The 463,358-nt window shown below is 48.2% G+C and overlaps 1 protein-coding gene and 3 long non-coding RNA genes across 4 annotated transcripts; all 4 read left to right on the top strand.

Annotated features, from left to right (window-relative positions):
* The first annotated feature begins 3,822 nt into the window (after positions 1-3,822).
* CRYBA4 (crystallin beta A4) lies at positions 3,823-10,357 on the top strand. Its single transcript, XM_010992320.1, has 6 exons — positions 3,823-3,844; positions 4,442-4,492; positions 5,148-5,266; positions 6,661-6,802; positions 8,463-8,605; positions 10,028-10,357. The coding sequence occupies exons 1-6, from the start codon at positions 3,824-3,826 to the stop codon at positions 10,173-10,175; spliced, it is 624 nt and encodes a 207-aa protein (XP_010990622.1). The 5' UTR covers position 3,823; the 3' UTR covers positions 10,176-10,357.
* Positions 10,358-14,122: 3,765 nt separating this feature from the next.
* On the top strand, positions 14,123-16,815 carry LOC135319767 (uncharacterized). The gene is made up of 3 exons (XR_010378634.1): positions 14,123-14,325; positions 16,154-16,257; positions 16,665-16,815. It is a non-coding gene; the product is annotated as an uncharacterized LOC135319767 (long non-coding RNA).
* Positions 16,816-25,232: 8,417 nt separating this feature from the next.
* On the top strand, positions 25,233-41,740 carry LOC105099482 (uncharacterized). The gene is made up of 7 exons (XR_004133685.2): positions 25,233-25,260; positions 25,378-25,550; positions 30,053-30,137; positions 30,941-31,066; positions 31,602-32,976; positions 33,211-33,300; positions 33,713-41,740. It is a non-coding gene; the product is annotated as an uncharacterized LOC105099482 (long non-coding RNA).
* Positions 41,741-143,747: 102,007 nt separating this feature from the next.
* On the top strand, positions 143,748-401,238 carry LOC116150026 (uncharacterized). The gene is made up of 5 exons (XR_004133686.2): positions 143,748-144,015; positions 176,303-176,422; positions 311,135-311,232; positions 329,348-329,525; positions 401,158-401,238. It is a non-coding gene; the product is annotated as an uncharacterized LOC116150026 (long non-coding RNA).
* Positions 401,239-463,358: the final 62,120 nt, after the last annotated feature.

The raw sequence follows: 463,358 nt of genomic DNA, 5'->3' as shown, positions 1-463,358 counted from the left end.
CCTGGTGACTGCGGAGAGCAGCATTTTCCATTGTGAACCCAGCACGCACAGCAGAAACGCTGGCCAGCAGCCACCTCGCCTTGCCTCTGCCTGGCCCTACCCCAGCCTGGGGATGGGCCCACGGGGTCCCCGCTGGGTGCCAGTCCTGGGGCAGGGAACAGGGAAACCCCCAGAAGGTAGGAGATCTGGGTTTGAATCCAGACTCAGCCACTCTGTGCTGTGTGACTTTCGCCAAGTCTCTGCACCAAGGGGCCTCTGTGTCTGCAGTTACAGGCGGCGTAAGTGTCCCTGTTGGGTGCTGCAGAGGGAAAAAAGGTGACCAAGGGGGGCACCAAATGCATTACCTGTGCTACCTGGGTGAATTCCGGGACAACCCACTTTACCGATACTTTCATTACACCCATTTAGCAGATGAGCAAAACTAGGGCACAGAGAGGCCAGGGCAAGGACCGGCCCAGGCAGGCTGGCTCAGGGCCCGTATGTTTCACTCTCGGGCTGTCGGACCTTGGGCCTGGCCTGACTTCCTGCTTCTAGGTCTAGGGGAGGGATGGCAGGGTCCCCCTGTGCCCAGGTGAGTTGAACATTCAAGGCCTGGGTCCTGTTCCTGTGCCCACACTGGGCCCCCATCCCTCCTCCCCTCCCGATACATACACTCCTTCCTGACCAGCCTGGAGACTGTCCCCCACCCCCCCACAATCTGACCCAGGGATGGAGCTGTGGCCAGGAACATGACTGCCCGCCTCGGGGCTGCTTCTGAGAAGCCCCCAGCCCCAGCCCTCCTCATTACCACTGGGCTCCAGCACCCTGCATGGAGCCTGACACAGGATGCGCTCTTAACCAATTTTGGGGAAAATGGTCACACCAAGGGGATCATAATGGAAAACAGGGTGTGGGAGAGCCGGGGAAACCAGATAGAGAGAGAGAAATAGGGAGGCTGATTGGGAGAAGCGGAGAGCCGCAGAGAAACAGATGATGGAGACAGAATTACAGAGGGGTGGAGGGGGAGATGGACCATGACAGGGAGACAGATGGACAGACAGAGACAGACGTCAAACAGAGCAATAGAATCAGAACAGTGGAGCCCATGTCAAAAATCACATCATCCAATCCCTTCATTTCACAAGTGGAAAAGCCGAGGCCCACTGACTTCAACAAGGCCACACAGTGTGAACTCACAGTAGAGCCAGGGCTCGGGGGACCCAGGGGCGCTGCTGAGCCAGGCCAGCCTGCAGGTTGCAGGTCAGGGGAGAGGGGGATTCTGCATAGGAAATTCTTACTTCTTCTATGGGTTCAGGGACCCAGACTCCACATGGGGACCAGCTCCGCCTTGAGATCGCTGTGGCCTGGGGCCAGTTCTGCCCTTGCACCCCCACCTCGCACCTCCCCCTTCCCAGGCCCCCTCTCCAGACTTTCATCCTGGGCCAAGGCCCGGGAGGGGGCCAGAACCCACAGGGCCAGGCAACTGCTGGAGCGAGGGCCAAGATGCCTGTGGTGCCAGGCCACCCACAGGTCTGGGATTCAAGGCCAAGATGTCTGGGGCAGTTCCATGTCCCCAGGGCAATGGGCCATCAGCCAAATGGTGGGGGCAGAGGTAAAGGGTGTTGTCCCCCCACCCCATGCTGGGTGGCTCCACTCTGAGCATTTGACTGACTTGGCTCCTGTAATCCTCACTAGGAGGGTGAGGGCTCGAGGATTAGTCCTATTTGCAGATGAGGAAGCCGAGGCAAATCCCTTCCCCCCCCCTTAGTCTGTTTCCTCATCTGTAAAATGGAATTGGGAGTCACATCTTTTTAACTCCTGAAACCAAGCTCTTGGAAAACTACGCACTCCTGCTGTTACACAAATAATTATTTAATAGTAATCATTTTTCCCAGCTTTATTGAAATGTAACGGACACACCACTGTGTAAGTGTAAGGTGGGGTGCATGTTGATTTGCTACATTTATAAATTGCAAAATGATTGTCACCTCCATCTGGTCGCATAGTTAACGTTGGTTTTTGGGATTTTGTGTGTGTGTGGTGAGAACACGTAAGACGTACTCTCTTAGCAACGTACAAGTGGACAGTATTATCAGCTACAATCCCCATGCTGTGTACATTAGATCCCCAAGCTCGCTCATCTTATAACTAGGAGTTATTGCCCTTTGAGCAAGATCTCCCTGTGCACCTCGGCCCCTGACTCCTGGCAGCCACACCACTGTACTCTCCACTTCTCTGAGTGTGTCTTTTAAAGATTCAATAAGTAAGTGAGATCATCTGGTATTTGTCTTTCTCTGTTTGACATCTTTCACTTAGCATAATGCCCTCGAGGTCCATCCTCGTTGTCGAAAATGGCAGGATTTCCCCCTTTTCTCGTGGCTGAATAGTATTCCATTGTGCACATATACCACATCTTCTTTATCCTTTCAGCCACTGACGGACAAGTAGGTTATTTTTATACCTTGGCTATTGTGAATAATGCTGCAATAAACGTGAGGATGCAGATACATCAATGGTAATTTTTTTTTTTTTATTAGTAATGGTGATGACAATGATGATGGAGACACATTATGTATCTTATCTTCCAGGAGCAGTTCCGGGACAGCAAATGCTATTCATGTGTAATTCACACTTACCATCACACCACTTCTGTCTCTTAGGCTAAACCCAGTTTACCATGTTATACCCATTGTACAGATGAGGAAACTGAGGCTCAGAGAGATTAACATGCTCAAGGTGACCCAGCCAGCAGGAGTGGAATGCAAACCCAGGCGGTCTGGCTACAGAGACTGCATTCTTAGCCTTCAATTTCCAAGGCAAACTTTTATCAAAGTTAAGATTTGATAGGGCTGCATTTAACCTTCCCAGGAGGGAACAAATATTGCTCTTTCACAGGTCATGAACTGGCATCGGACACTCCCCAGGTCACCCAAAGCGATCTGGTTTCCAGCATTGCTCTTTCCTACGCTGTGAGAGGCCCCTCTTAGGCCAACTCAGAGGGTGGGAGTGTAAGGGAGAGGGCTCACAAAGCACATTCTACAAACCCTGCATATCCGGCAGGTGCACTACAGTTTGCAAAGCATGTTCACACCCGCCAGCTCCTTTACTCTGCCCATAGAGCCATCTGGACTCCTCTCTGAGCTTTGTGGGCCCCGGAGGCTCTGATTCAGCCACCTTTCCCACCTGTCTCCGTCTGCTCTCCATTAGGGTCTCCTATCAGGCCACCAGCTCTTTCTCATCCCTCAGTCCCAAGTTCTCACCTCCGCACTTTTGTCTAGCCAGAGCATGTCCTCCCACCTCACTTTGTACAAATCCGCCTCACTCTTCAGAGCCTAGTTGAAATGCCACCTCCACCACGAAGTCTACCCAGATTGCCCCCACTGGTAGAGGAAAGGACCTGGGAGAGAGAAATGTAGAGGCATTGGTTGAATGTTTACTCTCTGCCAGGCATGTCACTTCACCTCACAACAGGCCTGTGATGTACTTCATTCTTGTCCCATTTTACAGACAGAAATAGGGGAAATGACCTGCCCCAAGTCATACAAGCAGGAGGGATGAGGTTTTGAACTCTGCTGCTTGTTCTCCTGCCCTAGTCAGGAGTTCCACGGAGCTGGTGAAGGTGGACCTTCCTCCTATTGCCTTCTTCGTGGATGGTTCCTGACGGGGGCAAGCTGACCTCTGCCTCCCAGCCAAAGCCAATGCTGCTGACACCTCTCCATTGGCGCTCCGGCCAGGGCTGGCTTTTGTTCCTGTCGCTCACTTGCTGAGTCAGGGCTCTGTCCCCCAGGGGCCCTCTCTCTGCCCTGCCTATAAGAGCCTGACCTCGGCTGGTCCCAGGTCTGGCATGTTCTCTGGGTCCGTCTCGGTAAGTCCCAGGCTTGGAGAAGGGGTGGGATCCGAGCTCTGGGTGAGCGTCCTGGGAGGCGGGGGAGCCCAGGTACCCCCCAATCCTGGGGACATCACTGTGTCCTCCAGAATGTCACCCTATCCTAACCAAGGCAGGCTCCAGGCATCCAGAGTGGTACCTGCTACCCTAGTTTCAAACCAGAATTATTCCTGCATTCCTATTGCCTCAGCTTCCACTATCGGAGTCATCTTTTTGGGTCAGGTGGTGTCTTTGGGAGGCTCTTAAGCTGAGCACCTTGGTGTTTCCCAGGGGGTGACGCATCCACCCACCGGCAGCCACAGAAAACTCCCCATAATGAGCAGATGAACGAATACAGAGCAGGGCTTAGAGGAGTGGGACACAGCCTGGGTACGCTTTGAGGTGGGGACAAGATGGAAGAACAGGAGATGGTCACAGATGGAAAGGGTAGGAGAGGGACAGGCCAAAACTGCACTTTGCCCCCAACCCGGGCACATCTGGACCCCATCTGGATCTAGACACTGCCCAAATTGGACTTCAGGATCAAGGACGGGGCAGAGTCAGGGCGGAAGCTTATCACCTTCTTCTCTGGTGTAGGAAGCAAGCAACATGAGTCTGCAATGCACCAAGTCAGCGGGACACTGGAAGGTAGGAAGAGGCATGGGGGGAGGTCTGGGAAGTGGGGGCAGTGCGGGTCAAACCCAGGTCCAGAGGACCCCCATCCCCGCCTTCACTGAATCTCCACCTCACCCCTGGGGGGTGGTGATAATGAAGTCCCATTTCACAGAGGATGCAGTCAAGACTCAGAGAGGGAAAGGGTCTTGCCCAAGGTCACACACAGGGATCTTGATTTGAACTTGGGTTTTTTGGTCCCCAAATGAAACTGTTACACTATCTGGCAGAGATAGTCAACTGGTAATTGCACATGGCTTTGGTCATGATTTCTTTGACTTCCTCTGTGTTTAAAAAACAAAACAAAATAACAACCTTTGAATTTGTCATCAGCCTTTGAAAACACAGAAAAGCCCAGATACAGGGATTGTCTTGGGAAATCGGACAGGTGGCCGCATTACCACGCGGCAACAGTAGGTGTCGCTACCCAGAGGCCAGCAGCTTCCACAGGGTCTGTGCCCTTCAGTTCTCAGCCCTCACCCTCCTTACCTGCCTGGCCCCTGAAGGCATCAGTTTGCAATCCCTGCTTTACCTGGTCTGCCCCACCTTGAGTCCTGGGGTGAGCCCCTAGCCCCTCACGCCACCCCCACGGGACTCTAATGCGGGTCTCTATCTTCTCTCTCCGGTATAGATCGTGGTGTGGGACGAGGATAACTTCCAAGGCCGGCGGCATGAGTTCACAGCTGAGTGCCCCAGTGTGCTGGAGCTTGGTTTTGAGACTGTGCGATCTTTGAAAGTGCTGAGTGGAGCGTGAGTCCAGGGGGATTGTAGCCACGGTGGAAGAGACAGGAAGGGATGTAGAAAGGGGTGCTGGGACTTTTTGATGTCCTAGGTCCTATCTTCCTAGGCTCTGATTGTACCGATGTGCCTTCCTTGGGTCTGAGATGCTGGGGCGTGTGCAGGATGGCAGCGTAAGGTTATGCTGGTTGTGCACTGCTCAAATGTAGGGGGTGCCATTCCCACAGAGCCCGCTCACTGCCTTTCTGTAGAACTTTCTGCAACAGTGGAAATCTTCTCCAGGTGTACTGTCTGATTTGGAACCAGTGGCCACATATGACCATTGAGGACTTGAAATGAAGCTAGTGTGGCTAAAGAACATTAATTTTAAATTAAACTAAATTAAATTAAAATTTATTTAAGTTTAAATTTATTAGCTACATTGGCCAGTGACAACTGTGTTGGAGAGAAGTTTTTAGAAGGTTGGAAAGTACTTGAAAGAATGCTCTCTCTTTGTGATTCAGAGTCACTTCCTGCCTGTGAGTGCATCAGGTTATCTTGGTGGCATTTATGTATCTCACAACAAGGGTAGATGCTCTTCTAGATTCTGCTTTGTATCAGTGGGAATTGGGGTTCAGATGGGAGCAGTAACTTGTCCAGGTATGTGTCCAGCAGGCTGACAGACTTTGCCAGGAAGGAGACCAGAAGCTCAGGTTTATTACTTCCATAAGAGAGTTTATCAGTCAAGGGCAGCATGGTGTCAGCCTCCTGTGTCCCATGTCCCACAGGAAGACACCAAAAGGGGCTGGATGACAGCAGGAGTGGTGGCCCTCTGCTGTGAACTGCCACTCCATCTGCTGCGGGCTGCATTCTCCAGGGTGGCAAGGCAGGAAGTCCCGTATCTCATGGGAACCAGAGAGGCAGATGATCCACTATCTCATGGAAGCCTCTCTCAGGAGAGGGAGGGGTGAGAAACAGCCTGTCTCCCCACGTTCCAAAGGATCACAGGGGGGAACCCCACCAAGGCTTAAGTCAGCTTGTGGTCAAGCCTCATCTTCATGGCCTAGGGGGACCCTGCGGGGAGCCGTCCTCACCTGTGGGAGGCACAGCGAGGCGGTGGGCTACTAGGTCTAGACCGGGCTTCTCCACCTCCGAGCGATGGATGTTTGGGGCCAGGTAGTTCTGTGCTGGGGGGCCGTCTGGTGCCTCGGAGGATGTTTAACAGCATCTCTGGCCTCTACCCACTAAATGGCAGTTGCAAACACCCCCTCGTCCCTCCTCCCAGTATGAAAACTAAAACTGCCTGCAGACGTTGCTAAATGTGTCCTTTGGGGGCAAAGCCACCCCTACATGATAACCATTGGTCTGGAACTCAGCATGGAGTGGGGAGGGTCTCACCTCTTGTACTCTCTGCCCTCTTTCTGCAGGTGGGTGGGGTTTGAGCACGCAGGCTTCCAAGGGCAGCAGTATGTGCTGGAGCGGGGCGAGTACCCGTGCTGGGATGCTTGGAGCGGCAACACGTCCTACCCTGCCGAGAGGCTCACCTCCTTCCGGCCCGTGGCCTGCGCTGTGAGTCTGCCACTGCCTTGTCCTGGGGAGGCCTCAGCCCCTCCAGTGGGGGCTTGGGAACAGGATGCCCCCGAGTTCAAATCTCATGTCACTTCTTCAAGCTGTGTGACATGGCTGTCCCTCCCCTCTCTGAGCCTGTTTCTTCATCTTGAAATGGGGCCATAGCACCGACACTGTACAGGAGAAGAAAACACACAGAGCATCTGAACAGAGTCCACCACACACAGCCTGCCCATTGCAACTGTGGTTATAATATGAGTCCCTGTGTGTTCTGTGTCCCTCTTTTTGTGACTGAGGGACACTGGGAGATGCTGGGTGCCAGAAATGACAGGGTGAGGTGAGGAAGATGGGTTTTATTTCTTATTCCTAATTCATTATCAGCGCTCCTGATTTGATATTCTAACTACTGTTTCCAGAGTATGGGTGGAGGTGGGCATTACTATCCCCATCTTACAGATGAAAAAACTGAGGCCCAGAAAGGTGTAGTTTTTTTTCTCCAGCAGCAAGTCTTTAAATCACATACAACACATGTATTTATGATAAAGTTAGGGGGAAACCTGATATGGCCAAATAAGAAAATGAAAGTCACTTATACCCACACCTCTGAGACAGAAGCCCACTGTTAACATTGCTGGAGATTTCCTTGGCCTTTTTTTTTTTTTAATTTCTTTTTTCCTGGCAGGGGAGGTAATTAGGTTTATTTATTTATTTTTAATGGAGGTACTGGGGATTGAACTCAGGACCTTGTGCATGCTAAGCACGCACTCTACCACTGATGAGCTACACCCTTCCCCCAAGATTTCCTTAGTCTTGTTTGCTGCCCAAAGATTATACCTACAGTGACTGATGTCAATATCCACGTCTATATCTGTATATCTAGTTCTGTTATAAAAATTGAATCGTAACAAACGTAAGGCTTGGAAACCAGCTTTTCTCACTCTGTCTGCAAATTTATCACCATTATCCTCCCAGGTGATTAAATCTCATTTATAGCATCATTTTCCATCGCCCCCTAGTATTCCATTTTGTGAATGTTCATTTGTTCATTTGTTCCACCAATAGCCCAGGCATTGTGCCAATCCGGGGAACCATGTGGACTCTGACAGACACAAACCCTGCTTTTACGCAGTTTACAACTTACTTCTGGTTTCGTTTAGTCCTCAAAACCATCCTGAAAAGTAGATGTGGTTAGTTTCATTTTATAGATGCAGAAAGCAGGCTCAGAAATGCTGTGACATGTTTAGGCTCAGTCAGCTGGTAAGTGGAGAGTCAGGATTTGAACCCAGATCTCTTAACCGTAGTGCAGCACCCCAGTTTACCTCCTGATTTCCCACTGTTTGCTATTCAGGTTGATTATTTTTCTTTTCTTTTCTTTTCTCTCTTCTTTTCTTTTTCTTCTTCTTTTTTTAAAAACTGTTATTGCCAAGGCTAATTTGTTCCTTGATTATCTTCTTTGTGTAAATTTCCAGAAGGGAAATTTCTGGGAGGGCAGAGAGTATAGGTCTTGAAGGTTTCTGGTGTCTGTTGGCTTACTGGTCTTCCAGAAGGTTTGCAAGGAAGGCTGATTTTGGAGGCAAGGGCAGGGGTGTAGGCTCTGGCAGAGGCTCCTCGGTTTCTGACTGAGCACCTGATGCTCTGACCCTGTTCCCTGTGCCTGCAGAACCACCGTGACTCGAGGCTGACCATCTTTGAGCAAGAGAACTTCCTGGGCAGAAAAGGAGAGCTGAGCGATGACTATCCCTCCCTCCAGGCCATGGGCTGGGATGGCAATGAAGTGGGCTCCTTCCATGTCCACTCAGGGGCGTAAGTGCATGCAAAGTTCTGCCTGGCAGGGAGAGAGGGGATGTTGGGAGGGATGGGGACGCATCTGGTGAAAACGATGTGCTGAGGACTTTTGGGGTCTGATGCCCACATTTCAGAGGCACAGAGAGGCATCAGGAGAAATTTATGGGTTTGCAAGTAATGGACACCCAGATCACACTGATATTAATCTCAAAGTTAATTGGCCCCTGTAACTAGCTTCAGGCACAGCTGGATCCAGCTGCTTCAGCAGGGATCTGTCTTCTTCCCCATCCTGCTCTGTCTGCTTCAGTGCGGCTGTATTCTTAGGCAAGCTCTTCTCATGTGAAGGCAAGATGGCAGCTTCATCCTTACATTCCAGCCCAGCCCTAGGGAAAGGGAGTGTGTTTTTGTCCCCAGTGATTCCACCAAAGATTCTAGGGAAGACTCTCATTGGTCCAGCTTGGGTCATGTGCTCAACTCTGAACCAATCACCAGGCACACAGGAATGGAGTGCTCTGATTGGCTAGGCCTGGCCACATGCTTATTGCTAGAGTGAGGATTTTCTCACGTTGACTGAGGGGGAGGGGGTGACAAGGTCTATCACCAGAGGAGGAGTAGATGGCTGTCCAGCAGTAAAGAAGCAGATGTGGGTTAAGCAACTTGCTTCACATCCAACAGCAGGTAGGTAACTGAATCCCAGCTTCAAGCCCAGGACTGACTGCCCCTTCCCACTCTTTTCTCCGAGGGGATGGCTGAGGTACGAGAGCCTCACTCGTGGAGGATAGTAGAGCCATCTTCTGAGGTAGCCCTTGGCTCCTGGTTGGCAGGGGCAAAGGTGCGAGGTGGAGTTTTTATTTTATTTTTTTAATTTTTCTCAGGAACCACCAGAGAATCTTATTGTTTCAGAGTAGGATGGACCCCTTGTGATTCTCAAGGCCACTTTCCTCTTACGGAAAGGGAAATGGACAACTCAGAAGACAAGACACAAATCCATGTCTAGTCCTGGATAATGTAGGAGCCAATGAATAGAAAGAACTATAGCCCTTTCCTTGGACATGTCCCTGAACAAGGCAGGAGGGGGAACGAATAAGACACCCCACTTCTTCCTTCCTTCATCAAGTATTTACTGAGCCTCTCTGTGCTGGGCACTGTGTTAGGCACCAGAGATAACAGTGAACAAGCCACACACACCTCTACACCCAGGAGTTTACTGTTGGCAGAGGAGGCTGCTATTTTACAAATGATCTGTTAATTGCTTAATTAAATGAGTGCTACAAAAGTACCACAGGGGACTAATTTGGCAAATAAGTCAGACCACCCTGATGAAGTGATGATTGAGCTGAAGGATAAATACAGCTTGGCTGAGAAAAGAATGGCTGGAGTGGTGTTGCTGGCAGGGGGAACAGCATGATAGGGTAATAGCCTGCCTCTTCTCTTTTCCAGCTGGGTTTGCTCCCAGTTTCCTGGCTACCGCGGTTTTCAGTATGTGCTGGAGTGTGATCACCACTCAGGTGACTACAAGCATTTCCGGGAGTGGGGCTCTCATGCCCAGACCTTCCAGGTGCAGAGCATCCGAAGGATCCAGCAGTGAGCAGGGGGGCCAGCGCTGAGCAGCGAACATGTGCTTGTCTGGAACCGAGAAGCTGTGGAGGCTGTTATGTGCTCTCTCCTCTGCCTCCCCCTGTAACCCGTGTGAACCCAGCACTCATGTGGGCCAGTCCATGCACAGTCAGCACGAAAAACTAAAAGTAATAAAAAAAGGTCTAGTGTTCACCTGTGGTTTTCAATTTTGTCAGTCCTTTCAAAGAACCAATCTTTATCTTTGTTGATTTTCTCTGTCATCTGTCTGAGTTTTGCTCTTATCCTCAGTACTTTCTTTCTTCTATTTACTCTTGGTTTACTTTCTTCTCTTTTTTCCTCTCTCTAGGTTTTAAAGGTAGATTCTTGGGTCACTATTTTGGCTCTTCTTTCCCCCCCAATATAATCACTTAGAGCTATCAATTTCCCTGCAAGTAGTGCATTGGCTTCTTCCCACACATTTTAATATGGTGTGTTTTTATGATCATTCAGTTTGATGTTTTCTAGTTTCCCTTATGATTTCTTCTTTGACCCATGGATTATTTAAAGGGACGCTCTCTATATACTAGGGATTTTTCTAGATATTTTATTGTTACAGATTTATTATTTAAGTCCATTGTGGTCAGAGAACATACTCAGGATTTCAATATTCTGATGAGCTGAAACTTACTTTATGGCCCAGCTCATGGCCTATTTTTGATAGACTTGAAATCCTGCACTTGTTAGGTACAGTGTCCTATAAATGTCAGTTAGGTCAAGCTGGTTCACAACGTTGGTTACATTGCTCTATATCCTTGCCAATTTTTAAAAGATCAGTTTTTTTTTAAATCACTTACTCAGAGAGGGCTGTTAATATCTCTTACTATGATTTGGTTTTATCTGCTCCTCCCTTTAGTTTTGTCCATTTTTGCTTTCTGACTTTTTTCCTTCGAGAATCTTGATGCTCTGTTATTAGGTGCATATATATTTATGATTGCTCTCTTCCTAATAAATTGTCCAAAGCTTGTTTTTTTTTTTTAAAGCCATGCATGGAGGGAGCCAGTTCTCTCCCCTAGTGAAACTTCGCACATTCCTTTTCTCTCTCCCCAGTTCTCATACATACTACCCTCATTTAAGACCTTCAGCCTTAAATGTTTTTAAAACAAAGAAATAAACTCCCATTCCATTTGCAGCCTGAGTGGCAAGATCTATACATACATTTCCACTCCCCTCACTCTCCACCCCTACCTCTCCTTGCTCTCTTTCCTGGTCCTTTATATATAGATTGTCTTAACAATCATAAGCCATCTGGCTAATTTTCTGGACTACCTTCCTTTGTCATAAAGAAGTCTGACAGAGTCAGGAAGGGGTGAGGTTCTGAACAGCCTGCTGGAAAAGATAACACTATCTGGCTCAGGAAGGGAAGTGTTTAGGAACATTTGCACTTTGGTCATTTTTAACCCCTCTCTGTATCATCCCATTCATTCAAACAATCATTTGCCTGGGACCTACTGTGCGCCAGGCCCTGGGAAATGGTAAACAAGATACACAAAGTCCTTTCTCTCACCCAGTTGAATGAGGAATACAGGCAAGTCCACAGTGGATTGCAATGCCCTGTGACAGGAGCTGTGATGGGGAAGCACAGGTGTGTATAAGAGATAAGAAGTGACCTGGGATGGATAACGGGGAGGGGGGAGGCAGTCTCTCCTAGGTGCTTATCTCTACTCAGACCTCTCCTCTGAACTCCATCCCTGAATATCAACTGCAGACTACACACTTCTACATGGATGTCCAATGCACAACTCAATCAGAATCCACCCAAAACCGAAGCTACTTTTCCATCTGTTTGGGTCAAACCTTTGGAATAATCCATCATCTCTCACACCCACAGTCCAATCCACTGGCAAATCCTGATGCCTGAATCTTCAAACTGTACCAGAACCCAGACGCTTATCACCATCCCCGTTACTCCCACACTGGTCCAAACCATCCTCCCCTCTCTCCTCCTTATCATCTCCCTGCTCCCACCTTTCCCTCTTAACCTGTTTTCTACCCAGCAGGCAGAGTGGCTCTGTTAAAATTGTAAGGTGGATCTTTGCTCCCCTGCTCAAAACCCTCCCATGCTTCCCATCCCACTCCAAGAAAAAACAAAACAAAACAATTATTTCCTAGTCCTATAAGGCTGGTCATCATCTACCTCCTCCATGGTCTCTCTGACCTCACGTCCCTGTAGTTGGCTGTGATAGTCATTCACAACCTAGTATGAATTAGTTCGGGGCATTTAGGTCCTGACATCCAGCAGGGCTTTAGGAAATGTAGAAGTACTGTCCAGGAAGTGATCTCGTGGTCAGTTCTAGGGAATGAGACTGACCGTTAGAGAGAGGGTCATTAAGTCAATCTCTGCGGGTTCTGAGGTTTTGCTGAGGCAGAGGATGGGGGTTGGGCCACCATCTTCCAACCAGAAATATTCTCACTCTGACACCCTTAGACCCTAGAAGGCACTGGATGTAGGGAGGTGGTACCCCTACAGCTGTACCCACCATAAAGGAATGACTGTCTGACCCTGCCAGCTTTGAGTTGGTACCACCCTCTGGGGCCAGAGGCCATCACAGTCCTGGATTTGCATCCTGGACTTACCAGCATCTCACTTTAGTTTCCTCCTCTGTTAACTGGGGAAGCACAATACCTACCTCTTTGTTTGTAAAAGGTTAAACGCTGTATTATTCATGCCTATGCCTAGAACGTGTGCAAGGTACTTGGTAAGCTCTCAGGAGAAGGTGGTAGAGGTTTTTGGTATCATTCTTAGTATTGTTATTAGTATTATTTTACCTTTCTCTGTCTTTTTGCTTTGATAGTCCCCTGTCTGCACTCAACCCCCTTACCTGGGGCATGCCTTCCTCATAATGATAATGATGATGATGATATTGATGACACATATTGCATTGGTTTCTCTCACATGGGATAGCTTTTAAACCTCACAGTAACTCCTTGACATTATTATTATCCCTATAAAACTCAACTGGAACTTGAGGCTCAGAGAAGTCAAGCAACTGGCCTGAGGCCACCCAGTCTGTAAAAGCATTGAGCTTACTATGGGCTGTATAAGGTTTTGTGGAGCATTAAACAGATACGAGGCATGAATGGGGTTTATAAACAGTAAGTTGCTAGGTTCGTGTCCTCCTTTAAAGGATTTAAGAAAGTAGTCCTTCACACTTTAGTATGAATAACTGGGGACCTTCGAAAGCTGTGGATCCCTAGGGTCAAAGTAGGCAGTATTTGCTGAATGAATGAATGAATGAATGAATGAATGATTAAAAAATGAATGAATAGGGGAGCCTCACTGGAATTTGATGGTGGCCCTAGAAAGAGCCAGCAGCAGTTGGAGCCAAAAATGAGGCTGGCAACGATAAAAAAATGAGAACCCAGATATGAGATGATGGCTGGAGTGACAGGCAATAAAGAGACAATTTGTCAGGGGTGATCTTGGGAGGGGAGGAAAGAGAGTGTGAAATTATTTTTCATATCTTGCCAGCAGACCAATTCTCCCAGTTATAAAGGAAGGGGAACTTGAAAGATTGATGCTGTCTGTTCAGACGTAAGCGGTAAGCACAGGACACCCATCACCAAGAACATCACACATGGGGAACAGGACTGACCAAAGGGTCTGGGACTGTGGATCTCAAACCAGCATCCTCTTGGCCCAGAGAGGGAAGGGGACTTGTCTAAGACTACACAGCAAGCACTAACCACGTGACTGCTCCTAAGCCTCAGGGCCCAGCTACTCCCGTCGGGAGGGGTGGCTTGCCACAAAGGAAAACGACACATTTGGAACTGCACACACCTCGGTCTGAATCCTGGATCCCAAGTTTTCCAGACAGGGTGACCTTTGGCGGGAAGGGTGCTCTGCCTCACTGAGCCTCAGTTTCCTTACCTCGTAAAATTGATAGTCGAAAAAGTGCTGTGAGAAGGAAGCTGGGATGCAGCGTGGGGCTTCTCTTTCTTAGTCTTCACTCGCTCTTTTTCTGTTCCCCTCCACCCCCGCCTGCCCGGTTCTTTCTCTGGTCTACAGGGTCCTCACACTACTGTCTTACTGAGTCACTCCCCGGGGAGCAAAGACGCAGTGACGAAGATAACTGTAGGAATGGTCAGACAGAAAGGAAAGAAACCACCCAGAATGAAAGGAGGTGAGAAGCGGAAGATCTTAACACATCTTGGATGTGTTTAGGAGAGGGAGGGAGGGGGAGGAGAGGAGAGAGACAGGGAGGGAGGGAGGGGGAGGAGAGGAGAGAGACAGGGAGGGAGGGAGGGGGAGGAGTGAAGAGAGAGAGAGGATTTTCCCCTGCAAATCCTGCCAGAAGCGGCTTCGAGGAACACCTATTCACTAACAAGGACCAAAGCAATGATAATGACAGTTACAAAGCTTGTCACCCTTTGTACAAAGTAGGAAGAAACAGCGTCTATTGAGTGTCTATTCTGTGCTGGGCCCAGGGCCAGGCACTCAACCACCCCCTCCCCCCAGCAGGCCGTCACCCGCAGCCGCCAAGGAGGGACAGGAGGGGGAAGACCCCCACCTGAACGGGGTAGGGTGGAGTCTGGCACAAGCCTGTGCCATGGGTGCTGACCCACCCCGTCCCTATTTCCTGAGGCTGTTTACAGGCAGTCACCTAATCACAAGACTGATGGAGGGGAAATATGTTGAGGCGGGGAGGCTTCTTTCCTGCCTTGCACTCCTGAACCTGCTCTTGACACAAAACAAAACCTCGGGAAAGCCGGGCCGATGGGTCAACTGTGACCGAGGTGAGGTGGCAGTCTGCCCTTTTCATTTCAGTTTTAACTCAGAGAACCGCCCTCCCTTCACTCAGTCAATACCTCGAACGAGGATGACCCACCAGAGTCTAGAGGCAAGGAGGACACCAGTGACCCAGGTCTGGCCGGTAACGGTCACCGTGATTGGGCCAAGGGGTGGGCACGGGACACAGTGGAGATGATGCTCTGGAACTTTGGTTGGAACCACCTGGGAAGAGAAGCTTTCTACGTGCTGGGCTTGTGAAGTTATGGGGTGTAAGCTGGGAACTTGCCATCAAAGGCAGCCTGAAAGCAAAACCAAGGTGGGGGAAGCAGAGGCCAGAAACGGAGAGAATGAGTCCAATCATCCGGCTATGCAAATACCCCATGTGCCTTTGATCACATAACACTCTCTCCCTGCTTTTTTTTTTTTCCCCCTTGAGACATTTTAAAGGTGGGTTTCTGTCATTTACACTTGAAAAAGTCCTGACTCTTCGCCCCAAACCCACCAGAGGAAACAGAGAAGAATTCACCACTTCCCCTCCTTGTCCCTAACTAGGGGCCCTGGTGGCTTTTCTTTCGGGGAACTTGGGTTCTCCTTTTTTCTCCCTCGCAGCTCAGAAGCTCTTGGTCTTTTAACCTCTGGCTGTTCTCCACCTTAGTGGCCACGAGCATTCTCCATCCCTGTCTCAGTCTCCTCTTTCCCCAGCAGGCACTCTTCACCCCCTTGCTCAGGTGCGAAGACTGAGGATGAGACAGGCAGGTTGATGTGCTGGTTTGCATAGAGAACCAGGGGATTGATACTCTGTCCGGGGCTCTTTCTCTTTCCCAGCCTGAGGAAGCAGTGCAGCCTGATTCTGCCGAGCATGAGACCGATTTCTTCGTTGAGGTTCAACCTCAAGTCTCGGCCTTAACTCGCTGAGGTCCCTCAGGCTCCCTCAGGCTCCTCCAGTCCCCTCAGGCTGCCTCCCGATCTAAGAAACGTCCACCCGAGACCTGCGCCGCACTGCCACCTGGTGGTCACCTGCGAAAACACATCCTTCAAGGCGCCGTCGGAAGATTGTTCTGCCCCAGAGCAGTCGGATAGGGAAAGGGGCGGTGGGATAGAAATCCATGGGGCAGTTTCTAGGAATGTAGGGATCTGACATTAGATTGGGGGCATGAAATTCCTTCTCTATTTCTCTGCCACAGCTGTATCTCTATGTGTATCTTCCTTTCTCCTTGTAGATCTTGGACATCTTCAAAGCGAATTGCATTCCCTCTTTGCCTTGGCGGCCAGATGCTCAGGACCGATGTACAATCCACTACCAGTGACTAAACAACAGCACGTGGTAGGCATTTGGAAGAGGAATTTAATCCCCGACTCAATATTTCTTTCTCTGAACCTCATTTTTCTCTTATTTTATATTTAGTTTTCTGCCTGGGCTGAGGTCATCTTTATAAAACACCTTAACTCCTCTCTTTGTGGGGAGGGGCAGGGAAGAGGAGTGGCAAAGCGGGTTAAAAATTCAGAAGGAGCTTCCTACCTTCTGCAAGCCTCATTTCCCTGTCCTGTAAGTGGGCACAAGAATCTCTGCCTTGTGGGTTCTGTGGAGGCTTGGGGGAGATGCTCAGTAAATATTAGCTCCTGCTCTATGTCCCATCTCTTCACGCCCCCCATCCCCGGGCTCTCTGCTGCTTGCCTACATCAGGCCAGGATGCAAAGGGGATCCAAAACACAGATTATCTTGTTCCCCAGACCCACTCTGCACTCTGCAGACCCACTGGGTGCCCCTGCTGGAGGCTGGCACCTTGAGCCCAGTGTCTGCCTACCTCCTGAAGAACTTTGGCCTCCAGAACCTTCTGCCTCCTGCTGGCAGACGCCACGGTATTCCCAGCTGATTTGCCGATATGCATCTCATAAATAAAGAATGTATGGTTCTGCAGAATGGTTGTGGCATGGCTGTGTGGGGGTGGGAAGGCTGGGTTAGAGGGAGCCAGGGGGGATGGGAGGGCCATATGGGCGGCTGGTCAGGAGGGGGACATTGACAGCCTGGGAAGACGCAATGGGGCCAGGGTGGGGAGGGGGCTTGGGAGGGCAGGGGCTGGATGCAGACTGTTGAGGCTGAATCTTGGTTCAGGCACCTTCTAGCTGTGTTCCTTTAGCTTTAATTTCCTTGTCTGTAGAATGGTGATGATCTAGACACCAGTGCCATGGGGCTGTGATTACCACTGCACTTACAGCATTTAGCCCAGGAGCTGGAACACAGTAAATGCTCAGTCACTGTTATTATTTGTCCCAAATTTCCTCAGGCTCTTCTCCAAGATTTTTGCATTGCTTCTGCTCTGGGGAGCAATGAGGGTGGGGTTCAGACTGCATCTGAGTCTGGGGAGAGGACTGCAGGCTGCGGGAAGGGGAGGAAACAGGTAGAGGGGCTCAAGGCAACAGGGGCAGGTGTTTGGAGCAAAAGATGAAGACCTAACCAGCAACTCACAGGAGCCAGACAAGTTCCTGGAAGGGGAAGGCATTTCTGCAGCCATTTCCCAGTGGGTGCTCAAGCTGTTTGACTGGCTTCTAAAGGAGAGGGTGACCTCTGGAAGGCAGAAGGAGCTGGGGAATCTGGGGACACATCGGGGTTACACCGTTAGCATCACTGCACTGGAACAGAGACCTTGGGAAAGTCACTTTCCTCCTCTGGCTCTCTGCTTGTCCATCTGTCAGATGGTTTCCCAGAGGCCTTCCAGAACGGCGGCATTTACACTTCAAGGTTTAGTCATTCTTTGGACAAACATACATGGAGTGCCTCCTGTGTGTCAGATCCTGGGCCAAGCTCTGACGATGAGATGGTGGAAAAACAGCAGGTTTCTCCCCTGAACCTCACGAGCTGGTGTGTGTGCGCGGGCGCACGTGCACGTGCACGTGCATATGTGTTTCCACAACAGACAAGTAAATGAGGATATAATCTCAAAGTGTAATCAGGCCTGCAGGAGGGGGACATGGGCCAATGGAGGACTCTGTGTAATTAACGGGCTTGGCTTTGGCAGGGAGGCAGGAGGATGTTTTGGGGGGAAGGTGAAGCTCAGGCCAGGCTGGGTGGGGCTGGAGCAGGAGCTTGGTGAGGGATGGATGTGGAGCTGTCACCAGGGATCAGCCCAGGCGGGGCTTTGCTTGTGGACATGAAGAGCTTACTCTCCATCCTGAGACCAGTGGGATGTCACTGAAGGGCTGTGGGGGGTGGGGGGGTGGGGGGGTGATGAGGTCAGCTTTGCATTTTGAGAATCTTGTGGCTGGAGTGAGGCAAACAGATTGGAGGGCCGTGGAGTAGAAACTGGAGGTCCCAGCAGGGGGTGATGGAGGCAGAGACCCTGGTGGCAGTTGGTGGGGTGAGGAGGGCTTGGTGAAGGTGCCCAGGGGGTGCACTGATGGGACTGCAGGTGCATCGGATCTGGGGGTGAGGCTCTGCAGGGCTTGTCACTTCTGCCCCCACCCCAGTTCCTCCCGGCCTCATCTCTAGCTCTGCCAGCATCTGCCCTTACAGAAAAGAGATGAGGTGGGAGGGGTGGGGACAATGGGGAGGCTACGCGCGGAAGGCTGCAGACCGTGACTTTCTCTCCACAGCAGTAGGAGAAGCTGGCTGGCTGCAGCACCTGCTGGGGTGGCTGGAGAGGCCAGGGAGCAGGTGCGGGGTGTCTGGAGGGGGGTCTGTTTGCAGATGGAGAACGAGATGGGATGGATGAGAACAGCACACACGCCGCCCGCCTGCTCTGTTGTCCGGACACAAAAGCCCAGACAAAGAAGCAGCAGGGACAAAGGACACGGCCCCGCACGGAGGCAGGTCAGCACGGCACACACAGGCCTGGGACAAAGAGAGGAGGGCAGAGGCGGGCGGGTGCAGAACAAGGAGCGAGGGAGGGGGAAGACTCGCGTGACCCAGGGCAAGGCCGCCTGGTCTCCAAGCCTCGCTCTGGGCACCATAAACAAAGAGGTGGGGGACACCTGTGGGCCCTGAATCTTGCCAGTCCCACGGCCTCTTTCTCAAAGGAAAATTGATCATGAAGTTGGGGGTATACTTTCAGGTCCTGCGGATGGAGAGAAGGCCTGATGATAAAGGAAGCAACCACAAATGTGGTGTGGGGTCCCCATCAACCTGCATGTAGTTCAGCCAACTGCATGGATGCACACATGTAAGAGCCAGTGCATCTGGGGACAGGACTTGTTATGTACACGCTCTGCAGACAGGGTGGTGTCTGTGTAATTTCTAAGACCTACTTGTAATAACTTCCCAGGAATGAGAACCCCGGGCCTTGGATAGTCTCTGATGGTCCTTTCAACACAGAGAGGAAGAGAGAGAGGGGATATTTACTGAGCACATAGCCATGACATGTGTTTTCTGCAATCAAATCACTTAATTCCCCCAAAAGCACTTCAGAAGGGGTTGTGTTATCCCCACTTTACAGAAAAGGAAACTGAGGCCCAGAGAGCTGTCACAGCTCAGGTCTGCCTGACGCCTGCGTCCAAATCCTGGCTGCCAGCAGAGAAAGGGAACAAGACAAAGAGCCTGCCATCCCTGGTAAGCGCCTCTCTACTGCTCCCGCAGACAGCTGGAGAAAGACAGGTGCCTGGTGACGTTTGGACACCTGGGTACAGCTGTGCCTGAAACCATTGTAACATTGGACTTGTTTCTGCTACTTGAGACTCAAAGGTCCTAAACAAATAAAGATAAATAGAATTATACTTCTTTTTGTGATTTTTAAAATCTCAGTAACTGGTACTGTGTCTGGTACTCAGCAGGCCTTTTCTTGACCTCAAAGACAAGCAGGCCACTAATATATGTTTCCATAACCCCCTTGAACCTCCTGCACGATGGCACTGCTCACAGTGACTTCTGCTCTCTCCTGACTAGGCCATGAGCTTCTAGAGGGTGGGGCTCTGTGTCACCATCATTTGTCAGGTTGGCATGTAGTGGGTGGAAGCTTCTCAAACTGGGGAGACCCTGGCTTTGTTGAGCCCAGGGTGGGCTCTGCTGGGTGGCACTGGGCTGTGGTGGGTAATGGGGAGACACGTGATTCACTGTCCCCTATGGGATGTCCCCTCCACACTCACTCACCAGTGGCTTTGTGCTGCCGGCCTCTGTGAGTTCCTGCTGACGGCTTTCTCTGGCCATGGGCACGTGTCTGGTCTGTGCCCAGGGCAGCCTGGAGGTGGTGAGCAATTGATGCCTGCAGGGCATCCATCAACCCTGACAGATAAGAGGTGGTGGGTTAAGTATCCTGGCTTCCCTGACCTCAGGTGCGACGACTCAGGTGTGCCCCCCACAGCCTCCCAGAGGACCTCAGCAAGACTGTGTCCTAGTTGCCACAACAAATTGCTTCTTGTTAGGGGACTGAATAGTGTCTCCTCAAAATCATATGTTGTTGTTTTTTAACTGATGTATAGTCAGTTTACAATGTTGTGTCAGTTTTGGGTGCACAGCATAATGTTTCAGTCGTACGTAAACATACATATATTCCTTTTCATATTCTTTTTCATTATAGATGTTGAATATAGTTGCCTATGCTGTACAGAAGAAACTTGTTTTCTCCCCAGATTCACATGTTGAATTGACTGTATTTGGAGGTGGGGCCTTTACGGAGGTCATTAAGATTAAATGAGGTCATAGGGAGGGGCCCTGATCCAATAGGACTGGGGTTCTTATGAGACACTGGGGTGAGCACACGAGGGAAGCCCAGGCGAGGACGCAGGGAGAAGGCGGCCGTCTGCAAGCTGAGCAGAGAGGCCTCAGGAGAAACCAGCTCTGCTGGCATCTTGATCTCGGACTTCCAGCATCCAGAACTGTGAGAAAGTAAATTCCTGTTGCTGAAGCCCCCCTGATCTGTGGCATTCTGTTATGGCTGCCCTGTAGAGCAATGGACTCATGGATTCACTTTGTCTGGCTTTTTTTTCCTTCCTCGTCTCACCATTTCACTCCACCATCAATTCTTCCGGGGATCAGCTGACAAATAAACTACGTGCGCTTGAACCCTTGTCTGGGAGTCTGTATCCAGGATAATCCATGCTCATGCTTCTGTCTACACCTCACCTAGCGGGACTGCTGGACTTCGCGTATTAAGGCAGCTGCTGCGGGCAGGACAGATCTGACTCCGCTCATCCGTGGCAATGATCCTGAACCAGTGATGTCCTGCCTGGACTGAGGCAGAGATTAACCGCTGTTGTGCATGCCCAGAGCAGGGCCATGAATGGACCCCAGAGTGTCCCCAGCCAGGTGGTGGGGTCCAGCTGACTGTGGGGCGGTGCATCCTTCCTAGGGAAAAGGATCGGGTGAGTAGGAAGGCAGATGGCTTTTTCAGAGATTCTGAGAGCAGATTTGGAATCAGATGGTGCTGGGTTTGAATCTCAGCTCCATCACTTTCTAGCTGACTGACCTCGGCTAAGTCACTCCTCCTCTCTGAGCCTCCCTTTCCTTATCAGATGGAGATGATACTGACACTTTCTCGGAGGGTGCTAGCGGGATGGGGTGGGGGAATGTGGGTAAAGCCCTCAGAACAGTGTCAAGTAAGTGGGCAAAGGGCCAAGTTCATTGCTTCCGAAGGTGATGGGGGTGGGGGTGAGTGGGCAGGGGACTTCTGTAGCTGCGGGGAATTGCTGAAAGGCGTATTCTTTTCCAGGCCACACCAAACGCAGCTCTCCTCTGCTGCACAAGCGGTGTCCCCTGAATTTAGGGAGCCCCACCCTCACCCTGGTGAGGATGGCTGCTTTGATGAGTCAAAATGAAATTTCTATCTGAGGGAGGCTGGGAGCTGCTTGCTCGGAAAACAGCTGTCAGAGAGAAGCTCCCTGGAGTAGATGACCAGTCTCTGTTAATAGCTTGGCTGGAGGGCAGATGAAATCTGGTTTCTCCCGGAGCCTTTCCTTAGAAGATACGGCAGGTGTGGCCAGGCAGAGAGGTGGCGCTGGCGGGGTGGGGGATACAGGTGACTAGTTTAGGTAACAAGGAGCAGAAGTTCACCTTGCCACCTCTCAGAACATCCAGACTAGGGGCAGTTGGGTGGGTGGGTGTAAAAGGAAATGAGGTGCCAAGAGGTGAAGACCCAAAAGGCTGGAAGAGGGACTCCGACAAATCCTGTTCACACATGTTCACAGCGATGCTATTCACAATCACCAAGAAACAACCCACATGTCCATCAACAGACAGATGGGCACACAGATAATATTATATAGTTATACGCTGGAATATGATTCGGCCATAACAAGGGAAAAAGTGCTGGTACATGTCACAAGGTGGATCAACCTCCAAACATTGTTCTGGGTGAAATCAGCTAGAACCAAAAGGACACATTTCATGGTATCCCATTTATACAAAATGATCAGAAGAGACAAATCCATATGAGACAGAAGAGGATTCATGTTTGCCAGGAGCTGGGGGTGGGGCGGCTGTGGGAAGTAACTGCTTAATGGGCGTGGGCATTATTTTGTGGGGATGATGATGTTTTGGAACTAGATAGAGATGGTGGTTGCACAACACTGTGAATGTGCTAAATGCCACTGAATTGCTTGCTTTAAAGTGGCTGGTTTTATATTACGGGAAATTCACCTACAAAAATAAAAATTTATAAAGGAGGCACAGTCAGGTCAGTGAGTACTCAGTGGCACTGAGCAGGCTGATAACAGAGTTGGGATTGGAACCCTGGCCTCCTAGGCCACCCGAGTTTCTCCAGGGGCTGCTCCAGGGATAGAGAGAAACAGAAGTCCCCTCTCCTGGATGTGTTACCAGTGTCAGAATCCCCCCTGGAAATCTCGGGCTGTGGGGGTGGGGTGGGGTGTAGTGTCATGATCCAAAGACCACCTAGCTTGCACATCTTGAGACAAGGCACGGTAACCACCTGGTCCAGCTCACAGGGGCGAACTCTGTTCTGAGGTGGATCTCCAGTATGATGCTACCTCCTGCCATTTCCATGGCAACCAGCACTCCATAATAAGCAGCTCAAGTCCCTTTCCAGAAAAGCAAAAGAGAGTACATTGATGTTTCTCTTTGGGGCTCGATCTGGGGCTCTTATCTGCTTGCTGGTTCCCTGGGGCCCAGGTTAGCATCATAAATATCACCTGGAAGATGAGGTTCTTGGTGAGTTACAGTGAGGATGACATTCACCATCGTGGGGCTGTGCTTTGGCATGTTCTGGGTCTACCTGCCAGATAAGGCAAGGGTTAGAGACAAGGAAGATGCCAGCTCTTGCTATCAGACTAAATATGGATCCTGAAGGAGGCAGCAGCAGTGCCTAGAGCATAAAGGAGATCAAGGAACCCACCGCAGGTCCCTCCCCTCCCCAGGATAATGGAGAATGTGAAGGAAGACATTCAGCAGATGGACACTGGAAAGGTAGAGGACCAACTGAATCCCCCAGTTTGAGCTGCCTGTGATAAAGAAATCAGAGAATCAGGGACAGAGGGCAGCAGGCAGGATCATACCTTGCTGGTTTTGGTGTCTGCTGGACATGGGTTCTGCCCTCTCCGTGTGCCACTCAGTTTACGGCTACGGCTCATGCTGAATCCATCTGAGTTAGACACAATGTCTTCCCAGTGAGCCCGCAGGACCTTCTGACAATCACTTCTTCCGCTCCCCTCTTGCTCCTGCCGTTCTCCTTGAAAACATATTCCTAGAACCAAAGATGCTTGGCAGTAGAATCATGGGCTCATTGCTGATCATCTTTGAGAAGCCCCGAAGAATAGGCAAAGTGCTGAAAATTTGGGAGCAGCAAGTGCCTTGATTTTTTTTTTCCAAATGGATATTGGAAATGATGGGCTGATCCTCAGGAGAATTTTGAAACAGATTATGAAACAGGGGGTTTGGGACTACTTCAAAAAGAAAGGCATGGTTCCTAATGCATCCCCTGTGTTCATTTAGAACCTGTCATGCTGAACCCAATTTCCTCTTTTGTCTGTGGTCTAGTGACGCAAGGGAAAGTCGTAGACCTTCAAGGACCGCAGTCTGGCTGTGTTCTCTGGGCAATGCTGTGACCAGGTCCCATCTTGCTTTTTCTCTAACTGTCCCACCTAAGTCTTACTTCTCTGGCAAGACGGCTAGCTCTGCTGGGGTGGAGACAGTATCTGGGACCTCCCTGGAATCTTCATGGTTCCTGTCATGGCCTTGGGCTGTGCACACTGGAAACGTGCTATAGGTTTGTTGAATTGGGTCTGGATTTTCTGAAGATCAAGGCGGGGGGGGGGGGCTCCCAGCAAGAGATGAGCCATACAGAGAAGAGCTGGTAAAGTCAGAACCTGAAATGGGGGTTCAGATCCCACCTGAGTCCCTTACCAGGGACCCCGGCAGCTCTTGTTGCCTCTTGGAGCCTTCATGCCCTCTTCTGAGCAGCGGAGATGATAAATAATATATACAGAAGTTTGAAAATTAGAGGAGACGTCATAGTATTACAGGAATAAAAGTCTGTTTTGAGCCCTTACTAAATGCCAGGCACTGTGCTAAGCACCTCTCCCCCTACCCAGGCTTTCCTGCATTTCACCCATACACAACCCTATGAAGTGGATTCCACGATTATCTCTACTTTGTGAACTAGGAAACTGAGCCTTAGAAAGGGAGTGAATTTGCCTAAGGTCATCCCCTGAGGGGCATGGATAGAACTGAAATTTAAACCCAGGATAGCCTGGTTGTAGGGTCCAGTACAGTGGTTCTCAAGCGTCAGAATCCGCTGGAGGGCTTGTTAAAATACAGACCTCTGGGCCCCGGTGCCAGGGGTTTTGATCCAGCGGCTCTGGGGAGACGCCTGGGTATCTGTACTCCTGACAAGTTCCCAATTGATGTGATGCTGCTCGTTTAGGACCTGGTCTAAAAAGAGTCCCCTAGGACCATTTTCTAACATTCCTGCTCTAGAATATAGAGGCACAAAGGAGAGCAATTTAAGTAAGAAAAGACCGCACCTATAAGAGTTGTTAGGCCACGTGGTGCAGTGGCAGGAACACGCCCCTAAAGTCTCAGACATGGGTTCCGATCTTGACTCCACCATAACCATGGGCTGAGTTAATTGAGAGGCATACAGCCAAGCCGTGCTGGTTAAGCGCCTGGTCCTCTAGGACCAGCCTCTTCACCCTCCCATTCCGGGTCTAGGCTTCTGCTCCCCGGGTCCGCGGTCGCGCGCCACCCGCGTGCGCCTCTCCATCTTTGCACGCTCGGCGGTGGAGTTCAGCCCGGCAAGCGTTGCCATGGTAGCGCCGCGGGCTGGGATGCTGGAGGCAGAGCGCGCCGCTAGGCTCGTCCCTTTGTGCGGCTGGGGTAGCGATGCGCTCCCCCTACTCCCGGCCGCACCCCGCCTCCCAGGCCCCGACCTCCGGGAGGGAGTAAAGGGTAGGGTGTAGGGTTGCAGGGGAGCGGGGAGGCGGGAGCAGGGCAGAGGCGAGGACCGGGGGTGGGGCGCCTCCGCCCGCCAGCCGCTCCCGCATTAAAATTTCATGGGCGCTGCAGCAGCTACAAAGACGACGCCGGCTGCGCTCGGGGGACCAGAGGGAGGGAGGCTGCGGACGAGTGCGGGGAGGAGTTTGCGATGGGAGGCGCTTGCAGGGGCTCCCCCAGTTCTGCGCTGTGAGCCGGGGCACAAAGAGCCCTCTGCACTGGCGCCGCAAGACCGCGGACGGGAGGTAAGCCGCCGCCCCATCCTAACAGCCCTCCCTCCCCAAGGGTCCTTGTCTGCGCGCAGGGAACAGCCTAATTCCCCGAGGTTGAGGTCCCAGGGTTCTGGGCAGGGTTCAGGGCTGGCAAACGCTGCCTGAAGTGCCCCTTATTTGTTGGATGAAGAGCCTCTCCAGCCCGCAGCTGTCAAATGCAGCTAAGACTTGGGCCTGGGTGGGGCACGGGGAAGGGGAGTTTGCATTGGGAGTCTAGGACCCATGGGGGTCTTGCAGTCATGATCTGAGAGGGAACAAAGATCCCCCCGTACCAGACAGACAGGAGGGGCCCCCGGACCTTTTCTGCTCACCGGAAATGGCCAAGCCTTGGAGGGACCCTTAATGGTCTCAGAACTGGAGCTGGGGGATGGGATGGTGGAGCCAGGCTCTTGAGCCCCCCTTGTTCATATCAAGCCCACCCCCCAGCGCCTGCCTATGCTACACTTCAGGGAATCAAATTCCAGATGTCCAGGGTCCCAAGGGACGGAGAGGACCGGAAAACCTCTTGGTTGAGAATAGTGAGATCGGTAATGATAATAATACTACATCAGTTGATGGAGAGCTTACACTCTGCCAGGGACATGCTTAGCCCACTGCATGCATTATTACAACAACCCTAGGCGGTGGTAAGAACCCCATTTTAGAGATGGGGAAATTGAGCTCCAGAGAGGGTTAGGTACACACGTCCAAGGTCACACACCCAGAGATTTTGAATCCAGATATGTCCAACTCTACAGCTCATGTTACATCCTTAAATGGGTCTGGGGAGAACCCAGGACTCACCAGCTCCCTTCCCTCCTACTCCTCTCCAATACATTCTCTAGAGAGGTTGGGAATTTGGGAGGGAGGGGGCCAGATCTCTCCTCTCTCTCAGCAGAGGATCCTCGGCTAGAGAAATTGCTTGTCGGACTGTGCAGGGGGAGACCCGGGGGCCTGGATTCCCCACCCTCATCCCAGGCTCCACACCCGTGGCTGCCCTGCGCCCAGGCTTGCTGGCGCGCACACCCTGCTGCAGTGCCGCGGCGGGGAACACCGCCTCCACCTGAAGCTGCGGGAAGCCGGGAGGGAGGCGGTAGTGCGGAGACGGGTGGGGGGAGAGAGGCGAGATAACGCGCGGAGAGCGGCTTCTGTTTCTCTCGGTGCCGGCCCCAGACGGAGCGCGGCCCAGAGCCCAACGCTCATTCTGGGTACGACACTTTACCTTCCAAAGCGCAGTCCCGTTTGGGAGCGCCCGGGAGCTTCGCGATTGCCTGGGCTGGTTGGGGAGGGGAGGGATGAGTAATTCCACTTGACAGACAGGGAAACCTGAGGACAGTGGCTCTCAGACTTTCGGGGCGTGGCTTCAGATGTCCAGGCCACGTGGCCAGGGGATGAGTCAGCAGGACTGGGGTGTGGCTGGTCTTCTGGATGTTTTCTCAGACCCCCCTCCTTCTCATCATCTGCGGGTGGTCAGACCGTAGGTTGAGGGAACAGTGCCCAGACCTCTTCCCTCACCCCTAGCGGGTGTAGAACCTCTACGTTTAGAACCATGTAGCAGTCTGGGCAAAAACATTTCCTTGGGGATTTTTTTTTTCCGCCAGCGGGTAGCTTTGGGTGGCACATCCTCATCCAGCACTGAGTTTGGTTAATTTCACGTTGAAAGAATTTTAAGGGTGACATCCCCTCTGCTCCCCCTTCTTTTCACCTACTTTATTACTTAATGACCCTTGCCACTGAGAAAGTATCTGAAGTCTATCCTGCAGTCCTCTGGCTGCCATTTTTGGTCCTCCTCACTTCTTCAAGGAAGAGAGGGGTGAGGTCTTCGGGGTCCTCAAAAGGAACCACAACTTCCTATCACCAGCTTTAGAAGAACCACTCTTTATGCCTGCATTCAAAATGAATTCAAAAATATGATTTTTAAAAAATACAATACGTTTCATGGAATGCAAAATTATAGAAGATTTGGAAAAGACTGAAAAAAAAAGATGAAAACTCCACAGTTCTGTCATCCAAGAATAACTACTATGTTTACCGTTTTCACGTATTTCCCTGTAGTATATTTTCTATTCCTGAAAATACGAACTGAAATTGTGCTGTATGTATACTACCTCAAGAAAAGTGACATTAGATATGCTTCTCTGTGTTTTGACGTCCTTGGCAGAAATCACTGTAAGAAGGTTGGTATTTTGTGGAATAGATGGAAACGCTCTACTCAGTTCCATATTGTTGGCCTTTACATTTGTTTCCTTTTTTTTTTTTTTAATCTTCATTTTTAAGATCCTTCCTCTGGACCAGATCCCTGCTTCCACCAGGGCAGGATTCTGCTCTTTGAATTTATCCCTCCTTGATGTCTGGTAGGGTGGTAGAAAGAGAAGGCAGTGAATTACAAGGATCTGTGTGCAAATCCTCCTCCTTACCTGTGCTCTGTGTCAACTTCAGTAAGGAAGAAATTTCTGTTCTCAGAGCCTCAGTCTCCTCATCTGTGAAGTGGGAGTCTTAATCCCGGCTTTAAGAGGCTGCTGGGAATGATGAACCAGTGTGGGTAAAGTGCCCACCACCCAGCAGCTGCTTAGTAAAGACATTGCTGCTTTAGTGCATCCCCTGTGTGCCGGCTGAGGTCATTTCCACATCCCCTGAATCGTGTACAGACACTTAGTTGTTTGCTTTTATTTGTATTGGACTGTTGGTCCTTCTCCGGGGTGATCCTCAGACTGTTTCTGCGGCCACTGGGGCCTTTGTGCAGGTTCAATGCGCTGGCAAATAACTTAAAGGCTACCCCTTTGTTTGGGAAGGATCTTCCCCCTTGTCTGGGAGGCCGGCTCATCTGTCAGCTGGAGCTCCCTGGAACAATAGCCAGAGATGCTCAGGGGCAGAGGCAGAGGCTGGCTGAGGGTGACATCTGTCTCCCCACTCCTCTCCAGGCTGATCTCATCAGATGAGACAGGTGTCCCTTGTTCCCTTGTGGTGCCAGGTGGGCCCTTCTGGAAGCTACTGGGTGAGTCGTGGGGGGAGGGGCTGAACTCTCCTGGACTCAGGGCTATGGGCTAGATGATTAACCATAACCAAGTCCAGCTACCGGCTGGTAACTGTTTACCAAGGTTCCTGCTGGGTGCTGCCTCTTGGAGACCCCATGAGAAGGCTGGGAATCGGGCATTCCAGATGGGAAACTGAGGCTCAGAGAGGTGAAGGGACAAGCTCAGGGTCACACAGTCAGTTAGTTGTACAGTCAGGATTTGAACCCAGAACTAGTCTGGCTCTGAAATGTGGTGGCGTAACTACTACACGACGCTACCTTCCTTTCTCAAAGTGAACTTAATCAGCTGCCTCAAGACCGTGGAAGCAACTGGAATAAACCGACCCGGCTGGTTTAGCAATCACAGCCAGTTCCTCCCTCCACTATAACAGTAACGCTGACCACCAGAGCGTTCACACTTTATACCTACCTTCCCCAGGTCGGTTCTCCTTTAACTCCCACCCCCGTATCCGGACATAAGCCTTCTGCCCCTTAAAGGTTCAACAGGCGTGTTGAGAATCCCGTTGCACCGTTTCCTAGCTGGGTGATTTTTGGCGCAAGTCACACTGCTCTGAACCTCAGTCTCCTCATCTGTAAAATGGGAATTAAAAAACCCAACCCATTGTTTTGTCAGGTAAAGGTGTCCCCCACCCGCAGCTCGGGGGTTCCTTTATTTGAGGGAGATTTGAATAGTGAAGCTCTTCTTTTGGGTAGGTTGTGTTGGAGTTCGTCCAGGAAAAAAAAAAAAAATGGTGCTTTTTGCACCTGCGCAAAAGCCTCTCCCTCCTGTCTCCAGCGAGGCGCCGGGCACATCTTATTCCCAGGAGCTCCTGCCATCTCTCAGCACTCACTCATCCAAAGCAATTTAGGCCAACGTCTCTCACATGCCTCAGCTCTCTGAGCAGCTATTTTATTCCAGAGTCAGTGGAAAAAAACACCCTAAAACCCAAGGGGGTCCTGAAACTGCAACCAAACACACGTTTCCCTGGTAGCTGTTTGTCTGTTACCAAGAATAGTGCAAAGTTTAGGAGGAAAAAATGAATATCCATGGATGGTGCCAATGAGCAGTGTGAACAATGGTAGTCATAATAAAGTGAGAAAATAAGAGAATGCAAGCTAATAGATAACAGTTCTCATCTCATGTAATCCTCACAGCAGCCCTGTGGGGTGGGCACCGTAGTCACCCTGCTTTTGTGGATAAGAAGACCCGCCCTGGGGAGCAACAGATTTGCTCGAGGTGGCAGAACAGAATGGGAAGCCGGGCAGTGAAGCCCAGGTCCTTTCCAACACGTTTGGATGTTTTGGTTGGTACTGGACAGGCCAAGATACCTCTTGGTTTCTCCTTTCGCTTCTTCTGATCCACATCCAAGGAGATCAGTTTTGGCAAATGCTGTAATTTCAGAACAGGACGCTGGCATCTCTTCTCCAATGTGCCCATGGCTACATCTTTATCCACCCATCCCTTTTTCTCTTTCCTTGACAGCTGGAGGCATCTCCCTGCCCACCCAGTCTTCCAGACACATTCACGTGGCCACCATGACCTTGACAGCATCAGAGGAGTAACCCAGGTGACCCTTCCTCTCCTTCTGTGCACCCCTGGGGGTGGTGGAGACCAGCCTCAGGCTGTGTGGTCAGGTCCACCACAATATCCGTATGTGTGGGAGATCTTGTGAATTTCAGAGGTGGTAGGACCTCTAGGATGCTCTGGGGTCCAAACCCTCAATCAAAGCTTCCCTGCTGGGGCCCCAGACCTGGGCTTGAATCAGGGGTGGCGTGGGGTCTGTGTGGGCTAGTGGGAGCTGAGACGCTGGGACCCAGAAGCTCACCACCAGGTCTCCCTGTGGCCTTTGATTGGACCCTTCTTGGTTCTTGTCCTGTGTCATCACATCTAAATGAGTTTTGAAGAGCTAACTCTATGGAGGTATAATTTACATGCAGTAAAATGCACCTATTTCAAGCATACATTTCAGTGTGCTTTGATAAATGTATACATCTGTGTAACCACCATCACAATCAAGATACAGAACATTTTCATCACCCAAAATGGTCCCCTGTTAATCCCCTCCCCAGGAAACCACTGATCTACCTTCTACACCTGTAGATTACACAGTTTCCCTAAAGTTCCATTATTGTGGAATCTTGCGTTCTTGGCTTCTTTTGCTCAACATGTTTTTGAGGTTCAGGCTTGTTCTTGCATGTGTCAGTAATTCAACCCTTTTTTGTCTAACCTCGTGTAAGCATATCATATAACTCCTCCATTTCAAGAGCAGAATTCAATGGCTTTTAGTAAATTTACCCAGTTCTGCACACATCACTACAAATCAGTTTGCCCCAGGAATATCCCTCACCCCCATTTATTGTTAATCCCCAGCCCGCTCCTAATCCCTGGCAACCGCAAATCTACCTTCTGACTGTAGAGCGTGGCCTTTTCTGGACATTTCGTGTAAATGGAATCATACAGCATGTGGTCTCTTGTGCCTGGCTTCTTTCACCCCAGGTAATATTTTTGAAGTTTGTCCTTGTCATAGTATCTGTCAATAGTGTGTTCCTTTTTATTGCTGAGTAGATTTCATTATACGACGTACTCCCGCTTATTTATCCATTCACCGAGACAGAGGAATGAAATTTGATCTGTGCTTCCTGAGTGGGGTGTATACAGCCCCCTGCCCCAGGAGGCATAGAATCCTGCAGGATAAATGTGGCCCACATTTCTGGGACATCAGTGTTACCCAAAGATTTAAATCATTAACTGGGGAAAATAATTTTTGGAACACTAACTCTGTGCCAGGCACGGGCTAAGCCTTTGAGAATGATTAACCTTGGATTTGGAAGCCACTGTCTCACTGATATTTGTCTGACCTCAAAGCCCTTGATACCCTCCTAGACAGCTGTCAGCTTGATGCAGGAGCTAAAGTTTCCCTTGAAATCTCCATTGCCTTTGTCGTATCAGGGATTCTGGGGCCCCAGGGCCAGGGGAGAGGGTCACTGGATTCAAACAGTGCTGCTCTGAGCAGTGCAGGGTCTATTTACAGACTGCAGCAAGTTCCTGGGACAGAGGAGAAAGAAGGGAATTTCCGGGTTCTTCGAGATGTTCATGATCACCCTGGGAAGGAGCCTTGCAGATAAGTATTCAAAAGTACCAGCCCCCAGCCTACCAGCCTGCCCTCTCCTGGTCGGTGCAGGGAAGTCCAGTATCCCAGAATCCCCAAGGTGGGGGAAGAAATCAGCTATGTGGCTCACTTACTTTCCTACCTCCGAGGCCACAAAGAGCTCGTCCCCATTTTGTGGGGCCCCAGAAAGTAACTTTCACAGCCCACTTTTGCATCAGGGCTACAATTGTATAAACTCCACTCTCAGTAATTTCTGAGGACCTGAGCTGAATTACTTCATCTTGAGTACCTGTAGACCGGGCATCAGAAGGAGGCTGGGGACTCCGGGTGATTTGGGCTGGCCCTTCCCGTCTCAGTTCTGGCCCTTTGACATCTTCTGAAACTTGGCTAGGGCCCCTTTGCGTGGCAATCAAGCGGGGACCTTGGCACCGTGACCCTTGGGCACATGCTTGGCAGTGTGAGGGTCTGAGTACCTCTCCAGCTCTGGACCCGTGAGCCAAGTCCGGGAGCTGACAGCAAGCTCTGAAAATATGCTGAGAGGACCCCTGACTCCCAGGCCCAGGTCTGCCAGTTGATGAAAAGAGCTTAGCTGTCACTGAAAGCAAACCCTGGGAGACGATGCTCAAGGTCAGGATGAGTGGGCATTCTCTGGTCTTCTCAGACTGGTAACACGGGGGTGGTCATCAAAGATTCCCAGCCCACCCTCTGGCTCTGCAAGCTTCCTCTGGTGCCTGGGGCCTCAGAAAAGAGATGGGGAGGGGGACGGGGGCGCGGAGCAGAAAGGTAACTGAGTCTGAGCGGAAGGGCCTCAGACTCAGGGTTGTTACCGTGCGCCGTGGGTAGTGTCAGGACCAGAAGGGCCCTGTGGCCCAGAGAGAGGGCCGGATTCCCAGGGCTGCACAGGATGGCAGGGCTGGGATCAGAGCTCTGGATGCTGGCTCTGTTCAGTGCTCACTTGAACTGTTGTCAAGCTGAGTCTGTCCTGCCTTCTCCAGGGGTCACATTCTGCGGTTGGACGGCAACAGGGAGGTGGGCAAAGGCAGCAAAGGAGGGTATTCGGGGGTGGGAGGAAGGGAGGTAGGGGGCCGGTGTATCTGGGCCCAGCCTCCCTAGCTCCTGGGGCCTTCCTGTCAGCAGAGTTCTGGCCCGGCCCGGGATGGGGAGGGGGCCTGGGCGCGGTTTTCTCCTGCGCCGTGGTTGGCTCTTTTGTCTTCCAGGATGGGCCTGCAGGGATCTACATGGGGGAGGAGCTGGGAGCTGAGCTTGGGCTGCCAACGTGTTGGCTGGGCGCTGCCAGGTAAGCCTGGGTAGGTGTGGGGCAAGGGGGTTCCATTAAGCTGAGTTTCTTTGGGGATAACTGTCTCCCCACCCAGGGCCTTCCCCAGGTACCCAGACCTGGCCCAAACACTCCTGCCTGGAGTCGGGGGGCTGGAAGGCTTGTTCCGTGTGGTCTCGGTGGAGGGGGTGGGACTGAATCAAGACCACTCCGGGTGGGTTCCTGGCAGAGATTTCAGCCCATTCCTTCATTCAGCACAAATGTGGACCAAGCGCCTTCTCCCAGAGAGATGCTCAGGCCCCAGAGGGCAACATGAGATGTGATTCCGCCCTCTCTGATCTTCAGGTAAGAACATGCTCTGTCATCGTCTCAGTGAGGGGATGAGCTCCCCGTCCTGGAAGGTGTGCATGTGTGTGTGTGTGTGTATTGGGGGAGGGTGGTACAGAGGGCCCCTCAGCTGGGAGGTTGTGAAGGCCTTTCCTGCCCACCTGGACTCTCCCTGTCTGCCCGTGACACCCGTGGGGCTGACTCTGGGCTTGTTGCTTTTCTAATCCCTGTGACAGTCCTGTCCAGATGCGACATCCTCTTTATGTGTTACTAGCATCCAAGCCCTCACCCCACCCTGTCTAAGTGCTGGTGGCACAGGAGGGAGACTGGGAGTCTTTGAAGGTGCCCACCCCCAGGGTGTGGGGCTGGGCTGTGGGGAGCTGGGGGATGGAGGCTGTGCTCTTATTCTAGACTGCTGTGCCCCCTCCAGGCGGCTCTGCCCTGGCTGCATCTCAGGACTCCTGGCCTGGTCTTCTCTTTGGAGCCCGGGTGACTCTAGACTCTGGCCACGGTGACATAGGAAGCAGCCTTCTGGACAATTCTGGAACCCTGGACAATTCCCTGAAGACCTCATCCTTCCTGACTCCCAGGATGGAGCCTGCCATGGGTACAGGCCCCTCTGGGATGGTGCTCAGCTGAGATCAGGACCTGGCTCTGGAGGACAGCTCGAGGGATGTGAGGGAGGCCGGCAGCCCACCGTCCCCACTGTGTCTGTCTGGACCTGCCTGCTGGGCCCTCTGTCCAGGCCTGGAGGCCCTTCCTGACCCCGAGTGGACCTGATTTCTCTTGGCAGCCCTGCCGGAGACCAGAGCTCAGCCTGGGCCAGGGCCTGACTGACCACACCTCGCCAAGGCTGGGTCTTAAAGGACCTTATAGGACAGGGGCAGGATCACAGGACTGGGTGTCAAAGAGGAGCTGCCGGTGGGAGGGAGGGTGGACGCAGCTCCCGGGGCGCCGCCGGCTGGGTCTGCCCTGCGCCGTTGGCCATGTGAGTGAGTGACGCCCATTCTTGTGGGGGCTTCTTGGATGGGGCTTTCCCGCGCTTCTGCTCTCCCGGATGGTGACCGGGGCGGGGGGCAGCCTGGGCCTTCCCCTTGAGTTGTGGAGCTCTGGGAGGGGCAGCTGGAGGGGTAGAGCTATCCTGGATGGAGAGAGTTTCCGGAGGATGAGGAGACCCAGGCTGGGGAGGCTCGCCAGAAGGAGACAGATACTGAGCCTTGCTCTCGCCTTCCAAAGGGAATGGTCTGGAATCAGCCTCACCCCAAGGCTTGAGGGATCACCCCGGCCGTATCTCAGATTCCTGCTCCTTATCACACTCCTGTCCTTGGGGAGCAGGGGCAGGCAGGGCAGGCTCCACACACATCAGGCAGCTCCCCCATCACGTGGCTGCGGCTGCGGCTGCGGGCTCACTGGCCTGCCTGCCTCCCTGTTCTCCACTCCCTCCAGCTCCTTAAGAGGGGCTGGTCCCAGTGCTCACACAGGAGCAGCTGTGGCCTTCCTTAGGCAAGTCTAAGAGCCCAATGTCCTTTTCTGGGGGTGGGGAGGGGACCTGGGTGAGTCAGCTTGGGCTGCCATTAACGGAATACCATGCGTGGAGGGCTGAACCGGCAGAAATGGATTTTCTCACAGTTCTGGGGGCTGAAGGTACAAAACCAAGGGGCCAGGGATGGTTTCTGGTGAGGCTTCTCTCCTTGGCTCACAGGTAGAAACACACACACACACACACACACACACACACACACACACACACACACAGAGGGGGAGGGAGGAAGAGAGAGGGAGAGAAATAGCTAGCTAGCTAGTGTCTCTTCTTCTTCCTATAAGGACACCAGTCCTATGGGATCAGGGTCCCATCCTTATGACCTCATTTAGCCTTAATTATCTCCTTAAAAGGCCTATCTCCAAACACAGTCACGTTGGGAGTTATAGCTTCAACCTATGAATTTAGAGGAGACACAATTCAGTCCATAGTAGGTGGTCACCACAAGCATGGAAAGCTGGTGTCATCTCCCCTTTAGAATTCCTGCCCCCAAAAGGGAGGGGGTGGAGGGGCAGAGGTGTGGGCAATAGAGACAGTATTGGGGGGTAACGTGCTAGGGTGGCCCCGGGTGCCTTGGGGAGACAGAACCGGCCAGACCCAGTGCAGCGAGGAGGAGCTCCCGGGAGAGGGGTGTCTTGGGAAGATCTTGGGCTTTGGAGCCAGAGGGTGTGCATTTTGCTGTACCACCCAGTCACCTCACCCCTGTGAGTCTGATTTCTGCTCTGAAATGAGCCATCTGCTCACTGTAGGGGCACAGGGAAAAATCGTGAAATCACGTGTCTGGCACAGCGACTGACTCTTAGTAGGTGCTCAATTAACGCTCCTCTGGGAGTTTACATGTAGTTTACATCTATTTTGGGCCCTCTGGGCGGTAAGCCCAGCATCTTTGATCCAGAGGCATTTCTGACTAGTCCTCCCTCTCTTGTATTCTTAATACCTCTCCCTAATCAGATCAAGGAATCGGTGGCACTGCATGGCCTCCCTAGTAGCTCCAAATGCTTCTTGGGGAATTTATTATCTACTCTTCTCATCAGGATTGAGCACCTAATGTGAGCCCTTCCCTGTGTGACTCGCTTGAGGGGAATTTAAGTGAAGTTACGGCCCTGATTCAAACCTTCAGGATTGCACAGCCATGCTGAATGGGAGAAAACCAGCTCACACAGAGAACTGGAGGATGGGGCAGGAAACAGTCTACTGAGGCACAGGTTCTAAGTACTTGGGTGTGTGGGAGTAAGATCCCAGAGGAGGCTGGAAAGACTTCCCAGCGAGGCTGAACTAATCAGGACCTTGGAGGATGAGAAAGAGGTGGCTTAGCTGAGAGCCTCAGGGAGAAATGAGTGCAGATAGTCCCAAAGTAAGTTCTAGGAAATGTCATTGCTCTTACAAAAAAAAAAAAAAAAAAAAAAAAAAAAAGTTCAAATTCGGTAGGTTTCTGTAGTGCAGGACTTATCAGAGCCTTTATAAGTGCTGCTGGGTATTGTGAATATTCAAGGACAGATAGAGGATTAAGCGTTTACTCCCCAAAGTTTACTGGCAACAGAACCCTTTTCTTCTAGAGCATCAGTTGGAACTGTTGGATCCTAGGCTGCGGTTTCTGTGGGAAAACTGCAACTGTGATAAAAGATGACAAAACTAGGGCACACTCAGCTGCTTCGCAGCATCAGCTGGAAAGGCAGCCCTTTCCTTGGGGCCAGGAAGTCTGAACTTGGTGCTGGGGGTCAGGCGAGCTCTATGCAGTTTCAGTGTTGGGGGGAGGGCAGGCCAGGGGCTGGAGTAACCACAGGTTTGGCGGTGATGGAGGAGCTGTCCACTGGACACAGTGGCTCCGGGGCATCAGGCCTTTTGTGGGAATATGCTGGTGTGTGCACATGAGTGTGTACGAGTGTGTGTGTGCACCTGAGTGTGACAGGACCCAGCCTTCCGGGAAGGGGATGACCAGAACCAGGCAGGGGGTTTCCAGCTGGAAGGAGCAGCGTCCATTTTCAGGGGAACTGAAGTGTCTGGGGGAGTGCCCCGGAGACCCATGGCTGAGAAGTAGGGAAGAAAAATTTATGGGGGCAGGGTCTAAGTGGATAGTTTTGATTCTGGGGTGGGGCTGAGGAGCTTGGAGGCAGACCCCCTGCCCTGGTCAGGCCCAGCTCCCTGGCTGGTTGGGGGCGGGAGGCCTCTGGAGCTGCAGCTGGAGGGGCTGGGGGCAGTGTTGCATGGTGTGATTAACCTACTAACCCAGGGCTCAGCCGGGACGCTGTGGCGTGTGACGAGGTGCCTGGCCTTCTGCCAACCGACTAACCCACTAACCAGGCCCGAGCATGCCCTACTAACCCCCCGCAGCCAGACCCTACTAACCTTGCAGCTCACGGGCCTTTCAAGGGGCTGGGATGTGGGGGCAGACGAGGCTCCGGAAGGCCCTGCCCGTGGCCTGGGATCTCTGTGCAGACCCACACTGCAGGACAGGGCATGCAAATCAGACTTGCCAGCTCTGCCACTTCCCGCTGGGTGACTTGAGCAAGTCACTTGCCCTCTCTGAACCCCGGTTTCCTCAGCAGTAGAATGAGTGGCCTGATCCTCACCCACACGTTGCAGTGAGGATTCCCAGGAAGATAAAGCTTTTGACAGAGGGCAGATACTGAATACATATCTGGATATGTATGAGGGTCGGGGTGGGAGACTCGGAAAACCTGCCCACTCATGTCCCAGGGCAGGCCCTGGTCCCTCTGGGTGGTCTGCACACAGACCCCTCTGCCTGGGGCCAGACACTCGCTTTGAACCCCTAACCATCTCTTCCCCACACTTCCTCCTCAGCTTTCTTCCCGTAGGCAGCTCTTTTGTTCAATTACTAACCCATCTAACCCCAGGGGGGCCTCAACTGCACCCCGACCACCCCTTAACAAACTAATTGACCTGTGTGCATTCTTCTTTTCTCCTAGTGCCTCCCGTGTGTGTCTGCTGAGATGCCCCTGTCCGCTGGTGCTGTGCTCTGACTTACTAACCCAGCCCCTACTAACCCTGTTTTCTCTTCTTACTAACCCCAGCCCTGCCGAGCTCTGGGCGCCCCTGGGGGCTGGTCCCCCTCCTTTTGGCAAGCAGAGGTCCTGGGGCTGGCCTGGCAGAGACAGATGCCCCACTTTGCAGCCCCAATTGGCTGTGAGTTCAGAGTCCACTGGGCCACGTCTGAGGCAGGGGACGGACGGCCCTATCATCCACACCAGCGGCCCAGAGGAAGAGGTGGTCCTGGAGATATGGGAGGCTGGCCGGCCTCCGAGCACAGCATCTCACCTCTGCGCCGAAGTCTGGTTGCTACTGGGAGTGGGCGGGAGCTGGGAAACCTCTGGGGTATGACTGTGGGGAGGCCTGTGGGTCTAGAATGTGGAGCGCAGGGCTCTTCCCAGTTAAGGGAGCAGAGAGAAAGCGCCCGTATGGCTTTCTTTGGACGGAAGCAAGGGTAGAATCCTCTCCACTGGAAAGTGGCCGGTAGAGGTGTGGTGCCGCACAATCAAGGAGGGGGTGTTCCACACTGGAAGTCAGCTAGTGGAGACTTCCCCAGTTGGAAGTCACTGAAAGGGTCTTAACCACACTGGGAATCACTGAGTAGTTAGCTCAGGAAGTCAGCATGAGGGGGCATTTCTCATATTCGAGGGTTGGGAAGACGGGTTTTTCTTAAACCGGAAGTCAGTGAGAGGGGGATTTCGCCTTATCACCAGACGGTGAGAAGGAATGGCCAGGAGATCAGTGAGAGGGGCCTTTCCTACAACAGGAAGTTGGCTAGAGCCCTTCCCGTCCCCGGAGGTGGGAGATCCAGGTTTCCCACACCGGAAGTAGGTGTGAGTCATTTTTCCCACTGGAAGTCATTGAGAAGGACTGTCTACACCAGGAAATCTGAGAAAGCTGGGAAGAAAGCAGATCTTGGGTTCAGGATTGGCAGGGGGAAGAAGTGGGAAGCAACAAATGAACCCTAGGGGCCCACAGGGTCCCACAGCCCCTCAGGCCAGCCAGAAATTCATCCCTGGCTCCCTGTCCTCTTCGCACCCACGGCCCAACCCCAGTGTGCCTCCCCCAGAGCCCGCCAGCCGCTAAGCCAGGGCCACACCTGGGGGTGACTTTATGCCTCACCTCCAGTAGGCACTTTGGTCTCTTTGGGCTAATCTCTGGCTCCCTTGCACTAACTCTTGCTCTCACCCAGCTAATCCCTGCCTGCCCTGGCTGCCCCAGGGGGGCTGACCACTAACAACCAACCTTGCCCATCTGGGGGCTCCAGGCTCCTGGCCTGGCTCTGACCTGCTCTTAATTAACCTCTCCTTCACCTGACTAACTCCTGCCCTCCTGATCTGTTCCTTTCAGCAGAAACTAACGGCTTGTGGATTTCTTTTTGACTAACAACAGGTCTAACACTCCTCGTAACTATTACTATTAACAGCTTGGATGTCGGCATGGCTGGGACTGGGCTAACACAGGTTTGGACTTAACTAACACAGGGAGAGGTGGAGGTAGTGGTGTCGGACGTGGCGACTGCTCTGGGGAAGAGCCATGTGAGGCCAGTAAAGATCTCAGTACTCTAAAGGAGGTGCCAGGGCTGGGGTGAGGCTCAGGCCAAATGGAGGAGTGGTGTCTGCCGAGGTGGGCTCAGAAGCATAGTCAACTTTCAGGGTTTTGCCACGGGACATAGCCTATTAACCCCTTATAATCTGCATCTGAGTTTTGGTTCTTTTAAATAATAGCCTGATAGTTGTAATAGTCCAAACACGTGGATGCAGCTTTTGTATCCCTAAAAATGCCTATGCCTGTCTGGTGTGTACAGAGGATATGCCTTTGTGTATGGACTCATCAGTCACCAGGCCAGGGCCTAGAGTCCTTGATTTAGGGACTTTCGAGTTTTGGAAGCCCTAGGACATAAAACTTTAGATTGAGATAGTCAGAAGGGTTATAAATCCATCACCCATTTACACGTTGGTATAAATTAGCTCAGCTTCCTTTTCTAATTTCTATGCAATTTAGCTGCCCTGAGATGAGAGTTTGGCCAGAAGGGAGTTTTGATGTCTGCAGGGCTGGGGGAGGGTCCTTTGGGAGCAGAGAGGAGAAGCTAGGAGGCTAGGGATTCCTGGGTGTGGGTAAGAGGGGGCACCAGGTCGAGGAGGGTGGGAAGAGGGACCAGTTTTACTGGCTCAGTCTGGGAGTAAGGGTCTGTGGGTGAGGACAGCTCATGGGAGGGCCTGGAGGATTGGATCAGCTCAGGGGCAGGGTCAGAGGCCTGCCTAGTGGCCTTGTAGGCAGGTGGCTCAGGTCATTGAATACTGCTCTGGGGTTGAGAGCCTCGCTGTCAGCCAGGGACTCAGAGCTAATCTAGTGGAGCTGGCGGTGAGGCCTGAAGGGTGATCCAGAGGCCTGAGCTGCAAAGGCAAGAAGAGGTGATGCATCAAGAAGAGCTTGGAGGAGGTGGCTTGGCTGCTGGCGAGGCGGGGATGGGGCCTGCATCAGGGAAGCAGGTGCCTGTTGCCCTCTTGTGGCCACCTTGCTCCACTGCACACAAAGCAAGAGGCTCAGAAACATTTCTCAGAGTCCTGCTTATATTAAGTTCTGAGCAAATTTTAGAAAACTGGTTAGAACTTCTTGAAAGGAGGACCATCCTTAGGTCCATCTTAAGAGAAATAAGACCTAGAAACGCTTTCCCCGGTTGGAGGTAGTTATGCAATGACTGGAAAGCAGAGGGGGCCGTGTACCTGCCAGGCAGGTGACAGCAATGTCTTGGGAAAAGGGCCAACTGAAAAGCACATCACTCCAGACCCCCAGTGATGCTCCGCTCCAGGAAGACATCCGAGGGCACGTGGGCATGGGCTGGAAGTCTACAAGAGAATCTCACTAGAGAGGAAGCCCTGTAGTCCTGTATGGCTGCAAGGGGGCCATGCAGGCACGGAGAGCTTCTGAGAGGCTGGTCCTGACCCCAGGAAGGCAAAAATGTGTCTTGTTGGGTAACAAACCTTCTGGAGGCAGAAGGAATGGGACTAGCCCACCTTTGAGACTTATGATGGTGGTGGGAGTCTCAGATTCTGTGTGTGTGTTTGTGTGTGTGTGTGTGTGTGTGTGTTCATGTTCTTGACTTAATACCTGTGTAGGCAACTCTCCTCCCCCTAACCCCGGCCCCGGGCCTGCTGATGCTCACCCTGGCCTTGACGCCACTGAACATCAAGTCATTAGGAGCAGGACCTCATGGGCTGGGAAGCTGGCCTCCCGGTAGAAAGAGGCGGTTCAGTCTTTTAATAGGCAGCATGGAGGGAGGGGCCACTGTGGTCCCTGCCTGAGGGCTGTGCTTGAGTAGATGGGGACATACTGAGCTGGAGGGATGCCTGGTGGGGGAGACTGGTTACATCCCAAAGACCCCAAAGGCCCTCTTGAGAGTTTATCCAGGGACCCACTGTTTTACTTTAAGACTGCAGAAGACATTTTCCATGTCCTTGCCTCCTGGGGATGGAAATTCTGCTGTAGATTAAAAATATTTTTACATGGATCCGGCCATGGAGTGTGAACTGGGCATTGTGTTTTCACTCATGAATGGAGCTTCTCTTGTTTAAAATACCATTTTGAGATTAGAAACCAATTCACACCCAAGGAATGGCTGTAGTTCAGGAGGCAGAGGGATGTGTAATTTGGGGGAGTGGGGAACCAGTGGCATACTCAAGGAACAGGAGTGGGCTCTCCCACTCTCTGCTCAAGACCATGATCTTTGAAGTCACTACAACTGGGTATTTATAATTGTAGGAAAATACACATAAAATCTACTGTCTGCACCATTTAAAAATACACAGTTCAGTGGTATTAAGTACGTTCTCATTGTTGTGTAACCATCATTACTATTGCTGTATTTTTAAATAGCACTACTTTGTGCCCAGTGCATCACAGAAAATCCATGTCTCTTCTCCGCTTCTCTCTCCTGCCTCCTTCCTTCCCTCCCTCTATTCACCTAGAAACCATTTACACAGTCAGCATGTACAGAGGCACTGCCCCACTGTCAGGGATGCCAGGCTGCCCACCTGTTCCTCTGTTCCTCTGACACAACTATCTTGTTCTCTCCTGAGGATCTTTGCACTGGCTGGTTCCTTTGCCTGGAATATATGTTCCTCGCTTTTCACGTGGTTGACTTTGGGGCCCTCGGGTCTTAGGTGAATGTCACCTCCCCAGAGACATCTCCCTGGACCACTCCATCCACAGCAAGTCTGTTGTTTCAGTTCTCAAACATTTTGGTCCTAAGACCCCTTTATCCTCTTAGCATACAGTGGATGGTCACCCTCGAGCCTGCTTGGGTACTGCTCACTCACAAGGCTCAGCTAGCTCCTCATTTCACTCATTCAACAAAATCTCCTTGTCCCTCCTCTGTGTGGAGCACTGGGTGGGGCGCCCAGGGTATAGTCAGAAGCAGATGGGCATCACCCTGGACTTCGTGGCGCTCAGTCTAGGGGAGGCAGCCGTGCTCAGTTCTCCAAGGACAGGGAACAACTCACAGGGAGGAAAAGAAAGAGGAGAGAGGTATTAGCATAGAGTCTACCATATTAGAAATTAGAACTGAGATATTTTAGAAAGCCTTGTGTATCAATTCATTACCATATTGGGAATGAAAACTGAGATTTTAAAAAGATTTGTTTACTAATTCACTGAAAAATAACAATAACAATGGTAAATACCGCATGCTGACATAAACTACACATTCTTTATGAAAGATAATTGTTTCCAAAACAAAATAAATTTAATGAGAAGACAGCACTGTTGTTTTTTGGTAAATCTCTTTAAGTTTGGCTTACTAGAAAACAGAGTCTGTTGAATTCTGATACCTGCTTCTGCATGCAATCTGTTACAGTATCACACATCCATGTAGGCTCTGCACAACTCCACCGTGCACTCGTGGACTGAGATGAAACAGACAAATTACTTTCTCTCTGGGTCCCCAGATCTCAGGACCACACCTTGAGAACCGCTGCTCAATCACAAAAACCTGCTTCTATCGTGCTTAAAACTTGTGCCTGTCTGAAACTTCCTTGCTTACTTGTCTGAGTCCTTGCTTATGTCTGTCTCTGGTTTGTGTATTGTATGTTCCTGGAACGCAGGGTCTGAGCCCATTGCAGGCACTCACAGTGGCCAAGCCAGAGCTGCAGTTCTCAGATACGGCCAGCAGATGGCGGGGGTGCACCAAGACCGCCTCATTTTCTGGTCTTAGAAACCTGGTTACCCTTCCGGGCATTTGAGGCGGCTCTCTGCGGATACCCTTTGGATTCCAGAGTTTTAGGGCACTGGGTGGGCCTGGGATGGTAGAGGAAGAAAAGAGGCTGGGAAGAACGCAGTTTTGGACAGAAGCTTGGGAAAGTCTTTGCTCATTTCTGCTGAGGGCTTCTGTTCTTAACCGAAGCCAAGTGACTTCTCTTGAAGCCTTGGTCTTCTCAGCAAAATGGGCGAACTTTGAGTTTGGCTTTCATTTCATCAGTGTTCTCTTGGCAGGGGCCATTTCATTTTGATGATGCCGGTGTTTCTGGCAACTCAGGGTCTCCCTAATATTCTCCCTCTGGAGTTTTCCAAGGACCAAGATGGTGCTGGGGGCTCTGCCTGCAGGGGTGTCCATTTCTCCTCATTCTGCCTCCAAACCCCTTGCGCTAGCCCACGCTACTGGCATTTTCCGTGTGCTTACTGTGTGCCAGGCTCTGTGCTAAATGAATCCTACATGTTGGTTCATAAAGTGCTCACAACATTTGAGAGATGGGCGTCCCTATTCTCGTGTCTTACAGGAGGGAGACACTGAGGCTCAGAGAGGCTCAGAGACTTGCCCAAAGACACACAGTTGGAGGATAGGGAATCCTGGGTTCAAGATCGTTACCATGCCGACGGGGGCACATCATCCCCAAGTGTTGAGCCCGTCTTCTCTGTTAGACTGAGCCCGTTCACTCTCTCCACACCGGCTTCTCTCTCCTATTACTCCTTCTCCCTGCGAGGTGTACCCTGTGTCCTTGGAGGACTGAGCAGCTTGTGATTTCATACTTACTTTGCTCATGTGCTGCTCCTCTGGTCTCAGTTCCATCAGGGCAGGGATGATGCCTGCCTGCACCATGGCTGTGGCCTGGGCATTCTGCACCGTGCTTGGCACAGAGTCGGGCTCCAGAAGATTTTGTTGAATGAATGAAATGGGGACCCAGGTGAACCTGGCAAGTGGGCGGTACCTGAGCTGCCTCAGGAGCAGCCCCAGCTCCACCCCTCGCTGGCTGTGTGACTTAGAGCTGGTGATCTCTCCCTTTTCAGCCTCAGTTTCTTCATCTGTAAAACGGGGATAACACTGTGTGCCTCGAAGAGGCTGGAAGGCTTCAATAAGAGGGAGATGCAATGTATCAGCATGTGATGGGTCCCCAGGCCCTCTTTCACACACCTGTGGTTTCTCCAGGCCCTAGGCAGGTTACGACTTGCCAACAGAATCCACGTGGAAGGTAGACCCACCTAAGGGTCCGGCAGGGGAGCAACTGGGTCAAGTCAGAGTAAACTGACAGGCAGCCCCCCTGCATCTTGGGCCGCCCTGTCCCCCAGCTCCTGAGCCCACCTGAATGCGGGCACCCCAGGAGTGGCAGTCCTGGTGGCTGACTCCCCATGGGCATGTCCACCAGGTTCCATGGCAGATAAACAGATTATTCTAGGCAAAATGACCACGACAGGGCCAAAGCCACACAGCCAGGAGGACAGAGGCCCCTGGGGGGAGCTGGTGCTATCTGGCCTGAAACACAATGAGTTTCCCAATCCTTGCACAAGGATCCTCTCCTGTGGGAAGGAGGCCTCCTCCCATGGAGAAGCCCTGGAATGTATGGAATGTTCTGGAACCTCCAGCATGGGGGGTGGGGGCCCCAGACCGGAGCACCATGGAAGCCCAGGCCGTTGGGGCACTTTCCCAGGGATGATCCCAGGGCCGCTGGGCCACCAGGGAGCGCATACCAGACGTCACCTTTTGGCATCGGGGTCAGGCCTCAACCGCCTGGAAGCTTTCCCAGGTTCTCAGGCTGGGAGTGACGGAGGCCTTCTGGCCTCATACAGTCTTTGATTTCAGCCTCCTGCCCAGTGCCAGCACCCTGGGGTCTGGGGCCGGCCCTGTGCTGGGCACTGAGGGCTACAGAAAACATCAGGCCAAGTTCCGCCCTGAACCACTCGGGGCTGGGAGAGAGGCAGTTTCAAATCCAGACTCAGACACTGTGTCACCTGAGCAAGTCACTTCACCTGTCCAGGCCTCTGTGTCCCTTGTGTAAAATGGGGTTTAACAATGGAACCTCCTTCTTGGGATTATCGTGAGGGGGGGGGACCCTGGGGCACGTGGAGTTTCTGGTGCAGAGTCAGTGTGCATACGACTTCCAAGGCTGAGTCATGTTCACTCAGAACCCAGCCACCATGCTGTGAGGAAGCCCAAGCGGCTGTGAAGAGGTATGTCGAGGACCTGTTCCCATCCACAGCCCTGGCTCAGCCCCCAGCTGCTGTTGCGTGAAGCTGAGCCAACTGTCCCCTCCGAGCCTTTCCCAGATTCCAGGTTCAGGAGCAAAAGAACTGATTGTTTTCAGCCATGAGGTCTTGGGGTGGTTCCTCACACAGAAATAGACCACAGATATAGTTCCTTTTAAGGTACATCTTTGCTTCTCTCTCACCTGAACTCAGGATGTTTCCCCCCTCATCCTGGTTCTCTGCCAGCATCCCCCATCTCAGTGAAGAGCACCCCCATCTCATGTCTGGTTGCTCAAAGGTGAAATCGGGGAGAAATCATCAATATCTCTTGATTCTGTCCATTTTTCTCCATCCCTCTGTCATCCCCCTGGTCCAAGCCTCCAGCACCTCTGTCTTGGGTAGCCGTGGCCACTTCCTCTCCAGCCTCTTGTTTTCTCAGGTGTAACAGATCTTGATTATGTACACGATGTGCAGAACAGGTAAACCCTCGGCTTGCAATTTCACCTGCCTGGAGGGCTGGGACTCAGCTCGCAACCTTCCTTTGTCTTCTCCGGTCCTCTTTGTTCCTCAGAGCCCAGGATGAGGCCCCTCTGGCCACCATGTCCTATCTGGACATAGTCCCTCCCCTCCCCTTCCCAAGGCAGTGGGGGACACAGACATGGAAACAAATGTGTTTGGTACTTCCCACCATTCGTTGCTATGGAAGAAGTAAAGGAGATGGGGCAGTGTGGCCTAGGGGTGGACCAGGTCATGTGGTGGCAGGAGGTGGCACTGAGCTGCTAGGGAGGAGTCAGCCACGTAACAACAGGAGGAAGAGGGGTCAGGCGGGGGAAACAGTGAGATAGGAATGAGCTGATGTGTGGAAGGGAAAGAGGCAAGACTGGGGCACAAGAGGCTGGGGTGGGGGCATGAGGAGGGGGGGCAAGCAGGGAGCCACTTAGAATAGAGGAGGCAATTCTAGATTATACACTTGTTTCTCCAACCAGGTTGCCACCCCCTTGAAGGGCAAAGACAGATGCTGACTGTCCCCGATAGGGAGTGCCAGCCACACCACTGATGCCTGTTTGAAGCGACACTTTAGGGGGGCAAACTGTTCTTCAGGCTTACCTGGGAGATTCCTACTCAAGCAAGCGTCCTCTGCTCAGCGATGGCTCCCAGGTTCAGCCAACCTTGCTTTCCTTGGGTCCCAGTGGACCCTGGACCAGTTGCCAGCCAAGCACCCAGAGCTCTGGCTTTTGTTTGTTTCCTCGTGTGAATTTCTCCCCCTCCCCAATCAGGCCATTGTGTCTCAAAATGATGTTCCCCTCTGCCTCTGAATTTCTGAGGCTGGGTGGGATGGTTCAAAAGGCAGACCCCTCTGAATCAGAATCTCGGGGGTGTGTTTCAGAATCAACCTTTTTAAATAAGCCGCCTGCCACCTATTTCTTGTGCTCGCAGATGTTTGAGAAGCTCTGCATCCCAGAGTGAGGTCCTGAGTGGAGGGGCTATTTCAAATATGGTGCCGTGTTTCCAGGTCCCCTGCACAAAACTCAGGCCCACTAAATGTGGGAGTGAAGGGATGAGGTTTTAGCAGGGATGTGGGGAGAGTAACTCTTCCTCTTAGGACCCTCCCTTCTCTCACCCACAGTCCCCAAGTAAGACAGAAGGTCTCATCACATTTCTCTGCCACCGGGAAACTTCTTCAGTAAGAATTCCCCTACCCCCCGCTGTATCATCTGCTCATTAATACACAGTATTGTAAAAGTGATCTATAATTAAATGCTAACCGAGTTGGCTGTAAAATTGGGTGGGCGAGGTCAGCAAGGTAAGCTGGGAGTCAGCTGATTGTTATGATCAATCAATAACCTATTTATTTCCCAACATTTCTATTAACCTCTGCCAGCCAATCACGGTTTCAATTTGAAAGGCTGGGGTCCGCTGTGCTGACTGGACAAGTCTGATGGAAAGCGGGACCCTGACACGACCCCAAGGGCGAAATCCAATTAAAATCATTTTCACTTGTAGATTAATATTTTTAGCATGTTCTACATCCTGGGATTCATCATTCTTGGCAATAACTAATGTCTTGTGACATGAGCAGGTGGATTGGCACTGCCATAGATAATAATTGTGATTAATTAGCTCATCACGTCCAAGGATGGCTTCGGGGTGGCAGTCGGTGCAGCTTCTGGGGACTTCTCCCACCCCATGCTGGTGATGTGGACCTCCGAATCCTATTGTTGTGATGGCCTTCCCTAAGTAGGAGTGGAACTTGTCTTGGGTCTGTCTCCCTCTTGAAACTGAGCTCCTTGAGGCCAGGAATTGTGTCTTGTTCATCTCAGCAAGTCAATTACCATTTGGCATATCCAGTTCTCTGGAGACTGACTCTACACCCACATTGTTAAGCAGGAATCGCCATGTTTGTGCACCACGGCCCCACCCTGGATGCTGTTGAATGGATCAGCGGTAGGGCCCAACCCAAGCTGAACCAATGAAAGCTTTGGGGAATTTGGAAGTAGGTTTAAGGGAAGTGGTCCCTTAGCTCAGTGTGGGTATTCAGGGGAGTGCTGACTGCCATTATCCCGCCTGTGGGATGGGAAGTAGTTACAAACGGAAGCAAGGCCAAGAGGGGAGAAAGGAGAAAGGCAGAGAGAGGGGATGTCTTGGACTTCCTAGCATTTCCTAATCCCTATTTCCAGCCCTTTCCTGAGAACTGGCTGCATTCCAGCTCAGGTTCTATGAGCCACCCCTGCCATCTTTATAATAATTCTTTCTCCCTACCTGCCTCACTTGAGTTTATTTGAATGTCTGTTTCTTTCCAAGGAAAGTATCCCCCAAATTCAGAACCCAAGAGATGTCCAGCATCACCCTGCAGGCTGGTGGCAGAACCATTCCCCTCCTCCTGACTCACTAATGAAAAGCCCTTTGGGGCAAGAAGGGAGTAAGGAGGAAGGAATAACTCACATTTATGGAAGATCTGCTCTGCACGAGGTGCTCTGCAATGTCGTCTATTTAATCTCTCCCATCCTGGGAAGTGGCTGTTATTCTATTTATATTCGTTTGCAGACGGGGAGGAACCTGAGGCCTGGGAATGAACTTGTCCAGAGAAGAAGTGGGGATGTGATTTTATTTTGCCTATTTCTGTGACTGTCCAGCACCCTATGCCGACTCTTAAAGAGGGGCGCTGCTTTGCTGTAAATACCAGCGTGAGGCTGTTGGAAGCCAGGAAGCCAGTGGGGGCCCCAGGAGAAAATTAGCCAGCAGGGTTGAGGTCAACCTCTTGAAATCCTCAGAGGAGAGACAGGGCCAGGAGTTCAGACATGGCAAGAAACCCCGCCTTTAAAGATCATCTCCTAGAACCCAGTCGTCGCTATGATTGCTTCTTCTTACTGAATCCACTAGGCTGTTCACTACTTAAGGGCAAGGATAGTATCTGTCTTACAATGAAACCGAGCAGGACCCTGCAGGGCCCTCTCAAGTACAAAGGCCCTATCGTGTCCCCACCTCTCTTTGTTTGTAGAAAAGCTGTAGTCTCCCAGGCTGCCGCTGAGTCACAAAAGAGCAGGCTCAAGCTGTTAATGATTAGGACAACAGAGTCACAGAACCTTTAGTTCCTCCCTGCAGGACCAACAGTGTCTGATGAACATTCCTGAGTGGTTCTGCCAATACTGTAACTGCCACCAGAGGGGAAAAGCTAACTGCGTGATGACCAGACTGCAGCCACGACATAAGCTTCTCCGTCATGCAAAATTCCAAGAACTGGCTTCCAGGAAATGGGAACAAACCAAGCCTGGAGTTCAAGAGTAAACTGTGATTAAAACAATAAGATGGTGCCGACCAGACACTGCATGATCAGTTTCAAGATGATTGTCAGAGCTGACTGTACTGTTCTGTATGTAGCAACCCCTGCTTGCACACCCTTGAAGCTTTCCTTTAAAAGTTCTTGCCCCCTAACTGGCAACAGGGAGGTAGTTTTGGGGATGCTAGTCCACCATCTCCCCAGGTTTCTGGCTTCCCAAATAAAGCATCTTTTCCCACCAACCCTTGTCTCTCAAATATTGACTTTTGTGCAATGAGCAACTGAATCTAAGTTCGGCTCCAGCTGGTAACAACAATATCCCCCCAAACAGAGCCTGACTAAATGAATGTCTCCTAAAGTCATCTCTGAACAAGAGACATGACCCTCTGCCCAGTTCAGGAACCCCTCAGACAGCTCCACCTCCAGCCTCTGGCCATCTCATTGGTGGCTTCCCTGAGTGCCATTCCAGCATCTGCACCTGTATGTTAGGAAAAGTGCAAAACCAGATCTTCCCCAAGAGGCTCTGCCAAGGGGAAATCCCAGAGGACCGAGGTGCGTGATCTGCTGAGGCTCTCAGTGGTTTCTGTCTCCCAGCACTGGGCTAGGGATGTGTGTGTATCCAACTGCCTTTAATATGCACATCTAGATTGTGCTGGGAGTCCCACAGCAGATTTCCTAGTGGGGAATGGGTGGCAACAGGGAAATAAGCACAGCTAGGACCAGGTATCCAGACCTGCAGGTAGCAAAAGAGATAGTCAGGAGTCCAGGAAGATTGGGAAACTCCTGTGGTCCCCATCTTAGCCTCTTAACCGGTTCCCAGGTATGAGCCCCCTCCTGAGAGAACTGGCTAAGAAGTTTCCCCTTGCTGGACTCCTGCCTTAGCCCCAGGGCACTGAAGAGAGCGGTGCCAAGGCTATTGAAACGGGCTTCTCCGTGGAGGGAGCTCTTGTGTTGGAAACTGGGTTAAATTCAGCATGCATAAACCATTCACAATGGCTCTGTACCCCCCAGGAGCAGTAAGATCCCACTAATCTTCAGTCAAAATAATTAGACCATGAAGGGTGGCATATTCATCCCAAAGGCACTTGGGCATCTGGAAGAGACTGGACCACCCACATCTGGATCTTTGACTTTCAGGGGGTGTGACAACAGGGCAGGAGACTGGAGACCCGGAAGATTCTGCTAGGTGTTGAGGAAAGGGGGCCTGGTCAGAGTCCAGCCCACTCAGCCCTGCAAACAAATACCACAGATGCAACACAGACACCAGCCGCCAAAGAGCCAAGAGGAAGCCAGGCGCTTAACGGGGCAACTTTTCAAGGAAGTTCAGAGGACGACCCCGGCCTCTCGCAGCAGACTCAGCAGTCAGACCCATCTCACAGGGAGGCTACATTTGTTACCCCATCTGCAAACAGATTCCCTCCACTCAGACTCGGGACGAAACGTAAGATGTTTAACACACACACAGGCACAAGGCTGAGAAGATCATGGCCATTAAGCACAAGACAAGCAGAAGCAGCGCTCGGAGCTCCCATCACCCCCGCCTGTGGCTCTGTCCTGGCCTGCAGAACCCACCGCCAGCCCACCCCAGTCCGCACGGCCGGTGCCCAATACTGGAGAGGCGGTGTAACGACGGACCACAGGGTACTACAGTGGTGCCTTTCTCCAGCAGGGGCCTGGGCTAACTACCGCAGCAGTCCTAGGTAGGTGGAAGACAAGTGAGATCTGTAAATCCATTTCTGATTTTATTCCCCACAAGGCAGCAAACCCAAACAGCAGGGGACTTACCTGCCGGTCTCAGGGCCATTTTATAACGTGTTCCCCAGGGGGTAGATCCCGTGTCAAGGGCAAAAGCAAGTCAACAATCCTTTGATGGTCAACTGTTGAGCTCGGATGGTGTTGACTGGTTGCCTCTGGGCTAATGTGGCGGGGGCACTGGGGCCACTGCTCCTGGGATGGCCAGTTACAGTGCCGGGGGCTTGAGTTAGCCTCCCAGCCCAAGTGCTGAGAGCCGGTTTCGTGTCAGTTGTGTTTAAGTCCCTTCCTAGCCCGGCAGCAGTGGGGTTGTAAGGAAAAGCCAGTGGACGCAGTGGACGGCATTTCTGTCGGCCCATTCCTGGACTTCATGGCCACTGGTCACTATGGATGCCCACGGGGGTCCCGAAGGTCACGCACAGCTGTTCTAGACCCGATAGTGGTTTATGGCTGGATGACTTGTTGGCCCTTTGTGGGTCTCCCACCTGTTGCACCGCGTTGTAGGTGGCGTGTAGCTGCGGTCCCATCACTGTGTCGTTGCTCCGCCCTCCCATCGCTGGGACTCGGAGCCCAAGGGCGCTCTGGTTATCCCGCCGTCGCCGCAGGCCCCAACCAAACCCCTCCGGGTTAACAGGCCACGTCCAAGTCACAAGCCTGTCCCCGAGGTAACAGCCCTAAAGCCTGTGTCTGCAGCTGTTTAGGGGTGGTGGGCGGGGGGCAGGCTTGTCTCACCGACCAGGCAGCCGCCAAGCACGGAACAGACACGCCCGGCCCCTGCGCTCGGCCCGCGGCCACCAGCCAGGCCCGGGCGTCAGCGGGGCCACGAGCCCGGGCTGCTGCCTTTAACCTGGAAGCACACGCTGAGTTAACAGGACGCCCTCGACATCATGGAAGAGAACGACGCCTCTGGTGGCGCTCCGCTGCCTCAGGGCCCCACGCGCGGGCGGACACCGCCTGGGGACCCCACACCCCCAACTTCCGTTCCCGCCCTTCCTCCCCCGAAGTCTCGGCTCTCGCGGGAGTTTCCTCGCCTCCTGACTGGCTGCCGGATGGCTGGGCCGCGCCCGGCAGGACCGCGAGCTTTGAGCCCGGAGACAGTGACAGGGACATCAGCGGTTATCAGACAGGGGGCCTTACACGCCCCAAACAAGGGGTCCTGGAGCAACTCCCCACCGTGTACGGCCTCCAGCAGTCAGGACTCGACGGCACTCTGCCCCACTCGGGGAGGAGGCGGCCACAGAGGGGGGACGACGTCAGGTGGGCTCATCCGTTACCGGGGGAACCAGGGCTGGGCACGTCCCTCACAGCCCCTCAGGTCAACGAGCTTCCCGAGGGTAGATGCTTCCCTGTGATAAACTAGCAGGTGGGGACGTTCTGGCCTAGGGATTAGAAGCATCAATGGCAGTGGCAGGGGGCAGGCACGTCCGCCTGAGTAGGTTGTAGGTGGAGCAGGGATCGAGCAAGGGATGGACAGAGAGCAAGACAGCGGCCACACCTGATCATACGTGCACCATCTCATTGCATCCTCACAATAGCTTTGTTACCATTATCTCCTATTCCAGCGGAGGAAACCGAGGCAGAGAGAAGTTGAATAATGCACCCTTCAGGGTCCCATAGGAAACAGATGGCAGATTCAAATTAGCCTAGTTTAGTAAAGGTACTACTTGCAGAGGTGAGGGGCGTGATTCGTTTTCTATTGCTGCATAACAAATAGCCCCAAACTTGGTGGCTTTAAACAGCATCCATCTGTTAGCTTACAGTTCTGTAGGTCACTAATCCAGGCATGATGCAGTTAGATTTTCTGCTCAGGATCTCCCAAAGTGGAAATCAATGTGTCAGTGGGGCTTTGATTTCTGAGGCTCAGGGTTCTCTTTCAAGCTCATTCAAGGTGTCTGCAGAATTCAGTTCCTTGTGGTTGTAGGACTGAATTTGTGGACTGTTTTTCTTTTAGTTGTTGAGTTGTAAGAGTTCTTCATATCGATTTATTTTTATTGAGCTATTATCTCTGCTCCCAGCAGGGCTCTGCCTGAATCTGCAGGCATCATGGGTGTTCTCTGTTTAGCAGCAAAGGGGCTAGAAATGTTCCTTCCCTTTAGCTGCCCACTCGCTGACTTGTCTCCATCAATCTCCCTCCAGAGAGCAGAGCCAATAATCCCTTCTTCCTTCAGCCTCAGCCCTCCTTGAAATTTACTCTGAAGGCTCCTTGGGGGTCCTCTTACCTTAATGCCTCCTTGGGGGCTGCTCAGCCAGCTTTCAGGGAGCTCTCCAGCCAAGAGAAGGAGATTCTCTTGGGAGGAATGTGGGCGCCCAGCCCCTGTCTCATCTCCCACCTAACGGGTTAGAGAGACTCAGACCTTAGGGTCAGCCGGAATTCTGCAACATCATCAGGTCTCTGTGACATCTTGTCTCTTGGCAAGGCTTAGGGACAGATCAGATAGTTAATCCCGCCAGGAGAGCCTGCCAGCCCCCTAGGGTGCCTGGTCTGCCACCGTGAGGCTATGTGTCTTCACTAGAGTCACCTGGAGTCCTTGGGCCTCGTCTCTGAAATGGGCCTGCATCCTTGTTGGAAGGAGTTGGTTTGAACCTTTCAGAACTGGGAGTCCATGATAGATTTAAAAGATGTCCCATTCAGGACATCACCTCCTCTTGGAAGCCTCCTGACTGCTCAGATTGCATCAGGCAACTGCCCAGCTACCTGGATTACACTACAATCGGTGTCTCTGTTTGGGTGTGATTGGTTGTGATTGGCTGTTACACGCCCCTAACTTTCATTTGATTGTCACCACCTTGAGGATACAAACTGATCATGTCAGTTCCTGCTCAGAGCTCTTCAAAGACTTCCCATTGCTTCAAGGTGAGGACCAAATCCTTACTCTGGTCCCAGCTCCCTGCATGAGTTTGCATTATCTCCCTTTCTGCGTGACCTCACATGGCACTCCCCCTCGCTCTCTCTGTTCCAGCCATAAGGATCACATTTGGGTCCTTTATGCTTCTGACCACAGGGCCTTAGCACATGCCATCCTCTTTGACTGAACTCCCTTTCTTTCCCTCCTCTCCTTCATCACACCTACTCATTCTTCAGATTTCAGCACAAGCTTCACATCCTCAGGGATTAGGTCAAATTCTCATTATCAGTTCTGTGGTTCTCTTCTTTGTAGGTTATGTCATTGCTTTTGTTATTGGATAAGCAACTGTCTCCCCTGTAGAGGTCCCTGAGAGCAGGGCTGTGCCTGTCTGTCCTCTCCACTGTAGCTCCAGTGCCTTGCCCAGTTCCTGGAACAGAATGGGTGTTAAGTCAGTCGATGTCAAGTGGAGAACGAATTTTTTGCACTCTTTGAGTCAGGCCCTGGCCCATTGCAGGTGCAAAATAACTGGTCCCATAGGTGCTGAAATGAATGAATGGGTTCTCCGTAGTCTGGTGGATCCCATCCCTGCTGCAGTGTCGTGTCAATGGCACGGCTTTGGGGTGGCCGGACCGGAATTTGAATGCAGCCTCCTCTGATCTCCAGCTGTGACCTTAGTCAAGTCTTTTTCTTCTCAGAATCCATTTCTTGGTCTATCAACTGGGGCTCTTCACTGGGGGCTGCAGAGAGGATTTCACGGCAGATGGTTTCAAAGCCTTCTGTACTGAAGCCCTTTGCAAAGGCACTTGGAGAAATACTGCCCCCCTCCCCCAGCATCCTTCCACAGAGATCAGTGGTTTAGACCCTGGTGGCTGAACCCAATTCTGGGTCAGTCCCCAGAGTCCAGGGCTGCAGTCCTCATGTCCCCTCTCTTCCCTGACCCTTCTCTGGGGTCATAAACAATGCTCGATAAATTGGCTGAATTGGCACTGGCTGAATGTCCTGGTGCTCTGGATGCCACAAATTTGAACATCCCAGGTGTAATTCCTGAGTCTGGTCACTGTGTCTCGCAAGCGGGAGGAAGGTGGACAGATTTAGCAGCGGGATGTGCGGCAGCTGCTTTGGGTCCTGTCTTCTTGCTTTATAGGTGTGAGGTCTGAGGCATGGTCACGTACATGCAGCTCCTTTCTCCCCTACTGTGGTTCAGATGGAGTTTCCCCCATCCTCACCCCCCAACTAATTTACTTTTATTGTTTCTTGTCTCTTAATTATAACAGAATGCATGCTTGTTATTAAAAAAGGTTTCAAGCAATAGAAAGTAATGGTTCTTCCTGCCCTACTCAAGTCCCATATTCTAGTGTAACCAGCACAGAATGTGGTGGGAACACCACCGGTCCCTCATCCCTAGGATGCACTTAAAACTTGTGTGTGAGAATAACGGCTCTTAACTACACAGTGCTGACTGTGGGGCAGGCATTATGCCCTCCACCGCTTGAAGAATCAAATGGGTTAATTCAAGGCTGGTGGGATAGTTGCACCCATTTTACAAACAAGGAAACTGAGGCCCAGTGATTTTAAGTCACTTGTCTAAAATCACTCAGCTCATAAGTGAGAGAGTCAGGATTTGAATCCTCCATGTGTGTTTGCAAAAAGTAACACATAGGCATGTGTACATTTAGTTACACAGATTTTTTTTCCCACAAAAATTGAATTACACTCTATTTTTGATTCTCAAACTGTTCTTCATTTAATAGTATATGGTGGACATCTCTTTAGGTCAGTCTAAGTAAGGGCACATTTAGTTTCTCAAGTATTTTAATATCTGAAGAATCTTCCAGAGTATGGATGGGCTGCAATGTATACAAACCCGCCCCAAGGGAGGAATGCCTAAGTCATTTCTAAATTTTTGCTTGAAAAATCTTGGTGTGGTGACCACCCTTTCACAGAGGCCATAAAAACTTAAAAAAAAATGTTTTATGCACATGGTAAACAGTCAAATGGTTCCCCAGGTGGACAGGGCCTGGGCGTCCCCTGGCCCCCTTGACGGGAGAATCCATTGTTAGCAGTTTTTTTTCTGGAATTTTCCAGAGAGAGTGTGTACTTTCAAATATGTGTACGCGCACACACATTTACGCACAATACATATACACACACATATATACACACATATACACATATATATACAAACACTTTTTGGGGGGCAAAGAAGTTATATACACTGTTCTATAAACTTGCTTCTTTTTCACTTAACAGTATATCTGATGTCCTGCGTTCATGTTTATCTATTTAATTGAAGAGGTAACATATTCACTGTTCACACATGTGTAATAAAATTTATTAAATGTATTTATGTGTAAAGTATATAAATATATTTGAAGGAAGACAGTGAAAAATCTCCCTCCGACTTCTATGCCAGCCCCTCCCCTACAAATAACTATGATTCCTAGTTTTTTATATCCTTCTATATATATATATATAGAAGGATATAAATATATATATATATATATATATTCAGCATATATTTATATTCTTTACCCCTTTTTTTACATGAGTGATACTCTATATACGTCTAGTTTGGAGATATTTCCATTTTAGTACATTCTTTCCTTCCTTTTTTTTTTTAACAGCTGCATATAGTACAGCATTCCACTGTATGGGTAAATCAAAATGTGTTTCATTCTTTTAGAAACTATCATTCAAATTCATTAAGTAGGTAACACTAGCATAAGTATAAAACTCAGAAGGTGCAGAGGGGTAATCAGTGGAAAGTCACTTTCTCCCACTTCTGTCTCCGGATCCCTCTCAGGTCCTCAGTCTGGAAGCAGCCACTGTTCCTAGTGTCACACCGTCCTTCTTGAGATGGGTTGTATATTATGTGGTGTACACACACACGTGCATACATACACATTTTTTCCTTTCTTTTTCAGCCTCAAGCAATGAGGCAGTGATTAGTGACCCAGGTATGGCTGGATCTAGACACGTTATCAGTGAGTTCAATGCCGAGGGCATTGCCAATTTTAATGGATGCTGCAAATTTCCTTCCCAGGGGGTTCCACATACATCTCTGTGTGGGGATCCTTCAATGCCCAGGGTCTGGGCAGCTCAGAAGGGCTGAGAAGCCAAGGGGAAGTCTGTGTCCATGACTTCACTCAGCCTTCCCCTTCATGTCCCTCCTTCCAAGCTTTCTCCCCAGCTCTGGTTTCATGATCAGCCTTTTCTGGACAGTGTACTTGCTCCTGGGCCGCCATCAAATTTAAGTTCTGTTCACAGGTCTTATGTATCACCAAGTCCCCATGTCCCAAAGGATCTTCTCAGGAGATAAATAGGTAGAAGTCAAATACATCTGAGAAATGCTGGGTTAAACTCTTAATTAAAACAGGTGTCTTTACTGCAGGACTTTTCAGAGTCTTTAATATGCTAACTTACATTGGGATCTCGAAGAGGTCTTAGAGTGTGTAGACTGCTTTGCCATACAATTTCAGAGATGCAAACATGATTTCACTCTTTCATGGTACTGAAGGGGACTCTGAAGCCCAGAGAGGGAGCACTACTTGTCCACGGTCACACAGCACTGGTGGAGATCTGAATTTCCAGCCTTCTGGTGGCAGTGACAGCCATGAAGTGCTCAATGCCCCTTCCCTGAACTAGCAATTCTAAGTGTGGAATTTGGGGGTGTCCCGGTGCCCTTCAGGGATAAGAAGACATATAGATTCATTAAATTTATAATAATTGCATAGGATCCTTCAAAAGTGTTAAGATCATGGTAACAAGGGAATATTGAGAAACTGTCATAGATTGGAGGAGACGTGGGAGACGTGACAACTAAATGCAACATGCTATCTTGGGGGTGGATCCACTTTAGTGAAAAAACTGTGAAACCCAAATAAAAGCTGTACTATAGTTAATAGCATGGCCCAATGTCAGATTCTTAGTTTTGATCAATGTACTATGGTCATGTAGGATATTAACATTGGGGGGTGTTGGGTGAAGGATGTACCAGAACACTATATTACCTTCACAGCTCTTCTATAAATCTAAAATTATTTCAAAATGGAAAGTTAAAAATGCATATGTTATTTATGCCAAATCAAATACCAGCAAGTGCTGGATTCCACCATAGAAAAATAGAAGCAAGCCCAAAATATATTAGAATGCTGTATGAAAATATCTTTGGAAAAACGCACAAACATGCTGATCATTTTGGTCCCTTGCGAGGAGGGCCACTGGGTGTGAAAGGAGGGAAACTTTTCACAGCTTATCCTTTAATACCTTTTGGATTTTGAACTATGTAAATGTATTCTCTTTCAACAATTAAATCTTAAAAATAATCGAAGGGGAAAAAATCCTAATGGAAAAAATGTTAATTTGGACTTTATTTTTGGGCAAATAGAATGAATGACATAGTAGTAATACTGTTCATTGCTATTAGTGTTTATGGAGTTCCTGTGATGTGCCAGGTGCTGTGGCAATCACAGAACAGGGATAAACTCCTTGAATTACCCAACAAGGCAGGACTCCTGTTTTGTAGAAGAAGAACCATTTGCTCAGGTTGTGATGAAGAAAGGGTCAGAGCTGGAATTTGAGGTCAAGTCAGCCTCATTCCATCACCTGAGCCTTTAATCACTCTTTCTATCCCTATGGGATAAATATGCATGCAAGAGGCTATGGGAGCAACAAAGACGAGGCCTGCAGTAGATGCTTTTGGGGCCCTGCCAATATTACCCCATCCCACATCATTTCAGTTCATGCCAGCCTGACACCCACATTTCTGCATTTATTTCCCTAGAAGGGCTCCCTCTGGCCATTGGACCTGCTCTGCCCATGCTCTGGTCAGTTAAAAAGGCTAATGAATTATGCCCCAAACAATGACTAATAGAAGTTGGTGTATAAATACCCCAGCTCCCTCCCCCTCTGGGTGACAGTGTGTTCTTTGGGTGACAGGACTGAGCCTTATTGCCCACGGTGATTACCTGCTTGATAACACATCCTTTACTGGCTGACTTCCCTTCTCTCTTACCAAATAAATTACCTACATGCAAATATTCATCTCTAGGTCTGCTTCTAGGATCTTCCAGGCTAAGATGAGCCCCGAATCTAGTCTGGAGAGGGTAGAGAAGATAGCCAAAAGTAAGTGAATTTTATTTCTTTTTACATCTTTAAAATATGAGATATAGTTTACATTCAGTGAAATACTTGATCTTTAAATATACAATTAGGTCAATTTGATATAGGCTTACTGTTATGTAACCCATGTCCCTGTTAAGAGAGAGAGCATGTCCACCACGTCAGGAAAATTCCCTTGTACCCTTCCCAGGAAATCCCTCCATCCTCAGAAGCAACTCTGGATCTGATTTCAATCACCATAGTTTTTTCTATTCTAGCACTTGTAAATGGAATTTTTACAGTCTGGCTTCCCTCACTCAGCAGAATGCTTTGGAGATATATCCATACTGTTGCAAGTGTCAATAGCTCATTTCTTTTCTATTGCAGTAGAATGTGAATATACCACAGTGTGTTTGTTTTTCTCCTGTTGATGGACATCTGAGTTATTTCTGGGTTTTGCCTATCATGAACAAAGCTGCTACGAATGTTCTTGCACCAGACTTTTTAAGAGTCTATGTTTTCTTTTAGGTAAATTCCTTCGAGCAGGATTAATTGGTCACACAACAAGCATATGTTTAACTTTTTTAAAGAAACTGCTCCATGGTTTCCAAAGTGACTATGCCATTTTGTACTCTCACCCATAAATGAGCACTCCAGTTCCTCCACACCCCTGCCAACATTTGACATCCTTGGTCTTTTTCATGTTATCCATTCAGCTGGGCATGTGTGGGTGAGCTGGATGTGTAAGGGCAAACTGGGCTTTGAAGGGTGAGAGAATACAGGCCCCCAGAGTGTCAGGCATTACACAGACAGCATTGCAGTTGCCAAATATGTGTGATTTCTTTGACAGTTTCAGCGAAGAGTGATGTTCCCCTGTGGAGAGCCAACTCTGATCACCTTTTTTTTCCCCTCACTCTGTGAAGGCAGCAGACAGCATGCCCCTCGGGCTCAGGGCAAGAAGAAGTCTAGCTCTGAACTCTAAGCCTCTCAGGTGTGAACAGGTAATTTTTTTTCTTTATGAATTATTTTCTTTTTGATTCTGTTGGACCAGGGGAATCAGATTGTTTATAGCATGCAAGTGATTTTATGAGAAGTTTAAAAGCAAATTCGTCTGTGCTAAGCTACCACCAGCTGATGGGGTCAAAGCTTTGCAGTTATGCATCCAGTGAACAGCAGAATGAAATGTCAGCACCACTATTGACCCATCTTGCATTCTGATCTTCCACCCATGCCAGTCTCTGGGTCTGCTTTTTGAAAGCTCATTCCCCTTCTTGAAGCCTTTTATTGGCTCTCATCATTAGAGAACTAAAATACACACTCCACAAACTCTTGAGCAGAGGGTACATTCTGCTCACTTCTCTGTTCCAGTTCCACTGACTCCATTGGGTGTCCCAACTACACCAAGCTTGCTTCTGCCCCAGGGCCTTTGCACGTGCTGTTCGCTCTGCCTGGAATGCTGTCCTTCCTGCCCTTAATGGCTGGACTTCTTAACCTTGGGTCTCAGATTTTCTGCATTTTGCTGCCTCAACAGAGATTATCTTCCCTAATCATCAACTCAAAATCATTTTTTAAAACAGAACTAGACTCCCTAGTCTGTTTGTTGGAAGTGAAGAATCTGTGAAAGTCATAAGCCTTCCCCTCCATCGATCTTGAGGGAGAAAAGTGCCAATGACCCGCCTCTGGTTTGTTCTGTTGGGAACACAGAGATGCCCACTGCAACATCATTCCCAGGGCAGCCTGATATCAGGTAAGCCATGATTCTCTTGGGAAGTTGTTTTTACAAGATGTGGCAACCATTTCTAAGTCTTAAGAATTTTTCAAGACCCTTTTGCTCTCAGTGTACTTTCAAGACAAGTTGTTAATAGTTCTAAACATTCACACGAGCCTCCACATTGCACTGAATAACGAGCTTGCATGCACCGGCAGGTTTGGCAAAATGTCAAGAGTGAAAAGAAAGATGAAGAGGGGAGAAAAGGTGACGGCCAGGGTTCTTATTTTCTGGGCTGGAGAACACATTTGGAGAATATGAGAGGAATCGCCTTCCTCATATAATCCCCCAGACTTGGCTTGGCTTAGGCAGTCCTGATTCTTACATTTTCTTGTATTTAAGGTAGATGGAGTCCTGTCTCAGTCTGGTTCCCCCCCCCCCCAAAACAGAGCCTGAGACGAGGGTCTGGGTACTGAGGTTTAGTTGGAAGGAGGTGCAGGAAGCATGAGGGAGGGCCCACTGTAGGGCACTGGTTATCTCACTGGGCAGCGGGGCTCCACCCTGTGAGCCTTCCTCTGAGGAGCTGTGTGCAGAAATGTCCCTCTGAGCTCATCCCCCAGCTACTGTGGATGGCAATCCAGTCCATTTAGAATCACGGTTGGGATTCTAAGCAGGTGGGCTCTGGAGCCAGACTTGCCTAGTCTGGGGATCCAGAGCCACTCTACCGTGTTGGAGGCAGTTCCCTGGTTTCCGTGAGCCTCAGTTTCTTCCTCTGTACAATGGGAACAACCCTGGTGCCTCAGTCCTGGAGTGACTGTCCGCTGGAATAAGACATAGGAGTCTCCGAGCTCAGCCACAGGCACCAAGGACGTTCCCTGTGAGCGTTCACTGTTGTCCACATCGTCCCGACGTGGGCTTTGAATTCTGTCCTGATGGTGCCCACTGTGGGAGGAGGTGGCAGCTGTGGGCAGTTTTTAGCGCCCTCAGGGAGGCCCAGGAAAGCTGGGAAAAAAAGGGCAGAGGATAAAAGGCAGTTGGGGCCACAACCAAACAGGCCAGGAGCGATTTTGCCGGTTTAGTCACTTGTTTCCGGCTCGCCTCCCAGAGGATCCGTGATTCCCCGGGAGCACCGCGCACTCCCCCTCTGGCCCCTCCCCGCCATCCTCCCCGAGTGCTCCCCTGCCTCGCGGGCCCCGCTCCTCGGCCGATTCTCCCTGTTAACCATAAGCACAAATCGTGTTATCTCCTCTCTCTCGCAGCACTTGCCCCTTGATTTAAGCTGCCTTCTCTTCCCCTTTCATCAGCCCTGGGTCCCTCCTGTCGTATATCTTCCCGTTTATCTACTTCCCCGCGGTCGGCAGCCTTGCGCGCGATCGATCCGTGGGGGGAGATGGCGGCCCGCCCGCCCGATCTCCGGGGCCCGCAGTTCTTCTTGGGAGCCCGGGCCAGTATTTCTTGCTAAGCTTCTGCCTGGCCATGTTCGGTTTCTCATTAGGTTTCTGCCCAGGCCTGGTAGTATTTCTTGTTCCTCCACGTACAACCTGGAGATCCCTAGTAATTCTTAAATGGCGAGATGGAGAGGGGCACGTTTAGAACTCTCTAGAATCCATCTGGCCCGTGTCTTGGAGCGGCACGTTCGGGGGGTGTGAGGGGAGGGACGGGGGGGGGGGGAGCGGCTCCCACGGAGAAGTGCCGGTGGGTCCCTGGGTCACACTGTGCGTTTGCTCTTGGGTCTCCTGCCACCTCCACGATGCGTCTCTGCATCTGAGTCATCACAACAGGCTGGGACCGGATTCTCTGGTGCCAGCCTCACCCTGTGCCATGTTTGGAAAGAGCCCAACAGCTCTGATAATAACTCAGATGTGGCAAGTCCTTCCTATCCTGGTCTCAGTTTCCCCACCTGTGAAATAAGTTGGTTTCTCTTTTTGTTCCTTTCTTCCTATATGTATTTAAAAAGTGTGAAACATGCGAAGAATATTCATGATATCCGAGGTAGTGTTCTAAATACAAACACTGACACACTTAGAATCTCCTAGCCACTCTATGACAATGTTTCACAGATGACAAACTGGCACAGAGAGGCTAAGCAACTTGCCCAAGGTCACACAGCTAGCAAGTGGCAGAGCCAGCATTCATACCTAGACACTGGCTTAAGTGCATGTGCTTTCAAGAGGTGGTTCCTCTTCCCTCCTACAATCCCACCCCAGGCATATACCCAGAGAAAACTTTAGCTTGAAAAGATACATGCACCCCATTATTCATAGCAGCACTGTTTACAATAGGCAAGACTTGGAAGCAATCTAAATGCTCATCAACAGATGACTGGATAAAGAAGTTGTGGTATATTTATACAGTGGAATGCTGCTCAGCCATAGAAAAGAATGAAACAATGCCAGCCGTTCCCACCGGCGACTGTTGTTAGGAGATTAAACGCTGGGGTTACGTAGCTGAGGGTCCAGCACTTAGTAACAGCTCACTAAACACCAGCCATGACTAGAAATGAAGAAGGCTGGATTCCAGTTGTAGAATCGACTTCCAGATGCCTGGACTGGCTTAAATATTGGGCAAGTCCCTTTCCCTCTCTGGGCCTCAGTTTTCCCATCTGAAAAATGGGAATGGTATGGATGGAATCAGATGGCAGGTGTTTACATGGACAGCATCGGGGGACAAGGAGCTCCGGCTACAGTTCCCACCTCTGCCTCCTGTGAGACTCTACACTCCAGCAGGCAGGACCCCTGCTTCCCTCCCTCCCCGGGGTTTCTTCAGCCCCCAGCACACGGTGTCCAGCAGAGGACAGACACCAGACAAATGCATGCTGAATGGCTGGAGGAGCCCTGCCTTGGTCTGTTTTGTCTATTGCGTTTTTACATGAGATTTTGTTTGAGTAAAGAATCATGTGGTTCATCAGTCAGGGCCCCAGCAGGAAACGCATGGCACATACATACTGGGATAATTCGTAGAGAGTTTAATAAAGGAACTGCTTACAAAGGTGTGGGCAGGGCATAGGAAAACCACACGGGATAGTGCAGACTTTGGGGTCTAGTAACAGAGAGGACCATCATCACTCCTAGACAAGAAGATGTGACCGGGGAGGGTTATATGGTCTCTGGGCAAGGGCTGAGACCTTTAGTGAGGGATGCAGCCACCACTCAGAGACCCTGGCAGGCAGGAGCTGGAGAGATAGTACACTGACCTCCATCCCCACCCTCTCTCATTTTGTCCTGGACCTCCCGTTGGCAGAGCCCAACCAGAAGGCAGAAAACAAGGCGGTTCATTGCAGTCCACACGCGGTAGCCTATGGGGCAGAAGAGTCAGGGGGAAAAGGTGGAGGGGGAATGGGAGCAGTGCAAAGGAAGATGCCTGTGGCCAACACCCTTGACCCTGCAACACACAGCGCAGGATTAGCTTCCTGAATGCAACTTTTAAAGGATCCTTCCAGCTCTGTTGCACTCAGATTCTTCGGCAATACGTCCAGCCTTACTGACGTCCTATTGTAGCAGCTCAGAGTTGGGCTGGGGGCTGGTGGTACCAATGGCACAAATTTATTGCATTTAGGTCAAATGCCTATATTCAGATCTCTCTCCTTCCTTCCTTCCTTCCTTCCTTCCTTCCTTCCTTCCTCCCTTCCTTCCTTCCTTCCTTCCTTCCTCCCTCCCTTCCTCCCTCCCTTCCTCCCTCTCTCCTTCTCTCTCTCTCTCTATTTTCTACACACAGTCAGATATTCCTTCTGCCACTCTGGGATGCTGACAGTGGGACCAGATATACAGCATTTCTGCCGTGATATAAGGGCTGCTGCAGTGCGCGGCTGTCTCCTAGGAAGGCATGGCCAGAGTTTAAAACTGCACTTCCTTGTCAGCGCTGGTCTTCATGAATGTCTCCTGACTTTTCCAGAAATTTTTGCGGAGTTTCTCATACTAGGGAGGTTTTGTTCCTGCCCCCTTCCCCCCAGGGGAGGGGGACGTGGCACTGTCGGGAGACATTTTTGGTTGCCACAGCTAGCAGTTTGCTACTGGCATCTGGAGAGCAGAGGCTGGTGCACAGGATAGCCCCATCCCCTGTCCCCCAAAGAATTATCCAGTCCAAAATGTCACTAGTACTGAGGTTGAGAAAATCTTTGGTAGAGGGAGCCTCTTCATGTGGCTTTGATCCTGGAGTATCCCCTTCCCTGAATTCCCTCCACTGCCTTCTTGCTATGTGATTACCCAGACTCTTGGATACCTTCAGCAACAGGGAGCTCACTATCTGTTTTGAAGCCAGTCAGGCCTGGGCTTGATCCCTCAGCTCTTCCACCTACAGCTGTGGGACTCGGGGCTTCCCCGTGGGTTGGGGTGGCTCCACCACTCTGGGCCTAAATTTCCACCAGGATCCTGGGATCAGCAGCTGCCCCACCTCACAGGTTGTATGGGGATCAGCAGAGATGATGCTCTTAAGTCAGCAGGCTCAGTGCGTGGCTCAGGGTGAGACGGCTCAGCGAACGTTCGCTGCTGCTGTGAACGGCCCGCCCTCGCTAGTTTCATCCTCCGGGTGGTGGGTGAGTCAAGTGCAGACAAACGGCAGGGACTCTTCTGCCTGAGAAATTTCAGAAATCTGGGTAAGTTTAGCACCGAGGGAGGAAGAAAATGTAAGCTCTTGGGAGGGGGCTTTTTCTTTGGGGCTGTTTCCTTTTGGGGGAGGGGGGCTCTCTGTGGAGACCTGACAGCATGCATGGTTTTATGATTGTCTGTGAGGGAGAATCAGACTTGCTAACGAAGGCGGTGGCGGGTGCTAGTTAAACTGGGAAATGAATGGTTCTGAGGGCCACGATTCACTCCATTTCACTAAGGGTTATCCTGCAGGGCTCAGGGCTCCATAGCGCACCCCAGAGGTGGGAACCAGAAACTAACATAACATTGTAAATCAACTATACTTCAATAAAAAGTTTTTTCCTACTCAATGGGAATCCTCACTTGCCTTGCCCACAGTTGGCCCTCGGCAAGTATTTATTGAGTGAATGAAGCACCCACCTGTGAGGTGGCTACTCACATCTCTGTTTATATAATGAGGAAACAAGGACTCAGGGAGGTGAAGCAACTTGCTCAAGACGCAGGAGAGGGGCTGGGATTCCTTCCTCAGTTATCTTTCCCCAAAGCCTGGTCTGTCATCCACTGTGTCCAGCTGTCTCCCCTCCTCCCTGCCTCTGAGCATCCTATCCCAAGGTGGACCCTTCTAGGGGTCCCCTGGAGGACAGATCTCAGGGGAAAGGTGGCCAGTGGTGGGGAGACAGGAGAGAAAGTTCGGGAATTGAAGAGGGCGTAACACACGTTCAAGGCGTCCGGATGGAGAAACTTGATCAGCATATTCTAGTCGAGACAAACCCCCTGCCTTTGTCACTCACTGTAAATTGTCCCCCAATCACTGGCTTGACAGAGATGGATTCCCAGGGCTCACAGCACAATTAAGCTTTCTCAGGCATCTCATGGGGGAAGGAAGCAGTTGGTTTACTTGCGAATGCTTGGGGGTAATTTTCTAATGTCCCTTCCACCATTACAGAGGCTTTGCTCCAATCTCTTATCATATGTAATTCCTAATGATTTCTCTGTTATGTCCTGTTTTATTAAAGCGTCATTGAACTATACCCTATTGATTTAGATTTCACAGACAATTGAAATTTAAATTGACTCCAAATTGAATGTCTCCATGTAATCTCTGTTCTGCAATAAAGACAGATAAAATGCTTCTATTTTTGATAACAAGTTATACTAGAGGCACATTTTAATTTTGGGAGGGAAGAAAAAAATGTGACAGAGTCTTGACTTTCTTTGAAAAGTGGCTGATGGTTCAGGGCCTGGGAGGTTGGTTTTTTTTGTTTTTTGATTTTTTGTTTTTTTGTTTTTCCTTCCTCTCTCTGGGGCACGATCCTGGAGTTATAGAATTTTGAAATGTCTGGGCTGGCTCGCAGATGGGAGTGGAAGGTGATCTAGTCTGACCTACCAAAGAATTAAAAAGATCATCCATCCACAAATCCGTGTGTCCGGTGAGGACAGCCTGTTTGGAGTGCTGGGGACGGGGAGTGGGAAGGAGTGAGAATAATGATGGTGCGCGTGACTCAAAGCTCATGTCATTCTGAGGGTTGGATCTCGAAAGTCTTCTTGAGAAAAGGAGAGAGAGACGTCATTCAACATCTGTCCCCACCAAGCCAGACCTTTTATGGCAATGGTCACTCTCAAAGCTTCCTTCCTTTTCCACCAGTGATGGATGGAGGACAGTGGTTGGAGCATGGAAAGGGTGAGTGAAGGAGGAAAGACTGTACCCTCCCCAAGGATTCTCTCTTCTTTATGAGAAAGGTTATCTAGAAAGCAGAGCATCAATCAAGTGCCTATCAGAACCTGGAGAGAAGTTGAAGTCACCGGATCCCTGAGATCACCCCAGAATAGTTCTCAGTGTGAGCAGTGTGCGCTTTTTTGGGCGGGGGTGGTCTGGCTCCCTGACTCGGCTGTGAGTATCTAGCTGGGGCCTGACATAGGATGGACACTCAGCAAATATTCTTTGAATTATGACTACATGATTGCTGTAAAGACTAGAGTGTCTTCAGAGCTGGTGAGCCCTTGGGTATAATTTAGTCCCAACGCACAGCTGGGGAAATTAAGGCCACAAAGGGAAAGGGGCTTGCTCAGGGTTCCCCTGTGAGCGGACACAGGTCTAGATGCCCTAAGCGTCTGTCTTCTGTCCTGCTGGCATCTCCTTCTAGCCTATTCTATTCCACCCCTTTCTGTTCCATTCCGTTTATCCCGTCTCATCCTGTACTATCTGATTCTACCTCATTCTGTCCCATTCCACCCACCCCTCCATCTCATCCCATCCCATTCCAGTCCATTCCACTTTAGCCCCTCCCATTCTAATGCCTCCCATTCTATTCCGTCCTCTCCATCCTTTCCTACCCTGTTACACCCTGTCCCATGTCGTACTCTGTCATCCCAGTCCACTCTGCTGCGCGCCGTTTTATTCTGTTCACACAACTCTCTCCACTTCACTCCTTTTTCTACCCCATTCCACGTCATCCCTACCCATCCCGTTCCCATTCCTCATGCCTGGAAATATTTACAGTGTGCCTCCAGGATGCGGAGCCCTGAATGTCTCAGGATGAATGAGCTTTACGCCCTGATTTTGAGGAGAGAGGACCTGTTGGCTCACGAAGTGCCTGCTCCCACCTCCCTGCTGCATCCTTTAGCTGAGCTTTTCACTGGGCCAGGGGCAGGAGGACTGGGTGATTGTCCAGCTGTCAGTAAGAAGAACTTGGCTACCTGTTTGGATATTGTTTTGGGGTATATTGCAAGGACTCCCTGCAGAAGAAGAGGAGTGGGTGGTTAGCCATCAAATCCCTTCCTAAACCTTAACCCCTCTCCTCAAGGAACATTCACGTCAATTTTGCTGATTTTCATACCAGTTCTTCTATGGGACTACAGGGAAGGGGGCTCTTCTGGAAGCCTAGAGTCTCAGGAAGGACCCTGATAGTTTGCCTAACTGAGTGGGCTCTCTCCCTAGTGCCCTCTGCTTCTGGTTGGGCTTTTTTCCCTAACAGACTGCCCCTTCCCCTCTGCCCAACCCATCTTCCAGCCCTTTCTCCACCAGAACCTTGTTGTCCATGCTCTGAGGGGACCCCCACACACTCAAGTGATTCAGACTTGAGTTTGCCCAGACTCATTCAATGCTGGTATTTATTTGCTCTGCCACTGGGATTCCCCTGGCGCTTGGACCCCAAGTCCCCCCTGTGAACCCCTGATGATGTTCTGCCTTCTCTCTGTCCCTGCATCCCCAGCCGTTCCCAGGCCACATCCTGCTTGCCCTTGAGTCTCCTGGGCTTGGGGAGCGGGAAGCACCTGGCATGTAATTGCAGCTTAATAAACGAATCAATCCTCATTAAGGCTTGATTGGCCATTAGCCTCATTATCCTGCGAGCAGAGGGCTGGGGAAATTTTAGAATGCCAAAGTGGGGAGAGATCAATGGGGTGCGTGTCCAGCCCCCATTTGTGGAGGATTACACCCAGAGAGAGTCTTCATCCCTGGCCGTATGTTAGATCTACTGGGGAAGCTTTACGAATACTGGTGCCCAGACCACACCCAGAGCCACAGATATGGAACCTGTAAGGGAGGCGCCCAGCCACTGGTAATTTTAAAAAGCACCCCAGCTAAGTTTAATGTGTTGCCAAGAAAGCCTGAAATGTTATTTTTAATCTCTTGAGTGAAGGGAAGTCCAAAGTTTGGCCATCAGAGATTTGCTACATGTGGATACTTAATAAATAGTGAGCTCCCTGAGATCTGGGACTTTCTGGTACCATCAGCTTAGCCTTGATAATAGTCTCTCATCAGCACCATCCTGTGTCACACTGATACGCACAACATCTCTTGTGGCCCTCTCAAGCACCCAGTGGTTGCTGTATTCATGCTGCCTATATGCTTAATATCTTTATTCCAATTCTCTTTCTTTTTTCCACAAATAAAATGATGAAGGTGAGCAACTTAAAAAACTGCCCATCTCTGTTCATGAATAAGATATTATTCTTTCACCACATCTTTTTGACAACCTTTAAGACATTAAAAATAACACTGTTTCTAATTAATTAAAACAGAGGGTCTAATTTTATGTGATTTTTTTTTTGTGTGTTTACTTTAGGTCACAAATCAATTTGACTCCTAAAACTTCATTTAAGTAGAAACTAGATTTCTCATTGAGAACTTTGAAGATATTAAATACCCTTAGACCCATTCCTTGCATTCTGGGGCATTTATAAGAAGGAAATCCTTCAGAATAGAGATAATAGTTTATGTACAAAAATTTTCAAGGCAGTGTTCTGCACAAATATGAGAAACATTAATCCCTCCAAATCTCCAGTAATGGAATGGCTAATTTGATTAGTATATATATTCAGTTTAATGAAAGGTATGGTTCATAAGGACAGGCACCCTAAAAGATTCTAATGGTTATTGGATTCTAATTTTTACATCTCCCGAATTTGCACAGTGCTTGGCACAGATTAATCCTCAAAAATACTTGTTAGAGGTTGAGTCGTTTATTAAGATGATAGTCACAGAATTCATAACAACATGAAAAACAGCTTAAGTGAAAAAAAAACAGAGTGCAATATGAAACATAAAGTATTGTCACATCTCTATTAAAATACGTGTTGACTTGTATATACAAAAATAAAGGATGGATTAGTGAAATGTGTCTGAGCTATAGAATATTCTGCAACTACTAAAATGATGTTTGCAAGTAACAGTCATGATATGAAAAGCTGTTTATGATAAGGATGTAAAAAGCCACATGTAATATAATTCCAAACTGTGTGTGTATAATTATAACATCATATATTATAATTTAATTATAATTATTTTTATACTAATATAAATATACATTAAGACCATATTATAATTATACACTGTACCATAAATTTAATATTAAGTGTATATTTATTTTATTACATATTTTATATATAGATACTTGTATTATATGTTTTATTTTATTTATTTGTGTATGCATGTACATATGTATGTACGTATATATGTATACACACATTCACAATACTGGAAATAACCCCAAATATTAACAGTTGTTTTAGTAGGTGAGATTAGGATAAGTTTTTTTTCTTTCCTCCATTTCATTTTTCCCAATTTTCCAAACATCCTCCTACAATGAGCATGCGTTACTTTTATCATCAAGACAAAAGAATAACCTCTAGGTATATTTTAGACACAAAGAGGGTGGGAGCGCGGGGGAGAGGCGCGCAGCCTGGAGGGATGCTGGAGGAGGGAGGTCTGCGGTCACATCGCATCAGCAGCTGTGACTGATTCTGCCCAAGTCCAAGTCCGCAGGCCTCCCTGGGCAGGAACTCGTGGCGGGGCTGGTGTGGGGGATGTGCGCTGGCTGCTCCCTGGACTGTCTCCTTGCGGGGATGGTTTCCTAGAACCGCAGCCCAGGGGCCTGGCTGAACTCTTCCGGAGGAATGCCACCTTCCCCTAATTTGCTGGGTCCCTCCAGTTGCTAAGAATGATGGACAGTAATTAAAACTAAGCTAATAACCTCCTCACTCTTGACATTTCTATGGGGTTTTGTTCACCATTATCTACATATAGATTAAAAATTGTAATTGGACTGGCGATCGGGTTAGGAAAATCAACCACCTTCCAACTCGTCGTTTGCCAGAGACTGACACTTTGAAATTTTATTTAATCTAAGAAAATTGAGTTGAACTCTGGCACCCTGGGAGGCGAGGGAGAAATAAAACTGCATTTATCTTTAAGGACCGATGCTAGCTAAGAAAATATTCATGCTCCAGCAGGAAGGAGTGGGTCAGAGGTCAGAAGGCTGTGAGGGGTAGCTCAGACAGGGTGTAGGGTGGGCACTTCATAAGAGGCAGCCATGGGAGGGTGACCAGATGCCCCAGTGGGACCGTGCATGAAAGAGGTTTAGGGAGACCAAGGCCACCTTCCTGAGAGGATTCCTGTGTCATTTCATAGGGTGTGGGCTACCGAACGCCACTGAGTCCCCTGTGCTGGTGAAGAGAGATGTTATTGGCTTCTAATTCTGTGATTCCTGGTCTCTGCAATGCTGTGACTTTAGGCGTCCACCTTGCATCCTCCTGTTCTGTGCAAGACGGAGGTGCTGTGCCTCCCTTTCCCTGGGTCTAAGAGGCAGGGTTTCTCTTATTTCTATGAGTCTTTGCTTCTGGGAACCTAGAATGTGAGGATTCTAAATGGCAGGGATTGTAATATCGACTCCAAAGGCAGGACCTTGTCAGACCTCCCCATCTGCCCCTCCCATGGAATCATGATTTTGTCTAAATTGAAGCCCTTAAAGTGATATTAATCTTACCTTGTGTCCCGTAGGTGATGGACCACCTGAAGAGGTCTCTGTGATACACAGTGTGGCCATGTCCATGCTCCTGCTTAATATACTTCAGTGGGATCTGATGGCCCCATTTGGATCAAGTCCAGTCTCCTTAGGATGGCTGCAAGGCCGTTCTGGGTATGCCTCGTGCCTCAGTCTCTCCCGAGTCAGCCTCCCGAATCCTTACAAACCTCCCGCTACGATGTGCGTGTGCGCTCTCTCTCCCTCTCTGTCTGCAAACAGTGTTTTGTCCAATGAGCCTTCAAATTTTGCATCACTCTTCCCTCTGCCTGGAATTACCTCCTTCCCACCCCAGTACCACCCCCTTAGATCTGCCCCCTTCACTCACCTAACTTCTATGAATCTATGACTTACCTTGGGCTTCACCTTGTCTGGGAAGTGTTTGCTGTCTTCCCAAATTGTGTTCTCTGCTCCCTCGGTGTCCCTGCCCTTATGCTCACTTTGTGCCACTTCCCTGTGTGACTCTCTCTGCCACCTTCTCCCATTAAACCGGGATCTCCTGGAAGGCAAGAAGGCCTTCTTGTTTACTGTTGTATCTCCCAGCCCACGCGGTATTGGCAGAATGAAAGAATGAATGAATCTGTGTGTAAAGGCAGGGAATTTGTGACACCTTTATCCTTGGAATAATAAATGCTCATTTATTTATTCATTTCAGAAATGCTTTTTTTGTATCTACTCTGTGCCTTGTGCTGTGGTTCAGCCGTGGGGATGTCCTGTGAGCAAGACAAATGTCTCTCTTGTCTATGACGCTTAAGAGGGAAATAGATTAGAAAGATGAATTGGGGTTAAGGAGTTAGGGGGAAGAACATTCTAGGCAGAGGAAACACATGTGAAAGATTTTGAGGAAGGAAAGGGAGAGACACAGTGTGAAACTGAAGCCCACTGGGGCTGGGGCATGTGAGAGATGAGAGGTCCAAAAAGAGTCCAGGGATGTGGGCAGGACCTGGGTCTTGAGGTCTTTGCCGGGTTTCCAGCCTGGAGCTACGGGATCAATTTTACACCATGAAAAGATGGTTTGTTAAATGAATTAAGTCCATGTGTAAGATACAGACAACCTTGTCCCTTTATTCTGAGAATAATTGTTCTCATCCTTCATGCTTATTGCTTTAATCTTTCCAGCACACGTTCACCTCCTGGAGAGGACTGATGAATTTTATCTGCCTAGAAAGCTTTCCCAACCCCCTTCCTCTAGAAAGAGATTCCGCCCACCCTGGCTGCAGAAGTGGTCCCATGACCCAGGTCTGACCAATCACAGAGTCTTATCCCTCTGGTGACGGTGATTGGTGCGAGAGACAAACACATGACCCAAGGAAGGCCAATGAGAGCCCATCTGTGGGATTGATACATGGACCCCTTTGGAGGAAGCTTCTCCTCCACTTAAGTTTGGAGGGCAGGTACCAGCCACACGGAGAAGGTAGAAGGTGTATTTGGAGAAGGTGAGTGAAACCACCATCATGAGATGAGAGAAAAGAGAGAAACAAGAGCTTTTCCTTTGAATGTTTGAACTACCCCAGTATCCAAATGTTGAGAACCAGTGAATCCCCCCTTTCTCTCCTGAGCTAGTTTACATTGGCTGTCTATCACCCGCGTCCAGATGAGTCCCGACTCACTCAGCGGTGCCTAATTCCCACACCTCTCTGGGATGTGGTCAAGGAAGGCATCTTATCCTAATTTTTATAGAGGAGGAACCTGGGGCTCAGAAAACTCCCCGAGCTTACTCATGGACAGTGGCAGAGTGGAATCAGCTGAGCCATCGGTCCTTCTATCAACTAGCTGATTTTTTTTAAATTAACATTTTAATGACATACTTATTTTGGGGGGGATTAGGTTTATTTCTTTGTTTATTTTTGATGGAGGTACTGAGAATTGAACCCAGGACCTCGTGCGTGCTAAGCACGTGTCTATCACTGACCTATTTCTGCCTCCACCGCCAACCAGTTGATATTGTCAGGCTGTTACTCTAAGAATGATGATTCTGAGGGTTTTCTGGAGCAGCCCTGATTTCAGACACTCCAACCCAGTGTCCTCACAGACCACCTGAATGGCCCACTACCTTGAAGTGACAAACTACCTTTCATTAAATGCTTTTCCATGTCCAGAAATAGTAAAAACCAAACCAAAACCAAACCAAAAACCCATTAGCTCTTGTTTTTAATTTTAAAGGCATTGTAACGGCTCCACAGTGTGCTGGTACATGTTTCACATTTAACATGTAGCTCTAATATGAGTCACGGTTAATGTGTTTGTTTATGTTGAGGGGTAAGAAAAACAAAACAACAGAGACAGATGTTGGGACTTCACTGGTTCATCAGTGTTGTGGGCAACTGCTTCCTGAATTGAATAATGGGTTTCCAAGGCTGGAAGAATATTTCCTCCACTGTTTGTGCTACCACACAGAACAGCAATGGACACACCCTATCTTTACATTCAACCTGCTTTATTAACATTTTTTACATCACTTTCTAGAGAATAAAAACAATAATAAATCAAACCCTGGCTTGGAGCATTTACTAATGTCTGGAAATATTCCTATTGGGGCTGATTTCAAGCTACCAATGTGATGTCGTGGAGAGTGGAGTTGGGAGATGCGCAGATACCATCAGGTGGGTTTCCACCAGATAGGAGCGATGGATGTAAACAACTTCAAGAGCAATGATAATAAAATGTGGCCAAATAATTAGGAAGTGATAAGTTTTGCTTACTTTATTTAATTATAAGTTTATGTAATTTAATTTTTAATCGTGGGCACATTTCACAACCGGTCCACAAAATTCCTGGAAATTTAGCCATCGGCTCTCATGGGCTGGCATGAGCTGGCACGGTGTATGCCGCAGATCACTGTAACCGTGTTCTCTTTGATAATTGGGTGTTGAATGGCAGAAACTCCCTGCCATTGTGCAGACGGCTTTCATCTTTTACTGGGAATGAGCTTATCCTGGAGGTTCCTCCTACGAGCATCCTTCCAGTTCAGATAAAGCAACGCCCTCCCCCTTTTCTTTCACAGCTTCCTCTTTTCTCCCCCTCCTATCACTCAATACACTTTGTCACAATGTCTCTTCTTGGATGTGTGCTTGTTCATCTGTTCCCCCACAAGGCTGTGAGCTCTGGGAGGGCAGGGCAGTGTCTGCCTTGCTCATCATGATATTTCCTGAGCGTGAGTTCATGTGTGGTCCAGGAGAGGAGCTCTGAATGTTTGCTGAGAACACCGAGGAACAGGGGCAGCTAAACTCTCATCTGAGAGAAGACAGAGTATTATTACTACATCTTAAAAATCTCTGGGCGAGGTGGACTTGGAGGTCATTATGCAAAGCGAAAGAAGTCAGACAGAGACAGATACTGCATATATGTGGAATACAGATACACTTATATGTGGAATCTAAAAAAATATAACAAACTAGTGAATATAACAAAGAAGCAGACTCACAGATACAGAGAACAAACTAGTGGTTACCAGCGGGGTGAGAGAAGTGGGGAGGAGAAATATAGGAGTAGGGGAGTAAGAGATACCAACTATTATGCATAAAATAAGCTACAAGGATATTTTGTACAACACAGAGAATATAGCCAATATTTTATAATAACTACAGATGGAGTATAACTTTAAAAAATTGTGAATCACTATGTTGTATACCTGTAACTTATATAATATTGTAGCACAACTATATTTCAGTAAAAAATACAAAAAAACTCTAGGCTGTATTCATATTCATAGCTACATTATTCACAGTAGCCAAAAGGTGGAAGACACTCAAGTGTCCGTCCACAGAAGAATGGATAAACACGATGTGGTCTGTCTCTACAATGGAATATTATTCGGCCATAAAAAGAAATGAAATACTGACACAGGCTACAATATGGATGAACCTTGACATTATGCTGAGTGAAATAAGCCAGTCACAAAAGGATGAATACTATATGAGTCCACTCATATGAGGTACCCAGAATAGTCAAATTCATAGAGACAGAAAGTAGAATGGGGTTTGCCAGGGGCTGGTGGGAGGGGAAAGCTGGTAATTAGTGTTTAATGGGCACAGAGTGCCAGTTTTGCAAGAGGAAAAATTCCTGGCATTGGATGGTGGTGATGGTTGTGCAACAATGTGAATGGACTTAATGCCATTGAATGGTACACTTTAAAATGGTTAAAATGGTAAACTTTATGTTATGTGTATTTAATCACAATAAATAAATATCAAAAAATCTCCAGGCTTCCTATGTCATTTTCTCTAAATAGAGTGAGTGCTTGTTTCTGTATTTGGACAGAACAGCAATCTCGCAGTAATAATGATTGTGAAGATGATGGTGATGACAGATACAGAAGATTCTGCTTTTATGATGACAGACTCAGTTCAAAGGGTTTCTCATGCATGATCACTTTACAGTTCACCTGTAAGGAGGATATTATACCTCCATCAAATGAATGTGGAAACAGAGGCTAAGAGTGGTTAAGTGACTTGCCCAAGGCCACACAGCTTCAATCCAAGGCTGGTTGACTTGGAAGCACCACCTCTCCAAGCCTTTATCTTATCTGGGAAGGAAAACCTGGCTGGGAGGCAGGTGCGGGACCCTCTTTAGCTGACAATCCTTTGTTCATTTCCTTCCCTGGGTCACATTCCAGCCACAAAGGTGCAAAAACCCACTCCCTTTGCTGTGTAGAGCATTGGCCAAGCTTGGCCAAACCGGCGCTAAGACTGAGTTGTCAACCAGGAGCTAGAAAGATCGAAAAAGCAATTTCTTCCATTTCTTGGCTCAATCCTATGCAGTCAATACCGTTAACAGTAAATCAAATATCAGGACTGCATTGACCCAGGAAAAGGCCAAGGAGAAAAAAATTCCAGAGCAGAATCCAAAAAGTAGAGGAAAAAAGCTCAGCTGGAAGCATCTATCATACCTGGGGAAGTGAACCCGCAGGGGCAGCAGTAGCAGCATGAGACGGAACCGCCCCAGCAAGCTGGCTCCCCAGGACCCCTGCTTTTGGCTTCCGAGTTTCTTGGACCCTTATTCCTGGTAGATCCAGGGGACTAGAGGCTGCAAGGGGCAGGGTTGAGGATTTCTGATTTGAGGTCCTTCTGATTTGGGGCCTCACCCCACAACCCTTGGCTAAGTTCTGCAGAAAATGGCTTTTGGGGGGAAGCCCCCCTTCAACCCTTCCTTCCTCCATGCATGCTTATCCTGTAAGATTGTACGGAGTGGAGTGCTGGCTCCCAAAATGAGAGGCTCAAATATTCTGAAAAAAATTTTGGGCATGTCTGAGCTGTGTTGCCAACTGAACTGTCACCTCCTTTCATAGATGCAGCTATTCACCAAATTCTGATGAAGCACCTCCTGTGTGCAGGGATTGCCCTGGGGATCAGCGGTGGACACAGACACACATTCCTCACTTCATTGAAGCTACAGTCTAGTTAGTGATGGGGGAAGATAATTAAGATTTGTATAGTATATGGAGGGCAGTAGATGTTATAAGGGAAAACAAAGAAAGTAAAAGTAGAATGTTTTGAGTGGGAGGAGTCCAGTGTAATTAAAGTAAAGGGATACTTGAGGGAAGACATGCAGCAGCGCAGCACCCTGCCACGAGGCCCCTAAAGTGGACATCTATTGGTTTTGCCTCTTTAGCATCTGTTCCTTTTTCCGGTGACAGCACCCCACTTTCTTAAGGACTCCTCCGCCATCCCCAGTCTACCAGTTTAAGTGGAGCTGCATGCCCTTCTCCCACATCTGGAGGCAGGCATGTGAACCTAAGCCAGTCAGGGCACTCCTGCCCTTGGCCTCTGGTGATTGGCTCAGTGGTGGGACTTATGAACTGATCTAGCTAATGAGAGCCAGGCTCAGGGTTTTGATTTGGACTGCTGGTGTAACAGTCAGAAAGGGTTGGGATATACTCCAGTAACACACAGCTCCTAAATCTTAATCAGGGTGGCTCAAATCTTAGTGGCACAAAACAGCAAAAATTGACTTCTTGTTCATGCCCTCTGTCCACCTCAGGCTGGTGGGGGCTCTGCCAACAAAAATATCATCAGATACCCTAGCAGGGGCAAGGGGACGTGGAATTAGATGCATCTGACTTCATATCCTGACTTTGTTGCTTAGTGCAAGGGACTTGCCTGGTACATGGTTATCCCTCAGAGAGTATCAATTTCCCCGGTATCCAATTTTTCCAACCCTTATTCGTTGTATGTCCAAGTAGGATTTCCAGAGCTTGGCTCAAATGCCTACCCTCCATGATTAGTTCTCAGATCTACCTCATTGGCCAACACCTCTCCATCCTCTTAGCACAGAGGGAAGCCATAGTAGGGACCGTAGTCTGTGCCCATTCAGTGTCTAGCAAAGGCCTAAGCACCTAGTAGGTGCTATTTGCAGTGCACCCAAGGTGCTTTGCAGTTTCAGGCACATAGTAGGCATTATCAGTTGAACCATACACAATGTCCAGCCCAGTGCCAAGCACATAGCGTGTTCTTTGTGCCTCCTCCCGCAGTGTTTCTGCAGTTTATTTTCTAAAAGTTGACGCCCAAAACACCTCCCCCCGGACCCCAGCCTCTTGCATCTTGGGACCTGGAGTTTGTGAGCAGGAGTTGCCACCAGGGTATAATTTGCTGAAATGGGTGGGGTGGGGTGAGGGGTCCTTGAAGGAGTGGTCCAGGGCTGCACTGCCCTGTGGGGGTCATCAGGGGTCATTGAGCAGCAACTTGGTTTATAAATTTCCTCAGAGTGCCCCAGACAAAGAGGGAAGTCGTTGGTGATGCGGTTACCTTGGCAACTCTTTGTGCTGGAGAATGGGAGAGAGAGGGGGAGGGAGGAAACGGAGGGAAGGGGGCAGCTGCTGGGGGAGAGGGAGGGGCAGGAGGAGAAGTTTCCTTTTCAAAGAGGGGAATGATTTGGCTTCTGGCTTCTGAGCAAAACGAAGTAGGGGGTCTTCATACTGCAGGACGGAGGGTGGTCTGAGTGGGGTGTCCTGCCTCTCCTCCTCGGCCTCTCTAGAAATTCTTCCAGCTGGTCTAAGAACATGGAGATAACTGGGTTGGAGTTTCAGCCCTTATTCTAACTTGCTGTGTGACCTTGTGCAAGTTACTCTCCCTCTCTGAACCTCAGTTTCTTCTCTTATAAAATGGGGCTGATAATCCACAGCATGGCTGTGAATATTAGATGATTGTTTTAAAGTGGAACAGTGCTGGCCCCTTCTAAGAGGGAACTGCCTGGGGGCTGTTTCATTTAATTGCTGCTCACTGGCTACAGGGATTTAGACAAGTGACTATCGTGAAATAAGAATGGAGCGTTTCTAGGTAACTCGCCTGGAGCTAAGTGGGAGCTCCTGGTAACTATTGATTATTGATGATCATTGATGTTCCTGCCAGATTCTTCACTTTGGGAGTCGGGTAGGTGGGAGTCATTATTGTTGAGGGTTATACATCATTGTTATGTAGATGCAGAGGCTGAGGCCCAGACCAGATCAGGAGTCTGAGATGCCCTGGAGGGAGACACCTGGGAGAGGCGACCAGCATCAGGGCAGCAATGATGTCCAGCCCACTGCATTGTGGGTTCCAGGCGCCCTGGGGGCCCCCGGTGGGTCTGTTCTTCTTCCCCCCACCCCCAACCCCGCATTGCGCATGCCCGGGAGCCCCTACTTCCCGGCCTCGGCCTCGCTGAGATGGAGGAAGGTAGGCGGAGCTCTGAGCCGGAGGCTATTTGGGTGGAGTGGTGGGAACGTGGGACCCTCTGCCAGGGTGGAGTGGCCTCAGGCGCAGCCCCTCTCCTGCTGAGGAGCCCCATCCGTCCACTCGCGGAGGCCTCCGCGGGGAGTGGTCACGGCGAAGGCATCAGCTCGCCCTCGGTGCCCTGTACGCGCTGGCGGCCTGCTTACCAGTCTGGCTCCAAGGAGGGCGGTTTTCCCAGAAAATAAATAACTGGAGTCCTGACCTTCACTGGGACCCTCGCTTAGCTCCTCAGAACCTTTCTGTCTGTCTGTCCATCTCCCCCGCATCATGAGGAGATGTCCTTTTCCCCGGCAGACTCCCTAGGCTCTGCTTGGAAAGACTCGCAGTCTCTGATCTCAAAAGGTTTCTGATTGCTGTGGGGAGACACGTTTCTCATCTTCCAGCTACTTCCTGCCCGTGTTACCTGGGGGCCTCGCAAACAGGAAGTGCTTCTGAGGGCTGGAGAAGAGAGGGAGGGCTGCCTGCAGGAGGCGGCATGCTTCTTGGAAGGAGGCAAGAAAACCACAGGTGTCAGGGCCAGGTCCTTTCAAGACACCCCTCATTTACCTTATAGTAACTTGGTTGGGTGGACACTATGATTATTCCCATTTTACAGAGGAGCCAGCTGGGGCTTAGAGAGGTCAGGGCCTGGTTCAGCTTGTCCAGAGGCTGCAGAGGCTGGATTTGGAGCTGGGTCTGTCTCATCCAGATCTGGGACTGTTTGCTCTGCTGAAGGCCAAGGTTAGTGTGTCTGGGTGGAAGATGTAGGCAGAGAGAGAGAGAGAGTGTAGAGTTGGGGGTCCAGGAAGATTCTGGATAAGGCAAGTGGCCGGGACTAGTGGGGTCATACTAGCCTCGGAGGAGGGGGGAGGCAGAGGGGTTTGTATTTAGTGCTGTGGGAAAAATCTGACCATGCCCCTCCACCTGCAGAAAACCCTCTATAGCTCCCTAGTACCCTTGCAAAAGCTACACATTCTCACTGCAGCCTTCAATGTCATGCATAATCTGGCCCTACTCACCTCAGCAGCCTCATCTCCCAGTGCTAACCCAAGCTTACTTCCTCCTCTGCAGATGTTCAGTCTCCATCTGGAACCTTTGTCTCATGATTCCTTCTCTCTGGAGCATTCTCTCCACTGCATGCCTCATCCCACTCATTCTTCCCGTCTCAGCTTAAATGTCATCTCCTCTGGGAGGCCTTCCTTGATCCCCCAAGTGGGTCAGGTGTCTCCTCTGAGTGCTGACAGCTCCCTTGGATTTCCCCATCAGCCTACTCTATCTGTCCTCCCTTCCTGGTCTTAGACTGTGAGCAATCCATGAGGGGCAAGAACCACGTCTTTTTGTTTATCACTGAATTCTCAGAGCCAAGGGTGGATGGTACCAACACATAGCAGATGCCCAGTAGAAACTTATTTAATAAATGAATGAAGTCAGAAACCAGTGAGACTTTTGGTGGAAGAACAAATTGGCAGAAATTGCCTGGTGGGGGACAGGATCTGGGGACAGGATCTGAATCCTGATTCCGGCAGGATGTCACCCCATTATGCCTCAAAGCCCCAAAGCAGCCCCCCATTCCATCCTACTGCCTCTGACTTTTGTGTGGGGTTCAGTGGCCAGATGAGGGGGAGGTTTCCTGGGGGTCTTGAAGAATTCCCTGCCTTACTCCTGTCTCCTGTCTCCAGCCTCCGTTGGTGGACTGGGGGCTCCAGGCATCTTAAACTCACTCCCCGACCCTGTAGCCTGCCAAGGACACCGATTGCTGGAGAAAAATCTTAATGGAAATCTCTCCAGCTATTTTTCTGCCTGTAGGAGGAATTTAGCAACCACATTTTCTTTTGCCCCAGAAGAGAAGGCTGCTCTGTCTTCCCCTTACCGTGACTTTTATGACCATCAGGGAGACCATCCATTATTGAGCACCGACTGTGTGCATTTCCCACACATTGTGTGCATTGGTTAATTCATCTGCTCCACTTTATGAATGGAAGGAATTGAAACTCAGGGAAGAGAAGAGATTTGCTGAGGTCACTCTCTGGAGGTGAGAATCTATGTTCACGCCAGGCCTGTCCCACTCTGAAGCCCCTGAGTGGAGCCTCGGTAGAGGGTGGGCACTGGATTCAGTGCAGCGTCCTGGTTTAGGTGTGGTTCCTCCACGTACAGCGGTGTCATCTTGAGCAAAAGGCTTTACTTGATTGCTCCGTGCCTCAGCTTCCTCATCTGTAGAATGGACATAACACAAGCATCTACTTCACTAGCTTGTCATGAGAATTAATAGTTGAGAACTTGTTTAACTCAAGGGTTTGGCACAGGGCTGTGAAGACAGTGCTCAATAATGTTAGCAATCTAGATTAACGCAACATGTCTTGTTGGGTGCCTTCCGGATGCTGGGGATACAGCAAGAGAGCAGGGCGGACCCCACCCCATCTTCAGGCACTTACATTTTGGTTATTGCCATGCCTCAAGGTATAAGATAATAGCCTCTGAGCCTTGAGTACTATGTATGCATTCACCCATTCAACAGATATTGAGTACTTACTGTATGCTTGGGTAGGCAAAGAGGAATAAGACACTCCCTCTCCTTTTGGGTGGGAGGTAAGGGTCTGAGACGAAGTGGACAATGACAGCTCCCAGGAAGCATGTGACTGGGATTAGGACCAGGGAAGGAGAGAGTCAGAGAGCTTGCAGCAGGCTGAGCCCTTTAGGACCTACAGGAATTAGTCAGGAGGGGAGGAGGGTGGGCGAGGTGCAGACACAGCGCGTGCGAAGGCATGGAGGCAGTAGTCCTGCTGACCCATGTTAACTGAGTGGTTGTTAGGCTCCTCTGTTCATCACGTTTGGCCATTTCTGTCCCGAACATCGCAAATTGTGTGTGAACATGAGAACTTTAACCCCAACTAGCTCTGACCTTGATTCTCTTTAAATTCTTTTCACATATCATCTCATTTAATCCGAACAGCAACCCTGTCGATATTGTTTTTATAAGTACAAGAATAGATGATCACTTTCTCTATTTAACAGAAGCACAGTGAGGTGCTGTGTTGTGTCCAGGGTCACCCAGTTGCTGGATTTACCAAAACAAAACAACACAACTGGGTGCCCAGTTAGCTCTGAATTTCCGATCAGCAGTGACTGATTTTTCTGAAGTATAAGTATGTCTCATGAAATATTTGGGACATACTTATACTGGAAGAGTATTTGCCATTTCTCTGAAATTCAAAGAATTGTCCTGTATTTTACTGGGGCAGATCGACCCAGGTTTTGAACTTGGCTGTGCCTGTATTTTTCCCCTGAAAATAAAGGTGATGATGATTGTCATCTGGATTTCTTGAGGACCTGCTATGTGCCAGGTTCTGTGCTAAGTACTTTACATACGATATCTCTTGAGCACTGAATGAAGGCAGCCTTGCTGCTCTCAGCGACCTCTGCTCTGGGCCAGGTGGCCCGCAGTTCCCAGCGCAGCCACGCAGTGTCACCCTCGGCCTGTGGTACCTGGGCACGGGCAGCCCATTCATCACGGCAGGGCCGCAGCACGCAGACAATGCGGGGAGCGGCCCTTGCCCGCGCCGCGCGGCTGTTGGTACAAAGGATGCGCTGTTAACACGTGTACCGTAATGGGCTCCCCCATGGCTTCTTCCTGGGCCGCCCGCTCCCAGCCTGACGGATGGCCCGAGCCATCCATCTAAATTATGTCACGGGAATGAGCATCCTCCTCTGTCCAGAGTCCCGCCGCCCAGTCCAGGCTGGACCTCGTGCAGTGCACTCTGTCTGGGAGACCCCAGTTGCCTCCCCCTCGGAGAGGAACCACCTGCAGGGTGAGCACCTACTGTGTGTTGGACCCCAGCCACTCTCACCTTGATTTTCATGTAAGGTAGTGTGGGTTATTATCCCATTTCACAGAAGAGGAAACTGAGGCTTGGAGCTGGGAAGTCTTTATGCTAAGGTCACGCAGCTCTGGGGTTTGCTGAAGATGGAATTTTTTTCCTTATAGCTTTACTGAGATATAACTTACAGGCTGTAAAATTCACGCATTCAGAGTGTATGTGTCAGTGGTTTTTAGTCTGTTCACAGAGTTGTGCAACTGTCATCACAATCCTGTATTAGAACGTTTTCATTATGCCCCCTTCCAAAGAAACCCCCTACCTGTTAGCAGTCACTCTCAATTCCCCTGTCTCCTTACCTCCTGGTAACCACTAATCTACCTTCTGTCTCTCTAGATTTGCCTATTCTGGACACTTCATTTAAATGGAACCCTACAACATGTGACCTTTTGTAACTGGATTATTTCACTTAGCATAGTGTTTTCAAAGTGCATCCCCGTTGTGGCATGTGTAAGTACTTCATTCTTTTTTATGGCTGAATAATATTCCATTGTGTGGACGTACATTTTGTTTATCCATTCGTTTGTTGATGGGCGTTTGGGTTGTTTCCACGTTTGGACTATTGTGAATAGTGCTGCTGTGACCATCTGTGGCATTTTCGTGTGGATATATGTTTTCAGTTCCTCTGGGAAAATACGTAGGAATGAGGTTGCTGGGTCACAGGGGAACATTGTATTTAATCATTTGAAGAACTGGTAGACAGTTTTCAAAGTGGCTGCGTCATTTTACATTCCTGCCCACAGTATATGAGGGTTTTGATTTTTTTTTTTTCACTTTCTAGCCAAGCTTTGGGACTATCTGCCTTTTTGATTCCCGTCCTCTTAGTGGATGTGAAGTGGTATCTCGTGGTTTTGATTTGCATTTCCCTGATGACTAATGATGTCATCATCTTTTCATGTGCTTATTAGCCTTTTGTGTATCTTCTTTGGAGAAATATCTCTTCAGATCCTTTGCCCGTTTAAAAAAAATCAGGTTGTCTATTATTGAGTTGTTGGAATTCTTTATATATTCTGGATACAAACGCCTTATCTCATATATGATTTGCAGATATTGTCTCCCGTTTTGTGGATTGTCTTTCTGGTTTCTTTCTGATATTGTTTGCAGCACAGAGGTTTTAAATCTTGGTAAAAGTCTAGCGTCTCTGTTTTTCCTTTTGTTGCTTGTGCTTTTAGTGTTGATAATTAAGACCAAGAGCCAGCTCTGTGTGACTCTGAACTTGGTGCTCTTTTAGCTGCTCAGAGGGAGGGGCATTTGACCTTCCACAGGGATTGGGGAAAGCACTGGTCAGGATTTGGTGGTCGTCTTAAGCTGGTGCAGGTGCAGAGCTGTGGAGAATAATGACCCTGGAATGAAGCAGATTTGAATTCCAATCCTAGCCAGGCCATCACTTCCTTCGGTGACTTGGGCAGGTCCTTCAATGCCTGTGAACCTCAGTTTACTCATGTGTACCATGGAGACAATCACACCTACCCTGGAGGTTGCTATGAGATTAAAGAAGGGTGGACAAGCACATGGAAGGTGCTTAACAGACACAGCTGGGATGACGATGGCCTTTGGGTTTGGCACGGAGAGCCCCCACTTCCCGCACCCCAGCCCGGTGCAGAGTTCTGCACTCGGAGACACACGGCACCTGCTCCTGCCCTCAGATGCCGAGCATCAGGGCACATGGCCGGGAGTCCCTGAGCCTCTGTCCCAGTGAACTCTTCTCTGGACCCTGAGCACAAAGCAGAGTTTCCTTTTGTCCTCCTGAAAACAGCGACGGCAGCGAAGCAGGTCAGAAGGAACCATAAGACTGTCAGGCTTCACCTGAGACATGGCCTCCCCTGGGGCTGCCCCAGTTCCTGTAGCTGAGGCTGGGAGAGGTGAAGCCACCACTTGATGGAGGTCACATAGCCCCATCTTGAAAAGCAACTCGAAGAAGGGCTTCTCGCCTCCGGGCCCGAGAATCTTCAGGCATCAGCCTGGTGCACGGCCCACTTCTTGTGGAGTCAGGACCTTGGGAAGACCCCTGCCCACTGTGCACTTCCCCTGCTCCCCATTAGGACAAGAGGCTTTGGAGCCACACAGATCTGGGCTGAAATCCAGCGACAACATTGACTCTCTGAACCTTGGTCTCTTCATCGGTTCAGTGGGGATACTTGTTCTGCCTCTAGGGTTGCCGTGAGGGTGGAATGAAAGCTGAGCCTTGTATGAGCTGACTGTGGGCTTGGCCCTCAGTGAGCATTGGTCATTATGACTGTTTGCTGTGATGATCAATAACCCAGATTATGCAAAAACCCCGAGTCTTGCAACAGATAAAGAGCGGGGACTCGTGCTGGGGTGATGGGGGGGGGTGGCCAGACCTTTCCCCCATCCCTGGGCCCCCAGGCACAAGCCTGAGCTGGTATTTTCAGGGCAGCAGGAAGTGGAGGGCGCTGTCTACTGGCAGATGGAGTGGATAAAATTGATTCCGGCTCAGAGGCCGCAGGTGGCAGGGCAATTACCGACTGCAGAGCCGCCAGAGATGAGAAGACCTCCGGTCACGGCTCTGCTGACCCACGCAGCAGCGGATCGCTCTGCCTGGCCAGCCGGCTGGGCCTCCAGTGCTAAAGCCAGGGGCACCCATGGTGGGGGCTCAGCCTCACCCGCCCCTCCAGACAGACAGACCATTAGTCAGGCGGACAGGCCCATGTCCACTCCACTGGGGGAACCGGACGTATTTCTGTTTTGATAATCACAGAGCCAGCCTCACAAGCAAGCACTTAGCCCCCCGGGGGCTGCTAGCCCACTCATGCACGGAGGTCCCCCTGATGCTGTTGGGCTCCCACAGGGGCTCGCCGTGAGCTCACCCCTGCCTGCCCCTCCGCCATTTGGTGATGCGAAGGCCGGCTGCACGTCTGTGAAACTCTAGACTGAGCGCCATCGGGAGGGGGTCTGTGTCTGTCTTGGTCAGCATCCTCTCCCCGCACCTGCATAGCGCCTGGTAACAGGTGAGCCCTCGGGGGAACATCGAATGGGTAGATGAGTGCTTGATCCTCCTCCTCCCCCTGCAGTACCTAGCCAAGTGCCTTGTATATAGTAGGTGCTCATGCAGTAGAAGCGCCCAGTCTTAGAACAGGAAGGGCCTTTGGAAATTATGTGGTGCGCCTGGCCCATTTTATGGGTGGTGACTGTCTTAGTTTGGGCTGTTATAACAAATACCACGGACGAGGTGGCCTAAACAGCAGACACGTATTTGTCACAGTTCCAGAGGCTGGGAAGTCCCAGGTCAAGGTGCTGGTAGATTTGGTGTTTGATGAGGGTCCACTTCCTGGCTGGTAGACGGCTGCCCTGTGTCCTCACGTGGCGCAGAGAGTGATCATTTCTCTCACATCTTGTCTTGTAAGGACACTAATCCCATTCATGGGGGCTCCACGCTCATGACCTAATCACCTCTCAAAGGCCTCACCTCCAAATACCATCATACTGGGGATTCGACTTATGAGTTTGGGAGGACACGAACATACAAATGTTCAGTCTGTAGCAGAGACACTGAGGCTCAGAGGCGGAAGTGACTTGCTCAGGGACACACAGTCCACGCAGAGCCAGGCCTGGAACCTGGGTCCAGTGTTCCTTCCGCCCCTCCACCATGGCCCGGGGGGATGTTGGTGTCATCTGCACAAGGATACGAGGCCCATTGCTCTCCCCCAGCTTCTGGTGGCCTTAAGCATCCCTTGGCTGGGAGATGGCCTTCTCTTTGTGTCTTCACGTCGTCTTCCCCCTATGCATGTCTGTCCAGATTTCACCTTTGATAAGGATACAGTCATACTGGGTTAGGCTCCACCCCAATGACCTCATCTTCCCTCGATCACCTGCAAAGACCTGGTTTCCAAATAAGGTCCCATTCCCAGGTACCAAGGGTTAGGACTTCAGCGTACTTTGAGGGGACACATTTCAACCCATACTTGGCCTATAATGAAAAACAAGCTCCGTGCAGGCTTTTTTGAGCACCAGCTGTATACCTGGCACATGGTGCTCGGAGCATGAGGGAGGGAGAAACTATCTAGAAGTGGAGACCATCACCGGGGTGTGGGTGGAGGTGAGCTGTGTCTCTGGGCCTGCAGGGGGCGCACCAGGAGAGGGGCCAAGAGAGGAAGGTGGGGCTGATGGGTGAGGGCGTTGAGTGCCAGGTGCGGGAGTTAGAAGCTGAACCACCAAGACGTTCTCAGGAATAAACAGGACTCTCAGACTTGATGAGCCAAAGAGCTGTAGAAACCATGTTGGTTTGTTTTGTTTGTTTGGAGCAGGAAGTCTGTGCTTTAGAGCTCAGTTCATCTCCAGGCCTCCTGTTAACAGCAGAAGACTCTGAGCTTCTGAGTCGGGAAGTGGGTCTCCGAGGGTCACGCAGTCAGCAAGGGCCAAGAGTGACGTAGGAAGGCAGATCTTTGTGCCCCCAAGTCTTGGGAGCACGTGGCCCAGTCTGCAAGTTATGAACATACTTATTCAAAACACAGCAGCCATTACCCATGACCATGGAAGCCACTTGCCTGGCTTCGCTCATCTGCATCTCTAGGGGTTAGTCAATTTGTAGCCAATTTTCAGGGGTTTCAAATTGAATTTCCAGGTAGGTTCCATTGAGACGTGGAGAAATGATTCCTAGTTCCCACGGTTATTCTAGAAAGGGCTGGGCTGAAGATTCACTCATCTGGTGAGTGTTTCCTGACCACCTACTGTGTACTAGGCTCCCCTTCCCCCCAGATGAGGGGTGGGAATTGAGAGATTTTTTTTTGAGGGGGAAGTTCTTTCAGAATCCAAACATATGTTGCCTCAGCCTCATGGAACTCAGCATGCAGTGGGGTACACAGTCTCACATGTGAGTAATCAGAATTACTGATTACTGATTGGAGCAAGCCCAGGAGGTGCTGGGGGCCCTAGCAGGGAGTGTCTGACCAGCCTCGGGGGCAGGGAAGTCTTCCTGAAGGAGGTGATGCCTGAGCTGAGTCTCGAGAAAGAAGTTGGAATTCACCATATAGGTGAGGGGAATAGGGGGTCATTCCAGGTGGAATGGCATATGCAAAGGCTCAGAAGTATAAGGTTTTATAGAAAGCCACTCCATGCACTTGGCCATGAGGCTGGAGAAGTATGCAGAGTAGAGGGGGAGAGATTAGCAAAAGCCTTTGAAGTTATGGGAAGGAGCTTGGACTTTATCTGCAAGTTAAGAGGGATCTATAGAGGGGTTCAGAGCTGAGGAATAACCTAGCAATACTGGCCTTTTTGAGAGCTCCTTCTGGTTCCCACGAGGTCAGTGAAGAGATGGCTACCAGTGTGCACATGTGTGGTATTTTATATTAATAGTTACTACAATATATCATTTGCTGTGCACCAGACACTATTCTAAGCATTTACATGTTTTAACTAATTCAGTCCTCAAACATCCCTATAAGCTGAAGTGTATATAAAGCTCTTAACCTGGGGCCTGGCATATCTTAAGTATCAACCAGCTATCTACATCATATTAGCAATCTATACGTACTGCTTGTCCCATTTTGCAGCTGAGGGTCGAGGTTTAGACTCTTTAAGTAACTCGCCGTATTGGATGCTAGATGCACTGCCCAGATCCACTTTTGGGAAGGAAGGATTATTTATTCCTTCACTCCAGAAGTGGTGCCTTCTTTAGGGGCTGACTCAAACAAAGTCACTCCCTTCTAGGGGCAGCCAGCATCCAATGACTGAGACATGCAGGAAGATGAAGGTGTGACCCCTTGTCCCAGCTCGAGACAGCTCTGAAGGGCCATCCCAGCTCCAGAGCTCCCTGTGGGGTCTGCTGAGACCTTTGTTGGACGATCATCACAGCTCAGCTTCTTCCTCTTCCCCAGCCTGCATCCTTCTCCCCTCTTCCATGAGTTCTGATCCCAAGCGCACTTTCCACTGAACATCCTGCCTGCTAAATTCTGCTGGCTGGAGACAGCCTGTGACACTTTCCCAAGGGAACATAGACAGTCATCAGCAGAGCCTGTGTATTAGTCAGGGTTCTCTAGAGAAAGAGAGCCAATGGGATATATATATATATATATATATATATATATATATATATATATATATATATATATATATATATATATATAGAAAGAGAGAGAGAGGGGGATTTATTATGAAGGATTAGATCACATGATTATGGAGGCTAAGTTCTACGATCTGCTGTCTAAAAGGTAGAGGCCCAGGAAAGCTGGCAGCATGGTTCCAGTCCAAACCCAAAGGTCTGAGAACTGGGGGAGCCAATGGTGTAAATTCTGGTCCAAGTCCAAAGGCCTGAGACCCAGGAATACTGATGCCCAAGGGCAGGAGAGGGCGGACGTCCACATTCCACGTTGGCTGCTGCCCTGCTTCAGATGGTTTTTACCTGCAACTCTGGTCACTGGAGCATCCTCTCTCTAGGTCTGAAGGTGGAGAAAAAAAGAGATTCAGAGATTCAGAGAAGCATGCCTTGTCTCTTAAGGATTCTGCTCCTGTGTGACATGAAACACTTCTCTCTCTTTTCATTGGCCAGAACAAGTCACATGACCAAGGCTGCTTGGAATGTTACAGGACACTGGACTCTTTCCTCCAGCAGGGGTGCTGCAGGGAAGGGATCTGGGATCTTTGGAGGCTGCTTGGAGGAGGTGATCTCAAACGTCATGGGTGGCAGCTGACTGCTTCTTTCCTTGTCTGCGACGCTCTGCCATGCTAATGACTTGAAACAGTGGCTAATTTGACAAGCCAAATGGAGTCCCCTTGATTGCATTTGACTTTCTGACTAATGACAAGAGATGAACTCCCTTTTTCTTAGTGCAACTTACAGTTGGATAGCCTTGGGCCATCACCCAATCCCAGCGTTCAAAATGTTGCCTTGTAAATTGTCTCGTAAAGTAATAAAGAAAGAGACTTGCTAAATGATTTGTCTTTTAACCATTGTAATGGGATTTTTTTTTTTTTGGGTAACATTGTTTTATGTTAGAATGCAAAAATTATCACATGTAATTAGAATCATTTCAATTCAAGTCTCTGCCAGGCCTCTGACACATCCGGCAACTTGCGCCACGTCGAGCAAGTCAGCTCGTAAAACCTAATCGAATAAAATTGTAAAATGCAGTCAGATTTGGAGTGGGGCAGCGAGCGCTGGAAGGGAAGGCTGCCCATGCCAGCTTTGCCTGGGATGGAGGAGAAAGAAAAAAGGGAGAAGGAGGAAAGGGATGAAAAGAAGGAGAGAAGAGAAAAGATTCAGCCACATTAGGGCTGCTTTCTACCCGGTCAGCCCAGGACCCGACTGGCCACGGGTCAGCCTCCACGCTCTTAATCACGGCCCCTTCAGCCCCACTCAGATCTGACATTTGCGCCTCCCAAGTTTCATCTCATTCAAGCCGACCAGTTCCCTGCCTGTGCATCTTCTTAATATTTAATCCTAATCATGCAGACACATGTATGGATCTATTTATTCACAAAAGCTGCAGTATAAATGTTTAACCAGAAAAGCACACGGCAACTCAGATCATCTAACAGACAAGCTTTTCCAAGGGCGCAAGGGCGAGCCGGCTGCCTCGCTCTGGGAAGAAGCTATTTATTGAGAAAGATGTCCCTGGTTCCCAAAATGTCCAGGTCAGGTCTTGCGGGTGGGGGTTAGCAAAATGTTGCTTTGTTCAATTGGCGTGAACGAGAAGATGCTCACCTCTGCCTGGAGAGTGAAGGCTGTCTCCTTCTAGATGTTGGTGGGCGTGCTGGTCCTGTATTTGTCCCCCGATGTCCGTGTGCACCTGTGGCAGCCCGACCGTCCTCACTGGGGCCTGGAATCTAGTTCTAGGCAGGAGAGCTGTCTGCCCAGGCTGGGATGTGTGGGAGGCATTGGACGTTCACGTTGGAACAAGTGATGTGCAATAGAATAATCACGCTGTAAAGGGACATGGTGTGGTCAGGGCGTGGCCACAGAGCGCATGAATGTTCTGGGCACTTGAACCCACAGCCAGCGCCAGGCCCGGCTCCTGATTCATCAATATTACGAATCGTCACGACGACAGGCAGACTGTCAGCAACTTTAATATTTGCCTCAAACCCAAGGAATTACAATGGAGGTATTTCCCCGGGACACTCGGCAGAAACGCAGAGCAATACCTTCTTCTGTGGTCAGAGAGCGTGAGACTGGGCCTTGGGGTCACTGGGTTCAAGACCCAGATACCCCAGTAAAGTGCTCTGTAACCTTGGTCCACCCCCAAAGACCAGGAAGAGAGAACACAGCCACCTAGTATGTGCTGGCAAACCCGTTGCAGTTATTCTACCAGGGGGAGATGATTGGCCCCATTTTACAGATGAAGAAAACTGAGTGTCAGAGCAGGGAGCTTGGTTGCCTACTGAGAGGGTGACGAGGCCAAGACCGGAGCCCAGATTGAGTTGCAGGCATGCAGGCTGTGATGGCTACCTTAGAGGGCTATTAAGAGGGTAAAATGGTGATGAAGCTTGTGGGGTGCTTTGGAAGTAGCTTGAGTCCTCAGGGGAGGCACAGCCAGAATCCCGGCATAAGCATCACTCACAGCAGCACAGACCTTCCACCTCCGCTGTGCCTGAGTACTTTCCACAGTAATGAGGTGAGGTAATGGGGAAGGAGCTTGACATCTATCCTACAGGTGAGGAGACTGGAGCTCAGAGAGGCGAGCAGCCTTGCCCAGAGATCCACAGCTTGCAAGCTTGAAGGTCACAGTTGGAGATCTTTAACAAAGCAAGGAAGGTAATACCTATGCACCCGTTTTACAGATCAGAAATGGGAGGTCATGGATGAAAAGCTGAAAGACTTGAGATTTGTTTAAACAGGGGGAAGGAAAGATGACCTCCATTCTCTCAGTCTCTCTCTCTCTCCATGTTTAGTGTTTTAACTGAAAACAAAGTGGGGAATAATTTTCCTCCCCTCCCTCTCTCTTTTCTTTGTTTCTTTTTCCTGCCTCCCTCCCTCCCTCCCTCCCTCCCTTCCTCCCTCTGTCCTTCCTTCCTTCCATCTGTTTTAGTCAGGATGCATCAGGAAAACAGAACCCCTTCCAGGTATTTCAAGCAGGGAGAGACTGAATACAGGGCATTCAATGCTTAGGAAACAGTTGAGAGGTCAGGGAGCTGCTGCAGCCCGTGGGAAAGCAGGGTGTGCCGTGACCGCAGGGCACTGGCACTGATACTCTCAGCGGCCTGAAGCACCAAAGAAGGTGGTCTGTCAGAGAACACCCAGAAGATGCTGGAAGAATCCTTGTTTCCCTTCTGCCCAAGTCCATGCATTTGCCCACGGCTGGTGGAAGAATAATATCTTCTTCTCCTCTTCCACTTTCTAAATACTGCGTGAACACTTCGCACTGGGGGAACCTGAGCTGGCAAGGGAGTTGAAAAATATAGTTTCCAGGCTTCTAGCCTGTGGGATACAGGGGAGCAGCAATGATGCTGAGATGCCAGCCATGCGGCTCACTGGTCGCTCCACCTCCCCAGTGGTTTCCCAGCTATGCTTGGAATCCCCAGAAATGTGAGGTCTGCCAAGGGGTTCAGAAATGAAGTGCACTGAAGGACTTCAAGCTCACTTCCTACTTTCAAGCTGAGCAACTCTGTCCATTTTACTTGTTGGATTTTATTTGAAAAAGTGTTCCACGTGCACGAAGTTTGACTCTCATTGTATCACAGTGCACTGGATGAAGAATGTTAAAGAAAATAGTAGTTCCTAATTTGTTAAAATGGCAAGTAAGACTATATTCAGGACTGTTCTAATAGGGGCGCGAGAAAGAACAGTGGGGATTTTTAGCTAAGGAGAAGTTTGGGGTGGTGGTGGGAATGTTAAATTACACGGAGAAGACACCGAAGGTGGAGGGGATTCTTGCTGAGGGCTGGCCAGGGCACAGATATCAAGGATGAAGGGTTCTCTCTAAAGTGACTGAGCAGGATTCTTCCTACAGCGGACTGGTCTGCGCCCAGCAAGAATGGGGGCCAAGGTGAGGGTCTAGTTGAGACGAGGGCTCAGAGGACCCTGACTCAAGTTTGCTCAAGGGGAGACTCTTGGTCGAGAAATAAGTGTAGCTTCATGAGAAAGACTGCAGAGATCTCCCGGTGGGGTTCTAGGAACCAGAGGATTCAGAGACCGTCTTACCTTGTCTTCCATCCTCTTGGAAACCAAGCACAATCTAGCTCTTCCTCCCCCCCCAGCCCTCAAGCACTGCAGCTCATGCAAATAGCTGCCTGAGGGTAGAGCAGACCTAACATGTTAAATTTCCACTTAGGCTCAGCTGGGATCTGTAGTTCTGTGGGTTTTTTTTTTTTTTTATGATTCCATGGTTTTTAGTCTTCTTTGATTCTTTAGCGCTCTGTCCTCAACTTCTGTAGCACTTTGATTTTGCATTTCTTTGATTCTAGACATGATGATCTTGGGATGTAGACTTTCTGGCTCAATTATGCCAAGAAAGAAAAAATTTTTTTTGAACCAGTGTGTCCAGGTCCCTCTTCTGAGATACTGGTCCATACTGAGGCGGAGCACCAGGGGTGGGAGTGTGACGGTGGAGGTGCTAGGATGCAGTGTCATGTACTGGCCGTGTCAAGGTCAAAACTAGAGCAGCTAAACCTGCCATCAGGTTGGAGCGGCCAGCTTGTGGCCAGGAGAGTGAAATGATGCTGGGTGGTTAAGAGCTGGGTGCATGATGGATGGAGTGGGGGATGAGGGGCAGTGATGTAGATAGGATGACATCATGTATCTGATATGAGAGGACTAGGATACTCTGAGACCACTGGGTTTGGACAGACTTTATGGTTCCCTGTGATAAACCCTTTCTATCCCCTTTTCCTTCAAATCAACCTGCCATATCATCCCCTGCTCCCAACAGGGATCTGAATAAACCATCCACACATTCCATGTGGGTCAGTTAGTCAGTTAACAATCCTAGGTAACCTATTTGAATTTAAATAGGGGTCTTCCAGATACCACACAACACTAACAACAATGCTGCTGAATTAGTCAGGACAAGCTGGGCTGCTTCATAAGCAGATGAGCTCAAGAAAGCCTCGTAAGCAAAGCTCATTTTGTAAAATCCACTCTGGGCCTTGGGCAGCTGTACTCTGTGTGGTGGCTCAGTGATCCAGGCTCCTTAAATCTGTGTTTCCCCATTTCAACACAAGGCCTCCTGTATTAACAGAGGGCAAGAGAACTGCCAGCTTGGAAGTGATGCTTGTTATGCCCACGCATAGGACCAATCACATGACCCCACTTACCCAGAAGGGGGTAAGTTTTCTGTGTGTCCAGGAAGGATGAATATGGAACAGCATTTGATGAACACATAGTACCATCTTTACTGCAACTATCATGTCGTATTTTAGTAGTTACCATAAGACTATTCCTCTACGTTAATTTTTTAAAGAGGAAAACCCAAGTTTTATTAATAGATATACTAAGCGTCACACTCAGGATGTAATTGATATGAATATCAATAACATGATTTTATTTTATTTTTTAATATTGTATTTTTTATTGAAGTATAGTCAGTTTACAATGTTGTGTTAGTTTCCTGTGTACAGCATCATGGTTCACTTACATATATATATGTATATTCCTTTCCATATTCTTTTTCATTATAGGCAATTACAAGTTATTGAATATAGTTCCCTGTGCTGTACAGTGGGACCTTGTTGTTTATCTATTTTATATATACACTGATTTATTTAAATCATTAAAGATCCTTGTGGATGAGGAAACTGAGATCCAGAGAGGTTGAATAACCTGCCTGAAGTCACGCAGACAATGGCAGATTCAGAATTTGAATGCAGGTTGACGTGCCTCTGAAGTCTGTGCCTTGCATCGCTCATGTGATAGACCTTCAGACTCTCGGGGAGCTGGTGGGGTGACCACCTTCACGCTCCAGGGACAGCATACAAACCACTGCCTTGTCTGCTTGTGGTAGCCAAACCTGGATCCAGAGGGGAAACACCCTTTGCTGACTCGGGAATCCCACTGGGTGGATGTGACACCATGAAAAAGGGAGTCGATGGTTCCTGACAATTCTTTCATTTAGGCAAGAAATATGGAAAGCATATTTTGATCTTTGTTTTTCTTCCATTTCCCATCTGTTCTTCATTAGAAGTTCAAACTTAATAACCTTCTAGAGCTGGTATCGAATTCAGATGCTGACACTCTTTTTGGAGAGGTCCTTTGTTGTAAGAGGATGGAGTGGGTCACTCCCACTGCTTTTTTTTTTTCCCTCCTGCTGCTCTGTCTGTAAGTCCATCTGTTTCTCTTGCCTTCCGTAGCTGATCCTCCTTGCCTGGAAGGTCAGACGCACCTGTGGGTGAGGCAAGACACTGCCTGGTGTGTAATTTCAGGACTATGTGGCTGGTCCAGTGACCCTTCAGGTCCTCTGCCACTTGTGCCTGTGCCTAAAGTGCCACCATCCAAGCACCTTCTCTTTAACTTAAGAGAATTCTTACGTCTGGTCAAGATGCCCAAGAAAGGTCATCATGTTCCACGAGTGTACCTTTTCAGTGGCTGGGGAAACATCTTGAAGAAAGCAGATTTCAGGGGGGAAAGAAGGCAGAGGACATTGGAAAGTAGTGCATTTGTGGCCAGGGTGCTGCCCTGGGGTCAGAAAACACGGGGTTCTGTCCCACTTATGCCCGGGATGTGGGCCTCGCAAGCCATCCAACCTCTCTGACCCTGTTTCTTCGTCTATAAAATAGGGACATATGGTGTATTTCTTACTGGGTCACAGAGAAAATCAGCAGAAATGAAAAAGGCAACTTACATGAACACAGTGTTTTACAGCATGGCAGGAAAATATTTTGAAATATTAACTGAGTTCCTCTAAAAAAAAAAAAATCCTGTGCATTTATTTATGTCCTGTGGCCAGTCTCCTCACTCAGGCAGCATCCCAACCATGCAGCATGCATTGCCTCGGGGAAAGAATGACACAGCAGAACTCAGAGAAGGAAGGAATCCAATCTTGGCTTTTGAATTTTAAAAGCCAGCCAAAGACTGGGCATATGACAAAAGATTTGGAAGGATGTAAAAGTGAAGCAGCTCTGTCCCTAAGCCTAGAAAAGATTCCCTGAGCTGCAGAACAGAATTAGGTGGAAAGTGAAGGGGACAGGGACACTGGTGCATCCTGAGAAAGGGTAGGGAAGGCTTGGGGTCCGGAGTGAATTAGGGTATCTGTGAAGTACCATGAGCCACACGTGTGCAATGACATCCCAGCAGAAGCCAAGAATAAGATAAGATGACTGCCACTCCTGATGGCCATTCAGGAAGCCTCGCCTCCTGGAATTTATACCTTCATGCCTTCTGCCCTTCATTAAACCAGGATTGTCTGTGTGATCAGTATTGCGCAGCAGAAGTGATGTGTGACTTTGGAGAGCAGGTCACAAAGGACCTTGCAGCTTCCATGTAATTATCTTAGGTTTCTTGCTCTGAGAAAAAGCCATGTTGGGAGGACATATGTTGTGAAGATGCCCACATAGAAAGATGAGAGGCTCCTGGCCAACAGCCAGGTGAGTGAACCACCTTGGAAATGGAGCCTCCAGCCCCAATCAAGCCTTCAGATGAGCCTGCAGCCCCAGCTTATATCTGACTGCAGTCTCACGAGACACCTGGGGCCAGACTACCCGGCTAACTACTTGTGAATTTCTGACCTACAGAAACTATAGGACCTAATAAAAGTTTATTATCATTTTTAGCCACTGTGTTTTGGGGTAGCAGCAGCTGATAACTGACGCATTCAAGTTGGGATACCGTAATCTTTCTAGAGTTTAGACAGAGCCGTGGAAGAAGGAGGCAGAGGACCCTGAATGAACTATAATTGTATTTCTGCCATCTGGCAGAACACAGGCTTGGACAGACATTATACTCACTTACAAAAAAGTAAAGTTTTCCAGACTGCCTGGGTCTCTAGGCTAGCCATACTACTGCAACTAATTCCAAAGGGATTCTGTAGTCATTTTCAGGACTATGGGAATCTGGGGAAGCCAGGACAAGAGCTGCTAGATTTGAGGGACAAGGATGGGCAAATAGGGTGCCTGAAGATACACTATTTCCCAGTTCTGGAATTTGGGGACCACTCAGCCTGTGCATGTCTCTTCTCTGGACTCCCTTTTGCTTCTCACCGCACCCCCTCCCATGAGCACATGCAAGCTCTGCTTGTCGCCCAAGCCCTTTGATTTGTCTCGTTAGAAAACCCGTGTGTTAAAGAGACCATTAAAAAAAAGAGGGAAAGATAAATTGCCTGAAGCCGCAGGGCCCAGGAGGAAAGAGGAGAGCAGGTGATGGAAAACAGGCCTGTGATTAGAGGGCAGGGGGTGGCCCAGAAGCCCGAGCAGGCAAAACCTCCACTGGAGATGTCAAAATATTTGAAAATCCTCTTCTTTTGGTGAATTGAGTTACCAAAATGTATTTTTTTTTCCTTTTTTGCGCACAGAGAAGAGTCTGGAAGAGAGGTTCAGAGCAGTTTTGAGTCCAGTCGGAGCTTGGCTCTGTTCCTTTCTAGCTGCTGTCTGATCTCAGGCAAGTCTCTGAACCTCTCTGACCCTCAGTATCCTCATCTAGAAAGAGGGATAAGGATAAGCCTGTAAAACTGGCCCTGAATCTCCCCTTGCTCTTTGTATTCATGTCCCTTGCCATGTGATTTCGCAGCTCCTCCCATCTCGGAGTGGAGTCTCTTCCCCCACCTCTTGATTTCGGGCTGTGTGACTTGTGTGACTTATTTTGGCCAACAAGGCATAGTGAAGGTGATGGTGTGACAGTCTTGAGTGTAGGTCCTCAGAAGCTATTTTCACTCTGTTCTCCACTCCCATAAGGAGAAGTTCAGACTAACCTATTAGAGGATGAGAGGCCACATGGAGCAGATACGAGCTGTCCCAGCTGAGGCCATTGTAAAACCCCTGCAACCCAGGTGACCACAGATGCATAAGAGAGCCAGCCAATATGTGCCAAGGCAGACCCAGAAAAGCAGGAGATCCAGCAGAGTAATAGACTCAAGGGCAACAATGGCTAAATGTGTCTTATTTTTAGCTGCTAGGTTTCGATTTGGTTTGTTACACAGCAATAGCTAGCTCATACACCCTTGTCTTAAGGAGGTGCTGTGAGGAGGAAGTGCAGTCATATAGTAAAGTGATAACAGCTACCATTGGTTGAGTGCTGACTGCCTGGCGTCATGCTGGGGACTGACAGGCATTGTCTCAAGGACTTGCAGTGAGAAGAGCTGCAGCTGGCGTGCTGGGCAAGGGCATCCTAGTGCTACGCACACAGAGCCTGGCACATAGTATCGGTTTCAACACCTGTTAGTTGTTGGCTGCTGCTGCTGCTCTCCGGACTCCTGACAAATGCCTCTGTCGGTGTGGGGTCTGAGCTGGAGCCTCCGTGCCTGGAGGCCTTGGTGAGCACCTAGCCGCAGGAGGACTAGGAGGCAGCATCTGTGGTGTAGGAGAGACTGGAGGGACTGGGTCAGGGAGGGGATAAAGCATCAGGCTCCCCTCCACCATGCAGTGTCTGGACCAGCATCATCTGCATCCGTTGGGCCCTTGTTAGAGATGCAGGCTTTCAGGTGCCACCTAGGTCCGCGGAATCAGCATCTAGATTTTAACAAGCCCTCCCGGGATTCGTGTGATAAGTTTGTTGAGAACACTGCTTCTCAAGCTACCTGTGCTGAAGGACCAGTATTTTTTTTTTTTTAATTTCCAATCCATTGCAGAACGACACTGCTGTAAAGTTCAGTAAAGAATGAATTTATAGGGGGGAGGTTATAGCTCAAGAGGTAGAGCACATGCTTAGCATACATGAGGTCCTGAGTTCAGTCCCCAGTACCTCCTCTAAAAATAAATAAACTTAATTACCTCCCCCTGCCAAAACCAAAAAAGAATGAATTTTATAAATATGAAGTGAAAAATTAAAATAGGCACAAAATCCAGGACCCTGCTTTTTTTTAATCATTAGATTCAATCCATATCAAATTGCTGTCTAATTACTACCAAAGTTTCTTAATATTTACTCTCTTCCCCTGTACATACCTCACTGTGCATAGGTAACAAATACTTTAAGACCTGGCCCGGCCCGTGGACCATACTTTGAGTAGCACGATTCTAGAGTTAATAATGATAATGATACAGATACAATATGATTACACATGATTGCGGGCTGGACGTTGGCCAGTGGTAAGGATTTACAAGCCTATGTACCTTGGAATCCTCTTGACAACCTGTGTAAATGTTTTTATCTCCAATTTCCAGATGAGGCAGTTGAGGCCCAGAGAGGCCAAGTGACTTGTCCAAGGTCACACAGCCTATAAGTGGGGTAACCAGAGCCCACCGCAACAAGGCAGGAGGAGGGGGAGGAAGGTGCCACCAGAGGGAGGCACGAGGGCATTGTCCCCTGTGCCCTATGTGAGTGACAGTTGTCAAAAAGCCAGGCTCAGGGCACTCGCCGTCTGGGAGCCTAACAAGCTGTCTGTCAGCCCCAGGCTGGGAGGATCTCTCTTATGCCTCGCGTTTTGGGTGCAGCCAGCGGGAAGGGAGCCCAGCCCCTGGCACCACCCTAGCCTGCCGGGCTGCTAGGCGCGAGGGGCACAGCCTGCTTGCGGACAGCTTTGTCTCTCTTGCTTTCTCTTTTCCCTGGAGCCATGGGGGCCGGCGGAGGGCCGAGGCGAGGTCTGGCAGGCTGGGTGAGAGCTAGTTATCGACAGGTTGATGATGCCACAGAAGGCTGCCCGAGGACATGGGGGCAGGAGCCGCTGCTCCAGGAGAGCTGGCTGCCAGCATCTCTGCCCAGGGCTCGGCGCTTCCCCTCACCATCTCATTAATCCTGATTTACAGAAAAAGGCAGCAGGCAGGGGCCCTCTTAACAGGCCGAGCAGGCGACTGATTTGCCTTCACTGAAGACAATAGTGCCCAGGAGACCAGGCATTGCTGAATTATTCAAATCAGCCGTGGCAGGGAAATCTGAGGACACGAAGTGGCGGGGGTCCCCGGCCCCCAGACAGCCCTCTTTGCCTGCCCCCACCCCGGGCGGTGGTACCTGGCAGCTTGGGGTGGCCGACACTGGTCCCCTGGCCAGAGACACCGGCTGCTTCCGGCTGCCCCGCCTCGCTGGGTGGGAGTCGGAATTGGTGTTGATCATCTCTAAGCACCTTCGAGCTCTAGTAATGGATCCAAAATGACATTTCCCACCTGCTGGTCCCGGGGGGGATATTCTGACAAGGACTTCTGGATGAACATGTGATGGGGGCAGGGAAGGATGAAGGCAGCGGGAGATGGCTCTTCTGCCAGGGTGTGTGTGTGTGTGTATGTGTTTCAAAGAAGCAGAGGACATGGGGTGAATCCTGGCTTGGAAAAACCCCTCATTTTTGCTCCTAGTGAATAGGCAGCCCTCCTATTCAGACGGAGGTTTGTAGAAATTCAGGAGCGAAAATGCATCGGAGGATGGAACCTGCTGTAGCCTAGTGGACTCCCAGCGGGAAGGGGGCCTTCGGAGAGCAGAATGGGTAAACTGAGGCCAGGAAGCACTTGCCCAAGGTCATCAGTTAGCTTGTGGCCAAACTGGGGTTAAAAGTCATGGCATTGGACCTGCAGTCGGAAGCTCTTGGTTCATGGTGATATCTATGCTTTACAGGGCATGGACAGTGTGCGAGCCTGTGAGTCCAGGGTTTTGTAATGTATTACCTCTGTTAACCTCATGGTCAAACCAGGCGGCTGATGCAACTCTTGTCCCCATTTTACTGACAAGGAAACTGAGGCTTACAGAGATTCAACCACCAGGTGGGCTAAAATGTGATAGACCTGGGATTGGAAAGGTGGTCTGTCTGATGCCGGGCCCTTAATTGCTATGCTGGAGTGGAGGTCAGAGGCACCAGCCCGCTCCAAAAAAAAAAAAACCAAAAAACAAACCCTCCTCACCAAGGCTGTAGTGCCTGCACTGTCTCCTTGTGATGGCTTCCTTGGGTCAAGCGTTGCCACCTACCCGTTGTCCCCCAGGGGGAGGGGCAGGTTGAGGAGCGTAATCCTTCTCAGAAGGGCTGACTTCACAGCATCTCAAAGGATCCACCCTGAGCCTGGAAAGAGGAGTCTTTGAATGTGGGGAAGGAAATTTATTAATGAAGGGGTTCAGGACCTCTGGGCACAGAATCTACATCTGTGGGGAAGCCGGTGGTTTCTTCTGGAAAGGTCTGACCACCAGCGGGACAGCTTTCTCTAGGGGATGCAGAAGCTGGGGACAGTGGGCTCAACCAACCATGTGCCTTGGTGGGAGGGGGTCTAGCAGGGTAGGTGTATGCATCACAGTGTACGCTTTTCTGCATCAGCCAAATAATGACAACGATAATAATAGGGTAGGACCTTTACTGAGACTTGCCATGTGCTAAGCCCTTTCCTTAAATGCAGAAGGTCATTGAATTCGCAAGACCATTTTAGGAGGTTAGGAGCTGTGAGGTCGGCTTGATTATGTCTGTATCACAGAGGAAGAAACTGAGGCTCAGAACGGAAGCAGTTCACCCAGGATCCTGCTGCTGGGATGGAAACCCAGGGTTTTCAACCAAAACACGTGGCCTCCAGGATACACCATGCATATGCACCCCTTCTCTGTCCAGCTTGACGTCACTCTCACAGAGAGGACCTGTCTTTTCCCTGCTCATGCTGCCCCGACTAATGGCCCACTGAGTCCCCAGAGGGAGGCTTGATGCTTTGAGGCAGCTCAAATGCACCTTTGCCATCATGCCTTTACAAACCCTGTTCCTTTTCTTAGAGAAACCCGCTTTTCCCAGGGAACCTCAGCCCTCTCCCGCCCTCCGCCTTCCTATCAGCTCCCATTTGGAATAATCAGCCTGTGAATTAGCGAGGTCTCCGACATTGGCCCGGTGCGGAGTGGGCCTCCCAGGATCCCCCCTCCCGGCGGAAAAACCAAACTAAGAGAAATTTATCTCCTGGGTCAGATAGAGGTGACTAAATGCACACTGGCCGATTCCTTTCGGCAAACAGTTCCCTGGGGAGGGCTCCTACAAGGAGGAGAAGAGCCAATCGATCAGGGAAATGCTTTGAGGTGACTTACAGGGGAGACTTAAAGGAAAAAAGCCCTCGTGTTTTTACAGCCTCCAGCGACTGCAGCCTGTAAAACCCGCCCATCCCCAGCTGGGGAGCAAGGAGGCAGCGGGTGGTTTGACCTCTTGGACTCCAGCTGTGTTCTTCCTTCCTCTCCCAGATGTCTGTTGAGTGCCTACTGTGTGCCTGCTAAGCACTTTTTCATTTGCCTCTGGTTCTCCCCAATTTTAAGCTCCCCTCTCTGCTTCCAGACTCACAGAGACCTTCCTTATAGTCCGGGGACCATCAGCAAATCCTGGAGACCGGATTTCCTTGACATCTCCAGGTTCACGCCAGCCCCTGCTCCCATCTTACTAACTCTCACTTCCATCAGGGGCAAGTCCCACCTGCTGGGAAGGGTCACTTGGTCTGGCAGCTGTCGGCAAACTTTTTCTGCAAAGGGGCTGATAGTAAATATTTCAAACTTTGTTGTAACTACTCCTTCAGCTGTTGTGGTGGGAAGATAATATGTAAATAAATGGGTGTGGCTGTGCACCAATAAAACTTTATTTACAGACACAAGCCCTGGGCCGGGATTCAGCCCATGCAGGCCTTTCATTTGCTGACCTTGGAACAGAGGCTAAAAGATCTGGTGTGGGGGTCACTCAGACCTTCGGTTTCCCCCAGGCCACTTCTTTTACCTCCCTGCTGTGTGACCTTGGGCAGGTTGCTGCATCTCTCTGAGCCCCGTTTCCCTTCTGTAAAATGGAATAATGATAGCATCTAACTCATGAGCTGTTGCTGGGATTCAGTGAGACAAGGCAGTGATGGCACCCAGCTAGTGTGCAAACGGGTTACTATTGCTTTATAACTAAAGACTTTAAACCTTCTGAGGAAAGCTCCTCTCCTCCCTCTTTCTGGGGAAGCCGGTGTGTTGGTGTTCTGATATTTGGTGGCTCATTATGCTGATAAGATTTTCATTCTTTTCAAGTTAACACACTTGCATTTTAATGTTTTGAGAAGGATGCAGAATGTATCTCCTTAGGGGCAGAACTGACTGGCAGGCTTTTATAAAGGTGATGGTCAGTGAAACTCCAGATGCCCCCCAAGTCCCCTTGAGTCCAGCCTCTGGCTCACATTCCTGGTTCCAGCAGGACTGGTCAGGTGGGTCCAGCGTGCCCAGTGGTCCTCTGGTTCCGAGCTGATCACACAAGTGGCCAATTAATCTATTACTTGCAGATACGTTTTCCATTAACGATGGTGGAATCGCTGACTTTGAAGCAATTAGTCAGCGTAATGAACTTGAGTCCGGGCAAACAGGAGGGAGAGGTTAACTTCTTGGTTCCCATAGGGGTCTGTGATGGTGGGGGAGCAGAGAGCAGATTAGGGGGAAAGGAGGGGCTGGGTAGGAAAAAGGTATGCGAAGCACACCTAAACTCCCGGGCAGTAGGATGTGGTGGCGTGGAGCCAAAGGGCTGGAGCTCAAAGCCCGGAAAAGGTGACTTCCCTAGACACATGGACATGAGTGAATCATTCTAACCTCAGTTTTCTCATCTGCAGAACGGGGGTCATCATAGCACACACCTCATAGGATCACTGTGGAAATCAAATGAGACAGATTGTGTGGAGTACACAGTCCTGGGTTGGAGTCGTGACAAACTCCCAACAGATGCTGGTGTCCCCATCACTCTCCTCTACTTTGCTGGGAGTCATGAGGAGACAAACAAAGGACCTCTTGACTTCCAGCTTAAAACAACAGAAACTTCTGGCTAAAATTACCTTAGCTCAAATCCACCGTTGAACATATGACAAAAGCTAGGATTCCAACGGATGTCATTGCTGCAGGCCTTGTCAGTGACTTGAACTTCTGATATACGTTGTGACTCTCCAAAAGGAATTCGTCCAAATTTCCCAGACCTATTAGATTGAAACGGTTTTCTTTCTCCATCGCAGAGCGTCTCACAGGACTGGGAGTTTTATTGTTATAACAGCAGGAAATGATGCATTTGCCCAATGTTACCCGGTTGGCCTCCCCCTGGAGTCCTCCCAGTCTACACAGTCAACCTTCTCCCCGCTCTGATCTCTGACCGGCTTTTGGCCACTGCATTTGGCACATATGAACTAGAAAGCCCACGTCTTATATATATTTTTGGCATCATCCGTGTTGCCTGGGACCAGGAGATGTTAAGAATTCTAGAGTTTCGGTTGCCTTTCTAAGGGAGGCCAGGAGAGCATTGGGGAGGGGTGAGCAAACCGTGTTCCATGTGGCTATGGAGGTGCCCAGAAGAAACTGGGGGGAGCTGCCCTGGTGAGGCCAGGTGAGGGCTGGTTCAGGATAGGCTTCCACTTTATCTGCCCCGAGAACAGCCATGAAAACCATGAAATAGGCAACCAGTAGGGTCGAGGGATGGTGGGTGTGGGGGGGGGCGGTCGATAGGGTGGTCCAGCACTACCTCTCTGTGGAGGTGCCTCTGGAGTGAAACACGAGAAGGGGTGCATCCGAGGAAGGGGATTCCGGGTGTAGGGACAGCAGCAGCAAAGGCCCTGAGCGGGGAGCAAGCTTGGTGTGTTCTCGTCTCAGACCGAGGCTGGTAGAGCTGAGTGTGGTGCGCCACGGTGGACAGGCGTGGAAGTAAAGTCAGAGAGGAAATGGGGACATAGACCTCACAGACCCTCACACGGAGTCTGGACGGCCTTCAAAGAGACCAGTGGAGGGTTCCATGCAGAGGAGGGACATGATTTGTTTTTAGAAAGGCCCCTCTGTTCACCCACATTGTCGCAACTTGGCTCCTTTTTATGGCTGAGTACTATTCTGTTGAATGGACGGACTGCATCTTGTCTAACCATTCATCCATCAATGGATGTTTGGTCCTGTGGACCAAAAGGTGCAGTAACCTCTTGGTTATTGTGGATGGTGCTCCTGTGAACATTGGTGTACAAGAATTTGTTGGAGCATCTGTTCTTTGGTGCAAATACCTGGCCTCATGTGAATTTCACCTCAGCTAATTGAAAAAATAATTTCCTCTGGCTGGAAGCGGGCAAGAGTTGAAGCCAGAAGTTCAGGGAGGACGATGATGGCCAAAGGTGATAATGAGTCATCCGTGGTAGAGGTGATGAGAAGGGTCAGATCCTGGTAGCATCTTGAAGGTAGAATCAACGGGAGCTGCTGGTCCTGATGCTGTCGGGTGAGTAACAAGGAACCACAGACGCCTTGTTGCATGACTGAAGGAGCTGAAGCCCAGGCCCGCCCAGCACGTCTCCCCATCGGGCTGGGCTGGAAATCCCATCTCCCGGTTGTCGGACTGGAAGTCATCCTGCAGATCACTCTGGCTGAAGCCAACCCCCGAGGCAGGAACCTTCTAGTCTTGCCCTGAATTTGCCCCATCCCAAGAAGTCTCCGTCTACTATCATCCCCTAGACACTGGCAGACAGCCGGCCCCAGGGGGATTGGCTGTTCCGTCTGCCTCGGCGGCAGGGACGGGCTGTTCATCAGTGTCCTGGTGCCTGGAAAGCCATTCTGCACCTTCGTGTCACCGCCACCCCCTGCCAGGGAGTGCGCGTGGTGCGTGTATAAGCAGGTAAACTGCCCCCCATAATGGAGATGGATGGAAGCCCAATTTTGTAATAGAGAACCTTTCATTAAGGGAACCACTGTCTTTGGATGATCTAAAGGCACTAATGCGCCGGCCCCAGCCTGGGACTTAATTATATGACGGTTAACGAGCCGCAGCCCCTGGCTTGCTGGGACATCTCACCAGCCACAGCTGCTTGGCAGCCGGCTTTCTTTCTCCTACCGTGGGTCTCAGGTGATGCTGTTAGAGATTGTAGGGGATGTGGTGGCTGGGAGGGTCAGCGTGAGGGCCGCTTCCTAAGAAGGATCTCCATCTCCCTGAAAATCCAAAAGAAGTGCCTGCAGCAGGAGAGAGCAGAGTTAGACTCGGGGAAGTACTTTCTGATGGGGAAGATGCTTAGGCAAGGGTCCCGAGTCCTAGCTGTGTCTGTATCCATCCCCAGGCCCTGGTACCCTCCCAGAGCGAGGCCGGGATCAGGAAGAACTGGGGAGGGTGGGAGAGAGAGAGACAGGGAAACATATTATATGCAGGGGTCTGTTGTCTGTTAGGATTTGCTGTCCTCCCAGCTGTTTGCATGACTGCTTCCTGTAGGCCTCAGGGGACCTGCTACCTCTGCAGGGAGCCCAGCCCAAAGCTCACTTTCCTAACTAGAAAACCTCCCTCTCCCTCGCTCCCCAGCACATTGCCCTGTTCATATCCTTCGTAGCTCATCGCATCTATAATTATCTGGTTTATTAATGCATTTACTTGTTTACTGTCTGGCCCCCGCATTCCTGTCACCTCTGTGCTGGCAGGAGTCTTTGTCTTTTTTGCCTCTGCTTCCTCAGCGCTTGGAACCATGTCTAGTATGTCGTTGCTGCTTAATAAATATTTATGGAATAAATGAATGCATGAAGGAATTAATGAACTTCTGAGTATTTATAACATTTGCAAGTAGCTTAGTGCATTTTTTAAAAGTTCTTTTTATTGTGGAAAAATAGAACATAAATAACATTTACCATTTTAACCATTTCTACGTGTATATTTCAGTGGCATTAAGGACATTTTTCACAGTGTTGTACAGCCATCACCACTGTCCATTTCCAGAACTTTTTCATCATCCCAAACAGAAATTCTGTACCCATTAAACAATAACTCCCATTGCCTCCTCCAGCCCCTGGTAACCTTCGTTCTCCTTCCTGTCTCAGTGAATTTGCCTATTCTAGGTACCTCATATGAGTGGAAGCATTGCAGTATTTGTCCTTTTGCATCTGGCTTATTTCACTTAGTATAGTGTCTCAGGGTTTAACCACATTATGATACGTGTCAATACTTTGTTCCTTTTCTATGGCTGAATAATATTCCATCGTATGGACAGAATGATTTGTTTATCCATTTATCTGTTGCACAGTGCACTTCTGAGAGAAGATTTGTAGGGGGTACACAAGGAGGGATTTGGTATTTCTACTGCTTGGCAACCTGCTAAATAAGAGAGGTTTCCTGCCTAGCCTCATCTCCTGTTCATGCTCTAATAAGTAATGCCAGATTGTTCCACACCTCGATGCCTTTGCCTGTGCTGTTCCCTCTGCTCCAGGTGGCCTTTCCACTGCCTGTTGTTGGCCCGGACAACTCTCATTTTGTGAGAGCAGGACCACGTGTGTTTTATTCACCTCTGGATTTCCATCCCTTTAAACACACTGCATACAGGCTTGCAGGAATGAGCACGTGATTCATTGAAACCCACACTCCTCCAGAGGGTCCTCCTTGATTGCACCTTGTGCTTTGCAGCTACTTTTGGCTGTTTTTCAGCCACCACACTAATTGACTGATGCTGCGTCTGTCTCTTCTACTAGACTGTGTGCTCCTTGAGGGCAAAACCCACGTCTTCTCATCTTTGTGCCCCTCCCTTGGCGCATCACGGCCCCAGAGTAGATGTCTACTGAATAATGATGATGGTTGTGCACAGACATCGGCTGCTATTATTCCCTCCCCGCCATCCCACCCCTGCTGCCTGGCTTCAGGCAAGCTTGTCTTCATCTTGCCAGGGTCTGGAAGACCATAGGACACTTGCTCAAACAGTGTGGAAGTCTCCCGTTACAACTCTGACACAGTCTCTGACAAGCCTGTGCAGCTCAGACACTCATTAGTTAACCAGAGCCTCCAATGGCCCACTGATGGTTAACAGAAAAGATGATTCTGTTCATTTTACAGGACAGGAGACTGAGGCTCAGAGGTGGGCGTGGCTTTGCTAAGTTGCACATTACTTGTTGATATCAGAGGCTATACCAGCATCTGGATTTCCTGCCTCCCAGGTCCTGACTTTTTGCCTCTCATCCATTCCGGAGGAACTAATTTTATACAATTTGTAATGACAATAACAACAAAACAATACAAACGACAGCTAATTTCTGTTGAGTGCTCGTTCTGGTCTGGCACATGCGCAGAATTTTGCCGATTCGGGGGTAGGTCCTTGACATGGGTCAGTTTCCCAAATGCCTACTTTGGAAGAGATTGAAACCAAGAGGAATTTGACTTGTGTGTCTTTTGGATCAGAGCAACCTAGAGGACTTGGAGAAGGAAGAGACTGGCCCTGATTTGAGTCATCACATCCATTTCTCTGGGACTCAATTATCCCTGTCTGTAGAATGGGTGGTCTGGTGAAATGAACACTCTGGGTCTTCTGAGAGCCAACATTCTATGGAGCTGGTTCTGCCTCTGCTTGAGCCTGGCTTTTTCATGAAGGCCAATCCTGGAGTCTGTGATGGTGACTCAGGTTCTCCCCCTTTGGACCGTTGGGAGAGCAAGGAAGCCCTCGGCAACGCGAGAATGCCACATGCGCCCCATTCTTCAATGGCAGCAATTTTCCGTGTAATTAAGTTTATTCATCATGTATATTAAGGGGAAAATGGAGACGCATGATCATCACAGCCCATTTGCCGTCGACATCCATCTCTCAAGCGTCGCTTCTGTTTCCTCCAAGACCATCTTGCCATGATAGATGCAGGGCCCAGGAGAGCCATCTGGTGTGAGGAGCGGTGGGAACCCAGCCCCCTGCAGGACCTAAGTCCCCTCTACCCGGACAGACACGTCTCGAAAGCCATTCCTGCCCTCAAGGGGCTTAGAGCCCAGGAATCAGGGTTAACGGTGTCATCGGTCAATGTGGGGTATTGCTTTCAGTTTGTCTTCCTCCAGCAGAATGCCGACCGTGTCATTGCCAGGCTAGAATGTGGAAATGCAGCCTTGTTGCAGTGTTTCTGCCTCTCTCATCCTTGCAACTTCCCCTCGTTTGCTGTCTTACAGATGCACAGGTAAGGCTGACCCCTGGCACGTACAGGAAGTTCAGTCCATTTACCAGTTCAAACAGATGCTTGAGTGCTTATCCATTCCAGGCTTTTGGGATGCAACAGTGAACACAGCAAAGATTCCTGGCCTCCTGAAACATACTGGGTGACTGTTTTGGACTAAAAGAATGAAGGGATGGGCAAGCACACGTGAATGACTTTATTCATTCAACAAACATCGAGGGCCAACTATGGACAGCACTGCCCTCATCATGGATGATTCAAATGGGGCCCAAACACTGTGCTCTTTGCCCTCATGGAATAAGTGGAGGATGAAGAGATAAATAAAAGAATCACACCAATGAGTGACTCATTACAAACTGGGGTGGACCTCTGTGAGGAAAAGGGATGTGGTTTTTTGAAAGCGTGAGCTGGGTGGGGATTCAGGAAACCTAGAGAGAGGGATGCTTACACTGAAGCCTGAAGTAAGAGTTTGCTTTAAGTAGAAGAGAGTGGAGAGGGATGGAGTAGAGGCACGAGGGCTCTGTCTATCAGGATGACTTAGGTGGCCAGTATCTGAAGGCCTGAAGTAGTAAACAATAAGGACAGTTTACTACCTTGTGTAACAAGAAGTCCAGAAGCTGGATGGCTCCAGGGTTGGTTGATTCAGAAGCTCAATGACATCATCAAAGACCCAAGTTCTTTCCATTTATTCACTCTGCTTTCCTCAGAGTGTAGATTTTTGTCCCCAATATTATTTCTTCATGATCACAAAATGGCTGCTGCAGTTCCACCTCACACAACAGCATCCAAAGCAGGCAGAGAAACTTCCACTTCTTAGACTCCTTTTAAAGAGAGAGGAAACCTTTTCCAGAATCCTCCCAGGAGGTTTCTCATTGGCCAAAGTTGTCTTGGTACATTTGAACCAATGGGGTTAGGGGGATCCTTGTGGGACGAACAAGAACATCTGGGCTAGGAAGCCAGGGGACCTGAGTTGGAGTCCCAGTTCTGAAGTCAATTTGCTGTGTGACCTTAGATAAGTCTCTTCCCTTCTCTGGGTCCTAAGCTCCCAATCTGAAAAAATAGACGATCCTAAGTTTCTTTCCATGTGTGAGGTTCCAGGATTCTAGATAGGCCTTTGTTACCATGGTAATCACACATATTGTTCACCAGATTTTGTCTCTCTGGCTCTCCTATGGGTAGGTGGGGCTATGTGATGAGTTCCGGCCCATGAGTCGAGGGCGTGTTTTATTATTTTTTTTTTCTAGGCCAGGGCATTACATGGCTGGAGACTCTCAGAATTTATTTTTCTCGCTAGCACAACACTGGTAACATTTGAGGAGGGGTCTACGCCTCATCAGCCTGAGTCCCTGACTGAGTGTAATGAGCACCTTCCGGCTCCCTGCCAACCTAGGAGACGTACAGTGCAAGCTGGAAATCCATCTGTAAAGATTTGGGGATTACTTGTTACAGCAGCGTAACTTATTCCATCCTGATAGAGTAATAATAACTGATAGAGTAATACTGACAATAAAAATGTCACGGGCACAAAAGAGGAGTTGCCTCTCGACCAGGCACGGGGTTAAACCCTTTGCTTGCACTTTACTATTTAATCCTCACAGCCACCTTGCGGAGTGGGCACAATTATCATCTCTATTTTCAAGATGAGGCAGCAGAGTCTCAGAGAGGGAAAGTCAGTAGCTCAGGGTCACCCAGCTGGGAAGGAGCAGGGCCAGGATTTAAGCCCAAGTATGTCTGACTCTGAGGAATTGATCCCAGTACTATTCCACCGTGAGGAAGCTTGGTGGAGCTTTTGCTCGGGGCTACAAAATGGACGAGGAGCTTGAAAGACAGCGCATGTATGTGGGCAGGTGTGCGTGTCAGGCTCGCTCCGGACTTCCATGCTGGTGAGTAGGGGCGATCCCGAGTGAGGGGAGACCCTCTCAGCCCAGCCTGGCCTTGTCTCTGCCTGTAGCCTCCTCCTCCCCTCCTTGTAGCTTCCTCTGCCCCAAGCTCCCTGCAGGCCCTGAGCCAGCTCTGCCTTCTAAGAGGCCTAATTAAGCCCCGGTGAGGAGGTCGGGAACGTCAGCTCTTGGCAGGCAGCTCCCTGGAGTGGGGAGATGGGTGGTGGGGCCGCCTGGATCCTGAGCAGCGTAGCAAAGAGAGCAATAATAACACCTCAAATTGTAATAGTAACCATCACCGCTTAGCAGAGCTGTAAACAATAACTGCCATTATTATTATTATTACCCTGAGTGTTAGCCTGGCTCTGGGCTGTGATCAGCATTCACGGAACATTTCCTGTTTAGCGCTGGGGACTTCCTGAGAGCTGAGACCCTCTCCTTCCTGCTCCGTCCTCACCCCAGCTGTCTCATCAGGAGACTTAGAGGGAGGTGGTCCACCTCGAAAAGCCTGAGCCTTGCCCCGTTTTACAGATAGGGAGTCTGAGGCCTCGACAGGCCATGTTTAAGGCTGGCCGGAGCCCCGATCAGATCAGAGGGGTCTCGTGTAGGGGGTGGCCCAGTCCCTTTCTGGGTCCTGTGGGACTGTGGGCCACTGTTTCAGCGGAGAAGGGGAGATGGAGCCTGGAGAGGGGCAAGTATCCCCTGGGGTCACTCCCGGGCCGTGGCTGGCCCTGGGCTGCCGGAGGGCACAGGGTCAGGGTGGGCTGCGGTCTTGCTGACGAGGCAGCCTTGGTGAGGGGCTGCTGAGCCCAGCCCTGAGGCTCCGGCTCCCCGACCTGCTCCCGGCAGCCACCGCCTCGGGGAAAGCAGCCTTATTAGCGCAGCCACCTGCAGGCCCTGGGTGCAGCCGGGGGCGGAAAAGGCCTCATTTACCCCAGCTCTGGACCCCGCGCACGGTGACCACACGGACTCCAGACAGGGCTTCCAGAGGCACACGGGTGCAGCCACATGCACATCTTAGGCCGTGGGTTAACGCGGTCACGGGCACAGGTGCGCACAGCCAGGCTTAGACGCTCAGACGTGCACCCAGACATAGAACGGCAGGGATGCACCCACATCCGCACAGCATGGGCCCCACGCGCCCGCATCTGGGCGTGAAGATGCAGGCAGACACCGCGTGCTCTCCAGCAGACAAACGCGCTCACCTTTTGACTCATGCTCACCTCCCTGCACACACAGGTGCACAACAGGTGCCCAGGTGCCCAGGAGCACAGATCTACAGAGGCACAGATACAGACATGTCTCCTGTCTGTTCACGCAGGCACAGCCAGGCTGGTGAGCACGCGTGCCCGGAAAACACACACACACGGGCAGGCCTCCAGATGCAGGCCCTCCTGGACCTAGGAATGCACCCCTGCAGAACACACACCCATGTGCCGGAGTACATACACTGCAGTTCGCAAACACGCCCGCCCCGATACACGAACACACAGATCTTTGTATGCCCTGGCACACGTGGGCGCACAGTCCACGTGTTTCTCTGTCTCTGTTGTTTCTGAGTCCCTGCTGATGAGTGGCACTTGCAGGCTCTTGCACTTTAAGGCACTGTCACCGAACCAAAGCTCATTTGGTTCCCACTGCCTTCTTGTGGGCCAGGCTTTACATGTTCCCATTTTACAGATGAGGAAACTGAGCTTCTGATGGAACAGGGGACTCACACCAGGACAGCCAGCTAGAAGGTGATGGAGCAGGCAGTCATGCCCAGATTCCCTGACTGCATCCCAACACAGGTGGTGGTGTAGCGGGGGTGAGGCCCAGGCCTGGCTTTGAGCCCCAGCTCTGCTGCTCACCAGCTGTGTGATCTCGGGTGGGTCTCCTCACCTCTGGGAGCTTTTGTCCTCGCTCACAAAGGTGGAAGAGGACAGCAACTGCTTTGTGGCGTTGCATGGAGGGTCCAGGGGAGAACTGACGCGGAGGGACAGGTACGATGTAGGGGTGTGCCCTGTGAGCAGTGAGCAGATGTCATCTGCCTTATTTCTCTTATCCTGGTGCTGAGGAGAGAGGCCTGGGACAGGCCCTTCTCCCCCACATCCTCCAGGCGGAACCCACCCTGCCCACACCTCAATTTGTGGGGTGATACATTTCTTTGGTTTAAGTTGCCCAGATTTTGGTGCTTTGTCATGGCAGCCCTAGGACCCTGATGCAGATTTTGGTCCATAGCAAATCCAGAGGGCTGCTGGCAGAGTCCCATCCCGGGCATTGTCCCCACGCCGCGGCGGGTCTTGGGCGAGGGGCTCCAAGCATCTCCAGAAGAAAGGGATCCACACATCCTAAGAGGAACAGGGGCCTGGGCGTTGCCACAGCCTACAGCCAGGCCCCGCTGTAACAGTGACTTAGAGCTGATATAACAACCCTCGTATTCTTTTAGTGAGGCCTGAAAGGTGCTATTAAATGGAATATTGAGATAAGGAAGTGGGAGCGGGAAAGGTTAGACACTATTTATTCAGGTTTTCATGGGGCACTAAAATATCCTCCCTGCTGCCGCTGGCTGCCCCTCCCTCCTCCCCCTCCCCTCCCCTCCCTCCTCCTGGGCACCTGGCCTGCCGGCTCTCCCAGCACACAGGATTCAGGAGGCCTCTGGCCTCGGTGCCATCTCCTTGTGAGGCGGCCTGGCCCTGGGAATAGGCTGGGTTCTGGGCTTGAGGGGACCCGACTATGAATCCTACCCCAGCCTGCTGACCTGCAGGGAAACAGAGTTTATGTGCTTGGGCAGTGGTGGGGAATTAGGGGGAGAGTAGGGGAATGCATGGCCCAGGGTTCACTGCCTTCTCTTTCCCCAGAGCCCAGCTGTGGGCAGGAGGGGTGAGGGATGGTTCACAGCATCCTCGTCCCACAGCACGACCCCTCGGACCAGCTAGGACCCTTGTAGTCTCCATGCTCCCCCTCCCCTTCCTTCCTTCTTCCCTCCCTCCTCTCCCCTCCGCCTCCTTCCCTCCCTCCCCCAACCTTTCTTTCCTTCCATCCCTCAGGTCTCCTTTGCACCAGGGATGCAGTGAGGGTAGGAGACTATGCTCTTGCCCTCGTGGAGCCCACATCTTCACTCATAGCAGCCCTGTCATTAGCCCCGTTTCACAGATGTGGCAACTGAGGCTTCCATAACTTGGGCAAGGCCACCCAGCTGCTCCGTGATGGATGAAGGACAGAAACCCAGCTCCGTCCGACTGCTGACACAAGTCTCTGCCTCTGAGAGCTGCCTGCAGGGACCGATGTGGGTGCGAGGTCCCCAAGCAAAAGTGGGCAGAGTGGGCGCCCATGAGGTGTGAAGTCCTGAGAGAGTGACCGTGGGGGCCGGGGCGAGAAGGAGGGATAAAAGGTCATCTCGGCATTTTGGGGGGCCTCAGGGGTGGGGTCAGCCAGGGCAGGCTCCTTTCCAGGTGGTGGGTTATCTCAACCCATCCCCACCCACTTCCTCCGTGGAAGGATTTACCAAGAGATTATTATAGTGGGCATCAGGGCAGACAGACCCGAGTTCAAATCCTACTTCTGCCTCTCCCTAGCCACGCGATTCTGGGCAAGCGACTTTGAACTTCAGACTTCTCATCAGTAAAATGGGCATGAGGATACCAACTTCCACGTATAGAGTGAGTTTTGGGGGCTACTGGAGGTGAGTGTGCTTCGTAAAGTGCTGTCGGATGTGAAGTTTGGGCCATTATCTGCATTCGTGTCTGTCTTTGCTGGAGACAGTGCATGGAGAGCAGAATCCTTGACTGATTCAACTGTGTACACAGTTGGTGCTCAACAAATGTTACAGGCATGATCTGTTGGGTGGATTATAGTTTTTAGTTTTTGTTTTGCTTTATTCCCTTTGCAGATTGGTAGCTCCTCTGGGACCCCTGGAATGCTTCAAAGATGACAATTTTAATTATTATTACTTAATGACAATAGTGACAAAGGCTCATTTCATGGAGCACTTTCTGTGTGCTTGGCTCATCAAATCTTCACAACAACCCTATGAGATGTGTACTAGTATTGTCCCTACTTCACAGATGAGGAAGGGGAGGCTCAGAGATGTTGTGTTACTTCCCTAAGGTCACGCAGCACATAAACTGAGGGGAGTAAGGACTCAAACCCAGGTCTGGGTTTTTCTGACTCTAAAGTGGGGTCACCCCAACCACTGGAGGACCCTACATTCAAAGGTTTATGTCCTTGGGCCTGGGTAGAAGACAGAATAATGTGAAGTCTGTCACCAGCTGGGCACTCACATCCACTAATAATACAGTCAATTGCTCCTTTCAAATTACAGTAAATGTTTCCCCCCTTGAACAAATCATTTACCGCAACTGCAGAAAGAGTGTCCTGTTTACACGCAGAGCCAAAGGAATTCCAATCTGAGTCTAATTATTGATGCTGCAGCTTCTATGGCCTTGGGAAAGGGCTGCCTAATTGCACCAATTAATACCTGCCACTCGTGTGGGCCTGTCGGGTTTGAAGTTTGGTTTCCTTCCTCCGCGGGTGTGCAGATGCAATGGGTCCGTGCAGGCACTGTGGGTCCAGAGCTCCAGGCCATGGGCTGGGTGTGTTTTTGTTTTCAAGGCATTGTCATTTTCAGGGGGTGGGGTGGGCAGCCCAGGCGCCCTGTCAGACCTCCCCCTGGTGGGGGCTGCCTCCTTCCAGGAGGGTGAGAGACGGCTGGGGCATGCTGTCCAGATGCCCGCCCCCGCTCCGCCTCTGACACCCTCTGAGATCTTGGGCGGGGCATGTCTCCAGCCCGAGCCTGGGTTTCTCCACACAGAAAATGGAGTTTATACCCATTTTAGTGTTACCATGAGATTTAATAGAACCAAGTGTACCAAGTACAGATGCTGTGTGAACTCTAAGGGGCTAGCCGGGCTGAAGGAATTATAACTAAAGATGGCAGGGCAGTGGCTGCGAGGTCAGGAGACTGGGGCTCTTGTCTTGGGTCCACCTCTTACTTAGCTGCGGACCGTGGGACAGTGCCTTCACTTTCTTGGGCCTCCATTCCCCCAGCTGCAAAGTAGGAGTGATTTAATCTCCCCCGTCTGATGCCTGTGCGGGAACCTTGCCAATAGCACCCTGGCCGGTGAACATGGAGGCTGTGTTTGTCCCGTAGGGCTGACGAGTTGGGTGATGAGTTGCCTGCCATATTAGGAAAGGGAAACGCCACTGGAGATTGTTTGGGTGGCGGGTGGGCTGCTAGGTGGGAGTGGAGAGGCCAAAGAAACATCATGGGCCTCAAATGAAACTGATCACCTCCAGCTCTCCTGAGCTGGGTGGTCTTCAATATAATAATTGCAACAATGACTCACTGGTGCCTAGTGTGTACCAGATACTGTGTGATACATGCCACATGTAGGATCACATTAATGTGGTCTCTAGGAGGGAGGTATTATTTTTATACCCATTTTATAGATGAGGAAGTTGTGGCTCAGAGAGGTCAAGTAAGTTTCCTGAGGTCACACAGCCAGGGCTTTGTCAGAACCAGGATTTGGACCCCATTCCCTAGGATTCCAGAGCCTGTGCCTGTCGCTGCTACATCTTCCTGCCTCCAGTTGCCTCAGTCTCCGTGTCTGTATAAGGGGCCGGTGTTAACTTCTTCCAGGCAAAGATGTGGCTAAGACTGGGCAGGATCAATGACGTGAGTTGTGAGGCCCAGGGCGTGGCACCTGGAGGGCCACATGACCAGCAGAAGCCGTGGTTCTTCATGGATGTGTGTGAGTCGGAGACTCTCAGCCACTGTTCCATCCTCCCACTCACAGTAGCTCAATGAGCCTGGTGGGAAGGTTGGCTGTTTATTTCCCAAGAGAGCAGGGGTTGGCTGGGCTGGGTGTTGTCTTATCCTTGTAGTCCCTTTTGTTGGAGATCCCTGTCTTTGGTTTCCTCAGCACCCCTGGGGCTTGTGGTCCCACCTGAGCGCACGTGGGGTTGCATTTCCTGATGTGACACATTGTCACCACGCATTATGTGTTTTCAGCCCCGCAAAACAGTGACACCAGAGCCTGATGCCACACAATCGACAAAAAAACAAGGTGGGCTCCCTGGAGGGGGTCTCGGGCCTTGACAGGAGCCCTGCAGCCCCCCGCCCCCACCTCCGACTCAGAGCCCCTCTGCTGCTTCTTGGCAGAGCCTACAAGGCCCCGAGGGGGTGGGGCTCCGCCGTCGGGGCTGGCGCTCACCTGGGGATGAGCTTGATGTCCCGGAGCCTGACACATGCCTTGTATGAGGTCCCCAAATTAAAAGAAACAAAGCTCCTTAGTCAAAGGCAGTCTGGGCCTGGTGGGGAGACGTGGCAGGGCTCCGGAGTGCGGTGACTGACTGATTTCCCCTAATTACTGCTGGTTTAATATTTATAGGGTTGGTGCCAGAGGGCTGCAAGGGAGGTATTCAGCCTGAATGGCTGCTGTGGGAGGTAGGGTGGGGGAGAAGGGTGGGGGCTGGGGGGCGGGGAGGCCCTGGCTGGGGCCACTGAACAGGCAAGAATCTGCCTCCATTCAGAGTCCTGGTTGGCCAGACCTAACTAATCTGCGCCTGGCACCTTCCTGAGGCACAGAGAATGTCCATTTATGTCTCACTAACTATGTGCTGGGCACTGGGCTCAGACCCTGCCAGCCTGGAGGCCCCCGTGTCCTAGTAGTTCAAAGTGCAGGCTCTGGAGTCAGATAGATTGTGTTTTTAATCCAAATTTGACTTCTTCTTAGCTGTGTGCCCTTGAGTGAGTGACCACACCTCTCTGAGCCTCAGTTCCTTTGTCTTCAAATGGTGGTAATAATATACCTTCCTCTTGTGGTTGGTGTAAAGATCCAGTAAGGTAAAACAGGCAAGGTGCTTAATACAGGGTCTGACAGAGTTGTGCTTAATGAAAAGTAGCTGTATCGGTGAATCTTTGTGGGATTGAATTCCCCTGTATCAGTTTGCTACGGACTCAGTGATGCTGCATAACAAACCAGCCCAAACTTGGTGGCTTCACTAATTTATTCTCCCGGATTTGTGGGGTGGTTGAGGGTTGGTTCATTTAGACTGGGCCCATCTGGGTGCATCTGCTGATCTTGGCTGTACTTGCTCGCGTCGTTGGGGATGGCGGCATGGCTCGTCCAGGCTGGATTCTGTCCACATGGCTCTCTCCTCTTTCTGGGACCAGCACTGCTCTATGCCTGTTGCTCTCTTGGCCATGCCAGAAGCATGCAAGATTATTGTCTATCCTCCCACCTAACATTCCTATGAAGGAGAGATTATCATTTCCATTTTCCTGATGAGGAAAGTGAGATTTGGATTCTGGAAGTCACTACTGGTGGAACTAAGATCTTAATGCTTCAAACACCATGTTCTCAATCACCAGGTATGCCGAGCCACCTTGCATCAAAATAGAAGGTACCGTTGATCACACCTGTACTATATGCCAAGTGCTTTGCATGAGTTATCTTTAATCCAAAGCAACTTTAGGACGAAGGCATTTATATCTCCAGTCTACAGACGAGGAAGGTGGGGCTCAGGCTAAGGAACTTGTCCAAGCTCTCGTAACTAATAAGTAAATAACAAACTGAAGATCAGAACACAGGTCTCTTTAACTCCAACATGTCTTTGTACCTGAGATTTCCTCTCCTTGGCTCTCTCTCTCTCCCACTTTCTTTCTCCCCCTCCCCTGTCTTTCTGCAGCCAGACTGTGTGTCCATCAAAATAATAAGTGTTCAATAAATTGTAATAAGTAATAGACACTAGAAACTACAGTGATGCTGTCCCCATTTTAAGGATGGGGAAACTGACTTGCAGAGGTCTCTTGCTTGGGTCACAGAGTCAGGAGTGGTTTTGCAGCACAGAACCAGCACTTGAACTCTGGGCTGCCTGCCACCCAACCTGGAGTTTTTGTATCTCTGCAATGTTGAAATGCTAAGAAGGGTAGGTTGCAGTGTGTCATATAAGAAATTGGAACTGAGGCTCAGAGAGGTGTGGTCACTTGCCCAAGGGCACACAGCCAAGAATTTGGCTATCTCTGGGCTCTCCCTCCTCTTCCCCACCCACCCTATTCTCCACCTGATTAATTGATGCCTTTCTGCGCTCAGGTATCTGCATCCAACAGGCTGCCCAGTCTCCCACACTATTTTCTCTTCCATCAAAGCTTGCCCTCCTGGTCTCATTACTTCTGGTCTTGCTGGGGACAGGAGCTCATTTGACGAGCTAACGTGGGCCACTTGGGGGTGCAGGGCTGAGGATGGTACCTCATATAGCCTCCTCTCCTGACCTCCCCCCGACCCTCCCCAGCTAACCCGGGTGAACATTCCCTCTGACTCCCTGAGCCTCTGTTGCCTCGTCTGCAAAATGGGGAGAGTCACACATCCTTCAAGGGCTGTTGCCATCCTTGGACATGCTGCTCTCTGGTCTTAGCACAGCATCCTGCAAAGAGGAAGCACTCAAGAAATGTAAGCTATTGTTACTGTCAGTTGGACCCTGCAATATTTTTTAAGGGGAAAGGGAAAAAAAAAGCTTCACATTGTGGAAGCTGGATGACTTAGGTTCCCTGAGCCATTATTCTGCAGACGGAGAAATTATCTAAACTCCATCCCAGACTCCAGGAGTGCGGGAGAGGAGGAGGGAGAGAGTCCCCGGGCTTCCAGCTGTTGCCGAGGAGGGGTAAGGAGAGCGCAGGCATGGACTAGTGACAATAGTCCGCCTGCTCAGAAGGGCCCAGGGGTGCGGCCACGTGCACACAGCCAGCTGCCGAGGGGCTGGGGCCACTCTTGGACCAGAAGCTTCCCAGCGTGTCCTTTGTCCCTGACTCAGGTCTCCTTGGGCTGTGGTGGGGCGTTGTGGGGCGTCTCAGGGAAGAGCATCAGTGCTCTCCTGCGTGGGGGTGGGCGGTGGGGGGGAGGAGAGAGAGAGAGAGCACACACGAGCTGCCAGAGCAATTCTTAGTGAAATCCCGGGGGGTTTGTGTCAAGGACAAAATAGTGTGTCCCATGGGTAAATATAGTTAACACAGCTGCAAAACAGAATTTATTTCTTGTTTGAGATATCATTTTTAAAGTATGGCATAGGGAGAGCTTTAAAAATGAAATTATAGCAGGCAATAAAAAACCTCATAGGCACTGTATTCAAATTATGCTACAGTAATAGGCCAAGTTCATAAATAAACATTGCGGGTTAACCCTTTCTGAGCCCCGTGGGCAGATCCGCTGGGACCCAGCTGGGAGAGGTGGTTTTAAACCCCGATGGGAGGAAACAGCATCGCCTTTCAAAATAGAATCGCCTTGCAAGTGTCCGTTGGCTCCCTCCACCCACTTTGTCCCCCCAGTCTTTTCTGTCTGGCTTCTCCCTTTGGGTGTTAAAGGGACACGGTTGATTTTTTGCTAAAATGAGAGGTTTGAGTTTGCAGAATGTGCCCCAGACCTCTGTGCTCTCTGAGCTAGGAGTATTTTAGGGTCTGGATTAGGTAGGGTCCTCTCAAAACTCTCTGAATTTCCCACCTCCTCTTAAAAATATCACATATTATGTTACTGTTCCCTCTCTCTCATGACATTTCAGTATAGGGGTTCTACGTGCTGTCGGGGGTGATTTACCCCCAGTGAATACGTGGCAATGTCTGGAGGTGTTTCTGGTTGTCACAACTGGGAGGTCCTCCTGGCATCTGGTGGGTGGAGGCCAGCGATGCTACTGCCGTGCATAGGACGGTCCCCATCGCAAAGAATGACCCGGCCCCAGATGTCCACAGTGGCAAGGTTGATAAGCCCAGCTTTATCGTAATTCCTTGTTCAGTGTCTGCCGACCTCTTTGAAAGCTGGCACGTGCTGTCATGATCACAGTTGAATTTTATCGCTTAGCCTAGTGCGTGGTGCACAGTAGGTCTTCAGGGATTTGCTAAAAGGTTGAATGAATGAATGAATGGAAACTCTCCCCTGCCCCTTCTCTCCCCAGTGGACTCTGATTCATCCTTTTATTTTTAGCTCAAAGATTGCTTTTTCAGGGGAGGTCTCCACTGGACCCCGACTCTGAGGTTCCCACCCCCACCCCCAAGTGCCGACACCTGCACCTTGTTTCTCATCCTTGGCTTTACTTGTCCATTGCTCACAAGCAGCTGTCTTGACGGCCTTAGCTAAAGTGGCCTCCCTCATGTCACTCCCTCATCCTCCTGTTCCGTTTCCGTCAGAGCGTTTATCAGCAGCTGAAATCATTTTGTTGAACATGTTTCCATCGCTGGGTCCCTGGTGCCTGGTGTGGCCCCCGGACCAGAGCGGCTGTGCGGTGCGCACTTGCTGAATGTGTTGGGGAGGGTCAGAGAAAGGGAAAGCCCCTCTTGCTCTAGACACCCTGCTCTCCTCCCTTGGGTTCCTCCCAAATCTCCTTCCTCCGGAATGGAGGCTGAAAAACCTCTGATCTCTCTCTGCCCTGTACCAGTAACTTGTTGGGGGAACCTGGCAAGTCTTTCTCTTCTCTGCAAAACAAAGGCGTTGGGGCACAGCCATGCTTTGAAACTGTGTGTGTGTGTGTGTGTGTGTGTGTGTGTGTGTGTGTGAGAATCGCCCTCTCGGAGTTTTCCTAAGGGGCAAAGCCCTATTCCGTGCAGACCTGCAGAGTCAGATTCTCTTCAAGGGCGTGTGCCCTGCTCTGTGCTTTGGTGTAAACTCCCCGGGCTGTCTGGATTCAGAGCATGGTTCGGAGCCAGACAACCAGGGGGGCTTCTGGAGCCCCCTCCAGGCCCAGCATCTGACATCTCTGTGATTTTCAGATGCCCAGCCTGGGCCATTTATCTGAGTGCCTTTCTTCCCAGGATCCCCTGGCACTTTTGCTAATTTAATAGCATTTAATTTAATTTCGAGATGATTTTTTAAAAAAAGGCTGTTGCCACAGAAGCCCCAACCATCTCATTCCTCTTCCTCCCTGAGGCTGGAAATACATCTTGTGGCGGGAGCCAGGCTTCTGGCCACGGATGTCCTTTGGAGGGCCCACAGCCTTTTTGCAAAAAATGCTGAGTTTGCTCTCTACCCATTGGGCGTAATTACCTTCCTCCTCTCCAGAGCCCTCTGCGTGTTCCAACCTGAGGAGGAAAGAAAGGGCTGGAAAAGCAGACCAAGTTAGAGTCTGACTCATGAGCTCTTATCTCAGACAAAGGGATCAACATAACCCACACACATACACGCACACACGTGCGTACATGCGGACACACACATGCACATGCACACGGTTCATTCTTGCATGTTCTTTCGGGCTGACTGGCTGCAGCTGTTGGCTACATTGAGCTTTGAGCTTTCTCCTGAACTTTCTAGATTTTCTTTTCTCCTGGATGTTCATGGGCTTTCTTCCAGGGATATGCCACATCCATTTCTTTGCCTCCTTTTAGTTATTTTGTTATTTTAACCCAATTTTACATGTGCTTGATCATCAGAACTCACCTTAGATTCATCTATTCACGCATTAAATACTTTTTATTGAGAATCTCCCATGTGGCCAATGTGAAGACGGGCACAGGGGTGAGTCAGACGGACAAGGAGGACACAGCCTGCCCAGGAGGAGAGGCAGGTACAGGGGAGGTTCTTATGGGTAAACATGGGGAGGGAATATGGAAAATAGGGGATGGGCAGGTAATCCCAGAAGTCTTAGGGGAAGCACCCCCAATAAAATAATTATGCTACTTGTCCAGAGAGCAACCATAAGGAAAAAGACAGAATGGAGATGGTGAAAATATCCCATTACATCCAGACAAGTTGAAGTTCTTTTCTCACCTGTGGCAGAGGTTACTAGCTCTTCCACAAATCTATTTCATCTTCCTCCAGGAGACACAGGTCAGGTGCATCTCCCAGCCTCTCTCACGGTGGCCGTGAGACCAAGTTCTAGTCAAATGTGGGTGGAGGTGATGGGCTCCACACCCAGACGTGGTCCATAAATCCTCCCCGGTGTGAGCCTGAGTGCTCTTTCACTGCTGATTTAATTCAGATCAGTCAGGAGAGCTGGGAGCCCTGGAGCTGAGGATGGAGGAGCCACAATATGGCAAGAACCTGGGTCTCTAATGCCTCTTGGAGGAAAGTCACTCTAGAGAGTTGCCCAACCAGGAATGTCTACAGCGGACCTTACAAGAGCTAGAAATAGACCTCTACCATGGTTAAGCCATTGCATTGCACATTTCAGGTATATCAGCTGACATTACTGTACTCTATGAGCCCCTCAACCCTTCTGTCACCTGTGTCTGTAAATTAAGTTTTGTTGGAACATGGCCTGTGGCTGCTTTCAGGCCGTAGCAGTAGAGTTGAGTAGGCATGACAAACTGTATGACCTGCAAAGCCTAAAATATCTACTGTCTGGTCTTTTACAGAAATCATTTGCTGACCCTGGCCTGCGCTAATACGCCAAGCATCTAGGTCAGAGCCAGAGGAATTCTAGGTTCTTCTCCTGCTGTTCCTTTGAAGAGACCATTCCTCGATGCTCTGCCTTCCTGCCCTGATTGGTTCTGGTTTCCTTGGCCCCTTTGGCTCCATTCCTTGGTCACAACTTGGCTTTCTGAGTTAGACCCAAACAGAGACTTCAGAAGAGGATGATTAGGGGTGTGCATTCTTTAACCTCCTCAACCTCCTCCTCCTTAGCTCTGATCCCCTGAATCATCTAGCCTAATTCCCTGACTGTCCATACTTGCGAGCAGACACAGAGAGAGAGAGGTGTAAACTTTCCCAGGGTCACCCAGCCAGTGAGTGGCTGAGTGGTCTTGCAGAGAAGGCTGGGGGGCAGGGGGCTTCTGGATAAAAACAGCTAATGTTCACTGAGTGCTTGCTGTGGGCGAGGCACACATTCACTCCTTCCAGGAAACCTCAGTGTGCTGACATCATCGTCACTCCCATTTTATAGATGGAGAAACTGGGGCACAGAGGGAAGCTAACTCACCCAAGGTCCGCTCTGCTGGGGAAGCTAGGGTTTGAAGGCAGCAGTGTGAGTTCAGAGTCCATGTTCTTGCCCGTGGTGCCCTAATGAATGTCATCCTTGCCTACTTGGAGTCTTGAAACTGTCTTCTAATCAGCGCCAGTAGGAAGAGACTCAGGTGTACAGGGTGGTCCTCTTCTTAGCCCCTCCTCTCCTGTCCCACCTCCCTGTGATCCTCAAAGCCTGAATGGTTCATCAATTTTGTTTGCATATCCAACTTGAGACACTGTCATTTCATTAACTCAAGTGAGGGGCTCTTCATACGAGGCTGAGTTTCAATAATTCTCTTTAAAGTTACGGAGAAATGTATGCTTAATTATATTTGCATATGAAAAATAGGATCTAATTAGTTTGATTGATTATTATTTTAACCCTAATGGCATTTTGAGTATCTGTCCCAACTAATAGCAAGTGTATCACTAATAAATCACTGAATTTTTATGGCATGGTCTATTGAGCTGGCTTATGAAATATATTTTATTAATATCCCGGAATGTATTGAAACTGATACAAGTCAAACAACTGCTCATTTATTAAACTGTTTAAGTGTCAGTTTTATACAAGAGTAATAATACAGGAAATATGTGCATTCAGGAGACATCAGCAGGCCACGGGTACTCAAAATATTAGTTATCTTGGAAAAAATATATTATGGAAATAAAAGTCCAATTATGTCATTTATTGCATTAAATAAATCTCTATTGACTAACATAAATGTTGCCCATTAGCAGATGCACTTTCTTTCAAACTTTTTAATTCTCTAGGATTGCACTCAAGGGCATAGGGAGCCTGGATTGCCAGGGAAGGGGAGTCACTGAAAGCTGTGGTCAGTTTCCCTCCTTGTGGACTGAGGCTGTCCTGAGCACTAATGGTCCCAGGACGTCCTTTCTTAAGGGTTCCTCTTCTGGGACATCACCAAGGACTGGGGTGCAGGTGCCAGCTCTTCCAGGAGCACAGATGTCATCCTTCATTTGTTCACCTGATGGGCACTTTTGGGGTGCATGCTGTGTGTCAGGCACTGCACCCTGGGGACACTGGGGTGCACCAGACTGGTAGGGACCCTGCTCCCATGGCGATGACATTCTAGTGGGGATAAAATTAAAAAATAAACTCTTTTTCTCCGCTGTTACTATGCATACCAACTAAAAGGAAAAAGCAGTTTTTCTTCTACGACGTACATTGCTTCCGACACCAAGGGTGTGGGTTCTTCCCCGCACCAACCAATTCTCCAGCTTGGTGTCCTCCCATTCAGTTCCGGCACTAACGACCTGGGGTTAGTGCAGACCCCACTGGCTGGGGACTCAGTCCCACTGACTGGCCCGCCTGATTGACCAGCCATATGTTGAGGATTCCCACAGTCCCCTCCTTGGGTTCAGTAATTTGCTGGAACACCTCACAGAACTCACGAAGATGCTTTACTTACTGTTATTTATTATGAAGGCTACAACTCAGGAACAGCCAAGTGGAAGAGATGCGTAGGATAAGGTACATGGGAAGGGGCGTGAAGCTTCCTTGCCCTTTCTGGGTGCGCCACCCTCCCAGCACCTCGATGTGCTCACCAGCCTCAAAGCCATCCAGACTGCCGTTTTGGGTTTTTACGGAGGCTTCATTACCTAGGCATGGTTGAGTCATTGGCCACTGGTGATTGAACTCAGTCTCCAGCCCCTCTCACCTCCCCTGAAGTTAGGGGACAGGACTGAAAGTTCCAGCCCTCTGATCACATGGTTGGTTCCCCTGGCAACCAGCCTCCATCCTGAGAGATTTTCCAAAAGTCACCTCATTAACATAAATTCACTATAGTTGAAAGGGACTTATTATGAATAACAAAAGCGATTCCTCTCACCCCTGTCACTCAGGAAATTCCAAGGGTTTTAGGAGCTCCGTGCCAGGAACCGGGAACAAAGACCAAATATATATTTCTTATTATATCACAACATCACGGCGAGACAATGGACAAAAGAAAAATGAGACAATTTCCAATAGTGATACGTGTTAGGAAGGGAATAAGGCGGGCTGCTGGGGTGGGGGATGCCCTGGGCAGGGTGCCTTTAGATTGGAAAGTTGGGGAGGAGGACAAGGAGCTAGCCAGTGAAAGAGCCCAGAGCACGGACTCCCAGGCAGAGTGGGCAGCAGGTGCAAAGACTCTGAGGTTAGAGTGAGCTTATCTCATTTAAATAACAGACTGAATGCTGGTGGGGCAGAGAGTGCTAGGAGTGGGGTAATGACAGAGGAGGGGGCACCGAATCATGAAGGACCTCGCAGACCAAGAAAAGGAGCTTGGGTCTAATTCTAGGTGTGATGGGAATCCCGTGGACCGTTAGATTCAGGAGAGGGAGATAGATTTTTATTTTGCCAAGGTCACTAGGGTGCTGGGAGGAGAACGGACTGCAGGGGGCCAGGATGGCCACGGAGAAACAGGGAGGAGGCAGGTGCAGTCATTAAGGGCGGGATGGGGGAGGGAGAGAGGTTGACGGTTCTGGATGTGTGTGGAGGTCAAGTTGACAGGGTATGCTGATGGATTAGAGATGGGGAGACAGGGAGAGAGGAGCCAAGGATGCTTCCAGTGTTTGAGCTGAGCATCTGGGTACCATTTCCTGTGCTGGAGAAGAGGGTATGGGATGAAACAGCTTGAGTAGCAAAGTCAAGAGTGTATTTTTGGTCATATCAGGGTTAGAGGGGCCAGTATGACTCATTTAGTCTGGTGGTTCTCAAATGTTAGAGTGTATCAGAATCTCAAGGATGCTGGTCTCCATCCAGAGTCCTGGACCTTGTCCCCAGAGGTTCTGACTCATCAGGTCTGGGGTGGGGTGTTGACATGAGTTTCTTTTCAGGGTAGGGGTAACCCCTGGTGGTTCCAATGTGCAGCCATGTTGGAGGACCACTTTTCCAGTGCCCTCATTTTGCAGAGTGGGAAACTGAAGCCCGGGGAGGAGACAGGATTGGCAAATCGGTGGCAGAACTAGGATGCAAACATGAGAATCCTGGGCCTTGACATGGCTTTCTGCTCTTCCCAAGGCCCAGGCTGCCTTTGTCATCACAAAAGGAGCCCGAAGGCATATTCTAGTGCTCTGGGGTAGGCAAAAGCCCAGACATTCTAGCTCAGCCAAGCTCCGAAACGTTCAGGACAGTGGTGGGATGTAGGGATTTTTAGAGTTAGAGGTAGCTGGGGATGGTTCAGTGCTTGGGCACTGCCATCTTGCTGTGCAACCTCGGGCAGTTCATGTAACCTCTCTGATCCTTGGCTTCTGTACATATAATTGGACATAAGAATGATGCCTTCTTCACAAGGTGTCCTGAGGCTCCAATGGGATTCTCACTTGAGGGGCTTAGCACAGCCCTTGGCACATGGTAAGTCCTAAATACACATTAGCTATAATACTGATACAAATTACTGCAGATACCCAATGGTGACCTGGGGAGGCAGCCAGAGCAGTGGTAATAGCATGGACTTGGGAATCAGACAGATCTGGGTTCAAATTCCACTCCTTTGCTGTGGGACCCTGGGAAGACATCCTACCTCTCTGAGCCTCTGTTTCCTCATCTGTGAAATGGAAGGGCAGGCACTATCCTACCCATGTGTAGGGTTGGTTTGTGGAATTGATAAAAGTTGTGCATCAGATTTCAGGCTCAGAGCCTGGTCCTCAAATACTGGGAGTTATTGGAATTATTACGCCAACTTCAATTCACTGACCCAAATTCCAGTCAATTGCAACTCCAGTGGAAGCCTCTGCTGCTGCCTGGGGCCTGCCACGTGGGTGGCCGTGGAGGACAGCGCATGCCTGGGGTCTCCCCACTGCCGTCTTTCTAACTTGCTGTGTGACCTTGGGTGAGCCACTCACCCTCTCTGGCCCCTGTTGCCTCATGTGAAATGAGGAGGTTCGTCTGGTTAATCGCCAAGGTCTTTTTCAGAGCCTTTAAAAAAAAATCAATGATGGTAAAGGTCTGTGATTAGTGAGAAACCATCTGCCCCAGGCGAAGACTAGACCCTCCCCAACCTTTCCAGGGGAATAAAAAAATAAGCAGAAGGCTTAGCAAATTGCCATCTCACAGGCCTTAAAACCGAATATCTGCTTTTGTATCAGCCCTGATTGAAATTCTTCTGCTAGGGCGGCCGTCCCTGCCATCAATGCCTTAATTAGAAATTAGGACAGTCACATTGGCATAAATTAAATCAGACTAAAGATGATTAACAAAGTAATGCAAGAAATCATTAAATTAAACCATTGTGCCAAGTCCTCTGCTGATCTATCACAAATTTGGGCTGCTAATGAGGTCTTAATTAGTAAGTTAGGTCGAAATAATTCATGTCATTCACTTCAAAGACAGCCCTCTTTCTTGCTTGCTTTCTTTTTTTTTTTTTCCCCCTCTTTTCGAATCCAAGCCCTAATGCAGATTTATCCTTGGCTGCGGAAGGGGGCGGGAGGACATCATCAATAAATAGCAGAATTCCTCAGATTATCAAAACTTGCTTGGCATCAAATGTATTTTGGGGGAGGCTCGTTCTGATGTCAGATTAGGCAGAACGGGGTTAAACAGCTGGCGATCCAAAAATGACGGAATGGCAGAAAGAAATGGAACAGCCTGGAAATTCATCACCTCATGATACAGATGGGAAAACTGAGGACCGGACGAGGAAAGGGTCTTAACACTGGGGGCAGAGCTGGGACTCTGACGTCCTGATCGAGGATTTGCTTTTCTCTCTATTGCTTTGCGATGTCTTCCCAGTGTCCAGAAAAAGCAGCAGGTGAAGGAAGCAGGTTCTGAAATGATTCAGTACTATCTAGTTTAGTCAGTAGGAGGCCCCTGCCGAGTAGAGATTGGCAGCTTCATGGTCTTACAGGGACCGCTCCAGTGGCGGGACTGTGGCTGTCAAGAACAAAGGCACTTGTTATAACGGCTAGCATTTCCTGGACACATACTGCATGGCAGGCACCATCATAAAGGCTTTCCATGCCTTTCCTCATTTCATCTGCAAAGCAGTCAGTGAAGTAGACATTATCGTGTCCCCCATATTATGGACAAGGAAGCTGAGGCTCAGAGAGGTGAATTAACTTGTCCTAGGTCACACAGCTGGGAAGAGACAGAACTGGAATTTGACTCTGATACCAACATGTGAATGCTCCACCGCTGTGGTCTCCTACCTCAACAAATAACTGCCCAGTGAATGGCAGGGTGGCTGGGTGGGTGATATGCGGGCGTGCAGTAGGAGTCTGTTGGAAAGGTGCCTGGGGAAGAGTGGGCCAGTCAAATAAACATGCCGACTCTGCGTGATTTTAGAGCAGAGCGGGGCTGTTGGAAGACCAATGGCTTTGGGGTCAGGCTAGCCAGAGGTCGACACCCAGTTCTGCACACTCCTAGCTATGTGGTCTTAAGCCAATGGCTTCTCCTGTCTAAGCCTCAGTTTCTTTACCTATAATATGGGTGCAATTAATATCTACCTGTGAGGAATTTGTGAGGATTCAATGAGATTAGATGAGAAATATGCTTTTACACAGTAGGTGTTTAAATGTTTTCTTCCCCCACCTTCTGAAAAACCTTTGCCTGGTGATTCCGTTAGCTTCTGCTGTGTAACAAACTATGTGAAACCCAGTGGCTATGTGAAACCAAGAACAATGTAATTAGCTCAGATGCTGTGGGCTGGCCGTTAGAGCTGGGCTCTGCTGGAAGATTTTCTGTCTGGTCCGAGCTGGGCTCACAAAAGAGTTGGTCATAGCTGCTGGTCTGCAGGGCGACTCCACCATTGAGGGGCGGCTGGCTGTTGGCTCGGGGCACTGGGCCATGTGTCTCTCATGTCCCAGCAGGCTAGCTTGGGCATGAGCTCTTGGTGGTGAAGGGTTCCCAGTATAGCAAGAGAGGGCCAGCTCTGTGCACAAGCCCTCCTCAAGCCTCTACCTGTGTGGCATTTGCTAAAGTCTCACTGGTTGTGGTGGACTGAATAATGCTCCCCACCCCCTCCTCAGATGTCCAGGTCCTAATCTCCAGAACCTCTGACTGTATTATATGGCAGAAGGGGCTTGGCGGGTGTGATTAAGTGAAGGATCTTGAGATGGCAGATTATCCTGAATTCTGGGGTGGACCCAACCTCATCACAGTGGTCTTCATAAGCAGGAAGCAGAGGGATCTCAGAAGAGAGGAAGGTGTGGTGATGATGGAAGCAGAGATTAGAACAATGGACTCTGAAGATGGAGGAAGGGGCCACAAGCCAAGGAATGCAGGTGGCCACCAGAAGCTGAAAAAGGGAAGAACATGAACTGTTCTCTTAAGATGTCCAGAAGGCACCAGCCTTCCTGACACCTCGATGTTAGCCCTTAAGTCTCACTTAAGATGTCTGACTCCCAGAAATGTAAGATTAAACATTATTTAAATCCACTAAATTTGTGATAATTTACACACAGCAGTTGTGGGAAGCTAATGCATTGGCCAAAGGAGGCCCAGATTCAAGGGGTAGGGGGAGAAATGGACCCCATTTCTTGATGAGAGCTGCAAAATCCGTTTGTAAAAGGCGTGCACTTGGGATGGGAAGGAGTTTCGGTCAGCTTTTGCAGTCGACCACATCTGTGAACATGTCGCTTGACCCCAGTGATTTACAAATAATAGTGATAATAATGATAGTGCATGTTTAGCGAGCACTTTCTAGAAGCCAGGCAGTGCAAGCACATGCATGCCATATTTTTATCCTTTCTGTTTATTGTGGTAAAATGTACATAACATAAAATTGACCATTTATCCATTTTTAGGTATATGATTTAATAGCTTTAAGTACATTCACAAAGTTGTGTAACCATCACCACTGTCTACCTTCAAAACTTTTTCATCATCCCAGACAGAAACTCTATAACCACTAAGCAATGACCCTCCCCTCCATCCTCCCTTGGTCCCTGGGAGCATTCTGTCTCTGCGAATCTGCTGGTTCTAGTTCCTGCACAGAAATGGAATCATGCAATACGTGCGCCGCTGTGTCTGGCTTACGTCACTTAGCGTAATGCTTTGGGGGCTCATCTGCGTGGCGGCATGTGTCAGAATTGCAACCTCGCAGCAACCCTCAAAGGCACCTGAGGCTCAGAGAGGTGCAGTGACTGGTCCAAGGCCACACAGCTGGTAAGTGGGGGTGTTGGGGCCTGAACTCAGGTCCCCTGGATTCTGGGTGAGCATGTTGACCTCCTGTCACTTCTCCACCCTGCCTTCCATGGCAGGTGCTGGGCCTCCCAGGTCTTAGTACCCACAGCCCAACCAGAACTCAGTAAAGTGTCTGCCCCCCAGCCCGCCCACCTTGCTGCCCGAAGCCATCCATTTGTTTCCCACCGCCGAATGGCTCCCCACCCAGCCAGGGCCCAAACAGTCACTTCTTCATTGATTCCCTGTCAATTAATTAGAAAATCCATCCAGCCACTCCACAACTGGCTAGACTTTGAGGATTCATAAGGGAATAAGTAAATTAGCCCTGGAACGGGAGTGGAAGTGAGGCGGTGGTGCGGGAAGCACATGGGGAGGCTCAGCTCCAAGGGCCCAGCTCTGCGGTGCTGCCGCACAACTTGGAGGGGACCCCGGAGTCCACACACCCTCTGCAGAGGGGCAGGGGCCCCGGACCTGATGCTTGTACTGTTAGGAGTGTTCTTAATCAAAGCTTCGTTTTATGGACATGACTCTGTGATGGGCATTTCAAATATGTTCCATATGCATTATCTCCTTAGCCCTTCATAGGGTCTCTGTGAGCCAGATGAGGAAACTGAGGCTCAGAGAGGTCGGATGACTTGTCTGAGGCCACACAGCCAGAATGTCAGGAAAGAATCTCCTTTTTGAGGTTGTTTGTTCCCCTCTTTTGGGGTGCATTTTCTGACTTGCCCATTGGAGGGCTATGAGTGAAAAGGGCATGGGGTGGGATTCCGTTCCTTGGATGGCGTCTGGGGGATTGTCTCCAAGGGGGAGGACTTGGGCGTTGAACTCCTGGGATGTTATTTAGAGCTGGAGGAGACCTTACCAGATCATTGGCTTTGATGACTTTCAAACTATTCTTAGCCTGCAGCATCCAATGTGGAAGTGAAATCTCATGTAGATTTATGAAGGGGGAAAAAAAAAAACAAAAATAAAGCCGCTTGGTTGAATAGTAATAATAATATTAACAACAATAATAGATGACCCTGTGGTGCTGGGGCTGGCTGATCCTGCTTCACTAGAGATAACTGTTCAATATTCAGAATTTTTTGGAAGCTAGTTGTTAATCCACCAGCTTGAAATCAGTCGTAATGGGAATATTTGCACCATGGAAATTGGCCAGTGTTAGAAATCAGTGCTCCTCTACCCCCTCACTCCCCTACCTAGATCTGGTTTACCAGCACAGCACTGATAGTAACCATTTAATGAATATTTGCTGGGTGCCAGACCCTGTGCTGAGCACTTTATTTAAAAAAAAAATGTTTAAATTTAAACCACACTGTGAGGGAGGTAGTATTAATACCCTCACCTCTCTGATGGGGGAATTGAGGCTTGGAGTGCTGTCCATAGACACTTGCACAAAGTTACCAGCTGGTAAACGTTAGTGCCTGCTGCATTCCAAATCCCATGTGCTGTCTCTCAGACGATGGAATGGTTCTTAAAAATCACTGAGACCCAGAGGGGAATGGATGTGCTTGGGAGCTCACAGGGCAAGCAGCAAGCTGGGTGGAGGGAGGGAATCAGACCTTAGCATCCTATCTCCCACCCTGCAACTTGGCCTGGTGAGCAGGCAGCAGGTGGGGACGCCTTAGGTGGGAAAGCGGGATAAAGAGTCACTGGAAGTCTGTCAGTTTCCCTACTCCCTGGCAGGTGTATCCTTAGGGTGTCACAGCCTCTGTGCTTCTTCATCAGGGTTGCAACTCTCCATCCTGTCTGGGAACATTCAGACTTCTGTGCAGTGTTCCAGCTGGGATGTACCTGAGAAATCAGTGTTTTCTGCAGTCCAAGGACCAGGAAAAGATCGCTGCCCTTGTGGTTCTTGGTTTTGTGGTGATGCAGAAGTGGAAGTCTGTATCCAGAGGGGAAGTGTTTGACTAGCACATAAGATATCTTTGAAGGTATCTCTGTGTGTGTGTGTGTGTGTGTTGTGGTAACGGGGGTGGAAAGATGAAAATGTAGGTTGGGGAAAATTAAGAACTTTGAAATATCTTGTAATAACCTTTAATGGAAAAACAGTAAAAACGAATGTATGTAGGTACATGCATGACTGGGATATTGTGCTCTACACCAGAGATAGACACATTGTAATTGACTGTACTTCAATAAAAAAAATTTTAGAATGAAAAAAAAAAGAACTTTGAGTACCATGCTCAGGAGATTAAATTTTGCTCAGCCGGCACAGGGGTGGGAAAAGCAGAGATTTTTGTTAGAGAAGAAAAAAGCAGATCCATGTATTTTAAAAAATGATGTTGAATGAATTAGGGATCGTGCCCCCTTCAGGGTGTTGTAGAGAACTGAGTGTGTGAGGACAGCTGCATCCCTGCCACCAGAGAACACAGCTAGCTGGGACTCTGGCAGCTCAGTTTAAGGTTTGCCTCTTCCAGGCAGCCTCCCCTGATCACCCCCTCCTCTGGATAGTATGGTTGGCTGGTAGGAGCACTGGGTTGTCAGCAACATCTGGATTTCAATTCAAGGCCACTCTTTGGCCAGCTTGGGCTCTTGAGAAGACACTTCAACCCTAGGAGTCTCGCTGTCTTGCTCTGAGAAAGGGTAGGACTGTTGAGCTGAGATCAGTGAGATCATGGGTGGGGATGTGCCTACAGCTGGGTCTCCTCTCTGATAAAAGGGGTCAGAAAATGACTCTGCCGAGCCTTTCCCTGACCACTCACATCAGACGCTCCAGAAGTGTCTGGACTGTTACCCCCTCCCTCCTGGAGATGTCTGCTCTGACACTGTTAGTTTTATTCCTAGAATGGAGGATCAGGGACAAAGCGAACCCTCTCAGTACCAGGAGTGCTCATAAATTATGGGGAAGATGAGAATATTTTAATACAAACCAAAGAATCTCAAGTACAAAGAACTGTTCTGAGAATGTGTTTTTTTTTTTCCCCGCTTCTCTCCCCTTTTCTGTTCCCCTGATACTTGGAGCTGAGAAGACTCCTCGGGGAATTTATAACAAGTGGAATATTTAAAGGTAAGGAGCCAGAGGTCTCTTTGACGGTCTCTTTTCAAGGGAAGTCACCTCAGAGTGTCTGGTACATTCATGAGTGACATGAAACGAGGGCTGTGCGCAGAGAAGGGGAGAATATGCCAAGAATTGTCAATTATGCAAAAAAAAATTGCTTGTCCAAAAGAGTGATGTGTCTGGCTTTGTTCCCCAGATGGAGTTCAGCATTCTGGCCGAGGCTCTTGCCAGACTGAGATTTTTCTGGAAGTTCTCTGGGGCTTGGTTCCTCCAACCCACCTGTGACGATAGGTCACTTGGTCAGCTAGGGGTCACTTTCCACCTGCTCCACCAGCGACAGCTATGGGATTTGTGCTTTGACCCATGTTGAAGAGATCCTGATATTTTGCGTCCTTTGTGTGGGAGACAGTTTCCAGGAGTGATCTTGATTGGGTGTGCTACTCCCAGGGCTGGACATGGGAGAACAGCCTGGTCAATGAATGTATCAGCTATCCACTGCCATGATGCTGCTGTGTAATAAAAAGCAACCTAGTCTTGGGAGCATATACCAGTCCACATTTTTTGTTTGTTTGTTTTGCTCATGGGTTATCTGGATAGTTCTGCTGATCTGGGCCAGGCTTGGCTGATCCCAGCTGGACTTGCTCAGGTAAACTGATGAGATGGTTGGTGGCAGGCTGGTCTAGATTGGCCTCACTTCCATGTTCGTGGTTGACTGGCAGTTGCCTGGGTGATGGAGGTGGAGTCAGTTACTTGTCCTGTGCCCTCCAGCCAGCCAGCCAGCCTGGACTTGCTTGCCTGGGGGCTGGCAGGGTTATAAGGAGAGAGAATGGAAGCTACAGTGCTTCTTAAGACCCAAGCTTAAAACTGGCATGATGTCACTCCCTCCACGTTCTATTGGTCAGAGCAGATTCCATGGCCAGTCCAGACTCTGGAGTCTCATCCTTTGATGGAAGAGGTTCAGAGTCACATTGCAAAGGGTGTGAATCCAGGGAGAGCAGAGAATTGAGTCTTTTTGCAAACAATCTACCATGATGGATGAGCAAAAATAGTGAGTTTCACTTACAATTATTACTGGCACCTCTATGCTGGGTCCTCTGTAGGGTGCTGGGGTAAGAAGTAAATGAGACATTCCCATTTTCACATTTTGAAGGCGAGGAACAGACATAGAAACAGACGATTATGAGCCAGTCAGTGTGAGTGCTATACTGAGGGAAGCTCAGGCAGTGGGGGAACTCAGAATAAGCAATAAACACTCCCTGGAAATCAGGGAAGGCTTCTTGGAGAAGGTGATGTGAGTTTTGATATTTAAGCAGCAGCTCACAGGGTAGAGGAGGTGCCAAATAGGATAACAGGGGGAGGAGCAGCCATTCCAGGAGGAGGAAACAGTGTGTTCAAAGGTGTGTGTGAGAGAGGAGCTGGGGGTGAGGCTTTCAGTCCCGGCAGCTGGTAGCAGGTGAGGGCAGAGGTAGTGCAAGGCAAGGCTGGTAAGGAAGCAGTGACCCCGCGGGCAGGACCTCCTACCTGGCTCTTGGAGCAGCAGGAGCCTTGAAAGATTTTGTGCAGCAAAGTGGCATATCACTGGGTGTTTTTAAAGCATCCTTCTGGCTGCTGTCTGGGGACAGTTTCGAAAGTGAGACCAAAGGCAGAAGGACCAGAAGGGGGTCCTGGGATGTATGTGACCTGGTTAGACAATCATGCCCCTGGCCAGGGTTCCACATTAGCTGGCATTAATGGGTTATTGCCGTGAGAAAATCACCAAGCCCAGAGCGGGGTTTCAAGGGAAGTTCTGATAAGGGGGTGCAGGAATGGATGAACAGAGCTTTGTTAATAACAATGGAAACCCTCTGCTCACTCATCTCCCCCCAGCCCGAGCATCGGCTGTGAGCCAGGTCTCGTGCTGAGTGCTGGGGTCTCAAACAGTATATAATTCCTGCCTCTGAAGACCTCAGTGGGTCTCAGAGATATGCTTCCACTCCCTTGCTTCCCAGAGTCTGCAGAGAGGCCTAGGAACTGCCCCGCTCTAATAATAGCCCACCACCCCCAGCCCTGTTGACCCCATCGTCCTGCTTCATTTCCTTCTCGGCAGGTAGCTATACCTGAAGTTGCCCCAGTTATCTCTTTTCTCACTCAAGAGCTCTCTGCCTCCCCAACTCCGAGACTGCGAGCTCCATCAAAGTGCCCATCATGTCTTTTCTATTCACATCTGTATCTTTAGTACCTCCCTCAGTGCCTGGGCATAGTGGGTGGGAAGACTATCTTAGCTGAATCATTGACAGGCTAGCTCACTGTGAGATGCTGAGCAAGCCATTTGCCTGCTCTGAGCCTCAGTTTGCACATCTGTAAATTGGGGATATTGTCCAAGGGCCCATCTTCCCACTGTTTTCTGAGCGGCTGCTCTGGGGCCGCCAGACTGCATGTTGGATGCTCGGTATACACGGATGATTCTGATCCATGGATTTTCTTGCCTGTAGACAATGTCTCCACCTCCTAGGGTGGCTGCGAGGATGGATTAGGAAAAGAACTTAAAGCAGGTGGCAAGAAACTCTACAAATGGGAGACTTAAGTCCTGTTTCACATTCTCCATCATTTGGGATTTTCAAAGCTTTCTCCACTCCAGTGGGGATGCCCAAGGTCACTTGTGCTCATGAGGAAGGTGGTGTAAAAATCAACACCTGGAATTGTTTTCCAAACAGCCCTACTTATACCCCCTCCGCTACCTTCCTTATCTGCATCCAGGTGCTTTTAAAAAGGATACCAGGCACCCACATTCTTCCTGGAGCATTGCTTCTCTTTTATTTGAATCTAGGGGGGCTGGCTGAACACAAAGCCATCAAAACCAAAGTGGCCCAAGATGTCCAACTGGCTCAAGTTAGCCAGAAAATGAAAATGAGTGTTTCCTGGCTGTCTAAAGGGCTCTGTCTGACTCAGGGTCCTGAAACCTTCACCCCACACCTCCCTTCCCAGGAAGAGGAAGGAGCAGCTGGCGTGGGTCACTCTCCCAAATTCCTAGCCTGGCAGTGGTTAAAATGTGATCCCTTTTATTCAAGTAATAGAGACGAAGTTCCCTGGGCCTTCGAGGAGCATCAATCCCGAGATTTATTAACCAATTTAAAATACTATTGTCTTTCACTTCAGAGCAAGATTGAGGGGTGTTGTTGGAGGAATGTAAAGGCAAGAGTGACTGAGCCTCAGAGCCAGGAGGTGTCTGTACCTGGGACTCAATAGATATTCATGAACATTCCCGTATTTAGTGAAGGAAATAACTTAATACCGACAGTACGATGGAATAATAGCTATTTCCTGGCTGACTTGCAGGCCTCAGAAAATGAGATTGTGGCGGCTTCATTTTTCTTGTCTTTTCCCGTGCGCTCCCTGCCAGAGAAGGCGGCGGCCGCTGGGATTCTTTCTGCATTTCCAATGAGCTGGGGCCTGCAGCCCCCTCCCGGGCCTCGTGCTTCCCTTATTCCCCTGCCACCCACCACTCCCTGCCGTGACCTTGGCCTGGGCATTGTTGAGAGTGTCACCCCGTACCCTGTTTAGTAGTCCAGATGGGGCTGAAAGCAGTTCAAGCTTTATTCAGGTGGAGGGGCAGGCAGATTGGATCACTGGTTTCAACATTGGTTCATTCGTCTGCTCATTCATTCATTCATTCATTCAGTGTTCACTGAGGGTCCACCATGCACTAGGTGCTGAGAGCACACACAGAGATGATCTCAGGTCCTTCTCCCTCGGGGCTCACAGAGCCTTGATGGAGATGCAGAGTAAAACATCCCAAGGGCCCCAAGAGCTGTCCACACAAGGCTCAGTGAAGCCCACAGAAAGGTGGGGCCCTGGCTCCCGGAAGGACAGATGGACAGGAGTGGCACTGTAAGCCCTTTACTTCTTAAAAATTGCCTCTAGTATGACTTGTCGAGTGACCCCCCCTGCCAAGCCCTTTATAAGCATTCTGTCATTTGAACCTCATAGCAGCTTCATGCTGTGGGCTATCATTCTTCCCATTTTACAGGTGAAACCCTGAGGCTCAGCCGGATGAACTGGCTTCAGGTCACGTAGCTGGGAAGTAGCAGAGACAGAATTGGAACCCAGGTTTTCTGGGCTCTGCCCTGCCTCACTGGCCCATTGGGCTTTGCCCAGGTGTGGGAGGGCTTCCCGGGGGGTGGGAACAGCCTGGACAAAGGCCTCCAGATGTGAAATGACCTGATACTTTGGTGGAGCCATGGGAGGTGGCTTAGGGCTTGAGGGTAAATGGGAGTAGGTACCGCGGGAGGGGTGGGGAGGTGACAGGTGTAGGGAGCGAGGGGCTGGGGGTGTCCTGGGGAGCTTAGATCTCAACTTGTGGGCGAAGAGGAGCTAATGAGTGATTTCAGCCTTGGGGTGGAGGGCTCTGTATGGGCTGTACCCTGTTTGACCCTCCAGACTGATCTCCATCCTTCATCTGAGCCCGGGAAGCTGACCTGATTGGACATGAAAACAGGTTCCCATGGCCTGTGGCCCTGGCTGGATTCAGCCAATGAAGATCCCGGTGAAAGACTAGAGGGCAGGGGTGGGGAGAAGAAGGTTGAGTGCTCCTTCACCTGGCCTCCTAGGGCTAGCTGTGGCCTCTGACCGACGGTCATCCAGGGGGAGCTGCTCGAACTCCACTCTCGTATTCCCTTCACCGCACGAATCATCACTGAGGCCAAAGCCTTTAGTAACATATTTGTTCATGGATTGTGTTTTGCAGGCTCCCTCAGGGCAGGGACTATGTCTGCTGTGGCACCTCGGGCTGATGTTCTGGAATGCTCGTTTTTATGCACTGGGCCATGTTCTCAGAACTCTTCCTGGATTAATTGTCTGAATTCTGAGAACCCAGTTACTCCCATTTTATCCAGGGCACACAGAGGGAAAGTCACGTTCCCAAGTTCACACATTTAGCAGGTGCCCACACTGATATCTGAAGCCAGACCATGCCTCGCTCAGAGCAGGCACTCCACAAACACTTGTTGCAGGCAAAAAGGGATGGGTTTTGTTAGCAAAGAGCTGGACTGTGGACTGACTGCCAGACTGTCAAGCCTTGTGGTTCATCAGATTATCAGAGCTGCCAGTCAAACTGATGAAGTACAGGTCAAACTCATCAGGTGCCCCTTCCAGGTCCCAACCTGTGACCAGACCTTCCCTCCACTCCCCAGCAGAAGGGAACGAATGTGACCACAGGCCTGCATCGTGGCCTTCCTGGGCTCTAGGTGCTTTTGCTTTTGTGGGCCCCTTCTTCCATTAAAAAAATTAAAATTATATTTTATGACTGCTTTGGTACAAAAAGGAATATTATTTAGGCTGGATTATATTAAAATTTTGCTTTCGGTTTTAAAAGAAATTAAAACATTTTCTTGGGTCCCTAAAATATCCCCATACACTCCACCAACTGTGTGTAATGAAGTCAGGTGTGTGTGATGAAGTCATCCTTGAATGGTTGAGCTCTCCATCTTGTCCCAGGCTTAAAGCATCTGATAGTGCATTTAAGTTGTGCAGCAAACCTTTGTAGAGGGCATGGTTATGTCCATTACAGAGATGGGGAAAACTGAGGCTCTGAGAGGTTGGCCTGCTCACCCAGGAGCACAGAGGGAGACTACAGCAAAGCTCACGTCTGTCTGAGAGTTTGCCACGTCGCCACAGGAAGTTCCAACAAAGGTACCCTTGGGTTCTGCTGAGAGTGACATCCACCTGGCAGTGAATTTGTCACAGTGTCAAGATAAATATGGGACTGACGCAGGGATGGTTGGTGGGACAGAGGGACTTGGGTGACTTAGTTGGATTCTTGCTTGACTTATGGCCACTTTGGCTCCAGAGTGGCGGTGAGGGTTAGGGAAAAAGGAAGGGCCACCTCCTTGCCCTTGAACTTGAACTTCTGGGCAAAGCTGGTGGCCTCTGAGTCTGTGACTGCTGTTGGGGTGGATCCTGGGGCTATTTGTAGGCTGGGAATGATCCCTCCAGCTCCGATAGCAGGTTGTAGGTAATAAGGTGTCTGCTCTGTAATGAGCTCAGTGGGAAGTTAATAAACACTGTAACAGTCAGAGAGCAATTGCAGACTTGAGCATGGAAGAAGAGAAATAGCCGAGGGGTGGCAGGACCCCTGACCCCTCAGCAGCTGTGCTGAGGATCCCCCACCCTACCTGCCCGACATCTGAAGTTGCAGAGGAGTCTGGCCGGCAGTCCCCGCTTCTTGTAGTGGCTCTGCTGTTCCCTGGTGCATGACCTTGGGCCAGTGGCTTCATAGTCTCATAGCTACCTCCTCTGTACAGTGGGGCTAATGAGAATTAAACAGCTCTGGCACTGACGTCACGGGCACGTGGTGATGCTACAGCCCAGCATCCTGCCGAGTGCCAGGAACCAAGGCTGCTCTCAACAGCTAGAAGCCAGGAGTGAAGAGCTGAAGGCTGCTGTCCGCCCCCCACCCCCACCCCCAGATATTTCCTCCGACGTACTGGGTTCTTGGCTTGGTGCTGCTTGTGTGCACTGCATCGGACAGGTCCCCTGGGCCTTAGGTTCACTGGAGGGGGACAGAAAATAACAAATAAGGATAATACAATGTGTCAGGGAGCAGCCGTGAAGGAGGAGAAGAGGGGTAGAGAGAATTGGGGGGCTGCTCTTTTATTGAGGGGAGTCAAGGAAGGATGCTCTGGTGAGGTGACATTGGAGCAGAGTCTTAAAGACAGTGAGGGGACAAGCCATGAAAATAGCCGGGGGAGAAGTGCTCTAGGATGGGCCAGAAAGAGCAAAGGCCTTGGGGTGCGAAGGTGAGCTTGGGTTTGAGAACAGAAGAGGCCGGGGTGGCCAGAGGCAGGGGAGGAGAACTGAGGTCAGAGAGGTAATGGGGGGGCAGGCTGGGTGGGGACTTTGTTAGGACTCTCCTTTGGGGACAGCCTTGTGGTTGCAGTGACTGACCATGTTGTCACCTGCCTGTGCCCTTGGCTGTCAGCCCCATTAGGGGTGGCCCAGCTGCAGGGAGCCACCTTGCCTTCCTTGCTGTCCACATCCAGTGTCTGACCACGGCGGGGTCTGAGGGCTGGCTGACGTGGGCTAACTCTGATGGGCCATCCTAACTCCGGGGCTCTGCTGGGGCTGCCTTTCCGCCTGGCCCCTCCCTCTGCCCAGCCCTCTCTCCTTCTGTTTCCAGCCGCATTGATCCCAAGAGCACAGGCTTAACCCCATCTCCGTTTCTCCTTTTAGAAAATGGAATTGACACCCCAATGGATGGCTTTCCTTCTGTCTCAGCATTCTGGATTGGGTGATAAAGGCCATTCTGGCAAGGGTCAAGGTGGCTTTTGGTGACTTTTTCTCCCTGAAATCCAACCTGCTATGAGGGGAATTGTAAGGACTTGGGCTTTTAGAGAGATGGAGAACGCTTGGAGAGTTGTGCTCAGAGGAGGGACACGATCTGATCTTCCTTTTGGAAGGATCACCCCGCCTGCTGCGCGGAAAGCAGAGTTGGGAGGTTTGCAAGGGTTTAAGAGCAAGGTGACAAGTCCCTTCTGAGTCTCAAAGCCAGAAACTCGATCACTCTAACTTCTGTTACTGCTGATAATCCACAAAGACAGGGGTCAAAAGTCCTGGAAAATAGGGGAACAAAAAACCCCTTCTGTTTGGTGCTCAGAGGGGTCTTCTGGGGCATAATCTTCCCAGGACTCTTGGAATCCTTAATACTGCTCAAATTTAGTTGAGGTTCACTGTTTACCAGTACCTCTTGTGTGGCAGGTCCATCCTGGCATCAGGGTTACAGCAGTGACCAGAGTCAGTCCTGTCTGTGAGGATTTTATGATCTAGTGAGGGAGACAGATAAGTCGATGGGAGATTGCAACCCAGTAAAAAGTGCTCTGATGGGGCATTGAGGGGCCTGTGATGCATCTGGGAGGCTCCTAAATTAATTTGGGGAGGGGAGTAGAAGAAGAGTGGGTGATGTCCTAGCAGGAACAGAAGCAGGAGTAGGAGTTAGCAAGGGTAGGTGGGTGGGGAGAAGAGGAGTCCCAAAGCATGGGCAAAGGCCCAGAGGTGACAGGGAGATCACAGTGGCTTCTAGGAGATCTGGTATTTCAGAGTGGCCAGGTGCAGAGTGTGAGATGAGGCTGGAGGTGGGGGCGGAAGGGCGGGTAGGTGTTGAGTCAGGAAGGGGTTGGTCTATGAGTTAGGACTTTTATCCTCTTAGTCAAGGCAGCCCTCCTTCAAAGCCACAGCTGCTCATGCAAGAATTTGTGGATGGCTTTTATCCCACAATGTGGAATGTTGAAATGGAAGTACCCCTGGGGCCATCAATTCTGTTTTCTGAATGAAGAAACCAAGTCCCAGACAAGAAGAGATTCGACCAAGGATCACTGCCAAGCTGGGCCATGGTGTGGGGCTCAGGCTCTTCCCTGCCTAACACGTTGAGCGTTTGTCCCTAAAGCTTTGCCGTTTGCTTTGAGCAAGCAGCTAAAACTTGGATAAAGCCCCCAGCGTGGGCTTGGCAGAGAGTAGATGGGCAGTTAATATCAGTTCTCCTTCGCTTTCCTTTCACGTATTCTAGCTCTCCTGCTACCCTCTGGCTGTGCAACTTTTGGATAAGGCCTCACCCTTTCTGGGCCGCCTCTGCTTGATGGGAAGCCACCTGGAGTATCTTCCAGGGCTAAAGTTCTTAGAATAGGAAGGAACAGATAATTATTTGGCTGCTAGGATAGTCACACAATTTTGTTTCTGCTAAGATTTTCTGCCTCTCAGAGCAGCCTGGAACATTTTACTTTACCCACGGGCCTGGGGTGCAAATTAGAAACGGAGGCAGGGGGCCAAAGGGGAGAATCCACAAAGGGCTGAAGCAGCCCCACAGTGTGTGCTTGCATTTGGGTTTTGTCCCTCCAGAAGAGCCATTTCCAAGCAAGCAGCTGTCTGTCCCCTTTGAAGAGTCTTCGCGGCAGCTGCCATCCATCACCCGCTTGGCATGACCGTTAAGTACCAGTGCTCAGCGCCGAGGGCTGCAGGAGTGGACTCCGAGAGGGGTTAGCCCAGGGCCAGGGAATTAGAAAGAGGCAATCAAAACAGAGGGGATGGAGCAAACTGGTTAACACGCAGGCTGTGAATGAGGCGGCGCTGGGTCAGATCCCCACGTGGTGGGCCATTGCCTCTCAGCTGCCTCATTTTGCTCTGTGGGTTTTGATAACAGATTTTTGTTCTTCCTTAGTGGGAATGGCCCTTTCCTACATCTGAAACCCCTTCCAGCCTCAGGGGGTGGGCATGCAATCCCAGTCTGGACAACAGCACTTTCCAATCCTTCTGACCACAGGGAGAAGGTTAAATGGTCACGTGTCCTCAGGTTGGTCCAATGAGACTTGCATTTTGATGGTGGTTGGTTTGGGGTATACCTAGGGCTGTTTTTGACCACCTTACCTCCAAAAGAGAATTTGTCAGAGAATAAAACTATCACAAAGCACACTAAGAGATGGAAAAGACAGATACGTGAGTGCCTGGATTCAGCCATGTCTGATGCTGTTCCCTTAGACTTTTCTGCTACACGAGCCTGTAAGCTCCTTACATTGGCTTAAGGGTTTTTATTTTTAGTTGGATTTATGTCAAGAGTAGCCATGAGTCCTCCACTATTCCACCCATTCGGCATGTGATTTCACATCTCTTGACCTCAGTTTTCTTCCCTGTAAAAAGAATACATTGCAGGGTTAATATTTATGTTAAATGAAATAATGCATGTCAAACACTCATCACAGTGTCTGACTAATAAATGCTCAATTCAGCTATAATTAAGCCCACTCCCATCCTGTTAGGGTCCACAGAGCCCTTTCTCGGCCCCTTGTTCTCATGTGAAGGGTTCCTGTGAGGCTTAAACAAGGCGTCGTGAATGCAAAATGCCCACCGTGTCGTCTGGCACATTCAAGTATGGGTGTTCTCTGGTTGCCCGATGAGCAAGCAGGTTAGTTACGGAAGCCGGGGAAGCGGGATGGTGGTTTTCCTGCATCTTGCGGCTGCCCCCTGGTGGCCGAGGCTGGCCCGGAGGCTGGTCCAGAAGCTGGAGCCTGCCCCTTAGGGCGGGGTCAGGCCGCAGGGGATTCTGGGGAAGGTGGGCGGAGCTGGTCTTGGGCCCTCTGGTGGATGTGGAAGTTTCTGGAGGCTTCCGGGAGTTCCTGAAGTCCTTAGGCGGCCTTTCTAATGGGTGAGGCTGCATCCCCGCCCAGTTAGTTGCCTGACCTGAGGTGTCGCAGCACGAGCGCGTCCAGGCTGTCAGGTGCGGCCGGGCGCTGGCGGAGGCCGGCAGCAATGCCCTGCGGTAGGAGGAGGCCCCAAGTATGGCCGCCGCCAGTGTCTGTGGCCCTGGGCTGAGCCGCGGTCCCCCGCCTCTCCGGGAGACCCTCCAAGACCAGAGGTAGGTCTGGCCTAGGCTCCTAGAGCATTACGGCTTCTTCCCTGGGTCCCGGAGCGCGTGAGAGTCTGTGTGTGCCCTTTGAGTTCGAAACCTCGGTTTCCCCTCCGCCCCCCGGGCCTCCCGGAATGAAGCCCAGCTGGCCTCCAAAGCCAGGTGCTCGGGGAGCTCTTCTTCCTGGTGCAGGAGCTGGACGTGGGGCTCAGACCTCTCCTTTGGAAGGACGTGTGGAGTGTGTGGGTCGCCCACCTGAGGGTAGGGCTGTATCGCGAGTCCGCGCCTCCTGCTTGTCTCCTTGTGGGTCCTTCTTCACTTGTAGATCTTTTCTGGTAGCTTCTGGTCTTTTTCATCCGTGGTGGTTCTGCAGATAGCTGTGATTTTGGTGTGTTCATGAGAGGAGGTGAGTTCAGGGTCTTTCTACCTCTTCTTCGTGGCGGGTCTCTCCTATAACGCTTTGAAGATGGTTCATTTTGTGTGTCAACTTGACTGGCTCACAGGGTGCCCAGACTTTTGGTCAAAGGTTCTGGGTGTGTCTGTGAGGATGTTTCTGAAATACCCAAACCGATAATAAGTGTAGTTGCTCTCGCCAGAATAATGATAGTGCCAGTAATGGTGCAGAAATTTTGTTTTTTTCCTTTGTTTTTCCCCCTCTTTAGAATATTTCTTAAAGAGAAATGCGGCATATATCTGAAAACAAAAAACAAAAAACAAGTGGGTATATATCCAAAAAAGCCTAAAAACACTCTAAAAGATACCCCAGTGTTCATAGCAGCATTATTTGCAACTGCCAAGATGTGGAAGCAACCCAAGTGTCTGTCAACAGGTGAATGGATAAAGAGGATGTATATGTGTGTGTGTGTGTGTGTGTGTGTATGTGTATATATGTGTGTGTATATGTATATATGATGGAATGCTATTCAGCCATAAAAAAGAATGAAATACTGCCATTTGCAGTAACATGGATGGACCTAGAGGTTATAATACTGAGTGAAGTAAGTCAGACAGAGAAAGACAAATGTTGTATGATGTCATTTATGTGTGGAATCTAAAAAGCACAACAATGAATATAACAAAAAAGCAGACACACAGGTACAGAGAACAAACTAGTGGGCCGGTTGGGAGAGGGAGGGGCTAGGGGTGTAAGAGGTGCAAACTATTATGTATAAAATAAGCTGCAAGGATCTATTGTACAACACAGGGAATATAGCCAATATTTTATAATAACTCTGAGTGGAATATAACCTTTAAAAATTGTGAATCACTATATTGAACACCTATAACTTATATAATATTGAACAGCAACTGTAGTTCAATAAAAGAATAAAATGATACTTAAAAATGAAAAATAAATGTAAAAAAGAATATAGGCTTACAGATATGATTAAGACAGTTTTGTCCTTGAAAAGCTTATAAATTAGTGCCAGAGATAGACCAGAGAAAAAAAGTGTTCTTTGTTAATGTTATTTGGATGGGCTCTAATGAATTCCATGATTTTTAAAAAACATTTCTGTATTTTGGCCATTTTGGCCATTCCCCCTACCCTGATTTGTGGCCATTCTGAATGAAGTTTCTGGAGTGCGTTGTTTTCTTTTCCTGTCTGGGACCTCACGTGGGCTCTTATCATGTAAAGGAGTGCACCCTTTCTCCTGTCCTCCTTTAATTTGGGTCATCCTTGAGGTTGCAGCCTAGATACATCCCCTCCAGGAAGTCTTCCTGGATGCACCAGTTCTAGAATAACGTGTCCCTCCTTCCTGTAGAGCCCTTTCCTCTCATCACAATATATGATAAGCATCAAATGGCCTGCACCTGGGCCCCTTTTCTCTCCCTCCTCTTCGGAGACGGCCCCCACTCTGTCTGTGGAGTGTGTATCTACTTTTACTTTAACCTGAGCACCCAACTGCCACACCTCTTTCCTTGCTTTTGTCTTGATTTACACTTTATGCAGTATGCATCTCTCTAAATAAATCTACCTTTACTCAACTGTGAAAAAAAAAATAGCTTGCACCTTGCTGGACCAGGAGTTCTAAAGATCCCAGGACCACATCTCATTCATAGCTGTAACTGGTGCAATGTAGCACAAAAGAAGCCACACATAAATGTTGGACAAATGTTAAATAAACACTGCAGCTCACATCCTTGGATCATTGTGGAGAAAGGACTGGCACCCCTGTTTGATAGAAGATGAGCTGGAGACTCAGAAAGGTGGCGAAAGCGGAAATGAAGCAGAACTGAATTCAGAATTTAGTTTCCTCTGATTCCAAAGTAGTTTTGTACTTAGCTACACTGCCTCCATTTCAGCACCTTGGGTTGCTTCTCCCATTCTTCCCCCCCAGCTTCCCAGCTCCTGGAAAAGGCTAGAGACAGAGGAAAAGAAGCTGGAGAGAGGACTATGTAACCTGGGAAACAGAAGGCATCACCTTCTCCAGCAGGAGAGAAGCCGGGAACACAAATGATGCCAGCATTTCCCGTTATTTTCTTCCGGAGGAGAACTTGGCCTCCTTTCCTCATGCTGGGGACTCACAAAATCCGATTTGAAATCTACTCAAGTGTACATTAACCAGCTTCCTTTTGGCACAGGCTGGGGAGCCTATAATTAGAGCAGACACCATACCATTTAGCGAGTTTCATTCACAGGAACAGAAAGTGTGCTTGCAAAGGGAGACGACTGGAGAAGCAAACTTCTCTGGAGAGCTTGCACCTGCTGAGTGCCAAAAAGATGCCTTTCTAAGTTCAGAGATTGTGGCTGGCTGAACGCAGGTGGGGACACCACCCTGGGAAGGCGACGCCAGGTTGTCCTCAAACAAATCGAGGTTGGGTCAGGGCACACGTATTCAAATCAACACGCAGGTAAACACCTCAGCTTCTCTGAGCTGTTTCTGCATCTGTGCAATTGGGACATTATCACTGACCTCACAGGGTTATATTGTCAAGGTCTAAATGAGATGGTGTATAAATAAAACTAGAGTAGGTGCTCAGAGATGATAAACAGTACTACTTCTTAAAACCACCACCTCCACCAATAAAATAACCAGCATTTATTGAGCACATATTACATCCCAGACCATGTTCTAACACTTTATACCTATTAACTCAATTTCACAACACTTGGTAAATAATGCATTTGAGGAAACTGAGACCCAGCAAGATTGTGCCACTTGCACAAAATTCACACGGGATGATAGTTTTTACTAATATCCCAAGGGGTGTGGGAGAGCATGACAGTATAAGGGAGTATATGGAATAGAAACTCATCAGTGTTGAGGTCCACATTTTCCTTATTAGGATCTTGGGACCAAGTAAAGGGAGATTTTTTAGGTAAACTCTCATTTATTGGGTGCTGTCTAGTATAATCTAGATGCTTTAATAGCTATTATTTTGTTTAATAATTTATTCTTCTCCCTGGGAGATTGCAGATGTGAAAGAATAGAGCCAGAGATTGGTATGTCTTGCCAATGTCATGCAGAGCTGTGATTAAAACTCTGGGTGGTCCAATCGCATACAAATTACTCATTTTACAGTACCACAGGATCACGTGAGCAAGTCAGGACGCTTGGATACAGAAGCTAGCTTAAAGGAAAAGGAAGTTTATTGGATCATCAAATTAAAAACTCTCAAAGCAGGCCTTCAGGCATGGCTGGATCCAGGTGCCTGAATAAACACAGACATTTATCTTTCAACCCCTCTTCTCTCTCTGATGGCTTCATCCTTAAGAAGTCCCTCTCCTCTTTGTGGTGAGATCTCCATTGGTTTTTTGAGTATCTGGCCCTGGCTGATTTTCCCCCACCTCCCACCATTGGCTTCATTACCTCACCCAAGTTAGAAGATGAGGTGATGTGGTCTTCATGGGTCAGCCTCCTGAGAGTCAAGAGCAGAGCAGGGAAGGAAGGGGGGTGGAGGCCAGAAGGAGAATAACCAACCGTTGCTCCCACTCCTCCATCTAGGCTCTAGTTTTGGTTCCTTCTTAAGTGCTATAGATTTTCTACCAAAACAGGAGGCTGCCCTGATGCACAGTTTTCATCCTAGGGATTGGATGCTTTTCACCTCCCAGGCATTGGCTGGGCCAATCAGGAAGTATGGATGCACTCTCCCTCCGGCTTGGGATCTCTCTCTGTCAAAACCCAGGACCCCACCTCTCGATGCCTGACTTGGGGTTTCTTCCTCCCCCGGCAGCCCAGGTCCACTCATCTCCTTGGGCTCCATTTCTTTCTTGTATCCTGGCAGTTAGCTCTTCTTCTGTCTAACTACATCTGTTCCTCATCCCACCCCCAGGGCGTGGCCCACTGAGCCCCCTCTGTCTTGCTTCCACCTCTTTCCAGATGTGGCATTGGGAACCGGCCCTCCTTATTCCTTCTCTGCTTCTTTGGCTCTTGCCCAGCTGGGCACCATTCACCCACTGGGTGATTGAGGGCCACTTACTTTCTGTGGGCCTCAGTCTTCTCAGCTGCAGAAATGGGGGTGATCCCTACCGATCAGTTGACCACAGTGAAAGCCTGAGCTTGGCGATTGTATTTACAGTAACACGAACACAATATGTGAGGAATTACCAGGAGGTTTCGGGCGGCCACAAGGCTGGATTTGTACTGATACTGCCCCATTACCAGGTGTCATGTTGCATTTGCAGGAGGTAGCTGTATGGAATTCCACTCCCTTGTACTGTATGAAATATTCACCTGCCTTCCCTGGAAGAGATGAGAGCATCCTCTCTGCTTCCTGGCTGTTCCACCATGGATGGAGCCAAGCCCCAGGCTGTCACTAATAAAGGATGACACCAGGACCAAAGCAGAGCCTTGGGCTTCTGGGACAGAGGGGTGAGGCTAGTGGGTGGTGCAGAACAGAGGGAGGGGTCATGACATCTGTAGCGGTCCAGGGTCTGGTAGAGCCTCATTACTCGCCTGTTCCCCGTAGGTAAAGACACGTGGAATTGGAAGGAGTCATGGATTGAGTTGTGTGCCTCCATCTCAAATCCTTATATTGAAGTCCTTTCAGTACCTCCAAATGTGGTGTTATTTTGAAATAGGGTCATTTAGATGTGAGGAGTCAAGATGAGGTCATGCTGGAGTGGGGTAGGCCCTGATCCAGTATGACTGATGTCCTCATGAAAGGTGTCCGGAGACAGACACACATGCAGGGAGAACTCCAGGTGAAGACTGGAGTTATGCTGCCTCAAACCAAGGAACTACAAGAAGCTGGAAGAAAAGCCTGGAAGAGATCCTTCCTTGCGGTCTTCAGAGGGAGCCTGGCCCTGCTGACATCTGGATTTTGGACTTCTGGCCTCAGAACTGCAAGACAATAAATTTCTGTGGTTTTTAAGCTGCCCAGTTTGTGGTACTCTGTTGCAGAAGCCCTAGGGAAATAACACAGAACGGAATCCCCAGGGGGCACGGGGGTCAAGGGGGTGCTGTCTGGGCAGGGCATGGAGGATGAACTCTGGGGTCAACCAGAATTGACTTTGAAAATGAGAGTTGAAGTTTTAAGAGGGAATTTGGTGTTGAGAGTATGGAGATAGAAGGAAGACATTTTTACTTCCTTACTGTAGGGACCCTGGGTGACTCATCACACTTTTCTTGGCCTCATTTTTCTCCTCTGTGAAATAGGGACAATCTGTTGTCCTCATAGTATTGTTAGGAGATTAACCAGTATAACCCCCGTAGAGCAATTAGCACGTGAAACTTGTGCTTTCCTCACTACTGGCTGAATGACCTTAGGCAAGTCACTTTGCTTGTGTGGGCCTCAGTTCTCTCATCTGTAAAAGGGGGCTAGTGATTCTGCCCTCACATTTTTGTTAAAAGTATAAAGAAGGTATACAACCATCTGTCCCGATAACTGACAGCTAGTAGGAGGTAAATAATTGTTTAGCTTCATTAGTAGCTCTCCTCCTTGTAGGTAGCACTGGGTGGGAGGGGTGGAAACAGACCCAGGTCTGGTCCTGTTTGTCTTAGCCCTGGGTCTGGAAGCAGCAGTGTGCTCCCTGAGAAGGGACCTCCTCTGTCCTTCTTCCCCTGTACGTCCTCCAGCACGAGTCCTGAGGAAGCCTTGCTACCTCTCTGCTTGTTTTAATGATCTCCCCAGGTCTCACAATGCTTGTTATCGAAACCACAGCAATCAATCATGGGCCCCCTAATTAAAAGCCAGCCTTAGGTCCCTGTGCCTGGGACTGGAGCCCTGCCTTACCTGTATCCAAGAAGAAAACTAGTCGACAGAGGCCTTAGTGAGAACTTGTTCCCCAGAAGTCAGGACAGAGCCAGTTCAGAGGGGCTGAGTGAGCCTTGACCCCTGAGGTCAGTGGGGCCTGTCACAGCAGGTTGTGTGTTCACAATGGCCCTTGTGTGGAAGCCCAGTATAGTGAGAAGAATTTGGACTCAAAAAGCTGGGGTTTAGAGTGCCAGCTCCTATAGCTGATCTTAAACAAGTCACTACACTTCTTGGGCTTCAGTTTTCTTATCTGTAAATTGGGGATAGTAACTGTGCTTACCTCCTAGGGTTGCTGTGAAGAGTGAGTGAGTAAAGTGGTGAACACTGCCGGCCCGGGATGCTCAGCATCTTGTCTTATGGGAGGCGAAGATGTTTCTTATGCTGAGGAACCTACAGTCTTCCATTTCTGCTGCTTGGCCCAGTAGCTGCCTATTCATAGTGGGGAGATGCTTTTTTTTGGGCCATTTTAAGTGAGAAATGTAGTCATTTCTTTCACCCCTGGAAACAAACATTTTGTTTGAGGAATTTCAGAATGTCAACAGAGGGATGAGTGACCTCAAATCTAGGTAGCCTGACTCCCTCAGTTTGAAGTTGTAATACCTGAGAGCCAGAGAGGGAAGGATGCTTGTCCATGGCAACACAGCATATGAATGCAGAACCAGGATTAGAACTCAGCTCTGTGATTTGCCCTCATATCGCTTTTAGTTGGTGATGGCAGTATGGCGGTCAGCCATAGTCCAAGCCCGACTGACTAGCCTAGAAGCAGCCTCCCTTAGTTGCTGAACTGGGATCCTCGACTTTCTCTTCAACCCAAGGCCCTTGTAAGGGCAAGTCTCAACACAGGAGTTTGAACATAACAAAACCACAGGCTGACAGCCTTGTACTCACAAACACAGTGTTGGGGGAGGTGAAGGGGGAGGAAGTGCTCTCTTGACTTTCCAAAGGAAAACAGTTTTCTTTCTTGGTAACTGCAATTACTTGAAAACCATGTCAAAACAGTCATTTTTTTTCCTCCAGTACTGTCTCTCTCTGTCTCTTTCTTCCTCTCCCTCCCTTCCCTTCCTTCCCCCTCCCTCCTTTCTTTCTCACCAGTGTTCAAGGGGCCAGAGAAACTACAGGATCATCAAGGGCAAAGATCTCAGTTAAGGACCGCAGACAGAGATGCATCCCCCACCCCATTAGCTGAGCTTCCCTGGAAAGAAGGGCAGCAGCCAATTAATGCCCAAGATCCGATGAGCGTATTCCTCATATGGATATTTCTTACATCTCTTAAAGCATTGCTTTTTGGTTCCATTTCCCTATAAAGTGGTGAGCCCCATATGGATGGGCATTTTTGAGAAGCTTGAGGGCCCTCATCTCTCGAGAGCACCCTAGAAAGATTGTCTGTACTAAGTGAGTCTTGCTGCTCATTCTAATTATGGTCCTTTCCAACTGTAAACCTCTTTGAATAATAAATAGATAATGAGACTTAGGAAAATAAAGGCTGTGTCATTAACCAAGCCACAGACCACAGATCACTGGCAACTTTGGGGCCACTTAGCTCCTTGACTGCTTGGACAGCTGTGTCTGTACCTAAATTAATGGTCCTGTTCCCATTGTCTGATCACTGAACAGACTAGGGGAGAGGTCACCTGATTCCCTCACAGGGCTAAATAAGACACCTTTGTTGTGGGTTCTGCTTGGCATTCTCTGTCTAATTACAGGAACAATTGTTTGAACAAATTAATACATCAATTTAGCAGAAGGGTCATTGTGTGAATGCAGAGTCCCTCCCAGGCCAGGAGAACGAGGACTTAACTTCCACTTCTGCCCGCACCCAGACCTGTTTTATTTTAAGTATGTATTTGTGACCTATTTGGAGTTCATATCTCTGGTATCCATTTCCTTAGAAGTCCTGTCTTGTGGATGTGATAGGCAATAACCAAAGTAGGATCTGCCCCCTTTTACACTACCAGACCCTCAAGGTCAAGAAACTGATCTCACTCACCTGTAGAGTGCCAGTAGAGAGCCAGACACAGTGGTCAGTGTGTGTGATGACTGACTGAAGGACTGAATGAATATTAAAAGGGAAATTGAATTTAAGCTCAGTGAGGGCAGGGATTTACCGTTTTTATTTTTTTCCTGCAGAAAACGCAACATCTAAAACAATGTTTGGTCCGGAGTAAGGTGATCACTGTTTATTGTATTGCGTGAGTGTGGGAATGAATGAATATGAGAACATGGGCCCCCTTTCCTTGCTAATTGTGGGATCTAGAGAGAGGAACTCCTCCCTTTCTTGTGAATGGTTCAATGGAGGCTCCGATGACAGTGTTTATGGGAGGTTGCTTGGTGACGTGGATAAAATGGGGGTTGAAATCCAGGTCTTTTGGACTCCAGAGTTCTTCCCCCTGAAGATACAGAAGTGCACTTCATATCTTCATGGCATGATTGATGGCTTGGAGGCCCCTCCATGGAGTCATGTGATCTGAACAACCCCCATCTTCCCAGTGGTTCACCAGTGCCTGGATGACCACTGATAGCTTGGCAGCCCTTCCAGTTCTCTTCTTGGTAGGATCTTTTCCCTCTTTTTTTATAGTGTTCAACAAAATGGGTCAACTCTCCATGAGGGAAGATGGATTTAGGATGTTGATCAAAAGAGGGATTTGGGAGCAGGTATAATGAAAGGCAAGATGAAGAAGATACCTAGACATCTCTGCCTCCGCACAACCTATAATGTAAGAGAGGGTCAAAATCTTGGTAACCATCTAATTCAATCCACTCATTTAGTGACTGAGACACCTGAGGCTCAGAGAGGGTTAGATATTTGCGAAAAGGCACACAGCTTGTGACTTACAGCATAGGGACTTGCACCATGGTTTCTTAACTGCTCTTGTGCTTTTTTTCCCCCTCTGCACCATACTCCCTCTAGTTTGGCGGGATGAGGGGGGCCCTTAAAATTGTCTCCTAAAGGAAGGAAGCAGATTTATGGGTTAATAAACATTTACAATGAGCTGCTGAAAAACAGACTCAGGTAGACAGGAATTATTCATTCAAATTAACTATAAATTAAGATCAACCTAATTTAGGCCTATTAAAATGGAAAGCATATTATCTCTCATTCAAAGAAATTTGTATTTGATGCAAATAGAACAAGTTCCTAAACTTTAGAAATGTTCTTGGATTTTTCATCTGCGTAGTTAACCAATGGAGAATGGGCCCCCGATTTAAAAACAGGGGAACATAAGGAACAATAATTAGTTATGTAAATAATGTGGCATTCTTGTTTATAATTAGTTCAAGAATAAAATAAAATTCACGCATGTCACAGGACTAATTTTCGTATGCAAATGAACAATCAAAATTATAAACGGTAATAATGCAGTTTGGGAGAGGTGACAGTCTCAATTTATTAGCAGAGGTGCCAGTTACAGCTGATAATGGCTGACGTTGAGAGATTTCAAAGGTGCCCAGACCTGGAAAATTCTCACCAAGCATGAGGGAGAAAATCTAACTGAAATGTTTTTTACCTGTTTTATGTTACTGTTGGCCACAAAGTATGCCCAGGGCTCCCCCAAGGCTGGAAAGAGAGATTACCACACCAGGGAGAGAGGACTTCAAGAGAGTCTGTGAAAAGATTGCTCTGGAATCTGGCTGGTGGAAGAAGCCAAGAGAGGGTATTCTAACCTGGACTCTGAACCTCAACCATGTGTATGACCTTGGGCAAGCCACCAGCCCTTGCTGGGTCTCAACTTCCCCAATAAGATGGAGTTTTCATGAAAGAGGAGGCAGAAACTTTGGAATCAAACAGGCTTGCGTTGTAACCTCGGCTCTTTACCACTCGGCTAACTGCGGGGCTTTCTTCCTTACCTGTGTGTGCTTAAGTTTCCTCCTGTGTAAAATGGCAGTAACACTAGTGTTCCTTATCTGTAAGCAGTGCTGAATTACCTCCAGGAAGGACCACGTGCATGTTTGGAATGCCAGGTAAGTGCAGTATCAGGGGAAGAGAAAGAGTGAGATAATCAGAAGGTCTAGAAAAAAGGTGCTGAAATTTTGGCCTTCATGAGAGCTTTGTGTTGTTCTGAAAAATAACTTGAAAGTTCACCATGTCACCATGAAGAGGTGCATCATGTTACTTGAGATTTACCCATCCATCCATCCACCTAAATATTAGGAACATTTAACTGTGTACCTTATGATGGATGGAGACTCCAGTCCCATGTAACTGGTGGCACTCCAAATTTGGGATGGACATTAATGATTATTGAGCAACTACTGTGTGTTGAGCTCTATCTAGAAGCTTTAGTTACATTATCTCGTTTAGTCCTAATGACAGCCTTAAGAGCTATGGATAACAATGCACAAAATAACAATAGCTTCCATTTATTGAGTGTTACTAGGCCCTGTGATTAGCTTTTTATGTGAATTACCTCAGTTAATGTCCCCAACAGTTGTGAAAAGGAGATACTCTTTTTTTTTTTTTGCCAGATTTACCATTATTTCACAGATTCAGAGAGGTTAAGTGACCTGCCCAAGGTCACACAGAACATTAGCAGTCAAGCCAGGCTGTATCTCCTGGTGTTTGGAAATTCAGGTGGGCTTCTGTCTCCACCACTGTGCCTTCAGTACAGTGATGTTCTCTTGGAGGAGGGCACGTTTGCTCCTGGCCTCACTAGGCAGTTGTGGGAGGAGGAAGACAGTGTCTTCTCCCAGAGATGTTTCTCTCTGCTCCGTACCCCAGGGGGCATCCCCTCCTGAGCACCCTGACAGGTCAGCCTGTGCTCAGAGCAGCCTGGGCGGGCCTTCCACAGCTCCCAGATGTGAACACACGCAGCTGTCAGGCTCCCAGAGTCTCTGGATCCCAAAAACAGTAGGGGACCCTGCAGGATTAATTGCTTCTGCAGCTCCCAGCAGGGAGGCGTGGGACCCAGAGAGCTTAGCTTAGTTAAGGATGAAGGGAGGCACACAGGAGGCTGAGAGCAGGCCTCTGCAGCTCAGGAGGCTCTGTTCTGCAGGCCCAAAGACCCTGCGTGGGTGGAGGAAGGCTTATGGTGGGGAGGGAAGGCCATGGAGGGCCTCGCTTCCTCTGGGGCTAAAATGTCAGACCCTAAAGTCCTCTTCCCCCTCTTCCCCCCTTCTGTGCAACCGGAAGAGGAACCCCAGGAGAATCTGTTTTCACCTTCTTAATTCTCTTGGTGTGATCTTCTTCCCTTTCTATTCTTCTTCCGGAGACCTACTATGTCTTACACTCTGGGGATACCAAGATGAACCAGGCAGACCCAGGCCTGACCCCATGGAGCCGGGAGTCTAGTGGGGAAGACAGACATTATCCAGTACTGGCACAGATAAAGGCACGGTGACAGGCTGGGCTCAGGGTTACGTCAGGGAGTCGCAGGTGTCCCTGGAGCAGGATCTGATTTGTGTGGGAGGTGGTCTTAGCTAGGAAGGACTTTCCTGAGGGGGTGAAGTTGGTACTCAGCATAGGTGGATTAGGTCAAGAGTCACTTCACCTCCTGAAGCCTCAATTCTTTGTCAAATGGGATAACAGTAGCACCTACGTCCTAGGATATTTGTGAGGAAGAAATGTGATGAAACGGGAAAATGGGTAGCATGGAGCTGGTACACAGCGAGCACCCCCATATTATAACCATGGTTGTGTTCCCTTCATGTGACACCACCCTGGATCAGAAGCCCATCTTTGAGTAACTGCTTCCTGAGGGACAAAGAAATGCAGGCCCCCTGTATGAAATGCTTTCATGATGAAATGCACAGAAGAGGAATGGGCTCACTCTGCCGTGTGTGTGTGTGTGTGTGTGTGTGTGTGTGTGTGTGTGTGTAAAAGAGAAGGGGCAGAGAGAGATAAAGAGGATTGCACAGAGAAGGTGGTGTCTGGGCCAAGTCCTGAGTGTTTAATACTGTTCAAGAGAATGAAGAAGGGAAGGGTGTTGGAAGTAGAAGGAACAGTAGGTGCAGATTGATATACCCAGCAGCAAAACTGTTACCGACATGGAGAATCAGATATAATTCCCCACTATGTTCCAGCTCATGTCCATGGCCTTTCACAACTCAACTGCATCTCCTCTCTCTCTCCCCACTTAATGTGCACAAGTCACACTGCCTTCTTTTGTGACCCTCAGACACTAAGGCTTCCACACTTCCTCTGTCTGGAGCCCTCTTCCACTAGGCCTCTGCAAGTCCAGTTATTTCTCATCATTAAGCTCCCAGCTCAACCATCACCCTGGAGAGGACTCTCTGACCCCTCCCCAGTCACGTCACTCCTGTCATCCCTGTGATTTTACTTTTAGTGCTTATCAATACATCTCTACTAGTTGACTTGTGTATGGTTTCTGTCTCTTACTAAAACATAAACGGGGCTTGGTTTTGTGCTGTCATACCTCTAGCGCTGAGGACAGAGTCTGGCACAGAGTTGGTCCTTAAAAATATGTGTTAACTGAATGAATACTTGTATAGGGGCAGCAGTTGGCTGTATGCAGAATACCACACCTTATGTAAAAAGTTCTTTTAAAATACACCATTGACACTTGAATTTCCTCATTTGAAGCATGTAAAATAAGAATAGCCAGGCTTCCAAGACACCTTGCTTCTATTCCCAGCAGCATTTCTTCACCAAACAGATAATCTGGGGTTGGGGGGATAAAAATAGATAAATCATGTTAAACTTAAGATGAAAATTGAGAATATTCATTGAAGGACACTTAAGAGGGTAAGAAATAGAATAAGAGAAGATAATTGAAATCCATATGCTTGATGAAGAACTCTTATCTAGACCAAATAAAGGACTCCCACAGTCAACATGAGAAAGGCAGATAATCCTATGGAAAAATGGACAAAAGGCCTGAATAGGCATTTCACCCAAATGGGTATCAAAATGACCAGTAGACATATTATATGTTCAGTTTCAGGAGTCAACTGAATAACACAGATTAAAATCACAATGTGATACTACTGCACACACACCATAATGGTTAAGATATGTAGAAAGCTAGGGGATACCAAGCATCGGTGAGAAGATGGAGTAACTGAAACTATTTTACATTGTTTGTAGGAGACCAAATTGATACAGCCATTTGGGAAATCTGTTTGTTGGCATCTACTAAAGCCAAGTTCATGTGTATCGTGTGACTTAGTAATTCCACTTCTTGGTATAAATCCAACAGAAATATACACATATATGCACCAGGAGACTTGTGAAAAAAAGTTTATGGCAGCACTATTTGCTTTAGTCCCAGGTAGAAACAACCCAAATGCTTACAATGGAAGCATGGCTAAAGAAATGGTGGTATGTTCACACAGTGTAAAACCAAGCACCATGGCAGTGAACAAACCACAGACACATATAAAAACATGGATGAATCTCACACATATGATTTTGGGTGAAAGAAGGCAGACACGAGATCACATGCCATGAGAGTCTATCCACCTCAAGTTCAGCAGCTGTACAAACTGTGTTAGGGGTTAGGAGGGTGGTTGTTTTTTGGAGTTGGATAGTGACTTGGGAGTATGACAGTCTCTGGGTAGTTGAGGATGGGGTGGGGGAAGCTGGGAATTTTGTGTGTCTTGAGCTCAGTCCTGTGTTTGATTTGTAAAAATTGATTGGTTGCACCCTTGTGCAACTTGTGACTTATGCATCTTTTGGCATGTATGTTACGTATTAATAGAGTTTATTTAAAAATACTTATGGGGTCCTGCAATATGCAAACTGGTCTTGACTCTGGGGAGCCATCAATATCAGTGGAGAGGGAAATCTGCACCCCCCAGCCACCATCATGGAATGAAGTATTCTACATTCTAGTGAATGCCATGGACTCGCTGGGTGGCCTCAGGTAAGAGACCTTGTTTCCCTTAGAGATAAGAAAACTGGGTTTCATTTCCCTTATCTATAAATTGAGACTCCTCTTTCCCTCAATCACACCCAGCTGGTGAATTCTCTTTTCACCACTCCCTTCTTCTCTCAAAGAGACAAGCCCTCCTCACCATATGTCTCTTTGTTTATTTCCACTCAGAGCTACGTTTCAAATCCTGGCCCTTTATAAAAGCCCAGGCAAGGAGGGGCCCCGGCTTCCACCTCTGTGAATCCCACAGCCCTCCTCCTGAGATCTGCAGGGGGAGCATGAAATATTTAAAAGCTCAAATTGAAATCCTGTTAGCGCCAGGTCTTGGAAAGCCAAGTTCTCCAGCCCCAGAACATCAGTATCTGTTTGCTGGTGTCATTTAGGGACCCTGGCTTTCCAAACCATTGACTGAACCTTTCTGTCAATCCAACACTTTTAGGGTAATTTAACTTAATAATACCTTTGTCGGCACCGGCGCCTGTATCTGAAGGGTGATTACCATAGAAGTTATTTTAGGTTGTTTAATGGAATGTAGTAAATTCTCAATTGACAGGGCAGATCCTTAGAATGGCTTTTCAAAGTGTTTACCTTTCAAAGCCTTTCCCCCTCACTTTACCAAACTTACTACTTTGAGCTGGTGAAGACTTCATAAATTATTAGCAATTGTTCTCCCCCCGTGTTCACATGCATCATTAATTCTTTGTAAAAAGTTCAAACTGTCCGGAGCTTAATTGTTATCACTGGGAGAACGGCTGGAAATGGATGTGGGCTCTATTATTTCTGTCAGAAATTTTGACTTACTGCACTTGATATTTTACCCATCACATTGTATTCTCAGTACAGAGAGCAAAAAAGAGGAAGGGAGGGAAAAAAACATAAATGCTTCTCCTTGAAACAAAAAAATAATAATACATATATTTTCTGGGGAGAAAAGTCAAGGATCCAGGTGACAAAATAATAGTTCCAATCCCCTGAAGAGAGAGGAGGAGGGCAGCGTTTAGGGGAAAATTTATGTTGTAAGTTTTATTGGCTTGAACTGTCTTTTTATTCTAAGGTTTGAAGGTTCTTTAATTCCAGGAATCTGATTTTTAGCATTTCTGAGATGTTGAAATTCTATGTGTCCAATTTCCCAAGGCATCTGATTTTTAGGATACATTAATTCAACAGTCCAAGATTCAGGACTGCTGGGAAGTATAGTCTCTCAAAATTAGAATGAGGGGTCAGGGGTATAGCTCAGTGGTAGAGCGGGTGCTTAGTATGCACAAGGTCCTGGGTTCAATCCCCAAGATCTGCATTAACAACAGCAAATTAGAATGATATTGACAAGAGCCACAATAATAGCACATTTACTGAGAGCTTGTTATGGGCAGATACCATGCTAAATGCTTCCTTTGCATCACCTCATTTAGTCTTCATGTCACCCCAAACTATACTCTATCTAGGAACCCCATTTTACAGCTGGATAAATGGAGGCACAGAGTGGTTGAGTAACTTGCTCAAGGACACACAGCTGGTAAGTGACAGAGGTAGGCTTTGAACCTAGGCAGTCTGACTCCATGGACCTTACGTGTAGAACCTAAGTATCCCATCTCTAGATATTGTCAATGGTTCTTTTGCCCCACCTGGAAAGCTGTGGATTAGGCAGGGCATGGCAGTGCAAGTGATCACATTTGCAGGTGAGTCTGTTGCCAGACAACTTCCTAGGTGACCCAGCACTGGCCTATCTTCTGCCTTTGTGGACACTGCTTATCCAGTCCAGGAGGTCTTCGCTTCCCATTCATTCTACAAGATCACCTCTTCCAAGAAGCCTTCAATTCTGCTCTGCCACCACTGGAAGTGATTGCTCCATCCTTTGGAACTTGACAACATTTGTTGCCAGGAAGTGGGATGGGAGGCAGCTGGTAAACCACCCAAGAGCATGGACTATCGGGTCAGATGTACTTGGGTTGGAATCTTGCTTCAGTGCATTGAGCTTGAGTTAGGCATGCCCTTTGAGCCTCAGCTTTCTCCTGTGTACAATAGGTCATCTCATAGGATTGTTGTGAGGATTAAGGGAGGTGCTCAAAAGGAGTCAGTGAACTGCCTCACACATGATGCTCAATTAACACTGGCTGTTGTTCTGACTGTATTATAGTTATTTGTGAGTATATCCTGCCTTTCATACTGAGTGTTTTGTGGGTTAGAGCATGAGGATCAGTATGTTTTGGGCATTTGCCATGGAGTCACTCTTCTGGGCTGAAGGCTTTATGTTTGTGACATCACTTGACCCTTATAACCACGCTGAGCCTACGAATAATCCATTCTTCAGAGGAGGAGCCTGAATCTCAGTGAGGTTAGTCATCTTGCTCATAGTCACAGGGGTGGTGTGTAATGGTTCTGGGATTCAAACAGATGAGAAAGCCTGCGTTTGTCTGCTTGGTTGCACTGTCGAGGAAGAAGGACCATGTATATGTCTTCTCTGTGCTGTTCTCCAGAAGCTCAGTGAGAAGTGTTTGAGGGGAGTCCCCTGGCAGCACCTGTCCTGTCTTCGGACGTTGGCCAGGGAGTTAGGGCCATTGTTCATACGAATCAGCCAGGGAAGGAGTTCCTTTGATTCTTCACCTATTCCCACTTTTCTTTTTGCCTGTTTTTGTGGGCCTCCTTCCCAGTGAAGCAGAAGAGAAGGGCCTGATGTCCCAGTGATGGTGGGAATGGATTGAGGGTTTGGATGGGCAGGAAGAGCTGGGCCAGGAGTCTGAACATAGGGACTTGAGTTCTGGCCCAGCTATTTGTGTGACTTTGGGAACATCCATTTTTCTCCCAGATTATCCTTTTCCACAACTGCAAAAATACATGAGTTGGGTTATCACTTCAGTGGCTTCCATACTGTTTCTCACATAGAACCAGATGCTCAGATGAAATCGTTATGAGAAAGGCTTACACTTCTGGTCATTTAAGAGAGGGGCTGCTATGAGTGGAGAGGGAGTAGGGGTGTTGATCCCAGCCCTCAACTCCACAGTGGTGCCGAGGCAATGAAAACCAGTGTGCCAAGGGCACTGTTTGAAAAGAGATGGCCAAATGTTCACTAAGGATATTTTCTTCTTTAAGATTCTATGTCTCTTGCCATCCTAAACAATTTGGCCGAAGCTTAGAACTTCTCAGTTGGAGCCAGGTAAGCCAGTCCAGTGCCCTGGGAGTTTGAACACAGAGAAGGTCCTGTGGCCTTGGCCATTGATTTCTGTCTGGGTTTGGAATATGGGTCTGCAATTTCCTCCAAGTCATAAGCCTGCCTGTGCCTCAAGTCTTGTGGAATAACAATCAGATCCCTATGTAGCGACCGCTCTGGAAGCCTCCCTGCTTGTTTGCTGAGTGAGGAAGTGTCACTGTCAACAAAGGAGGTGAAATATTGTTGTAACTCTTAGCATGTCAGAGAGAGTCTAGGCTACTGGGCTACATGGGAGTAGGAAAGGTGCCCCTCTGGTTCTCCTGGGGGAGGAACAGAATGACAGGGTCCACCCACTAGCTCTTGCTTTCATAGAGCACCTGCACTTTGACTTCTTTCCATATGCACGTATGCTTTAAAAATTATTTTTGCTTAGTGTTTTACTTTTATTTTCCTCTATTTCACACAGAAAGCTAAGACTGTGATATGTTGGAGCTTGTTTCTTCTGTCTCGTAAGAACCTATTGTGTCCCTCCCTTCCCAACTCTAATCAGTGAAGTCACGTGGATAGCTTGAAATTGGCCATGGTAGGAGTGCTTCCACCATGACAATTGGCCAGCACTACAAATGAGGGCTTCTCCCTAGGGGAGTTCATGGTTAAATATCTACCAGCACACTACTAGACTAATACAATAAACACTTACATGCCCATCACCCAGCTTTTCTATATCTTGACTTTTTGCTATATGTATTTGTTTCAGACCTTTCATTTTTTTCTTTTAAGGGATAAAATAATACAAAAACAGTTGGCTCCATCTGTATTACTCTCCACTATCTCATTCATTTGCTTCCTGATTCAGAAATATAGTCCCATCCCAAACTTCGTGTATGTCATGTTTTAAAAATATTTTTACTACATGTGTCCATAAATAATACATGGTATTGTTTTGCATATTCTTAGATTTATATCTGTCATATTATGCCATATGTATCATTCTACAACTTTTATTTTAAAATACATTTTATGTTTTTTTAAAGCTTTATACATGCTGATATATGTAATTCTAATTCATTCATTTTAATTTCTATATGGTGTTCCATTGTATAAATATACCAACATTAATTCTTTTTTCCACTGATGGACATGTAGGCTGTTTCCAATTTTTGTACACATCTCCTGGTGCACATATGCAAGAGTTTTAAAGGTATATACTTAGAAGTGGAATTTCTAGGTGCAAGGATATGCATATCTTAATCTCTGCTAGGTTTGCCAAGTTGCTCCCCAAAATGGTTGCACAAATTTACACTCCCACGAGCAGTGGATAAGAGTTCTTGCCAACAATTGGCATTGTCAGATGGCTTAATATTTTTCCAATCTGATGTGTGTAAAATGGTATCTCTTTGTGGGTTTAATTTGCATTTTCCTGATTACTAGCAAGATTGTGTATCTTTACGTATGTTCAATGGACATTTATTTTTCTCTTTTGTGAATTATCTACTCATTTCTTATGTCATTTCCCCCCATAGTGGTGTTTATCTTTTTTGTAAACCAATTAAAAATATATTTTGATTACTAATATTTTGTGATTATGTGAAATGAAAATTTTTTTCTACCGGTACATATGTCTTTCAATATTGTGTGAGATATCTTTGTGTACTAGTTTTCAAGTTAAATCTAATAACATTTATTAATCTTTAATTTTATAATTTGTGAGTTTGTGTTTGGTTTAATATAGGTAGTCCATCCTGAGGTTGTAAGATACCTTCCTATAATTTATTGTACAATTTAAAAAGTTTAATTTTTCCCTAGTAGGTCTTTGAGTAACCTAAAATTTGTTTTTGCATAATGTATTAGGTAGGAATCTAATTTTATTTGTTTTACATGTATGTAGTCAGTTGTTCCATCACAGTGTAAGAAATATTCCATCTTTTCATCTCTGATTCTCAATAATGTTTTGTAGTTTTTAGTGTAATGAATTTTCTCATTGTTTGTTAGATTTATTTCTAGGTATTTGAAAATTTTAATACTATTATAGTTTCATAATTTAAAAAAATTTTCTTTTCCATTTGTTCATTGCTAGTATATAGAAATAAAATCAATTTTTTGTCTATTGGCTTTGTATCCAGTGACGTTATTAAATTAAAATATTGATGCTAGTAATTTATAGATTGTTTTGGATCTTTCACATACTCAGTCATATCGCCAGTGAATAAAGACAGTTTTATTTCTTCGTTCTCAATCCTTAAGTTTTCATTTCTTTTTCTTTCCTACTGCTCTGGCTAGGACCTCCAGTACAATGCTGAATAGGATTGGTAATAGCAGACATTCTTATTTAGTTCCCTATTTCATGGGGAAAGCTTTCAGTACTTCACCATTAAGAATAATCTTCGATGTATTTAAATTTAAAAAATCAGATTGAGGAAGATCCCTCCTATTTCTTTTTTTCATACATTTTATTTCTTTTAGTGGAGATACTGGGCCTTGAACCCAGAACCTTGCACATGCTAAGCATGCACTCTACCACTGAGCTATACTCACCCCTCTCCTATTTTTAATTAAAAGTTTTTATCATGAATGTACATTGAGTTTTGTCGAGTGATATTCTGCATCTATTGAAGTAATCATGTAATTGTTCTCCTCTGTTGAAGTGGAAAAATACACTACTGATTTGGGCCATTGTATTTCTGGAATAAATATCAACTGGTCATGATATATTATCATTTTTATTTCTAACTGGATTTGATTTGTAAAATTTTGTTAGGGATTTTTGCATACAAGTTCATGAGAGAGGTACCACTTATTGAAAGGAATTTGCTTACTGAATTGTTTTGGGATTGTTGTTGAAAATCAGTTCACCGTTTTTGTGTGAGTCTAGACTCTTCTTAATTTTTCCAGTTTTTTTGAGATGTATTGATTGATCACATTGTGCAAGTTTAAGGTGTACATGTTGATTCAGTACACTTCTATAGTGCAAAGTGATTACCACCATAATATTAGCTACCACCTCCATCCCTTCATGCAGCTGTCCTTTCTTCTTTTTTTTTTGTGGTGAGAACATTTAACATCTACTTTCTTAGCAACATTCAAGTATATGATACAGTATCATCAGCTATAATCATCATGCTGTACTTAAATCCCCAAACTTCTTAATCTTATAACTAGAAGTTTGTACCCTTTGACCAATATCCCCCCACCCTTCCCCACTCCCCACCCCTGGCAGCCACCACTCTATCCTCTGTTTCTCTGAGCTTGTCTATTTTAGATACATATAAGTGGTATTGTATGGTATTTGTCTTTAGCTTATTTCACCAGAGATAATGCCTTCCTGATCCATCCAAACTGTTGCAAATGGCCGAATTTCCTTCTTTGTCATAGCTGAATAGTATTCCACTGTATATATCTATATATCTGTTATTTCTCTCTCTCTCTCTCTCACACACATCTTTATCCATTCATCTATCAACAGACGGGTTGTTTCCATGTCTTGGCCACTGTGAGTAATGCTGTCATAAACAGGAAATGCATATTTCTCTGAGACCTTATTTCAGTTTCTTTGGATATATGCCCAGAAGTGGAACTGCTAGATCATATGATAGTTCTATTTTTAATATTTTGGGAAACCTCCATACTGTTTTCCACAATGGCTGTAGCTGTTTACATTCCGACCAACAGGGCACTAGGGTTCCCTTTCTTCATATCCTTGACAATACTTACCTCCTGTCTTTTTGGTGATAGCCATTCTAACTGGTGTGAAGTGATACCTCATTGTGGTTTTGATTTGCATTTTCTTGATGATTAGTGATGTTGAGCACCTTTTCATGTATCTGTTGGCCATTTGTATGTCTTCTTTGGAAAACTTAAGACTCTTTAGTCTATTCCTTTAATCTGTATGGCTCACCTTTTACCAACTGCACCTTGTATTTATTACTGTAGCTTTATTGTAAGTCTTGATATCAGGTATGGTAAATCTTCTGTCTTCATATTTCAAAAATTGCTTTGCCTTTTCTGGATTCTTTGTGTTTCATAAAAATTTTATATTCAGCTGTCATTTCTGACTTGCTTGGATTTGGATTGAGAGTCCTCAAATTTACAGATCAGTTTGGGGAGAATTGTCATCTTAACAGTGTAAGTCTTCTGATCCATGAATGTGGTATATTTCTCCACTTACTTAGGTGTTCTTTACATATTTTTAGTAATGTTATGTAGTTTTTAGTGTACAGGTTTTGCACAAATTTCATTAAATTTATCCCTAAGTATTTTACATACTTACATGATATTGTAAATAAAATTATATTTTCTGTTTTAATTGTTCAGTGGTAGTATACAGAAATATTATTTTGTTAAATTAATTTGTTAGTTTTGATAGTATTTTCATAGATTCCTTAGGATTTTCTACTTAGATGATCATATTTTCTGTGAATAAAGACAGATTTACTTCTCCATTTCCAATTTCTATACCTTTTGTTTGTTTTCCTTGGCTTTTTTCACTGGTTATGATATCCAGGATGTTGTAAAATGGAAGTGGTGAAAGTGGACATCTTTGTCTTTTTTCCAGTATTTGGGGAGAATGACATTCCACCATTGTTTGTTAACTGTGTTTTTTTTTTCCACATGCCCTTTATCAGTTTGAAGAAGTTCCCTACCTTTAGTTTGTTGAGAGTTTTTATCATGAGTGAATATTGAATTTAAAAATAATTCCTCTGTGTCAGTTAGGACAATCATGAACTTTTGTCATAATATTATGGATTGTATTAATTGATTTCCAAATATTAAGTCATGTTGCATTCCTAGGTTAAATCTCACTTGTCTATTATATATTATCTTCTCATATTTTGTATTCAGTATGCTAATATTTTGTTAAGGGCTTTTACACCTGAATTCATGGGGGATTAGTGGCTTGCAGAATTCTTTTCCTGTAATTTTTTCCCTTTTTTGATATCACGGTAATATAGGCCTCATAAAATGAGTTGGGAGGTGTTTCTTCCACTTTTATTTTCTAAATGTGTTTGTAGAGGACTGGTATTATTTCTTTCTTAAAAGTTTGATAGATGTCACCGTGTAGCAGTCTTTTCCTGGAGTTCCCTTTGTGAGAAAGTTTTTAATTATAAATTCAATTTCTTTAGTGTGTATAAGAGTATTTAGATTTTCTTTTTCTTTCTAAAGTCAGTTTTGGTAATTTGAGCCTTTCAAATTTTTTCCATTTTATCTAAGTTGTGAAATTTATTGGCATAAATTTTAATGATAACCCCTTAGTATATTTAAGTGTGCAGGATTTGTTGTGAGATCCCCACTTTCGTTACTAATTTTAATAACTTGTGCCATCTTTCTTTTTTCCTGTGCAATTTGGCTACAGGCTTATCAGTTTTATTGATCTCTTTAGATAATCTGCTTTTGTTTGTTAATTTTATTTATTATTCACCTGCTTTGTATTTTATTGATTTTTACTCTCATCTTTATTGTTCTTCCTTCTACTTTTTTTAGATTTAATTTGTGCTTCTTTTCCTAGCTTCCTAAGGTAAGAGCTTATATTAGATAATTGATTTAAGACCTTCTTCTTTCAGATATAAATACTAAAAACTATAAATTTCCCTCTAACCACTACTTTACCAGTACCCAAAAATTATGATATGCTGTGTTTATTTATTAGCTTTATTGTGTTATAATGGACTTACACTGCATGTTTTTAAATAGTATAATTTATTGATTTGACATGCATTTTTGCCTGTGAAACCGTCACCGCAATGAAGATAATGAACATATTCATCACCTTCAAAAGTGTCTTTGTGCTCCATTTTAATCCCTTCCTTCCGTTTATCCACCCCAACTCTGATTTCCTTTCTGACACTGTATGTAATATATAAAGTATATAATACATAGATTATATGTACACAGTCTGTACTATGTTCACACTGTACGTACTCTCTCTTTTCCTGGTTCCCTTCACATAGCCAAACTCTTCTGGGATTCATCCATGATGTTTTATATATCAACAGTTAGTTTCTTTTTACTGCTGAGTGACATTTCATTGTATGGATATATCACAGTTAGTATTTTCACCGGCAGATGGGCATGTGGGTTGTTTTCCGCTTTTGGCAGTTACAGATAAACATTGTACATTTATGTACAAGTCTTTGTATAGGCATGTATTTAGATTTCTCATGGGTAAATACCTAGGAATGGAATGGCTGGACCATATGGTGGCATCTGTTTAACTTTATAAGAAATGGCCATATGGTTTCCCAAAGTGGTGGTTCCATTTATATTCCCTCCAGCAGTGCATCAGAGTTCCAGTTGCTCCACATCATTTGTCAGCGCTTGGTGTGGTCAGTGTTTTTAAGTTCAGTCATTTTAATAAGTGTGTAGTGGTATATCATTGTGGCTTTAACTTGTATTTAACTAATGATGTTGATATCTTTTCATGTATTTGTGATTCCTCTATCTTCTTTAGTCAAGTGTTTGATGAAATCTTTGCTCATCTTTTTATTGAGTGTTTTGTTTTCTTGTTTGTAAGTTTTGAGAGTTTTTAAAATATATTTTTGCTATGAGCTCTTTATCAACTGATAAAATGATTTGCAAATGTCTTTGTGGCTTGTATTTTCCTTCTTTTGTCAGTATTTCAAGAGAAGAAGTTTTAAATTTTGATTAAGTATAATCTCTATCCAATTCAACCTGACAGTATTTAATAAAACCATCCCAACAATTTACAACCTAATACAACTCAACACAATACAGTACAACGACCACTGCTCAGTCCTACAACCTAACTCAGCCCAACACAAGCAAGTTCAAGTCAAAACAACTCTCTGCAGTAGATGTTCCAACGATGTAATGATATTCAGTCTAATGCAGTTTAATAAACTATCATCACCTTTTCTGTTTAAGGAAGGTAGAGTACTTTGGATACTACACCAAAGTAACATCTATAAAATATCTATTTGTTTACAGTTAGTTTTTGAATCAACCCTTAAAGTCATGGCCTTTTAACACCTCCTCGGTATAGGTATCAGGAAAGTGAATCTCATACATTAGAAACTTTTTCCCATTCATCTCCCTCCCCTTTTTGGCCCCCTGAATCCTCACAACACTTTATCTTATTTTAAGTCGTCACTGGTCTCATCTGTGAGCATTTGGGAGCAGGGACTATGTCTAATTTACATGTCTTTCCTAAGTACCTTTCAAAGGGCGTAAAGGAAATGTGGCTTAAATGAATGAATGATCAGAGGAAGAAATCAGAGAAGCTCATTCTATTTAGAAGAGAGTCATTAGAGTTTTATCCTTTTTGGGGTCCTATTGGGGAGGATGTGAGGCAGAGTGCATGGACAAGCCTAGATTTGAATCCTGGCTCTGCCACTCATTAGCCATGTGTCCTTGGGCAAGTCACATCACCTCTCTGAACTTGTTTCCTTGTCCATCAAGTGAGGAATAAAGTACCAACTCTAGGGGCATTTTGTGGATGAACATTGAATACGTGGAAAGCACCTTACACTGTGTCTGACATAATTGAGGATTGATAAGCAGCGACTGTAATTTTTGTCTGAGTTTCCTTGTTCAGCACTTTATGTTTGCAATTTGGAGGTGCTACCTGTGTGGACCAGAAAGACTCAAAAATGTCTTCTAGATCCCTTGTAAAATATCATCTTTTGTCATGATTTCATTGGCATAATTACTGAATAGCTACCATTTGTTTTGTGTTTTACTATGGTTCCTTAGTTGAAGTAAGCATGAGAACAGTTAGTGTGGTGGAAGAATGAATTTATAGGCTTAAACAGTTAGGGATTAGGGCACAGCACGGTATGATAACCACAGCTATTTGAACGCACACTGTTTGCCAGGTCTGGTGGGCATGGCATGTGATTTCTGTTTTTAAGGAACTTACGGTTTAGAGAGAAGGCGATGTCAAAGTTGAAGGGAGCAAACTTGACTGAGAGCTTCCGCTGTGGCAGCCATGTTGTGTCGGGCAGAGGGTTGGCATGGAGGAATGTGGATCTGGGCGGCCTTTGGCCAGGCTCTTTCCCTCTCTGAGTCTCAGTTTCTTCATTTCTGTAAAGGTGATCATGATACACACCTCATTGGCTTATAGAAGGTGCTAAATCTATATTGGTCCCTCCTTCCTCATTCTCATGGGTTACCAGGTACCTTGGTGACACCACACATCCGTACACACACACACACACATGCATGCACATACGCCTATGTACTTAGAAAGCACAGTTAAGACGCTGTTAGTAAAATGGAGTCAGCAGGAGTTCTGGGCTCAGAAGGCATCTCTCACTTCCTGAAGCAATACCCATTTCTTGAGTCATAAAAAGTACGTGCATCTGACTCCACATTCCACTGTGAGAGACGTGAAGTCCATCATATGAACCACTGGACAGGAGCTTGCGGCTGTCAGATGCACAAATGGCCCCGTCTGAACAGCTTGGTCACCACCTTCTCTCTGGGCGCCAGGCTGCCCCTGATCAGGGCTCATGTCTACGTCACATTTGCCAAATTGGGCTGCCAGGACAGCTGGCTCCAAAGTCAGTTGCCTCCCCCGCTAAGGGGCCAGGGCTGAATCCTTCTTCATTACAGCCTGGTTGTGGGTTAGGCATTATAAATAACATCATGCAGACAGCCAGATGGACAGCATGCCTAACTGGGTGATGCTTCATCTGTCCCAGCAGGGACAGCCCTGAAAATAGCATCTGAGAGATTGGACAGGAACCATGAAGTCATGGTGTCCTTCCCTCGGGTTTAGTGGGAACCCTCTTAGCTCATCTCAGACAGGAAGCTGCCTGCCTGTTATCCTTATAAATCTCCACGAAGAAAGGGAAATCTTCTCAGATCCTCTCTACTTTTTCCTTTTGGGAATAGTTAGTGCAGGGTGAAAACTTTCTGGAGTAAGATCTGGGCTTAAATCTTGGTGAAGCCACTCACAAGCTGTGTGACCTCAGGCAGGTTACCAAACCTCTCAATTCCCTCACCATTAAGATGAAAGATGAGAATAGTTCCCTGCTCAAAAGTTGCTGTGGGTTTTGGATGGGATAAGGATCATTGTAAATGCTTGGGGAATGGGAACTGTAATTCTAGGGAGGCACCAGGCTGGTAAGGATGATTACTCAGCTACCTCCCTTGGGGTACATCAGAACAGTACCTCCTGTCATCACTCAGGGCAGGTCTGGCTCTTTCTGGATCTAGGGACTAAAGAAGAGCCTGTCTGAAGGGCCACTCTAGTGCCAGTGTCCCTATCTCCAGGTCTGTATTATTATCCAGGAGGCAGAGTAACAGCATAATGGGAGGTCACAGGACTGAAGTCTCAAGTCCTGGCTGGGTGACATCAGTACATCCGCTGGTGCTGCAGGGAACAAGGTGCCTCAGGGACTGTTCACCACCCCCCGCCACCATACCCAGCCCCAGGACATTCTCCTGACCTCTGATTTTATGTCTTAAAACTCTATTAAAATAGATTTATGCTCCAAGAAAAATTCGAGAGTTGCTGCTGTGGCCAGTAGTCCCTTGGTTTACTCAGACGACTGTAATCTACCTCCAGTGATGTCATTCTCAAACACGTCTGAGAGTCTCCTTCCTCCATGGCCTCCTGCTGCCTACTGCAGGACTCAGTCCGAGCACCATTCCTTGGCATTCAGAGTCTCCCCAACCTGACGCTGCCCGCCCCTCCCCCTCCTCCCCAGCTCACTCCCACATTTTGCCTTCACCTTTGGTACTGTCATTATTAAACTCCAGGACATTCTCTGAATGCATTAGATGTGGTCCAGCATCTTTACCTCTGTTCATTGTGGCTCCCTTATCTGGAATGCTGGTCATCTGCTTCTCCGTGTACTCCCATCCTATACTCACTCTTCCAGACCACACTGAAGTGTCCTTTCACATCAGAAGGTTTCTATTTTGATCCCTCCAAACAGAGGTAAGCAATTATTCATGCATTCCGATGTTTATTGAATGCTTACTCTGTGCTGGACATTGGAGGCAAAGAGTGAACAAAAAGAGACTTGGTCCCTACTTTCATGGAGCTTACAGTATTTCAAAGGGAAAATACTACTTACATAAGTAATTACGGCATAAGTAAGTCAGGCTCTGTACTTTATATGCACAATTTCATTTAATCTTGACAATATCCACTTTATAGATAAAGAGAAAAAGACTTGGAGAGGGGAAGTGGCTTGCCCAAGGCCACACAGCTAATGAATAGACAAGCTGGGATTTGAACCCAGGAATGTCTGATTCCAAATCCAAATACCAACCATGGAATTTACCAGCCCTCTGTTTCTCTCTTTATTAGCTGGAACGTGGGACTCCGTGGACTGGGTGAGCTGGCCATTTCCCTGACCAGACATAGCTTCCCCAGACAGATGCTGGGGTGGGGGATGTGGGTGGGAGAAGAGAGGCGTGTTCCACACCTGCAGCCACAGCCCCTGGTCCCATCTCTGCATCAAGTACCCATCTCAGGCCGCGGCCGGTGCTGGTATTTCTTTCTCCTGTCTGCATTTTGGCAGGTTCCTTGGAGAGAAATGCTCTTAGATTCATTTAAAAGTCTAAGGAGGGCCAGCACAAATTATTAGTGTTTGAAATATTTATAAAGTCTCTTGTTTGCCATGGCATAGGAGGTGAGAGACCACAAATAAAAGGAAGCTGTGGCCGCACCATGAGCAGCAGAGAGAGATGGAAAGGAAGGGACATTGTCTGCTGCTGTCTGGTTTTCCAGGGCTGCCCAGCCAGGGGAATTTTCACTCTGCATTTGCTCAAACGAACTTCCTTTCTGCTGCTCTGGCCATGTCTCCACCCTTAAGATGATCCCCCAGACATTTGAACTGAGGGTTTAAAAATCATAAACCATTAACATTCGAGGAAGCTGGGTGAAGGGTATATGAGAACTCTCTGTGCTAGTATGTGTGTGTGTTTTCTTTTAAAAACTTTTCTTGTCTAAAATTATTTCAAAATAGAAAATTAAAAATATATTGCAAAACACATACTGTGTTGGAGCTGGAAGACAACATGGAGAAAAACGTTCTTTTTCTCATTTGACAGATGGAAAAACGGAGACCCAGAGCATGAGGTCTCAAGTTACGCAGTGAATCAAAGACAAGAGCTGAGGGCTTCTGACTCCCAGCCCAGCCCTCCCCTTAGCTCACCTCCTCCCACTTCTACACATGAGCTGATAACTTAGAAAAGACGGGTTCTGGTCTTGATTTGGCAAATGTATGGCTCTGATTCAATCATTTTTGTATGTATGTATATATGAATGTGTGTATTTGTGCATTCATTCATTCATTCATTCATTCATTCGCTAACTCAGTAAGTATGGTGCTTTGTCGGCAAGTCAGAGATGGTCCTGCCTTTGAGGACCTAGGAAAAGGTATGGGTTCAGTTGAACTCCACCCTCCAGCTGCCCACCAAGGAGCTCTGGAGCCTAAACAGAACCATAGAGTTGTCCCCCCTGGAGCTAGGAGGCTGGCCTTTAGTACCCTTGTACTAGTTAGTTGTGGCAATGGGACACTGCTGGAGGAGGGTGTAGTCTCCTGGGCATTTCCCAGTAAGGTGGCTCTTGTTAGCTGAGGACAATTCTTAGCTGTAGGGTGCAGCCTTGAATGTGAACAGTCAACATTCCCAAGAGCCGAGGCACTGGCCTTTCCAGGGGATATGAGTGGGGTGCCAAGAGTACCTACTACCTGGGGAACTGGAGCTTCAGCCCACTAGGAATCTGGTGGAGAGAGTATGGCATTCACAGCTCTGCGGGAGGGAGCTGGGCTGTCTACCCACTGACTCCCACGGGCTTCTTCCGGGGGAGCTTGATGCCCAGCCTGAATGAGCACAGCCTGACCTGTTTGGTCCACGGAGAGCTCCAGCAGACAGAGGGAGCCCTCAGGCAATGAGACCTGTGTGTTGGAGGGTGGACATTGGGCACGTGTGCCTGGAAATGGGAAGTGTTGAGGAAATGTGGGTGTGGGAGACGCAGGATCATCTGCTGCAGACGGCCTGGGCCAGTCACACTTATCCTCAGGTATGTGGACTTGGGAAGCTGCTAGAGGCATGGGGCCTGTTGGCTGGAGCACCAAAGCAAGAAAATCAGAGTTCTAGTGGTGGCCACCATGGCCTTTTGCATGGAGGCATTGTTAGAGCAGACTGCTGGGGCAGAATGTGGGGTGGAGAGCTGTGTGCACAGAGATGCTGCAGCATCACTTGGGGAAGGTCATGCTGGCCTGAGAACATGCCTGGCTTCTGATCATTCATTCATTCATTCATTCTTGAGAGCCTGTCTTGTGCCGTTAGACATACTGTGTATAGTGTTGTTCTAGGTGCAGAGAATATGATGGATAAATAAGGCAGGCAAAGTCCCTGTACCCCTCGGAGCTTATATTCTTTGTGTGTGTGTGTGTGTGTGTGTGTGTGTAGGAAATAATTAGATAAATAAACAAGATAATTTCAGATACAGACACATTTAGTAAATGAAACAAATAGGATGCTAACTGGAGAGTGGTGATGATGAAGGGGTACTTTTGACAGAGTGATCATGGAGAGACTCTGATCACACCCATTTTTACAGATGAGGAAACTGAGGCTTTGGGAGGTTACGTAACTTGCCTGAGTGCATTCAGCTAGTAAGTGGTCCAGTTTTAGATCCCAAGACTGTCTCTCTGAAGTAGCTTCTACTCTTTGGCTCTAGTTTCTTTGGGTCAACACAGACACATAAGCCCTCTTTCTTCTTCCCCCGTAAGTCATTTTGTGACTTGGAGACCAAGACACGGACTCTTCTGTTGGTGCAGTGGCCCTGGAGTAAATAAGCTGTGACTGGTAGTTATGGGGCTAGCCTTACCCTGGCAGTGTCGGGGTCCAGGAGAGCACAGTGGCTCTGGAGACAGAGAGCTTGGTCCTGGCCCTGTGACTTGCTCACTGTGAGACCTCGGACAAGTGACCTCACCTGTGCAGGCCTCAGTTCCTTCCTCTGTCACATGCTGATGCCAGTTGTTTTACCTCCTGGCATTACTGAGAAGATTGAATGAGCTGATCCTTGGGCTGCACTCGGCACTCAGCACTCAGCCTGGCACAGAGTGAACGCTCACTTGATCTTGGTGTGGCAGCCATTTACCCAAAATATGCTGATCACTTGTCGGGTGGCCCACAGGGCAAGAGGCAAGTAGAGACCGTGGCCCCCGAATGACCCCAGGCCAGGGCCAGGAGTGGATAGGAGAGGATCTTCTGACTCTGGGTGAGGACTGCCAAAGCCAATTAGGGGCGTCAGACAGACGGCAGCCTCCAGCACCCAAGCAAACCGATGTGGCGGCTGATGGAGGGGCCAGCTCGTTCTGACCTTAAACCCAAATGCTCCTGCCCACATCTGCAGCTAAATAAACCAAGTAAATCATGCTGGCAGATAGATAATTAAATAATTATCAGGCACTTAATAACAAGGAGTGGGTGTTCTGAATTACCATATTAGACAGTGTCTTTGAGGACTAATTGTTGCATTACATCAGAGTTACTCATTCATTATTCTTGTCATTTCGGGTGATAATTTGCACTTTAGGAGACAGCGACAATTTTAGCAGGCAATTAGAGACGTGTCAGGCCTGGCCCCGTGAGTTACTGTCACAATTATTGCCTTTTTTCCAGTGTCCTCATTTGCAGCCATGTATTTAAGGGGATTTGGGTAATTCCAGGCCTGGGCAAAACAACCAGCCCACGGTATAGTGGAGGGCAAGGACACGGCGGCCGCTGCTGTCAGGACAAGGGATGGCTTTCAAGAAGCAGAGGTGCAGAGTCCAGGCCAGTGGGGGCAGGTGAACGGAGCTTTTCCCTCCACTGGCAGAAGGCACATTCAGTCTCTAAAAACGAGGGCTCTGCCTCCCCAGTGGTGCTGGAGACTGTCTGTTCCTCTCCTGGTTCCTTGTCACCCGCCCAACCCAGCCCTTTATTATGACTCACCTGAACAGTTGTGGTGAGTTCTTTGCAGGCTTCGGGGAGGCAGAAGGGAGGATAGAGGAGAGAAGGGAGAAAGGAAGCTGTATTAATTATGTTTTTTAAACATTTTCTTTATTTTATGATGCTTTGAAACCTCGGCGCCCTGCAGACCCAGAGAGGGACTGCCCCTCCCAGGATTAGCTAATCCTAGAGGGACAAACATTGCTTTCCAGCACCTCTTTGATGTGCAAACCAACCAATGCAACGTCCACACACTCATCTGACTCCTTTTATCAGACTCCTGCAGCCCAGGACACCATCTCTCTGCCTGAATCACCCCAGGGCCAGGTTCCAGACAGCCAGGGAACCACCAGCCCTATAGCCCAGAATCTGCTGAAATTGTTCAAAGCAGCCAATCTTAAATTAGCTTACTCTCGTCTTGCCTGTCTGCCCTGCACAAACCACAATCAGATCTCCTGCACATGCTTTCTTCTTGCTCCTTCTGCCTCTGACCAGAAGCACCTTCTGGTGCTTCCCCACGTGGCCCTGCCTGGCCTGGCTTGGCCTCTCTTGGGAGCTTGAGCAACAAACCGTCTTTTCAATGGCAGTCGTCTCCTGATCTGTTGGCCTCATGGTCCCTAAAGAAAACAAATTCCTGGGCATATTTTAAAACAGAAGAGAAGAAAACAGGAGAGAAGAGAATAGACGAAGGGGAGAAATAAGAGGGAGAAAGAAGAGGAGATTGAAAGAAGGAGGGGGAGGAAAAGAAAGAGATGGAGAAAGACAGAGGAAGAGAAATCAAGGTGACAAGGAAGAAAGGAGGGGGAGAGATTGGGAGAGGGCGGGGTGATGGGGAAGAAGAGAGGAAAGGAGATTGCACTTGAAAGTTATATTTGAAACCGACATTTTTTTTTCTCTTCATGGCTCAGAGTGTTTACTTTTTGGCGAAATCCAATGTCGGGGTTCATTTAGCCACGGTTGACTCTCCTGACCCTGGACAACTTGAGAACAGACAGTGTGAATCAGTGACTCAGAATAGGTTCAGAAAATATTTTTCACTGGCTACATAGTGGGAATCAAGAAAAATAAAGTGCTATTCCACCCCAATGCAATACTCGGCAGGAAGAGAAGGGCGGGTTTCCACCTCAAACCGGCTACTTCTCAGCTCTGTCCTCAGCAATTAGGTAAGAAGAGACCGAAATGGCTCACCTGGGCCTCCCTTTCCTTTCAGGTTAGCTTTGGAAAGACTCACCAGCTCAGGACACACCCACCCCTAGGAGACAGGGCCGCCGGTGAAGGGAGATGCAGTCCCAGTGACTCTCGGAAGCAGAAAAGCTCAGAGCTTAAGGAGGTGAGTTTGGGGTCCTAGTTCTGCCACTCATTTGCGGTGTGACCTTGGGCAAGTCCCATCTCTGACATCTTGATTTTCTGACCTCAGAGGGAGTCATCACTGCCTGAGCTCTAATAAAAGTAAGTATGTAAAGATTGAGCATAGAAGCTGGTGTATAGCAAGTGCATGTTAATTCGTGGGGGCTGCTGTTTTATAATTATTTTAATTTTGCATTATTATATGGATATCTGCTCCTATGTGGCTGTGATCTGGACCTACTGTCTCCCTTGTCCTATTGGAATAGAAGATAATCCTGGTGTCTGGTCTGGTTCCCCCTGGTGTCAGGACTAGCTCTCTCTATGATGGTGCCTCTGAGGTTTAGAATGCTTCCTGGACTTCATTCCTGAGGGCATGCTCCCCCTGCCCCGACATCACACATCCACCCCTGACTGGGAAGAGGATGGGAGAGCTTCCACAGCAGGTGCTGAGCAGCCACTGTGTGCCAAGGCACGGGCTAACCACTTCACTTTTGTCTTTCCATTTAAGCCTTACAGTAGCCTCTGAGGTAGGTATAATTATTCCCGTTTTACAGATGAGGAGACTGAGGCTACGAGAGGTGGAGTGGGTTCCTCAGGATGACACAACCAGCAAATGGCAGAGCCAAGATTTGAACTTGACTCAACGATCTTTTTGCAGTCCTCACTGCCTCCCAAGATGCAATATCATGACTCTGTGTGGTCACCGTGTAGGAGAACAACTCGGAAAGCAGTGCTTTGGACCCATTTCTACAGCAAGATCGGCTTCATTCAGCTAAGTGTGTTTCCTTCAATTTTAAAAATTAGATTTGAAGAAAAACACAAAGCATTGAAAAGTACAAGAAACTAGTAATGCATCTATCCATCCATCTGTCTAAACCACACACATACACACACACACTACATACACTTGCACACACACATATGCATAAGCTAAGTGGAGTTAATTAAGTTAAAACTAGTAAATCTGACAGACCAGATTAACACAACGGTCAAAACTGTAGGAAATATAGTATTTTGAAAAAAGAATAAATCCAGCCAATTACAGATTTATGTTGACGCCAGCCCAGTTACCACAGTTTTACAATAATCATTGATCAATCAACGTTTTATGACAAAACTATAATTTTCATGTGTTTCATCCTCACCTAAAAGTTTCCTCGGTTGCTTAATTCCCAGAACGTGATTCCGTAAATCTTTCTCTCTGCGATATTAAGTAGATAATAAGAATGCCATGAAAGATTTGCTTATGGTTTAAACCACAGTTGCAAATGATTTATAATTAAGGCCAAATATAAGACAAAACATTATTAAAGCCAAAACCTGCTCTAAATTGGCCTGGTCTGCTTGGGGCTTTAGAAATTTATTGGAGTTTGATGACAGTATTTCCTTGGGTGAGATCCAAGGGGTCAGCTGACACCAAGGGGAGATATTTATGAGTAAGGGTATGCTGTGGAAATCACTGGGGCATCCCTGGTGGCAACAGCCAAGGGAATGGACATGACTCCATGTGCCACCTTCAAGGGCAAAACTCTCAGTGTGGGTTCCTCCAGGCAAGTCAACTGCAAATGTGTGACCCAGAGTCTGCCCTGCCTTCACAGGTCTGAGAGGAGAGTATCCCCAGCAGGAGCCCAGTGTGACTGGAGCCTACTGTGAGTGAGGAGAGGGGTCAGGGCCTCTCCAGTGGGCTGAGAGGACCTTGGCTTTCACAGTGATGGAGAGCCCGTCAGAGGGCTTTGAGTCAGGTAGTGATCTATCAGAACAGCATTTTAAAAGTGATTGTTCTGAGTGCTGTCTGGAGAACAGACTGTAGGGGGCAGGAGTGGAAGCAGAAAGATAAGAAAGGAGAATTTCCTGTCCACCAGCTGGGAAAGGAAGGTGGCTTAAACCAGGAGGTTGTGGTAGAGAGGGGAAAACAGGGTTGCGTTTGAGATACTGTCTGTAATTGAGTGGACAGAACTTGTTGACAAACTGGTTACTGGATGTGACAAGAAGATAGGAGTAAAGGCCAAGTCGCAGGTTTCTGGCCTGAGCAATGTGGTGATCATTGTTGCTGTTCCCTGAAATGGAGAGGACTGGGGTGTGGCAACAGGTTGCAGAAAGGACGGTATGGCCTCAAGTCTCTGGTGATGGACGTGGGAAGTCTGAGGTGCCATTAGTGTCCATCTGGGAAGGTCAGGGAGGCAGGTGGATATATGAGTCTGGAGTCTAGGAGAGAGATCAAGCTGGAGATATAAATTTTGAAGTCGTCAGCCCAAGGATGATTTTAAAGCCATGAGATCACCAAGAACTGAGGACAGATAAGTCTAAGAGAAGGTCTGCAGGCTGAGCCTTGGAGCCTGAGACATTTAGACATCAGAAGAAAGGAGATACCTAAGCCCAGGGCATCAAGAAGGAGCTGTCAGTGACATAGAAGAAATTCAAGAGAATGTGGTGTCCTGCAGGTGGCAAAAAACCAGGGTGAAGCCATCAGTTGTATCAAAGACTGGAGGAGGTCAAGTAAGATGAATAATGGAACCTTACCACTGGCTTTGGAAACATGGCAGTCATTGGCGACTGTGACAGAAAAGCTTGGAGTTAGTTCCTGGACCACACTTTGACATCTCATCATCAGCCTTCACCAAGAGACATTCCAAGAGTCAGCGGTGTAAAAATCACTTCATTTCTTGGAGACATGTCTTTGAGGAACGTCCTGCACCACATCACAGCTCCTTAGGCATGAGCACCCATGGGAGGTATTTCTCCCAGAGGAACATCAAGGAAATCTTCTTTTGAACAACTGACTGAACTTTCCATCTTCAAACTCCTGGATTCCTGTTTCCTTCTTTGCATCGGCCACCAGTTGCCCAGCAGTGGCATAGGGATGCATTTTTGTGTGCCGGACATACTCTTGGCTCTCTCTTTTTTTTTTGTTGTTGTTGTTGTTCTCATTTTCCTGGTTACATTGCCTGTTTACCTAGTCTATGTTTATTGTATTTTTTTTATAAGGGGGAGGTAATTCGGTTTATTCATTGGTTTCCGCTCGGAGGAGGTACTGGGGATTGAACCCAGGACCTCTTACCTACTGAGCGTGTGCTCTACCACTTGAGCTATACCCTTCCCCCTAGTCTATTTTTATTTTAATCCTCCTTTAATGTGTGCATTTCTCTCAACAGTGTGTATTTCTGGTGTGTGATCACTGCAGATCTTTTTGGAACCATATGGGGTGGGTATTAAATAGTGCAGCAAATGCCAAATGTTATAGTGGTTTCATAGATACCACTGGGTCTTGATTAAGGACTTGCATGCATTATGATGGAGAGGAAATAGGCCTGGGCACAGAGCCAGGGGATAATCTAGTTCTGGCTCTGCCACTAAATAGCTTTGTGACCCTGGCAGATCAGTCTCCCTCTCTGAGCTTCACCTTCTTTGACTATCACACACAGGGTTGTACTAGCTCAGGGTTAGCAAATATGAAGCACATACGCACTGACCATAAACCTCCGTAGCAGACATCACTAATCAATAAGGCACTCTTTGGCGTTGAGCTCAAATAAGACATCAGAATCCTTCTTAACACAGTACTTCAGGCTCCAATGATAAGTTAATAGGAGTTGGTGTGCTAAATGAGATCTTGCAGTACAGGACTAAATGATGTCTCAGAGTGAGGTGGACTGCTGGCCATGAGCTAGAACTGTAGTAGTATCTGTAGTGACATTTCATTGCTCCCAAGAAAAAATTCCATGGCAGAGGGGGTGAGAAAACTCTGTAATAACTATAAAGGGCACCATGCATATCCTAGCATTTGTCGTTGAATATGTCATCAAGAATGACATTTGGACCATACCTTCTATCTATTTAAGATGAGAGCTTGGGAACTTGAGATACAAAGAATTGCTACCTATCCAAGTCTGAATGCTTGTTTTCAGAGAAAGACATGTCTTCTACTGGGATAAGCAAATTCATTTAATTTCTACAGTCTTTAAAAGCTTTTTATGAACGTAACCCAGTATTTCTATTCAAATCACCTTTCACAAGTCTGAGGGGAAAATTTTTTTCTTAATAGACAATCTGGGTAATTACTTTTTAATTAATTAATTGATTAAAGAATTCCCTGTCACTGCATTTAATTGAGTATATCTTTGTCTGTGTTCTGTGTCCAGGATTCATTGAGCCCTAATTGTGTGATTGACTCTTCCTTCCCAAAACTTTATAAGGTAGCTAATTTTATTATTCCTATTTTATAGCTAGAAAATTGAGGCTCAGAGAGGTGACTAGACCAACATGTTTTCTAAAAACGTCTTCAGTAGCATCTTTGATGTAATACAATTCTAATCCTAAAACTTACAAGAATTCTGGTCTCTGACCTTTGTTTTTGAAACACCAATGAGAAATTGATGATGGCTTCAGTAGAAGGGATGTGAGCAGACTTTTATCTCAGAAGGTGATATTTTCTACTTTCATCCATTTCCTCAGTCACTCCTTCAACCTATGAGGTTGGCGCTGTTGTGATACCCCTTTTACAGACGGGAAAACGAGGCTTTGAAAGCTGTACCTTGCCTAAGGTCATACGATTTGAACCCCATGTGTATGTCATTCCGGATTCCTTCTTCCATGATAAAACTTCCTCTCAGGATTAACCACAGGCAGACATCACTCCTTTTCAGAAGTGAAAATGAAGGGACAAGATGATTTCTGGGATTTCTAATGTGGACCCTTTTAAAATTCATACGCACAGATGTTGGGGGAGGAGGGAGAGAGACTTGGCCACTGGAGAGACATGGTGATAGACGGCTGCTTGCGTTTGGTGATCTTGATCTCCTGTTGTGGGTGACAGGTGGGTTACCAGGTTCTGTGGGCAGAAATGTTTTTTTTTAGGGGTTGGAATCCACTCCGATCCAGGCACTACTGACAATAAACACTTGCTGAAAGAATGATGCTTGAATGAATGAATGAATGAATGGTCACTCTGCTTGTCCCCCCTCCATATCGTCAGACCAGACTCTGGTAAATATCCTACATGCCGCATCTTTCAAAAACTCCTTTACAACCTTGAGCCTTGCCTGCTCTGCCCTCCAGAGCTCTGGAGGCACTAACAACCCTCCCTACCCTTCACCCATTTCTGCCTTTGGAGTCGCATCCAGGGAATTTGCTGCAGCAGCAGGAACTGGCTGACAACACAATTCTTCCTGTTTCCTGGGAAAGCCTTTAGTTTGCTTTGTTCTGTACTTGAAAGTGAGCAGGCACCATACTGTTGAGAACAGCTACTTTAGACCCAGCTGTTTGGGACACAAGGGATGTTGGGCTGGGCGGGGGAGGTGAGAGGAAGCCAGCTTTGGGGACAAGGAGGCCGGATTTGAGTCCATCCCCACTGTGTGACCCTGGATATGTCATTGGCGCTCACTGAACCTAGGTTCAGCTGTCTTTCCAATCCAGGAGGCTGAGCTGCTCCTGAGGTCCAAAACATAACGTTGCGTAAGTTCACAATCAGTGCCTTCTGTGAAACAGGAGTGGAAAAAATCCTGGCTGGTCTGATTTCAAAAACAATGGATCCCCTATCCTTTCCTGGGTGCATCTTTGGAGAGGCAGGAGAGAGGGTCCTGGGTCCTGACTTTCTGATGGGGGAGTGGAGGGTGATGCTGGGTGGGAGAAGAAAGACTTGAAGATAATGAGAAATTGCATCAACTTTCCCCAGAGCTGTTTCTGATTCTCCAAGCAAGCAAAAATAAAGGGGGGAGGGGTGTGGGGGAGAAAGAGGCATTTATTTTGGAGCTGTATTGGAAGCAGAAGTGTCAACTGGCTGAAATGCCACCTTCTCTTGCTGGCGAGTGGTGTGGGTGACAGCCCGCACATCCAAATGAGGGAGTGATTAGACCGCGCTTGCTTCTGAAGATGGATTTCTTGGATGGGGGAGCGGGCTGGGGGCTGGGGGCTGGGCTGGTGTAGAGGGGACGGCAACATGAGGCTTTGGCAAGTTAATTAGGGTTCAGGAGTCCAGCGAGCAGGGAGAGAGGCTGGATTTGCATAAAGCCCATTTACATAATGTTCTTCACAAATTGTGCAGCCAGAAGGCTTGGGGCTGGCAGGAAGGGGGAGGTGGTTGGATGCCTGAGGCAGCAGCAGCCAAGGGGGAAGGGCGAGGCCCAAGACGGCCCCCTGGCCTCCCTCCCGTCCTGTCTGTCTCCACCATGGCACACCCTGCAGCACCCTTTCCTCCCACCTCCCAGGCCTCCCCATACCATTTTTGTCCCAGCCCCAAACTGCCCCAAACTGCCCCAAACTGCCCCATGCCACCCTGTCTCCCCAGTGCAGTCAGAGATACCTAAAATGCCCCTATGATCACAGGTCTCCAGTGCTTAAACCTTTTGGTGTCTCCCTCAGGATTAAGTCCCATCACCTCAACCACCCTGTTGACCCTTCCTCTCTGACCCCGACCCTGTCTTCCCTCTTATTCTGTCTTCCTTCCTCAGCTCAGTCCTGCTGAGTGACTCTTGGGGCCCTGAACATGTTTTGCTCTCACACGCCTTTGCTCCTGCTGTCACCTGTGTGGAAATGCCCATCCCACAAAGGCCAGCCTCTGTGACAGACCCCTGCACCCTTGTTTCAAACGCCCGCCCTGCTCTGGGGGCATTTCTTCACACCCCTGCAGCCTTCTCAAGTGGACGAAAAGCCTCTTTGATATGGCCAGAACTTGTGCTGCGTAGGCCTTGCTTGGTGAGGGTCTCTTTCTGAATCAGACTCCTTCAGGAACGAAAGGAGCTTGACAGACACATCTCTGTACCCAGCTGGGCAGGGACACGCAAACAGTGTGCACCCAATAAATGCTGACTGGTTGAATGAGATGTGCCTTCCCAGCCGCATATTGAGGCTAGGGTCGTGTCTGCCTGAAAGGGGCCAGACCAGCTCTTTAATTCCTCTGGGTTTCTCTCCACACCTGCTTTCTCATCGTCATCATAACCAGTCCTGGGTTCGAGCCACAGTGGACAAGGAGAAGGTGCCCAGAAGGGTACGGTGGTCTTGGAGCTGGACCTTCCACTGAGTGTAAGACAATAAAAGGCAGACAAAAGGGAAAAAGACATCCCAGGCTGGGCAAACGGGGAGGTTAAAAAGTGCACGGAGCATTAGAGCATGGGAAGAGGGCTGAGTGGCCCGGAGCCAGATGAGAAGCAGGGAAAATTTGGTGAGGCTTGAATTCTGGTCTTGAAGAGGCTGAAGTAGATCTGGTGAATTTTCGTAAGTCTCTGAAGGTTTGTGTTCAAGGAGAAGAAATAGAACAGTGGCATCTAACTGAGCACCTACTGTGTGCCACTAACGTGATTTCATTCCACAGCCTTGCACTGTAGGTCTTACTCCCCCCATAATTACCCTGTTGGGAGGATGGGCATGCTGCCCTCACTCACTTGAGTCTCACAGCTCATAAGCAAGCAGGGCTTTGAACTCTGGTTTCAAATCCTGGTCAGCCTTCTGAATCTGATGTATTTGTGTATTAGAGAAATACAAAAAAAAAAAAAAAAAAAGAAAAAAAAAGAAAGAAAGGGAACTAGAAGAGAGAGGCAGAGAAAGGGGCCAGAGGCCGGCAGACAGACTGCCAGAGAGAGAAGGAAGGGAAGAAATCAAGGGGGACTGGCTGAGAAAATCAGAAGAAAGGAAATTCACAGGTGTCAGTTGCCCTGGAGAGCAGCCGAGATGCTTTTGCTCCAAGACAGACCTGTCTGATACAACTTTCTGTGATGTTGTTCTCGATCTGCTGTCCAACACAATAGCTGCTAGCCTTATGTGGCTATGGAGCCCTTGAAATGTGGCTGAGCAACTGAGGAACTGAATTTTAATTGCATTTAAATTTAGATATGCATAGCCATGTATTTGAATGTATTAATTTATATTTAAATTTGAACGGCCATCTGAAGGTGGTGGCCACAGAATCAGAAGTGCTGCTCTAAGAACAGTCCTTTTTTTTTTTCTATCAAGGGCCCGGCTTGGGTTTCCTTTGAGTTCTTCTCAGCCTCCTAGTCTGGGGCTCTGTTCTGAAACAGGCACCCCTGATAATTCTCTCCCTCATATTCCTGGACATCCCACCCACACAGAGGTTTAATTTTAGCTGATTCTCTCTCAAGGACAAAGTATATATTTTTATTTTAATTTATGTCGCCTGAACCATTTCCAAGTTTTACTTTTAGAACCTGTCAATATTAGTGACATGTGGCATTTTAGGTACTTTTCTGCTGGTGGGGCCGAAATTTATTGTCATTTTATGTCACTCGGCAAAATGCACAAAATGCCAGAAGTGTTATAAACAGAGACGATTTATGTTCGGGTTGGGGTGAGGTTAAGAGAATGAATATAATCCATTTTTTTTCCAGAGACTTTTATGTGAGTGTGCCGGCCAGCCAGCAGGTGCACATTTGACACTCGGTGGGAAGTCCTTTCCAAGCAACGGGAGATGGCAGATGTAGACAGGGCCTAGTTACTGCTGCCTGGGACTGATCGTGCCATGCTCTCGTGTGTGTGTATGTGTGTTGTGTTGTGTGTGTACTGGCCCCAGGGTCTCAGGTACCCAGTATGGAGTTGTGCACACAGTAGGTGCTGAATTAAAGCTTGAGGCAGAAAGGATGAAGGAGGGGAATTTGAGACATAAATGGGGATTCGAATGGCTCCTCTGTTCCAACTTCATAAGAGTGGTCTTCTGGAACCTTGTCATTCCACTGCTCTGAAACTTTCAGTGGCTCCCTAGGACCCTGGGGTTCTGGCTTCTCAGCTCTGTCGAGATCCGGTACCTGAGGGTGTCTCTGGCCTCACCTCCTCCGAGTCACTTGCAGCACTCTGAAACTTTTATATTCTTACTCCGTCTTGCTTTCGCATGTGTATTCCTGCAGCTGGAATTGTCCCCGTCCTCTTTCTCCTTGTGGCCATTCTTCAGTAACCGGCTCCAATTCCTCTGTCCTTTGCAGCCTTCATCCCTCTGTCCTCCCAAAGAGCGATGATTTTGGGGAGTCTCCTATCAAACACACACACACACACACATTCTCTCTCTTTCTCTCCCCCTCCTTCTCCCCCTCTCTCCCCACATTGCCCTGTTTGCTTTGCTTGTCTGTTGCCCCCAAAAGATCACAGGCTACTTGAGGGCATGGTCTGGGGAGCTGCAATCATCTTGTTCTGGGTGTGTACTAATAAGCTAACAAGGGAAAGATAATTAGATGCCATAACAAACAGGTTCCAGTTGAGTTGGTCCTCAGCATCGCCATTGCTGGATTAGGATTGAGCTATGTTGTAACTGCTAAGTCAGTTATCGCTGTTCACCTTCTTTCCAATTTCTAAACCTTATGGCTATTGTCTTTTCCCCAATGTGCTCTGTCCTTAGATATTTATTCCTTGAAAAAATTCCTTTATTGTAATTTTATTGGGTTTGGGGGAGGGAAATATATTAAAGAGGTGTGTTCAATCCACCGTCTTAACTAGAGGTCAGTAACAAATGACAGTCTATGTTAGATTTTGGGAAAATTGCTTCTCTTCCCTGGGTCTCTGATTTTTATCTATGAAGTGAGGGAGTTGGGCTGGATGAGTGTTTGATGCATCATGAGCAGGAGTTTGGATTTCATGTGACAGCAGCCACTCCCTGTGATCCTCCACTGCCACTGGCATTTGGCTTGTGTTGTGAAATCTCTATCATTGGTGTCCTGCCTCCCAAACTGTACAGTTGGTGGAAGGTTCTGAAGTCCCCCCTTATTTGTGGTGACAGTAACTTTCACTCATCCAGAGAACCCAGAGTTCTCACCCTCACCTAATGGAAGTCTTGGGCCAACCCACGAGAAACCTTGAATCCTATCTTATAGATGAGAAGTGCAAGCCTTGGAGGAGGGAAGAAACTTGCCTAAAGTCATAGGGAAAGTCAGTAAGGAGCCAAGTGCCAATCTCGGTCTGACCGACCTTCGACCCCGATGTGCCCAGCATCCCACCCATCATGGATGCTCAGCCTATATTTTTTTTGGAGCAGGAAATGATGACCCTTGGGTTGGGTCACTGAGGAGCCATAAGGGCAAGAAACATCATCTCAAAATTAATTATACAGCATAATGTTTTAAAGGTTCATCCACATTATAGCATGTACTTTGTTCTTTTTATGGCTGAATAATATTCCATTGTGTAAACATATACCACATTTTGTTTATTAATTAATTAGTTGATGGACATTTGGGTTATTTCCGCTTTTCAGATATTGTGAAAAATGCTACTATGAACATTCGTGTACAAGTACTTATCTGATGCTGAGTTCAAGAAGCCAGACACAAAAGGTCATGTATGTGAATCCACACAAACAGAAAGAAGATTGGGGGTTGCCAGGGTCTGGGGGGAGGAGGGAACAGGAAGTGACTATTTAGTGGATATGAGGTTTCGTTTTGGGGTGATAAAAATGTTTTGGAACTGCATAGAGATGATGGTTACACAACACTGAGAATGTATTAAATACCACCAAATTGGACACTTTTTAAAGGGGTTAATTTTATGTCATGTGAACTTCACCTCAGTAAAACAATTCACTGCTGGAGACTTCACTCCAGTAACGTTCAGTGCAGCCTGCTGTGTGTTTGTGGGCTCTCCATTTGAAAACGTAGTAGGCACTTGGGAAAGATTTGTGGCATAGATTCACAAATTGTCAAGTTGACTGCTTCTGTCTTCAACCAAGTCTGGTCCCCAGGACAGTGGCATCAGCACCCCCAGGGCTGGTTAGAAATGCAGAATCTTGGTACCCTGCCCCCCCACACTGAATCTCTATGTGAAGCACATGTTTGCCTCTTGAGCATGCTTCCTCAGTCTCCTTGTCTTGTCACTGAATAGAGAAATGGCGGGTGAATATTGACGATAAATCCCCCTGAAGTCTGTCTTCACTAAATAGGACTGTGGTCTGTCTGTTCGTCTGTCTGTCTCTCTTCCCTCTTCTGGTCAGTCTTCTTCTGTCTCTCCTTCCCGCCTCTTCCTCCCTCCAGTGCTTCCCCTCTCAGCGAGTCCCTACCCTCCTGCATTCTCTGAATTGATTTTTCTCACTCATCTTGGCAGGTTAGTAATCACCATTCTCAGCAGAAATTCCTTCCATTTCATTACACTGGGTGAGAAATATTGGGCAGCAGGGGGTGGAGTTGGGGCTGTTTCACATCACCCCCATCTTTGCGTCAGACGGGGTGGTGGTGGGGGGATTTCTATTCTGGGGACCCCCTAGGAAGGAGGCCAGTGGTGCAAAAGGGAGTGGAGACCCCTTTGTTGCTCTTACCAGCCTTGAGGTCCTGCCCCCTCTCCAGCTCCCAGGCCCCCTGCCTTTCTCTGTCCTCAGTCAAGACTCGCATCTGAGGGTTTCCTGTGGCTCACAGAGCCTACTTCTGTGCATCGCTCCACTTAATCGTCACAACACTTCTGCGAGGTTGGGATTGTCACCTCCACCGTACAGGTGGGGAAGTGAGGCCTGGAGACGTGGCACCACTTGCGAGACCCCTGGAAACTAGAATCCTGTCTTGAGGCTTTGGCAAGGGTGTCCCGAACTGCACCCAAGCTGCTCAGTGAAGGGACTGCTCCATCATCTCCCTGCCGTGGTGTGGTCCTAGCAGAGAGAGCTCAGCATTTGTGGTCCCATGAACTTGGGTTCCCACCTCAGCTCTGCACTTACTGGTTATGCTGCTCTGGGAAAATGGCTGCATCTCCCTGGCCCTCCCTCTCCTTAGCTGTCCAGTGGGGATGGGACAGAGCCGGCAGAACACAGTTCCTAAGATGAGAAGCTCTGTCTTGTAAACCTGCGCTTCCCTCACAAGCTGTGCCACCCAGCGGACGCTGCATCACCTCTTGGTGGTTCCATCCCCCGTCCTCAAAGCATGTTTAGAAATAATGTGTGTCCCTCTGGATTATTGTAGGGATTCCATGAGCAAGCTCCTCTGCAGCTTATAGCACATGCCTGGCACACGGGCAAGTGCACAATAAATGTCCTCAGCTGAAACAATTATCATTATATTTCATCGACTCTAAGATGCTGTCACAGTGGCAAGATGTACCCTGGATTCAGAGATGCTAACGTATGAAAAAAAAGTGTGCTTAGAATCAAGAACATCCTCCTGTGTGTGGCTCCTACCCCTTGTGAGGCTTGAGGACGGGCACCTTCCATGCCTCTGCTACTGAATCCTGACAATAATCCTAAAAAGTGGGGTTTATCCTCCCCATTACATAGCTGAGAAGACTGAGGCCCAGGGAGGTGAAGTCACTTAACCTTATGTTATATTATTTGTAATAAGTGAAGCTGGGACCAATCCAGGTCTCTGCTACCAAATCCAAAGTGCCAAATAAAAAAAAGCAGACACAATCATGTTTTGCAGAGTACAAAATTCCAGTCATATGTGTAGGGTGAAAAAAGGAGGGAAACTTATAATAATATTATTATTATTGTTAATAACACCTACATAGCATTAGGTGACTATCAGGTGCCAGGCACTGGGCTAAGGGATCTATCTGGATTACCTCATTTAATTCCAGCAACAGCTCTCTGTTACAATCCTTGTTTTACAAGGGAGCAAACTGAGGCTCAGAGAGGTAGAGCAACTTACCTTAGATCACACAGCCAGGGAATGGTGAAGCTTATGGCTTCTTTACCCTTAACCTAAAATTGGAAGCTGCTCACTCTGGGTGCCAGGAGCTTAGCCAGAAGGACCTTCTCTACCCTTGGGGGCCTCCCTTTGACCCCCTGCCCCACCCAGGCTCCAAGGTGGAAGTCTACTAGGTTCTCACCCACTTTTCTGTGACTAGTCTTTCTTCAGCCCCTCTCCTTGCTTGTCAGGATCCGAGCTGGGGCAGCAGGCATGGTGGAGAGAGTGTATGGTATGCAGATCGCTCTATTAAAATTTCATGTGGATTCAAAAATTCAGTGTTGACTCCGGTGACGCAAATAGGTATGAAAATTCCAAGGAAGGCACACTCATTGTTACTGAAATCAAATGGTTGAACAGCCACTAATGAGGCAGACAAGGAGCCTTGCTCACCCTCTGAGGATTGGGGGAGCCGAGAGGAGCAATCGCGCTACATTATTCATACCCTCTTGTTTGAGTTTTAAATCTCAAGAAGGCTCTGGAAGGGGAAGGGAGAGAGGGCAGAGGCAGCGGAGGGGGTGGCGGGAAGACGGCCCCACTCTGCTAGCTGCAGTAGGTCGGGTGACTAATTGACAAGGACTCACAGAGCCCCTTCCCCAGGGTGCCCCTCTCTTCCAGCTCTCATTTTCAGCTCCTGCCCACAAGCACCTGCTACGGTGCTAGATTTCCTCCATTAGTGGCTGTGTGTTGTGTGTGAGCTTGAGATGCCGAAGGACGAAGCTGGCATATGCAACTGGCCTTGGGTCCTGGCTCTGTGAGCTTAGGCTGGTGGCTAGACCTCTCTGAGCCTAAGTTTCTTCCCCTACAAAATGGTGACACCAACCGGTGGCTCTTCTACCTAGTTTGGGTTAGGGAAATGGCATTTCTGAGGTTCAAATGCTAAGTACATTGTAGCACTTCTCACACTTGAATACTTACAGGGGTCACACAGGGATCTTGTTGGATGGAGATTCTGATTCAGCAAGTCAGGGATGGGGCCTGAGATTCTGCATTTCCAGCTAGCACCCAGGTGAGGCGGATGCTGCTGGTTTGTGGACACCACCCTTTGAGCATCAAACTAGACCATAATAATAGGGAAGCACTGTGTAGGGTCGATCTGCTGGTCCTAAAGCCTTTCTGTGCACCCGCATCCCTGGGAAGTTTGGAAGGACACAATGTTCATGGCATTCCTTGAAGGTCGAGTTTAATTGGGTCCAGGCATCTGTAGCTTTAAACCCCTGCCCCTCTTGGTTCTTATATGCAGCCAGATTGTGGCAGTTCTTATTACTGATACTTCTCAGTTGTGTATTCCTTTCATATTTCCTGGCCATTTTGTAAGACTCTTTCTTTCTCAGTTCCCCTCCAATGTCCAGTGCCACCATGTGCTGAATGCCTAAGAGGATGCATTTCTTCCTTTTCACAGAGCAAAATGCAAGAGCCTGAAGACCCACTCACTTGCTCTCTGAGGGGGAAGAGATGCTGCACCCCAGGGGCAGCACCCCCTTTCCAGCTTCTAAGGATGCACTTGGGGTCCCCTCTGTGGCGAGATGGGGAAAGTGTGAATCAGGGGCCATCTGAGCAGCTGTCCCTTCAGTGCTGAGATTGCTGCCCGGTCGCACTGGTGACACACACTCTAAAAGTGTAAACTATACTCCAGAGGAGCCATGGCGGTAACGCCGGCTTGCTGGGAAGGGACTGATCTCCACCTGTGTGGAATGTGCAGCCCCACCATTGACCACGCACCCAGCATAACTAATAAACAGGTTCCCAAGCGGAGCACTCCCTGCGTTTTGTAATTATTACTCGGCTATAAAAATCCCTTCTCCCTCCTGCCAACATTATCTTAGTAAACGTTATGAGCGCTCACGAGGTTAATGCAAGGCTGTAAATCCGCAGTGGGTCGAACAAGTGAGACTTGAGGAACTGTTCATAAATCTACAGGAATGGCTCCAGTTTGTTTATTTAATAAAATACCATTTCATACAAATGCACAGGGCACTGCAGGGTTCGTACCTTGATGGGTGCGCCTGGGGAGGGGGTGGTGAGGATGGCAGGTGCATGCACATGGGTGTGCCCAGCGCCCCATGCACATGAGTGGAGCATGTGACCATGTGGCGCCTGGATAGCCACATGGTCTGTTACCACACCAGCCGTTCTGAACTCAGTTACCTGCTCCACTTAAGGCAGCTTGTTGTCTCGGAATTCTTTAATGGGCCTCGTCAACATTTGAAACGATGCTGCAAAGCCCAGGACATGTGTAACACTTTGCACAACATGAACACCTCCCCGAGACAATCTTCTGGGATTTGTTAGGGGTGCTTTGCCCACGCTGGGCTGCTAAATCAAAAAGAAGTCAGGCTTCCCCACACGTTGTGGAGTAAAATGCTAAAAGCACGGGCATTGGAGTAAACAGATGTGGGTTCTAGCCTTGATTTGCCCCTTACCGGGAAGAAGGCCTTGGTGTTCACCTCTCGGCTCAGTTTCCTTCTCTGTACCATGGATAGTGTCACCTGTACTTTCAGGAGTACGGATGTGAGATGCAGGAGGACTGGAATGGGGACCAAGATGGCTTTCTTTGCTGTTTCATTCACCTGCAAGTCCTCAGCATTGCAGTAACCCTGAGATGCCTTTGTAATTAGTTTTGGCTGTGGGTCATCTTCAGGGCCTTCATTTTTTTCTTTTCAATTGGCTGGGCCCTAACCTGGAAATGAATGACCCTAGGATGGGATCAATGTAAACAGCAGAGATTCTGCAGAACCTGCAAGCGGCGTTTCTGTCATATGGGGATTTGCATCCCTGAGCCTGTCATGGGAATCAAGTCACTCAGCAAAGGAGACGGACAGTGTGGCCTCGTGAGGACCACGATGTTGGTAGACCAGGGTTTGAGTCCTAACTCTAACACTTAACTATCGGAGTGACTTCTGTGGTCAAGTGTTTTAACCCCTGGATTCCTGTGAAATAGTTATAACATCTGCCTGTCAGGGTTATGAGCATGACATGAGCTGACGTGGGGGAAGAGTTCGTTAGGCCTGGCATGCTGTACAAACTTAATAAATAGTGGGTAGATAGATAGTGGAGGATACAAGAGAGAGGCAGAAATGAGGGTGACCAGCCTGTCTCAGGTGTTCCTGGGACTGTCCCAGTTTGAAAACTGAAAGGTCTCATATCCTGGGAACTCCCTTGATCCTGGAAAAACTGGATGGTTGGTCGCCTTAGCAGAAATGGCTAAGTCAATGCTTGAAGCACTCTTTTAACTCTGGGTTTAATTTGGCCACAGCTATTGATGATTTAATAACACCTGGCTGATTATAGCGGCTTCATCTAAAAGCCTCTAATTCCCCCAGGCTAATTGCTGAGCTTTTGATTAACCCAGTGGCTCTCATTAGAATCACCTGAAGAGATTTCCAAACATACCAATGACTGGGCCTCACCCGAGACCAGTGTCTCTCCAGCTCACTGCTGTTGACATATTGGGCAGAATAGTTCTTTGTGGCGGGGGGGCTGTTGTGTGCTTTGAGGGGTGTTGAGCAGCATCCCTGGACTCTACTCTGAAGATGCCAGCAGCAATGTCCTAGTCTTGTGATGAATAAAAACAACTCCTGGATGGCAGACTCACCCCAAGTTGAGAACTACTGCTCCTGACCAACTCAGGAATCTGGGGGCAGGGTAGGAACTGAGCCTTAGTTTTTCACCTTAAGTTCCCTTCCCCCAGCTGATTGTAGCATTCAGCCAGGGCTAAACTTGTGAATGTGGCTGGATGCTGATGTTCAAAGGGAACTTTGGAAGTTGGAGAGGGCTGCAGTGGACTTGGGGTTTGGCCCAAGGTGATCATGGGGAAGAGAAGGTAGGCAAAGACCTCATTTGATAAAAGAGGTGCTGAATTCCTGTCCCCAGATATGCTCCTCTCTCCCACCTGCTACACAGCCCAGATCTCACCAGTACATAGGAATTCTTTTAGGGGGTTACAAATGCCCCATATGAGTCCTCTTTTAAGATACTTTTGGAAAGCAATACATGACACTGTTATTGGTCACTCATGACTTCTTCAGGGTGGGAGGCTGTGCTAGTTCTCAGAATGTTTCGACATGTTAAATCATTTGATCCTCAAAACTCTCTGGGGGAGGTGTGGGTTTACTTGTACACATTATGGAAAAATGACTCAGAGAAGTTAAGCAATCTTTGCAACGTCACACAGCTGGTTGGCAGCATAGGGGAAAGCAAAACTCAGGAGAAGTCACTGACATTTAGTGACTGACTTACTCTGCCTTTTGTTTCCTCCTGTCCCTCGGAGAACCAGGTGCTGGCTGAGCACTGTAAGAGTAGTGGTAGGATGTGTAAAATTCCCTGTGTTCCACCTTGGCCAGGAAGGAAACATTCCTGTATGCTAACCCTTGTACTTACCTCTTTGAATCATCCCAACATCCTTACGCAGGAATTGCTATGACTCTCTCTTTGGGAGAAAGGAACTGATTTGCCCAGGGTCCTGCAACTGGTAGTAGTGGGGATGTCAGGACCAAATATCAGGCTCAGGGATACAACATTCTATGGAGAATGCTGTCTACAGAATAGAAATTTCCATGTTCAAGTTTTTCGGCTGTCAGCATGAGAGGTGCTCCAGTGTTTGCAGGATTCCAGTAATTCCAGAATAACTTAGATCTGAGGGGAAGTGGCCACCAATTAAGTGTGTCTCCTAGGCATTTGGATTACTCTAAACATTCACGTAGTCAAAGATTTATTTCTTTTATATAAAATCTGGACCGGCCAGAGGGAAAACAGAAAATGAGGGCTAGGGTGGGGCACAAGGTCTTCCATGTTGATTCACCAGAGCCTCGTCCTCCCTCCACTAACAAAGTCCATCTTCAACCCAGAAGGGGTCTTCAGCCCAACTCTGCTGGAATTGGCTCTCCCCTCACCAGAAGTATCTACAGGTCTTGGAGCTGAGACAGGAAGTGACTCCAAGTGAGGTCAGCGTTTCTCATATTTCCTCCAAGGTGAAGGGTAGTCACAATGTAATTGTGAAAAGCGATTACAAGGATCATAACAGTACAAATCGAGAGTGAGTTTTCTGACTGCCAGGAGAGGAAACATTTTAGGATTGGCTTCCTAAGAGGAATCCATCATTTTGATTTTAGCTATGGCGGTTAACACAGCGTTTGGTCTAATTTTAGAAACACTCTGAGACAGGAATAGGGTTGTGCTGTGTCTTTGTCAGTCAGTAACTTAAATTTTCTGAGTCTAGGATGGATACTGGCTAAAAAATTACATTCAGGGAAAGTTCTATTTCTTCAGAATCACACCAGAATTTTCTAATGTAATGACGGTGATTCTTAACCCAAGCAGATCTGTGTATTGGTTGAAGTATCTTTGTTGATAACCACCAAGCTCAGAATTGAGAGAGAAGGGAACAATGTGGTTAGGAGGAGCCACGTCTCACTTGCATCACAGAGGAGACTTGGGAGATAAAATGGGGTTCAGTATTCAGAGAAAGTGGGAGAGTCATGGAGGCAGGAACAGCATATGTAAAGCCATGGGGGCATGAGGAACTCGGTTGTATGGGGGGTCAGGGGAAATTTTAGTGGTGGAAACAGGGAGTATATGGAATGGGGAGATCTAGAGATGCAGCTGGTTGAGAAAGATTTGGGCATTCTTACCCTGCAGTCTGCTTGCCCTCTGACACTCAGCAGAAGCAGGCTTTTACCCCAGTCCCCACACCTTCTCTGACTGGTGGCCTGGATGCCCAGCTTCCTGACCTCTATCATCACTGACCTCCTTTGAGGATTGGAAACTCACCTCCACCACCCTGTGGGCTTGGAACTCTGTTAGTTTACATGGAAAAGGAGAATTAGGGTTGCGTCTGAAATTAAGCCTATAAATCCACTGACCTTAAAATGGAGAGATCATCATGGAATGTCTGAGTGGGCCCAGTGTCATCACGAGAGTTCCTAAAAGCAGAAGAGAGAATCAGAGAGACAGCAACATGGGAAGGAGTCAGCCTGACATTGCTGGCTTTGAAGGTGGAGGAAGGGGCCAGGAGCCAAGGAGTGAGGCAGCCTCTGAAAGCTTTAAAAGCAAGGGAACTGATTCTACCCTGACACCGCCCTGCTGACATCTTCATTTTAGCCTAGTGAGACCCATTTTGGGCTTCTGACCTCCAAACTCACAAAGCAAATCAACAGCTAAACACATAAATATCTCTTCGTCTCCTCAGCCAGGTTGATTCCTGAGGCCTCCTGGTGCAGTGGAAAGACTTGGGTTTTGCAGCCAAGCTGAGATGGGTTTCAGTGGTGGCTGGGCCACTTGCTTGTGAGCACATTGCTTAACCTCCGTGAGCATTAGTTTACCCACCTGACAAATGGGGATAGTAATAGGCAACATTGGACTGCAGTAGATCCAACCTCATAAAGCTGTTATATTACTGATATATGGTATATTAATTCAAGTAAAGCAGTATGATAATTGCTATAACTTGCAGGAGGCATGAGGAAATGTGGGAAGTATTAATCCTTCCAGTGGGGGCCGATAATCGTAGAAAATTTCCCATAGAAGGTCATACCCAAGCTGAACTTTAAATAGGGGTAACATACATGAAAGGCTTAGTAAAATACCTGATGTGAATTATATGCTCAGAAAGAAAATGTAAGAGAATAAGAAATGAGGTTGGTGGGGGATCCAGGACTCCCTCCCAGCTCCCTACCGAGTTGGACGCACCTCAGTGCTAAGCCTTCTCCTATTCCTGCTTCTCCTTCTTGCCCCATTGCTGCACGCGTACTTGGTCCTGAATCCTACTGCAGGGGCACCCAGCAGGCACAGACATGACAGGAGAGGGAGAGAGGCAGAGCTGGAAAGAGGGGCTTGAGGAAGATTGATGCCGGCATTGTTGTCATGGCAACGACAGGATGGGCTTGAGGCCCCACTGCCAGGAGCAGCTCCTCCAGCTCTTCCTGGATTCCAGAGTCTTTGAGGAGAGGCAAGAGGCTCAGGTAGGGTCCCTGAGGACACAGATGGGGCCTTAGGGTGACAGCCAGTGAGAGGAGGCTCTGGGATCTTGGATGCTCTTCTGGCAGCACCTGCTGGAATTGCCCCAGAATTGAAAGATGGGGAAGCTGAATATTAAAGAGCATGGTGAGGATACATTTTCTAAGTACCTACTATGTAGGTGGTACCTGGTACCTTCAGATCACTTCTAATTACTTATCTCTTTTCCACCAGACTATGTGATTTGGAGGGACAGGGAGACATCTTGGGTATATGATATGTGTCAGAGAGACCTGGGCTCAAATCCTTGTTCTGCCCCTTACCAGGTGGGTGGCAATGTGTTATTTCCTCTCTCTGAGCCTCACTTTTCTCACTTGCAAAATGGGTAACGTTTATGTTGTGTAATATTGTCTGCCTCATAGATTGGTTGAGATTTTTGAATGATATAACTGATATAAAATGCTTCGTGTAGTGCTTGGTAAAGCGTAAATGCCCAATAAATGTTATCTGTAATACAATATTACAAAGCTATCTAGAGAAAAGATACTTCACATTTTGCTGGCTAAAACAAAACAAAACAAAACAAGACAAAACACTATGTAGCTTCAGGAGGGGTGGGATCTAGTTCACTTTTTGAACCATCTGGTTTTGCCCCCTGCCTGCCTTACATTTATAGCTGAATTTTTCTGTCTCTTAGTGGAGCTCTATTGGCGGATGGAAGCACATATGTCAGTCATCAGGAGATATGGGTTAATAATAATAATAGTTCTTCTTTATTGGGGACTTGACTATGTGCCAGGCCCCTTGCTAAACATTTGACAAGAGTTCACAGTAACTCTTTAAGTTAGGTGCTCTTGTTATTCCATTTCAGAAGAGAGGGACTGAGGCTTACAGAGGTTACTTACATCATCCCAAGTTCACCTAGCTGGTAAGTGGCAGAGATGGGACTTCAGTCACACGTGGAATTTATTGTTGAGGATGAGAGAGAGCAGATAAGGATTGGTGCCGCTGACCATGGTCCTGAAGCATTAGTGAGCGGTGGGGCTGAGCTACTCCTTAGAATGCTTGTTCATTGGTGCTCCTGTCCTGCCTCCCCTAGGAATCTGGCAGGTGAGAGAAGAGGCAGTGGGGAAAGGGCATGGAAGGAGAACATAAGGAGCCAGTGAGAGAGAAGGTCAGGGTCTTCAGGAAGGACAAGTCTCCTGAAAGGTTGCTAAGGAGAAATTAAAGTGACTTGTTTTGCTATATATTTTGGATAACAAATTTGCTGGGAGAAGTGCTTTTTGAGACATTTGGTCCTCTCCTTCCTTGCCACAGTAGTGGTCAGTAACCTGTTTTCTCTCCCTCACAAATGGGCTCTCATTATCCTTACATCACAGATTTGTTTTGAGGTGTTAAGGAGAGAATAGTGGAAAAAAAACCAAGTGTGGTGCCCAGCACGTTTGGGTGCTAAGTTCGTTCTCTTTAGCCCTTCTCCTGGTTTTATCAGTGAGTATCTTCTGCCTATGTTTGCTTTGGCCTAGGCTGCATCCTGGCCAGCCAGTCCCTGACCCAGAATGTGGGTCTCCTGAGAAGAATTTCTGGTAGCCCAGCCACCCAAGTTCATTTGTAATGCGGGCTTTCTCTGCCATAAAGCTCGGAGCTGCTTGAAAGAGTTTGGAACCACATTTCCCTGCATTAAAAAGTGCCTCGAGTGAGGCTCGTGTTCCAATGGCGGCATGTAAATGCCTCTTTCAAGAGGGGGAAATTGCTTTGAAGTTACTATTTCCCTGGCTTTGATAATAATCTGCTTAATGTCTTGTGTCAAACTAATTACAGCATAATTACCTTTTTTAATAACAGGTACTTTTAATTGGTGCAGGGTTAAACAATTCTGTTGTAAAAATCGGTTGTTTTACATTCATGGCTATAGTTTACAAAGAACTGGGACAACCTTGTAATATTAAACACTCCATAGAGCTGGGGTGGGGCGAGACGGGGAATGATACTGTGCCTTCTCTCCTTGACATTGGACCCCTTTTGTTGTAATGCTTCAATGGCTCAGAGACAAAACTTCTTATGCCAAACTCTTGGAAGAAGAGAAAAAGGATGCTTAGGGCTACGTGTGTTCACATACGTCTTCTCGCTTCATTCTTAACTGTACACACATAAAAGCATATCAGAGAGGTATTGTTATCTCCATTATACAGATGGCAAAACTGAGGCTCAGAGAGGTTAAGCAATCTAGTGCAGGTCACAATGTCACATGATTGAATCAGACTTTGTACTCATGTCCCTTTCTTCCAAATCCTGAGTTCTTGAAAGGTGGTATAATTGAGTGGTTTAAGAGTTTGGGATAGATCTGGAATCAACATATCTAGGCTTGATCGTAGCTCTGTAGCATAATTACTGGGTGACCTAGGGTAATTCCTTACCCTCTCTGGGCCTCAATTTCGTCATCTGTAAGAGTGACAGGTAATAATAGTATTTACCTCATGGGACTAATAAGTTAATATGAAATAACATAAACGAAGTGTCTAACATAATAGGTACTTCTCCAGCGGAGATTCCTCCCGTTCCCTCTGAGCATTGCTACAGTCCTGCTTTTCTGCTCCTGGACTCTTATAAAACTCTGAGTACCCCATGGATGTATTTCCTCACGTCTTGGCTGAAAAAAGTGCACACACTCATCTCATTACTGCAGCTTTTTGCATTTCATTAAAAAACCTGACAGGCCATTTCGTAATAATTTATTAGCACAGAGTCAATTTTTATTAATTACAATCATTAATTTATCAGTGTTCCCGTCATCTGAAGTTTGGTCAGAAATGAAAGGCAAGAAGTGCAGAGAGAAAAATGGGCGAAGTGGAAGTTGCCGGGCTCAGGAGCCAGTGGGGCGGGGGTGGGGGCGGGGAGGGGTGGAAGGGGCTGCTTGGGTTGGTGGGCTCAGTGGAATAGGAGGCACCATCTTGGATGCAGAGCCTGGGCATGGGCAGCATCTTGTACTGGAGACCAGGAATTTGACCACTGAATTTTGCTTCCTTTAATGTAGGAACAGAGGGAGTATAGGGGTGATACATGCAGGGCTTCATAGGCCTTAGGCACAAAATCCTCCAAGTTCTGTCTCTGTGTTGCCCTCCAACTTCAGTCTCTGTTTCTCTCCCTCTTGCTCACTCCACATGGGTATTAGTTTCTCTAGTTGATATTTACCTCTCCCTCCAGGTTGTAAGCTTCTTGAGAGCAGCAGCTTTGTTTCGGCCATCGCTTGATTTCCGGATGCTAGTGGAGAACTCAATAAATACCTGTTGAGTGGATGAATAAACAAACCATCTACCCACCCTCTGTGCATTTTACAGAGGCAGAAGCTGAAGCCCTGCCCAAGGCTGAATCGGTCACAGGAATTAAACCTGCAGGACCTTTGGTGGGCTTTCCATATCTTACATGTTCCCCCTTTTTGTGTTTTGGCTTTTCCCTCCATCCTAGCCCTTGGGGTCTCTCTTCTTCATCAGAAAAAGTAAAATGAAAAGCAAAAGTATGGAATGAGAGTAAAGATGAGGCTATTCTATCAGGGAGGTACAGGTTTGTTTCTATCTGGGTCCTAGTCTTGCCTCACTGAGACTCGTTTCTGGCACCCACATCCTGGCTTTATGCTTATTCTTCTCTGGGCAAAGAGCCCTTCTAGTGGTTTCACTGCAGGATCGCTGAAGGTGCTGGGGAAACACTCACGTGCTGGGGTCCACCCTGGAACTGTGATCCGTATGGCTAACGCTGAGACTGAAAGATGGGAGTCGTTCTTGGTTGTGACCACATAGAGTCAACTCCATGGCCAGCTGCTCCTGCACCCAAATCTGTGTGGTGATGTGTCTCCTCCTATTCTCTCCACTTGCTCGTCTTACACACCAGGATGGGGTCTAGCAACAGCATCCTTCCCCCTCCAGTGTCCCAATACCAGTTCACCCGAGTGGGCAAACATCCTCTTTACAAGCTGGGGCCCTGGGATCACACAGACTTTGGTTTGAATCGCAGCCTGGGTAGGTGCCTTTGCCTCTCTGTTCCTCAATTTTCTCATCTACAATTGGTGCCCGCCTTGGTGGGTCATTGTGAAGACTGAAGGTCAGGGCACATATCCTCATCTGGGGTGAGGGCTGGTGGTGGGCATGGGAAGCTTTCTTTGAGAGGTGGTCCCAAGGCAGAGTCTTGACAGGTGAGTAGGAATTAGCCAGGGATTCTGTTGGGGATGAACTGGAGGACATTACGGGAGGAGGTGATGCCAGATGCAGAGGCATGTGGATGAGAAACAGCATGATGTATGCAGGGAACCCTGAGCATCTCAGTATGTACTGAGTGTTAAGTGCATGGCAGAGAGCACTGGGGAGGAAGGCCGGGACCAGCTAACACTGGAACCTTGCTGGCTGTGGTAAGTTGAGTGGCTTTTGTTTTGAGGGCAGTAGGGAGCCCTGTGAAGCAGGAGGGGGCTTTGGCATTAATTCTAAACTATAGAATTCAAATACAACAGAGGGGTTTGAAGGGGAAGTGTGGAAATGGCCAGTGAGGAAGGTGTGTAGCCATCCCAGGTGAGACGATGATGGCTTGATCAGATTGGCAGGGAGGGGTGATGGCTCTGAGGATGGGAAGGAGACATCGGATTCAGGAGTTACTAAGAATAAAGAATCCTTTGCTGGGAATCTTCTTTGTCTACATCCCATATTTGAAGGCCAAACCTGAAGTGTGGCCCCCTGCATGGAGATGTTATAGATAACCAACCTTCCTGAGATGGAAACTTCCTCTCCTTGGATCTCTGCAGCTCTCAGATGTGGCCTTGTGAGATCAGACACATCTAGATCTTAGCCCCTTGGAGAAGGGTTTGTGCACTTAGCTTGGCCCAGATTTGGCATGAGATGAGCAACCACTGGATGGAAGAATTAAGTAATGTTGGTGTCATTGTCACTGCTTCCTAGAGCCTAAGAGACAGAAAAGACTTGGGGTGTGTCACCCTTCTGAAACCTATATGCCTCCACCTTTCTCTTGTTCAGAAAGTAAAGTCGAGCCTTTTTAACTATACTGGTCTTTCTCTCCCTGTACAGCTGGAATAAATCCCAGGACCTTAGCTCAGTACATCCACAGTTCCCCATCTGAGCCTCAGTTCACTTGTCTGAAATTGAGGCTCCCCACACCAATCTTGCCACGTGGCTGTTTTCTGAACCCCCTTAAAACATGAATGTTCCTTGGGATTGAGGGGAAACCCCAGTGAGCAGGCTCTCCCTTCACAAGTGGTCGCAGCTTCTCACCTGTAAGGGCTGGGATCTGCTAGGATTGCAGCAGGAATTTTGGGGCCAAGCTGTTCTTGGCCAGGGAAGTGGCACGTGGGGGAGGCTGGGGAGAGAAGCTGATTCAAGATGAATAACCCAGCTGTTGGAGGTACCTTGTTCTGACCTGAGTACAGCCATCTCGAGCCAGGCTGGGGACAGATGGACACTTGCAGATCCAGACCCCATGGGGTTTGCTGTGGTAAAGTGTCACCTGCCTGGAGCAAGGTCAGCAAAGTGGCCCTTGCACGCTTCTCTGGGGCGGAGGTGCTCAAGAGCTCCATAAGGCCCAAGGCTCCCTGGAGTCCAGGGTAAAGGCGGGTGCTCTGAGGAGCAGGGTTTGCAAGTCTGAACCATGCCACATGCTTGGAAGCTGTGAACAGTGCCTGAGATCTTGGGCTCTACGTTGGATTCATGGATTCAGGTGCGGCCCTTGCATTTGAACTCTGGGTCCTTGGGCACAGTTCCCAGTGTTTGGTAGGCTCTCAGCACACGGCGGTGGGCATGAAGTAGCATGTGCAGTGAGCCCAAGGTCACACAGAGTTGTAAGACTCTGTCCTAAGGGGCATTTATGGAGAGAGAGAAAGAAAGAGGACCCTCGTAATACTGATGTCAGGAGTCAGGACCAGCACCTCCCTTTTATCACCAGATGGGGTGACAGCACGGTTTGTGCTTCAGAACAACAGCTGATTACCCTTTTCATGATGCCCCATTCTTGTCTGGTGTCTGCTTGGGGTGGTGTCTATCACATGTGCCGTGTAATATGTAAATCTGCCCAGTTCTGAATGGTGCTGAAAGTGAGGATTAGATTATCTATATTAAATGTTACAGACATTAGATAGAGATATACCCGATCTATATCTAATCTCTGTCACCTCTTGACCCAGTGCCTGGGAACCTAACATGTGGATAACCATGATTTTGGGGGGTTTGGGTACCTAGGTGCACAGAATTGAGTAGATCCTCTCTGCAAGGACTCTTATTTATATCATCCCCCTCCATCTTCTACCTCGATGCCCCTCCTCTTGCCCACCTTGGCACATATCCTGGTTTGTATGCCCTCCAAACCAGTCTCGCCATTCATACATATTTGCATCTTTGGAAAAGGTATGGTGTGTGCAGTTTTGTAAATTGCAGAAATGGTTTTGGGTTCCTTTTCTGGCTCTTGCTCTATCTCAGCATCATTTTTGAGATCTACTTACGCTGCTGCATATAAATCTGAGTCCTTTTTTTTTTTTTCCTGAGAGTTGCAGAGTATTTCCCATTTCCCAGCTTGCCTCCCACCGCGTATGACTCACCTGCTTCTCAAGGGATGGAACATGGCCACTTTGTATCAGCAAAACAAGAACGCAGTGAACACATTTATGCATATCTTCTTGTGGCCGAGAATGATATTTCTTCAGGCTGTATCACCAGTGATGGGTTTGCTGAGCTCTTGGGTATCCACACACTTAATTCCGCTAAGTCTGGCCAGACTGTTCTCAGACGGCTGCGTGGTTCACACTGTCTCCAGCTGTGCGTGAGAATTCCTCTTTCACCACATTTTTGCCGAGATATGATACTATCTTTCTCTGACTTTTGTCAGATAAATGGGGATAATATGATACTTCATGGTTAATTTAATTTCCATGTCACTCATCACTGGTAATTTTGAACACATTGTTATATACTTATTAGAAATTTTCTTTCCCTTCCTGTGAATTATTTATTAACGTATTTTTGTCCATTTCAGTATTGGATTTTCAGGGTTTTTTTGTTTTTCTGATTTGTAGGTTTCTGTGTTTGCTAGATGGTTATTCTTTATAAATATCTTGTTTCACTCCATTAGCCTTGTGCTAACTTTGTCTGTGGTGTCCATGGGACAGATATCTTTAATTTTAGTATAGTGAATTCCATCCCTTACCCATGTCATCATCTCTAATGTTGGGATGTTTTCAAGAAATTCTGCCCCCTCCCATTGAAGGTCATGAAAATATTCTCCTATGTTTTCTCCTATTTGCTTTCTACTTTTTGCTTTTCATGTTTAGGTATTTAACCTATGTGGATTTTTTTTTTTTTTGTATATGGTGTGAGGTAGGAATCCACCTTGATTTTTCCCTGTAGACTAGTTCAGTAGTCTTGATATCAATTACTCAATAATTCATTTTCCCACTGTTTGTGATTGTCTGTCTGTCTGTCTATCTATCTGTCTATCTCTGCTCTCCATTTTGTTCTGTTTGTCTTTTTAAGATACACTATTAATATGGTGTATTAATAGGAACAAAAGCAAAGCATCTCCCAGGGTTATAGGAAGTCGGGTCTGCAAAAGGACTTTAGAAATCACTTTTTCTGATCACACCGTATCACATACAGGGCAATTAGGCTCAGAAGACAGCAGCTCCACGTTCAAGGACACAGTAGGAAATGGAATTCTTGTCTCCTGACCCCCACCCCCATCAAGCATTCCTGAGGATTTGTTCCATTTCGTGACACCTGAGGGTGTTTAGATGTGACTGCCTTTTAGGGGCAGACATATTCCAAGCCTTAATGTTAGATTAAATACCAAATACCTTAACATTTGAAAAAATGACATTTATTATACCGAGTTGTAAACAGAGAAAAAATTACAATAGAACCCAGTGTAGATCTTACATAAACGGCACCCGTTCGGTGTAATGACTCTGAGAATGTCAGTGCTAACAAGCACATAATTGGCACCGGGGAGATAATTTTTGCCACCTTATGCAAAGGGGGAACCGTTCTGCATAATGATTTTACCTAGGAATATTCTTTATTCAACAGCCCAATTTGCATAATCCTCCCAACTTTCTCAAGTTAACACAAAATGCTCTGGAGACATTGCCAAGTTCTCCTCCAGAAGATGGCTGCTGCTGCTGCTGCTGCTGCTTTTTTTTTTTAGTTCCTCGCCACGCTAGCTTTGTTGAGATATAATTGACATATAACATTGTGTAAGTCTAAGCTGTCTGCTACCTGAAGTAGACCCCTGTCTCCCTGGCGTGCGCACGCGGTGTGCCCGGTGCTGTGCTCCCTGCCTCACCTGCATTTGCAGTGTCCTGAAGCTGGATGTTTTTTTGAGAACTGGATTCTTTTCTGTCCTGTTCTTCATGATATTCCCAACAGGTAGTGAAAGGCTCCAGCTGCAGGAGATGCTCAGCATGGTTGAATGGATGCATGGGGAGTGCATGTCATGACGGTCCTGTGAGGTAGGGGGTTTTGTCACTATAAATTGAAATCACTTAAGTAAGGTCAGAATGCCAGTCCGTGGCCAACCGGGATTTGAACACAGATCAGCTGGACTGCGGATATATTTATTTTACAAATACTTTCCATCTTCCCCTCAGGGAGTAGAGTGTCTAATATGGTAGCCACCAGTTATGTGTGGCTCTTTAAATTTAATTAAAATTAAATAAAAGGTAAAACCCCCCAGTCTTAAGTGCCACATGCTGGGTACTGTGTTGGGCAGGTCAGCGCTAAGACATTTTCATCATTGCAGGGAATTCTGTTGGACAGTAGTGCATTTATATCTTCTCTTTTTGAGTATCAACTGTGTGTTAGGCTGTGTCTTGGATCTCTGTATACACACTGCTAGTACATACTGGTATTTTGAGCTCACACACATCTGGATTCAAATCCTAGTTCAGGACTTGACTTTATGTATGAATCTTAACCTTCCAGGACCTGGGTTTTCTTTTCTGCAAAATGGAGATACTAATAGGACTTAACTCATAAGGCCATTGTGAAGGTAAAGGGTGCGGATACACAGAAAGCATTTAGTACAGTCTTTGGCTGTGAAGATTAAAGACAGTGGTCCCCATTCTGTAAGGAGGAAACTGGCATTCAGAGGAGCAATGGGACTTGTCAGGGTTCTCATGTCAGTGAGCAAGTCCTCTAGGATTTCAGCCTGTGTTTGCCTTGTGCCAAAGTGTAGGGACTTTCCATTACTGTGGACACCTATACCTTGAAGCACTGCTTCTTACAGGATGGGGAAGATTGCCCAACTATTGGAGGTAGTCCAGAGACTACAGGGAGTGGCTAAGGGATAAGAGATGTGTTCCTGGCAACCAGGCCCTCCTATACCCAAAGAAGTCACTGTTCTGCACAAAAATTTAGAGATAACATTTTATTAAAAAAGAGAAAAGTTTAACCAAACAAGAGGCAGCTTTTATTTTACGTAAGATAAAACTAGGCCTGGTAAGGGGAAATGAGTGTCCTAGGATCAACTACTTGCTTGATCTAAGATCTAGAGTAAAATCTCAGATCTATCAACTCCCAGCTCAAAGCTCCATTTTTCTGTATTTCAATGATGATTAACAAAGAACCAGATTTAGGAAACTTTGCTTATTGATCAGGGCTCTTTCAGTAACAAATACCAGAAATCCAGATGAAACTGTTTTCATCTAGAAAGGGAATATATTGGTTTATATTTTTTAAAAAGACATCAGCTTCAGGTATGGCTGGCTCCAGATGCTCAAGTGGTGTCAAGAATATCTGTGTTTTCATCTCTTGGCTCAGCTTTTCTCTGAGTTGGCTCCATTCCCGGGGAATGGATTTCTCTCTGTGGTGGTAAGATGACTGCAACTCCATTTAAATTATTTGTGCCCCCTACTCCCAGAGTCTCTTTCCTGTGAGTTACAGCAGAAATCACAGGACTGGCTCTCATTAGATGGCTTGGGTCATGCACCCATTTCTAAACCAATCGCTGTGACCTGAAGGAATAGGACTCACCTCTGGAGCCAGGGAGAGGTATCTGTGCAACTAGAGTCCCGTGGACTGAGGGTGGAGGAAGAATGGGTCCCTGAAGAAGTATAAGCTTCTTCCCAGAAAGCAAGGGAGTGGATGTTAGATGGGCAAGGATAAAGATGTTTACTGTATATTGTCCAGGTCAGTGTTTACAATTGCCCTGTCCACTTGTCTGGTATCTGAATTGCCACCAGATGGTCTCCATCAGAAATAAGAATTTAAAAAAATAATAAAAGGAGAGCATTTAATTCCTTGCACCTATGACTGTCAGGGTGAATCTAGGGTGGTTGGGTAGTCCTGAGCCCAGAGAGGTGTGGATGGAGAGAGAAATGCCATCAAAAGGGCTGCTGACACCATAGCAATGAAGGCATCTCAGCTATGCTCAAGGCTGACTTGGCCTTGTAGATGAAGTTTCAGGTTTCTCATTAGGTTGCTCAGCAGGAATCAGGAGCTCCCTTTGGGAGATATGAACAACTGGGAAGCCTTCCTGGAGTTGGTGATGATTGATCTGGACTTTGAATTGTAAACAGGATTGGCATGGACCAAGGAGAATGCAGCTGGAAGAATGTTAACCGTGAAATTAAGTGGACAGTGTAGAAAGGTGCAGAGCAGAAAGACCACTCCTCTCCTCTTGTCTTCCTTTCATCCTTCCGTCTAGGACTGTGGTTAATCCATTTGTGCCACTTCTGTGTCATTCGGTAAAGGGCTTCTCCTCTGGATAGAACCTCCCTTGCGCAAGATATACAGCTTTGAGCTACAGTGTAAATTGTATTTCAGCCTCTACTTGCCCCATTGGCTGAGCATCCTTGAACAAGCAATGACTCAGACAACTGTCCCCAAGAGTCTTCTTCCTTCTGCCTCCCCTTTCTATCTTTCCTTCCCTCTTGCCACCCGTGTCCCTCCTGGTTCTTATTATGCGTGTCATGCAGATCTGGCCTCTTTCATTTTTGGTCATTCAGACACCTCTCCCCTGTGTTATCCTGGACCATCTCAGCAGTCACTGCCATTGTAGGCAACCCTTGACCCCTTCTTCCTCTGGGAGACCCCACCTCTGAGGCTGCCAGAAGGGCCCCTTGTTGACCGAATCTACCTCCAATTCCTCCCTAGCTGATGGGCTTTAACTCACAGGCCAAGGCTCCCTTTCTGACAGGCTTGATTTGGCTCCCTGCACATCTGGGCCTCCCATCTGGCTCCCGCACATCGCCTGTGCGGGTTGCTTTATGGATATAATAAATATTACTTCCTTAATATGATTTCACTTAGGTTCCCAGTGACTCACTCAAGCAAATCTTCCATTTAACACATGACTTTCTCTTCAGAGGGAGCAGAGAAAATATTGTTATTGGAAGAGGCACAGTCGTGAGGGGCTATGGGGAGCATGTGCACATAACCTCAAAGTTTGCTGCTGTCCACAGGCCTGGCGAGACCTCAGCATTCCAAGGAGCTGGGTTCAAGTGTGGGCTGGAAGATTTCAGGAAATGTTCCAGCTGTGCCCAGCTGGGGTAGCCACAAAAGGACTTCAGATGTCATGCTGCCCAGTGCTGTCTTGGGTCTCACCTCCACTGCTTGGTGTGTGGAATGGGACCAAGTCCATTACGTCATTCATCTGGATGGGGGAAGGGACCAAGCTTACCATCTACGGGCAGTTTGTCAGAGGTGTGCAGATAGCCCTTATTTCCAACAGAAATTTTTAAAGTTGCAATTTGAAGGTAGATTTATCTTATTCAGTGCTGAGTGTGTGAATGAACGTGTGAATGAAGATGGCGTGCAGTCTGTTAGCGACACTTACTAGTGGAATAGGATACAGCAGCCAGAGCTGCCTATTTTACTACTTCTGTGGGGCAGAAATCTACACTTCATTGAGTGTTTTCATGCATCAGATATTTACTAAATCCTCGCCATTTCTCTTTAAAGTAATGTTTATTGAGGTGTCATTTACCCATAGTACAGTTTATTCTGTATAAAGTGCACAATTTGATGGACTTTTTGACAAATGTATACAGCAGTGTAACTACCAACACTATCAAGATACAGAATAATTTTCCCCCTGTGCCCCGGATTCCTCCATACCATGTTGCAGTCAACCCCCTGCGTGCAGACTCATCTTCTGGCAAGGACCGGTGAGATTACTGTCCCCATAGTTTTGTCTATTCCAAAATGTCGTATAGTGGAATCACATAGTAGGTAGCGTTTTGTATTTGGCTTATTCCATTTTGCATAATGCTTTTGTGATTATTCCACATTGTTGTATGTATCAGCAGTTCATTCCTTTTTATTGCTGAGTGGTGTTCCAGTGTGTGGATACATCATAGTTTGTTTATCTCATTCTTCTGTTGATACTGTAATTATCTTTTGAGGTGAGGCATTATCTACCCACTTTGAGGAGAAGAAAACTGAGGCTCAAAGAAGTGGAGTAGAGTGAAGTGAATCCATTGTTACTCAGCTCAGAAAGGTCTGTCACAGACCTGATCCCAAATCCTGGGAGTAGTTATAATGTGTACATTTCTTTTCCTCCTCTTTAGCTAAATGACTTCATTTGATCAAGAAAATGCTACTTGCACAAGCTTCATTTTCTCCTCCTCCTCTCTCAATAAATGTTTGATAAATAAACAGGTCAGGACCACCAGGACTGGCAAGGGACCTGTCTTCAGGCTCTGAGGGCTGTGCTGCAGGAAGTGAGCTAGCCATCACTTCGCGTGTTCAGCAGAGGTACCTAAATGCTTTGCAGAAAGGTGCCTGGTTGCAGGATTTCTACCTGGGAGAGGGGGGTCAAGTTACATACACCTTAACGTCCCTTCCTTCTTGAATTTCTTACTAGAGGAGGAATATTTGGGGAGAGAGAAAGCTCAGTACAAATCCTGTTCTGCTGTGTAACATCGGTATTTCTGTTCCCTGAGCCTCAGCTCTCCCATCTGCGCAGGGGACACGTTCACCCTCCCTTGGAACTGGGGAGAGGATTGTTTGAGGCGACATGTGAAGGCACCGGCACAGCACGGAGTACACGGCTGGTCCCATCCCACGTCTCCCCCACTGAACTGTGTGAAGATGGAAGTGTTCTTTCCACTTTGCTTTCACTGCAAGAGTGGCCTTTCCCTGGAGTAGGAAACATGCCCTTAGTTTCCTGCGAACTTGGAGGGTGTTGGGAATCTGTTCACAGAACCTGCCTTTCTCCCACACATGCCTCCACCTTGCAGATGAACTACAGATCAACGTCCTGTGCATTAATTTTTCCAAGGCATTTACATTGGCTGGGGGCCATATTTCACGGCTGGAGAGTGGCCCCATTCCTGTCTTATCACAACCACCTGGGCTTGTCAGTGTGGTGCGTGCCCTGCCTAATTCCTCTCCCCAGTTCTTGTACTCCTCCTCAAATCCCCTGCTGAGCTGGCTCTCAGATTCCATCCATCTTGCCAAAAAAGAGCTCTCTTGGTCCAGGACCAGCTGAGCAGAGGGGCTGCCTTGTGTCTCCCGTATCTCCTACCTTCCTGCCAAGCTTTGCGGGAGGCTGGAGCTGCCCTTGTTTCTGGTCACTGTGCCCCGTCTAGACTGTTGAACTGTGAAGACATACAGAAGGGGAAGCAAAAGCTCAAAGAGATGGCACAGATCGCTCAGGGTGACACAACAACCAGATAACAACAGTTCTGCCTACAATCAACATCGTCCTCGGAACAGGCAACTTCACCAGAGTGCACTGCCGAGTCTTACAGATATCCCATGAGAGGGACTCTACGCTTATCCCCATTTTTGAAGTGAAGACGCTGATGCCTAGAGAGGTGAAGTCACTTGCCTAAGGTCACACAGCAGGTATGTGGTAGATCTGGGAGTTACATCCTGGTAATCTGGCCCCAGAATGTGCGCTCTCAGCATTCACACTGTGCTGCATTTGAATGATCAATCTGTGCAAGATGCTCTACTGGGCACTGCAGCACAGACTGGGACGGGGATCTGGCACTCAGGAGACTACCATAAAGCTAGGTTGATGTATAAATGCAGGAAAGGCATCAAACCCAGGGGTAATAATGCCTGGGACAAATCGAACATCATTTGATTTGACATTTGGCTTCCTCCTGTGTGTTCTTTGGCCCCTGATCTTTCCTCCCCCACCCCCAATCTTTTTTTGTGTCTCTGTTTATCAGTTTCCCACTGACTGCCTAGCCTAGAGCAGAAGTTTAATAATGGTTGTGTTAATAAATCAAGGGAAGAGTGACAGTGTTTAAAAAAGAACGAGAGGAAGGCACAGAGGAAGAGAAGAGAGAGGAAGCTGGTTCCCATCTCCTAGCAGTCTAGGAGGTGTGTTGATGGACTGGGCTTTAGCTGGGTGTGGATCTAGAGGGAGAAGCAGGCTTGGCAGACAGGACTGTTCAGGTCCAGCCTCTGGGTGAGTAACAGTGCCACTGCAGCTGCGCTGGCCTTTGTCTTCTTCATTTGTTAAAATTTGAAACATTTACCCCAGACCTTGGCATCCCAGGCTTCCTGTGAGGTTCTGATGAGGGAATGGACAGCCTTGGAAAACAACAGCCACACTAAACCACAGGGCGTATGGATTCCAGAGACTCCAGTTCACATCCTGAAGACATTGTGGGGGTTCTGGAGCTCCACTTACCCACCTGGACCTTGGGGATAGTAACTGCTGACTCCAAACGTCTGATTGTGAGTCAGTGAATGATCAGAGCACCTTTGAGTTTGGCTGATGCTCCCGCAAAACAGAGCCTGGCACGGCCAGAGGGAAGAGAGCTTTGACCTGGGGCTTCAGGAGATGTTGCTTCTATCTCAGGTTGGGTTGACTGCATGTGGTACTTCGTGTAAACCATTCCCTTGCAGAAATCCCCTTTAGACCCTACTATGCCCAGAATGAAGTCCAAAACCCCCCTGCCGGGCCCCTGCCTAATCTTTGACCTCTCCATTCCTGAAGCTCAAGGCCAATTTCCCTTCTGTCCCTCTCGGTGAATTTTTTCCTGCCGCAGGGCCTTTGTACTTGCAGTCTCCCCTTCCTGGAATGTTGTTCCCCCGGTCGACAAACAGCTCACTCCTTCACTTCCCTCAGGCCCTGCTCCAGTATCACGATGTCCCCATCCTTCACCACTTGACTGCGCAGGCACATCTCCTCAGTGTTCAGTTTTCTGGCTTGTTTGCTTATTTTTACCTCTGTCTCCCCATGAAGACAAGGACCATATTTGCCTCGTTCACAGAGGTGCCCCCAGGACCGAGAACAGTTGACACTTGATTAACTATATGTGGATTGATTAATTAATGCGGTTTCTCACTCTCTTGGCCTCTGGCTCCCTGAGTTTGCAAAATCATGGAGGAAGTCTCAGCATTTTGGAAGGGGTCCCTGCGCTGTCTCCCCTGTCATCCCATGATGGGGGTGTGTGGTGGGCAGCAGTGGGCCTTGGGTGGCTCAGAGTCTCCTGACGAATGAGGCTGATCCCCGCGACGCGGCCATTATTGATCTAAGCAGGTTGTCAGTGAAGGGGAAGTTGTAATTGCTGCTGTAGTTTCATTGTAACCAGCAGCCCCGAAGGGAAATTAAACTTTGCAGCTAATGGGGCTATATGATCCTTCAACCTTTGATGTATTGAATCCAGCATGGTCCCTGGAATACTGAGTGGCTGCTCAGAGCATCGTTTTTAAGCAGAAGCTGCCTCCAGGCTCATATTCTTTCTGGCCTGGGGAGGCGATGGAGCGGGAAGGTTCATGCATTTTTACGTTCCATCAGTTTCCCTAAGAGGCTTAGAACATCTCTTGGAATCAAACCATGAGGTATTTGAGCTTGAAGGAACCTCAGGGCATAAACACCCACCTTCAGCCTCAGCCCCTCTAATCCATCCTCTGCACAGTGGCCAGACAAGCTCCTTCAGGCCTGATCTGGCTATATCACATCCCTGTTTAAAAACCACCAGTGCAGGCCCATTGCCTAGAACTTCGCCACTCAAAGTGGATCAGCAGCTTCAACTGCTGCCGGGAGCTGGTTAGAAATGCAGCCTCTTGGGTCCCACTCCAGGACCTACTGGTTTAGGAATCTGATTCCTGTTCCTGATTCTCACAATAAAGTCAGAGAAGCACCGAACTACAGGACAAATTCTAAGCTGATTTTCATGGCACACAGGAAATTTTGATCTGAAGGTAATGCAGTATTAAGGATCTATGGTCTGGACTTACAGACTTTGGGCTAAATCATGACTTGGCCGCTTACCAGCTGTGTGGCTTGGTGTGATTTCCTTCTCTGCTTTAATCCTCACAGGGTTGTTGTGATAATGAAATAAATTTTTATATGCAGAGTGCTTGGAACAGTGCATGACACACAGTAAACACTCAACAAATAACAATTCCCTTCAGACCTTACAAAAAGCCTGTGTACAGATCCTTCATTCATACTAAAGTGTAAATGACTGAAACAGTCAACTGATAGCCAACATGTTAATGACTCTTACACAGGCTCATTTTGTGTAAAAGTGTTCTATTTTTGGAAAGGAGTGGAGAGAGGCTGTATGACTCCTGAGTCTATGTGCTTAGGCTCAACTGATGCATGCATGAATTAATTTTTTAACCAATTGCCTGGCAGGTAGATTTGCAGATGGCGAAACAGGCCCAGAGAGAGGAAGTGGCATCTAGGATTCCCAGCTCGTGGATTGTAGGGCTTTAGGTCTCCTAACTCCGAGTTTTCCATTCAGCCAAAATTTACTGAGCATGTATGTTGCATCAGGCACCATTCTAGGCAGTGAGGATGCTGCAGTGACTAAGACAGGCCCATTCCCAGCCTGCCAGAGCTGGGAGTGGAGACCAGGGCTCTTTCTTACACACCACAAGGGTGTTGGATCTCACTTCCAAATGTCCTGGTGGCTTGGAAAACTTTTCCACCCTCCCACTTTCTCTGCTGCCTGTGCTGCCCCCACCAGCCCTCCCTCCTCTCCCCTTACCCATCCATATACCTCGGCCCTGTCCCAGCATACCACATCTCCTGGGCTTGCATCCAAGCCGAGTGGGAGATGGGGCATATTTTATCCTGGCACTATTTCTCATCCCGTCATGGACTTACAGGAAATTATCATTTCTCCCCAGCCAGCCTTCTCCCCTTGTCATGTCTCTTGGGAGAAGGACTATGGGTGGGCTCTCCATGGAGAGCCCAGTGATTGCACTGGGGATGTGATTTCTCTGGGGCTGGTGGCTGCCACCTGTAAGATCTTGGGAATGGGGATGCAGGCAAGATTAAGATAGTGACCAGGCTTGCCAGAAATTCATGTGGCACTGGGCCAGGAGGCAGGACCACTGGGTTTGCATTCCTGCTCTGCTGTGATCTTTTTTCATGAGCTTGGGCAAGTCCTGTAATCTCTTTGAGCCTCTGTGTCCTCACCTTTGAAATGATGTTCACCTACTAAGTGCATTGCATACAAGATGACACCTAAGTTCCCATTTACAACAATTTCCTGTGCTAAGATATGTAAGCATCTTTTATAGACACGGGCTTTACAGATAGTACATGCAACAGAAGCTCAGGTGAGGAAGCAGGCGTGGTGGGCTGCAAGGAGCAGGGACATCTCTAGAAGGAGAGGGAACACGAACTGCTTCCCTCCTCCCACCACTTGCTCACATTCCACTGGAGGGTCTACAGAGTGCTTGGCCTTGTGTGCTGGGCATTGCACATGCCATCACATCCTCTCCAGAGAGGGCATCTCAGTGCCCTGAGACCAGGGACACTCCCAAGTAAAACACTAGTCTGGCTGCTTATGAGGAGGTGACCTTCTGATGATCAAGTCCCTACCCTGTCTGCATTATCACACCAAGTGTATCTGTTTCTCATTGCTGTTGTAACAGATTACCACAAACTTAGTAGCTTGAAGCAACACACAGTACCGTCTTACAGCTTTGAAGTTCAGAAGTCTAAAACTGAGGTGTCAGCAGGACTGCATTCCTTCTGGAGGCTGTAGAGGAGATCACTTCTCCTGGGCCTTTTCAGTTCCTAGAGGCTACGTATATTCCTTGGCTCAGAGCTCTTCCCTTGCCTCCATCCCTCCAACCTTTGCTCCTATTGTCATACCTTCCACTGCTCATTCTGACCCTCATGCCTCCCTCTTCTAAAGACCCTTGTGATTACAGGATAATCTTTCCATCTCAAGATCCTTAAGTTAATCACACCTGTAAAGTCCCTTTTGCCATGTAAGGAAACATTCACAGGTTCTGGGGATTAGGACGTGGGTATATTCAGCAACCACACCAACCCTTGCTGGCGTTATTTCTTCTCATCACTTGGAAACAGAGACCCAGAGAGGGAGGTAAGGTCAACCATCATAAATGGCCAGACTGGGGTTTACACTGGGGGCTGTCCCTGTCCCCAGTACACTGAGATGCTTTTCTGGAGAGGGTTTGATGGTGTAGTAAGATAGGTAACTGAAGAACACTGTGGATAAAGGCTAGATGAAGGACTCCAGGAGCGTAAAGTCCTTTTTTTTTTTTTTTTCTGTTTCTTACAAACACCTTCTCAGTGCTTAGTGCAGTGCCTGGTACCCAACAGGTGCTTCATTAACATTTGGTGAATGAATCAACATAAAGAAGAAAGCATGAGGCATTTTGTGAAAGCAAAGAAGTGAAAAATAAAGTGGAGAATGTAATCAGGGAGTCAGATTGTGGAAAGTCTTAAATGCCAGAATAAGGAGGTTAAAAATCACTATGAAGACAGCTGTGAGCCACCGGTTATGTCTGATATGAATCTGGTATTCCAAGCAAATGAGTTTGACATTGTCTTGTAAGGAGAGTTAGAGGAAAGAGAGGTTGGAATCTGGAGAAAGGTTAGGAGATAGGGGGCTGCTGGAACAACCCAGCATTCTGTCAAGCCTGCAGACTCTTGTAATAATCAAGGACCATTAAAACAAGGCGAGGGGCGGGGGTTATTATGAGATGTGCATCAAGAAATAAAGAGATATAACTTAACACTGATTTAAATAACCATGGCTATAAGACCGAACACTTACTACGTACTGTGAACTGGAGTAGGCACTGCTTCATACATAATGTCATCATCACTCACAAAATCCTGTTTAAAATGCCAATTTTGTGGATGATGCAATGGAAGCTTTGAGAGTTGAGGTGAGTCACTAATGTGGAACATCTAGGAAGTGGCAGAGCCAGTATTCGAATTCTTGTCCCTGGCATTTGCCTCTGGCATCGTATCCCTGGGATATGTGCTGAGGGTGATGGAGTGAGGATACAAATGGGCAAAATTATTCCACTGTGGGTGTATAGAAGGGATATGGATAGCCTGAAATGAAATGATGAAAGCTTGGGTGGGGCTTCTTATTTGGGGTAGGGTTTGGTGGGATGTTTGATGTGGCCTTACTGGGTTTGAAGAGCCCAGGAAAGGTCCAGCAGAGACGACCATCCAAGTTGATAATTTGGATCTGGAACTCCGGAGAGGATCTATAGATGGAGATGAAAATCTGGGAGTTACAGCAGACACTGCTGGTGTCCTTACTCACATCCCTGGAGCCTTACCTTTGTAGAGCTGGTTGGGCTGAGTTCCAACAGCCTAAGGCTGTTGCTGTTGGTGCCTGCTCTGCTTGCATGTGAGGAGGCTGGAAGTGCTTGAGAATTAACACTCCAGGAGCAATTCTCAACCAGTGGTTGGAGGGAGCTGGTGAATAAATAGACTCAGCCCCCTGATTCCTCAAGTGGGGTAACCCCAAATACTTCCCAGCATTCTTCAGTGGGATTCAGCTCTAGTTGCCCATAGTAGTACCTGGCTTGACTTCATACCTTTGATCGGCTGTTTTCCCTTCCCTGTTTCACTTCTGGATGCTCCTTCCGACTGTTTCTTGGGACTACCAAATAAACTGCTTACACTTGAAACTTTGGCTCAGAGTCTCTGCGTATGGGAGAACTAAAACTAAAAATCCAGTCCCCGCAGAACTGGATAATGAAACTAGGACTGGAGGCAGGAGAGAAGCAAGTCAAGAAGTCAGAACCAAACCTTGGGGGTAAACCACATAGAACTGGGAGGGGAGCTCATAGATACGGAGGAAACAGGAAAAAAGATTCTGGGAGCCAGGAAGGTGCTTCGGTCAGTAGTGGCAGAGTTGTCCACGGTGCTGAAATATTTGCCTTAGCATTCACACTGTGGAGGGGAGCCCATCTGTGACTCTGGCCCATGGCCTCTGCCTCTGAGAACTGGAATAGGCTCTTAGACATAAAAACTTGTCATTAGTAATCATTGCAGAGAAATTTTTGTATGATGAGTTCAGTACTAGATTTCCAGAAGTCGAAGGAGGTCGAGCATAAGATAAGTGAGTAAAAGCAACAGATATTTATTAAGCACATTTTATGTGTGGTGCACTTTCATATTTATACCATTGGCTCCTCAGTGCATTCATAAAAATTAAATAATGATACCCATTTTGTGGATGAGGAAGATGGAGTTCACAGTGGTTAGGGTGACAAGCTAGATCAGTAGCAGTGGAAGAAAGGAGACATTTGATGGAAATTGGGGGAGAAGTGGGGTAGGGAATTACTATTTATTGAGCACCTACTCTTTTTAAAAGCCCTGTGAATTACAGGTTGTGTAATCTGATACTTAGACTACTTCTGTGTGCCTCAATTTCCTTATCTGAAAAAATGGAGGTATTTCTAGTATAACCACATGGAGTTTCTATGGGGACTTATTATGTATAAAACATTTAAAACAGTTCTGAGTAAATGGTGAGCATTTAATGTGTTAGTAATTATTATTTTATTATTAGTCCTAATATTATTATTACTACAACTGCTGTGAGCTGTATGTATCTCATTGCTAATTTCTGTAGCAGGTAAAGATAGGCATCATCTCCAATTTACAAATGAGATAACTAAACATCAGAAGCTTGCCCAGGGTCACAGAGCTAGAAGGAATGAGCATGTATTTGAATCCTTCTCTACCTGATTCCAAAGCCCATTTTATTCCATTGCATCAGGCTCAGGCAGTTTTTCCAAGTCAAAAGTGACTTATGATAGTTTGAAGGGAGAGGATAAGGAAGAAACTGAATACAGAAGAGCATAAGTGGGTAGCAGTTGTGTGTACTGTTGTAGGTAGGAGAGTGTGATCAGGAGCCCCAGAATTATAAATTTACCCTGGACCAGACAGGAAAGAAGGGAGGGAGGGAAGGTGAATTTGGCATTTTGGCAACAGTGCAGTGTGGTTTAAAATTTTCCTGTCTGGGGCTTTTTGCTGTCCTGAGAAAATTAGGTTTCATGTTTTTAAGCTATGAGCACAGCAAGAAGGAAGAAGGGGTGGTTAAAGAGCAGTGAAATTTGTCCTGGTCATTATGGGTATCAAGGACGATAATGGAGAGAGAAAAAAGTCAAGCAGGATTCTGCAGGACCAGAGGGAATGTCTCACCCTGCATTTGGAATAGGTTAGTTGTGTCCTGCTCCTAGGTCAAGTGTCACAAGTCTTAGTGGCTCAAAGATCAGGGAAGCCTACCAAAGACAATGCAGTATGGTAGAATCACCAGAGATTTGAGTCAGATAATCTGGTAAGTTTAAGGCCAGACTCTGTCAATTCCTGGCTGTGTGATCTGTGTCCTGTTAATTCCCTTCCCCGAGCCTTAGATTACTCATCTACAAAATGGGGTTAATAGTACCTTAATCACAGAGTAATTGAGCAAACTAAGTGAGATTATGTTTGTAAGTGTGCTTGAAATGTAGAAAATGCCAGTAGTAGATATTAACAATGTCATAGTTACGATTTAGGATTTCCCCGATTCCCAATGCAGACTAAATCGATGTCTTCCTGTGGACTTTGCTTTTCCCCATGGTGGGTGGGACAGAGCTGGTGCTGTTTTTTCCACATCTGCCTGTTACGGACTGGATCCCAAGGAAGACAGATTGTGGATGGCCCACTTTTCCTTGAAAGATAGTTTCATGTTCCAGACTTTCTGGAGGACAGGGATGCCTCAGAGGAAGCCCAATCCAAGCACTTGATAGGAAATTCTTTCCTTGGATGGAGCTCCCTGGAAGAACCAGGGCTCTGAGGATGTTGGTGTGGCTTTGTGGATGGTTGAGTCCTCTGTACATGTCATTCCACCAAAGAGAAAAATTAAACCCTCTGTAGAGAAAATCCCACAAAGATTTTACTTATTTTCTTTTTCTTTTAAAATTAGCTGAGCAACCTTTCACTACACATTTACCACAAACCAGTAAACTATGCAAGGATCAGCCCTAGTAAGTTGCCACTGGGGAGCTGTCCGCAGTGCTGAAACATTTGCCCCTACAAACTGGATTGTGTACTTTTTAAAAAATTTTTTTGATTTTTTAAAACATTTTTTTTATTGAGTTATAGTCATTTTACAATGTTGTGCACTTCTTGAGGGTGGAATGCATACCTTAGCCATCTCTAGTTTCCCAAAGTACATGTTCACTCCATATTTATTTAGTCAAATAACATTTACTTGTTTATATATACTTAAATATTTAGTCAAATAAATATGGATTTGATTAAAATCAAATACATAAGATGGATTAGACACTGAATGAGCAGTCAGGATGACATAGATCTACCCTGATTCTGTTGTCTTTTTGCTGGGTGGCTCTGGAAAATCTTCTTCCCCTCTCTGAGGGTTCAGTTTTGCTATCTGAAAATAATGGGGTTGGACTAGATGAATTTTAAAGGGACTTCTAACTTTTCAAATTCAGCACACATTCAGTGAGAATTTATTAAGCACCTATTGTGTACTAAGTAGTGGAAAGTCTGATGAAGAGCTTAACATGTTCTTGACCTCAAAAGTTCTTATTCCAATGGGGCAGAGAGGAAAATGATCAGACAAGTACAGTATCACAAATGTGATAAGGTCTATGACCATGATTGGTGTCAGCATAAGTGGCTACGACAGCCCAGATGAGAGGTGCTGCCCAGTATGGGGAGGTGAAGGATAGAAAGGCTTTTTGGAGGAGACACTAAGATGTTGCCTAAGAAAGGAATAAGAGTTGGCCACCACAGATATTTGGAGGGAAGTTTGAGTTCTGAGTAGATAAATAACTCAAAAAGGTCACTTGCAGAGGCCTGAGTATATAAAGTGCAATGTGTATTTATGAGGCCACAGGTTGAATGAAGCATGGAGAGAAAGAGAGAGAGAGAGAGAGAGAGAGAGGGAGAGAGAGTGTGTGTGTGTGTGTGAGTGTGTGAGAGAGAGAGAGAGAGAGAGAGTGAGTGGAGAATGTAGATATCAAAAGGCCAGTCTAAAAATGTAAGCAACAATCAGAGGTCAACATTAAAGTGTTTGACCTTTATCCTGAGGGAAGCACAAAGGGGTTTTAATCAGGAGAAATGACTTGATCAGATTGCATTGTAGGAAGTGCCCCTGGTTGCAGTGTGTATATTAGAAAGGAATGAGGCTAGACTTGGAGACCAGTAGGATGAATGTTGTAAGAACCCAAGTGCCAGGGGTTGGTGGCTGGGCTGGGGTAGTAATAGTGGGGTGGAGTGAAGTAAATAAAATTGAGAGATGTTTACATGGTCCTGTCTCCTGACTCGGTGCAGATGCCAAGGGAAAAGGAATCAAGTTCTGTAGACTGGGAAGCTGGGTGTGTAGAGGGCCATGTATTGAGCAGAGAGCACAGGCATGGGAACAGGCGTGGCTGGGGATAGGTGTGATGTTTTCCATTTGGGGCATTTTGACTTTGTGGGGCTATGGGGAAGCCAAATGAAGATACAAAAGTCCAGAGCTCAGACAACAGGTCTTGATGGAGGTTAAAGAGAGTTAAGATGCAAATAGCTCCAGTGTCTTCTCTTTCCTCTCTAGTTCTCAAAGGATGTATTCCTTTCCTGAACTCCTTGAGCTTGTTGGTGCCACACAATTAGGCACTTAATTGCTTTCTAATTGATACGTACCTCAGCCTGTCTCACCAGATACATTTGCAAGCTCCTTGAGGGCAGAGGGGTCCTTAAAATGCCCTCCTGAGCCTCTCCCTGGGCACCACATGAAATTTATAAGATATTTGAATGGGGGAGAGGAGAATGGCTAGCTTGTCAGTCATTGATGACCATGCTCAGCCTCAGTCCTCCCATCTGTAGAATGGGAATCATCAGGCATCCTTCAATCCTTCCATGATCATTTATGGTTTCACATTTTGTTCATCCCTCAGAATGGTGGTGTGGGAACTAGGGAGGGGAGAGGAAGACTCATTAGTCTTCTAAAATGCATTTTTCTGGCCTGGTCCAATGTCAGGATGTTTAGGCAGGAGATAGAAATAAAAAAAAAATAAGATAAGAGAGGCAAATTGTTTCTCTCCAGTAGTAGCAGTCGCTCAGCAAAACAAACAAGTCTACCGGAATGCTTTGGCGATTATACAGACAAACAAATCACTTTCCCAAAGTGCTTCTTGGGGGAATTAGGGCTCCTGGAAATGAAACACAAACAGATTATTAAAAAAGAGCTCCCCGTTGGGAGAGAAACAGTATTTACAAGAGAAGATGTGCCTAGCCGGACCTCTAATTGCTGTTCATTATCTCATATTGATTTAATTAGCTGCTGCACTCAGGTCTGAATTGCCTGCTGCCCGCAGCAGGAGACTGGCGGAGAGAGGGGGTTCAGATTGACCGAGCAGCCTCTGCCATCTCTCACCCTCCTCCTCCTTTCCCCCTGAAACATGGGGGTCAGCTCACGGGGTGTCCTTGTGGTAGCAAAGTGGCGTCCGGTGGCTGGAGGCAGCCAGCCACGTCTGAGGCCTTGTGGGCTGCTCTGTCTCTTGTGCACCTCAACTGGGGTGGCTGTGAGGAGCTAATTAGCTGCAGTAATTAGAGAGAGTGTCTTCATAATGTGGAATTAGAGTGACTTGGTGAAAAAACGGGGAGATATATGGCCCAGGCTGGCGGTCGTAATGGGGGAGAAGCAGGCAGGGGGACGATGAGGCGGCCTCCCAGAGTGTCCTCTGGTCCCACTAGGGTGACTTTTCTACCCCATTCTCTAGGGTGGCTATCCCATGTCAGGCTATTCAGCTGTTCCTGGCCTCTACCACTCTTCTGTGACCCAGAGACTCCAGCTGAGCAGAGCTTTCCAAATGGAGAAGGAAGGTTATTAGCGTTTTCTTTCTAGTGGGCGCCTGGGACCAATTGTTTTGAAGATTTGGGGTTTATAATTGCAGGTGATTAATGGAGGAGTTGGCAATCAGGCTTAAAAGGTTGCTAATTGCTCTTTTAACAAAATTGTGTCCGAGTGAGAGCAGAGTGTGTGTGCGCGGGCTTGGCATGTGGAATGCATGGCGTCGGGGCATTAAATGGTGTTGCTGCCTTTCCTCCCTAAATCTATTCATTCAGCAACTCTTGACTGAGAGCCCATGAAGCTCCTGGCCCAGTGCTGGGCGCCGGGGACACAGCTGTGCATGAGACAGAGCCCCTACCCTCAAGGGGCTTACCGTCTGGTGGGCTTGGGAGGTGTGGGGTCCTCATATCCAGTCTACTTGTGCCAAGGCCACAGAACCAACCCACACTCATTAGAGAACGCCTAAGAGTTGACTGTGTTGTTCAGAGAGAGGAGGAGCAGGTAACAGTGAATTCAGTGAGACCACACTTACTCGGAAGTGCTAAATAGGACAACTGTGTGCAAGTGCAGCACAGTCATGAACCACAAGGAAAGCAAACATAGGCTTGGACAGGCTGGGAAAAATGTTCCAAATTAATGAATTAAGCTCCTGCACTGCTCAGAGAAATTCTCAGGCCTCCTCACTTAGAGCCTAATAACTTTATATTTATATGCAATTGTAGCAAGACAAGTCATCTTGTTACAGCCTGATTGTCCTTGTTACCACAGGTATAAAGCCGTGATATAAGCCCCATCTGACAGAAAAGGAAATTGAGGCATATGGAAGTTAGAACTTACTCATGTTTGCCCAATCTGTAAATTATGTTTCAGTCTCCTAATCACATATTCTCTGCATCAGGCTCATAGGAGATCCCTAAAGGTCACATATGAAAATACTTTAGGGTTTACTGTATTAAAGAGTAACAAATAGATTTCATCTTGCTCCTAAATTTTGCATTTCTTAGTAACAGCTGCTTGGAATGTGGCATTGAGAAAGCATTCTAAACGTGTATCTGGTCACAATGGAAGAAAAATCAGTGATCAATTAGTAATGTCTGCTTTGACTCAGGGAATGGAGGCAGTGGTGTAGATACCATAGATTTGCCATGTTTTGATAAAATTTGATCTCATCTTTCAGATATGGAACCAGAGTCTCAAAGAATGGAAGTGACTTGCCCAAGGCCTCTAGGAGTCAGTTGAACAAGGATGTATTCACCCACATCCCTAGGTTAAGTCTTGCAAGAAAATAGGAAACATGGCTTGGACTTTTCATGAGCTTACATGTTACTAGACATAGATAGGTGTGTGCAGAGAGAATCCAGAGAAATGGTGAAGGGAGAGCATCACAGAAGAGGAGGGTCATGGAGGACTGAAGTAATTGGGCAGCTGAAATATTTAGGGAGGATAGGTCAGGTGGGGGTACAGCAAGGCCAAAGGCAGGTAGTTGGAGAGGAGATTCGTGCATGAGATATATACATGAGAGACAGGGAAGAGGCTGACGTGGCTAGAGTGGAGGCCGTGAGTTAGGAAATGGCAGGAGAAAACCTAAGAATCCCATAAGGAAAGGATCTTTCACTCTTCTGTCTCACTGTAATGATCATGGCACCTTGTATACAAAAGGTGCTCAATAGGTGTTAAGCGCATTTTTTTTACCTATTATGCCATTAATTCACTCAACACACACTCAGAAGGTGCTTCCCATGTACCAGATCCAGGACTCAGTGCTGGATATGTGCTGGCAAATCAGAAAGACATGGTGGCTGTTCCCATAGCTCTTAACATCTGGCAGGAGAGGCTGCACTGCCAGATGAAGGAGCTCGGGGCTGGGCATCAGGGGGGCTGGGCTCTGGGCTGCTGCAGCCACAAATTTGCATTGTTACTCTGGCCATGTCTGAGTCTGTTTCCTCCTCCGTAAAGCAGTGAGTAAACATGAAAAACCGCAAATTGAGTCTCGTCACTAGCTAGCTTGGAGTCCTCCAAGGACTTCCCATTGGGCTTTGGAATGCATTCAAAGGCTTACCCTGGCGTTCCTGCAAGAGAGCATCCTGCCTACCCCTCCCTCCCAGCCTCCCACCACTGCCCACCTCGATCTCTCAGCTCCAGGCTTCCTTCTGCTCCTGTAAGCTCCGAGGTCATTCCCACCCTAAGGTCTTCACAAATGCCTCCCCTACTTCCCACCTGGCTGGCTTCTTCTCATCCTTTGGGCCTCACTGTGATCACCAGCTCTTCCGAGAAGTCTTCCCTGATTACTCCATCTCTGCAGGAGTCCTTTACACTGTGTCACTGCCCCTTTTGCTCCACACAGCACCTACCGCACTTTGTAAGCATCTATTTACTAATTGGCTGCCTTTCCCCCTCTATCTTCCCCTTCTAGTTTGAGGGTAGGAATCCTGTCTGCCTTCTCCCCATTTTGTTCCCATTGCCAAGCCTGGCACCTGCTCTTGTTATAAACATGTGTAGAATGAAGGAATAAATGAAAGTATGGCCCCGGTGGGTTAAAGCAGCCAGAAGGCTGATTTGGCTGGACTTTCTCAGAATCAGTGGTCAAGACCTCCTGGTTGGGATTCCTGAAAACTTGGACTCTGACTCTAATACTCACCAGCTGGATGACCTTGAGCAAATTCCTTTACCTCTCTGGTTCTCAGTGTCTATTTGTAAAATGGTGGTAATCATTGTACTCACTGCAGAGTGTTGTCTTAGAGGCAAAATGAGATAAGAAAGCACCGAACTTAAAGTCTGATGCCCAGAGCTGCCGAGTGTAAGGCTGCTGACTTACTCTTTGTGTTTCCAAATTGCAGAGTGAGCTGCCTTGGGTGGTACAGGGAGGAATGGGAAGAGGTGAGCCGGTAGGAGGTTAAAGAGCCTCAACTATTGAACTGGGGGTGGGAGATTGGTCTGGCCCTTCAAGTACTATCCTGCCCTGCAGGTCAGTCTCTCACTGGTCCTGGGCTATAAAGAAATCAGCCCCATGGAGCTCTGATTTAATTAGCTCGGTGATATTGCCCTATCGATCACTCATTTCAAGTCTGCCAACTGGGGGAACTGCGGTTTGCCCATCACCCTCTCACTTACTGAAAGGAAAAGCAGACATCGACTTGTTTATTCAAGCCCAGCTGGGGAGGCCCCCACAGCCCCTCCCCTATCCTCCTCGCACAGGTATTTGAGTTTGGATAAATCTCTCTTCATCATGCTCATCAGCAAGCCCTTCATCCCCCTCCCTGAGCTTCCAAGGCCCTCTCCCCATTGCCTCTTTTCCAATTGAATTAGCTTTAATATTTTTTTGATGGAAAAAGTGTTTGCTTTATCTCTGGTGCTAAATGTCCTAATTGTTTCCTTCATCTTGGATAATACCTCATTAATTTAGCTGCTGCCTGCCTCTTCTAGAGCAGCTGTAGCCTTTGGGGTCTTTTTCTACAGGTGATTGATGATTCTGGGCCCGGAGGGGACACAGTCAACTTGGGGCTTCCATGAGGGCTCTTCTCACTCTCATCCTCCTGTTTGTCTGTTTGTCTTCTCCCTTCCCTTCCCTTCCCTTCCCTTCCCTTCCCTTCCCTTCCCTTCCCTTCCCTTCCCTTCCCTTCCCTTCCCTTCCCTTCCCTTCCCTTCCCTTCCCTTCCCCTTTGCTTCCCTCCCAGTCCCCCCCCCCCTTTCTCTCTACCTCTTTCTCTCCCTCTCTTCCTCCTTGCATCTTTCTCACTCAGCCTCTCCTCTTTTCCTGGAAGGAGAATTCAAACTAGCTTAAACATGATTCTGGCAGGAAAAGGGAATATGTCATTATAGCTCAGAGGGCCAGCTTCAATCTATGTGCACTCTGACTGTCCCCACCAATGCCTGCCTGCAGTTCCTTATTTCCTTCCATTGGAACCACAGCAGCCATTAGCCCAAGGTTTCTCCAGATGTGTAGCACTTAATGCAAGCCCCAGGGATTCCTGGTCAGGGAATGAGAAGAGTGGGATCTTGGGTCTAGTAAGTTGGGAAATGTCGCCTGTGATGTAGGGGGCTCTTCGAGAATCACAGAACACATTGGGAATTAAAGGCTCTGAGAAGGCTTTCAATAATAAAACCTGTTGAATTGTGTTTCATCCAGAGATTTCTGAAGATATCCACTTAGCCAAGTGCTTCAAGGAACTAACTCCTTTGGGAAATGTTGGCCTCATCTAACAGGGCTCTCTCCACACTGCTCCTTCTTTGACAATCAAAATGCTACTGGCTCCCCGCCCCCTATTTTTTTAAGAGTCTTCCTATGTTTCATTTTCTCAGATGCACCAACTTCCCAGGGAGGAACTTATCACCCCTCATCTGTGCCCAGAAGAGGTGAATGTGAGATTCTGTTAGAGAATCATTGCAGTCAACTCTTCAGAGTTTGCCTCTGGATGTGTAGTCTTTAAGGCGGGCACTAAGGGAAGTAGACTGTTGGCAGTCAGACACAGGTTCAAATCCCAGCTCTGCCACTTGCTGGTTGAACCTTCCTGGGCCTGTAGCTAAAACTCTCATGACTCAGTCTGTTCACCTGTTAACTAGGATCATACAAGAACTCGCTGAGGTAATGTCAGTGAAACGTGGGGCTTCTGAGGAGGGGGTCAGTACAGAGTGTGTGTGTGTGTGTGTGTGTGTGTGTGTGTTGAGGTAAATTTTCCCCCAGTATTGACCTACTTTGAGTACTTCACATCATTGGAATCATACAACATGGGACCTTTTGTGTCTGGCTTTTCACTGAGTGTCATGTTTTCAAGGTTCATCCACATGGTAGCACATTCAGTGCTTTGCTCCTTTTTGTGGCTGAGCCATAGTCCATTGCACAGCTCTGCCATATTGTGTTTATCCATCTGTCACTCAGTATATTCTCTGTGAGAATCGTTGAAGGCACTCTCTTCTCTCCTTTGAATAAAGGGGGAAGCTTACTTCCAACTGATTTTTAGGAAGCACATTGGAGTTAGAATTGCAAGTTAATACAAGAGGATGGGGTTTGTTGGGTTGAACTCTGGACTGAAGTTAGGGGCTCTAGACTCTTTGATTTTGCTCTGTGACCTTGGAAATCTCCCTTCCCTTCTCTGGGCCTCAGTTGTCTCATCTGTAAAATGGGGGTTGGTCAAGATAATGTCCTGATTACTTCCTGCTCCAACATTCCATGATTCTAGATGTCTCTGGACTTTCCCATGGAGTCACCATATCTGAAAGAAACTCTTCTTAGGGATATCAGAAGCCTGTTTTGTCAGATTCTCCATTCATGTATCAGGCCGAGGAGTGATGTAGGCAGAAGGGCCTCAGCGTTTCTATCTGTAAAACCAGGAGGGAAGTGTTGAATTAGGCTTTAGTTTATGCGCCTATGAATTACACACGAAGTGTAACAGAGCCAGCATTTCTGCAGCTCTTCTCAGCCAGCGTGCTGATGGGGCTGGGATTAGTCACACTTGATTTAAAAAACCAATGCTCATGCATTGGGCCCATCTGTCAGCAGTCTGGTCAGCTGCTCTCCCGATCCCATTGGATCCCACTGTGGTATCCACAAGCACCTAGGATTCAGATTTCCTCTTTGGTAGCTCCTTGTCAAGACATATTTTGAAAAACTAAGAATTCCTGCATTTATTTCTGTTAAAATGGAGCAACTGGAGAACAAGGTCTAATTAGAAACTAACGAGGGCTGTGGCATGGAAGCCCCACTGCTGACATGAGGACTGTGGTCACGAGTTATGCTGCGCATAGCGGTGGTGAGAAGGGGAATCTGCTTGGCATTCAGGGGATCTGGCCTAGGGATGGAGACCCCACAGCTGGGCCTTGGAGGAAGGATCTGCTGACCCACTGTTATCTGTGGGCAGACAGGAGACCCACACCTCCTGGGTGCTGTGCTGCCAAGAGCTGTCACCTTGGGCAAGTTATAAAAGGTAGCAATAAGCACTAGACTGTATGCTCCAGGCGGGGAAAAATCATTTTATGTCACTTGTTTTTGCTTACTGTTATCTCTCCAGTACTAGCACAGGGCTTCACCCTTTGTGGGTGCTCCGTAAATATTTGTAACCTGCCCTAAAGCCAGGAAGCTGGAATGTATTAAATGTGGGATTTGAACCCTGGCACCTTAGAGCAGAACATCTGGGCTTCCTACCTGATATGCCCTTGCTTGACCCACGTGCATCACACAGTGCTGTCATTGTCCATTTGTCCATCTTCTCTCCTGGACTGTAAACTGCTTAAGGAGGAGTTTTTCCTTCATCTTCATATCTCCAGTCTCCAGCACAGGGCAGGATCTGCAGCAGGTGCTCAGTAAATGCTCATCATATTAAGTTCGGTAAGATCTCAGTGAACTGGGGCAATCTTTCTGCAGCAGGAGGGACTAGAGTGTTAGATTGAGAACTGGACTATTGTGTATCCCGGGCTCCAGCCTGGAGCCTGGCATATAGCCAGGGCTTAGTACATGTGGGCCAAACAGAAATGTTCTTGTCAACCCCATTAAACCCAAGAGAATGAACCACAATGCAGGAGGGACATTTAAAAATGTTGTCATTCAAGATACATTGCCTGAGCACCAATCCTGGTTAGGCCATTTTTAGATGAGTGAACTGAAGCTCAGCAGGTTGTCTTGGGTTGGGCTCCCAGGAAACAAATTCAGAGATGGAAAGTTGCATGTGGAAGATTTATTGAAGAGTGCTCTCAGGAGATATACCTGGAAGGGAGGAAAGAAAGGATGAAGGTATGAAGGAAGGAAGGAAAGATTGGTAGAGACACGACATCGATCCACCATGCAACTGCTCCTGAGGCCTTAGCTGATCATACAGGGAGCTCTGGTCCACCATGCTCATTCTTGCCCAGTACAGAGGGCCGAGGGCTTCCCTTTCTTCCAGCAGGAGGTGGCTGGTGGTGGCCTCAGATGATGTGTGTGTCCGGGGGTGGTGGTAATAACACCTGCGCGGCAGACCCACAGCCCTCAGTGCCCCAGGAACTTTGGTAAGTGCTTTCTCCATGCCCATTCTGGGCAGACAGTATTTTAGGAGGTGTGTCTTTGGAGAGGAATGACTTTATTCCCACTGGCTCCAGGGTTTCTCTGGGCGAATCATCCATTCTAGATCTGCAAGCCACTCTCTAGCTCAGGAGAAAGGAACACATGTATATCATACAGATTTTCCTTCCTAATCCATCCAGCTCCTAAATGCTCAAGACCTTCTGGAAAGGGAGGCTGAATTGCATGGTGGTTACAATCTGGGACCCTTGAATCAACAGACCTGAGTGTCCTCTCTCCTCTGGCCTTGCTATGTGAGCCTGGTGTGGTGACTTCCCCACCTGGCACTTCAGTTCTCTTCTGTGTTAAATGAGGTTAACACTTCTTAGTGAACATTAAATGAAGCAGCACAAACACAGTACCAAGGATACACTTAATTTTTTTCCCCTCCTTTCTTCCTCCGCCAGAGCTGGAATGTGGCAAAAGGGGCTCTTCTAACTTGTGTCTTGTGAAAGTGGGATATTTGGCTCCAAAGCCAAAGCCACCTTCACTAGGTTTTAATACAGGCCTTTTCCTTACCCACAAGAGAGGTCGTTTGACTGCATGCCAGTGTTTTGTTGATTTAAGAACTCAGTGTGCCTGTCACCTCCAAGGCACTACACATTCTGAAAAGTTCCTCCCAGTCCAGCCATTAATCACCCTCTGTAATTAAATAACACAGCAACCTGTAATTAGGGTATCGATTTGTTGACTTAAGTGTTTACTCCTGGGTTCTCACTCCAGCCTGTGAGCTTCATGAGGGCAAGGTCTATGTCCATTTCTATTCACAGCTGGCTTTCTGTTGTCTGCCCTAGTGCTTGGTGCATAGGTGATTCTCAATAAATGTTGGTTGAATAAAGAATTGAGTGGATACAGGGGTTCGTGGCCAGGTTTCTCCTAGACATTACCCTGAGTGTGAGAGAAGGGTTGGCAGTTAGCAAGGAAACTCAGTCCAAATGATTCTTTGCATCTGGACTGTGCTTCATATCTTAGATAGCACTTAATAGTGATGGGTGCTGATGGGGAAGATGATGACAATGATGGTGATGATCATGAAGATGCTGATGGTGGTGATGAAGATGCTGGCAGTGATGGAGGTAATGGTGATGAGGGCAATAATGATGATGGTGGTGATGATGTTAATATCATTTCTTGAACTTTTATTATTTTCCAGGTAGCTTACATACATGACTTCACACGAGTTTTGCAGTAACCCTACATTTATTTCCATAAGCATAACTACATTTATTATTTCCATTTTACATATGAAACAATGAGACTCAAATATTTGTCCAAAGTCATCCAGCAGGTAAGGGACAGAGTTGCGACTTGAACTCAAGTCTAACTTTGCTTTCATCTATGAAATTCTAATGCTTTTTTGTGGCCATGGTCTCAACGAATCTCTTTGATGTAATAAGACAGTCATTATTATCAGTATAGGTGATGAAAGAGCTTCAGAGAGAGAAAGGACTTGGCCAAGGTCACACAGCCCAAGAGGGGACAGAGTTGGAACCCAGATCCTACTGTTCTTTTTCCCAACATGAGGCTTTTTCTATTATAGGACAAGGCTCAGAGATTTGGGCATCTTAAAGCAGAAGGGAACACAGAGTCAGGATTCTTGAGTCCTAGAGCACCACCTCTTTCTAGCCACATGAACTTGGCTGTGCCACTGAATCTCACTGAAACTTGGTTTTCTTGTCGGTAAAATGGGAGTAAAGAGGCCTACCTCAAAGGGAGAGGATGAGGGTTTACTGAAATCATAGGTGTGGAAGTGAGTCATAAACTGTAGGTCTCTGTGCTGTTGGGTACTGCCAGTTCCTATGCCCTGATAAGCCAGTATCTTCGTGGTGTTGATAGTCCAGTGGAATCTCTGTGTGGCAGGATTCACTTAAATGAATCACCTACCTCTGAAGTCCTGCCTCTGGCATTCACTGGCTCCCAAGAAGCATCATAAAATTCTTTCTTCAAAAACTGAAAAAAAAAGACATGGTGTCTAAATGCTGAACCTCAGTGTTGGTTAAGTTTATAAGGAAAAGCCCCTTACCCACTATGCTTTAGTCACCTGGCTAGACTCTATCCAGCAAACATTCCATTTTCAGTTCCACCTCAGGGCCTTTGCACTGGATGTTTCCTATCCCTGGAATTTGCTTTTTCCTCCACTCAGTGGAGTGTCAGCTCAGACATCACCTCCACAGATAAGCCCTCCTGTCCACCCCATTTAAAAAATACCGCCCACCCACCTCCCATCATCACTCCATGTTGTTCTACTGTTTCTTCCGTGTTCACCAAACCAGCTGGAATTAACCTAGTCAGTTTATTCTATTCTCTGTCTCCAGCATGAAAACATACCCCCCATGAAAGCTGAGCTGTGTCTGTCTTGATCACTGGGGTTTCCCCAATTCCTGAATAAGTGACTGGCAAAAAATGAGCATTTAATAAATACCAGTGGAATGAAGCACTGAATAAATGAATTCTATCCCCTGTGACTTGGGGGAATCATGTTATGGATGGACTCTGACTCAGGCTCAGCTAGGAGATGCCACATCCTATTTCCAGTCCCCTGAGTCACCGAGTGTCACGCCTGATAAATGGCCATCATTGTGGGAAGGCACCAGACCTTATTTTTCGGCTGGAGCTGACACCAGTGCCTCCTGCCAAACATGGGTGGGGAGCCAAGTCCACACACTGAAGGACCAGGAGGAGGTGGGCATCCTGGTCCGTGCTATCCGTACTGTTTCTGGCTAAACAGCCCGGTTTTCTTGCCTCTCTCTCTTTGTGAAATCTACTGTCACCCTTTTGTAAAGACGTTTGAGAAAGTGTAAAAGCACATTTCCCGGATCTGGGGATGCAGTAGTTTGTGCAATTATAACCCAACACATCACAGAAGTCAGATTGTCACTTGCTGCCTGCATAATTCATCACTCAGTTTCCTGTCAGGGTCTAAGACCTTTCATAGCTGGTAGACAAAAAAAATTAAGTTTACATTGCTTGATTAAAAATTCAGAAGTTTAAGGGCAAGAAAAAAGGAGGATGTGAGTTGTATCACCATTATATAGACAGAGATAAATAAAGCATTGAAAGAGGAAAAAAAAAAAAAAAAGACAAGGAGGAAAAAAAACTTGCCGGTAACTTGTCATTTCTCAGGTTTAAGAATGTCAGTAGAAACTTGACTAATTTTTTTCTCTCTAATGGTCAAGATTCAGGGTCTATGGCAGGATGGTAAGTGAAAGGCTTTAGGACTCAGAGGGTATTCTAATTCCTCCCTTTCTTTCCTCCTTCCCTCCTTCCTTTCTCCCTCTTTCTTTCCTCTATCTCTCCCTCCCATTCCTCTCTCCCAAAATTTTATTCAAGCCCCGACTCTTCACAAGGTACATTGCAAAGCCCTGGGCATATGAAGTGAATAAGCCAGAGTCCTATAGTGATGAGGGACCTGCAGGCTATTTAGGGAAAAGACAGTTTACAGCCCACAATGATCAGTGATGTGATGGTGGAAGCAGAGGCAGCTCTGGGGGCCCAGAAGGGGCACCTGATCCAGCCCAGGTAACGGTCAGGGGAGCTTCTAAGAGAAAGTGATGCTTGAGTTGGTTCTTCACGGAGACATAGTATTAATCAAGTGATAGACAGGAGATGGAGTAGGGGAGTGACATTTCATGTGGGAGTGAGCAACATTTTCAATGGCTCAGAGGCACAACGGGGCACGGTGAGTTTTTGCAGGTAGTGTAGACTGGGTAGGTGGTGAGAGTGTGGCAGAGATTGTGTCATGAGGTAGGGCTCAGGTTCTTAGCCCCCATTACATTAAAAGTTCCTTGAGGGCAGGGACTATGTTTCTTTTATTCTGTCACCAGTGAGAGCCTCATTTCCTGGCACTTTGTTTGTCACACCAAAGAACCCAGAAGATATTTGTTGACTGACTTTTTGATTCTAGAAGTCACTGTGGAGCCATGGAAGAATCTTGAGCATAGGAGCAACATGATCATATTTGCACTCTAGGAGGGTCCTTCTGAACGGATGATGGGTGAACGATGGCTTAGAGGGAGAAGGGAAGAGCTGGCTGGAATTGTAGGCTTGGAGACTGTGGTCAAGGCTGTTAATGGCCCCCTACTCTCTAATTTCCTCTTCTTCCTTTTGGTGATAGAATATCCTGAACTGAACAGGGCATAGGGCTGCCTAGCTAGAGACTACATTTCCCAGCCTCCTTGCAACTAGGCGTGGCCATGTGACTGTGTTCTAACCAATGAGTGGATGGGATGGGTGCCACTTTCACACTACTTCCTTAAAAGGAGGCTGCTTACCCCATTTTCCTCTCTTTTCTCTGTCTTCAATGTAGCTATGATGATGAGGAGATAGCTTCAACCGTAGTGATGAGGATCACACTCTAGGGCAGGGATTTGCAAACCCTGCCTGTGAACCAATACTGTCTGGCCATTTGTTTTTGTAAATAAAGTTTGGGACACAGCCATGCATATTCATTTACCTATTGTCTATGACTGTTTTCTTGCTACAGTGACAGAGTAGAGTGGTTGTGACTGAGATTGATGTGACTTTCAAAGCCAAAAATATTTACTCTCTGACCCCTTCTGGAAATTTGCCGATCCCTGCTCTACGGTACGGCAGAGCCATAATATGGAAGGGACCTGAGATTGTGGAGCAGAGACACCTGCCCACTTTGGCAGCCCATTTTTATCAAGAGTGAGAGATGAGAGAAAAGTTAACTTCTCTCTGTTTTTAGACACTGACTTTGGGTTCTCTGTTTTGAGAGTTGCATCAGGACATCTGGAAGATGATGGTGGCCTGAACCAGGCAGAAGTGGTGAGGAGGAAAGAAGTGAACAGAATCCAGAGACATTGGGGAACTCAGGTAGGCAAGTCTAGTATCTGGCTGGATGAAGATGTGGGGGAAGAATCAGATATGACTCCCAGGCCAGCAGTGGTGAAGGCAGCGGACAGGGGAGCATTTAGGAGATGATGCTGGGTTCAGTTTTGCTGTATGGTGTTTGAGGTATCTGTGGATTCCAATGGTACTGGGAGACAGTTGGCTCCCAGGGGAGAGTTTGGGGAAATGACACATTGTGTATGAACAGGATAGACCCCATCCCTTGGTAATTTTATATTTTGGTAACACCAAAATTTGAGCTAGAAAAGACTTTAGGTATCCCCCAGCCCATCTCCCCATTTTAGCACCACAGAGACTGAGGCTTAGAAGGGACAATAGGCCCTTCCAAGGGCACACAGGGGGCTAGGGGAGCAGCCCAGGATCCCTGGCTCCTGTTCCAGTGCTTGGTCCATCCCTTCCTCCCGGCCGTCCATGTGCCAGGTCCTCTAGCAGGCATAGGGGATGAGATGGAGAGCAAAACACACATGGCCTCTGCCTGGTGAATGATGGCACATCAGTTGTGAGAGGCACTTGATTTCTGAGATGTTGAAACGTGCCAGGTGAGCATCTTAGAAGGATGAGCTATGGTGAGCAGAGCAGCTACCGTTTCCTGAGTGCCTGCACTGTGCTGGGGGCTGTGGGAAGTGCTTTTCATGGGTTATTACAACCAGTCCTTGCAACAAGGAGGTAGGTGCTCCTACCAGCCCACTTTACAGGTGAGGAAAAGTAATGTTCAGAGATGCTCATCTCTAGCCTAAAGTCACACAGCAGGAAAATGGCCAGAGTTGTGAACTCATGAATTCTTTCATTTGCAACAAGCACTTGCCCAAACCTACTCAGTACCTGGTGCCATTCTGCCATTTGGGTTATAGCAGAGAAAAAAATCAATCATGTTTTCTGCTCTCCTGGGGTTTGATTTCTAGTGGTGTGTAAGGAAAGGGAAATAAACAGATAAATATGTGTGTGTGTGTGTGTGTGTGTGTGTGTGTGTGTATAAAATCAGATGGTATCAAGTTCTAAAAAGAACAGCAAACAACAATTAAAAAACAGGGAAAGGGGTTGGAGAACGAAAGGGATAGTTTTATTGTACAGAGGATGGTCCAGGGAAAGACTCCTTGATAAAATGACTTTGAGCAGAGATCTGGATGAAGTGAGGAAGGAACAAACCACCTGGACATTGGGGAAGATACTTCAGGCAATGAAAACAGCAGGTACAAAGGCCTTGAGGTGGGTTTGAAACTCAAGTCTACCTATGTTTAACACTCTGTTTTCTAACTGTGTTATTTAATTCAGCATGTACTTTCCTGAGAACCTCCTATGTGGTGGCATGGGTCAGAGGGCAGATGAGATAGACCAAGCCTCTGCTCTCAGGGGGTTAGCAGACTGGCAGGGGAGACAGACTCACGCTGGACACAGCCTGCTGGCCCCAGGCCGATATAGAAAGGGTGACATAAAATAGAAAGGGAAAGGGATTGTCTGGTCAGGGAAGGACTTGCCCTAGACCTCAAAGGCAAGTGGAATTTCTTTAAATTCTTTGTTTCAGTAGTATAAATACAGTGCTCAGCTTGACGAATTTTCACATGAATGCCCTCACATAACCAGCTGCTTGATGAAGAAACAGAGAGTGACTAGCTCCCCAGAAGTCTCTTAAGAGACTCCAGCCACTCCCAGGTAACCAACCCCTAGCCTGACTTTGAGCAGCATAGGTTAATTTCGTCTGTTGTTGCATACAGTACATCCTCTCTTGTGTCTGGCTGCTCTTACTTAAGATTATGTTTGTGAGATTCATCCGTGTTGTGTGTAATTGTATCTCATTTATTCTCATTACTATGCAGAATCCCAATGTGTGAATACGCCATGAATTTTTTTTCTCGTTCTGCTATTGCTGGAGATTTGAGTTGTTTCCATTTTTGGCCATCCTGGGTGTTGCTGCTATGACATTCTGGTACGTGTCTTTTGGTGAACATATGTGCGCATTTCTGTTGGGTATGATCTAAGAGTAAACTTGCTGGGTCAAGGGGTGTGTGCATATGCTGAGCTTTAGTAATGCTGCCAAGTGGGTTTCCAAAATGGTTGTACCAATTAACACTCCCACCAGAAGCGTATGAGCGTCTGAACAACTTATCTGCGTGAACACTCGGTATTTTCTGTCGTTTTCATTTTGCTTCATTTCTTTTTATTTTCATTCTTGGTGGGGGTTCTCGAGATGGTATGACATTTTGGTTTTAATTTTCATCATCTTGATGACTAACGTAGATGGGTCTGTTTTTATATGTTTGTTGGTCATTTGCTTATCCTCTTTTGGTGAAGTGCTTGTTCAAGACTTTTGCCTATTTTTTCCCCTGTTGGGTTATCTACTGTTTTCTTGTTGATTAGAAGGTGTTCTTTATATATTCTGGATATGAGCCCTTGCTTAAATATACTACTGAGATGATCTCTCCTATTCTGTGGGGTGAGTTGCCTTCTCATTCTCTTAATGGTGACATTTGATGGACAGGTTTTTACTTCTAATGTAGTGCATTTTATTTATCATTTTTCTCACAGCGGGATAGCATTTTCTCAAGTGTATTTGAATGCAGAAAGCAGCCTTTTCCAGTGGAGGGAGGGATTTGAGCAGAGGTGGGAGGTGGGAAGGTCAGAGCCTTGGAGGAAACAAGCACATCAGCCATGACCTGACATTCAAGGGGTGTAGTGGAGGTGTTGGGGGCTGATCATAGGAGCTTTGTAATGCCAAGCTGTGGAGTTTGGACTTCTTTCCTGAAGTCCACAGAGGGCTGAAGTTTTGAGCAAGGGCTGCCAGGACCAGAGCAGGTGTTATTAGGAATATTAATCCAACATCAAGTGCTAGGATGCAGATGAAGGGATGAGGGGATGTTGAGGGAGGTAGAGCTGTAGCAGGTGGGCACATCCAGCCTGGATAGGCTTGGGGCAGCTGCATACACAGAGCTTGGCATTGCTTCTCTGCAGATGGGTGTAGACTGAAGATCATAGGGGTACATTCATGAATGACATCCTTAAGGATAACGTCACAGCCCTCTCAGGCCCTGACAGCCTGGCGCTGTTGTCTGCTCTTAAGGAAACTCTTGGAGAACAAACAGAGGATTCAGAGAGTCCTTAATCCTTAATCTGTCAACAATCTGAGATCCTCAGAAGAGAAGAGGCAAGACTGTTCTGTGTCTGGGAAGAACTCTGTTTCTCTGAAGTGAAAGACATGGCAGAAGCCTGAGAAGAATTGTGGGGTATAGGCAGGAGACCTAGATTATAGGCCTGGTTCTACCTCAGCTCATTGCTGTGTGTCCTTGGGGAAGTCCCTTCCCCTCTCTGGACCTCAGTTTTCTTATCCACAGAGATATTGTGAGACTCAGATGAGCTCATGGGCATGAAATGACTTGTGACTAATACTTCACAAACGTAAAAGATTACTGAGTCTTCCTGCTCCCAGGAACTAGGGAGTCAGAGAACTTTGCATTTAGCCTGCTAACAATTATGACAGAGGTTGTCTAAGGAGCCAATATTGCTGGACCTTACCCAGAATCAAAGATGTTTGTTACCTGCCCTTCTGCACTTCCTAAGTTCCTAGGACTTGTCTACAAATGCCAACCTCCCCCTTCTTAAATCCAAACATCTTAAATTCCAGATATGGACACTGAAATTATCTATTTTCATTAGTAATGTATTCTTTAGTCCCTTTGAAAATATTTAAGGTAACTGACAAAATGATAACACTTTTTAGTGCATCCTCGGGGCAGAACACCATGCTGGCCACTATGTAGGAGATGCACTTGAAGACGGGGGCAGAACAGGTGACACAAACAGAGGCACAGGGTGGGAAATAGTATGGAGGACTCAAAGAGCCTGTGATGGCGAGTCTTATTTCAGCTTGGCTAGTGTCTGGCACTCAGTTATTCAATCAAACCCTGTTTTGCTTCTGTGAAGGTATTTTGCAGATGTTCATCAGTTGACTTTAGGTAAAGGAAGTTATCCTTGATAGTGAGGGTGGGTCCCATCCAGTCAGTTGAAAGGCTTTAAGAGCTGAACCAGTGTTTCTCTAAAGAAGAAATTCTGCCTCAGGAATGCATCAGCTCCTGCCTGAATAATTCCAGGCTGATTCCTGTGAACCAGCCTTACCAGCCCCCACAGTTGCATGAGCCAAGGCCTTGGAATAAGTGTCTTACTAGGTCTAGGACTAGGCCTTTATCTTTGTATCCTCCTGGTTCTCTTTCTCTGGAGACCCCTGATGGGTACAGATCCCCAAGTGAGAACATGGGGTCAGTGTTGATGGGAGCATCAGAAGATGAGGACCGGCCTCTTCTATTCTTCCCTTCAGTGCTGCAGCCACAAAGACCTAACCCTCAAACATGCCAGGTATAATCTAGCATCCAGACCTTGACGTTTGCTGTTTCCTTCTCCTGGAATGCTCCTCCCCTAGGTACATGAATGCCCTGTACCACCACTTGGTCCAGATCTCTGCTTAAATGCCACTTGCTGGTGGGGCCTTGACTGACCATCCTAACTATCATCACCCTTTTCTACTCAGATTAGTTTTCTTCTTCATGCTTACCACTGCTTGCTATTTTATGTATTTATTTTGTCTGCCTCACGCACTGGAATATGAGTTCCTGAGACTAGGGACATTTCCATACTTTTCTACTTCTGTGTCTTAGTTCCTAGCACGGTGTTTGGCACAGAGAAGGCACTCAGTGGGCTCCAAATTGTGGTGGGTTTTGGGTACTGTGCCGAGTAATTATAAGGAGTTTAAACCTGCTTCATCAACCCATCTCCTCCCAACAGTCATGGACTCCTGGAGAGTCACTGTGGGGGGAACTCGCAAAGAGATGCCCGGGAGAAACAGCTTGGAGGCACTTGACAATTTTCCCTTATCTCCGATGATTCACGAGGCCTGGCCAAGTTGTTCATGAAGGAGGCCTTATGATGCATCTCAAAAAAGCAACCATGGCCTCTCAATCACTCAGCACTTTTTGGAAGGAAAAACAGATATCAAAAACGAAAGTGCACAAACGGTAATATATGATATCAGATCCGTCATTCTTTACAGCAACATGGACGATGGCGTTTGGGAAACAGCAATTGCACCCAAAAGATAGACAGGCAGTTTTGACATGTCTTGCCAGAGAAGAATCACCCATCCCACCCCCATTCCCCCACCCTCCTGGCCCAATCACAAGGAATGACAGAATTACAAACAAATCAATCAGGCAGAGAACAGAAGCGGCAGAGACTCTCAGCTTGGGTGGTAATAACAAAATGGAGTGCCAGTGTATTCTCAATCATAGGCAAATGGGTGGCTGCCCACAAGGCAGGATGTGATGGGCCCTGGGAGGACTCGCCTCCAACAGCTTGATCAATGATCTGTCCATGGTGCTGATTTGTACTACTCAGTGTTAGTGTTGGAGAATAGTCACAGGGGATGGTCATCAACCATTTGCTGTTGTGTGAGAGTGAGTTTATTGTGAATTGATGAAGCTGGAGTTAGGGGACAGATATCCAGAGGTCATAAACACATAAGCCTATGAGGGCCAACTGATAGCATAAATGAGAGACAAGTTGTAATACGATAGGGAATGGTGGGATTGAGGTATAAGACAATAGGGAATGTTGGGGATTGTGGTTAACTAGATGGCATGTGCACCATATAAACAGGGCATCCAACAGTTTGTGGCCATGTGAGAATGTGAGAAGAGTGTTTAAAATCAGAATTTGTGAGACGGCTCTTATGTGGACTCTCCTGAGTTTTATAATGCTGGCAGCTAATTCAAGGATATTCTGGATGAGCCCCTTATTTTAAGATGGAGATATTGAGTTGCAGAGAGGGTAAGGGACTTGATCAAAGCAGCTCAGCAAGTTGATGAGAGGTTAGGGCCTAGAATCCTAGTGCCTGGCTTCCAGTTTGGTGACTTTCCTCCCAGTCCAGCTTGCTTTCTTGTTTGACAGGAGAGGCCTCTCCTCTCTGAGCCCTGGACCTAGGAAAGGCAGATAACAGGATGGAATATGGGGGAAGATGTTTAAGCAAACCAATCCTATGTTTTGCAATAGCATAATACAGCTGCAATTATTTCAACACATCCTAGGCCAGCTGAAGTGCCAGGCCTAGGGAAGAGAGGCTGAGGAAAGGAGACAGTGGAATTAGAGGGTCGAGGATGCCTTTGAAAAGCTGGATACCTCTTCTGGACCACTTGCAGGGTGCCGGAACATCCCTTGGGGAGCACCTCTGGGCTTAGAGCCAGATGATCCCCTTCTTCCTTTCATCCTAATCGAGCTTCACGAGAGCAGATCCTGTGGCCCCTGATCTGAATCTCAGCAGTGGTAAACTATCCCTGTAGGAATTCTCTGCATCAGACAAATCAGGCAGATCATGAAGAAAAACCAGCTGGGGTGTATCTGGTTTAGCCAGGAGCCCCCACCCCTCCTCAATTCCACCCCACCTCCTCCCACTCCTTGGCCATGGCCCCTCAGCCCTTGTCCCCAAATTCTGGATGAATCTTTCTCCCTTAGCAATGCTGGGGACACAGTCTACATTAAGCGAATCAACAAGGCCATCTCAGAAGAGACCAAATAGGAAATAAGAGGCCCCATTGCCTAATGGGACTTATCAATTATGATCTGGGGCCATATTTCTTGGAGGGGTGATTGTTTCACGGAGTCTGACATCTCATATAGCTTTAAATTACTCACAACCAGGACGGCTTACAAGATAGCAGTAAAATCAGGAGAGGATTGGGCAATGTAATTATAGTATGGAAATGATGTTGATCACTCAAGCAGGGAGCAGACCTTGAATTGAAAACCCTGCTCTGTCTCCCCACCCTCTTCCTTCTAGTTCTCCTGCTCAGGGCTGTAGAATGCACAAAGCCTGGGAAACATGGAGGTAATCTCCTGTTCTGAGGCTGGAAGTTGGCCAGATCACTGTGTAGGGTGTTACAAGTGTTGGGGCTGGTGTGGACCAAAGGATCAGGACCAAGGACAGATCTCATAAGTCTTGATGGTCAAGATCTAAAGGCCAGGAGGCAAGAATCTGAAGGAGTTGCCCATTTCTCAAGTTTATGGAGGTTACAGTTTCCTAAGTCCTTAATATATATATGCTAAGAATTATATTAGGGTCTATAATTATAGAGATCCTTCCCGCCATTTCCCAAGAATCGTCTTCGTGTCAGACACCATGTAAAGTTTGAGGATACAAAGATGAATTATTTCAGCTATTTAATGAGCACATACTATGTACAAACATTGTGCTGGAACCCAGATAGAGAAAAACTCACATTGTTCATTCAAATATGTATTGATGATTGCCTAGTTTGTAGGACTGCTAAACTTCTCATCAAACTCATTTCCTCTTCTTCCTGAACACACATTTAGGTTACATTTCCTGGGCTTCCTTAAAGTTAGGTGTGGACATATGACTGAATTCTAGTCAATAGAATGTGAACAGAAGTGGTGCAGGTTAATCCCTGGTCTGGCCTATAAAAACCCTCCTACATGTAATCTTCCATGCTCTTTCCCTAACCTGCTGGCTGATGTCAACGCACAGTGCAATCCTAGAAGGCCACTTACTGAAACTGGCAGAGCCATCAGTATACTGAGTCCCTGAATGAACAAGTGGAGCATAGCCTCTCCCCCACCCCAAGCCTCTGCTGACCTGAACCTGTATTGTATCATTAGCTGAGCAAGATATACCTGCACTTCTTGAGCTGCAGAAATATGGAGTTTGTTGGTTACCCTGGTTAGCTAGATATTATACTGGGTTTGTGGGGCATAAATATTCATGACCGCTTTCCTTGGCATTTTCTATGATCCAGACAGCAAACTGAGTGCCAGGAATGTGAAGCATAGTTCATTCATTCAAATACTTGGCTCTGAGGTTATAGAGCCACATGATAAATGAATAATAATTAATTGATTATTCCTACAAACAGTCATTAGGTAACTAGTTTGCTCAGGCCTTAGTGTTAAGCTTTGGGGATATAAAGGCTAATTCATTCAAACATGGATTAAGTTCCTATCACGTGCTGGGCACTGGATTAGGCATTTGGGGATTAAAGATAAACAGAACTCTTATCCTCAGGGGGTTCACCATTTGGTGGAAGAGCCGGGTCATGGTGGTACAGTGTGAAAAGTGCTAAAATGGAACTTTTTATGAGATTCTGCAGGGAACCAGGAAATGATCCCTGCTTGGATCTGAAGAGGAAGGGGAGGGAGCAGGGAAAACTACAAACAAGTGGGGGTTTTAGATCTAGGCTTTGAAGGATTGATATGTTTTCTATGCAGAGAATAGGTGGGAGGGAAATCCAGGCAGATGGAACACGATGTGCAAAGGTGATATATCCTGGGACCAGTGAAAAGTTTGGTGTGAATGGAGCTCAGGGATATATGGCAAGAACAGAATCAGGCAAGCAGGGCTGCAGCTTGAATCTAGGGCAAATGCTCTTGCCTCTTCACCTGTGGGGTGCTTGCTGTTGGAGCCAGGAGGGTTCAGAGACTGCAGATTAATTCCCTCTTGGACTGAGGTGGGAGTGGACACTCTGTCTTAATTCACTTCCACTTCCACGGGCAGGGATTGTTTTGTTCTTCCATTTCAAATTACACGTTTAATGCCAGTGCAACTTTATGACATTATCTCACTAATATTATCCCCATTTTATAAATGAACAAACTGACCATCAGAGGGGTAAATTATACACTCAAATCACACAGCTGTCTAACCCCATGGTTGGCATTCGAACCTCCAAGTAAGACCACATTCCCAATGTGTTTGTGGCTCTCAGTAAAGCAGGAAACAGATTTCCTGTCCCAATGATGCAGAGGTTCTGAAACCCTCTGGGGTTAATTGGCTGTATTTGGCAAAGGCCAAGGAACTTCCCCTCCCAAAAGCTAATCGGAACTAATGGAACACTGAGCTCATGTGCATGTGTGTGGTGGAGGGGGGAAGAGTGGAGGGAGCTCTAGCTGAGCCCAGACCAGTGTGAGCTGTGCTGGGAAGGAATAAATCTCCTTCTGAGCCAACATTAATATAAGCTTGGCAGGTTCTGGGCAGGCCCCTGGCTGATTATGCCAGTGGACACTGGGGAGGGGAAGATTGAGCTGCTGGGGGTGGCGTGAATACACATCACGCAGGGTAATGTCTTGAAAATATATAGCACCCAAGCAGGCAGGAAGCTGAAGGCGGGGCAAAAGGGAATGGTGGGGGGCAGGTGGCATCTGTTTGCAATTATGATGGCCAGAACCTGCTGAACGAGGCACCCAGAATGATGCCTAGGGCACTTACCCACCTGCAGTGGTACCAGTCATTTATTTATCATGTGTTTATTGAGTGCAGTGCCAGGCATTGGGGGATACAGGGCTGAACATCCAGATACATCGCTGCCCTCATGTAGCTCCTAGTCTGGAGGGGCAGACGGAACTAAGCAGACCATCATGCCAACTGCATGAAAAGTACATTAAGGGGAAAAATAAGGAGTTGTAAGGGCTTATAAGACTTAAGCAGAGGTCATGGAGGACTGCCTGGAAGAGGCGACAATTGAAATGAGAGCTGAAAGATGAATTAAGGTTAACTTGGTGGTGTGTCCATTTATGTAGCAGTGGGTAGGGAACAGAAAAGAATCATATGTGGGGGTCCTGAGGCAATAGGGTGTTTGGAACTTGTGAACAACAGAAAGTAGGCCAGGGTAGCTGGTGCGTGGGGAGTCAGGGCTCAGATATAGGTGAGCTGTAGGCAGAAGCCAGGCCAGGTGTGGCCTTGTGGGAGTGGAAATGATGGGACTTTGTCATGGAGCAATAGGGAGCCACTGAAGGTTCTGAAGCAGGAGAGTTACTGATCAAATTCTCCTTTCTCAAGGTATCTCATCAAATCCTCACTGCAGTCTGGTGAGATAAATATAACCATCCTTTATTATTTGAAGAAACTGCAGGTCAGCCAGGTGAAGCAATTTGCCTGAAGTCACACAGCAGATGAGTGGCACACTGGGCCTGTTGTATCCTAAAGGCTGAGTGGCACCTGGGAGGTGGCAGGTGGTGAGTGATGGACTGGCATTATCCAAGAAGGGCACACCTGGATCCGACACAGGCTCCAGAGGGATGGGGACCCCCCTCCAAATCTGTAAGCCTCGGTGTGTGAGGGTATGAGTTAGGATGGGGTTTATTCTCTGCCTGGCACCATGCATGACCTCATAGCTGCCTCTCTGTTGAGTTCTGGCACATTCAATGCTCAGAAAAACCAGCTCTCTTTTACTTTCCTTTCAATTTTATTATTGCCTGTTCCCCCCAAACAGAGCAGTTGATTGTGCCATTAGAACAGTTGCTGAAGACATCCCCTCCTTTTCTATTTTAGCTTCCGAGCTGAGGCACTGGTTGTGCCTGCCACCTTGGAATTACTAAAATTAAAATGCAAGGAGGAAGGAATTGAAATGTGGCATGGCGGAGCTGTTTGTGTGTGAACTAGGCCAGTCGTACCCCAGCCTGGACTGCAGTTTCTTCCTCTGTCAGTTGGTGAGAGGAGGGCTCTGTCCAATCCTCTCCCCTCTGTCCATCCTCCTGGTTGACCCATTTCCACAACTCTGCTCTTCCAGATGTGCAAGGGATGTGCATCAATGGTGCACACAACCCCAGGGGGTGCTGATCCTACAATCTGAGCTTCTGGGACCTCAGAAATGAAGCAGATATTTACTACACACCCCACTGTCTGGGGATACATCAGTGTTGCTGAATGAATCTCTCTGCACCCAGATTCCCCATTCTGTCCTCTCCTTCCTCAGTTGCTCCAGTCCCTGCAGTCAGGGAACTGTTCCATTGGAAACTTACTGTCTAGGTCTAAACGGATCTCTTAAGTTACCATCCTTGTCCCTGTGCCAAACTCATACAAGAGAAGAACTCTATTACCCTGATCTTTAGAATCATGGTTCTGAACCACTTACCCCAACCTGTTCCTTACACTGCCCTAGACTTCCTCCAGGATTCCTGCTCCATCCTAGGGGATGTTTCCTGCAACCTGATTCTCCATGGATTCTTGATAGAGGGACATGTTACCATATATGGAGATGGATGTGTCCCTAGTGTTGTCAGCTAGTCTGAAGGCCAGGAGCTGTATCCCTATACTTGACTCCTTCCTGGCTCCCCAGCATCTCTACAATGAAGACCTGCATCTTTCAGCCACACTACAGCGAGTCTCAGTGCATCTTTCCCAACTCCATGCCACTGTCCAGACAGTTCTGCCTAATCCTGCATTGCATTGGAAGGATGAGTCCTAATCAAAGTCCTAATCAAAGGTCACCAGCTAGTAAGAACTCCTTCTGAGTTTTGATGACAGGGGATGCAATTAGAAGTTTAGAGAGCTGTGGATTCCAGAAGGGGGAAGGCAGGAAATGATTGTCATTCTCCGCTTTTATTTTCCTATAATCCACATGGAGAATAGAAGGCTTGCTGGGTGATGTTCCGGAAGCCGGTTCTCCTCTCTGAGCCTCAGCATTCCCCATCTGTTCAAATGGGTGGGCTGGATGGGCTCAGAGCCAATGATTCTCTGAGATGAAGCATTATATGCTTCCTGCTGTGTCTTGCTCAGGTCTCACAGGGTAGAAGGGTTTTGAAAGCATTCATCAGTTAATGCATCACTTGTTCATTAAAGATTCTTCCTGGACATCCTCATAGCTCCTACTTTTCCAGGCATTCAACCCCCAGCCCCCACCAGTGCTGACAAATTGCTGCTTGAAGTTCACAGTCCCAGAGGCCTTCTTAAAATGTCCAGGAATGCAGGCATGGGAGGTGAGGAGGGAGACTGGGGAGGTGTTGGCTGAAAGCCACAAGCCACAACAGCGGGAAGAGGGTATAGGGGGTGCACCCTGAGATTGCTCAGGCAGCAAGGTGGTCAACAGCGTCCTGACTTTGAAAGCAATCCAAAACAAGGTCTGCGTTCTAGTCTCCAGTGATGTCACAGCTAATCATTAGCCTGGTAATTACATTGAAAGCCTTCTGCGATCTTATCCTCAGCAGGGTCATTAATGCAAGGCAACCACACCAGTAAATGTCTCATTAGTCTTATTTTAGACTTATGTATTTTTCAGGACTACAGAATTTTAATAGTGTGCCCTCCCCCCAGCTCTCCCTTCTGCGACATTAATATCTATTCCACATGCCAGATTCTTCCAACTCTTCTCCTGCCCTGTTTCCCCTGCTCAAAGCCCCAAGAGGAGGCTCAGCAAGGAAGGAAGCCTTGTCGGGGGGATTGTCGAGAGGGGCTAGGCCTCTGCCTCCCTCACCAGTCCCAAGTCTGTTTCTGGGCCCTGTCTCTTCTCTGTAATGATAGTCTTTTCCTGGATTTTCTGTGTCTTCCTCAGGAAGCTTCACTCTTTTATTTTAACCCTCTTTAAACCTTTTTCTCATTGTTAAAGAAATGCATGCTCATTACAAAGACAGGAAGGAAAAAATTACCATTAATCTTAGACCCCAGGCAGAATGATCCTCTCCCCACTTCTTGCTCGTCCCCCCTCCTGCATTTCTGGCCTGTCCTTTGTCACTGGAATGGGCTGAACTTCTCCCCTCTTGGGGCCTTTGAACATTGCCCTTCCCTCTGCCCACAGCATTCACCTCTCTCCTCTGCCCTTGGATGACTCCTGCTCTCTTTCCAGGGTTCAGCCTAAACATCACTTCCTCCTGGAAGCCCTCTCTTCCCTCCTCTGTTTAGGGTTGTACCTCTGCCATTTGATGCCACTGCCCATGTCCTACATCACACGTCATAATCACCATTAGCCATCTATATGTAACTTAATTGTTAGATTGCAATCTCCCTAAGTAGGCAGATTGCTCCAGGTGGGCAGAGAACAACCCTGTGTTGTTCATTAACCCTATAGTCCCAGTGGTCATCTAAGGGACAGTTGATGCAAAAAGGTATCAGTAAGTACTTGTGAGTGGGTGGGTGGATGGATGGATGTATGAATGATTGGGTGAGTGGATGGATGGGGAGCTGGACTTATTTTAGAATATTCTCCAATCTTTCCTTGGCATTTTTATATACTGTTGAAATAATACAACGTGCAATTTTATCTCTTTTTTAATTCTGCATTTTTCTGTATGTTAACAACTGTAAGTATTTTTGATGGCTGTGCAGTATTCCATTGGGAGCATGTTCCCTAATTTACTCAGTTAATTTCCTACTGGCATGCATTTGGGAGGATGATAGTTCCTGTAAGTAAAGGCTTTGGGCTCTATCCCCAAGCACCAGGGTTCAGATACTGCTGTGCCACTGTCTCAGTGTTGTGACCATACAGTTATAGACAAGTTGTATGATTTCTCTGTGCCTCAGTTTCCTCATTTCTAAAACTAGGGTAATACTTATGGGGTTATTGTGAGGGTGAAGTCAGTATAAGTACATAGAACAGTGCCTGGGACCCAGTAAATGTTAATAACTGTTTCATTGTTGTCAAGCATACGTGATTTGGTGAGGGATGTCTGAAAGGATGGAGCTCTATCCGTATCGCTGACTATTCTATTAGGGCAGCCAGGGCAGTGCTGGAATCCAGAACCTTGGAAGGCCTAGGCTAGGAGCTGAAACACCTTTTCCCATCATGAGCTCACAATCTGGGGAGGCCTTTCTCCAAAGCATGTCTACCAGCAACCTGCACTATCATTTCCCCTTCACTATTCTGGTCTCAACAGTATGGTAGAAATAACCAGGGCTTTGGGGTCAGGGAGGCCTGGGCTGGGACTGCCACTCTGTCCCTGGCAAACCAAGAGACCTTCAGAAAGTAGGTTCCTGTTTCTCAGCCTGAGTGTCAATCTGTAAATGGGTCCAAGTGCACCCAGCTTACTAAGGTGGCTGAGAGAACCAGATGAGCAAGTGGGCATCTGGCGTTTGACCTGTGCCAGCAACCCAACTTCGGTGGTCACCGTCCCAAGACTGGTGTGTGGATACCTTCTCTGGGGTAGCTTGCCGAGTGTCTCCCACATTCTGGGCAGAACATGCTTCAGGGACTTGCCTTGCTATAGCTCATGAACGGAGTGAAGAAAGGAAGAAAGAAAGAGGGCAGAGGGGCAGGTAGGTTTTAACCATGGGAACCCAAAGATGCAAAACAGACTCTTCCGTCTTCTTTATAAGTGGTAGGCCTGAAATGTTCCTGCTCTCACTGAGGTTTAGGGCAAATAACGTCACCTTGAACTCTCTCTTTCTCTCTCTCTCTCTTTTTTTTTTTTTTTTTTTAGCATAAAGAAGGGTGAGAGGGATCCCTGCTGGTTGGTGGGGAAGATTCCATGAGATGACATGCAGTGAATGCTCAAAATGTGTTAATATTTTTTTTTCTGGACAGTGGTAAGCAAAGTGTTGAAAAGTCCTTGAAAGTCACAGAATCACAGTGATAGGGCTCAATAAAACCTCAGAAATGAGGTCTCTTTACTCCTGGGACCCCTTCCCCTGCCCTGAGCCACCCTGCCTCGGGTCTCCAGGATGGATACATATCGAATTCATAAATGCAGAGGCAATCTCGTGTGTCCTCTCTCCCTGGATCTTCTCTTCCTGGCTGCTGTGCCCGGAGGTTCTCCTACCGGGTTATCACACCAGTTCGTAGATATGTGTCTTGAAATTTGGAGAGCTTCCCACTGGTATATATGCATCAAGGGGGGCAATCTGTGTTGGTCTTTTTGCTGCTGGGCATCCAGAAACTAGCACGGTGCCTGGCACACACACAGGTGGGGGCTTAATACCTGTCAGGTGAGTGAATGAACGTGTTTTCACCTTGAGAAGAAGCTCTGCTCCGGGGAGGCCAGCTGCCAAGCCTCGCTCCCTGGCTCCTTCCCTGGGGCCCGTGGTATTTAATTAATATGAGCCAAGCAGAGCCCACTTTATGGTGCTGGCCCAGGGGCCACCCGTAACTGAGAAATGATAGGAGGCACCTGCGACTTGACCTTGGCTAATGATGGATAGATCCACACGGAGATCAGGAGCCAGAGACCCGGGGGCTGGAGCATCCGTCTAGAGAGCTTGGGTGGAAGGAAGGGAAAAGAGATCTTTGCAGCCCTGGCCTGCAATCTCAGAAGGTGGGGGCAGCTCCCAGGAAATTCTGATGATGCCATTTCTCTGGGAAAACCCGCAGGGATGTCAAGGGCTCACTACATGCCCGGCTCTGGCAAGCACTTTACAGAGGACTTCAGAATAGCAGCAGGTCCTGCTCTTTCCCAGGGTCCTGACATGGTGGGGACTCAGTACTTATCTGTCGGGTGGTGAGTGAATTTAAGTGAAAGTCTCCAGAGGCACTTTGGAGGGAAGCAGAATGGAAGGATGGTTCCCCAGCTGCAGGGTGGACAGAGGTGCAGGGGGGTGGGATGCAGATGGGTGCCGTATCCCCGCACCTGGCTCCTGCCTTTGGCGCTGGCAGACTTTTGGGGGTGGTGATGGCCTCTGTGTCACTAACCTCAGTCTGAGGTCACCTTCACTGCCCTGGCTCCAGTGTCTTACCCTCCAAAGATGCAGCCCTTCATTTCCCTCCTAAAGGGAGAGGACTATTTAAGGGACATGCTGCTGTGATGTCCGGCTCTGGGGTGGGTTAGGGTGGGGGTGGGGAGCAGCTTCAGGACTTTGGATGTCTTCACATCAGTGCTGAGCAATGTCAGGGTGCTGAGAGGAACTGGGGGTGACGTGCCATGCTCTCACGGGACACATCACACTTGCCAAGGGCATGAAGGACAGAAATGGTATTCAGATGACTAGACTCCTGGAGGGTGGAGGGGACCTTTGGCAGGGAGGGAGGGTGTTTGGTTGCAGCCACAAGGTCAAATAGGTGTGGACCTCTAATGACCAGGAGGTGCATGGAAAATGGCAGTACTGCAGAGAATAGCACTTTAGAGCTTATAGAGCATTTTCAGACCCAGCACAGAGGAGGAAGAGACGATTGATGTTCCTATTTGATGGAGGTGCTAACTGGTGCTTGGAGAGCAGGTGCACCAGCTCAGGGCCCGGAGCTGGAAAGTATCAGCCTTGAGGCTCTAACCAGGGATTCCTGGCCAATTCTTTGCCCATGCTGCTACCCGCCCTGCCCCACTGCCCGCCTCCTGCCCTGGCCACCTCCCCATCCCTTCTGAATTTGAAAGCTTTAAAGGGAGTGCCTCATCTTTATTTTTTAAAATTGTGGTGAAATATACTTACAAAATTTACCATCTTAACCATTTTAAGTGTTCATTTCAGTAGCATTAAGTACATCCACATTATTGTGCAACCGTCACCACCATCCAGCTCCTGAATTTTTCATCTTCCTAAACTGAAACTCTGACCCCATTAAACACTAACTCCCCATTTCACCCTCCCCCTCCCCACCTAGTCCCTGGTGATCACCATTTTACTTTCTGGCTCTATAAGCTTGACTACCATAGGTAGCTCATGTAAGTGGAATCATACAGTATTTGTACTTTGGTGACTGGCTTATTTCACTGAGCATAATGTCCTCAAGGTTTATCTGTGTTGTAGCATGTGTCAGAATTTCCTCCCTTTTTAAGGCTGAGTAATACTCCATTGAAGGTTTGCAGCACATTTTATCCATTCATTGGTTGATGGACACTTGGATTGCTTCCATGTTTTAGCTGTTGTGAACAATGATGCTCTGAACATCAGTGTACTGTCCCTTCAACACCTTGCTTTCCATTCTTTTGGGTCTACATGCATAAGTGGAGTTATTGGATCATATGGTAATTCTATTTTTAATATTTTAGAAAACCATACTATTTTCCATGGTGGCTGAACCATTTAATATCCCACCAACAGTGCATGAGGGTTCTAGTTCATCTTCTTACCAGCACAATATTTTCTGTTTTTTTTTCCTGATAATAGCCATCCTAATGGGTGTGAGGTGGCATCTCACTGTATTTTTGATTTGCATTTCCCTAATGATTAGTGATGTTGAGTGTCTTTTCATGTGCTCATTGGCCATCTCTTTTTCACGTTATGGAGAGAGAAGGGTCTAGAATTTTTGGAATCCAACAGGTCTGGGCCTAATCATGCTTGAACCTCTCAACTTTTTCATATGTGGTTGTGGGCAAGTGACTTCACCTCTCCGGGTTCTGTTTTCCTTGTTACTGAAATGGAGGAAATCATTCAGACCCATGGAGACTGAGAAGGGTTTTGGATTCTAGTTCCTAGCCCACAGGCAGCCCTTAACAATGCTGGCTCATGTCTGCCCTTTGTCCATCTCTCCCCGCCCTCTCTCTCTCTCTCTCTCTCTCTCTCTGTGTATATGTATATGTGTGTGTGTGTGTGTGTGTGTGTGTATAATTTTATTTATTTATTTTTTAATTTTATATATTTTTTTGGATAATTAGGTTTATTTATTTACTTATTTATTTTTAAATGAAGGTACTGGGGATTGAACCCAGGACCTCGTGCATGCTAAGCACACACTCCACACTGAGCTACACCCTCTCCCCTCATCAGTCTGTATTGAACTTGAGATGCTGGGAGCCCAGCGTGGGGTCATGGTATCTGCAAGCTGACTTCAGTGGCCTGTCAGAAGCACAGATAGGCCTACAGGGTAGTGTCGATTCTAACTTGTGTATTTGCTTTTTTGAACAGTGGGCTCAAGGCTTGCACTGTCTCCTGTCTTGCAACTCCAGAGCTCTGTGCTGGCCTCACCACCCAGAATGTGAGGTTCTTTGAGGGCTGGGGTCATGCCCTGTTCATCTGTCTCTACCACCCTATGATGCCTAGCACTGGAGATAAAGTGGACACTAGCTGGTTGTCCGGCAAGCCCATTTTCCATTCCTTCTGGGCATGTACCTAGGCTGCATTTCCACCAGCCTCTCCTGCTTTGGGATGGGGCTGTGTGACTTTGTTCTGGTGAACAGAATGCTAGCAGGAGTATGGTCTGCCACTTCCGGGCCATGGGATCCCCCACTCTCTCTCCCCTCACCTGCTGACATCCATCCTGACCTTATGAGTGCTTATTGAAGAAGATGGAGACTCCTTCAGCCTGGGGACTTGAAGACCACCTGTGTTCACAGTCCATCCCCATTCCCATCCTGCTGCCAACTGGAATCCAAGAGACCAGGAAACAAACTTCTGTAGGGTGAAGCCATTAAGATGGTAGATTCTGTCTGTCACAGCAGCTGGCATTCTCCCGACCAATACACCAGGGTCCCCAAGCTCAGTGGGGTTAACCTTGCACGTCTGGTTCTCAGCTCTGCACCCACAGGGCCTGGCACAAAGCAGGTGCAAATTAACTTGTGTTGATTAAGTCAGCGACCGGCACGGCACTGGGTGCTCAGTGTTTCTCAGTGGAGGAGGGTGAGAGTACAATCCAGAAGATCAAGGCCACAAGTTCAGTCTCCGGAGAGACCTGTTCCTGTGTCAGAGGAAGGAAAATCAGCCTCTCAGAGCTGGCATCTTCGCTGGACTGCTCGGGGGGTTTTTCAGAGCTGGTGCGTGGGATACTGGCCACACACAAAGCCATGTTGTTTCCTAGGGTGGCTTGATGGAGTACCACAAACTGGGTGGCTTAAAGAGCAGAAATTTATTCTCTGAGTTCTAGAGGTTAGGTATGCAGTAGGCGCTCAATATATTTCTGTTGCCAAATGCAGGAATTTCCCTGTTTTCTAGTCTCAGGCAGTGGGGGCCTCATCTCTTTGCAAACTATGTCTGGAAGAGTTGCTGGTCCACTGGGCACTCAGTGACAACAATTAATGAGGCTCCTCCAGACCTTTGTGGCTCAAAGTGCAGCCCCTAATTCAGAAGCTGCCCTCTGTCACTCTTTGCCCTGGGGAGCACTTTTCTGTCCTGGTACCCTGTACCTCACACTCAGCCCCCATCAGGCATCAGGTAAGTGATGGAAAGAATTCAGTCAGAGGAAAAAGACAGATTGAGTGCCTCCGTGGCCCTGGCATTTCCCTCCAGATCTCTGGATTTCCATATATTTGAAAACCTAATATAAACAACAGAGAAGAAATTTGCATTTCGGGCAGCAAGGAATGAAAAATTGAGGCGGCGTAATGTATTGCTGTGTGCGGAAGAGGGATGACCGTGGTGAGACCAACCTCTTACGACAGGCCCAATAGGCCGGTGGCAAACTCATTTCCTGGCAGAATATAGGGTTCATCTGCTGGAACATTTAACAGGCATCAAAGAAAGATCACTTCCACCTCTCCCCGCCGCCTGAGATGCTGCTCTCCTGCCTCTCTTTTTGCCATTTTATTAAATCCCTTTATGTGGTTTTAATACAATATGCATGATCCACATGGAGACAAATAAATTCTTATGTACTTTTCAGGATTCGGAGTGTTCTAATGGTTATGTATGCTTTATTTATATTTTCTGAGAGACATTAAGAGGGCGATGTATAAAAATATGCAACCCAACCGATGGTGATTTATGGTTACTCACAGAGCGATGGCGATGTGGCAAGTTATGAAGTTAATTTCCAGATGTGTAGAGATGGAGATGGTAGGGTGGGGGGACTGTGGCCAGCAGTAGTGGCAAGGGGTGTGTTAATTCTGGCAGAGGCTGGATTTGGTGTCAGGTATGTCATAGGGATGCTCATGAGTCTGGAACATTTTAAGGAAATGGTGTAGAGCCAGTGGGGATGTTGGTGATGCAGATGGGAAAGGGGGTGCCCAGAGAGGTTAAGTCAGTTTTCTAAAGTCACACAGCAAGTGAGTGGCAGAATTGGGATTAAAAGCCCTCTGTGGCTCCTCTTTGGGTTGTTACAAAGCACCTTAAGAATCTGTCACAGATTTCATGACCTCTTCTCTTAGTTTCTGAGTCAGTGATTCCAAGAAACAACTGTATCCTAATGTTAGAGCATAGGCTTTAGAGCCAGACTTTCTGAGTTGCACTCTCAGACTCACCTTTTAAGAGTTCTGTGAACTTGGGTGAACTGCTTAACTTCTCTGACAGCCTCATTTCCCATGTGTGTAAAGGGGATGATGACGCTTAGCCTGGAGAAGTGCTATGAACAGAGGATGGTCCAGCATGGGGACAATGTTCATCACAGCATCCCCAGTTTTAATAAACACTAGCTTTTATCATGGCTATTATTCTACCTGTCTCACCTTGGGTAAGTCCTTACCCCTCTCTGGGCCTCAGTTTTCCCATCTGTACAATAAAGGATTGGGTTGTGTCTTGGATTTTAAAGGGAGGACTTCTTAATCTGGCAACTCCAACATTCACTAATGCCAGTGGAATGATATTTACAGGGGGTCCCATCTTGTCTTTGGCTCTGTATCACAGGCCATAAAAGCGTTCTTTTTCTTAGGCTCAGCAAATTTATCCCTAGAGCTTTTTACCTTAGGGGATTAATCATGGGTGTATGCAAAACAGTAACTATGAGCATTTCTGTTGCAGTATTTAAAACAGACGGACAATTGGAAGTGACCCAAATGGAAACAATAGGGGATAGGTTAAATAAACCGTGATGCGGCAGTGGAGTATCTGTGGCTAATTGAGCACTTACTGTGTGCCCAGACTAGGAGGAGCACTTGACTCTGTGCATTGCATTCAATCCCCCAGTCACCCTGTTAGGTTGCAGTTAGTTCCTCTAGTTTGGCCCTAGGGGAACCGAGCTTAGAGAAAAGACAAATCGCCCAACCTGCACAGCTGGCAGATGGCAGAGCTGGGAGACACCTGACCATCTGACACCAAACCTGGCCTCTTTTTTTTTTTTTTTTAAACCACATCACACTCCTCACGTTGATGTCAGGAAGGTGGCTCTGAGGAAAAAGGGAGCATTAATGGCAGCTGTGCATCAATAGTCATCTGTGAGATACTGGCCTTGGATTGTGAGAACACATGGCTGTGTGTACACTGCTGTGAAGCCACCATCCATGACTTAATGTAAACCTATATCACTGTGTGTTTATGAATTTGCCTTCACCACCTTGCTCTGGATTTTCTCTTGTGGGAAAAATTCACCTCTTGTTTATTCCAATGCCAATTTCTAAGCTCCAGGATTCTGGTGACCCAGGATTAGGTTTATGTTCCTACTCTGCACTTCATCCATCCATCTGCATGTACCATGGATATTCATCCAACCCTCCAGCCATCCTTGGATCTATCTATCCATTATCTATCAGTAGACCCACCATCCACACATTCACCCCCTCATTAACGTGTCTACCTATCCATCCATCCATGTATCCATCCATTCATCCATCCATCCATCCATCTTTTCATTATTCATTCATCTATTTCATTCATTCATTCATTCATCAGATAGTTTTGAATACCTCCTATGTACCAGGCACTGTGATAAGCACCAGGGTCACAGCCCCTGCCTGAGGGAGATCACAGAAAAGTAGAATAATTGAATGAATAAGCAAATCATTGTGATCACTTCCTGGTCATTAAAGATTTATATTATCTTGCTTTATTTTCTCTTCATAGCATTTATCATCACCCACCGGTACACCATAATGTTTACTGAATACAGTCTGTCTCCTCACATGTTAGCTCATTTTGTTCTGTGACCACTGCATCTCTCATTCTAGAAGAATATCTGCTCAATACATAATTTCTGAATCAATGAACAAATGAATATATGGGGTGCGCTGAGGCTGAATGTGGTCTTGGCCTCACAAACTTATAGTGTCATGGGGAGTTAGACAGTGATCGAATGATTAGAAATGTGATGTCAGTTGGGAGGGGACACATAGTGCACAGTAAGACCCTACAGTAGGGAATTCGACTCGGTCTAGAAGTTTCAGGTAGGCTTCTTGGAGGAAGAGGTATTTCACTGGAGTCCTGAAGGAGGTGTCAGAGTTTGCTAGTTGAAGGGGTTGGAGTGGGACAGGGCCCAGGCAACAGCAGGTGCAAGAGCTTTGAGTTGCAAAAGAGCCTTTAAAATAGCCAAGTTCTACCCATGGCCAGAGTGCTCTCCAGTTGGTAAAACTCTTTTCTCCTCCATGATATTCTTTCATAGTTACAGCACATTTATGTATTAAGGTAACTGTGTTCCCTCTCATATTTCTGGATACAGAAACTGAGGTCCCAGGAAAGTGACATGGCCAAGAAATGGCAGAGTGAGGCCTCATATCTTGACTGCAGGGCCTGTTGGCTACATAGCCTACCATGCACCATCTTGGTCATTGGAATGGGGCTCTATGTAACCCACAGAAAGTGGTGACTGCACCTCTTAAATTAGTTGAAATACCCACCGAATGCTTTGTGTATTGATGAGTGAGCTCTGCATTCAGATGAAGTGGTGACAGTGTGAACGCAGACTCTGGGACCAAGTAAATGGAGTTCAAATCCCAGCTTCACCTCCTCTTCCCTTTATACTCAGGTATGCTTACCTGCAAATTAGGATGGAGACCTAACACCCACAAGTAGGTTCTCAGTAAATGTAGCATTTCCTTCAACAATTGCAGGTGATACCTTCTCTAGGCAGCCTCTATACTATGATCTGGAGATGCAGTGATGGTTAAACAAGGTATTGCACACTGATAAGCTCTCTAGAACACCTGTCTCGCTGGTGGTTTCCAAGGCAGATGTCTTTTCCATGTCAGAGCCTATGATTGTTGTATAACTTTGGGAAAATCATTGGCCACTCTGGACCTCAGTTTCCTCATATTCTCAGTGATCTCTCAAGTCAGACACTCAAGATTGCATGAGTCCAAATGGCCATGTGATGGCATGGGGCCCTTTGCCTTATGTGCCCACAAATTTCCAGAGGTCTGTTAGAGGGGCAAGCCTACTTGTGATCACGAAATGGACCTGGGGGGCTTCCCACAGAAACCTATAATCTTGCAGGAGCTGACTGTCCCAAAGATAGCTGACAAGGAGGGATTTATTTGTGACTGTCCCAAAAGTGAGGATGAATCCAGTTTGTAGGCAACATGCCCAGACATCTGAAAGCTCATTTGCAAGCTCATTTGCAAATAATCCATCCCCAAGATGGATCCTGTCACAAGTTTCTAGGCAATTTGTGGCTGCCCTTCTGACCAAGAAAGAACCCTTCTCTGTCCAAGTTTGAGGGTCCATGCAGTGCTTGGCTATGACCTACCAAAGAACTCCCTCTGTGATGGCTGTGTATCCCTTACAAATCTCTCTTTAGACATGAATATGATGTCTTGGAGCAAGAAGTTTCTTATGGAAGTTCCAGTCACTGGAAAAAATAAAGTTTTCTGAGAAACCCAGGAGTATAAGGAGACGGCTTTCATCCAAATTGTTCCCTCTCCTTCGAACATCTAAAACATCCATCAGTAGGTCCTGACATTCTGGCTCCAGATACATCCATGCATTTCTCTGGAATCTGACCACATATGGCTACCTTTGGTGCTCCACCCTGGTCCAAGCCACCACAATCTCACCCCTGGGCAGCAGTGAGATCCCACCTGGTTCCATGCTCGTTCTACTCCTGCTTCCCCATTCCCCCCAGTCTTTTCTCCACCAGCGCAGTGGAGCACTCTTCTAAAAAACCTAAGTTGAATCCTGTCTTCCCCTATTGAAATGCTTCAGTGGTTCCCATGGTTGGAGTTCTTCCAGCTCCTGCCCTTGACTGAAGTCCAGGTCTGCCTGTCACTGATCCCCTAAACATCATCTTCCCCTTACGTGCTGTGCTCTACCACACAGGCCTTTTACGTCCTTGAATATAGCAAGTCCTTTCTCACCCAGGACCCTCTCAAGTGCCGTTTGTTCTGGAAGGGATGTCCCCTACTCCAACCTCATCTTTCAGGTCTCAACTTAATCATGACTCTCTGGAGAGTTTTCCTCCAGATCCCCCCTCAAGTATATTCCCTGTATCAGCATTCAGTTCATGAATCTTTTATAGAGTTTATCATATTTTAGAACTTTTTGTTGTTTATTATTTATCTCCTGTCTTCCCCACTAGACTGTAAGCTCCATGAAGGCAGGGACCATGTCAGTTCTGCCCAGTGCTGTGTCCCCAACTCCAGACTCCAAGCTTTTATTTTTCACTGATAGCACTGGAACAGTGATCATTGTCATCATTATGAAGCAATGCCCCCAGGGTCGGGGTGGAGTCACAGGTGTGGAAATGTCTTCATAAACTGAAATGGCTCATGGGAGGAGGGGGAGGCCCAGGTAGACTTTCTGAGAGCATAGTGACCATGGGACCTCTATTTGCCTGGGAACCTCTGAGCTCTAGAAAATGACCTTAGGGAACAGGAAGGAAAAGGGACCAGGCTCTGGAGTTAGATAAAATCTGGGTCAAGTCTGTTTTTTGCTTTCTTACCAACTGTAAGACAAGGGACTTCACATCATTGAGCCGCTGCTTTCTCATGTGCTAAATGGGGATCATGTCACCTACCTGTCTGGCTCAGATTAGTTGATGGAACTTCAAAATGGGCCATAGAACTGTCTTGGGTAGACATCACCATTCTTGTCCTTGTGGTGATCCTGAAGATGACTCAATATTTGACTCAGTGAACATGGTCCAGCCTCTATGAGACCTTAAAGATCTCTTCCAACTCTAAGGTGCTCAGAAATCATACTGGTAGACTAATTTTGAAGGACCCCTCGTTGCACCTACAAGTCTCACAAAGGAACAACATGCAGTGTGTCTTCTTGGAGTGGATGAGGAATTCTGAAATCATCTGGGTTCTTATCCTGTCCCCCTGCAAACTGTCCCCCCCCAAGCAGTGGAGCCATCAAGCTGCTGTGCCTTGTTGTATAAGCCCATGGCACAAGGCAGTTGAGCTCGATCGTTAAGCATGTCTGTTCTGCCACTTCAGAGCTCTGTGACTTCAGTGGTTGAATTATGTCTACCTGGAACCTCAGATTGTGATCTTATTGAGAATAAAGGTCTTTGCAGAGGTAATTAAGGTAAAGATCTTGAGTTGATATTGCCCTGGATTAGGGTGAGCCCCAAATATAAGAACAAATTCCTTGTAAGAGAAGGGGAGAAGACACATGAAAGAGGCATGTCATGTGAAGATGCAGGTAAAGAGTAGATGGTGCAGGTACAAGCCAAGGATTGCCGTACACCAGCAGAACCCAGGAGAAGGGCATGGACCAGAAGCCAGGAGAAAGGCATGGAGCAGGTTCTCCCTGACCATCCAGAAAGAACCAACCCTGCCTACACCTTGATTTCAGACTTCTAGCTTCCAGAACCATGAGAGAATAAATTTCTGATGATCACTCAGTTGGTTGTAATTTGTTATGGCAGCTCTGGGGCACTAATGCAATGACCTCTGCCAAGTTGGTTAGACTTTTGAAGCTTAGTTTCTTCCTTGGGAAAGCAGGTGTCTTTGTAGTCTCTGTTCTCCAGAATAGAGGCGTTGCGAAATTGAGAGAAGGCCATGCAAACTACATGGGACATTGCCTGGCACACAGTGGACGCTCAATAAATTGTGATTATTATTCATAGTAAGTAATATAGATGAGCCACTTCTTGGGCTTCTCCTAGCTTAAGTCAAAACAACCCTCCCCCTTTCCCTAGCAAGAGGAGAGCCTCCTTAGAGAAGGCAGGGTGTGGGGAGGGAGCTATGACTGTCCTTTAAATGGATCATCCCAGTAAACAGGGCTCATCTCTCTCATCGTTGGTCCTGATGCTGCTGCCTTTACTTTAGTTTCATCAGCCACCATTACATCACCTTCTGTAGCATGGGCATCTTCTTAGAATTCTTTTGACTCATTCATTCTCAGGAGGAATAACATTTTTTTCTAGGAACAAAACCCAGGGCGTAGTTATAAAAACGCAGTGCTCAGTGATAAATATTAAGGACTCCTATTCTCTCTCAATTCCCCCCCCCCCTTCTTTCTCTCTTTCTATATCTTTAAAGATTTCATCCCCCTCTCTCTTTTTACTGGAAATGGCTGTCTTTCAAATGTTGAACAGATCTGTAAAAATAATTCCTCCGGGAGGAATTCATTCTATAGGAGCACGTGGAGGACAGGACACAAGCAGGGAGCAGCACTGTCACCTGAACATTGCCAGTCCACCATGTGCCAGCCCAGGGCGGGCCCAAAGTCATAACTTTCTCCTCATCCCCTCCCCAACCACCAATGCCCTGGCCCCTGCCCAATGCCATTCTATTTTCAGGAAGGCTCCCTTGACCCGTGGGTCCTTCAGCCACAACAGAGGTGGCGCCGGCTGGAATCCAGGCGTGAAATTATGAAAGAATGGGGCTGCTGCGGCCTCCAGTTCTGCACTAGCCTCAGATGTGAAATTGCCGTTTTCTTCTCTCCCCTCGCACCAGCCTGTCGCATGCGGGGCGGAAAAGATTGTATTTATCACCTGTCAGGATCTGCCAGAACTGAGTTACGTGAGGCAGGACAGCATAAAATTATCATACACAAGCATGAAATTACAAAATCGCTCGGAACTGAACAACAAAATTATTTCATTTCAGAGGGAGGCCATTCCATTTTTTAGCTCTGACACCTTGACTGCCAAACTTTGAATTGAAATTGAGTGTGAGGGCCATGGAATAGAGACAGCAATAACAAGAAGTAGCATGTAAACTAGCCATGCAGACACACTACATTAATGGCCCCCGAAACCTCCCACCAGAGATATGTAACTAAATAAATGTCACATGTCCCTGTTATTCAACTTGCCTTCCAACAGCTCGAAATGACTTAAGCCAGTGTTAGAGCCCAGGTCCAGTAGCTGAGGGTTTCCTGGGAGGGAGTGGGTCAAGGTTGGTTCTTTAAATCCACAGAGTGATGCCCTGATGAAATAGAAAGCATTCAGGGTTTGGAGTCTAGTGTGTGTAAGTTTGAATGGTGGCTCCAACATCAGTGAGCTGTGTAACATCGAGTGAGTTTCTTAACCTCTCTGAGCCTCTGTTTTATCATCTGTAAAATGAAGACAATCATATATTGTTTGAGTACAAAAGTAGCTTATACATAGTGTCTGGCACATAGTAGGTTTTCAATACAGGAATTATGAGAGTTGGGGTAAGTGGGTTTACCCACCCTTTTCTTTCCTCTTTCAGAATTTTTGTGCCATTTTTACACTCTGTACTGAAAGGATTTATTCAATAAGCTTTTATTAAGCATGGAAAAGAAAACTGTGACAGTAATTTGTGTTTAGGTGTAAAACATAGATTGGATATATTACTTCCAATTTTTTCACATGTTCATGTACCCATACTCTTTGTCATGTGACCTTGCAGCCCTTGGAGGTGGGGCTTATTTCCTCATCCAGTTTTTATTGGTCCTGACCATGTGACTTACTTCAACCAATGGCCTATGAGCAGATGGTGCAAGGAGAGGCTTGACCTCTTGCACTCCTGCAATTTGCTTGAGAATGGCATGCCCTTGGAGGATGCTGGTCTATGGAGGAAGAGAGACAGGTGGAGCAGCCCAGAGTCAAGTTGAGCTCACCTGTAGATCTGTGAGTAAGGGAAACAAATGCTTCTTGTTGGCCACTGAGATTTTTGGGATTGTTTGTTACACAGCAAAAACTGACTCATAAAGTAGATAGACTCAGATGATTATAAACAGAGGTTTGCCTTCATGAATACTCTGCAGAACACTGAAGATTCATGTGAGACTCAGGGAAATTCTTTACAGAGTGGGATTGTTTTGTGAGTTACAGTTTATCTAGAGACTCTGTCTTTTGTAGCTTAAATGCCAATGTTCCCCCATCAATATGGGAACTAGTCTAGGACTTCAGGTCTCTACTCCAGCAGATCCAACACTCTTTTTTCATTACATCTATTTTATAACACCCACTTTACCATCCTGAAATGAAATTCATGCATTTCATCTTCATACACACATTTCAAAAAAAATCAATATAATTCCCTAACTGTAATATAAAGGAGGAATAAAATGAAAGCAATTTATAATAAAATAATATCTATTACAATATGTAAATTATCGGGAAACCACTATCTGCCAGGAGACATAATGAAGCAGCCTGATGCTTGTACCTACTTATAATGAATAAGTTGAGATTTCAGACAAATATTCAGTTGAATATTGTCGACATTTTTTCTCTATATTTGACATTTTGAAATAAGAGCTAAATTAGTATATTCATGTGTATGGGTGGCATCACTGTTAGTAGGGCTGCTACAAATGTCGACCGACGCAGGTGTGTTGTAGAAACTCACACTCCACGAGCAGCTTTGAGGCCAATGCCTGGATTCTCCAAAATGGAAAACAACTCTTGATAGAACTTTGGATAAAGACAAGCACCGCCTTCCCCCAGTTTATACTGCAGCTTCATTCCAGGAAAATCCCAACTGTGCGACTGTGCCAAAAAAAAAAAAAAGATTGTGTTGTGTTTAAGATGGATTTGTGGTCCAGACTCAGATAATTATTAAGTAAAAAATTTACCTACATGAATATCCAGTACTTTTGAAATTTCCCAAAGACTTGGGACCATTCTTCTTGGTGTGGGATGTGCTGGGGGTTGCATGTCCAGATGGCTGGTTTGGTACTTCCCAATGTCTCAGGCAGGGTTTCTCCACCTTGGCACAACTGACATTTTGGGTTGGATAGTTACTTGTTGTGGGGGCTGTCCTGTGCATTGTAGGCTGCTTGGCAGCATCTATGGTCTCCACCTACTGGATGCCAGCAGCAACTCTCCCCCAACCTCGCCCCAAGTTGTGACAACCAAAAATATCTCTAGATACTGCCGGGTTTCCTCTGGGGGTGCAAAATACTTCCCCCACCTTGAGAAACAGTGGACCAGGATAATACCCCATTCCCTGCATTCCCCAAATTCCCGTTGGGGATGGTACTACCTCCATGAAGAAACACTTGTTCAGGAAGCCCTGAATTCTGTTATCATTTTATTCCAAGATCAGACATGGAGCACCCTCTATGTGCCAGGTGTCATGGATACAGTGATGAATGTGAGAGTCCTTTAGCTGAAGGAGCTTAAGTTGCTCAGGCCCCATCCTGGAAGTCACCCCTGGCTCCTCCCTGTACCTCTGCACTCCCTAGCCTGTTCCTCACTCCATCCATTCTAATTGTAGATTTCATCTTGAAATTGTCCACTTCTCTCCATCTCCATCCCCTCTTTCCAGTCTTACTCCTCTTCCGTCTATTCTCTGCCCTTTGGCTAACCGTGTTAAATTACAAACATTTGGAAATGTGGTTCTGTCACTCTCCTACTTCAGACTCTTCCCTGGCTTTCCACTGTGCTTCAGGAAGAATGCACACAGAAACAAGACTCCAACACGCTCCACAAGGGCCATGAGTCCTGTCCTGCTATCTTCTTATTTTTTGTCTGCCCAGGGAGGCTGGAAGCTGGGGCTGGACTGTGGAAAGTTTTGAATGTTGAGCTGAGTGGTTGAACCTCAACCAGGTGATAGTTAAGAGATCATCTAGTCCTGCAGTGGCTGTGTCCACCAAGGCCAGATCATCTTCTGAGAGGATGTTGTCCCCTGCATATCCTTTAAAAAGTTTAAAAAAAAAAGGTGGGGCTTAGATTATTTCAAGATCAAATCAGAGAATCAAAGGGCAGAACTTAACTGAGATTCGAGGCAGCTTCTGATATTCTTTCCTTTGCTAGAATATGAGATTTAACATCGTTTAGTATCTTCTTAGTAGCCTGGCATGGTGAGTAGTATTATCCCCATTTTATAGATGATGACACTGAGCCTCAGAAAGAGAAAGTCGATTACCCAAGACCACTGAACTGAACCAGATTTGAACCAAATCCTCCAAGGAGTTATCCAAACTACCGTCGTCCCTCACATGATAACCGCAGGAGTCTCCTTATTGGTTTCCTTGAGTCCATTCTGGCCAGCCCACCTATCGATCCTCCACTCCACAGTAGTGGGGTTTTAAAAAGTGCAGATCTGATCAAGTTAGTACATACCCCGCCCTTTCCACTGCTGTTAGGGCTAATCCCATAGTGTGACCCACACAGTCTCATGAGATTTGCCCCTTTCTTACCTCTCCAAACCCATCTCTCTACCCTCTCCTCCCTCAGTCTCTGAGCTTCAGGTGTATAAGTCATCTCTTGGCAACTTGATCCTGCCTCAGGACTTTTGCACATACTGTTCATGTTGCCTACTTCAGGTGCTTTTCACCTTCTGCTCTCTTGAACTTCAGATCAAGCATTGCTTCTTCATGCAAGTCTCTCCCATCCCCCTCGATACCTCCCCTAACCTGGGGCAGATCTATTCATTATACATTCATGCAACAGTGTTGTTCTCTTATTTGCATGGTTAGATTTTTATTGAGTCTCCTCGACTCCCTGAGGGCAAGAACTCAGCCTGCTTTGCTCACATTAGATCCTGTCCCTTAGCTTAATGCATAGTACATAGTAGGTACTCAATAATTGTTTGCTCAGGGAAGGAAGGAAGGAAGGAAAGGAAGAAGTAGGAAAGTGAGGGAGGGAGGAAGGTGTTTTTTCTTTTGCACCCACCACCTCAACATTTGGTTGCACTGCCCTGGAGGATTTACCCCCTCCTCCTACCCCTGGCTGGGTCCGTGGTAGCCCATCAGGGGACCATGTGTCCGGAGCCCCAGAGCGAGTTGGCTTCCAGCTGTGCCAGGCTGCCAGCATCCCTGGGGAGAGCTGCAGGTTTCAGTGGGCAGCGATGCTGTCATTTTGTGGAGCGCTAACAGCTACAGGTACTGGTCACAGGCCATTGCCCCAGCCTTCGCCACGTAAATCCTCCACTAACGATTTGTATAAACTTCTGTTACACGTGTTATTTATCACTGCAAATAACTTGGCAGTGGGTTGGACCGTGCGCTGTCTGTTCCCTCATTCTCATGCTTCCAGGAAAGGCCTGGGCTAAGTAGGTAAGGGGGTTCCCGTAGTCAGATGCTGGGGTGGGATTTCCAACCCTCCCTCTCACTTACCAGCTGTGTGGCCTTGGGCAAGCTCCTATCCCTCTCTGTGCCTCAGTTTCCTCATCTGTTTAGGAGGGAGGAAGGGGGCCGGAAGGATTAAGTGAGTGCAGGTGAAGCACTCAGGTGGGGTTGGACACATAGTAGGTGCTCAGTAAACATCAGCTGCTGCCATCATCACCACCACCATCATCCCTCCCAGCTTGGCCATTGTCTGCCCTGAGAGACCTTCTCTGACCACCACATGCCTGCCACCCATGTGGTATCATCGCGCTCGCCCCGTCTCCATCCTTGCCCCGAGCAGCCTTCCTTCTTCTGTGCAGGCCCCCATAATGGCACTTCATTTAGACCAGTTAGTTACCTGCCTACCTGAAAAGTATTTACCTAACAGTGAAGCACTTACTTTTTCTCTTTATAAGGCACATGCATTACAGAAAATGTGCAGGAAAACTCTTCTCCATCCATTCAGCAAATATCTATTGTGCACCTACTACGTGTCAGTGCTATGCCAGATGCTGACTGTATAGAAATGGGTAAACCATCATGCCATCCAAGCTTCAGCAACTTGCAGGTCATGGAGCTGGGGAAAGAAAATTTTTAAAAATCCCTTTTTCTACTTCCCAGAGAAAGCGACCATTAGCATTTTGCTGTATGTGCCTCCAGGATCATTTCCCCATAAAACTTACACTTATACATATAAATATATGTTTAAATAGTATATATCTTTAAAATATAGCATCATACCATACATTGTACTCTGTAACTTGCTTTTCTCACTTATTTTTTTTTCCACTTAAGAATTGATTGTGAGCATCACATCCATACACCTTCTATAATATTACTCACAAAATACCAAGAAGAGGTGGGATAAGTTTTTCCAGGGCTCAGCTCTTCCAGAGCCAGTTATTTCTGTTCTTAGACAGAACGGCAAGGACAGGTGTGGTCGTGGGTAGGAACAGAGGGAGCGCACCCGCACTCAGGGTTGCCTGCCTCCTAAGATACCAGCCCTCCTATTCAGGATCTACACTCCCTCCACGCACACACCCACGGGCTCCATGCACTTCTTCATGGTGGGGAATGTTATCTTCTGATTGGGGCATTTCTGTGTTAATGGGAGACACTGGAGCCGAGAACACGAATGCCCCTAGGATGGGTACCACCACCTAAGCAGACGGCTGCCTAGGTTACCAGGTGGGTTCTCAAGAGTCTAGCGCTCAAATCAGCAACCTGAGACTCAGAGCCAAAGAGTGTCAAAGCTAGGCTTACAGAGCTCCTGGCAGACCCGCCCACTTTATAGATGGGATCACTGAGACCCAGACAGGCTCACGCAGTGCCTGAACCAAGTCCAGAACCAGGTCTTTGGTCCCCAGCTCATACTCTTTCCTGGGGCGAATAGGGTGGAGGTGTTTCTTCTCCAGAAGCAGGAATGCATTATCTCTACATGAGCACTTCAGAAACTCACAGCACTTATAGAGACCCAGGGCAGACCCATTCCAGGAAGAATAAATCGCAGGAAGGCACGCCCCAATGAGTGGGGAAAGAGCAATTGTATCCTTCCAAAGAAAGCCCTGTGGCTCGGAGGCTACCATCCTCTGGGGTGGGAGGGCTCACAGCAGGAAGGAAGCTTGTGTCCCTCCAGGAAAGACACTGTAGACTGCCCTCCTTTCTCCACCCTCCACACAAAGGTGGTGCAGTCCAGCCACCACCCTGGAACCTGCAACCCTGCTACAGGGCTAGGGTCTGATGCTTTTGGGCTGTGCGACCTTAGGCAAGTGGCTTCACCTCTCCTTGCCTCAGTTTCACCATCTATACACTGGGGCTGACAATACCTCCCTCACAGGGTAGTGTCATCATTTACAAGGTTTGTGCTGTCCAATATGTTAGACATCTGTGGCTATCTAAATCTACATGTAAATTAAATATAACTAAATGAAACACCAGCCACATTTCAAGTGCTCCACGTGAAACTAGTGGCTCTTGGACTGGATAGCACAGATTTACAGTGTTTCCATCGTCAGTGTCCACATCAGCAGTGCTGCTCTATAGGCAGAAGAGGGAAGACGCATGAGAACAGAAGCATAAAGTGGGCTGCGAAAAGGTCTAGGAAATAAGTAAAGAGCTACAGACACAGTCAGCCGTAAGGACACTAGCAGCTACCGTGGTCACTCGCGGTAAAGAACATTGTCATTTGCAAAATCCAGGTGTTTCTATTTGTTGTTTGAACACACTGCAAAGTTGAAATTTGAATTCTATTTTACAGATGTGGAAACTGAGATTCAGAGAGGTGAAGAGACCTGCACAGGGGAAGTCTGGGGCATTTTTCTTGCTACATCTCCTTGGAGTTTGCAGGAGGGAGGCATCAGAAGCCAGAATTCCTTTCCCCCTTGATCAGGAAATGCCCAGCACCCAAACAGAACCCCTTTCATTGGCATCTTGTCACTGTTCTTTTAAAAATTCCTTAGCTCTGGCAAATCTGATGCAGGCAGCCAGCCTCCATCCTTCCAGCATCTGTCCTTTCAGTCCATCCCCGTGCCAGCCACCTGAGAGCTCTTTTTAAAAGGCAAAATAAACCCAGTCTTTTGCCTGCCTAGACCCTTCCATGGCTCCCTTTTTTCTTTTAGGGTGAAGTGCAGCTGTACACCAGGGCCTAGTGGACCCTCCATGGCATGAATGCCCAGCCTTACCTGCTGCTAACCCCTCCTACCTCCATCCCCAGGTCAGTGCTCCAGCGCTGCCACCCTCTCTGTCATTTCACACTTCTGGGTCTCAGCATGTGTTTTCCCTTTGCCCCAACACCTTTTGGCCCATAACTGGCTGGTGAACGTCTAACCTTTTCCCACTACTACTCTCAAATGTGGAGATGCATGTCTAGTTATAAATCTGTGTTGTGGGGAGGAAGGGAGGGAGAGAGAAGAATAGAGAAAAGGAGCAGGAGAAGGAGGGGGAGGAGGAAGGGAAGGATGGGAGGAAGAGAAGAGAAGAGAGAGGGAGGGAAAGAGAGAGACACAGAGATAGATCTTAAAAGGATGTTTGCCAAAAAAATTGAAGTGATTATCCTTGAGGAGATGGACTTTGGGGTTTTGTTTTCAGTTTTGAATTTTACACTTGTTTTTTAGTCTATTAATAAGTATAACTTTTCCAAAAAGCATATGGCTATAAGAAATAAACATTCATCTGTGACTCCCTTTCAGGACCCCCTCCCTCAGAATAAGCACACCTTCCCCTGAGATAGAGGGGCGAGGCCAGCCACTTGGGAGTTGTCAGAGGACAGGGCCCTTGTCCCATCTGTCTGGGTCATTGGTGACCTGCACAGAGCCCGCCAGGACAGGCTGGGCCTTATAAATGTCTGTTCAATGAACAGAGGAAGGAAACTCATTATAACACTATGTATCATCCAGGTTAAATAAGAGAAAGGATTATTACAGCAATGATGCTGCAATGTACCCTCAATTAGCCACGGCCGTGAGGAGCGTCTGCCACCAAGTAGGGGATCATCAAGAGGCAATTGGACCTTCTCTAGAGCGCCGTTCACTTTATCTGTTTATATTTAAGTTGTGTGAGGTTTCCCACTCACCCATGCCCTCTTTTTTATTCTTTTTTGGGGAAAGGCACAGACTCGCATCTCGATCATATTTGGTTGAAGTTCTGAATTAAACTAGTTGGTTTCTTAACAGAAGTGATGACCCTGCAGTGAGCAGCGGTTCTCAAGGTGTGGTCCCCAGATTTGCAACATCAGCATCGCTGCCTGGGAACTTGTTACAAATGCAAATTCTTGGGCTTCCCCGACCCCAGGCCTCCGAACCAGAAACTTTGGGGTGGGACCCAAAAATCTGTGTTTCAATGAGTCTGTGTTTCAATAAGTTACTGGCTTTGTGACCTTGGGCAAGTCTTCTTACCTCTCTGTGCCTCAGTGACCTCATCTGTAATGTGAGCTATCAACAGTGCCCATCTCATAGGTTGTGAGGATGGGCTGAGATAGGTACGTAGCACACCAGCACAGTGGCCACACTCCGTCTAAGCAGATGCTACCCGCTAGCATATTTCATGGAGTGGAAGCTGCCTTTGATTGGCAGACTCATCCAGATTTCAGATTATGAATGTGGGGGAAAAGTTTCTGTTAACAGTGTTTCTCACACTCGAGTGTGCTCACATATCACCCGAGATGTTGGAATGAAAATTCTGATTGAGTCGGGCGGGGCTAGAGATTGTGCATTTCTAGCCGGCTCTCTCAGGTGATAGGATGCTGCTGGTCCATGGACAACACTTTGAGTACAGATTGGTTCTAGTATCTGGGGCTCACACCATGCCTGCATGATGAGCTGGCAGTGTTCATGGGCTGGCCCAGGTGAGGTTGGCCCAGCAGGCTATGGGGCATCTTGATAATCCACCTCTGGCTGGGATTACAGTGACCTTTGGAGTGAGAACTGGAGACGTGGGTTTGAGCCCCTTCTGCAGCAACTTACCAGTCTGGACCGAGTCGCTTTCCATCTCTGCTCTCAGCATCTTATCGGCCACGTAGACCACTCAAGGCCCTTTCCTAGCGCAGGTGAGGAGAATCAAATGCTTGTTTTCTCAATGAGTGATTTGATGACACACCTTTCCTTGGAGTCATGGATTTGCCAGACTTCAAAAAGAGTGAAATGACTTGGGAGTTTAAAGGAGTCAGGGCAAGTTGTTGCTTATGGAAGGTGGTGGATTATCACTATGGTTATTGTCCGCATCAGTGTTACTGTTGTGGGTGTTGGTGTGGGTGAGAAGTCCTGGGCTGAGGCTGTCCCTCTACCTCTGAATGTCCCTGTCCCTCTGGCCCCAGGGATGGTCAGCTCATCAGAGTCACACTGGAATTCTGACTGCACCAGGGGACCCTAGCAGGCGAGCCTCCTGGGTGGGCTCGGTACACCAAGGGCCAGACAGAGGGAGCCCCAAAGCTGCAAGTCCTCATTACTGCCATTCTCCTTTTTACAGCCACTCTCAGATTTGGAGACACTGCTCACTTCCAAGGGGACGTGACAGGGCTGGAGAGGGAAGGGGTCATGCACGCTCACTTCCAGAGTAAACAAAGAACACCAAGGGGAAGAGGAAAAATGCCTCTTGTTCCCCCTCTCCTGACACATGTGCACAAGAAAACACACACACACACACACACACACACACACACACACACACACACACACACACACACAAACACTCTGCCCCAGCTCGCATGTCACCATCAATCAGCTCCCTCCCACTTGCTGTTTGCCGGCAGAGTTCCCTACAGATGTGGTGGGGGTGAGGGGGACTGGGAGAAGGAGAAGAAGGTGGAGCTGGAGGGAGGGGAGGCAGAGATATCCTCAAAGAGTTAAAACCTTGCCTTGCCAGACTGTGAATTCGCCTCAACTCTCCCCCACCCCCCTCAATCCAGCCAAACAACAGCTTGACATTTTCCATCCTTCACGAGCAAGACAAAGACAGGAAGATATTCCCATGATCCCTTTCTGCATGCCTAACCGTGAGCTCAGGTGCCGTGGTGTTGCCCTGCGCCGGCCCCATCAACGTGAAGGGCGAACTCATCCCTTCTGCATCTTTTTCTCGCCACTGCTTGATTAATTGGCTGACTACTACGCCGGCAGAATACCTAATGCCTCTCCTTCCCCTATTCTTCCTTCACAGGTTTTTTTTTTTTCCCTCCTTTGCTCCATTTACATATACTTTATATTCCATAATTTTCACCCAAAAAGAAAAAAAAAGGGAGCAGGCCCATCTCAGTAATTTGATGTAATGACGGCATGTCACCAAAAAGAGGAATTAGAAAAATCTGTAGGTATTTAATTTATTCTTGTTTTTTTCAAGTAGATCTCTCTGAGAGGAGCATTAATATTCATGGGCAAAGAGAAAAAAGTATCCTCAATAGGAAAATTCCAGATTTTTTAGGGGGGAGGGAGGCAGCTAAATTCAATGCATTTTTAAGCACCATTATTTAACTAATAGTGCCCGAGTCCCTCTGGTCTCGGTTCCTCCCCTTCAATGAAAATAAGCGGGTTTTAGTTTGCCTCCAAGAGCTGTGTGTGTTGGGCTCACACCCACGCAGCTGAAACAGAAAAACTGGGTTCTGTGTTTTCCTCCCCTCCTGGGAAGACTCGAATAAAGAAGAAAAACATAAATAAAGGCCTTTTCAGAGTCCCCACGCTGGAGTTTTGATCCCCTCCGGTCTTCCCCGTTGGCTGTAATAACGTTCTGATGGCTTCATGGGTGGAAAGATTTCCCCAGGGTTTCCAGCGAATCCGCCCTCTCCCCATTAACCTAGGTTCAGGTTTGGGGCTGTTAATTAACTACTTGGTTATCAGAGCCAACGTTGAGTTAAACCATAATTATAATAGTTACAGACGAAGTAGGGGGAAGAAACCCCCAAAGCATCAGAAAGGTGCCTGGAGTGCGGGAACAGCTTTTCTCTCTGGGGCAGGTCTTTCCAAAGGGTCTCGGGGGTGGTTGGCTCTCCCAGGGATGGTGCTGTTTGTGGGGGTCCAGAGCCTGAGCCAGTCTAGTAGGAAGGTGGGCTCTCAGCCACAGGGGCCGTGACTGGGACACAGATGCCTGTCCCCATCTTAATCAGTGGGATTGGAAACATGTCTGAGTTTGCGGGCCTTGGTACAAGCCATTTGCCTATTGTGGCAATAATAATCATTATTATTATAGTTAGCAATACCATGTATTATGATTTTTCTTTATAGGTTTTTTAAAAATTGAAAAAATTAATATAATTTTTAAAGGTTACGTTCCATTTATGGTTATTACAAAATACTGGCTATATTCCCTGTGTTGTCCAATACATCCTTGAGCCAATCTTACACCCAGTAGTTTGTGCCTCCCCCTCCCCAACACCTGTACTCTCTCTCCCCCCCACCAGCGTTAACCACTAGTTTGTTCTCTGTGTCTGTGAGTCTGCTTCTTTTTTGTTACATTCACTAGTATGTTGTATTTTAAAATTTCCACATACAAGTGAGATCATACAGTATTTGTCTTTCTCTGTTTGACTTATTTCACTTAGGATAATGCCCTCCAAGTCCATCCATGTTGCTGCAAATGGCAAAATTCTCCTTTTTATGGCTGCGTGGTATTCCATTGTATATATAGAGACCGTTTTCTTTGTATTTTTACATTGAGATAAAACTCGCATACAAGCTGCATGAACACTAAGTGTAATATTGGTGAATATTTTATCCACGTTCATGCTCCCCCCTGATCAGAACACTACATTCCCAACACCCCCAGGAAGCTCCCTTCTGCTCCCTTCCAGTCAACACAGCTCTCTTCAAGGATAGCCCCTCTTCTGGCTTCCCAAACCACTGATTAGTTTTGTTTGTTCTTGAACTTCCTGTGAGTGGAACCATATGGTGTGCACTCTATTGTGTCTAGACGTCTTTCTCAAAACCTGAAGTTTTAGAGATTGGTCCATATTGTGATGTGTAGTGGCAGTTCTTTCTTTTAATTGTTGTGCCATCTCCCAGCATATAAATAAACCAGAATCCAGTCGTCCACTCTCCTGTCGATGGTCATTTGGACTGTTTCCAGTTTGGGCTACTCTGAACGTCCTTGGTATGCACGTTCGTCTACCTGCCTTGCGGAGGACATGGGCCCTCATTTCTTCTCAGAAGACAGGGCATGGAATATCTGGTCAGAGAGTAAATGTGCTTTCAGCTTTAGTAGAAACTGCCAAACTGTTTTCAAGGTGTTTGTATCAATTTTTACACGCCCACCAGTGGCATCTGAGGTTCTAGTGGCTCCATATTTTCACCAACTCTTGGTAGGGTTGTCATCCCTTTTAATTTTAAACATTTTCATGGGTGTGGGACCAGAAGAGGCCCTGGGAGACACTCAGCAGGAGATAGTAGGAGATGGTAACTCAGAGAGATGCCGAGAATCAGGAAGGCAGTGAAAGAGAGAAGGAGGAATAGAGGCAGAGAAACGCAAGTGGAAACCCAGAGAGACAGGTAAATGGAGGGAGGGAAAAAGAGCCAGGGACAGAGCGGAGAAGAGGAATGAGAGAAAGAGGAGAGAAGAGAAAAAGGAAGAGGAACACAGAGGAGAAAAGGCAGAAGCTGAGAAGGAACGGGCTGACGTTAAGGGAGGAGGGAAAAGCAAGGGCAAGGAGGAGAGAGGTGAGGGCAGCCCTGGGCAGCAGCCTTGGGAGGAGGGTGAGTGCAGAGATGGGTCTCTTGGTAATTCATGAAACATGTCCTTTTTTTTTTTTTTTTTTAAAGTGCTTCTTGATATTTTTATGTTTATATGTTTTAACTTGGGCCCAGCTTTATGGAAAATGCATGAAGAGTAAGTAGTTTCTGGGAATGTTTTATACATGACCAGGGAGTTGGGAGGATGCACTGGGTAGGTGGGAGGGACGGAGGGTGTGGGCTGCTCCCTCCTTGGGTCTCTGGTGCTGGGGGAAGTGGGCAGGTGGTCAGAGCTAATGGCTCTTCCTTTGAGGTTGCAGTGGGGTGGACAAGTCGATGTGGCCAGGACCCACCAGCTGTGTGGTTTTGGACAATCCAAGTCCCTTCCTCCAACCTCAGTTTCCTCTTCTGCAACACAGCATGCTAATAGTGCCTGTTCAGGGGTTTGGTGGGCTGATCTGACCTGGACCAGGGGAAGCCAACAAGGTGAACTTTCTGAATGACAAGTGTTCTCCAGGCAGGGATCTGTCAAACTTGACCATGTACCCAGGGTTCTTGATAACAGGCAGATTTGGATTCAGCACATCTGGGGCAGGGCCTGGGATTCTGCATTTCCAACTAGCTTCCAGAGAATGCTGCTGGTCCCCAGACCACAGGGCTCTAGGCATGCTTGGGCCATCAGCAGCTTAAAGTGGAGCACAAGAAGCAACAGGGCATCTCTGGAGTTGACAGAACTCCAGAGAAGTGCAACCCTGAGCATCAGTAATTCTTCCTGATGCTTCTACCAGGTAAATCCCTTACTCAGACTGAAGAGAGTTAGGGGTCAGTGATGTGGGCTCTGTCTAGTCTCTTGCTTTGCCCCATCTCCCATGCTCCACTCTTAAGAACCTTCTGCAACTAGAAATATCCCTTCATCCAATAAGATAGTGGTTCTTAAACTCTCTGAGGCAGAGAGGGACTTAATATCCCTTTGGACAATAAGATAAAAAGTTTCACATTCTCTCCCAAGTAACAATGCACTTTCCCACTGTTTTCTGTTCAGTTTCACTGGTTTCCAGGGCCTCGGTGAATCCCATCCCTGGACTCTGGCTCAGGAGTCTCTAGTTCAAGAACATGAGCCTTTGGTCCCTGCATTCGTACAAGTTTCTACCCAGGTTTGCCCTAAACAGCATCAGCCCCTCCCCTGAGACTGCCCTCCCTGGAATCCGGCCTTTGTTCCATTATGGCGAAGTGTTGTCTGTGTGTGCGTCTTTCTCCCCCACTGGTATGCAAATCCAGGAAGGAAGAATTGTATTTGTTTCTGTCCCCTGGAACCCAACTCAGGAGCTGGCCCAGGGGGTCCTCAAGAAGTGTTAAATGCGCTAGCAGGTGTGTTTCCTTAGGGAAAGTCCACTGTCAGAGTGTCATGGTAGCTGCAAAGGTGGGGTGGGACCCTTCCAGAGCTTTTCTTCTAGAAATTGGACCATGTCTCTTTGCAAGGATGAAGGCAGCCTCCAGCAGAAGCGTGGATTTGGGGCAGAGAAGGCAAAGGCTCCAAACAGACAACCCAGTCTTTCCCAAGGAGCATAAAGTTCTGTGATACCCTGGGCATCCTTCATGCTCTGATTGGTGGGGGAAGCTGGACCTGGTAGAAAGAACTGAACTGGGAGGTGTGGGGAGTGGGTTCCTGTTATGGGATGAGTTATGTGCCCTCAAAATTCCTGTATTGAACCTGCAACCCCCAATGTGGCTCTATTTGGAGATGGGGCTTCATTAACCATAAAGGAGGTGATTGTGGTTAAGTGATAAATGAGGTCATAAGGGTAGGGCCCTGATCCGACAAGACTGGTATCTTACAGGAAGAGAAAAAGTCACCATAGAGCAGAAAGACTAAAACAACTCCCGTCCGTGCTCTGTCACTGGTCACCTGTGTGACCTTGGGCAGCTTACTTCCCCTCTCTGGGCCTCAGTTTCCTCATCTGTAAGTTGGGGTATGATGGGGGAATCTTCAAGGTTCCTTCCATTTCTGAGAGTTTACGATCTCTGAAGATGCTTTTCAGGAAGGCTGTGATTTATCTCACAGATGTGCAGGAGAGGAGCGGTTGTGTGGGAATCAATTTTCTCTTGTAAATAGGATCTTTTTGAAAGCACTCCAGGGAGAAAAGTAGGAACAAACATTTCTAGAAGGCCTACTGTGGGGCAGAAGGCACTTGATACAAACCTGGTTTCATTTCTCTCCTTGCATCAAAGTTTATTTACCTTGCACATATATCATATGCCTAAATTTTCTTTAAAAATGTGATGTTTTTGTTTCACAAAGAAAGGCACTGCATGTTCCTGGGGGATGTGTGGAAAATGCAAAAAATCAGATGTAAAGGGAAAATCATTCATTCATCCAATAGGTATTCATTGAACACCCACTGTGTGCCAATCATGATACAAAGAAACTGGGTTTCTACCCATGTTTTAAATATGTGTGTGTGTGTGTGTGTGTGTGTGTGTGTGTAAAATTGTGAGCATGGACTCTATAACATTTAGATTCTGCAATTTTATTTACATTTCCATGATATTCATTTTGATATTGTGTTGTAGTCTGTTCTTAGTAAGCCCACCAGTTTCAAGTCAGCTTTCTTTTTCCTGAGTACAAAAGTAACACATATATTTATTGAAGAAAACATGGATGTTATGGGTGCATAAAAAGAAAGAAAGAAAGACTGCATGTAATCCACCACTCAGGTAATTTTCTGTTTATGCATTTAGACTCTCAACACACGTGAGTGTAGCCTGCTTCCACTCTCCTTCATGGGACACCCCATCTCCTATTCACATCCCCCCACCAAACCTACACCTACTGGAACGTAGATAGCTACCCAGAGTCAGTGATTTTTGTCTACTTATATCACTGCTTTATATTTAGCACTTAGAACAGTGCCTGGCACACAGTGGGCGCTCTATAAATAGTGAATGTTGTCTATCGTGTAAAGAATGAATGAAAATGGGGTTATCCAGATCATGCAGTTGTATAATCTGCTTTTCAGAAAATCGTCAATATGTCGTGTTTCCTAGTATTATGAAACATTCTACTGTGTAACACCTGATGTTGCCTCCATAGTATCCCATCACATAGATGAATCATAAATAATCTCTTTAGTTTCCTCTTGTGGCCGTCCAGATAACATCTCCAGAAAGATCCTGGTAGCTGTTCTTTGCACACTTTTGATAATTTTCTTGGGATAAATTTCCAGACATGAAATTGATGGGTCAAAAAGCACCGTATACAATGGAATATTATTCAACCATAAAAAGAATGATGTATTGATATATACTATAACATGGAGGACCCTAGAAAACATTATGCTAAGTGAAAGAAGCCAGGCACAAAAGGTCACATATTGGATGGTTCCATTTATATGAAAATCCAGAATAGGTAAATCCATAGAGACAGAAGGCAGATTAGTGGTTTCCAGGGGCTGGGGGCTGGGGGCTAGGGGCTAGGGGAGTGACTGCGCGATGGGTGTGAGGTTTTCTTTGGGGGCTGATTAAAATGCTTTGGAACTAGACAAAGGTGTTGGTTGCGTGACACTATAATTGTGCTAAATGCCACTGAACTGTCTACTTTAAAATGCTGACTTTTATGTTATGTGAATTTTGCCTCAATTAAAACAACTAAAGCAGGCACAATTTCGAGGCCAACTTGCTGTATCAGTTCATGCATTTGAGTAACCATATCCTCAAAAATTCAGTAGGACTGATAAGTTCCTATAACCCTGGACAGGTTTACAGCCAAACGTGTTGATGATCAGTGATACCAGTTTTACTTTTCTCATTGGAATAGTGGATATTTGTATTTTACATATTTACGTTTTCTAATCATCTTGGAGTGTTGGTCTTAGTGATTTTCATTTTCCACTGGTGCTATCAACCCTTGTCATGTATGTCTCAGGCTTTATACCTATTTGTTATTTTGCCTTTTAATTTTAACGTAATTCTAACTTTTTGATTGCTGCTAATTTACCAACCAGTGACAACTGCACAGTCCTGTAGCTAATCACCTCCCTGTTGGTTGCCTACCAGACCATTCAGTCCCCACTCCCCCCTTTCCTTTCTGATAGGGTCCAAGTTCACCATCCTTGTCCTGCAGCTAACCTACCTCCAACCTCACAGGTGGGCCTGACTGCCCATGCCCATCACAGTCATCCTGTTTGCCTTTTCAGGGTTAGTTAAGACCTGGGTGCACAACACAGTGACAGGCGATGAGATATGAAGGAAAGTTTGCTGGGAGCTTCTGGGAAAGGTTGCTTGACTCTTACAAAGAGGTTTTCATGAGACAATGCCCCTGTTCTTTCTCTGTGGGTGGCTGGATCAGAGAGTGATGCCAGGACCTCTGCAGCCATCTTGTGTCCATGAGGAGAGCTGGCCCAGGGACAAAGTGGACATTCAGGGAAAGACACAGAGGAGTAGATCCAGACCCCTGGAGGCATCTCATCAGTGCATCCTCCTCCTGTGCTTCCCATGAGGTGAGATAATGGATGTCCTGAGCTTTACAGGCATGCAAGTCAGCTGCCTATAAGCTACCGCTGACAGTATCCTAAACCACCAAACTCCATTCAGAGGCAGTGATTTCCTTGTTTCTTTTTTTAAATTTATAAACCAACTGCTTCCATAAACACCTTTTTAAATAAAACTTTTTCTATATTTTGACACATAACCTCAGATATAGTCCCAGAAGTGGAATTATAGGATGAGATAGTATTAATTTTTAAAGTTGCTTAATTCACATTTTCATTTGCCTTCCAGTTGGCGGCTCTACAAGCTAATCAGTCTCTCAGCCAGAAAATAGGGAACAGGGGTTTGAACCAAGGTCTCCTGATATCACATGCAAAGCCAGGTATTAAAAGGGGGCTGGCCTTTCATCTTGATTAAGTTCCTTCAAATCTGAAATCATGGGTAATGAATTCAGTTTGCCTGAATAAAGCATCCCCTGGGGAGCCAAGCCTGGCTGTCATGCTTTTCTGTGCCTTACACTTCCTTAAAGAGAATTCTAGAATGTCAGGATCAGGGAGGACGTTAATGGCCTGAGTTGGGGTGGGTGGGTCAAGGGCTCCATTGATAACCTCCTGAGATGTATGGACCATCTTAGAAAATTTCATGTCCACCCGTATTAGTGCCTGGGAGCTGCTGTGACAAAGTACCACAAATAGGGTGCCTTAGAATAACAGAAATTTATTGTCTCATGGTTCTGGCGGCTGGAAATCTGAAATCAGTGTGTCAGCAGGTTGGTGCTTTGGGTGGAGGGAGGCGAATCTGTTCCATTGCCCTCTCCCAGCTCCTGGTGGCCTCAGGCTTTCTTTGGCTTGTAGATGGCCTGCTCCCTGCGGCTCCACATCATCTTCCCTCTGTCTCTGTGTCCAGATTTCCCCTTTTATAGGGACACAGTCATTCTGGATTAGGGCCTACCCTAAGGACCTCATTCAACCTGATCATCTGCAAAGACCCAATTTCCAAATAAACTCACATTCACAGGTCCTGGGGGCTAGGTTTTCAACATCTTTCTGCGAGGAGGGCACAAGTCAACCCATAACGCCACCCAAACATACAAGATTGTGCATAAAATATCAGGGGTCATGAGCCCACTAAGGTTTATCTGGGGGCCCCAAGATGAGATTCTGTTATGTTCTGACCTCTTCACTTTAGAGTGAGAGATCGGAAAGAAGTGATGGGAAAACCGAGGCCCACAGAGGAAATGCGTGCGTCCAGATTCTCACTGCACACGTGGGGACTGGAGCCCACATCTCTTGGGCTTTCACAGGCATCGCACAAGACCCCAGCCCTGGATAAGTCCAGTCCTCTGGCAGCTGCAGAAGCTGAGCCTCTGATTTAGCCAAGCTGTAAAAGGACAGGTGGCCAGAATTTGAAGGAGGCAGAGAGGAGCTGGCGGGGACTGGAGGTGCCTGCCAGGGCAAACACCTTCCCCAGATGGCAAAGGAGGCTAGGATGTTGGGAGTCCGAGCGCAGGCACACGGCACGTCTCAGGGAGGCCAGAGCTTGTGAAGATCGACACAGGTCGTGGAAAGCACGGGAACGGAAACTTGCTCTTCAGAGTGGTGGCAGGTGGTTCTGGCTTCAGTTCTTATTGGCCAAGGCCTCTGGACATTTAAGAGGGTAGCCAGGAGGGGGGCTCCTCTCTGCTGCCTGTGCCAGCTGCCCATCCATAGGAAGCCAGTGTGTCAGCCCTCTTGCCCACCAACGCCAGCCCAGAGGTGCCAAGGCACCAGGCACAGCAAAGCCAGCTGGCAGCTTGTTGGAGAGCCAGTGGCCCAACCGGCCAGCCATCTGCTCCTCACTGCCAGCTGCGTGCCTGTGGGAGGCGGGCCGGCAGCCCATCCAAGTGGCCGAGGTGCCAGCCACTGGGCGTTCTGGGCCAGCTGGCAAGCTGGCAGGACTGGCCAGCATACCTATCCGCCAGCCAGTGCCAGATGAACGTGCAGGGGGACTCGGCCGGGGACCTCAGGGTGCCAGCCTGCCTGGAGTTCCAAGGCATCGGGGGCCCTGGCTCTCCTCCTCCCTCTCCCATACCCCTCATAAAGTCTGAGACTTTGTTGCTAACAAAGGCCCTAAGCAATGGCATGGGGAAGCATGGAAGGGCACAGACAGTTGAGAACACAGGACCCCAGAACCACAATATCCCAGGATGTTGGAAGCCCAGCAGATTGATGGTTAAGGACATGGACTCTGGGGCTGAATCCCAGCTCAGACACGAATTAGCTGCATGACCTTGGGCAGGCCACTTAGTTGCATGTAGCCTCAGTTTTCTCATCTATAAATTGGGAAAGTAGCACCTGCTTCATTGGGTTAAAGTGAGGATTAAATAAGATGCATGTAAGACTCTTAAAATATGACAAAATCTCAATACAAGGCCGTGATTATGACCAATTATGTTATTAGAATCAAAAGATTAGAGTGAGCTCAAATGGGCTTCAGATATCATCTGGTCCAATTTCATCATTTTTAGGTTGGGCAACCAAGACCCAGATTGGGGAAATGTTCAGTTATTCAGATCACAATCAAATAGTCCAATTAAAAAAATGGGCAGAGAGAGTTGGGGGGTGTGGAATTGGAGGAAGGTGGTCAAAAGGTACAAACTTCCAGTTACAAGATAAGTAAGGACTAAGATGTAATGTACACATGGTGACTGCACTTAACAACGCTGTCTTGCATGTCTACACCTTGCTAAGAAGGTAGATCTTTAAGGTTCTCATCACAAGAAAAAAGATTCTAACTATGCATGGTGATGGATGCTAACTAGACTTCCTGTGGTGCTCATTTAGCAAGATACACACATATCACATCATTGTGTTGTGCACTAATACAATGTTACATGTCACTTTCAGAGCAATGAAAAATGTAAAAAAAGAGATCATAATGGCACAGGGACCATTTAGGGTGCAGGGACTAGATCCCAGGTCTCCAGACACTTTGCCATGAAAAGCTCACCTGAAACGGGTGGTGATGGCAAGATAGGGAGGGGCCTCCTCGTCCTGTCCCAACCCACCTGGTGCCCCAATTGCTTGACTACCACACTCCACACTTAGCCCTCTGAGTGCACTGCCTGATGTATGAGTGTGTGTGTGTTTGCAAGCTCATACGTGTTTCTGAGTATTGGCATGTGCCCTTGTGTGTCCACTGTATCCTGTCTCCCCAGAAAGACCAAAATTATAAGGGCAGGTTCCATGTCTTATTCGGGAGCACCTCAGCTATTCACAGCTCACCTCTCTGGAAACCTCAGATACATAGAAAGCCTCTGGCCTCCCTGAGCCCCTATGCTGAGAACAACACCCAGCAACATAGCTGGAGCTCTGTAAACCTATGATGAATGAATGAATGAATGAATGAAGTGGATGGAGCCTTTGTTCAGCCTGGTGCAGCTCTTTGCATTTGGTGGGCCAGGACTCTTACTGCCCACCTGCCAGCCAGTAAGAGCAAGGATCTTAATGTTGTAAATTCTTCATCCTAACCAGGAATTTTTGACTCTCACTCAGAGCCTAGTTACCCCGATTTACACACAGTATTAACAAAGGTAGTTAACAGACCTGGTCTGCAGGTTGGATGCAACAAATAGAAGAAAGAAGGAAGCAAACAGCTTCAGGTAAAAGCAGATACAGGTGGCTGCGGATGCCTTTGGGGACTAGAAGGGAAAGGACTGTGTGTTAAAAGCCTCACAAATGTCAAAACTTGAGCAGTCCAGGGCCACTTTGTGGTGGAGAGAACACCCCTATACATGCCGACCCTTTTGTCTCTCTCTGGAAAATGAGTCATGCTCATAATGATAGATCTGAGATTTAGTTAAAGGGCTCCCGTCCAAACATCAAAGAACAGAGTGCGTTTTGCAGAGATTTCCATCCAAAATGTAATTTTCAAAACAGTAATTAAAGAAGGGTGATCTTCCATCAACCAGAAAGCTTGGCTTTCTCAAATGACTCGGTCAGGGGAGGTTACATGCTGCTGGGATCCACTGCTCTTTGTGTGGACAGAGCTGACAATTAGAGAATTTGAAGGAGGCAAAGGGAGAGGGGGAAGGTGTGGGGAAGGTCAATCAAAATGGCTTTTCATCCTGAACGTGAATGTTAACATACCCTCACCACGCGTGTAAAGGAGCAGGCAGTGTTCAGAACTGTTTCACACTCATCATCCTTCACCGTGTTTATTGGGCTTCTTGTCTGCTAAAGAGAACACACACACAAACACACACACACAGATGTGCACCCACACGTAAGGAAATGCCCTCATGGGCATCCTTACATACAGATGTGCACACACGCACCGCATACATAATGCAGATGTGCACATGCACAGACATACACTTACATACACTTACACAGAGAAACACACCTCCACGCACACACGCAGGCACGCACACATTGCCAGTCCTTTAATGCCACAAAACAATGGATCTGGAAGACTTTTTTCCCTCTCTTGGATTAGTCAGATGCCAAATAATCCCAGAATTGGGATAGTCACAGGGGATTGATGGTACAATACCATTTCCGGGGAACCTGGAATATTTCAGATCTACACCTGGCATTTACTAACCTCTCCACCTTTGTCTTCTCACTCCTTTCTTCCTTTCCTTAGCTTTTGTTTTCTTTCTTACAATTTTCTTCGTCTTCTGCAAGCTATACATGAGAATTTGCTCATTGTAAAACATCAACACGATACTGATAAAACAAACCTTCCCTTTTGTATTTCCTGCCTCATAAGCACTCACTTTCTTGGCCATAATGACTGTGATCAATGTCATGTGGAACCTGCATCCCCCAGCCTGACATACAGTTCTGTAGTGAATGTAGGAAACAGTCCAGATGTCCATCACCAGGATCAAGGTTAAGCACATTCTGGAATAAAATCTTTTCAGCAATAGCCAAAAAGAACCAGAGTCGGGTTTTGGAACAACATTAGCCAGTGTTTACTGAGCCCTTATACTAGAGGTCAGACACTCTCCCTGCAACCCCTCATGTAATCTTCTCAGCTGTACCATGAACAACATCAACCTCCCCATTTTACAGATGTGAACATTGGGGAAAGGTGAGAGTAGAACATTAGGACGTTTCTTCAGCCATCAGGTTGCAGATCTGAGATTCAAACCAAAGGACCTGTCTCTAAAGCCTGCATTCTTCAGCCTCATGCAAAGATACTCAAAAACCACTAAGGGTGAAAATATATCTTTGCAGAAAAATGTGCCGAATATGATCCCATTTATACAAAAAAAATGCATAAATGAACCTATGGCCTTCTGTCACTCTCACAACATCCCTCACACACTCTTGATGAGTGAATGGTGTGGCAAACAGGTGAATTGACTGTCCAAGGCCAGGCAGCTGTGTTCAAGTCCACCTTTGTCCAACTGCACAGCTTGTACTGTTTTCACAGTACTTTTTTTCTGCTGATAGCAGAGGAACCGAGGAGTGGAGGAGAGCTTGTTTGTGAAGAGTTTTCCCAAAGTGCCTCTTCTCAGAAGACCATCTGTCTCTCCAAGTGGCCCCCTTTTCACTGTTCCAGGCTTCTAGAAGGGCCTGGGCATCTCCACGAGGTCAGAGATGAGAGAATTCTGGGCTGCATGAAGTATGAGACCACCATGAAGGTAGGATGCCTCCTGGCTGGCCGCTGGAAAATGTTTCAAATGTCCCCACTTCTGAGCTACATAGTTTGCTGGTGTCTTTGTGTGGCACTGCAAATAGCCTTATAAGTCTTTGCAAGTTTTGAACGCACCATGCGGTTGAAGGAAGTGCCTGAGCTGGGAACCATGAGACCTAGATTCCAGTCCTGTCTCTGCCCCTCGCTTGCTCTCTGTTCTTCTCTGCTCTGTTCTCAGGCTGTGCCTGTGCCCACTGAGGGGACTTGGAGAAACAGTGGAGAACAGAAGATTAAGTTTCAAGACTCAGCTCTGTACCTTACAAAATTTGCAACTGGAAGCAACACATTTAATATCTCTCAGCCTCGTTTACCTTGTTTGTGAAATAGAAGTGATATTACTAGTTGGGCAGCTGCCATTTACAAGTTCCTGGCATATTCCAGGCAAAGGAAACTGCAAGTACAAAGGCCCTGTGGCACCACACTTAGTGGTCATGTCCACCACCTCACTGATGAAGGCACCAAATATGAGCCATCTAACGTTGACCACTCTGCCTTTACTGGTGGGGACAAAGAAGACCAGAGTGGTCACGTGGCTACTTGAGGTGGCAGAGCTAACTGATGGCAAAGCAAAGACTGAAACCAAACCAGGATTAGAATGAGGCAAGCATTAGGCACAAAATTTAAAGCAAGGCATCAAAATCCCAGTAGTTGAGATAAAAAACGCTTCAGTGAAATATTTAAAAAAAATGAATACAAACAAATCTCTGATGAACAAAATACCAAAATTTTAAACCAAGATAGAATTAGAATTACTGATTTTTCCTTTTGCCTCAGGCTCCAACGTGACTCACACAGCACTTTATTTAAAAGTTTAAGACTTTGTTCATCATGGATTTTTGTTTGCATTAAATTTGAATTTTTAAAACACTGCATTAAAACATTTCTCTTGGTTACTGAATTTTTTAGTGCCCCTTAAATTCTGTGCCAGAGGTGAGTGTCTCACGTGCCTTACTCTAGTCCCAGCCCTGCAGGACTTGCTCTGCCAACCCCAGTGCCTTGCTCCTTCCCTATGTCTGTCAGCTCATTCATTTATTCATTGCTTCATTCAGCCATTCAGCATGTATTTTGGATGCCCATGATTCCAGGAGCTGTAAAAATAGCAGTGTATAAGATAATCATAGTTTCTGTCTTTCTGCTGTGGACAGTTTAATTGGAGCAACAGATGTGGGTCAGATGATCTCATAAACAAACGTACAAGTGGATATGTGGCAGTTGCAGCAAAGGGAACCAATGAGGGTGTTGACCAAGAGTGGCAGTCAGGGCAGGCTTCCCTGAGGAGGTGGTGTTTGGATGAGATGGGATTAACCAGGTGGGAATGGATTGAAAGTGTATAGCTGAAAGTGCTCCAGACAGAAGAACGGCAGGTACAAAGGCCCTGTGGCGAGAGTGTGGAGGGTTCTAGTAACACAAGAGGCCAGTTTAGTGGCATGCTGAGAGCCAGGGAGAATGTGGGGCAAAGCAAGGATGGAGAGGTAGACAGGGCCTGGAGACACAGTGGGGAAGGATTTGATCTTCAGCCCAAGGGTAGTAGGGAGCCACTGGAGGATTTAGAGCTGGGGAGTGACATGATTGGGTATGTTCTTTGAAGTGATCCCCCTGGTTGCTGGATAGAGTGTAGTGTGCCATTATATATGGAACCCAGACTCCCTAGGTTTCTAGTCTAGCTTCCCCCTCTCTTACTGTATGACCTTGGGTAGTCACACAACATTTGCCTTCTCTGTGCTTCAGTAGCTCATCTGTAAAATGGGAGACCAGCTTCTCAGTGTTGTTACGATTAAACGGCATTTTAAGTGTTGGTCTGGTCAATAGACCTGATGCATAGCAAGCACGCATATAAATGTTGGCTGTAATTATTATTATTACTGAGGACAGATTTTAGGGGGCAAAATAGAAGATAATAAGAAAGCAGACCCTGCCCTCAGCTTAGGGGTGGCTCAGTCTGGGCTCCTCTGCCTGAAGCTCACTGCTCCTTCATTAGAAAGTGGCTTTTCTTTATGCCGCATGCTTTCCCGAGGAGAGGGCACAGTGGAGGCTGCAGGAACACTGTGAAGGTCTCAAAAGAAATTATAGCCTGCATAAAAATATTCACTCCAGTGGAGGGCCTTAAACCATTCCCTGGGGCATTGAACAGTGACTGAGAGTGTATTACTGTGCATTTGAGGTGACGGCAGCCACCCAAGGTCAGAGAGAACGGGAAGGGAAGCGTTTAAGCATGGAAGTTCCCCAAAACAGGAGCATCCTATCTCAGGCTGTTTCTCTCCCCCCACCCACCAAGCGCCTGATCCATTGTCCTCAGTATCCACAACCCCAAGAATGAGAAGTGTCATTGAAATTCCTTCAGGAGCTGAGGGAAGGGGAGAGGAAAGAGAACAGGTCTGGGCTGGGAACAGGAGCGTGTCCAGATCTCTCCCTGCTGTGGTCTGGAAGGGCTCATTTAAAGTCTCTGACCTCAACGTTATCATCTGTAAGTGGGAGCCAGGTGCCTGTGAAGACTAAATGAAAGGCCAGGTACAAAGTGTACAAAAATGGTCATTCATCCCTCTTGGAGCTTCCTTCCTTCTTCTCATTTTTTTCTTTCCTGAGTTCTAAGTGACTTCACTCCTTGGCAAGGTAAACAGTCTCCCCGAGTCTGAAGTTTGCTCACCTGTAAAGTGGGTACAATGACAGGATGGACTTACAGGTTGATTGTGAGGACTGGTGAGACGTTTGGAGCTGATGCCCACTGTGAGCAGGGAGACTGGGTCTCACCTGTTGTGGTGGGTTTTGTCTTTTCACCGCAGAGGGTGGTGGTCCAGGCAGGTGGACTTGCATCTGTGCAGTGTTCTGCCCCCGGCAGGGCGGCAGCAGTGTGGAATCATAGCGCACCTTAATTGTGGACCTTAGTGGGTCCAGGAATCCTCTTCATCTGAACATCCAGACACATCATGTTTTTAAAGTGGGTCCAGGCACCCCAAGGACTAAGGAATGTGTTGTCCCAGGTAAAAGTGCTCTGGACCAGGACTCAAAATCCAGACTCGGGCTGTCACTGGCTCAGGAAAATAGAGCTCTTTAGCTAGCTGTGCCCGCCTCAGTTTTCTCACCTGTAAAGGGTGAAACAGTGGGACGTACTTCATGGGAGGGTTAGTGTACAAGCGTGAAGTGCTTAGCACATAGGAGGAACATGGTACCTCTTAACTCCTTTTCCTCTTTCCTTGCAGCAGAGCTCAGTGGGGTCATGATCACCATCCATGTTTTGTGAAATATGTACCACACTTTCATTTGCTCTCAGACCAGTATAAAAATAGGAAAAAAAAACCCCTCTTTAAATTAAGAGAGACTTTTAAAACAAAGAGAACTTATGCTCATTGTCTCATAGAAAGCCTCATCACTACCAGGGCATGTTTTTGGCAGATCCAAGGACACAAAGAGGGGTTCTGTGGTTAAACAGGTTTGGTAAGCATTGAACCCATGGAATTAAATAGGTGTCTTTCCTGCAGGGCATGTCGGAGTCTATAGCATGTGAGGTGCGCTTTGAAACAACAAGATGGGCTGATTCCTCTGCTTCACCAACTGCATGGCCAGAGAGTGCTTTGCTGGGCTCAGCTTCTATAAGGCGCGTTTTTCTGGGGTTGGGGGAATAGACGTAAAAACTGGAATGGCTAGTCTCTGCTGGCACTTCAAACTCCTGGAAGTTGAGGTCTCTACTTTAGCTCTTTAGCTATTTCATTTATATCTCTTTTTCTAAATGGAGGTACTGGGGATTGAACCCAGGACCTTGTGCATGCTAAGCACACACTCTACCACTGAGCTACACCCTCACCCTTCTAGATCTTTCTTTAAATAACTCCTTTGTGTAACTTTCCTCTCTTTTTATCTGTTCTTGGCTTGATGCTTTTCGTGATCAGTGTTTTCCTGACTTGGTTTCCCTATTACACAAACATTGCGTGTGTGTGATTTGCCTAATAATTATCTCTCAAGAAGCTGCTCTGATCCCTTCTGGGGCAGGTACACCATGGGGCTGGCCAAGGTGAAGCAAGGCCCTGCTCCAGGAGCCTGCAGCTAAGAGAAGTTCCCAGCTCTCCCACCACCCGCTGCCCCGTAATGATTAGTTGGAATCTAGGACAGCAGTACAAGAAGTGTCGTGGGTGGGTGTGATGGAGTGCCTGCCGAGTGGGCCGCAGATAAGCGCCGTGATTTCGGAGGACGCTTCATCATTTCGCCGTAAGAACATGTTAACGGGTGATTGTTTGAATGTCTCCAGCTAATAGGATATTATTCATAACACTCTGGCTAGTTGGAATGGAAGATGATAAGAAATTAAATCCTTAATGGCTTTCTTTAAAGGAGGACTTTCCCCAGGGGGACCCAGAACCCTGGGAATTTCCTCCCTGTGCCCTGGCAATATCTCTGTGGAGGAAATTGGCTTCAAATGAACCCCACCAGGGAGGCACAAGGGTAAAAGGAAGAGGATAAAAAAAGGCAATTGGCATTGACTGGGCACCTACTATGTGCCAGGTACCGAGTTATTTTTACACTTTGTCCCAACAACGTCTCTGTTGTGACCAGGTACTATTATAGCGCACATCAGAACTGGGAGGCTCTGAGAGATGAATTGACTTGCCCGAGGTATCCTTGCTGCTGCTGGAGTCATGATTTGAGTTCCAAAGCAATTTTCTCTCCATGAAATGCAGTTTCTGGAGAGGAGAGTTGTCTGAAAGAAGAAGAAGCCCTTGGATGAGATTTGAAAGGTGAGAAAGAAGGAGAAGCCATAATACCCAAGAAGGGGCTGCAGGCAGGTGCAAGATGTTGGGAAAAGGAAGGCGTGGGTTCTGCAGGTAGCATCTACATTAACTTTGGGAATAGTCAGCTTGTAGAAGACATGCAACCAACATTTCCCAGGAATACTTCCCAGGATTCCTATGCTTCTGGGTTTCCTGAGCTGTGTCACCTTCTTTCTTTCCAACAATTAAGGAAACTTCTAACTCCTTGTATTAAATCCCTTCCTGCTTGAAATACCTTGAGCAGTGGCTGAACCTTGATAAAGTAACCTGCCAGTCATTTTACAGACACACAGACACACACAGACACACACAGACACACACAGACACAGACACACACACACACACACACACACACACAAGATCAACTCATCAGGATAACTTTCCAAGAAAAGAATTATAGGTCAAACATCCCTGGGACATGTGATACAAAAATCATCATCATCTATTTTGCAACATGAAAACCAATTACTAGAAGTCTGGAAAAACAAAGAGCCCACACTATCTTTTGTTAAACAACTGCTTTTTCCATGAAATTAAAGCCGCCTTCTAAATGAAAAGGGCAGAAATGGTGGTGAAATTCTTCAGTAGGCCAAATTCACTTTCAATGGGAATGCACCATAGCATCTGGCTGTGAATATTTAAGAGCGAATCCGTTGTTTGTTTGTTTGTTTGTTTGTTTTCATTTTTGCAGGGTACAAATATCCAACATTTCTCCAGCCTCTCCACTCTTTTTCCTCCGGGTCTTATCAGCCTTAACAGTGGAAGCTGCCTTGGTTTTCCATTTGCAAAGTTCACAATTCACCCAGCCATGAGCTGTGCCTTTAACCACCGCTAAATTGTTTCCTGACAGCCCTCGCTACAATTTTCTTCCCTGACATTTGATTTACATATGATCTTTAAGCAATGCCATGGTGGTAATAGCGATTTGGTTAATATTCCAAGCACTCCCCCATGCCCCACACCTTGCAGGGACATTTCATTGCCACAGCGTGGCAAAATGCATGTACCAAATAAATGTATTGCTAATGAAATAAACGGATTTGGGGGAAGAATCAATTGCCCTGCTGCCTGGATGAGGCACCAGGAGTTAATTTTGTCTGGATCTGCAAGGGTAGCCTTTAATAGAATAGGCTTTTTACCTAATTGGAGGGAAAGTAAATGAAGTACAGTAATATTCCATGATGCATTGGATGAATTTACTTCATTTTCTCTTAGTCTTGCTTGATGAGTGTTTACAGCACAATAGAATTTATAGTCTTCTTCCTCTCCCCATTCTTCTTTTCTTTCTCTAGTCTTCACTATTTTCTTTTTTTTTTAATATCTCATTTTCTTTCCTTTCTCCCTCTGACCTTCCCTTTTGTCTTCTTTCCACCCATCCATTCATCCATCCATACATCCCTCCATCTCTCCCTCCACATCTGTACCCTCCATCCCTTTATTGCTCCTTTCCTCCCACCATCCATCCGTCCACCCATCCATCCATCCATTTCTTCATCCTGCTAATAAACTGGGGTCTCAAACCCAAATGTCTTCAGGAGCCATTGATATAAATGAGTAAATCTTTATTGGGGCCTGTGGTAAAATGGAGCCATCACCATCATCACTTTCTCCACTGTCAGCATCCTCATTGTTATCATCATTATCATTTCCATCATATCTGTCATTTATCGAATCTGTTCATTTTCCCTCCATCCTTTCAACGTTTATTGAAGGCTTACTGTGCTATTCAAGACCTGATTCACCTCTGTGAATGTGACAATAGAAAAAAAAAGTATAGCAAATAGGTCACTTAGACCAATCTGCCTATCTGTCTAATGCCTAGACTCCCACTTGGGATTTCTCTCTCTCTTCTCCTGATGGAGGTGTTGCGATTAAGTTGCAGTGAACGCATCTGCCAAAGACTGGAATCAATAGGTGTTAGGTGAAGGGTGGCCAGACCTATGGAATCAAGTAGGAAAGGTATCTAAAAAGACTAATGAGACAGGTCAGAGCATACACAGAACTTTCAGAACATGTGTTCCTAGCATGAGGTCATGCACAGGAGACCAGACACCAATGGAAAGGACCAAACATGGCTTACTGAATGAAGAGAGGTCATGAGTTAGGGTGGGAAAAACACACTAGTAGAGTGAGGCCCAGAAGCCCAGGGCAGTACCAGGGACAGCTCCAAGGCCTTTCATTGGGCAACTCTGACCTGTCCAGGTCACATGACTGGTAAGAGGCTAGGATTCTAATCCAGGATTTCAGAGCTCAGAGTGATCTTCTGACTTCAGCATATCAGAAGCCCCTTACAAACTTATTTGGCCTGTTGATTCTTGGAAGGGACAAAAGCTCCCTTTTTTGGCCAAATTTGAGTCAGGCTCCTCTAAGTCCTCTTTCTGATTAGACTCTGATCATGGACTCTGTTCTTGGTCCACTTACTCTAGTTTTAGTAAGACTCCTGCTGCGTCAGTTTGCCATAACCCCCCATCCTTGCTCTTATCACTCTCGATATCTAATCAAATTCCTAACCCCCAACCTTTGATATCTTAATCACCCTGGCCTGCCTTCAGCAAGAATCCTGTTATGTCAGTCTAGCAAAGAATTACCCTACCTCTTAATAATTTTCTATTCACAGATGCCCCCCCACCTCTGCCCCCAATTCTGCCCCTTGGCTATAAATTCCCACTTTTGCTTGTTGTATTAATTTGGAGTTGAGCCCAGTCTCTCTCACCTATTGCAAAATCCCTGTTGTGGTAACTAGCTTCCCCACTCCCTTGAATGAGGTCTTCCTCACCATTTTTAAACAAGTGACTGAATAATATTTTTCTTTAACAGGGCCCAAGAATCTGCACTTGTAATCAACTTCCCAGCTGATTGTGATGCAGGTGTTTTGCAGACCATACTTTTGAAAAACTCCATCTGAGTCTTGTTGGGGAATATTTAGAACAGTCTTGTTTTATTTATCCAGCATCCCTTAGCCACTCAGTGTCTTGATTCTCAAGGGAGAATTGATGTGGGGCTGAGGTAGCGGTAGGGACATCACTTATGTGCACATGAATGTTTTTGTTTACTAAAGATTTATAATTATATTTTCAAGGACATGATTTCATCTACTTTAAAGGCACCGTCTGTCATCTGCCTATTGAGCCCCAAATCTCTAAATGAGTCCTGAACTTAGATTTTTATTTCTAGGTCCAGTCTAGGGCCAGTCATCTCCTGGGAGCTTACTCTGTGCCAGGTCTCGTGCTAGACACTGGGGGTACAAAAATGAATCAACCAAGATTTTTACCCTCCAGAAGCTCAATGTCAAAACCACAGTCACCCCTCCGTTCTTGCATTTGTTGGGCTGGGGCCCCTAGAAAGCATTTATCATTTTGTTCAGCTGTCTCCTTTTCTCCCCCTTCTCTTACTGCAGACTTCTGCTTGTGTAAACTTTGCTGAGAATTTGAGCAGAAATAGTAAATAATGAAGCTCCAGAGGGTTGCACTAATTTCTCAGACATTTAATCAATACGGAGCTGCCCTGTTCATTACAGCTGTCAAAAATATGCAAAATTGTCCATCTGGTTCTCTCAGGTACGAAGCTCTGAGCTGAAGTCACCAGTTGCTTGGCTAATTACCACGCCCCATTTTCCCCTCATTCCGAGGCCTCTCCATTAACCACGAGCTACTAGCTCAAGTATAAAGGCAAACAATAAATATTTGAAATGGCATTCCCTGGGCTGGGGTCCTGAACAGTGGTTGAGTTCGGTCGCTACAAATGAGGAATACAGGTGGAGTTTTGTGAGAGAGCAGCCTACCCCATCTTCTCCCCCTGCCAGGATTCTCTCCAGCCCTCCACCTCCTTCCTTCTGAGGCCCCTCCCTGCCCCTCAAATATTTAGACCTATTAAAAACCATTGGGGGGAAAATGATCTATACAAAAGCTTTGCATAAAAAAGTGATCAATGCAAATTCCTCTGAGGAAATTGCTTCAACAGATGGAAACGGCCCATTTGCAACAAATGCCGCTGGCTGTGCAGATGGTAATTATGGGATGTATGTAAACATGCAAGCTCTGGCAGGCAGAGCAAACTGCACTGCTGAACTCAGCCGGCATCGAGGCCGCCTGCCCTGGCACTGCCCCTGTCCTGACTAGCCTGCAGGCCAGGGGTTCCATAGGAGTCCAGGGACACCTAAGGATTTCGGTTTGGAATTCCAAGATCTATTAGCCTAGTTTCAGTTTAGTTACAAGTCTTTTTGAAATGGTTCCTGGCTGCAAACCACATATCCTCTAATCTCTTGGTGAACCAAGGCTATGGCACGGCTTCCTGGAAGAAAGAAATCAACATCTATTGAGCACTCACTGTGTGCCAGATACTAAGCTTTTAGCCTTGAATACATCTCTTGTTTAATATTCACAAATACCCTGGTGGGTTGGTGTTATCATTATTGTCATCATTACCGCTGTTTTTTAAATGGAGAAACTGAGGCTTGAAGTGGTGAAGGAAGTTTCCCGAGATTATAAGGCTAGAAAGTAAGGGAACCAAGGTGTATCAGTTAGCTATTGCTGAGTAACAAACAATGCCAAAGCTCAGTGGCTTCAAACAATAAGCACTTATTATTGCTGACAAGTCTACAGGTCAACTTAGTGGCTCTTCTGATCTTGATTGGGCTCAGCTAATCATTATTGGACCCACTCATGCTTCTAGATGGTCTAGGATGGCCTTGCTTAAGTCTGTTATTTGGTTGACTGTTGAGCTTGGTTGATGGGGATTAAGAACCATGTGTTTTTTATCCTACAGCAGACTCATGGTAGATGGGCAGATTTCAAAATAAAGAACATAAATGCATAAGGCCTCCTGAGGCCCAGGCTTGGAAAAGACACACAATCTCCTCCACCAGATGGACAATCCAAACTGAAAAGACAGAGAATTAGACTCCACTTCCCAACTGAAGGAACTCTAAGGACACATTGCAAATGGCAAACACACAGAGGGATAGAAAATAGGACCAGTTTTGTAAGCAATATATCACATAAGACTTGAACTTAGCATTCTCTGGTTCCAGGTCCATAATTTCCAAGGTCATCCACAGGAGCCCATCATTTCAGAGACAACTTGGCATTTTTGGTCCATCTCATCTTGACTCTCTTCTGTCTGCAAGTAAATTTCGGTTCATCCTTTCTCTCTCTCAGTGATTCTCACTCCTACTCTCAGCCTCTTTTCCTTGGACATCTGAGCGGGACATGCACGAAATTTGGAGTCAGCAATATTTGACTTCTGGTTCCACCTCCATCAGTGATGCACTCTTGGGCTTCAGGCAGTCTCTCACCCTGCATGGATCTCAATGTTATGTCTGTGCAATAAACAAGATGGAGAAGATTTGATCTGATATTCCTTCTGCTCAAATTGATTACGATTCTGTTAGTGTTTCGAGGTTCTGCAGCTCTCGTGGTCCAGCTCATACTACCATTTGCCTAGAACCTGTGGGTGCTTGACTTTGCAGTCTGTGGACTTAGGACCCCTCCAGCATTAAAAGTCTCTGAATCTGGTATATCTCAACAACCTTGTGAAGAAGGTAGTATTATCAATATATGCACTATACTGGTGGGGAGATGGAGGCTTAAAGAATTGAAGAGACTTGTTTAAAACTTCAAAGTCCCTGAGTGTGACCTGAAGATGGATCCCACATCTCGTGACATCCAACCCACTGAGAGATGACAGAGGCCCAAGAGGGGACCCCAGGCTGGAGCTGGAACCTCTTTAGGGTCCAGGAATCTCATTCCCTGGTCCTGTTGAATCATCTAGTTTCCTCATCCTTCTGACGTTGCAGAGAAGCCAGACTGCTCTCCCTGATGTCCTCAGTTCCCCCCACCCCCGCATTGATCTCCAGCTTTATGAGGGTGACAGGCCATACCTTTTAATTGCATTATTACATCTTTATGGTCTGCTGATTGAGCAGGTCGCCTCCGCCGGGCAGCCAGGCCCTAGAATTTATATGCGGAACTGAAACGTTTATTGGAATCATATTGATAAAGGCATATTGTGAAAAGGCCCGTGACTCTCAAGAAGAGACTGGGGTCCTCAGGAGGCAGAGGGAGAAGGCAGGTCAATATACTCCTGAGGAGTCCTGAGGTCACTCATGAGATATGAGGGCAGTGCCTCCCTTCACCCCCTGCCCAACTCTTAAATATTTTCTCTTTCATCAGCCTGCTAGGTTCTGGTAGGAAAGAGCAGGTGCCCAGAAAAGCTGTAAGGAGAGGGGCTGGGAGATTTCTGAAGAGGGACAGTATACAGGTTCTGCTCCAGCTGAGATGGGGAGGGCCCTTCGGGTCAAGGTTCTGAGTGGGCAAATGTACACAGCAGAGACTTTCATGGAGTAAGAGATCTGTAAGGAAATGATCTGGCCTGTGTGCCAACTCCACTTGAATGTCAAGTATGCACCTCAAACTTGCTATGCCCCAACCTGCTCTACCCCCCCCTAATTTTACTTGCTGACATGTCCATCACAGGTGGCAGATCCACCCTCCCGGGGGCTCAGGACACCTTGGAGTTGTCTTTGATTCTTCCCTTTATTCCGTCCCCTACTTTTCATTGCGAACACTGTGGGCTGTACTTTCCAAATATCTGCTGAGGCTCTGAGTTCCTTTTGCACCTCCACTGTTTCTACCATGCAGGAGCCCCCATCAGCCTTCTTTAGATCATTTCAGTAGACTTGGAATAAAGTTTTGGTTCAACTGTCTTCTTAGAAGATCTTCCCTGATAACCCTATTGATTCATAATCCTCACCTCACAGCACTGTCTGCTGCCTGTTCCTGCTTTGTTTTTCTTCATAACCCTTCTCTCCATCTACTGTGAGATTTAATTTATTATCGTTGTTATCTTTCTTTCCCACTAGAATATAAATTCCTGGAGGGCAGGGACTTTCTACTGTTTTATTCACTACTGTATCTCCAGCACCGAGAACTGTATCTGGCATATAGTAGGTGCTCAATAAATATTTGTTTAATGAGTTCATGAACAAATTTGGTTGGAGCCAGGTCCTGGGGGACCATAGATGCTGCACTGGAGCTTGTGCCTTGAGCTCTGATTTCCACCATGCATCAAACAGTGGGTTGGTGGAGCCCTCATACACATCCAGGGTAATCAGTATGCCTTCCTGAATCTCTGAATTAGTAATATCCTGTGCCAGAGAGTCAACCCTAAATGGGGAATTTGGAAGAGGAATAGCTCGGGGGTTAATTTGAATGTATTTCCGTGTCTCAACATCAGCACATTCTAGGAAAAAGGAATCTGCTTTGCATAGTAAATGGTATTTGTGCATAGCTTCTTTCTTCACATATGACCTGGGTCATCTGTCTTTTTGATTCTGAAGGACTTTGGTGCCAAGAGGGAGGGATCTGTGGTGCAGACTTAATTGGTGGCAACTAATTGCACCTAGTTTGTGAACTTCTCCAGGCCATACACCACCCACGCGTTGGTTCAGTGTTGTAACGACCACTGCCCTTTTCTAAAGTGCTTCTACCTTTGACGAAAAGCAGTGGCATATGGCCAAGTACACCTCCAGGAATCTCTCTTCAAAGGGGGCAGAAGAGGTGAGGATTTTAGGGTTGGGGTCTTCAGTTGGAATGGTTAGATGACAGACTTTAAGCCAGACAGCTCTGGGTTTAAATTCTAGTTCAACCACCCACTAGCTGTGTGACCTTGTGTGAGTCCTTGACCATGGTGGGGCTTCAGTTTCCTCATCTGTACAACAGAGATGATAGAGTTTTATACCCAGTGTTCTTGGAAGACTCAAATGAAATGACCAGGGGATGGAGTGACTTTTATTTAACAGTGACTGTGACTGAGCACATGTGCAGTTCCCCAAAAAGTGTCTGTTAGAAGTGTATCTGAAAGCATGAGTGATTGTAGAATGAATAAATGAGGGTACACTATTCAGAGGTTACAGAGATGGATAGTCCCCAATTAAGAAAGATGACAAAACTCTGGGTTGCTTGACCCTTCAGGAATCAAAGCTGTGGAGGCTGTTCATGAGAAATCCCAAACTTGAAGAATTCTAAAGAATCAGGCTTGAGGGAATATTTGAGAGCCTTCTTATTTTGAAGGGGAGTAGAATCAAGGCCAAGACAGGGGAAGTGATGGGGCCAAAGACACACAGCAAGTGAAGGGCAGAATTGAGGTTGGAACCAAGGTGCCCTTTTTCCTACAACATTTCCACCCTGCCCTCTCAACAGGTGCTTTTTCCAAAGCGCACAGGAGGGATTGGGGCAGAGTCTAGACCTACGATTCAAACATCGAGTTCAGAAGGAGAAGAAAATAAACAACACTCCTGGGCCCCCTCCCGACCTCAGCCACAGGTCTAGGAAATCCTCAAAGCAGAGGACGGACAAGAACAAACTTCGTGAGGGGTCAAGAGATGTGAGAAAAGGAAGGCCCTGTAATTAATAACCATCAGCAATAGATTGTGTTGGGGTGAGCACTGAGATGCATATTGATCAGAGAAGTAAACACAAATTGCTGCCAGTGTCCCATCAGCCCTTGGTCAATATGCTTCCGTATACAAAGAAGCCAGGAGTTGTTGCTGACGCTGGAGATGTCTTAATCAGGGTGGCCAAGAGAGCGTGTACCTCCCAGAGCTGAATCTGCTTTGTGAGCTACTCTGGTCTAGACGCTCTTTTCATTCATTCATTCATTCATTCATTCGCTCATTCTACATATTCTAAATGCTTATGATATGTTAAGCTTCTTGGAGGCATTGGTGTAGAGCAATGGGCAAGAAGGCCATTCTTGCCCTGATGGAGCTCACAGAGTAGATAAATAATTTCAGATAGTGTTGAGTGCTGTGAAGAAAGTCACATGAGGGAGGTAGAGGAAGACTGGGTGGAGGGGGATGGTATCTCGCTTAGATTAGACAATTGGGAAACACCTCTCTGAGAAGGTTACATCTGTGCTAAGATCCTAAGGAGAAGAAGGAGTTAGCCCTGTGAACACAGGAGGAAGTGTGCTCCAGGTATAGGGAGCAGCACATGCAAAGGTCCTGAGGTGGGAAGGAACTTGCGATGTTGGAGGAACAGAAAGGAGGAAGGAGCTGGATTGTTCTAATTGATGAGGCCATTGGAGTATGATCAGCCATCCCCTTTCAGTGTGGGCATTTTAGCAGTGAGACATTCATTCGTCTGAAGTAAGGGACAGGCTCCTGGCTGGAGACTGGCAGACCCAGCCCTGCCTGAGTGTGGAACTCTGAGCCAGCTCCACCCATCACGGGATCTCCATTTCCTTATTCACAACACACAGGACTTGGGCTCGTGACCTTCCAGCTCTGACATTCTGTCATTCTTTCAAGGACATGGGATGCAAATATCTAACCTCTATGTATATCAGTCCCTGACCACTAGACTGAAGCTCTGGTGAACACACTGAAGGCAGGAGGCCCAGCAGGAAATCTAGGGACCATCAGAGAGCATCTTGGGTTGCAGGTCACCCCCCCAGCCCTTAGTCTCCACTTTCTGACCCCCAGGTATCTCAGATGCCAGATATGACCTGGGGGAAACCACCTGGTCTGACCCATTCCACCTTGGGACCACGCTGTGGTCTTGGCCAGCACAGGTCCATGGCCCTCCGAGGATGCAGACTTTCTGAGTGATGTTGGGTAAACTGAGCTCCATCCATCAGTCTCGGTGTCTGAGGGAGGTGGTGATGATAGTGGTGATGATTCTGGTGACAGGAGAGAGAGCAAGATGCAGAAAAGTGTCCACCTGAGAACGACACAGCTGCGGATGCGGGTGCGGGGCACACGCGTGGGCAGGTTCATGTTGGAGTGTGTATTGTGCAGATGCATCAGGCTCCGTGGACACGTGTGAGTGTGCATCTAAATGCTGAGAAGGCAGGGGCTGCGTCTTATCTCCCTCACTGCTGAATTCCCGGCACCTGGCACGTGGTGTGTGAGCAATAAACATTTGTAGAGTGAATGCATAAATGTGTGCTTGCGTGTAAAAGTTAAAGTTATCTGTTTTCTAACTTGACAATCTGTTATTTGAGCTTTCTGCCCAGGAAATACATTGAGAAAATACTTGGCATTGTGATCTACCCCCACCATTTTTTTTTTAATTTTATTTTTTATTTAAAAAATTTTATTGATGAACAACATACGTACACAAAAGAGTGCACGTCATCTGTGTACCTCTTGTTGGGTTGTCACGCAGTGAACACTCATGGAAGTGCCGCCCAGATGGAGAATGAGCAGAACGTTTCCCGTGCCCATGAGTTCCCATGTGCCCCATTCAGTTACTATCCTCCACGGGCACCTGTCTTACAGCAATGTAGCATAGTGATGCCTGTCTTTGCACTTCACATAAATGCACTTGTGCAACTGGTACTCATTTACGTTGGCTTCTTTCACTCAACGTTGTGTTTTTGAAAATCATCCATGTTGCCCAGAGAAGGACTGTTTATTTTCATTTTTATATAGCAAGGGCTGGCAGATTTGTTCTGGAAAGGGCCAGACAGTAAATACTCAAGGCTCTGCAGACTATCCTGTTTCTTTTGTAACTGCTCATCTTTGCTATGTAGAGCGAAGGCTGCCAGAGACCAGAGGTAATGAAGGGACATGGCTGTGTTCCAATAAAACTTTATTTACAAAACCGGAAGTGGTCGGATACGACCGTGGGCTGGATTTGCCAATCTTGTTATGCGGTATGCCTTTCTGGGAGTATGATACAATCTTTCCGTTTAAATGTGGATGGAGATTTGAGGGGTTCTCAGTTTTAGGCAATCACAGAGAGTGCCGCTGTGCGCATGCACATCTTTCAGGGCTTGTGTGTTTTCAGTGTTCATTTTGGTTCCGTGTATACCTAGACGTGGGATCTCTGGGTCGTAGGAGGTGCTGTCAAACGAGCAGTTGTAGCCCTGCTGGTTCTTAATTAGGTGAGCTCTTGTGTTTCCATACTGTGCAAGTGTTTTCTCCACTTTGTGCATGCTGTTGCTTTGCATAGACACCACTTAATTTCTGGCACCGTACCTGCACTCAGAGGCTGCGACTTCATGGCAGGGACACAGGGAAGACAGTCACCAGCTTGCCTGAAGCATGGCTGAGCCATGCTGTGACATGAACTCGAGGGGCTGGCGACACAATGACTCAGGCCCAGTCAAAGGAGCCAGCTCGGGTGACAGGTTTTATAAGCTCAACTCCTCTTTTTCGTACGTTTCCTTTTCCTGCTGAACATCTCCTGTTTCCTTTACCACAATAACTCACATCTCATGGCAAGCAAAAGGGGGCCTTACCTGTAAAATGAAAGAAAAGTTGGATCTTTAACTAGGGCTAGCTGGAAACAGCTCTGACCTGTGTTTCTAAACCAGGTAGTCAGTTCAGTGAACATGTGGTGTTCCTTTGAAGACCTCCTACCCTAGGTCCTTTCAGCAGCTCAGCCCAGAAAGGCAGGTGGTATGACTGGACTTGTAAGTACCAGCCATCCACGTTCCTGTGCCAGCATTCCGGCATGCTGTATGATAGCTAAACCCACACCTAAGTTCAGATCCTCACCTGTACCATTAACATTCTGTGACTTTTGGCAGGTTATTTAACCTTCCTGTGACTCAGCTACTATATATTATTAGCTCATCTAATTCCTTTAATGACAATAAGGAAGCAGGTACTGTTACTGTCCTCACTTGACAGGTCTGGAAACCGTGGCTTAAAAATGTTAAGGACGCACTTGAGGACACACCCACGTCTAAATCCTGGACTCCAACTTTAAAGACCATCTGTTGTTCTGAAACACTGGCCCCAGTTATGTGCTAAGATGGTTTCCTTTGGAAAAGTCACCATTTTTGCTTTTGAAGTCCTGAGTTTGGCTCATCAGGAGCAATCTCCTTTGCTTGGAGAAATAATTCAATGTTGGATGCAATCATGGAAAAAGTGAGTTCCCTCCAAATTCTTGCAATGAGACAGTCAGTGCTGAGGACAAAATGTTGAGGTCTTTTGAGGAGACGGTACCTCTTAGTAAGTGGAGATGCATACTTTTTTTTTTTTTCTTCTCAGTAAAAATCCCTGCTGTTTTAAATTTCCAACAACTGGCTCACTGTTCAAATACTGGCGTGGAGTGAATTTTTCATGCCATGGGTCATCTCTGATGTCATGGCATCTCTGATGAACTCTGCCAGTTTTGAGAATCAAGGCAGCCAGAAGTGAAACTGATCTTTGCAAATGTATTTCCACTTCCCCAGAAATAGCAGATGTTTGTTGGAAAGAGTTAAAGCTGCCCAGTCTATTATTAAATATCAGAAGTAAAGCGACCTGCTTTCTACCTTCCCCATGATGATGTTTTGTTCTGTCGGAAAATTTAGCAAGTGTGCCTAACACTTCTGTTGGCATCACCTGGCACATGTGCCCATGGAATTCATCTGTAGGAATGGACCAGTGGTGGGTTTCTGGTTGGGTGTCTCATGAATTATACTGGTCTTAAAATATGGTCAGGAGGGACTGGGTTTGAAGTCCAACAAGGAGATCACCCTGTGCTCAAGGCTTGTGCTTTGAGCCCTGAGCACAAAAGGAAGCCTCTTACATCAACATTGGCATAAAACCAAGATGGCGCCCTCCCCTCTGCCCCCAGTCAGAAATGGCCCCTGTGAGCTACTGATGTTGGGAGTGGCAGGTCATGGAGTAACTCAGAGGTCAAGCTCAAGCTCTGGAAGATCCAGAAACTACAGATAGAGGCCTATGGTTCCTGGAACATCAAAGGACCCCTAGTCTGAGTCCCTGGGTCTAAGTATACAGGATTGTCCCCCCTCCAGAGGCCAACAGTAGGGAGGACACCACCTTCTCAGGCAGCCTAAGTTTGGAGAAGGATAGATGTCAGGCAGGACCACCTCGCCGTGAGAGAATTCCTGTTTCTATGTGCTGTTTTCCAACTGGGAGTTTGTTCAAGATCATTTTCTTAATTAAGCATTTCTAGTGGGTTGTCGGTGAGGAGGTGGGCAGACTTGTCCACCTGTCTTGTAGGTGTTTTCAAGTGTGCTACAGAAAAGGGCAGGAATGTGTTGGCAAAGGGAACTTGACAAAACCGTCCAAGAAACAAACTTACTTGTGGGAAAAGGGATGAGATTGCTCCAACCATCAACACTGGAAAATTGAAGCAGCTCACCCACATCCAGCCTTGGCTTGGGTATAGACAACCCGAAGAACGATTCGCTGATGTTCCAGGCCCTTGGATCCACCATCAGCCTGGGACCCAGGCCTTGGGTAATGAGCAGCCCAGGCGGCGAATGAGGTTTGGAGGTGAAATCCATCTGAGGCCTCTCTCCCTGCAAGTGTCTACAGCTTAATAATTGCTTCCTTGCTCCCTCTGCATTCTGGGGTTCAAGAGAAGCACCAGCCCCCACCCCCCAGCAGCATTATGCAAATAGGGCCCAGTGCATTCCGGCTGCGGCATATAGAATATGTAAATTTATGATGGTGGCGGAGGCTGCTTAAGACAGAAGATTTCTCAATGATGAAATTAGATTTTCTGGGAAGAAGCTTCCGAGGACCTGTCTTCTGTTCCCCTGACTCGTGCTGTGCCGTAGCTACCAAACTGGTGCTCTGGGAAATAATTAACTGAATTACAGGCTCAAACCTATTTAAAAAAAAAATAAAGAAGGAGAGAAGAAATAGACCAGGTTGCACGAGGCCACAACAAATCCATACTTTATGGAGCTTGTCAACAGGAATGGAGGCTGGGAGGGAGGGAGGGAGGCGGGCGGGGGGAGCGTCGGGCTCTGGTTGGCAGGAGGAATTGACACGAGGTGGAGAGAGCCCGCACATCACCGTGGCCTTGACGTGGGCAAGGCTGGGAGAAAGCACAGAGCTGTGGGCCTTGGTTTCTGCTCCAACCCAGCACTGCTGCTTTTATCTGCTTTATGTACCTGCCTTCTCCTGTTTATAAGAAGGCATTTATGTCACATTAAAAAAATTGAAAAATCAGTTATCTAGACCAGATCAAACTTGAACACGCATCACACTTACCAGGAGGGCTTGTTAAACACAGATTGCTGGGTGCTTCTCCCAGAGTTTCAGATCGAGTCAGTCCAGGGAGGGCTCAGAAATGTGCATTCCCAACAAGCTCACAAGTGGTGGGGACGCTGCTGGCCAGAGAACACACTCTGAGGATCACTGCCCTAGACTAAAAAGTCTTCATTTGGGAGATGGGGGAGACGGAGGCCCAAAGAGTTAGGTGATTTGCCAAAAGTCACCCAGTGGAGTCAAGACCTGGGTACAGAGCTGACTCCATCATCATCATCATCATCATCATTGTCACTGTCATCATTTTTGTTGTCACTCTTCTTTGCTGAGCGCTTTCTATGCACCAGGCACTTCTACTCCTCACTTCATTTAGCCCTTGCCATAATTCTATACCAGAACTGCACTGTTACCCGCAAGGATACTGTTATTGATTGAATGTTTGTGTCCCCCTTCAAATTCAAATGTTAAAGCCCTAATGCCCAATGTGATGGTATTTGGAGGTGGGGCTCTAGGAGGTAAGTACGTTTTGGTGAGGTCGTGAGGGTGGGCCCCCCACAATGGGATGTGTCCCAATAATAATAAGAAGGCAGCTCTCTCTCACACTCACACACACACACACACAAACACACATTCTCTCTCCATGTGCACACATAGAGGAGGTGATGTGCACAAGCAATGAGAAGGCAGCCACCTATAAGCCAGGACGAGAGCCCTCACCAGAAACAGAATCTACTGTGCCTTGATCTTGAATTCCCAAGCCTCCAGAACTGTGACAAGGAAATCTGTCCTTGAAGCCACCCAGTCTTTGGGATTTGGTTACAGCAGCCCAAGCAGACTAAGACAGACACTGATGCTCAACTTCAGGGGGCTTTGCCTCCTGATCCCCTGGCTTCTCATCTGTAAAGTGGGGAATTCTCACTCTTCAGAATGTTGGGAGGATTCTGTGAGATTTTACACATTTTAGCACAGAACCTACCACATCACAGAGGCTCGTTATTAAATCAAAGTAATTATTGTTGTTCTTGTCATGACTGTTACTAATCAAATGGTGGAGACTGGGGTCATGGAGTGAGCTTGGGGTTCGAGGACTATTCCAGTCCCAAACTCACCTGCTGTGAGACTCGGTCGTATATCAGCACCTTCTCTGAGACCTAGTGTTTGTAAAGGAGTGGATGGAACTTAGTGGCCCCAGAAACCCTGCTGATTCTGTAATTCCAAGGGTGGGGCCATCTCTCATCCCCGTGTTGCCCCACGTGGGTGTCCTCCTTCCTCCCCTGGACTGTTGCTCAGCCTCCTTCTGGCCTCCTTGCCTCTGGTCTCGCCTCAGCCCCTCCACCTTTCTAAAATTCTCAGATGGCAGTCATACTGTGTTCTCCTGCTCAAACCCTTCTGTGGCCATTTCCGTTCCTTGGATCCAGTCAGAGCACCTCAGGTTGGCACCCAGACTCCCTCCTGCTGTGGTCCCTCTCGGCCTCTCATCGCCTGCCTCTGCCTCTTACACTCTGTCTTTCCAGTGGAATACAGAAGTCAGTGTTAGCTCTCAGGCACCATGCTCTTTCCTGCCCCCCTACCCTTGTTCTTGCTGTGCCTTCCTCTAGTGCTCCATCCTTGCCCTTCCTCTCTTTGTCTTCAAACTACTTGAACTTCAGGGTTTGGCTCAGATATGTTGTACCTCGAGAAGCGTTCCTTCACCTCCCTTCTTCCTGTCACCCCGCCCCAAAGCTGCATAAGGTCCTTCCTCTGAGCTGCCTGTATCCCATCCTAGTAATTAACACTTCCTATTGTAATGGTTTACTGACTTTCTTGACTTGTCTGCTGGACAGTGGCTAATTTAAAGGGAAGAGAAAACCTTCTTCATCAGCACTCTTTGGGAATTTTCTATTTTGTTGTTTGCTTTATGTGCTGTCTGTAAGCATCTTGAGTCCAGGGTCTTATATAGTTCACTTGCCACTGGAATTGCAGCACTTATTTCCGTGCCTGGCACATGGCAGGTGTTTAATCCTTGAATTAATAAATCTGAAATCTTGGCCCATTTTCACAGATTTCTTATTAACCATTCTATCCCTGCTGCCTACAAAAATGCCTGGTGTGAAAATATTCAGAAAATAGTTACTGAATGAATAGGTGAATGAAACACATGACTTCATAGATAACTGTATTAGTCAGCTGTTGCTGTGTAACAAACAGCCACTAAAGCTCAGTTGCAGACAACAATAGGTATTCTCATCTAGCTTTATTCTGTGAGTCAGCTGGGGCAAGTCTCAGCTGCAGGTGGTGTCTGGCTCAGCTCCACATGTCTGTCATTATCTGTGGGCCAGCGATCTAGCCAGAACCTGGTGAGGACAGAGGTGCAAGAGAAGAGGTAGAAACATACACGGTTTCTTAAGATCTCATCTCAGAACTAGCAGCTTGGCCTTTCCATTCCTATACCGTTGGCCAAAGCCAGGCATGTGCTCAAGCTCAGTCAGTGGACAGAGATGTACCCTGCAGGAGGAGGGACTTCAAAGTCCCATGGCAGAAGGCCAGGACACACCAAGGAGTGAAGGATTCAGGGCCAATAAATCTGTTACCTCCAATGACCACCCCCAGTCTCCAGCCCAGACCTCATGGCATGTCAGCTACCACTCACTGTGACTGCAGAGACAAAGTGACCATGGTGGCCCTCCCATCTTCAAGACCCTGGGACATCTTTGCACTCTGTGCATTTTACTCCCTCCTTCATCTCCCACCTTGCAATTTTCAGAGATTTTTCTGGAGCCCACACTAAACAGTCTCTAGTCTCTGCCCATAGGCACTGCTGTGCTGGGGCATGTCACAAGCACACCTCCTAGCCTGTCTTCCTCCCTGTCCTTCTCCCGGTCCACAGCACATGTTGTGAGGGTCCCCCTGATGTTTAATGCATGAGCTCCAGTCCTCCCTGCAGCCGCCGCAGACAGATTCTCTCAGCATGGGAACGGCCATGAAATCAGATGACTGTACAGGAAACAGTCCCCCCCACCCCCAATCCCCGCCCTGCCTCCCCGCCTTCCGATTGTTGTGAGGCTGCCCTGCTTCGACTCACTTCCAGTTTTGTAATCTCTTTTATTAATGTGCCGGAGGCAGAGAAGAATGCATATGTAATTTCCCCTTAATGGCTGGTGGAACTTCTTTTTGCTTTCTTTCTGAGCATTTGTTCGTGATGTGCCTGCACACACGCGTACACACACACACACACACACACACACACACACCACACTGTAGGTCAGGATGCATTGAGTGACAAGGCAGTGGATGTCAAAGTACAAACACAATCCTGGAATATTTTAGCAGGAAAGGGTCTGAATTTGATGGCTGCCACGTTGCAGTCCCAGAGCCCTGTTCTTCCTCAAAATAGCATCAGAGGGTGCTGCAGGGTGAGAAAAAGTGTGTGTGCTGGGCGGCGGGGAGGGATGTTTGGCTCTTCCCTGGACCTTGCTTCAATCAGAGCATCTCTGTTCTACCTGATTTGTGTATCGTGGTTACATATAGGCTTGTTTGGAATTAAGGGAACTTCTGCTGTTTCCTCTGCCTCTGGGTTCCCAGAAAGGTCAACCAAATCTCAGAGAGTCTGTGACTTATCCAAAAGGGCCTGGGGGTCCTGGGGACTGGGCCCCCAGTGTCCTGATTCCAAACTTTATGCTTTTTGCTTGCAAACAGGTTATACCTCAGAATGCTGAGTAGCTTCACTAAAATGGTTTTATAAATACTTTTTTTTCCCCCGTCTCCTAAACACATTGACCATGGATGCTGTGCTAAAAGGAAAAAGCCACAGTGGGGAGATCTCCTTTTGCTCTCTGCAGAGAAGACTAACATTGGCCGAACACCTGGCATGTGCCAGGCACTGGACTGCAGATACTTCAGATATGCATTATCATATCTGGGATTTATTGGGAATCCAATGGGAATTATTGTTTCCTGTGTCCCACATGAGGATGCTGAGGTTAAGACAGTTAAATGACTTCCCTCACCCAGGACACAGGGAAAATGAGATTTAAATGGGGATTCTCCTTATGTTAAAGAGAGGACAAAGTTTCAGAGTGCTCAAATTCTTCCTGTAGCTTAAGCTACAGTCAGAATTATTCAAATGATAATATATGATGAAGTGACCACAACTGCTGCCAGGGATTGAGTGCTGACCTTGAGCCTGGCTCCTGCTGAGCGCTTTCCATGCAGGGCTGACAGGTCCAGCTGTGCAGGGTGTGTACTGCAGAAGAGCTCCCAGCCAAAGGGACAAGGGAAAGCTGACCCAGTTCTTAAGAGGCTCACCAGACCCTGGTGGGAGGTTGCTTTCACCTGGAGGAAGAGGGTGCCGATCCCTAATCTCTCTGCTGAGAAAAGCTGCCTGTCCCCAGTTCCCACAGGGGTGCCCTGTACAATCTGCTGTGCTGTCTGCACACACGATGTTATACTCCCGCAGCCTCCAGGGTAGCTTTTTGACTACACCCATTTTAAAGACAAAGAAACAGAAGCACAGGGGCATTAGATTTCTTGCCCGGCATTTCACAGCCCTTTCAGTGGCAGAACCAACATTTAAACCCAAGGTTGCAAAACTCCAAGGCTAGAGGAGATAGGAATTTGCAGTTCTGTCCACCCACACGCCCTGTCCCCTCAAAGACTGTTAAGTTTCACAAGGTTCTAAGGATAGAATCTGGGGGTACAAGGTTTGGGGGCTCCTGGAAGGAAGTGTTCTTTGCCCTGTGGAACAGGGATTAGGAGAGATTCTGGAACAGCAAATGGCCCTTCAGGGTTTTTTTTAAACCAGTTTCTCTTTGGATTGCATGTCTGTGCTCTTCTCTGCCACCCCTCTCCCCAAAAGAGATCCCATGGAGGGAGCAAAAGACCCCCAGATCCTGCAGGTCTGACTTCCCCCTCCCTGTACCCTTTCTCCTGGAATACCCAAGAGCTGGAAGACTCCCTAGAGATAAATATCTACACAGTTGTCACACGATGTCCCAGAGCCAATTACTCCCTCTGAGGGACCCGGAGGTGGCTTGAGGAGTTGACACATAAAGAGGCAATAATTTGCAATTTGCTGTTTACACATAATCAGAGTGTACCAAGGGGGTAAAATAGTGTTACAGCTTACGGCTTCCCACGTTTTATTTTGATCTTCTTTTAAATAAATACGTAAGTGGAGCACGAGCTGGAGACACATGTTCTTGAAAAAGAAAATGTTTGGGTGTGTTTGGCTAAAGGATGGTATCAAAGATGTGGCAAAGAAGGTTGAATGAGATTGTATCTTCACCAAAAAGGGGAGCAGGCAATGAATGACAGTCCCAGGAATCTTACTCTGTGCCACGCACTGAGGCAGGCACTTGACAGGAGTTACGGCTGTGGATCCTCACAGCCATCCTGGGTGGTAGGTTCTACTCTTAGCCCTATTCTACAGGTGGGAAAACTGAGGCCCCAGGGGATGAAGTCTCCTGGCCAAGGACATATGATCTGCACAAGCTGAACCCAGGACCAGCCACCCAGGCCAGACTGATGCTGGAGTCCATCCTTCAGCTTCCAGATTCATTTCCCTGAATTGTGATGCTGGTCTTTTGTTTGGGGAACATTAAGGGGCTTAAAATAGGGGTTCCTCTCGACTGGGGAGTCTTGGGGAGGGGATGCTGTTTCTGGTTCTTCTCTGGGTGTCTCTGATGATCATTTCCATTGCCAGGGAATGGGTTACTGGGGACCAAGGATCCGTGGGCAGGAGACCTCAGGGAGGGGTATGGTGACAGGGGATGCTGTTTATAACCTAAGAAAAAAGCCCTGCTCAGGAGTGTTCCCAGCTCTGGAGTTTTTCTCAGTATCTCTTAGAGTTCATTCTTTTTCTTTCCTGGCCTCCTTGAGACCTTGGATATTTTTGCTACTAAGTAACCACCCCGCCCTCACCTCTTGTGACATCAAGGAGCCAAGATCCCTTCCTAGAACTTCAGAGTTCTTCCTCTCTTGTTTGGACATATCCTCCCCTTTCACTGGCTTAGGATCTCCGACCACAAGGGACCTCCAAGGCAGATGTAGTCCAACCCCAGAGTCAAGGTAGGCAGAGTGACCTCAGCCCCATTTTATAGACAAGTCCACTGAGGCCAAGTGCCCACTTCTGGCCCAGCATAGGAGAGAGGACTCAGATGGATTCTCCAGCCCATCAGGACCCCAAGTGGCATGGTTTCTTCTGTATGGGGGGTGCCTGTCCCTCTCTTTGTTCCCCACTTATCCCTGTGTCTGCGAGCTGTGTGCAATTTACATCTACACTCACCCACATTTGCATGAAACACACAGACACACATGCAGGACTGCTCCTGGCTTGAACAACAAGGGATGCCAAATGCCGTTCACATCTTTCTGGGGAGGAGGGCATCTATCCCGATTCTGTCTTTGCCAAAGTGCCATACGTACCAGACGTACATACATTCCGCGTGAATTTCCTTAATCTCCTTCACAGCTGTCCCTTTCCACAGCCTCTGCTAGAGCATTCCCAAATTATTTGTCTCCTAGCTGGTAGAGCAGCCCATTCCCAGACTCCTCCACCCCTAAACAACCACCACCACAACAACAATAGCTGCTGTTCACAGAGCCCTGGTTATGTGCCATACACTGGGCTACATGACATTGCATCTTGTGGAACTCTGGGATGGATGCATTATTAACTCCCTTTTACAGGTGGGAAAAATGAGGCTCCAAGTTTAGGTGCCTCACACCGGGCTGGGGGCTGAGATTATGTGCCGTGGCTGACCCTGACTCATGGGCTGGTAACCCATGTCAGGCTGCCCTCTGATATCTCCATGTAGCCCTGCCTGCCACAGTGATGACCATAACACAGGAGGAGGCCCCAGAGGGTAGCAGTTAAGAAAGTATACTGTTTCAACCTCTGACAGTGCTCTTTTCTGTCTGTGTGAATTCAGCTGAGTCACTTCATCTTTCTGAGCCTCAGTGCTCACTCCTGTAAATGTGGATCACAGTGGTACCAAGCCACATGGTGTTACTATGGAAATGGATACAATAATCGCAAGGCAAGCCCTCAGCACAGTTCTCAGCGCCCAACTGATGCTGGATCCTTAAACCGTTGTGATATAGAGATAATTGTGATGTCTGACCCTCAAGGCTCTCTTGCACTGGCTTTGCCTTTCCTTCCATCAGGAAGGCCCTCCACCGCCATCTTGCATCCTTCTCTTTGGCTAGAAGGAGGTCCCCATTGGTGTCCACAAACTCCGCACCATGTCTCGCCTCTGTTGGATATGTCCAGACGTCTGTCTGACCATCTGCTTTTCACCTCTGCAGATCCAGGATTGGTTTGTCCTCAATGCCCAGCTCAGAGATGGACCCCTACTTGGGTCTTTTCTTTCTTGCCCATTGGAGGCTATCTATTCCTCCTCTGGGCACGACCCTGGGCCCTAGTGTGAGGTCCTGCAGTGAGCTAGGATAAAGACACAGCTACACCTGTAGGACAGGATCCTACTTTCTTTTCTTGTACTTTAATACCACTAGACAGAGGGAGCCCTGGGTCCCTGAATGACTGTGTGGAGCAGTGGCCTATGTCATGACAATCAACATTAGACTGTGCTGTGAGCAAGAAACAAGCCTTGTTGTGCTGAGCCATGAGAATTGGAGGCTGTTTGTTATAGTGGCTAAACTGCCCTAATACATCTAACTAAACTTTATCTTTCCTCGTACCCACCCCTCATATGGTTCCAGAAACAACAATTCATTTAAAAGTATACTTTAAAATAGAATGAAAGAAAAATGCACATGGCCGTAAAACAGTGCCAGATCTAATACTCAGAAATCTGTACTGTGAAAACCAGCACTCCTACTACATGTGGATCAAAATTTAGCTCTGAACTTCCTAGCAGCCAGGGTAAAAAGGGAGAGCTGTTCAGTTGCACACTAGCCAGAGCCTTTAAGATGAATAAAAACACCATTGGTAAGGATAAATACAGTAAGAGTTACATAATGTTTTTTACTCAATATCTTTATGAAAAAGATCATTGCATGGTTACAGCTCAACTCAGTTTTGTGTGAGTGTGTGTGCTGTGTGTCAGGCTAGCACTCTGTGAGCCATGAGCTTTATTCTGGAATTGTGTGTGTGTGCCTGTGTGTGTTAAGGTGTGTTGTGTATGTGGTGTATGCATGTTGAATATACGTGTTATGTACTGACTGTGTGTTGCACCTGCAGATGTTTTGTGTGCATTGTGTGTGTGTTATGTGGATGGTGCGGGTGTATCCTGTGGGCATTGTATATGCGGTATGTGTTTTGCGTGGGTGTTGTGTGGGTGATGTGGGTGCTGTGTGTGCATTATGTATTGTTATAGATGATGTGTGGATGGCCCAAGTGTTGTGTGTCGTGTGTGCATTGTGGGTATGTGGTGTGTGTTGTGAATGTGTATTCCTGTGTGTCGTCTGACATCCTCTGACATCCCATGTCCTTGCACGGTCTCTGCAGGCTTGGGGCATGTTCCCTGTGTGTGACTCTGTCCACCGTGTGTGCCTTTTGTGAGTGCAGTGCACGCTCCTTGGTGCTGCCTCTGAGCTTATCATGGCGCCCCTGCCCCGTGCAGGCTCCGTGCACACATCTTTGTGTGCACCCTGTGAGTCATTGCAGATACATCTAGAAGGTGGTGACCATTGTCTTCAAACAGAGAACATCCATTAACACATTCATTAATTAGGATCATGTTGACACTTCTATTGCTGACTAAAAACATCTGTTTGTTTAATCAGAATCTCCTTAATTCCTTACACTTATTCTCTCAGTGAGACAGGATGGGCTTGCTTTCCCCACGTGTGTACACTGGGGTTTTATGAGGTGGGGGCACGGGCTCTGTCAATATTGTCACAGGGTGACAGCTCTCGGGATGGCCTACAGGTTTCTTAACAAATGAACATCCCTTTCAGCAGTGAATAGGGAGTTGTCCATGGGTCAGCTTGCCAGTGGCCAGTCTTTGTGTGTTGGCATAGCCTGAATGACACATGTATAGATCAGATGTAAGAAGTCCGCCACGTGCTGAGTCTCAGTGCTGCTGGGCGTGACGTGGTGCTGGGTGTACCAGATGCTCCACTGCACTCTCTTTCCAACCTAGGTTTGTACCCTGAAGCCAGCAACAAGTTGCTGGTAACCTTTTCAGAGTCAAATCTCCTCTCCCATGACCTCAGTTTTCTTACATGTAAAATGGGATGATAAAAGGACAAAACTAAAGATTCAAAGAAAACATGTCTAAGGGAAATACCCAGCATGGCACCTGGAACTAAGGAGATGCCTGAAGAATGTCACTTCTGTTCCCTCACCCTCCCACCTCGCATGAGTTCACAGGGGTCAGGAGAGGATGACAGGGGAAGAGACTCAAGGTCAGGGACTGACTCTGGTCACAGTGCTACCAGTCACACCACTGGGCATCCAGTGCATCCTTCTTCTGTGTCAGGCGGAGCTAGGGACTGCAGCACAGAGGCTGATGAGGCATCATTCAAGACTGCGGAAAAGAAGGGCATTCCCAGCAGAGGGGAGGGATGAGCAAAGGTTCCCAGGGCCTGAAGCGCAGAGGAGAGGTACAGGGGTGAAGCTGACGGGGAGGAGGCGATGGACCATGGGGGAGTTTTTGTGGTTGGGTGTTTTGTTGTTGTTCTGCATCTTGTTTCATTTACTAATATATTTGGATACCTTTTTATATACAAATATATTAGTAAACAGTTCTACTTCATTCTTTTAAACACTTTTTAAAAAAATATTTATTTATTTATTGAAGTATAGTCAGTTACAATGTGCCAGTTTCTGGTGTACTGCACAATGTCCCAGCCATGCATGTACATACATATATTCGCATTCTTTTGAACAATTTAAATAGCTTCCTATACATGTACATACCTTGTTTTAAAATCAGGACAACATTGATAGACTTTTGAGGATGTCAGTGTGATTTTTCCAGGGCACCCCCCAGCAGCAGGTCAAAGGATATGTGCGTATGTGCTTTTAAAAAATATTACTTTTTTTTTTTTTACCATTTTAAAATTGTGGTAAAATATATGTAACATAAAATTGCATTTTATACCAAATTGAGCGGTGAGGTGTTTGACTTCTTCTTTAAGCATACTTGGCACCTAGCATTGCTGCTTTCTACCAGTAAAGTGGGTCCCAAGCTTTTCTCAAAAGGATGGTAAGAAGATTCAATGGAGACATGCTTAGAGAGGCTTGTTCAGTATGTGGTCAGCATCCGAGATCCAGGCATTATTATTGGGAATTGGCACAGCCCAGTGCTTAGGGGTCCAGACTTTGGACTCAGGCTTGCCACCTGTGTGGCCTTAGGACAGTTACTGCACCTCTCTGGACTTTGGTTCCTTATAGAACTGTGAAAATTACATAACATAATACAAATAAAGTGGATGATGCCATGTGAATATTCAAGAAATAATATTTTATCTTCAAAGCATCATGATTACCTTCTGCTGATTCTGTGCTTAAGGAAAAACTGTTACCTCAGTTAAGTTTTATAAATTTCTGTTTTGCAGATTTGGTCCAGGTGATGCTGCCACACATCTTCTTTTCTCCACACCAGAGCATTCTAGCAGATCCAGTTTGCTCCTGCAAATGATGGTCATTGTAAGTGGTGAGTCTTTGCAATGACAGCCTCATTCTCTTACATAGCAGAGTGAGATACTCGAAGGTGAGAGGAAGAACTGAGCTGTATTTCATGCTCCCTGAGAACTAGGTACCATCTTAATCCTCACAACAACTCTTTGGCGGAGGCACCATACCCATTGTACAGATGAGGAAACTGAATTCAAAAAGTTTAGGCAGTTTGCTCAAGATCACACAGCTAGTAGATACTGGAGCCAGGAACTGGACTTTGAATCCAACTCCGTCTGTGCTTTTTCCTTTACACTGAGCAACTCATTTATTAGATGGGTGGACCCAGAAAAACAAATGGATTTGTCAGGACTCTTTAACTTACAGAGATGAAAATTCCATTCAAAATGATTTAGGCAAAAGGGGAATTTATGGGGTTTCATAACTAAGAGCCTAACTTGGATCCATATGTGGCTGAATTCAGAGGTCCACCAATTTCACCAGAACTTGGTTGGTTTCTCTCTCTTTTCCTGCATTTCCATCTCTCAGCTTTGTTTTCCAGTGTGCTGGCTGGATGGATATATATATTTTTTTATCCGTGATGACAAGATACTCCCCGATAGCTTCAGGTTTCTGTCGTCCGGGTCTGGCAACCCCAGCTAAGAGAGAAACAGCTCCAGTGAAAGTCTCAGAATTTACCCTGATTGACTTAACTTGGGTCACATGTGCATCCATCTGCCAGTCCTTCCAGCCTTGGGACGAATGGGACGCTCTTATTGGCCAGATCAGATCCATATGACCAACTCGGAATTGGGAAGGCCTCATTCACCCCATGCAGGACCAAATGAGCCTGAGGTGGAGATTTTCCCAGAGGAAAGCCTGCAAGCTTAACTTAAGGATGGAGATGCAGCTGCCGGGTAGAGAATAGGAACTCACGTCCACTCCAGCCAGCTTTGGAGAATGCAGAAAGGCATTAGAGGGGTCTTAAAAGGCACTTCAGTGAGTCTAAAAATGTCAGCCTTTATCCCCAGCCAGCCTCCAGGCAGGGGGACAGACCATGTGACTTTACTGAAGTCCCTTCCCAGCCAGCCTTTTGGGACAGCTCCAAATAGGACTTATTGTTCTGGCAAATCCACCAAAGCCTTGGGAATCAAAAAGCTAAGGAAAATGCAGGACCATCTGCCAGGGCGCCTGCCTCCCCCACCCCCAATCCCCTCCTCCTCCCTCTTCGTCGTCGTCTTCATCTTCTTCGTCGTCTACTTTTAATTATGAAATGTCTATTGCTCGACGATCGATCTCCTGCTTGTAAGAGCAGCTGGGGTGATATATGGTGCGTGAGTCCTCTCATCCCACAGCGCGACTGAATATTGCCTTTGACGAAGTGCTTATTAGTCATGCGTTGGAGAAGAGGTGAAATGGCTTGTAGCTCTGAGGGAGGGCTTACGGGGGAGGGCTGTCAGTGCTGGGGGTGCTGTGAGGAGGTTCCCTTTTGGCCTCTCTAAGGAGAAGGACAGACACAGCCCAGAGGGACAGGCTGTCCTCGTTGAAACCGTCCACCCCTGGATAAGCCACCACTCCCAGATTTTCACTCAGAAATATACTCTCCCCTCTTCTTGACAACATGCCTGAAATTCTACCATTAGCTAGATCATCCTTTGGGCTTAAGAAGTCACCCTTAAAGGCTAGCATGGATATGAGTTCTAAAACTACTATTACTATTTCAGTAGTCACCTTTTCTTGAGCAATTATCCTTTTTTTTTTTTTTAACACATAAAGAGACCGTTTCAGAGAAACCAAGTATAAATGGACTAGAAGTGCTCAGATTGGGAGTCGCTCAGGCAGACTGATCTCTGAACTATATGTTTCCTGTAAGGTAACGTATTAACCCATTAGTACAGACTTTCAGGGGGTTGGGGGCAGGCAGAGCAGCCAAAAATTGCCTCCAGGATAGGCATAGAGTAGACAGATTTTAATTTGCCTAATTGATTGCCTCAGTTCCCTGTGTCTCTAGTTTCTCATCAGAAAAGTGAAAAGGCTCATAGGATTATCGTAAGGATTGAAGGAGATAATTCTTGTAAAACCCTTAGCAAGCTGACTGGCCCTTAGCAAGTGTCCAATAAATGTTAGAGGCTCTTGATACTAGTACTCATATTAGCCGCTCAGGGGTCTTTCTATCTCTGTATTACATACAGCTGGCATTCTGTAAATGCTTATGGGATTAATACATTTTTCCTGACCTCTATGGAAAATGTATGAACTGGACCATTCAGGATACTTTAGTTGATCCTTTGCTCTCATCCTTGTGTCAGTTAGAGCCACCTGGAAATAATGACAGTGGTGGTTGTGGTGGTGGCGGTGATGATGATGATGGAGGTGGTGATGATGGTGGTGGTGGTGATGATGATGGAGGTGATGGTGGTGGTGGTGGTGATGATGATGGAGGTGATGATGGTGGTGGTGGTGGTGATGATGATGGTGGTGGTGATGACAGTAGCCACCATTCCTGAGGCAGGGCCCTAGATCTGGGTTCTGTGAGGGGGTTAGGTGAGTTAGAAATGTGGAAGCCCTGATGGGGTGGAGTTGGGAAAGAGAAGAGGGAAAATCCCACTTCTTCTAGAACCTCTACATCCAAGCTACAACTATGTCCACTCTTTCCCATTTTACTACACCTGGGGGTCAATGACCATGCAAATCAGATGCCAGGCATGCCCCAGGTGCAAACCCATGATTTCAGAAATAAAATACAAACTATGTTTCACAGCCTCCAAGGGTATTAAGAGCCTGACAGTTGCTATCCCTGATCTCATCCCCTGACTTCTCTCTTCATTCCAGCTGTATGAGCCTTATTCTTGTTACTTGACTTTATCAAGTTCTTTCCAGGACCTCTGTGCTTACTGCGCCCTCCACGTGAAATCCTCTTTTTCTGGCCCTTGGCATGGCCAGTTCCTTCTCATCTTTTAGGTCTTAGTTTAAATGTCAGTTCTTTAGAGATACTTTCCTTGATCTTTCAACATAAAGCAGTCCCATTCCACCCCAAGTCATCCTCTATCCCAACATCTTGGCCATTATCTTGATGACAAAGGATTAAAATCTGTGTCTAAATTCTTTGCTTGGTTTCTATCTCCCTCACTGGAAGCAGGGGAGAACGGTTCTGGCTACGTTCATGATTACTGTGTTCTCAAAATCTTGCATACAGTAGATGCTCAGCATGAGGCTTTTTGATTGAAGAAATGTGTCTCTATTGTGTGTGTGTGTGTGTGTGTGTGTGTGTGTGTGTGTGTGTGTGTGTGTGTGGTGGGGTGCTAATGTGAAGCCATTGTCCCACTGGATTATGGAAAGCCATTTTCCCCAGTGGTGGGATGTCTCTACAGTGAGTGACTGAAAAAGAAAAGACATCTCCGGTTCTGAATCCCCATCTAGGGTCATAAGGAGAAACTAGGCTTCTCCAAAGCACTGGGAAAGGATAGGGAAGGAGAACTGAGCTAGAGGTCAGTGTTTGCTCTTGGAGAGGCAGCCAGAAGGAGAGGGACTGGCTGAGGAAGAGATTCAAGTCAATGGTCCAGGGGAGCAGCTGGGAAGAGGGAGATTGGAACCAAGGAGAGAGACAGCAAGAGAAGGAGAAGAAGAGAGATAGATGGAGAGAGATAGAGGCAAAAAGAAGACAAAGTAGAGAGAAATGCAGAAGAGGGAAAGAGAGAGGTGGAGGGAAACAAGTGGAGAGAAAGTGAGAGGGAAAGAGGAGAGAGAGAAAGAGAAGGAAGGAGAAAGAGATACATCTATGAAAAGAAAGAGGTGAGGGAGTGAGGGAGAGAGAAAATTATATATAGAGAGAAAGGTAGGAAGAAAACAAGAGAAACATGTCTTTTATGGGAACAGTAATCTGTGCAAAGGTGAGAGAGACTGGGATCCCAGGAGCACATGCAGCAGCCTCAGGCTAGAGTCCAGAGCCCGCCCATTTCAGCACTCTGGACAGAGCCCTGAGTCTTCACCTGTGACCTTCGGCAGATCCTTTCCCTGTGTGGTCCTCCCTTTCTTAGCAGTCAAATGGGACTACTTACACTTGCCATTCAGAGGCATTGTTCAAGGGATGGTACAGAGCACTAGTCATTCGAGCCACCTGGAGAGTCTTAAAGAATATTGACGTCTGAACCCAATCCCCAAGTATTTTTATTCAATTATTATTATTTTGGGACAGAGGCCTGGGCATTTTTAAGATGGCCGCTCCCCCACCCAAGTGACTCGAATGTGCAGGTAGTAGGTGTCAGAAGCTCTAACCAGTGGATAGAAACTTCTGAAGAAGGCCAGCACTGCTGTTTCTCAGCCCCACTGTATATGCTACACTGTTAGAGAAATGGGGGCCCAGAGAGGGAGGTGGTCTGCCCCAAGCCATGCAGCCAGCGGGGCAGACACATTGGATGGTAAGAAAAGCCTGGAAGGGACCCTGTGCTGGTACAAAGGCTTAGCAACGCCACCTCCACCTCCCTGCCCGAGGGCCTCCCTGTCACCAGGCTGGCTGACACCCTCCAGCCCCGCAGGAAATCTGTGGACTGAACTCACTTCCCACGTGGATGACCCCCAGCCACAGAGGAACCCCAACATGTTAAATTCCCCCTCCTCATTTGTTCTCTGACCCATTTCACATCTGAGTGCTCCTCAGCAAACCCACCTTCCATTCTCTGTCCCAGCTGATGGAGAGGCAGGAAGGATTAAAGCTGGTCCTCTCGGGATGCTGACCAAATGCTTCATGCTTGGCTTCAAACACGACTGCTCTGGTTTGTGAAATCAGTAAGAACATCAGTGGGGTGAATCATCACTGACCTTAGCAGCGTCTCCTTCGTGGCCACGTTCTTATGCATGGGAGGAGGGTCGAGCAGGGGTTAAGGTTGCTGACTCCCTGGCTGCTCAGGTCCAAATACTGGTTGCCTCTCTGGGAATCTTATGGTGATCTAGGATAAGTAAATCAGTCTTTCCAACCCTGAGTTTTATCACCTGGAAAATAGGTAGTAAGAACTTCCTCTTAAGCTTCTTACAAGCTTTTTTGAAGTATGTCTTGAGTATGGTGCAAATATTTAACAGATGAGAGCTGCAAAGAAAAAGGAGGAGGACATGAAGGAAGGGAGGAGGAAAAGGTGATGATGGTGAAAGTGATGTGGTGGTGGTGGTGCTTTATCCTCCTGATTACTTTGATGACTTGTTACGGTCCTTTATGGAGTAACTAAGATCTGGAGAGGGAAAGTGACCTCCCTGGGTTCACACAGCAGACCATAGACAGAACTCACCCTCCTAATTCCATCTACCCTAGTCTGTGAAGTCTCCCACTAGGAGACTCCCCAGAAAGCCTGTTTCCCTTGGAATTGTCTGCAGCCCTGAGGATGGGTTTGCTCTGGCCCTCCCACCTCCCAGTGTTGATGAGGAGGTGAGGGGTGCCAGGTGTAGAGAACAGAACCCCAGCCCTGCACCAGCTGTCTCTGCACCTTGCAGCAAGTCACTGCCCCTCTCCAACTCTCAGTTTCCCCTCTGCTCAATAGGAGGGGGTTTTGCTTGGCGGCCATTGAGTGTCCCGAGGAAATGATATTCCAGGGCTCTCTGGGATCCCACCTGTGATCTACACTTCACAGTCGGTCCCAGGAGCTCAGGGAGTCTCTAGGGACACTTAACAGCTTCCGAATTCTACCTGTGGGGGATTCTACTGATGTCTGGGGAGTTTTCTGGTGGAAAAGCTTATTTCAATAGGTGCAGACTCAGGGGGTAGATTCTCTGGAGACCAGGGAGCCTGGCAGGATGAAAAAGGGAGGAAAGTGCCAGGGCTGCGCGGGTCCCGGTGGCTGCAGTGGGGGAGGCTGCAGGAGCATGTGCTTCTTGTGAGCCTGCCGGACAACCTAGAGAGTGTCAGAGCGTTTGCCTGCATTGTCTCAGAGAGTCTCCCTGTCCTGTGGAGCCTGACGGTGAGGTCCACAAGAAGAGGCACCAAGAGTGACAGCATGTTAGAGACTCAGGCACTCATGATCTTAGAGGCAAAGGACCAGGGAAACAGACAGAGACAGCCAAGGAAGCCCCGGGCTGGCCACTGATGGCCTGTGTTCATGTCCTGGCTCTGACACTCTCTGTCCTTTGACCTTGGGAAGACCCCTGCTCTCTCCTGGGGCAGTGCCAGCTTCTTCAGCCACCTCTGTTCCAGTGCTCATGGGTCTCTCCTGGGCTCTTTTAATGGAAGGAGGGACACAGGACAGGTAAGAACTGAGTTTTTTTTTTTTTTTTTTTTTTTTTTTTTTTAGTGACAGCATGGGTAAAGACTCACGAGGAAAACGTATTTTCTTGCTCTCCTTCCTTCCAGTGGGCATCGGTGCCTGTTTGTCAGAGAGAAAAGGAAGCAATGCACTTATTTACAAAAAATGCCAAGAACAGAGGGAGGGAGGTAGAGTGGCATTGTTTCCCTCTTGGTTTTGGACACTTAAGTTGTAGTATCTGTATTTGGATGGTGGCTAGAAACAGGAGGCCTGCGGTTAGACTCCACGGGTTTGCAATCCTGGCTCCACCAATCCCAGTTGTGTGACCTTGGGCAAGTGAGTTGGCGTCTCTGAGTCTCAGCTTCCTTGTCTCTTAAATGGAGATGATCATTTCCCCTCTGTGAGTGTCAGGCTCCCCATCTGTATTGAGAATCAGCAAATGCACTGATAATCACTGTTTACTTACAAATTGTCTCTCTCATTTGACTCTTAAAAAATAATCACAAAAGTTAATGTGAAAAATGTGCCCACTGGCTGCCAGGCACTCTTCCAGGCACTTTGCATGTATTAACTCGCTTGACTGTCCTCCAGCCCTGTGAGTCATGTGTTACTACTATGGTGACTGCATGACAAATGGGGAAATGGAGGCTCTGAGAGGTCAGTCTCTTGGTCAAGGGCACCTTGGCCAAAGCCATCTATCCTTAAAGTGGCAGAGCTGAAATTGAACCTAGTTTTTTTTGGCTTCAGTCTCATGTACTTATCCGTGACTCCCTAGGTCTCCTGACACCCAGGCCATGGCCCAGAAGTCAGGCTGCTGTGGGTACCCAGCTGTCCTGCATCCCCACCTGGGTCTGTCAGCCCAGCTCAGAGTCTGTTCCCCTTCACGCACACTGCCCTCCTCTACCCGCTGCAGAACAATCTTGCTGAGCCCTCTGCGGGGCACTGGCCAAGGTCCTGACTGATTATTGACAAATTAAAAATATAAGCTATTGACCAGACACTGGGATGGAGTCCCGGAGCCGAGGACCTGAATCTCAATGAGGTAGCTGAGCGTGGAGATCGATTCTGCAGGTGGAGGAGGAGGCGGACAAATTGCCCCCTGCCTAATGCAGAGTCTGATGCTCTGGTTAATAACCGTCCAGTGAGAAGCAGGGGCAGGCCTCTGCCTGAGTCAGCTCTCTCCCCACCCAGCAAGAGCCCCACATTATACACATCTGATCTAGCCATCAGCAGCCCCACTGGAGGAGGAATCAACTAGCCCCACTTTACAGATGTGCCCATTTAGAGATACACAGTGTTGTCCAAGGTCAAAATCTAGTAAGTGGAGGGGCTGGGATTTGAACCCAGATTCTCCTAACTGTAAAGCCTGGAGCTCAGAGACTCAGGCAAACCATAATATAAATCCTGGCTTCATCTCTTTTAGCTGTGTGGCTTTGGGAAAATCACTATACCTCTCTGAACCTTTTATATAAAATGTGGATAATAAAGTCTACCTTGCAGGTCTGTTACAGGGATGAAATGAGAAGGCGAGAGATAGCTCTTTCTGCACTGGACACCTCTGTATGCCCTTCCTGATCCTTTTTATCCTTCTCTGTCTGCAGTTCCACTCAGGTAGCTGACCCACGTGGGCCATATCAGCAGGCTCCCTTGCTCTCTGACTCCCTGTATGGTTTGGCTAACAGGAGGCAATGTCAGGAAATTGGAGGGCAGGATGAGAGTGGGGTTGAGGTATTTCTTCATTCTGCTCCCTCCCTGGCTGGCTCTGGGTTGACGCGGCTGTGCTGCCCTACCCAAGGCCTCTTCCTGTTGGGTGGCTCTCAGTTCTCCCCAGTACCCAGCATCAGTCCTTCCTGTGGATCCTTTAAAGTTAGGGATGGAAAGGCTCCCTGCTTTTATACCTCCTAGTGCTGCATCGTCCCTTGTTGCTTTCCCCGTCTCCCTCCCTCACTCCTGTAAGTATCCCACCCTTAAACTCTCCTAGGCTACCCCACCAAATGCACCTTTGGCTTCCTGCCAAGACCCTGAGGATCCACTTTCTAAACTGTAAAGTGTGGTACATGTGTTAAGGGCTGTCCTTAAAGGCGTTGCCACCATCATTACCCTTGACGAGTCTCTCTTTTCCATTCATCCATCACTGCTCACACGCCTCTGTTAACACCCATGCCACTGAACAAATACAGCTGTTTGGACAGCGGCCGTCTCTGCTGGACTGTTACTTCCTGAAGGCAGAGCCTGGAGTCATGTGGCCCTGTCCTGGCTACACTCCCTGTGGCTGCACCAGGGTCTCAGGAAGAGCACAGGGAGTGTCTTACAAATAAAGGAGCCTTAGATGACTTTTCCGAGGTCACACCCCGAGAACCGGACATGGGACTAGGACTCAGGCCTCCCAACTTGCAAAGTGAGAATCTGAAAATACTTGTTAAATAATGAGTGAGTGAACAAAAGGATAGATGAATATCACCACCCCCAACCCCGAACCAACAGATTAAAAGTGCTCCGTCCTTCCTCCTGCTGCAGTGGTTCTCACCCAGAGGTGATGTTTGGCCCCCGGAGATATTTGGCCACATCTGGGGACATTTTTGCTTGTTACAACTTGGGGAGTTTGCTACTGGCATCTGGTGAGTAGAGGCCAGGAGTGCTGCTAAACATCCTAGAATGCACAGGACAGCCCCCTCACTAAGGAGTATTTGACCCAGTATGCCAGCTGCACCAAGGCTGAGAAACCCTGTCTTACCATACACGTCTTTTGAGGCTCCTACCTGTCGGAATGGCCTAATTTCACTGGATTGGCTAAAATATTTTCCTTATTATAAAAATAATAGGTGATTGTAATAGAACACTTATATAAAAATATAAGGTAGAAAATTAAACATTGTCCCCAATTCCCAAACCCACTGTTAATTTTAGGATGAATATCCATCTGCTAATATTTCTGCATTTATGCGGGTCCACACAGACACGTGCTCACACATGATTCAAGGTCATTTCGAACATGCAGTTCTGTGTACAGCATATTTGCCATGTTCTGTCTTAATCATTAGTCTTTAACAACTTTCTGAATGGCCACACAGAATTCCATTGTGTGTACATTCCATAATATATGCAGATAATTGGGGTGATTTCAACCTTTGTACCTACAATCTTTCCTGAGGATGGGTTCTTGGAAGTGGGATTACAGAATTGGAATGTTTAAGGCTCTTGATACATAACTAGATGCCTTCCTGAAAGGTGATTCTACTCCAGCAGTGGTCAAGGGCCCGAGTTCACCTTCCCGTTGCCAGTACAGAATCAACTCATTAAAATCCGTGCCAAACCAGCAGTTTGCTTCTAGTGGGATTGGCTGTATACCTTTTTCCATGTGTTCATCAGCCATGTACATTTCTTCATCTGGGAACTGTCTGTCTGTTTCCTTTGAGTTCTTTTCTCTTAGGGTTTTAGTTGTTTTCTGTTTGATCTGTAAAAGCTGGTTAAAAATATGGAGGGCACTAACCATTTGTTTATCATAAGGGTTACAAATATTTTTCATCTGTTCAGCTGGATTTTAATTTCATTTATGATGTCTTTAGTCACACCTTTTTTCCCCTTCCTGTTTCATTTCAGGTACTCAAATCTATCCAATTTTCCTTTCCTTTGTGATTCACTTCTTTCCTTTTTTCTGCTGAAGAAATGCCCCTCCCTGGTGTCATTAACTCCCTATTTTTGTCTTCAAATTTTTATTAGTTTTTACACTTGGCTCTGCATTTACAAAATCCATCTGGAATTTATTTTATTTTATGAAATAACAATCTAGGTTGATACTCTTTTTCTTCCCAACCCCCCCCCCCCCAAATAAAGGCCATTCTCCTTGGGGGAGGATGTCAAAGCACAGTGAGTGTCTTCTCTGGGAGCTCTGTTGAGGCCCCTCCCCAGTCTTCTCAGAAGCAAGGGGGCGCTCAGCATTATGGGGGCCCCAGGAGATGAGGGGCATGCTGGCCTCCCTTCTCCAGAAGATTGTGAGGTCCAGTCCTAGCAGGTTAGGCCATCAAAGGACCGGGTGCTCTGCACTCACACAGCAAGCATGCCAGCTGTAGCCTGCTGATCCCCTTTTTCCTTTGAATGCTTTGCTCTTGAAATTAACTCCAGCTGGATGCAAGACCCTGCTTTGGTGAGACACCTTCTGAGTTTTCTGTAAAGACTGCACTGGCTGCATTCTTCATCAAAGTGTCCTGTATCCCCAGGGTGAGGGGCTGTATCCATCCGCAGCCACCCCAGGGGATGGAAGGGGATCAGATTGGACTCAGCTATTTTCAGGCAGGCTCCCCTCACCCCAAAATACCTGTATGTGACCACAGGTAAGGCTCTCCCTGCACCTTGCTGAGTGCTGTGTATTTTATCAGTTAAACAACTGTGCCCTCTCCGTGAAGGAGTTGTGAGCCTTCGATGAAATAACAGATGTAGATTGCTTTCCACTATGGCTGGAACACAATGGTGCACTTACTCGAGATGGTAGCTGCAGAAATCATGCCACTATTTTCCATTTTCAAAGCAGGAAAATTCCTGTCTAGCTCAAGGACATGATTTGCGTCTGTTTATGAGATAGAATTACAGCACTCCCTGCGTATGACTTTCTGGGTAGCTTTCCAGGAGCCTGTCACCTGGGGAAGCGGTCAGTGAAGAAGCTAACATCTTACCAGGAGCTCAGGATCTAGAGGCTCTGGAGATGCACTCCCTGGGTTTAAGGCCCCCTTCCGGCCCTCCCTGGCTGAGGCCCAGGCTCTCGAAGCCTCAGTTTTGTCATCTGGAAATTAAAAGCAATTGTACTACTATATGGCTGCCTCCTGTATTATTTTGGAGCAAATCTAGACACTCTGTCATTTCATCTTTGGATAGTGCTGTATCTCCCTCTGAGAGATAAGGACTCTAAAAACTATCTTAAATTAAGTTTTAAACCTCCGTGTTATTATCACCTTAGGTGGTTCTTAATATGCACTCAAGTCTGACATGCTGCCCTGGATGCTCTGCTGGCTCTGTGAGGGGAGGGCCAGGGCTGTCCTAGTCATGGAAGCATTTACAAAAATCCTGCTGATGTCAGCCGTTTGGGTTAGAACTTGGAATAAACAAGGAAGCAAACAGGAGATAGGAAGAGCTAAACACGTCCATGAAGGAAGGAGCCAGACTTCACTGGCAAAAGGAGTTTTTTTAATTTTTTTATTTATTTATTTTTGCCTTTTTGCTTCTGCAGCCCCAAGCTTGGAGCTTGGCACTCTGGGGAAGGCACCAATCAGATTGTTGCCTGCATGTTGGAAAATATTTATGTCACCTACCAAGCTGGGAGCATACTCAGCGGGTTTCCCGGGGCCGCCTGATAGACAAGGTCGCATCCCAGCAGCTGTGAGGAAGGAGGCGTGCCGGTCTGGCAGCTGTGCTCGGTGCTGGGGGCTGCCAGCAAGCCTGGCATCGCACGTTAGAGGGAGACGCACTTCTGTGACCACCAGCTCGAGAGCAGCGGGGAGAGGGGGGATCTCTGCTGTCTGAGATAGCTCTGGGGAACCGCAGACCAGCTTGGGGGTGGGAGTGGGGTGGAAGGTTGGAAAGGACGAGGAAAAAGCATGGACAGGGGGATAGCGCCAGAGTAGGAATCTAGCATTTTTGAGGTGTTGGCATCGTGAAAAGTGCTTTAAAAGTGTTATCTGCATGAATCTTTGTCATATCACCTGAGATGAACAGGGTCATGACCATTTTACAGATGAGGAAACTGAGGCTTTGAGAGAGTTGATGAAACAAGGGAGCTGGGTCTAGTCTGTGTTTCTCAGATCCTGTAGAGCAAACATTTACCATCAAGCCATACTCCTATATATGTAAATTGAAAAACCCACAAAAAACGAGCAAACCAGAAATTCACCACCAACTACTATCAATCTATCTGTCCGTCCATCCATCCATCCGTCCATCTCTCGTTAGCTAGCTGTTGTCATTTATCAACTTGCATTCAAGTTGTGAAGTATTATCCTACAGAGTTGGAAAGACCTCCAGTTTTGATCACAGGAAACAGCAAGCCCACAAGATAGGACTCCAAAGATCAACCTTACATTTCCACCACTCCCATAAGGATGCAGATTGCACCAGTCTGCCCTGGCCAGTTGTTAAGAGTATGAACCCTGGAGCTAACCGCCTGGGTTCAAATCCCAGCTCTGTCACTTATCCGGGGCCCTTGGGCAAGCTGCTTTTCCTCTCTGTGCCTCAGTTCCTCACCTGTAAAACACAGATGTGAATAGGACTTCTAGGAGGAGTTTTTAAGTTTGAATGAGTGAATATTTGTAAAATGCTTAGCACACCACAGGGAGCTGTGCTATATGTATTTGCTGTCCTAGTTACTCTGGCTGTGTAAAAAAAATCGTCCCAAAACTCAGTGGCGTAAAGCAGGCACAACCACTTATTATGCTCACAGAGTCTGTGGGTCAAGAGTTCAGACAGGACACAGTGGGGATGGCTGGTCCCTGCTCCATGATGTCTGGGACTTCAGCCAGCAGACTTGAAGGCTGAGAGTGCCAATTATCTGGAATCTCACTCTCACATGTTTGGTGGTTGGTGAGGGTTGTGTGCTGAGACCCCAGGTGGGAATATAGGCCAGCACATCCATCCACAGCCTCCCTATGGAGCTTGGGCCTCCTCACAACATGGCGGTTGGTTCCAAACCTGGGCATCCCAAGAAGAAGAGAGCCAGGTAGGTGCTGTGTGTTTTATGACCTAGTCTCAGAAGTCACATGTTATTACTATTAACGCACTTTATTTGTCAGAGCAGTCCCAGGCCCTCCCGGGGTGAAGGGGAGGGGGAGTGGACTCTACTTCTTGGTTGGGCGTGGCAAGGGATTTGAAGAACAGAGAGGTTTGGAGATGTTGCAGTGGCTCTTTTGGAGAAATATGAACTGCTCCAGCCGTGACTGGCCATACTCAAGCTGCAGGCATGGGGATCTTGGGGAAGGAGGTCTCAGCAAGTCCCTAAGGCTGGAGAGCAGATGCAAAGGGCCTACAGCAGCAATGTCAGAGAGGTGGAGTGGGGTGAGGGGGGAGTGGAGGGAGACAGGTGCAGGGGCAGCCCTGTGGTACCCTGTAGGCCACCATAAGGATGTTGGGTTTTGTAATAAGTATGTATAAAGTCAAATGAATGAATAAATAAATGAAACAATGGAGAGATGGATGGGCTTATGGATGGGTGGGTAGATGAGTGGATGGATGGATGGATGGATGGAGGGATGGATGGATGGAGGGAAGGAGGGAAGGTTGGGTGGATGGCTCGATGAGTGAATGGTGCATGTATGGACAGATGAAGGGATGGATGATTGGATTGAAAGGTAGGTGGATGGATGGATGCCTGGATACATGGATGGATGGATGGGTATGTAAACAAATGGATGGGTGGGTGGATGAATGATTGGGTGGATGGGTGGACAGATAGGTGAATAGGTGGATAGATGGATGGATGGATGGATGAGTGGATGGATGGATGGATGGATGGATTGACGGATGGAAGGAAGGGTAGATGGAAGGAAGGGTAGATGGATGGATGTACAGATGGGCTGTTGGTCCCTAGGAACATATGCGCTAAATTTAATCTATGCCGTTTTTTCAGCATTGCCTTTCCATTTCTGACCCACATTAGAGCCTTGACCCAGTATGGGAAGCACCCCCGGAAGAGCAAGGCATGGCACAGTTGATGCCCAGACGCTCTCAGGGGCACAGGCTGAACCTTAAATAACGCCTTTTCTTTCACAGGAAGAGTCGTTCTGGTGGCGCAGGCACCGAGAGGCGTTTGGGGCAGGCAGCCGTCACTAACAGATTCATTAAGCTCGCTCCAGAGCAACGATAAAAAATCAATTTAGTTCACCAGGCAGCTTGAACGGGCGCCAGGAGCAGGGGAACCCTCCCATCCGTGAGCTCAGGGCACACAGAGAGGTGCTGTGGAATCAGTGGGGCTGGTGCACGACAGTGCCCCATGGTCGGGGACCCCCCACTGCAGGGCGCCAGGAGCTCTGACAGGACGCCCCGGGAGGGGGACGACAGGCCCACAGTGGACTCCTTCGAGCATCCCAGGCAGTGTAGCAGACACACCTGATGGGCTGGCATGCTGGCCACGATCCTGCTCCCCCACTTCCTGATTCACTCATTGACATTTTAACAGTCCCTGAGAGCTGACTGTGAGCAGTGCAAGGGCTCGGGGGACTGGGAGGGCTAGGCAAGGCCTCTCCCTCGTGGAGCAGATGCATGCAGGAGGGTGGGTGTGAGCAGAGGGGTGGGGGGGGTGTGAGCAGAGGGGGAGAAGATGCCACGAGAGGGAATGTTCATCCGTCAGTGTCACAGCAGGAAACAGGTAACAACCTGGGGTCACCAAAGGGACCTGTAATGCAGGGAAGAGCAGTTGGCGTGTGGCCGGTTATGAAGGGAAGCTCAGGGATGGTGCTGCACCTCCAGGTCAGCAACAGTGGGGAGTCGTTAGCACCCGAAGCCTGGAGGAGAAGGAAGGTGGTGTTCCTGGGACCTGGAGAGAGGTGAGGCTGCCCACCAGGGCCTGGGCTTCAGGGGCAGAGTCAGGACAACAAATTCCCCAGCCTGCCTTGCCTTCCGCACCCCGAGCCCCTCTGGGATCTGCATCAGGATGTCAGGGCTGAGTGAGCCAGGTGGTACAGTCGGTGGAATCTACATTCGCAGGGCACAGGGCTGGGGGACTCAGGTAGGGGAGAAGTTGGAGGAGCAGACGGAGAGTAGACAGTGCAGCCCTGCAGAGCCCAGGGACTCAGCGGGGACAGAAAGCTCTCACTGAGCCTCATCACGGAACGTTGTGGCTCCCTACAGAGTTCTCGCTGTGTCTAGGATGCGTGGGCTGGTGGCGCTTTCCTGGGAGAGGCTGGATGAAATAAACGGATGGAAGTAGGCAGGAGGTGGGGAGAGAGGGACAGAAATGCGAAGACATGGGGGTCCCGGGAAAAGTGGTGGGGTGCGGGGAGTGAGGGAGAGGGGCAGAGATGCAGGGACGTTCAAAGAGACAGACACACAGACGAAAAGACGGGGATGGTGGGGGGAGGATGGAGAAAGAGGAGTAAAGAAGACACATGAGAAAATGTAACTAAAGGACAGAAAAAAGGGAGAAAAAAGGGGGATATCAAGGAAACAGAAGGAAATGAGAGAAATTGCTGGAGCCCAGAGTGCCGAGTTCAGCTTCGGGAGGCAGGGCAGAAAGAGCAGGAAAATACAGATGCAACTGAGAAGATTCACAGGAGCCCCGGGGGCTGGCCAGAGGCAGGCGTGGGTCTGAGAAGTCACTCTGCCAGTTCTCCAGAGATACAGAAGGCCCAGGAGTGGGCTTGGCCCCTGGGCTCCTGGTCTGTGTGACCTCAGCCCGCATCGGAAGCAGCTGGGCCTCAGTTGGCTCATCTATGAAGTGGGGGTGACTCAGGGCCCATGTCCCAGGCAGGGGTGCAGAGGAGCTGAGTGGTGAGTGGACAGTGCTTGGCACGGGGTCGCGCTGCCCTCAGTAACATGGCAGCTGAACTGTCTGCAGGGAGACCACGAGGCGTCTGTCCGTGCGGGGGTTCGGGGTCCCAGGGACCGTCCCACACAGTGTCTCTCTAGTTCTCTCCCAGATTGTGGGCCAGCGGGGTTCTCTACCCAACAGAAAAGGGGAAGAGAGTAACACAGACCCCCCAACAAACACCACATGTGCACATGCAGTGCACATAACAGAACACACGCTCACATACCACACGTACACGTCACGTAAAAGGCCACATGTGCACACGATACACACATACTACAAACACCACGCACACCGTACGCGGCACACACACACACACACACACACACACACACACACACTCACACACACACACACACACACACCCCCCCCCACAGCTCCTGAGCAGAGCAGCACCTCCAGCCCTGCTCACACTGACAAGTCGGGAGTGGACCGGGCTGGACCTGGTGGCCAGTGAGATGGGCGCAGACCATCACGGGTCTCTGCAGAAAGGTGCCCACATCACTCACCCCCTCAACCCCTGCCTCCCCATTGCCCCTGACCCCAGGAGGCCAGGCTGAGGGCCCAGGAGCCTAGAAAAATCAGTGCAGAGAAGAGTTAAGAAAACGGCCTGTGTGAACTGAGGGAGAAAGAAAGGGCTGGTGGGAGAGGAACTGAGACTGGCCGGGACAGGAGACTCTGAAAGACACACCTCCAGTGCCAGTGAGGCCTGGTGGGGACAGAGAGGGAGACCAGGAGGGGTTTGGAGGGCACCTGGGCTGGGGTTGTGCTGGGAGCCCCTGAGGCGGGCAGGGTGCCGAGGCAGGGAAAGTGAGGGACTGAAAACAGGAAGGCAGGGAGACTGGGGCCCAGGGCTGGGAAGTGACTTTGTTAGGGCATCCAGCAGGCTCAGGGCTTTCCTACGGCACCAAACTCTCATTTTACCCACCTCCCTGCTTCCTTGGTCACATCAAAAAGCAAACTGGTAATTAGAACAGGAGAGAAATGGAATTTCTCGAACCCCTACTATGCACCAGGCATTTAATTCAGTGACTGGTGGGTTCCTCACAATAAGGGTAGTGTGTCTGTGTGCCCTGATGATTTCCACTTACAGAGAGGGAAATGGAGACTCAGAATGGGGACCCCCACCAGGACCTGGCCGAGTCTTTCTGGTGTCAGCCCTTCCCGCACCCCTCTGGATTGCCTCCCATTGCTCTGGACCCTGAGATGAGAGGGCCCTGTGTGGACGGGGTGGAGAGGAGAAAGCTCTCACCATCATTCCTCTGGGTCTCCCTCTGCCAAGGAACGCAGCCAAAATTCCTTGGAATCTGTTGCTTTAAACTACGCACAGGGGAGAACAGAATCAGACAGGGATGTTTGTAATGGTTTCCAAATGTCTGGCTGCAGCTGCCTCCTCGGCAGCGAGAGGCAGGGAGGCCTGGGGATGGGGGAGGCCTGCTCCCCGCCTCTCCCCTCCACGTGCATTTCAGGGGTGCTGACACTTCTGGAGACCTGGGGGGAGGGATGTGCTGCTCCGTTGAACACGCTAAGGGATGAAGGAGGCGATGATGGTTCAGGGTACCGCTCTCCTTATCTGTGAAATGGGGATGGTCACATCACGATCAATCACTCCTCCCCTTCTACGAGGTCCTTTACATGCATTGACCATCTTGATAAAATCTCCCAAGGATCCCCTTGGCTTGCCCATTTGACAGGCCATGTAACTGAGGCTCAGAGGTGAAGGCCCTGGCCTATGACATATAGTGGTGACTGAGGGAGCTCTTGAATCGGGTCTGTTTCCTGAATTCTTGCTCTTGTTTCGCACGGGCCAGGCGCACGGGAGACATTCAGATGATTTAAAAGCTACGTTGACCTGAGCCTCTTAGGGGTCAGTGGTAAGTGTTAGTGAGTCCCCTGTGAGTCACACAGACGTGATCCCTGTGGGGACGGTCATCTCTGATAAGTCGTCCTCCCCCTTACGAAGACTCAGTTTCCTCTTCTTAGAGTGGGGCGTGGTGGCCTGAGACTTGTTGGTTTGTTGTAGGGGGCTGATTGGATAATGAATGGGAAAGCTTTCCCACCACTGGCGGGCACACAATAGGTGGTTTTTAATAACGTCAACAGTATAATATAAACAAGGGCTAATTATTTTTGACTGTCTGCTGCTCTTTATATGATTTTTTTTCTCTCACTCAATCCTACCTCCCATCCTATGAGGTCAGTTTGATCCCAGTTTTACAGAAAGAATGAGGCTCAGAGAGGTTAGGTGGCCTGCACGAGGTCACACAGGATGTGGCTGAACTGAGAGCCTGGTTTATTGAGCCCCTAGGCTTTTTTTTTTTTTGCCTGCCACATAGGAGCTTAAAAAAAATAAAAAAAGAATCACTAGCCTCCCCTTTTCTCCCCTATGCGGAATTTACTTTTTTCTTTTGCTTTCATAGGTGGAGATCTGAGGTCCGGGGCCGAAACAACATGCTTCAGCCAACTGACAGCCTTGAGTCCTGCAGCAGGTTCCAGATCCTAGAGAAAAGGGCTCAAAACGCCGACAAAGCCCTCCCACCATGCCCCAGGCCCCTCCTCCAGCAAGGCTTCTTCCCGCAGGATCGCATCTCTATGAAGGTGAGTTAATCATGATTTGCTCTTAATGTACACACACCTGGTTTGTAGTTGTCCGATAAGGAATATGAAAGAGATTTCTTGCAGAAAACAAGAGAGAGAAGATGATTCCGGTTGCCCACAATTCCCCTATTTGGAGAAGACCACGGTTTGGCGTTTTGTTATTTGTTCCTTCTTGGTCTAATTCCCATCGTGAGCACACACAGTACTCAGCTCTGTGTATATTGATTTTTCCCTTAAAGCCAAGTCCATTGTTTTCTATTGATGAGAATAGTAAGTACAGAAAGATGAGAAGATAAAGTCCTATTTAGAGAAAGTTGCCTCTGTGAATATTTTGGCATGGCCTTACCCAGGGTGTATCACTCACACACATACCCTGCAATCACACGTGTATTTTTGATATCATTCACTTCCGACTTTGGATCGAGGTCTCAAACTCAGAAGCCCTGGCTGCTCACAGGAGTGAGTGCAGGGATCAGGGGTCGGGTGGGGGGCGAGCAAGCCGGACTCCACGTGTCCCACCGACGGGGACATCTGCCGTCACTCTGCCTGGCTGCTGCCTCGCAGGAATGCAAGCCCAGCCTTACTATGTGTCCCAGTCTTCCAAGAAATCCCAGAAATCAGGAGTTCCATCTGAAAGCTCCCACTTCAAAATAGTGCAGCAAATTCCATTTAAATAAAGCTTATGTGGGACAAAAAAGACGCACCGTGGGGCTGCCCCGAGTTTGCAGACCTCTGTGTTAGGTGTCGTGCAGACGTTCACTCCTCATGTTTAACTTGGCAGACGTGTGGGGTCGGCCTGCTCTTGTGGAACTGGCTAATTGTGCAATCTCTCATGCATCTGCTCCGCGGCTTTGGAATCAGAAGGGCACTCTTTCTCCCAATTTTCTTCCTGGTGTGTTAGCTTCTTCCCAACCCCCTCTCTCCAGCTGCTCCCCATCCTGTTCCTCACCTCCACCCCCCGCCCACCAGCGCCTAACCATTCAATTTTATTAATGGCTGATTTTTTTTTAAACTGTCCGGAGGCTGCTGCAAGCTCCGTGGTTGCCAGTGGCTGATCGATATCTTGGCGGGGGTCGCGGAGCGGGTGTTATTTCATCAGCTAAGTGCCGTGTAATCTACGTGGTAAATCCCATAGCCTCTTTTGGAGCTGGCCGGAGACCCAAATACGCAGCCCAAGTGGAATCGGGAAGAGACACATGGGGACCCCTTTGAGGGTTGACCTGGGTGTCGCTGGTCCCCCATGTTGGCTGCATCCCATCTCCTCCCACTCTGTCTGCAATCCGTCACAACCAACGTCTTCAAAGTTTGTAAGGCTAGTTAGAGTTGCTCCATCTGTGGTGGGGAAGGCCTGATTTCATTAGAGGGTCACAAGAACGCTGCCTGGGGAGGAGGATGCTTGGTTCAAAGGAAGAAACTGAGGCGAGGAGAGGCTTCAGGGCATTGCCGAGGCCCCAGCAAGCACATCCAGATTCGAACCCAGGGCTGGCTGATTCCCAGTCTTCCTGCACAGAAGCTGACTCAGAGGGGGGCAGCCTCAGAAAGTTGTTTGCGTGCAGCCACGTGGACCCCTGGCCCAGGCACAGGGGAAGTCCCCGTGGCCTTGTGAACAATTTTACCCCATTGCTCTGGTTCCCCTTTATGGAGACTGGTAGTCCCAGACGATGTTCAATTACGGATTTATGGCCACCGCCAGGGCCTGTGAGCCCTCTCCTCCGCGGCTGGAAGGCATTAAAGCTGCGAGAGGATGGAAACGGCTTTCCTGGCAACAGAGGCCCTGTGAGAACTTGAGCTCCCTTTATAAGGTGGCTCCCAGCCCAGGGACTGGATTTTCCTGTTATTGGAGGGTCAGTTTCAGCATGGAAGGCAGGGGGGCGAAGGTGTGAGCAACCTGAAACCTGCAACACATGATTTCCATTGATTTTCTTAGCAGGACACCTGGGGGCCAGGTTTTAGATTATAGTGACCCTGCCGGGATGGGGGCATGCGGAGGAGCCGGGGGTCTGAGAAGCTCTCTGAAGGAGAAGGGAGTCCAGGTGGTGAGGGTCCAGGTGGTGAGGAGCATGGGCTTTGGAGCTGGACAGAAGGGGTTGAGTCCCAACTGATCCACCTCCTCCCCTGAGAACTGCAGATTTGCCACTGCAGCTCCCTAAGCCTCTATTTTCTCACCTGTGAAATGGGGATGATTTTGATACCTGCTTCACAGCATGGATTCAGTGAGATGATGCGATTCATGTGCTGTACCCAGTGCTCAGCGTGGCTCGCCCCCACCAAGTTGGACATCATCACCAGTAATGCAGGGGGGACATGAGGACCCCTCAGTGGCTGCTGGGGGGCAATCCTCACAACAGCCCATTTGAAAAATGACGTGGAGGCTCAGAGAAGCGTGAGGTGGCCCATTCTCCCAAGAGCCCAGGACTGAAGCCAGATGCGGCTGGCCCTTCCAGTTATACCACATGACCCGCCCTTCTGCCCCATCCCCCGGAAATTGATGAGTGAGAGGCGGGTAGGATCCGGTGCCCAATATGAGCAAGGCGACTGGAGTAAACCCTGCCGTCTGGAGACCCGGAAGAGGAGGCTGATCCCGGGGCGTGTGCTGTGTCTCTCCACCTGGTACCCTGACAGCTGAGGTGGGGAGCCCTGGTCTCAGGGGGCTTCCCTGAAGTCAGAAAGGAATTGTGAATCTCCATCGGGTTGTCTCCTAAGGGCAGAGACAGGGGAGATTGGGTTCCCGATGAACTAGCAGGGGCCTAGACTAGCGAGGGTGGAATCCCCGCTCTGGCGCGCTCAGTGCATCTGGGACAAGGCATCCCGCCTCCCTGAGCCCTGGGCTCCTGACTCGTGGATCGAGGGGATTGCTTGGCAGGGATGTGGATCAAGGGGACTGGTTGGCAGGGATGCCCAAGAGAGAAAATAAGTGAATGCAAAACGGCTGTTGAAGATTGATTCTTCTGGACCCAGACCCTGAGACACTGGGACTTTGAGTGCAGGGGGTTTATCGAGGTACAGTGGGGGAGACCCTTGGGATCTACACCTTCCAAGGAAGGGAACAAGCAGGATGAGGCAGAAAGGAGTTGGGGTGCAATTCAGCTCACCAAGGGCCCCAGCTGATCCCACGGGGGGCTCTAGAGCTGAGATGGCTCTTTAAAGTCATCCCGCTTAGAGGCAAGGAGGCCAGGGCTGTGTACCCCCTCACTGACCAGACACTGGAAGAAGGTTTGACCTTGGACAAGGCAGTGTTCTCCGGCAAAAGGCAGTTGCTGGGGGCAGGGGCTCAGCTGGGAGCTGTCAGCACTCGCAGTAGCTGGGGCAGGATCTAGGTGGCCGCCACAGCACCCAGCAAAGAGCTGCTCGACACCTGGGTAGGTACAAGCACGTGGCTGGCCTATTCCTCTGCCAGGGAGCCTGCATTAAGGCACTGAGGGCAGGCAGGGGTGAGAGGAGGCTGCCTTCCAGGAGAGTAGGAAGCCGGACTTGGGGAGAAGATCTGATAGATGCCAACAGGGAATTCTGCTCTGTCGTGATGTTTCATGGGGCTGGGTCTTAAGTGAGCCCGTTGCATGGTAGTGGTGGTGGCAGGGAGGAAGTATGTCCCCAGAATTACACAACTGGCAGCATCTGGGTGAGGGAGGCAGGAGGTGCTGCCCCCAGGATGGAGGAGAAACGGTTGTGCCATCCGAGCGACCCCCGCCTCCCCCGTCACCCTGCAGCGCTGTGCTTTCCAGCCGATGCTCGACCCTGGAAAAAATTGACTGCCTGTTTCTGCCTGACTGCTCGAGAGTTACAGGCTGCAAAGACAGGGGAGGAGGGGGGTGAGGGCGGGCTGCTGCCTACTCATCAGGATGGATTTTTCTGCTTCTCTGCTTGTAGGAAGAGCAGGAACAGGATACGGGAGGCTGCTCAAGGCGTAATCACTGTGCAGGCGAGGGCATGTCAGGGGCTGGCTCTGTGATGGAGGCAAGAGGGAGGGCGGGGCAGTGAGGGCAGAGGGGGCTCTGGGTAGGCTGAGGCCTCGTAGCCTCTCGGGGAAAGTGGAACCCAGGGTTCCCCCAGCTGTACACATGTACCCCCGTCTTTCCATCTCTGTCTTTCCATCTCTCCTTCCTCCTTCCCATCCTTTCATCCATCCTTCCTTCTTTCCATCTATCCATCTTTCCTCCCTCCCTCCCCTTCTTTCCCTCTCCTGTCTTCCTTCCTCCTCACCCATTTATCTAACCACAAATCCCTTAATTTATATACTTTCCAAACCCACCCTTTCTCCAATCTTTCCTGTGGCCTCACTTGCTCACATTTCTGGGGATCTTCCAAATGCCCAACCTGGTACTGACCCAAATGATGACCAGGTCAAAGATTCTGTCCTCGTGGACTTCACAGTGGGCAGAAAAGGGCTCTTATTCTTGGTAGGTCAGAGCTCTTTGGGGTAGAGGGAGCACCCAAGGTATATCGGCAATGTTAGAGACACTTGTTGGGGCCCAGAGGGCTTCCTGGAGGAGGATGAATTTGAAGTCAGCCTCAGAAAAAGAACAGGATGAGGAAGGGGATGGAGGCGTGGAGGAGCAAAAAGTTTCTGTGGCTTGGCCAGTACTTGTGTCGCCAGAGGCTGGGGTGCAGGGCAGTGAGAGGTAGGGGGTGGGAAATGGTTTAATTTAATGCAGATCATGAAAGGTCAAGAATTTTGACTTTACTCTGCATTGAGTGGGAGTCATTCTTATAGCAGGTGAGGATCCAGAACATTTGCCGCTGTGACCTCTCACTCACTCGCCACCATGGAGCTGCCTGAAAGGCAGAGAACCTCGGGGTTCCATGGAACACAGTTTGAAAACCACAGAAAGGTGGTGGGGAGCCTCCTCTGAACTTTGACGAGCCCACATACTGCAGGTTCCACCTCTTGCACCATCAAGAATCTGAGTTTGTGGGGGGACAGAGAAGCCTGCTTTTTTCTCCAAGTGGGAATCAAGTCCTAGTTCCTTAGGGAGACACACGAGTTCCTCCAGAATGTTCTAACCCCCAGGTTCATCCCTGCCGTTCTCAGCCCCACTTCCCAGCCCTACTCACATGGTCCAGCTGGCCTCTCCCCAGATCCACTCCCCCCACTCCTGATGTCTTTGCCTGGCCTGTCCCCATTCTGTCCAGTTTTGTTTGGGTCCCTGCTGACCTCCTTCCAGCTCGAACGTCTTCTTGACCTCCGGTGACCGGCTCTGAGAGCTGAGGTCAGGTGCCACCCTGTGCACAGTCGGTACTCAATAGGTGCTTGCTGAATGCCGCCCCCACCAAGAAACCAAGAAAAGCATGAATAACAATGTGGACCCACAAGTTCATAGACACACGTCTTCGTTTTCCAGGATGAGCAATTCTTGTGGGGAGAACTGGGTAGGGGGAGGAAGGGGGCTCCATCCTGGTACACACTAGGTGCTCAGAAAGTGCCGATTGAGGGAAACAGAGTGCACCCATGTCTCTGGGTGGTGCCAAGGGAGGTTTGGGGGGTTTGAGATGGTGGTCATTGACGGTCTGAGAATGTCCCTCAAACCTCAGGGCACACTGCCCCCCTGCCCGCCTTGGCCTAGCGCAGGGAGGAGGGTGGGGCGGGGCATTCTCTGTGGCGTGGCATGTCTCCGGATGTGTGCCCTCCTTCCAGCTGTTTACATCATTAATTCACACGGCCCAATTTGCAATTGCACTCCAACTCAATACTTTTTTACGATGCAATTACTACTCAGAGATGAATTTTTTATGAGTTTCCTTTGAATGTCTCCAGGGCCCTTTATTCTTGAAGAAATCTCCTCTTGGAAGAGGGCTGATTCTCTTAGAGGAGGAATTGAAAGCCCTCTGATCCTCCCAGGCACCACCTAAGTAGCCTGTCTTCCAGGCAGCCTTCCCTGGTTGTGATGTGTGGAGAGGAAGGGCCTCCTGTGGCATGGGCAGCAATACAGGTTGGTGGTCAAGAGAACAAACTCTGGGGTCAGCATAACCTGGATTCAGATTCTCACTGCAACATTTAGTAGCTCTGCAGGCTTGAGTGAATAACTAAACTTCTCTGAGCCCCAGACTGTCATCTCATGAACAGGGATCAGTGGCCATGTGGCTACCGGTCTCCCAGACTTGCCTGGGGGAAGGAACGCAATCTTGCTGCAAAGTACCCGGCACGCAGCTAGCGCTCGTGAAGTATTTGCTGTTATTATCATCGTGTGCAGTATGAGGGGCAGCGGGCATTCAGCCCCTCAGATAAATTCACCTTCTTCACCTCCGTAGTTCATTGGATGGGGAGGGTAGAAAGGTGCAAGGGACCGCCCTCCCCCAGGAGACACAGAGAGTGTCTTTGGAATTTAATGGCCATGAGCTTTGCTATATGGCCAGGTTTTCTTTCTTTTTCTTGCCTGTCCCAGTGTTGGTCATTTTTCTGTATTGCACCAGGGAAGAGGGAGCAGGAGGAGGCTGGGCGGGTGCCCTGGGGAGGTGGTTTACACCTTGTAGAGGTTTAGACAGCCTGGAGTCAGACATGCGTCTGCTGCTTCCTGGAGCTTCCTAGACCTTGGGCTGAGAGGTGTCTTTGTTCCTCTTAACTGATGTAGCACTTAAGGTCCAGAGAGGGAAGGGGGGGCCTGAGGACCCACTGCTCCTCAGTGCCTGAAAGTCTGTGCCCATCTCTGCACCCCAGACAACTCCTATTCATCCTCCATGTGCCCGCCCAAATGCCCCATCTTCAGGGAAGTTTTCTCTGAATGCCCCTGGCGGCCTGGATTTTGCTTTCAAAGTGCTTACCAAACCACTGAACTTGTAAAGGCTTTTTCTTTTTCCTTTCTCCCAGTGCCTTCCTCCTTTCATCCTCCTCCCCTTCCCCTCCCTCCTCCTCTTCTTCCTTCTCTCTCTCTCTATCATCTCTCGTGCATCTATTTATCTATTTAGCAATCTATCCATCTATCTATCATAAGTTCCCTTGCCATTTTGTTGAAACAACATTACACATTTTAAAAGCAAACACTTACACAGCAAAAAAAGCTCTCTCACCTCCTTGTACCCTAACACCCCAGCTTTATCCCCAAGGCATCCCTTGTTCCCTTGTGGATTCTCCCAGACCTTTTCTGAAAGTACAAGTCCACGAAAGCCCAGCCAAGGACTCTGTTCTTTACAAATGGACACACTGCCATCACTATCTGAGCCCTGGCTTTTTCCACTTAGAGGGTTGTTCTATGTCCTTACCGTACTGCTATCTGCTTCATTTAAAGGGCCACATGGTACCCTATTCTAGGGTGAGCCAAACTACATCTATCAATGGACCCTTTGTCTTCTGTTACTACCTTTTTGATGTCTGTTTCCCCAATTTGACTATAGACTTTGTGGGAACAGAACAGTTTTTGTTTTGTCTACTTCTTTATCTTCAGAGTCTAGCATGGGGAGTCTGAAACATAGCAGGTTCTCAATAAATAGTCCTTGAAAGGATGGATGGATGGAGGATGGATGGAAGGAAGGAAAGATGATTAGATGGATGGGGAGATGGCTTACAGAGCCTGGCCTGGGTCTCTGGTCCTTCTGCCCTTTTCCTGTGGCCTGAGGGATGCAGCCCCTTGACCATCTCGCCCGAGGGAGGACGCAGTGGGGAGTCCCTGTCTCCTGGCAGCGCCAGTCTTGAAGATGAGCACGTGCTGTCCTGCTCTGAGGCTCTGTGAACCCGGGAGCAATAAATAGCAGGCTTCCACCCAGAGTGCTCCCTCGGACACTCGCAAACAGCAGTGACTCCCCAAGGCCTGCCAGTGCTGGGTGGAGTTGCACCACGTTATGGAAACTTCTATTTCTACTTTATAAAAACAAAGTAGGAAAGGAAAGCTGGCTCTGCGTGAGCCCCACACTGGCCCTGTGAGTCATCTTTATCCAAGCAAGACGAGCAAACCTTCCCAGGACTGGGCCCCTCTCTGAGCCATCGGCCAACAAGGTCGCGTCCCCCACCAGCCTCCCACAGCCCTGTCCGCCCCGGGTCGCAGACTCAGATGCCCCCAGGGGTCAGGCCAGAAACACGATGAAAAGTGAGGCCAGCACAGAGCCACATGGAAAACACTTTTCTCTTCTACACCAGGAATTTGCATTTTTATGTGAAATCTCCCAAATTTTAAATTCTGGAAACCAATTCAGATATTTTTAAAAATGCTATGTAGGCTACGCTAACCTGCAGAGGGCTGGCCTGAGCTGGAGAACCAGTGCTGTGAGCCTCTGCTGGGCACTCCTGCAGGAAAGTCAGCAGCCTTCTGGCTACCATTTGGGTTTGCTTCTGAGTTCCCTGTGGTCAGGGGCCCTGTCTGTACATCTCTGGATCCCAGAGACCCTGCAGACGGGAAACAAAAGCAACTGTTGAGGGCTGTCTCTGATTTGAATGAAAGCATCGGTTGTACAGATACGTATCAGTCACACAGGTGTGTGCTGCTCTGAGTGATGGGCACTTCCTTTGCACCTCTTTTCTCCCTTCTTTCTGGTGTTGATAAGCTAAGGCTTGAGTTTCAGGTAGCCCGAGTTCAAGTCCTTGCTCTGCCACTTACTAGCTGGCCAACTTTGGGCAAGTGATTCAGCTGTTTTTGGCCAAGCCTCTGTTTGCTCACTTGTGACATGGAGGTCATTACAGACTATGTCTCACCATAAAAATTAAATGAACTGGTGGATGGGAAGCATTGAGAACAGTGCCTGGCTCCTTGTTAAGCGTTTAATCCATGGAGCTATTAATAGTCACCCATTTGCCGAGAGCTCCTGAAACGTTCCTTCAGTGTTAAGCTTCGTGCTCGCCACTAAGGGTTCAGCTCTAAGCAAAGCAGACCCACCCGGAGGAAGCCCATCCCATGAAATTCTCAAGGAAGCCCCATTTTATGGATGAGGACACTGAGGCTCAGAGAGGTGAAGTGACTTGCTGGAGGTCACACAGCTGGTCAGTGACTGCGATGGGATTCTAATCAGGTATCTGGCCTTCCCTCTAGAGCAGAAAGCCTGCCTTTCCCACAGGACTTCTCTTGACAAGCAGGGCTTATCCACTGTACCTGGGAATGGCCACATGTCCATGGAGTCCACGACCAAGGGTCGTGCACCTTTCATCCCAGGGGGCCAGCCCTTGACGGTGCAGCATCACCTCCTTGCCCTGAGTTGTGACATCTGGGCAACTCGGGGGACAAAATTTATTGAGCACTTACTATGTGCTCGACCCTGTTGTAAGAGCTTTAAATTAATGGACTCATTTAATTTGTCCAGCCACCCTCAGTGAGGGGATAGTACAGTATTCCTATTTTACAGGTGAGCACACTGAGGCCCACAGAGCAGAAGTAACTTGCTCAAGGTCACAGAGTGGGGTGTCCTTAGACATCAGAATACAAGGTTTCATGGGGCTCAGGAGGAGAGAGAGTGATCTTCCTGCCTGGAGGTGCCCTACATGATGTGCCATGAAGCCTGGGGTGCAGGGCTCTCAACTCCAGCTCCGGCCACTCACCCTGCCACCCACTCACGTGCCACCCTGGGCTGAGCAATACACCTGTGAGACCCACTTTGGAACAGCAGATGGGTATGAGGACCAGAACACCTAACTGCATGCAAACAAGCTGTGTGGGTAGAGGGTGTTGACCACTCTCCCTGGTCTCCATCAGTCTCGGCTCTGACCCTGGCTCGACCTCCAGGCACTGCCAACCAGTCGCTCACCTTTGCTGAGGGCATAGGCTGCTGTTTGTCAGAAGAACTAGACCACATTCATTCATTCAGAAAGAATAAGAACATCTGGTTTTTGCCCATCGGCTACTGTGTGACCTGGGGCTTGTCCCTTCCCATCTCTGGTCCTCAGCATCTCCCGGGGCTTAAACTCCACGACCTCTTGGAACCTTTTAGGCTCAAGCAGTTGATGGAAAATCGCAAAGACCCCAGAGCACCTCCCTCAACTAGTCCTTCTTTGCTCCCTCATCTGGAAAAGCCAGTGGCAAAAATGTGGACTCTCCTGTTTAATTTGTATCCATCCATGGCACGAAGAAGCCTCAGGACTAGTTTTCTGTTTTCACAGTGAACGCTATTATCGTTATTGTGGTTATATTGGCTGCATTAACTGAACTGGATGAGAAGGATGTGCTGAGTATTTTCTCTGCATGATCTCTCGAATCCTTGAAATAACTTCGGAAGCACGATGCATTTCATTGAGACGAGGAGAAGTAAAGCTCAGAGGGGTTGATTAAGTAGCTCAAGGTCATTGTCGTGCCAGGTCGGGGAGAAGCCACAGTTTGAACCTGGGAACTCCCAGTTCAGCATCTCGGCTCTTGGCCATGAGACGTCCTGCCCTGTGGGTCAGAAGGCAGATTCTCCTCCCCCTGCCTGAAAGCTTCCCTCACCTTGGCCACCCGGCTTGGAAACATTCTGCATCCCGAGGGCCAAGAAAAGAGAAGTAAGGAAGAGGAAAGAAAAGAAAAATGAAGAACGCTTTGTTCCTTGAACCATTCTCCATAAACAGGGTCTCTGCCAGGTACATGACTTAACTGTGGAGGTGACCCCCAAGCCCCCCAGCCGCCTCCAGCCCCCGTGGCAGCTGGGTGGTCATGTGATGCCCAGACAGCCCTGGTTGCTATTCAAGCATGTCTGTGTGAAGCAGCTCGGGTGAGCTCGGCTTCCACAAGAGGGGGAGGCAGGGGCTGGAGTCAGCCTTGGACACGGCCCCCCACCCCGCACCAGAGGAGCCCCGTCAGTGCCCGCTGCCCTTGCAAGGATGCTGAGCACTGAGCGTGCTTCTGTGCCCCTGCCCAGGAAGCAGCAGCTCTGGACAGATGACATAGACATCGTGGGGTAGCATAGTCACGGGGCTTCTGCTCAGTGGGGCTGAGCCTGACCTCCCAGCTTCACTTGCTCATTCATTCATTCATTCATTCCATACTCATTGAAAGCGTAGAATGTACCTGCCGCCCTTCTCTGTAGCTGGCACACAGCAGTGAGCAAAACAGGTGATATCCTTGTGGAATCTCCAGTCTAGCAGGGTAGATAGCCGTGAAACCATTAAATACTCAATTAGTTATTCAATGGCAGTTGTGCTAAGTTTCAGAAAGAAGGAGTACGCATCTGAGCACATGGAATAGGGGCCCAGCCTTGTCAGACAGCCAATTACAAAAGTATAGCTCTTCCCCCCTTCCATGTTGCAAAGCAGTTATTTGCAAGCACGTAGAATCCTGCAGGTCTAAAAATGTCAAACGTTGGAAGAAACATCAAAGATTATCCCGCTCCTCACGGCAAAAGGCCATGGAGTGATGTGGGCAAGGGCTCAGACCTTTGAGCTGGATTTCTGGGTTTGAAACCAGCCCTACTATCAACTGTTGATGTTAGTCCAAGTTACTGAAGCACTTTTCCTCGGAAGAATGAGGATTCACAGAGCTCTAGAGATCTGGTTGCAGATTAAGTGAGATACTGCACGTGAACCACTCAGCATGTGCCCACCCAGAGCAGCAGGTAGTCCGTGTCGCCCTCGATGATGGTGTATGTCGGCTGAGCACCAGGGGAGGGGGACCACGTGCTCCAAGTCCTCTCACCAAGAGTCTGCACTTGAACCCAGGTCTCCCAGTGGCCACTCCAGGGCTTTGTTCCAGCACAGATGAACTTTGGATGCCCAGTGGAGAGCTGCTCTTCTCCTGCTGTTCACCAGCCTGTCATAAACACACCAGGAAACAAGCCCAAGGTCAGGTCCTGAGACCCGAACACCCTGACGGCTGCACAACTCTTTTCCAGGGCACCCTGGCTGGTAGGAGGGGGACAGAGGAGAAAGCATCCAACACGCAGCGTCGCCATGGCAGGCGACTTTTCCTAATTATTTCCCAGTTCCCGGATTCATTAGCGACCCTGGTATTAATTCAGATTGTTGCATTTATCCCCATCTGTCCCAGATTCGTCATTGAGACGCTGACGATGCTAATGTTGGGGGGGAGGTTAGCTATGAAGGATCACTGGTTAAAGTTGTTGCTTGGAAGGAAGGGGGAAGGGCCCCAGCAATTTTTGGTTTAGAACGAGGAAGGAGAGCCCCCTGCGAAACCCAGACACACCACCCTGTAAGCCGCCAAACCCCCAAACCAGGCAGCCTACGAGCCCACAGGCAGATAGATAACCTTCCACCCTGGCCTCAGCATCAGAGAAATTCCTTTTAAATGACTCCGCAGACTTCCCCACCCACTGAGCTCCCCTCTTTGGCTAACAGATGGGCTCGGCTAACCATTCCCAGCTTTCCGATAAAGCAGTGTCAGGCAGTGAGGCCCCCTCGGAAAGGCATGCTTGGATAATAAATTCCAAGGCACCCCCGCCATCTGCAGGCTGCCAATCACAGGGGCGCAGGGCACACCAGGGCTCCCAGCCTGCTGCTGCAAAGGAGCTGAGGTGGGACCTCGGCGGGTGGGGAGGCAGCCCACCCCTGCCCACACTCACCTGCCCCTGCTGCCCTGTCCTGCTCAGCCTGTGCCCTGTCCCAGCCGAAGCGGGCCAGGGCCATTACTGCTGAGCCCCCTCCATCTAATCATGCAAGACCCAGCATGCAGGCAGACTTTGATTCAATGCCGTGAGCATGAGCCTCAAAGGCAGACCTTTGGATCTGCTGCCACATATTGGCTCAGCAACATTCCACTGCTTAATCTCAGGCCAGCGGCTTCCGCACCGGTGCCTTGATTTCCCCATCTATACAATGGGAGTTAAAGAGTGCCCCTCTTTCACAGATTCCACTGAAGGATATAAACGAAATGCATGGCACAGTTTCTGGTCCAGGAATATAAGTGGCAGCTGCCACTGTCACCCTCACCATCATTACTATTTTTAGTGTTGTCATAATTTAGAAAGCCACTTAGCCTGAGAACTAGACTTTATGATTTCTGCTTCATAGGATTCTTGTGTTGGAGATGGGATAGTAGGTATACAAATGCCTTAACCTAGTACATAGTTGCCATTCATGAAATGTTATCTGCCTCTGTTAAATCTCCAATTCATTCATTCATTCATTCATTCACTCACTCATTCATTCATTCATTTATATGAGAGACATTCACTAAATACAATGCCAGCCTCTGTTAGGTGTGTAGAAACAGAGAACAAAACACATGGTTTCTACCTTCAAGTCACTCAGAGTCTAGGGGGGCCAATGGAGCAGTCCCTGCAAAGGTACAGGTTGTGAAGGTCCCAGAGGTTTGCCATCTGTTTGGTAAGAGACCAGGTTTCCCAGATGAGTCCTCCCCATACTAATAGAGGCAATGTGTACCATATTGCTTGAGCTCTTTCTGATTGCTGAGGGTTCCTGAGGCCAGGGGTGCAAAATGTGCAGTATGAGTGCTGTTGAATCCCATACTGGGCCAAGGCAGACACGGCTAATTGAGCACCATTCGCTTTTGCATTGAGCCCTAGGCAGGTCTCGGACTCAAGAAAGAGTCCTTACTCCTGGTAGTCACAGACAGTTGATTGAAACTGACACTCAAGTTATAAACAGACATCATCCCAGCCTTAGATTAGGGATCAGCTGTGTCCAACTATGTGAGCTATGTCTGGCCCTCCACTTCTTTTTGTTAATAAAGTTTTATTAGAACACAGCCATGCTCATTCATGTACTTATTATCTGTGACTATTTTTGAACTACAAGGGTGGAGTTGAGCAGTTGTGGCTGAGACCAAATGGCTTACAAAGCCCAAGGAATTTACTCTGGCCCTTTGCAGTAAAAGCTCTTGCTGCAGGGCATTTACTCTAAGGTCCCACAGGGAAATGAGCAGGGTCACTGCTGAGATCGTTCACGTCACCATGTCCCGTCCACTCTCATACTGACGTCTCCTTGCTATGAATAGCCCGTGATTCTCTGCGTATATGTGTCACCCTGGCCTTGAAAGCCTGCACAACCGAATAGAGGACAGGCTGGAGGTGCCAGTGAGTTAATACCCTTGAACGGAGGCAGGATTGAGGTGGGTGAATACCTGAGCCCTGAGGCCACCACTGAACATGGCCGAATTTCACGCCAAACCATCAGAGAAGGGGTTTCTGTCCTATACTCTGGCTTCCCAGTGGCTGTGTCTGTGCGAGGTTTTATTAGCTAAACTCTTAGCCTTGTCTCCAAAAGCAGATTCCCCTCCTGAAATGCTCTACTTCCCTGTCCAGGGCAGACATCATTAATCAATCACAGCCTAATTTCCTCTTTGCGACTTTTCCAGTAAAGGCAGACGCTATGGACGGATGGGAACCGGCACATCAGATTAAACACACTGTATGGGGTGGGGGGGGGTCACCCATGACATAAAGCAAAGTGGATGGAAGCACAGCGCTAAGTACAACATGAAATAGTTCTTTAAAAGAGAACCCAAGTGTGCCAGTGCAAACGAGAAATGTAGGAAAGGGACCCCTCACAGGGGCATGTGCGTGTGTGTGTGTGTGTGTGGTGGGACTGCAATTTTCTTTTTCTCTTTTGTGTTGCCTCTGCACTGAGCATCTGTTCATTTGATTCATCAACAGTAGGTGCTCAGTAGGTTCATTGAGCACCTATTACGTGCCAGTCCTGTGTTAGGGGTGCAAGGACAATCAAGGCTAATGTCTTGTGTAATGTGTAATTGTCTAATTAGAAAGGTAGTTACAGTGCAACTCGATAAGGTAAGGATGGGAGCCCGCTCAGATGAGATCTCAGCTCACCTGCGCTTCTCTTCCCTGATGCCCGTCACAGTCAGGACGCTGTGGTGACTTGAGAGATTATGTGCTGAATCTCCCTCCCAGAGATCTCCCTTTCTCTCTCCCCCTCTCTCTCTTCCTCTTAGACTACCAACTCTGTGAGAGCAGATACATTCTGGCTACATCCCCAGGGCCTAGAACAGTGCCTGGCATAGGGCATGTGTTCGATCAGGAGTTCAGAAGACGGTAAATCCATTTATTAAAAAGTGGGAAGTGGGCCTGGGGTATAGACGGCGACATAAGATGAAGGTGGGGGCTGACTTGTAAACTACACAAGAGTTTTCACTTTGTCCTGAAGGCAGTAAGCCACCTGCTGAAGGTTACAATGTAATCAAACAAAAGAGAAGTAAAATAGTTTAGTCTTTGCAGAGGAACACAAGAATGAACTACCCATGCTGGTATCTAGTTATTCGCTAACCTGAACGGGGTTTAATTTTCAGTTCATACACAGGCTGCAGTCTCCAGGATTTTGTTAAAAGCATGGGAACTGGCAACACAGACCTGAAATCCTGACGAATGGGTTTGTGTTCCTGGAGAGTCAGTATGTAATGTGTGATTTGTCCTTAAGCTGTGGGGTCACCTTGATTAGTCTTCTTAAAGGGTTTCCTACCCACTGAGGCAGAGAAGAGTTTCCAAGGCAGGCAGTGGAGAGGGAAACAAAAGCTACCACTGTCTGCCTGTAAGGCCCAGGTTACTGAACCCCTTGGAGCCTTAATTTCCTCCTCTGTAAAGTAGGGTCAGTGATGATGATTCCACCAGAGCGATTGTGAGGAGGAAGTTGCCTGACACATACTGAGCATTCGTTATCAAAGGTGACTCTGATGGTGGTGATGATGATAATGAAAAGATATTGGACGTGGCAGAGGTCTGGTTTTGCAAGGATGGAGGGAAACTGAGGCCCAGAATGGGAAGTGCCTGGCTCAAGGTTACACCCTAGCAGAGCTGGAACCCCAGGGAAGTTCTCAAGAGCCAGTTCATGGGCTCTCTCCTCAGGGGCTGCAGTTCCCAAACTGTGAGCCAAGGCACCCTGGGTGCCACAGCAGATTCACAGGAACGTTGTGAGATATTTGTAATTGTCAGGGTAATCCTAGCAATACTTGGCATCTCTCGAACATCACAATGCACTGGTAGCTTGAGGTCATTCCCAGTCCCAGCATGAGAGCAAAAAGAAAATCACATACCTTTGGCTGATGTCATATCTTGGTGACCTGGGTTTTTGGTGGTTTCTGTGATAAAATGCAAAGTCTGCACCAAAATCAGCGTGGAACAGGAAGTGAGGGTGGCAGAGTCCAATCCAGTCCTGAGATTTCAGAAGCTTTGCAGAGCTCAGTAGGCATAAACTATCGAAATAGATAGTAACTGTGTTTGTTTAAGACTGAAATAAAAATATTATTCTTCTACCAACTTACATGATTTGTTCAAATTTCTGCTAAGTGGTTAGGACCTCCTTGCTCTTTAAGTTTGCACCTAAATACCTAATACACAGAGTGATAAGGGATTTCTTTTGGTGAAACAATTCTGGAATGCTAAAGCTGCTGTGCACCCAGGAAGTTTAAGAACCTCTGATCCCTGAGAGAAGGCTCCAAGCTTGCAGGGGAGGAGGCAGGCGGCTCTGAGCCTCCATCCAGGATGGAGGTGTGAGGGAGGGAGGGAGGTTAATGCCTTGCCAGCAAGACAAAGCAGGAACAGGAAACCCGATCTCTCAGCTGCCGCCAAGTCACTGTTTATTTAGAACCAGTGGTGTGAGTACATTGGAAACCGTGTCCTCCCAGTTCCCTGACAAGACGAGCCATTCACTCATTCCATGAACGCATACTCAGTGTTTACTCTGTGTCAGACAGTGTGCTGGTACAGTGATAAATGAGCCATAGTCTCTGTCTTCAAAGGTAGGAGAGGGAAGAAAGAAGTGAGTATGAAGGGCTGCAGGAAAGATGGCACTATTATTATTTTTTACAAGTAAAGCTCTGTGAAATGCAGACTCAGAAAGGTTAAGTCTGTGACTCAGAGTCACACAGCATGAAGTTAGATCATAACTCATTGCCAAGATGATGTCCTGTACTGCTGTGTGTGGGTATTCTAGTCTGAGAGCTCAGACATCAGCATGGAAAATAATATCTGGAGGCAGGATTTGATACCACTTGAGAAGGGCGTGGACAGTATGATACTGACACAAGAATAGAAGTATCGATCAATGGAATAGGATTGAGAGTCCAGAAGTAAACATCTGTGATTAATTTCTTTCTTATAAAGATGCCAAGAAAATTAAATGGAGAAAATAGTCTTTCCAACAAACGGTGCTGGGGAAGTGGATATCTACATGCAAAAGAATTAAACTTAACTCAAGATGGATCATAGACCTAAATGTGAGACTCAAAATTATAAAACACTTAGAAGAAAATGTAGGAGTAAGTCCTCATGACCCTGGATTAGGTAATGATTTCTTAGATATGATACCAAAAGCAGAAGATACAAAATAAAAAATAGACAAATTGGACTTCATCAAAATTAGAAATTTTCTGCTGCAAATGATATTATCAAGAAAGTGAGAAGATGAGGATGGATGTTAACTAAACTTACTGCAGTGATCGTTTCACGATGTATACAAATATTGAGTCATTATGTTGTGCACCTGAAACTAATATAATGTTATATGTCAATTAAGTCTCAATTAAAAGAAAGAAATGCAACAGAAGAAAATGAATTGAAAGGATAATCCACAGAGGGAAGAGATTAGTTGCAAATCATATGTCTAATAAGGAATTTGTATCTAGAATATGCAAAAATGTGCAAGGATTATGCAAGGACAACCCAATTGAAAAAATGAGCAAAGGATTTGAATAGGCATTTCCCCAAAGAACATACATAAATGGCCAGTAAGAACATGGAAAGACACTCAGCATCATTAGTCAGTAGGAAAATACAAATCAAAACCATTTAAACGGCTGTAATAAAAAAGACAGACAATAGCAAGTAGTGATGAAGATGTGGAGAAATTGGAACCTCATACACTACTGGTGGGAATATAAAATGACACAACCCTTTGCAAAGCAGTCTGATAGTTCTTCAGTACGTCAGCCGTAACCTTACCACATCACCCAGCAATTCCACTTCTGGGTATCCACCCAACAAAAATGACAACACACACCCCTCACAAAACGTGGACATGAATGTTCATAGCAGCCACAATGTGGAAACAACTCGCGTGTCCATCAACTGATGAATGGATAAACAAAATGCGATGTCTCCATACAGTGGAGTATTGTTCAGTGGTGGAAAGGAAAGGGTTAACGCTAATGCGTGAAATGGCATTTCATATTGAATGTCCTTAACGATCATCAAGTTAACAGAATTACCACCATTTTGACAGTGGGGAAACTGAGGCACAAAGAGACTAAAAGACTTCCCTGGGGGCCCAAAGGTAGTGACTTCCAGGAGTGAGCGCTGACAAAGTGAAGTTGGCTGGGTGCTGAGTTCTTGGAGGGTCCCAAACTCACAGACCATTCATTCGTTACCCATTTTCTCAGTTAATTTAATACTATTTATTGGGGTCTGTTGGAGATGCTGTTGCTGGCCTGCCTGTACCTCCTTGGCTTGACCTTTCCAGAGCCTTCCAGCCCAACTTCCCACTGTCAACATGTGTGTCTCTTTGCCCAAGGGTTTCTCTGGGCACTGAAGCTTTCTCTGCCCTTGGACATGGTGACATGGAATTAACAAGCCCTTGTCTCCCGCCTGCCTCCACCCTACAGTGTGGGAGTTGATGAACAAAACCTTAGCTCTCTTCTTCACTCAGTTCCATTCTGTCTCCCAGAGGTCCCCAGCAGGGCTGGGCTCCAGTGGCCCATGGTAGTAACCCCACCGTGATGTCTTCTCCATCCTGTTCTGTTTCCCCGCTCCCGTACATGTGCCTCCTGCAATCATCCACGTGTGCTGAAGACTTTTGTCTCAGGGCCTGTTTCTGGAGGAGCTCAAACTCAGACAGGCACCTCCTCCGTGCCAAGCACTAGGCACCAACATAGGTTGGTGAGCAAATTGGTGAGGTTTGGTCCTCTTGGGGTGCCCAGGCTCAGGGGCCAACAGGCAATTAAGACACACAATGCTTTGTAGATGTGCCAGTTTCTGATGTCCTATTGCCTTGGAACCAGCATCTTCTTCCTTCCCTCTTCAGCCCAGAACCTGGCATCCCACTGAACTCCAAGATCCCCAATGGCAGCCTTACTCCACCTTTTGACAAATAGACCAGGACAAAGGCAGTGGCTACCGTGTCTGACAGGTGGTGCTGGAGGAACCAGGGCAACACCCAGAATCCAACTTGGGGGTGGGAAGTAGAGACAAGAGGTTCTCTGCCTGCATTCTGCACACTCCTTCTGCTCCCAGGCCCCAGCTCAGCCTAAAGCAATTAAGTCATTTGCTGCCAGGACCTGGAGGTGGCAGTAACATATAATCACAAACATGAACAGTTTTATATGGTAATTATGAATTCTGCCTATTTTTTTTTTTATCAGCGCAACCCAGACCGAAGATTATTTTCTGCTTGATATAATTCTAATTTTGATCCATCCTCCCTTCACCTCCACCCAACATCAGAAGGATTAAGATGGGGCTGCGGGTGATAATTTGGGATATGACAGAATGGAGGCCTCTGTTTTCAGGTCTTGTACTGCATGGATTCGACCGTCGCAGGTTTGCTGCAGACGCTCCACCCTGTGTTAGGTTAAATATCCAAGTGGTAACGACTTGCCATTCCATGGTTGGCCCCAGCTCACGCTGCAGTCACGCCTTGTCTGGGTTTTAGCAATACTTTCTCCCCTGGTCTCCTGGACTCCAGTATCTTTCCTTTGGCTGAGACCAAATTGTTCTTTTCAAAGACATATGAATCTTTCTGCCTAACTGCTTCTCACCGGGTGTTAACTGTCTTGCTAAATGGCACCACTGTCATCCCAAGGCCAAAGCTAAAATCCCAGGAGTCTGTGTGTATTCTAAACAAAGTCTTACCCCATCTCCTTCCCCAGTATTCCCTCCTGCAAAGATCCGTGGGTCTCCATCTGCTCCGCTGTAACCCGGTTCCAAGGCCACTTCTCTCACCTGGGTAGCCAAAGATGCTTCCTCACTGGCCACCCAGCTTCCTTTCTTGTCCTCCCTCTTCTCTCCCTCCTCCTCCCCCTTCCCCTCCCCACCCCCACCGGCACTCATAATCCACTCTTCATCCAGCAGCCAGAGTGAACTTTTAAGACATAAATCAAATCATGCAACGCCCTTCCATCGCACTTAGGGAAAAAAAAAAAAAACATCCAAATTCCTTGCTATGACCCTGCACGCCTGGCCTCTGCCTCCACCTCCACCTCTCATCCTACACCAGTCTCACCTGCACATGCTGTGCTCCAGGCGTGCTGGCCTCCCTTCTATTTCTCAGGCGGGATAAGCCCATTTCAGCCTTAGGGTCTTTGCTGCACCCCCCTACCCCCCGTCACCCCCCTCCAGCACTGTTCCTGCATCTTGGCAGAGGAAGTTTCTATTTCTCGTTTCTACCTTAACCCAAACACCAGTCCCCAGTGAGCCCTTCCCTGACCACTCTCGCCCAAGCGAAGTCTTTCTTTGCTCATCCCGTTCCCTCATTCTGTTTTATTTTCTTCCTAGTCCTTGTCTAAAGATATCGGACACATGTGTGCATTTACTTAGCTACTATCCACGTCCTCCTGCGGGAATGCACGCCCCATGAGGGCAGAGATTTCATCTGATTTGCTCAGTACTCCATCTCCAGGGCCTCTAGACGACTTGGCACATAGCGGGTGTGTGATAAGCAATTGTCACGTGAGAGAATGGACAGCATCCTTCATGGTTCCCTGGAAAGCCTTTCTTGAGAGTCTGCCAGCCCTTTACTTTCCTGCGACTGCAGTGGTATATTTCTAGGGTAATCAGCAATTGAAAAGTTCCCTGTCACAGTAACCGGAGCTTAACATACAAATAAACTGAACAGCATTAAGGACGTTTTGCGGCCACTGGGGTGGATCAAGTGAGCTAATCGCCCAACTCCCAGCAATTAAGTCAATTAACCATTTAGACATCTGCTGAGCCGTTTCCCAGCTCGAGTTTCCTGGGGGCATCTGTGAAATTTGTGCAACTTATTTATGGCGGAAGCTTCTGGTCGTGGTTCCTAACTGGGATGACTGGGGAAGCGAAGGAGGTGGTGGTTCAAAAAGACAAAAAGTCAGGGTTGCAGCGAACGTGCAGTAAGCTGTGTGCTTCCCTCTGCAGGCACTTTTCACTCCCTCCTTTCCTTTCTGCAGAAGGGATGGGAGATGCCGTTGTTTCTTGCCTTGGCTGACTCACTTAGCAGGTTCAGTGCTGTCTTCACACCTGAAGGTGTGTCACTGAAGGAAATGAGAAAGAGGAGAGAAGTGAGTGGAGGGCAGTTCCTCGGGACACAGTCTCAGTCCTTGGTTCAAACTGTGACTCCCATTCAGTAGCTGAGCCTCAGTGTCCTCATCTGGGAAGTGGGGGCTTACAGAGCCCACCTCACCAGCTTGCTAGGATGAAAGAAGATGAACAGTGTGAAGTCTTTAAAGAGGTGCTGGACACAGGGGAAGGGCTACATCAATGGTGGTGACGATTATTACTATCGAAAGGCAAACCAAGGTGAAGAGAGAGAGTGGATGAGGGAGTCAGACACATCTTGCTGGAATCCCAGCTCTTCCTGGAGTTACGTTGCTTTATGCGACTAACTTCCCCTTCTGAGCCTCAGTGTGCTCATCTGAGAAATGGGGCTGATACATCTGACCCTTGAAAGGTGCCGGCCTGTGGTCCTCCTCACTCTACTGGGCTCTTCCTCCAATTTGCAGAGGAAGGAATGGAAAGGACCTGCCCCAAGTTGTGGAGCAGGTGCAGAGATGAAGCCAGGTCTCTGATTCCGCTCTCAGAGCCGCTTTCCTGTTGCCTTGCTTAGGCACTTTACAGTTGTGTAAAACAAAGCCGTCCTTTCAAGGAGAGAGATGGTCCTGGAGATAATTAGCATGTATTGATCTCATGTTTTCTTTTTTCCCAACCGCTGCACAAAGCCTTTCACCCATACTATGTAATTTAAAGCTTACAAAAAAAAAATTCTCTGAGGTGTATTTTATGGAAAAATCAAGGACTCAGAAAGGGCAGGTAACTTGCCCCCAATAACACAGCCAGGAAGTGGTATGAGATTTGAACCAGGTTCTGCCTGAGCCCAATGCTCTTACCCACTGTGCCCTCCTGTGTGTGGCATGCGTGCTGAAATTTTCTCCGCGCTGTCCTCCAGTTCACAAGGAAACGAGAACATCCCAATTTCGAGATTAATCAATGGCTTTTGGAGAGGGGCCCTTACTCCCCTCCCCCCGCTCCCAGCCTCAGCTGTCACCCTCCTCCTCTCCTTCTCGTACTCCCACCCCACAGGCTCCCAGAAGGCAGCGGGTCCTTGGCTGAGGATGGAGAACAGCCAGATGGATCAGGCTCCTGAGACGGAGACCGAATCTCCACATCAGAGACAGTCCCCACCCACTATGTCCAGGGAGCCGTGCTGGACCTGCCAACATCCTGGGCCTTCAGGCTCCGCTCAGCGACATCCCTGCATGGGATTTTGGAAAGCGCTGAAAGCAGACATCCCTGCACCTAAGACTTAGCTCTGATCTTCTGTGGCCAGAGCGGCAGGGTGGCCCAAGACTTTTTCTTCCTGGCAATAGTCAACACCAGTCAGTGCCAGAAAGAGGAAGGAACAAATCCCCAGTTGAGAGCACTCCTCAGGTTCCAGCAAGGGCTGAGGTACCGGTTGCTGGCTGCTTGCTCTCTCTGACAGTAGGATAAGATGGAGAGGTATTTTTCCCTACCTCCTCCTTCTGGATAGAGCTTTACCGTTTGCAAAACATATTATTATTGGGATGCAATACAATTTATTCAGTATGGTCATAAAAGCAACTACATATGTGCATTTTTCAGTATGTGTACACATCTCTATCTACTGCTTGATTACTTATCCTTATGCAGATTCTCATAGTCTCTGGCTTATAAGTAAATAGGCAGGAAAACAAATAGTCATGTGCTAATAGACAGAAGGGCAAGATGCTAGGGCAGTGATGATTAAACTTTGGTGTGTGCAATAATTAACTGGGAACTTTATTAAAAGTGTAAGTTGCTAGTGCCAACAACAGAGCTTTCAAGGCAGGAGGTTTAGGTCAAGGCTTGGGACTCTAGATGTTAAAAATGCTATTGAACTCTACACTTTATCCTGTTTTTTTTTTTATGCTATGTAAATTTCACCTCAATTTTAAAAAATCGCCCTGATGAGTCTCATGCTGCAGACTAGAACATTAGGCAAGGCTTCTCATGATAGATGCTATCTGAACCTTCATGGAGATTTCCAGGTGGGCAAGGCAGGGAAAGGCATTCCAGGCAGAAGGCACAGGACGGGGAAGGTTTGGAGCAAGAGGCTGTGTGGGAATGTGGAAAACTGTGAGGCTTGATGGGGGTTGAGGGGGATGTGTAGGGGCCAGGACACAGGAGGCCTCACCGGCCAGGCTGAGATGTTGAGTGTTACCTTCATGGCCCTGGAAGTCCTTGAAGTGTGTTTGATGAGGTCGTGCTTAGAAACAATCACAGGCTGACCTGTAGGGCCTTGATCATAGGGCCACCTGGGCAGACATATAAGGTATAGAAGCTAATTCTAGCGAAACAAAAAGTCATAAGTTAAATCATGCAGAAAGCCATAGAGTAAAAAGAGACCACTTCTCTAAACCACCCTGTTTGAGTCCTTTGAAATATATAAAATTAAATTCATTACATACATTAGATCATGATACATGTGCTGTCTAGAAAGTTTCTCTCTTTTAACAATTTGCCCAAACATGCTCCTGTAATACTGCGACTGTAAACTGCCTCCTTCTTTTTAATGGCTGCATAGTATTCTGTTATATGGATGTATTAGGTTGAAATTGTAGATATGCCACCATTTTTTACTTACAAAAATAGCCATTTTGGGTTACTGAGCCATTCCCTTCTTGATGGGTAATTGGGTTTTTCCCCCCTAATTCTCTTCCACACTATGCTTAACAATGTTGCAGTGGTCCTCACTGAAAATCTGCCTCTAAGCCCCTGTGCAAGTATTGCTGTAAAGTAGATTTCTGAAAATGCAACATAATTAAAATTTTGGTGAGTGCTGCTAAGTGTTCTCTAAGAAAAAAAAAAAAAAGACCCATTTACACTCCCAGTGAGAGGAAACTGATAGAGGGACATTGTATCAAAACTGTCTCTCTCAACACTGACACAAAGCTACTACACAAAGTCTCCATGCATAATACACACACACAAATCGGACTCGGGCAGAATCTGGTTCAAATGGCCACAAAACCTCGAGGCAACACACAAAAGTATTTATTCTAGTGCTGTATAAAGATGATACCCACAGTGTTCAAAAGTGCCTATTTTGCAACATCCTCACAAGCACTGTGTTTTCATTAAAGAAAAATGTGCTGATTGGACCATTTAAAGCTGTCTCTGTTCTTGTAAATTGTATTTCCTTCATTGTGAGCGAAGTTTAGCTTGTTTAGCTTGATGTGCTTCTTTGGTCATTGCTGTGCCCTCTCTGATTAGTTTCACATTTAGATGCTTGTTTTTATTTCCTATTTACTTTTGTTCTATGTTTTCTTAATAACATCCAAGAACTCTTTAGATAATGTGTCTGTTAACCCTTTGCCAGGTGTATACGAAGCAAATAATTTTCCCAGTGTATTTTGGTTTTTATTTTTTAAACTGTAAATGTTTTCATTTTTGTGGAGTTTAATCAATCTGTGTTTTATTTTAGAACTCATTATTTTATTTTTATACTTAGAAACATTTTCCCTGCTTGAGGTCACAAATTACTAACCCACATTTTCATCTGGGGTCACAGAGTTTTATGTTTTATGGTAAACTCCAATCCATCAGGAATTGATTTTGCTGAATGGCCACGAAGCAACAGAAAATTTAACTCTGATTTTGTCCTTTAATGGTTAACCAGTTGTCCCAGTGCTATTTGTGGAATAATCTTTTCCCAGCTGAGCTGAACTGCTACCTGGAGTACATGCAGATTTTTACAAATCCTCAGGTCTGTTCCTAGACTGTCTTATTTTTGAAATTAATAAACAGAAATGCCTCTGACCTTTCCCTAGATTACATTTTGGTCTCAGCTCTGCTTCTGAGGAAGGCCTTTCCCATGTTTTCATTCATTCATCCCTCTGGGCATCCACTCATTCATTTATTCATTCACTTTTACTCTCTCATGTGAGTTGTATACAGGCGTGTGGGTCCTAGGATTAATGACCCGAAATCAGCTCATGTGTATTTTCCGTAGCAGGCCCTGGGCTATGCCTGTCACCTGCTCCATTTATTGACTTCTCCCAGCAACCCTATGAAGTAGGCACTATTTTCAGCCCCACATTACAGATGAGTAAACTGAGGCTCCAAGAAGCTAATTAACTTGCCCAAAGTCCCCTAGGTATCAAGTTCCAGGGAAGACTTTCAGACCCAGATCAGCCCAATGCTGATTTTAAGCTCTTAAAGGTCCTAAGACCTTAAAGCTTAAGGTCTTAAGCTCTTTGCTGCTTTCCTCGTCTAACCGCTCGCATCGATCGTGCCTCTACTCTGTGCGGGAAATTGTGAATTGTGAATAGGCGGTGCGAATCCCCAGGTGGCTCAGGCTTTGTCCCTGCCCAGAGGAGATAGCAGTCTCATGGGGGAGGCAGGTCACTGAACAGACTATTATAACCCAGTATGACCAAGTGCAGAATACGATGGTGAAGTACAAGCCCCAGCGAGGGTTTCCCTGGCAAAGCAAAGGCTTCCAGCCTTTGGAAAGGTAACTTTGCTATCCACCTGGGAAATGAAAAAGCCCACTTACAGGTAAGACCTGAAGGTCCAGGGCCAGGGTTTTCTAGCTCTGTCTCCCATCCGTTTGCACTCTGGATGTAGCCACCATGCCAGGGCTGGAGGACTCTGGGCAGCCTGCATGCAAGAGAGTACAGGCAATGAAAAAAGAAGCAAAAAAAAAAAAAAAAAATCAACACCCTTCAAATCGGCCTTCTGGGCCCATAGCTTCTGAAAACCTCACCATCTGTCCACATAAGCATGTTCCAAAGTTTTAAGTACCTCTTTTCAAGAAGTCCGTTAAAGTTAACCTGGCCTCATAATATATGGGGGAATTCTGCTATAAATAGAGGTAAATAGAGATTGTAAAGATAAATAACAATACCAGCATGTGAGGACTGATAATGTGCTCTATTTATGGCCCAACTCTCCAAAGGGATGTCCGGCGATCCTGCGTCTTTAATGACTTACTTTTGCCGCGGCAGCCTGTGCTCCCGGTTAGGGTGCTAAAGATTCAGTGACACAAAAAGCTTACAGATAATTAAATATTGATTTTTGTTTTCTAATCCCATATAAAGATTGTCCTGGGTCTCCCAATGGTGGTTTTATCTCAGCAGGACCTAGGGAGAGGGGAGAGTGTCTGTTAACCCTCTCTGCACCCCTGCAGTGTAACGCTGGGGCGTCCCTTAGATGAGGGGGATTGTCCAGGGTCCGTGACCTCTGCAGTTACGGAGGACCCAGCGCTCAGAAGGGCCCCGCACTTGGTTTTATGCTTGACTGGCACCCTCTTGAAAGTCTTAATAATTTTTTCCCAGCAATCCCACGTTTTCATTTTGTACCAGCCCCGCAGTTTTGCAGCTTGTCCTCAGGGGCTGGTCCGACTGAGAAATCAGGGCAGTGGCTCTGGACCCTCAGACGCCTGGCTGCCACCCATCTTTCCCTCTTCTCTCTTGCTCCGAAGTTTGCCAGCCGTGCCAGAATCTTCAAATCTGGGAAGAGGGCCAGAGAGAATTTGTGATGAGAACAGTTCTCCCACCCTCTGCTCCCTTCTCTCTCTCTTTCTTTAAAAAAAAAAAAAAAGAAAGAAAGAAAGAAAAGAAAAAAAAAAAACCCTACCTCATTGTCATTTTGCGTCTGGAGTGTAGCAAGGGACATCTGGCCATGTGGCAGCGTTGCTGGCTGGCTGGGAGGGGTTGGCATCCACCGCCAGGCCAGGCCTTGGGCTCTGACAGCAGACAGTGTCTAAGGCGATAGAGTCAGATTCAGAGAGCTGGGTCCTGAGCCAGATCCTGCCGTGTGTGGCTTTCGGCAAGGGACTAAAACCATTCTATGTCTCGGTTTTCTCATCTGCAAAACGGAGACGTTAAGTCCAGCCCCACTGCCTGCCTCCTCTCTCCCAGCAAGACTGCTGGGGAGAACCTAAGTTTAAAAAACAAATGAGGGTCTGCAAAACCCTAAGAAAAATAGCTGAGGCTTACTTCTTGCTTCTGTGTATCAGGCACTTTACTAAGTCCTTTATAAATGCTAACTGCTGTATGGAGTGTGTGCAGACTTTGAGTATTCTATTTCATTTAAACCTCACAATAACCTCATGAGGGAGGTACTGTTATAAACATCTCCATTTTACAGATGGGGAAACCAGGCACAGGGAGGCCAAGCAATGTGGCCGAGGTTGCCCAGCCAGTGCCTAGCAGAGCAGGAATCTGACCCGTGCGCTCTGACTGCAGCGTCCCTGCTCCTAACCGCTGCACGGGACCGTGTCTAGTTCTTTCGATGCCTCCTCCCGGAGGAAGTGCAGGTCAGAGTCCTGCAGGCCAAAATGGGCCCGTAGGGCATTTTTGATTATATTTCTATGCAGTGTCAACCTGCACCACGTTTGAAATTTGAATCTGTTACAGGTATTGGAAAAGCATCTCAAGATTTCTGTTAGAAACGTAGGTTTCCAGCATCTGGTTGATGCTCAGGCAAAGATGGGCTCCTGTGTCGACGTCTGGCACAGCCCCTGCCACTCCCTGTTTCTCCCTGACGCTGACACTCGGAGTCCATTTCCCCATCATTTTACTGCACCCGCCCACTGCCTTCTGTACATCACTTGCCTAGCTCCTGGGGACTCTCAGGTTTTGGCTCCTTCCCTGGGGTGGCAAAGATCTGCTTATAGGGGCAGAAGTCTTCCTTTTTGTGGCTTTATAGTCGGGGTCTCTTCTGCGGCTAGCACCATACATAGAAGGAACAATTAATTTTATGGATAGAAGGGGTGGAACAAGGGAATCTAGAGATGAGTCAAACTCCTGAAATGAGCCTACAATCTGAAGCTCTTTTAAGATTTGAGTTTCCATAGTCTTCACTTTCAGTCATTCCAAGAAGTTATGATGGAAAAATATCAAATTTGAAGACAAATGTGTAATTATGAAATTCTTAATTTTTATGATCTAAGTACTTTATAATTCTAAGACCCCCAAATCCAAAACCCTTATTACAAAGAGTCTCTGATCCTAGACTCTCATGATTCAATTTTACTCAGTTTCTAGAAAATGTGACACAGTACTCCCCTCTTATCTGTGGTTTCACTTTCTCCAGTTTGAGTTACCTGTGGTCAGCCACAGTCTGAAAGCATTAAATGGGGAGTTGCAGAAATAAACAATTCATAAGTTTTAAAATATGTGTTGCTCTGAGTGGTGTGATGGAATCTTACGCCCTCCTGCTCCATCCCTGGACGTGAATCATCTCTCTGTCCAGCGTGTCTGTGCTATACATGCCCTGCCTTTTGGTGCAGGAAAACCACAGCATACGGAGGGGCTGGTGCTGTCTGCAGTGTAACGCGTCTGCTGGCTGTCTTGGAACACATCCCCCACCGATAAGGGGGGACGCCTGTGCTGAGAAGGCAGCGTGGTAGAATGCTGTGGCTCCCCGGTGCTAAGACCTCATGATTCCGTGATTCGGTAATTACCAGTTCTGCAAAGTCAGAGAGAAGCGAATCAACAGGTAGCTGAACAATAGTTGACAAATGAGGCAGTCTGGCTGTAGTCCTGTTACAAGGCGGGGTTGGGGTTTTCCCTTGACCATTGAATCTGATGTGGCTGTGCCTTCATTTTCCTAATGAGATCAATGCCACCAAAAAGGAGATATGGCAGTTTGTGTCTCACTTTGAACAAAGCCAACATGTTAATCTCCTGAGCTAAGAAGCAAACTTCAGGGACTGTGTATTTGTTTGGCGCGTTCGGTCGACCCACCGAAGCCTCACACGTATCCCCTCATCAGGCTGTATTTAATGAGCGAGAACCCGTTATGAACGTGAAGTCTGATTAGATGAAAAGTGGTTTGACCTCAGGACAAGGGATGTGGAAGAAGTGATTTTGGGCACGAGCGGATTTGAGCTGCTTCAGCTGGAAGGGGGACGCTTATTAACGTGGCGTTGGAAATGCCGTGGCATCCACATGTCAGACCAATGGGAGATAGGTTTTCAGTTCAGTCTGAAGCTGGAGGTGACTCTTCCCGATGCCCTTAGACCTGGCAGAGGTGGAGCTCAGAAGCAGCTGGCCAGGGACAGAGTGCCAGGCTGGAGAGAGAGAAAGTGATGACCAAAGTGAAAGTAAAGCCCCCCTAGGATACCAAGGCGCAGACATGGTGCACAGTACATTGGCGGGAACAGATCTTACCAGCTGCGTCATCACAGATATCTGGATACTTGGTGCCAACCTTCGACAATTACATCTGTAAACAGGGAGATTCTCTGCTAATAAAAACGGGGATTCTGACACCAGGATGCCACAGCCAGCACAGAAAACAGAACCCAAAATTGGAGGGAGATTCTCACTATCAACACTATTGACGTTTGGGGCTGGATAATTCTTTGTCGCGGATATCGTCCTGTACATTTTGAGCAACAGCCCTGGATCCCTGGTCTCTAGCCACTGGATGCTAATAGCCTCCCACGCCCAATTTTGACAGTCAAAAATGTCCTCAGACAGTGCCATATGCAGAACTTGGGGAAAGACTCCAGATTAACCCAGATGAGAGCCCATGACTCTTACATCCAGATAAGGATTTCCACCAGTGCCCTAACTTGGACATAATTAGCAATTCATATCAGAATTCTACTGTGTGCCAGTTGGAGTTTGTTGCATGTAATTATGCTGAAATTATCAGTAGAGTTCTCCTTCCAGGGAGGGGAGTCAGTCATTCTCTAAGAATTCTTTGTGGTAACTTCATTAAGTCTCAGTTAAAGAATTCCTCTAGGTATTACAGTGGATGCAAGTATGCAAGGTGGGCTCTTCTGAACAAAAACAAATACAAATCTACCCCTATGGGAGGTTGCATTAACTGGATGGATTTCTCTTTGAAGATTCTACATGGCAAGAGAGAATGCCTGATATATAATAAGCACTCTATAAACATGAGATAAATTAACAAATAATTCTTGTGGGTCATAACTCAGAGATGGGACTTACCCTCCAGGGCCAGGTTGGAAAACAGTTTCCATTTTACCTGCCAGGTCTAAGCCATGAATAGTACTGTCCTGAAGCATGCTGTTAAGAAGGATTCTGAGGGTGTGTCCAGGCTTAGGAGAAATGTGACTGACAGAGGATGTCTGCTAAGGGTAGGGTAGAGGTCAGAGAGCCTGAAGGCCAGGAGTTCACCCCCTCAGGCAGTATCCTGATCAAACTGATGGTAGGGAAGGCCACTCGGGCTACCAAGTGGAGGCTGGATTAGAAAGGACAAGATCCAAAGTAAGAAACAGAAAGCATCACAGGTATTCTGGCAGAGAGAGTTTAGTACAGGGAGACGTTTGATCTGGGGTTGACAAACTGGAAAGGGAAAAAAGGGGACACTGAGGAAACACAGAGGCAGTGATTGCAGGAAGCAGCTCTCCATCATTCTTGGGCTCAGGGAGTGAGCAAAGAGGTTGGGGGAAAAAGTTTGAAAGAGGGACCAGAACTCTGCTGGTGTTCAGGATCCCTGGGGAGGAGCCCTGCAGAGCGTGGGCACGGACTTCTGAAAAGGCGCGACCTGGGGGGATATCCTTGTGAGGAGATCCTGCGCTGGAACCAGTTGTCACCTCTGGGGTGAAGAACCACCGCTGTAATGATGCCGACAAAAATTGCCAGCACGTCCCCTTTCCGGCCAGCTGCCTCAAGGCTCCCCCTAGCGCCACCTATGGGCAGAGGCTAACATAGGCCCAGCGGGCAAAGCAGAAGCGCATTGTCAGCATCCCAGCCCTGCCCCAGAAGGCAGAGAATCCAAGGGCAGGTGTGGAGCGGAGGTACCGCAGTTCAGTATCTTGTGCAATTGGGGTGGCTCAGAGAGATGAGTGGACTTGGAGGTGGATGAGGGCCCCCTGCCTTCTAACGCTGGTCCCCTGTCTCTGGGCTCCCAATTACTTAGAAATTTGCAAGCTCCTGGCAGACAGCAGTGATGATTTTCATCTTAATACACAACAGCCCCCAGCATGCTCCTATGTGCACCAGTCACGTGGAATCACTGCTTCATCTCCATTTGTCAGAAATAGGTATCTGAGCAGAAACTGCTTCCTGTCTTACGCACCAGGTTATTCCCACCATTCCTGGGATCGCATTTGCCTTGGGTCCAGATCTACTCTCCAAGCTGCTCCTGAGGCACCCAGTGTGAACCGTATGGGTGGGCGTATGCAGGCATTCATGAAGGGCGATAACCCTGTCCCGGCCTCTCCCAGAGCATCACAAACACCAGCTCCCTCTGACTGTCTCCCCAAGCTGCTCAAATCCTCACATGTGCAATTGACCACGTGACTGTGCATCTTTCCTTTTTATTTGGCAAGTTGCATCTCTCCTAAAAGAAGACTTCCCTTTCTGTCGCATCTCAGGGCCTGCAGAGAGGTAAGGTCGTTCCTCTAACTCACTGGGCAAAACTCCTTGCGCACAAGCTGTGTTCTCTTCCAGAACCTGCACGCACATTATGCAGAGACGTTAAATATTTTACCCAGGGGGAAAAAATAGAGATTTCTTGTGAAGTGAATTTTCATCTCCTCTTTAGGGCTTCATCTGCAATGAAATCCTACACACTCTTTTGTGAAGGCAGAGCTAGTGAAAACCCTGAGAATAAAAGTGCGGCTTGATTTTATGCTAATATATGTAAAGAACGTGACTGTAGAGTCACAGGTAACACAATGAACTTAACTTTTTTTCTACCTTTTTATTGAATTATAATGACTAGTTTCCATAGCAATTACTGCATCACCTTGTACATTACCAGGAAGATCTACTGCACTTTTTCCCAGTCATCCTTGTAAACATTTCTACTTTTTTTTTTTTTTTTATGACGTTCTAGGGGAAAACACGAGCCCTTTCGGCTCGGCAGCAATTGGAGAGCATATTTCAGGAGGTTAATAAAGCCGACCGGGGTGTTTTTATTTTCTAAGTTCGGCGGTTGGTTTTCCCTTCGGCCCCACCGGCTACTTGTCAGGCAGACAAAGAGGGCAGGAGGCGGGCAGGAGAGAGCGGAGGTGATGGGGATGAAAGAGAGGCACAGGGGTCACCAGGGAGGGCAGGAGGAACTCAAAGGAACCAGCCTCAAGATCCCGTGCATGTGTCTCTGTTGATTCTGGAAGAGTTTGAGAGCAATTGCCTTGGATACACCCCTCCTTTCACATGGGGCTTGGGGGAAAGGGGGGGGGACATTTCTAAGCTCACAGAAGATCAGGCACAGGTGACGCACAGAGATATCTCTTTGGTGGCCTTGAAACTGAGTGTCTGGGACCTCCAGTTGCTTCCAGAGCCTTGTGCAGGGTTGGGGAGGTGGGAATCTGAATGCCCTTCCATTCAAAACTCCCACTTCCACCAAAAACTTCCTTTGGGGCTTTTCCTCTCGGCTTTTCACATTGTATCTCATGTCCAGAAGGGTGTCCGCAAGCTGATGGCTGTTTGCAGACACCTCCAGGTGAGAGATGAAGGAGGTGCAGCCACTGCTGTGGGTGAGTTGGGGGTATCGTCGGGGCTAGCAGAGCTGAGCCCCGCTGGTCCCACTGCTCCCTGCTGAAGATTAGTGGTGGAGGTCACTGTCACGGGCTCTGGTAACAAGAAGACCCCGTGCTGGGCTGTGGGAACGCCATGCGGGGTGGGGGTTCTGAGCATCCCACCCATGAGCGGGGCAGGGGCCACAGTGTGAGCCCTCACTACCATAATTTCACTTGGTAAGGGGCTGACTTTGCCCCTACTTGTGCTGCAGCCCACTGTCCCTGGGAGGATCAGAGGAGAGAGTGATATCCAGGCACTGTGGAGAGGGCCTAGCGACTGGGAACTCAGACCCTGAGGTCCAGGTGCTTGGATTCCAGTCTCTGAGCCACGCCTCCCTCACCATGTGTCTGGGAGTGGGTGATTTCCCTTTCTGCCTCAGTGTCCTCATCTCTAAAATGGGGCTAATGGCAGAACCCACCCAAGAGGTGTTTGTGAGGATTAACGGGGAGATGCTGGGTAAGTGCTTACACCTAGAAGGTGCCTTCCTGTTTCTGATGGGTGCGAATACTCACCTGGACTTGTGGTGTGACCGTGAGCGAGTTCACTAATAACTCAGAGCCCTGAGTTTTCTGGCTGCAAAATACAAAATGTCTGCTGGATGGTCTCAAAGGTTCCTCCTAGCTCTGAAATACAAAGGTTTTTGGATTCTAACAGGATAGAAAGAGGGAGGGAAAGAGGAAGGGGGAGAGAGAGAGAGAGGGAGAGAGACTGACTTAAGCAGAAGGGAAAATTCCCTAAGTGACAAGAAGCTCTGAGTTCACCAAAATGCTTAACCAAGATAAGAAGGATGTAGCCGATGTTAGTAAGATTGTTATGAGATTAATAAAAGTGATTAAGGGATTAAGTCTTCTCAAAAAAGATAGTGAAGGGACCACCGATGGGAAAATCCTCTCTCACCCTCTGCTCGGCCTCTCTCCTTGATTTTAAGTCCTCAGTCATGCACGCATCTAACAAAATGGTCTCAGCAGATGCTCAAATAGAATCCGGGCTTAAGCTCATCCTAGACATTGGAGAAGGTCCCTTGTGTCATATATATATATATATATATACACATATATGTATATTTATACACACATGCCTACACACATTTATACATACATATATAGTCAAATGACTTGGTTTCGTTCCGGGAATGCCCAGAGGAGTTTAAGGAATGCCTTGAGGGCCTGAGTTTGGGGGTGGGATTACTTGGCGAGGCTGTCCTACCAAGCACAGGACTCCTGGATGGAGAAACCTGTGTCCCGGATGTAAATCAGGCATCGTAGGGAAGTCAGGGTGTGTTAGAGAGTTGGGGGGGAGGTTACTGGGGCACTGAACAATCCTGATAGTGTCAGCCTGCTTGCTGAGCCTCAGCCTCCCCAGCTGCATGCTGGAGACAAGGATGCTCCCTGTGATGGGCGGGCTGAGAGATGCAGTGAGTGGGAAGGCATTTTGCAAAGGAACTGCCGGGATTCTCCTCAAAGTGCCTTCCCGTGTGCTCCCTGGAAGATTCTAGGAGGGTCTGGGGTTCTGGAATAACAGATAGGAACCTGGACTGACTCCTCTTTTGGCAGTTGGCTCTGAGGGAGGCATGTGATCAGCCCGAGGACTCTGGGACCCGTCACTTCTCAGTTTGAAACCTCACCCTCCTTTGGAAGAATGCTCTAAGCTTGGGGGCCTACGGGCTGTGATCTGAGCTAGGATAAGCTGGCTGATGGAAAAGGGGGTACTGTGGGCTGCGGTGCCGCTTCAGGGGTGGCCAGGCCTCTTTGGGACACCTGGGAAGAGGGAAGGAACAAAGGGTCACATATGGCCTCCATCCTTTCTTTTGGCTCCAGCCTCCACATGACCTCCCTGCCTCCAGCCTCTCTCTCTCTCCTTCTCTCTCTCATCCAGTTTCATCTTGGCAACCAGAGCCGTCCCCAGCACAAGCCAGTCAGATCACTTCAGGGTCTCATGTGTGCAAACCTGCTATGGCTCCCTAAGGACAAGGTCAGAGTCTTTTGTCAGTTTTGAGAATGCTTTTTCAATGCATTTCCTGGTCCAGACCAACCTTAAATCATCAAAATAAAGACCATAACTATAAAAAAAAAGTCCATAGCTAAAGGATGTAAAGGAAGTAATCAATGTAGCAGCGTGTGACACAATTACCGTCGTGACCCTTACCGTGCATGTGATGGAGCGCAGCCCGGCACTCGGGGGAAGGAGCACACAGCAGGCAGCAGCTGGGAGTATGGCTCAGAGGGTTCACAGCTTGCAAAACTCAGTCTCTGGGGTCAGACCAGCCTGAGTTTGAATCCCAGGTCTGCTCTGTGATCTCAGCCAGGTTACTCTACCTCTCTGAGCTTTAGTTACAACTTTTCAATAATGAGAGGTAAAAACCCCCTGACTTTCCACATTGGTTATGAGAACAAAATGCTATATGTCAGATATGTAACCACAATGTGTGGTATACAGTAGGCACTCAATACTTGTTATGGCAAGAATTCATGAATCATTTGATCCTCACAACACCCAGCGAGGTGGGCATTGTCGCTGTCCCAGTGTAAAGACAAGGAGACGGAGGCTGGAGGGTGGAGGGACTTATCCTGGCCCTAGTTTTAACCCAGGGCCACCTGACTTCCTGGTCTGCTCCTTTGGAAGCTAGTCCCCTGGGGCCACAGGGAAAGCGGGGCACTTGGAACATTATCCCCAGGGGCTTTCCTGGAACTCTTGAGTTAAGACAGACAAGGCAACTTGGAAAGTGGGGAACTTTCGGGTCCCCTTCAGGCACCCCCCCACCCCGGTGTTGGCAGCTCTTGTCTGAGCAAAGCTGAGTCAGGCTGCAAAGAAGCCTCTCCTGAGAGGGCTGCTGTGTGGGAAAAACAAAGTCCCCGCCAAGCCCTCGGAGGTCTCTGGCACCGCGCTCCTCTGACATGGAGCAAATGTGCCCAGACAGGGCAGCCGGGCCAGCATCCTGCCACTTAGAGAGAGATTTAGGGGAAGCAAGTGGGAAAGCCAGACACACTGGCTGCTGAATTTACTGGTCTTTTCAGTGAGGTCGGCAGGAGGGCCCTTCGGCTCCGGGCTCTGTCTGCAGCCGAGATCCCCGAGTTGGTGGCAGCGTCCAATGTCTCCCTGTCTCCTTGTCTCCCAGCACAACGGGGCTGGGCAGAACTAGCTTGTGTCCTGGAATCTTTGGGGTGATTCATGGTTATTACGCCATGTAATTTCAAAGCGTGGCCGTCTGCCAGGGATTCTGCTTTGAAAGTTACAAGCGCAGGGGAGCCCCCATCCAAGTGTTTACTGAGTGCTCACTAGATACCAGGCTTAAGTGGCCAACTTAGCAGCCATGAAGGTGTTGGCATAATTCTGTTTCACAGACATGGGCCTGTCTCAGAGGTGGGCGGGGTTTTGTGCTGCATGCATGAGCTACTAAACCTTCCCCAGGATTTAAAGAGATTTAAAGAGCTGAGCTGAGTTGCCAAGAGTCCCCTAGTTCATAAGAAATTGAGATTTTCCTATAAATGCCTCCATTTTTTTCCTCTGCAAAATGGGCATATTATTTTTACTTACCTCATGGGTTGTGGATGGTATTTGCCAAGATAAGGCATGTATAATTGTTAGCAGGGATCCAGACGTAGAGCGAGTCCTCAGTAAATGCCAGCGGTTGCTGTTATTCCTGTTTTAATCAGAACGGACTAAAGAAACAAAAACATGAGTATGAACTTTTCCAGAATCATACTGTTAAAACAATTTGTTCTTTCATCAGGCAGTAGATGTTTGTTGAGCAATCAGTTGCTCTGTGCTAGGTTCTGTCCTAAGTTGCAGGGTTGTGCAAATGAACAAGGCATGGGTGGGATTGTCTTCATGCCTTTGAGCAATGAATTGCAAAGTAAATGGACTAATAAACTATCCTACAACATGATAAGAAGGTGAAGGACAAGTTATGTGGAGGTAGATGATAGGAGGCTTGACCTGGGGACTCAGGGAGCGAACCCCACAGGAAGTGATTAAATTTCAGACTTGGAATATCTCAACACACACATGCACACACTTTATTTCTACCAGTTTTATGAGCGGGTATAAAATTGGTAGAAATAAAGTGTGTGCATGCATGTGTGTGCGTGTGTATTTAGGGACAGGTCTGAGCATTACACACTGAGAATAGTACGTGCAAAGGTCCTGAGGTAGGAAGGAATTTGGTGCATCTCAGAAATTCATAGGTCAGAATAATTGAGCAAGGCAGAGGTGGGGTTGAGCCCTGCAGTGTCATCTCCCCACTCGTCCTCACCCCAAACTTCCCTTCCTGGCATCCGTAAAGTGGGTTTCCCCCACCCCTCGTAGCCAGTACATCTCTCTACTTCCATGCTCATCATGCCTTCAGGTATGTAGCAGCTTCATAATCACGTATCCATGTCCATGCCCACAATAGGACCAATGGAAGGGCAGAGATGGAATCATTTATCTTGGTAAATTAAACCCCAGCCCTAGGCCTATAGCATCACAGCCCATTCAAACCATGTGCCTGGGTGAATGAGTGAATGGCTACTTGCAGATGCCAGAATTAAATGCCCTCGGCTCATCTGCACATATGTTCTATTATAAAAACAGTATATAGACATCGTGAGGATTAGGGAACAGAGACAAACAAAATAAGAAAATAAAAACATCACGTTCCTACTTCCCAGAGATGGCCATTGCTAATACCTTAGTATGTATGCATGTGTGCATCCAGCTAGATTTCTAGCTCTCTATCTACCTAGCTATTTCTTACCAAAATGGAATCATACTCCCTTGTCAGGCTTTGTAACCTGCATTTTTAGTTACCCATCTCCACATCGCCATGAACTCTTACCTAATAACTAGTCTACATTCAAATCCCCCCTTTGCCCCCAAGCATCCCTTCAAGCTCCTTCTGCAGAATGCCCTCCTTCTGGGTTAGTCTGGAGCCTCCTTGCTCCCCTCTCCCCTGTATTTCATAGACTGGACATTGCTTCTAAAAGCGAATGGATTCACAGTAGCTTCCTACAATCAGCACATTTCACCGGGGGTGCTGCGTTCTTCTTATCACCTCCAAAGGCCTGTGATTTCTGCATTGCCCCCTTTTATGATGTAAAGTGAGACTGGCCGTAGGTTAGAGGGTGAGGACTGTCATCTCTGCCACGCATTCATGTGTTTCTCCTTGAGACGGTAAAATGACGTGCATACGGAAGTCCAAATCTCCCTCAACCTAGTGCTTTTAACACCAAATACTAATGTTGCCTAAATCAGTTATTTCGCTGGGAGGTGGCCGAATCCTGGTCTCCTCATTGGGCGTTGTTTCTTCTGCATTATTATCGAGTGTTCTCTAGGGAAGCAGACCTTCCCTCCTCGAGCAGGTGAGTGGCTGTTATGAAATACAGTCTGAATTGTTTTTTATCTGCTTTGTCAGGGCAGTGACTGTAAAGTGATCTCATTTTAGCCACCTGTGCTGGGTTATTTAACCCAGAGCGTCCGAGTCTGTCTAGTGAGGGGGCTTCCTGGTGGTGTTCTCACGGTGGGCTTTAAGGCGGTGATTCCAGGGAGGAGTTAAACAAGAAGAGACAGGAGTGTAGAGTCAGAGATCTCAGGGGCTGCAAGGGTCCTTTAGAGTCTCTCTTGGTTGGTATAATAACATCCTGCAGACCAGCACTCCTTAAACAAATCCCTGGCAGGAGACGCCGATTCCGCACATCCGGGGGTCCTAGCTCTCCTGGGACGCTTATGCTGTGGGTACACACACCACACTCTGAGTAGCAAGGCTCTGGGACATTCCAACCGAGCGTCCTCCCGACTTATGCTTGGAAGTTTCCTGAAAGGTCTTCACAGCCCTACATCACCGGACTCTATCCACCAGTCCAGCCCCCAAATCAGCATTCTAAATTATGCATTCAAGATTAAAAGCCTTAGCCATAGTATGCGTCTTGCACAGATTAGCTAATTTTTGCTGACATGTACATCTCTAACTCTCTAGACAAAAAGGAGTGAGAATTCGAGCATCTGCATATTTATAAATTCTGAATATCCTTTACTGAAAGGCTTTCTTTCCTAACTTCTCAGGTACATTTCCCAGTTCACCTGCATTGCAGCCTTCACTCTCCACTTCCCTTCCCGAGAAGGTTCTGGCTTCTTCTCTCTGGAGACGTTCAAATTGGGCATGAGTTTATCTCTATAAACACTTCACCTTATAAAAGAAAACAGCAGCAGCACGTCTCCGTCTTCTGAGCAGCTGCTGTTGAGTTGCTTGGCAAGCACGTTCGCGGAGAGCGCCTTTTAAAGGGCCCCCAAAGTAGCTCTTCTGAACACGAAGACGGCTGAGGCGGGGGGGGGGGGTGCTGCAGGCTCTGGCAGGGGCGTCAGGGAACTTGGTTGTCGGCCCTGTTCTGCCGTTTTAGTTTGGGTAACTTCACAATCACCTCCTTCCACTTGAGCCCCTCATTCTATTAGTCATTCAGTAACTTTATGGCACATCCATTTTGTGCCAGACCGAGTCTGAAGGGATTGTAGCAGAGAAGAAAGCAGACATGATGGTCTAGATACACTAGCTATATAGTGCATGAGATGTATTTATTAATACATGCATTCGCATATTAACACATGTATGAATATGTAATTGTGTACTCATGTTAATATAGTCATATAGATACTGTATTAGACATCTGTATATAACGAGTATATACACTAATATGTATAACACATGGTATATGTTATATGCATAATTATATATAACATGTACAGTGCTTTTCTGAGCCATCTGACATAAGTTGTAGTACTGATGGCCCTCTCTAGGGTGACAAAATCTCCTGGTTTACCTGGGGTTTTCCTAGCTCTGGCACCGAAAGTCCCACATCCTGGGACCCCTCAGAGTCTTGAGCAAACTGGGACAGTTGGTCACCCAACTGCTAAATATTTCAGTGCATATTTCCCAAATACTAAAACAGTCTCGTCCATAACCGCAGTACAGTGATCAGAATCAGGACGTTTACCACTGCTGCCGCATGCCAGCCTCTACCACAGTCCTCATTCAGATTCCACCAGTTGTCCCAATAAGCCCATTTTAACTGTTTCCCCCTCCCCATCGTCGTGGCTAGACCCAATCTAGGATCATTTAGATGTCACGTTCCTTGAGTTTTTTCTGAACGTCCAGCTATTTCTTCTAGAACGGTTTCTCAGTCTGTGTGTGTGTGTGTGTGTGTGTGACCTCAGTAATGGATTGCAGACCACAGACTGAAATAAAAATCCATTCTGATGATAAATACGTGCTCAGAAGTGCGGGCAGAGATCTTCTCCACAGTCGGCAACTGACTAATATAGATGGAGAAATAATGCAGTTACAAAACCAGCATTTTGCCACCATTATGGCGTTAGTAGATTCAGACAGCTATCTTCGACAAATACTAAAAGCCAGGAGTGCAGATGTGATGAGGAAGGTGTTTTATAGTTTTGAAGTCCTGGGGTAGAGGTTTTGGTCACGGGCCCCCAGTCACTTCCCAGTAGCAGTGATTTGCTTTCCCAGGACTTGCGCTGTGGGAACATCAGGTCCCCGAGGCTGGCTGCCCTTGTGCGGACGGCTGTAGCCCCAGCACCTCGCCAGGTACCCGAGACACAGCAGGTGCTCAGCGAACGCTTGTAAACGGGACGAGGGGATGGACAAGGCAGGGTCTTCCGGGTGGGGGCTGGTGAAAGAGAAACACCTTCTGCTGGATCTACTTCCCTCTCCCGTGAGTGTCTGTTTTCTTCTGGAGGGGGTTCCCAAGCAGAAACGGTGGCGGGCGTCCACTCTTCTAAATGTTAACTGTGTAATAAACATGAGTCACCAAAAAGTGCTTTTAAAATAAGGTTAATGGAGCTGCGTTTATTCCATCTTGTTGCGTGGTTAACTAGATCCAAATAGCTACTAGCTCCACATTCATGGATGCCCGTCTTGAGGTTGTTTTATGGCTCTGTGAAGGGAAGGCTTTGTTTTTCCTCTTGGTTTTATAAGCCACTATGGAGTAGGACGTTCAGTAAGGCCAGCTAGAGAGGGGTGGCCATCCCTGGGGATGAATCCCCAAAGCCCAGGCCCCCTGTGCTAATTCCCATTGGAGAGCCCTTGCCCCCATCCCAAGCTGTGCCATTCCTTCCACATCTGGCTCGAGCTGAATGTGAGAGCAGATTGAAGCCCCACAGTGTTTCAGGAGAAGCTGGGGACAGCTGACCTGCCACTTGTCACCTCTCGCATCAACACTGTTCCCCGTTTGGAATTAGGGACTGTGCCAGCCCATTCCCCCTCCTTTTTTCTCTGCAGTGTGCAGAGCTGAGTGCTTAATCGACATTTACATAAAATGCCATAAATCACAGAATCTTAAATCTGCAAGAAAGCTCATAGGTCAACGAAGCAACGAAGAAGGAAGCCTGAACGGCACGGGAGGCAAAGGAATCGGGATGAGAGTCAGGTGGCTGACTGTGTGCCACGCATGGCGCTGCATGCTTTTCGGGCACTGCCTCACTGAATGCTCATGCTCACCCTGCAGACCCAGGGTTGTGACGTCCACTTGACAGATGAGAACACCGAGGCACAGAGTAACGGCCTGCCTGGGTCCCCCAGCTGGGATTCTCAGCAGGAACTGCTCAAACTGACCCCAGGCTACATGCTCTGTCCGGAGAGTCTCGCAGGAACCTGGGGATCTGGTCCTCAGGAGTTGCATGACTGAGCCTCGATTTCTCTGTCTGTAAAATAGGCATGAACACATTCCGGGAATGGAATGAGTTGTACAAAGAGTGGAAAACTCAGTCCTCAGCACACTGACAGAGAGTGGGGTACCCAGAAACCCCTGGTCCTGTCCCTGGGAGGGGTCGGAGGCAAAGACAAGAGGTGTGGATGTGGGAGTCTGACAGAACTAGGCTCAAATCCTACCTTTTCTCCGTGATCAGTGCATGAACTTGAGCAGGTTACTCTGGTCTTCTACCTTCGCTTCATAAATATCCACAGAGCAAGAGTGAGGTGCAGATTCAGAAGTCTGACTGTCTGGGTTCAAAATGACTCTGCCACAGGTGATCTGTATGACTAAGTGATTTACCCTCCCCTTCTTCACCATCATCACCACCACCATCATCATCGAGGTATAGTGCACTCGTAATACAAGACACAAATATAAAAGCAAAGCCTGAAGAATTTTTACATCGTTAGCCCCTTCCGTAACCACCACCACGATCAGGCTGTAGAGCACTTACAGCAACCCAGCAGCCCCTGCCCTTTGCCCTCCCAGTCAGCCCTGCCCTCCGCCCCCAGAAGCAATCGCTGCTCTTTTGTCATCACACAGTTCTGCTTCTGAACTTCGTACAGATGGAACCACACAGTATACTCATATGCGCCTGGGTTCTTTCACTCAGCATCACACCTGAGATGCATCCTTGCTGCTGCAGCCTCCCAAGCTCACTCTTTTTCACTGATATATAATATTCCATGGCATGACTGCACCACAGTGTGTTTATCCATCCTACTATTAATGGACATTTGGGTTATTTCTAACAGTTAGCTCTTATGAATGAAGATCCTACGAACATTCTTGTGTGCATCTTTTGGATCCCTAAGCACTTGATTCTTTGGGGCATACACTTAGGATTAGAACTGCTGTCACCATTTAGACCTGTGTTTTACGTTAGGAAATGTTAGTGTAAGGGCTTTATCTCCTCTGTGCCTCCCCTTCCTCATCGGCAAAATGGTGCCACCTAAGGCTGTGGTGAGGATTACATGTGATAATTTATGTAAAGTGGGAAGAAAACAGCAAAATACAGAATGAAAGGTACAGCTACATACTAATTATGGAAAGTTTAAAAACCTGCATGAACAACAAAATATAATGTTTATGGGTACGTAATTGTGTCATAAACATTGAAAAACATCTATTGGCATAATAAACTCCTAATGTGGGCTCCCAGTAAGAAGAGAAAAGAGAATTCAGATCAGGGTAGGTGCGCTGGGGCCTTGGCTGCAGCTGTGACGTCTTGTTCCAGAAGAAAAGGATCTGGAGCAAAGAGAGCATGAAGTTGAGACTTTTAAAGGCTAGGCTTTATTCTGTTTTCTGCATTCTTGTCTATATGTTCAAAACACTTTTCATTGAAACAAAAACACTGTTACCAAATATGTAATATTAATCTATAAAATATTGATACTATTTAATGATAACGTGTACTGCCTAGGATACAGGATGCAAATAAATGTTAGCTACTGTTATCATTGATGCCAAGAGCCCATTGTACATCTGGTTCCACCTCTCGTGCTGGGCGAATCGCACTTGGAAGACTAATCCAATGTGGATCCAGCTCCCACACAGCTGTAGGCACACAGTAGGTCCTCAGTAAACCTGGAAATTTTCTTAAAATGATTGGAAGTCACCAAACACTGTGGTTTTGACTGTACACATCAGCCCTTCCATGTGTCCAACTCCAGTCACACTAGAAAACATAGACACCAGGAAAACTGTGCATTGGAGGGAGTAGGGGGAATGCAGGCTCCCAGCTCAGGCTGAGAGCCTTGCTGGGTTATTCTGAGTTACTCTGTTTCTCTCAAGACCCACACGGGGTACCCAACATCCGGGCTGCCCTTGACAACAGAATCCAGCTTTAACAAATGCGATGCTGGCACTATTTATTTTCTAAATGTGGTTGAATTTTGACCCATTGTGGAGATGCGTTAGGGAAAAAAATGACCAGGAAACACAGACACACACACACACATGTTCACATACACAAAGAATAAGCCAACAGCAACCACTCTTCCCAGGGGGAAAAAATGGAAAAGATGAAGATAAACAAAAGAAGCTTTCTCATATCACTTCAATTAAGAGGAAAAAAATAGCCCACAGGCATGAACGTGTGTGTGTTTGTGTGCATGTGCGTGCGAGTCTGTGTGCCTGTGTGTATAAATTAAAAGGAGAGAAATTGAGTGGAGAGGGAACAGAGTGCTTAGCTTGGGAGATGAGGGGACTTCCTTGGCCCCCAACTCTTAATCCAGCCACTAAAAAGATGCTTCTTGATTTGCTTTCCACAAGCTGGCTGGACAGAATAAATGTGGATTTTATGTTAATAATGTCTTGGGCAAGACAAGGGTTCCTCAGCTGGAGCAAAACGGGTGCCCCTGCCCTAGCGTGGCATGTGGCTTGCAGGATGGGATGTTATTTCTGGGCTCTGGTGAACGTGGAGCTGAGGAAGTAAATGTGTCGCTAATTGCTCCTTCTCGGGCTGGGTTTACAGTGATATTAATGCCCTGGCCTCCAGTAGATCAGCATCATAAAAAGAGAGAGAAATAGCAGCCCATTAGGACGGAAGGATGAAGAGATGAAGGGTGCTGGGGAGCAGGTGGACGGGGACGGAAGCTCTAGGCTTAGGTTGGCTCTGCCAGTTGAATTTCACTGATGAAATCTTGGGGACACTGAAGGGTTTCTTCTGTCCAAAGTAAATGTCATTTGGAGCCTTTGGGTTTGAGATCTGGCTCTGCCACTTGCAAGCAATGTCTGGCCCCCTCTGAAACTCAGTTTGTTCATTTGCAATATGGGGCAATGCCATCCCCCCGGGATTAGGGCAATAATTATGTTGAGGAATGTCTAGCACTGTCCTGGCACAATGTCATGAATGCTGATGGGGTCTGATTTTTAGAGGGAAGAAAGAATTAGACTCCCTAAGGCAGGCAGTTTGGTAGGAAAGACAATACATCCAATTGGGACCACTGGAAAGGGGCTCAGGATTGCAGAGCGCTCCGGAAGACAGATAGCCAGGTGCTGCTGGGGACTTGTCTGAAATGCAGCTGGAGCCGGTGCAAAGGGTAAATCTGGCTGAATTCTCTAATATACCCAATTCTTCTCATCAGCAGTGGTGACCAGGGGAAGTGGAGAAAAGCTCTTTGTTAGTCTCCTAATAAGCACCTGCCCTCTTCCGTGTGTTTTACATGCACTGTATCATGTAATATTTCATCCTTATAATGATGCTGTTTTCCTCTCTGCTGGACATCTGTTGGTTTTACAAGGCCCACTTCCAACCCTCCTTCTTCCTGCTAAAGATACATTGATTTTATTCTGGAAAAAAGTCTCCCTATGCTTCTGATGGGGCTGTTCTCTGCCTGCTATGAGGCAGCAGGAGTCTGGCCGTGACTTATGCCTGACCAGTCAATGTATTCTATTCCTCTGGTGCCAGGGACGGAGAGAGATGAGCCTGTGATACAGGCCAGAGTGAGGCTCAATTGCAGGATGTGGACTTGAACTACTGGGAAAGGGATGGTCTTTCCATGACAATTGCTAAACTAGGAGGAGATAGGTTTGGAGCTTCTGGTACTCTTTGTGTTACCATGAGGTAAGGTCCTGCCTAAGAATGGAACCAATACAAAGATATCAGAACAGAGATGACACAGTCCTGAGAGAACCCTTTAAGCACCTAGATCCAGCCAGCCCTGAAGCTAGTGTCCTTGGACTTTATAGTTATGTGAGCTAACACATTCCCTGTCTCTCAAGCTATTTGAATTGGGTTTCTGTCTTTGGAATCTGAAAAGATCCTGATGCACCTCATTTTCATATTGACAGTACATCTTCAGAGAAGCTTGGAACACATACTTGCCTGAGACCACACGGCTAGGCTGAAGAGCCAGCTTCAACCTGGGTTTTCCTGAATCCTGACTCCATAATCTCAATCACTGGATAATTCTGCTATTGACATTAGGTTAAAAGAGATGCTGGGTTTTTAGTTTTAGTCTCTTGTTTTTGTTTTAGTTTTAGGTTTTTTTTTTTGTTTGTTTGTTTTTGTTTTTGTTTTTTTAAGGTTTAGGATGGTGTAGCAATTGGTCAGTTGGAAAGGATGACTGGCTGTAGTTCCGGCCACAATTATTATGCCATATGACCCTTTCAGGCCCCTCTGTCTCTGGAGGTGATGATTAGTAATCATGGCCTTGTTGACATTTCAGTGAGATGATGAATCATGTTTTGGTTCTTTTGAATAAGCCTCATCTACCTCTCTGCCACCTCTAGGGCCATCTGGACACGGATTGAAAATATTTTTTTCTTTGATGTTTTTAATACTGTTTCGTTTTAAAACAGTTTACAGTTGTTCACAAGGAATTGCAAAAATAGTAATAAGAGTTCCTTTGTACACTTTATCCAGCTACCTCCAATGATAATATTTAACATAACCATAATAGCATTATCAAGACTAGGAAATTGACATTAGTATAATACTATTAACTTGAATACAGCCTAATTTGGATGTCACTAGTTTTATGTGAACATTTTTGGGGTGAGCATCTGGTTCTATGAAATTCTATCACATGTGCAGATTTGAGTAATTGTCACCATGAACAAGATACAGAACTGATCCATCATCACAGAGAAATTCCCTGAAGCAACCCCTGAATGGTCGCACCCTACCCCACTCTTAATGCCTGGCAACCACCGATCTATTCTATACAGCCATAACTGTGTCACTTTGAGAATATTCATGTTTAACATTCTTTTCTTTATCTTTGAACATTCCCATTTTTGAGATGAATCACATAGCACATGAACTTTCAGAAGTGTCTTTTTTTGACCCAGCACAATGTCCTTGAGATCCATCCAAGGTGTTACATGTATCAGTAATTTGGTCCTTTTCACTGCTGAGTAGTATTCCTTTGAATGGATGTACCATATTTTTAAAAACCCTTTATCCACTGAAGACCAAGTAATTTCCTGTTTGGGGATAGTAGGACTAAAGCTGCTATGAACATCCATGTACAGGCTTTAATGTGAAGATAAGTTTCATTTCTTTATGATAAACATCCAGGAGTAGTATTGCTGGATTATATGCTAAATGTATTTCAGCTTTATAAGAAACTGTCAAACTGTCTTCCAGAATGATCCCCCAGCAGTGGATTGGTGGGGTGGGGCATATGACCTTCCTCTTGCCCGTGTTCTCCTGATAAGCAACACCATGTTAGGACACTGTCCCTGGATCACAGAAAATGCACACTCTCTCTCTTTTTAGCAACTGTACTTAGGAGCAAATATGAAAAGAGATTCAAAACTTGAGTTCAACATCCATTTTTATTTTTTCTAATTATAAACATAATGCTTGGTCATGGCAAAAGTGCATGCATATCTCAGAGATACTGAGGGTTTGGTTCCAGATCGCCACAATAAAGCAAACATCACAATAATTTGAGTCACACAAAATGTTTGGTTTCCCAGCGCATATAAAAGTTATATTTACGCTGCACTGTAGTCTGTTAAGAGTGCAATAGCATTATGTCTAAAAAAAAACAACGTGCATAACCTTACTTAAAAAGTAATGTTGGAAAAGTGATGTTGATAGACTTGCTCAAAGCAGGGTTGCCACAACCTTCAGTTTGTTAAATAAAAAAACAAAACACAGTGTCTGCAAAGCATGACAAAATTAAGTTATGCCTGGATTTGGAAAATTCAGCAAAGGGTAAAGAAGAATTAAAAATCTCCCCCAAACTCATGCCCCAGGTGAAACCACCCTTGGGATTTCAGTGTGGGAATCTCAAGGTTCATTCTCACCATCTACTTTAAATGTCTAAAAGTCACCATCCATCCTTGGCCGGCGGGGTGGGTGCCAGGTTTTCTCTTTAATAAGAAGGGAACTGAAACAAAACCAAAAAAAAAAAAAAAAAAAAGGAGGGGAAAATATGCCCCAGGCCCCAGCTGCTTCTCTCTTATCGGCCTGCACTTCACGGAGCAGGAGTTTCCTCCTACAGTCCTCAAGAATAGACACTTCCTTGCCCATTCCAGTCACGCGCCTCCAGGCTGCACGGCCCTTCTTATCAGCAGAAGCACCTGGTGCATTGTGGGAGAGCCCGCTGGGTGGGAGCCCTTCCCGAGAGGCTTCCCCGGCTGGGCCCCCGGCCAGCCGCCCTGCTGACCCGCAGTTGATTTTTGCTTCTCTCCGCAGCCTTCCCCTCCCCACCTTCCCCCCTGTAAAGGAAGCTCTGGGCTGAATAGAAACAACCTGCTGATGTGCTGAGCCCCAGAGGGACCCCCTCTGAGATGCTCCCCAGATCTCTTCAGAAGGCCCTGGGCTGGAAGGCATTTGTGAGGAAGTCAGGGTCATTGGTGAAGGGAGAGTGGGCTTTAAGGAACATGAGAACACACCTGTACCCTCTCAGGCCCGGCAGTAGAGACTTCAAATCTAGGAGGACCTGATAATGGCATTATCCCTTCAGGACCCCTACATTCTGATGACTATGATTTTTATTTTATGTATATATGTATGTATGTATGTGTGTGTGTGTGTTTGTGTGTGTGTATGTATATGGGGAAATTGATTCAAGTTCATGGTGACAATTCTAATCTGCTAGTATTTCTCCAATTTCAAAAGCTCACGTCCAGTCACCATCACATTTAACCTTCCAAATGACCCTTAGCGAGGTTGTAATTATTTTTTCAGGTTTATAGATGAGAAAGAGGAGGCAGGCACAGAGAAGTGAAAGGACCCACTCAAGATCACACAGCTGGGAAGGGGCAGAGCTAGGATTCGGACCGTGAGTGCCTGCCTGCTTCTGACTTCCTGCTCTTTCCAACACCCCCAGTTCTGTTTCCCCGTCTGTGCAGAAGGCGGGTTCATCTGGATCCTATCTATGGCTCCTTCTCACTGGAACCTTTCTTCTCCCCATTGGAACTTTTGATAACCATATTTCAGGATCAGATATTTGCAAAATCCAGCTCAATAAGGGACTTTGACTCCTGGAACTAAAAACACGAACAGAGTCAAGGGTGAATTTGCCAAAATGGGAGAGATTGGCCCAGACCCAACCCATCTCATACTGGGGGTGGGTGGCGGGGGATTGTGGCGCCTGGTGAAAGCTCAGGCCATCAAACAGGAGAGAAGGGAGATGCCAGAGCAGTGCGTTTACAATCAGTTCATAGCTTTGGGGGGAAAAATATCACAATTAGCATTTTAAAAATGCAAGGAGAGTGGAAACTTAAAATCAAAAGTCAGCAGAGAGCCTTTGCCTAGGAACACCCTGAACGTTTGGCCAAGATGGTTCTAAACATCTCTCTGCACGTTTGCATTTCTAGATGAAGAACGGTTTACAAATGTGGCATCACCCTTGTCTCTGGTCATGGTGCGAGCAGCCCCAGCAAGCTGGATTCTTTGTCCATGTAAATGACTGCATATAGCCACGGTCTCAATATCCTCCAGTTTTTGAATACACTGCAGTTTGTTGAACTAGTGCCCTGTTGATGGATCATTAAGTAGGTTCCAAATGTGAGCAACCCAAAGCTGAAATGACATCTAGATGAAAGATGTTACAGGCATAGATGGTATAGATAGATACTGATGCAGATGGAGATGTCAGGTGGAGGAATTGGTATTGATACATTTTGGTACATGTTGATATCAGTGTGAGTTTTCACTACTGGTAGCAGGGTTTATTTTACAATGAGGACCTGTTTTTTTGGGGGTAAACAGTTTGATAGCTGATCAATATTGAGGTCAAAGGTAGAGAGGGTCTCTCTTCTCATAGGGCAACATGGATCAAAGGGCAGGCACATAGTAGGTTCTCAGTTATCATCCCTACCCGTCCTCTCTTCTGCCAACCTGACTTCAGAGACAACAAAGAGGCAGCATTCATTGAATTATTCATTCAGAACTCCAAACAAGGACTTCACACCTCCTATGTGCCAGATTCTATGCTAGGCATTTGGGATGCAGCCATTGAAAAGGCAGGGACCTCACTTTCCAGGGGCTCTAGGCCAGGGAGAGATGCCCAGATGGAGGGCGTAATGGGATTTAACAGCAGCGTGAAGGGTTCACGGCGGGGAGGCACAGGCAAATCCAAGAGTGACCGACGCGGCTCCGAGTCGGCTGGGGGGGATGGGTGGGCGTGGTCAGGAAACACCAAAACTGGACTTGGGGCAATGATGGAAGTTTTTGCGTGGGTAATGAACTTCAGAAGGATGGAAGAGAGTAGAAAAGGCAGGGGACCAAGCAAAGATCAAGTGGCCAGAGCACGGTGGTTTTCTTGCAAATGGTGGGTGAATGGAGCTGCTTTGACTCATTACATCCAGTGACAGGGTGGGGACAAGGTACCTACAGGCCTGGGACAGGAATAGAGGTGAGGATGTGGGAAACAGGAGATGCGGCCCCAGCTCTAGGCCCTGCTGGGCACCAAGGAATGGTGTCCCTTGAGGATGCGGGTCATACGTAACAGCTCATACAATTTTCTCAGGAGGAGGGGAAAATCATATCTTTGACGTGAACCCCTCCTGGTTTTTAAATTTTTAAATTTTAGAGAAGAGGAAGCTCATCTTGCCCTGGCACTTAGACCCACACTGGGTGCAGGGACAGCGCCTCTCAGAGCTCGAGGTTGGGAGTTTCTGGTTAGGAAGGTGGAGTCTGCGTCGCAGTCAATGTTGGCAAGGGATCCAATCTGAAAACCCAAAGGCAATATCAACAACCATAAAAACAAACCTAAAAACCACAACTCCGCAAACACCTGAAGGCAGCCTGGTGACACAATTGCACCCAGAGGACCCTGGTTGACCAGCTTGTCACTTGCCACCTCCCCAGCGATATGTGACCTTCAAAGACACCGTCCCTCTATAAGCTTCGGAAAACAGAAGCCCCTGCCCTGTGGCTGGGTTTATTCTTAAAGCAAGGTTTCCTTGTCTGTGTTCAACTTGGTGGGTGGAGAAAATAATTAGAACTGACTTCTCTGCACCCACTAAGGAAGAGAATAGAAGGCAACTTGCATCTGTAGACACGGCAGAGGAGAGGGGGGAAAAAAGAGAGAAACTTCCTTTCAATCCGTGTCTAATTCCACAGATACTCTTCTCACTTTTTGGACTGTTTTAGTGGTGTCTTTTGATTACAACATTGGTTTGAAGAGACACTAATTGTACCCTGCTTACAATGCTTGTAATTATGCGTATTACATTTTGATTCATTTCCATATGTCAACACCACTACGAGATGGGGTGGGGGGGTGGCTGAGAACCGCTTTTATAATCGGTTATTGTCTATGAAGAAAAAAATCCGCGCAGCACATGAGTGAAGTGTTCTTTGTTGAAATTGGAAATAAGATTATACATAAAAGTCGTCCTCTGACACCCAGAAAATGGACAGTTTAAAATAAATTGCCACTGCTGATCAACAAGATTGCTAGCTCCCTTCTTCCCTTTTACACTAATGAGGGAAATACTTTTCACGTCTCTAATAGCAATATGTTCAAGCACATCACTTCAATAGCTTTCTCCTTAATAAAAGATGACCCCACTAGTCCCCCCTTAGCTGAAGACATTGTCCTACCCCCGACATATTTGTGATTCCGGGGGCTCTTCCATAAAAAAGAAGAGAGAGGGAAAGAGGGGAAAAAAAAGAGAATGGAGGAAGTGACGGGGTTGGGGGGGAGTGTGACAATGTCTCCTTGGCTTGCAAACCCCAGCAGCTAGGCGATAAGCAGACTCGGAGCCCTTGCGGTCTGAAGGAAGATGGCTCTGAACCGAAGGAAAAATAAATAACCAAAACAAAACAACAGCCTCAAGGAGCCTGTGTGTGCACCACGCTGCCGCTGAAGACTTCTCCAGAGCGCAAACCCCTTCTGTGTGTGAGATGAAAGGACTTAGGTTTCTGGCTGGCGGGTCCATGCAGTGGCTGAAGCAAGTTATTGCCTGCAACTCCGAAGCCTGAAAGATGCTGAAAGTCAGTTCCGCTCTGGATAGCAAATCTTGAAGTTTCGGGCAAGCGAAGGCTTGAGTGCTTTGGAACAGGATTTGCAAAGGGCTTGGGGTGGGGAGCGGAACTGGAAGGAAAGGGCACCGTCTAAGGCACCCCCTTCACTTCACCGCTTACATGCTGGGTGTATGTACTGAGTGCCTCCTCGGCTCTCAAAATTCGTATGTTGAAGTCCTAACCCCCATAAGCTCAGAATGTGACTACCTGCAGATGGAGCCTTTAACGTGGTGGTTACGCGAAAACAAGGCAGTTAGGGTGGGGCCTAACCCAATCTGATGGATGTCCTTAGATGAAAAAGAATTTGGACACACAGACAGACAGCTGGGGTTCACACACAGGCAAGGCCTCCTGCAAGCCTTGGAGAGAGGCCTCTGGAGAAACCAGCCCTGCTGGCAACCGGATGCCGGGCTTGCAGCCTCTGGAACCGCGAGGAAACACATTTCTGCTGTTTAAGCCGCGCAGCCTGTAGAATTTTGTTACAGCAGCACCAGCAGACTGATACAGCCGGTGACGGAGGGCGGGTCACGTCACCCCATGGAAAAGATACAGCCCATCTTGTCCTGGTGCTTTGAATCACACTGGGCGCAGGGACAGTGCCCGTCAAGGGTGGGAGTTCCTGGATGAGGAGGTGGCATCTGTGTCACAGTCAGTGAGCGCCTTCGGGGATAGTGATAACTGAAACCGCCATTCACAGAGCCGTACAGGGAGGTCCTGTCGGTCCCGCCACCAGCCCTGGGAACTGGACTGCTGTGGTCCCTGCTGGAGATGGGAAGTCGCAAGTAGCCAGCTAAGATTTGAACCCATTTCGATTTGTACAGGTATCCCCAACTTCTGGAAATCTCACTTTGTGCCACTTCCCTTTTACGAAACACCCACATACGTACCTGTTCTTGCTAACGCAAAGAAATCCGAAGAGGAGTTTTGCTTTTATAAAAAAAGATGAAAGACAAAAATCGTGTTCTGCGCTTGTTTTGCACCGAGATGTTATAGAGGCAGGGCGTCCCGGGCAGGACAAGGGGCACCTGCGAGCTCCCTTCCTGGGATCCACACTCAGCATCTCAGTGTCCGGCCGCCACGGCTTTGAACTGTGTCCCTGAGCACCTGTCCCTTATCTCCATGTATTTTTTGCAGCCATGAGCAAGATGTGTCCTAAGGTAATCACCTCTTCACTTTACCCCATTTCGACTTATGGAAGGTTTCAGAGGAACACTCTCCTTTCGGATAGCGGGGGGAACCTGTCCTGGCTTTTTGTGATTTGTATCTCCTGCTCCTGGGTGTGAAAACCGTTCAAACCCATCCTTCGGGAGAAGGCCAAGGGCGTGATGGAGTCGCCTCTCTTCCAGACTTGCTTCCCCAGCCCTCATCCCTCCTCCAGCCTCTCAGGGTCCAGACGTCTTCCCTTCCAGGCCACCGCAATGGGGAATCAAACAGTTCTGCTCAGGCTGGAGGTCAGCTTCTGAGCAGAGATTAAGTTCTGCTTTGGAGTATTGCTGAGACGTTTTCATTTTGCTTAACCTGTCTATACAGCAAGCCTCTGTGATGTGCTTGTGTGCTCCTTGGGGACCCTAATGTGGCACTGTGTGAGTCAGTCATTTCACAGGACTCCATGGGACTGTCGGCCTCCTGCTCTGTCACTGTGTAGGACTGTTTGCTCTCTGGGGTCAGCTGGCCCTGTTGTGGGCCCGGCTGAGTGTTCATGGTAACAGGGTACTGTCCCCCAGAGAGGGCTGTGCTTTGAAGTAAAGGAAGAGATGCCCACAGTGGCGGCCTGCAGGCCGTCAGAGAGAAACCCCAGCCTGGCCAAGCCCTGACCTGAGAATTTGGCCTTCTCAGCAGTGCTGGCACCCTGTCTACATCTCTAGCCCGTAGTTACCAACATGAATGAACAGTAGCATCTAACCTTCCTGTTGGGAAGGCTCATCGGAGCGTCCCACCCCTCAGCAGCCAGCAGGGAGAGGCAAGGACGCCCGTTCTTCCGAGGAGGAGAGCGAGGTTCAGAGAGGCCCAGCAGCGTGCTGAAGGTCACACCGGGGCATGGTGGAGCTGAGCCAGGATGCAGACACAGGGCTGTCTGACTCCAAAGCTCACATACCAGACTGCCGGACTGGACTGCCTGCAGCTGCTGCTCTACCCGGGAGCCCCATGCACACCCCGCTCAGGCGGGGGCCTCCCGGTCTTTTGGTCCCAGTTGGCCCTGACCTGTCCACCAGCATCCTCCTGACTTCAGGCAAGTGTCTGTGCCCTTTCCTGGTGTCCGTGCCCTGGGTGACCCCAGCTTCTGCTTTTGCCGCCCCTGCCCCCATGTTCGTAGTGAGACTGGGACACCGCCGGGCTGTACGTCTGGTTAGGGACCTTCAGGGCTTTGGCCTCGTCCTCCACTTGTTTTTGCCTCTGTCTCATCTCCATGTTTTTCAACTCACATCCCTTTGTATTTTGTTTTGTGTGCGTAGCTTTTATGCTAATGTTTGTTGGTGGGATTCCATCATCCCACAGCAGCCTCAAGGATGCTGCGAGTCCCACAAGGGCAGGGCCCTGCCTGTCCTGCTCATCCCTGAATCTCCCTGCCCTACACAGGGTCTGGCTCACGGTCGGCATCCAATAGAGGGTAATTAAGCTTCCGTGATCATTATGTTCGTTCCTACCACCGGTGTTTACTGGGCACCTATTATGAGCCAGGTACTAGGGTAGGTGCTGGGGATATGACAGTGACTGAAAGAGACAGAAATCCCTACATCCACGGAGCTTACATTCTGGTGGAAGGGTGGTGACAAGAGAGGGAAAGGGGGAGGAGGAGGAGAAATCAGAACATAAGAGGGAGGGCGGGGAGGGGAAAGGATGGGAGGGAAGGGAGGGGAGGAGAGCGAGAGGGAGGTCCTTTTCCTTGAGCTCTTTTTCTCCTTTTCTGTTTCATTGTTTTCTGTTGTTTCGTGTTTTTGTTTTCTTTCTTTTTTAAAAAAATCTTTCCAACACTGAGACCGTACAATTGGTTTAGTGATTTTTCAAAAAAGAGGGCTTTTTGGACTTGAAAAGGTAGGAGACCATGATCTGGTCCAAACTGGTCATTTTATCGATGGGGAAATTGAGGCCCCGAGCCAGCGAGCAACTCGCCCAAGGTCATGGTGTGTGAGGGACAAAGCTGAGACTGGGATTCTGGGAAGCCCTCTTTCCCCACAAATTCAGAGCCTTCAGAAGGAAGCACCCACAGAATCATCCTCAGATGGGAGCCCAGGTGCGCTGGACAGTTCCACGCAACTTTGACTTGGGCCACGGCATCCCCATCAGGCACAGTGGTGAGGCTGTCTGCTTTCTGCCTGGGGCAGCAGTGCTGACCCATGGGGCAGTCATCACTCCACGGTCAACCCTCAGCAGTGGGGCACTAGAGCTGGACTCTGCTTCTCGGGCAAACAATTCTGAGCCTCTGTTCACAGCAGTGACCATGACAGTCACCCTCCAATTGGCCCTCCCTTGTCCCTGTCTTGCTGAATGGACACTAAATAGTAGGTATTCTTTAAGTAAGTAATATGCAGAATATGCCAGATGGTGCTACCAGCAAAGAATAAAATGAAGCAGAGTTTGTGGGGTGGAGAGGGACAGGAATTGCTGTTTTGGAGAGGGTGGCCAGGGAAGGAGGGAGGGAGGGAAGCCCAAGGCTATCTGGAGGAGGAGGGTTTTAGGTAGGGGGGGAATGAATGCAAACACCCCTAAGCAGGAGGGTGCCAGCCTTTGAGGAAAAGACCAATGTTCCAGGGTGGCTGAGGGGGAATGAGCAAGGGGAGGGTGGTAGGAGAGGGGAGGAAATCTAGTGTCAGAGAGGTGAACTGATTTCTCCAAGGTCACACAGCAAGGCTAGGCTTAGAACCCAGATCTTTCTGAATCACTCTTCTACATCACACCAAGCACAGTCCTCAGAAATGTTGAATGGAAAAGAGAAGGAAAGGGGGAGGGACCGAAGGAGGGAGAAAGGCAGGCAGGCAGGACGGATAAATGGCTACATGGATGGATAAATGAGTGGATGGATCAGGGGATAGAAAGCAGGAAGTAAAGAGGAAAGAAAGGAAAGAATGAAGGAAGGAAGAGGTGGATGGATGAATGGATGGATGGATAAGTAGAAGGATGGGAAAAAAGAAAAAAAGGAAAGATGATGGATTGGTGACTTTATGGATGGATGAATGGTTGGATAGATGGATGGATAGCAGGAAGAAAAGAAGAAAGAGGAGAGAAGGAAGGAATTTTTGATGTCTTCAACCTCTGTGCGTCCTGCAGTAAATCTGGCCCGCTGGAGTGTCAGAGGCTGCTGTCTGCACCCCACCCTTTCTCTGCACCCTCCCCCAGCCCCCTTGCTGTTAAGCTTGCTGAGCCTTCGCCCCGGAAAGGTAATTCTACCCTCTAATTACAGCACTTGTAAAAGTAAGAGAGGGGCTCATTCTTCAGAAATAAATCAATACAAGTTAAAAGGCCATCCTGTTTGTTTCTGTAACAATGCTCTTTAGAAAATTGGGTGCTGTTCCATCTGCTGACGGGTACCCCATCCGTCATCGGCAGCCAGAGTCACATCACATTATGTTGCCAAACATAATATAGCATGATCGGGCTGATGCATCAAATTGGAGATTGGCAGGGAAATGAATTTTAGCGGAGAGATCTCACTTGAGAAAATACATAAAGCCAAGAAAGAGCAAAAGCTTAGAGGGAGTTTTCATAATCAGAGATGGGATTTAGAAAGCTTAATAGAGCAGGAATCCCCAAACCAGGAAAATCATGGCAATAACAAGATGTGATCAGAAAACAAGTAAATATATTAGTAATTAGAAGAGAAATGAGGACAAAACTGCCAGAAGGGTGCCCTCCACTGAGACACACAACAACCACATGTGACAGGTTTTAGTATTCCTATTTTATGGTAAGGAACCTGAGGTTCAGAGAGGTTAGGTGAATTCCCCAAAGTTACACAGCCATTAAGCAGCAGAGCCATGATTCGAAGTTGGATCTGCTGATGCTAAAACCAGAAGCATCTAGGCATGTGCATGAACTGAGGTCAGTTTCTTAATTAAGTGTAAACAATACAGTTGATTTTCTGAAAGACCCAGAAACTTACGTGAAGTGTCAGACTACACAGATATCACACTCTTGCCAAGAAGAGATGGCTGGTATGAATGTGCCTTCCAGCCCGTGGTCCTTTGGGTCTATAAATAAGTGGCACATGGGTTCTGATGGTTCCAGGAAGGGGAACTGCCCTCATTCTGGGAAGCCTGAAGCTCTGTCTGTGACTGGTATTTCTGTTGGCACTAAGTAGGAGTTTGACTTGCACCAAGGGTTCATGGTTAGGAGGCCCTTCCCAAAATTAAGGCCCTTTCTGAGGCCGCAGCTCTGCTCATGCTGGGGCTTGGAGGAAGATGGGGGTGGCTGTCAATCAGAGGGCTTGCTATGCCTTGCCCAGGCCCTTTCTCCAACATGTCAGAGCAGCCCCTTTCTTAAAGTCACCTGGCCTCTTTTTCCTGGTAGATCCAAGCTGGTGAGATGCACATGTGAATTTTAGTGACTTCAGTGTGACTTGAGCGCCTACTCTGCCTCAGGAAATTAGGCTTAGAACCTGCCCTGGAGGGGCACGAGGGAGAATACATGGAAACAGATGAGTGGAGTGTGCTTTCATTTATCTGTAAATACTCTGGTATCTCAAGTGTAAAATATAGTGCCAGGATTAAAATGGGGTTAAATAACTGGGAGCCCAGATTGTTGTTTCTATGTGGAATGCTTTAACCATAGAAGCACAAAGGAGAGAGTGATTAATTGAGGTAGGAGGAGGCAATGTGTTTCATGTTGGGTTTTGAGGCATACATAGGAGTTTGGTTGTAGGCAAACCTATTGGAGACAAAGACATTCCAGGAAAAGAGGTTAATGAGCAGAAATGCAAGAAGAATGGCATGTTTGGGAAATAATGTAATTTGGGAAGGGGATGTTTCCTGGTTTGTCAAGTGGAGGTGAACAAAGAATGAGATACATTATAAAACCCTCTTAGGTTAGTTACCATGCCAGTCTACACAAGACAGAATCCAGATGCCACATGCCCAAAAGTGCATTTTCAAAACCTGAAGCTAATTAACTGAAATGATTAAGTACATAGGACTTGGACAATGATTTCCCTCCTTTTTCAAAACCTCCTTTCCTTCAGATGATGGAGATCTCTGTACTTCTGCAGACATAAAAATCACTTAAGGCACCTGTGGAAATGCAGATTCCTGGGCCCCACCCCAGAGATTCTGATCCTGGTGGCCCTTGGACAACACCTAGAGAAAAACCACTCCCAGCAGACCCCACAGAGACAGAATTCTTTATGCTACAACAGCCCCACCAGGGATTCGGAGGCATTAATAGACGTTCCCCAAAGGAGGCACGGTTGTTTCAAGTCAGGAGGAAGGGAGGCGGGGCAGGGGCTCGAGATTTCACAGCTAGTACTTTGTGAAATCACAATGGCATACTTTGCTGTAGAACCACAGCAGCACCTTATTAAAAAAAGATCAGTGGGGCCCTTGGAATTGATCATAAACTATTTCTGTCAGTGTCACACACAACCGTGTCTGGGGGAGTCTGCAGGCACATCTGCTAAATTGCAAGGCTTTGGGGTTTGAAAACAAACAAATAATAAATAAATGAATATATAATAAAATGAAGAGGGAGGAAAATCACACTGAGTTGGGAGACAAGAAATCACAAGGGGAAGGCAAACAGTGTACCTACGTGGGGGGTGTGCGCGTGCCTGATACTGAGCTTGTAAGAGTATTCAGTGAGGAATGAATGAATGAATAGTGGATAACATATTTCAAGGACAGTCTGAGGGCAGCTGTGCCAAGAGCAGGGGCTTAGAAAGGACTGCATTTCAATTCTTGTCTTTACTGTAGTGATATGTTCACATCTTTGCCAGGGCTTCATGGCGGGGAACGGCACTTCTCCAACCAGACTTGACCATGTGATTTGTTCCACTCCTGGGATATTAGCACACACATAACTCTTGCCTTTTGCCATGAGTAGTTGCTGGCTCAAGGAGGATGGGGGGGCCGTGTGGAGCAGACCCAGAGCTAAGCCCAGTCAACGGCAGCCTAGATCACCCCAAGCAACCCTTAGATGCACGAGTGAGAAATCAACACTTGTTATTTGCCACTGAGATGTCTGTGGTTGTTTGTTACACAGCATTATTGTGGCCATAACTGACTCGTACACTGGCTATGTGACCTTTGGCAAGTTCTTTAAGCTTCTTATGCCTCAGTTTCCTTAGTAGTAAAATAGGGAAGAATATGTTACCTACTATAATCAATCTTCCAGAGTTGTTGTGAGGATTGTATGTAGTAACACAGGTAAGGAATTTAGAATAGTGCCTGGCATGTAATAAGTGTCCAAGAACTTTGAGCGAGTTAATATCATCATCATCATCCTACATGAAACCATGAAAATTGCTGCTTATATCGAAAGAGGAATTTGGGGTAGATTCCAATTGTTATCAAAGTCTATTAGTATACCAGTTGAAGGAGATGAATTTTCTTTACGTTTGCAGATGAGAATTGCATTTGCTGAGCCTTCCTGTGTGCCCAGCCCTGAGCTAAAGACAATATAAGCTATTATTGTGTTGAATCCTCAGAACTGGTCTGTAAGGTATAGATACAGAGATTGAGGTTCAGAGAGCTAATTCACCTAGTGCTGGAGCTGGGATTGAATCTGGATGGTAACTCCAGACTCCACATCCTTAAACTCCACGCTCCACAGCTAAAGACTTCCAAGTACTTTACAGATGAGGGAACTGAGGCTCAGAGAGGGGAAGTGCTTTGCTTGAGATCACACAGCAGGCAAATGGCAATGTCAGCTTCCTTTAGATATTATCAGCTCTGAGAGAGGAGAGAGAATCTCGGGGTTGGGGGGACTTGGAGATGGAGGCTGATTTCTGGGGCCCAAGAATATATTCTCGAGGTTGGATATAAAAGAGAAACCCCCAGTGTCAGGGAGGTGGTGCCGTGCTGGGGCAGTGTGTGCCGAGGGTAACTGAGCAGACGTTCCTGGACCCATTGCCGGAAAATGTGCAAACACAGAACTATTTCCCCTGCAGAGCTGGGTGGTGTGCAGACGGGAGTTGACAGCTGTTGAGTCCCTCAGGGCTCGTGGGCCGTGACTCACCCCCTCCACTAAGCTGGCCTGGTCAGTTCGGGTGGGGAGCGGGAGCACACAGGCTGAGCTGGTGTTTACGCCTCCCAAAGGACCGGTCAGACTCGCCGCCAGGACACCCCCTCCTTGACTACATCTTCTTTCCAGTTGAGTTTTCAGAAACATGGATCAGGGAGGGTCCTGGAAGGAATCACGAGGGAACAGAGAGAAAAGAACATCGACAGAGTGCCTACTGCATACCAAGCCCTGGCTGAGTAATCCACACGTGCTACAAATGCTTGCTTTTCACAGGCTGATCCCAGCGGCAGGGAGACCTCTGTGAAGCCGGTTAGAAATGCAGTTTCTACTTGAGACCTGTTGAATCAGAATCTTCATTTTGACAAGACCCCTGGTGAATTGTGTGCTTGTCAGCCCTGTTAAAAAATTCTCACTGCCTCCTTTGTAATGTAAGCATGCTGAACCCCATTTTTTGGGGGGAAACTGAGCTTAGAGCTGTGAGAATTTTCAGAGGTCTCCCAGGGAGGGGAGGCAGGACTGCCATCTGCCCTTGGCTTTATCTGACCCCAGAGTCAGTGATCTCTGGGTCACCTTAGAAGCAGAATGGTTCAGAGTTCTGTGGTTTCAGGACCATAATAAAGAGGGACAGTATAGTGGAAACCGTTTGTCAGTGTCTGCTGTTTAAATCTCAGCTCTGCCACTAACTTGCTAAGATGTCTCTTTAGCACTCAGTTTCCCCATCCATCGAATGGGAGCGGGGAGGCATCACTCTTGGCTGAGACGTTCCGATTCTAGGATTCCAAGGGATGGTGCCGGGGCCTCTCCCATCTCAACATGGGGTTGGACCACATCCATCCTACAAGCTTGAGGAAGCTGCCAGAAGCCACTGCCATGCCCCACAGAGATCCCAGTCTCTCGCCATCCCCTAGTCGAACAGAACTCCCCGGCCGCCTCAAACGCTACACAAAATCGCAGGCAACAGGGCAGAAAACCCAATTATTCTCAGCTGTTACACTGCTTAATTTAATATTTCCAGCGGGTTCCTTGAGCTGCTTCTCAAGAATGAAATGCATATTTGGGCTCTGTCACAAAACATTACATTTTGTCAAGGCAGTCCATTCTGCTGCGGTAATTTATAAGTGCATGCCGGCCCCCACACGGTCTGGGGGTTTTACCGTGTCTTCTGGAAAGAGAAGTTAGAAAATGGGGATCTCTGCGGTGGCAGGTGGACATGGCAGGCTCACAGACCCTGATGTGGCATGTCTTTCTGAAGCCCCAAAGAGAGGGTCTGGGGAGAACCAGTACACCTGGGACCACCCTTGCCACTGGGATGATGGAAGCAGGACCTGGGGTTTGGGCAGGGAGATCTCTGGTAAATGATAATAATGTTTTTAGACTTTTTAAAAAGATTACACAAATCATTGTTCCCCGTCATTGTAGAAAAAATTAAGATAATAGTAAAAATAAAAGAAGAAATCACCTACAAATTCTCACCTAGAGGTGAAGATGGGTTTGGTTAACATTTTGTTATGTGGATATCTTTAATGTGGTTTATGAACACTGTGCACTCATACACACCAGCGTGGGACCGCTGCTACATACTAATTTCAATTTAATTTAATTTAATTTTGGAAATAACTTTAGACTCACAAGATGTGGCAGGAGCCTTACAGAGAGTTCCTGTGTACCCTTCTCCCAGTCATGACATTTACATAACCATAGTACATATGTGATCACAAACAGGAAGTTGTCAAACTTTTTTATTATCTGCATTTTCCGCTTAATGCCTTCCTAGTAGGTTAAATCCTGGTTCTGCCCTTTTCTACCTGTGGGATCTTGATCATGAGGCTTTAGTTTCCAATCTGTAAAATGGGTTGATAAAAAAAGCACTCACCTCATGGTGGGCTTGCTGTCAAAATCAAAGGATATAATGCACGATGCATGACCCACACGAAACACTTAGAAGATACCGGATACCATCTGTGCCAATATAATTTTATCTTTGTATTGCCCCTTCACAACCCAGAGATCTGGGTGCTGGGACCTAAGAGTGGGGAAGGGCTGAGAAGGCAGGACCCTTGTTTCTCTAGCTCCCAAGAACTATGGTAACTATTTTTAAAAATCTACACAGTGTATCAGAATTTCATATATAACATTTGTTTCAGGAAAAGGAAGGATTCTGGGGTTTTTGAAAAGGAGGAATTCCGAAGGTCTTCCTGATCTCAACTGGCAACAAAGCTTTCTATTGCAGGGAAGCCCCATTCTTTACTTAGTCAGTCCCCTTTTGTTGGACACTTAGGTTATTACTGATTTTTTGCTAATACAAGTAACTCTAAAAGGAACATATTTGTGCATCTATTTTTGCATACTAATCTAAATATTCCCTTGAGTTCTTGTAAGTGGAATTTTAAGTAAATCAAGGAGACCTGATTAAGAAGGAAGGAAGTAGTTCTCTTCTATGAAGCATAGCCTTAGGGACCCCTCTTGCAGAACCTTGGACAAGTGTCACGGAGAAGTCTTGGCGTTCAACTAGCTTATCGTACGGAATCTTCTTCTAGTCGGGTGTGGTGGGAAATTCTCTTCCCATTTTGCTGATGAGAAAACTGAGGTTCTCAGAGGAAAAGAAGCTTCTCTTAAACCATGAGGCAGGGATGCAACCTGTTTGCAATACAGGTTCTTTCCACAAAGTCTCAGACTACCCTCCACCCCCAACACACACATACACAGACTCAATTCAGAAGCCAGTTTCAGTGAACTACTGGACACCATCTCTTGCTCTCAATTTCCCCAAGAGTAAAATGGGAAATATATATGCGAGATTATATATGCTAGGGATATTTGAATTTACATGAAATCTGAGCTTTTCTTTACTGCAGGAGTTCTCAGAGCCTTTATTATAATAATGCATATTATTATCCTCCATATACAGTAATGCATATTATCCTCTAAGAAGGGGATTTGCTGGCCTCCTAGACATTGACTCCCAAGGAGTCCTTTTATCAAAAAGCATCTTATTTCATGGAATTAATTTAAGGGACACCTTAATTAGCTTGGTACCTCTCCCCACACATAACCATCCCCAACATTCATTGAGCTCTTAGGCTATGCCAGGCATTGTGCTAAGCACTTTGTACAAGTAGCTTATTGCTTAATCCTTGTGATCATCTCTGAACGAGTGAGTGATTTTGCTTCTGAGAAAATGGACAAGTGAAGGAGGGAGGGGTGGGTACCGTTCAGGATGCCAGCAGGGAATAGATGGCTCATTCAGAGGGGCTGTGATGATGGAGGAAAGGCAAAAATAACAACAGAGGGTGATGAGTCACCTTGGGACTGGCAAGAGCGGGAGCTATTTCCATCTCTAGACCAGGGGGCCAAAGCCAGGGGGCTGCTGCAGAGAGTCAGGAAGAGTGGCTGTCAGAGAAGGCTGCTCGGCCGGGGCTGTGACCCTTGATGGAAGGACAGCCACCCTGCAGCCCAGCACAGAAGCCAGGGAGTTAATACTCTGTCTCCACTCTCCTCCTCCCTCCCGTCTCCTGTAACACCTCCCATCAGCTGGACCAACCCGGGAGCAAGGAGGACACAGGAAGAGAGCGCCTGGATGCTGCTCAGCCTCCTTGGGCACAGAGAGGAGAGGGTGGGGAGTGTGTGGAGGGGAAGATGGTAGACACCTCATGCCTTGGAGTGAGTTAGTGAAAGACTAGTGGTGGAGGGGAGCAGCTGTCTCCTTGGGATCCAGTCCCCCATCTCCAAAAGCCACCCAGCCCTCCCTACTCCAAGCATCACCCAGGACCCAGGCTGGGGGTCAAACCCTCCTTAGCTTCCCTCATTATCCCATCAGATTGGGGCTGTCATTAGCCCCCAGCACTGAACAAAGGGCCCTCGCCCAGGCAGCCATATCCATGGGGCTAATTAATTGGATTAATGGTAGAGCAGCCCACACTGGGTCTGGCTCGGATCATTTCAATGAACGCTGAACACCAATCCCCAAAGTCATTGGAATATGGATGAGGCAAATTGAGTTAAAATTGAGGAGATTGCTGCATTCATTAGCCCGCCCACCCTCTGAAGTCGCTGGTTAATATGCAAACTATTAATATGCAAATAAGGGCAAATGGGAAAAAAAAGAAGTGTGATTTCTCCCCCCCACACACACTTTTTTTTTTTTTTTTGGAAACTCAGCTATACACGGGCAGCTGCTTCCTGTGAAAGGGAGAGGCAAGGCATGTGCGTGCAGGTCTCTGAGGCAGGAGAGACTGGGAGCTTTCATGTCAGAAATTAATTAAAAGCAGAGGCAGGGACACAGCACACCTTTATCAGCCAGCAAACACGTGTTAGAATAAGCGGGGCAAAGTAGGGGAACTGGATTCCCCAGGGAAGATTTGGTTTTCATCTGGGAGTGGGTCGCTGGCAGCCTTGGGAGGGTCTGTTTGAGTTGGGCTATTAAAATTTTTCAATTGTGTGTGTGCTTGTGTTTAATTTTAATGTTTTTTTCATATATTTGTTTCAACGAATATATTTAATACTATCTACATATGTATGTATATTTAGTCTGTAAGCAATACCTGTTCATCTAGAAACATGAGGAGACAGAGTCAGAGCTCAGTTACCCAGGATCAGCACCACATCAGAACCGAAAGTCAAGTCAGATTAAAAAGTTGCTTAAAACAAGGAGTCATTTTATAAGTGCTGTGTTCACACATTAAGTATTTTATGTATCTTAAATTAGTTGAAGAGGAAATTCTTCAACCAAGGATATAAGCACATATATCAGAATTCCAAAGGTTTGAAAAAGAGAAAGAAAAATAGGAGACGGAGTCACCCGTGTGTCTCCATCACTCCTCCCCGTCCCTGTCACCCAGTCCTCTTCCTTAGAGGCAGTGGTGCTACCCTTCCCTCAGTAGCCTGTGTGCACACGAGCAATTATATTTATGTATTTTTCTCTCTTTCGCAAGGAGAGACGATCAGGTATGCTATTTTGCATCTTGCTTTGTTCTCTTAACGAAACGTGTCAGTGATGGTCCATGGAGACCCTCCTCCCCCTGTTTGTGTACTGATAATATGCTGTAGTGTCCTTCCTGTGCCCTATTGATGGACATTTAGGTTGCTTCCTATTTCTTTGGCTATTTCAGTGGATACAAAAAAGCCCCCCCAAACCCTTGTACAGATGACATCTTGCAGGTGTAGGGGGTGATCCTCAAGGGAGACTCCTGGGGGTGGAGCAGCTGGGTTAGCTGGTAGGTACCCAAGTGGTTAGGATGACTGTCATCAATGGCTCCCACCAGCCTCTGCTCCCACTGGGTACCCAGAGCACCTGCCTGCCCACAGCCTCGCCAACAGAGCGGGTTGTTAAACTTCTGAATCTTTGCCAATCGGAGGGGTGAAAAATGGTGTCTCCTTAGAGGTTCAGTTTGCACTGCTTTCCTCCAAAGTGGAGCTGAGCATTTTCTTTTTCACGGGGTTCAGAGCTATTGGCATTTTCTGTCTGTTCACTCTCTGTTCATTCCTTTTTTGACTTTTCTATTCAGTTACTAGTTTTTCTTTCCTACTTATTGGTAAGTAGAGCTCTTGAACGGCTAAGGAAACAGCCCTTTCTCTGTGATGCGAAGCACTGGTACTTCCCCACAGTTTTGTTTCTCTTCAGACTTTATGATTATGGGTAAAACAAAATAATATTATATTTTTACTTAAAGCATATCAATCTACATTTATTCACCAAACTTGATGCTGGGCCAAGGTGCTGCCTTTGAATTTAGCTTCTCTGCCTGGAGGTCACTTCCAGTCTGTCTTTGTTGACTCAACTCACAGCCGTAATGCCCCATCTCTCGTCACCAGTGTCTGGATTTGATTTCTTTCAGTGGAGCAGGACTTTAAAACATTTAAAAAGCTACCTGTGCACAGGATTTTTCTCAATCTTTTATGATTCCCCTCTCCTATCTTTTACAATTTTCTTGCTTGCATATTATTTTATATAGACATGTATATATATAATTATGTATTATCTTATAATTTATATATAAATGTATATCTTATTATATACTGTATAATATAGTATATGTTGTACATTGTATATATTATATATAGTATAAAATATAGTACATATCATTACATATATTATATGCTATAGTATATATTGTATACTATAGTAATACAGTATATATAGTATATTATTATTATATAAAATTGTTATATATGATTATATTGTATTTATGTTTTCTCTATATATACAGTTAAAGCAATTTATCCTTATTGTGTCTTTCCAAAAATTCAACTTGACTTCCCTGGAAACCGCAGCCTTTCCTCAGGCACTCATTAAGCCATTGGCTCCCCTGAAGTTTAATTAAATGATCTAGTTATGCTTAACGATGCTAATGAGTACAAGTGGGGTAAGTAGGTTTTGGAACAAACATGACTGGTTTCCAGTAAGTTAGTACCTTAACTAGTCGGAGGAGACTGCGCCCAGGTGAGGTGAGGGGCAGTCATTGGCCAAGAGTGCTTTCTGGGGTCACAGTGTTGGCAGTGTGTTTGATGGAAGGAATGGTCACACTGGTTAATCCAACCAGTTTGGTGAGTGCGGGTCAGTTCCAAGAGTTGCTAGGTCAGTGATCAAAGAGGGTGGGGGGAAGAGGGAAGAATTGCCAGAAGGTTCCACAAGCGCCAGCCCTTCGGGACGACTTATTTAGTAAGCACTTGGTATTTTCATGCACACGCTTTCCTCACTTCATTCTTCTCGCTGTATAGACAAGGAGAGCGAGGTCCAGGGAGCGGGAGCGCCTTGCCCTGGGTCCTGCTGGAACTGCGTGCTGCTGTTTCACGTGCTGGACGGATGAAGTCACACTGGGCTTCCCTTCTTGTAGGAGATCATCACCACTTTTCTTTCCTTAAAGAAGCAAAGTTAAATATTGGGTAGATACAGGTGAACATGGATACAGTGTGGGTAGAGCGAAAATCCCCCTGGAACCCACCACCCAGCTGACGGGAAAGAGCAGCTCGCTCCCTCCCCTCCCTCCAGAGTAACCTCCATTCTGAATTTTGTATCTGTCAGCCCTGCTTTCCTTTTTGCTTCCTAAGCCTGAACGTTATACTGCTTACTTTTGCCTCTTTTTGAACTCTCAGTCAACAGAAGCGTCCTGCCTTACTCTTTGGAACTTGCTTTTTTCCTCCCAGTAGGATGCTGTGGGTGTTCCCCGCTTTCCGTATCAGTTAGCCCCGCCCCTCATCACCCCACGAAGGAGGGGGTATCTGTCATGTGATTGAACTGACACCCAGCCAGAAGGCCACATTTCCACTGCATGTCACTCCACAGCGGGATCTCTCAGGCCATCCTCCCTGCCTATTCCCAGAGTGGGGACGTGACCATGGCTTCTTTCCGGGTGAGTGAAAGACTTAGACTCTGTCCAGGCTGCAGGTGTGCAGGCGAGCAGCCACCAGGGAGCAAGTGGGACCTCCAAGCAGGGCTGTGAAGGTGACAAGTACCTGATCTCAACTCAACACCCCTGCTCTCAGGCTTGCCCTTGGCTGGACATCCAAGGTGGAAGATGACCGTGTCCTGCTGTCACCTGGCTCTGGGCTGGGCTGCGCTCAATACTATTGAGTGAACGAAGGAAGGAACCAAAGAAGGAAGTCTCCCCTGATTCTGCCCTGTGGTCATAAGCCCCTCCTCTTTCCCCTCTGATGCCCCCGCCCCCAGTCTCTGCCTTTCTCTTATACTACACTCTGTCTATCTTCCAGCACTTAAAGACAGGCTCTCCCTGTACAAGCCCAGCAGCCTGTGTTGACGGGACTTACCCTTAGATGCTGTGGGGACTCATAACTGCATAGAGAAAGCATTGCCAGTGGCTGCCCCCAGCAGAGGTACAGACCCGGAGAGGGTCTTTACCGGTCAAGACTCTAAGTGTTTCTCATGGAGTCAGCCCACAAAGATGGATTAAGCACCTGCCATACAACAGGTCCAGTGCTAGACCCAGGCCAGAAACAACCAGTTAGGAGCAGGGGGAAAAAAGATCATACTATTATCACTGATAACATGTAGCGGTCACTCACTAGATTGCAAGGGCTTTCCATACTTAATTCTTTTAGTCCTGAAAGCATACGATGATGTTGGTACCGTAGCTGTCTGCCTTTCACAGATGAGTTAACCGAGGCTCAGAGAGCTGGAAGAACTTGCTCCAAGGTCTCACAGGTTATCACAGGAAGAGGAGCCAGTATTTACTAAGGTCCTGTTATGGGTAAGCAACTGAACTCTGGGTCTGTGTCCAGCCCTCTAGGGGGCCTGTGAGCCCGCTGCTGTGGTTTCCATAGTGCATGTGTGAGGCTGAGGATCTGAGAGGTCAGGTGGCATTCTCAAAATCACACAGCCGGTTACGAGCAGAGCGAGGGTCTGTTGTTTATGAAGGCACAGAGTTTTGCTGGATTTTGGGGGGACGGAAGACAACTAAGGCAGAGAGACTCTTCTTGAAGACACAGTCCAATGGCAGAGGTGGGCAGACAGTCAGGCAGGCAGGCAGGGTGCTGGGGGCCAGTGTGGTAGTGGAGGGTGCACAGGCACTGCGGAGAACCTCAGAGGCCTCCCATGCTGCCTGGAGGTGAGGGAGGGCTTTCTAGAAGTGGGGTGTCTGTGCTGAGACAGCAAAGACCTGCAGAGAGAAGCGGAGAGAGCAGGGCGGTCCCTGGGGGCAGCTGAGCTCAGGCCTGGGGTGCGTCAGAGCCTGACCCCAGGGGAAAATGCACACCCTCAAGGAGTGAGAATTTAGGAAGCCACATTTCTTGAGCATCTACTCTGTGCCTGGCCCCGCGCCAAGCTTTGTAAGCATTCTCCTCTAATCCTCGGGTAGTCTTCCCCTCCAAAGTGAGCGCTGTGGTGGTGCCCACTCCCCAGAGCAGCAACTGAGGCTCAGAGAAAGGAGGTGACCTCCCCGGACTCCCAACCATTGCCCTCCACTGCCTCCCTTTGGAGGAACATCTGTCTCCCACACACCTGAAACAGGCAGCAAGAACACTGTATTAGCTGGTCTGCGTTCAGTCGTGTGTGCCTGACAGAGCCCTGGGCACCTTCTATGAGGAGACGTTTACTGCCACATGCACTCACTCTGTGAATTACGGACTGTTATTATTACTGTTGTTATTCCCATTTTACAGATGAGAAAACAGAGGCTCAGAGGACGAAGTGTCTAGCTCAAGGCCCACAGCTAGGGAGTAGCAAAATTGTGCTGTGAACCCAGGCAGGCTGGCTTCAGATCTCCCCCACTTAAGCCCCTGGCAACAGTTCAGCTGGGTCCAGATGAGTCTCCCCCAAACAGGCTCACCGGGCACACTCTGGTCCTCAGCTCAGCTCCAAGCTAAACAGCAAGACAGTTAGCCCAAGGAGGGCCTCAGGCGCCTCCTTGAAACCCAGGGATGGGACTTGAGCTGGGTCATCCAATGATGCCGTGGGTGGCCTGGACCAGCTCATAAATGGAGAATGCCACGGGGCTGTGTGCACCCAGTGACATAATGGCTCCAATGTGGTCCCGGCGGCTCCAAATTTAAAGAGAGGGAAATTGACTTAGTGTTAGGACGGGCGGCTTCATAATTTCTACGTGGCCACTGCTGTGTTAGCTCATGCCGGTCTCGGCACCACCATGCCAGTGGGGCTGATTCACATGCAGCTGCTTCCGGAGCTGAGGACCAGCTCTGAGACTCCAAGGCAGAGAGAGGAGGCCTCACTGAGCTGCCGTGGCAGCCGGCAGGGAGATGTTGGGCTGGGCTGGGGACTCACCCCGCGTCTGCCCGCCCCCAGCACAGCTGTGTCACCCTCAGTTGAGAGTGTCCTCCCAGCTCTTGAGAGCAGACACTGTCTGGCTCACCGCGGTGGCCCTCACACCCATGGCGCCTCACACACAGTGAGCACACACTAAATGTTTATTGAGCATGGAGACAAAAAGGTGAAATTCGGTGGAAAGTGCACAGAAGCGTCTTCCACCCTTTAAATGTAAGCCGAGTGGGAGGGACTGGGCAGAAGGAACCAAGTCTGTGTCCCAGTTCCACTGCTCAGTCATGGGAGCCCTTTGGCAAGTTCCCTCTCTTCTGAGTCCTGGTTCCTTGATCTGTAAAATGGGGGAACATATGAACACCTCCCTCCCAGGGCTGTGTCAGGACAAACTGAGCCAGGTCACACAGTGAGTTAGCACACGCCTGGTGCGTGTGCTCCTGTCCCCTCCTCCACAAACTGTAAGCAGCTTCTTTAGCAAGAAATGTATCTACCTCATGTCTGTACCCCTTTCCCACAGCAAGCTGCCAGTGTTAGTGCGGTGCCTGGCACATAGTAGGTGGTCAGTGAGTACGTGGAGGATGGATGGATGGATGGATTGTTGGTTGGATGGATGGATGGATGACTAGTAGTATGGTCGGAAAGGCAGATGCTTAGGTGACTGACTGGACAGATGGATGGATGAGTGAGTGGGTTAACTGATTAATTAGTGGATGATTGGACTGTTTGACGGATGGATAGATGGTTCAGTGAATGGGTGGGTGGATGGATGGATAGATGGGTAGATGGATAGATGCTATGTTTTTGTTTATTTAGCTTTATTCTTTGTCATTCTAGCATTACAAATCAAAAATTTAAAAATAGTAATTTTAAGAAAATTAATAATGGAGTGAAAAAAATATCCTGAGTACTCAAATCCATTCATTTTGAGCCTCCTTTCATCCATATGCCCTCCTTCCCATTTATTTTTTGGGAAGGCACAGCATCATTTTAAATGCTCTGATAAGTCCTGCAGTAAAGAAACATTTTGCTTCACTTAACCCAGAGTTTACAGATTACAGTAAATGACAGATTTTATTTTCTCTGAGTACCATTTATCTTAACCTGGATCTACTCCTCTATGGCACAACATGGTGAACATAAGTATAAAAGATCTTCAGAATATTTAACTTGGCAATCCCTTACTTGAAATGCTTCTGGGAGGGGAAGTCACCGTGTGTGTGTGTGTGTGTGTGTGTGTGTGTGTGTGTGTGTGTGTGTGTGTGTGTGTGTGTGTGTGTGTGTGTGTCTGTGTTTCCTAATGGGATGGGTTTGGAAGCACTGCACTAGGAGAAGGAAGACATTGCATGCCCACCTTGCTTGTGAGGGAAGTTGCTGTGCGATCGTGGTGACTCCCTGTCATCCACACAAGGATGACCTTGGCCTCTGAGTTCCCTTCCAGGTACAGCCTGGCTCTACCCTGTGATTCTGCCCACTTCCCAAAGTATGTGACCATGTATGGATCACCTCCACGTGCCCTCTCTGGGGTTCCGTCTCTCCCGGGATGCCTACCCGCCTCCACTTGTCTAAGGGACAGACCTGCCATGAAGGGGTCCATTACCCACGTGGACTCCCAGTGTTTAGATACCTTGGTGCTGTGACTTAGTTTCCCACGCTGGCCCCGCAGGCCCTGGCGTGGGGAGGAGTGGGGAGCGTCTACCTTCCTACCCTGGCCCAGCCCCACCAGAGGCACTCAGCTCCCAGCGCCGCAGCTCTGCTCCTGGCTTGGTGCCTGCCCAGAGCAAACTAACCCGTCACTGTGTTTTGACTGCAGACACTTACTCCTCCTGCCTGAGTCCCTCCTCTGTCTCTCAGGAGTCAGCGGTGGTGGCTGAGCTGGCAAAATTGTTCCACCCCAATTATTCCAAAAGCTCACAGCAGCTGAACTCGGATTGCCATTGCTGTGTTCCCAGTGAGGACGGTGGGGCTCAGCTGAGCCTGCTTGGACCTGGGAGATGGGGAGGTGTCTGAGTGGAGGCTGAGGGCCCAGCACCAGGACTGGGGCTCTAAGACCTGCTGAGAGTCTGGAGATGGTCATTACTAACCCCACCATCACCTCCCAAAGTAGCATCTGTCTGCAGCCCCTGTGCTGTGTAGAACTGGGGCATGGAATGCAGTGAGCCAAACACTGGTCCCTAAAATCCACGTCCCCAGGGCCCCTCAGGGGCCCTGTCAGCTTGCTTGGGGCCTCCTCCCTTGGTGAGGGGGACAAGGGGGAAGAATGCCCAGCACAAGTATGACATGTCCTAGGTGCTCGGTAAGCACCATATTTCCTTCCATCAAATATGCCGTTCATTGTACTACGCACCATCATTTGATGTCTCGCTAAGGAGAAAAACAAAAAACAAAAACAAGCTACCAATTAGATTGTGGCGCGCCATTCACTGTAAGCTGGATCTCGATTTCAAAGATACTAAAATCTAAACAGGTGCATTTTGAAACTGACGATATGGGGTATCTACTAAGTCAGACAACAGCGGGCTTAGGTTCATTGTTTTGTTTCTGTTTTCTGTGTTTACAGGTGGTGCTGCCACTGACTTGGAACCTTGGAGAAATCACTTTCCACCCCCGGGCCTCATCACAGCGTGGGACTCACCCTGCTGTCCAGGTACCCCACGGGGCTGCTGGCGAAATCAGATAGAATCAGGGCAGTGACAGATCTTTGTCAGCTGCCCAGACTTTCCAGGGAGAACCCAAGATGTCAGCCTATAGTGAAATCCTTGCCCAGACGTGCTCACCGTCAGTGTATTTGCTGTGTGACTTTGGACAAGTTTTTCCACCTTCCTGAGCCTCAGTTTCCCCCATCTCTCCTAGAGAGACAGATACAAATCTTATGGGGCTGCTGGGAGTGTCAGAGGAGACGATGTTCATAAGGTGCTTGGCATCGTGCCTGGCACATGGTAAACAGCCCCATGAATCCTAGTCGCCATGAGTATTTGCATATATTCTCGAATGATCTGATTGATAAGAGATGTGCTTTGGCACTTTTTTAAAGCACCATCGTATCTCCAGTGTCTTGCAGTTAGCTTGCTCACTGAACAATCTGATGGATGAATGGATGAATGAATGAGTAAGTGGATAAATGCATATTCTCAGTGTCAGGTGAGGCTGAGTTCCACCAGAAGGGGCTTTTTGAAGCACTCAGGGGCAAAACAGGAAATAAATCACCTTGGAGATCACATAGCTTTACCCTCATTTGACAGAGGAAGATACTGAGGCTCCGAGAGGTTCAGGAAGTTGCTTGAGGCCACACACTGCTCACAAATAGACCGCGGTCCGAGCCCCCGGCTACCAGGGTGGCCTTTCCCCTTCGGCCTCGTACTCCGGGCAGATGTCCAGTGGTTCTCTGATTCCAGGGACCAGAGCAGGCTGTCACCAGGGTGCATACCGTGCCATTTCCCCAGTGCAGCTGCTTCCAAAGGAGGCCCTGGGGGGAGCCACTGCCACAGCCTCCGAGGCCTCAGCCCCAGCCCTGTTATTATTCTTCTCGGTGTAATAGATACATTTTAAGAGAAACAGATGCCGGAACAGTTGGACAGGAAGGGCCGAGGCATGTGAGGAGGAATCTGGTTTGTGAAAATCTGTCGATTTGCCAGACGGTGAACAATATGGTGCTGCCAGCCAGGTCTGGGTCCGGCTGCCGGGCGGGCTGATCGGGCCTTCCCACTGTGTCCTGCTGGTCCTCCCAGGCCACCGTCCTCAGGTGCCCAAATGGGCGTCCAGTTATTGAGTGTGCAAAGATGGGCCCAAGATGCTGACGGCTGCTCCTTCGTGACCTCCGCCAGTGCAGCAGGGTAGGGACCCTCATCTTGGGAACTGGCAGCTTGTGTTTGGAGTGGCAGAGCTGGGGAAGGCACCTTCTGTTTCAGACCCAGCCATCTTCCACGCACGGCTTTTCTCTCCCCTGCACTGACTTCACTCTGTGACGGTGCTTGTTGCCTGCAAGCAGGTACTTTGACACCTGACTCTGAAGCTGCGGTAGGACAGGGTGTCTTGCTGCCTTACTGCCTGGTGAGAATCTGTTCCTCTCCCTGCACCACCACTGATGGGGAAAAAAAAGGTTAGCCTCTTTACAAAAGATGTGTTAGCTGCTGCGGGGTCCAGCTTCAGCGAGGCAGAGATGCCCAGAGCACACTTCTGTGCGCTGGGGTGGATACCCCACACCCTCTCCCTTGGCCTGAGCTCACAAATCCTGCTGATTTTGGGCAGGATGATGTGGCCCGTGGGCAGGGGCTGGTAAACGGGACACTGAATGTGTGACTGGGCTTTGTGTTGTCATAGCAATCCAGCGGGTTGGGGGGAAGTGATTGTCCCCATTTTGCAGACGAGAAGATAGAGGCTGCAGGAGGGAATGTGATTCACCCAGGGTCATGCAGCTCAGAGGACTCAGTGTTGGGCACAGCCCACAGGGCTGCCTGATTCTGATTTCTCTCTTCTTTCTGCTGACCCAGCCGCCTCCCTAGGAACACACTGGTGCATATCTTCATTCTCCCAAAACACCGGCTGGAGATGAAGATATTCAGCCCTCTCTCTCGCCTTCTCTGTGGTGACAAACGAAGTGGGGTGTTGATTTGTCTCTGGGAGAACTAATACCAGGAGCCTCTCTTCCTTCCTCTGATGTGTGTCTCCTCCCTGAGCTGACCTACAGAGGGCGGGTAACCATGTAATAGGCTTTCCCCCAACACACCTGACTCTAAGTATTCTTTTCCGATTTCCTGAAAAGGTCCAATAAGAAAAATCTGGAAATTCAAGAATTCTGCATCCCAAATATATTTCTCCATGGATTTCTTGCTCCTAGAAGTTGTATGGGAGTATTTTGTGTGGTTCTGCAACCTGATTTTTTTTTTTTGGCGGGGTGGGGAACTATTCTAGAACGGTTATGATGAAAGTCTCACTGCCTACTCTTTGTTGAGAACTTAAGCTACTCCAGGCCCTGTACTGAGCACTGTACACACATCATCTGATTTGACCCTCTCAGCACCCCTATAAGGTGCTGTCTGTATTACCATGTCAGAGTAACAATAAGGGACACACAGTGAGAAAGTAGCGGAGCTGGGGTTTAGTTCCAGGTTTCCTGTCTCTGTGCCAGGTCTGGGTGGCTTCGCTGAACTTCCATCCCATCTCCTGCAGCTTAGAGAGGAAGGAAGGGCATCTCCGACCTTTGTAGACTCTCTTGCAGCTAGAATTCTGGATGCAGGTTTGTTCTAGCCAGCGGGAGGCACTGATGTGAGATCTGGGAAGCTGGTGTGAAGCCACACTCTCGTGGCTCACAGCTACTGCTGCTGGAAAGTATAATCATGCAAATGCCAGCTTCTCCTGCAACAGAGCAACTGAAACTCTTGTACGTTGCCCGTGGGACTGTAAAATGATACAACCACTTTGGGAAAAAACTTAAACAAAGTTTCTTATAAAACTCAGCATACCTCTATCTTATGACCCAGAAATTAACTCAGTATTGACCAAGAGAACAACAGGAAGTTCACGAAATCAGTTATATAAGAATGTTCATAGGAGATTTATTTAAAGTGAAACTAGATATGGCCCAATGACCATCAACAGGAGAATGAATAAATGAATTGGTACATTCACACAGTGGAATCCTACACACTGTGAAAAGGACAAACTACTGATGTACATAATGCTATGGGGTCAGTCTTTAAAACTTCATGAAAGAAACCAGGCACAAAAGAGTACAAATTGTCTGATTCCACATTTACAAAGTTCTAGAAACAGTCAGAACGGTGCTTGCCTCTGGGGGTTGGATTAACTGGGAAGGGACTGCGGGAACTTTCTGGGAAGGGGTGGGAGGTTTGGGTCACACAGGTGTTTGCATTTGGCAAAATTCAGCGTCAGCCCGCTTAGGATTTCTGCATTTCAATACATTCATACACTTTTTTACATACAAAACTGTAAACACATACTGATATTTCATTGCTGAAATGTTTGCTTGAAATGCATCAAATAGTAAGTTGGATTAACAGACGGACAGAGGATTGGATGGATATACATGAAAAAGCAAGTGCATAAATGGCAGGATCTTGGTGGAAGGTATAAACTTAAAAAGTTTCAGACTTTTAATAAACTTTCATAAAAAGTTTGCTATAAACTTCATTCAACTTTTCTGTCTTTGAAACTTTTTACAGTAAAATGTTAGTTAAAAAGGAGGACCCATCTAAGTTTGAGACAAAATCCATCAGCTTCCTCACTCTCATTTGATTGTCTTTAGACCAAAGATATAAAAAATGAATTAATCTTAGAAATTCCAAGGGAACATACAGACTCATCTCCTACACGCAGTTCTGTCTCTGAACTCCTGGAAAAGGATAAGGAGTGACTGAGTAAATGACTCCTTATTCCTGCATAATTACTAACCGTTCAAGAGACCCTGGGACTAATGGCACCAACAATCAACACAGGCTCGATGTAGATTCAGTGAACAGTTATAGAGCTAGACCATATGCCAGGCCTTGTGCGATGTGCTTTCTTCCACTCCATCTTCAAGACAACTCAACAGAAAACAGACATCTTTGTGACCATTTTCCAGACCTCACACTGAACTCAGAGGTGTTTAGAAATTTACCCGAGGTCATAGAGCCGTTGAAATGGTCTTTAGTGATGATTGTTCCCCTCCTTCCAGAAATGCACCCACTCTCCCTTTTATCTTAAGACAAAAACCCTCATAATGTATCCACAGCCAGCCCTTTGGACCCAGCAGTTACAGGCATATCTCTTTACTGTGCTTCACAGATACAGCGTTTTTTACAAATTGAAGGTTTGTGGCAGTCCAGTGTTGTCAGATGACACTTAGCATTTCTTAGCAATTAAGTATTTTTAGATTAAGGTTAGGTACATTGTTTTTTAGATATAATGCTATTGCGTCCTTAGTAGACTACAGTATAATGTAAACATAACTTTTGCGTGCACCGAGGAGCCAGAAAATGCATGTGACTCACTTTATCGCGATACTCGCTTTGTGATGGCAGTGTGGAACTGAACTTGGCAGTTTATGCCTATAGGCTAAAGGCTAGTTGTATGATGGGGACAGACCAATCAGAGGCCCTCTCTGCGATTCTCTAAGTTGGAGGTAGTAAAAGGGCATGCATCTGGCTCCTTAGAAACCTCAGGCCCTAAGCGCGTATGTTTGAGGACACTGGGAGTCTTGAGTCCTTGACGTCAAAAGTACTTTGTGCCAGGAGCTGGATATGGACCATCCCATTCAAACCTCACAGCAACCCTCTGACGTGAGAACTTCGCTTTTCCCTTTTTGTGGATGAGGAGACTGATGGTCAGAGAGAGTAAGTAGATTTCCCAAGAGAACACAGCTAACAAGGGGAAGATTCAAAACCAGGCCTAGTCACCCCACAATAGGCCTAGAGGACGCCCCAGTGGGTCCATGAGGTCTGCCTGGAGCTCACAGGGCCCCCTCCCCTCTGGAACTGCACTGATCAGAGTACCCACTGCCCTCTGCCTGGGCCCCTAAACCCACACCGCCAAGCAGCTGCTTCTCCCAGTGACCAGAACATCCCACTAGAGGCCTCTGAAGGAACGCCCTGGTTCTCAAGTCCTAGACACCCAGTCTGCCTTGGTTCTGTAGGAGCAGCTCCCCTTCCTGGATCAACATGGCCCAGGGCTCGGGACCTGAGCGTGGATGTGGGGAGGTGAAGGAATTGAAGCGCGCGTGTCTCAGGTCTGGGGGCACTCCATTCTCAGGCAGCCTCTCAGATGCCAGTCAGCCACAGTGAAGGCAAAAGCTGTAGCAGGAACTGGCTTTGGGAGCCGGGTGCTTACATCCGAATCCAAGCTAGACTGTGCTGGTTTATCTCCTTGGATTCTCGGAGGAAGGTAATAGTAGGAGTCCCATTTTGCAGATGACACTGAGGTCAGACAAGACGTTTGCACTCGTCTTTCTGAACTCTACCCTCTGGCTAAGCTCCGGGGCCAGGCGTTCCACGTATTTGACTCACATTCTTGCCCTGTGATAGGTATGGCCCATCATTCCCATTTTACAGATGACAAAACTGAGGTTTGGCGAGGGAAGTGACTCAGCCAGGAGGTGGCAGAGGCAGGATTTCAAGCTACGGCTCTAGAGCCTGTGCATCTGACGCCTCGCTCACCTTCCCTGCAGCAGCTCTGCGGGTTCAGATGAAGGAAGGGATTGTGGCTTAGCCTGTTACTGACATCTTAAAATCCAAGTTGTTTGTTTTTGTTTTTGTTTTTAAGCTTAGTTCTGTGCTGCCTTCAGAAAAAAGAAAGAAGAGGTGATGAGGTCCGTCTCCCTCACCGCCCACTCCTTCCCTAACACTCATCTGTTACAAACTCGGTGGGTGAACCCAAGGTCATGAGCCCAGGCTCTGCTGGCGCCTGTAACAGCGGAGATGCGGCCACTGCAGGGCACGAGCTCCTAACAGTATGACAGAGTTCAGGGAGCGGGGAAGAAGCGGGGAGGAGGGGAGGCAGAGTGAAAAAGCAACTTTCGCCAGCTCTCCAAACGGTTCCGCCCGCTAAGTCTTACTGCGCAGAAGGTGCCAGATCAGATTAGAGCCACCAGTTGCCACATTATCCTGTCTTGACTTCACTAAGGCTCATTAAGCTCCGAAAATCCCTTTTACGGTGTTTAGGACACCTCCAGAGGAGTTTGCTGTGTAAATATTATTCCACCATTAAATCCGGCTACAAGGCCGCCGTCAACAAGTGGGATTCGCGAGGGTTCCGCCGAGGGGGCTGCGCCTGCGCCTGTGAAGTGGGGCCAAGGGTCTCCGCCAAGAAGCCGGTGCGAGCGATAAAAGCCCTGGTTCTCCCGGGGAAGCCTCCTGCCACTCGGGCCTGCTTCGTGGAGAGGCTGCCGGGCCACGATTTGGGCTGGGAATCCAACCCACTGTCGGGAGCCCCTTGGCGCGAGGGCCCGCCTTGGACAGCAGGCGTCCATGCTGGACCCACTTCCTCTGGGGCGGGGACCTTGCGGGCTGCGGCGCACTTGCGGGAGGCGGGGGTCTGCCTCCCCCCCGCCCCGACCCCGTACCACCCCCCTGCACCTCCCTTGGTATCTCCCCACGGACATGGGCATCTGTCTCAGAGAGGCGACTTTTCCCAGCCGGAGGCATCTTTGCCTAGGCTGTCCTTTCGTCCGTGCGCCTTTCCTTATTCATTTGTGTATTTGGAGGAGGGAAATCGCTCCATTATGAGCCATCGATTATTGCGGATGGATAACCTATCTGACTCAGCAGATGCTGCAGCGGCTGGGGCGGATGTCACTGCTTTTTTTTTTTTTTTTTTGCTTTTCTTTGTCTTTTTTTTTTTTAAAGAAAAATGTAATCAATTTAGGTTTTCAGCTGATTTGCAGGTTGTGCTCCTGGGAGATGGTGACAGAAGAGGGAGGACTTAAATATGGAAACTGCCAAACGCAGTGCCTGGCCTGGGATGGACCCTCATTGTGCCACAAATGACCTTTGAGCCCCCTTCTCTGTGCCAAGTGTGGGTCTCGGCTCCAGGGACCCAACAGGGAGCAGGACAGGTGTGGTCTGTGTCCAGTGGAGCTCACCGTCTAGAGCTCTGGAGGGGCAGATTCCAACAGTGTCACTGAGTGCTGGCACACAGTGGGTGCTCAGTGACCTGGGGGGTGAGGTAAGCGTGCAGAGCACCCGGCGCTGTGTCTGGTGGGTAGTGATTGCTCAACTAATGCTAACTGTGTCTGTCATTCTCTCTTTGGGGATTGGAGTCTCAGGTCGGTCATTTTTTTTTTGCAGCTGCGTGACATTGAGATAATCGCTTTCCCTCTCTGAGCCTCGGTTTCCACATCTGTAAAATGGGACTTATTATAAAATGTGCTCCATGCAGATGTTGAAAGGATCTGTTCATAAACATATGGGCTTGTGTGACCTGCTTTACTGAGTACCTACTGTGTGCTTGGTGCTGAGGGTTTGATTGAGACATGGTGCCTCCCGCAAATTGTTCTCAGTCTGCTGAGGAGTTAACTGGTAAATTCAATGGCCTGTGTTCAGTGCTGTGACAGGGTAACTCAGGGACACTGTAGAAGCCTCCATGAAGGGCCCTTGATGTGGCCTGGCTGGGGGACAGGGACAAAAACCTCGTAGAGCAGGGAGCAGCCAACTATGGCCCACAGGTCAAATCCCACCCACTGCCTGCCTGAGTACTGTTCTGAAGCCCAGAATGATTTTTACATTTTAAAATAATTTTTAAACTCAAAATAATATTTCTTGTCACGTGATAATTACAGGCAATTCAAATGTCAAGTACACAGATAAAGCTTTATCAAAACCCAGCCACGCCCATCTGTGTGTGGATTGCCTGTGGCCACTTTTGAGCTGTGATGCAGAGCTGAGTTGTGGCAACAGAGACTGTGGGTCCCACAAGACTGAAATAATTACTATTTGGCTCTTTACAGAATAAGTTTGTCAACTGGTGTTAGGGGGAGTGATGTGTGAGCCAAGAGCTGAAGCGTGGCAGATGAAAGTCCCGTGCAGTAAGCACAGCGCCATCCCGCCTGGAGCGGGAATTTGGAACAGTGGAGGAGGGTCCATCGATAGTCTGATTGGAGAAAGTACAACAGAGCCATACTGATACCAGATCTCATTTATTGGGTAGGTATTAGGGCCACTGTAGCCCCCCTGACAGTCTCACGTTCAGTCCTCCAAATGGACTTCAGTGTTGAGATCACTAACTCACTTCACAGGTGAGGAATTAGAAGCTCAGAGAGGTGCAGACATCTGATCAAGGTCACACAGCAAAGTACAGATCAAACCCCCAGGCTGCATTACTTGAAAATCCATGCTCCAAACCCACGCCAATAAACCCAGGCACTTCACTGCCCATATCCTGCAGTGTATACAGCGCTGCGTTTGTACAAAGATAGAAATTTTAAATGAAACCAGGCTAGCATCCAAAGCAGAATCTAAAGGATTTTTGCAGTCGCTCCTCACCCTGCCCCCCACCACATCCTGGATGTTGTTTTTTCCAGTTCCCCCGTCCCATCCAGGGCTCCTCTGAAATCCAGCCACATTGCTGGCAAGGAGAAAGTGGGGTGGGGTGGGGTGGGGAGGGAAGCTAGGCTTCCCAGAAAAAGCTCGCAGAGGACGAGTCTCTGAAGTGGGTGGAGAGATACGTGTAGAAGGCGCAGCAGAGTTGGCAGCCCCAGCTCCCGGCAGCTGTTGGCTGTGCACAGAATAAACACAAACGGATGGATGGGTTTGGGCTGGGAAGCCACCTCGCCGCAGGCTTCAGGCAAAACCGAGAGGCGCTGGATGACAGGCCTGCCAGCTGACGGGAAGTGACTCGGGCGAGGGGTTTGTGCTTTTGGCTGCTTGGCGCAGGTCTGTGCAACACCAGGGCGGTGGTGAGAGAGACGGGTGGCTCCGGAGGCAGAAAGTCCTGGCGCTTCCTGTCTGTGCGTCCTTGGGCGAGACTGGTTCATCCATATGAGCCTCAGTGTCATCATCCGTAAGTGGAGAAAATGGCACCTACTTTGGGGGACAGTTGTGCAGTGGACACCATGGTGCACTGCCCAGATTCCCCTTCAAGGAGGGCCTCGTGGTCCAGAGGCTGAGACTAGTGTCACTGACTCTGAAGGGCCAGCCTAGCTCCAGGGCTGCCTGTGGAGTTGATCTAGGCTCGTGTCCTGCCTGCATCAAGGTTCAACTTGTCTCCATCCATTGTCCATCTTCCCTCCCCAACACAGGTGCCATCCAAAGACTCTTGCTGATTGATGGCGTGCATGCCAAATTCTGTCCTACACAGCATCCTGGGCACCCAACTTGGAGCCTTTAAGAAATTTTATTTCTTATGTGCCCAGGGTGTAGTAAGGGTTCAGTACATGTAAAACAACAGAGGGAAGATGAGAACTGCAGGAAGACCTGACTGCAGTGTGTCCAGACTCCTGATTTCAAAGACAAAGAGCAGAGCACATCAGCCAGGTGCGTGGCCTCTTCTACAGCCATGTTGTCGCCAGGGACGTTGGCTCTGCTGGATGGCCAGGATCACCTACTGAAGCCCAGCTCCGCACTGGGCACACCCAAACTGCCAGAGAGATCATCGTTCCCATGTGACAGATGTGAAGACTGAGTCTGAGAGGAATAAAATGACGTATCTACAACTCGACAGAGAGCCCCCCGTGATCATTTCTTCCTCCATTCAGGAGATACCAAGTGCCGGGTTCCAGGGTCCCTCTCAAAGCTCAGAGCCAAGGAGGACACACGATGTGCCAAGTAATGATCATGACAGGTGTCTAAGGCGGGGCTGATTGACAAGTGCAGGGTGTGATTTGGGGGTTGGAGTCGAGGAACCAAAGGTAGTTGGGGAGAGTCTCGGAGCAGGACTGGAATGCGAGTCTTCCACCTCTGCGCCAGCAGCTATCTGACAAATCTCTATTTCAAGAGGGGTTATGTTGGAGAGGCTGGGTTCTCAGCTGCTCTCCTGTTTCTCCCCAAGTCTGTGCTTAAGAGCTAGCCTAACGGCCCCAAATGCCCCCACCCTCTGCAGCCAGGGAGCCCAAATCCCTTCCTGCAGTTATCTCCTCTGTCCACCCAAGGCTGAGCAAACCCAGTCGCTTCCAAAGCAAGATGACCAAGTTTGGAAGAGACCTTGAGTCCTCTCTTCCCTCTGCGTGCCTCCTGGTGAGTGGTCAGCCTCTCCTTCCAGGAATCGGAGCCAAAGCCATCTTCCTTGTTCTCCTCTGTCTCTCGGAGGCAGAAGCATCTGTCCCCTGCAGAAGCTCTGTCCTGCGCTCAGGCACCCCACCCGAATCTTTTTTCCTGGCAGCACCAAGGAGCTTTCCTTGGTGAGGAGGAGTCACTGAGGGTCACAGCTTAGTGGCAGCTATTAGATTCCTGGAAAAGGCCAAGTTCAGGACCGGAGGGTGAAGGGGAGCCAGAGAGAGGCCCGGCAGAGCCGCACGTGTGCACTGGTGGGTGTCGAGGAAACCAGCCCCACCTTTGAGGCTGCAGCCTGGGAGACGTCTCCCAAAGGCAGCCCGAGTCGTGCTGGGCTTGCATTGCCAACAAGCACAGCTCCCAGAAAGTCTGGCCCCCGCCTACCCAGGAAGCATCCTGGCCAGTCCCCAGGTTCTCATGCCCCTCTCAGACTTTTCTTTTCTCATAGACTTTTTGTGTGTGTCAGAGAGCTTGTCACAGTGAATTATAATTATGGATTGACCTGTCTCCTTCCCTCTCCAGTCCTTGAGCCATTTGAAAGCAGGGACCACCAGGTTTGACTCATCCTGGGGTCACCAGAAATGAGCTCAGAACCTGGCACATGGTAGGTGCTTTGACACCGCCTAAGTTCATGAGGGTTCCCCCTTTCTCTCCATCTCTTGCCTTCATTTTTTTAAATAGGCTCTAAATGATGGCTAAGATGACCATCAGCCTCCCTGAACTCCTGTCCCCCTTGCCTAGCAGCCCACCAGGAGAAAAAAAAACTAGGGAAGAATTTCACTGGGTCATGTGCTTCTCCCCGAAGCATCACATGACTGGGGGAATAGAGGGCTCTGATTGGCCAGGCCTGGGTCAGGTGTGGCTCCTATGGCGGGAGTGGGGTCAGCCACGTCAGGCCCACAGTGGATAGGTTTCCCACAGGAGAGAGGGGTTCTGTGGCTGGTGTGGACGAGGACTGTGAGACCGAGTCAATGGATCTCCACCACGAGTGACGTAGTTCAGTCTTGGGGGAAACATTTTTGTTTAAGCAAACTATCTGATTGTTTTGTTGAGTAACTAGTGGTTTTCCCCAGAAGGAGAGATTCTGAAAGTCTTCATAATGAGAGCCTAAACTGGGTCACGGATGCACTCTGTGGACAGTCAACAAGTATTTAGAACATGAGGCTGGAGCGGAGGGCAGGGGCAGAGTATGAAAGGCCCTGAGTGTTACAATGGGAGGCCCGAGCCTGTCGCTCAGCACAGACTGGCCCTCAGGATGGCCATCTGTGTTTGTAAATAAAGTTTTATTGTAACACAGCCATGCACATATTGCTTACGGCTGACTTCACACTCCACCTGCAGAGTTGAGTAGCTGTAAGAGAGACCATATGGCTCACGAAGCCAAAAATATTGAATAGCTAGCCCTTCACGAAAAGTTTGCTGGTCCTTGTAGGAGGGAGGATTGGAGGCCCCAGAGTTGGGTAATCCAGTCTGTATTGTAAGAAGATGAAGTCTGTACTCTAGGCTCAGTTAAGGAGCTGTTTTAAAGATTTGAGTCTATGTGCCTTGCAGGTCGTATGGATGTGGGTGGGTCAGTAAGCGGGCTCTATCTTGGAGGGTCTCCAGGAGCCCACCCTGAGACAAGGAATCTGTGCATGAAGTTTATCTGGGAGATGATCTCAGGAAGCACCCTTAGGCAAGAGAGCAAGTGAGATGGGGAAGGGAGGTGGCCTTTAAAGTGGGCAGCACACACGAGCCTGTTAACATTCTAGGTTAACGGAGCTCATGTCCACTGGGGGGCGCTGGGGGCAGCGTGGCTCTTGCCCCTATGAGGGGAGAGGGACCTGGGATATTTAGACACTAAGTGCTAAGGTTCCTGGGTGCCAGCCTTTGCTTTGCCTGTTTCCAGCTGTGGGGCCTTAAGCAAGTCCCTTGTGTGCCCTGGGCCTCGGTTTCCCTAAAGGTTCTAGGAGTCTTTCTAGCTTGGAGAATCCATGACTTTCTTGCCTCATCCCAGGCCTGAACATTGGGTGATTCTGATGACGTTGGCTTGTCTCCAGGACCCAGCTGGAGGTTTCTTTTCCTTCTCAGTGTTCACAATGTGTTTCTGGACACACTTGCTAACCTAGCACTTCTTTCATGCACTAGAATTAACCCAGTGGAGTGCCTCTCCTCCATGGCTGGCTACACATCTGCAGTAACCTGGTGGTTGGTCAAATGCAGAGACCTGGGCCCTGCCTCAAGACCCATGGAGTACAAATCTCAGGACAGGGAACGCTCTGGCATCTGCATTTTGGCAAGCTCCCCTGGGGCTGCCAAGGATGCTAATTTTGGAAACCCCAATGGTCATAATTTAGGCTCTGGGCTCAGGCTGTCTCTGACTTGCTGTGTGGCTTTGGGGAATCAGCTACTCTCTCTGATCCCTGTTTCAGTCTGTCACAACAACAGGGCTAACTGTATTCCCCACCTCGTGGCAGGGTGAGGCTTAAATGAAGCACTGTAGATGGAGCCGTCAGCAAGTTCAGGCCACCCTTGCCATCTCTGGCAGGTCTGAGTCCTGCCTGCCAGCTCAGGAGTGTGGGAGATACCACAGATGTTTCTTTTCTGTAAGTCAGTGTAATTTCTGTTTCCAGCCCCCATCCCAAACATAACCTTGGACAAATATTCTGAAAGCCCGGCCCCCGCCCTACCCTAAGGATGTTACCACAGCCAGGGTCTTAGTTTTGAAACACCAGGAAACCATGGGTCTTGTTCAGTTGTCTGCATTGGCTTTACCCACCCCCAAATGACAATACCGGAGCTCGAATGAGATTAGGAGGCAGCTCAACTGAGACTGGGAGGCAGAAATGATGGACTGCCCGCTGAAACAGAAGCACACGCAAACATCCGACAATTTAGATTCAAAATATTATCCAGACCCACTCCCTCCTCCACTACCCAACCTCACATTGTGTGTTTAGCTTGACTTTTCCGGAAACCACGATGAGGAGGGTTTTATTGGGTGGATACAGTCGAAAGATGATTTTGAAATAAAGGTAGAATCACAACTCTCGTGCAATTATAAAATGAACACGTGTCAAAGAGGATAGTGTATTTATTTAACTCATTAATCAATGAGGGAACCAAAAAGATGGCACAACTGGTTCACAGGAGATTTCAAACAGCACACACATGTACAGGCAATCAGAGAGACTGGGATTAATTTACAAGAAGATGCAAAATTGGTCAATAACTTTAGGGTGATAATCAATTGCATTCCACTAGACAAAATTCATTTGCATTTCTATGGCATGAATCATTTGTATTAGTATTAGGTTTTTTTTTTTTTAAACTTAGAGTTATAAAATAGCTCAAAGACAAGGAAAGGCGCAGACAGCCTGGAGGGCTGTGCCAGGCAGAACACCCAGCCATCTAATATTTATTTATTTTTTGCTTCTATCAGCATTGTTCACAGTTTTTTTTCTGACTACAATACCACGACCATCATCCCTGAAAAGAGGAGAGAGGTTGTTTTGTGTCTCCGGAGCCTCAGTTTCTTAATCCGCAAAATGGGCATAAGACCCCTGGACCCCCTCCAGGAATGGGAGCCCGGCTGTGACACATAGAGTGGAAGAAGGGAGTCGTGTCAGGAAAGGGTCCTCCACCTCAGGATGTGTCCCTCCTTCCTGATTCTGGGCACATCCTTGTTCTACGGCCTCTTTTCCAACAATTCTGATTGGATAATATCCATGAAATTGGAGGATGAGGTGCTGGTTCTATTTATTTATTTTTTCCTGATATGTGTGAAAGTAGACATACAGCCATTGAAGTAAGAAAAGTAAGTTCATCCTTGTACCTTCTAGTGCACGGCTCTGAGAGAGGCTGTGGATTAGGAAGGTACAGGCATCCGGGAAAGAGGGAAATGGTACCCAGCACACACTCTGACGTACAGACACATCACCACCACCTCCACCAATAACAAACTCTGCAAGTCAATTTACAATTGGCAAACCCCTGCCTGAAAAAAGTGGGAGGACAGTTGAAACTCTATCCAAGGCAGTACTGAGAAGGAGAGACCGAAGGCTGCCCAGGGAGGGGTTGTCACTCTGTGGGCTGAGTCTCCATGGACCCTTCCCCCTGGGCCCACCAGCCCCCAACCGCCTCTCCAACCCCCTCCCTCTTGCTCTGTGCCTTTAGAAGCCCAGACAGTGCCCCCTCCTGTGATTCATCCGGCTGGAATGTGGGAGTTCTCACATGGCTGGAGCTGAAGCCTTTTAATTCCCCTCCAGTGATGAATGGGTGAGGCTCTCAAATGAAATGTCGGGGCTCTGTGTCCAGGCGCGCCGTCCTCCCCCTGCTCGGTGTCATTATTTCTGTGCAGGACGCGTCAAGTGCCCCCGCTTCCCGGGGAACTCGTTTCGCATGCAAACATTTGGTGATTAAGCGAGGCTTCCTTAATTAAACACTTTGTAATGACTCTTAAACCAAAGGAGGGTGGATTAGGAGTCTGATTCGTGCTGGTGATGGGAAAGGCGCCTTTGGATCAGGGGAGACAGACAGAGATCCAGCCTGGGGCCCAGGATGGGGACTCCGGCAACTATGGTAGAACCATTCATTCATTCACTCATTCGTGCATCCATGGATTGCGTCTAGGAGCCAGGGTATATGGTGAATAATATCAATAGTAATAATGCCCGGCCCTGCACTAGGGAGTCTAGTGATATTGTTACAATGAATCGGGACAGAGAATAGTTATTGACAGCTGACTCTTATAGTCACTGTGCTGCTGCCGCACACAAAAATAATATTAATAACGGTATTAATTGCTTATTTATCTAGTTTGTGGTCAGACTTCCCCATGGTGATGGACAGTGAATTCTCCTGGTTGTCGTCTGCCTGATTTTGTTCTGGTCTTTCACACCCTGGAACTCTGCTGGGTTTCTGACCCTTGCCTTGGCCTTCAGAAACAGCCCCCTCTTTGTCACTATCTTCCCAACTCAACGTTTCTCACCCACCAGCGACTCACTTTTCCCATCTGTAAAATGGGCAGTTGGATGTGACTTATCTCCAAGTCTGTCTGATGCTTGAGGGTCTTTGGAGCAGGGAGTGTCTCCTGTGCTTTGGAGACCACAGGAAGGACACTGACAATTAGAGGACCTTGACTATGAGGTGCAATATCGCAGAAGTCTCCAGAGCCCAGCCTTGCACAGTTCTGAACCAGAGCAAGATTGAGTCCCATCTCTGATCTTCTTAAGCTGTGTGGCCTTTACCAAATGGCTTGCCCTCTCTCAGGCCCAGACCCCCTCACCTCTCAAATGAGGTAGCCCTTCTACCTGCTTCCAAGGCTGCTGCAAGCCATCTGTACAGGCTCATGGGCAGGAAGGCCCCTTTAAAACTGTCTCCTTGGTGGCAGAAGCCATTGTTTCCCAAATTTGGACCCACAGATATACCCCAAAGTGTCCTCTTCCCTACTTGCTTTTGTCTTCTCATTTATATTGTAACCTGGAAGAAATGCCTTATAACTGGAGTGGTCAGCGTATAACCAAGACTTCTGTGGGGCTTGGAGCCTGGATTGGGATGTGCTCTCACAATCGTGAGCTTGCTGGGGAAAGACCAAACTGCCTCACGGTGTGGTTCCAATGAAGATTTTGCAGGTGTTCAAAGAGTAGGATGCAGAGTCGTCTCATCACGTGGCAGATACAAGCACAGTGGTCTCTGGGGACCAGGGGTCTCAGCCTGACCAGGTGGCATCAGACTCACATGTCAGCAGACATGTCACTAGACCCTAGCTCTGCAGGAGTAATGTGCAGTCAGTCACTGGCAACGAGGGTGGGAGGAAATATGCATCACAGACCTCTCTCTCTGCTCCTGATGCCAGCAGGAGTTGGACTAGATGCTCATTTAATGATGGTTTTGAAAATCTGGTTCGTGCAGAGCAGACCACCGTCTTGCCTGCTCAAGTGATGCAACATTAGGGTCAGCAGATTAAATCAAACGCGATATCTGGCTACCCTGGCCATCGAGGGAAGTCTGCCATGTTGAGAACACCTCAGTCCTAAGCCATTCTCTGCTTTGGGATTGTTCAAGTTAGCCTGCAGACCTAGAGAGTGGCAACCACTGCTACTCTCCCACCCAAAACCAGTTCTCCCTTTCTCCCCTAGTGACAGGCCCCTTATTTTATTTGAGGTGCTGATGTGTCCAGCTAAAAGGTTTTGTTCCTTGCCTACCTCAGATACAAAGCTGCCTATTCAATTATAAGCTGAGGTTGTTAGGTGGTATTTCTGACCAGGTTCTTTGAAAAGGATAGTTGTATCTGGGAGGAACGCTGCCTTCTATTTTCTTCTTGCAGGGAGCACAGATACGATAGCTGGAGCCATACAGCCATTTTGTGACCATGAGGCACCTTGAATAGGTGACCCCATGCTAAGGACTTTACTACAGAAAAGGCTGGGCATTCCCTGATTTCTTTGATGCAAGAGAAAAGTAAAACCACAATTCATTTAAGCCATTGTCATTCTTGGTCTCTTTTATTAGTCCTCATTGACGTTTCCAAATGATACAGAGTTTATGTATAGATGCAGATCTAGAATGCAGTCTTTCTATATTAAACCTGGCATAAGTGGTTTAGATTCAAACAAATAGCAGTTTCTGCCATATTAAAACAATTTTGGTAATTTAAATTTTGTGGTTTTTGTAGTTATGCTTTTAATTATAAGGTGAAGGGTCTTCCTACAAAAATAAGATATCAGAAGTTTGTGTGTTGACTTACATTTATATACATTTTAAGTCAATTTTAAAATAAAGTGATTTAAGTAAATATTTGGAACCTCATCATTTTCACTCCTTAAAAGAGGCCCACCCATTATTTGAGCTCAAGAAATACTGGGCCTGGGCCTTGCCTGCAGTTGTGGCCAGAATTCCTCCTGCTCCCCCTGACTCATTGGACAAAGCCAAGCAGAAGAATCAGGAATTCTCATTAGCAGGTGAGAAGGACTCAAGCTGTTTTGGCTTGAAGTGAGGGTAGGGAATAAAAGAAATGCTTTCTTGAGTTTTGAAAAACTTTCCCACCTAAGACAAGGCCCAGCAGCATTTGTCTTCTCAGTGTTTCCTGGCCCGGAGTGAGGCCGGAAAGCAGAAAGTCCGAAGCACCATGTGAGAGGCTGTTTTTATAGCATCCCCTGCAAGCGCTGGCCCGGGGAAAGGCAGGGGCTCCCAGGGAAACCCCGCCTGATGAGATTTCCAGCTCTGAGCAGGTGGAGCTGCTGTGACCGAGAACAAATTCATCACACGTCGGGCCAGGACTTCCTGCTGGCCAAACCCTGTCCCTCAGCGGTTCCCATCTCTTCATCTGTGAAATGGGGCCATGAGACCAGCAGAGCATCAGAGCGGCATCCACAGATGGAAACAACACGATAACCCATATTCACCCAGGAGGCACCTGAGAAGGCCGAAGAGTCATGTTAGAATTAACTTGAAGGTATTAATTTTCCTTCCAAAGGGATATTTATTTTATCTTCTGGTTGACATTACCAGGTCCCCAGTCACATATCTGGGGCCCCAGTCACACTCAGATGAATCAGAGCGAAGTCTTGGACCACGACTGCCAGAGTGCAGAAATATGGGGACCCAGGCTGAACTTAAACAAGGTCAGAGGTGGAGGAGACCTGGGCCAGGGGAATCATGGGAGATAGGACCCAGCGCGGGTCTCTCCCACCAGTCCTCAAGGTTAAGGCAGAGGGTTTGGTTTTGGAGGTGTTACAAGGGTGCAGAGCTATGTGCTCAATCTGAGGAGGTAAAGTTGAACAGAAATAAGCCCAGAGTTGTCCTGCTGAGTCAAAAGAGTCCATGATGTGGCAGCATTTTTTATTATGATTACAACTAATACTGGGCATTTGGTGTGCACCTGGCACATTGCTGAGCCTCTGAATGCATTACTTCACTCCAGAGAGGCAGTGGATTCCCCAAGCAAGAGGCTGAATCCAGCGAGGTGTGCCTGGGGGATTCTGGATGAAGACCAAATCCCCTGTAATAGCCCTTAGGGGCCTGGACTCCCCTGGAGTTAAGTATTTATCATCCATCTCTCCTGCTAGACTGTGAGCCTCGTGAGGGCAGGCGTTGTCTCTGGCTGGTCCTCCCTGAATCCACTCTTTAGCCTGGCACCTGGCACGTTGTAGCTTCTGATTCAATCCTTGTTGCAGGCATGAATGCAGGAATGAACGAAAGCCAGCCTCTTGGCAGACATTCAAGCTTTCAGTGGAATCTTAACCTCTCTGCTATTCCCAGACTAACCTTGGTTCACATATTTGGTGCAATTCAAAACGTAACAGCCCTGACATCCAAGATGGCACATGGGCTGAGAGCAGGGGTCTAGGGTCATACCTCCTCTGGCTTTGACTCTCTACTCAACCCACCTACCAGCTGGAAGACCTTGGGCGTGGGAACCCAGCCTCAGCTTCCTCCTCTGCAAATGGGGATAATAACAGAGCTTGAGGGAAGAGAGAAGTTGTGAGAGTCAGATAAGCTCTGTGTACTCCGAGCCCTTAGCACCGTTCTTGGCATAGAATGTGACGCTGTGAGCTATTGTTATTGTTAGGGTGGGGTTGAAATTTTGCACCGAGAGCTACGATTTTCATCGTGCTCTGTTAAATTTCACCTTGCGAGTTTCGGTACAATCTCCATTCACTGGAGATCCTTTGGGGTCCTGGTTCCATTGCCCATCAGGAACCTAGCCTCCTGTCATTGAGACATTTGATCATGGGTACTTGATGTCTCCTCCTGGACCATCAGGATAACAGAAGTCCATGGCCAAGGCGGAGCCAGATGGGTCCCTCTGATGAAGCAGCTATAATTCCACACAGGAGAAAGCAAGGGTAACAAACAAGTTTGATGAAATGGAGTTGGTCTCTCTAACCAGGCAAAGGAGGAGCATAACTTTGATCCCAGCGTTCCCAGGGAGGCTCCAGTAATGGTCAGCCTTGATCACGTCCATCTGTGTTCTGGGCATTGTCTAAGGATTTCACATGCCTTGTCTCACTTCATCATCACAAGGACCTGAGAGATGACATGATCACCCCCATTTTAAGGATAAGAAACTGGCAGAGCCCAAAGTCACACAGGAAGTGGCCAAGAGGGATCTGAACAGAGTTCTGTTAAGTTGAAGCTTATAACACAAGACTTCAATCCTGTCTGACTCAAAGGAGCTTTTATTGGATATTGGCTATCGTCCACTCAGCTTTGGGAGTCGAGGAATCTGAAGTTTGCAGAGTGACACGGTGGGGCGTCTCGAATCCCACCCCGGAACTTACCCATAGCCACTCCTGCGGCGGGCTGCCTTGGGAAACACTGACTTCCCAGCTGTGTGACTCCTGGGCTCCGATCACAGCCTCTGACGTGGATGAAATGACACTCCCCTCCAGGGACCAGCACAGCAATTTGTTTTGGCCACATTCAAAGCCAAGCTCAGTGATGAGGGCCTGATTTCCCACAGCCTGGAGTGACTCAGAGCATTAGAGATGAAATGAAAGTTTTCGAAGGAGCGAAGATGGAGCCCTGCCTGCGCTCAGATGTGTGGTGTGGGGAAATTGATCGCCGTGTGTTCCAAAGGTGAGAAGTAACCTATGAGCTTGGCAGTCAGGGAAGTGTCCCTCGACACTGGGAAGGATTCTGGTGGTGCAGCAGGGGACAGGATGGTGCGTCCTTGGCCTGGGGGACCACCAGTCTCAGAGAAGTCCAGCCATTAATGGGTCATTCCAACCCTCACAGGATTAAGGAACCCTGCCCAGGTGGCCCTCCTATCACAGGGCCTCCTAGCATGATTACAGGATAAATTTAATGACCTGGGAAAATCCTTATGCTAAAACATTAAGTGAAAAAGCAGGCTACAAAATTTCTCATGGAGCATAATTCCAACTTTATTATAAAAATATATGTGTATGTGAATAAGGAAAAAGACTCATAAGGAAATGCATAAACATGTCAACAGTGGTTATCGCAGGGCTGTGGGAATTAAATATTCTTCCTTTTACCTTCATACAAGGCTCCAGGTCTCAGCCACAAGTTGGTATTCATTTCATTTTATAGGCTTATGTACATTTTAATTATAAAGTAATTTATACTTGGAAAACTCAAAAGTCCCTAACTCCCCTCTTCCCACTCGATACCCCATTATTTTTAAGTGTGGCATACATCCCTCAGCTCACACACGCACACACGTACTGCACTCTTACAGCATCCCTTTTGTTTCGTTTTGATTTGTATTCTGTTTATAATATGGTTTTTCTCAATTAAAGAAATACGTATTTGCATATATATTTATGTAATGTGTACATATGTATGTGTATAACTTCTGCAGCTTTCCCTTAACAATATATTTTGATCACCTTTTCATAACAGCACACATAGATCTACCCCGATTCTTGTTGACAGCTGCAGGGTATTCCACAGTACGGCTGTAGCACAATTTGCTTAATCTACCCCCTAGTGATGGGGGTCATATCTGTGCAAATGTTTTAATGGATAATTCCTATAAACAGGTTTCTGGCTGGGTCAATGGATGTGGCGTATTTTTGATCAGTGATTAAATTAGCATTGAAATAGCCATCTAGGGTGAGTAGAAGGACAGAGCTAAAAACTCAGTAGTATTTCTTGGTCCCATTTTACAGATGGAGGAACTGAGGCCCGGGGAGAACCACTTCTGGCCAAGGGTACGCAGTGAATGAGTACCACGGCCAAGTCTAGAAATCAGGCCTGACTCCCATCAGGGGCTCTTTCCTCCCTCGGCCCCTGGCTCTATACTCACCTGGGCTGGGACCCCAGAGATCTCTGCATCCCTCCATCCAGGCTGCCCTGTCTGTGTCCACTGCTAGTGTATTGACAGCACTTTCAATGTGTGGCCTTGTGGGTGGAATTATGGGCCCTTAACTGAATTGAAAACAAAAGGAGATTGAGTTTTATGGGGAGCGGGAGGCCATGGAAGGGGGGACATCAAATGCAGAACAAGCATGAAAGGTCCTTGGAGGAGGATCAGCTGCAGGTGGGAGTGCGGGCTGCCTTGGCTGTTGATGGAGCTGCAGGACTTAAGGTCAGTCCCTCCCAGGGGCCCTCTGTTGTTGCCCCCTCCTTGTTCCAGCCGGATGCTGTCCTCTCCGAGGGTCCCTGCTGCAAACTCTGTGAAGCACCTGGACTCCCTCCTGTGCAGCGGGAGGAAATAGGACACCAGCTCCTGGAGACTCAGGCATCTTAGTCCCCAGCCAGTGAGAGAGACCAGCTCCTCACTTCAGGAGACGGACCCGGGAAGAAAGCACGTCCGATCATCAATCACCTCCACACCTCTTCATGGGCTGCCTGTAAGGAGGCGGGGTCGAGGTTGGGGAGCAATCCATGGAAGTCCCACCACCAGATAGGCGCCTGCTGTGGGCTGAATCGTGTTCTCCCAGGCACCCAAATTCATATGTTGAAGCCCCAGCCCTCAACGTGACTGTATTTGGAGACAGAGCCTGTAAGGAGGTGATTAAGGTTAACTGAGGTCATAACGGTGGGGCCCCAATCCGATGGGACTTGTGTCCCTGTTAGTAGAGACACTGAGCCTTCTCCCTCTCTCTCTCCATGCATTTGCAGTGAGGACAGACTATGTGAGCACCAGCCCGGACACCAGTCCCCATCAGAAACAGCTGGAAACTTCATCTTGGATTTCCAGCCTCCTGAATGAGGAGGAAATACATTTCTGTTCTTCAGACCACCCCGTCTATGGTATTTTATTAGAGCAGTCTGAGCAGGCTAAAATACAGCCAGGACTGGAACTCGGGGCTCCAAGTCCCCAAGCCCAGTGATTTTCCCTCTCCACTTCCATCCGTTCACCCCTCCATAGGGCGTGTGTTTCTGTGTCTGCAGACCGATTTACTCCAAGGCTGCGCTCAGAGCTTATAAATTGATTATTTCTGCTTCCCGGGGCTCAGCTCAATGCCTGGCACAGCCTTGGTCCTTGGGGAGCTGTGCTTACTGAATAGATGCATGTTTGTTGAAGTAGATAAATATTCATGGAGCCGAGAATGTCCCCGGGGCAGGGTCAGGGGGCGAGGTTGAAACCGCCTCTTCAAGGAGGTAACTCACTGAAGGAAGAGAGAGAGGTGTGAGCTGCGGCCAGCACGGTGGCCACGGAGGGAGGGGCATTCCAGGCAGAGGGACAGTGTGAGCGGGACCAAGAAGCCTGGAAAGTCAGAGGCTGTTCTAGGGAAAATAGCAAGTGGCCTTCTGATCAGCCAGAGGAAGGTGGCAGAAGAGGAGAGCCAGAGGGAGGTGGAGTCTGTACTGGGAAGCCTGTGTGTGCCAGAGCCACGGGATCGATTTTGACCCTGTGGGATCTGATTCTCAACCTCTTCTTGCAGACCCCGGAGGGGCACGTACTCAGATTCCTATGGGAACATAAAACCACAGAATAAACACACTGCATCTCTCTGGAGCATTACTTAACTTTCTAGAATTAATTATTTATAACAACGAGATGTGCAGCCTTGCAGGAGACTAAGCACGCAGCCTCCAGAGTTCCCATCTGAGTTCAAGTCTCTGTGCAAATTGCTGGCTGCACGACCTTGGGCAAATCATTTCACCTTCCTCGCGTCAGTTACCTCACCCGTTAAATGTGCATAAGCACGTTAACAACCTGTGCGTGAGTGTTTGTAGCGCTTTATGCATCAGAGTCCCAGCCTGGAAATAATCGGGATGTCCTTCGGCGGGTGAACGGATGCACAGTGGTGCATCCACACGATGGAATACTACTCGGCAACAAAAGGGAAGAACTGCTGATACCCACCTCCCCCGGGGTGGATGTCAAGGGCATGATGCTGAGCGCAGAAAGCCACTCAAAGCTGTATGCTGTATGATTCCATTTACATAACATTTTTGAAGTAATAGAATTACAGTGATGGAGAACAGATCAGTGGTTTCCAGGGACTGGGGCCGAAGGTGACTATTACATGGTGGTCTGGGAGAGTTTCTCTGTGGGGATGGAGCTGTGTGTAATCTGAGTATGATGGTTGCTTTTACTCGATAGCTGTAATAATGTGATAGAACTGCACAGATAGACAGACAAACAGAAAGATATAAAGGGCATATTGACAAACTGATAAATTCCAACTAAGGCATGTGGCGTGGTAGCAAAGTCAGTCTCCTGGCTTTGACAATGTCCTGTGACTATGAAAGATATTCTCATCATCGAGGGAAGGGAGAGAAGGGTATTTGGGAACTCTCTGAACTATTCTGGCACAACTTCTTATGAGTCGAACTATTTCAAGCTAAAAAGTTATTTTAAAAATGCAGATGGTCACAGTCTCTACCTCGCAATGGGAATGACGTGAGATGACGCATATAAGGTATCTGACACCCAGTGAATGTTCTATATATTCTATATGTGTTAGTTTTTGGAAAGGAAGGGTGGTAGGGACAGGATTCTGGGAGCTTCGCTGAAGCCGACAGCATCTCCCGATGGAAACTCTTAAGGCCAAAAAAGAATTCAGATTTAATCTCTCAAGGAGGAGGAGGAGAGAGAGACAGTGCCCTGGTTTGTATATGAGCCTGCACTTCTCCGTCCAGCGACGCCTCCAAACGCTTTGCAAGTTCCTTGCGCAACATCTGTTAATCCTGTGATGTCAAGGCCCGAGCTTACCGAGCCTGGGAAATCGCTGCTGTGTTTTACTGACTTCCCCACAGTTGGCAGTTTCCCTCGGAATCGCCGTGTTAATCAGAAACACGCCGTCCATATTGTCAACACTTTGCTTAACCACTTCTATAAATTCAGCATTAGTGTTGGAACAGTCCCGAGTTGATGGATGAAATCGGCGGCGGCCCCAGACAGCCCAGCCCCATAAAACAAAGTCCAGGGCGCGAGGCTCTAAAGAGGGAGACACTTGACATTCACTGGGACACGTGACGTGGGGATGACTCACCTCTGGGCTTGAAAGAATGCTGGGTCCCATGGGGAAACGGCTCCAGGAGCAAGGACGGAGTGAAAACACGTGGTCTCCGGGTGGGATCCTGGTGGGGAGATTTTTGGGGAAGTCTCTGCCCCGTGGATCCAGGAGATGCCTGGAATAAAGTCAGGGGACAAGAGGAAATGGAGGCCACTTGGGGAGAAGGGAGTCCATGAGGCCACGTGACTGGTCCACCTTGGCTTCTCGTGACGCGCACACTTTGATGGACCAGTGGCCTCCGGTGACGTGTGTGTGTGGGATGCATCCTCCCTGGAGTGTGGCCGTCCCTACACTCCTGAACAGGAGGACAGGATGTGTCTCCATCTGTCCTCCAGTCTGTCTGGTATCTGCCTGGTGTCATGGGCTGACCACAGGCCTGTGCTAGCACAGTGGATACGAGGGGCCCTAGAGTTGGGTTGGGGGATCATGGAAGGCTCCTCCTCCAAGGTGATATGTAAATGACACCCAGAGGATGAGACAGAGGTGGGTTAAGAGCAAAGAGGAGGGTTCCAGACAGAAGGAAAAGCCCTGGGTCTGGCAGGACCGACTGTGTGTCTTCTGGGGGCTGAATGAAGTTTGGGAAGTTGGAGCCCAGTGCGTGAGGGAGAGAGTGGTGTGGGGGGATGTTGGAGGGACAGGCCGGGGGGCTGGATCACACATACACCCTCAAAGCTCTTGATTCCAGGGGGGAAACTGAGGCCCGCCACGGACCAGTGAAGTCTAGGCAGCATCTCGATGCTCAGGCCTTGCCAAGCTAACCAGGATGGCCCTTGCGTCTCTAACTTCTCCCCCACCACCCCCGCTCCGGACGGAAAGGGCTGGCTGGACAAGGCATATTCCTCAGGAGTGAGGCCACAGAGACATCTACCAACTCTCTTCAAGCGGCCTCCTCCCTCAGACCATCAGACCCTCAGGCAGGCATCAGGCTCCCTAGTCCCAGCTCAAGAGGAGGCCGCCCAGGGGTGCTGGCCCTTCTCCTCCCCCGCTCCCCGGTCCCCTACTCCCCCGGCCAGCAGCTCTCCGTTCCACATCCTGCCCACCTCAGCCAACACTTTCCAAGAGCCTGTTTTTCCAGAAACACGAGTTGAGCAAAACAGACTCCCTCCCCGAACTTGAGTCTGAAATAATAACCCCAAGAAACACACGCTTTCTTGGAAAACCCTTCAGAGCCTCCCGCTGCCTTTGGACACGTCAAAGCTGGGTTTGTTAAAATAATAATCTTTAGGAACTCGAGTCTTGGCCGCCAGATGCCTTGCATAAGAGTATCCCGCACCTCAGCCCTGACCCAGAAAACGGGGCCATGAGCTAGCGTGGAGCGAAATCACTCGCTCTCTCTTTTGCTTTCTTTCTTTTTTATTTTTTCTTTCTCTCTCTCTCTTCCTCTCTCTCCACATACAGATGGCTTCCTGAATCTTGCAAGCTCTGAAGCATCTGGGTGACGTGTTCGTGGTGACAGGCAGTTCTGAGCAGGGCTGCCGTTGGGTTGTGGGGAAGAGGGGACTGACCAGGCCAGAGGCTCTGGGAATTGGAAATCCTGTGGATCTGATTTCCACTGAGACATTAGTGTCTAGCAGGACAAAAAAGGGGCATCCAGTCTGGCTGACTGGCTGTGACCAGTGTCTCCCTCAACGCCTGCTTGGCAGGGTGGTGAGGTCGCCATCTGCCCAGAGCAACGTGGCTACCTTCAGTGTCTTCCCCAGATGTTTGCAGGAAGAAATTCACACTGGTTCAGCTGATGGTCTATAGATAGACTCTTGAGCTCTGGAATTGGGTGGTCTTGGGCTTGGGTCTCTGGGTCTGGCGCTTACCAGGTGCGTGACTTGGGCAAGGGAACTTGCCTCTCTGTGCCTTAGTTTGCTCACCTGTAAAATGACAAAACTAAGAGGATCTCGCTCAAGGATTGTAGTTCAGATTCAGTAAGACGATGCACATCAAGTGCTTAACACAGAACCTTCAATGGCGGGCGGTGAGAGCCCCCTGGATTGCAGGATGCTCAGGAAGCTGTCCGCTACCCTGCTCTGGGCAGCACCCCAGGATTTCCTCCAAGTGGCCTTGGGAGGAGGAAGCCTCTGAAGGGGGTTGGTGGAAAGGGCGTGTAGGTCCCCAGACAAGCTCAGCTGGCCTCTCATATCTGACTTCACAATGGCTGGGCTTCCACCGTTGAAAACTCATTTTTTTCTGTCTCCAAGAGCCCCTGCAAATTATAAATCCCCCTAGAGGGACGGAGGATTTATGGAGCCTCTGTTAGTTACTCTAGAGGCTTGACATCGCTCAGTCCACATAACAACCCAGGGAGGCATGTTCTATCTGTGTCCCCATTTTACAGATAAGGAAACTGAGTCCAAAGAGTTTACATCTCTTGATGGAGCCACACAGCTAGCAAAAATTGGAAAGCCTGGAAATAAGGCAGGTAATCTGATTCCAGAGGCCCCAGGCTCCCTGCTGACCTCCACTGCTCCCCAGCGTGTCCCAGACAACTTTTATTCCTATAGCCTGTGTTGGGGCAAGGGCTGCTTATTACCCAGCACAAACTCTAAAGTCAGTTCTGGGTTCTCATCCCAGCTCTGACTATTCCCTGCTGTGTGGCCTCAAGCAAGTTGTTTAACCTCTCTGAGCCTCTACTCCCTCATCTTGAAAATGGGGATAAAACTAATGCCTGCTCTTAAGTGGCTGGAGAGACACAAAGAGATGATCCACAGAAAGCACCAGACACTTGGAAGATACTTCTACAGAATAATTCTCCTCTTTTTCTGGGGTGAATGGATGCAGTCATAGTCCAACCACTTAGAGAGTAAAATTTTTGTCCAACCCATTGGAGACTCCTCGCCTCTTTTTGCTTTTCATCCTTTGCTCAGAAGCTAAATCAAAGCTGAGCACTGGCTCCTGCCAGGCCTTGCCTTCACCAGCCGCCAGTGGACGTCCGCATGCTTCATGGGCCCCCGCCTCTGTGATTAGCACCTTGGCCTCAGTGGGATGTGCTGGCCCGAAGGACGGGCAGCGTCCATTTCTCTCAGTGGCCCCGACTCCTGGAACCCAGACAACTGCCCCATATCTTCCTTGAAGCAAAGGGAGGTCTAGGGTGCTTCTCTGCACAGCTGGACACCCCATTTTCAGCTTTGGAAAAGAGCACAGGGCTGGGTGTCCCATGGGCAGGGTGTGGGTGTCAAATCACAACCCTGGTTTTCAGCCTGAATTATTGTTACTGTTGTTGTCTTGTTAGTGTTTTGGCAGAAGGATGCTTTTTAATTTCAATTAAATTAAATCTTACAGAGAGGCTGTATAGATGTGGTCAGTGCCCTGCCCACATCTGCTTGTCGCTCACTGTCCCGAAGCCCACGGATCCCAGAGCTGGCTATTGCCTTTGCACAAGGGCCCTTTCAGGCCATAGGACACACTGTGCAGTGGATCCGGCCAGGGACCTTGGGCTCCTCATTTCCCTGGGAGCAGCTCTCAACCAATAGCTGACAGGAGCTGGAGGATAAACACCCCAGCTCTCTCGTCCCAGGGCAGGACAACTCTGAGGTGTGTCCTATACAGTCTTCAAGAGGCCACAGTGGGACTGAGTCCCAGTTGCCCACAGCAGACACCTGCTGATTAGCACATCTGCATTGGTTTCTTTCCCTGTATAGGTGTTTCTTTTCCTGTATGGGGGTTTCTTCCCCCGCAGAGGGGTGGGCAGGGAGACACCTGCCCACCCCTCATAAAGGAGCCACCTGCACTGGAGTGCTCATCTTAAGATGCATGTAAGTGATCCTAACTGCTCACATTTATTTTGCAGTTTCTACATGCCAGGAGGCACTGTGCCAAGTGATTGTCATGGATTAACTCATGTAAAGATTACAGCGGTCCTAGAGGAAGGTACTGTTACCTCTCTCATTTTATAGATAGGACACAGGCCCAGAGAGGCCAAGTAACTCGCCCAAGGTCACACAGCCAGGAAATGTTAGCACTTCTCTGTTGGAGGCAGGAGTGGGTGCCTGGACCCCACCTGCTGACCCTCCCTCCCCCTCTATCCTTTGAGTTACCTCAGGTTCCTCCAGCACTCACCTCTGGCTCCATCTGAAGCGGAAAGGACCACCCCTTTGCTGATAGGACTGAGGGGAGGGGTAAATGAGATTCAGCTAATGACGCGCCTGGTGAGCTGTGTGCCGCCGCTCTGCAGCCCTGTGTTCTGTTCTATCCTGGGACATATGTCTCAGTTACCCTTATCCTATCTGTGGAGGAGGCTGGTGAGGCAGCTGAGGGTCAGGATGGAGCCAGGCTGCCTGGGTGTGAAGCTTTATCCGGCCACTGATGAGCCACGTGACCCTGGGCGAGTCTTAGGGCTCGGTCTCGTTGTTTGAAAATAGAGGTCTTTGTACTGGGAGCCTAATCGTGTCTATTTACGGAGCTGGTGAGGGCGTTCAAGGAAGGAACCTTTGCAAGGCACTCAGAACGGGACTCCAGACTGTTAACAATCTAGGTCACAGCTTGTGTAGCATTTAATCTTGCCGGAATTCTCAGCGATAAAGTGGGGACAATGATGTCACTTACCACATTGTGTGTTGCGATAAAGAAGTCATGCAAAGGACATGCCTGGAACATAGTAGCTACTCAATAAATGATGTATTTTTAATATTGATATTAATTCATTAACATTAGCTAATATGAACTCACATTAGCTAATTAATGTTGATTCACATTAGTATTTAATACTTGGTATTCCTGACCTGACTCCAATAGAAATGGCCACCAAGTTCTGACTGCTTTCTTTGAAGTTCACATACACATTATTATGGCAGCTGGCGGGGGCGGGGGGCGCCACATAAAATACAGGATATCCCATTAAGTTGGAATTTCAGAGAAACAAAGAATAATTTTTAGTGTAAGTATATCCCAAGTATTGCATGAGATATACTTATGCTAAAAAAACCCATTCTTCATCGTTTCTCTGAAACTCAAATCTGCATCTTTATTTGTACCGTCTAGCCACCATAACAAAAATCCAGAAACAGAGATGCAAAAAGCTGAAATGGCTTGTCTGAGGTTGGAAAAGGCAGACCTCAGCCAGGTCCTTTAGGTCCAGGACCCCTGGGCTCATTCATTTCGCTGAGTGTAGCCAGCAGGAGGCTGGGTTTTCTCAGAGAAAGTTGCTCTTTTGATCAACTGAACCATCCTCCATGTGTTTTGCTGGGGGTACAGTCTGCTGGTGTTTAGAGGGGTCGGATCCTGTTTTCTCTCTTCCCCTGCAGACCCCGGGGACTCTTCAGCACCCCCTGCTGTCTGTGTACCTTGGCCGCCAGGCAGGCCACCCGCTCCACCGTGCACACTCTGGGCTGAGCCCCCTGGGTCCCTGCTGTGGAGGGAACAGGACCAAATTCAAGGCTGGCTGGTGTCAGGCAACCCTGCAGGAAACAAACAGACGCAAGTGGAAAAGGGGAAAAAATCCACCAATTACTTAATGCTTTCCTGGTGTCCAAATATTTTGCCTTGGGTGAACTGAGCTCTGAGACTTGGCCGGGAGAGTGGGATGCGGCAGGGCCGGGAGACGATTTCTACGCAGATTCGGAGGGATGGAATTGCACTTGCAGATCCAGCGAGGTGGACTGGGCGTCCCTCATCTGAAAACATCTGGAGGTCAAAGCCAAGGTCAAGGAGAGGAATGGGGCCCACCTGGAGATGCAGGGCTCCCCCTGCGCTGCCCTCCCCAGCCCCAGCCCCAGCCTCTGATTCCTGCTGCTGGCCTGCCAGTCCAGCTACCCTCCTGCAGCCTGATTTCCCTCCTGTTCCCCCAACCGTCTGGGTCCAGCTCCCCTGCCTTGTCCAGAATGTGCCCACCTCGCCCACATGCGCTTCCCTCCTCTATGTGGGTGTTCCTGAGCATCTCCCGAGGCCTAGACACTCAGAACAGGCTCCCACTTTACAGATGCAGAAACCGAGGCCCAGAGAGGAAAAGGGGGTTTCTCTGAGGTCCTGTAAGAATCTACAAGCCAGGTCTCGGAACTCCAACACCAGGTCCCTCTTCATTGTCAAATGTGGTCTACTTGACGGCAAAACGGCACGGAAGGTGGGCCCTGCTTCTCACCTGCTGGGGGAACTCAGGGAAGTTGCTTAACTTCTCTTGAGTTTTCTTCCAATGATGGTGCTGTGAAAAGTGCACTGGCTGGAAAGAAATGAAACCCGTGTTTTTGTGCCAAAATCTATCCTTCCTCCCTTCCTTCCTTCCTTTCTTCCTTTCTCCCTTTCTCTCTTTCTCTGTTTCTCTCTTTCTCTCTTTCCCTCCTTCTTTTTCTCCCGCTTTCTTCATTCCTTCAATAAACACCTCGGGACATGTCTCTGTGCTGTGCTATTGTGCCCCTAGGACCTAAGGACACAAATGGAGGGGGCCCAGGCCCTCCCCGTCCAGGGGGAGAGGTGCGCAAGCGGACAGACATGGACACCCTCAAGGCAGACCGGTGGGGCTCTTCGTGGGGGCCCGGCAGGCTGTGGGACTACACAGGAGGAATGTTCTTTCTCCCCCAGCCCCTGGACAAGTCAGGGAAGGCTTTTCCCAGAATGTGATCTGGGATTGAAACTTGAAAGGTGACTAAGAATTATCTGGGTAAACAGTGAAGGGAAGGGAACTTGAGGGTTGCGGTACAGCCCACGCCAAGGACAGTGAGTGCATTCTGGAATGTGCGTGGAGTCCAGGGTGGGCTTGGGAGCAGTACCGTGGGGCAGCCAGTCTTCTTGGGCTCCATCCATGGGGCACTGGGGTCCCAGCTTTTTCACGAGCTCCTCCATGTGGCTTCATTGAGTCTCTGCCCTTCACAACAGACTTCGACTAGATTGGAGTCACCAGCCTGCAGTTCTCAGAGCCCCATCTGCTTCACGGTTAAGGCTTGGTGGAGAAAGGGGTGCAGGGACCCCACCCACACCACACACAGGGTGGGTATCCAACGGGGTGAAGCCCAGAGCCTGCTTCATAAACCACAAAGCCAAGCGGAATGAACGCTGTATCGGCATCGGTCATGAGGCAGTATCTCCCACCTCCTCCCGTGCCGTGGGGGCCTGCGACTTGATAAGTTGAAAAAAGGACCCACACCTGATTCCCCCGATGGTTCTGGGCAGAGTCCTGGGCTCCCCTCCCCTGATGGCTCACCATCCTCTAGGACTACCAGTAACGGTCACCTGGTACCCGGCAGTCACGCCGCCCACGTGATGTTCCAGCTTGCGAGTGTTGCAAAGGCCACCTTAGACGAGAGGAAGCGGAGCTCAGAGAAGTGACTCCATCTGCCTGGGGTCACACAGCAAACAAAGAATCCAGCAGAGATTAGAAGATGGGCCTGTCTTATTTCAGAGGCACCGACTGTCCTCTGATCTACAGCATTTCTTGGTTAAGGAACTTGGAAGATGCACTCAACCCTGGGAAATGAAGTTTAAAGGCATCTGAATCAGGCCCCTGGTGAAACTGAGACAAGAAGTACCTCCTTGTCAAGGAGGAAGGACTCTCAGCTCTCTGAGGGCCCCTTGGATTCATAATATCGTCCTCAGCTGGGCAGAGGCAGGATGCAAGCTGCCATCTGGCATCCAGCAAAATGCCAGAGATGACCCCAGGCTGCAGGGGACATAAGTGACAGGAAACCCAAAAGATACTCTGTGCTTGTACACACACACACACTCACTCACTCACAATTGCAGTGCTCTTCCGAGTTTATAAAGGCACTGCCTCGCTGCACTCACACGTCCACATGGAGGCCAGGTATGATGGCTGGACCTGCATTGTTCCCATGTCCCAAAAGAAGAAACTGAGGCTCAGCAAAGATAAGGATTCAGGTTGTAGCAGTGGCAGCAGGTCCCATGACCCAGCACTGTGTCCACCCTGCTATGGCCCCATCACATCAGGAGGCTTCAGAGAGCGGGATGTTGTCCTCCCCTCAGGCTCCCCCATGACCAGCATCTCACCTGAATCAAGGAAGTTATTCAGGTGGACCACACAGGGGTGGGGACCAGGTCTGTCTCGTTGGCCCCGTCGTCCCAGAGCCTGGCGCAGCACCTGGTGCGGAGCAGGCGGACGGTGAACACTCGGGGGCGTGGACTGAGCCGCAGGTTTATGCCATGGCTATAGGTGAATAGCCTTGCGAATTAGCATAAGGCAATTAACATAACATAACTTCCAGATTTGGAAGGATGAAGTTAAAAATACACGGATGGTAATGGATGAACGCCAGATTGGGGGATGGATGGATGCATAGACTGATGAATAAGCACAAAGGTGCAGGATGGATGGATGGATGTAGATATAAATAGATAAGCAAATAATCGGGAGACAGTGAAGTACCAGCTGACGGGGTGGAAGGTTGGATGAACGCACACGTGGGTGGTGGTTCACGTGTGGGTGAGTTAGCAGAGCGGCCCCGGTCCTCAGCCATGCAGCACCCGCCTCCCGCCTCCGACAGAATCCTGCAGGGCTATTTTTGTCCCTGCTGTGAAGGGGAGCTTTTTTTTTTTTTTTTGGACGCAGCTTGTTTGAGGAGAAAGCACGCAGAGCCCTTCCTCCCACGGGCGCCTCTTTAAAAGGCTGTGCAATCCCTCCTCTGTCAGGCATCCAGGAATAAAACTGAACAGAAAGCCACAGAAAGAGCAAGAAACCCAACGCAGAAAGACAGAGACAGGGGTTGGGCAAGCTTTCCTGCCTCCTCTAGGGAGACAGAGATTCCCAAGAGAGAAGTTTCTTGGGCTGAGCTTAGAATTGTCAGCCTCCCTTGCCTCGTCCCACTGTTACTTAGTGAACTCCATGTGCCGGGCTTAGGGGACCTAGTGGTGATTTGCACAGACACAGCCACTGCCCTTATGGAACTTACCATCTAATAGGGGAGAAGGACTATCAGTGAACAAAAATGGCACCAGAGTAAAGGAATTGAAAGCGTCTTAATTGTCTATTGCTGTGTAATGAATGATCCACAGTTTAGCGGCACAGTTTATGTGCCATTGTGTGACTCTGGCTCAGGGTCTCCCATGAAGTCACAGTCAAGATGTCAGCTGGGGCTGCTGTCTCATCAGAAGGCTCCACTGGGGCGGAAGTGTCCACTTCCAAGGTGGCACACAAACATGCCTGGCAAGTTCACGCTGGCTGTGGGCAGGAGGCCTCAGTTCCTCTCCACGCACATTCCTCCAGAAGGCTGCTTGAGCATCCTGGCCCCACTCTTGTGAGCGATCTGAGAGACAGCAGAGGGAAGCTTGGTGCCTCTTATGACTGAGTCTCAGGAGTTGCACACTGTCCCTTCTGCCACCTTCTATTCATTGGGAGCCAGTCACAGAGTCCAGCCCACCTCTCAAGGGGGAGGGGGATGGAGCTTTGCCTGCAGAAGAAAGGCATGTCGATGGAGAGGAGGTTGGAGAGAGGCAGGGGCAGGGCTCTGTAGACCAAGGTGCACAGTGTGGATTCCGAGCTGCTGGAGAGTTTACTGAGTGCTTGCCTGTGCCACTTTATAACCATTTGAGAACCTGTTCCCAGGGCAGAAGTGAGGATCCTGAGGAACAGAGGAGTTAAGGCAGGTCCCACACCCACCCGTGCATCCAGAGCTGCGGATCTGAACCCAGGCGGATGGCCTCAAAGGCAACAGTCCTTGAAATCCTGTAGAGGGAATGTTGCGGTTAGCACAGGGTGGGCTTGGAATGAAGATGCCTCTGATGAGAAGATGGCAAAGAAAGAGACCAGCAGAGGCCGAGGGAGATACAAAATGCAGGAGAGGATGGGAGACGGAGGTACCCAGAGACCCAATGACAGAGAAAAACAACAAGGGAGGGAGGGGTGGGTTGGGGATGGGAATCTATAGGGAGACAGGTGCAAGGAGGTAGAGGAGAAGATAAAGCAAGAGATACAGACATGGAGACAGTGGGAAGCAGAGGGATGGGGGGGGGGCGCCTGCCTGCCTGGGGAGCGCACATGCCCGGGGCGATGCCACGGCCCTGGCAGCTCCACCACATATCCCTCCTGTCTTTCAGGAGGGCTGGGGGAGGAAGCTGACAGGAGACAGTGCGATTCCAGTAATTCCAGATGAAATAACAGCCGGAAGGCTTGCCAGGAAGTCGGGGCGGAGTGGCCAAGGGAGAGGGAGGGGGCGGCCGAAGATAGTTTAGCAAATAGCTTTCCAATTCTCTCCTCCAGATCCCCAGGCTACCCGAGATGTGGGGGTGGTTCTGAGGTTGGGGCTGGAGGAAGGACATCCGGATGGGCAGTGAGAGGGAGGACACCTGTCTCCACCAGCCCTCGTGAGGCTGGAAGCTCCCAGGAGCCCTTGCAGGGGGCCAGAGGGTGACAGAGTGTGGCTTCAAACACCGTAGTGACTTCACATGAAGGACAGTGGGATGTTGAGAGAGAAAGGGAAGCGTCTGACCTTCCCCAGGCACTACTGTGTGCATGGGCACCTACTGTGTGCACAGCGGGTCCATTTCCCTTTGGCTAAAAAAGTGTCTACCTGAGTTCCACACACCATAGGCACCTTGTCTCATTCACACCTCTTCCCCTACTCCCCCTCTGCCGACAACACCATGTACTCAGTAAGGTCCTCATTTACAGGAAAGTGGAGTTCAGAGAGGGCCAGTCGCCAGCCCATCACCCAGCTGGAAAGTGGCGGTGAGCATCCAAGCAGCCTTAAACCATTAAGCAGTGCTACCCCGAGTGTCTTCACTGAGCCCCTTAAATTCCAGGGAGGGAGAGAGCAACACTAACCCTCCTCAACCTCTAAATTCTATAAATAGCCAGTGTGCAGGCAAGTTGGGAGAACGGGGCTGGTTTACCTTCATTTTGCCGGGATTGCTTGCCCTCCCCCACTTGTAAGAGTAAATTGCAGACCTCAGGGTACTTTTCCCTAAGTCCTTCAACAGGTGTCACCTAAGAATAAGGAACTTCTCCTGGAATCACAACACCGTTATCACACCCGAGAACTTCCACACCGACACCACCATCCCAGTATCTAATGGGCAGTCCATTTCCACGCATACCCAGTTGTCCCAAACGTGTCCTTTAGACTCTCATTTAAAAGAAAAAAATACAGGATCCCACGTGGCATTCTGTTTTCACGCCTCTTTCGTCTCCTTTTACCCAGGGCAGCCCCTCAGCTTTGTTTCTTCTTTTTTTGACGGCACGGACATTTTTGGAGGGTCTGGACCTATTGTGCTGCAGTACGTCTCCCAGCCTGGGTGTGTTCAATTGCGTCTGCGCCATTGGAAGCAAGTCACCAGATCCGGGCCATATTGACGGAGAGAGGATTATACAGAAACATGAGTTCCAGGAACTAGGGATCCTTGGGAACCAGTTTAGAGGTTTGCCTTCCAGAGCTGTCAGCCTGATGCGTAGCCAGATTCCTTTGTTTGTATTTGTGTTCAATTTTAGGGTTTGCTGGCTTTTTCAACCTTTTGGATTGAACATTTTCTTCAAGTCTATCAAATATTTATATGGTTCAAGAATATATATTATATTAAAAAAAGTCTCAAGGGAAGTTCATTCTTCCCTCCATTCCATCACCCCACTCCGTCCACCTCCTGCACTCATCATTTTCATTCACTTCTAACCAGAAGTGAAAACTACCAGTTTTTTTTTTTCTTTTACAAATGTATATGCCAGAAACTGAGTAGCTTAAAATGACAAGCATTTATTTAGCTCATGAGTCTGTGGCTCAGCTGGGGTTTCTGCTGAGAGGAGCTGGGGTCTCTAACATGTCTATGATCAGCTGCAGGTCAGCAGAGATGCTCTACTTGGAGAGGTTGGTTGGGGTGATGGAAGGGACTGGACCACGTGTGTCTCACCCTCCAGGAAGCTAGCTCAGGCTGATTCTCACAGCAGCAGCAGGGTTCCATGGGAGAGACAGGACGTGTGCAAGGCCGCTTGGGTCCTAGGCTCGGAATTGACATGGCGTGGCTTCTGCCGCACTCTGTTAGTCCAAGCAAGTCATGCGCCTGGTTGAGATTCAAAGGATGCAGAAACAGACTTACTGTAGAGAAGAGGAGCTACAAAGTTGCGTCACCGAGGATGCGTGGAGAATTGGAACATTTGGAAAAACCAGGCCTTCAACAGAAGTAGCTTAGCACATATGATCACCTCGCTAGCAGGCCCTGGTGAGGAATGTGGATATTATTCCAAGTCAGGACTCCGCAAACATTTTCCATAAAGGGCCCGATAATAAATATTTCAGGTTCAACGCATCATACGGTCTCTCTTGCCACCGCTCAACCCTGCTGTTGTAGCGCGAAAGCAGGTGTATAAAAATCACAGACAAACGAGCGTGGCTGTGTTCCAATAAAAGTTTATTTACAAAAACAGGTGGCGGGCTGGATTTGATCCATAGGCTGTAGTTTGCTCTCCCTGGTTCTAAGCGTATGGAGAAGCTATTAAAAGGTTTTTAGGCTGGGGAAGTTCTGAGAGAAAATCTGAAAATGTGCTCAGGCTAGAGAATGGATTAGGAGGTGGTGGGGGCGGGAACAGAGGTGAAAACCTGGAGACCCTCCAGGTGGCTGCTGTGCGTCCAGGGGAGAAAGGGTCTGATATGATGTTGGCCCTGGTCCGAGGGTGGCAGCAGGGGCGGGGAAAACAAGATACACTGCAAACACACGGAGAGGTGGAATCCACCAGTCCTGCCAAAGGTAGGGCTGAATGTGGGCGGTGAGGCCCCAGAGCAAAGAGTTGCATCCAGGTACCGGGTGCAGGGCGATGCTGTTTGCAGAGAGGCGCATGGGTGGAGAACCAGAGGAGGAAAACTGAAGACAGTCTCTCTGCTCTCAAGGAGCTCATGCCCTAGGATGGGGTGAAGGGGTCCTTTGAGTCGGAGAAAGAGATTCTCAGCAGAGGACACAGGCCCGCAGTGGCCAGGTGGGGATTGGCAGTGAGACAGCCTTCAAAGCTCATTCGCCCAGAACCCATTGTCCCTCCTCTGTTGCTATCTGTCACCAAACTCCTTAAAAGGAAAAGAGAGAGAGAGAGAGAGAGAGAGAGAGAGAGAGAGAGAGAGAGAGAGAGAGAGAAAACTTCTCAGTGGATTTGTAAGCAAGTGCGATTGACTCGAGGGATTTCTCCCCCACCAGGGCTGGGGGGGCCTCTGGCTCAGCCCGGAATAGGGTCTTCAGTTACTGGAAGCTTAAAAGAAAAAGGATTTTGAGCTCTGGGGCTTTAACATCACAAGGAAATAAAATCCCTAGTAGAATCAGAGGACCAGGTAAGTCGAGACAAAAATGGAATTGCACAGAGGGAAAGTATCTGTCTGGATTATTTCCCCCGCTAACTGCTCATAACAAGGAATAGCGGGTCGTGCCGGGAGCCTGAGTCTGAGGAATAGCATCTCCCCTGCCATTTGGATTCCACGAGGCTCTTGAAAGAGAGAGATGATTTGGGCTGGTGAAGAGGGGACTCCCAAACACACTTCTCTCCTTCCCAGCCTCCAGAAGGGGTGCTCAATGGATAACCACGTGGAAACTGCAGAAGGGACTCCGAGGGGGCACAGCATGGCTTCTACACACTCCAAATGAAAGAGATGGCTTTGTTCCTTGGCTGTCAACTCATTTACTGCATCCTCCAGGTGTGGGTAACGCACCCCGCCTTTCCTGCTGGTCCATGTCCGAGTGCTGGCGCCCTTAGCTGATGGCAGAGAAGAGTCACGAAGAAGCACGCGCTCTGGGGTTGCAGAGACTGGGTTGAATCCCACCTCCGGGTGACCTCAGGCAAGACTCTGTGCCTCTCAAAGCATCAGTTTCCCCATCTGGACGAAAGGGATAAAGACGATGTGCCCTTGTAGGGTTGCCGTGAGAATTAAGTAAGATGGTGTGTGTGAAATGATGACACCGAGCAGGTGCCAAAATGAACAGCAGCTTGGATCATCTTTTTCCTAAGGTCTAACCATTGGAAAAGGAGGAAGTTGAAAGAATTGGAAAACAACATTTACAAAGAGCCTATGACATTATGAGGCGATTCAAGAAAACTTATTTTGTAAGGTTCTTGTGTCAATATCCTGAGATGAATGTTGTATGTAATAAAGACAGATAAACAAAGACACGAAGGTCCCCTCAAAACTGCCAGCGGGGGACCATAAACCTGAAATGTAACAGATCAAACCAGCCTGTCTGTGCTCTGGGGTCCAAACTCAGAGGATCTCTTAGACCAGGTTATCCCAAAACCAAGGGCCGGATCCCTTCTGCTGCCTGTTTTGGTCAACAAATCTTTATTGGAACACAGCCATCTATTTGCATATTGTCTGTGGCTTTGAGTGGCAAGGACAGAGTTCGTAGTTGTGACCAAGATGGCCTGTCTTGCAAAACTGAAAATATTTACTACCTGGCCCTTGACGGTAAATTTGCCCAGCTGACTCCTGGTCTAGTGCAGTAACAGTAATGCGCCCAAGACGGGATGGAGCTTCCTGGGTGCCAGGTTCCCAGGACTGCGTGGTGTCTCACAGCCGTGTTGAATCCTCCCACCCGTCCCGGGAGACAGGTGAGGCTGCTCACCCCTCTGAGGGATGTGGAAGCTGAAGTGTGGGGAGATGAATGGGGTAGGAACTGGGGGGAACCACAAAAGGGCAGGATTTGAACCCAGGTCCAACTTGACTGAGAAACCTCCCACTCAATCCTTTGCAGGAGGAATAAACAGAATTAGGGGCCGGTTTCCCCCATCACGTTAAAAGGGCCAAGCTGTGATTCCCCACCACGCATTAGAATCACCTCGGGAGCTTTAAGAAGAAGGACCTCTCCTCTCCCACAACCCCGGTCTGACTTAGTTTTCATTGGTCTGGGGTATTTTTTACAGTTCCCCAGGCAATTGTAATGTGCAGCAAAGGGCAAGGTCCTCAGAAGTAAAAGAAAGGTGACCAGGGTCCCCCGAACCGCAGAATGACAGAGAGCCCAGCTGAGCCTGGTGCCCTTTGGTTTTGGCATCATTGAGCAGGTGTCTTAACACCTTAGCCTCCGATTGTCATTGCTGCTGACGTGGGACTCCGGAAAGGCCGCAGGGCGGAGCCCGACCATCCCTGTGACTGTCACGTCTCTCTCCCTCCCAGCACAAATAGGCGGCCCTAAGACACACGCGTTGGTCTTGTGTGGGGTTAACTAGTTAGTACAAGGCCACCCTTAAGGGACTGTCAGAAAAAAACCTCACTCTTAGTCCAGCAGAATTCACCAATAGGGTCTCCTACGAGGATGGAGAAACTCACTTCTCTGCAAACTATGGCGTTAACTTCGGAGGAGGGTGAGTCTCTGTGGGCCGTCACCAACCAAGCACTGAGCATTTTTTCCTTTATTTAATCCTTGAGGCGAGTCTGAGAGGGGGGTTCTGTTGTTAACCACGCTTTACTGATGAAGAAACGGGGAGGCCAGGGGGATGGGGCCATGTGCCCGTCTCCTGTCGGTGCTGGAACTCCAATGTCCTAGGGCCACTCCCCACCCCCCCGCCCCCCAGCCCCGAGAACATTCTTCCAGGAGGGGTGTCTGAATTCACGCTCGCTCTCGACATCTCCTTGGCAGGAGAAGATCTTTGTTCTGGGAACGCGTCCTGAAAAATAATAGGCCAGGGCATTTCTTTCCCCTTTGCTGGGCTGCCCCCCTCGGCATTCTCGAGAGAGAAATCAGCGATCAGGAGAAGGTTATTCTGCAGCGGGGCCCCCTCGCTGCCATAGGTCTAATAAAACAAAACCCCAGCCAAATTAGGGGCATATTTCATCTAATGGGAGGAAATATATGTGGCATTTCTGCCTGGCGGTTGACCTGCTGCATTTATGCACAGAGAGAGGGTTGGATACATCACGAGGCAGTTATACGCTGCTTAAGTGGCCTCTCGGGCAGGCGAGGGACGAGAAGAAAAATCTCAGGCCCAGGCCCGGGTCTCCGTCTTCCTGCAACCCTACTGCCTCACTCTTGAGCCAGCGTTTCCTGGGAGTGTCACGCAATTCTAGCGCGGGGGAATGACCCCCTGGAAATCCAAAGACTGGGTTACAGTCCCTGCCTTGCCACTCTCTGGCTGTGTGTCTTTGGGCGATGCGTGGCTCCTTGCTGAGCCTCAACTTCCCCATCTGTGAAAAGGAGAGGCTGAGGATCAGTGCCTTCAAAAGTGGACTCAGCTATGATCCAGAATTTGCAGGGAAAGGGCTGATTTCTAAGACCATCTGGAGGGGCAAACAGCGCCCTGGAGGGGAAACCTGGATCTTCCAGCTCTCCTAACCCCCGGGGTCCTGGTGCTGTGTCTGTATCACTCAGGGATGTCCTAACTATTCAAACTCTACCCTCTGGGCATATATGTACCTGTAAATACGTACAGGTACATATACGCATGTGCGTGTTTATAAATTGGGATCATTACTACCATATTCACAGAGTATGCACGTTAGAAGACAAGAACTGAAATTTTAAAAGGAAAAACTACATTATTTATGGTAGTTCTATTAAATTCTAAAACCCCTCTCACCCGCTGGATGACCCATCTCACTCGCACTGACGTGCTGTTTCTCTCCTATAACACTTACCACCTTCAGGGGCGTTCTGTAATTTGTGATTTATAACTTCCGCATTCTCTGGGGCTAAGAAATCAGGCTGGAGAGACGGGAGGACCAGGTACTGCCCCTCTAGGACGAGGGTCCCTCCTCCATTTCTAAATAGACAGGTTCCTGTAAAACTGGCAAACAAATACAAGTGCATCAAGAGGATGTACTGGGAGCTGTTTATGGAGTAATCTGGAGACTTTAACCCAGAAGTGGATTCTGTCCGAAGCTATCTATGGGTAATTGCACTGATCTCATAAAACAAGCTTTAGAGCTTGAGAGTATATATTTAGTGAGAGAAGCAGAATGTGCCAGACCCCATCGCCTCATTTAATCCTCACCTACCCGATGGATCCTGTGAATAGGACCCATTTTTGATATAAGGAAACTGAGGCAAGTCAACTAGCCAGGTAGAGTCTGACTTCAAACCCATTCCTGTCTGATCCACACCGTTCCCATGTTGCCACAGCTCTTGGCTGATGTAAGCCCGGCCAGGTGCCCGGCTGCCCCTGCTGCCCCGGGAGCGTACATCTCAGAGCCGACCATCCGCGAGCCTGGGAGGCAGACACGCTGGAGGATGGGCTTCTGGGCGGCAGTGCTGGCCTGGGTCCAGGCTCTGCGCTGACCTCAACCGGGGGAGAGAAGAGCTCGCTGATTTAGAGCCCATCTGGATGGACAGCCGACAGGAACCGGGCTGCTCCAGACACTCTGGGAGAGCGATAAGCACGGCCCCCGGGTGCCCCTGCATTCCTGGCCGGTGACGCTGCTGTGGGGGACTCGGCTGCGTGGAATGCCTCTGCAGGTCCCTCTCTCCCCCTGGCCCCTCCATGCAGCCTGTGGCCTTCTGAGGAACCCGCAAAATCATCGGTGACCCCTTCCTCCAGAGAGTTCGTGACTCCTCCCCACCTTGGGCTGTCAGGACTAGAGCGTCTAGAGAGTGGGCTTGGGGGCTGTTCATCAAAGACAGACAACTTAAGCTTCAGGGACATGGCCCCTTGTCCAGGTATATGCTGACCCCCTCATTCCAGGGGACATTCCCTGGTCACTTCCTGCTTATTTTCTGAGAGTGAGGATCACTCTCAACCCGTCTCTCCTCCATGCTGCACAGACTTTCTCACACCCTCATTTGACCATGTCCTTCCTCTGCCTGCAACCTTCCATGGCTCCCCACTGCCCCCAAGTTAAGTCCAAATCCCTTTCCGCTTTTGGTGAGAAGACTTGTACCCCTTTGACCTACGTAACCCCCCCAGCCCCAACTTCTTTAAGAACACTCCCCCACCCCAACCTCACTCTCCATGTTGTTCAAGGATACACACAATGGTCCTCAAATGTGCATGTGCCTTGCTCACCACCGGGCTTGTGTACATGCTGATCCCCCCACCTGCCACCCCTGTTCATTCACCTTCTGACCAAGTCCAGCCCATCCTCCAAGTGTCTCCTGCAGGAAGCCTGCCTACATCCCACCCCTGGCTGTCCCAGGGGCCTCCTCAGGATTCCCTCTGCAGCCCTACTCACTCTGGGACCATCTCCTCCTCTACCTCCCCACCAGGCTGGGAGGTCAGGGGGGCAAGGGTGGCACCCCCTTATTCACGAGGGCCCTCAGTGCCTAGCACAGGGCCTGGCACACAGTGGATGCCCAGTAAATATTTATGGTTGGCAACAGGCGGCAGAAACCCCATCTTATTGGGGCCTGTGATGACAGCTTCAGTTTGTGCCATCCCCCCCGACTCCGTTTCAGAATAGCAACAGCAAGAGTCATTTGTATTGAGCACCATCACGGGCTGGCTCTGTTCTATGCACTTTACCTTTTTCAAAAATTGAAGTGTAGTTGATTTACAACGTTGTGTTAGTTTCTGGTGTACAGCATAGTGATTCAGTTATACATATATACATATATATATTCTTTTCCTTTGGGGTTTATTACAGAATACTGAATATAGTGCTCTATGCTGCACAGTAGGACCTTGTTGTTTATCTATTCTGGACGTAGTTTGTGTTTGCTAATCCCAAACTCCTAATTTATCCCTCCCCTACCCCCTCTCCCATTTGGTAACCATAAGTTTGTTTTCTATATCTGTGAGTCTCCTTCTGTTTTGTAAATAGTTCATTTGTGTCATATTTTAGATTCCACGTATAAGTGATATCATATGATATTTGTCTTTGTTTGACTTACCTTCCTTAGTGTGATAATCTCCAGGTCCATCCATGTTGCTGCAAATAGCAGCATTTCATTCTTTTTTATGGCTGAGTAGTATTCCATTGTATAACTATACCACAATTTCTTGATTCAGTCATCTGTCACTGGACATTTAGGTTGTTTCCACGTCTTGGCTATTGTAAACAGTGTTGCTATGAACATTGGGGTGCGTGTATCTTTTCTAATTAGAGTCTTCTCTGATATATGCCCAGGAATGGGATTGCTGGATCACATGATAACTCTACTTACAGTTTTTTATGGAGCCTCCATACTGTTCTCCATAGTGGCTGCACCAATTTACATTCCCACTAACAGTGTAGAAGGGTCCCCGTTCTCCACACCCTGTCCAGCATTTGTTATTTATAGGCTCTTTAATGATAACCATTCTGACTGATGTGAGGCGGTACCTCCTTGTAGTTTTGATTTGCGTTTCTCTAATAATTTGAGATGTCGAACACCTTGTTATGCTGAGGACTTTACAACCACTGACCACTTTTATCTTCACTCTATGAGGCAAGTACTCTTAGTTGCAGTTTGCAGAGGAGGCAGGTAAAGCCCAGAGAGATGAAGTAACTTGGCCAAGGTCACACAGGTGGCCAAAGGCAGGTCTTGGCAGGCTGGCCCTAGAGCCCCTGAAATCACCACCCACCACAAGACCAGGGGCCCAGGACAAGCTCTTGGTGACAAGTAGGCATGAGGCTGGACCTCTACTGCCTCAAACAATTTGAGCTTTGGAAATTGGACAGTGAGTCTAACTCTGTGCCCAGCCTTGGTGGCCATCCGAATGTCAGGCCAGAGGGTAATTAATGACCGCTGGTCACTGCCCGAGGCTGTGGACTCCCCCAGGGTCTTACTTGCCCTGAAGGTGCTCCGCTCAGGGTCTGGCTCTGCCCATCCCGGGGGACCCTTGACCCCATCCTCTGTGGGGAGGCTACCTACGTAATAAAGTGTGGACTCTGGATCAGGCTCCAACTTGGCCACTCTGTCTGTGTGACCTTGGGCAAGTTACTTTAACTCTCTGGGCTTCCTATTTTTCAGGTGAAAACTGGGATAGTAAAGGTGCTTTAGTGGGGTCTGGGGGAGGGTTCAGCAAGCTAATGCGCGTCAGTTTTTAGAACAATGCCCGCAGAGTTAGCCTATGTCAGCGCTGGCAACAGCCAGGCCCCCAACTTCCTCGTTTCCTCCTATCACAAGAGCAAATCACATCGCACGTTCTAGTCACTCCTGGGGCAAATGGAGTCCCCCCTTCCCCAGGAGAGACATACCCAGGCTGCAGGGAACCTCCAGGAGTCTAGGAGGACCAACACGCGAGCTTGAATCCCAGTCTTGCCCCATCTTGCTGCGCTACCTAAAGCAAGGAGCTTGCTGTTTCTGGGCCATAGTTGCCCCACCTCCACACAGAAAAGAGAACTGCTGCTCTCTGAGGGTCCTGTCAGCTCTAAACTGAACCCTTGACCTCCCCATCAGTGTTATGTGGTCCCCAGGGCAGTGAGGAGATGGTCTGCATGGAAACGGCACAGGTTTGGGCCCTGAATGGAGAGAGAGAGGCCCCAGGAGCTGGGATTGGCAAGGCTCCCTTGTCTGCCAGGACCTTTTGGCCTCAGCAAGCCTCTCACCAGGTCCAGGGGCGTGCAGCCCGGTGGCTCCAGCTCCCTCCTGCCCGCTGCCCTGTGTCCAGCACTGTGGGTTCAGTTCCCTCCCGGACTCATTAACCGGCTAGGCAGCGGGGGGCCCAGACAGCTCTGTTCCCACTAGGTCCTGCGGGAGGGGGCTCACTCAGCACCTGTCCAGGCCAGGCGAGGCAGGGCTATTCCCTTAACTCTGTCCTAGCTGAGGGTGGAGGGGACAGGCGGCCATGGGAGGAACCCTGGAAAGGACGCACAGCTCCAGGGGCGTCTTCCCCTCACGCTGTGTCCCACTGTGCTGTCACCGCTGCCCACCTCTTCGCCTCTAACCCCTTGCCTCTCCGCTCTGCATTCCTGGCAGCAGGAGCCTGGCCACTGGGCCACACAGACTTGGGTCCATTCCTGGCTCTACCACCTGAAGGCCGGGTCACCTAAGCGAGAGTTTGCCCTCTTCAAGCCTCAGTTTCTGCATCTGTAAAATGGACGTCACAGCTCCCATCTTACAGGTTTGCCCAGAGGGTTGCAGGGCCGGGGGTGGGGGCGTGGAGGAGGTATGCTCACCCGAGGTCCTTCTTTGTTTCTCTCCCTTTCGGCTCCCTACTTTGTTCCTGCAGCCACTGATTGCCCTTCCTTGGGGGCTGAAGGGTCAGTGGCTGCCTTTCTTGGCCTAAAAAGTCCCCGGTCATCTTATTCTGGGTTTCACTTCAAGTCCCGCCCGAGTCCTGCCTCTTCCCCACATCTTCTCTCTCTCTTCTCTCTCTCCCTGCCTCCCTCTCTCTCCCTCTCTGCCCCTCTAACTCTTGTGTTAATCTCCTAACAACCTTTCCAACAGCAGCTACATCCTTCTTATCTTGATTAAGCATTTTGGTGAACTCAGAGCTTCATGTGACTTAGGGAATTTTTTCCTGCTGCTTAAGGATCTGCTCTCTCTCTCCCTTCTGTCTCTCTGTCTCTCTCTCTCCCTTGGTCTCCATCTCTCTCTCCCATCAACACACATACAATCATGCCCATCACCATGGGGCATGTGACTGGTGGACTGGTCTCTGTGTGGGAGAAGGGGGAGGGACAGTGTCTCCCACCTAAGCAGGGCTTTCTTGTGCTCTCAGGGCCCTGTGCACACTGTGGGCACAGCCTGATGTCCTCTGTCCCTGTCCTCAAACCAGGCTCTGTCTCACTGCCCCCTCCCTCCGCAGGAGGGGTCACAGTGCAATTCCTGGGAGGGCATTGCTTCTTATCCATCAGTTAAGTCATCTATTAATAAGACATGTTTGCACTCCCAAGGTGCCCTCACCCCAGGGAGAGCAAGGTGACAGTGTAGGAGACAGGGTCCACCCTTCACCGAGCAGCTGGGGAGACATGGGCACGTGGAGATATGACAGCATCGGCACCAGGAGAGGAGGCGGGGACCAGTCAAGGCTTCTGGGGAAGGGGGGGCTCAAGCCAGGAGGCAGGTGCTCCTGGAGGCAGAGATGTGCAGCAGGCTGGGTGCAGGGCGGGGTGTCTCCGCGGAGGGAGGGCCGCCAGCGCGAGAGCGCAGATGCCGCGAAGGCAAGAGGGGCGCCCAGGGAAGGCACCTTGAAGCTTTGCTGGAGGAGACCCGGAAAACCAGACTAAGCTCTGCTCTCTGGGGACAGTGTTCCTGAATGCCCTCCCCCTCAAGTCACTGGGTCTCTCTCAGGCTAGATTCATAAGCCGAGCCCTCCTCAGCCCTGGTGCTGATGTTTCTCTGCTAAGATCCAGCAGAAAGCCACTCCAGTTGGGCAAGCCTCGATTTTCTCATCTGCAAATGGGCACATGAATAACAATGCTATGTATTAGCCTGGGTTCTCCAGAGCGACAGACCAATGGGTTTCTTCCTCATAGAACTGTTGGGAGACTCGGGGAGGGGCTGGTGATGGGCCTGGCAGACAGTGGGCGCTCAGTAACCGGTAAATGTCGTGGTGGTGCAGGTAAGGTTGGATTTTGAAGTATGAGTGTGACGACCAGTCACAATGAACAGATGAACCTGAGAAGCGGGTTTGGGGATCGTCCCTGGCTCTTGAGGAAACAGACCCTACCAATGAGAGGGAGGCGGCCGGTCCCGGGCCCAGCTGGGATCCTTTCCAATGCAAAGGAGCCATTCCAGCCCATGAGAAAGAAAAGGCCAACTGGGGAAGTCATGCCAAGCGTCCATAATCGCCTGTAATTTGGACTCAGCCTCTCGAGGCAAAAGGATTTTGTCAAAGGCTTTTCACGGTCCAGCGGCCCCGGAGCCCAAGGTCACTTGGATCAAGTCCTCTCTGACACATATTTATTATCAGGTGGAAACGGCACTTGGGTTTCTCCCAAGCTGTGTGCAGACGCTGTCTCGGGCCACTGCCGAGCTCCCTAGTGGGCAGCCTTGGCAGCGATGTGGCTGGGAAGGGGCAGGCCCCGGGGAGAGCACGTCGGTGAAGGGCACTGGCCTGGGGAAGAGTGGGCGGGAGGCTGTCCCTGCTGCCCACTCAGCAGCTGTGTGAGTGCTGGCGTAAACTGAGCTCAGTGTCCCCATCTGTAAAATGTGCATAAGAAGTGCCTGTAAAATACTGACTGTTCCCGGCCCACGGGGAGCGCCAGAGAACTTGCAGCCACTACGCTTACCTTTATTAACAACTTCCTCCTCATTTCTGAACCCACAAGTGAAACCACAGCACAGCCTGTAAGAACTTGAGCTCTGGAAACAGGCAGAACTTGGCTCCAATTCTTGGCCTGATGCTTGGTAGCTGTGTGACCTTGGGCAAGCTAGATGGGGACTCAGTCCCACCTGCAAAGTGGGCAGATAAGAGCATGGGCTCTAGACAAGGCACAGGCTTCAAAGGGGCCCACACACCCCAGGGAGTCCGGAAATGGCCCCTTCCCTTGTCGGAGGAACCTACGCCCAACATAATCCCAAATGGACTTGCAGAGACTAAAATGGGCGAATCCAGTAGAGACGTAAATGTACCCAGAAAGTACTGGCTTCCCCAAAGAAGAGAGATGTGTTCATCCCCTCCCAGAGGGCAGCAGTGGGGCGGGTCGGTCCGTGCCTGAGAGGGGCCCTAGGCAGTGTTCCGGAGTGGTTCATGACCTGCGCTCTGCACTCGACGGATTTGGGCTCTAATCCTCTGTGGGAGAAAGTGAGCAAATGACTTCATTTCCTGAGACTCGGATTCTCCCTTTGTCTCTTTATTTTTTATTTTATCCAATATTTTATTGAATGCCTCCTATTACCAGGAACCATCCCAGGTACTGGAGATACAGTACAAATAAGATGGACAAAGTCTCTGCTCAAATGTAGAAATATTGAGTATAATATGATAAATGCTAAGGAAAAATTAGAGCAGGGCAAGGGGTTGAAAGGGAGAGGGGCACTGCTCTAGATTTGGGGGTCAGAGGAGTCCTCTCCGCAGAGGTGATTCTTGAGAGAAACAGCAATAATAATAATACAGACTTCAGGATGTTTTCTGACTTTAATCAGATAACCAGATAAAGCTCTTGATGCATTGTCTAGCACATAGTGGGTATTATATGCATATGGGTTGGATGCTGGATGGATGGATGGATGGATATGATGCATGGGAGTCGGTATATCAGTCAGAGACCTAGTGGGAAATAAATGGTATTTTCAAATGGCTTAACTGAAGAGATATTAATGAAGGGATTATGCACAGAGGTATGGGCAGGGTTTGGGGAACCACCAAGAAATGTTGAGGCACCTATGGACTAGCAGCAGAGTGAAATATTATGAGTCCTGGTCTTAAAAGACAGAAGGAGGGAGAGATGTCCCAGTACCTGCCCTGTGGCTTGACAGGAGAGATAATAAATGCTGAATCTCATTCCCTTTCACTCTCTGATCTCCTGCCATTGACCCTGCTTGCCTAGAATCCAGAGGCTCAGGGAGCCCAGGTCCTGGGGCTGACAGAGGTGAACCTTGGGAATACAGCAGAGTAAAGAGAGTAGAGAAAGGTCTGGGGGACAAAAGGAAGATGGCCAGTGATCACGGGTAGATGAATAAATGAACAAATGAGTCTGGAAGTTGCTAAGTCAGCAGAGAGGCCTCAGTGACAAAAAGACGTTTCTTCTCAGATCACAAGTTTCCTTGTAAATGTTATTCTTATTAGTCAATGGAGGTGAACATGTTTACAATTTTTTAGAAAAATCCTAATTACTGGTTGTAATGACCATCTTCATCTCGGCCACGTTGTGGTCTGATGAAAGTCGGGGGCTGTCCTGGAAGTGGAGACACAAGGAACCAGCCCCCTTTCTTGCTGGGATGCACCATTTCTAATAAGCAGGGAAGGGAGGGAGCTGCCGGATGCACCTGGCTCTTAACTGCCTCAACCAGGAAGTGGTCGTCACTTCCTGTCAAATTTCATTGGCCAGAATGAGTCACATGGCCCTGCTGAGCTACTGGGAGTCTTGGAAACACAGTTTCCTTTTGTGCCCAGGGAGTTCCATCAGGTTTGTAGAGCAGCTCTCGCATCTGTTCCATGTTATTTCAGGACTCACAGCTGCCTGATACAAAGAAGAAACCAGCCTGCTTTGACCTTAGGCGACAAGATTTAGGAAAGTGGATACAAGCCTGGATTTGGGGGTAGCACAGACCTGGGCTTGAGTCCAGCTCAGATACTCGCCAGCTGTGTTAGACTGGACCAGCCATTCACTCCTCCTTGCCTTCCTTTGTGTGTCTCTGAGATGGAGAGTGATCCTCTGATCAGCACGCAGACACTGTCTTGCAATAGAAGCGCCAAGGTTTGTTGAATGAGTTTACAAGTGTAGTTAGGAGACTGAAGATGGTGAGCAGATGAATCATGTCACACTGGGAAGGACACACAAAGTGTCATCCACCAAGTGTGAGCACATCCCACACCCCGCTAGCTCCCTGGGTCCAGGGACTGCCCACTTGCAGTGAGAGGCTGATAATAGCCTCAGAGGAAAGGAGGTATGCCTACCGAGACCACATTTCACAAGGCAAAAGTAAGGATGAGGGCTATTTCCCAGATTTGTGAATTTCTTTATGTACAACGTCTTACATAGGTATAAAACTGACATTGCATTTAGATGTTCATTTCTCAAATGGCCTTTATGGAGGAGAATATGACTGTGTGGAGGCCTGGGGAAACCAGACTCCTTTCACTGGTCCTGCTGCTGCTGCTGGAGACTATGACCGGCTTCAAGCTCTGCTGTGAGGATTGTATTTTGGGGACACACTGTGCTGGGGTCCCAGACTCTAAATAAAGATGCTGTGGGGAGGTCTAGTGGTATTGGGAGGAGGTGGTTAAGAGCAAGGACTGTGAATTCTGAATGCTTGGGTTCCGACCCATACCCCGCATTCCCTGGCTGTGTGGTCTTGGACATGTTACTTAACCACTCTGTGCTTCGGTGTCTTCAACAGCAAAATGGAGACATTGTGGAACTGACCTCATTGTGATCAGTCCCAGGATCATTGTGAGAAGTGCCTTGAGTCAGTACATTTGAGTGCTTTAGCACAGAACCTGGAAAATAAGATGCTCTCAGGAAGTCTGTTTATTATTAGAGAGAGTCCTTGATATTCCTTCAGTAGGTATGAATCAAACATCCCCTAAATGTTGATTTCTGGGGTGAACAAGACAGAGGTGGTCCCTGTGTGCACAACCTGGATGCAGGGATGGATGTGGAGGGACAATGGCACAGATGCCTCTTTAATCATGACTCCAAGGAAAGGCTTGGGGTGAGATGTGGCTACAGTGCCACTGGGCCCCAGATGGCCCCTGGGGTACCCAATCTTGTGATCCAAGGGCTCATTGGATCTTGGACCTGCAGGGGCATTTTGGGAGGTGGTGCCCTTGGCCACTGTGCTCATGTGACATCAAGGCAGAGATCCCAACCATCAAAGCCACAGAACCACAGCCAGGAGGTACACGGCCCAGCAGCAGAGGTAGAGGTGGAAAGGCCTAGATGTTGATTCAGTGCCCCCACCAACTCTAAATCCCAGCCTGTAGCCTCATTCATAGGCTTTCGCCCAGATGAGGCCCTCTGGCCTCTGCTTCCACTCCTGTGACTCTCAGGGGAGCTGTGGGCCTCTAGGGTACAGGAGAGGATGCTCTGGGCATGTCTGCATAATACAGGTTAGACAGGGAAGGAGGCAAAGTGGAGAGTGAGCCTGGATTGGGCATCAAAGACAACAGCTCAAGTCCCAGATTCCTTGCTCACTGTGTCACCTTTGAGGAGCAGTTTCTCTGTGTCTCCGCAGTTTCCCTTGCCATACAACAGAAAGTATCGTCTCAGGTCCCAGAACCCCTGTGAGGACCAGTGAATGATACCCAAGGATCATTAATTGAGTGGACCTTCGTTGGTCTGTTGTGAGGGTTAAAGGAAATACTAGATCAAAACCATTCAGCACAGGAACTGGAAGGGAGCAGGCGCTCTAAGTGGTAGGCAACATACAGTCAACAGTCAGTGAGTGTTTTTTGAGGGCCCATTAAATGCTATTACCTTTCTAGGCAATTGTGATACAGCCTGGAAGAAAACAGATTTCACAGAGCTTAGGATCAAATGGGAGAGATAGGCACAGATATGATGGAATAAACTATAGAATAAGTTAAATGAAGGTAAGGGCTTTGAGAGACCATAAGTCAGGCAGAGGGGAGAGGGAGTGCTGAGGGGTTGAAATCTTGGTGGGGTGACCAGGGATGGCCTCAGCGAAAAGGTAACATTGAGTAGAGAGTCAAAGGCAGCAAGGGCATGAGGCAGGGGATTATCTGGGGTAAGAGCGGTCCCAGCAGAGGTCCAATCAGTGCAAAGGCCCTGGGGTGCATCCTGGGGGATGAGGAGGGGCAGAGAAGCAGAGGATGGGGTCAGGGAGTTGATAGGGCAGATCGGGCTGGGTCTTGTGTGCATCCTAAGGGCTTTGGCTTTTTCTCGGAGTGGAATGGGAGCGATCAGAGAATTTTGAGCATAGCAATTATGTGATTTGACGTGTTCTGAAAAGAGTGCTTTGACTGATGTGTTACGTATACACTAAATGGGCAACACTGGACCTAGGGACACTGTTAGGAGGCCATGGTCCAGCAAGAGATGATGGTGATGGTGACGGCTGCTGAGGGATGAGTATGATCATTGCCTCACTACCCAAGCTACCGCACACATGTCGCACAGGCTGGCCTCACAGTAGGCACCTCCTTGCAGTCCCTGGCCGCCTTGATAGCCCATCCTGCCTGTAGTGGCTGCCCAACCCCCCAGCCAGAGTCACGTCTCCTGTCCTCCTCTCGCAGACATTTGTCAGCCACCCTTTAACTGCAGCCTGGCCAAGCAGGGAGGTGTCAGCACCTTTAATCTTCCCCGCTGCCAGTCTCCCCCTCCCCTTAATCATGGCGGCCGAGTGCACAGCCCCATTCCAGCTTGTCCACATCTGTCTGAGACCAAGGGGCCCAGGGTGAACTCTGAATGCTCTTTGGAAACCACAGAATTGTCCCAGCTGGGAGGAGCCTCAGGGTGACCCAAGTCTGGGGTCTCTGTTTTATTTAACTTGAGAATTAGTGAGAGCAAGACCCACACCCTTGCCCTCTGGTTAGTCCCACTGCTGGTTAGTTGCAGAGTCACCGTTGGAACTCAGTCTGGGTCCCAGCTCTGGATGCTCCAGCTCCGCATGGAATGGCCCCCACCATTTGCAGAACATTTTCCCTCCTCCAGTGGGAGCCCTCATCTCCGCACTCTACAGGGCAATGTCCTTCCCTCTGCAGACCTAAGGACAGCTGGGTTTTAACTACATCTGATGGTGACTCTGGGGTTCACTGTGACCACTTGATCTGCTCCCTGCAGTTGGCTGTTAGGTGGCCAGAACTGTCTCAGTTCAGATCTGCCATGTAGGAGGGAGAGAGTATGAATCTGGACAGATCAGTGACCTCCTCTGAGCCTCCATCTCCCCACTAATAACATGGAAGTAAATATACTCTGCCTTGCAGGGCTGCCAGGAGAGGGCTCCGTGCAGTGCCAGGCTTGCACCAAAGCACAGCAGTTATTATTATTGCTGTTGTTGTTATTAGTAAGGCAGCTGGAGCCTGACTGCCTGGGTTTCGATCTTGGCCTGGCCAAGCTGGGCACCCTCAGACAAGTAACCTGATGTTTCCGAGTCTCTGTTTCCTCTTTTGCCAAAGGGGATAATAATCGTTCCTACCTCACAGGATTGTTGTGAGGATTAAATGAGATAATAATGTGAACTAGCACTTAGATTAGTGGCTGGCACATAAGCAGTGCCTGGTAAATCACGGCCGTCAGTGGGGGATCCGTGGGGGTCCTGGGGGAATGTTCCCAGACACTTTCAAGGCAACTTTGCCTCTGGAAGGGAAGTCAAGACACAAGAAGGATGAGCAATTGCTGAGTGCACGCTGGACAGTGAACCAGATAGGGCCCCTGTCCTCCTGGAAAGCACATTCTATTTGGGATATGGCAACAAACAAGTCAATGATCAAATGACACTGTAATAGAGGGAGCTGGGTGCTGGACCCTTTAGATGAGGAGATCAGAGAAAGCTCTGCTATTGAGTGCTCAGCACAGTGCCAGGCCTTCCATTCAGTCTCCAAATGGCTTTTTTCCAGGAGCCCTCGGGGTCCAAATGCAAATTAACACCCCGGAGACTTGCCCAAATCTCCCAGAATTTGTAAGGGGAGTTCGTAGACCATCTTCCCATCCCCAGCTCCCTTGAAGAATGCTCCACCAGCTCAACGTGTCTGCACTCAAATCCTGATTCCTCCCTCCCTCATCTCTGCTGTGTGACTTTGAACAACTGACTTAACTTCTCTGAACCTTGGCTTCCTCATCACTGATACAACATGGTTATGATAATCATACCAAACTCAGAGAGTTGATAGGAGAATTCAGTGAGATCACATATAAGAAAAAACACACCTATGGTTCAAAACTATTAGCCATTATTTATTCTTTATCGCTACCTCTCGCCCTTTTCTCTGTTCACCCCTTTATTCTATATACCTTCTTCATTCTACCCCCCGACATTATACTTCTTTCTCTTCACCCTTTTCTTTTCTCTTCTGTCTGTCTCCTTTCCTCTTCCTCCCCCTCCTCTTTCTCCTTCTTGACTCTTCATCTTCTCCTCCTCCAAGTAAATATCAGAACAGATTTTAATGAGCAGGGCTAAGAATGCAAATGCCCTCAAAACATCTCCCAGTGGCCAAAGCAAGAACACGTTCTGCCCAGGTGAGCAAAACAAGAAAGTCTGGCTCAGAGACACTACTGGCCAGCCTACTGCTGGGAGGGGTGGGCAAAGGACGCCTCACTCCATTTCCTGGGCACTGTGATGAAGACTGAACTGGCCTCACACCGTCCACGTGTGCCTCCCTTTCTTCCATCAGCTTGGAGGATAAATACATTATGGCCATAATATGGAGGTGTGGGCTGGAGCTTGGGGGTTCCTCTCAAAAGCCAGAAACAAAGGCATATTGCTTCTAACTTACTTTAGCAGTTTTCAGTAATATAATTTTCAGTTCATTTGGTTATCAAAAACACACTTTTCCCCCTTTCTTCTCACCAAAAAGGTGAAGCAGATCTGGGCCGTGCTGGGGCTGGGGCTTGGGGGGGGGGGGCTAGTGGCTTGGTATTCATTTTTTATATCCCCACTAATTTCTCCATGCTGTGGAGAATTTGTCACACGCGCAGGTCTGTTTGATTTCATTAAACAGAATATTTAAGCATAAAAATTGTTTAATCGCCTTGTGGCATTATGAGATGAATTTCATTTTGCATATATTTGCATATTTCATCAGAATTAAGGCTGCTAATATGCAAATGAGAGACAGGTTGCGGCTGAGGTGTTTATTGTAATAGCTGCAGGCTGTTCCACTTGGACAGCTTTCTAGGTGGTGGGGAAGGAGAGGGAGGGAGGACTTGGGGTGGCTCAGAACACTTCAGGAAGCCCGTGGGTCTCTGGGGCTTCTGCCTCGGTGGAGCAAAGATGGGTGGGCGTGGCCTGCCTCCCTGCCCTCGGAGACTGGCCAATCAGAGCCGGCTGGGCTGGGGAGGCAAGAGGCGGCCCAGCTGCGTGCCCCAGAGGCTCGTGGGAGCTGGTGGGTACCAGGGCCGAGGTGAGCGACCAGAGCGAGGTTGAGGCCACACTGTTGGCCCAGATGCCCGCCAAGATGGGCACATGACATTCTGGAGGCCCCCGCAGGCTTCTCCTCCTTGTTTATCCTGCTGCTTCTTCCTCCACCTGCATTTTTTCTTTCCCTTTGTTTTCTCCATGGCTTTGTTTCAAGCTGTATTGAGTTTCTTCTTACCCTTTATTTCTTCCTCTTTGTTTTTCCTTTACATGTTTCCTCCTGCGCTCCCCTCCACCACCCCGAGTGGGCTAGCATCCTCTATTGTCTTTTTTTCTTTCTCCGCTTCCTGCCCCTTTGTTCCCACCTTGTTTTGCTGGTCCCTTCGGCTGCCGCCTCACTTCCTCCTTGTTCCATCCCAGACCCTCTTTTCTCCTCAGCCCGCCACCCTAGAGGGCATCCTTAGCAGCCAGGAGTGGCTTGAAGTGAGAACAGAATTAGGCGAGGCCCCACTTGGGCGTCCGCCCCGCCCCTCCATCTGAAATCCTTGATGAATCCCTGCCTTCGTTTGAAGGTCAGAGATTAGATACATATAATTTTCCTCTCCAGGGCCTGCCCTGCTCTTACCCTGGAGAGCAGGTTCATAGCCGCCGTCCTCCACCCCCACCCCCAGGCAGACAGAGGAAGGGAGAATTCCGTTCTTGGTGCGTAATGAGCCGGTTTCCAGGGCGAGGAGGGGTTTGCTACAGACGCCGCTTTCAAAAGAAAGTAGCGCAGATGCTCCCCACCCCCTCCTGTTCGGTATAGCCGAAGACAGGTCGCATCACTCCCGCAAAGATGAGCCAGGACGATTTGGAAAAGGGCCATTTATACGAGCAGAGCTGAAAGGCAGCCTGAGTCGGGCACTGGCTTGAACAAACCAAGCCCGTTCTCCAGACCTCAGTTTCCCCATTCATCTCTCGCGCTTCTCCCAAGACTTCCCTAGCAGTTACAGGCAGGAAATGATTTGGAAGGGGCAGAGCATGTTCATTACATCATCCACTGTTTATTGAGCACCTACTCTACGCCAGGCACTGGGTGAACACCGGCACAGCTGACATTTGAACGGCGAATGCAGACCACTGGAAGAAAGAACAAAGATCATGTCAGATAATGATAAACGGCCGAGGTGCAGCGGTGCACAGTGACTCGACCCTACCACCCCCCTTTCCATTGCTCCCTTTGGCTCCTCGTGCTGGTGACCCTTCTTGGGTCTATTTTCTTGGCCACACCCACACTGGCCAGAAGCCCCTCCCCTCCAGCCCACCAGGAGGGCCCCACGGAGAATCGCTGCTTTTTCTCAGACTCTTTGAGCATCTCCCTAGAGCTGGTAGAGCAGCATCTGCTAGGCGAACCACCCCCGGCCAGATTAGCTGTTCAGGCCTGGGTTTTAGAGCCGGAGCAATTAAAGCAGAATTAATTGGCTAGTAAGCAATCACCTTCCAATCCGAGCAGGGAGCGAGCGGGGCGGGCATGTTTTGCTGAGTCCACAAACTAAACACGATGCTCATCGACCAGGGGCAGTGGGGAGGGGGTGGCTGGGTGAGCTGGTGGGAATTGGAGGCACCCCTCCCTCCCAACCCCAGCCGAGTACAAGGGCCAGCTATTGGGATCTGAGTATCTCTGTGGGGAATCTAGCTTCGCTGGTGCGGAACTTTCTGGAATAGAACTTTGCCTTGGCAACTTGGAAATGCCCAACTCAGTCCTGTTTTGAAATCTGATTTAATTTTTAATATCTTCATTTTCTCCCCAATAGCAAAAGCAATACATTTCCTATTGATTTTTAAAAATCACATCTTACTAATATGTATGGCTTAGAAATCCCTATAAAATTATACGTCTGCATATATATTAGCATTTGGGGGAGGCGGTGCGATCTGCAGGAATAGACACCAAATGGTCCACAGCAGTTAGCCCCGGTGTGTGTGTGAAGGGGGGAGTTGACGGAGGCTCTAGATAACACTGAATATGTTTAGGTACCAAGACGGACTGCGTTTCTTGCTATTGTTATTGTGGGTTATAGTGTTTTGTTTTTGTTTTATAAAGATCAAGGTGTGTGGGTATAGATCAGTGGTAGAGTGTCTGCTCAGCATGCGTGAGATCTTATGTTCAATCCCCAGTACTGCCGTCAAAAAAAAAAAGAAGAAAAACCTTTTTGATAAAATAAAAACCAACTTACTAATTTTTTAAAATAAAAAAATTAAAATCCAACATGTTCATGGTGAAGAAAGACATACTGAAAGATGTCAAAGACATCTGAACTTCAGCCTCTCATTCCCACCCAGGATTTGTGACGCAGAAACAGGATGCTCTCGTGGGAATGAGCACAGCTTCCGGGCCGGAATTCAGGCTCCTCTGCCTGCCGGCTCTGTGACCTTCTCCAAGTCATCTGCCTGCTCTGGGCCTCAGTGTCTCTATCTGTAAAATGGAGGAGTAGACATAGTACTTACCTCAACGTCCTGAGAGAATTGCCCGTAAAGAACTTTCCACAGTACCAGGCACATGGTGAGTGCTGAACAAACGGGCATCATTAGAACTGGTTACTGTCAACCCTTCTGCAAGGTGCCAAGCCCATGTTTTTTAAGGAACTTGACTTATCTCATCAAAACCCCCTAGGAGGGAGGGGCCACCGACATCGCCTGCCCCTACTTTATGGTGCCCAAGTAAGATGACAAAAATAAGGTAGTTCTTATTTCCAGGATACCCAGTTTTTTAGTGTCTCGGGAGGTGTCAGAAGATGCTCAAAAAGTGATGGTAAAAGGTGGTGCAGACGCAGAACGGAGAGGAGGTGGTGGTTGGGGAGGGAGCACAGACCAAAACTGAGCTGCATCAAAGCTGAGGAGTCGTGGGGAGCCCAAAGATCTGACTTCAGTTCCTGGTTTTGCCCTTTCCCACTCATGAGCTTGGCTTTTCCCTTCTCTTGCTCTCTGGGCCTCAGTTTCCCCACCTGAGACATGGAGCAGGAACAGATAGCTCACCTAGCGCCCATTAATGGATGGAAAAATACCTTGAATTCACACCATTTTATTTCCTTTGAAGGAATTTGTATATCCAGGGGGCAGGGTCTGAGGTTGTTGGAGAGAGAGAGCCACGACCGGAAGTGCCATCCAACCAAGTTTATGGGTTTGAGAATGAATGATGCGCTGGGCCCGCAGAGCTCCGGACAGAGGGCCGCGTTGTTGGGCATCGGAGCTCCCTTCTGGAAGCCGGTGGCTGGGTCTGACACAAGCGTGCCAGGAAGTCCCCGGCCTGAAGGTGTTTGTGTAAGAAGTCAGGGCGGGGGGCAGGAGGGGGGCCGCCCTGATTGTACCGAGGAGGCCAGAAACCTGAGCACGTCCTGCCTGCAGTCAGACGGGGGTCACCAAACCCAGACTAAATAGTCTGGCGGGCTGGGCTCTGGGCTGTCTGGAAAATGATCCCAGGATGGAAAGAACCAGTCGTTGGGGCGGGGGCTGGGCGGGGGGGAGCCAGGATGGGGCACAGTCAACAACACAGAGCCCTGTATCAGCAGCCACTCTGAGGCCACCTCCCTGAGGTGAGGCCTAACCGGGAACCAGATGGAAGTTTTAATTTTTCATTTCAGTTTCCGCTTTTTAATAGGAAATGGGAAGGGGAGGGAGGCTACAGACAGCCTGGGGGTCCTCTGCTCGCAGGCTAATGGCTGCACACCCTGCTCTGTCCTCCCCGTCTGGAGCCAGGTTCTCATATCGGAAGGGGTCCCAGTGCTACTGTGTGGCCTTGGGCTAGTTAATTAGCCTCTCTGTGCTTACCAGCCCTCACTTGTCAAGCAGGCATAAGTCTGGGTGCCTGTGTTGATGGAGACTGGGGGCTGTAGGAGCATATATGCACCTTTGTGTGCTTGGGACACAGGAGCCCTCTCCAGGCAGAAACTGTCCCCTGGATCCAAACTGACAAGTGAAGCACTTGGACCAGGTGCCCTTGGGCAGTGAACAACAGTCGTGGGGAAGAGCAGGCAAGGAGTAATTCTTAGTACATACAGAGCACCTGCTCTGTGCCCGTCACCACCCTTGGTGCCACTGACATAAGGAGATGGGTGTTCTTTCCCTCTTCTTAGAGATGAGGCAGTTGAGGCTCAGAGAAGTCAAGTAACTAGCCTGAGGTCACACAGCTGGCCAATGGCAGCAGCAGGATTTGAAACCAGGTCTGATCCTAAAGCCTTCTCTATAACACCTCAGGGCCTTATTGCCATAAATGTTACTATTTCCTTCTAATGGCACAGTGACACAGTTCACAATAACCAAAAAGTAAAAGCAATCCACATGCCCATCAATGGATAAATGGCTAAACAAATTATGGTCTATCCATATAATGAACTATTACTCAGCTTCAGAAAGGAAGGAAATTAAGATACACACTACAACACGATGAACCTTGAAGACATGATGCTAAAGTGAGATAAGCGAGACACAGAAGGACCAGTGCTGTATGCGTCCACTTATGTGGGGTGCCCAGAGTAGTCAAATTCAGAGACAGAAAGTAGAGTGGAGGCTGCTAGGGGCAAAGAGGAGGGGATCATAAAGAGGTGTAATGTATTGGGTACAGAGTTTCAGTCTGGGGTGATGAAAAAGTTCTGGAGATGGATGGTGGTGATGGCTGCGCAACCAAGTGAATGTGTTTAATGCCACTGAACTGTCCACTTAAAAATAGTTAAAGTGGTAAATTTTACACTACGTATGCTTTACCGTGAACCACTTCTTTAAGACAGAGAGATCTGTGACTCACCACCCACCCCCACAAGCAGCCACCCAAACAAGGCTGCTCCCACAGTGCCCTCTGCTTCCTTTCTCCCACTCTCTGCACCCGGAAAACTCGGGCTTTGCTTCTGGACCCAGAAAAGGCAGTGGCCTTGCCCGCCTCAGTCACTGCAGTGTCCCCCAGGGCCAGCCCAGCACGTGCACCCGACAGGCATCCGGGAGATAATTCTGAATGAATGACACCAGCTACAGATAAACAACGATGCTGTCTATTTACATGTAGCTGATTAGAAAAAAGAACTATCACTGGGACGTCTGAAAATCTGTTTTGCTGGACCACACTGGAAAAGCCCAAGGCTGAGGTATCCGTGGTGCTCACTGGGGAATGAAGCACAGACCTGCAGTTTCTTCTGGAAGTCTTGGAGAAGCCCCCCTTGACATGTCCTCCAGACCCTGACTCCCAAGGACCAGGAGCACAGCGACCAGGACACGGTGACCTGGCTCTCTCCGCTCACCAGTCTGCAGACTGAACGCATATTTTTTCAACCCTTCCAGTACTCGAAGTCCTGGCTCCGCCACTCAGCTCTCAGCAAGCCAAGCAGATGGTCACAAAACCCGTGGTGGCCCAGTCATCCTGATAATGCCTGGGGTCCCTCCCAACCCCAGCCCTCAGCTCTCGTTCTTTCCAGACCTCAGGGCATCTCACACTGCTCTAGGTGGTCACAGAGTGGTGATGGGTGCCAAGGGCAGGGAGATCGTGAGCCTACTTCAGAGATGGTGAAACTGAGGTCTGAGCAGGGTTGACGAGGTGACTCCTCCTTCAGCCCATTTCCCTGAGCTGGGGAACACATTCATTCATTTTGCAAAGACTTGTGAGCTCTTGCTGGGCACAGGGCTGGATGCTGCAGATGTAATAAGATTGGGGGATGTCCAGGGAGGCTGTCCTGCCTGTATCTGGCTCACAGTCCAGACACGGAGACAGATGTGTAGCAAAATCTCCCAAGTAAAATTAAACTAGAAAGCAGGATAAGGGCTATGAAAGTGAGGACAGGGAGCTTGGAGAGCTGATGTGATAGGAATGGTTGGTCTGGTCTGGGGAGGTCCGGCAAGTCTTCTCTGAGCTTCTTCAGATTAAGGCTCCTGATAGTCAGGCTGAAATCTGATCACGGGGAGGGGACAGAGAACTTCCCAGAAGAGGAAACGCCACGTGCAAAGTCGGGCATGGTGGACCAAGCAAGGTGAGTGCAGATCACGGGAAGAGGGTCAATGTGGCCAGAGCCACGGAGAGTCGCAGGAGGGGCATGCGTGGTGGAGAGGGCCAGCCACCCCCTTCTGAAGGTCTCTGGTCCACAGCCTGGAGGCAGGAGGAGGCCTGGGAGGGGCTCATCAGGGCTGAGACGTGACTGAGTGTGTGTTTTGAAAAGATTGGACTTTTGGCGGAGCGTGCAGCGGTCAGAGGGAGCTGGGAGACAGAGAAGTGTTAAAGGCTACTGCAGGCGTCCAGGCGAGAGATGACAGGTGATGGCGGCTGGCATCAAGGCAGCGGGGAGTCGGGCGGAGAAGGTGACAGAGTCAAGAGATTTCAGGAGGAAAACTTCCAGGACCTGCTGGGTGGTGGGACGTCGGGGGTAAGGGAGAGAAGGGTGCAGGGAAGCCAGACTGCTGTGATGGGGACCCTGGGAGAGGAGGAACGGAGTGGAGAGGGGGTGGTGAAGATGATGAAATCACAGAAAGCTCTTGGAGGCCAGCTTGTCCGCAGCCGTCAACTTACAGATGGGGAAACTGAGGTACATAAAAGCAGCATACCTTTCCCAAGAGAGCACAGTGAGGCCGTGGCCAAGCCAGGACCAGAATTCAGGTCTCATATGACTGATGATGAGACGTCAGCTACAGTCCAGCCAGGGCTCATTTGTTCATCATTCAATCAGCATTTTTTAATCCCCTAGAAATGAATATATCCCATTCCCTGGCCTCAAGGAGTTCTTGATGAGAGAGAGACACACACAGACCTGCCAAGATAACCCAGGGTGGGTAAGGATCCAAAGGACATTCATCCAGCTGCAGGAGAATTCATTCTGCTTTGGGGGCGGCCTTGAGAGGCTTCAAGAAGGTGATGGGGAGGGTGGTGTTGAGCTGAATCTCTAAGTATGTGTTTGCTAGTAGTCCAAAGGAAGGAAGGAAAATCAGGCATCAGGAATGGCATGTGCAAAGGCCCAGGGGCATGAAAGTACATTGGGCATATTCATGAATTGAAGCAGTGTTGGTGTGAATGGAGAGTGAGTGCAAGAAGCAGGGTGAGCCTATGGGGCCTGCTTCAGATGGACACGCTACGGCGGTGGACCTCAGTTCTCAGGCAAACCTTCCTCCAAGCCCACTGCGTGGAGTCCCACGACCAGCCGTGCAGGAGATGGCTTTTATCACTATTGTTAACTGGGAGCCTCCTTTTGCACAGCAGAACATTAACATCCTCTGGAATACAAGAAAGATGTGATGGTCATTAGCTTTTCCCACGTCTGACTATCACATTGCTTCATTTAACCAAGAGGCAGCTTAGGGTCACGGGTCACAGCAGGGCTCTGGAGCAAGCCTGCCTGGGTACAGACTCCAGCTCCATGTGACCTTGGGCAAGTCACCGGACTGTCTTGCCTTCCTCGTTTCTAAAATGGGGCTACATCTGGGATGAGGACTAACACGTGTGAAAGAGGACTCGAAAGAGGGCCTGGAACTCATTAAATATCAGCTGCACTTGTTGACTTCACAACAACCCTGTAAGAAAGCTGCTGTTAGTATCATCTCTGTTTTAAAGACGAGAAAGTTGAGGCTTTCAAAAGGCTGTAACGTGACCAAAGGTTCAGACTGAAGCCGATAGAGATGGAATTTAAAGCCAGATCCTGCATTCTTAACTGTTGTGCCTCACGGTGTCTGATCGAACTTTAAAGTCAAGGAAGCATGCAGGTAGGTGATTGTAGAGCAGGGGATCCAGTTTCAAGCTGGAAAAGGATATACTCGGCCTCCATCAAAGCGGGGCTGGTTTTGGCAGGCACGTCCAGGGAGGCCGG

Source organism: Camelus dromedarius, chromosome 31 (genome assembly GCF_036321535.1).
Source record: "Camelus dromedarius isolate mCamDro1 chromosome 31, mCamDro1.pat, whole genome shotgun sequence".
In the NCBI taxonomy this organism is placed as follows: Eukaryota; Metazoa; Chordata; class Mammalia; order Artiodactyla; family Camelidae; genus Camelus; species Camelus dromedarius.
Note: the sequence above shows the minus strand (reverse complement) of the source record. Positions and strands in the feature narration are given on the sequence as shown.

What these genes read in the sequence shown, in the direction of transcription:
- CRYBA4 (XM_010992320.1), top strand. Translation starts at nt 3,824, where the DNA reads ATGTTCTCTGGGTCCGTCTCG. An exon ending in TTGAAAGTGCTGAGTGGAGC is followed by an intron (nt 5,267 to 6,660) that starts GTGAGTCCAGGG and finishes CTCTTTCTGCAG; the next exon opens with GTGGGTGGGGTTTGAGCACG. An exon ending in TCCGGCCCGTGGCCTGCGCT is followed by an intron (nt 6,803 to 8,462) that starts GTGAGTCTGCCA and finishes CTGTGCCTGCAG; the next exon opens with AACCACCGTGACTCGAGGCT.